At 43.1% G+C, this 498,177-nt stretch overlaps 5 protein-coding genes across 7 annotated transcripts; 2 read left to right on the plus strand and 3 right to left on the minus strand.

Moving 5' to 3' along the window:
- Positions 1-7,576: 7,576 nt before the first annotated feature.
- LOC132884587 (uncharacterized protein K02A2.6-like) lies at positions 7,577-25,834 on the plus strand. Its single transcript, XM_060918438.1, has 5 exons — positions 7,577-8,583; positions 8,718-8,917; positions 9,011-11,011; positions 15,504-15,676; positions 25,778-25,834. Exons 1-5 carry the CDS (start codon positions 7,577-7,579, stop codon positions 25,832-25,834), a joined length of 3,438 nt encoding a protein of 1,145 aa, XP_060774421.1.
- A 43,229-nt stretch (positions 25,835-69,063) lies between these two features.
- On the minus strand, positions 69,064-179,032 carry ilrun (inflammation and lipid regulator with UBA-like and NBR1-like domains). The gene is made up of 5 exons (XM_060918236.1): positions 178,767-179,032; positions 177,686-177,840; positions 132,097-132,294; positions 100,325-100,629; positions 69,064-71,186 (listed from the first exon to the last, which is right to left on the minus strand). The coding sequence occupies exons 1-5, from the start codon at positions 178,922-178,924 to the stop codon at positions 71,151-71,153; spliced, it is 852 nt and encodes a 283-aa protein (XP_060774219.1). The 5' UTR covers positions 178,925-179,032; the 3' UTR covers positions 69,064-71,150.
- A 17,191-nt stretch (positions 179,033-196,223) lies between these two features.
- On the plus strand, positions 196,224-315,270 carry anks1ab (ankyrin repeat and sterile alpha motif domain containing 1Ab). Of its 3 annotated transcripts, none has more exons than XM_060919322.1 (14): positions 196,224-196,687; positions 225,889-225,949; positions 244,687-244,805; positions 246,913-247,011; positions 247,090-247,236; positions 247,464-247,571; positions 254,597-254,767; positions 299,440-299,568; positions 301,859-301,930; positions 306,052-306,135; positions 306,300-306,437; positions 306,615-306,791; positions 309,009-309,107; positions 314,055-315,270. In XM_060919322.1, exons 1-14 carry the CDS (start codon positions 196,406-196,408, stop codon positions 314,169-314,171), a joined length of 1,803 nt encoding a protein of 600 aa, XP_060775305.1. In that variant the 5' UTR covers positions 196,224-196,405; the 3' UTR covers positions 314,172-315,270. The 3 variants fall into 3 exon arrangements, with proteins under 3 accessions (XP_060775305.1, XP_060775306.1, XP_060775307.1); XM_060919323.1 differs by having other exon boundaries at positions 244,690-244,805; XM_060919324.1 differs by lacking the exon at positions 309,009-309,107.
- An 860-nt stretch (positions 315,271-316,130) lies between these two features.
- Positions 316,131-344,470, minus strand: snrpc (small nuclear ribonucleoprotein polypeptide C). The gene is made up of 6 exons (XM_060919325.1): positions 344,389-344,470; positions 338,088-338,130; positions 337,572-337,680; positions 337,336-337,425; positions 318,100-318,204; positions 316,131-317,883 (listed from the first exon to the last, which is right to left on the minus strand). The coding sequence occupies exons 1-6, from the start codon at positions 344,394-344,396 to the stop codon at positions 317,759-317,761; spliced, it is 480 nt and encodes a 159-aa protein (XP_060775308.1). The 5' UTR covers positions 344,397-344,470; the 3' UTR covers positions 316,131-317,758.
- Positions 344,471-361,346: 16,876 nt separating this feature from the next.
- sys1 (SYS1 golgi trafficking protein) lies at positions 361,347-378,164 on the minus strand. Its single transcript, XM_060918237.1, has 4 exons — positions 378,032-378,164; positions 362,304-362,540; positions 362,020-362,087; positions 361,347-361,851 (listed from the first exon to the last, which is right to left on the minus strand). The coding sequence occupies exons 2-4, from the start codon at positions 362,463-362,465 to the stop codon at positions 361,611-361,613; spliced, it is 471 nt and encodes a 156-aa protein (XP_060774220.1). The 5' UTR covers positions 362,466-362,540; positions 378,032-378,164; the 3' UTR covers positions 361,347-361,610.
- Positions 378,165-498,177: the final 120,013 nt, after the last annotated feature.

The raw sequence follows: 498,177 nt of genomic DNA on the forward strand, positions 1-498,177 counted from the left end.
CTAAGCACACAAGTCGTTCTACCAAAGAATGCTTAAAGAAGAATAAAGTTAATGCTTTGGAATGGCCAAGTCAAAGTCCTGACCTTAATCCAATTGAAATGTTGTGCAAGGACCTGAAGCGAGCAGTTCATGTGAGGAAACCCACCAACATCCCAGAGTTGAAGCTGTTCTGTACAGAGAAATGGGCTAAAATTCCTCCAAACCAGTGTGCAGGACTGATCAACAGTTACTGGAAATGTTCAGTTGCAGTTATTGCTACACAAGGGGGTCACACCAGATACTAAAAGCAAAGGTTCACATACTTTTGCCACTCACAGATATGTAATATTGGATCATTTTTCTCAATTAATAAATGACCAATATAATATTTTTGTCTCATTTGTTTAACTGGGTTCTCTTTATCTACTTTTAGGACTCGTGTGAAAATCTGATGATGTTTTAGGTCATATTTATGCAGAAATATAGAAAATTCTAAAGGGTTCAGAAACTTTCAAGCACCACTATGTATTGTACATTTTTAGTTGATTGGAGTGTGTAGGAACTTGCAAGCTGTAATCCATGATTTCCTGATTAACTGGGGTACAAATATGACGTGACACAGAGGCCAACTCCCCTTAGTCATCCATCAATATGGGAAAGAAGAGAACACACAAACCAAATGAGGGAGAAGTGTGTTGACCTTCATAAGTCAGGGAATGGTTATAAGCAAATAGCTATTCACCTGAAATGTCCATTTCTACTGTTAGGACAACAACAACAACAACAACAATAATAATAATAATAATCTGGAACCATTACAAACATGCCTGGAAGAGCATGCTGAGCATTTTATGCTGATTACACTGTTATATACTGCTGTGTGGCAACTCTTGTACAGGCTACTGAATATTTGCAAAAAGCTTTTATTCTTATCCAAAATACCCTGCTTCAGCTGAAGCTGATTCTTAAAGTGCTGATTACACGTTTTTGACATCTTTGGCGATGTTTTATAACATAAAAAGTAATTCCAAATGATCCATATATTAATTCACGAAGGCGCCTATTTTACAAGTTATGATAAAAAACGCAGCTATTTGGGCAAATTTGACGGGGCTGCAGCACCCAGGAGACGAAAGAGGAGGAGGAGCTATATGACGTCAGCGAAAGAACCTTCCTCCTAACTTACCAGTTTGTTGTTGATGCGGCAGGTGTTCAGTTTATCATTATTAGTATTTTATTATACATTATTATACATTAATTTATATATATATATATATATATATATATATATATATATATATATATATATATATATAGTTATTACGCCTTTGCGTTGTGTTGCCGGCTTTTGCTCCAAAACCCACAAGGATGGGGTAAGTTTATTTAAGTTTCCCAGAAATCCCGAGGTGCATGCAAAGTGGGTGAGGCAAGTCAGGCGCACTCGTGACAAGTGGGAGCCCTCACCAACATCCGTCCTGTGCTCTGAACACTTCGATTTGGATTGTTTTGACACCCTTCCCAGCTTAAAAGAATCTCTTGGGTGTGCAGTTCAGCACAAACGTGTGTTACTACAATCAGCAGTGCCTACACAGTGTTGCCAGATTGGGAGGTTTCCCGCCCAGTTGGGCGGTTTCAAGTGCATTTTGGTGGGTTTTGAACATATTTTGGGCTGGAAAACATCAGCAGTATCTGTTGCCAGATACTGCTGAAGTTTTCCAGCCCAAAATATGTTCAAAACCCACCAAAATGCACTTGAAACCGCCCAACTGGGCGGGAAACCTCCCAACCTGGCAACACTGCCAGTATTCCGGAGGGGGTCTACTAGTAGCTATGCCGGATCCAAAGACAGTCCTCCTGTCAGAACATGTGTTGCGAAACGACATAAGATAAAGGTACGTAGAGCTATAGATTCTACATGATAATCATAAATGTAATCATAAAGTCGGTGTGATATCAGTCATGTATTTGCTTGTGAAAGCTTGCGGCTTTCATGTAACTGCTGCCTAGCAACGAGAGGCAAAGGGTAAAGAGGGTAGACTATCATAGATTCTATTCGGAAGAGATCAACACAATTCTAGACTCCCAGAAGAGGAAGAGCTAGCACTAGAGAGTTCACCGGCGTTTTCATGCACCATTTCCATTGAGTAGAACCAGAGTAGAACAGCCAGTGAACTGCAGCGTGTTCTTCCGCTGATGTCACAACATGGCCGCGAGCCACGGACCCAGTTTTCTTGCGCTGTGCAATTAAAAGTTGGATATTCGCGTAACAACAGCTTCTTTTCATGTAATTATAACAGAAATCTAACATGTTTGCCATGTTGTATAGTTTAGTTAAGAAATTGCATAGAGTCATGTTCGTGTCATCAGCCCTTTAATGCAAAAAAGACCAAACTAATGCTGTTCACTGGTTCAAGGAATAGACCACAAACTATCCCCTTGGTGGTCACCCTTGAGGGATGTAAAATAGAGGTGGTTAATTCTTATGAATATCTGGGTGTTTTGAATGATGACTCACTCATTTTTAAGCTATATGTGCAGCATCTGGTAAAAAGGCTGAAGCTAAAACTGGGGTTTTATTTCCAAAATAAATTGTGCTTTTCTTTTAATGTAAAAAAGTATCTTGTTGCTGCTACTCTTTTTTTTTAATCCATATTGGGCTATAGTGATGTTTTATATATGTAGTGTATTGGGGTTTGTGTTAGTGTATTTGGGTTTGTGTTACGGTGCATGCGCACCATCTAGGGCTGTTGCCATAGTTACGATTTGTATATTGCTCAGTTTCTTCTGAGTCGAACAGTCATGTGACACCATGTTGTTTAAGTCTCCAGTAAAGTTCATAAAAGCAATCTCTGTCTCTGTGTCGGATCTTACACTGGTGACGAAGCGGATTCGGACTAAACGAAGGTTTTTTCACATCACCTGGCTACGGACAGTTGGACACTTTCTTTCATTCAAGCCCAAGACGGTGTGTGAGTAGTGACTTCGATAAGTCTACAACATGACCATGCTAGGTCGGATAGAAGAGTTTAATGAAGGCTCTGGTCATTGTATTGATGAATACCTGGAGAGATTGGTGTAGCGGTTCTCGTATAACGGTGGAACACAGAAGACGGCAGGACAGAGTTCAGGTTGGTACAGCGTTTTATTGCTACACTTTTCAGTGAACACTTAGTTTGAATTCACAGACACACACACACACACACACACACACACACACACACACACACACACACACACACACACACACACAATCGGCGTCTGGTTCGGGGAAGAGCTCCCTCTGCTCTCGCTCTCCCTCCTTAAGTAGGGCGCGGTCACTGGGAAGACACACAAACACAGGTTAATTGCCCTCAGGTGTAGTGATTCTGCCACTTACCTTCCCTGACTCCACCCTCCAGTCACAGACCGGTGCTTGACCACGCCCCCGCTGCCACATACCCCCACCGCCCAACTCAAGCCGGGTGGCCGTCCGGCCTGCAGCTGACTCCCCCCCCCCCCCCCTTGGTGGGAGAGGAAGTCCACCACGACCATCAGCACCACCAGCCTGTGGACCACCTTGAAATTAAAGGGTTGGAGTGCCAGATACCAACAGGTGATCCGCGCGTTGGCATCCTTCATGCGGTGGAGCCACTGGAGGGGCGCGTGGTCCAAACAGAGGGTGAAAGGGCGTCCCAGCAGGTAGTAACGGAGGGCGAGGACCGCCCACTTGATCGCCAAGCACTCTTTTTCGATAGTGCTGTAGCGCCCCTCACGCACCTACAGCTTCCTGCTGATGTACAAGACTGGGCAGTCCTCCCCCTCCACCTCCTAGGACAAAACAGCCCCCAGCCCTCTGTCCGACACATCCGTCTGCAACATAAAGGGGAGAGAGAAGTCAGGGGAGTGTAAAAGTGGCCCCCCACACAGTGCAGCCTTTACCTCAGAGAAAGCCCGCTGGCATTGCTCCGTCCACTGGACCGGATTTGGTGCCCCTTTTTTAGTCAGATCAGTCAGCGGGCTGGTGACTTCCGAATAATTAGGTATAAACCTACAATAATAGCCAGCCAGCCCCAGGAACTGTCTCACCCTCTTTTTGGTCTTGGGCCTCGGGCAGGCTGCAATTGCTGCTGTCTTATTAATTTGGGGACGCGCCTGCCCGTTGCCTAAGTGGAAGCCCAGATACCGTACTTCCACCCGCCCAATCGCAATCTTCTTTGGGTTGGCTGTGAGACCCGCTCGCCTCAGCGACCTAAGGACGGCCCTCAGATGTTCGAGGTGCCTCGGCCAGTCATTACTATAGACGATAATGTCATCGAGGTAGGCGGCCGCATAAGTGATGTGGGGGTGGAGGACCCTGTCCATCAGCCGCTGAAACGTAGCGGGTGCCCCAAACAGCCCAAAAGGAAGTGTGACAAATTGGTGTAATCCTAATGGTGGGGAAAAGGCCGTTTTTTCTCGGGATAGTGGAGTCAAGGGGATCTGCCAGTAACCCTTTGTTAAATCCACTGTCGAATAAAAGCGAGCCGTGCCTAGTCGATCGAGCAAATCATCAATACGAGGCATTGGGTACGTGTCAAATTTAGACACCGCGTTGACTTTTCTATAGTCCGCACAGAACCGGACCGACCCGTCGGCCTTGGGTACCAAGACCACCAGGCTGCTCTAGTCACTGTGGGACTCTTATCCCAATTACGTGTGTCCTCACTTATGAATTTTTTAATTATATTCTTGAGGGTGCGATTGAACCGTTCAACTAAACCGTCCGTTTGTGGGTGATACACGCTGGTGCGGATCGGCTTAATCCCCAATAACCCATACAGTTCGCACAGTGTCCGTGACATAAACGTGGTGCCTTGATCAGTCAGAATCTCTTTTGGGATTCCAACTCGGGAGATGACGTGGAACAGCACCTCCGCAATACTGCGTGCTGAGATATTGCGCAGCGGCACTGCTTCCGGGTATCGCATTGCATAGTCCACCAGAACTAATATAAAGTGGTACCCTCATGCTGACCGATCTAATGGCCCGACGAGATCCATCTCAACTCTTTCGAACGGGGTCTCGAATAATGGTAGAGGGCGCAAAGGAGCTTTTGGAATGGCCGGTGGATTTACTATCTGGCATTCGCGGCACGCCATACACCACCTGCGAACATCTCCGCGAATCCCCGGCCAATAGAATTGGGCCATTATTTGGGCTAGTGTCTTATCCTGCCCTAAGTGTCCAGCCATGGGATTAAAGTGAGCCACCTGGAATACCAATTCCCGGCAGCTCTTTGGAATTAAAAGCTGTGTGATTTGCTCTTTCGTCTGAGTGTCCTGCGTCACTCGGTATAATCTATCCTTCATAATAGAAAAATAGGGGAAGGACGGGGTGGCGTTAGGCGGGAGCGTTTGACCATCGATTACTCTCACTTGGTCAAACGCATGCCGCAGAGTCTTGTCTCGCGACTGTTCTAACAGGAAATCCAAGAGGGATTCCCCGAGAGAGAGAGGAGGAGCATGTGGCTCCTCACTCTGACGCGGAGATGATGTAGACGGCTCTGTGACAGCTGCTCCCACCAAGGCGACACCGGGACCTCCCCCTGCGGAAGTATGGCAGGACCCACTCTTCAATAAACGGCTCATCAACTCCCCGAATCCTGGCCAATCAGTCCCCAAAATTATTGAGTGGGTGAGGCGAGGATTAACCGCCGCCTTTACTATAAATTTTTCCCCTTGGAAAAAAATGTGGACCGACACCAAAGGGTAGCTGTGAACATCCCCGTGCACACACAACACCTTCACCCCCTGTGCTCCCCCCAATGCCTCGTTTTGCACCAGGCTTTGGTGAATTGAGGTTTGATTACAACCGGAATCCACCAACGCCTGATATGTATCCCCTTGAATACTCACCGGTATGCGATACGCTCCGGCCCGATCGAGGGCAGCTCCTGGTGCGTCGGGGATCTGAACCACCGCGCCCACCTCCATTGCTGTGAACTGCTGTTGGAGGTGGCCCGGCTCCCCGCAGCGCCAGCAAACCGGCCCGGGCTTCCTCTCCGCACCGGTGTTCTGGGGCTCACTCACCTGAGGGGGGGGGGAGAGACAGACACAGAAGGGAGAAACGGGAGGGCACCGTGGGTGCGGCGGGCCGGCTGGGGTGGCGCCAGCCCCCGCCTCCGCGGTGGGGGAATGGGGCGAGTACGGGACACAGGAGGAGAGGGAGAGAGAGAGAGAAGAGAAGAGGCTGTCTGCTGTCCTGCCGCCGGGACAGCCGCCAAATGGTCCTCTGCCAGCTCAATGGCCTGATCCAGTGACGCCGGGCGATGGCACTGGACCCACTCCGCGGTTCCTGCTGGCAAGCGTGCGACAAACTGTTCCAGTACCACCTGGTCGACGATCCCCTCGGCGTTGCAGTTGTCGGCCCTCAACCACCACCAGCAGGCGTCCCGGAGTTGCTGGCCAAATGTGAACGGCCGGCCGACTTCCTCCAAGCACAAAGCGCGGAAGCGCTGGCGCTGCTGTTCGGGGGTGCGCCCCACACGCTGGAAGACGGCCCGGCGAAGGTCCGCGTAGGCCAGCCGGCGGTCGGCGGGGAGCTGTAGCGCAGCCAGCTGCGCCTCTCCCGTTAGCAGGGGGAGGAGGCACGCCGCGCGCTGATCCACCGGCCACCCCGAGGTCTCCGCGACTTGCTCAAAGAGCATGATGAACGCCTCGGGGTCATCCTGCGGGCCCATCTTTGTGAGGGTGAGGGGGGACGGGCCCATGGTGGGAGCGTTGGTTGCCCCCGCCGACGCGAGGAGGTGCCGGAACGCCTGTCGATCCTCTTGCTGGGCCAACACCAGGGCCTCAAATCGCTGTTCCTGCTCCTTATGGAGAGTGACTAGCGCCTAGTGCTGGCTTTGCTGGGCCGTGGTGAGGGCGTGGACCAGGTCGGCAAATGGGGAAGACTCCATGGGGCTGTTCAGCTTCTGCGCTCCAGATCCCGGGTTTCGGCACCACTGTAGCGGTTCTCGTATAACGGTGGAGCACAGAAAACGGCAGGACTGAGTTCAGGTTGGTACAGCGTTTTATTGCTACACTTTTCAGTGAATACTTATTTTGAATTCACAGACACACACACACACACACACACACACACAATCAGCGTCTGGTTCGGGGAAGAGCTCCCTCTGCTCTCGCTCTCCCTCCTTAAGTAGGGCGCGGTCACTGGGAAGACACACAAACACAGGTTAATTGCCCTCAGGTGTAGTGATTCTGCCACTTACCTTCCCTGACTCCGTCCTCCTGTCACAGACCGGCGCTTGACCACGCCCCCACTGCCGCAATTGGAATGTTTTTTTGTTGCTAATAAGATAGAGGGGGATGAAAAGAAACACACTGTCCTGCTTTGTGTGTGTGGTGCTGCAACTTATTCAATGTTGCGCTCCGTGCTGGCCCCCATCTGCCCCGCTGAAAGTGCCTACAAAGACATTAAGGAAGCCTTACAACGCCACTATGGCCCCGCACCCTCTGAAATAGTGCAGCATTTTCAGTTTCACAATTGCAAACAGAAGCCAGGCCAGAGCATTGCCAATTACATAGCTGAACTGTGAAAACTTTCAGTCCATTGTGCGTTTGGGACACAACTAGAAGCAATGCTGCGTGATAGGATTGTCTGTGGGGTGCTAGATGAAGCACTCCAGCGGCGTCTGCTGGCAGAACCAAAGCTCACTTTTAAAGATGCAGAGGAAAGAGCCCTCGCTGCCGAGACAGCCACTTCAAATGCTCGCATTCTTAATCCAGAACAGACTGACACTGCACAAACAGCTGATGTTCATCAGACCTCAACGAAGGGGAAACAAACAGAGACCCAAAATCATCCGTGTTTCCGTTGTGGGGGGGTGCATGACCCTCGTACCTGCAAATTCAACTCAGCTGTACGTCATTACTGTAAGAAGAGAGGGCATATTGCTCGTGTTTGCCTAAAGAAAGCCAAGGATGGCTCTGAATCTTTGGGGACGGGTGCCCAATCAACACAGCATGCACACATTGTCACACAAAGAGAGGAGCAGGAATACGAAATCTACACAATGGGCAGGCAGGTGATTGCAGCAAAGAGGCTACCATATCAGACCACTGTGATATTAAACAACAAAGCACATGTGATGGAAGTGGATTTTGGAGCGGCATGCTCTTTGATCAGTGAAAACACCTACAACACCCTGTGGTCGGACCAACCTCCTTTAATACATAAAGACAATAGTGTGCTTAAGCAGTGGTCACAGGCAGAGCTGCGGGTTAGGGGGAAGATTTTTGCAAAAGTGCAATACCAGGGCCATGAGGTCACATTGCCCCTGCTTATTGTGCAAGGACAGGGGACAAGTCTTTTGGGCCGCGACTGGTTTGATGCCTTAGGCATATCCATGATGGGCGTGCATCAAGTACACATACAATCCGTAGAGTCAATCCTGAATGAATATGCAGAAGTGTTTCAAGAGTTGGGGGCCACACACACACCTCCAATCTCCATTGACATTGATCCTACAGCTTCACCCAAGTTCTTCAAAGCCTGCCCTGTGCCATTTGCTCTTCGTCCCAAGTTAGATGAAGAACTTGATAAGCTAGTAGCTCAAGGCATTTTTGAGCCAGTACGTACCTCAAGGTGGGCCACGCCCATTGTGCCAGTAGCAAAAAAGATGGCAGCTTAAGGATTTGTGCCGACTACGGCTGCACAGTTAACACTGTCGTAAAGCCTGATGTGTACCCTATTCCTACTGTGGCAGAACTGTTCTCCAGACTAGCAGGTGGGGTGATTTTCAGTAAACTGGACCTCAAACAAGCTTACCAGCAGCTCGTGTTGGATGATGCCGCAGCAGAACTCCTTACCATTAACACACACTGTGGACTTTTCCAGGCCCGCCGTCTGCAGTTTGGGGTGTCAACGGCCGTGTCGATATTCCAGCGCTTCATGGACACCCTTCTTGCTGGCATTCCAGGTGTTTAACCATATTTGGATGACATCCTCATTGCAGGAAAAACAATAGATGAACACAATGTGCGGCTCTCCGCTGTCTTGCAGCGTTTTACAGAAGCAGGTCTGCGGCTGCAGAAAGAAAAGAGCATTTTTGCAGCAAGCCAGGTTGAGTTCCTGGGTTTTCGGGTGGATAAGGATGGTGTACGGCCAACTAGTGAAAAAGTGGAGGCAATCCAGAAGGTGCCATCACCCCAGAACAAAACACAGCTGCAATCCTTTCTTGGCCTCCTAAATTTTTACAGCTGTTTTCTGCCCAACAAAGCTACAGTGTTGGAAGCTCTGCATCGTCTGCTGGACCAGTCCTCCACGTGGCACTGGAATGATGAACATGAAAAGGCTTACACTGTTGCAAAGCAGCTACTACAAGCTGATGGTGTGCTGACCCACTATGATGAAAGCAAACCCCTTGCCATTGCATGTGATGCTTCACCCTATGGCTTGGGGGCGCTTCTCTTCCATATTGAGCCAGACGGACGGGAGGCCCCCATCTGTTTTGCATCCAGAACGCTGTCTTTGACGGAGAGGAATTATGCACAAATTGATAAAGAGGCGCTGGCTGTCATTTTTGCCATCAGGAAGTTTCACCAGTACCTCGCTGGTTGCCATTTTGTGTTTTTTACTGACCACAAGCCTCTCTTAGGCCTGCTGCAACACTCTAAGCCCATGCCCTCTGTACTGTCTCCTCGCATGCTGCGCTGGAGTGTGATTCTTGGAGCCTATGATTATGAGCTCTGCTACCGACCAGGTAAACAGCTAGCAAATGCTGATGCTTTGAGCTGTCTGCCCCTACCCTCTACAGTGGCAGTGACCCCACCACCCCTGGAGGTACTTTTATTGGAAATGGTACCGGATGCCCCATTATATGCAAGCAGAATTGCTGCCCTCACTCTGAAAGATCCAATTCTGTCTCACGTTTTACGCTGGGTCCTGCATGGCTGGCCAGCAAAGGTGCCTGATGCCCGTTTCAAGCCATTCCTCAACTGCCGTCATGAGCTGTCGGCACATAAGGACTGCCTCTTATGGGGAAGTCGGGTGGTTGTTCCCAATCTGGCAAGGGAGGGAGTATTAGCCATGCTACATGATGCACACCCAGGTATTGTGCGCATGAAAGGGCTGGGTAGGAGTTATGTATGGTGGCCAGGTATGGATGCCGCCATTGAGCAAACTGTGAAATCCTGTGACATCTGCCAAAGGTCCTGCCATGCTCCGCCCACTGCACAGCTGCATCCATGGGAGTGGACAACAAAGAAATGGTCTCGACTGCACATAGACTTTGCTGGTCCATTCCAAGGAAAGACTTTCCTCATCGTTGTGGACTCCCACTCCAAGTGGTTGGAGGTAGCCATGGTCAGTTCAATGTTATCCTCTGCTGTGATTAGCACACTGAGACTATTGTTTGCAACTCATGGTTTGCCAGACGTTATTGTCCCTGACAATGGGGCCTCCTTCACCTCTGAAGCATTCAAGGAGTTTGCCAGGCGCAATGGCATAAGGCATGTGACTACAGTGCCCTATCATCCCCGCTCCAATGGTCAAGCTGAACGCATGGTCCAGACAACCAAGGAGGCCTTGTCCAGAATCACCGCTGGGGACTGGCAGACATGTCTAGCTAGGTTCCTACTGTCACAACACACCACTCCTAATTGGTCAACTGGAAAAAGCCCTGCTGAGATGCTCATGAATAGGTGCCTTACCACGGCTCTCAATCGCCTTCATCCAGATTTTGAAAAGGACATGCATCACAAACAAGAGGTGGTTGCCGATAGGCAGAGAGGCAGTGCTAGGAGTTTTCAGCCTCAAGATAATGTGTACATGAGGAGCTACGTTGGAGCACATAAATGGGTCACGGGGGTCATCATGGATACCACAGGCCCTGTTTCATACAGAGTACAAACACCAGATGGGCAACTGCATCGGCGCCATGTGGATCAACTTCGTGGTCGAGTGCCGGCATGTGCTGACCCGGGTTCTGAAGAATCACCTGACCACAGTGCCCAGGAGCCTATTGAACCGACCCAACCTGTCTCTCCGCAACCACCAGACAGCGTGGAGCCAGGTGGTCCCTCTGTCCCTGTGGTGGTGCTTATGCCTACCACTCCCCAACTGTGCCCAGCAAGGGAGCGCAACCCACCACGGCGTTTTGAAGATTTTGTGGACTGGGGGAAAGGGGTGTAGTGTATTGGGGTTTGTGTTAGTGTATTTGGGTTTGTGTTACGGTGCATGCGCACCATCTAGGGCTGTTGCCATAGTTACGATTTGTATATTGCTCAGTTTCTTCTGAGTCGAACAGTCATGTAACGCCATGTTGTTTAAGTCTCCAGTAAAGTTCATAAAAGCAATCTCTGTCTCTGCGTCGGATCTTACAATATATACATACGTTTGCTTAGTATCTTTGAATGCTTGGCACAGCTTACCATGCTTCCTTGAGGTTTATTACAAATTGTAAAATTCTGACTCATCATTGTGACTTATATTCTCAGGTAGGATGGCCTGCTCTGGCCACCCGTAGACTCTATCACTGGTACCTTTTTATATATATATCAAGTGATTCTGGATCTGCTCCCTTCTTACTTATGTGGCTGCATTATGCAGAAAAGTAGCGGACAGTACTCTCTGCATTCTCAAAACTTCTTTATACTTTCTGTTCTAAATGCTCGCACAGAAATCGGAAAAAGGGCTTTTGCATATTCTGCACCTGCAGCATGGAATATACTGCAGAAGGACTTGAAGCTTAGTGACTTAATCTTACTAAATACTTTTATGAATGAAAGAGCTGGAGGCCAATTCATTAAGATGTCACTTTTTTTTTCAATCTCACCTGGTTATGAAGCCAAAATCTTAAAATATTGATTTTTAGTTCTTTTCATTTTGTTTTCTCTACTGTTTCAGTTTATAACTGTGTTTTATTTGTGCTGCTGCCTGTCTTGGCCAGGTCTCCCTTGAAAAAGAGATTCTTAACCTCAGTGAGACTTCCCTGGTTAAATAAAGGTTAAATAAAAAAAAAGAAGAAGAAGGCCTAAGTTTATTTTGCCCCCTTATACAGTGAGGAATATGGTAAGAGAGGAAAACAAAACAACAAAAAAAAAAACCAACCCCTAAGCTGTGGGTGGTAGAAATGGGCAACTGGACTTGCTTGAAAATTCTTGAAAACGTTTCACCTCTCGTCCAAAAGGCTTCCTCAGTTCTGTCTGACTAATAGGGAGTATCAGACAGAACTGAGGAAGCCTTTTGGATGAGAGGTGAAACGTTTTCAAGAATTTTCAAGCCAGTCCAGTTGCCCATTTCTACCACCCACAGTTTACTATGACCTGGATGATTGAGAATCTTCACAGACACCCAACCCCTAAGGATCACTGTTGGGGAATTACAAGAAATGTAAAACCTTGGGGTTTCTAAGTCTCCAAAACCACCATGAGATGCCACCTCTATGCCAACAAATTATTTGGAATGTATGCCAGAAAAAAAGCCGTTTCTGTCAGTTAACCACAAATGTAAGCACCTGGAGTTTGCCAGATTCTACTACAACTTTGACTGGAATCGTGTTCTATGGTCTGATGTAACAAAAGTGGAGCTTTTTGGTAATAAACATTCAAGTGTTTAAGCTTAGTATAAAAAGAAGGATGTAATAATGAAAAGAACTGTATCCCAACTGTAAAATATGGTGGAAGTTCTGTGATGTTTTGGAGCTGATTTTCCTCCAAAGACCCTGGAAACCTTGTGTGGCAGCAGGGGCACAGTTTGTGAAAAGAGAGCGAAGCCAGGGAAGGTGAATGGCAAAGTGGTCGCAACTGTGGGTAGTTAATGTGCTGTGTGTGTGTGCATGTGTGTGTGTTTCCAGTGACAGAGAGCAGATAAAAGGGTGGAGAGGAGAGAAGGAGAGAGCTTCCTTGTGTGCAGTGTTTGTGTGTGTGCGTATGTGTGTCAGACTGAGTCAGTGTTGCTCTTTGAGAGCTGAAAAGCTTAAAGGTGCCATAATACAACCCCGATTCCAAAAAAGTTGGGACAAAGTACAAATTGTAAATAAAAATGGAATGCAATAATTTACAAATCTCAAAAACTGATATTGTATTCACAATAGAACATAGACAACATATCAAATGTCGAAAGTGAGACATTTTGAAATTTCATGCCAAATATTGGCTCATTTGAAATTTCATGACAGCAACACATCTCAAAAAAGTTGGGACAGGGGCAATAAGAGGCTGGAAAAGTTAAAGGTACAAAAAAGGAACAGCTGGAGGACCAAATTGCAACTCATTAGGTCAATTGGCAATAGGTCATTAACATGACTGGGTATAAAAAGAGCATCTTGGAGTGGCAGCGGCTCTCAGAAGTAAAGATGGGAAGAGGATCACCAATCCCCCTAATTCTGCGCTGACAAATAGTGGAGCAATATCAGAAAGGAGTTCGACAGTGTAAAATTGCAAAGAGTTTGAACATATCATCATCTACAGTGCATAATATCATCAAAAGATTCAGAGAATCTGGAAGAATCTCTGTGCGTAAGGGTCAAGGCCGGAAAACCATACTGGGTGCCCGTGATCTTCGGGCCCTTAGACAGCACTACATCACATACAGGCATGCTTCTGTATTGGAAATCACAAAATGGGCTCAGGAATATTTCCAGAGAACATTATCTGTGAACACAATTCACTGTGCCATCCGCCGTTGCCAGCTAAAACTCTATAGTTTAAAGAAGAAGCCGTATCTAAACATGATCCAGAAGCGCAGACGTCTTCTCTGGGCCAAGGCTCATTTAAAATGGACTGTGGCAAAGTGGAAAACTGTTCTGTGGTCAGACGAATCAAAATTTGAAGTTCTTTATGGAAATCAGGGATGCCGTGTCATTTGGACTAAAGAGGAGAAGGACAACCCAAGTTGTTATCAGTGCTCAGTTCAGAAGCCTGCATCTCTGATGGTATGGGGTTGCATTAGTGCATGTGGCATGGGCAGCTTACACATCTGGAAAGACACCATCAATGCTGAAAGGTATATCCAGGTTCTAGAGCAACATATGCTCCCATCCAGACGACGTCTCTTTCAGGGAAGACCTTGCATTTTCCAACATGACAATGCCAAACCACATACTGCATCAATTACAGCATCATGGCTGCATAGAAGAAGGGTCCAGGTACTGAACTGGTCAGCCTGCAGTCCAGATCTTTCACCCATAGAAAACATTTGGGGCATCATAAAACGGAAGATACGACAAAAAAGACCTAAGACAGTTGAGCAAGTAGAATCCTACATTAGACAAGAATGGGTTAACATTCCTATCCCTACACTTGAGCAACTTGTCTCCTCAGTCCCCAGACGTTTACAGACTGTTGTAAAGAGAAAAGGGGATGTCTCACAGTGGTAAACATGGCCTTGTCCCAACTTTTTTGAGATGTGTTGTTGTCATGAAATTTAAAATCACCTAATTTTTCTCTTTAAATGATACATTTTCTCAGTTTAAACATTTGATGTCATCTATGTTCTATTCTGAATAAAATATGGAATTTTGAAACTTCCACATCATTGCATTCCATTTTTATTTACAATTTGTACTTTGTCCCAACTTTTTTGGAATCGGGGTTGTACCATACCCACCTATCCCAGTGCTTCAGTGTCGCACCACTCCCAACTAGACTACTACATTGGTGCCGAAACTTGGGATTCACTGAAGTGAACCACCATCATGGAGCCCATCCCATTCAAGGAGCTCGTCCATACCCTCGTCACCACCCAGCAGAATCAGCACCAGGCACTGGTCATGATGCACAACAAGCTGGAGCAGCACTTCGAGGCCCTGCTGTAGGCCCACCAGGAGGACCACTAGGCACTCCTGCATCTCATCATACCTGCAGGTGCACCAGCCACAGAGCCAACAGGCTTCCCTCACATCACCTTTACAAAAACGGGGCCCCATGAGAACCCCAAGGCCTTCATCACGCTCTTTGAGCGAGCCATGGAGGTGTCCGGATGAGCATCAAGTAGCTGGCCTACTGCTGCTCCTCACTGGCAAAGCACAGCTCACAACCCAGCAACTGCCTGCTGACAACAGGCTAGACTACACGGATTTGAAGTGCGTTATCCTGCAGTGAGTTGGCCACACCCCCAAGCAACACCGTCAGTGCTTCCACATGCTGACACTCGAGGAAGTCGGCTGGCCATTCACCTACAGTCCCCAGCTGCGGGATGCCTGACAGCGGTGGTTAGAGGCAGAAGACCCCGACGTCAAGAGGGATATCGATGTGATGGCACTGTAGCAGTTCATTGCTCGGCTGCCGAGGGGGACCGTGGGGTGGGTCCAGTACCACTGACTGGCATTGCTGGATCAAGCAATTGAGCTGACAGAGGGCCATCTAGTGGTGGTTCCAGTGGCAGGCAGATATCCTGTCTTTTTTTCCTCTCTCTCTTGTTCTGTCCCCTCCTCCCATTCCTTCCCTCCCTCCCATCCCCTCCCGGTGTCACAGAAGCAGTGGCCGATTCCACCAAAGCCAGCTTCCTGAGCCCATGGTTTCACTTCTCCCTCTTCCCCTTATGCTTCTGTGTCTCCCCCTCAGGTGAGCGATCCTCACCCCAGCAGTGCAGAGGTGAGGCCTTGGCCAGTGTGCTGGCATCGTGGGGAGCCTGGGCACTTCCAGGATCAGTGCCATGCAATGGAGGTGGGGGCAGGAGGCAGATCCCCTATGCACCAGAAACCATCCCCAATCAAGCTGGAACATACCGCATACTGGTGAGTATCCAAGGGGGTACACATCATGCTTTGGTGGATTCAGGCTGCAATCAAACTTTGATTCATCAAAGCTTGGTTCAAGGCAAGGCATTGGGTACAGTATGTCTGGTGAAGGTTTGGTGTGTGCACAGAGAAGTTCACGAATACCTGCAGGTACTGGGAAAAATACAATTTTAGGGAACAAATCATAGTATCGAGGAGGTGGTTTGCCCATGCCTCACCCACCCACTAATTCTGGGGACAGATTGGCCAGGGGTTTAAAAGCCTAAAAGAGTGAGTGGTAGTGGATGGGCCCTGCTCTAGACAAATTCCTCTGGCATGTGTTCGACCAAGTGAGAGTAGTTGATGGTCAGAACCTCCAGTTGAACGTTACCCTCTCCCATTTGTACTTTCTATAATTAAAGATAGGCTATACCAAGTGATGCAGGACACTCAACCAGAGTGCAAGTAACACAATTATTGATTCCCAAAAGCTGCAGGGAACTCCTTTTCTATGCAGCTCATTATAACCCAATGGGCGGTCACCTGGGGCAAGACAAAACACTAACCTGATTCATGGCCTGGTTCTACTGGCCAGGGATTCATGGGGATGTCCACAGGTAGTGTGTGGCATGCCACGAGTGCCAACTGGTAAATCCAACGGCAACTCCAAAAGCGCCATTCTGACCTCTTCCCCTAATTGAGACCCCCTTCAAAAGAATTGGGATGGATCTTTTTGGGCCATTAGATCGGAGTGCATGAGGGCATTGCTTTATTTTAGTCCTGGTGGACTATGCAATGCAATATCTGAAAGCAGTGTCACTGTGTAACATTTTCGCATGCAGCATTGCAGAGGCAGTGTTTAAAGTTATCTCCCGAGTCCAGATTCTGAAAGAAATCCTGAATGATCAGGGCAAAACATTTATGTCATGCACATTTTAGGAAGGGCGGCATGGTGGTGTAGTGGTTAGCGCTGTCGCCTCACAGCAAGAAGGTCCTGGGTTCGAGCCCCGGGGCTGGTGAGGGCCTTTCTGTGTGGAGTTTGCATGTTCTCCGTGTGGGTTTCCTCTGGGTGCTCTGGTTTCCCCCACAGTCCAAAGACATGCAGGTTAGGTTAACTGGTGACTCTAAATTGACTGTAGGTGTGAGTGTGAATGGTTGTCTGTGTCTATGTGTCAGCCCTGTGATGACCTGGCGACTTGTCCAGGGTGTACCCCGCCTTTCGCCCATAGTCAGCTGGGATAGGCTCCAGCTTGCCTGCGACCCTGTAGAAGGATAAAGCGGCTACAGATAATGAGATGAGATGAGACATTTTAGGAACTCTGAGTTGTTGGGGTTAAATCAATCTGCACAAGTGCTTATCATCCATAAACAGACAGCTTGGTTGAGTTGAGTTGATTTAACCAAATCCTCATGAACTTAATTTGTAAGCTTGTGCACGAAGACACTCGTAATTGGGATAAATGGCTTGAACCCCCATTGTTTGCAGCAAGAGAGATCCCACAAGCCTGCACAAGGTTTTCCCCATTCAAATTACTATATGGGCACAAGCCTTGAAGCATCCTAGATGTCATCTGGGAAAATTGGGAGGAAGGGCCTTCTGACAGTAAAAACGAAATTCAATGTGTTTTCGACCTGCATGCAAAACTCCACACACTCAGCCACCTAACCCAGGAGAATCTGCAGCAGGCACAAGAACATTAGTCCTGGCTGTACAATGGGGGGGGGGAGTTTAGAGAATTCGCACCAGGAGATAAGGTTCTCATATTATTGCCCATGTCGAGCTCTAAATTACTCGCCAAGTGGCAAAAGTCCTTTGAGGTCACACAGTGATGTTGACTATGAGGTGAAGTGGATAGATAGAGGTGGGGTGCAGCAAATATACCACCTCAATCTGCTCAAACTATGGAATGAGGGGGCCCCTGTGGCATTGGCAATGGTAGTTCTGGAGATGGAGGAACTGGGGTTGAAAGTAAAAACAAAATCCACCACATTTACATTACATTACATGGCATTTAGCAGACGCTCTTATCCAGAGTGACATACAATGAGTGCAAAAGTCAGGTACATGAAATGCTGAACTTCTAGACAAGAAAGTTCTACTGCCAACTGAACAAATGACAGCAATACCAAGTGTAATATGCTGTTGAAATACCAATACTCAAACAGACAAGGAAACAAACCAACCATATAAAATATAACTAAATAGAGAACTCAAAACAGCTAACCCCAGGCTAGACCATACACAGCCTGGGTTGGTCAAGACCAAACTGCAGTTACACAGTGGGCAGGGAAGAAGGGGAGAGGTGCAGTCTTCAGTCTATGCTTGAAGGTGGTCATGGAGTCGGTAGTTCTGACCTCAATGGGAAGGTCATTCCACCAACAGGGAACCAGGACAGATAGTAGTCTTGAACGGGCTAGGCAGGAGCGGAAAGGAGGAGGGGCCAGGCAACCAGTAGTAGTGAAGTGTAGGGATCTGGCTGGTGTGTAGGGGTGGATCAGACTCTGGAGATATGCTGGCCCTAACCTCTTGAGAGCCTGGTAAGCGAGCACCAATGTCTTAAATTTGATGCGAGCTGCGATAGGTAGCCAGTGCAGGTTGGCAAGCAGAGGGGTGACATGGGAAGAACAAGGGAAGATGTAGACCAGGCGAGCTGCAGTGTTCTAGATGAGCTGCAGGAGTCTGATGGCAGAAGCTGGAAAGCCAGCAAGGAGAGAGTTGCAATAGTCCAAGCGGGAGAGAATCAGTGCTTGGTCCAGGAGCTGAGTAGAGTACAACCCCGATTCCAAAAAAGTGGGACAAAGTACAAATTGTAAATAAAAACGGAATGCAATGATGTAGAAGTTTCAAAATTCCATATTTTATTCAGAATAGAACATAGATGACATATCAAAAGTTTAAACTGAGAAAATTTATGATTTAAAGAGAAAAATTAGGTGATTTTAAATTTCATGACAACAACACATCTCAAAAAAGTTGGGACAAGGCCATGTTTACCACTGTGAGACATCCCCTTTTCTCTTTACAACAGTCTGTAAATGTCTGGGGACTGAGGAGACAAGTTGCTCAAGTTTAGGGATAGGAATGTTAACCCATTCTTATCTAATGTAGGATTCTAGTTGCTCAACTGTCTTAGGTCTTTTTTGTCGTATCTTCCGTTTTATGATATGCCAAATGTTTTCTATGAGTGAAAGATCTGGACTGCAGGCTGGCCAGTTCAGTACCCGGACCCTTCTTCTATGCAGCCATGATGCTGTAATTGATACAGTATGTGGTTTGGCATTGTCATGTTGGAAAATGCAAGGTCTTCCCTGAAAGAGACGTCATCTGGATGGGAGCATATGTTGCTCTAGAACCTGGATATACTTTTCAGCATTGATAGTGTCTTTCCAGATGTGTAAGCTGCCCATGCCACATGCACTAATGCAACCCCATACCATCAAAGATGCAGGCTTCTGAACTGAGCGCTGATAACAACTTGGGTCATCCTTCTCCTCTTTAGTCCAAATGACACAGCGTCCCTGATTTCCATAAATAACTTCAAATTTTGATTCATCTGACCACAGAACAGTTTTCCACTTTGCCACAGTCCATTTTAAATGAGCCTTGGCCCAGAGAAGACGTCTGCGCTTCTGGATCATGTTTAGATACGGCTTCTTCTTTGAACTATAGAGTTTTAGCTGGCAACGGCGGATGGCACGGTGAATTGTGTTCACAGATAGTGTTCTCTGGAAATATTCCTGAGCCCATTTTGTGATTTCCAATACAGAAGCATGCCTGTATGTGATGCAGTGCTGTCTAAGAGCCCAAAGATCATGGGCACCCAGAATGGTTTTCCGGCCTTGACCCTTACGCACAGAGATTCTTCCAGATTCTCTGAATCTTTTGATGATATTATGTGCTGTAGATGATGATATGTTCAAACTCTTTGCAATTTTACACTGTCGAACTCCTTTCTGATATTGCTCCACTATTTGTCGGCACAGAATTAGGGGGATTGGTGATCCTCTTCCCATCTTTACTTCTGAGAGCTGCTGCCACTCCAAGATGCTCTTTTTATACCCAGTCATGTTAATGACCTATTGCCAATTGACCTAATGAGTTGCAATTTGGTCCTCCAGCTGTTCCTTTTTTGTACCTTTAACTTTTCCAGCCTCTTATTGCCCCTGTCCCAACTTTTTTGAGATGTGTTGCTGTCATGAAATTTCAAATGAGCCAATATTTGGCATGAAATTTTAAAATGTCTCACGTTCGACATTTGATATGTTGTTTATGTTCTATTGTGAATACAATATCAGTTTTTGAGATTTGTAAATTATTGCATTCCGTTTTTATTTACAATTTGTACTTTGTCCCAACTTTTTTGGAATCGGGGTTGTAGATGATAAGAAAAGGGCAGATCCTTTGGATGTTGTAGAGGAGTAATCTACACATCCAGGTCACTGCAGTGATGTTTGCTGAGGAGGAGAGTTTGTCATCGAACATGACCCCTAGGTTCTTTGCAGTGGGTGAAGGAGACCTAGAGATGTCCCCCATGGAGATGACAATGTCCAGGGGTGGAGAGGATGGAGCAGGAATGTAGATTACTTCTGTCTTGCCTGGGCTGAGCTTCAGGTGATGGTTGTCCATCTAGCTCTGGATGTCACACAGGCAAGCAGAGATGTGAGCAGAGATCTGTGTGTCAGAAGGAGGAAAAGAGAGAAACAGTTGGGTGTCATCAGCATAGCAGTGGTAAGATAGATCATGAGCAGAGATAATTGGGCCAAGAGATTGAGTGAAGAGGGAGAAGAGAAGCGGACCAAGGACTGTACCTTGAGGGACACCAGTGGTAAGTGGGCATGGTGCTGATACAGTACCAGACCAGGTAACCTGGAAGGAGTGACCAGAGAGGTAGGACTTGAACCAGTCTAGGGCTGTCACACAGATCCCTATAGCTGATAAGGATGACAGGAGAATGGAGTGATCAACAGTGTCAAATGCAGCAGAGAAATCAAGAAGGATCAGGACCGAGGAGAGGGAGGCAGCACATGCTGCATGAAGTGCCTCAGTGACTAAGAGAAGTGCAGTCTTGGTTGAGTGTCTGGCTTGGAAGCTGGACTGGTGAGGATCCAGGAGGTTGTTCTGTGGGAGAAAAGAGGAGAGTTGGTTAGCAACAGTACATTCAAGCATCTTTGATAGGAAGGGCAGAAGAGAAACGGGGCAGTAGTTCTGATGACAGAGGGGTCTAAGGTGTGTTTTTTCAGCAGAAGGGTGATGTGAGCCCGTTTGAAACTGGAGGGAAAGTATCTGGAGGACAAGGAGGAGCTGATGAGGGAGGTAATAAATGGGAGGATGTCAGGAGTGATGGTCTGGAGGAGAGATGAGGGTCAAGGGCACAGGTGGCCGGATGGTGAAAGACCAGGAGCTGGGAGACATCAGAAGTGGAAAGAGGGGGAAAAAGCAGAGATCAAAGGGGAAGAGACAGGCGAGGTGGGGAAGGGGTGGGAGGGTAAGGCAGGCCTGGTGAAGGAGCTGTGGATGGCCATGGTCTTCTCTTCAAAAAAGACTGCAAAGTCCTCTGCAGTGATGGGGACTGAGGTGCAGGTGGTGAAGAGTTGAAGAAAGAAGAGAAAACAGAAAACAGTTGATGAGGGTTGGATGATCTATCCTGGTTCCCTGTGGAGACCACCTCTTGCCAGTCCAAGTCGTGAAGGTTGCCAGATTGCAAATTGAGTTTTCCTATGTGTTCTTACCTCTCCTAGGTCACACTCACTTCATAAAATATCACATCGAGATGCCCCCAGGGGTGGTGGTGTGCAGCCGCCCCTACTGCTTACCTGAACACAAAAAAATATATAGTTTAGGATGAACTCAAGGCCATGTTGCTCAAGGGTTGTTGCTTTCTTTTGTATATATAGTTTATTATGGTGGAAAGTGACGTTTGATTAACAGTGGTATAGAGGGTTAGGATTTGATAAGTTATTTACTTCTTCCTAATCCTTTCCGAACAGTATTATGTTATTCCCTTGTGGCTACACTATTCTGTTTATGACGATGTTTTGATGATTGCATTTTTTTTTTTTATATCTTCTTTACTGTTCGGAATCAATCAATCAATCAATCAATCAATCAATCAATCAATGTTCAAGATGGGAATAATTGAGGAGTCGCACAGCAACTGGAGCAGCCCAGTAGTTCTGGTTCTCAAGGCAAGGCAAGGCCTTATATAGCACATTTCATACACAATGGCAGTTCAATGTGCTTTACAGAAGTAAAAACAAAAACAGTAAACAATAGAGAAATAAAATTACATAAAATAATTTTATTTTTATTCTAAAACAATTAATTAAAAGAATTAAAAGAAAATAATAAGAATTAAACAATAGTAGAAATAAAATAATAAAATGAAGTAGAAGTTCAAATAGGAGAAGAAAAAAAAGAAACCAGCAGAATAGAATAAAGAATAAAATAGAATAAAGTTAAAATTAAAGTAAATTTAAAACATGCAGAGAAAGTAAAGATTACAAAAAACGTAAAGACAACAATATTAATTATTTAACAGAAAGCATCTGAAAACAGCTTGGTCTTTAACCTAGATTTGAAACTGCCAACAGCAGGAGCATTTTTAATGTCCTCTGGCAGTTGGTTCCATAGCTGTACTGCATAGTAGCTAAAAGCTGCTTCACCATACTTTGTTTTAACAACTGGTTTTAATAGTAAATTTTTCTGTTGCGATCTGGTAGATCTGATTGGGTTAGGCCGCTGCAACATATCAGAGAGGTAATTGGGCCCTGTACCATTTAGAGATTTGTATACCAGCAGCAATACTTTAAAGTCAATTCTGTAGCTTACTGGAAGCCAGTGAAGGGACCTTAGAATTGGAGTAATGTGCTCTGTTCTTTTTGTTCGTGTGAGAACCCTAGCCGCTGCATTTTGAACCAGCTGAAGTCGTTTGATGGTCTTTTTTGGCAGGCCTGTGAAAAGGCCATTGCAGTAATCAACCCTACTAGAGATGAAGGCATGTATTAGTTTTTTCAGATCATTTTTTGACATAAGTCCTCTTAGTTTGGAAATGTTTTTTAGGTGATAAAATGCCGTTTTAGTGATTGCTTTCATGTGACTGTCAAAGTTTAGCTTGCTGTCAATGAAAACACCAAGATTTTTAACCATTTCTTTAGTTTTAATCCCTTTTGTGTCAAGAATAGTGGTAATCCTGAGTCTTTCATCTTTTTTTCCAAATAGAATTACTTCTGTTTTATCTGTGTTCAGCTGAAGAAAATTTTGTGACATCCAGCTATTGATTTGATCGATACACTGGTAGAGACATTCAAGGGGGGCATAATCATTAGGTGATAGAGCAAAATAAATGTGGGTGTCATCTGCATAGCAGTGCTACAAAATTGAATTTTTATTGATCATTTGCCCAAGTGGGAGCATATAAAGTTTGAAAAGTAATGGTCCAAGAATCGACCCCTGGGGGACACCACAGGTTAAGGACATTGACGTTGAGGAACAATTTCCCAGGGTAACAGAGAAGCTTCTAAGTATGAATTTAACCAATTGATAACTTTACCAGTCAATCCAACCCAGTGTTCAAGTCGATATAGCAGTATGTTGTGATCAACAGTATCAAAAGCTGCACTGAGGTCCAGTAATACCAGGACCGATGTTTTGCCTGCATCAGTATTAAGACGTATGTCATTTATAACTTTAATCAGCGCTGTTTCAGTGCTATGATTGGCACGAAATCCTGACTGAAAATTATCAAAACGGCTGTTTGCTATCAAGAAGGCAGTTAATTGATTGAAGACAATTTTTTCTCAAAACCGACAGGTCGGTCTGGTTCTGTGTGGACTATTGCAAGATCAATTCAGTGTCTAAATTAGATGCATATCCAATGCCTCGCATTGATGAATTGCTCAATTGGTTATGCGTGGCTAGTTTTTATTCAACACTGGATCTGACAAAGGGATATTAATAGACTCCAGTCTATTAAGTTAGACAAGCTCTCCTCCACCACTATGCCACAAGACTGCATGCTGAGCCCTCTTCTATTCTCTTTGTTCACCCACGACTGCATTCCTGTCCATGGCTACAACAGCATAATCAAGTTCACAGATGACACCATGGTGGTGGGTTGGATCAGAGGTGACAGTGAGTCAGCCTAGAGGGATGAGGTCCAGCATCTGGTCATGTGGTGTGACAATAACAACTTGGTGCTTAACACACAAAGACCAAAGAGATCATTGTGGACTTCAGGCAGATAAGGAGCCATGTACACACTCCCATCTTCATCAACAGAATTGTCATAGAGCATGTGTCAAGCTCCAAGCTCCTTGGTGTCCACATCTCCGATGATCTCGTCTAGTTCCTAAACACTTCTGGCTAAAAAAAAAAAAAAGGCACAACAGTGTCTTTACTTTTGACTGAACCTTAAGAAAGCTCACATCTGTCCCAGAATACTGGTGGACTTCTACCACTGTACCATTGAGAGCATACTCATGAACTGCATCCTAGTACGGTATACAGCTTCTTGCAAAATATTTATCCCCCTTTGTGCTTGTCCTGTTTTGTTGCATTACAAGCTGGAATTAAAATGGATCTTTGGGGGGTTAGCACCATTTGATTTACACAACATGCCTACCACTTTAAAGGTGAATTTTTTTTATCATGACACAAACAATAATTAAGATGAAAAAACAGAAATCTGGAGTGTGCATAGGTATTCCCCCCTCCCAAAATAAATAAATAAATAAATAAATAAATAAATAAATAAAAAGTCAATACTTTGTAGAGCCACCTTTTGCTGCAATTCCAGCTGCAAGTCTCTTGGAGTATGTCTCTATTAGCTTAGCGCATCTAGCCACTAGGATTTTTGCCCATTCCTCAAGGCAAAACTGCTCCAACTCTTTCAAGTTAGATGGGTTGTGTTGGTGTACAGCAACCTTCAAGTTATGCCACAGATTCTCAATTGGATTGAGGTCTGGGTTTTGATTAGGCCATTCCAAGACATTTAAATGTTTCCCTTTAAACCACTCCAGTGTAGCTTTAGCAGTACGGTTTGTGTCATTGTCCTGCTAGAACATGAACCTTCGTCCCAGTCTCAAACCTCTGGCTGACTCAAACAGATTTTCCTCCAGACTTTCCCTGTATTTAGTGCCATCCATCTTTCCTTCAGTCCTGACCAGCTTTCCTGTCCCTGCAGATGAAAAATATCCCCACAGCATGATGCTGCCACCATCATGCTACACTGTAGGAATGGTGTTCTCAGGGTGATGGGTTTGTGCCATACATGGCATTTCCCATGATGGTCAAAAAGATCAATTTTAGTCTCATTTGACCAGAGAATCTTCTTCCATGTGTTTGGGGAGTTTGCCACATGCTGTTGGGCAAACTCCAAACGTGTTTTCTTAAGCAATGACTTTTATCTGGCCACTCTTCCATAAAGCCCCATTCTGTGGAGTGTACGGCTTAAAGTGGTTCATTGGACAGATACTCCCATCTCGGCTGTGGATCTTTGCAGTTCCTTCAGTGTTATCTTTAGTGTCTTTGTTGCATCTCTGATTAATGCCCTCCTTGCTCGGTCTGTGAGTTTTGGTGGGCGGCCTTCTCGTCAGGTTTGTAGTGGTGACATATTCTTTCCATTTTGCTATAATTAATTTAATGGTGCTCCCTGGGATATTCAAAGTTTGGGCTATTTTTTATAACCCAACCCTGATCCATACTTCTTCACAACTTTGTCTCTGACATACTTGGAGTGCACACTCCAGATTTCTGTTTTTTCATCTTAATTATTGTTTGTGTCACAATAAAACAACAATTTGCACCTTTAAAGTTGTAGGCATGTTGTTAAATCAAATGGTGCTAACCCTCCAAAAATCCATTTTAATTCCATCTTGTAATGTAACAAAACAGGACAAACATAAAGGGGGATGAATACTTTTGCAAGACACTAGCAACTGCTTCATATCAGACTGTAAAACCCTCCAGCAAGTGGTGAAAACTGCCATCCTGTTTACTGGCACTCATTTACCTTCTATTGAGGGTATTTATCACAAGCGATGTTTGGGCGGGGCAAATAACATCATCAAGGATGCCACCCACCCTCACCATGCACTTTTCTCCCTCCTCTCATCTGGCAGATGTTACTGAAGCCACCGTTCCCACACCAGCAGGCTCAGGAGGAGCTTCTTTCCTGAGGCGGTAACCATGCTGAATTCTACACCACCACTCTGCTAACATCACTGCACTCATCCTGCACTATTCAGTACTTTAACATGCCATTTGCACTGTTAATCTCTTGTACAAAATGGACCACTTAAATTGTTGCACAAACAATGTCACTTATACAATATTACTGTATATGTAAACAACTGTACGTGTTCATACTGCTGCTGCACACACTGCCACTTTATTGTACATATAAACATCTGTACATATGGGTTAACTACTGCTAACTATACATACAACCTTACATTCTCTGTAATCCTGTCCACTTCCCCTTTGTAAAAATGCATTTAAATATTTACAAATATATCTGTATTCTCACTGCCCATCACTGTGTATACTGTAACATATAGTATCACTATGCTGCATTACTTACTTCTTGCACTTATCTGTAAATAATACTGTATTTTGCACTTCTGGTTAGATGCTAACTGCATTTCATTGGCTTTGTACCTGCACTATGCACAGTGACGATAAAGTTGAATCTAATCTAATCTAATCTAATCTAATCTAATCTAATCTAATCTAATCTAATCTAATCTAAGTAGTGGCACATACGTTTTTGTTGAAAATAATTATTTCTTGATGGATTAGTTTTTCTCTGAATAAATTTATTTCAATTGAAGGTTGGATATTTCTCAATTTTTCAGTGTGAGATGAAGCTACTTCACCAAAAGGTGGATTCTTTTCTAACCCTTTTTACTAATCTTTACAAGGGATGCCAATAATTGTGGAGGGCACTACATCTCATTTTAACCCAGTGTTGATTTTGAAAAAAAAAAAACTTGTGCACTGAATTCTTGAGGATTTTTTTTTCAATTAAAGATAAATGTCGTACAATCATTCTGCCACAGAAAAAGAACAGTTCACAGAAATCACTGAAAGCCCAATATTGCCATAACATTTATATGCATAATGAGTGTAATGAATGTAAATATCTGACCACAACTTTATTGGAAATGTGACTTACAATTTAGCAGCGATCTCTATTTACTGTCATTCATGGCAAAAAATTATATGAAGTGGGATTTTAATTATCTGGATAACTCTTTAACTGAAGTTTAAAAAAGGTTGCGATAAAAGAATATACTGGAAAGAATGGTATTTAACAGAATGCATGAAAATATAAAGATCAGCAATAAGATCTTATTCAGAATATATAAACTTATCAGGAAAATGGATGTTTGTTTTACTTCGGATATTAAAAATAAAGATGTCCAGACAAAGACATTGTTGGCAGTCAATTATGAGCTGTCTCAATATACATAGTCCTCAGAATGGTGCATCTTGACTTACACCATATTACACTGCTTTAAAACATGCCATTGTGGCCATGCTACACATACAAGCCAACATGAATATTGTTTTTTACTTGATTACAAAGTGAAATTATGATGGGGAGCTCTCAGTTTTTTTTTAATGTTACTCACTACTGGCAGAAAATTGCATGCAAAACCAGGAATGGTCTACAATGGAAGTTCCCTTTCCCCCCACTTTAGAATAAAGCAGCTTTTAGTCATCATGTAGCCTTTAGGTGAAATGACATTTAAATTTGAAAGCCTATCTTCCATCTTTAACACTTCACAGGTTTGTTCTTAAATGTGTTTCTATAAAACAGGCCAAAATTGGTTCTGAAATACATCCTGTTATTAAGCTCATGTAGGAATATTCATATTCAAAAATAAGTTTCAAAGACACAAGTGTCCTAAAGACACTGCATTAAAACATTAGGTATTTATGAAAAGTAAGGACTCTTAGAGGCCATGCATGGATATCTTGACAAATATTTGCCCATGTTTCTCTGTACATTGTGGAGCACACCTTGAATGGCACACCTTAAGCCACCAGTGACACGTCTTGTATCCAGTAAATTACATGTTGGTCATGTTTTTCTTGACACACAGAGTTCTGCTCCCTTGATGACGAACTGATAATAAAGTCATGGTTTGATGGCTTCTTGGAAAAATATTGCCATGTTCACACAAGGTGTTTTGGTAACTTCACTACCTTAGACTGATTTTTTAAAATCATGACTGTGATCTTTGTGTTACTATTATCCTTACTACTGAACTGAATTTGTTAATTTATTTGACCCTTTTTTCACTACAAGATCAAACAAGGCCAAAAAGCATGCCAGTTTCATTTAATAAACTCCTTAAATTATGGTCACAGCGAACATCTCTTTAATAAGGAGGTTTTACAAACACTGAGGTGTAACTGCCTCAGGCAATATCACAAGACTGTCAAAACACACCACCAGCTCTCATTATTTGATTTTCTTGTGCAGTGTGGTCAATTGATAACTATGTCAACTGTGGAGTGATAACCCACCATTGGTTTTGCAGATGTTCTTTTATTATTACAAGTAACAAAATGCTCAAGTAATATGTTAAGAAGATCTTCGACAGTCATATTAAATATTACAAATTAATTCAAACTGCTAATTGTGCATGTAAGCAGTGAACACGGAAGTTCTTTTGCAACTTATTAGTGCTAAATTTATGTTCATATTCCTGCCTTATAGAACAGGTGTTACCTGATTCACCTTATTAAATTCTGCTTTAAAATATTCAGTCTAAATAGTGACAAGTAAAATGATTGAAACACAAATTAGTCTACTGTCAATGCACTGTCTCAATGTAAGACAAAAATACACTTTATAAAAGACTTTATAAAATTATGTGTTTAGTACATTGTAGTATAATTCTAAAGTACTGGGTAGTTATGTATGGTACAGATAAAAAAGAAAAGTACAAGTAGGTAACAGGGAGAACATGACTACAATGGAGAAGCAATGTAGAAAATGCATGAATGAATAAAGATTTCTGTCATTGAATACAGTGCCTCCAGAAAGTATTCATCCCCCAGGTGATTGTTTCTCTATTTGCTACGTTGCAATACCAAACTTAAGTACTAACCCCATTTCCAGAAAAGTTGGGATATTTTCTAAAATGCAATAAAAACAAAATTCTCTGTGTGGCAGTGAGGATGTGGTTGAGCATCAGCTGTAAACAGCGAGGAGTCAGGTTGAACTAGCAGGTAACATGTGACGAGTTACACCTGCGGAGAGAGGAGGTTAGCGGCAGCACAGCACATGCTCGACCACACCCTCACTGCCACACTGTGATTTGCTAATTCAGCAACTTCGGGACCAAAAGGTTGCTGATTCAATTCCCTGGAGCAGCAGGAATGGCTGAAGTGCTCTTAAGCAAAGTACCTAACCCCCAACTGCTCCTCAGGCTGCTCTGGGTACATTGTACAGTGGTGCTTGAAAGTTTGTGAACCCTTTAGAATTTTCTGTATTTCTGCATAAATATGACCTAAAACATAATCAGATTTTCACACAAGTCCTAAAAGTAGATAAAGAGAACCCAGTTAAACAAATGAGACAACAATATTATACTTGGTCATTGATTTATTGAGGAAAATTATCCAATATTACATATCTGTGAGTGGCAAAAGTATGTGAACCTCTAGGATTAGCAGTTAGTTTGAAGGTGAAATTAGAGTCAGGTGTTTTCAATTAATGGGATGATGATCAGGTGTGAGTGGGCACCCTGTTTTATTTAAAGAACAGGGATCTATCGAAGTCTGATCTTCACAACACATGTTTGTGGAAGTGTATCATGGCATGAACAAAGGAGATTTCTGAGGACCTCAGAAAAAGCGTTGTTGATGCTCATCATGCTGGACAAGGTTACAAAACCATCTCTAAAGAGTTTGGACTCCACCAATCCACAGTCAGACAGATTGTGTACAAATGGAGGAAATTCAAGACCATTGTTACCGCAGCAATGACTGCAACTAAATATTTCCGGTAACTGTTGATCAGTCCTGCACACCGGCTTGGAGGAATTTTAGCCCATTCCTCTGTACAGAACAGCTTCAGCTCTGGGATATTGGTGCGTTTCCTCACATGAGCTGCTTGCTTCAGGTCCTTCCACAACATTTTGATTGGATTAAGGTCAGGACTTTAACTTGGCCATTCCAAAACATTAACTTTATTCTTCTTTAACCATTCTTTGGTAGAACAACTTGTGTGCTTAGGGCAAGGGGGTCACACCAGATACTGAAAGCAAAGGTTCACATACTTTTGCCACTCACAGATATGTAATATTGGATCATTTTCCTCAATAAATAAATGACCAAGTATAATATTTTTGTCTCATTTGTTTAACTGGGTTCTCTTTATCTACTTTTAGGACTTGTGTGAAAATCTGATGATGTTTTAGGTCATATTTATGCAGAAATATAGAAAATTCTGAAGGGTTCACAAACTTTCAAGCACCACTGTACATCACTCTGGATAAGAGTGTCTGCTAAATGCCTGGAATGTAATGTACTGTACTGACCAACTTAATTGTATTTTGTAAATATAAATGAAGTTAGAATTTGATGCCTGCAACACACACACACACAAAAAAAAAAAAAAAAGTTGGGACAGAGGCATTATTACCATTGTGTTACATCACCTTTCCATTAATAACACTTTTTAATTGTATGGGAACTGAGGATACTAATTGTTTCATCTTTGCAATTGGAATTTTTGTCCATTCTTGCTTGATACAAGACTTGAGCTCCTCAACAGACTGTAGTCTCTGTTGTCTGATTCTCCTCTTCATGATATGTCATTGTGACAGTTCGTATGGGTGGGTGGAGCACAGAAGGACGGCAGGCCAGAACTGAGTTCACAAAACTCATTTTATTGTCACACTTTTCAGCGTTATACCACTCTCCCAGACGCTCAGACACACACACGCACACACATCAGTCGTCTGGTTGGGGAGAGAGCTCCCTCTCCTCTCACTCTCTCTCCTTAAATAGGGCACAGTCACTGGGGAAGACACACAAACACATTAATTGACATCAGGTGTAGTGATTCTGCCACTTACCTTCCCTGACTCCACCCTCCAGTCACAGACCGATGCTTGACCACGCCCCCGCTGCCACATACCCCCACCGCCTGACTCGGGCCGGGCGGCTGTCCGGCCTGCAGCCGACTCCCTCCCCCCCTTGACGGGAGAGGAAGTCTGCCACGACCATCTGCGCCCCTGGCCTGTAGATCACCTTGAAGTTAAAGGGTTGGAGTGCCAGATACCAATGGGTGATCCGCGCGTTGGCATCCTTCATGCGGTGGAGCCACTGGAGGGACGCGTGGTCCAGACAGAGGGTGAAAGGGCGTCCCAGCAGGTAGTAACGGAGGGCGAGGACCACCCACTTGATTGCCAAGCACTCTTTTTCAATGGTGCTGTAGCGCCCCTCATGCACCGACAGCTTCCTACTGATGTATAAGACTGGGCGATCCTCCCCCTCCACCTCCTGGGACAAAACAGCCCCCAGCCCTCTGTCCGACACATCCGTCTGTAACATAAAGGGGAGAGAAAAGTCAGGGGAGTGTAAAAGTGGCCCCCCACACAGTGCAGCCTTTCCCTCAGAAAAAGCCCGCTGGCATTGCTCCGTCCACTGGACCGGATCTGGTGCCCCCTTTTTAGTGAGATCAGTCAGCGGGCTGGTGACGTCCAAATAATTAGGTATAAACCTACGATAATAGCCAGCCAGCCCCAGGAACTGTCTCACCCCCTTTTTGGTCTTGGGCCTCGGGAAGGCCGCAATTGCTGCTGTCTTATTAATTTGGGGACGCACCTGCCCATTGCCCAAGTGGAAGCCCAGATACCGTACTTCCACCCACCCAATCGCACACTTCTTCAGGTTGGCTGTGAGACCTGCTCGCCTCAGCGACCTAAGGAAGGCCCTCAGATGTTCGAGGTGCCTCGGCCAGTCATTACTATAGATAATAATGTCGTCGAGGTAGGCGGCCGCATAGGTGGCGTGGGGGCGGAGGATCCTATCCATCAGCCGCTGAAACGTAGCGGGCACCCCAAACAGCCCAAAAGGAAGTGTGACAAATTGGTGTAAGCCGAACGGTGTGGAAAAGGCCGCTTTTTCCCGGGATAATGGAGTCAAGGGGATCTGCCAATAACCCTTTGTTAAATCCAGTGTCAAGTAAAAGCAAGCCGTGCCTAGTCGATCAAGCAAATCATCAATACGAAGCATTGGGTACGCGTTGAATTTAGACACCGCGTTGACTTTTCTATAGTCCACACAGAACCGGACCGACCCGTCGGCCTTGGGTACCAAGACCACCGGGCTGCTCCAGTCACTGTGGGACTCCTCGACGATGCCCATTTCGAGCATGGCCTCGAGTTCTTCCCAAACCACTTTTTTCATGTGTTCGGGTAGCCTATAAGGGCGGCTACGCACTACCACCCCCAGGGGCATCTCAATGTGGTGCTCTATGAGGTTGGTGCGGCCGGGCAGGGGTGAGAACATGCCCAAAAACTCAGTCTGCAACTGGGCAACCTCTGCGAGTTGGGTCAGGGAGAGGTGGTCTCCACAGGGGACCGGAGAGGGACGTGATGCCAATATTCCCTTTTGAACCTCCGGCCCCAGCTTCTCCGGAACCACCGACACCAATGCCACGGGGACCTCCTCGTTCCAGAGTTTGAGCAGATTGAGGTGGTAAATCTGTAGTGCCCCACCCCTATCTGTTCGCCTCACCTCATAGTCAACGTCCCCGATTCGCTGTGTGACCTCAAAGGGTCCTTGCCACTTGGCGACTAATTTGGAGCTCGATGTGGGCAACAGTACGAGTACCTTATCTCCCGGTGCGAACTCCCTAAGGCGCGTACCCTTATTGTACAGGCGGGTTTGTCGTTCTTGGGCCTGCCGCAAATTCTCCTGAGTTAGGTGCGTGAGTGTGTGGAGTTTTGCGCGCAGGTCAATAACATATTGGATTTCATTTTTACTTGGTGACGGTCCCTCCTCCCAATTTTCCCACAGCACATCTAGAATGCCGCGCGGCTTACGCCTGTATAACAATTCAAACGGGGAGAACCCCATGGACGCTTGGGGGACCTCTCGCACTGCAAAAAGCAAGGGTTCGAGCCATTTGTCCCAATTACGTGCGTCCTCACTTACGAATTTTTTAATTATATTCTTGAGGGTGTGGTTGAACCGTTCAACTAAACCATCCGTTTGTGTGTGATAAACGCTGGTGCAGATTGGCTTAATACCCAACAACCCATACAGTTCATTCAGTGTACGTGACATAAACGAGGTGCCTTGGTCAGTCAGAATCTCTTTCGGGATTCCAACTCGGGAGATAACGCGGAAGAGTGCCTCCACAATATTGCGTGCTGAGATATTGCGAAGAGGCACTGCTTCCGGGTATCACGTTGCATAGTCCACCAGAACTAATATAAAGCGGTACCCTCGTGTTGACCGATCTAATGGCCCAATGAGATCCATCCCAATTCTTTCGAATGGGGTCTCGATTAATGGCAGAGGGCGTAAAGGCGCTTTTGGAATGGACGCTGGATTTACTAACTGGCATTCGCGGCACGCCGTACACCACCTACGGACATCGCCGCGAATCCCCGGCCAATAGAACCGGGCCATTATTCGGGCTAGTGTTTTATCCTGCCCTAAGTGTCCAGCCATGGGATTAAAGTGAGCCGCCTGGAATACCAATTCCTGGTGGCTCTTCGGAATCAAAAGCTGTGTGACTCGCTCTTTAGTTTGAGTGTCCTGCGTCACTCGGTATAATCTATCCTTCATAATCGCAAAGTAGGGGAAGGACGGGGTGGCGTTTGGCTGAAGTGTTTGACCATCGATTACTCTCACTTGGTCAAACGCATGCCGCAGAGTCTCGTCTCGCGACTGCTCTAACGGGAAATCCGCGAGGGATTCCCCAACAGACAGAGGAGGGGCCGGCAGCTCCTCACTCTGACGCGGTGATGACGTAGACGGCTCTGTGACAGCTGCTCCCACCAAAGCGACACCGGGACCTCCCCCTGTTAAACTATGGCAGGACCCACTCTTCACTAGATGACTCATTAACTCCCCAAATCCCGGCCAATCAGTCCCCAAAATTATTGGGTGGGTAAGGCGAGGATTAACCATCGTCTTCACTATAAATTTTTCCCCTTGAAAAAGAATGTGGACCAACACTAGAGGGTAGTTGTGAACATCCCCGTGCACACACAACACCACCAATTGTGCTCCCCCCAATGCCTCATCTTGCACCAGGCTTTGGTGGATTGAGGTCTGATTACAACCAGAATCCACCAACGCCTGATCTGTATCCCTTGGATACTCACCGGTATGCGATACGCTCCGGCCCGATCAAGGGCGGCTCTTGGCGCGTCGGGGATCCGAACCACCGCACCCACCTCCATCACTGAGCACTGCTGTTGGAGGTGGCCCGGCTCCCCGCAGCGCCAACAAACTGGGCTTCCTCTCTGCACTAGTGCTCTGAGGCTCACTCACCTGAGGGGGGGAGAGACCGACACAGAAGGGAGAAACGGGAGGGCACCACGGGTGCGGTGGGCCGGCTGAGGTGGCGCCGGCCCCTGCCTCCATGGTGGGGGAATGGGGAGAGGAGGAGACACAGGAGGAGGGGGAGAGAGAGAGAGAGAGGAGAGGAAAGAAGAGGTTGTCTGCTGTCCTGCCATCGGGACAGCCGCCAAATGGTCCTCCGCCAGCTCGATTGCCTGATCCAGTGACGCCGGGCGGTGGCACTGGACCCACTCTGCGGTTCCTGCTGGTAAGCGTGCGATGAACTGCTCCAGTACCACCTGGTCGATGAGTCCCTTGGCGTCGCGGTTGTCGGCCCTCAACCACTGCCAGCAGGCGTCCCGGAGTTGCTGGCCAAACGCGAACGGCCGGCCAACTTTCTCCAAGCGCAAAGCGTGGAAGCGCTGTCGTTGTTGCTCGGGGGTGCGCCCCACACGCTGGAGGATGGCCCGGCGAAGGTCCGCGTAGGCCAGCCGGCGGTTGGCGGGGAGCTGTAGTGCGGCCAGCTGCGCCTCTCCCGTTAGCAGGGGGAGGAGGCGCACCGTGCGCTGTTCCACCGGCCACCCTGAGGTCTCTGCTACCTGCTCAAAGAGCGTGAGGAAGGCCTCGGGGTCATCCTGCGGGCCCATCTTCGTGAGGGTGAGGGAGGAAGGGCCCGCGGCAGTGGAGTTGGTGGATCCCGCCGACGCGAGGAGGTGCCGGAACGCCCGACAATCTTCCTGTTGCGCCAGCACCAGGGCCTCGAATCGTTGTTCTTGCTCCTTTCGGAGGGCGAGCAGCACCTGGTGCTGGCTCTGTTGGGCCGTGGTGAGGGTGTGGATCAGGTCTGCAAAGGGGGAGGACTCCATGGGGCTGTTCTCTTCTGTGCTCATTCCCAGGTTTCAGCACCACTGTGACAGTTCGTATGGGTGGGTGGAGCACAGAAGGACGGCAGGCCAGAACTGAGTTCACAAAACTCTTTTTATTGTCACACTTTTCAGCATTATACCACTCTCCCAGATGCTCAGACACACACATGCACACACATCAGTCGTCTGGTTGGGGAGAGAGCTCCCTCTGCTCTCTCTCTCTCCTTAAATAGGGCGCGGTCACTGGGGAAGACACACAAACACATTAATTGACATCAGGTGTAGTGATTCTGCCACTTACCTTCCCTGACTCCACCCTCCGGTCACAGACTGATGCTTGACCACGCCCCCGCTGCCACAGTCATACATTCTCAATAGGAGACAGATCTGGACTGGAGCAGGCTAATCAAGCACATGCACTCTGTGTCTACAAAGCCACGCTGTTGTAGCCTGTGCAGAATCAGGCCTGGCATTGTCCTGCTCAAGCAAGCATGGATGTCCTGGGAAGAGATGCTGCCTTGATGAATATTTCTCTCTAAACTCCCAGTACATGCCCCAATATATCAGTGGAACCTTCACACACATGCAACTCATCCATGCTGTGGGCACTGATGCACCCCCATACTATAACAGATGCTGGCTTTTGCACTTTTCTTTGATAACAAAATGGATGGTCATGTTCAGCTTTGTCACTGAGAACTCGACGTCCAGTTTTCCTGAAAACAAGCTGAAATGTGGACTCATCAGACCACAGCACATGTTTCCGTTGTCTTTCGATTAATCTGAGTTCAGACCCAGAGAAATTAGCAGAGTTTCTGAATAGAATTGATGAATGGCTCCCTTTTTGAGTAATACAGTTTCAAATTGCATTTCTGGACTTTGTTAAGTGACAACAGTTTTCCGAAGTATTCTTGAGCCCATGTAGCTATATTTGTCACATTAGCATGATGGTTTCTCAGGTAGTGCCACCTGATGGCTCAAAGGTCACGCACATTCAACAGTGGTTTCTGACCTTGCTCTTTACGCAGTGAGATGTCTCTGAATTCCCTGAATCTTTTCACAATATTATGAACTGTAGATTTTGAAAGACCTAGAATCTCACATTGAGAAATGTTCTTTTTGAATTGACTAGCAATTCTCTCACAAATTTTGGCACAATAGAGTGATCCATGACCCATCCTTGCTGGCAAAAACTGAGCCACTGGCGCATGCTCCTCTTATACCCAATCATGATACCAATTACCCTACTTATTGTGGAACCTTCCAAAATGCTGTTCTATGAATATCCTATGAACTTTTCAGTCTTATTTTGCTTCTGTCCCAACTTTTTTTGAGTGTGTTGTAGGTATCGCATTCTAACTTCATTTATATTCATAAAATGCAATTAAGTTGGTCAGTAAAACTATTGAAAATATTTTCTTTGTACTTTTGGCAGTTAAATAAAGGTTCATGTGAATTAACAAATCACAGATTTTTGTTTTGATTGCATTGTTGAAAATATCCCAACTTTTCTGGAAATGGGCTTCGTATATTAGAATGGGATTTTATGCTCCTTTTGAAGTGACTCTATAGTCCATCCATTATCTGTAACCGCTTATCCTGTGCAGGGTCGCAGGCAAGCTGGAGCCTATCCCAGCCAGGGCTCTCAAGTTTTGAATGCAGGCAAGAGTGACATCCACCCCCCGTTGGGGGGGGGGGGGGGGGGGGGGGGGGTCACAGGAATGGGGTTTTTTCATTAATAATATTATTATTAGTGTTGTTGTTATTAATAACTGCTCAGACTTGCAGAAGAAAGGATAACACCCGGCACTGACAATTCAACCAAATACAAAGTCTTTATTCAATTTCCGTGTGTTGAATAAGTGTATGTGTGTGTGAGAGAGCAGAGAGAGAGATTATAACTAGTGTTGTTTATTGTAAGTGTTTGTTGCCTTTTTGGAGTCCTTCATCATTTGTGTTGTTGGCTCCCACTTAAAACAGTTCAGCTCAAGTCCAGCCATTTTCAGGGTCATGATAGAGGCCAATGTCCCGTCCAGAGACAAGCTGTTTCGGGTTGAGGTTTTGTTCAGACTGACCATTGAAAATACCCTCTCGGCATCAGCATTTGAATGAGGAAGCACCAAAACCAAGGTTATCTTTGATAACCTCCCAAATTGGTTCAAGCCAGTCACCTTTGAAAAAGGAACCAAGGGCCTCTATTACTTAAATGTTTTCCTTTTATCTTAATAATGAGCAAGTCATGTTGTGTGCAAAAAAATTCTTACTTTGTTCTTTTTTGAGGACATTCTTCCCCAAAACTCCTCAACGTCAAAGGATGTTGGGTCCTGTAATCTGTAATAGTTGGACTTTCCTCTTCCCTATATCTTCCCCTGGAGTCACGCAGTTTCTATATTATGAACAATAAAAACTTCATCTTTCACAAACGGGTCTTTCATAACTGCTGACAAATTAAAAAAAAATCTTCACTCTTGCTGGTATTCACATGCTGCTTTAAACACACGTTAGTGTCGCTGTTATTATTACTGACCAGCGTCTGTTATTGCCTGTGAACAAGTGGAGCTGCTCGCCAGGGGATCATTTAAACAGGTGCAATACAGCTCAGCTCCTGTAAAACTTTACCATGTCCATGCTAATTATCTGGGCAACATTCTCTCACAGCAGGCAAGTTGTCATTTCTTGTGTCAAACAAGTTGTGAATTTGTTCTAACATTAAAACAGGATATGCCTTCCTCTGGTCTCTGTGCTGCTCGGAGCTCATCCTCATGCTGTCCACTAGTGATGTGCGGATCGATACTGAAACATCGATACCTCCGATACCAGATCTTTATGCTCCAAAATCGATCCTCAAATCAAGATATCGATACTTTTGATACTTCAGTCATTTGAGGTAATGTATATCATTAACAGGAACACAGTGGAAAGTAACTAAACTATTGAGATCTTGTCTAAATGATACGCGGTTGGTGGTAGGAATTACTTTTTCTTCCGCCTGGGTAAGTGCTTAATGCGTAAGCGCTGCGACACGCTGCTCAGTCCGTCAGTCACTCAACACCCGGTCACACAGCACTCCGCGTCTATATCACGTACAAAAAGATACAAAAATCTGGTGGACGTGGCCGTAAGTGGTAATTTTTGGTCAATTTTGGCTTTGCCGTGCTTTGTACGGGGTATGGCCATCGGCGGCTGTTTCACTGCTGCAGCACTGCCTAAGCACAGCTAACCAAGTCCAGCCACGTGTAAGGCTAAAAATAGGTTCGCACGTGTTCGAACGCAGGGAAAAAAGCGACAAGTTACCACGGATAACCGCGGCCTCATCGCGTCTGTAGCACTGCCGATCACGTGTTGAGTGCGGACGTAAAACGGGCACTCCACTGCCATAGCACTGCCAAATCACGGGTAACCGCGGCTCAGCGTCGTTGGAAGAGCGGCTTGCTGCGCATATAAAATCGGTCGCACACGGCTGTGTGCAGGGCTGGTTTCAGTCTCTGCACAATTTCATCGTACATCGCAGGAGGCATCCTCATAAAGTTCTGAAAGGCTCTTGGATCTTCGTTACGCAGCTCGACCATGAGACGGTTGTAAAGCCCAAGCTGAGGTCTCCTCCTCCTCCTCCTTCTTCTTCTTCTCTCAGCAAGGATATGTTGAGCCTGTATCAGTTGGTTCTGTTGGTGCTGGAGCATTAAGATGAGGACATCACAGCGTTGAGGGTTCATGTTCACCCCTTGACATCTAGACTGCAAGTGTCGAGGTCTCAGAAAATTACGGTATTTATACATGCCGCAAATCAGAAGTGATGCAGAAGTGATTAGACAGTGATCAATTGAATTTAGAACTTGTTTGAGACGTCGTTTAACGGGCTTAGTGCCCTGTCACACTACGACGTTCTCACCAGCGTTCGAGTAACGTGTTGCGAAACGCAGAGGAACGTCGAGAACGTTAGAAAAAAGTTACAAGAAAGTTAGACGAGCGTCGGCAAACGTTGGGGAATGTCGAGGGACGTCGGCGAATGCTGAGGGTGAAAAATAGTTTTGGGTGTGCACAAAAATTCAGGACGTTCTATCAAAACGCTACTTACACGTTAGAGGAACGTTACACGAAAGTTTGCGGGCGTTACTCGAACGTTACTCGAAAGTCAGGACGTTCCCTGGACGCTAGGCGGACGCCGGCCCATCAGGGTCGAGTGTCCAGCGCGTGCCTAGCGCTTGGGTAACGCTTGCCTAACGCCTGTGTAACGTCCATCGAACGTCTGTCCAGCGTGTCGCCAATGTTTTTCAGCGTTCGTCAGCGTTCGCCGAGCGTTCTTAACGCTCATGTAACGCTCTTTCAACATCTTTCTAACGTCTGTCAGCGTTCTGAATTTTTCCAGCGTCTGTGTAACGTCCATGTAGCATCCTTGTAACGCGCCTGTAACCTACTGGTAGCGTTCAGGAGCATTTGGCAGGCACTTGCCAGAAATATATTTAAAAGGGGCTTGCAGAGGCCACCGACAGTCCTGTTGGAACTTTCACAGAGTGAAGACTTCAGAACAATGACAGACCAAGAGAAACACCAGTATGCTGTTGCTGCTCTCATGCATCACAACAACCTCCTGCAGTTGGCATTGCACCAGGTTAAGATGTCCAAGGCAGAGGCAAAGAAGAAAAGGAAGAGGAGAGGGAGAAAGAGCTGGGTGAGACCCTGGATAGGAAGGCGACCACAGTTTGGTGTTTATGACAAGCTGATGGCTGAACTCCGAGCTGAAGACCAAGCCTCCTTCCACAACTTCCTGCGCATGCCAGCAGTGATGTTTGATGAGCTGAGACAGAGAGTTGGTCCCAGAATCACCAAGAAGGACACTCGCTTTAGACCGGCCCTCGACCCTGGTATGAAGCTGGCCCTGACTTTGCAACACCTTGCCTCTGGTGACAGCTATGCTTCGCAGAAGTTTGCCTGGAGAGTACCTCACAACACACAGTCACTGGTGGTCAGAGAGGTTTGCCATGCCATACTGGACGAGTACCTGGATGAGATGCTGACCTGCCCCAGTACGCCAGAAGAGTGGAAGGAAGTTGCTGACAGATTCTATCAGAGGTGGAACTTCCCCCATGTCCTGGGAGCACTAGATGGCAAGCATGTGGCCATTAGGTGTCCTGCAGAGAGTGGCTCCTTGTATTACAACTACAAGGGGTTCTATTCCATCGTGTTGCTGGCCCTTGTGGATTCTGACTACAAGTTCCTGTGGGCAGATCTTGGAGGCCTGGGATCAGCATCCGATGCCCAGATCTACAACTCCAGTGAGCTGAAACATGGAGCTGAAGAAGACCTGCTTGGGTTTCCACAGCCTATACCTCTCCCACAAGACACTACAGATGTTCCATACTTCTTCATTGGAGATGACGCCTTTGCCCTGAGAGCCTACATGATGAAGCCCTACAGTCTCCGTGGTCTATCACAGGAGGAGCGCATTTTCAACTACAGACTGTCGAGAGCCAGGAGGGTCGTGGAGAACGCCTTTGGGATCCTTGCCAACAGGTTCCAGGTGATTCTTGGCACTATGCAGCACAAGCCAGAGACTGTGAAGCTGATAGTGAAGACCTGCTTGGTCCTTCACAACTTGATGAGGGTCAGATATCCAACACTGCAGAACCAACAGCTGGACCAGCCAGAAGGTCCAGAAGAAGACTTTGTGCCTGGTGCCTGGAGAGATGGCTTCAATATGGAAGACACACAGGTTGTTGCAGGCCCCAACACTGCGACCAAAGAAGCCAAGAAGCAGAGGAACCTCATCAAGCACTGGGTCAACTCCTCAGCTGGGGCACTGGACTGGCAGGACAGGATGGTGTAGACCTGGACCCTAGTGTTGCAATGCAGAATGGACTTAATATAGACTATACTTTTTGGTAGAAACTGAAATATTGTATGTGTAACTTAATTACAATGACTTATTTGTCGATAACAGTAATAATAAAAGTAATTGTGTGTGTCATTTCGAAGTAATTATTTTTACTGATCGCCCTACTTTTTTAGCCAATCTGTTCTAGGCATGATCTCTTTTTCAATTATTTATTTTACTGAGTTCCCGGTCGACCCCTTTTCACGTAACCAAACGTATAAAACAGTATTAATAAATGTCATAGTTTTATTTTGTATTGTTTTATTCTTTTTCATTTTTTTAACTTTATTTTTTTTTTTGGGATTTTGTATTTTTTTATTATATTTTTTATTTTATTTTAGATTTTACTTTTTTTTTATTTTAAAATAAAAAGTAAACTAAAAAATAAAATAAAAAATAACATAAAATAAAATAAAACAGATAAAATAAAAGAAAAATATAAAATAAAACATATACAATAAAAGAAAAATATAAAATAAAACAGATAAAATAAAAGAAAAATATAAAATAAAACAGATAAAATAAAAGAAAAATATAAAATAAAAAATATATTTTACTTTTTATTTTATTTTTTATTTTATCTTTTATTTTATATTTTATTGTATATTTTTTATTTTACCTTTTATTTTTTATTTTATCTTTTATTTTATTTTATAATTTTTTTTTACTTATTTTATTTTTTATTTTTTTTTCCATTATTTTTTTGGGGGGGAAAATATTAAAAACAAGAAATTGAAAGTTTCACGCAAGAACCAGGCAAAGTTCAAACTATGTACAACATTTATTTACAGATTCCTAAACAAAAAGTTCTACGAGTCAGTCTCTGGGTCCACTGGTGGCTGTGGAGTGTTGAGCGTGTCAGTCAGAGAGGTAGCCGTGGACGGGGTGGCAACTGGACCTGGACTGTCCAGGGTGCTGAATAAGTCGCTGACACTGGCTGCTGTAGACACTCCGGTGGGGAACACGGTAACGTCCGTGGCGGCACAAGTGACAACCAGGGCTGGAGAGCTGCTGCCTTGGTTGCTCTGGTCCATGGTGTGTCTGGCAGAGCTGATGGCCGTAGAGACGGAGGCATGGGTGGTGGCTGGTGCTGTCAGCGTGTGGAAGACGGGAGAGTTCCTACTCTGTTGCTGGAAGAACCTCTGTGGCTGGTAGTAGGAGTGAGGCTGCTGGAAGGACGAGTGAGGCTGCTGGAAGGACGAGTGAGGCTGCTGCTGGTGGTATCTGGCCATCCACTCCCTGGTCTGTGACTGCCAAGGAGTGCCAGTGGGCGGGTTGTCATGCCACTGGCTAGGGTCCGGCTGAAACATGTCGCTCTGGGCTTGCCTGGTGGTTGTGATGCCAGGAGGGGGGGCCGACCGACATGTAGCTGAGAAGGTAGGCAGGTCCTCCTCTTCCTCTTCACTGTCTTCATCCATCAGCCGCGTGAGGATCATGTTGATACTGGCCCTGGCCTTCTTGAACTTCCGGCTCGACATTGTGAGAAGGCTGTCCCTCACGTAGTTCGCAAAGGTTGACTCAGGGGTCACTGCTGGAGGCTGGAACAAACCCTTGAGTATAGCCTCTGACTCCTTGACCTTCTCCTGAAGGGTAGCCAACACGTCATCCTCAGTGGTGGTATCCTCATCCTGTCCAGATCGTCCGGGCCTCTTGGAACTGCTGCTGCTGGAGGCTGCTGTGGCAGGTGTGGAAGATCTGGAAGGTATGGCAGCACACTCCGTGATAGAAGGTCCAGATACCGGTAAATCCTCCTGGACAGTTGCTGCAGCTGAGGCTCTGCTGGGTAGGATGGGCTTGGCTGGCTCCGGTCTGTGTCGCACTACCTCCTGCAGGAACCTGAAGTTGTTGAGCACCCACTCGTCCCTCTCTGTTCTTCTTGGGGCACCGTCACCGCTCTTGTGTTTCAGGAGTCTGGTGTTCTTATCCCGCAGTGACCGGAACCAGCCCTTCAAGTGCTTCACCGTCTTCTGCATCTTCTCTGCCTGGGCCTCCCACAACTTCTCCTTGTTTGTGATCTTGTGGTAAGCCTGGAGCTTAGAGTCCCACAATGTCCGGTTCTCTTGTAACCACTCGACCATGATGGCCTCATCAGATTCAGAGAGGCTGTAATTTATCCTGTCACTCTTCTTCCTCTTGCCTCTGTCCTGTGAGGAGGCTGCTGACAAGCTTCTGGAGGAGGAGGAGGAGCAGCTAGACCCTGGAGACCCTGGAGAGGCTGGAGATGGCGACTGGGACCTGGAGGGGGTGACTGTTGCCCTCTTGTTCTTCGGCTGCTTCTGCTGCTGGCTGCCTGCTGGCTGGCTGTCAGCCTCGCTTTCAACAGGAGGGGGATGGACCTCTGCAGTGATGGAAACAACCTCCTGGCTGGGAGAGGATGCTGCTCGTTGGCCCCTGCTGCTGCCCCGACCTCTGCTGCTGGCCCTCTTGCTCTTGGGAGGCATACTTCTTTTCTTTCGTTCGTTCTTCGTTTTGCGATGTTGACTGCGCGGTGGTTGAAATGGAAGTGATGCACTCTGGCCAAAAGCCCCCCCTTTTATACTGCGCGTCCAGCCGCAGGTTGGCGAAACGTCACAGGAACGTCACACAAACGCTCCACGCGTTACTCGAACGCTACAGGAACGCTAGGCAGACGCTGTGGAAACGTCGAGAACGTCAGCTAGACGCTGGACAAACGTCGAGAACGTTACCTGGACGCAAGGCAGACGCTACCCAAACGCTATGATAACGCTATCAAAGCGCTGTGGACGCTATGAGAACGCTAGGTTTTGCTGCTATTTTGGACCACAAACGTCGCCTGACACTGAGGGAACGTTGGCTGAGCGTTACCCAAGCGTTACAAGAACGTTACAACATCGTTGACCTAGAAACTTAATTTGAAGAACGTCGACGTTCCCCGGCGTTTCGCAAATTTTTAAAAACGCAACCAAACGTCGAACAAAACGCTATAGTGTGACAGGGCCCTTAGACAGTGCTATGTACGCAGAAAAATCCATTTCTCAGTGATAAGCCGCTAAACACGCTATATCCCGTGATACCAACGCGTAACACCCGTCCGATGACCGTGCTCTGCCCGTGATAGACCGCCAAACTTTCGCGTCTTACCGCGTCTCCCCAAGTTTTAATAACGGCCGGGACACTGATTATCACGTGTTTTTCACGTGTGTTGCACATCTTTACCACGTGTGCCGGCCGTGGTTGTCCGCGGTCTAAAGTTTTGAGCAGTCCAAAACTTTTTGCCGCGTCCGACGCCGTTCCGATTTTCCCCTGCGTCCTGTCACGTCTGTATATCGACTGTAACACGTCTTAACTTCGACATCAACACGAACAACATCGTCTGCTTCACGGGAGAACACTTGTTGACGGGTTTTGGCCGTGATAAAACCGTAAAGCGCTGTGTGACCGGGCCTTCAGTCTGTAGACGCAATGGCAGAACGTAAACGAAGTCATGTGTGGAGCTATTTCAGCTCCACAAACAGCCAAGACGCGGTTTGTGATGTTTGTGGAAAAACAGTAAGGAGTTGTGGCAACACAACAAACCTGGTGAAACACCTCAGGTTAAACCACAAAACAGAATACGAGGCATTTACGATGAGGCGGACAGAAGAGGAGAGCACAGTGTCAGGTGCTGGTGCTAGGGCAAGACAGACGTCTCTATCAGAGTCCTTCGGTGCTGCAGGCAGGCAATATCCGGGTACAGAGGGAGAAAATGCGGAGCTTTGAGTGGCGCTAAGCACCGTTGCTGTTGGAGTTATTCAAATTAATAAATATGGTCATGAAATAAGTAACGAAATAAATACATGCTTCAACAAATAGCTGCATGAGTTCAGCTTGGAGTAATAATATGTGTATCACTGAGATAATCTCACATAGGCAAAAAAGCTTAGATTTATTCAGGTAAGGTTTCCTAAAGAATTGATCATTTAAAGTGTATTACATAGACTAGGTGCCATTAAATTATACAGAGCAATTGCAATAAAACAGCAATGGTGAACTTATATACTAGAAAAGATGGATAAAAATAACATTTTATCTCTAAAATATGTCTATTATTATTTACAATCAGTCTAATTTGCTTTAACTGTTAAATGAATATTTTAAAATCTAGGTATTGACAAACTTGTGCAATTACTGTGGCATTTATTTATTTAATTAAATATTTTACTGCCAATTTCAATTTGAGTCACCCAGTATTATAAAACAGTAAGTGTTTGTATCTCCTTACTGTGGGCTATTTGGAGAGACTACATGCATAGTTGAATCTAAATAAGATTAAGCATTCAGTGCAGAGTAGCCCCATCATTTGTTTTGCTCTGCGATTTTATGTCGTTTGAAGATGATTCCCCAAGAGCAGCAGCACTCACAAGATGCCTGGGAGAGATGATTGTGAAGGATCTCCAGCCTCTGTCCATAGTAGAAGACCAAGGTTTCCAAGGATTTGTGAGAGCTCTTGACCCAAAATATAAACTCCCAGGAAGAAAAAAACTGACAGAGACTCACCTTGTAAAGATGTTTGATGAATGCAAAGGCAAAGTAAGGGCATCTTTGCAAAATGCTTCCAGTGTTGTACTTACCACTGATATGTGGACTTCAGTGTCCACAGAGGCATATTTGACTGTAACATGTCATCTCATTGAAAACTGGCAAATGAGGGAATTTGTTTTGGAAACCCACACTTTCCATGGGCAGCATACAGCAGATAATATCAGTTTAGCGCTTAAACGCATCACAGAAGAATGGGGCATAACTGACAAGGTTGTTGCAGTTGTGACAGACAATGGTGCAAATATGGTTGCTGCAATGCACAAGGCTGGATGGAGGCATCATCCATGTTTTGCACATACACTGAATTTAATTGTAAAGGACAGTTTAAAAAGTGTCCCGGAAGTTGTGAAAGTGCTGGAGAAATGCAGTGCGATCGTGTCCTTTTTTCACCACAGCACACAGGCCACACAGAAGCTCAGGGGTATTCAGCAACAGTTGAAAGTGGCAGAGCACAAGCTAATCCAGTCAGTAGATACTCGCTGGAATTCAGTTTTTTACATGCTGGAGAGACTCTGTGAGCAAAATGAAGCTGTGACCACAGCCCTCTGCCTTTTGGGGAGGAATGCATTGTGCTTAAATGAGGGAGAATTATCCCTCATCAAGCAAACAGTTGATGCACTACGGCCATTTGAAGAAGTGACACAGGAAGTTTCAGCTGAAAAGTATGTTTCAGTCTCCAAAGTGATTCCGCTCGTGTCACTCATTCACAGGGCTGTAGCAGCCTGTGAACATCAAGGCAGCTCCCTTGCCACGCAACTGGCACAGCAATGTCAGCGCAGATTCAGGGGTATTGAGAGCATTCGCTGTCTAGCTGCCAGTACATTTCTGGATGTTAGGTTTAAACATTTTGGTTTTCGAGACAAAGACAATGTGGAAGTAATGAAAAAACGTCTCCTCTCTGAAATGCAGGAAGTCTATCAGACAGGAGAGGCAGCTCCCACTCTAGCCCCAAGCTCAACAGCTACTGTTAGTTCTACCTCATGGCCTTCTACTTCAGAGCCTTCTACCTTACGGCCTTCTGCCTCAGGGCCAAACCAGAGTCCTGCCCCCTCAGGTTCAGCTGTATCAAAAGGAGGGATATGGACTGATTTTGACATGCAGGTTTCGTCAGGACAACATCACCGGTCAGCTGCCAGTGATGTGCTCATTGAAGTACGTCGGTACTCGGAAGAAAAAGTGATTCCCCGAGATAGGGATGCACTGACTTGGTGGCAAGAACATGAACCAACCTTCCCAGCCCTGAGCAAACTAGGAGTGAGATACCTGGGAATTACTGCCACTTCTGTACCGGCAGAGAGAGTCTTTTCCAAGGCAGGAGAGGTTCTGAGCAAAAAACGTAACAGACTAAAGGGGAAGACGGTAAATAAGCTATTGTTCCTTAACAAAAACATTTGAATGAGGGAAAGTGAAGTGTTATTTACATCAGTTCAGTATGTTAACATGTTCATGTAACGTGAATTAAGCAAGTTTTTTTTTTTATAGTTCTTAATAATTAAACAATAATTTGTTTTAATGGTTTTATTATTTTACTTATTTTCTTTTTTTCGTGTTTGAAACACCATTTTCACATATTTTGTGTCCCCTGTTTGGTTTTTCTTTTATATTAGCTCGGCTATATTGTAAATGAGGCTGCTACCTCAATATACTTCTGAGTTTAAAATAAATAAATACATTACTCTGATGTCTTGTATTCTTTATGAAGCTATGATTTGAAATACACTACTTTTTTTAGATTTACCAGACATATTTGGTGTATTTGCAAAAAGTATCGGTATCGGATCGGTATCGCCGATACCAGCCTGAATTTTACTCAGTATCGGATCGGAAAGGAAATCGGTGGTATCGAACATGACTACTGTCCACTGAACAAAACTTTCAGAAGATGGTTGTAGCAGAATCACGTGAACAATTCCCGGGATAACAATGCTTTTTTCATTGGTTGTTGCATTATCGACCCAGATACAATAGTGCTTCTGATTGGCTATTGTGTATCCCCGCCCCCTTCCTTTTTTTGATTGGCTGGTAAGTGGCAGGCTCGACTCATGGGAAACATGCTTGTTTCCTGCCGTTTCCATAGCGATAGCAGCGCACCAGAGAAATTTGTGTTATAATTTTTTTCAGCGTGAGAAATACAATGTGTGGCGGGAGTGCGTGACAAAAGACCAAAAAGCGTGACTGTCACGCTCAATGCGTGAGACTTGAACCCTGTATAAAGAGTTAGAAAAAAAAATCCACCTTTTTATGAAGTAGCTTCATCTCACACTGAATAAATGAGAAAAATCCAACCTTTAATTGAAATAAATGTATTCAGAGAAAAACTAATCCCTCATCAAGAAATAAATATTTTAACAAAAACACATGTACCACAATTATTGGGACCCCTGCATTTTAACAACCTCCCGTTGGCAATAAAACAGCACTAAGTCTTCTATAACATTTGGAGGAAAAACAGCCCCACAATGTCACAAATCTTCCACCATATTTTACAGTTGGGATAGAGTTATTTTCATTATAGCCATCCTTCTTTTTATGCCAAACCTATCTTGAGTGTTCACTGCCAAAAAGCTCAATTTTTGTTACATCAGACCATAGAACATAGTTCCAGTCAAAGTTGTAGTAGCATTTCTTAACCCAAGGGCTCTTACGTTTGTGGTTAACTGACAGAAAAGTTTTTTCTGGCATACCTTCCAAATAATCTGTTGGCATGGAGGTAGCCAACATGGTGGGTTTGGAGACTCGGAAACCACAAGATTTTACTTTCTTGTAGTTCACCAACAGTGATCCTTGGGGAATTTTTGCCTCTCTTACCATCCTCCTCGGGGCGGCACGGTGGTGTAGTGGTTAGCGCTGTCACCTCACAGCAAGAAGGTCCGGGTTCGAGCCCCGTGGCCGGCGAGGGCCTTTCTGTGTGGAGTTTGCATGTTCTTCCCGTGTCCGCGTGGGTTTCCTCCGGGTGCTCCGGTTTCCCCCACAGTCCAAAGACATGCAGGTTAGGTTAACTGGTGGCTCTAAATTGACCGTAGGTGTGAATGTGAGTGTGAATGGTTGTCTGTGTCTATGTGTCAGCCCTGTGATGACCTGGCGACTTGTCCAGGGTGTACCCTGCCTTTCGCCCGTAGTCAGCTGGGATAGGCGCCAGCTTGCCTGCGACCCTGTCGAACAGGATAAAAGAGCTAGAGATAATGAGATGAGATGAGACCATCCTCCTCACTTTATGTGGAGCAAAATAAACTTGGGTCCTCTTCCAGGCAAATTTGTAACAGTTCCAGTTGGTGTCCACTTTTTCTTTCTTTTTTTTTTTAAATTATTGACCTAATGGTAGAAATGGGCATTTTCAGGCAAGTAGCTATTTTTACAATTAACAATTCCCTGACTGAAGGTCAACACACTTCTGTCAGTCCAGCGCGCTTTGGAGCGTGCACCTGAAGAACTCTCTGGCGCATCCCGGACTGCACAAGCATCGAGCGACCTCTCGCACATGCAGATGCGCAGCTTGTGAACAGGCAAGGCAGGCAACTGCTTGGGGCCCCCTGGACCAGGGGCCCCCCTAGAGTCAGGGCCCAAGGGCTAATTTATTTTGTTTTTTATTGTTTTTATTGTTCTTTACCATTGTATTTTCACATTTGGAATTTAAAAAACTTTGGTTTCATACATTTTTCGTTGGTGTCAGATTTTTTATAACATATTGGTGATGAACACTGGTCAGAAGGGCCCCCTGGAAATTTTTGCTTGGGGCCACAACAGACTCTAGAATCGCTTCTGCGCACATGCGCTGTTAACGACGCACACCTGCACATGATTGAGGAGCAATATGTGCACCTATATAAGGACTACTTAGACGCGTGCCTAGTGCAAAGTATTACACATCGTCAGTACATATTACCAAGCCTTAGATTACCTGTGTCTGATTTCCTGATCTCTGTACCTGTTCCTAGCTTACATTTTGCTCTTTGCTTGTGATATCCTGTTTGTGCCTCGCCTGACCGTTTGCATGTCTTAACATTTATGAGTTTGCCTGCCGATTTGGATGGTTTGCCTGTGTGTTTTCACTATAATAATAAATATACTTCTGCACTTACATCCACCTCCTACCTCACAACTTCTCCCTCATTTGGTTTGTGTGCTCTCTTATCTTTCCTATGCTGATGGATCACTAAGGGAATTTGTCCTCTGTGTTACTTAATATTTGTACCCCAGTTAATCAGGAAGTCATGGATTACAGCTTGAAAGTTCCTACACAGACCAATCAACTAAAAAATGCACAATTTAAATGGGAAACATGCTTCAGTTACATTGTTCACTGTAATTTCCAGAGGTGCCAATAAAAGTGGCACATGTGATTTTGTTGAAAATAATTATTTCTTGATGAGCGATTTGTTTTTCTCTGAATAAATTTTAATTAAAGGTTGGATTTTCCCATTTTTTTCCGTATGAAATGAAGCTACTTCATAAAAAGGTGGATTTTTTTTGGAAGACTTTTTACTCATTTTTATAAGGGGCTGCCAGTAATCATGGAAGACACTCTATACAGGGTCAAAAATATTCATACAGCACACCTAATATTTTGTTAAATGTCCCTGAGCAAGTTTCACCTTGAACAGACACTTCTGGTACCAATCAACAAGCTTTCGGTATCAGTTCGCAGTCACTTACAGATGCAATTGCAGGTGAGAGCAGGTGCAATGCAAACTGCAGACAAAGCCAAAACGTGAGTCAGAAATCATAGTTAGGAAAGAGGCATGGGTCGATTGATCAGCGAACAGCGCAGCGTAGGGCAGACAAGAAGACGAAGTTGCATGAGATCAGGAACAGAGGTCATTAACAGGAAGTCAGTAGATAAACAGAAGGCTTGGTAAGCTCAGGTACTGGACATAGTACGATACTTCGCAACTGGAGTGAGTGTTTGCTGACCTTATATAGGGTTGGTGATTGCAGGGTAATTGGCTGCAGGTGAAGAGATTAGAATTCCCGTGATGGGGGGGCACTGTGGCTCTTGGGAAGCGTGGTCCAGAGCAGCCATGTTTGGAGGCTGCTCCAAACTCAGGTTTTCAGCATAGTTACTGACAGAACCCCCCCCCCCCCCCCCCCCCGAGGAGTTCCCTCTGGGAGCAACCTCTTTCCTTGGGCGACCTCTCCTTCTTGGTATGGGCTTTTCAGGATGCTGGCTGTGGAATTCTTGAGTGAGGAGTGGGTTTAAGATGTCCTTGGAACTGACCAAACTGTGTTCTTCTGGGCCATAACCTTCCCAGTTGACCAAGTACTCGAGGTGCTCCTGTCTGTGGTGAAAGTTGAGGCCCTTGTTCACTTGGTAAATGGGTTTGCTTTCAATGTCTGGGGAGGGGCTTTCTTGGGTGGGTGTGTCTGAGGCTAAGGGCCCTTGGATAGCAGGTTTGAGGCATGATACGTGGAAGATAAGTGCCATTCTGCTGTGAGGAGAAAGCTAGAGTCTGTATGAGATCTCATTGATTCTGTGGAGTACCTTGAATGGGCCAATGAATCTGGCCTGCAACTTCTTGCAAGAGTTTGGGTGCGCTGAGATTCTTTGTGAACACCAATACGCGCACCTGGGGCATATTCTGGAGTGGCGCTTCTGTGCTTGTTGGCATAGTGTTTATACCTGATGTTCACCTCCTCCATCCTCTGATGTGCTTCCTTCCAGACTTCTTGAGTTTTCTGGAACCATGTGTCGAGGGCTGGGATCTGCGTGGGAGTGTTGTCCCAAGGGAAGAGTGGGGGTTGGTACCCAAGTATGCACTGAAACGAGGTTAACTGAGAGGTGGAATGTTTGAGAGAATTTTGTGCGTACTCGGCCCAAGGAAGGAAACGTGCCCACTTTTTTTGGGTTTCGCATGCAGTAGATGCAAAGAAAGCAGCTCACTTCTTGATTCACCTGCTCTGCCTGGCCATTGGACTGAGGATGATATCTGGAGGTGAGGCTAACAGATACTCCCAGCCTGTCCACGAACCTTGACCAGAATCGTGAAATGAACTGGGGACCCCGGTCACTGACGATGTCCTCTGGTATCCCATAATAATGGAAAATGTGGTTAAACAGTAGTTCGGCAGTTTCGAAAGCTGTAGGAAGACCTGATAGTGGGATGAGTCTGAGGGTTTTGGAAAACCTGTTAATTATAACCAAGATGGCTGTGTAACCTTGACAGTGTGGGAGGTCAGTGAGAAAGTCAAGAGCGATGTGTGACCAGGGTTGCTGGGGTACTGGGAGAGGACATAGTTTACCAGCTGGAGGAACTCTGGGGATCTTGGCTTGGGCACAGGCAGAGCAAGACGAGACGTAGTGGTTAATGTCATAACATGTTCTCCCACCAATACTTGTGTTGAAGGAACTGGTAGGTGCGTTGGCTGCTGGGATGTCTGGTGGCAGGAGAAGAGTGTGCCCAGGTGATCAGTTTGCCTCTAAGTCTAGGTAGGACATGCAAAAGACCTGGAGGGCAGTTTTCTGGTGGCTTTGTGGGTTGAGCTTGTCTGATTTCTTTGTCGACATCCCAGGTGACGGCTTGCAGAAAACATTCGGGTGGAAGGATTGTGGTAGGTTTTGACTGTTGAGGTGTGGAAGTGTGAATTCTGGAGAAATCATCTGTTTTGGTGTTTCTGGAACCTGGACGATAGGCAATGGTAAACTGGAATCTGGTGAAGAACAGGGCCCATCTGACCTGACACAGGTTTAATAATTTACAGTGCCTTGCAAAAGTATTCATACCCCTTGAACTTTTTCACATTTTTCCACCTTACAACCACGAACTTAAAAGTTTTTATTGAGATTTTATGTGATAGACCAACACAGAGTAGCACATAATTGTGAAGTGAAACGAAAATGATAAATGGTCTTCAAAATTTTAAACAAATAAAAATCTGAAAAATGTGGTATGCATTAGTATTCAGCTCCCTGTACTCTGATACCTCTAAATACAATCCAGTGCAATCAATCTACAGTCATTTAGAAATGGCTCCAAGAGAAATTCCTGAGTTGTGTAAATCGACGATCCTGTTTCTCAGATCTGCACTGAGGTCCTTGGACTTTCCCACTGTACTGAGTGTTGGTCAATCCATTGAGTGCTGTCAAACACAGCCTTTTATTGTTGGCACAAAGAAGCGACCAGCTGTAGTCGGTCTTGATCACTATCAGAAAATTAAGAGGCCTTGGCATATTAAAATTCACTTTGGAACTATCACCACCAATGAATAAATAATCTAAGTGGGCATACAGTCCCCTCCAAAAGTATTGGAACGGCAAGGTCAATTCCTTTTTTTTGTACACTGAAGACATTTTGGTTTCAGATCAAAAGATGAATATGAGACAAAAGTTCAGAATTCCAGCTTTTATTTCATGGTATTTACATCTAGATGTGTTAAACATCTCAGGACAGAGCACCTTTTCTTTGAACCCACCCACTTTTCAAGTGAGCAAAAGTATTGGAACATGTGACTGATGGGTGTTTCTAGTTGCTCAGGTGTTGCCTTTTAGATTGATTGCTGAAACTTTAAATAGTTCTTGTTTTTGGCTTTGGGTTTCACCTGTGAAAACTGTATTTGCTGCTAAGCAAACATGAAGACCAGAGAGCTGTCAATGGGAGAAAAGCAAACCATTTTGAAGCTGAGAGAAGAGGGAAAATTGATCAGAGCTATTGCACAAACATTGGGCATAGCTAGTACAACAATTTGGAATGTACTGAAAAAGAAAGAAACTACTTGTGTACTGAGCAACAAACATCGAAAAGGTCGGCCAAGGGTAACAACAGCAGTTGATGACAGAAACATTGTGAGAGCTGTGAAGAAACACCCAAAGACAACAGTCAGTGACATCACTGCCAAACTCCACAGGGCAGGGGTGAAGGTATCACAATCCACTGTCCAAAGAAGACTTCGAGAGAAGAAATATAGAGGCCATACCACAAGATGCAAACCACTCATCAGCAAAAAGAATCAGAAGGCTAGATTGGATTTTGCAAAGAAGTACAGAGATCAGCCACAAAAGTTTTGGGACAAAGTTTTATGGACTGATGAGACCAAGATTAACCTCTACCACAGTGATGGAAAGGCCAAAGTATGGAGAAAGAAAGGATCTGCTTATGATCCAAAACATACAAGCTCATCTGTGAAGCATGGTGGAGGTAATGTCATGGCTTGGGCTTGCATGGCTGCTTCTGGAACGGGCTCACTAGTCTTTATTGATGTAACTCATGATGGTAGCAGCCAGGGGCGTCGTAGTGGGGGGAAAAGGGGGACTGAGTTACCAGGGCCCCAAGTGGGGGGAGGGCCCTTGAGGAGTCTGTAATTTTATTTTTCTTTAAATATCAATAGCATTTAAAGATCACAATATGTTTCTAACTAATGTAAATGTAATGTTTTGGGTAAATAAATCATTTGATTAATGGATTGAATTGTGTGTCCTAGCCTACATATAGTGTCCGGGGACAGCCCCCTCCCCCTGCACGAAATGGTTTAGTCCGCTTTCACCGGGCTTTTTAACTCGGCGCATTTAACGTAGCGTTCATTCTGCTGAAGCAGCGCATGCGCATCGTAGGCTATCTGTGCTATGGAAGATGATGCACAAGAAAACAAAATCTGGTTTTCAGAAACAAAAAGAGAGGCAGGAAAGAGACAAGAAAAGAAATGAGGGAAAGCAACTGCTCACAAACTTCTTTCCCAAGAAAGGTGAAAGCAAATAGCCTACATTAAATAAACACCCGTGGTTATAAATGCTTCAATACCACCGCGATTGTCAGTGCTAAAAACTGCACAACACAAAATTAGAAATAACGTGATGCCTTTTTTGTTTACATTTCAATAGTATACTAATCGAAAATTAAATTAATATTTATTATTGGGCCATAACATAATTAGGCTAATAGCCTAATTTAGTCTCAATGTCATAGGTGTTTGGTGACCTTTGGTGGCATTTACTGTTACAACTTTTAATCATTCTGCAAATAAAACAAAGATTCAGTGAAGTATTGTGTGATTAGGGTTTTTTATTCATTTAAGAGTTGTTAGATTAATGTGTGGCTACATAACTGACTGGACTGGTAGTACGCCCTTGTTGTTAGATACTTTCAGCATTGTTAACTGCTGAGCTTTTTTGGGGGGGGCCCATGGCCACTGCTTGTGCATAGGGCCCAGAATTTGGTGCTACGCCCCTGGTAGCAGCAGAATGAATTCTGAAGTCTACAAAACCATTTTGTCTGGCAATTTACAGAAAAATGCATCCAAACTAACTGGGAGAAGCTTCATCATGCAACAAAACAATGACCCAAAACACACTGCCAACACAACAAAGGACTTCAGGGGGAAAAAGTGGAAGGTCTTGGACTGGCCAAGTCAATCACCAGACCTTTACCCAATAGAGCATGCATTTTACCTCCTGAAGAGGAGACTGAAGGGAGAAACCCCCAGAAACAAACAACAACTGAAAGTTGCAGTAAAGGCCTGGAACAGCCTGGTGAAGTCAATGGGTCGCAGGCTCAATGCAGTTATTGCAAGTAATGGTTATTCACTTTAAGTTAATTTAATAATGTCTGTTCCAATACTTTTGCTCACTTGAAAAGTGGGTGGGTTCAAAGAAAAGGTCCTGAGTTGTTTAACACATCTAGATGTAAATACCATGAAATAAAAGCTGGAATTCTGAACTTTTGTCTCATATTCATCTTTTGATCTGAAACCCAAATGTCTTCAGTGTACAAAAAAAAAAAAGCACAAAGGAATTGACCTTGCCGTTCCAATGCTTTTTGGAGGGGACTGTATGTATATTTTTGAACTTGTATTTTTTTATAAGACCCTGTGTTGATTTCAGAAAACAAAGTAAATTAAAACTTGTGTATGAATAGAATTTTATCTATTAAAGATAGATGTTGTACATACAACTTCAGGTAATGACATCAACCATCAGAATGGAGAAAAAAAATGTGATCTCTGTGATTTTGACCATGGCATGATTGCCAGACAGGCTGATTTGAGTATTTCTATAACTGTTGATCTCCTGAGATTTTCTCACACAACAGTCTCTAGAGTTTATTCAGAATGGTGCAATAAAGAAAACACATCCAGTGAGTGGCAGTTCTGCAGACAGAAGTGCCTTGTTGATGAGAGGTCAACAGAGAATGTCAAGCTGACAGAACGGCTAAAATAACTCCGATAACCACTCTGTACAATTGTGGTGACTAGAGGAACATCTCAGAATGCACAACATGTCCAACCTTGAGGTGGATGGGCTACAACAGCAAAACACCACATGGGGTTCCACTTCTGTCAGTCAAGAATTGAAAGCTGAGGCTTCAGTGGGCACAGGCTCATCAAAACTGGACAGCTGAAATAAGAACATAACATTGCCTTATCTGATGCATCTGTATTTCTATTGAGGCACACAGATGGCAGGGTCAGAATTTGGCTTCAAAACTATGAATCCATGGACCCAGCTTACCTTGTGTCAACAATCCAGGCTGGTGAAGATGGTGTAATAATGTGGGGAATGTTTTCTTGGCACACTCTGGGCACATTAATACCAATCATTGCTTGAATACCACAGCCTATTTGAATATTTTTGCTGACCATGTGCATCCCTCCATGGTCACTCACAATTTATCATCTTCTGCTGGCTAATTCCAGCATGATAATGCATCATATCACAAAAGTTGTCTCAAACTGGTTTTATGAACATGACAATGAGCTTTCCCCTACCCAGAATTAGTATAGTGTTCCTAATAAAGTGCTCTGAGTGTGCATTTATAAGTAGTAGTGTAATACACACAGACATGCTGAGTAAATCACAATTTGTTTCATAACTCTGATGTGTAAACATTTAGTCTTTTTCTGGTAAATGCTCAATTTACAACTTGGTATTCGTTCTTCTTATGTAATTTCTAACTCACATTTTAAGCATGCTACCAGGATCTGTAAGGGGAAAAATAATATAAGCCAATTAAATCTATATGAAAATGCAAAGTCGACACACAGCAATGACTGGTAGAGCCTTACAATGTAGCATCAGTATTCTTCTTCTGGATAGTGGTGACAGACTGAGTAAAAGGCCTGTATGATTTGTAAATAAATTTTATGGATTACCAGCAAATAAAAATTTCTAATAGTCACTTCCTTCCTGGGGGCGGCACGGTGGTGTAGTGGTTAGCGCCTCACAGCAAGATGGCCCAGGTTTGAGTCCCGTGGCCGGCGAGGGCCTTTCTGTGTGGAGTTTGCATGTTCTCCCCGTGTCCGCGTGGGTTTCCTCCGGGTGCTCCAGTTTCCCCCACAGTCCAAAAGACATGCAGGTTAGGTTAACTGGTGACTCTAAATTGACCGTAGGTGTGAATGGTTGTCTATGTGTCAGCCCTGTGATGACCTGGCGACTTGTCCAGGGTGTACTCCGCCTTTCGCCCGTAGTCAGCTGGGATAGGCTCCAGCTTGCCTGCGACCCTGTAGAAGGATAAAGCGGCTAGAGATAATGAGATGAGATGAGATGAGATGAGACTTCCTTCCTGGTGAAACTGAAATTGAATCAGTAAAAGCAGTTAAATAGTAGTTTAAAAATATAACTTTTTGGAAGTTGATTTAAGGAACAGATTCCTAATAAGGATCAGAAAATGGAAAAGGACAGTAATTACTGTAAATAGTGCTAGTGAAGTATCCAGCTGTGTTTCTGTGAACCCTGGACAACCATCAGGAGCAGAGAGTATGAATGACATTACTCTGTTTCCTGTCAATTAAAGCAATAATAGCTAGTTGTGGATATCTATGAGCTCATGTATGCAGAAGAGTATAGTTAGTGTTTTCCTCAGAGTGTGTTTACCTGTCCTGTAATGCACCATACCACCAATTTGGAAAATATGCAGTGGCTTTATGTGTTTCAGAGGAAAAATGTGTTACTCTTCACCCTCCCTAACAAGTAGCTGTCACAAAATAGGACAGAGTGGATGGGAATTGGTAAATAACCAAAAATGGGAAAAAAACTAAAAACACGGGGAAAAAAGTTGCTAGCTCTGACAGTAGTCACAAACTGCTATGTAGATAACTCTATAATGTACACATGTGGCATACTTAACTTTGTGATTGTATTGGAAGGTCTCTGCACATACACATTTGTGCACAAGCAGGTATCCAAGTGATTCTCCCCACAGTTTGGATGGCTGTGTTAGAACTACAACTATATGGCCAAAGCTTTTGTGGATACCTGGCCCTCACACATACACATGTCCTTTTTGAACATCTCATTCCAGATTTAGCCCCCCTTGTCACTATAATAATCTCCACTCTTCTGGGAAGGTTTTCTACTAGATTTTGGATGGTGGCTGTGGAGATTTGTGCTCATTCAGCCACAAGAACATTAGTAAGATGGGGCAGACAGGATTTTTGAACTGGGGGGACTGAGCTGTCAGCAAATGATTCCATTTTGTGTAAATGCATATATATATATATAAATAAATGTGTGTGTGTGTGTGTGCTGAAGCTTCAATATACATTCGAATTGTGAGTTTTCTAACTGAATGAACATTGGTAGACAAAGGCCTACCTGGTCAACATTGCTCGGTTTTTGAAAAAACACTGTAGCTAATTGTTTTTTGTTTTTTCATTGTTGACCCCACCAGGGATTGCCAGGAGGACAATGTTAACATCTTGAATCTCATAATTTCAGTTAACAGTTGCTGCTTACTAAAATAACATTATACATAAAAATAACAACATTAAAAGATATTCATCTACAGCCTAGAATGCTGTTATTTTACATTTAGCCTACTTCAGGTAAGTCCAAATTCCTTCTTATTATTATCAGACTAGCTACTCAACATTACAAAACAAGTATTTGTCACATCTGGGAAAGGCAACAGGCATAGGATATTTACATCTTTTGGTTCTTGAAACAAACGCTGTGATTTTTTCCCCCCTCTTCTCTGGCTTAATGTGGCAGAAAGATCACCAGCTCTGTCATTAGACAGTTGTTTATGATCACTATGGTTACCGCGACAGGCAAAGTCCCCAGCTCCCCTTAGGACCCCGGGGTCGAGATGGTGCGTTACATTTACATTGGAAGTCGGAACTTGGAGCTCCGAGCAACATAACCTCAGAACTGAGCGCTTCCCCGTTTAAAAACTGGGACATCATGGAACATGGAATTCGAAAAAAATGGCCAGTTAATGAAATGAAACGAAAACCCCAACGTTTATGCTGGGAGATGCTGGATTTCAATGCTTTTCCGACTTCAAACTTCCAACTTACGAGTACAACTGAACGCACCATTAGTCGCAGCAGAAACACCGCTGCTATCAAATGGATGAGCTGTGCAGTGTTATTAACCGAGAATTACGTGGAAAATGAACACCTTGCTTTCCCAACTCTGCAAGGATCTGCTCCAGCCTACACCGATTCAAGAAGGGGAAAATGTGGATTGGTCACTGACAAGGCTGCTGCTGCTGCCGTTTCAACTTTGTGCTGCAGTGTAAGTCAGTCTAACTAACGGAACATTAATCCTCACTTTTTCTACCTATGTGTGGCGCCTTACGTAGGGATGGTGGGTGGGGGGGACACTATAAATCTGGGGGGGACATGTCCCCCCCGTCCCCCGTGCTATCTGCGCCCTTGGTAAGATCAGGCACTGATGTCAGGCAATGAGAACAGTTCATCTCATAGGTGTTCAGTGTGCAGGTCACTCAAGATCTTCCACTCCAACCTTGGCAAATCATGTCTTCATTTTGTGGCCAGGGGTATTTTCATGCTGGAGCACGTTTGAGCCACTTACTTCCATCCATCCATTATCTGTAGCTGCTTATCCTGTATAGGGTCGCAGGCAAGCTCAAGCCTATCCCAGCTGACTATGGGTGAGAAGCAAGGTACACCCTGGACAAGTCGCCAGGTCATCGCAGGGCTAACACATACAGACAAACAACCATTCACACCTACGGTCAATTTAGAGCCACCAATTAGCCTAACCTGCATATCTTTGGACTGTGGGGGAAACCAGAGCACCCAGAGGAAACCCACACAGACATGAGGAGAACATGCAAACTCCATACAGAAAGGTCCTCGCCAGCTGCTGGGCTCAAACCCAGGACCTTCTTGCTGTGAGGCAAAAGTGTTAACCACTACACCACCGTGCTGCCCACTTACTTCCAGTGAAGGGAAATCTTAATGCTACGGCATACAATTGTATAGACATCCAAGTGTACTTCCAACTTTTTGGCAACAATTTGAGGAAGAACCACATATGGGTGTGATGGTCAGGTGTCCACAAACCTTTGGCTAAATAGTGTACTTTCTTTGTAACCTTCCTCCTCTGATTTCTCAAATGGAACTTCAAGTGCTCTGATTGTCCAGTGAAAAGAGAAACACCAACAGCTGTGACAGCTCTTATCTGCACCTAGTGATTATATTGCAACAGCCCCATTACTAAAACAGAATAGTTAAGGAGTACACCTGTTACAAAAGGTCTGATTCCCATAGCATTGAAAATTATATTGGTACTTGTAAAATGGCTGCCTCGTTTACTGTCCTCAAGTATACAAATTATGACTGTCAAATACATCTGCTGACCCTTGTTCCACTTTACATGGAGCTAATAGCTGACAGTACACAGGGGTGATAGAAAACATGACAGGGTTGTTGCAAAAATGTTTTATGATATAAAAAGTTAGGTATTCAATATGCCATACCATTTGGAATTTCAAATTTCATTAGTCCCAACAGCTAGCTGCTGTGTTCGGGGATCAGGTCATCGAGGCCCCTGCCTTCGACTGCCACCCAATCCACACTGCACCGGCCCCCTATGGCTACCTCTGTGGGTGGTGAACCCACAGGAGGTCAGGCCCACGTCACTACTTCGGGCTGAGCCTGGCCAGGCACCGTGAGCAAAGGCCCGGCCACCAGGCACTCGCATACGAGCCCCAACCCCGGGCCTGGCTCCAGGGTGGGGCCCTGGCTGCGTTATACCGGGCGACGTCACGGTCCTTGATTTTTTCATTTCCATAAGAGGGTTTGGTGAACTGCTCTTGGTCTGGCCTGTCACCTAGGACCTGTCTGCCTTGGGAAACCCTAACAGGGGCATAACGTCCCTGACAACATAGCTCCTAGGATCATTCAAGCACACAAACCCCTCCACCACAATAAGGTGGCAGTTCTAGGAGGGGACCTCTAGAGGTTGGTGGAGAAGTCCTGCCTTAAGTGGAGGAGTTTAAGTATCTCGGGATCTTGTTCACGAGTGAGGGAAGGATAGAGCAGGAGATCGACAGGCGGATCGGTGCAGCCTCCGCAGTGATGTGGTCGCTTTACCAGTCCATTGTGGTGAAGAAGGAGCTGAGCCAAAAGGCAAAGCTCTTGATTTACCGGTCGATCTACGTTCCGACTCTCACCTATGGTCATGAGCTTTGGGCAATGACCGAAAGAACAAGATCGCGGATACAAGTGGCTGAAATGAGTTTCCTTTGCAGGGTGGCTGGGCGCTCCCTTAGAGATAGGGTGAGAAGCACAGTCACTAGGGAGGAGCTCGGAGTAGAGCCGCTGCTCCTCCACATCGAGAGGAATCAGCTGAGGTGGCTCAGGCATCTCTTTCGGATGCCTCCTGGGGAGGTGTTTCAGGCATGTCCCCCCAGGAGGAGGCCCCAGGGAAGACCCAGGACACGCTGGAGGGACTGTCTCTCGGCTGGCCTGGGAATGCCTTGGTATTCTTCCCGAGGAGCTGGCTGAGGTGTCTGGGGAAAGGGAAGTTTGGGCTTCCATGCTCAGACTGCTGCCTCCGCGACCCAGCCCCGGATAAGCGGAAGAAAATGAAATGAGATGAGATGAGAATTTCATTAGTTTTGCCTGTTGTTCAGAAGTCAGTTGTTATGTTTGTAGATTTAACAGAAGTCAGTTACATTGTTGCTCGTAGTAAGCTAATATAATGTGACAACAGAGAATATACACTCACTGGCCACATTATTTGTTAATGTTCTCATCAAAACACCCAAATGGGGGAAATTGATCTCAGTGTCTGACTGAAAGTGATCAGACATTTTTAAGCTGACAGGAGGCTAGAGAAACTCAAATAACCACTAGTGACTAGCTGGTGAGCAGAAAAGCATCTCAGAATGAACATCAAACTATGTGGCAGACAGATAACAACAACAGCAGAAGACCACACTAGGTTCAACTCCTATCAGCCAATAATAGTTGTCTGAGACTACAGCAGGCAAAGGTTTACAGAAACTGGACAGCTGAAAAATGTTGCCTGGTCTGATGAATCTCAATTTCTACTCTGATATGCACACAGTAGGGTCCAAATTTCAACAGCATGAATCTATAGACCCAATCTGCTTGGTGTCAATAGTTCAGGTGGTGTAATGGTGTGGAAAAGACTTTCTTGTCAAACATTGAGCTCAATAACAACTGAGCAACTTTTGACTGTCACAGCCTATCTGAGTGTTGTTGCTGACCACATTCATAGTTTCATAGCCATGATATACTCATATTATAATGGATATTTCAAGCATGATAACGTGTCTTGTCACAGAGCACAAGTGGTCTAAACTAGTTCCATAAACATAAGAATGAGTTCAGCGTACTTCAATGCCATCCCCAGGTAGCAGATCTGAATCCAAAAGACCATCATTGGCAGAATGGGAGAATCACAGCATGAATGTCCAGCTAAAAAATCTGCAGTGATTATGAGAATTTAAAAGGAAACACATTATGGAGTCCATGCCATGAAGAAGAATTGAGGTTGTTCAGAAAGCAAAGGAGGGTCCTAGCTCGTTTTATTCAGGTCACTCTCTAATAAAACAGCTAAACCTTGTTTTTGTGTGTGCGTGCATGCATACACACACATGCCTCTACAATTATTGGTACCCCTTGAAAAGATTAGTGAAAATGTTTAGGGGAAAAAATCCACCTTTTGGGGAAGTAGCTTCATCTCACACTGGAAAAAAAGAGAAAAATCCAACCTTTAATTGAAAAACTTATTCAGAGAAAAATCGTTCATCAAGAAATAATTATTTTCAACAAAAAACACAGGTCCCACTATTATTGGCACCCCTGGAAATGATCATGAACACAATGTAAAGCATGTTTCCTATTTAAATTGTATATTTTTGAGTTGATCAGAGTTTGTAGGAACTTTCAAACTGTAATCCGTGACTTGCTGATTAACTAAGGTACAAATATGAGGTGACAGAGGGCAAATTCCCTTAGTCATCCATCAACATGGGAAAGATAAGACAAAACACAAACCAAATGAGGGAGAAGTGTGTTGACCTTCATAAGTCAGGGAATAGTTATAAAAAATTAGCTACTCACCTGAAAATACCTATTTCTACTGTTAGGGCAATAATAGAAAAGTAGACACCAACGGGAACATAAACTTGCCTGGAAGAGAAACCAAGTTTATTTTGTCCCCACATACAGTAAGGAGGATGGTAAGAAAGGGAAAAAAATCTCCAAAGATCACTTTTGGTGAATTACAAGAGAAAGTAAGATCGTGGGACTTCCGAGGCTCCAAAACCACCATCAGATGCCACCTCCATGCCAACAGATTATTTGGAAAGTCTCGTCTCGTCTTCTTCCGCTTATCCGGGGCCGGGTCGCGGAGGCAGCAGTCTGAGCAAGGAAGCCCAAATTTCCTTTTCCCCAGACACCTTGGCCAGCTCCACGGGAAGAACACCGAGGCATTCCCAGGCCAGCCGAGAGACAGAGCTGGGAGGATGCCCCAGGGAAGACCCAGGATTATTTGGAAAGTATGCTAGGAAAAAAAAGCCTTTTGTCTCTGTTAACCACAAACGTAAGCACCTGAAGTTTGTGAAACACTACTACAATGTTGACTGGAACCATGTTCTATGGTCTGATGTAACATTTTTTTTTTTTAGCAATAAACACTCAAGGTGGGTTTAGCGTAAAAAGGATGGCTATAATGAAAAGAACCCTATCCCAACAATGTAAAACATGGTGGAATTCCTGCAATGTTTTGGAGCTGTTTTTTTCGCCAAAGACCCTGAAAAACCTTGTTAGGGTACATAACATCATGGAGTCCATGAAATACCAAGACATTTTAAATCAAAAGCTGGCTGCCTCTGCCAAGAAACTAAAACATTGTCGTCATTGGATCTTCCAGCAGGATAATGATCCAAAGCATTTGTCCAAATCAACGCAAAAATGGTTAGCTGACCACAGAACCAAGCTTCTGCCATGGCCATCTCAGTCCCCTGACCTGAACCTCATTGAAAACCTTTGGGGTGAGTTGAAGAAGAGAGTGTATAAGAGAGGGCCTCAGACCCTGGATGATCTGGAGAGATTGTGTAAAGAGGAATGGTGTCAGATTCTCAGCTCTGTATCTCCAACTTTATAAAATGTTATAGAAAAGACTCAGTGATGTTTTACTGGCAAAGGGAGGTTATACAAAGTATTAAATGCAGGGGTGCCAATAATAGTGGCACGTGTTTTTATTGAAAATAATTATTTTTTGATGGATTTGTTTTTCTCTGAATAAATTTATTTAAATTATGGATTTTTCTCATTTTTTCAGTGCGAGATGAAGCTACTTCACTGAAAGGTAGACTTTTTTCTTAACCCTTTTTTTTGTTAATCTTTACAAAGGGTGGCAATAATTGTGGAGGGCACTCTAGATAGATGGATAGATTCTGGTCCCATGATTGACTTGTCCATCCAAAACATTCTTTGCCTTAAAAGTCATCGAGTTGCTTTCAAAGTATTTTTTGGGCAATTGTCCAAATGCGGTGTGAAGCACCGTCTGAAGGGTTTTGAATCATTTGGCTGAATTTGAGCAGATAATATAGCACAATATACTTCAGAATTAATCATGCTGCTTTTGTCAGCAATCAGATCAGTAAATACAAGGGAATTGGTTCCACTGACAGCCGTAAAATGAGATGGTACTCTTCAGAGCATGAGCAGTTCCTTCCCTTCTTCCTACTCCGCTCTTTCCATCATTCTGCTAAAAATACAGCTTCCTCTCATCTGTCCTTCAGACATTACTCCAGAACTGTTTTTGGCAAACTTTCATAATGAGCTTTCCTATTTTTGCTTCACAATGGTTTACATTTTGTGGTGAACCAGTCTGGTAAAATCCTCTCTTGGTTGTTAACTTTGACAAGATACACCTACCTCCCATAAGGTGTTCATCACTTCTCATTTTTGTGAAGATTTTTTTCTTCACCCAGGAAAAAATTCTCATGGGTTGGTTTTGATTTTTAAGCCTAATGGTGGCTTGCTTCACAGGTAGTGACTGCTCTTTGGATTTCACATTGAGCATTAACAGCAACAGTATGCAAATTCAAATGCCACCCTTGAAATCAACCCAAGACCTTTTATCTGTTTACTTGTAAGTTAAGCAAAGAGAGAGGGGGGGATAACACACATCTGCCATGGAACATCTTGCAAACCCCAAGAGCGTGTTTCCAAAACTTTATGGACATAACTTTCCCACACGTGGAAACAATACTCTGGACAATGTTTACACCATGCACAAAAGGCTCCTACAAAGCCCTCCCCCTCCCCCACCTTGGGGTCTCAGGCCCTGTCCACACGGCAACGGATTCAGGTGACTCCGATACAATTGCTTATCGTTTAGGCCTGGCATCCACACGGCACCGGCGTTTTGGGTGCCCAAAACGCAATCTTTTTGAGAACGGGTTCCAGAGTGGAAAGATCTGGCAACGTTGCCGTTGTGAAGTCGTCTGGATGAGTTGAACGGATTTGTTTACGATGACGCCACAACCACATGACTGTGAGTGCTTCACGCCGGGTAGAAGTGTAACGAACTCGATGCGAGTTGTCAACAAATCCTATAACTTGGTTCATGAAACGCGCTTACAAAATATTTTCACTGTGAATATTTATTGTGTAATGGTGCAAAGTGAGAGAGAGAGAGAGAGAGAGAGAGAGAGAGAGAGAGAGAGACTCTGCCCTTAGGGCAGAGTCAATCCCGCCAGCAAAAATAGGGAAAAAAAGGAGCGATCTCACCTCTTCAGATATTGGTTTAAGTCCTACAATACATTCCTCAAAAAGGGCGTAGAAGAGCAAATTAATCCATCAACGTGTAGCATTCAATTTATTCTGGACCATTAAAGACGCCGCCTTCCGCGTAGAATCATACGTCATCCTCGCCGCCATATTGGATAGGTCAAAGCGGAGAATAAAGATTCATGTGCTGCGTTTAACTGTACCAACAGGTTTACCGTCCAAACGAGATCACATGGGATTACCTTTCACAGGTGAGAAACAACAAATTAATCCATCAACGTGTAGCATTCAATTTATTCCGGACCATTAAAGACACCGCCTTCCGCGTAGAATCATACGTCATCCTCGCCGCCATATTGGATAGGTCAAAGCGGAGAATAAAGATTAGCTGCGTTTAACTGTACCAACAGGTTTGCCGTCCAAACGAGATCACATGGGATTACCTTTCACAGGTGAGACTGGAAAAATACTTTTCCTTGTATTTGGTCATTATAATGTAGTTTTACGAACAGATTTTCCTGACTTTGTGGCTAATATGAAGTCTCGCGCATAATAGTTTATGCGCATGCGTCCTTACTTCTATTGTTCTGGTGTCTCCGAAGGGACCGTCTTACAGTGCCCCTAGAGGTGTGGCATGTGTATTGCATCGTTTTCAGCAAGCGTTGCGTTGCCATATGGACCTGATATTTTACTGATCGTTGCCCATTTGGACGCGATATATTTTTAAATAACATCTCGTTGCTGTTGTCGTGTGGATGTAGCCTCAGATCACTCCACTGTTATGCTAATGCCAGCATACAGGCCACTGGTTAAAGTCACCAAACCAGCTACAAAGCAGGTACGTGTGTGGCCAGAGGGGTCCTCAGAGGCACTCCAGGACTGTTTTTCCACCACTGACTGGAGCATGTTCAGACAGGCGGCCACCTACAACACCACCACAGATCTCCAGGAGTACACGGAGACCGTCACTGCCTACATGAAGTGCATGGATGTTACAGTCACCAGAACCATCTCCATTCGGGCCAATCAGAAGCCATGGCTGACAGGGGAAGTTCACAGGCTCCTGAGGGCTCAGAATGCCGCCTTCAGAGCTGGGGACGAGGTGGGCCTGAGGACAGCTAGGGCCAACCTGTTACGAGGCATCAGGGTGGCCAAGAGAGAGTATTCCAGGAACATTGCTGTCTACTTCAAAGACAGCAGAGACACCAGGAACCTGTGGCGGGGGATTCAGACCATCACAGACTACAAGCCCTTGCTGCAGACCTGTGATAACTCCACCTCTCTGCTGAATCAGTTGAACGACTTCTTCGCTCGCTTTGAGGCGGACAACAGCACCACGGCACAGAAGACCCCACCACCTCCCGGCGACCAGGTGTTGATGCTGTCCCCAGACAGCGTGAGGAGAGCTCTCAGGATGACAAATGCATGGAAAGCCCCAGGTCCTGATAACATTCCTGGTCGTGTCCTGAGAGACTGTGCTGAGGAGCTCACAGATGTCTTTACAGACATCTTCAACATCTCGTTGAGCCAGGCTGTTGTCCCCACGTGCCTCAAAGCCACCACCATCATCCCGGTCCCGAAGAAGCCGTCTCCCTCCTGCTTCAATGACTACTGCCCGGTTGCACTCACTCCCATCCTCATGAAGTGCTTCGAGCGGCTAGTCATGCGGCATATCAAGTCTGCCCTCCCCCCTGCCCTGGACCCTTTCCAGTTCGCATATCAGTCCAACCATTCGACCGATGACACCATCTCCACTGCCCTCCACTCAGCCCTCACCCACCTGGAGACAAAAGACTTGTACGTCAGAATGCTGTTCATAGACTTTAGCTCAGCATTCAACACAATCATTCCTCAGCAGCTCATTCATAAACTGGACCAGCTGGGACTCAACACCTCACTGTGCAACTGGCTGCTGGACTTCCTGACGGGGAGACCACAGTCTGTACAGGTCGGCAGCAACTCCTCCAGCACCATCACATTGAACACGGGGGGCCCCCCAAGGATGTGTGCTGAGCCCCCTCCTCTTCACTCTGCTGACCCACGACTGCACACCAACATCCAGCTCCAACCTCTTCATTAAGTTTGCAGATGACACGACTGTGGTGGGTCTCATCAACAATGGTGATGAGACAATCTACAGGAGTGAGGTGAGCCGCTTGGCCATGTGGTGCAAGGACAACAATCTCCGCTTGAATGTGGAGAAGATGGAGATTGTTGTGGACTTCAGGAGAGAGCACACCCAGCATGCTCCACTAACTATCAACAGTGCTGCAGTGAAGAGGATGAGCAGCACCAAGTTTCTGGGTGTGCACATCTCTGAAGACCTGTCCTGGAGCAACAACACCGCATCACTGGCCAAAAAAGCCCAACAGCGTCTGTACTTCCTCCGCAAACTGAGGAGAGCAAGAGCCCTGGCCCCCATCATGCACACATTCTACAGAGGTACCATCGAGAACATTCTGACCAGCTGCATCACTGTGTGGTACGGCGCCTGCACCGTGTCCTGCTGCAAGACTCTGCAGCGCATCGTGAGAGCAGCTGAGAGGATCATTGGTGTCTCTCTCCCTTCTCTTATGGAAATCTATAACTCCCGCCTCACCCGCAAAGCCATCAGGATTGCAGGTGACCCCACCCATCCATCTCACAGCCTCTTCAGCCTGCTGCCATCAGGGAGGAGACTGCGGAGTCTCTAGGCTAAAACCAGCAGGCTCAAGGACAGTTTCTTTCACCAGGCGGTCAGGAGGCTCAACTCCCTCCCTGTTCTGCCCCTCCTCCCCCCTGCCACAGATTCTGTCCACACCCCCCCGCCCCCCCCTTCAGCATCTGACATCAGGTCACCCTCACAGTCCCCCCCCCCCCAACACACACACAACATTCATTCACACACTGAACTCAGGGACTGCACATTTCACTTTACCTCGCTCATTTGCACTATTCCACACTACCTCACCTTAACAGCTATTAGTTTATACTGGTTATTTCATGTTTACCTGCTATACCTCAATGTCCTTGACTGTTTATGTCCTTTTGCTCCTATGAGTGTTTAGTCTATGTCTATTTCTTATCTAGAGTGTTTATACTGTTTATATTGTTTATTTCAATTATTCTATTTTTTAATTTATTGCATTGCCTGTTTGCACCGTGGGTCAGAGAGGACTGAAATTTCATCTGTGCTGTATGTCGAACATATTTGACAAAGTTGACTTGACCGGCTGAACAACCAACTATCCAGTGACCTTTGGTTGTTGTTGTTGGGGGGGGGGGGGGGGGGGTCTGGACATAAAAAGTGCTGTAATGACTACACCATTCACCTCATTTGGATACAAATACCTCAAATTAAAGCTAATTAAAGTCTCCATCTTGAGCTCAAAATCATTATTTAAATTTCAACTGCTGCATACTCTGGTAGGCAGTTAAAATAAGAATAGCTCCGTCAATGTCCAAATATTTATCGACCTAACTGTAAATGTCATCAAAGAAAATGCAAGGTTTTTTTTTTCTTCTTCGAAACCTTTTTGGTTAAAATGCTGGTTAACATACAGAAGGGTAGATATTTTTCAATTCACCATTTTGATAAATTCCAAATAAGATTTTAAAAAGGGCCAACTAGATTGGCAATAAAACTGGCAATAAAGTGTTAATTCTTAAGTATTGATTTAATTATAGAAATGTTCATTTACACATACAGGAAAAAGGTTTCATTTCTGTATTTCCTCTTCTTGTTAAAATGTGCTACCATAGGTCTCTATCCAAACACTCTGCTTGTCCATTCACCATGCCATCGTGAAGAAAACTCAACAGCAAACAAAAAAAAAAATTAAAAAGAAAGCACAACAGAGCTACTTGTCACTCAAATATAGCCTCTTGCACACACTAAGCCAGACAGCAACAGTCAGTCAATGAGAAATAATTATATCTGTCCAGTTGGGATGAGGAGCTCACTTCAAGGAAAGAACAAAAACAACTCCAAGGAAGACTTGACTTATGAGACCATGACACAGCCCTTGAGCTGTGGGCAGTACACAACATTCGCAATCGAGAAAGCTGAAGGAATTTTCCCCGTCTAATCTCTATGGCAATCACACGCAAAACCAGCTGGCTTTATGGCATTGATGATTTAACAATGTGTTTACCTGGAGAAACAAAAAACACATAAACCCCTTTAAAACACTGCATAGATAATCAGTGACTTGAACTAAAACACATACAACATAGAAAACAAAGACAAAGCATGTGTATTATCCAGGACAATCCCTTCATCAGCCACCAGACACATAAAGAGAACTATTTTGCTAAAAATTTCTTTGTGTAGCTCATCATGAAATGAAATTCCAATTAGCTGTTTATCGCAACATGACCGTAACTGTGGACACAAAGCATCATCTGCAATGCATGTTATCTGATGGCTTGTTTTCCAAGGTGACTTAAACTGGGATACTGCACACTTATTTCAGCCAATTTCATTCCTGTACTGCATTAAAATTTAACAACCTAAAATATTTAGTGTTAATCATTCTTACAAAGTTTACATTTAATTTTAAATTATATAAAATAGTATGCAATACATACACTAATATATTGAATACATCATGTCCTTTCATAACGTTGATGTGTAAACAATGTAGGCCAAGCATTTTCCCTGTAATCATTCATTTGCATTTTATACATGGGGTTTAATAAGAAATGTCAAGGGGGAGGGGGGGAAAAAAGGAGGAGTACAGAGAGTTTGATAAATTTAATTTGTAAAAATCTTTGTGGACCTGGAAAAACCTAAATAATCAATAACAATGTGCTTCTGAAGACTCTTACATTAAAAACAGTTTTCATGAAATTAATGCTTGAGCTAAACATTTATGCCATAATCGTGAGCTGCTAGGATTTAAACCACCACACATACTCAAAAGCACTTGGCTTTCAAAAGAAAATGAACATAACACGAGTGACCACAATGAAAATACTATAGGGCCCATCAATATAATAATGATACAACTGGGAGATGTGAAACTCCTTGGTTGTGAAATTTGCTCAGGAAAATTAAGGGGCCTAGTAAGCTTTATAGTTTTACATAGGTGCGTATATGGGTATATGTTCAAAGGTTCAACAGTTCCATCTTCTGGTCTCTAACAAGCACTACTGTTGAGTTTGTGTAGTGATTCTGAAAGCTATTTTTTTTTTACTTTTAGAAGTACTCTTGAGATCATTATAATAACTTAGAACAAACAAGGACAAATGTTGAGCAGTCTAGAATGAATCAGTTAAAAAAAAAGTGATTTATCAGTAAAATCATATGGTTCACAAAGTAAATTATAAAAATTTCTTGACAAGCAAAAGTTATTTTTCAATGGCTTTTTTCATATCACTTTTGTGCATGGTCCACACACAAGCTTACAAGCACACATACACTACACCACTTTCTCTCTCACTCTCGCACGCGCGCACACAACTGCAGCAATGCGACAATAAAAACAAAACCTGTGTATTTGACTTTAAGGATTTCTAGCACTCATCTTAATTTAGCATTCACACATGCGTGTTGAAGATGGCTGAATGTTGATTCAGAGCCAAACAGCCTTGTCCATATTTTATGCTGTGTTGTAATGCAAAGGGAGAGTAGGGTTGTCAAGTCAATAAGAAATCTGTTGCTCCCCCACGTAACCCCACAGAAAATGGGGATTCCAGAGTGACGGCTCCACTGAGCTGCCTGGTGGTGATAATTCTTGTCTTTTAAGACTGGCCAAACGGGTAGGGCCCATGACAACCCTGTGTAGAGAGAGGTAGAGAGAGAGAGAGAGAGAAGAAAAAATATACATAGGTCAAAGTATGTACAAATATGCTGGGGGTTTGATAATTAATTATCATTTGGATCAATAAAGACATATCCCAACAATATTGTCACGACATAAAACATTGTGTTAAATTTTGATACATTAACACATTTTGTAAAGACAACAAATAAAAAAAATCACTGCAATATCAATCCAACAGGTGTACCAAACTCAAATTCTGCCTGAGATCCCAAAGGCATCTCAGATGCCCTGCTCTGTATTCTCAAACCTTAGAAAATGTTATAGAAGATTTGGTGCTGTTTTACTGGGAAAGGGAAGTTGCACGAAGTATTAAATGCAGGAGCGCCAATAATAGAGGGCACATGTTTTTTTGTTGAAAATAAAAATTTCTTGAGGGATCCGTTTTTCTTGGGGGCGGGACTTTTCACTGGATTTTTCTAATTTTTCCAGTGCGAGATGAAGGTACTACAAGGTGGATTTTTTTTCTTAACCCTTTCTAGCTGCTAATCTTTAGAAGGGGTGCCAATCATCAAGGGTAATGGACATATGTGCATGTGCGTGTGTGTATATGCATATATACGTGTTCACTCACACACACAGCAGCTGGATGGCATAGTGGTAGAGTCGCCACCTTTGGAACAAGCCTTCAGTAAGGGTTCCCCGGCTTAGATCCCCAATACTACACAAGCCTACCTCAGAACATGACCAAGAGAAATATAACTAAAAAAAGCCATACCGGCTCAGACGTCGCATGTAACGACAAGGTCTGCAGTCAAATGTTGGGGATCAGGACATGCTGATGACAAGTGGTGTTCTGGAACAAGACATAAACGAGCTGAGAATACAGAATTGATAACAGCAGGCCCAAGGAGAAGTGTTACATGCAACATATGTGGGAACTATGGATGAGCATAAGATCAACATCGACACTGACCAAGAAGCTCAGTGCTCCAACATCAACAGAAGGCTCCAGCAGAATGCGAACAAAACTGAGGAGCAGGGGGTGACCCCAATAGTAGACAAAAGCCACACTGAAGAGCTAGATGACACCACCAGTCATGACAACTGACCTGAGAGTGAAAATTGTGGCTAGACTGACAAAGTCCCATCGGAAGAGATGCTTGCAGATGTTAACAGCTCTGCTCACTACCACCATCATGAAAACAAATGAGCTCATATATGCCACACCAACAGTAACCCTGGAGATATTTGGGTATAAAGATCAAGAATACAATGTGCCCCTCATGGAGAAGGAGGTTGGAAACCAAGATCAATGAAGCCAAAAGTGGTGCAGAAGATGCAGGTGCCTCATGAGGGACAGATATTACATGGTAAAGAAATACAACAAGATGTTCATAATTGAAGTTCGAGAGTCTGCCAAACAAAGACTCACAGCTCTGGCTAGTAAGCTGAGAAGATACACCAGAGAAGCAGACAAATAAATGATGGCCTTTTCTCCAAAAGACCTAGCCAGGTTATGCTCCCAGCTGGAAAGAAAGAACAGCACAAGAACAGACCCGCTGAGACCGAGAAATACCGGAAGGCCATATAGGCATTACACAACACCAATGCCAAGTGGCTGATGGACCTAAGAGCAGACCACAACAACCTCCCAGAACAAAAACGAGCTACAATCACAATGGTCAACATTGAACATTGTCTCAGGCATGAAGATCTGGAGAGCACTAGGACCTGCCATGATCCAGACCTACTGGCTGAAGAAGCTAACAGCACTCCATAACAGCACAAATAAAATAGCTGCTAACAGGCACCCACCCCAACTGGTTAACACAGGGCAGGACAATGCTGGTCATGAAGGATCCCAATAAGGATACAAAACCTTCAAACTACTGGCCAATAACCTGCCTGCCCACAACATGGAAGCTATTCTCAGGCATCATAGCAGCCAAGTTGAGTGGGCACAGGTCAATACATGAGCAAAATTCAGAAGGGCATTGGAAACAGAGGGTCAAAGCACCAGCTACTGCTCGACAGCACAATCACCCAATACTCTAAGACTAGACAGAACAACCTGAGCACCACCTGGACTGACTACAAGAAAGCCTATGACTCAATACCCCACACATGGATACTGGAGTGCTTGGCACTATACAAGGCTAACAGTGCACTTATAACCAAGAACATGGGTGTGGAAAACACTGGATGCCAACTCTAAGGCCATCGCACAACTCAGTCAAGTGTGGCACATAGCAAGGTGATGCACTGTCCCTGCTGCTGTTCTACATAGGCTTGAACCCCCTCAGCCAGATCACCACAAAGAGTGGATATACATACAGATTCAGGAATGGAGTGACCATCAGCCACCTCCTATATAAATGGATGACATCAAGCTGTACGCCAGGAGCAAACAAGATGTTGACTCACTGATCCATTTTATCAGGATCTACAGTGAGGATCATCAGAATTTCATTCAAACTGGATAAATGTGGCTGCATAGTGGCAAGGACAGGGAAGGTGACCAGGACTGATGGGGTGGAGTTACCAGGAGGAAGGATAGCAGACACAGGACAGTGACAAGTACCTGGGTATCCCACAGGCTAATGGGTGCCATGATGAGACAAGGTGGTCAGCCATGACCAAATATCTCCAGAGGGCAAGACAGGTTCTGAGAAACTAGCTCACTGGTAGGAAAAGATGCAAGCCATCAACATGTACACCCAACCAGTCATCAAATACCCAGCTGGAATAGAAAGATGGCCACAAGCAGAGATGGATGCAGCTGATGTCAAGACACAAACACTCCCCACAATGCATGGAGGGTTCCACCCATAGTCAAACACCCTGAGACTATGAGCCATGGAAACAGGGAGGTCAAGGACTGGTGAGTGTCAGAGCCACAATACAAGATGAAACAAGGAACATCCATGAATACAGCTGAGAGATGCCTCTGGGCCAAACTAGTAAGAGAGTGCCTCAGGCTGCAGAACACAGATGGTGATTAGGATGAAGAAGTCATGGAAGACCAAGGGCCTCCATTGGATGCATCATTGGCAAATAGACAAAGTGGCGAACATCAAGAAGTCCTACCGGTGGCTAGAGAAGGCTGGATTGAAGGACAGCACAGAGGCTTTGATCAAGGCAGCACAAAAACAGGCCCGACGCACTAGGTCCTTAGAGGCAGGTGTCTACCACAATAGACAGGACCCAAGGTGCAGGCTGTGCAAGGATGCCCCTGAGGCAGTCCAGCACATAGTAGCAGGGTGTAAGACGCAAGGTGGTACAGCATACATGAAGAGCCATAAGCAAGTGGCTGGGACAGTGTACAGGAACATCTGTGCTGAGTGTGGATGAGAAGTCCCCAAGCCCGAATGGGACAAAATTAAAATGATTTACAGAAAAAAAAAAAGTAGTGATTTCTAAAATTACTTTGATATGTATTTCACTGCAGACAGTATGAACCCAGGTCATTTCATGTTTTGTTTGGTAAACTTCATTTCAGTTTTTAATATACATCAATTCCTGCATTTCACAGCTGCAACACATTCCAAAAAAAATATGTTGGGACTGGGGCAATTTAGGGCTACTAATGAGATGAAACAATTAAATAATGATGATTTGAAACACATCAACAGGTATTGTAATCATGATTTGGTACAAAATCAGTATTCAGGAAAGGCCTAGACTTTGAGGAGGAAAGATGGGCTGAGGATCTCCAGTTTGTCAACAAATGCATGAGAAAATTATTGAAATGTTTAAAAAGTGTTCCTCAAAGAAAGATAGGAAAGGATTTGGATATTTCACCCTCTACAGTGCATATAATCATTAAAGGATTCAAAGAATCTAGAGGAATTTTGCTGTAGCTGAACACCTGTGATTGCTGATCCCTCAGAGGGCACTGCATCAAGAACCCTCATTAACCTATAGCTGATGTAACCACATGGGCTCGGGATTACTTTGGCAAACCTTTGTCAAGCGCTACAATATGGAGTTACAACCACAAATGGCAGTTAAAATTTTACCACGCAAAACAGGACGTCTCATATTAACTGCATCCAGAAACTGTCAACTTCCCTGGGCTCAGAGGCATCTGGAATGGACCATCACACAGTGGAAACTCGTACTGTGATCAAATGAATCAGTATTCCAGGCCTCTTTTTTTTTTTAAAGAAATGAACACTCTGTTCAGGAACAAGGATGAAAAGGACCATCCAGACTATTACCAGTAAAAGTTCAAAATCCAGGGTCTGTCATGGTATGGGATTGCATTAGTGCCCTTGACAAAGGTAACTTATACTTGTGTCATTGCTGCTTAATGCAGAAAAGTATAGTGAGACTTTGGAACAACATATACTGCCTTCACAAGACAACATATTTTCCCGGGACGCCCATACATCTTTCAAAACCACCTTCTGTGCACATTACAAAGGAATGGTTGCAGAAGAAGTGGACAGCTGTCCCTTCTGACCCCAATAGAGAATGTTTGGTGAATTTTGAAATAAAAAAAAAATGTGACAATGACAACTCCATATTGTTACACGCCTTAATACCTGGTTGCAGGAAGAATGGGAGAAAATTATACCTAGAACACTTCATGTATTCATTCTCTAAACAAATTTGAAATCTTGTGAGAAGGAATGGCAATATTACAAAGCGGTAAATATTTTACCTTTCCAACCTTTTTAGAAATGCGCTTATTTTGGGGGGAAAAAAACCGAGGTAAAACCAAATAAATGTGATGTACTGTTGAATGCAATGCAGGTCAAAGATCATTCACAAATGACCACTTTTCAGTTTTAATTTCAACATATCGTTCCCTAAGCTTAGCTTTGCAAATCCTCTAGAGTTTAGCGAGAACCAATGGCCTGAAGCAATTTTTTCCTTCTGGGCAGTGAGTGCATTAAGTTCACTTCTGGGAGAGGAAAGACAACTTACCATAAGGCAGTAAAACTGTATGAAGAAATTAGCTTTGTGGGCTCACACATGCATAGTAGCACCTCAATATCTCCAAATGCTTGGCTGCTCACCATTTGAAAGATATACATTATATACAGTTGATTTCATGGGTATGTCATGCTTCCTTTCCTCCAAAGTGTCAAATGATTCTAAATATAGAGAACAACCACTTCTACCTGGACATGTATTTGTAGGGATGGACTGCCATGCCCGTAGCTATAGTAACCATTTATGAACCATCTTCTCCCTTTCACTGTACAGCATTGAACACACCAATCCCTGTACTTGACGCCATGTTCTATCTCCACCCATTCTACTGACTCCCTGTAATGGTATTGGATACAGAGATGATACCGGATACCAAATACAGTGACGTCACGACTGTGCTTAAAACCCAAGGCAAAATCGAAATTCTTTCTCTCTGGCGGTGGATTCCACGTGTGAAAGAGAAGCCGATGCATCAGTGCTACAGAAGGACAGAGAACAAAGAATGAGCTATTGATACCAGACCTTTAGCCAAAGTTCAATGTATTTGACCTGCGCATAGTTGTAATAATAACTGAACCGGTTAGTTACTGCAGCCCATGCAGTATTTCAAAGAGAAAAGGCGACCGGATCCCTTTTCCCTTTCTCAACGTCGATGAACTATAAACAAGATTCCTTCCAGATCATCGGACAACCGACGGAACACCAAAGATCTTCAGCTGACGAGCTGTAAAAGTGAAAGGAACAGAACTGTTTTCTCCCTGGACCTGTGCTCCGCGCTGTTTTTGGATAACAGAAGGCGCACTTTCAGCCGCCAACCAAGAGTGATCTCCAGTAAGGCGGGCACCTGGGCAATTGTTAGTCTTAGTTGTGACTAGTTAATGTGAAGAGTGTTGTTTATTTGAATTCATTTATGGTTTAAATGTACGCATTTTGATTCACATGAAAGTTAGTCTTAGACTGCATGTTGTTTGAGTTACTTTGTTTACTATCTGTATTTAGTTAGATCGTGCATGCGTGCGTTCTCTCTTTTTTTTAACTCCCTCCGTCATACTACACTTCTCAACATTGGGATTTCAGGAGTAGCTAAAGTAGAAGTTGGGTTTAAGGCCTAGCTGGACTAGTTTAAACTACAGATTCCTTTGTCTCTCTTTCGCGCGCTCTCCGTGTTGACCATCCCCCTCTGGGCGCGGCCTGGCACAAGGCTCGCGCATTCCATTCGCATTACACCCCCCCCACATGATTTCCCTATCACATTTTAACATCCATTCGCCCCTACACTAATACTGGCATATAGCTTATTACTTCTGCTCACCATTAGTGCCTTAATTATTATATACACTACTGATTCTTATTTGTATACATTGTATCACCATTTATATTGAAGTATTCCTTGGCTGCTATTGTTGCTATATCTGATCAGTATTAGTTTGCTAATTCATGTCAGCTATTTCAATAAATGGTATCTTTGGAATAAACTGTCCTGTTTATTGCTACAACATCCACTGAATGCCAACCTCTGCCAAACAAGTATTCTAACTGCCTTTACCCATTTGGTTGTTATATGAATGTTATAGACCTAGAGTAAACATATTACATTAGAGCTACAGTACTCAAACTATAGCAACATTATCACTAAGTTATTCCATTGATTTTAATAGCTTAGCTACAAATTCCATCCAAGATGGCGCCGCAGACAGCTGCCACGGGACTTTGCTCTCTCGTACTTTATGTTTTTGTGTAATTGTTGTGTTAATTCTTCTCCGTGCTTCACGGAATGCTGCGCTGAGTTTTTTTTTTAATGCCTACACATTCTGGTCCTGACAGGAGCGAAATGTGTGGGTGTTTTTTCCTCTCATCTCTCATTTCTCAGCCTCTCCCTTCCTGACAAGCCTCTCTCCTGCTTTGCTTCTGCGGACTCATCTTGTCTGAGAGACCCTTCCTGCACTGTTCTCAGAATCGAAATTATGGATTTGATCAACTGGTCACTTCACGCAATTAACACAATCTTCTCGACGAGAAGTCTGGTTCGGGGGAACCTGCCTGTCCTGCCGGAACGTTTGCAGCCGGATACACCATGGATGCCTGGGAGAAGTGGCATGTGGTGTGCTTGTAGGGATGTTAACTGATGACCATTTGACCGATGGTTGACCGAATCAACGTCAACCGGTTAATTTTTTTTTGGTTGTCGGTTAAAAAAAAAAAAAAAAAAAATTAATCGTTTTGAAGCTGCCGATTTTGGAGCGGAGAACCTGGAATTCTGTGTTGTAAACGCTTGGGGCATGCCATGCGGTGTAAGGACGACAGCTGACAAATCAGAAACACCCATTCAGTCATGCCCCGCCCTCCCGCCCCAGTTGAAGACAGCTGACAAATCAGAAACACCCATTCAGTCATGTCCCTCCCCAGTTGAAGACCGCTGCCACTCAGCGAAAGAAAAGTGTAGACACAGGCTTTTTAGCTTACAAATTACTATTCTGTTTTTTTTTTTTTAATTATTATTAGAAGGCACATAGAGTTTAGTCCTGCCTTGGCCAGTGCATTCTGAAAGTATGTTTCGGTCTGTAGCCAACAATGGATGTTATTGCAGATCATATCTCTTCACACAAACTAAAGGCGCAGATGCCGACTTTTTCACGGCTGAATCGTGCAGATCCGATTTTATTTTTTAGGGGGGGCATTGGAGTGTCTGAATAATTTCATCAGAGTAAATTCTGTATTAAAATTACTAAATAAGCAAATGCCGTTACAGTCCATGAAACATAGGAAGTATGAGAAGAAAACAGTAAATCAGAAAGCTGCGCACATTTGCGCAGCTTCCGCGAGAACGTGCGCAGCTTTCTGATTTACTGTTTTCTTCTCATACTTCCCATGTTTCATGGACTGTAACGGCATTTGCTTATTTAGTAATTTTAATACAGAATTTACTCTGATGAAATTATTCAGACACTCCAACGTCCCCCCGAAAAAAAAAAAAAACGGATCTGCACGATTCAGCCGTGAAAAAGGTGGCATCCACCAAAAGGCGCGCCGTTTGCATCCCTGTTTAAACTCATAGGTTAACCGACTTTAACCGGCTAATGAGGCTCGGTGGTCAGTCAAGATTTTTTTTAGTTTTCGCCATCCTTATGTGCTTGGTGATTCTTTCCGTGGAGGACATTGAGGATATTTACCTATTCGCAACCATGATCACAGGATTTTTCCTGATTGGACTTGGCATTGCCCTGGTGTATCGAGGAAATTAGTTAACAGTGGCAGCTGTTCAAAGCCCCACAAAGCTGCCCGACATGATTGAGGCAGTGGGCAGAGCTGTCGGCACTCGGACTGTGGCTATTCAGAACTTGAGTCGCAACATTGATAACATCACGGAGAAGTTGATGGCTTTGCAAAGAGAAATGGATCATTTTGGTGGCCAGAATGGACAAGCAGGTTAAGCGAAAAAGGACACGTCTACCCATCTCAAGTCTAAACAAATTCCAATCTTATCTTGGCTCTCCAGCCAGCACTGCCTTCAAGGCCGTCGCTGTAGAAACGCGATTCTCCCCCTGGAGTTCACTGCAGTGAGACTCTGTTTTTTTTTTTCCTCCTATACTTTCTTTCTGTCTGTACTATGAAAGCTAAGTCGAACCGGAGTCAAATTCCTCGTGTGTGTAACATACCTGGCAATAAAGTGCTTCTGATTCTGATAAACTATTAGACACTTGAATTAATGATTAATGAATTTATGAGACTGATCCCTTTTTACATGAGACTGATTTGATAAGCCTATTGCACCTACATATTTTGGTGCCTCGTGTGAGTATTGGTATTGTTGGCTTCAGTGATTTTTGTAGCAATAACTGATACATTTAGTGTTGAGCCATTCCAGGCCTCTACTCAGTAATAGGCTAGTCAAGTGGAATTGCCAAGGCTATACCAGAGTGCATTTTGGGCTAACTACAGTGTAGTGATAGTGTTGTTTAACTAACAGGCTTGTGTGTCAGTCATACGGTGAACACAGCTAGTAGGGAGTAAGTGACTGTACAACAAGTAGCCATTGGTAGAAACAAGTATGGTTGCCATAGTTAGTTGGCATACTTTGAGAGTGATCGTAAACAAGAGCCACAGGTTAGAAGCCTCACCTGTGCATTTTCTTATTTTCGCTGTTTGAGCACAGCCTGTCTGTCGTCGCCTCATAGCCACAACATTATCTTACATTAAAAGGGGTAGACAGAGAAATAGTGCCCACGTCACTAGCTTGTCAGGTGTAGGTCTGTGCCCGAACCAGGCAGTCAGGATAAGCCGCCGTAGTACCCCACATACATCAGGAGATGAGGAGGATAGCCTTCCTCCTCTGGAACCTATTCCCCCCTCTGACTTCATCTCTGATCTCCTCAAAATCTCTCCTAAGGAAAGGGAAGAACTTGGGCAATTAACCCAGGATGAGTGTCAGACAGAGATTGACAGCTTAATACAGCACGTGCAGAACCCCCAACGCGGTGTCATCACCATCCAAGAGGTGGTAGGCAAGTAATTTCTGCTCCATCACCAACGTACCCGTTTGGAGCTGGAAACACTCCGGGGGGAGAACAGGGAGCTGAGCGCTAGCCATGACCAGCTAGAGACAATGAATCAGACCCTGCACGATGAACTCAAGCTTACCAACAATTCACTAAAGGAGTGTGCCAATAGACTCCAGCTAGCTGAATGGTCTAGCAGGAAAGCTGCCAACGACCAGGCCCAGGAAGAAAGTCGCAAAACGCGCGCCAAGGCCCAAGCGGTACTTCACGCACCATCCATGGAGGCAAAGGCAGAAACAGAGCCAGGAGCTGGGAGAGGGGCCGAGTCTGAGACAGACTCCAAAGATTTCTTGGTCGGTCGCCAAACGCCCCCCCTTTCCAAACCAAAGCGCCAGGCTGCTGCCTCCTCTCGCAATCCTGGTGGAGCGGAATCACGCCCACCTGCACTCAAGGGGCCCCCAAAGCTCCCGACCATTAAAAGGGAGAAGAAGAATGAGAAGTCTTCGGCGGTAAACCCTACTTACAAACACTTGTTCTCTTCCTCCTCCTCTTCTGATGAGTACCATGTGAGGTATCCCCCTCCATCAAACTCATAATCGAGTAGCTCAGACAACAAACCTCCCCAAAGGTTCAGGAGGACACAAAGGAACCATTCCCCTGGCCTCTGTATGCGCCAGCTTGACTCCTTTGCAAAGGACATCGAGCAATTTGACTCAGACAGCCGCAACTCCAGCATTGAAGATTACCTCAGGGAAGTGGAACATTGCCTCTCTAACCTGCTCCAGGCCAAACCAAGGGAGAAACTGAAGTTTATCTAGAAGACAACCAGTAGAAACGTTCATTGAAACCCAGCCACCCTGTATCTGCGACAAGTACTCCAGACTCTGCAAGGTTCTGCGCGAAGAATACTCAACTTATACAGACGAGACGTCGGCGACCATCAGCACCATTCAAATTCGGCATAAACAAGCAGAACCCCCGCGAGAGTACTACAGGCAACTGAGGAACGCCTACTTCCAAGGCAGAAATGCACCAGGCCTGGAAGAAGACCCAAGTTTCAGATCCTTGTTTCTGCACAACCTTCACCCATGTGTGTGCACTCACGTTATGCTAACATGACGACAACATAAGAAAACAATGCAGGAAATCAGACAGATTGCCCAGATGACATGGGAGACAGTTGTGCACCCAACCGACAGACTGGATGAGGATGTAAGGGTGCTCAACGTACAATCTCAGGGTAGCACACTGTTGGAATTGGGGGGCTGCAAAGTATTGTCAGAAGGGTAAACCGGAAAACTAACCACCCAAAACCACCAACAGGGCGGGCGGAAGAGCCAGTGAGGCGAGCCCAGGAGTGCTGTTGGTTATGGTACCCAGGACCCGAGCAAGCCAGATGGCCGTCACCCACGAAGGGAACCGACCCACCAGGAGAAAGGTAATCAACAACAAGATTGTTATCCCAATGAGCCGCAGAAAAATCATTTTGATAGAAGACCAAATGATCAGTCCAGTTATGGCCCCCAGCGTGGGTTCAAAGGCAAAGAGACCGAACCCAAGGGTCAACCTGGGGCAGAAATAGAAACCTTGAAGGAGCTCGTGGCTGACGTCAAGAAGCAACTTGCTACATCATATAAAAGGCTCCCTCAAGGATCCAGAGGGTCACCCAGAGAAAGGTGATAAGGCTCCTCCTCCCACGTGACTAGGCCGGGATCCCTCCCCAGCTCCACCAAGGGTCTACTATGTGGGCTGCGAAGGAGACCCAAACAGTGCCAGAAACCGATCCAGAGGCTGGGCCTCCCCTGTTAGTCAGGTCTAGCACCCACAATGCACCTCTTTTGCAGTTCTTAGGTGATCTGGTCCAGAAAGGTAATGCTAAGCGCATCTACACGTCCATGCTAGCCGAAGGCATTATAGATGTCCAAGCCTTGTTTAGACACTAGGTCGGAGATTAGCCTCATGTGCGCAGATACCTTTGCTGAGGCTGCCCAAGCGAGGTCTTCCTGTGGTAAGCCAGTCCGCACAAAGACTTGTGACATCGACCTCATCAGCTACACCCAGAACAAAGCACCAATCACAAAACGTGCATAGTTGGAGCTCACTTTTCAGGGGATGACTCTGTCCCATCCAATTTACATCTGTTCCTTTGACACCAAGCAGTTATTCATTGGTCAGGATCTGCTGGACAGACTGGCCTCACTCACAGACTGCCGGCGTGGGCAGCTCTGGGCACAACTTGCCGCCCCGAGACCTGCCGGTCCAGCCGGACGTAAAAACACATTCTTTGTGACAGGATTGCCTCCCACCAGATGCAACAAAGCCCTCCTAGGGCCCAAGCTCCTGCCACACTTGATCTCCGGTATTCGGGTCTTGAGACACCGGGGAGATCGAGTCCTCTTCCCTGTAGGCAGCCTGCATCCCCGGGTGGCCAATGTTCTTTGGAGGACCATGAATATTTTCTTTGTTCCTTTGGGAACTCAGAGCTAACACCATACTGCCCACTCATAAGGGGTGATGTCAAGGTCAGTGGTGTAGCAATACAAGACGCTGCCTTAATGCTCTGGTCTGAGAAGTCTGTTATAAGTCAAACCTTGTATGACAGATTATGCCAATGCACCCCTGGCCCTTCCTTCATGCACAAGAGCCACCGCCTTCTTTCTGTGGGTCAACCACAGACCCCAATCAAAGCTATCGGTGTTTGTGCTTTATCCCTGCAGATTGGGGCAAAGGAATTCACACACTTCATGAATGTAGCCCCCCCCCAGCTACCTCATTCACTCTTTGTTGGGAAGGATAGCCTCGTCAGGTTGGGAACGCAGCTGGATATGGTGAACCATATACTGTTGACCCAAGCTAACATCGAGAGTTACCCCTTTACTGCGGATCCAGAACGCATGCGGTCTGGACAGACTATTCCCCAAGCATGCCAAGTAGCGAGTGAGTTCGATGTAGTGATCCCGGCCAGAACAGCGGGTTTCCCCCTTAGACTAGTGATTCTGAAAGGACAAGAGCTCCCTGGCTCACAGGCATTCTTTCAACCTTCACCATTCTTCCTTGAACTCAGTCTAACCATGTGTGGTACCCCCTTGCTTGAATTGCATAACTGCTCTGGTTATCTGCTGGTGAAAAACCTGACCAGCGCCTCACTCTCCGTGACTGCACGCCGACCCCTAGGATTATTGATTGCTAACTCCTTTCATGACTTCGAACTGACTATACCAGCGATCGGTGAACTGCTGCTTGCCTTGGTGGATGCCGGATGCCCTGGGCAGACATTTTCCACTTTTCTTAACAAGTTAATTACCATTGTCCCACATGAGTCGCTGCAAAATGAACGTTTGCAGTGCCAACCCAGACGCGGGAAGTGACATGGTTGTCTATGCACTCACTGCCCAGCCAGGTAGTACCGACTCATCACAAGAGGCCACCGTTCCTCCACCAGGAGAACCCTATCCTGGGTTTGAACTTTAAGTCCAATAACAGCTTGTTAAGGCTGATGCTTTAACACTGGATACTCAGACAGCAGCTCCACGAGCTCTTCTACGACTTTCAACATATCTGGTCATGAGATTCCAATGATTGTGGAGTCACAGATCTCCACAGCGCACGGATCCCAACGGACCCAGACGCGCCCCCAACATTTGTACGCCAGTACAGGATTTCCCTAGCAGCCTAAGATTCCATTCAGGGAACGTTAAATACCTTGTTGGAGAAGCAGATCATTCGGGAATGCAGCTCTACATATAATTCACCCTTGTGGCCAGTACTGAAACCAAACGGTAAATGGTGCCTGACTACTGACTACCGGCAGCTAAATAAACAAGTTCCCCTGTTTCACTGGCCGATAATGCATCTGGATCAGGAACTCTCAAAGGTGAGAGACACAAAATTTTTCTCTACCGCCGATGTGTGTAATGGGTTTTGGACCCTGAAGGTAGACCCCGCAGACCAGTATAAGCTGGCCTTCTCCTTTGGCAACTGACAGTTCACATGGAATCGGTGCCCATTCGGATATTCGAACTCCCCCTTGGAGTTCAACATATTCCTCCACAAAGCTATGAGTGACGCTGCCGCTCGCAGAAACTTGATCTATGTCGATGACCTTTTGATACGCTCACAAACATTCAAAGCCCATTTGATTGAGATCTGACATGTGCTTAACCAGCTTGCCAATGCTGGAGCGAAGCGGTCAATCACCAAGGGACAATAGTGCCGTACCAAGGTCGAATATGTTGGACTACTTGTTGGTGCGAATAGCATTGAACCCCAAACAGGGAGAGTTCAGGCCATTCAAGATATCAAGGCTCCGACCACCGTTTTGGAGCTCAGAAGCTTCTTAGGTGTCTGTAACTACTCTCGACAATTTATCGAGGACTATGCCGAGATTACTAGACCCCTTACTGAACTTCTCCGGAAGGATAGCGTGTTCCAATGGGAAAGCTCTCACAAACCAGCCTTCCAGGAGCTAAAACAGAAACTATGCTCTGCACCATGCTTCGCTTATCCTGACGAGGATAAGGAGTTTTATCTGGAGGCTAGCTTCTCGGCCCATAGTGCTGCCCTATCACAGAAATATGATCAAGATAGACGGGTCATTGCCTATGCTAGCCACCCCCTGAAGGACGTAGAACTGAAGTTCTCAGACTGTGCGAAAGCCCTGCTAACAGTTTGGGCCGTCAAGCATTTCCGCAGCTACACTGGTGGTCCGAAAGTTTTCATCAAAACTTGTCATCAGCCGGTCTCTTTCTTGAACAGCCAAAGGTTAAGGGAAGGGAGCGTGTCCAACAGCCGCATCACTGCATGGATGATGGTGCTACAAGGCTATGACATTGAGGTGAAGTACGCTCAGAACCACAAGATGGCCTTAACCCAGGGTCTGGCAGGATGCCACCACTGACTGCGAAGGAAAACCAGAGGACCAAACTCTACTCGCCACCGCTCCCTTCCAATCACCATTACTATGATGAGAATGCCGGTAAGGACCTCCCAAAGCTCTATGTAGATGGCTGTTCATTCCACCATGAGAGCAGAGTACAGGCAGGGGTGGGCATTGTTTGGTGGAATAGTACAGTTGATGCACCACGATAGTACCAACTCGGTGCAAAAACCAGCCAGTATGTGGAGATTGCAGCAGTGCTCATTGTGTTACAACAGGCCTGCAAGGCAGATATTATGCAGCTAGTTATGCGCTCTGACTCCAACTATACCCGTCCGTCATAGCTTCATTTCTCACTTTCCCATATGGAAGCAGAACGGTATAGAAAATGCCAGGGGCAAGGATGTGAAGCACTCTGAACTTTTCTTGGCCTGTGATAAGATTGTGACGGACCGTGGTATGACCGTGTACTGAAAGAAGGTAAAGGGACACTCTCAGATGCCTGTCCCTGACAAAACTGGTAATGATGAGGCCGATCACCTTGCAAAAGCAGGAGCTGTGGATGGTCCCCCTTGGGAGTTCCAAGAGGAATGGCTCCCCGATAAACAGAGTTACGCAGTAAATGCCATTACCCGCCAACAAGCCAGAGTGTGTCGCGAGAACTCTGACACCAAGTTGCAGACCATCTGTCTAGGTCGACAGCCCGGTGATGCGGACTTAGTTTCTATGCAGGAAATGGAGCCAGTGATCCAAAGAATCTGACAGTTTATCACAGACCCCCAGGAGTTTCCCCATCATGGCACCCATGCTGCAACAATCTCCAGATTTAAGGTCACTTTCAGAACTTACAGCACTGCCTGAAAACGGAGAAAGGGTTGTTAGTGTATCATCCCCCTGGCAAGGGACCACCCCGTTGGGTTGTTCCAACTGACCATAGGGGGGGTCATGATGTTGCATGCTCATGACACCCCATGCGGGGGCCATAGGAGCACCAGGGCCACGTATCAGACCCTCCAACAGGTAGTCTATTGGCCCTCCATGATCAAGGATACTACTATGTCAAAGGGTGTTTAGTCTGCTGCCAGTTCCGACCCTCTCGGCCATTAAATTGGGCCTCCTTACAGGTTAGAGGGACCACATTTCCTTGGTCCAATCTCCAAGTGGATTGGATAGGTCCCATACCCAAGTCTTCGTGGGGTAACAGATACCTTCTCACCGTCACTTCTGCCTTCACCAAGTGGGTTGAATGCCTTCCAGCACCCAACGACACTGCCGAAACCACAGCTCTCTTGCTGATGAACCACGTCTTCAGCCGGTGGGGTCTCACTCTCTCTGTTGATTCAGACAGAGGCACTCATTTCACAGCTGGGGTGATAAAGGTTCTGTGGAAAATGTTAGGTGTCAAGGCAAGGTTCCACATTGCCTACCATCCTCAGTCGTCAGGTCAGGTGGAACGTGCCAATCAAACAATCGTGAGCATACTCAGGAAGTATGTCAGCAGCCATGGTAAAGACTGGGATGTGAAACTTCCCTTGGTGCTGATGACCATTAAATCCACTCCACATTGCACCACAGGAGTCACACCTTTTGAAATGATGACAGGCCGGAAGAGGACTCTCCCGCTGCATCTTCTGTACAGGCCTGAGGATGTGAGCATGGCCACTGCACACACCACACACCAATATGTAGTAGACTTACGACACCATCTTCAGTCCACATTTGCCTGGGCCTAGAAAAACCTGGAAACAAATGTAAAGGGACAGAAAGCATACTATCACAAGAAAGCGTCTGATCGCGAATACCAGATAGGTGATAGTCTTGTATGTCAATTTCACCAAGCTGGTGGGAATCTTGAGAAAGTTCCTGCCAAACTGATCCGGCCCCTATGAGATCGTGGGCAAACTTTCGTCAGTTGCAGATCGTATCAGGATGTCAAAACCAAACCAGGCACCGGCTTATAAATGGGTCCATATAAATCAAATCAGACTCTTTAAACAGTCCCCAGTCTAAGGGGGGGGGGGGAATAACCCGTAGCGGCCACCTCTCTTTTTCTCTTGCATGCGTCACTAACCCCATAGGCATGCACCACCGTTTTCACCCAGTACCACTCAACTCAAGGTAACGAAACCTTTGTTCATTGCAGAATGAACCTCTCTTGGATCCTTGGCATCCTCCTTACCCTACGATCGGGCAAGTCCAGTGACGTGGTAGAACCCGGACCTCCCACCGGCATCACCCTCCAGGACAATTCCTCACCAACTGCCATATCTATACCCAGCAGATATACGTTTCTTTAGACCCCTGGGACGTGTATCACAAACATATCAAGGTGCCCCCAAAATTTGGCCAAAGGTAGGCCCGAGGGTCAAACCCAGGATACCATTGAACATGCCCGGCGGACCACCATTCACATGCTGGACCAGTTGCAGAAATTCTTAGTAACTGAGGAAGAACTGGGGGGCAACAAACACCAGAAAAGATTCCTCAGAGGACTGCTAACAGCAGCGTCTGCGATCGGGTCATTGTTCTCAGTCGGTCTCTCTGCAGCCAATTCAGTTAGCCTGAGAGCTATTAGGAGAGAAGTGGGCGTTCTTAGGGATGAGATGCCAGAAATCCAACAGAGGCTGCTTGTCCTTCAGGGCCTAGGCAGAACCCTGCAGGGAACCATTCTCATAGTCAACATGCACTCAGCATTAATAAATAACGCCCTGCAAGCTTTAAACATTGTCAGGAATTGTACGGTCAGATATAACCTATGTGCGTGTAGTTAGAGATCTGATACAGAACTTGAGAGAAGTTAGTAGCTCAGTTAACAACTTAAGTGGTGGAAAAATCCCTCCTTACCTAGTTCCTCTTAGCATGGCTGAGAACATACTGAAAGCTACTACCATCACTAATGTATACACCTCACAAGTACACCTGGCATATAGTCTTGGCAGTGCTATTCCCATATTTGTTAACCCGCAAGACCTGGAAATAGGATTCATACTTAATCTACCCATCATTGAGAGACAGAACATCTATAGGTTGAAATCTGTCCTAAATGTAGGCTTCTGGAAAGACAACGGCCACATAAATATCAAAACACCACCCATGTTAGCGTACCACGATGACAATCCATCTCTCTACCTCATCCCTAACTTGAACATGTGCACCTCCACCAAAGATGTACACTGGGTCTGCCCAAGCAACCCATTCATTAGGGACACGACTGAGCATTTGTGTGGACTGAGAACCGATGCCTCTGAACAAAAGTGTGTCGGTAGTATGTCCATCAAGGACGAAAGCGCTGAAACTAGGGTAGAAAGAGTAGGTAATCGATGGATAGTTAACACCCCAAACACTGAAATCCTGATGTCTTACGCCTGGCATGACACAGTCACTAAGATGAAAATTCCCAACCAGACGGTGTTCCTCAAATGTCCCACAGGGCGCTACCATTCATATAGATGACACTGCGTTACATCACCTCAAGCCTAATAGAGATCAGACCGAAATTAAAATGATAGATGCATTCCAAGGTCATGAGCATTGATGACACCCTTCAACAGCAGCTCCTGGATGAAGGGACTAAAATGGTAAAGTTCAATCTGGAACCAGCTGGACTAAAAACCATATTCTCAAACCAATTAGGCAGACAGTCATCTAATCTAAGACATGCTGTCAGTCTGGTTGTCCTGGGACTCTTCCTCAGTGGCTGGGTCATGACGACAGGAATTGCATACATGCTATACAAACACATACAAACACTACAAACCAAACTTAACTCCGTAGTTAACGTACCCGACAGCTGGAAGCACTGCAGTGTCCGGTACACCCTCTCATCGCAGGCTGCCAACCTTCCCAAAGAATAGGCTTGCTAACTCCTATAACTAACACCTCTTTGTTTCTCTTTCCAGGTATACTTGAAAATATACTTGAAGTGTGTTGAATGTATTTTGAAATGTAACCTTTTAAAAGTATAGACTACCTCATAGTTACTTAGTGTTGCTTAGTTACACCAATAGTAGACATATCTACCCAGATGCTCACAGCCTTATATGTGCCCAGATGCCAAAGCCGGTATAAACTGCTAATGTTTTCAGGACTGAAAGAGCGTGAGTGGACTACGGACATGGACTATACAGCCTTCTGTTGCTCTCAAGGACTATGGAAGAACCCCAGTCTTGAGACCAAAGGGGGGGGGGGGGGGGGATGTAGGGATGGATTGCCATGCCCGTAGCTATAGTAACCATTTATGAACCATCTTCTCCCCTTCACTGTACAGCATTGAGCACACCAATCCCTGTACTCAATGCCATGCTCCATCTCCACCCATTCTTCTGACTCCCTGTAATGGTTTTGGATACAGAGATGATACCGGATACCAAATACAGTGACGTCACAACTGTGCTTAAAACCCGCGGCGAAATCAAAATTCTCTCTCCCTGGCGGTGGATTCCACGCGTGAAAGAGAAGCCGATGCATCAGTGCTACAGAAGGACAGAGAACAAAAGAACGAGCTATTGATACCGGACCTTTAGCCAAAGTTCAATGTATTTGACCTGCGCATAGTTGTAATAACTGAACCGGTTAGTTACTGCAGCCCATGCAGTATTTCAAAGAGAAAAGGCGACCGGATCCCTTTTCCCTTTCTCAACGTCGATGAACTATAAACAAGATTCCTTCCAGATCATCAAACGACCGATGGAACACCGCAAATCTTCAGCTGATGAGCTGTAAAAGTGAAAGGAACAGAACTGTTTTCTCCCTGGACCTGTGCTCCACACTGTCTTCGGATAACAGAAGGCACACTTTCAGCCGCCAACCAAGAGCGATCTCAATTAAGGCTGGCATCTGGGTAATTGTTAATCTTAGTTGTGGCTAGTTAATGTGAAGTGTGTTTATTTGAATTCGTTCATGGTTTAAATGTACGTATTTTGATTCACATGAAAGTCAGTCTTAGACCGCGTGTTGTTTGATTTACTTTGTTTACTATCTGTATTTAGTTAGATTGTGCATGCGTTCTCTCTCTCTCTCTCTCTCTCTCTCTTTTTAACTCCCTCTGTCGTACTACACTTCTCAACATTGGGATTTCAGGAGTAGCTAAAGTAGAAGTTGGGTTTAAGGCCTAGCTGGACTAGTTTAAATTACAGATTCCTTTGTCACTCTTTCGCACGCTATCCGTGTTGACCATCCCCTTCTGGGTGCGGCCTGGCACAAGGCTCACGCATTCCATTTGCATTACACACACAATTTCCCTATCACATTTTAACATCCACCCACCCCTACACTAACACTGGCATACAGCTTATTACTTCTGATCACCATTAGTGCCTTAATTATTATATACACTACTGATTCTTATTTGTATACATTGTATCACCATTTATATTGAAGTATTCCTTGGCTGCTATTGTTGCTATATCTGATCAGTATCAGTTTGCTAATTCATGTCAGCTATTTCAATAAATGGTATCTTTGGAATAAACTGTGTCCTGTTTATTGTTACAACATCCACTGAATGCCAACCAAGTATTCTAATTGACTTCACCCATTTGGTTGTTATATGAATGTTATAGATCTAGAGTAAACATATTACATTAGAGCTACAATAATCAATAAACTATAGCAACATCACTAAGTTATTCCATTGATTTTAACAGCTTAGCTATAAACTATTAGACGCTTGAATTAATGATTGATCCCTTTTTACATGAGACTGATTTGATAAGCTTATTGCACCTACATATTCATACAGAATGACTACAAACTGCAGGGCCAGATAAAGGAACTTTAGTGCAACAAGACCATATATGGCCCTTTTCCACTACCCTTTTTCAGCTCACTTCAGCCCGACACGGCTCGCGTTTCGACTACCTCAGAGCAGCACGACTCGGCTCGCTTCAGCCCTACTCGGCACCCAAACTCACACGGTTTTGGAGTGGGGCTGAAGCGAGCCAAACCGAGCCGAGTGGGGCTAGGGGCGTGAGGAGACACTCCCCTGTGCACTGATTGGTGAGGAGGAGTGTCCTCACATGCCCACACACGCCCCGCGAGCATGCTGGGATATGTAAACACCGTAAACCCGGAAGGAGAAGAATTACGAATTACGAGAATTCCTGAAGCCTTATGCGCCTCGCCTCATCTATACGCTCTTGCCAGTATCTGTTGGCGCTGTCGGTGACAACAAGCCACAGCACCAAGACCTGCAACACTAACGACTCCATGTCCTCCATGTTTATTGTTTACTATCCGGGTCGTGAGACTACCGCTTAAAAGGTCACTGATGTCACTGTTTGCGCCGCCTAACATCACGTGACGTCCACCCACTTTCGCTAACTCCACCCAATGTGTCTACCCACTTCCAGCCAGCACGGTTCAGCGTGGTTGTAGTCGAAATGCAACTCCAACAGCCCCACTCAGCTCGACTCAGCCCAACTCAGCACGGCACGGCTCAGCCCAACTCAGCTGCATTGGTAGTGGAAAAGCGGCATATCTTAACACCACAGACACTTACTAACTGGTTTCATGTTAACCATTTTTCTGATTAGATATCCATGGCATTTTACTTCCTCTTTCACAACATGTGGCATAGATCAAAAACCACTAGATACAGCGTCATGGTAAGTAGAAGAAATACTATTCTAACTGTGCTAAACACGTCCGGTTTCATACTTTTTCATACCTGATCCAACTCTAAGGCATTTGTGATGAGAAATTACATTGTCTGTACTGTTTTAGCAGATAAGCATTGGGCTTTAATGTATAAAATGCATCAGTAATCTTAACTTCATAAGAGAAAACACCAACATCAATAGGTGCAACAAATTTAATGCATCCTTCACAGAAATAATACCAACAAAACACATCTTTAGAACTTATTTAGGAAAAAGCAACTTTAATTAAAATCACATGCTTGTCAGGTTAAACTGGCACTTCCTTTTACTTTAAACCACAAATCCGGGGGGCGACGAAGAGTTGGTTTTGCAGTTTATTAAGCAGAGAGTGTCATTAAATAACATGTTTGGAATGAGAATTATGACATGATGCAACAGATTTATTTCCACCTCATGAAGCACCGTCAGGATGACCGTGCAGAAAATGTTTAATCTCATGACCTGTTGTCCTCCACAACATAAAATGCTAAACATGGAAGCTTGTGATATTTTGATTACCACCATTCTTATACTCCAGCACGACAAAGCAACTCAAAAGTTGCATTAACTAGTTTGACAGATTTAGGTAGCTGAAACCTAAAAATATGAATAATCAAAATGTTCTTTTTTTGTATTTTTAAGGAATTGTGAAGTAGATTTTGCTACAGTAATTGTGATTAACTGCCATAAATTTGTATTAATTTTTAATACATATACACAGCCAGCATTAACTTTTGTTTTAAGCAATTCATTCTCCAGTACCCACTTCTGCGGGTTCAGACCAGACAGGCTGGCTTTCGCTCCCCACTCACATCAGTGAGCCTTGGATGCCCATAACCATGTCACCAGTTCACTGGGTGTCCTTCCTTGGACCACTTTTGGTAGGTACTAACCACTGCATACCAGGAACACCAGACAAGACCTGCCATTTTAGAGATGCTCTGACCAAGTCATCTAGCCATCACATTTTGGCTCTTGTTAAAGTCACTCAGACCCTTATGCTTGCCCATTTTCCCTGTTTCCAACACTTCAACTTCGAGAACTGACTGTTGACTTGGTGCCTAATACTGACTTTTACAGCATAATATTTATAATAATGAGATAATTTATGTAATTCACTTCACATGCCAGTGGTTTTAATGTTACAGCCGATCAGTGTATATTGGGGCACTGGACTTGATCAAATTTTCAGTGATCAAAAATATTTGACTGAAAATAGGAAAAACTAGTCTTGTCTATATTCAGGTTTATGAGAACTAATGGCAACAATTTTTTAAAATTAAATTTGCCACCTTGTTTTCAATATTGTGTTCTGGTTATTGATCTATTAAAAAAAACCAAACAAAACAAAACAAAAAAAAAACACCCCCACACAACAGCAGCAGTTTCCCCAGAACTGCCCACACAGAAAACAGAAGATTTCTCTGGCTGCATACTCACAGCATAATAATAAGCACCTTTGCATAAAATTCAAGTGGTATTTCTATTTGCTGCCATGCTATCAGTCATTATATGAGATCAGAGTGATGCTGTTAAAGTGAAAGTTACTGAACAGGTGAACTCATACTAGGCATGTAATGACTCACCCAATTCACAATATTGGGTTCACAATTCAATTTTCCCATATTTTTGAAAATTAAAAAATTTAATGAAAATTATCAAAAAAACTGCAACATTTTCCTATTTATCAACTTCAATCTTGTTTTAGCTTAAAAAAAAGCCCACCACCAAAAGCAAACGAAAAAAAACAACTTTTGATTTTTTTTAAAAAGCAATGATGAATAATTATGCACATTTGTAAACATTGGTGGACAATATTAATTAAAATATTTGGTTTGATTAAAAGTGAGAAAGTTAAAACAGATGGGCCTTTTCTTAATAAACTTTTATGAATATTTTTCTACGTACCATTTTTCTTCTCTTTTCTTTACTTAACAATCTGTAAAAAGATAGTTCCAATATCTTGTTAAATCTATTTGTACAGTCAATCACACAACAACTTTCCCATTTTAGACCCATTTTTTGTGCAAGGCCACAAAAACAGAGCTGTGTTACTTCTGCCTATTGTGAAGTCGTGCATTTCCACTATTTTACATTATTGCACCCTTTACTGTCTGAACAATTAAAAATAAAACTACGGAGTCTCTGCTACGGAGACTGTTACCTTGCCGAGGTGTAGCAGCTTGAGTGTCTATGACCCTAAGAGTGTATGCCGGTGGGGGCCTTCGGGTCCCCGGTAGTTTTAAACTTGCCGGACTCGGTCGAGGGTGTGAGACCAGACGAAGAACAGTCTAGGGTCCATGCCCCTGTCAGAACTGAGCCTCGAGCGCAACAGCCTGTCTCTGACAAAGCATGGAGGTACCACAGCACCTGAGCGGATGAGCTCCATTGGCACGCAACAAGTAACATCAACAGGAACCAAGGGTCAGCTATGGAGAGTGTGCTGAGCATACCACCTTTGAGGGCGCAATAGAGCTACATGCTAACTCTAGTTGGCCAGCATGCTTGGGTCAGTACCGCCAGGTGCCAGCCCGCTGACTCCTTCTTTGACCGCTTCATAAGTATATGTCACAATGATATGTGGCTCTCGTAGTTCCACTCTGCGACACCACTAGTGAAGGACGCAAGCACGGAAGTGGGCAGCCTGCTTGCTCGTGATCAAAGGCCAGCAACCTCGGCTCATGAAACCTGAAACCCGCTACAAACTCTACACAAAGACAATGACAACAACCTCCACTTTGCATGCTTGGGCAGCCATCTGGCATTTATGACGAGCCTCGGGCAAGTCCACCTGGAACCCCTGTCTCTGACACACCCAGATGTGCACGTAACATCATATCTCAGGTCAAACTTGCATCTTGGAATGTGTGCACACTATCAGACGCTTCTACATCATGCCGTCAGGCCCCAGAGCAAAGATCAGCTCTTGTTGCAACTGAGCTAGAGCGACTAAACATCGACATTGCCGGCTTGAGCAAGTGCCGCATCCCGGGAGAAGGAGAGTTTACCGATGGCAACTACTCATTTTACCACTCTGGTCGTAGTTGTGAACAGCCAAAAATGGAAGGAGTTGCTATTGTTATGAAGATAAAGTTGTGTCCCTCTATCATCAGCTGGTCTGGTGTCAACTCGAGGATGATGACCATGCGAGTTAAACTTGGAAGACACTGCAACGCCACCATTACAAGTGTCTATGCCCCCACCTTCAAGAGGCCCATGGAAAAGAAGATCCTCTTTTACAATCAACCGTCAACCCTGCTGTCAAAAGGCCCCAAAGGTGATAGATTATTTCTGCTGGGTGATTTCAATGCCAGAGTAGTATCTGACACAGCGACATGGCCAAACACCATCGGCCCGCAAGGTCTCGGAGATGCTAACTCACAGGGCCACATGCTTCTCGAGATGTGTACCAGGTTTGGACTTACCATCACTAACACCTTGTTTGCCCATCCCGACATCCACAAGGGCACCTGGAAGCACCCCTGATTCAACAGATGGCATATGATCAACTTCATCGTCAGCCACCATTTCAAGAGCGAGGTTATTGACACTCATGTGCGGTGCAGTGCTGATTGTTGGACGGACCACAGGTTGGTCTGTGCATGTCTCAAACTCAAATTCCACATCTCAAGACAAGCTAGAAGAAATGCAGGTCTGAAGAGACTGAACACCAATGCTCTAAAAGACCCGGACACCAGACGAAAGCTCCAAGAGAAGTTTGCCAATGATCTTACCAACATCGATCACTCAGACCTTGATGAGCACTGGGATATACTAAAGAACACCATTTACAACACATCCAAGGAAACTTTAGGCATCCAGAAAAGGAGGCATCACGACTGGTTCAATGAAAATGACCACACCACCAAGACACTACTTGAGGGAAAACACCAAGCTTTCAAAGCATACCTCAGTGAAAACAGCCCACAGTCTAAACACAGACACCAACTAGCTAGGAACAAGTGCCAGAAAGAACTGCGCAACATGAAAAACAAATGGTGGCTTGACCAAGCCAAAGATATTGAATCCTGTGCTGAGCGTCATGACTCCAAAGGGTTTTTCAAGGCAATCAAATTAGTCACGCAGAGAATAACATCTGGCCTCAGCCCCATCAATGACAACTTGGGCAACCGCCTCACAGAGAAGAGTGACATTCTCGGCCGATGGCAGGAGCACTTCAGCAATCTTCTGAACCAGCAAAGCACTGCTGACCCCACTGCGCTTGACAACATTCCACAAGAGGAAGTGATCACCAGTCCGGAAGAAGTCGTCCCCACAATAGAAGAACTCGTAAAGGCCCTCAAGCAGCTGGCCCAAGACAAAGCCCCAGGACCTGATTCCATCCCCAGTGATGTCCTCAAGGCTGGTGGAGAACCCCTACTCTGAGAGCTGCACTCACTCCTAACTACCATCTGGGAAGAGGAAAGGGTCCCTCAGGACTTTAAAGACAGAGACACTGTTACCCTCTACAAAAAGGAGTGTCACTTCACATGTAGTAACTATCGAGTTATCACCTTACTGGCTATGGTAGGCAAGCTTTATGCAAGGGTCATACTGAACAGAACCTGGTCCTTGGTCGAACGACATCTACCTGAAGCTCAGTTTAGCTTTAGAGGCGACAGATCCACGAATGACATATTTGCCTTACGCCAACTCATGGAGAAGAGCAGGGAACAACATGAGCTCCACATAATATTCATGGACCTGGTGAAAACCTTCGATACTGTCAACAGACCGCTCATGTGGAGCCTGCTGTTAAAAATTGGGATCCCAGCCAAGGTAGTTAACATCATCCGGAACTTCCATGATGGCATGAAAGCAAGAGTCTCAATAAATGGAGAATTCACAGACCCATTTGAAGTAACAGCCGGGCTCAGACGGATGCATTCTTGCACCAACCTTGTTTATCCTGTTCTTCACCTTTGTACTCAGGCATGCCTTCAAGGAGCTGCCAGGTTTTGGGGTGACCATCAAGCACAAGCAGGATGGCAAACTGATTAATACCAGACGCCTGAAGAACAAGTCGGTGCCCACCACCACCATGGGAGTATTTCTATATGCTGATGATGCAGCTGTTGCTACTGATAATGTTGAAGATCTCCAGACAGCCACCAACTCACTAAAGAGTGCATGCAATAGTTGGGGGCTAACAATCAGCAAGCCGAAGACAGAGGTATTACATCAAAACTGTGCAGACCCTCCTCCAGTCATGCTTGATGACCATCAGCTCAAGAGGGCCAACGAGTTCACCTACTTGGGTAGTGTAATGAGTGATGATGCATCACTAGATAATGAAATCAGCAGGAGAATATCAAGGGCTGCAGCTGCATACAAGTCCCTCAAATCCAGGTGCTGGGACAGATCAGGGCTATCTATTACAACAAAGCTCACAGTCTATCAAGCTGTCGTCCTCCCAACGCTCCTCTATGGTAGTGAATCATGGGCCACCCTTGCCAAGTACATCCACAGGCTTGAGGTATTCCATCAGCAGTCCCTCCAGCGCATTATGAATATCAGGTGGTGGCAGCATGTCACAAACCAGGAGGTCCTGTCCAGAGCAAAGACCACCACAGTAGAAACTATGCTAAGAGGCAACAGGCTGAGATGGTTGGGACGTGCGCAGGATGGAAGAACATCGCATCCCCAAACAACTTCTGTTCGGAGAACTCAAGAATGGCTCCTGAAACCACGGCAGACCCCTAAAAAGATGGAAAGACTGTGCCAAAGATGACGTCAAGTGTTATGGCATCAACCCCTCATCCTGGTTCCAGGAGACCGCAGACTGAGACAAGTGGCGTCACAACCTAAGACGGGGCAAGACCACCTCAGAGGCCCAACTGACAACCCGTGCCGCCCAGCGCCGTGACAGAGTTCCCTACTGTTGCCAGCGACAAGGATTGGAGTGAGTGGACTGTCTAAACAATTAAAAATAAAACCAATGGGGGCAGCCATGGTCTAAAGGTTAGAGAAGCAGCCTTGGGGCCCAAAGGGTCACTGGTTTGATTCCCTGGACCGGCAGTAAAAATCCATGGCTAAAGTGCCCTTGAGCAAGGCACCTAACCCCCAACTGCTCCCCAGGTGCCAAGTAGCGGTGTGTGTGCTTGTCGTACGTCGCTCTGGATAAGAGTGTCTGCAAAATGCCTGTAATGTAAAGTAATGTAATTACAGCTAGGAACAACTAAGATTATGCAGCCTGATAATCGTGATTCATTTTTTATTTCATCGATTCAAAATCATCATAAATTTGTCGCACCATATATTGTTACATGCCTAACTCGTACATTCAAAAAGAAAACTACAAATTTTAAACATTACTTTGTTACCAAGATCTAGGAAAAAGAAATCAAAATAAAACTGATGCGAGACATTTGATCAGGGTACAAAGACATAAAAACCTTAATTTTATCTGCCACGCCTTTGCTAACGCCTAGATAATTTTAGTAACCAGCCACTGAAATAAATAGCACAGATTTAGGTGGCATTTAAAAAGCAAATTACATTACTGCAGTGGTTAAATTCTGCTTTGAAATTGAATGGAAAGAAGCTCAATAACATATCAATTGTGAAACAAAATGCCTTGGTCAAATGGGGTCTTGCCACAAGTTTATATGGATCACCCAAACCATGCATGAACATGACACCCACCCAATTTGTTGATTGTGGAAAGACAAAAGAAGCTGCTATTATACTGACAGCTAGCTATTCTGGAGGCTTTCAAGAAAGTATGAAAAATCAATGTGATTGTACCAGTCGTTACGGACTGTGACGCATATGACAGCAAAAGAGATGCTGCTGTCTGGCATGGTGTGGCTGTTAAATAAGGCTTATATACTTGTGCTTTTATAAGATTTAGATAAGGTTAATTAAATGATCTGAAATGCCAACATTCAGTTAAAATTCTGTGGTTATGACAGGCCTGATAATGATCAGTTAAAAACAGTTTAGTGTTCCCCCTGAGTTTACTGGCTTGGGGTGCTGGATGAGAACTGTCACCTGCAAGACCCCTCCCCATGGATCCTATAACAGAGCATTTGGACCTTAACAGTTAAAAGGAGTCACATTTAAATCTTCACATTTATTTTTGAACAATTTTATAATATAGCTTTTTTTTTAAAATATCCTGTGGTGAGTCCTGTGCTGAGGGGATGCAGTTTCAGCAGGAGAGCTGATAGTGTTCTATTCAGGCAGAATTTTGATTTCAAAGGTGGTGGGGGACAAAGTACAGGCACAAATCCTCAAAAGGGCTTAAGTTTTTCAGATACCCCTACCTGAGGTCTATCTGCTGTACTCCGGTCTCTCTTGAAAAAGAACCCTTGATCTCAATTAAATTACCTGATTAAATAAAGGTTGTATATAAATGAGGAATAAATCTTGGAGGAAAGTTCATCCCTCTAATACAGTTCCACAGACTTATCAAGGAGCACTGAAGATATTCTGGAGACTCATTGTGGCCTCACTGCTAAGACACTTTATTTTGGTTTCAATTTGTCAGCCATCTGTTCCACAGCCTCTCATACCTTATTGCTTGAATTCTGTAATTTGCTCACCTCTCCGCTGCCTATCACGCCTTTGATTTATGTGTTGAGTGAAGTACAGTAGTCGACTGTGCTCGTTTGAAATAAGTCGTTTTCTATGGCTAGCTAACGATGTTTACAGTGATATATTCCAGCATGATCTCACTATGGATATTTGTAGTATAATGCCAGCTAACTTAATATAGTGTGTCTGAAGACATCACTCACACCCTTAAAAAAATAAAAAATATTTATATTAAAAAACAAAAACAAACACAAAAAAACCCCCCAAAACACCCTGCTTGGGGGTGGGGTGGGGGGTTGCTCTGACATTGCTAACTATTGCTTGAATCAAATCATTTTTGAGTACACAAGAGGAGAGCTGAGCTTAAGCAAGGAGCGTTTCTGCATGGTCCTAGTGCCTGGACTCCATTTTTGAGCAGGCGCACTTTCTGCGTAGTCCCAGTGCCTGCGCTACGGTTTTTTTGGCCCTTAAAATGTTTAAAACGTGTGCATGCGCGAGCGTGTCTCTCTGTGTGTGTGTGGGGGGGGGGGGGCTCCCCCAACATAATGGTAGGGGAAACATGGGCGATGCCCTTAAATATGTACACGAACAGAGAAATATATTTAAGATTCAATTAAGGCTTGATCGTGCGTGAAAGGAGGAAAAACCCCCATGTACTTACCTGGCTGTAAGTCACTACTGATAAGTTGTTTTGTAGACCATTTGGCGTAATATTTACAGAGTTGTGAGAGAGTCCATTTTGATCTTGCTGTATGGAGTCCAGAGGGGCCACCCAGGGGCCTCTGGTGTCTTTTAGGGTCTCTTCGTTGGCATCTTGCTTGTTCTTCTGCGGTGAGGCGAAGGGGTTGAAGTCTCCCTCAACGTTGCGGTGCGGCTGAGTGTTGAACTCCGTCTCGAAGGAGGATAGCTGCTGTGTGACCCCAAGCAGACCCCCAACCTCTACGCTCAGGATCACCCAGATCACATCTACACAATTCAGAATACACAAAAGATCATTTTTATTGGACAAAAATACACCGAATTGACAGTTTATTTGTAACATCTACATTGTAGTGTTTTGTTGTACAGAGCAGAAAATATTGTGCTACAGTTTCTACCAACTGGAAGGCTGCACAGTCTGAGATTTAAGAATTGCATACAACACTGAAGCAGTGAAAAGTTGCTTGTGCAGCCATTCCTAAAGATACATGGTACATTAACATGCAAGACATGTCCATTCAAAGTGCTGATAAACTATAGTCATAAAGGGACTAGATGAACAACAATGTTGAAATACATGGTGCTGTTCAGATGTTCTTCAATGGGTCACTGGCCTGTACTATTCACACTGGACAGGACGACACAGAGGACCTCCCATTGTTTGACCTAAATTTGCATCTGGCCATCAGCATGATACCAAATAAATCTGGGTTTAACTGAACAAGCAGCTCTTTCCAATCCTCAGTGGTCCTGAGCTCATGAATAAGAGCTAATCTTGTTCTTTGAACCAAGGCGGCACTCAACTATTATAGTCCATTCAATCCAAAGTTTAAAAGTGGGCTGTTCCAAACCAACATTCTACATAATCACTTGCATTTTGGATTGATTTATCTAGTCAAGCACCATCTGTTTGGTTGCTCATTTCAGAAAGCTCTCCTTGGACCCTTCCACTGCAAGCTGTTTTTGTCCACATAATCATTGAACTCTGACTCAGTTGAAAACAACTGATGCTAGAAATGCTAGCCTGCCAGGTTTTTACAATATACTGGAGTCATAGATAAGATAAATTTACGGTATTTTGATATACTGAAATTTGAAAAGCCTGGATTTTCCTTATCTACACCTGTTGGCATAACATTTTGAAAAAAAAAAAAAATCATAGTGACGCATTAGATACGACAAACGATTTCAACCATAACACTGTTTTCCTTCCCTATTCATTTAATGGTCAGAAAACACTGTGTGTGTGTGTGTGTGTGGGGGGGGGGGGGGTACAAATTGAAATACAAAAAACAAATTTTCAACAAGTGTGAAAACTCTGTCCACGGTCTTGGAAAAATGTTAAATAGCTACCATATAAAGTAATTACCAAACAAAGTCCTGTTTCTGCTATTTTAGCAACATTATTTCAATATGTGGTCCACACTAAGTTTTAAAAATATTTTAAAAAGAAAATGATCTCCATCCAGACGAGCATTTTATTGCTGTATCAGAAATAATCTCCAGCCACACTAACGCACATCATGTGATCATTCACATATAGTGGGCATGCGCATGCTGGTATAAAACAACTGATGCTGTTTGTTTTCTTCTTGTATTGAGGTATTTCACCTGACGTCACAGGGTCACGTGACGCCCCGGTGTCCGCCATTTTGGACGGCAAGCTAGCTAATGTCAACAACAGTAGCTGGTATGTTACTGTAGCAATGTTTACGTTCAGTCATTTGGATGACTGTTAAAACCTTTCAGTCTCAAGTTTTTCCTTTACTGGATTTACTAGTTTACTGAGCTAGCGCGCGCGCTAGCCAGGCGCCCGGCCGGCAAGCGCGCGCGCTAGCCAGGCGCCCGGCCGGCAAGCGCGCGCGCTAGCCAGGCGCCCGGCCGGCAAGCGCGCGCGCTAGCCAGGCGCCCGGCCGGCAAGCGCGCGCGCTAGCCAGGCGCCCGGCCGGCAAGCGCGCGCGCTAGCCAGGCGCCCGGCCGGCAAGCGCGCGCGCTAGCCAGGCGCCCGGCCGGCAAGCGCGCGCGCTAGCCAGGCTCCCAGCAGATAAAATAGTCCAAGTCCGGCCAGTTAAGGATAATATCTTGAGGTTGTTTAGAGAGTTCCAGCAGTGTTTCTCTGTCGTATGTAATCAGTGCAGATGAAATTTGCACATCTATACACTTAAACACAACTAGGAAAACAAACAAAAACGATTGCAGGAGGGGTACACAAAGACATCAGCCATGATGGGTGCCATCTTGAAGAGTTTAGCCAACCTAAAGTTACACAGGGCTAGCTGGCAGCCAGCTTCTATGATGGCCCTAAGGCTGTCGTTTATCATCTTATGCTATGTCTATATTGTTTGTTTTAAAATGCATCACTTTGCTATGTTTGCGCCAGGTGTCTACACTGCTCCGGAGTTTTTGAGCCCTTAAAACGGCGACTTTTGAAAATGGCCCCATTTTAGTTTGAAAACTCCAGGGTAACGTTTTAATGTCGATGGGCAAAAACGGAGATGTTTGGAAACGATTGTGCGAACACCCATGTTTGCTTCCTGATTGGGTCTTATCAGTCACGACGTATCCTTCCCTGATTCATCATGCTCCTATCACATGACCTTATTGAGGTATTTCACTCACGTGACCAAGTCATGTGATGCTGCCATTTTGGACGGCACGGCTCGAATCAGTTTGAATGCGAGGAAGGCGACAAACAAAAAACATAAAAGAAAAAGGAGCGAGATGCAGAAAACACCTTCACTATCCAGCGACGTAGGGCATTTACAGGGCGAGCAGAGGGAGAGGTATTTGCAAAAATTGAGGTTAGTAGGCTTAGAGAGCGACGTTTGCCTGCTTCCACCAGGATTGTTCACTGACGTACGGAAGTACACAAAGCCCTCGTCTTTACCTGACTTCGGCCCACATGATCTGTATACCTATATCGTTAAAAACCCATCTCCGTACACAGGTATTGATCTGAAAGCGTATAAGAGTTTGGATGCCTACTTGAAGCGCGCGCGCTAGCCAGGCTCCCGGCAGGTCGGCTATTGCGCGCTAGCTCCCGGCTTGCCCGAGCGCGCTAGCTCAGTAAACTAGTAAATCCAGTAAAGGAAAAACTTGAGACTGAAAGGTTTTAACAGTCATCCAAATGACTGAACGTAAACATTGCTACAGTAACATACCAGCTATGATGTTGTTGACATTAGCTACTGCTAACAGCTAGTTGCTAATACACTGCTACAACTACACCGATCCTAATAATACAGTTCTTGGTCATTGCCTGGTAACAGCAAACTTATAACGGGCCATGTCTCAACAGACTAAGAAGTTATTTCAATGACATTTAATAACATTTTGTTTATCCTGAGGATCGAAAGTAAATGAAAATGTGAACAAACCTTAGCTGTAATAAGATGGCGACCACCGGCTCCAGGGACGACCCACTGATGTAGGCATGTTACCCAGCCTGACACAAAATATTTGTAGGCATCCAAACTCTTATACGCTTTCAGATCAATACCTGTGTACGGAGATGGGTTTTTAACGATATAGGTATACAGATCATGTGGGCCGAAGTCAGGTAAAGACGAGGGCTTTGTGTACTTCCGTACGTCAGTGAACAATCCTGGTGGAAGCAGGCAAACGTCGCTCTCTAAGCCTACTAACCTCAATTTTTGCAAATACCTCTCCCTCTGCTCGCCCTGTAAATGCCCTACGTCGCTGGATAGTGAAGGTGTTTTCTGCATCTCGCTCCTTTTTCTTTTATGTTTTTTGTTTGTCGCCTTCCTCACATTCAAACTGATTCGAGCCGTGACGTCCAAAATGGCAGCATCACATGACTTGGTCACGTGAGTGAAATACCTCAATAAGGTCATGTGATAGGAGCATGATGAATCAGGGAAGGATACGTCGTGACTGATAAGACCCAATCAGGAAGCAAACATGGGTGTTCGCACAATCGTTTCCAAACATCTCCGTTTTTGCCCATCGACATTAAAACGTTACCCTGGAGTTTTCAAACTAAAATGGGGCCATTTTCAAAAGTCGCCGTTTTAAGGGCTCAAAAACTCCGGAGCAGTGTAGACACCTGGCGCAAACATAGCAAAGTGATGCATTTTAAAACAAACAATATAGACATAGCATAAGATGATAAACGACAGCCTTAGGGCCATCATAGAAGCTGGCTGCCAGCTAGCCCTGTGTAACTTTAGGTTGGCTAAACTCTTCAAGATGGCACCCATCATGGCTGATGTCTTTGTGTACCCCTCCTGCAATCGTTTTTGTTTGTTTTCCTAGTTGTGTTTAAGTGTATAGATGTGCAAATTTCATCTGCACTGATTACATACGACAGAGAAACACTGCTGGAACTCTCTAAACAACCTCAAGATATTATCCTTAACTGGCCGGACTTGGACTATTTTATCTGCCAGGACTCTTACAGGCTGGACCCGCTAGCAGCGGAGTTGAGTGAATGACGCAGCCAGAGGAAGGACCAACCCAAGCGGCGGCGAGGCAAGAGAGGTGGGCTACATGCTAGGCTAAAGACCACCTCTCCCCAGCCGTATGCTTGCTAACATCCATTCTCTCAAAAATAAGATGGCTGAACTCAGAGTCAGAATTATATCTCGGGGAGAAGCGAGAGACTGCTGTGCGCCGATTTTCACTGAGACCTGGCTATCGGACAATAACCCAGAATCAGCCGTCCAGCTACACACGCCATTCATTGTGGGAACTGCACAGTGGCATTGGTCAAACTCAAAGGTGGGGGAACGTGGATTTACATTAACAACCGATGGTGCTCAGATGTGCAGACTGTCAATAAACACTGTTCAAGTGATGTTGAGTACCTAATGCTGAAATGCAAACCCTTCTACTTACTGAGGGAGTTTACTACCGTGTTCATCCTGTCTGTTTACATTCCTCCACACGCAAACCCCACAGCAGCACTGGGGATATTGCATAAGGCTATAAACACACAAGAAATCAAATACCCCAAGGCAGTGTTTATAGTGGCTGGTGACATTAACCACTGTAACCTATGTACTGTGACGCCAACATAACGTCACTTTTCCTACACGGGGGAAAAACACACTAGATCATGTATACAGCAATGTGAGGGGGGCATACAAGGCTGTACCTCATCCTCACTTCTGACAGTCAGACCATATCTCTGTGTTCCTCTACCTGGCATACAGACAACTCCTGAAACAAGCACCCACTACAAGAAAAACTGAAAGTATGGAAAAAGAATCTGAACAGGAACTTCAGGACTGCTTTCAGTGCACTCAGTGGGGTGTTTTTAAGACTGCTGCAATGAATGAGGACGGCGCTGTCAACCTGGAGGAACACAGTTCAGTAGTCTCCAGTTACATAAGCACCTGCACTGACTTCACTGTGCTCCACAAACACATCTGGTCATATTCAAACATTAAACCTTGGATTAACTCAGAAGTTTGCTCTGCGCTTCATGCTCGCTCCAAGACATATGCTTCAGGCGATGTCAAAAAATCCAGATACAACCTACGAAGAGCCGTTACGGAAGCCAAGAACAAGTACAGACTGAAACTGGAGGGTCACTACACTACTGCTGATACCTAGCACATATGGCAGGGACTGGAAAACATCACAGACTACAAAGACAGAAGTAGAGCGATGTCCATTGACAGCCACTTCTCACCAGAGTTGTTCAATTAATTCTATGCCCCTCTTTGATGCCCACAACACCAAGCCAGTGGGCAGGGAGGGGTCTAGTGAGTGTTCATCACCACTATTCACTAGGGCTGGGTTCAAAAGATCGATCCACGATCCGATATCGATTCACGTTCAAAAAAATACGAGATCGATTCAAAAAAAAAAAAAGTGTGGATCGATCTCTTCCAGGTGGCTATAGGCACTATTTTCTCGACCGCGCAAGGACCGCTATAAAAAGCGGGTGCCGGCAAACAAAACCGAAACTTAAGAATGCGAGATGGCTGAAGCTGCACAGCTAAAATTACCGCCTGGCCTGAAAGCTGATGTATGGCATTACTTTGGATTCAAACGTTACGAGGACAGAGACGAACTCGACAGAACAAAAGCAGTGTGCAAACTGTGCCACATAGAGGTAAAATATAGTGGCAATACAACCAATCTCCGCAACCACTTATCCAGACACCACGCCGACACAGTTTCAGCTAAACCTGCGGCGAATCAAACTGCACTGGAGAAGGCATGTGATGTTAAATTTCCTTCAAATTCTCAGCGTGCCTTGAGCATAACCGAGGGTGTCGGAATATTTATTAGTAAAGACCTACGCCCCTACAGTGTCGTAGAAAATGCTGGATTCAAACTATTGGTGAAGAGACTGGAACCACGCTATGTCCTGCCCAGTCGCAAACATCTGAGCGAAACTGTTATCCCAAAAATGTATGCGAAAACAAAAGACACTCTTGCACATTCGCTGAAGTCTGCCGAGAGGGTGGCGTTGACCTGCGACTGCTGGACCTCAAGAAATACCTATCTGTGAAGAATCAGATATGACACGGTATCAAGAAATACCGTGTCATATCTGACTATTACATGTCATCACATTGACGAGGAATGGAGGCTAGTCTGAGCTACTGTTTTTTATTTTCTTTGTGGTCATTGTTGGTTAGTTCTGGCCATTGTTTTAATCCTGCCATGGGTATGTTAATCAACCAAAAGATGGCCACCAACTGTCATGGTTACACTCTGAGACTTATCAGTCAAGCATCATTTCTTACACAATTGCTGTGGTTGCTGAGGTGCTTTTTTTTCTTTGTGGTCAGAAACCCTGCCATGGGTATGTTATTCAACCAAAAGAGGGCCACCAAATGTCATGGTTTTGATTTAGAATTCAAATAAAACCTGGATTTTTTTCATTCCAAAATAAATCCTTTATTGACTCTTCTCTCTCTGTGTGTCCCTCTTACACATACACAGATACATGCACAAACACATATGGGGCTGTTCCTGTCAATAGTTTTTACTTTAAAGTGACAATCCAGCAATATCTAAGTAGATCGATATCGGATCGAATCGTGACCTTATGAATCGGAATCGAATCGATCCAGGAAATCTGGATCGATTCCCAGCCCTACTATTCACAATATCATCTGCTGATGTGGAAAAGTCTCCGAGGAGGATAAACCCCCGGAAGGCAGCCGGCCCAGATAACATCGTGGGACGTACACTCAAAATCTGCGCTCCAGAGCTTGCTGGTGCTCTGACTGACATATTAACCTATCCCTTTCATGAGCCACAATCCCCATCTGCTACAAAACAACCACCATCATTCCACTGCTGAAAAAAGGCAAAGCTTACTGCGTGAATGATTACCGGCCCATTGCACTGACTCTCATAGTGATGAAACGCTTCGAAAGAATAATCATGAGCCACATTCAGACATTCATACTTGACACAATAGACCCCCCCAACAGTTTGCATACAGACCAAACAGGTTGACCGAGGACAGTCAGCACAGCAATGCATACAGTTCTCACACACTTGGAGAACAAGGACTGCTACACCCGATTACTGTTCACTGACTATTGAGGTATTTCACCTGACGTCACAGGGTCACGTGACGCCCCGGTGGCCGCCATTTTGAACGTCAAGCTACATACTAACGCTGCAGACAGAGAGGGAGAACCGGCTTGAAAAAAAACGTGTTACAGACACCTAGAATAGATTAATTTGTCAGTAAGCACTCTATAAATAACCATGGTGTTTGCTTGTTGTGCTGTGGGCTGCCACAACAGACAGGGACAGCGTGCAGGACGCTCCTTTTACCGGTTTCTAGTGATGGGAATTTCGGCTCTTTTTCGGGAGCCGGCTCTTTTGGCTCTTCTTACTATAAGGAGCCGGCTCTTTCGGCTCCCAAGATTTTATTTTTGATTTAATTGCTGCAATTAACTAGTTAATTAATTACATTATTTATATTTTATCAATAGGATGTTTTCCATTTTATTTTTTAGTTTTTGTAGCCATTGTAAAGCTTTGTAAAGTATAGCAGTGTAACAATGTTCTAGCTATAGAAATAAAAACTTACCAATTAATAAATTATTTTCTCACAAACAATGCAAAACTGTGTTATATTACCAATATAAAATACACAGCTGATTTTCCCCTCCTCAGGTGCCTCACAGACTCCTCTCCCCTGCGCTCCACAGCTTTAAGCATTACACCAATTTTCATATTTTCACAGCTGTGAATGACATCAACCAAAAAAAGTAGGCGTACACCATGCTACTTTTTTTCCTTTGAATGGTAATAGACAACACAAAGACGCAATCAGACAACAACTTTTTTTGTGAAAGTCTCTCTCTCTCTCTGAGGCACCTAAGGACAAAAAAATAATTCGGCTCCCCAACTCGGCTCCCACCGAAGAGCCGGTTCCCGTCGTTCACTTCAAAGAGCCGGCTCTTTGAACCGGATCGTTCGCGACCGACACATCACTACCGGTTTCCTACTGACCCAGACAAGAGGGATTGCAGCTGTGAAGAGACAGGATTGGGAGCCAACAGAGTACTCCAGACTTTGCAGTGATCATTTCATTTCAGGTTAGTTTATCAGTTAACGCAATTTTGATAAAATATATAGCAAAAAGTAAATGGGTCAGTGTTTGTTAACCCATCTGAGCAGTGAAACAAGGCAGTGTTAATTTGTCTAGGGTTGCATGTAGCAGACATCAGACATAAAACGCAATAACAGAGGCTAGAAAGAAACGGGGGACAGAAATAAACAGGGAAATTAAGTAAAAAGATAAAAAAAAAAAAAAAAGAGCGCGGATCTCCAAACACATGAGAAGCCTCTCTTACGCACATTATCACGCGGACTCCACACACGCATCGCGTCTGAAGTCATAACTCATCAGGGGAAATCGTGTCCGCATTGGCATGTTCAAAAAACAACCTCGCGTCAACAATGATACCACACGCAAGAGAAAAAAAAAAAAAAACCCAGTCAGGCTACTCAACAACCAACCTGGCAGCAGCAGTCGTTGTCATGTAAACACAACACTGCGGATATGCAAATGCTTCCCGTTACACACGATTGCTATGTCAATAAACATCATTTTGCCAATATTTTAGAAACCCCCCAACATTTCCCAAATCATGTTTTCAAAGGATCTCATGTCTGTTTCAGGGGATCTCGGATCCCCCGAGTAACAAGACAGTGTTGTGAACATAGCCTACCTTGTACCGTTTCAAACTGCTGGGGTCATCCTTCATCAAACTTGACTTCTGTCGACAACCTTGGCTCCATACCAAGGCTGGGTACAGTGTTTGTGATAAAAGACAGATCCAATTTAACACGAATCACAGCTTACTTTCTTGTTAAAATGTGCAAAGGTCTCCACCATCTCATACCGCCTTGCACTGAAGGACTTAAGTGTGCCGTCCAAAATGGCTGCATCACGTGACTTGGTCACGTGGGTGAAATACCTCAATAGCTCGGCTTTCAACACTGTGATACCAGCTAGGCTCACCAACAAGCTCTGCACCCTAGGTGTGCCACCAATTCTCTGCAACTGGGTCCTGGACTTTTTAACAGGCAGACCCCAATCAGTCAGTCAGTCAGGCTAGGGAACATCATTTCCAAAATAATGACCATAAATACAGGAACCCCACAAGGCTGTGTTCCGAGTCCCATGCTGTACACACTCTTCACTCATGACTATGTCGTTACCCAGCTTAACACCAGCATTATTAAATTTGCAAACGACACCACAATCATTGGACTGATTTCTGGGGAAGACGAGTCAGAGTACAGGAGGGAGGTGGCAAGCCTTGTGAAGTGGTGCCAGAACAGTAATCTCTCTCAACATCAGCAAAACAAAGGAGATGATCATTGACACACGGAAAAAGAGAGTACAGCACCCACCACTGCATATTGGAGAGAGTGAGGTTGAGAGAGTTGCCACATTTAAATTCCTAGGCATTAACATCACTGAGGAGCTCACTTGGACCCACATCATCACAGACCTGGTGGGGAAAGCCCGACAGCGTCTGTACTTCCTGAGAGGCTGAGGAAGTTTGGCATGCCAAGCACTATTCTCAGCAACTTCTACAGATGTACAATTGAGAGCATCCTCACCCACTCCATCACAGTCTGGTATGGCAGCAGTACAGCACAGGACCGTAATGCTCTACAGTGGGTGGTAAAATCAGCAGAAAGCATCACTGGAACAGCACTCCCTGCACTGGTGGACAATTATAACACCAGAGTTCTTAGGAGGGCCCTGAACATTATCAAAGACACCACCCACCCACAACACAAACTGTTCATGCTGCTGCCATCAGGGAGACACTACAGGAGCATTGCAGCCAGAACAACTAGGTTGAAAGATAGTCCCCCCCCCATGCCATCAGGCCTGTTAACAAAACCCAGCCACTGCCTCTCCCCCCAGGTCCTGTAAAGTTTGCACTGCACTACCTAGTTATTTGCACCAACACTTTACTGCAATTTTTTAAAAATATTATTTTATGTCCTTGTTTTTAATTGCTTGATATATCTAATTTCTTTATTTTAATTACTTATTATTTAATTTTAAATTACTTTCTCTTGTTTTTAATGTCTTTACTCATGTTTAGGTTATGTTGCTGGAGGACTCTTAGGATAAGAATTTCATTGTACTGTGTGACACTGTCTCTAGTACATATGACAAAGCTGAACTGAATTCATGTTACAAGCAGGCTAGTCTGTTTGCTAGATTCAGGATGGGAAATCTTGTGAACAAGTTAACCATGAACAAAAGTACGGCACCCATCATGTAGACAATCTTTTTTCAATTTATTTTAGTGCTGTCAAGCGATTAAAATATTTAATCGCGATTAATGTCGCGACTGTCATAGTTAACTCGCGATTAATCGCAATTAAATCGCACATTTTTGTCACATGAAAAGCCATTGTAATTCTCTTAGCATAAAAAAGTGAATGGGCTTGCTTTGTACCAATGTTTTTTTTTTTTATTGCAGAGCATAACACGTCTTGTCACAGCCACTGCAAAGTCGGGCTGGAGCCGCCGATTGGAAAACGAAACCAAGCCGAGCACCGTGGCTCTTCGTTCCGAGGCGCGGGGCTAGCGCGCCCTGCCCGCGCTGGTTCTTTGGGGGGAAGGCAGAGGACTCTGGCTGTGCGGGGCGTGACATTACAGTCTAGCTGCTATCGTTTTTTGAAGCAAAGTCTCTGTTCCAAGTTCCTGGCAGTTTCAAAAGCTTATGAAAATCCTACATCGTGTCACAGAGCGTTAATCTCGCAATAAAAAAATTATCGCCGTTAAAACTGAGTCAAGTTAACGCGATAATAACGCAACATTTTTGACAGCACTAATTTATTTATGTGATCATGTGCACATTCCATTCCTGGAATTCTTTGTACAAACTGGGATGTACATGCATCAAACGTTTCATCAAGTTAGAGGCATTGCCTCCTCCCACTGCACATGACCTGAGGCACCATTTGCAGAAACATGTAGAAGGGGACTCCACCATCACTTGCCTTAAAAGCAAAATATGGCCATATCTCACTCAGAGAGCCTTGTTTCTCAACAATATTCAGCAATCTATTGTCACTAGTTTGCTGAGCAGTTGCCAAAATCTCTAGTGTCTTCCCAAACTTGGTGAGATAACTTGAAGCGGTGTTGCATGGTCACTGGTCAGAGGAAGAGCTCCGCCACTGTTAGCAGTAGACTCATGTCATGCCCATGAAAAGGGAGGGCAAAGGAACAAACTCTTAAAGGCGCATTTCAAAGCATAGTGAAAAAAGCGGCGAAATGCAGTAATGTTCTCATCTCATCTCATTATCTCTAGCCACTTTATCCTTCTACAGGGTCGCAGGCAAGCTGGAGCCTATCCCAGCTGACTACGGGTGAAAGGCGGGGTACACCCTGGACAAGTCGCCAGGTCATCACAGGGCTGACACATAGACACAGACAACCATTCACACTCACATTCACACCTACGCTCAATTTAGAGTCACCAGTTAACCTAACCTGCATGTCTTTGGACTGTGGGGGAAACCGGAGCACCCGGAGGAAACCCAAACGGACACGGGGAGAACATGCAAACTCCACACAGAAAGGCCCTCGCCGGCCCCGGGGCTCGAACCCAGGACCTTCTTGCTGTGAGGCGACAGTGCTAACCACTACACCACCGTGCCGCCCTGAAGTAATGTTAATTATCAAAATTTGTGAAATGATACCATACCATTTCAAATGTCAAATTTGCCTTTAAAAAAAAAAACCAGCCCCAGCTCAAGGGATGCAACACAAATGGAAAGGCAGCTGCCATTTAAGTGGAAAAAAACTTTTATTTAACACAAAAATATTTTACAAAACCACACAGGATAACCATGAGAACCAGTAAAGCCAGTAGTGTAATGCATGTGCATGCATGAAGATGAGAAATGTCATGGTGGGGTGGGGTGGGGCGGTGGGACAGAACAATTCTTTGTACAAACTGGGATGTACATGCATCAAATGTTTCATCAAGTTAGATGCATTGCCTCCGCCCCCCATGGAACCCTAATCCTTCCGCTTTGGAGGATGGTCTTGCTGTGCTGTCCTGTAGTGCAATAGCAAAAAATTAATAAACACAGCAAAGTAAGAAAAGACACCAGCATTATGCACTAAACAGAGCATGAGATAATGCATCTGCAACCATATTTTCAGATCTCCCAATATGTTTAATATCGAGGCATTATGACTGCAGAAATGACCATCCTGTCAAATGCTAATTCAGACACTGAAGAGTTAGTCAGTGGCTTATGATCCGTGTACACTACTAAGGGCAAACTAGAATTTACGTACCCTGTCAAGTGTTGTAAACCCCACACGAGCGAGAGCTTCTTTGTCTACAATGGAATAATTCTACTGATAAGCACTAAACTTCTTCGAGACGTTAACTGGGTGATCAACGCCATGTACATCAGATTGTACAAGAACAGCGCCAGCACCCACATTGCTAATTTAAAAGAACAGCCAAAGCACAGTGCAGTCAAAATAGGATTGGAACACGAGAGACTTAGGCCCTGTCCACACGGCAACGAATTCAGGTGAATCCGATAAAATTGTTTATCGTTTCGGCCTGGCGTCCACACGGCACTGGCGTTTTGGGTGCCCCAAAACGAAATTTTTTGAGAACGGGTTCCAGAGTGGAAAGATCTGGCAACGGCGCCATTGCGAAGTCGTCTGGATGAGTAGAACGGATTTGTTTACGATGACGTCACAACCACATGACTGAATGCTTCACGCCGGGTAGAAGTGTAACGAACTCGATGCGAGTTGTCAACAAATCCTATAACTTGGTTCATGAAACACGCTTACAAAATATTTTCACTGTGAATATTTATTGTGTAATGGTGCAAAGTGTGAGAGAGAGAGAGAGAGAGAGAGAGAGAAAATAGCCCTTAGGGCAGAGTCAATCCCGCCAGCAAAAATAGGGGAAAAAAAGGAGCGATCTCACCTCTTCAGATGTTGGTTTAAGTCCTACAATACATTCCTCAAAAAGGGCGTAGAAGAACAAATTAATCCATCAACGTGTAGCATTCAATTTATTCCGGACCATTAAAGACGCCGCCTTCCACGTAGAATCATGCGTCATCCTCGCCGCCATATTGGATGGGTCAAAGCGGAGAATAAAGATGCCTCATTCATGTGCTGCGTTTAACTGTACCAACAGGTTTGCCGTCCAAACGAGATCACATGGGATTACCTTTCACAGGTGAGACTGGAAAAATACTTTTCATTGTATTTGGTCATTATAATGTAATTTTACGAACAGATTTTTCTGACTTTGTGGCTAATATGAAGTCTCGCGCACAATAGTTTATGCGCATGCGTCCTTACTACTTCTATTGTTCTGGTGTCTCCGAAGGGACTGTCTTACAGCGCCCCTAGAGGTGTGGCATGTGTATTGCATCGTTTTCAGCAAGCGTTGCGTTGCCATATGTACCTGATATTTTACTGATCCGTTGCCCATGTGGACGCGATATTTTTTTTAATAACATCTCGTTGCCGTTGTCGTGTGGATGTAGCCTTAATATTTTTAAAGGCCAACTGACAGTTAGGGGTTCAAACAAATTTCACAGAATCCTTTAAATGGTGAGCGAATGCACATTTCACAAGGTTTACTGTCAGACAGGTGAGAGAAGACAGCCTTAATACGCTTAAGATGAGACTCCTGAGCATCAACATAAACAAGCTCTTCCAAATAAACTGCACAACCAACAACACCCAAAACTACGCAGTTCATAAGATGTTGGAATGTTGCTGGTGCATTCTGCAAACCAAAACTCTAAGAATACAGGCCTGAGGGAGTGATAAAGGACGAGATCTCCCATGCGCAGTGAACTGATGGCACGTGCCAGTAACCTTTCAATAAATCCAAGTTTGTTACAAATTTGGCCAACCCAATCTGATCAACACAATCTTTTACTCAGGGAAGTGGATAACAGTTTGGCGCCGGGGCAACAATTTTATTTAAAAAAAAAAAAAAAAAAGCCACCTTTAGGTGAAGTAGCTACATCTCACACAGAACGAGAAAACTCCAATCTTTAACTGAAAAATTTATTTCCAGAAAGACAAATCCCTCATTAAAAATAATTTGACAAAAACACATTTGCCACCACTCCTGGAAATTATAGTGGACACAATTAAACAAACGTTTCCCATTTAAATTGTATGTCTGAGTTAACTGGAGTGTGTAGGAACTTTCAAACTGTAATCCATGACTTCCTGATTAATTGGGGGACAAATATAAAATGGCACAGAAGCCAAAATCCCTTTGTCACCAACAAGTAGAGATGAAAGTGGAGCAAAGAAAAAAAAATCCTGAACTTTTGAAAGTCAAACTAAGGCCATGTACACACGTAGCCGGGTATTTTTAAAACTGAACATTCCCCCCCCTCCGTTTATAAAAATGTTTTATCCACATCACCTCGTCTTCGAAAAAAATCCCTTCCACACATAACTGAACATCTGCGTTTTCAATCACATTCATCAGCATTCCAAACCTGTAGATGGCATTATTTCCCCAAATCCTACCCCCTAATCACATCAGAATAGCCCTCTGTTGGCGTCACTTCCGCCTAAACATAAAACATGGCGCCAAGCTCGTTCGTCTGGACAGACTCTGAGACAGAATTGCTTCTAAACACAATTTTGGAGTATAAACTTCAAAAGACGCAAGAAAACGTTGATTGGGAATCTTGTCAGTAGTTGGGCTTCTAAAATTAAACATGTAAATAGCACCTGCACAATAATTAACGCTTTCAAGGCACTACTCCGATCCATTACTCTTTGTCCATGCTTAATCTGGCTTCTGCAGTAAACAAAGGTCGCACGTTTGACGTCAGGGCAGATTTGTTGTCATTTTTTTGGCGCAGATTGTGACGTTCTAAAACGCAAACCTCCGGTTATCTCTGTCTACAGGAAAAGGCATACACAGAGTTTTCAAAAATCTTCACTTTGCCCGGAGTTTTTTTAAATATTCGTTTTTGATGCGTTTTCATGTGGATGACAGGCCAAAACGTCTTCGATTTAGCAGATACCCGGCTACGTGTGGACGGGGTCTAAGATGGAGGGGAACATCCCCCCAAAAATTTTAACATAACACACAAAACCCTGCTTTCTAGTGCATTTTAGTACTTATTTCCACTAAAACAAGTTATAACTTTTAAGCCTTTTTCTTTCATGTACATTAATGATTAACATATCAAAAAATAACAAATTTAATTCCCCTAGTTAAGGAGTAATTTTCAGGAGTGCATTTAGAAAACGCGGTGATTTTCCTGCTACACAGTTCATTACTTTGAAAAAATCAGACAGTTGAAGGTAAACTCAGCAAAATCCCAAAACAGTCCTGTTAAAAAGTAAAGGTCTTTCTAAAAAGTAAAGGAGTTTCTAAAGCTTTCAGGTTTCAATGTTGGGGACACTGAGCCTCGTTTATCAATCTTTTAGTAGAGTTGTGCGTTTGCATAAGCTAAAGTGAACTAAAAATTTCCAATTCATATTTATGCGAGTTGAAGCCAATTGTTTACGTTAGTTCGTATTGTCTGTAAATTTAAACACACCAATTAATACCACGTATCAGGGGCGTAGCTAGGATTTTTTTTTTTTGGGGGGGGGGGGGGGGGGGGCGTCACACACTGACTGGCAACCTGAGTACATTATGTCACAAAAAATAATTACCATTGCTAGTTTTAGGTAGCTTAGAAACCGGCTCTTCCATTATTGCTGTTTCTTCCACGTTTTCTTGATGTTGTGTTCGAGAAACGGCACTAAAACTTCGCTTCGAAGCCACAAAATGCAACTTTGATGGAAAAAAAAAAAATACATAGTAAAATTGCTTACCTCTCTTCACGTCGAAAGGAGGAAAGTTTTGCTTGTTTTGACATGGCGAATTATTAACACAAGAAAATACTTGTAATTCGCAACTAAAAAGACTGCAGCTACACTGGCAGCTTGAACGTGCTTTCTAGTGCGATTGTGTTGCGCTTGCGCAGAACGGTGTCAGTCCTGCGTGCCTTAGCACGTGCACCTGAAGGCACGCCTAATGAGCCCTGGCACGCGCTCCGTTAACAAAGAACACCTGTCTAATCAGTGAACTATGTTTGGGCTATTTATGGACTGCGCCCATGCAAGGATGAAGCGAAGTATTACGCCACGTCTAGGAACGTGAAAAATCCAAAAAAATACATTTCTCCATTCGGAAAACCGGAGATTTTCAAGATTTTTGTCAAATATCCGGATTTCCGGGTAAATCCAGAAGACTTTCATCTATAAACGAGAACTGTTACAAACTTGCCTGGAAGAGGACCCAAATCCCCCCGGGGAAGAATTTGTTTTTCTCTGAATAAATTTACTTCAATTAAAGGATAGGGTTTTCTCATTTTTTTTGAGTGGGAGATGAAGGTACTACACCAAACCTGGGCATTTTATGGCCCGCGGGCCACATGGCCGCGTAAGGTTAATTAGAAATTACAAAAAACAAACGCATTTTCTAATTTTACCTCATGCATGGACTGAATGTGCATTGCTTTTATTTTGAAGTTGTGTTCAACAAAAACGCAATGTGCGCGACATGAACATGACATGAAATCCCACGAAACCTAATCCCATGATGATTACTTCCGTAATTTGTCCAGACCAACCACAAACTTGTACGTCATCCTTCAAACGGTCCAGCCAATCACATAGTGTGACGTCACCAGCAGGCGCCGGAGCCCGAGCCGATCTGTAGATTTCATACTGTACCTACACCGAATCGACACGGCATCGTTATTATAATATGATGTATGTTGCTTGATATGTGGAGTAGAAAGACAACATTGTGATGTCTTTATTGTGTTTTGGGGTGAATGTGACTGGAAAAAAAAAAAGGTACAAACGTTCACATTTTGTTAACCATTGTTTTGGGAAATTTGATTGAATAAATGACATTTTTTGTAAGGCAACCTCGTTTTTTCCCCCATACTCTTACCAGTCTTATAGGTTTGTAAAAACAAATGTTATTTACTGCTTTATATAAAGAAATACAATTAATATTATGCAGAATTTAGTTCAGCCTTTTGGTCCGGCCCTCCACAAAATTCTGTTTCTCATGTGGCCCCATGGAAAAAATAACTGCCCACCCCTGGACTACACCAAAAGATGGACTTTTTTCTAACCCTTTTTACTGATCTTTAAAGTGGGTGCCAATAAGGATGGGCACTGTATTACTGTGCAGTGTGGGAAATAAATTTTAAGCAGACTGTCACAGGACAGACAAGTCTGAAATGTTGTCTGTCCGTCCAAATTTAGGCCTTAGGGCCCAGAAGCTGAAGGGCTTTAGATCACATTTTTGTGATCTTCAAAGGTCAAATTACACTAGAGATTAGTTGCCAATTACACTACAAACTGAATATAATTTACAAGAAAATATCAAAAGATTCAAGAAAAACATGTTTAAAGTTATACCTAAGAAAACAGTAGCGCACACAGGTCAGTCCCATGTCTACAAAAAAGCATGGAGGGCAAGGATGTTCCAGTTGGTTATAACTTCTCATATACAGGTACTATACAGGTACTATTATAACACTCATGAAACATGAGGTCAACAATTAGTTTTTATACTATGTTTATAATAAGTCTATAAGAAATTTAGTAATTAACAATATAACTATTCTTAGATAGAGTTAAAATTTTGATTACGAGATTCCAAGTTACTTTAACAAAATGACTTAAAATGACTCAAAACTAGACATGGTCATATCATTTGGCATTCAGAATAAAAATCTGCTGGACTAGAACTTAGAAAATAGAAGAAAATAAAAACTATTAAAATATAAATCTATATTCTACAAAGCACGTTAAAATACGATGATAAAAAAAAAAATTGTCAGGGTCCAAAACCTGCAGTAGTCTTTTAACGTTAGTGGTATACCTACCCAGCTGATAACAGTGTTGTGTGTTGTCATGCTAGAATGCACTCCTACTCGCTGATGAGAGGCGACTTGTCATTCATCGAGAGTGTCTGTGATCGGCTAATCACAGGCTGTGTTACGACAACGTATTCGCCCAGTGTAACATTTGGAAGAAAACTGGAAGATCAGACCCATACCTTTACATTTTTTCATGGGCCATCCGGTTTGATGCTTTTGAAATACAGACGGACAAATATGAAAATACTGGTAAATGGTCGCCAGTCCGGCCTCATTTCCCACACTGCTATATATTATAGTATTTATGGATACCGTAAGCTTTTTCATATTATAGTTTTAAATGTATGGCTTTATAAATGCAGGGTTTTTTCTAGAAAAATTTAGTATGAGGGCGCTCACCATGGTGAGGGAGCGAAGCGGGGGGGATGGTGCCGGTTGTCCGTCCCCCTGCCGTGCAAAGCCTTTGAAAAATTGAGGCTACAATGGGACATTCTGAGGCTATCTGAGAGGGAAATTGTAGCAAATTGTCTGTCAACATTGAAAAAGAAAGAAGTAATCTTCTTCTGCCCCGGACAGTCTTTGGCTTTCTTCCGCTTCGTGCCATGGGATGACATCTTTAAATGCCCAAGTGTCAACAAAAACAACTCGCGAACTACTTCTGTCAAAAGCTCCCGCGCCGGTGGGTGAAAGGTCATTCAGTCTCGAGAAATCTCGCTCGACAAGTCAGCTGACCTTGTATGTAACCCATGTCAAATCTCGCGAGAGCAGCCGCGACAAGTAAACAACATGGCGCCTCAGTCTGGAAAACGCCAATTCGGATCGTTTTTGCACCGTCTGGCGGTGTATCTACTATGATTGGAATATTTTTGGAGTAATAATAACGTATTTGATGATCAGACACATTGTCACGTGGTGTTGCTGGGATGTTTTCATGGAGAAAAGATCGTTTTGAGAAAGACTGCATGTTGTGCAGTAGCATACAAGTGCATGGCCTAAGTGTGACTTGGGGTTCAATCGGCATTTCGGTAAGGGGGCGCACGCCGAGAGTAAGGGGGCGCAGTGCCCCTGTTCCCTGGTTTAGAACGAAAGCCTAAAATGTTTAGCTCTTTGTACTGTAAATACTAGTAAAATAATGTATATTATGCAGTTTTTTTTTAATATAATTTATATACAAAGTTTTTTTTTTTTAAATACTCAGTTAAACAATTTAAGCCTACATTACTTATCCAGAAAGGTTTTGGAGCAAAAGCACTAAACTTGTTTCTTTGTGCTATCAACACAAAATGTCAGTTATAGCTTGGATGTCTGGCAACAAAAACTTTTTTGCCAGGAAGATGATTGAGAGAGGAAAAAAAAAAAAAGTACAAAAAAGGCCAGGATTCTGGTTTTCTGTCATAAAAAAAAAATAATAATAATAAAAAAAAGTGGGTGGCATTCAACACAATGTCGGAATGAATTTCATTTTTAGGATCTAATTCAGACAGAAGTTGCTTAAAGGGGACACATTATGAAAAACTCAAATTTTCTGTGCTCGTGCACAAACATTTGGTGGTCTGGAGTGCCTAAAGGCCTCTGCATGCTCTTGCGACAAGGCTTTCGCAGATAGCTTTTCGCAGACAGTTGTAATTTATCGTTGAGTGGGGAGTAATAGGCGTGCGCGATGTTATTCACCGCCACAACGCAAGGGGGCGCGAAGTCGCGAAATCGCTAGGAGTAGTTGGTGGGTGTGGTTAGTGGAGTGTTTATCCTCTGGTTACTTATAATGACTAGAACTGGAGTCGTATAGATGTACGTACTTCCTCACTTCCTCGATCAACCGCTCTTCATATTGCTCCATCTTCGCTCGTGTTTTTAAAAACGCCGGTCGTGAAAACAAACCAAACCGGGAAAGTAGGGAAGCGGAAGTGCGTGTACAGCGGATGTAGAGTGGACCAATCAGAGCCCTCTTGTCTGCGACGCTGTCTGCGAGGCTTCTGCGGTGGTCACAATTTTTGGGAGGTGCGCGCAGAGCGTCTGCGAAGGTGGGGGGGCTACGCAGACACTGTCTGCGACGCCATCTGCGAGGACTGGGTTGTCAGCATAAATTGGCCTTAACAACTCACAAACTCTGTAATAAGACAACCTTGTCCGTTTCTTATGGGCTGCTTATTTCAGAAAACGTGCACCTCAACAAGTCGTTTCGATTTGGCTCCCCTTTCTGTGCCACTCATTAGAATTAGCTCATTAGAATCATGCTGCCCCCGATGTCAGTATCTCCACTCATGGCTTAGGAAGTACCTTTGCAAATGTATATTCATGAAGAAAGTGCTAGCTGACTGGTCAGTGGAAGAGGGGGCTGGTGCCATTTAAAGGAACAGGCTCTCAAATCAGCCGTTTTGCACATGACTGTTTAGAAAGTGTGAGAAAGGAGCTGCAGTGCTTCATCCTTGTGGTATTTTGACCAAAGCAAGTCACATACATTTCATTAAGACCTCAGGTAAGGCCCTAGTCATGCTACTGGTCCTAATTATGTTGCACAAGGGGTAAAATTGAAACATCCTTGTATATACCCAGTACTATACTTATTTCCTAATACCATAAAGTTAACAAAATCACAGGGAGTGGTAGCTTAGGTGGGGTTTACATTAGACCGTATCAGCGGATCATCAGATTAACGTTTTTAAAACGATTAGCGTGCACACAGCAACACCAATACATGATTCGCGTGCACACAGCAACGCCAATACACGGATACGCTCGGCTCCGCAGGCATCCTGCGCTCCAAATCACTCCGCCCTGAACAGCGAGTGCCCTCTGGAGGGTGCACACTCCGGCCCTGCGCAGCTCACAGAGCGCGCGAGTGAAGCGCACGAGCAGTGATTCGGGACTGAGACGCTGTGTGTGTGATCTCAGTGCATATCGGGCATGCGCGTCACTTACCACTTGTAAGTGGAAGGATGGCAAGCCTAAAGACAATCATAACTACACAATGGGCAGTATTTGCATCAGTATTTGCAGTATTTTCATACTTTTATACTCTTTAATGAAAGGTGATACAAGGCGGAAGTCCGCGCCGTTTTTCAGCAGTCGCGTCACATGACCAACGCCAGCGAATCAGGAAGGTGGATGTCACAGTGACGTTGTCCAATGACGACGCCAGCTAGAGCTCAGCACAGCATATCCGCGTATTCTCAATGTTTACACAGCACCGGACCAGACACGATCTGGATTGAATATGTGGACCCTGGCGGATTCCCGTTTCCCGGCGTTTCCAGGCGTTTTAATGTAAACGGACAGTGCATCCGTGAAGAAAACAAGACAGATACGGTCTAATGTAAACTTGGCCTTAATGGGGCCTAGTGCACATTATCCAGGCATCTGAATGAAGCAACAAGACAACTCTTCTGCTTCAAATAAGAAGGTGGTATAAACGCCATGTTTCTAAAATTCACTTCACCTCAGCTTGATGATCCAAACAAGGTAAACGCACTTTCTTTGTGGCAAAACTTGAAAATTTCAGCAGAATCGGAACACCGGTTATAGAGGCAATTGACATTCTGTATGCGACAAACATTTACGGAAAATACGTGGATGAACTTTGGCCAAATGGCACATCTTAAAATTCTCAGTGTTTCAGAAGTCTGCATATTACATCCATATATGTTAGACTCCACCTTCTCATAGAGCATTTTTAATAACTCCAGTTCTTACCTGCTGGGACACAGTAGCCTACTAAAAATAAAGTTGTTTACGGAAAACGTCACATACAGAGCCATGCAGGGTATCTGCACATTTTTCAAGTACAAATTTAAAGACTTTTAAGACCTTTTCAAGACCTCTAAATGGAAAAATTAAGACTGTACCATGGCAAAGAAAATGATAAATATGACAACTTAAAACTGTTTTCTGTAATAGTTTTTTTTTTACTAACTTTTTAAGAAGAATGCACACAATTGGTGAACAACAGGGTGCATCAATGGCAACTGTTAGACACGCAAACAGCTGAAGCAAAGTCGTGTGTTCTGGGCCTGCAGAACTACTGTAGCAGCAAGGAGAAGACTGGGGTTTACTGGAGAAAACACCATGAATCATTTCAAAAACAAAAACAGAACCAGCTGAACAACCTTAGCCGGCATTATTTCAATCCCCAAAGATTATCTTTGATGATGTGCGAGTTTGTGTCCGACAGCAAAAGCAGTCTGAGTGTGGTACAGTACACAGCTGGCTGAGGAAGTTCTCGAGTATCTTCTGCATTATAGCAGGTAACAGCATAAACCTGTTTATGCAGTCATACAATCATCAGAGCGTTACATTAAAACTAGGGGTGTGCAAAAATATCGATATGGCGATATATCGCGATACTTTGTCTTCTGATTCAATATCGATACTCAAAATTTGAATACCGATATTTTTTCAAAAAATAAATCATGTTTCAGACGGGTTGTAAATCCAGTACGACTTCCGCACCTCCGCTCCACGAGGTGTCGCTGTGCCGCTACCTCACTGCAAGGCACTCTTCGTCTTCTCTTTTTTTCCCCCGGCGGTTGCAGTGAGGAAAAAAAAACAAGCAAGCATGGCTGTTAACGTAAACCTAGAGACGCCGCCGAACTTCAAGGCAGATGTTTGGAGGCACTTTGGATTCCAAAGGAAAGGAGAAAAAAAAAAAAAAAAGTGAGCCGGTGTTCTGTAAAGTTATCCTACCTCTTGGATTTGTCCTACCAAGCCTACTGTGCATGCGCGAAATCCAGGAGGGTAGGAAAATTCAACAGTAGTTTTGTTCTACCGATCAGCTGGGCTGATAGAAAATCGGTGAGTATTTCACGCATTTGCCGATTTTTAGGTTTTGTGCGTATTGGTCGAGTCTTTGGCCGAGTCAAATAATTTGTAATGCCTTGTTTTGAATAATAAACCGGTCTGTATGAGAACTTGCTAATTCATGTGTTCTGCGCATGCGCAGTAGGCTTCGCGCATGCGCAGTAGACTAAAATGCACACTGCACTTTTCAATGCGTTTCAGACAGTGTGTTGTTCCTACAAAATAAGCACAAGTTAAATGTTCTCCGGTATATGTTCTCAAGTTTACAAAGAACAAATTGATATTAGTGTTAGCACTGAAATGTATGTGCAGTCTGCAGTGCAAGTTTTAAGTTTTCATAAAACAATTTGATTCTGCTTGTTAAGCAGCACTGATGTGTCCATGCTTACAGAAAAGTTGAGAATACTAGCACAGAAATGGGAATTTTCTGTATGTTGTAGTGAAGCAACTCTTGGTTTTGCCAGCAGTGGAATAGAGACAAATGTATGTCTGGCAAGAGTGTGTAGTTATGTATGTGAAATGTAATTTTACAGTGGTCAATAAATTCTGATTTTCTTCAGTGACACAGATATCGTGATGTGGTTGAAATTTCTTGCAATATATCGATTATCGCAGAATCGCTGTACCGTGATATTATCGTTATCGTGGGCAAAATATCGCCATAGTATCGTATCGTGAGGTATCTGGTGATACCCAGCCCTAATTAAAACACAGAAAAACAACTGTCACCTTTCATAACCATTATCAATATTAATCAATGTGTTGTAATAACTAATTATCATCAGTGCAATTGTTATATCAATATTCATTATTCAAAAATAATCATTAATAATCTATAATCCATGAATAATTGTTTGTATTACTACTACTACTACTACTACTACTACTACATTACTTTTTTAATAATAAATTAACTCAATTTAACATTTTAATAATCACTACTTATTAGCTATATTAATTAATAATTGAGTAGCAATTATTATAATTCAGTATTATTAATTACTACTTAATAAGCAGTGATTATCAAAATGTAATTTAATAATTAGTAATTATCAACTACTAAATTATACTAATAAATAATAAGTAGTGATTATTAAAATGCTATAAAATTGAGTTATAAGATCAGTTAAAATTATTATTAAAGTAGTAATTATTATTATTATTATTATTATTATTATTATTAGTAGTAGTAGTAGTAGTAGTCGTAGTGATACAATTATTCATGGATTATAGATAATTTTTTTAATAGTGAACATTGATATAACAATTGAACTGATAACATTAACAAGTATTACTAGTATTATTGTTTATTATTAGTAGTACAGCTATTTTATATCAATGCTCACTATTTTAAAAAAGTATCTATAATCCATGAGTATTTGTTTGTATTCTACCAATTACTACTTTTCAATAATTATTTGTAATAATTAATAACTTAATTTTATAACATTTAATAATCCCTAGTACTTATTAATCACTAATTCATAAGTAGTAGTGATTAATAATCAATAATAATTATTATTACTAATTATTAGTGGTTAATATTCTTATTATATTAAAAAACACTTGTAGATGATAAGTAATAAAACAAACTTTTTGTACAAATTATTTATATTGTACTATATTTAGAATTACTGTATTTTCTGGAGTTCTTTTTAATTGAGTTTTGAAATAAAGGTTTATATATTTATATTAAACTTAGTACAATAAACAATGTTAATTATGTAAAGAAAAAAAAAAAGATGCTAATCACTATTAGTAGTATTTCCTATAAGTCCCATTTTCCACCTGACTCTTGTGCGCATGCGCGAACCCCCCTGCGTTTCACTCCGGAGCGCTTGACCTCTAACACGCGCGCGTCTCGTGTCAGTGAAAAGCCAGTTTCCCAGTCCGCTGTGTATCCAGCACTGTGTTACCGTCTTTAAACACATTTGTGCAATCCAGCGCTTTTTATCGCAAACGATTCTTCTCCTTATTTTGGGGGTATTTGTCATCCCCCAACCACCTGTCGTTAAACAGACATCTTCCCATAATTATCAATGCTTTCTAGCGCCCGCGTAAGCTACCTGCGGATCTCTCACTCTTCACAACCACCGCACCACACCACACTTCCTCCAGTAGCCTCCTAACGTTAGCTCTTGATCTACGGAACACACAGAACCAATGCTGCCCCCAAAAGGTACGCTGGTCACTTTTAAAATTACGGTTAAAAAAATACCCAAACCGGATGGAGACATTTCACTCGTTCGGTCCAATATTACATTTAACACCTCCCTTTCGAAAATTCCAGTCATTCCAAACAATTTAAGACGTTTTTAGGCCTTGAAAACCGAAAGTTGTATTTAAGACTTTTTAAGGACCCGTGGGAACCCTGGCCATGGGTTTGCATTGCATCTGGTGAGACTGACATTCAACACGCAGCTTGAATCTTACTACACGTTTAAACTATCAACTGACAGTAGTCCAACCAACAAGACATTTAAACAGGCAAAAACTATGAACAGTTCTTATCTGGTCCTATATCTGCATGCAACACAATATATGGCCAAATGGTCAATACTGAGAGTAACCACAGGTGCCCCTAAAATCACTGAATCATTGAAATTGAAAAGGATCCCTCCACCCCTGCACAGACACTCTCAGATGATCATGTCAGGGCAAAATTGGTCTTTGGTTATTTACTCTTTACATTAATGTTATAGAAAACATCTCATCTCATTATCTCTAGCCGCTTTATCCTCCTACAGGGTCGCAGGCAAGCTGGAGCCTATCCCAGCTGACTACGGGCGAAAGGCGGGGTACACCCTGGACAAGTCGCCAGGTCATCACAGGGCTGACACATAGACACAGACAACCATTCACACTCACATTCACACCTACGGTCAATTTAGAGTCACCAGTTAACCTAACCTGCATGTCTTTGGACTGTGGGGGAAACCGGAGCACCCGGAGGAAACCCACGCGGACACGGGGAGAACATGCAAACTCCACACAGAAAGGCCCTCGCCGGCCATGGGGCTCGAACCCGGACCTTCTTGCTGTGAGGCGACAGCGCTAACCACTACACCACCATGCCGCCCTATAGAAAACATATTGCTCTCAATGGTGCATTTTGCCCATGTTCAGGGTGGAAAATAAAAAAAAAAAAGATTCGACTAAGACAAGCCAAATTGGTGTTTTGTTTTTTTTTTAAAAAAGGGGATCATGGAGAATAAAGAAAAAAATATTTTTAAAATCTGCGCACATTCCCACAAGGTGTTACGGTGCTCTGAAAATGACACCCAAAATGATTTGTCAGACTTATGAGGTCTTCTGTTCAAACACTGATAGAGTTTCCTTTCTGTTTATTGCTTTTTTTGAGAGGTGTTTCTACTTCTCAATAAGGGAAAAAAAAATCAAGAGCCTATGTTGGGTAAAAACATTAGAGATGCACCGATACCACATTTGTGAAAACCGATACGAGTATGAGTACTATCATTTCAGTACTTGCCGATACCGAGTACTACCGATACTGCTGATGTTATTAAAATATAATTTTTCAAAAATTGCAGCATTTGAATATTTAATAGGCCTACTTTATCTATTTCCCGTGAATGTTGTTTTCTAACTGGAGTGATCATGCACACGGGTTCACATTGACAATCTCCGCTGCTCTAGGTAGCGCTTATCTTTTGCAACATTGTTACAATAATGTTGCAAAACCTAAGCTGCTGCGCTAGGCCTACATAACAATGTTGCAAAAGAAGCGCTACCGTGAAATGAAGAGGCGCTGTCTGCTGGCAGTGTAACGTGGACTACAAGGCTATCTGCGCTTCCGTGTGCAACCTCTCTCGATTGTCGCGCAACATTCACTCCCAGAAAACTACACTCATTGCAAATAGCCTACACAAAGAATTAAATATTTAGCTGCTGCAATTTCTGAAAAAGGCTGCTATTTATTTGGATTAGATTACAATGTCCAACTTTCAAAGTCAAGAAAGACTTGCACTCTTGCAACATGTAAGACCGATTGTTGATGAAGGGAGGAGAGAGCAGTGAGTTACCACATGCAGCGTGATCATTTCACTCCGCTGGTCACTTACCCCCTCTATCATCGGCCTTCCGCAACATTGCGGTCTTGGTTGACTTAAGGGTTGTTCTGGTGGTGCGCTTAAACTACTCCAATTACATTTAGCAACAAGACAAGGGCGTGAAAGGGAGGAGCAGTGACCATCGCAACATCACAGAGAGCGCACAACATAACAGTGGCGGCCGGCGACGATGTATTATTTAATTTCCATCGCCAGTAATGCAGACTAAAATATGCCCCCCCCTCATGTGCGCACATCCTGCTGTGTGCTGCAGGAGAGTTGAATGCCTCGAGCACGCTCTTGTTCAGTCGCAGAACTTGTTAGGCAGACGCTGTTGCTGTCCATTCGCAACATCGCGTCCCGTGCTCGTGGAGCTCCATACCTGTAGATGGGACGTCAATTTCCTTGGTCTTAGCATTGCCCTCAACTGAAACAAGTTGGAAAACTCAAATCAGCCATTTCTTAAAGCTCTCTCTCTCACTCTTCACTCTTAAACTCTCCCGGTTGGACTCGTACTTAAAAACTCTGCCGGTTGGATTCACCTATACAAAAATCCGATTTTCATTTGTTTGTTAGTGAGTAGCCTGTCCTACAAAACCCTTACCTAGGCGAATAGCCAACATTAAAAAAAGGACAACGTTGGGGATCTTAGCGTACGCCTATCTGCGTATGGCAGCGAAAGGGAGTGGAGTGTGGAGAGATGTTTAAAATGACAGTGTTGGGGAAAGATGTTGTGACGGCACTGTAGGGCTGCTCAATATTGGAAAAAATCAATATCACGATTTTTTCAGTAAATATCGATATCGCGATTTTTAAAACGATATTTATACACCTTTTTTTTAAAGCCCTGATCATCAACACCTGAGGCACCGGGCCACATTTTTATAGTACAGGCCTCATAGGCTACCTGTCAACCCTTCCCGTTGTACCCTGAAACACCTTTTACTTAAACTATTTACTGTGCAAGCGCGTACTTTGCATAGGTCCTATCGCCTGCACAAGGCTCACGTTCTCCTCACTCAACATTTCCGATCACAGAGGATGGAGCCAGCGCTGGTATTACCAGTGATTACTGCGTAACGTCCACACTGGCTCGTAGCCAGCCAAGGATAAAATCTCTCTCTCACACACACACACACACACTACAACGTAAGCTTGTGTGTTGTTAAGACACCAACATTAAACACGCACAATATAGAGACAAGTCCTTAAGAATTAACATACATGAAAATAGGCTTCTCTTCCTTCATCTTCCAAATGTGGACTCCGCTATCTTTTTGGCATGTCAGCATTGAAATACCATTTGCAGAGATATTTCACTCGCCATTAGGAAAAGTAAAAGCAACACATGATTAGGGCTACATGATTAGCAGGGGGACACCGTTTTAAGCGCACGGAATTTTAATAACAATGTAATTACATCCGAGTCCGTCTACATCGCGCAATAAACCCGTCCTTAGCAGAACCTACTTCAAAGCATGATGCTAGCTGCAGATGCACAAGTCAAAATCAAATGAACCCAAGTAAACATGCCGCGGCGGGCAACATTAATAACCAAATTGTCTTACCTTAAAACGCTGCCTTGACCACAGGACGACTCGCAATTATTCCACTTAAATCCACACGGTTTAACACATCTAACACAGCTAGCAAGCTGGATATGTGCTAATATTGTTGTGCTTGTTTTCTTCTGTAGATGCCATTTTTACATTACCCAGTCCCACATCCAAAAATATGACGTAAATATATGTTAATTGGGGGCGGCACGGTGGTGTAGTGGTTAGCGCTGTCGCCTCACAGCAACAAGGTCCTGGGTTCGAGCCCCGGGGCCGGCGAGGGCCTTTCTGTGTGGAGTTTGCATGTTCTCCCCGTGTCCGCGTGGGTTTCCTCCGGGTGCTCCGGTTTCCCCCACAGTCCAAAGACATGCAGGTTAGGTTAACTGGTGACTCTAAATTGAGCGTAGGTGTGAATGTGAGTGTGAATGGTTGTCTGTGTCTATGTGTCAGCCCTGTGATGACCTGGCGACTTGTCCAGGGTGTACCCCGCCTTTCGCCCGTAGTCAGCTGGGATAGGCTCCAGCTTGCCTGCGACCCTGTAGAAGGATAAAGCGGCTAGAGATAATGAGATGAGATGAGATATATGTTAATTGTATTATTATAACTATTAGCAAGCAAATCAAACAACATATTAAGAAATCAATATATCAAATCACCCGACACGTATGAAAACAGAAGAACTGATTTTTTACTGTTGCGGAGATATCGCGGGAGTAGAATGGATGTATGCAAGGCTACGGTGTGCCTTAGGGGACAGAAGGGTTCGTTTTACCTTACTGTCACGTCAATGTTATTGTTGTTTTATTGCCATTGTAGAAATATTGTGCACGTCCCTTTCGACAAATGACAAAAAATCGTTTCATATCGATATTATGAATTTTGATATCGTTTGACACCAATATCGATATCGTGATAAAAATACGATATATTGCACAGCTCTACGGCACTGTTTCATGACTACACAAACACATCTTCGTCATGGAAAAATGGGTTGTTGTCGAACAATTTTTTTTGTCTTCTGACGAAATTAGCCTACGCTCAATGCTTGAGATTTACAATTTTTTTCCTGGGAGAGGCTTTTTTTCCTCGAACGGACGCTGGCAAAAGGCGCTTCACGGAACACTATCGGCGCATGGTATAGCCTATCATATTATGCTCAAGCCTGAGCTCAACAATGCTTCAGTTTTTTTTTTTTCTCTCGAATGGAACAAAAAGCGCTGCGGGGAACATTGGTATCGGCGCATGGGATCGGCACTGGTATCGGTTCATGGTATCGGCAACTGTTTGACAAGTACGAGTACATTAGTGGAGTATCGGGGCCGATGCCGATGCCAGTATCGGTATCGGTGCATGCTTAAAAAACATGTCTTCTGAAGGCCTAAACAGAGTGCAGCCAAAAACTCCAATAAAATTTTGATCATCTTTGAGGGAGTGCTATGACCATGCAGGATCATCCAGACCCAAAATGACAGTTTTGCTACATACTATTCCTATTTATGTACCAGCATGCAAAATTTAAGCCTCCTACATGGTTTAGTTCTTGAGCTATGGGCTTGTGAACTTTGACAACAACAACAAAAAAAAGTCTGAACAAAATTGACCCCCCCCTCCCCCAGTAAAACTGGCTGTAACATGGAAAGTATACATCTTACATTCAAATACATTTACAGTGTTTCTCCTAGGTAACATGGGTACATCTGGTGATTTTTTCCAGAATTTTTTGAGACCTAAGTGCGCGGGCTCAGATTGAATTGACGTCGAATTAGGGCTGGGCAATTCACCCCCCCAAAAAAAATCTTCGGTTTTTTCATAAAAAACTCGATTCACGATTCGATTTGTTTCGATGCGCCCCCCATTTTAAAATGAAATAACTATTCACTGTAAATTTATTTCCAAAATATAAATTTATTTTGAGAAAAATAAGTGCTTCAGTCTACAATCACAGTATTCAGCTGAAAAAAGTGCTTGTGCACTGTAGTTTCATAGACTTGTGCTCCAATTAACTACTAAATCGCATCCATGATTGCTTTCCACCTTGCTCCGCTCTTTTCATATGGTACACAGCTTGAAAAGCTTTGAGGGAGAGTAGTTTGCTTTACAGTGTTAGTATTAGAGCCAGTGTTAAAGTTTTCTTGTCGAAGAAGGCAGCATTTCTCCCACTCTGCCGGATGTTTTCGCTTCAAATACTGAAACAAACTGGTCGTGCTGCTACCACTCACGACAACCGCTTTCAGACACAATTTACAACGAGGTGTTGTTTGGCATTCATCAGATGCTGCAAAACCATACCAATTCCAAATTACCGACGTTGTGGGACATTTTTTGGGCAGGAGCCCCTCTTTCTCGCTGTTTGTTTCTGTCGCCATGTTTGTTTGTGCATGTGATGTTACTGGGGGACGAGAGAAACGCACTGCAGGAAGTGCATTACGGAAAGTCTCGAGGGGTCTTGGCGAATGTAAAAATGAGATGCGTGCGCTGTGCGCTTGGAAATATAAACTGTATGGGGACAGGGGATTTAAAAAAAAAAATCTTAAACTAGAGTTTCTTAAAAAAAAAAAAAAAATCAAATCGATTTGACGTGCCCACTCGATTTTTAAATCGTATCGATTTTTTGCCCAGCCCTACGTCGAATGACCCTATTAGGACATGTGCTTTTGGTGACAAATATCTAACATGATCTAATAGGAGCTTAGACATGACATTTTTTCTGGAGTGGGACTAATAGCATGAGCAGGGCCGTAACCATGTCAACCTGTGGAAAAGAGGTAGGTCACCTTTAAAAATACCTTGCCAAATACACGGACAGCCATGGCATATTTCATGTTTATTTCTTTTGCAAATGGCTTTAACAGAGGAAAAATGGCATTGTGTATAAGAACTGACTTAAGTATCTTCTGAGTGTGATGCCTCACCTCCATAGAAGAGTCCAGTGGCTGTACACATTCTCCACTGGCCCTGGTACATGCCTGGATTGGCCGGACTGTGCATCTGGACACTGACGTCTGAGATTTCCTGCGGCTCCAGAGACCTAACCATCACCATATTCACGTGACCAAACTGGTCTCCACCAATGTACTTCAGACAGACGCCTGGAGGCCACGACTCTGATCCTACACAATATAAAAGACAGCATGTAATATATTAATATGAATACTAAGGCAAAAGGGAATCATCCATTTCCTCTCTGTGATCAAACTGGCATTCTGATTTGAATAAACATTTTGCTGGAAGAGAACGCGGCTGCTGCAGTGCAAATATAAAAGGAACAAGAAGAAACCAAAACAGAAAGGTGCCGTTACTTCAGTAGACAAGACAAGAATGCTGAATGTACCTGTAATGGGGAAATACTAAGGCTGTATACCACTAAAAAGTCTAAGGCATTCCAGTGTTGGAAATTAGCACCAAATGTTGGCGATTTTGCATAGTGGTGGATGAATTTGCTAAAACTACCAGCCATGGTGGTGGGTAAACAAAAGTAGCACATACAGAAAATGCATTTGTAACAGAGCGATTTGTGACGGTCCACAACACAGACTGAATCCAGGGTATCTGCACATTTTTCAAGTACAAATTTAAAGACTTTTAAGACCTTTTCAAGACCTCTAAATGGAAAAATTAAGACTGTACCATGGCAAAGAAAATGATAAATATGACAACTTAAAACTGCTTTCTGTAATAGTTTTTTTTACTAACTTTTTAAGAAGAATGCACACAATTGGTGAACAACAGGGTGCATCAATGGCAACTGTTAGACACACAAACAGCTGAAGCAAAGTCGTGTGTTCTGGGCCTGCAGAACTACTGTAGCAGCAAGGAGAAGACTGGGGTTTACTGGAGAAAACACCATGAATCATTTCAAAAATGAAAACAATAAACGGCAAGTAGAACCAGGTGAACAACCTTAGCCGGCATTATTTCAATCCCCAAAGATTATCTTTGATGATGTGCGAGTTTGTGTCCGACAGCAAAAGCAGTCTGAGTGTGGTACAGTACACAGCTGGCTGAGGAAGTTCTCGAGTATCTTCTGCATTATAGCAGGTAACAGCATAAACCTGTTTATACAGTCATACAATCATCAGAGCGTTACATTAAACACAGAAAAACAACTGTCACCTTTCATAACCATTATCAATCAATGTGTTGTAATAACTGTAATTATCATCAGTGCAATTGTTATATCAATGTTCATTATTCAAAAATAATCATTAATTATCTATAATCCATGAATAATTGTTTGTATTACTACTAATAATAATAACTACTTTTTCAATAATAATTTTAAAAAATTAACTCAATTTTATAACATTTTAATAATCACTACTTATTAGCTATATTAGAGTAGCAATTATTATAATTCAGTATTATTAATTACTACTTAACTAATAAGCAGTGATTATCAAAATGTAATTTAATAATCAACTACTAAATTATACTAATAAACAATAAGTAGTGATTATTAAAATGCTATAAAATTGAGTTAAGATTAGTTAAAATTATTATTAAAAAAGTAGTAATTATTATTAGTAGTAGTGATACAAACAATTATTCATGGATTATAGATAATTTGTTTTTAATAGTGAACATTGATATAACAATTGAACTGATAATATTAATAATAACATTAACAACAAGTATTACTAGTAGTATTATTGTTTATTATTATTAATAGTAGCAGTATAGTGATTTTCAATGTTCACTATTTTAACAAATTATCTATAATCCATGAGTATGTGTTTGTATTCTACCAATTACGACGTTTTAATAATTATTTGTAATAATTTTAATAGCTTAATTTTATAACATTTAATAATCCCTAGTACTTATTAATCACTAATTCATAAGTAGTAATAATCAATAATAATTACTATTACTACTAATTATAATTAGTGGTTGTTAATATTATTCTTATTATTATATTAAAAACACTGTTGTAGACGATAAGTCACAGGGATCCCAGCATTAATTGAAAAAAATAGAGGAATGTAAGAAACTATCAGCAGGGGTCAAGGGGGCTGCCTGAAGCTGTTGAGATTTTAACATTTAAAGATGCTATAGAACACATTTTTTACATGGATTTAACATAGAAAAGCAACATAACTTAACAATAATGTGTATCTATTTGATGCCATATTTTGTAATCAATGACATAAGTGGCAAAAAAAAAAAATTATAAAAATTAGACGAAAATGTAGCTTTGAAGAATATACTTGCCTAAATATTCCACTGATTTTGTTATAATAACAATAGTATCCATAGTTCATCTCATTTGTTTATTTTTTTGTTTCAAGTTAAATGTCAAAACTAGTCTAATATAAGCCACATTCATTTTTCAAAAATCACGAATATGAGCAGAAATTAATGATTCAGTAATATTAGATATATACATATGTACAGCAAATACTGGAGATATTTGATTTAAACCTCCCTTTTTGAAAGGTTTCACTGCAAAGGAATTTAATGCTCTTTTCTGGGGTGCATTCTGTCTTTCCTCCAGTTTTCTCTGCTTTTGTTTCTCTGATCTTTCCTTCTGCTTTTCTGATGTTCCTGCAGTGCTCTGAATTAAGTTCAACGCATTAGAAACAAAAGCACAAACGGAGTTAAAACATGTTTTCTAGCAAATGGGCGCAGCCATATTGTTTTCTCGTTCTATCCCGTACAGCCTCGCGGTATTTACATCAATTTAACTTCCGAGTGTTCCCGAATGTCAACGAGAACAAATGAAGCCGACGAAAACATCACTAAACAAGCAAACCAAATCAGAACGTATTCTGCTGGTCATTTTACTTAAACATATTTTTAATGGATATACAAGAGATTTAAAAAAAACCCACTTTCGCTAGAAAATAGCGGAATTCCGCTAAATAGCGGACGTCTGGGATCCCTGAAGTCAGTGGTCACCAACCTTTTTATGCCCGAGATCCCTGACCTCTGCCTAGATGGCAAGCAAGATCTACCCCTTGAAGCGTTGACAGAAAAAGAAATCCAGACTAGACTGTTTCAAGTTGAGGCTTTTTATTTAGCCTAATTTTAACTGAATAAGATTTAAGACCCCGGTCCAACTTTTTAATTTCTTGTGAGAGCTGACTAAATGACTTACAACCCCGATTCCAAAAAAGTTGGGACAAAGTACAAATTGTAAATAAAAACGGAATGCAATGATGTGGAAGTTTCAAAATTCCATATTTTATTCAGAATAGAACACAGATGACATATCAAATGTCTAAACTGAGAAAATGTATCATTTAAAGAGAAAAATTAGGTGATTTTAAATTTCATGACAACAACACATCTCAAAAAAGTTGGGACAAGGCCATGTTTACCACTGTGAGACATCCCCTTTTCTCTTTACAACAGTCTGTAAACGTCTGGGGACTGAGGAGACAAGTTGCTCAAGTTTAGGGATAGGAATGTTAACCCATTCTCGTCTAATGTAGGATTCTACTTGCTCAACTGTCTTAGGTCTTTTTTGTCGTATCTTCCGTTTTATGATGCGCCAAATGTTTTCTATGGGTGAAAGATCTGGACTGCAGGCTGGCCAGTTCAGTACCCGGACCCTTCTTCTACGCAGCCATGATGCTGTAATTGATGCAGTATGTGGTTTGGCCTTGTCATGTTGGAAAATGCAAGGTCTTCCCTGAAAGAGACGTCGTCTGGATGGGAGCATATGTTGCTCTAGAACCTGGATATACCTTTCAGCATTGATGGTGTCTTTCCAGATGTGTAAGCTCCCCATGCCACACGCACTAATGCAACCCCATACCATCAGAGATGCAGGCTTCTGAACTGAGCGCTGATAACAACTTGGGTCGTCCTTCTCCTCTTTAGTCCGAATGACACGGCATCCCTGATTTCCATAAAGAACTTCAAATTTTGATTCGTCTGACCACAGAACAGTTTTCCACTTTGCCACAGTCCATTTTAAATGAGCCTTGGCCCAGAGAAGACGTCTGCGCTTCTGGATCATGTTTAGATACGGCTTCTTCTTTGAACTATAGAGTTTTAGCTGGCAACGGTGGATGGCACGGTGAATTGTGTTCACAGATAATATTCTCTGGAAATATTCCTGAGCCCATTTTGTGATTTCCAATACAGAAGCATGCCTGTATGTGATGCAGTGCCGTCTAAGGGCCCGAAGATCACGGGCACCCAGTATGGTTTTCCGGCCTTGACCCTTACGCACAGAGATTCTTCCAGATTCTCTGAATCTTTTGATGATATTATGCACTGTAGATGATATGTTCAAACTCTTTGCAATTATACACTGTCGAACTCCTTTCTGATATTGCTCCACTATTTGTCGGCGCAGAATTAGGGGGATTGGTGATCCTCTTCCCATCTTTACTTCTGAGAGCCGCTGCCACTCCAAGATGCTCTTTTTATACCCAGTCACATTAATGACCTATTGCCAATTGACCTAAGGGTTGTTTTACAATCAGGGTACAAAGTCTGTGTCACAGGGGTCCAAAATTCAAATTGATTCAAACTGGTTCTTGTGCCAGTTTTTAAGTGAAGGACAAGTTAAAGAACAGATTTCAGGTAATTTTTGACGTGTATGGTAGTTTTGTGTAATCTGCTGTAAGATAAAGAAGATTAAGTGTAGCTGTAAGCAGGGCTGGGAGAAACAAATGAAGTGATTCTCGGAAAGGACTTTTTTTTTGACAATTCAGAATCCACTGCTTCCATAGTGCTTTTAAATATAAGGCTATAAGCTTTGTGTTAGTTGTCTCTAATATTTATGTCCCAATATCTTGACCACATTTTAGGATGAAAATAATCATTTTAGATATGTTCTTTTATTGAAAATTAGCTGTCTCGGAGAGGACATTTTTTTGACACAATTACATACTAATTTGATCAAAATAGTCTGAAAACTTACTGGCATTCAACATTAAAACTTAACTATGTTTCCAATGATATGGAACCAAATATTTGTTTTATGGTATAAAGAATGATTTAAGTGCATCCCTTTTGGAGCTACCTGTGGTCAAAAAAGCACTTTTTCTCAATGACACGAGTAATTTTGCTAAATATATTACCATACATTCAGGGCTCTACAATAGCTTTTTTTTTTCAGGAGCACACGTGCTCCTAAGTTAAAAATTTTAGGAGCACAGGGAAAAAAAATGGGGGCACAAGCAGGTTTTCATTTTAAAAGGTTTATTGCAGCGCAAACCTTAGACACACCAACACATAAAATGCAAAATTCAATTGAGAATGAATGAATGAACGAACGAACGAACAAACAAATGAATAACGAACAACTGAATGAATGAACAAACAGTAGCTAAACAGAGAGCAGAGCTCAGCAGAGCTAACAACATCATCAAGGACAGCTCCCACCCTGGCTCTGAGTTCTTTGACTTGCTGCCCTCAGGCAGGCGTTACAGGTGCATCAAAGCAAGGACCAACAGACTCAAACAGTTTTTCCCCACAGGCCATAACCACCTTGAACAATTAGCCTTTTTCACATTACGTCACTTGCAGGGGAACTCGTATCCGTTTTCAGCCTTTTGAATGGAAGAAGTATATGGCGGCAACACATGTTAACAAAACTGTCATTCACAGATAAGATTGATAATATTGTGCATTGTTGTTTATCATTACGTATTGTTAGCGACCATTCCAGTCACCTATCTGCCTTGTTTTGGAAAGGAAGTTTACTGACTTTCTATGGTTGCTACTTGTTAGCCAGCAGATTAGCATGCCGCCTCTTCTTCCATTCAAAAGGCTGAAAATGGATGCGAGGTTCTTCTGCAAGTGACGTAATGTGAAAAAGACTAATTACATGCACTGACTGATGCCACTTCTGGCAGGTGCAACAATGCGTCAACAAGGACCTAAAAGGACAATATTCTCACACTTACCTGATACAGTGCAATACTTATTACAGTGCAACCTCACAGAGCAACTTTTTAGTTTTTATAGCTTTTGTATATTTTATTTCTCTACACTTTTACATCCATACCCAATACAATACCAAATACAGTGCAATATCCTGAGTTTTGTAGCTGAACTGAGTTTCTATAACTAATGTGCAATTAACATCTGCAACTCAACACGCCCAGTTGTATATATATTCTTTGTTTTTCTGCTGTGTTGTGACATGCACCATTTGTCTATACTGTATATTATTTGTTTTCTGCTGTGTTGCATGTTCCCATCTAAATGTTTGCACTGGGGTGTGTGCTTTCCATCTCATTATATAATTTTCCCGCACCTTCTCCCGTCGTTCTAGCTTTCTTCACTACACTTTCTTCCTCGTCCGTTCTTTTATTCTTGTTTCCACCATAATTGCTTTTAAAAAACGCCGTTATTCTCTGCATAGCGAATATATTTCTCAGCTCGGTCCGAACCAGCTCTCAGTTATCTCCCAGTTGAATGATTTGATGAATCCCTAAAAAAGCACTTTTCCCACCTAATGCCACACCCACAACATACAACCGTGGGAAAGAGGGGCAATCACAGAAAGATGTGGCAGAACGGCAAAAAAAATTTAACTTTTTCCCTCCCCCCGGCTGCCATGGGAACCACCGCAGGTGCAAGACAGGGGCAATGCACGCAACTACAGACAGGGAGCAAGGCACAGGCAGAACACACACACGCAATTGAGGTATTTCACCTGATGTCACAGGGTCACGTGACGCCCCGGTGTCCGCCATTTTGAAGGTCAAGCTAGCTAATGTCAACAACATAGTAGCTGGTATGTTACTGTAGCAATGTTTACGTTCAGTCATTTGGATGACTGTTAAAACCTTTCAGTTTCAAGTTTTTCCTTTACTGTATTTACTAGTTTACTGTAATTATGATCCGGCAGCTATTTACACCGGATCCAGTCTAAATAGCTGCTGGAGCGCGCTCCAGCTTGCTCCCCCTCAAATTAAGCAGCACGCTCCGGCTTGCTCCCGGAGTGCTCCAGCCGAGGTTCCGGAGCGCGCTCCGGCAGCTATTTACACTGGATCCGGTGTAAATAGCTGCCGGATCATAATTACAGTAAACTAGTAAATCCAGTAAAGGAAAAACTTGAGACTGAAAGGTTTTAACAGTCATCCAAATGACTGAACATAAACATTGCTACAGTAACGTACTAGCTACTATGTTGTTGACATTAGCTAGTGCTAACAGCTAGCTGCTAGTACACTGCTACAACACAGACACCGACCCTAATAATACAGTTCCTTGGTCATTGCCTGGTAACAGCAAATTTATAACGGGCCATGTCTCAACAGACTAAGAAGTTATTTCAATGACATTTAATAACATTTTGTTTATCCTGAGGACCGAAAGTAAATGAAAATGTGAACAAACCTTAGCTGTAATAAGATGGCGACCACCGGCTCCAGGGACGACCCGCTGATGTAGGCATGTTACCCAGCCTGACACAAAATATTTGTAGGCATCCAAACTCTTATACGCTTTCAGATCAATACCTGTGTACGGAGATGGGTTTTTAACGACATAGGTATACAGATCATGTGGGCCGAAGTCAGGTAAAGACGAGGGCTTCGTGTACTTCCGTACGTCAGTGAACAATCCTGGTGGAAGCAGGTAAACGTCGTTCTCTAAGCCAGCTAACCTCAATTTTTGCAAATATCTCTCCCTCTGCTCGCCCTGTAAATGCCCTACGTCGCTGGATAGTGAAGGTGTTTTCTGCATCTTGCTTCTTTTTCTTTTATGTTTTTCGTTTGTCGCCTTCCTCGCATTCAAACTGATTCGAGCCGTGACGTCCAAAATGGCAGCCTAACGATGCATCACATGACTTGGTCACGTGGGTGAAAAACCTCAATACAACAATACTCGTTACACTATATTAGGTAGGCTATCCAGCGCTGGATTTACATACTTTGCAGTTTAACGTTTGATACATTTTAGAATGTTAAACTCGTCGCGTCTGTGCTCAGTGCTTTCCTAAATTGTCGGCCGCAAGAAGCCCTCGCACGAATGCGTGTTTTTTTTCGTCATTCAATTCGCATGCTGAAAAATTCGCTTGCAAATGCGAGTGAAATGTGCGCACTGTAGAGCCCTGCATACATTCACCAAAAATAATGTAATCAAATTTTTTTTTATTGCATGGTAAATAGAGCCATCACAGGGCTACAATAAACAACCAAGTTTATTTAGTCAAGCCTTTTGATATTGAAGATAAGTGTTAAATGTGATTTTTAGCTTGCGTACACTGATTGTAAAACAACCCCTAATGAGTTGCAATTTGGTCCTCCAGCTGTTCCTTTTTTGTACCTTTAACTTTTCCAGCCTCTTATTGCCCCTGTCCCAACTTTTTTAAGATGTGTTGCTGTCATGAAATTTCAAATGAGCCAATATTTGGCATGAAATTTCAAAATGTCTCACTTTCGACATTTGATATGTTGTCTATGTTCTATTGTGAATACAATATCAGTTTCTGAGATTTGTAAATTATTGCATTCCATTTTTATTTACAATTTGTACTTTGTCCCAACTTTTTTGGAATCGGGGTTGTAAACGACGTAGTCATTTACACAAATACGTTGATGAGGTTTGTGCATGTTGATGTGTCCTGTTAATCCAAACTTTGAAGAGGGCAAGATGGCATCACAGATCCCCTGTTTAATTGCCCTTTTCCACGCAGACGGTGCTTGTGCCCAATCTGGACCGGATACCACACGTTTTGACAGAAAAAGGACTGGCATTGGTGCCAAAAAGTTGGCACCAGAATGACACCACAGAATTTCTTGTCCCAAAGTTGGAACCACTTATGTCAGTAGCTACGTGAGGAGCTACTGCAAGAAATTCAACAGCAATTTGATAAAACACTAGGCTTCTCAAAGGAATGGACAAGTTGAGCCAACAGTGGTCTATAGAAGAGACGCCATCACGATCTTTTTGCTCCCCCAGAAACCGCTGTGTGCCTCTGCATGTGTGTATTTTTTTTGCCTCTCTCAGTCATGGAACAGTTTCAGCTCAATGTCATGGACAGCATCTTTTGCTCAAAGTTGTGCAAATTTTTTTGGCTGTAAAGCAGTGGCTTTTACTGGTGGACAAAGGACAGTGGGAAGCTGCATGCACGACTCACTTGCACTTTGCCACAATCAGAAATCCAAAAGCCAGCAATCAAGCAGCAGCCTTTATTCCCCCTCCCTTTCCTGACTCTTATTTATTTATTTTTCACTCATACACAGGTCCTGGATGCTGCAATCACAGGTAAGCAGACACTGACAGGCTACCATACCATACAGGCATGAGATTTTTTTCCGCTGCAAAATGTCACCCCAGTAAAATTTTCAACCAAAATAACCCCAACTTCCGCTGCGTCATGCTCGGTTCTCAAACTTATTGAAATGCGAGCTGGTTCTCAAACGGCACCAAGGCAGAAATGACTCTGCATTGGCACTTTCCTGGTGGAAGAGAGCTACAAGAGGCCACGGACATCAAATGTCTGCGAACATATGAAGAAAATTTTTCTTCAATTGTAAAAAACACTGTGCTGTATACACTTTGCAAATGTGAAAGAGTAGAACAGCTTTGCAGGAGCATCTGGAGCATTCCAGGGTCCCCTCCACTGCAAATTCTAATTTCTTGATCTGTGGTTGGTAGAAGAGAGCAACTGGACTTGCTTGAAGATTCTTGAAAACGTTTCGCCTCTCACCCGAAAGGCTTCCTCAGTTCTGTCTTGATACTCCCTATTATGGCCCTTTTCCACTACCCTTTTTCAGCTCACTTCAGCCCAACACGGCTCGCGTTTCGACTACCTCAGAGCAGCACGACTCAGCTCACTTCAGCCCTGCTTAGCACCCAAAACTCGCACGGTTTTGGAGTGGGGCTGAAGCGAGCCAAGTGGGGCTGGGGGCGTGAGCAGATGCTCCCCTGTGCACTGATTGGTGAGGAGGAGTGTCCTCACATGCCCACACACGCCCCGCGAGCACGCTGGGATCTGTAAACACCGTAAACCCGGAAGAAGAATAATTACGAATTACGAGAATTTCTGCAGCCTTATGCGTCTCGCCTCATCTATACGCTCTTGCCAGTATCTGTTGGCGTTGTTGGTGACAACAAGCCACAGCACCAAGACCAGCAACACTAACGACACCATGTCCTCCATGTTTATTGTTTACTATCCGGGTCATGAGACTACCGCTTAAAAGCTCACTGATGTCACTGTTTGCGCCGCCTAACGACATCACGTGACGTCCACCCACTTTCGCTAACTCCACCCAATGTGTTCACCCACTTCCAGCCAGCACGGTTCAGCGCGGTTGTAGTCGAAATGCAACTCCAACAGCCCCGCTCAGCTCGACTCAGCCCAACTCAGCACGGCACGGCTCAGCCCGACTCAGCCGCGTTGGTAGTAGAAAAGCTGCAATAGTCAGACAGAACTGAGGAAGCCTTTTGGATGAGAGGCAAAACATTTTCAAGAGTCTTCAAGCAAGTCCAGTTGCTCCCTTCTACCAAATCACAGATTACTATGTACCTGGATGACTGAGAATCTTCACAGACATGTTTCTACGCACTTTGGGATGAGATCCCTTCGACTGGTGCGGGAGTATGAGAGGACTTCAGAAAACTGGCAGACATCTTAGTCAGAAAGGATCGTTCATTATTGTCAACCTGGAACGACCATCACTGAACAGAGGTGGGTGTCGATGACATCTTTTATCAGCCACCTACAATGCAGCCATCAGCATTCTGATTCGGATTCTATGATGATCCATGAGAGGATAAATACTGGATACTCCCTATTAGTCAGATAGAACTGAGGAAGCCTTTCAGATGAGAGGCGAAACGTTTTCAAGAGTCTTCAAGCAAGTCTAGTTGCTCTCTTCTACCAACCACAGATTACTATGTACCTGGATGGCTGAGATTCTTCACAGATGTGTTTCTAATTTCTTTTGTCTAATGTTAAGTATGTTCCTTGCATGGTGCTCTGTGATGCACAGTGCTGTTTGGAGAACCGCTACATTCTACAGTCACTTATTTTCCTGACTAGTATTGCATCACCACCTACCACAGTCTGCATGCCTATCCCAGAAGCAAGTACACACTACCTTTAAAGCTAGACGGCCTTTTGATTTCATAAAATCGGTGAAATTTAGTTCCCTCTGAAACTTGGCCATTGTGATATCTTTATTTCTGTAATAATCCCCCCCAAAAACAAACAAACAAACAAACAAACAAACAAACAAACAAACAAACAAACAAACAAACAAAAATAAATTTAAAAATAAAATAAAAACAAACACCACCCAGGGCATTCTGTGGCTGGGAAGTTATTTAATTTGAGGGGATTCCCTAGCAAATAATGTGCATGAAAATCGCTCCCTTTTTTGCAGTCAAGCAGACAGAGGAAGTCCGCGTGCACATGCACAGGTTTCCCTCCTTCTTCTTCTGGGTTTTACGGCAGCTGGCATCCACAGTGTTGCATTACTGCCAACTACAGGTTTACTTTTGACCATGCACTAACAGTTACATCATTCTGTCGCTAAATGAACAGCTGATCACACCAAGCTGCTCGCTGACAACCGATATTTATTAGTTTCGTTCTGCATTTCCTTTCCTTCGCAACATAACGTCTTTTCTTCTCACTTTCCGTTACTATAGTCGGTCTTTCACATTTCATTTGCACAGTCACATCCTCCATTTTTCTCTCCTGTTTCATATTTGTATCCTACAATGTCTTGCGCAAATAGGGAAAGCCCACCACATAATGCATAATGTAGTGTTTTGAATTGGGTCATGGTGAAGCGGGGGGTAAACTTAGGGCCACATGGCCCTAAAATTCATTAATTGTTCCCTTTAAAAAAATAAATAAATAAATAAAAAATAAAATTGGAAGTCTGTGATTCGAATTCAGTGGCTTTTGGTCCACTAAACAAAAATAATTGGGTGTCAGGGAAAATTCTTTTTATGACCTACACTTGAAAAATCTGAAAAGGCAGTCTAGCTTTAACATAACAGACAGTGAAGCGGAAACAATACATTGTGCGCGCGTGCATTTTTTTCCCCCAGAAAATTCTAGTTAAAAACAAGTAACATTTACTATATGTCTCAGCAATGCAAACAGTCAATATTAAAATGAAAACTTGAGCATTTCTCTTGGTGAAAACTTGACAGTGCGTTTACATGCACATAGAGAGAATCGAATTTCTGCCGTTGCTCGACTGAAATCGAAGTTCAAAATGCCATGTATACACCTTAATTCGGCTGAAATTGAACCAAACTTGATTTCTCGGAATCGAGCTACACGACCTAGATTATGCGATTTCTGCCGAGCTACTTAGTGCATGTATACCCTATCGAGCTACGTATTCGAGCTACTTACTTCAGCACTGCCCCTTCCGGAAGTGACGAGACCACAAGCGGGAAACAAAACAGCCTCGGTCGGCATGACAACGGCATGAATCTTTTCTTTTTGTGGCATTGTTTGCACTGTTAAAATTTAGCTCACTTACTGTATCACCAAATACATCTGTTGCATAGCTGTGAATTGTGTACATAAACAAGTCACTGTATTTGTGTGTGTGTGTGTGTGTGTGTGTGTGTGTGTGTGTGAGATATATATATATACAGGGTTCTCGCCAGCGCTTTATATGGTTGCGGCCCGCTACGCTAAAATTTCAGACCGCAACGGTAATTTCCCCCCGCTACGCTAAATTTTTAATATAGCGTAACGGTTGTTTTCAGTTGTTCATCACCATCGCCAAAAGTTTTTTTTTTCCTGCGCACTTGAGCAGTTTTCAAGGTGTCAAAATCAGCCTACGTTTGTTAGGAAACCCATGCCTGGAAATCAGTTCCGAGAGAGAGAGAGAGAGAGAGAGAGAGATCCTGGCGATAACTTTCTCTTGAGCTGGACTTCGGTGAATGACAATGGATGACGGACCCCCTCGCAAAAAAAGAGACATTCGCTCTTTCTTCACAGTTAGAAATGTAAGTGCACCACTTCTACAGGTTTTCCATCACGCTTGAAAACTTAACCCAAAGCCCTTTGATGAATGAAAACGTCTACTTTGTAAGCAGGTTTAGCAATATGACAGGGCGCACGTATCGGATGATTAGCGCTAATTTACTGGATCCCACTGTGGCTAACATTAACACACTGGTAATCTGCCTGCATGCCATCCATCGTTATATTTCTATAAGGAGACAGGCACAAGAGAGGTTGGAGGAGATGAAGGAAAGGACATAGGAGGCAGAGGAAAGGAGGTAGCAGATAAACGGGCAGAGGATGGAGGTAGGCCTAGTGGGGGAGAGCCCGCTGTTGGAGATAGAGGAGGAGATGGAGGAAGACGAGCAGAGGCTGGAAATTCACAGGTGAGAATGAGGTTAATGATATGATTTTAGTCATGGGATTCAGCTCCAATGTGCCAAACGTGATCGCCCTTGTGGCTTTAAATCAGAGAATTAACAGTGGTTACAATCAAAGTTACTCCCGTGGTGTTAACAGAAGACGGCGAACCAAAACAGGAGAAAATCGGGCATCGACCCGTTGTGGAAACAAGAATTTAAATATGAATTTAAATACAAGAATTTTATATACAACATAAAAAATGCAATTTATCCCCTCCAGGAACGTCAAATATGGCCAATTTTGGGCATGATTTTTCAAAATCTCCGCACCATCCCCCCGCTCGGTCGCTACGCTCCCTCGCCATAACCCATTACGCTAAAAAAAAATCCTGGTGAGAACCCTGATATATATATATATATATATATATATATATATATATATATATATATATGAGAGAGAGTGATTCCACGCTTATGGGTACATGAACTTATTTTTAAAAATTCACCTAAAACCATTTGTTTTTTTACCATCAGGTCACAAAACATGTAATCTTTAATGAATGATATGTTAAAAGATAACTTTAATTTTCTGAGATGTAATAAAAACATTTATATGCCAAAGTCAGAACGTAACAGAAGTGTTGTGGACATATAGATTCTCAATTTTAACAATGTAGAATTACTTTTTGAAACATAGGAAGGTGATGTTTTAGCAAATATAATTAATAAACATGTGTAGTAGAATAAACATACACATTCTTTCAGTAAGATTAACATGGTATATAGCTAGATTGTAATTAATTTGTAACAGACGCGAGATGGACAATCATAACAGAAGTAATGTAACAGACATCATTTTGGAACTCATAGGCTTGACTTTGGCATATAAATGTTTTTATTACATCTCAGAAAATTAAAGTTATCTTTTAACACATCATTCATTAAAGATTACATGTTTTGTGACCTGATGGTAAAAAAAGAAATGGTTTTAGTTGAATAAGTTCATGTCCCCATTTCAGTACCCATAAGCGTGGAATCACTCATTCATATATTCATATATATATATATATATATATATATATATATATATATATATATATATATATATATATCCATCCAACATCTGAAGAATGTCAATAAAAACAAAACAATTAAACTTTGTGTGTTTATTAAGACATAAAAGTTAAATTGTAAGCAAAAAATGGACTTTAGAAAAATATACAACTGTGCAAAATAAGTTGTCTTACAAAACAGTGGTCTGCGCAGGACAGTTTGTAGCCATGCAGTCTGTTAGAGCAAGCCTAACAGCTTGAGCACGGAACTTGTGAACACTGAACTGCCAGGGTTGCCAGATCGGGCGGTTTTAAGTGCATTTTGGCGGATTTGAACATGTTTTGGGCTGGAAAACGTCAGCAGTATCTGGCAACACTGCTGATAACTTTGTTTATACTCTTGAATAGCTCTTCTTCATGACGACAACCGGAAGTGTACCAACACGATGGGGCGTGTAGCGCCACCTGTGGCTCGGGTGCACAATGTACCTCACACAATAGCTCGATTAACTTGTGTGCATGTAGGATTGGATTTCTCTGGCACCCCTGCTGGGACCCTTAGCTCGATTACCGACAGTAGCTCGATTTGGATGTGCATGTAAACGCACTGACTGGTTTAGTAAAAGCAAGCAGGGTTTGTGTTCTCTTGGGCGACATCACCGATTACTGCTTTCATATCCAGTTGAAGCTGCCCAAGTTTTTATCTCCAGTGTTGCTGCAAACTGCACTAGTTTATTTTTGTTAAATAGGACTACTTTTGCTATCAGCCCTTTATTCCTGAAGTGGAATTGATTATTTTAATTTTTTTGGAAAGATTTTTAGCTTTAACTTGTTGCACTTTATTAGACAAAAAACTGACATCATAAAAGTGTTGTGTTTACTTTTCAGTATTTGTTAGAGCTCAATTTTTTTTACGAGCTTATTAGCTAAACAAATTAGTTGTTAGATTACGTGAATTAATCAGAAGAAAAAAAACATTAACTGACAACAATAATCATTCGGTGCAGTCCTAGTGCATACAGTTTATAGAAAAACAGAAGAGTTTATATTTCTTAACTGACACAAACGGCAGTGTTTTACCATTGTGAGCTATGGTATGAGCAAGTATCACACTGGGCTGCAACCATGCTGGGAAAATACCACCAGAACCATGGCAGTATTTAGCTTAATGGAATAGCAATGACCTGTGATTGAATCCAGGTTAAAGGAATGATTGTGGGGGTAAATGCACATCTAACATCTACCTTGGTGTAGCACCTTCTCATGTGAAGAAACAGAAGAGTTAGAAAGTGCAGCACTTGGTGCGATGATAAATAGGCTGGAAGTATTCCAAATACCACAGAGGGAATCACCTTTAAGGAAGCCTCAGCTAGTACAGAACGCAGTGATACAGATCCTTACCAGTAAGACAGTCAGAGCACACTGCCCTGGTCTGATCCCAATACTGTTAATTTCCACATTAACTATAAATGTGACTTTCTACTAACTTCCATATTGACTACAAAATCCTACTTATGATGCTTAAAAGCTCTGAATGCTTTATCTCTGGTGCATCTTGCTGATCTCTTAAAGCAGTGTAGCTCATGCCAAAGCCCTTTGAAATTTGTTACCTCAAAGCTGGTGTGTGTGTGTGTGTGTGTGTGTGTAAACTAAACACACACGATTTTATATTTATATATCTCAAACACACGTGCTTGAAAGTTTGTGAACCCTTTAGAATTTTCTATATTTCTGCATAAATATGACCTAAAACAATCAGATTTTCACACAAGTCCTAAAAGTAGATAAAGAGAAGCCAGGTCAACAAATGAGACAAAAATATTATACTTGGTCATTTATTTATTGAAGAAAATGATCCAATATTACATATCCACGAGTGGCAAAAGTATGTGAACCTTTGCTTTCAGTATCTGGTGTGACCCGCTTGTGCAGCAATAACTGCAACTAAACGTTTGCGGTAACTGTTGATCAGTCCTGCACACCGGCTTGGAGGAATTTTAGCCCATTCCTCCATACAGAACAGCTTCAACTCTGGGATGTTGGTGGGTTTCCTCACATGAACTGCTCGCTTCAGGTCCTTCCACAACATTTCGATTGGATCAAGGTCAGGACTTTGACTTGGCCATTCCAAAACATTAACTTCATTCTTCTTTAACCATTCTTTGGTAGAACAACTTGTGTGCTTAAGGTTGTCTTGCTGCATGACCCACCTTCTCTTGAGATTCAGTTCATGGACAGATGTCCTGACATTTTCCTTTAGAATTCGCTGGTATAATTCAGAATTCATTGTTCCATCAAAGATGGCAAGCCATCCTGGCCCAGACGCAGCAACACAGGCCCAAACCATGATACTACCACCACCATGTTTCACAGATGGGATAAGGTTCTTATGCTGGAATGCAGCGTTTTCCTTTCTCCAAACATGACACTTCTCGTTTAAACCAAAAAGTTCTATTTTGGTCTCATCTGTCCAAAAAAACAAACAAACAAAAACCCCACATTTTCCCAATAGCCTTCTAGCTTGTCCACGTGATCAATGTCATCCCATTGATTGAACACACCTCGTCAGCAAACAAGCAGCAATGTTCTTTCTGGAGAGCAGTGGCTTTCTCCTTGCAACCCTGCCATGCACACCATTGTTGTTCAGTGTTCTCCTGATGGTGGACTCATGAACATTAGCCAATGTGAGAGAGGCCTTCAGTTGCTTAGAAGTTACCCTGGGGTCCTTTGTGACCTCGTCGACTATTAGACACCTTGCTGTTGGAGTGATCTTTGTTGGTCGACTACTCCTAGGGAGGGTAACAATGGTCTTGAATTGCCTCCATTTACACACAATCTGTCTGACTGTGGATTGGTGGAGTCCAAACTCTTTACAGATGGTTTTGTAACCTTTTCCAGCCTGATGAGCATCAACAACACTTTTTCTGAGGTCCTCAGAAATCTCCTTTGTTCGTGCCATGATACACTTCCACAAACGTGTTGTGAAGATCAGACTGTGATAGATCCCTGTTCTTTAAATAAAACAGGGTGCCCACTCTCACCTGACTGTCATCCCATTGATTGAAAACGCCTGACTAATTTCACCTTCAAATTAACTGCTAATCCTAGAGGTTCACATACTTTTGCCACTCACAGATATGTAATATTGGATCATTTTCCTCAATAAATAAATGGCCAAGTATCATATTTTTATCTCATTTGTTTAACTGGGTTCTCTTTATCTACTTTTTGGACTTGTGTGAAAATCTGATTGTTTTAGGTCATATTTATGTAGAAATATAGAAAGTTCTAAAGGGTTCACAAACTTTCAAGCACCACTGTGTGTATGTTTTTATATACACACACACCCACACACCCACCTTGACCTGTTGCATCCATCTCCCAGTTGCTCATTGCCCCAGCATACGAGCTGTTACAGTTCGATACTAGTGTTCCATTAATTTTACTTGCCAAAGAAGTTTGTCATCCCGGACTGCTTTAAATTTTAGGCATATTCTCCCTCATCACGAATTTCTCCTTCCAAGTCACGATCGCAGTTCATGGAGTTAAAGGATCACAAACGGAGGAGATGATTTCTTCATCTGTTATGCAAATGATGGAGATTACCGGTATATCGTTGTCAATATCCACCCACTCAGTGCGTTTACATGCACATAGAGAAAATCGAATTTCTGCCGTAGCTCGACTGAAATCGAAGTTCTAAATGCCATGGAAACACCTTAGCTCGGCTGAAATCGAACCGAACTGGATTTCTCGTAATCGAGCTACGCGACCTAGATTATGCGATTGTAGCCGAGCTACTTAGTGCATGTAAACCCTATCGAGCTACATAGTCGAGCTACTTACTTCAGCACTGCCCCTTCCGGAAGTGACGAGTGACGAGACCACAAGTGGGAAACACAACAGCCTCAGTCGGCATGACAACAGTAATAGTAGCAGCAAGCAGCAGAAGAGGTCAGGAGGAACAACATCTCTCGATGTTGCTGTCCTCGTCGTCATTCTTCTTGTGAACACGGAACTGATAACTTTGTTTATGCTCTTGAATAGCTCTTCATGACGACAACCGGAAGTGTACCAACACGATGGGGCGTGTAGCGCCACCTGTGGCTCGGGTGCACAATGTACCTCACACAATAGCTCGATTTCCTTGCGTGCATGTAGGATTGGATTTCTCTGGCACCCCTGCTGGGACCCTTAGCTCGATTACCGACAGTAGCTCGATTTGGATGTGCGTGTAAATGCTAGGGCTGGGTATCACCAGATACCTCACGATACGATACTATGGAGATATTTTGCCCACGATAACGATATCACGGTACAGCGATTCTGCGATAATCGATATATTGCGAGAAATTTCAACCACATCACGATATCTGTGTCACTGAAGAAAATCAGAATTTACTGACCACTGTAAAATTACATTTCACATACATAACTACACACTCTTGCCAGACATATATTTGTCTCTATTCCACTGCTGGCAAAACCAAGAGTTGCTTCACTACAACATACAGAAAATTCCCATTTCTGTGCTCGTATTATCAACTTTTCTGTAAGCATGGACACATCAGTGCTGCTTAACAAGCAGAATCAAATTGTTTTATGAAAACTTAAAACTTGCACTGCAGACTGCACATACATTTCAGTGCTAACACTAATATCAATTTGTTCTTTGTAAACTTGAGAACATATACCTGAGAACATTTAACTTGTGCTTATTTTGCAGGAACAACACACTGTCTGAAACACATTGAAAAGTGCAGTGTGCAGCATACGCTACGTTCACACTCCAAGGCTTAATGCTCAATTCCGATTTTTTTGTGAAATCTGATTTTTTTGTGAGGTCGTTCACATTAACAAATATATGCGACTTGTATGTGATCCTCAGTATTAACGAAAAGCGACCTAAAAGTGTTCCGCATGCGCATTGCAGGATACGATGACGTCACACGCAGTGAGCATGGCCAGTGTTTACGGAAGTAAAACCGCCCGGTTGCGGTATGACTCATCCAATCTAGCTTGAATAGCTGCATCCCACCAAATGGAAATCAGCTCCCTAACCTCTGCGTCCTTCCATTGAGAAGATTCAGAACCTTCACAGCCCGAAGCGTCCCTCGCATTGATGTCATGCGCAGGGGCGCAGATACGTTTTTTGAACTGGGAGGGACAAAAAACTGGGGGGGGACAAAGCTGCCAGCAAACCAACCCCAAACCCCGATATGCCTGTCAAACTTGTTGTTTGTAACCATAGCAACCAAGCTCGAGCTCGCAACCTGTGCAGTCTGCGCAGCTCAACCAACCGAATATCGGTCTTTGTTTTGTTTTATGCGAGTTGTTGCAACTATGTATACACTGCTGTGCACCTCAATAAACCGAATGGTAATTAGTCTTTTGATTTTTCCGTGAGGTTTGCCTTATGCAAAGAAAGACAGCATAGACGTTTTTTCCTCCCTATAAGTGGGGGGGACCGAACGAGGTGAATTTAAATCTGGGTGGGACGAGTCCCACCCTCTATCTGCGCCCGTGATTATGCGCCATGTTGTTGTAACTTTTTTGAGAGACCCGCCGCCTACTTCAGCGCAGAATAGTGACGTTTGTGGCTTGTTGATGACGTGTAAGTCGGATGAATGCGACCTGGCGGTTCAGACTGAAGTCGCATATGAAAAGAGCGGATAGGGATTGGAATTAGGACCACATATCCAAACGGCCTGGGTCGGATTTGAAAAAAATCGGATCTGTGTCGTTCATATTGTCAATAAAAGATCGGATACAGGTCACATATGGGCGAAAAGATCGGATTTGAGTCACTTCAGCCTGCAGTGTGAACGTAGCCTTAGTCTCCTACTGCGCATGCGCGAAGCCTACTGCGCATGCGCAGAACACATGAATTAGCAAGTTCTCATACAGACCGGTTTATTATTCAAAACAAGGCATTACAAATTATTTGACTCGGCCAAAGACTCGACCAATACGCACAAAACATAAAAATCGGCAAATGCGTGAAATACTCACCGATTTTCTATCAGCCCAGCTGATCGGTAGGACAAAACTACTGTTGAATTTTCCTACCCTCCTGGATTTTGTGCATGCGCAGTAGGCTTGGTAGGACAAATCCAAGAGGTAGGATAACTTTAGGCTGCTGGGCCATAGAAGATTCACGCTGCACGCTGCATGCTGCACGCTACACGCTACACGTTCACGTGAAGAACCGGACCCTGGGCCATTAAACTTCATGCTTGGATGTTCACGTGTTGCGTCTGTTCTACTTTGACCGAGTAATACAACAATAACCAACAATATGGACTCTTCGGATGACGACGATTGCCTCATTCTGCTTTTACTGAGACAGAGGAAGAGAAAAAGGAACAGAATTTGGAGCCGAGAACACTTCCTTCTGAGAGAAACCCGTGGTGAATTTCACCGAACATTCTATAATCTGCTTGACAATCCCGATGAAGAACTATTTTTCAATTATACCATTCAATTATATTTTTTCTGAAGTTTTCCCCTGAAAGCATAGAGTTATCTCCCTAGACCCGTTCTGATTGGCTGGCGCGGCGGTGACTGCATGCATTGACTGGAATTTCCATCTTCACGCCTAGAAAAAAGTGTGCATGTTCATTTCATGCTTCACGCGTGAAGTGTGCAGCGTGCAACGTGAACGCCGTTCTATGGCCCAGAGCAAGTCATGCTACGTTTGTCCACTTTTCTTTACACGCGTGTAGCGTGTAGTGTGCAGCATGCAGCGTGCAGCGTGAACCTTCTATGGCCCAGCAGCCTTACAGAACACCGGCTCACTGTTTTTTTCTCCTTTCCTTTGGAATCCAAAGTGCCTCCAAACATCTGCCTTAAAGTTCGGCGGCGTCTCTAGGTTTACGTTAACAGCCATGCTTGTTTGTTTTTTTTCCCCTCACTGCAACCGCCGGGGGAAAAAAAGAGAAGATGAAGAGTGCCTTGCAGTGAGGGAGCGGCACAGCGACACCTCGCGGAGCGGAGGTGCAGAAGTCGTACTGGATTTACAACCCGTCTGAAACATGATTTATTATTTGAAAAAATATCGATATTCGAATTTTGAGTATCGATATTGAATCAGAAGACAAAGTATCGCGATATCGCCGTATCGATATTTTTGCACACCCCTAGTAAACGCACTGACTGACTCGCTCTGTTTTCTAAATCTTCACCATTCAGTTCATTCACGTGTTGCAACTCACCGATGGTGTCAGTCAGTCCATCCTTTTATTAAGCCTTTGATCACCGTTCTCGATAATTGTTAGTGATCGACAACTACGCAAAGCCAGTTAAAAGCTTTTGTTTTACTGCATTATGTATTGTTAAGTTGACTGTGGACTTGATTACTTATTGCTAGTCTCTAGTGGGAAGAGGAGCGCATGGCTCAGTGATATTTTTTTAAAGACAGGTCACTAAAGGTGGGGGATACAAACTTAGTTTGTTATTTGTTTGTAAGAAAAGAGTTTGTTATAGTGCGGTAGCAACATATTACAATATGCTGTAGTCAAATAATCACCATTAAATTAAAAAAAAAAAAAAAAATTCTCTCTCTTAACATAAATTAAAAATTGACCAATCACAGCAGGTCCTAACCTGTGATTACCATAAATGAATTAAAAAAAAAAAAAAAGCTGAAAGTTATTCATGCTAAACAGAAATGAAAATGATTGGTTTCTCCTAAAGCAGCTTTGGTCTTTGCTTACGGAGTAAAGCGATATTTTCAGATAAATGGGGTGTAACTGCCAGTTAATTTCTCATCTCATTATCTGTAGGCGCTTTATCCTTCTACAGGGTCGCAGGCAAGCTGGAGCCTATCCCAGCTGACTACGGGCGAAAGGTGGGGTACACCCTGGACAAGTCGCCAGGTCATCACAGGGCCGACACAGACACAGACAACCATTCACACTCTCATTCACACCTACGCTCAATTTAGAGTCACCAGTTAACCTAACCTGCATGTCTTTGGACTGTGGGGGAAACCGGAGCACCCGGAGGAAACCCACACGGACACGGGGAGAACATGCAAACTCCGCACAGAAAGGCCCTCGCCGGCCACGGGGCTCGAACCCAGACCTTCTTGCTGTGAAGCGACAGCGCTAACCACTACACCACCATGCCGCCCCGCCGCCAGTTAATTTGTTAAGTTTTCTGATGAACATAATCTAAATTCTACAGAAGCAGACTTTTTTTAATCAAAATCAAAGATTCTTTATTGTCAATTCACTATATATCCAGGACATACAGGAGAATCAAAATGCCGTTTCTCTCTCACCTTACTTGTAAAAAAACAGATAAAAAGATTACACACAAAAAAAAGAAAAAAAAGTATATAGATTAAAAAAAAAACTAGATAGATATAGATAAAAAATACACTAAAATCAAACAATGTCCAAAATAGCAGTTGTGCAATAACGGAGAAGGTGCTCGAAGAGCAGCTTATGCTGTTTCCTTGTGATAAATTTGTTAAATTTATTGCATCGTCTCAAGATAAAGCTTGTTTTCTTAAGTTTATTTTTCTCATGATTTCAAAATAAAAGCTCATTTTATTGTGATGAGTTATTTATTATTAAATTATGAATAAATATTCAGGGTTCCCCCTGGGTTCTGAAAAATATTCTGCACTTTTTTTCTTGATAAATAAAGTTCAATAAGTATTCTTCACTTTTTCTTAGTCTGTATTTTTTCTTAGTTAACGACTTATCAAACTGGACTTAATACAGGTTTATACCAACCAAACTGGCACAATTCAAATATTTGCACAGATACAGCTAGGTCTCTAATGCCGCTTTTCCACTACAAACGCGGCTGAGCCGTGCCGTGCTGAGTCGAGCTGAGCGGGGCTGTTGGAGTTGCATTTCGACTACAACCGCGCTGAACCGTGCTGGCTGGAAGTGGGTGGACACATTGGGTGGAGTTAGCGAAAGTGGGTGGACGTCCCGTGATGTCATTAAGCAGCGCAAACAGTGACATCAGTGAGCTTTTAAGCGGTAGTCTCACGACCCGGATAGTAAACAATAAACATGGAGGACATGGAGTCGTTAGTGTTGCTGGTCTTGGTGCTGTGGCTTGTTGTCACCGACAACGCGGACAGATACTGGCAAGAGCGTATAGATGAGGCGAGGCGCATAAGGCTTCAGAAATTCTCGTAATTCGTAATTCTTCTTCTTCCGGGTTTGCGGTGTTTACAGATCCCAGTGCGCTCGCGGGGCGTGTGTGGGCATGTGAGGACACTCCTCCTCACCAATCAGTGCACAGGGGAGTGTCTGCTCACGCCCCCAGCCTCACTCAGCACGGTTTGGCTCGCTTCAGCCCCACTCCAAAACGGTGCGAGTTTTAGGGGCTAAGCAGGGCTGAAGCGAGCCGAGTCATGCTGGTTTTTGGTAGTCGAAACGCGAGCCGTGTCGGGCTGAAGTGAGCTGAAGCGAGCTGAAGTGAGCTGAAAAAGGGTAGTGGAAAAGGGCCATTTGTTGCAAATAAAATTTAGGCTCCACTCCAGCCTCTAAAAAGAAAGACTTGGTTTGCGGGTGTGCACCATCAAACTAAAATAAACCTCTTTAGTTTGAGCTTATTTAAAGTTATTTTAGCATGGAATTATTCAAAAGAAGTATTAGAATTCCCTTTAGTCTTTACTTCAAACAGAAAACTTGATTTACAACTGAAGAAAGTCGAGAAGAATCTTGGAACAAATAACACTGAAAGAATCAGATTTTCCCGTTGATTTAGAAGCTGAACACAGAACGACACAGCGTTTTACATCATACCGTTAGTTAGACCAGAGCCTTTTTTTTTTAAACAGAGATTGGCATTGATAGGTTGGGGACGTGAAATCTAACTTTATAAGATAATATTCTCACCCACACACACATTCAAAGGTTATGATAGCTTTATGACTGATTTTTGCACTGCTTCTTTTTAAATTTATGTAGCTAGTTCACTTCAGTTTCTGTTTCCTTATCATCACCACCACTGCTCCCCCCCCATAATGTCTCAGGAAACTGAGGCATGTGTCAATTGACTTAATATCACCAGTAAAATTTATCATCAATTTAATTAAAAAAAAATTATATAAAACATTTTCTCACTGACATATCTCGCCTTTAGGACCACAAAGACTAATTCTAAGCTACATTATTACAGTCGTGGCCAAAAGTTTTGAGACTGACAAATTTTGGTTTTCACAAAGTTTGCTGCTTCAGTGCTTTTAGATCTTTTTGTCAAATGTTTCTATGGTATACTGAAGCACAATTATAAGCATTTAAGTTTCAAAGGCTTTTATTAACAAATACATCCAGTTTATGCAAAAGAGTCAACAGTTACAGTGTTGACCCTTCTTTTCCAAGACTCCTGCAATTGGCCGTGGCATGCTGGAGATCAGCTTCTGGGCCAAATCCTGACTGATGGCAACCCATTGTTGCATAATCAGTGCTTGGAGTTTATCACAATTTTGGGGTTTTTGTTTGTCCACCTGCTTTTTGAGGATTGACCACAGGTTCTCAAAGGGATTAAGATCTGGGGAGTTTCCTGGCCATAGACCCACAATTTCAATGTTTTGTTCCCCGAGCCACTTAGTTATCACTTTTGCCTTGTGACATGGTGCGCCATCATGCTGGAAAAAGCATTGTTCATCACCAAATTGCTCCTGGATTGTTGAAATAAGTTGCTCTTGGAGGATGTTTTGATACCATCCATCCATTGTATGTAGCCGCTTATCCTGTTCTACAGGGTCACAGGCAAGCTGGAGCCTATCCCAGCTGACTATAGGCGAAAGGTGGGGTACACCCTGGACAAGTCACCAAGTTATCGCAGGGCATTCTTTATTTATGGCAGTGCTCTTATGGCCCTTTTCCACTACCCTTTTTCAGCTCACTTCAGCTCGCTTCAGCCCGACACGGCTCGCGTTTCGACTACCAAAAACCGGCACGACTCAGCTCGCTTCAGCCCTGCTTAGCCCCTAAAACTCGCACGGTTTTGGAGTGGGGCTGAAGCGAGCCAAGCCGTGCCGAGTGGGGCTGGGGGCGTGAGCAGACACTCCCCTGTGCACTGATTGGTGAGGAGGAGTGTCCTCACATGCCCACACACGCCCCGCAAGCGCGCTGGGATCTGTAAACACCGCAAACCCGGAAGAATAATAATTACGAATTACGAGAATTTCTGAAGCCCTATGCGCCTCGCCTCATCTATACGCTCTTGCCAGTATCTGTTGGCGTTGTCGGTGACAACAAGCCACAGCACCAAGACCAGCAACACTAACGACTCCATGTCCTCCATGTTTATTGTTTACTATCCGGGTCGTGAGACTACCGCTTAAAAGATCACTGAATCAGTGACATACAGAGCATCGTGGACGAGTTCGCGGAGCGCAAGGCTCGTCGTATGCCCTTCAAATAATGCGTGCAGTAGGCTATTGATGTTTTATTATGAGCCATGTACAGTATGTCACCTAATGTTTTTTTGTTTCTGAGTTACATGTTCGTTTGAAGGACTTAATGTACAAAATAACATAGTTGCACCCCGTAGTGTTGAAATTGGTAAACACAGTGCATTCAGTGAGGTTTGCACCGCCCTCCTTTTATTTCTGACTCTTCCTGTCACCGTTGCAACCTCTGAGCGCTCATTCGTATGCCCTTCAAATAATGTGCGCAGTATAGGCTATTGATGTTTTATTATGAGCCATGTACAGTATCCTAATGTTTTTTGTTTCTGAGTTACATGTTCGTTTGAAGGATTTGATGTACTAAATAACATAGTTGCACCCGGTAGTGTTGAAATTGGTAAACACCGCAGTTGCGGACATTTTGTAGCCTAAAATGATGTTATGATAAGCTTTAATAAAGGGCCCGGTCATTTGCCCCGCCCCCGGCCCGGCTCTGACTTGTTCCGCCACTGTCACTGATGTCACTGTTTGCGCTGCTTAACGACATCACGGGACGTCCACCCACTTTCGCTAACTCCACCCAATGTGTCCACCCACTTCCAGCCAGCACGGTTCAGCGCGGTTGTAGTCGAAATGCAACTCCAACAGCCCCGCTCAGCTCGACTCAGCTCGACTCAGCACGGCACGGCTCAGCCGCGTTTGTAGTGGAAAAGCGGCATTAGTCTGTCCTTGATGTTTTTCTTGGAGACAAGTGGCTTCTTTGCTGCCCTTCTTGACACCAGGCCATCCTCCAAAAGTCTTCACCTCACTGTGCGTGCAGATGCACTCACACCTGCCTGCTGCCATTCCTGAGCAAGCTCTGCACTGGTGGTGACCCGATCCCAAAGCTGAATCCTCTTTAGGAGACAGTCCTGGCACTTGCTGGACTTTCTTGGGTGCCCTGAAGCCTTCTTCACAGCAATTGAACCTCTCTCCTTGAAGTTCTTGATGATCCGATAAATGGTCAATTTAGGTGCAATCTTACCAGCAGCAATATCCTTGCCTGTGAAGCCCTTCTGATGCAAAGCAATGCTTGCACGTTTCCCTAGAGGTAACCATGGTTAACAGATGAAGACAATGATTTCAAGCACTGCCACCCTTTTAAAGCAACCAGTCTGCTCTTCGAACTCAATCTGCATGACAGTGATATCGGCTGCCTTGTCCCCCTTAACACTTTCGCCTGAGCTAACGAGAAGATCACTGAAATGATGTTAGCAGGTCATTTTGTAACAAGGCTAAAATGCAGTGGAAATGGGATTTTTGTGATCAAATTAATTTTCATGGCAAGGAAGGACTTTGCAATTAATTGCAATTTATCTAATCACTCTTCATAACAATCTAGAGTCAATACAAATTGCCACCATAAAAACTGAAGCAGCAAACTTTGTGAAAACCAAAACGTGTGTCAGTCTCAAAAGTTTTGGCCACGACTGTATATTACAACATTCAAAATCCCAATTGATATCCAAGTCAGCTGCTTTCTATTAATCTCTTTTGTGAGGGTGAAAATACCCCAGGGGCAAAAGCCCTGCGTGATGGGGCCCAACGATGCCACTGCATTATCCACAGGAACTCAAGACGCCACCCCAAACGTAGCTTATTTCGGTCGCTCGCCAGCTGACAGCACTTTCTTTTTGGCAATTTTTTTAATAAACCGACCCCTGTATTAATGACACTAATGTATTCAGGGATGGCCGGGGCTCTGAGTGCGTCTCCCCGTGTCTGTTTCAGCCCTTAAATCATCTTCAGTGCTTGAAGAAGCCTGCCCAAAAAACTTCGTCAGCTTAGACTGCGCCACTGTTTGATTCACGCAGAGATAATTACATCACCACACAGGGGCGATTTCTCAGAGTCAACAAGGGAAGCCGAGCTTCCCCTAAAATTCTCTCCCCAAACTGCGGCGTCTACGATGTTGAATTCTCATTAAAACAATAACTTGCATAACATAATATATGCCCAAGATTGTATTTATGTTCATAACTATCCTGTAACTTATTTGAGTGATGTCTGACGAACTTGCAGTTCGCTACGAGAATCACCTTTGCTGCCAGGCTGTAACCTCTCTTATTTCAATGGGCTCTATGGACTGGCAGCAGTGTTGCCAGATTGGGCGGTTTTAAGTGCATTTTGGCAGGTTTTGAACATATTTTGGGATGGAAAACGTCAGCAGTATCTGGCAACACTGACTGACAGTCTACGAGACGGCTCTGAACAGCCAATTTCGGCTAGTTGTTATTGGTTAAAATCAACAAAATCGTCACTTCCAGGGAAGCCGGGCTTCTCTGGGACTAAATGAGACAGTGGGAGGGACAAGAAGCCGGGCTGATAAAGGATTATTGGAGGTAGTGTTTGAAAGACATGGAGGGCGGTACTTCGGCGAGGAACACAGAAGTATGATCAGTCAGTCCCTAGCGGATGTCGAGAAAGTGCAGTCGTGTGCCAAAGTGCTGTCCGAATTTCTTTTCATATAAACGGTTCTTCTCATCGATGTCTCTGTACATTACTCTGTAAATAAATGTAAATATTACTCGTTGTGCTCCGTTAACTTTCATCCATTCTATCAGTTTGATTATTCGTGAATTCACTCGTTTATTTCATTTGTAGTTCAATCTGGTTGTAGGCTAGCTTGAGCCTTATTGGGATCTGCAGTGCTAGCTGCTAACAGAAATTGGTAAAGTCTCTGGAAAGCACAACCAGCTGGTATAACAGGGTCACAGACCATTTTCTGGAAAAGGAGCGGAGAGCAGAATTTGTGTATAAATAGTGTTCATGTTCATGAATCTGAAGTGTGTGTATTGTTCAGTAATGTTAAGAGAATGGTGGGCTCTGTGTTATAGGTTATACCTGGGTAGAATATTCAAGGTTCTGTGTGTTGCATAGCCTACCTGGTTATGAATTTCCAGACTGTGTTGCAGAAGATGTTCAAGGATGTGTTGCACAGCTGGGTGTTGTGTTAAAGACTCTGTGTTGCATATCAGGGTATGATGTTCAAGGCTCTTCGTTGAATAGCCAGTGATTTTTGGATGTTTGATATTTTTGATTAAGGATATGAGGCACTAGCCTAGCAAGCCAGACTATAACATGAAATGTACAAGCAAAAATACTTTCTGCCACTAGGTAGGGTTGTCTAGTTCACTATGCTAATGGGGCACACCTTTCTATGCTTTGATATCCGGCCTACAGGTTTTACGATGAATGCGTAAAATGGGCTTCCCCCGTTTTAAAAACCAGCAGCCGCCACTGTCACCACACCAGGCTGATTAAAACACACTGTGATTGGTCAAAAGTTTGGCGTTCATCTGGTCATTCTGTGTAGTCGATTTTTATTGGTCACAAGCATGTGCTCATTGTTTACACTCTGGCTTCCCGCCCTCTCTTTACTGTGGTTGGATTTTAGCAAACGGAGGGATTTGTGAAGGGATTTCTAGAAAAGATTACTTATGATAACGATGACAAATACATTCGTCAGTGTGACGACTGCTAGTAATTTTCTCATCACTGACGGATTATGTTCATCAATGACAAGCGCCAGCAGGAACCCTGAATATTACAAAAAGAAAACTATATAAAATAAATTTATTTATTCTTTTGTTCCCCCCATTCACTCACTCATTGACCAACTAAATGAACGTTATGCGGCATGGTGGTGTAGTGGTGAGCACTGTCGCCTCCCAGCAAAGTGGTTCTGCGTTCAAACCCAGTGGCCGACAGGGGCCTTTCTGTGTGGAGTTTGCATGTTCTCCCTGTGTCTACATGGGTTTCCCCCACAGTCCAAAGACATGCAGGTTAGGCTAACTGGTGACTCTGAATTGACTGTAGGTGTGTGTGTGTGTGTGAATGCTTGGTTGTCTCGATGTGTCAGCCCTGCGATAATTTGGTGACTTGTCCAGGGTGTACCCCGCCTCTTGCCCATAGTCAGCTGGGACAGGTTCCAGCTTGCCCATGACCCTACACAGGACAAGCGGTTACAGATAATGGATGAATGAATGTTAAATCACGTGTGATGCCCTTAAATGTCTGGGACTGCACATGCGCCAAATGGTCGCCACAATCAATGTGTGCCTACCTTAAATTGAGAGGCACTGGTAATCCACTGGATTGAAATTATTCCCCATGAAAAGAGGAATTCTCAGTAAGTGCAGGTCATAAGCTCATGTTGATTCAGTCCCTGCCCTCATACACTGCCCATCACTACTGCCAATCATGAATAAGAATCTAATAAATAAAAATACATAAATAACTAGTGCCGCTTTTCCACTACCAACGCGGTTGAGTTGGGCTGAGCTGTGCCGTGCTGAGTTGGGCTGTTGGAGTTGCATTTCGACTACAACCGCGCTGAACCGTGCTGGCTAGAAGTGGGTGGACACATTGGGTGGAGTTAGTGAAAGTGGGTGGACGTCACGTGATGTCGTTAAGCAGCGCAAACAGTCACATCAGTGAGCTTTTAAGCGGTAGTCTCATGACCCGAATAGTAAACAATAAACATGGAGGACATGGAGTCGTTAGTGTTGCTGGTCTTGGTGCTGTGGCTTGTTGTCACCGACAACGCCAACAGATACTGGCAAGAGCGTATAGATGAGGCGAGGCGCATAAGGCTTCAGAAATTCTCGTAATTCGTAATTCTTCTTCTTCCGGGTTTACGGTGTTTACAGATCCCAGCGTGCTCGCGGGGCGTGTGTGGGCATGTGAGGACACTCCTCCTCACCAATCAGTGCACAGGGGAGTGTCTCCTCACGCCCCTAGCCCCACTCGGCTTGGTTTGGCTCGCTTCAGCCCCACTCCAAAACCGTGCGAGTTTTGGGTGCTGAGCAGGGCTGAAGCGAGCCGAGTCGTGCTGCTCTGAGGTAGTCGAAACGCGAACCGTGTCGGGCTGAAGCGAGCTGAAAAAGGGTAGTGGAAAAGGGCCATAGGCTACTAGTTAAGAAAACTAAAAATGTCTTATTTAATTTGACAAAAGGAATATTTAAGTTGAGAAAGAATAAGTAGGTAATAAAATTTTTCCATTCATTTTCCCCCAAAATTACCATGGAAAACTTGAATCATAAAATTCATGAATCAAATCATGAATTTGGTGAATCGTGCCTACTACTTCGCTATAGGGGCTTTTCACTGATGCCACAGATTTTTGTTCATCATGCAGTGTCCATCATATTGCTAGGCAAACAAAGAAATATGGTTGCGACAATTAAGAATGAAAATCGAGATGACTGCAGTCAGTACCATCTCTCTGAAACAGGGCTCGACATTAAGGACTGCCTGATTGCCTGGGGAAAGTGAAACATGCATTCGGGCAAGTGGGATATTTCCCTGACATACCCGACTGGGCAAGTTGGAATAAGCGTATATTACGAACTAGCACCACAAAAATGAGACTTTTTGATATTTTATTTCAGTTCCTAAAAGCATCCCTCACTACATATCCGCCATTATGCCTTGGCTGTTTTTTTAGTCTTGGTCTCATTTACTGCTTTGCAAGTTCTTTTATATACCCCTGCTGTTGTAGTACGGTACGCGTACTGTTTATAGACCCCTTGTGCATGACGTCACACATCACGTGATAATTACAGCTGGGGTCAGACAGACACCATTTTTCATGCAAGCAAGGCTTAAACTGTCTTCAATATGGTTAATTTTTGCGCCGTTTTTACTTGTTCAAACAGAGAAATACCGTATTTTCCGGACTATACGTCGCTCCGGAGTTTAAGTCGCATCAGCCAAAAAATGCATTATGAAGACGAAAAAAACATATATACGTCGCACCGGACTATAAGTCGCACTTTTTTGAAGGGTTATTCTATCCATAGAATCTGTGATTGTATCTGATAAGCGGCGCGTGGTTACTGCGCGACTGCATTGTTTATTTAATAAACGAACAGCTGAGCAGTGATAACGCGCCCTTTGCCCTGTAAGTAGCCTAGTCTGATTATTTTAAATATCTACTACTATCTTTAATACTATCACTATCGTTATTACTAATAGCCTATATTATTATTATAACTAATATTAGTAGCCTATTACTGATGCATTAATCAGTTTGCTTTTAGAATATTTTTACCGGTAGGGCTTATTATCGCCCCATGGCTCTTTCATCTGTGTTATTAAAGCTGTAGTCATCATCGAGGAGTGTCATTCTTCATTTTTGTCAAATTTTATTTCAGCAAATCAGAGGTCAAGTAGGCTATAGGTATATCATCTCCAAAGACAGGTACGGTAGTAAAAACAACCGTCTAGTGAAAAAAACAACAACAACCGCTTTTAAATCCCCTACTTAAATCCTTAAAATGAGTCATTTAACTCATGTCTTGTGTGATCTGATCTCCAATGGTGAAATAAACCGGTTGTGATGAGTACAGTCTGTTATTTTAGAAGATAAATGTAATATATAATTTAATATATAGACTAATAAAAATTAATATTTTATAATATAATATCACGACATATTACTGTCTGTAACTGTTTGTCACTAAAGCGTTTTCTAAGATCATAATGTCTGATATTATTATTATTTTACACACACAATAAGCGCATGTGCTTTAAGTTATAGTAAACCATCCCCCGCCTTTTTTTTTTGGAGTCGCCGGACCCACCCACCTCCTGCGTTCTGGGACCTCCCACTTCACAAATTAAGCACTGCCTAAAATCACTACATAACTTATTTAAATAACTATAGGCCTATCATTAATAATAAAACACAGGTCAATCAAGTTTATCAAGCTGATGATTTCACTCCAAATCAGCAAATCCATTGAATTCCTCATCCTCGGTGTCGCTTCTGAACAACTCTGCCTCCAGCGGCAGATGAAGCACCGTTTCCTCTTCTTCTGCGTGGCTGTCGTCAGACTCAGCATCAGCTCCAGTTATTCCGCGGTGAAAAAAAAAAAAAAAAAAAACATATATACGTCGCACCGGAGTATAAGTCGCATTGCCAGCCGAACCATGAAAAAAAGTGCGACTTATAGTCCGAAAAATACGGTAGATAAAAGGCATTACCGTCTCCCCGCTATCAAGAAAAATGTTAACAAATAGAAGAAAATGCTTCAAGAACAACGAGGAAATGAGTGGTTAAAGAATATGAGGACAGGAGCTCAGTCTGGAAACTCCAGAGAAATTCACGATTGTATTTAAAATGTATTTTACAAAAACAAAGTCGGAAGTGACGATGGAAGAGTTTGCTTAAGAAACTCGCTTTATTTTTTTCTGCTCACATTCGAGTTAGTTCCTTCATGAAAAAGTGTTTGATTTTCTTACAGGTGAAGCCGCTTCCTTATTCGATACAGAAAACCCAGATTGGTTTCAAACAACTCTGGCATAAAAAAAAAAAATCAAAAAGGAGCGACATGCGCGATAATCTGCTTTGTTCTTTCAGGATTTAACAACAGAGAGAGATGGAGCTTTGTTTCTGTTATCAGAGGAACACAGTCCTGTGCAAAATATTTATACATCTGTTTATCATCCACCAAAAAAAACCTCACACTGCGTCATGACAGAGCGGCTGCACTGATTCAGTTACAGGTTGCCAGGTCTGTATAAAACACCCACAACCTATACATTAAATAATTTTAAACTTAAAACATTATCGTGTCTGTCATGATGCAGCACGAGGTTTTTTTTGTTGTTGTTTTTTTTAACCCAGAGGTGGATGATAACCCCCCCCCCCCCCCAAAAAAAAAAACATATATAAATATTCTCAAACACGGTACTGTTCAAAAGTCTTGGCACCCTATTATTTTCTTCATACAAACTGTTATAGATTTCTATTTTATGATTTCTACATTATCGAGTAATGAACCTACAGTCAGAGAGTTCTACACAAACACACAACTTTACAATAGCTGCATGCATATGAAATGGAAATAAATCGACTAAGGCTATTTTGGATAAAATTGTTATTGTCCGTTACAAGTAAAAAGTAACCAATAACCAAACTTCAACTCAATGACTACGTTTACATGCACATCCAAATCGAGCTGCTGTTGGTAATCGAGCTGAAGGTCCCAGCAGGGTGCCAGAGAAATCCAATCCTACATGCACAGTGTTTAAATCGAGCTATTGTTATGAGGTGCATTGTGCACCCGAGCCACAGGTGGCGCTACACGCCCCATCGTGTTGGTACACTTCCGGTTATCGTCATGAAGAGCTATTCAAGAGTATAAACAAAGTGACTACAGGCGGAAATTAGCATGCACTGCTATAACCTGGTACAGACATCTGTCCTTACCACAAGGATAATGTTTAATTTGTACACTGTCCCTTTTAAAAATAAAATAAACTCTAAGAAGAGTGTTTGTAGTTTGTATGTACGAACAGAAGTGTTCCTAATGAAGTGGGCGGCTAAGGTGAAGTGTCATGCCGACCGAGGCTGTTTTTTCGACACAATTCACAGCTATGCAACAGCTGTACAGATGTATTTGGTGATACAGTAAGTGAGCTAAATTTTAACAGTGCAAACAATGCCACAAAAAGAAAAGATTCATGCCATTGTCATGATTCGTTGTCATGCTGACCGAGGCTGTTGTGTTTCCCTTGTGGTCTTGTCACTTCCGGAAGGGGCAGTGCTGAAGTAAGTAGCTCGAATACGTAGCTCAATAGGGTTTACATGCACTAAGTAGCTCGGCAGAAATCGCATAATCTAGGTCGTGTAGCTCGATTCCAAGAAATCAAGTTCGGTTCAATTTCAGCCGAATTAAGGTGTATGCATGGCATTTTGAACTTCGATTTCAGTCGAGCAACGGCAGAAATTCGATTCTCTCTATGTGCATGTAAACGTAGTGACTGTGTGATCATTTTAAGCTGCAATTCACAACTATTCAATGGGTTTCCTAAAAATAAATAAATAAAAGTTGTGCCCCCCAGGGCAAGTGGGTTTAAAAGTTAATGTCGCGCCCTATGAAACGATAAAAAGTTTAGATAATACCAGCAGATTATGTTGTATCAAAAAGCTGAAACATGCAGGCATCACAGAGCCATATCATTCACCCACAAATGTTTTTATTCCACTTGAAGTCTTCAGCAAACCAGCTACTGGATTTGGGACATTACAGCATCCTGAACTATTTAGTATTTCTGAATACACCAGAGATGCTAAAGGCATATGAAAGTACAGATGCCTACCAATATTTCGAGGCAGGTTCTGTACATGCTGGAATGTCACTGGAAATTCCTGATAAAGAAAAATACATTATGATAAAGATAAGCTCAAATGTGGACTTCGAATGGGGGGGAACCCCTCCAAGCCAGGGCCTAGATCTAGCATATTTTATAGCGTTTAGCCTCATCTGCATTATCAGTACATAAACATGCTGTTAGTCTCACCAAGCATTAGGACTAATATAAAATATCACGTTCAAAGCCCACATCCAGATATATATTTTAAAGATCATAGGCAACAGTTTTAATTTTATGCACATTTGAAACTTTATATGTTAAAAAAACCCTCTGTAATTTTCTTCTGGTCCCAAGAAGTATAAGTAATAATTAAAATAAGTTAGCGCGGATCGTGGCAAATTTCTGTTCGGCTATTTTCGTGACCACTCGGCGCGTTACGTCATTTAAAACAAACCACTTGAGTTGAGTCCAATTCCGTTTATTTACATTAAAGTTCAGCTTGAGTGCAGACGTGCGTTCAGGAATTTCCAAAGAAAAACCATGCCTTATTGCTGTGCAGTGAACTGGAACAACGGGACCGGTTCAGGAAGTTTTTACCTTTTACCGAGACAGGAGAAGAGGCAGAGAGAGCGGGTTGGCTTTTTCCGAAAAAAGAGACGAGGCGGAGCGAGCGGGTTGGCTTTTTCTGGAAGAGGAGACGAGGCGGAGCGAGTGGATTGTGTGCGTGAAACAAAATCAAGCAGTCAAAGAAGAAACGGACCAGCAACGCTCAAGCAAAAAGGAGAAGATCGGAGGGAAACATTTTTTACTTTTGCTTGCAACTGACAAGTCAAGAATTCTGAGGGATCCTGTACAATCATTGTGGAAATGAGACAAAGGGATATTTCCTCACTTAGAGTCAACTATAAATAGTATAATGCCGCAGATGGCAGGCTAATGTGGCCTACCGGCGCACTGCCAAGTAATCGTTACCTATATCCACTAGGGAGAGTGGTTTAATTATTCTTCAAAAGGGCTCTTATTTAGCATTACGACAAAAGTAGGAATTTATCATAACTACCAGGATAAATCGTTTGGGTGCGAGTCTTGTTGAGGTCCGGGGTCACCGCGATCAGAGTCAGCAGAGTCGCTGTCCGATTCCGAGGCTGCACGGTCAAATCAGGGAGCCACATTCACCGATTGCTTTGCAACGGCCATAGGTTCATACATATATGGCTTCACCTCTCGATATTCAATTTGGAGAGTTCCTACTTCAAAATCGTTATCGCTTTCAGACATTTTACACAACCTCTCACGACCAAAGTCTGTGCACATGTGCTCAGTTCGCAAGTAAACACAGAACTGCTTCCAGTCTGTTTGGCTTAAATGACGGCACGATGACTGCCCTCTGGAGGTGAAAGTGCGCATAAGTGAGATGTAAACAAACCTTCGGAAATTGGGCAAAACAGTAAATTTTAACTGTTTATTCAATTTTAGGGTGCAAATTAGACACTAGGAAGATTGAATTCACTTTTTGGGTTGTTCTGCTAGACAAAGTTGATATTCTACGTTTCATCTCCGACCATTAACGTTCAGACACTTGCCATTTGGCATGTTTTTTATAGTGTAGTAGAGCTACTATGTATGACACGCTTGTGTATGAACCAGTAGACTGTACTGTATAGTGCCAGACCATACAACCTGTTAAAAACTTTACTATCAAGACCAAAATTCTGTCTGTGTGACGTCAACTTATGGACTTGTTGAATGTTAAGTTGAGTATGCTGAGGCTAGATCTAGATCTATGGGATTTTTATAACCGAATGGCCTTGAGCTAGAAAAAGTGTTGGTAGAAAACATTCCCCCACACACAGGAATGCCCTGTTGGCATCCAGTCTTCCTGTTTAACTGCAGCTCGCCATCTTTCTCATCTTTCTAGGTTTGCTGGGAAGTGGTGAAAAGTTAAACTAGGCTCATCTGCATGTCTGTTATTACATCCAAAAGCACTACAGGTCTCTGGCATTGTTCTTTTCAATGTAACTTCTACAAGTTTATCTGTAGATGTTTACAGAATTGGGATTACAATTACTCACATACACTTGTGCCAGTCGCTGTCAAACACAAAGCTCGCCTGGCAACATGGCCGCATAAACAAGTTCACAGTTATGTCGTCATGTGCTCTGACTTTATAGTCCATTTATTTTACTATTTTACAATGTGCAGTACTTTATAAGATGACTCTCCATGCAATACTTTTATAATGCGCAATTGAGGTTTTTCACCCACGTGACCAAGTCATGTGATGCATCGTTAGGCTGCCATTTTGGACGTCGTGGCTCAAATCAGTTTGAATGCGAGGAAGGCGACAAACGAAAAACAAAAGAAAAAGGAGCGAGATGCAGAAAACACCTTCACTATCCAGCGACGTAGGGGATTTACAGGGCGAGCAGAGGGAGAGGTATTTGCAAAAATTGAGGTTAGCAGGCTTAGAGAACGACGTTTACCTGCTTCCACCAGGATTGCTCACTGACGTACGGAAGTACACGAAGCCCTCGTCTTTACCTGACTTCGGCCCACATGATCTGTATACCTGTGTCGTTAAAAACCCATCGCCATACACAGGTATTGATCTGAAAGCGTATGAGAGTTTGGATGCCTACAAATATTTTGTGTCAGGCTGGGTAACATGCCTACATCAGTGGGTCGTCCCTGGAGCCGGTGGTCGCCATCTTATTACAGCTAAGGTTTGTTCACATTTTAATTTACTTTCGGTCCTCACGATAAACAAAATGTTATTAAATGTCATTGAAATAACTTCTTAGTCTGTTGAGACATGGCCCGTTATAAATTTGCTGTTACCAGGCAATGACCAAGAACTGTATTATTAGGGTCGGTGTCTGTGTTGTAGCAGTGTACTAGCAGCTAGCTGTTAGCACTAGCTAATGTCAACAACATCATAGCTGGTATGTTACTGTAGCAATGTTTACGTTCAGTCATTTGGATGACTTAAAACCTTTCAGTCTCAAGTTTTTCCTTTACTGGATTTACTAGTTTACTGTAATTATGATCCGGCAGCTATTTACACCGGATCCAGTATAAATAGCTGCCGAAGCATGCTGCTTAATTTGAGGGGGAGCAAGCCGGAGCGCGCTGCTTAATTTGAGGGGGAGCAAGCCGGAGCGCGCTCCGGCAGCTATTTACACTGGATCCGGTGTCTGTAACACGTTTTTTTTTTTCAAGCTGGTTCTCCCTCTCTGTCTGCAGCGTTAGTATGTAGCTTGACCTTCAAAATGGCGGCCACCGGGGCGTCACGTGACCCTTTGACGTCAGGTGAAAAACCTCAATACCACACTCCATAACGTGAAACACAATATATTCACCTCAGGACTGTGCACCTTACACACAACACATACACCAAGTCTGTGCACCTTACCTTACCTTGCAATACTTCATAATGTGTAATATATAATATCATAATCTTATAATGTGACTCTCTCGTGCAATAATTTATAATGTGACTGTCTCTGTGCAATACGTTATATGTGCAATACCTCACTCCATAATGTGTAACACAACACATACACCTCAGACTGTGCACCTTACCCCCCCTTACACCCCCCTTTTCTCTCTCTCTCTCCACACTGTTTGCACCGTTATTGAAGATGCTTTAATCTCATTGTACATGTGTATAGTGACAATAAAGGCATTCTATATTCTATTCTATGTGAAATGCCTATAGTGGATTATAGAAAGTTGAGTGCCTTGAGGAAAATTGGAACCACCCTGCATCAAGGAGGCACAACACACCATCAATGAAGTAGTCTATTAGTCTATGGAAGTTATAGGTTTAATAACTGTCAATTTATCATTCTAAAGTTAAATTATCACATTTACTGAATATTTATTGCAGCTCAAATCAGACAACAATTTTAGTCACAACTATTCCAGGTAACAGGTCAAACTTTTACAAAGTTAAGAATTAAAAATGACAGTCAAGACTAAATATATTCTATGTGGCGTTTTCATTATGGGACAAGATTGTAAAAACTGCAGAAGACCTTATGTTTTGCTATATTTACAATCAAAAACTATTAGTACACTATAGACAACAGGCTGCAAAAAACAGACACAAAGAGGGGGAAAAAAACCCACCACTTCACACACATTATTCCAGGTGTAAAGGTCAAATTGATTCAGGCATTCTGGTGCCCCCCCCCAAAAAAAAAAAAAACACTTCCCACTCTATGGTAGGCTGGCCTGTACGCTTTCAGTTGAGGGGTAAACTAACAAATCAAAATATCTGGTATGGTCCTCTAATCATGACTAGTGGATGGTCACAAAAACATTTATTAAAAAAAAAAAAAAGATCCATAAAGGTGATCTTCAAATTACAAATCACTTTGAATGTGTTTTCAAGAGACTCTGAAATATGAAGAGAATATGATAAGCACTTTAACGGTTCTGAATTGACCCAGCTGCAAAAAGAGAACCGTGTATGCAGTTTATTTTGGACTGTATGTTTTTGTCTGTAAATGTGAGCTGCAAGGTATAAACTGGGTGAAGCACAGAGCTGCATAAACGTGATTCGTTTTGAATATTTGGACTAATAAGCAAAACTAAATTAGCTAATTATATAAATAATTTGTTTAACAATTTATTGAGTGACTGCTCTGTGTTCTCTGTGCTCAGGTGACTTTTTTAAACTTAATTTTTTATTTAGTTTTGTATCAATAATGGTATACACATTTTCATACAACTTTTTCCTTTTACAACTGTCGATAGGCTTTATACATATGTAAGTATTAAGCAAGAAAACACAAGGATGGATGAATGAATGAATAAATAAATAAGAGGGGAAAGGCACAAGTGTCCACTCAGATATATCATGTGTACACACACATTTATTCTATCCACTTTTACTGGATATGAGCAATCACACACACTGTCTACTCTACTACTAGGCTATCAGCTCATACTTTGAGAAGAAAAACAAAATGGCAGAGCATGTTGCTGAAGCAACCGAGGACAAAATAAAAACTCTACTTGAAAACAACCCCCCCGCCACCAAAAATAAATAAATATAAAAATAAAACCCGCAATAAAATATGGATAAAAAGTATTTGATGGTAAAAACATTTTTCCCCCCCAAGAATTATTACAGCATTTTTCACAAATTGCTACCGTCATTTTGCCGGGTTGTTTACATTCTAAGCGGAAATGATTGTCTTTGTTTTGTGTAAAGTTTTTATTCATCGAATTTGCAAAAAATAAAAAGCATACATAACCAACTTTTTCCTCGCCTCATCAGGCCATCCTTAAAAAAAAAAAATCCGTTTCCTGTCCACCGGGTGAGCAAAAAAATTTTCAGTTGGGAGGGAGGTTTTTTTTTTTTTTAATATATGGATGGATAAGAAATCGCAATGCTGTGTTTTGCTTTTTCTTTCAGTACTTTTTTATTACAAAAGCAGACACATTTAATAAAATATGACGGTTTAATCAACTGAAACTTGTACAAAAACTAAGTTAGCATTTTAAATGCTGACTGCAACATTTGCAAAACTTTTACAAAGGTACTTAAAATGTCCGACACACGGACTTTTTGTAGTTCTAAATCGACCGTTAGGCCGAGTTCGGATGAAATTACACTATTAAAATGGTCACTGAATGATTTGTTTTTCTGAATCTTTACTATTTTGTTGTTCGCTAGAATACCATTTTGCGATTTCACACTTAAGCAAATGTTTGAAAACTCCGGATCTCCTTCCTTCATGGTGGCTGCCATTTTTTTGTGCCGCACAGCGCATGCGCAGAGCTGATTCAATTCTATATTCTGCGCGGAATGCAGGGTTTTCCACAAGCGCCGGCTGCCGGCCATACAGCCGACTACACAATTAAGTCCAGCTGGCTATTTTAATGACTTATTTTTGTAGCCCACAGGCTCTAAATATTAATTTTCGATTTTAATAAAATTAAATGTTTATCTAACGGACTGACAATAATGTCAAACTGAACCGCACTCATTTAAGTTGTGATTCGCGCTGTTTGTACCGATAATAACCACAAATTCCCCGCCGACTTCGTTGATCAAGGGAGAGTAACTCATCCGCGGCCTCGACATGCAGTGTGCGCGTGCGCACTCGGCGGAGGCAGTAGTGTGTCGGAGGGAACAGAAGCAGAGATGATGCTTATTTTATCTCCGGTAAACCAGTCTTCTCTCGTTCAATTACGTGCTGGCATCAAAAGACACCGTTGGTTGTAAATGAAACCAAACTGAGTGGTTGGAGTGTATTTTCATACACAAATGGAGAAATGCTCGCTGAGTGTTTAATTGTGTAGCCCCACTGCAGACCGTTGTCGTTGTTAATTTATAGCATGCTCAGTTGCGTGAATGTGTCATGCACCGAAAATAAGAGATTTACAAGCCAGGAACGCCTCATGATGCAATACGCAAGAAAAGAAAGATGATTTACTGCCATTTTACTTAGTATTTGAGTAAAGTGAATAAATAAATGGTCTGTGGAAAATACATTTAATCCTGGGAACTGCGTGCACAGGAGTTTATTTTGTGTTTACTCCCCCCGGCTGGCTACTTATTTGTCATGGCTGGCTAGTATGAGCCTAAGGCTACGTTTACATTAGGCCGTATCTGTCTCGTTTTCTTCGCGGATGCACTGTCCGTTTACATTAAACCACCTGGAAACGGGAATCCGCCAGAGGTGAGAGGTGAAACGTCTTCAAGAATTTCAAGCAAGTCCAGTTGCCTTCTTTAGCAACCACGGTTTACTATGACCTGGATGACTGAGGCTACGTTTACATTAGACCGTATCTGTCTCGTTTTCTTCGCGGATGCACTGTCCGTTTACATTAAACCACCTGGAAACGCCGGGAAACAGGAATCCGCCAGCGTCCACGTATTCAATCCAGATCGTGTCAGCTCCGGTGCTGTGTAAACATTGAGAGTACGCGGATACGCTGTGCTGAGCTCTAGCTGGCGTCTCATTGGACAACGTCACTGTGACATCCACCTTCCTGATTCGCTGGCGTTGGTCATGTGACGCGACTGCTGAAAAACGGCGCGGACTTCCGCCTTGTATCACCTTTCATTAAAGAGTATAAAAGTATGAAAATACTGCAAATACTGATGCAAATACTGCCCATTGTGTAGTTATGATTGTCTTTAGGCTTGCCATCCTTCCACTTGCAAGTGGTAAGTGATATGCGCTGGGATCACACACACAGCAGCTCAGTCCCGAATCACTGCTTGTGCACTTCACTCGCGCGCTGTGTGAGCTGCGCAGGGCCGGAGTGCGCACCCTCCAGAGGGCACTCGCTGTTCAGGGCGGAGTGATTTGGAGCGCAGGATGCCTGCGGAGCCGAGCGTATCCGTGTACTGGCGTTGCTGTGTGCACGCGAATCGTGTATTGGTGTTGCTGTGTGCACGCGAATCGTGTATTGGTGTTGCTGTGTGCACACTAATCGTTTTAAAAACGTTAATCTGATGATCCGCTGATACGGTCTAATGTAAACATGGGCTTAGTGGAAAGCCCCGGGAATGCGTAAATGTCAAGTTTGATTTTAGATTTATGAACCCGGAAAAAAAAAAAAGTGTCAAAAAACCCGGGGGCGTTGTGGCTCAGGTGGATAAGGCGCCACACCATAAATCCGGGGACCCGGGTTCGATTCCGACCCGAGGTCATTTCCCGATCCCTCCCTGTCTCTCTCCTGTTCATTTCCTGTCTCTACACTGGCCTATCCAATAAAAGGTGAAAAAAGCCCAAAAAATCTTTAAAAAAATGTCGAAAAACCGGCGTTAAAAAAAAAAATTTCAACTGCACCAACGGCACTCACCCGGCCGGTGGACCGGAAACAGAACATTTTTTAATAATGGCCCCAGCCATCAGCTTATGTACGACTTGATTTCGTGGAATAACTGTGAAAGTGACACAGGTCGATGTGCTGGTTCAGGAATCCCTTAATCCACTCCCCTTTCTGAATTGTTTGAGCTGACACCCATCCCCAGAGATGGTATACATCATCTTTGTTTCAATACATTTTATTTCCTAACGCGGGCCGTCCTAACCACGTGTTAGTCTGTTTCCAAACCACTTGGCAGCCAGTTTGGAAGTCACTTAAGGTCAAGTCAGAGGTTGCGACCACGGAGGCACAGCAAACACGGCGGATCACCCAGATCGAACGAAGACTCCTAAATCGAGACCCAAAAAAAAGAGGATTTCAAGGAAGTACCAGACACTGTCAGAGGCAAAACACGCCAGAAAAGAGAGGGAAAATAAATATTCAAAATCTAAACACACCTGTGAGCTTGAAGGCTCTCGAGCACTCGCTTCTGTGTCGGAGGCTGCCAGGTTTGTTGTGACCTCGCTCATTATAATATTATAATGAGGATAAACTTCGGCTGTTTCCATACCCAAGTATAAACATTAGCGTGCTGTATTTTTCCAACTCATTCTCCTTCACAGGCATGAGGCAGCAGGCAATACAGCGCGTGATTCAAGTACTTAGGGGTTATTCTAGCTCCACAGGGTACTATTCATCTTTTCAATACATCGACCTGTGTCACTTTAAAATGTATGTTAAAAAAAAGGTAATAAACAAAAAGTTTTTGCATATGTACGTAAAAAATAAAGTTTGTGTGTGTAATGAGTCTGTGAGATTTTTTTTTTAAACAAGTTCTTTACTTCATGCACTTGATCAAGGTTTACCTTTTTCAATCACCATGTTTGTGAACAGTTAATCAAAGGTTTATGAGTGTGACCTTTTGGTTTGTTTAATTCTGTGGAGCAGTGTGAAAGTAAATCAAACCAAATGCATGTTTCATTCTGATTCGGACATGGCAAAAGGACTCAAGTAAGTTTGAAAGGGCCCTTACAGTACCAGTACCTCAGATCATGTGACTAGAGATGAAAGTGGAGCAAAGAAAAAAAATCCTGAACTTTTGAAAGTCAAACTGGGGGGGGGGCAACGTCCCCCGAAAAATTTTAATAACTTAACACGCAAAACCCTGCATTCTAGTGCATTTTAGTACTTATTTTCACTAAAACAAATAACTTATAAGCCTTTTTCTTTCATGTACATTAATGATTAACATGTCAAAAATATCAAATTTAATTCCCCTAGTTAAGGAGTAATTTTCAGGAGTGCATTTAGAAAACGCGGTGATTTTCCTGCCTACACAGTTCATTACTTTGAAAATAATCAGACAATTGAAGGTAAACTCCGCAAAATCCCAAAACAGTCCTGTTAAAAAGTAAAAGGTCTGTTAGAGTTTCTAAAGCTTTCAGGTTTCAATGTTGGGGACACTGAGCCTCGTTTATCAATCTTTTAGTAGAGTTGTGCGTTTGCATAAGCTAAAGTGAACTAAACATTTCCAATTCATATTTATGCAAGTTGAAGACAATTGTTTACATTACTTCGCATTTAAACATACCAATGAATACCAAATTTCTCATGTAAATCAGGGGCATAGCTAGGATTTTTAAGGGGTGTGTGTTACACACTGACTGGCAGCCTGAGTACATTACGTAACAAAAAATAAAATTGCCATTGCCAGTTTTAGGTAGCTTAGAAACCGGCTCTTCCATTATTGCTGTTTCTTCCATGTTTTCTTGATGCGTTCTAGAAACGGCACTAAAACTTGGCTTCGAAACCACAAAATGCAACTTTGATGGAAAAAAAAATATATATAGTAAAATTGCTTACCTCTCTTCACGTCGAAAGAAGGAGAAAAGTTTTGCTTGTTTTGACATGGCGAATTATTAACACAAGGAAATACTTGTAATTTGCAACTAAAAAGACTGCAGCTACACTGGCAGCTTGAACGTGCTTTCTAGCGCGATTGTGTTGCGCTTGCGCAGAACGGTGTCAGTCCTGTGCGCCTTGGGCGCGCACGCCTAACGAGCTCCGGCACACGCACCGTTAACAAAGAACACCTGTCTTTAATCAATGAACTATGTTTGGGCTATTCAAGGACTGCGTCCATGCAAGGACGACGCGAAGTATTATGCCGCATCTAGGAACGCGAAAAATCCGAAAAATACATTTCTCCATTCGGAAAACCAGAGATTTTCAAGAGTTGTGTCAAATATCCGGATTTCCAGGTAAATCCGGAAGACTTTCATCTATATTACCCCTTTTCCACCAAATCAGTTCCAGTGCTGGTGCTGGTTCACAACTCGTTCAACTTGCGAGCCAGCTGAGAACCAGTTTGCTTTTCCATAGCTCGCGGTGCTAAGGGAAGCCACGTCATTACGTCGTTGTATACGTCAGTTACGTCGCTATGTTTGCATAAACCTTGGCGCGAATATCGAAGCAAAAACAACACGGAAGAAGCAGCAGCAACAACAATAATAATGGATGACTTCGCGTTTGTACAGCTGCTGCTTCTCGTCGCTTAAAAATGGCGACCTTTCGCGGTCTTGTTATTGGTCTTAACAACTCCGCCCCCCACTGACGTAAGCGGTTCTTTCCTCTGGCCCAGCAGAGAGTTGGTGCTAGCCTGGAACCGGTTTTTCTGGCCCCAGAGCCAGTTCTTTGTCAGTGGAAACAGAAAACCCGGTTCCAAACTAAGCACTGGCCCCGAACCAGCCCTGGAACTGCTTTGGTGGAAAAGGGGCATATGTGGCCCTGTCTTTTCCAGCAGTATTTACAATGAAAGTGAGCACAAACCTGTATTCTGTATCCGCCACGTCTTTGTGAACTGTGTGTCAGGGGGCACAGACTCGCCCTCGCCAATGGTCACATCTTCTACAAAAGACATGGATGGCGTGTTGATGTTTGGACTCTCAAAGTCATAATACGCTCCGATGGCTGCTTGGAGATTCCTGTTAAGAAAGTGAAAATATGCTATTAAGAGAGGAGTTCAGGGAACTCAAAATCCACATAAAATCTAGTCTTAAAAAGTAAAATAAAATGTGGCCTTGTACAATACAAAAAGTGTTATTACAATGTATTACAGCCAGTACATAAAACCTTCCTTACTAGAGTAGCAAATTATTGTAAAACTGGAAAATAAAAAGTCAACTGGGATATTAGGAGTAGGAACACGGTGCGCTATGTAACTGTGACCCACAACAGGAGTTATCAAACTTAACTACAGTCAGCAAGCAAGCCAGTTATCAGTGAGCGCCAAGATGCAAAAAAGAATGCATTATTTTCTTGCGCTCAGAAACATAAAAACTTTAACCCTGTGAGTTTTACATCAGTTACACTTCATCTGACAAACTCCAATTCATATCAGACAGCAAAATACTGACTGAAATCACTGTGATTATGCCAGCTAGCCGTCATGCTAACGAGCAAGCTAAGCCATGTTGACAAGCAAAGGGAAGCTAATGTTAGCCGAGTTAGCAAACATGAGGCACCTGGCTAATGTTTTGCTCGCTTAGTAAGAATAACAGACGAGGCTTTAATGTTGTGTCAGCGTACTCACCGCCTATTCACGCCAAATTTGTTTCCATTTTGCATTCGTTACATTTCACGTGTATTTACCTCTACCTCTTGCTTTTCGAGATAACTTAGCTACACCGATACTCGCTAGTTTAGTAATGGTACTTTTGAAGTAAAGTTAGCTTAGCCACATTTGATGGCAAAAACAAAAACAACTTCTACCGTTTAGACACACGACTTGATCTAGTTTTATTTTATAAGCAACAATGCAAATTCTCTACGGGTTCAAAACTAATATCACAAATCAGTGCTGTGAAAATAGACATGAGTAAGTTAGGCCCGTCTGCCTCCTCGGACTCACCAGTTGGTCATGTCCAGGAAGAAGGCGCAGCCGGCCGGGTTCAGCTGGAAACCCAGAAGCCTCTGGAACTCAGAGATGAGCACATCTTTATCCGTGGTGCCCATGCAACTAAACTTTTGCATGAGCTCCTGGTCCAGATCGACGTCCATGCCCTCCATGAGCAGGTTTCCCGGGGCAGCGGCGGGATAACTTGTTAATTTAGTCCGAGGCCTACTTCACTCATAACAACAACCTCAGAGACTCGACAGCGAGCCCACAGTACGCATGGCTCAGGAGGAGGAGTGACGTCATCACGCACAACGTCAGCTGTTGCTATTCGAGCGCATGTTTCTGAGTGGGCGCGCACACACACACACACACACTCCTCATTCCTCTCCATGATGGCTCATACCTGAATTCACGCTTCATCTCTGAATTAGTCAAGTCAACTTTATTGTCAAATATGCTATAGACCCCTTCGCATGTTTGTAAACAAACCGACCGTTGCCAGGATGCGCGCGCAGCCTGGACTCAGAAACAATGGCGCTGCCCATAGACCGGCATTATGAGCTGTCAGATTAGGCCAAACAATTGTCGTTACAAGATCGAGAATGCTACATTCGATATGCCTGCCGCAGTCAAGTGCAAACTTCTGCATTACGCAGATGACTCTGCACTTCTCGTATCGGGAAAAGTTGTATCGGGAATAGGAACGATCCTCAGTACCGAGCTTGCATCACTGCAAGAGTGGTTAATTGATAAACTCTCGCTACACCTGGGCAAAACTGAATCAATTCTGTTTGCATCTAAGCGTAGGTTAAATGTGCATGACTTAGTACAGGTCAGGTGTGGTGGAAATGAAATTGAATCAAAGCGTAGTGTAACATATTTAGGCATAACTTTAGACCAATCTACGGAAGCGTATTAGGGCCACTTGGAGAAAATATTTTTTTCTAAATTCCGAGATTAAAAGTCGGAAATTTCAAGAAAAAACTCGAAATTCCGAGATTAAAAGTCGAAATTTTCGAGAAAAAAAGTCGAAATTTTCGAGAAAAAAAGTCGAAATTTTCGAGATTAAAAGTCGAAATCTTCGAGAATTTCGACTTGGCCAGGCCGGTTGGCAGCCACTTTCCACGACTTCCCTTTCCGGTGGCCATTCGTTGCCATGGCAGCAGTTAGAGCATGCGTTCTTTGTATGTCATAATTTCGACTTTTAATCTCGAAAATTTCGACTTTTAATCTCGAAGATTTCGACTTTTAATCTCGAAGATTTCGACTTTTTTTCTCGAAGATTTCGACTTTTAATCTCGGAATTTAGAAAAAAATATTTTCTCCAAGTGGCCCTAATACGCTTCCGTACCAATCTCTTTCTGGCGATAGTATTGCAGATAAAATTGTTTCTAAATGCGATAGTATAGAGGGCTCCGAGATGATGCTAAAAATAGTAACACTGCGCGTGCACGGCCATCTTGGAAGTCACTCGCTCCAGAGCGCTCATACGCTGCGTTCACACTGCAAGGCTTAATGCTCAATTCCGATTTTTTTGTGAAATCCGTTTTTTTTTTTTTTGTGAGGTCATTCACATAACAAATATATGCGACTTGTATGTGATCCTCAGTATGAACGAAAAGTGACCTAAAAGTGTTCCGCATGCGCATTGCAGGATACGAGATGACGTCACACGCAGTGAGCATGGCCAGTGTTTACGGAAGTAAAACTGCCCGGTTGCGGTATGACCCATCCAATCTAGCTTGAATAGCTGCATCCCCCCAAATGGAAATCAGCTCCCTAACCTCTGCGTCCTTCCATTGAGAAGATTCAGAACCTTCACAGCCCGAAGCGTCCCTCGCATTGATGTCATATGTGCCATGTTGTTGTAACTTTTTTTTCTGAGAGACCCGCCGCCTACTTCAGTGCAGAATAGTGACGTTTGTGGCTTGTTGATGACGTGTAAGTCGGATGAATGCGACCTGGCGGTTCAGACTGAAGTCGCATATGAAAAGAGCGGATAGGAATCGGAATTAGGACCACATATCCAAACGGCCTGGGTCGGATTTGAAAAAATCGGATCTGTGTCGTTCATATTGTCAATAAAAGATCGGATACAGGTCACATATGGGCGAAAAGATCGGATTTGAGTCACTTCAGCCTGCAGTGTGAACGTAGCCATAGAGTACACATCTTTGGCTACGTTCAGACTGCACCCTGAAACGACCCATATCCGATTTTTTTTGCCCATATGCGACCTGTATCCGATCTTTTATTGACAATCTGAACGACACAGATCCGATTTTTTCACATGCGACCCAGGCCGCTTGGATATGTGGTCCTAAATCCGATGCATATCCGATATTTTCACATGCGACTGCAGTCTGACCGGACAGGTCGCATTCATGCGACCTACACGTCATCAACAAGAGACAAACGTCACTATTCTGCGTTGGCTAATCCCGCCTCTTTGGTGGAAAACAACAACATTTGTACAGTTTTCAGAATTTAAATAGACTTTCATAGAATTGATCAAGCTAATGGTGGATTTGGTAGGGACCTGGATGTTGATCTGTTAGCCTGATTAAATAAAACAGTTTCTATAACTGATTTATAACTTAAACCATCCTGTACCACATCGCCAGGTCTCGCCTCATCTCCATAGCAAACTGCACTGGTGTTTATGCACCTTGAGCCAGCGCTGAAAGAAGTTGCAGAGTACACATTTAGCGATTCGTTTCCGCGTTAGAGGGCTTAAAAGCTTGGATTTTTTAAGAATTTAGACATCTGAAGTGATGGAGCACTACTGTGAAAGTTTGGATAAGCAGGCACGGGAGCGTTATGCTGAGAAGGTACGTTTCATTGGGAATCTAGATCCATACACTGTTAGTGAGAAGGAATGGAAAGCTGACCCCAGCTTGTTGCCACATGTGACAAATGCCGCTTTTCCACTACAAACGTGGCTGAGTCGGGCTGAGCCGTGCCATGCTGAGTCGAGCTGAGTGGGGCTGTTGGAGTTGCATTTCGACTACAACCGCGCTGAACCGTGCTGGCTGGAAGTGGGTGGACACTTTGGGTGGAGTTAGCGAAAGTGGGTGGACGTCACGTGATGTCGTTAAGCAGCGCAAACAGTGACATCAGTGAGCTTTTAAGCAGTAGTCTCACGACCCGGATAGTAAACAATAAACATGGACCTGGAGTCGTTAGTGTTGCTGGTCTTGGTGCTGTGGCTTGTTGTCACCGACAACGCCAACAGATACTGGCAAGAGCGTATAGATGAGGCGAGGCGCATAAGGCTTCAGAAATTCTCGTAATTCTTCTTCTTCCGGGTTTATGGTGTTTACAGATCCCAGCGTGCTCGCGGGGCATGTGTGGGCATGTGAGGACACTCCTCCTCACCAATCAGTGCACAGGGGAGTGTCTGCTCACGCCCCCAGCCTCACTCGGCTCGCTTCAGCCCCACTCCAAAACCGTGCGAGTTTTAGGGGCTAAGCAGGGCTGAAGCGAGCTGAGTCGTGCTGTTTTTTGGTAGTCGAAACACGAGCCGTGTCGGGCTGAAGTGAGCTGAAAAAGGGTAGTGGAAAAGGGCCAATACATCGATCTTGTGAACTATCTAGTGTTTCACCCAAGTCCATTTTGTGAACTAAAGGATTTCCAGAACTACAAGAGTATGGAAGCATACGATAGATTTGTGTCCGGTTGGGTCCGCGATGTGTCGGTGTTTACTGCTGAAGACGGAGAGAAAAGTGATCAGAGGGAAAGTGTTACACTCGCAGAGTCTATCCCAGCCTAGTCTACACCCCTGGATAATATTTGACAAGAGACATGCTATTTTGTGTGCACATTGCAACTGCATTGCTGGACTTGGGGAATGTTGCTCCCATGTTGCTTGTTGTTTTATGTTGAAGCGGCCACGTGAAAGTACATAGAAAAGATATTTTATTTTAGTAACTATGAAATTCAAGACAATTTAACCTACCTGTCACAAAGTGATCAGAACAAATCCGGATACAGTCCAGTTTTCCTAAATTTGATCGGCTAATGGCAGCCAGCCACTGTCGTCTCCTCCGCTCGCTTTTCTCCTGTGCTGCAATTCCCTGGTTAGTCACGACTTTGGGGAGTCTGTGGAAGCTTTTGCCACCCTTTTCCCCTCGGTTACTACAGCCAACAATGACACACGTATTTGGCATTATCACCCCTTTTTGCTTTGCTGGACAACAACAATGCACTGACACAGCGAGCTTTGACTTCCAATATGGCCGCCGCCGGGTGCCGAGCTTGCATCACTGCAAGAGTGGTTAATTGATAAACTCTCGCTACACCTGGGCAAAACTGAATCAATTCTGTTTGCATCTAAGCGTCGGTTAAGTGTGCATGACTTAAGGGCCCCATACACGTTCAAAAAAGTCGTCAAAATTTTGTATCAAAATTTTGATGCAAAATGTCCACACACGATTCAATGTTTTTTCTATCAAAAATTCAGTATTGTCAAAAACTTTGACATGGACGCAGCAGTGGCCGTAGCACTTGTGTTCGCTTTGGACAATGAACCGCCTCGGCATCGACGAAAATGGTCGAAAGACTGGTTTTTGAAACGGCGAACGTACGGTCACGTCAACCTCCTCAGAGAACTTCATCTCAAAGAACCAGAGGACTTCCATAATTTCCTTAGGATGGATGCCCCATCCTTCGATGAATTATTGGACCTTGTCAAGCCATTGATATTGAAAGAAGACACTGTGATGCGTTCATCTATACCACCAAGTGAACGCTTGTCCATCACATTGAGGTACCTGGCATCTGGAAATTCTTTTGAAGACTTGAAATTCCTGACTGCAACGTCTCCGCAAGCAATTGGAAAGATAGTTATTGAAACTTGCGAGGCCATCATCTTTTGTCTGAAGCGTCAACAAACAATAAAGGTTAGTAAACTTTTATTCAAGAAACATTCATATTATGTTTCAAATTTATGAACATAAAAATAAACTGAACATATTTATAGTATTTTAAGTATAAAAATAAATTGAAAATACGCACTGTCTGTGGCAATCGGAGTTCGATATTACAGGATCACGAAATCATGTGCATACTGTACATGAACAATCTTGACATTATATCAATATTGACACACCTCATCTTGGTATAGCCCCCCACACACGCATCAATAATTTGACGACTCTTCAAAAAATATCAAAGTGATTTGATATGTCAAAATTTGGGTTCAAAATTTTGACATCAAATTTTTGACATCAAAACACCCTACACACGATCAAACTTTGCATCAAAATTTTGATACAAAATTTTGACGACTTTTTTGAACATGTATGGGGCCCTTTAGTACAGGTCAGGTGTGGTGGAAATGAAATTGAATCAAAGCGTAGTGTAACATATTTAGGCATAACTTTAGACCAATCTCTTTCTGGCGATAGTATTGCAGATAAAATTGTTTCTAAATGTTCCAATAAAGTAAAGTTTCTGTATAGAAATGCCCGAAATTTTAACAAAGACACCAAAAAACTTTTAGTATCAGCTTCGATTCAGTGTCATTTCGACTACGCCTGTACCTCTTGGTACAGTGGACTGACAAAGAAATCCAAGTCCAGATTACAAGTGGCTCAAAATAAGGTCATCAGGTTCATGTTGAATCTCCCCCCTAGGTCTCATATTGGGGTGGAAGAGTTTAGAAATGTAGGATTGTTACCGGTGGATATGCGTGTAAATCAGTTAAAGTTAGGACATGTGTACAATATTTTTCATAATGCTCCTGTGTATCTGAAAGAAAATTTCCAACATAGTACAAATTCACGCACCAGAAATAGTATTCATACTTTTAATATTACCCATGTTGGGCCTTTTAGTAAAAATAGTTTTTATTTCACTGGTGCTTCATTGTGGAATGATCTACCTCTGTCTGCCCGATCTGCTCAAAATAAATGTATTTTTAAGAAAATGGTTAAAGATAATTTTATGTCACAACTTCTAGTCAACAGTCAGTCTGCTTTTATATATTACTGATGTTAAAATTGTATAATATATTAATTTTATTATTATTTTTCTCTTTTTGGATACATTATTCTTACTTTACTTATTAGCTTATTGTGATTTATTATTATTATTATTATTATTATTATTGTATTTTATTGGTGCTATTTTGTTTACCTATTCGAGGACCACAATGGAAATAAGTATTTTTACTTTTTGTGTTATCCTCCGCAATATTTATATGTTCACATATTATGTATATGTTTTTATTGCGAAATAAATCAATACAAAAAAAATGCTACATAAATAAGTTAACTCTAACAAGTGGACATCGCCTACCGGATCCGTATTTAATTAAAGAGTGGACGGACGATGTTAGTAAGTTCCCTGGTATACAATGGCCAGATATATACTCGTACCTTATTGACAAGACTTCAGTGCACACCCACGAAAAACTTCGTGCCTACAAGTCTTTAGACGCATATGATTATGTTATGTGCGGGCATGTACAACTTGATTAACAATGGGACATTCATATTCATTTTGTTTCAATCAAATTATGCCAGTGATGTGATGGCAGTGTGGCTTTAGCTACAACAGCAAATACCAACACTAAACAGCAATTTGCAGGAGGTAATGGCATGAAAGGAATGATAGTGTAAAGAGTGCAGCTAAGAGAAATCAGAGCTGCGTAAAAAGCGAGAGGCAGAGAGCAGAAATGAAACTGAATGGGGCGGGAGCTAGGTTAGAGCAGTCAACGCAAGTTGGCATTTAGAGCACGGGCGCAGATAGAGGGGGGGACGGGGGGGATTCGTCCACCCAGATTTAAATTCACCTCGTTCGGTCCCCCCCACTTATAGGGAGGAAAAAACGTCTATGCTGTCTTTCTTTGCATAAGGCAAACCTCACGGAAAAATCAAAAGACTAATTACCATTCGGTTTATTGAGGTGCACAGCAGTACATACATAGTTGCAACTGCGCAGACTGCACGGGTTGCGAGCTCGAGCTTGGTTGCTATGGTTACCCACAAGTTTGACAGGCATATCGGGGACAGCTCCTCCTAGTTCAGGACCCCAACACGGCATGATGAAGGGTGCCAAAAGGCAGAAAACGATTGCATCGTTTTAAAAAAAAAAACGACTGTAAGTAAACTGTGCCTTACTTTATATCACCTTGCAATTTTTTGATAGTCTGTTCAAAGTAATGTTGTAGTGAAAGTAAAATCATACGGAGTAGAGAAGCCTTTCTGGTAGCCTCCTTCTTTCGGTGGCAGCCTGTAGATACAGTGCTCAGAAGGCAGTTTTAATGTTTAATCTGGCGTTCCCTGCCATAATTTCAGCGAGCATATTGTTTCATAAGGAAACTTTGCGAAGAGTTGTTGACTGACTGCCGCTCACGCAACACACAGACATAGTTAGAAAGTCAGGATGCACTGGATTACACTTTATACACACACACACACACACACACACACACGTAGCCCAGCCTCTCGCTATGTTTAACAGTTGGAACTTAGCGGTTTTAAAACTAGTTTTGCAGTTTTGCAATTTCTGTGCGTGATGATAATGTGTAAACTTTGGATTTCCATAGGCTATGTTAAAATGTTATCATTGTCCTGGCCTGCAGGTAGTTCCTGGTGATGGCAGTGAGGGAGGTGAAATAACATGTATACACACTACCGTTCAAAAGTTTGGAGTCACCCAGACAATTTTGTGTTTTCCATGAAAAGTCACACTTTTATTTCCCACCATAAGTTGTAAAATGAATAGAAAATATAGTCGAGACATTTTTCTGGCCATTTTGAGCATTTAATCGACCCCACAAATGTGATGCTCCAGAAACTCAATCTGCTCAAAGGAAGGTCAGTTTTATAGCTTCTCTAAAGAGCTAAACTGTTTTCAGCGGTGCTAACATGATTGTACAAGGGTTTTCTAATCATCCATTAGCCTTCTGAGGCAATGAGCAAACACATTGTACCATTAGAACACTGGAGTGAGAGTTGCTGGAAATGGGCCTCTATACACCTATGGAGATATTGCACCAAAAACCAGACATTTAGTAGAATTTAGCTAGAATAGTCATTTACCACATTAGCAATGTATAGAGTGTATTTCTGATTAGTTTAAAGTCATCTTCATTGAAAAGAACAGTGCTTTTCTTTCAAAAATAAGGAAATTTCAAAGTGACCCCAAACTTTTGAACGGTAGTGTGTGTATTATATATATACTGTATATATATATATATATATATATAAAATGGAATCATTTGCTGACAGCTCAGTCCCCCCCAGTTCAAAAATCCTATCTGCGCCCCTGATTTAGAGTGAGGGCACACAATTTTACCTTTCCATCCTTGCTTTAAAATTGTGACTTTCGGCATACACAAATAATGATGGCACAAAATCTGGACTGCTTGAGTCAAGCGAGACCTCTCCTACAAACAAAATTGCATGCAAAGCTAAGTTAACATGCTAACAATATTCATTACATTGTAACTATGACCCAGCTAATCAGACAAACTTTACCAAAGTATTTTGCTACATCAATAAACAAAGACTAGAAAGAATAAAAAAGAAAGATTTAATAAATAGCCTGATCTTACCTGTGATGAAGTGGGCGCTGCAAACCCGCGCATAGTGCTTTCATCCCAGTCTACACGTTTGATGGCTTGTAGTCATAGACGTCGGCGATTTTTTTTGGAATGGATGAGATCCTGCTGGAATTCTGTACATTTTAACCCCATCACTGCTACGATTCTGACACCCAACAACACAACAACTACGCATCGCTGAGTCTTTTCTGAGTCCAGGCTGCGCGCGCAATTTCCTCTTACGTATGAATGCTCGACATACAGCACAGATGAAATATCAGTCCTCTCTGACCCACGGTGCAAACAGGCAGTGCAGTAAATAAAAACAGAATAACTGAAAAAAACAAACAATATAAACAGTATAAACACTCTAGATAGGAACTAGACATAGACTAAACACTCAAACAATATAAACTGTAAACACCAAGTGTCTCACTGTTTAAGGTTACTGTGAACAAATAATGACAAAAGTTGTACATATAAGAACATGGGCAGCACATATTTCCTGATTTTCCACAATGATATTTTGTGAGGGGTGGCACGGTGTAGTGGTTAGCACTGTCGCCTCACAGCAAGAAGGTCCTGGGTTCAAGCCCAGCGGCCAACGAGGGCCTTTCTGTGTGGAGTTTGCATGTTCTCCTTGCGTCTGCGTGGGTTTCCTCCGGGTGCTCTGGTTTCCCCCACAGTCCAAAGACATGCAGGTTAGGTTAATTGGTGGCACTAAATTGACCGTAGGTGTGAATGTGAGTGTGAATGGTTGTTTGTCTCCGTGTCAGCCCTGCGATAACCTGGTGATTTGTCCAGGGTGTACCCCGCCTCTCGCCCGGGGCGTGAATAGGCAGTGAGTACGCTGACACAACATTAAAGCCTCCTCTGTTATTCTTACTAAGCGAGCAAAACATTAGCCCCACTTTTCCACTACCAATGCGGCTGAGTTGGGCTGAGCCGTGCAGTGCCGAGTTGGGCTGAGTCGAGCTGAGCGGGGCTGTTGGGGTTGCATTTCGACTACAACCGCGCTGAACCGTGCTGGCTGGAAGTGGGTGGACACATTGGGTGGAGTTAGCGAAAGTGGGTGGACGTCACGTGATGTCGTTAGACGGCGCAAACAGTGACATCAGTGACCTTTTAAGCGGTAGTCTCACGACCCGGATAGTAAACAATAAACATGGAGGACATGGAGTCGTTAGTGTTGCTGATCTTGGTGCTGTGGCTTGTCACTGACAACGCCAACAGATACTGGCAAGAGCGTATAGATGAGGCGAGACGCATAAGGCTTCAGAAAGAGAATTCTTCTTCCGGGTTTACGGTGTTTACAGATCCCAGCGTGCTCGCGGGGCGTGTGTGGGCATGTGAGGACACTCCTCCTCACCAATCAGTGCACAGGGGAGTGTCTCCTCATGCCCCTAGCCCCACTCGGCTCGGTTGGGCTCACTTCAGCCCCACTTCAAAACCATGCGAGTTTTGGGTGCTGAGTAAGGCTGAAGTGAGCTCAGTCGTGCTGCTCTGAGGTAGTCGAAACGCGAGCCGTGTTGGGCTGAAGTGAGCTGAAAAAGGGTAGTGGAAAAGGCCCAATAGTCAGCTGGGATAGGCTCCAGCTTGCCTGCGACCCTGTAGAACAGGATAAGCGGCTACAGATAACGGATGGATATTTTGTGAATCCATTGTTATGCCACTGTGGGACTTCTTATGTTATATAGTTGTGGCAGCAGCAGAAACCTCTTCCATAGAAAAGTGCCAAGAATTTGAACCACTGTGAAGGTATTGGACACAAACTGTGCAGGTGTTGCAAAATCCATAGACAATGACAGCTTACTTGGCCAGTCAATAGGGGTATAAAAAATACACACAGAATTCTAATTAAATTTGAAACTATATACTGGTTTCTCAATATGACACATGGTCAATTTAGCAATAATAAGCATTAACTGAATATGAGGCTTAGGTTTCCATCCATCCTTCTTCTTCTTCTGGCTGCTCCCGATTGGGGTCGCCACAGCGGATCTTTCATCTCCATTGCTCCCTGTCTTCCACATTTATGTTTCCATCCATCATCTGTAGCTGCTTATCCTGTTCTACAGGGTCACAGGCAAGCTGGAGCCTATCCCAGCTGACTATGGGCGAGAGGCAGGGTACACCCTGGACAAGTCGCCAGGTTATCGCAGGGCTGACACAAAGACAACCATTCACACTCACAGTCAATTTAGAGCCACCAATTAACCTAACCTGCATGTCTTTGGACTGTGGGGGAAACCGGAGCACCCAGAGGAAACCCATGCAGACACGGGGAGAACATGCAAACTCCACACAGAAAGGCCCTTGCCGGCCACTGGGCTTGAACAGTGCCACTATACCACCATGCCGCCCGGCTTAGGTTTCCATTTTCAATTAATTAGCTCGCTCAACTTTAGATTGTCAGGAGCCAAGGGAGCAAAATTAGCTCTGCTGTCTGAGTGGGAGGGATGGCATTACTCTCTCCCTTGTCAATCACAGTACCATTAGCCATTAGATAGCGTGCGTTCCTCAAAGTGTGTTACACTGCCCTTTGATACTACATGAGCAACAGTTCAAAAAACACTAGGCTTTTTATTTTGCATTCTGCTGTTAGTTGGGCTGCAGTGTCACACAGCTGGGGCCTCTCTGGGGTCTTAGATATGTTTTAGAATTCCATGTTACACAGTAATGGTGTGTGCGTGTGCGCACGCGTGTTGCTTCATGGTTTCATCTAGTTTTAGAGACCGAAACAGAAGGGTCATCAGACATGATTGTGGTGCAAGTGCTGGTGTACTGTACTCATATTTGCCACTCTGTAATGTTTTTGTCCACCACTCAATGACTATCAGAATCAGAACATTACAGGAAGCCAAAGTGCTCCTATATTCCAGACTTTAAAAGTTTTGGGGGGATTTGCCAGTTCCTGTTTGCTGCTGACCATAGCCTTTGCAGTTTTCATGAGTTAATATGTGCTAAGTGCTAAGAATACGTGTAATATAACTAGTATTTTATGATGAATAGCCTACTTTATTATTAGGGAATCTGTTCACGGTATTGTTCGATTCAATTTTATTTACATACAGTAGCCCTTTGATAGACATGTCAAAGTCATAAAGCAGCTTTAAAGAAATATTGATGTAGATTTAGATCCTTACTAAGGAAAAATTTCCTGAGAGTACATGAGGAAGAAACCTCAAGAGGACCTGGAATCAAAATCTTTCATGTGACAATGAATAATGAGATTATAAGTCCTCAAGAGGACTTATGAGGTCCTCATTAAGTCAAATAGTACTTATAGGATCTTGACAGGATATTTAGTAGGAGCATCTGATGCATTTTATGAGCATTTTATGATTACAGAAAGTTTTTAGCTTCATATAGCCAGTGTCCAAGATATCCACTGTTTTAGGTAAGTGCAATCTTCAGGGTATCAAAGTGGGAGCATCCACAACAGCCTTGGGGCTATCCACATGAGCCATCCTCATTAAAAGCAAGAGACTCTTATTGAAGCTTGCATTATTAGTATACTCCCTCTCTGCACTGTAAAATGAATGATTGTTACTGTAAGTAACTTAAAGATAATGCTGAAATCCTAGTCTAATTAAATGTTATGGCAAGACATTGATACTGACATCACATGTAGAAGTTTTATTTCACGGTTTTAAAAGCTGTAAGAAGAACACAAGGAAGTATATTCAGTAGCCTGCCCTCTGTTGGTGATCTAGAGCTCTAAATCTAGGGCCATACCTCCATAAACATTTTCAAATTAAACCAAACAAGCAAACTGTAATGTTGTAACAAATCATTCAGTGTTAAAAAAAAAAAGAAAATCAAAATATACTGTGCTGTATACTTATTTTGTATGAGGAGGTAAACTGTTTCAACAAATTTTGGAGGATATTTTTCTTTTAAACAAAATGCTTGTGTCAGTCATTTTGTAGTTTATGCATTGATATTTAGTTTATTGTTTACATTGTAGTTTGTGTGATCATGTATTAACCCCATTTCCAGAAAAGTTGGGATATTTTCCAAAATGCATTAAAAACAAAAATCTGTGATTTGTTAATTCACATGAACCTTTTTTTAACTGACAAACGTACAAAGAAAAGATTTTCAATAGTTTTACTGACCAACTTAATTGTATTTTGTAAATATAAATGAAGTTAGAATTTGATCTCTGCAACACATTCAAAAAAAAATTTGGGACAGAGGCATTACCATTGTGTTACATCACCTTTCCTTTTAAAAACACTTTTTAATTGTATGGGATCTGATGATACTAATTGTTGCAGTTTTGCAATTGGAATTTTTGTCCATTCTTGCTTGATACAAGACTTCAGGTGCTCAACAGTCTGTGGTCGCCGTTGTCTGATTCTCTTTTTCATGATGCACCATACATTCTCAATAGGAGACAGATCTGGACTGGAGCAGGCCAGTCAAGCACATGCCCTCTGTGTCTGTGAAGCCATGCTGTTGTAGCCTGTGCAGAACGAGGCCTGGCATTGTCCTGCTGAAATAAGCATGGACGTTCTGGGAAGAGATGTTGCCTTGAATGTGTCTCTAAAATCCCAATATATACCCCCAATATATCAATGGTACCGTCCTAATATGAAAACTGTCCTACCAATATGACCTAAAACATCATCAGATTTTCACACAAGTCCTAAAAGTAGATAAAGAGAACCCAGTTCAACAAATGAGAACAATATTATACTTGGTCATTTATTTATTGAGGAAAATTATCCAATATTACACATCTGTGAGTGGCAAAAGTATGTGAACCTTTGCTTTCAGTGTCTGGTGTGACCCCCTTGTGCAGCAATAACTGCAACTAAACGTTTCTGGTAACTGTTGATTAGTCCTGCACACTGGCTTGGAGGAATTTTAGCCCATTCCTCCATACAGAACAGCTTCAACTCTGGGATGTTGGTGTGTTTCCTCACATGAACTGCGCGCTTCAGGTCCTTCCACAACATTTCGATTGGATTAAGGTCAGGACTTTGACTTGGCCATTCCAAAACATTAACTTTATTCTTCTTTAACCATTCTTTGGTAGAACAACGTGTGTGCTTAAGGTCGTTGTCTTGCTGCATGACCCACCTTCTCTCGAAATTCAGTTCATGGACAGATGTCCTGACATTTTCCTTTAGAATTTGCTGGTATAATTCAGAATTCATTGTTCCATCAGTGATGGCAAGCCGTCCTGGTCCAGATGCAGCAAAACAGGCCCAAACCACAATACTACCACCACCATGTTTCACAGATGGGATAAGGTTCTTATGCTGGAATGTAGTGTTTTCCTTTCTCCAAACATAATGCTTCTCATTTAAACCAAAAAGTTCTATTTTGGTCTCATCCGTCCACAAAACATTTTTCCAATAGCCTTCTGGCTTGTCCACGTGATCTTTAGCAAACTGCAGACAAGCAGCAATATTCTTTTTGGAGAGCAGTGGCTTTCTCCTTGCAACCCTGCCATGCACACTATTGTTGTTCAGTGTTCTCCTGATGGTGGACTCATGAACATTAGCCAATGTGAGAGAGGCCTTCAGTTGCTTAGAAGTTACCCTGGGGTCCTTTGTGACCTCGCCGACTATTACATGCCTTGCTCTTGGAGTGATTTGTTGGTCGACCACTCCTGGGGAGGGCAACAATGGTCTTGAATTTCCTCTATTTGTACACAATCTGTCTGACTGTGGATTGGTGGAGTCCAAACTCTTTACAGATGATTTTGTAACCTTTTCCAGCCTGATGAGCATCAACAATGCTTTTTCTGAGGTCCTCAGAAATCTCCTTTGTTCATGCCATGATACACTTCCACAAACATGTGTTGTGAAGATCAGACTTTGATAGATCCCTGTTCTTTAAATAAAACAGGGTGCCCACTCACACCTGATTGTCATCCCATTGATTGAAAACACCTGACTCTAATTTCACCTTTAAATTAACTAGAGGTTCACATACCTTTGCCACTCACATATGTAATATTGGATCATTTTCCTCAATAAATAAATGACCAAGTATAATATTTTTGTCTCCTTTGTTTAACTGGGTTCTCTTTATCTACTTTTAGGACTTGCGTGAAAATCTGATGGTGTTTCAGGTCATATTTATGCAGAAATATAGAAAATTCTAAAGGGTTCACAAACTTTCAAGCACCACTGTACGAGATATAGAAATGGTACAGAAATGACTGCGAATAGAAATTTGTCAGGTCTTTCTTTAGCATTGTTGGCTGTATCTATTGCATTGTAATCCAGTTTCCATTCTACAAAAGCAAAAAAAAAAAAAATTAAGCAGGTTATTGAGGCACTCATGACAAGTTAAAATCATGGAACTTTTAGCTCACTAATAATAAAATTATGATCCTCAATAATCACAAATTAATTTTTTTTTTACCTCTGCGACTTCATTGTTCACCCATTTACCAGAAGCAAAAGAAATGCTGTTTGATTTAATTATCATTTGTATTTTGCAACATTTTTTAAAGATTGTTATAACCTATTTAGCTTGCATATTTTATAATTGTCAAATATATTTGGCACAGAATTAATATTCACTACATGAAATTACAATGTTCATTTTTAGAAAAGTTGCAAATCTCTTGCACTTACACATTCAATGTAGATTCACAGACTCATAGTGCCTGGTTTTCCAGACTGTCAGTAACAATAAAACCAGGATTTATGATCCCTGGAAACATAGTAAGTCTACTCTCAGTTAAAGGAGACAAGGCAATCTCATCACAGCATCACCTACCAAGAACACCACAAGTGTGTACCAAGGTAGGGCAAACAACATTTTATTTTTGTGTTTATTTCTGTTTGCTTTCTTATTTCTTTGAGCACCAACCTGTGGATTTTTTTCATAGGATATACTAGTGCATCTCAAAAAATTAGAATATCATGAAAAAGTTAATTTTTTTGTAATTTAATTCAAAAAAGTAATCTTTCATATATATTTTTATTCATTACATGTCAAGTTAAATATTTCAAGCCTGTTTTTGTTTTAATTTTGATGATTATGGCTTATAGCTCATGAAAATCAGAAATCCAGCATCTCAAAATATTAGAATATTTGATTTTGATGTAAATTACTATTCAAACAGTATAAATACTGTGTATGTCTCGGTCTAATTCAGTACATGCAACCACAATCATGGGGAAGACTACTGACTTGACAGTTGTCCAGAAGACAATCACTGACACCTTCCACAAGGAGGGTAAGCCACAGGTCATTGCTGAAAAGGCTGGCTGGAAAAGGTGTACAAGCAACAGGGATGACCACAGCCTTGAGAGGATTATCAAGAAAAGTCGCTTCAGGAACTTGGGAGAGCTTTACAAGGAGTGGACTGAGGCTGGTTGTCAGTGCATTTTAGTGCCACCACACACAGATGTCTTCAGGAAAGGGACTACAACTATCGCATTCCAAGTATCAAGCCACTCCTGAACCAGAGACAACATAAGAAGCATCTTACCTGGGCTAAGGAGAGAAAGAACTGGAATGTTGCTCAGTGGTCCAAAGTCTTCTTTTCAGATGAAAGTAAATTTTGCAGTTAATTTGGAAATCAAGGTCCTAGAGTCTGGAGGAAGAGTGGAGAGGCACAGAATCCAAGGTATTTGAAGTCCAGTGTGAAGTTTCCACAGTCTGTGATGATTTGGGGTTCCATGTCATCTACTGGCGTTGGGCCACTGTGTTTTATCAAGTCCAAATTCAATGCAGCCGTCTACTAGGAGATTTTAGAGCATGTCATGCTTCCATCTGTTGTCATGCTTTATGGAGATGCTGATTTCTTTTTCATGCAGGACTTAGCACCTGCCAACAGTGCCAAAACTACTACCAAATGGTTTGTAGATCATGATAATACTGTGTTTGATTGGCCAGCCAACTCGCCTGACCTAAAGCCCACAGAGAATCTATGGGGTATTGTCAAGAGGAAGATGAGAAACAGCTGACCCAAAAATACAGATGAGCTGAAGGCCACTATCAAACAGCCTGGGCTTCAATACCACCTCAGCAGTGCCACAGGCTGATCACCTCCACACCACGCTGCATTGACGCAGTAATTCATGGTAAAGGAGCCCCAACCAAGTACTGAGTGTATAAATGAACATGTTTTTCAGAATTTGGACGTTTCTGTATTGTAAATCCTTTTTTGATTGATCTTAGGAAATATTCTAATAATTTGAGATGCTGGATTTCTGATTTTCATGAGCTATAAGCTATAATCATCAAAATTCAAACAAAAAGGATTGAAATATTTCACTCTGTGTAATGAATACAGAATATATGAAAATGAACCTTTTTTTGAATTAAATTATGAAAAACAACTTTCACAATTCTATTTTTTGAGATCCACTAGTATTCATTCATTCATTCATTCATTCATTCATTCATCTTCAACAACCTCTTTATCCTGTTTTGGGTTGCAGTAGATCTGGAAATACTGGAGGCAATGCAAGAATAGAAACAAGATGTTTTAGTGCAGGGTAATTTTAAGGAACTGATCCACCCACAGGTTTTTGGGAGGAAATCAGATTGCCTGAACCAAAACGGGAGAACATGTGAAGCATGTAACAAATGCAGGTTGTATTATAATTTTAAACTATAATTTGAGCACACATGCCACTAACTATCTGTTTTATCTTTTACAGGCTTTCTTAAAAATCACATGTCAAATACTGCATTTTTTGCTGAATGGTTAAATACGAAGTTGAATTTGTGGTGTTTTATGAGACCATACTTTTTGGTTAAAACAAAAGGGGAGGGGGAATAGAAACTGGCAAAAGACAAACGAGAGAGAGAAAGGAAGGAAGGAAATGGCTGTTTAAAAACTTTTTGGAGCTTCTCACTGTGGGGAGGGCAAGAACACAGAAACTGTGGGTGGGCCCTGAGAACAGAGGCAGACAAGGCAACCTCATGCTCCCCATTTCAAATTCATAACAACAATGCAAAGACAACATGCAAGAACACAGCAAGGGGGAAGCAAGGTTTCATGGTGTCTCTGATGTCAGATAATACTGGTCTATCTGTCTAGTTATCCCTACAGCAGGGGTCTCTGAGTAAACTCCTCTATTGCTGTTCCAGAGACATACCAGGACTCTTTCCAGGGATGTCCTCTTTACGTTTGGACACAGATTTCAATGTTACATTCACTGCGCTGGACCAAGATGAAGTTGAATCCAGTCACTCACCTGAACCTTCAACCCAGGCCAGGAGGCAGTCATGTGGGCATATGAAGCTTTCTCACAGCCTGTCCAAGTCAGACTCTCCAAGTCAGATAGCCTGTGAAGAGGATGTAGCTCTGGCTGAAAGGACCAAATCACTGGCCAAGTGCAGGATGAAGAGGACAGAATTGGATCAGCTGTCCTCACTCATCACTGATTGGGAAGAGGTAAGCCCATTGCGGTGGAGGGGTAATAAAACAAAGAGTTAACATGAGAGAGTGAGAGAAGTAGGTGTGAAAAGAGCTTGACACAGAAGAATGGAGGTCAGGGGGGTGGAAAGCAAAGCAGTGCAAGTGCCAGGCAGAGTCCATTGTTCCTTCATGATCCTCCACACAGACTGTGGTGCACCAGGCTAATTGGGTCTAAACTGTCATTCCACATTTTCTCAGGTATCTTCCAAAGGGTCAACCCACGCTCAGCACATTCTCTTTACCTTCCCTCTTCATTTTCCTTGCTTCCTGGATGGGTTTGAGTCATGAACAGAGCCAATGCTACAATATGTTTTATCAACAATTCCCCATCACTGTGAATGATAATGAAATGTGGACCTGTAGATAGATAGATAGATAGATAGATAGATAAGAAAGAGAATATTATACAGTTGATGTAATACTTACACAATATTGTTTATGTAAATGAACATAAATATTCTAATGCCATGCCTTCAGGCACTACTACCAATCAAATGATCTGCATGCATAAGAAAAGTATCATATGAAGGTGATACTCAGAGTTAGCAAATCAAAAGGGGCTCTCAGGTCACCTCTTAAATAAATAATTGAAACTGAGTTACTATGTCATTATGACCAGAATGACAAAACAATGCTCAGTGAAAGCTTCATGTTTTGTCCAGGGGTGGAGTGTCCGGTTCTCAAGGACATCCTGTTTGCATTAGACCTCTAGGGCAGTTTCCCCTATAGGTTTAAATAAATATGTGCCTGGGAGGGTGCTGGAAAGAAATGGATTTGCTTTTTAATGTACAATACTAAAAGTTTGGACACACCTACTCATTCATAAGTTTTACTGTATCTTGACTATTTTCTACATTGTAGAACAATACTGAAGAAAGCAAAACCATGAAATAACATGGAACACATATGGAATTATGTGGTAAACAAAAAAGTGCTAAAAACAAAATGTTTCACATTTTACATTCTTCAAAGTAGCCAGCATTTACCATGATGATGCTTTGTACACTATTGGCATTATTTTAACCAGCTTCATGAGGTAGTCACCTGGAATGCTTTTCAATTAACAGGTGTGCTTCGTCAAAAGTTATTTAGTGCAAATTATTGCCTCCTTAATGTGTTTGAGATCAAACAGTAAATAGTAAATACTTGTAATAAAAATACAGTAAATAGCCCTTTTCCACAACTGCAGTAATCTATATTATTATCATCAAAAACCACTCAACTAAGTAACGAGAAACAACATCCATCATTACTTGAAGACATGAAGCGTCTTTTAATTAATAAAAATCAAGAAAGCACATTGAATTAGAAGCTGTGTCCATCCTTTTGACTGGTACTGTAAATGTAAAAGTTGGGCCATAAGTGGTTTGTATATTATGATGCTACAAACTGCTAGGATCCCAACATATTTAACTTGCAACTCCAGCAGAAATTTTAGCTTCATCTTTGCAGTATCTGCACAAGTTTGAGTAGATACTACTGAGTAAGTGATGTGTGAATTTTCTGTGGAGAGATATTTTTAAAAATGTATTTCTTGTGTGAGTAAGCAGTCTAACATGCCTAGCACATATGACAATATGACTGCATTTTTAATTTATGCATCGAATGGATCAGAAGAGTGCATCTTTATTAAGCAAGTGAGGGTTACAAGAAGGAAAATACAGAGCAGAAAAAATGGATGAGAAATAATTACGGTTTTCTACATGCGTTGACTCATATAAATGAGAGGTCATATGAAATGTCATCTGTTCCATATGTATATTGTTGTAATGAGTAAAACATGAAATGCTGTCATGGGTCACTTTATTATCCCATCAAGAATACAACATAGTGTTCACTTAGGCTCTAAATACATTTAGCTTTGACAGTACTTCAGTAAAAAGATTCCAAGATTCTTTGCCATCAATTCATTACTTGAAATTGCGGTTAGTCTTCAGAACCCATAATCTTGTTACATCTCTGGCACATAGGCCAGCCCAACATTAAATCTTTATTACCCCTCCTCTTTACATTTACTTAAAACTGCTGTCTCTCACATCTTCACTTTACTGTGCACCTTGTGTGATGCTCCTTATTGCTGCCTCTGCAGAAATCATTTCAGTTTTTCAAAAGCCTTGGAACTTTGACGCTTAGAGCTATGACTTCAGTAAGTGATTTTTCATTGTATCTCCTTTAAACACATTCTTTGTCACCATCCTTTTTTCTCTCAAATTTATGTGATTCAGCATAACAATCATTAAAAAAATTCTGTATTTATAAATCATCTAACTCTAAAATGCTTGCTGTAAATGAGCAATGTTTTAATAGTGGTATTATTTATACATATATAGTAAATAACAGGTTTTCATAATGTCTGTGCATGCATATGTATGTTTTTATACAGTGTAAAAAGATACAAAGGACCCATTTTCATCAACCCTGTTACCTTTATGGTATCTGCTATTCAATCTTAATTTGATGATAATACTATGGAATTAGTAAAATCAATGAAAATGTTAGGTTATGTATGCCATTAGGGTAATGGGCAACAAATTATATCTTCCAGTATTTAATTGAAGTACAGTTTTATTATTTGCTACTTATTCTTGATACATGCATGCAGTAAATAAAGGTTGTACATGTATAATGTTTTATAAAGTATTTCAAAGTTTATTTTAAGTTTTATTTATTTAAATGCATGTAAAGCTTCACAACACCTATGTAACATGCTCCTGTGTTCTTGATCACAGGAGAACAAAGACCAGAAATAATCAACTCCGTAACCGTCAACCCTGTAATTTAATACAAAGTAACTGAGTTGATCGTTTTCCATAGACTTTAAAATTATAGTTATTCATATATTTAAAATACTTATTTGAATCACTATTTTTAATATATGAGACACACACAGTATACATGTACAGTACCTGTCAAAAGTTTGAACACCTACTCATTCATAGGTTTTTCCGTATTTTGACTATTTGTTTTTACATTGTACAACAATACTGAAGACATAAAAACTATGAAATAACATATGGAGCAAAGATGGAATTATGTGGTAAACAAACAAACAAAGTGTTAAAAATACTATGTTTCATATTTTAGATTCTTCAAAGTAGCTGTTTACCTTGATGATGCTTTGCACATTATTGGCATTATCTTAACCAGCGGGCAGCACGGTGGTGTAGTGGTTAGCGCTGTCGCCTCACAGCAAGAAGGTCTGGGTTCGAGCCCCGTGGCCGGCGAGGGCCTTTCTGTGCGGAGTTTGCATGTTCTCCCCGTGTCCGCGTGGGTTCTCTCCGGGTGCTCCGGTTTCCCCCACAGTCCAAAGACATGCAGGTTAGGTTAACTGGTGACTCTAAATTGACCGTAGGTGTGAATGTGAATGGTTGTCTGTGTCTATGTGTCAGACCTGTGATGACCTGGCGACTTGTCCAGGGTGTACCCCGCCTTTTGCCCATAGTCAGCTGGGATAGGCTCCAGCTTGCCTGCGACCCTGTAGAACAGGATAAAGCAGCTACAGATAATGAGATGAGATCTTAACTAGCTTCATGAAGTAGTCACCTGGAATGTGTTAAGGGTGGCGAGATGTGGTGAGTTAGGATCCAATAGCAGAACACAAACCAGAAAATCCAATGAATAAAAATGATTTAATTAAAGTCAAACAAAAATAGCAAAAATAATCCAGACAACAAGGTTGAAAAATAGTTCAGACAACAACCATAGTGCAAAAAACAAGAAAAAAAAACGTGAATACAAAAAACTGTGGCTAAGACTAGGCAAACAGAGAGCAAAAATCAGGAAGCAAAAAATGGCACAGAGACAACATGAGAAACAGACAAGACGTTCTGGCAAAGTCCCCTTCTGAGAATGGCCCATTTATACACAGCAGAGCAGACCAGGAAGTGAATGCCAGCAAGATGGAAGTCCCGTCCCGGATCCGGATTACGCTGAACTGGGAGGCAGCAAGTCTCTGGAGTGGAAGTCTGGGGCGGATCATGACAGTAACCCCCCCACCCCCCAATGAGTGCCTTCAGGTGCTTTAGGGAGAGTGTCAGGGTGTTGCCGGTGGAACTCCGTGATAAGTGTTGGATCCAGTATGAACCTGGCAGGGACCAAACTTCTCTCCTTGGGACCGTAACCCTCCCAGTCCACCAGGTACTGGAGTCCTCTGCCTCGCCACCACACCTTCAGCAGTTTCTTGACTGTGTAGGCCTTGCCGCCATTGATGAGCCTGGGAGGAAGAGGGGGTTTGGAGGGTGGGAGCAAAGAACTAAAGACCAGAGGTTTAAGCTGTGATACATGAAAGGTGGGGTGAACATGACGCATGGTGAGTGGTAATGCCAGTCTAATGGAACAAGGATTGATTACCTTCTTGATGAGGAAGGGTCCAAAGAACCTGGGTGCCAGCTTGTGAGAGACGTCCTTAAGTGGCAGGTGGCGTGTGGAGAGCATAACTTGTTGACCCACTCAGTAGGTGGGTGCCTTGGAGCAACGCTTGTTGGCCTGCTTCTTGGATGCAAGTGCGGAGCAAATTAGTCTTCTCTGGGCCAATGCCCACGTTCTCCTGCAGTGGTGTATAAAGGCCTGGGCTGATGGTATGGCGACCTCCTCCTCCTGGCTGGGGAACAGTGGTGGTTAGTACCCTAGTGAGCACTGGAATGGAGAGATACCTGTGGCAGAGGAAAGGAATGTTGTGCATATTCGATCCAAGGTAGGTACTTGCTCTAAGAACTGGCATCCCTGGATGCCATGCCCCTGAGTGCAACCTCCAAAGCCTGGTTAGCCCATTCTGCCTGGTCGTTGGTCTGTGGGTGGAAGCCTGAGGAGACTACAGGTAGCCCTGATGAGTTTGCAGAAGGCTCTCCAGAACTGTGCAGTGAACTGAGGACCCCGGTCAGAAACTATGTTGGTAGGCAGACCATGTAGGCGGAAAATGTGGTGGATGAGTAGTTCTGCGGTCTCTTTGGCTGAGGGGAGCTTGGGCAGAGGAATGAAATGGACGGTCTTAGAAAAATGGTCAATGACAGTGAGGATGCATGTATTGCCACCTGAGTTGGGGAGTCCGGTGATGAAGTCCAGGGCGATGCGAGACTAAGGGCGATGTGGAGTAGGAAGGTGTCTTAGTAAGCCAGCAGAGGGTTGATTGGCTGTCTTGTTCTGGGAGCATGTGTCGCAGGCTGCCACGAACTCCTGGATGTCCTCCTTGATGGATGGCCACCAAAAGCGCTGCTGGATGAGAACCAGGGTTCGGGCGGCTCCCGGATGACAGGCCAACTTGGAACCATGACCCCACTGCAGCACCTGAGTTTGCACATGACCGGGAACAAACAGATGGTTATAAGGAATATTCTTGGAATTACCTTCACCGGGGTCCTGCTCCAGGGCCTTCTGCAAGAGCGTCTCAACTTCTAGAATAGTGGCTCCCACCAGGCAGCGTGGAGGAAGGATAGTCTCAGGTGGCTTGGACTCCTCTTGGTGGGAAGAGGACATCCTGGACAAGGCATCGGGTTTGCCGTTCTTGGAGCCTGGGCGGTAGGAGAGCGTGAAGTTGAATCGGGAAAAGAAGAGACACCAACAGGCTTGACGGGAGTTGAGACATTTGGCAGACTTGAGGTATTCCAGGTTTTTATGGTCGGTCCAGACTAGAAATGGGAAGTCAGACCCCTCGAGCCAGTGCCTCCGCTCCTCCAAGGCTAGTTTCATGGCCAGTAGTTAACTTTACAGTAAACCTGTGCTCGAGACTGGAAAAGGCTTTCTCTGCTTCCTCCCCCCACTTGAACTTGGTCTTGGTCGAGGTCAGGGCTGAGAGAGGTCCAGCCACCATGCTGAAGTTGTGGATGAAATGCCTGTAAAAGTTGGTGAACCCCAGGAAGCGCTGGAGCTCTCGTCTCAAAGATGGGGTGGGCCAGTCAGCGACTGCCTCCAGCTTGAGGGGTCCATCTGGATCTTGGCTGGTGAAATGATGAACCCCAGGAACGAGACAGCCTTAACAAACAGCTTATTCTCTAGCAGGCATTGAAGAACCTGTTGGACGTGACCCCGATGTTCCTCCAGGGAACGAGAGAAAGTCAAGATATCGTCCAGGTAAAGAAAGACAAAAGGTGTTAAGAAAGTCCCTCAGAACATCATTAACCAGCGCCTGGAATACTGCAGGCGCGTTAGTCAGGCTGAAAGGGACTACAAGGTACTCATAGTGGGTTGGGGCATCGTGGGTCAGGTGGATAAGGCGCCATACCATAAATCTGGGGACCTGGGTTCGATTCCAACCCGAGGTCATTTCCCGATCCCTCCCCGTCTCTCTCTCCCGCTCATTTCCTGTCTCTACACTGTCCTATCCAATAAAGGTGAAAAAAGGCCAAAAAAATCTTTTTTTTTTTTAAAAAGGGTACTCATAGTGGCCTGTGGTGTTGAAGGCCATCTTCCACTCGTCCCCTTCCCTGATCCTGACTAGGTGATAGGCGTTACGCAAGTCCAATTTAGTGAACACCTCAGCTCCCTGGAGTAGTACAAAGGCTGTAGTCATGAGCGGTAGTGGGTAGCAGTTCTTGACTGTGATGACATTGAGACCTTGATAGTCAATGCAGGGGCGGAGTGACTTGTCTTTCTTCTCCACAAAGAAGAATCCCACCCCTGCTGGGGAGGAGGAAGGGCAGATGATCCCAGCTGCCAGAGACTCAGTGATGTATTTCTTCATGGCTTGTCTCTCGGCAGGGGAAAGAGAGTAGAGATGTCCTTTGGGTGACGCTGTCCCTGGCAGGAGGTCGATACCACAGTCATAGGGCCTATGAGGGGGAAGGGACACTGCTTGGGTCTTACTGAAGACAGGCTTGAGATCCAGATATTCCAGAGGCACATGAGAAAGGTCGGGAAACTCACTAGCTGAGGTGGTTTGGCAGGAGGCAGAGCGGAGTTCAGGCAGGAGGCCAGGCAGGAAGGACTCCAGCCTAAAATGGTGTGGTCAATCCAGTTTAAGTGGGGGTTGTGCTGCATCAACCAGGGTAATCCAAGAATAATGGGAACGTGAGGGTTGTTCATGATGTGAAGTTGTATAGTTTCAGAGTGATTGCCTGAAATCCTTAGGGTGAGCAGAGTGGTGGGGTGAGTGATGGTGGCCAAGCCAGTGCCATTGAGTGTCAGGACGGTGAGAGGGACCTCGAGGGCAAGTAACGGGATTCTGAGATCCTTGGCGGTGGCAAAGCAGATCAGGTTCCTGTCCGCCCCCGAGTTGACGAGTGCCTGAAGATGGTGATGCCGGTTGTTGAGAATGATGATAATAGGGAGCAACAGTTGGTCGGCAGGGGACTGGTTCCAAGCATTGCCCACCAGGGCCCTTTGATTCACTGGTGGGCTCGTCCTAATTAGCATACAAACAAAACTAAATTCGTTTGATAAAGCCAGGGTCAAAAAAGGTTTCTAAGGGTAAATATGTGTACTTGGGGGGTCTGAGTTGGTGAAAACCTTTTGAGGAATCTAGTAGACAGTAGTAGTAGTAGTAGTAGTAGTAGTAGACAGCCATAAAGGCTAAGTCAGACCAAGAGAACTGCCGAAAGTCGCCAGAAAAAGGATTCTGACAATTCAGCTCCACTTTCCCAGACATCTATGAAGAACACAGTTCACCAACTACACTTTTTACCACAGCCTACATTCTGTGCTTGTGTCAGTCATCATAAGCATCCATACACATGCATCCACCTAGATCTTGCTAGTGGAAAATAAAGCTCTGACTTGTCAAATTCAGGACATTAATTAAATGTTAAAAACCGAGACTGGGCTGAGAAAGAGAATAAAAGTCTCATTTCACTGACCTCTCCAGACTCTCAATCCTGATTTTCTGCTATGGTATTACACATTTAGCTTTTACTTAGTTATTGTTCTATGGTATTACATAATTAGCTTTTACTTGACAGTAAAATATTTAGTCCAGACACTGACACATTCACTTGCTACTTGACTCTCTACTTGATCACTTTTCTCTCCCATGGTGAATGACTATACCCCTAACATCGACAATTCCATCTGGACTGGATAAAGTAATCTAAGTGTAAAGAATCTACAGTATGTTGGAAAATCGAAATTAATGCCTTACCAGATATACTGTAGTGGATACTGTAAGTGTTTCATTAAAGTGCAAGCAATTGTTTATCATTTGCTTGTATGGATAATATGAATGTCATTCATGCAGTATCTTTAACTTCCCTGATGCAAGGTCATATTTTGTTGGTATAACACCTATCACGCCTTCTGTGCACTTTTGACCTCACCACTAATAACATCTTGTTTGTGAACGACACAGACTGCATTGTGAAGCATGAAGAGGCTGACATCACCCTAGTTAGCTACATGCTCCATGCAGCTGAAGCAGGGGCTCCAATAATACGTATCCTGAGTGATGACACTGATGTATTTGTTCTGTTGGTGTACTGGGCTTGGAAGGCCAATGTCAAATCAACAGTGCAGATGGAGAATTGGAATGGCACCATCCTGGATATAAATGCCACTGTCAGAGAATTGGGTGACAGGTGTCAAGGTCTCCTGGGGATGCATGCACTATCGGGATGCGACACTGCTTCCTATCCCTGTGGAAAGGGCAAGACATCTGCCCTGAAAGTACTCCTAGGGAATTCTATCCCTGGTCTCAATACAGTGCTTGGTGAACCTGATGCTACTCACAGTGCCCTAAAAGATGTTGGGACTGAGTTCTTTGTCGCACTGTATGGGCAGAAGAAGGCCAAGTCGATGAATAGCACTCGTTACCAGATTTACAGTCGCAGCAAAAAGCCTCCTAAACTTAAAAAGCTTCCTCCTACTGATGCCAACCTGATGCTACACATACTGCGTGCTCATCTTCAGGTCATGTTGTGGAAGGCTGCAGGTCAGAGAGAGCCACCTGTAGAAGCAAGAGACATCACTAAGTTTGGATGGGAGGTTGGTGGAAGGGTTATCATGCCTGCTCTTGCCATCCAGGCAGTGGCTCCAGTACAGCTGCTTGATGTCACCAGCTGTAGCTGCAGCACATTGAAGGCCTGTAGTAAAGGAAACTGTAGCTGCCATGCTGCAAGTATCAGTTGCACTGACTACTGCAAGTGTGAAGGGGATGAGGTCGGCTGCTGCAACCCATTCACAGTTCATACAGATGAAGATGAGACTGAAGGGAATGAAGAAACAAATTATGAAGATGGTGAAGGCTATTAAGTGGGATGGTGTGGTTGTTCATGCATACTATATATAGTTATTTTACAGTTTGTTTGCACATTTGCAGTTCATGTACATAGTTATTGTGTTATTGTTCTTTTGGGTTAGTTTGGGTGTGTTTGTGCATGCTGGATACTTGTTCTGCATGGAACACTCCTTAATTTGTCCATACAGTAGTCCAAACACTGCCACCTGATCAGATTCCTTAAACGTTTTTCACCAAATCATACCCCCAAGTATACATTTTTACCCTAAGTAAAATTATTTTGACTCGGGCTTCATCAATGAATATGATTTTGTGTGTATGCAAATGAGCGCATATTTGATGGTTTATGGCCTCATTTGCATATTTAAACATTAAATTACAAAAACATGCAATACATTTTTTTCTCATGTTAGCATAAGTAATCAACTGAGAAAGTTTGATGGTGATATCTGTTTTTTTTTTTTTAGCCTATTCACCTGTAATAATCTCAGTTTAATCGCCTATTTATGCAAATTATGCAAATTGCTCAAAGTGCAACTTTGGGCAACCAAGCTAAATTCTATCCATTAGGCCTATAGATGATATTTCTGCAATAAAACTTTAGGGTACTCAACATTTCCGGGTTCATGAAATCACGACTAGACTATGATGCCCATTTGAGGCCATGTACACATGTAGCCGGGTATTTTTAAAACCGAACATTTTCCCCCCCTCCGTTTATAAAAATGTTTTATCCACACCACCTCGTCTTCGAAAAAAATCCCTTCCACACATAACCGAACATCTGCGTTTTCAATCACATTCATAAGCATTCCAAACCTGTAGATGGCATTATTTCCCCAAATCCTACCCCCTAATCACATCAGAATAGCCCTCTGTTGGCGTCACTTCCGCCTAAACATAAAACATGGCGCCAAGCTCGTTCGTCTGGACAGACTCGGAGACAGAATTGCTTCTAAACACAATTTTGGAGTATAAACTTCAAAAGACGCAAGAAAACGTTGATTGGGAATCTTGTCAGTAGTTGGGCTTCTAAAATTAAACATGTAAATAGCACCTGCACAATAATTAACGCTTTCAAGGCACTACTCCGATCCATTACTCTTTGTCCATGCTTAATCTGGCTTCTGCAGTAAACAAAGGTTGTACGTTTGACATAAGGGCAGATTTGTTGTCATTTTTTTGGCGCAGATTGTGGCGTTCTAAAACGCAAAACTCCGGTTATCTCTGTCTACACGAAAAGGCATACACGGAGTTTTCAAAAATCTTCAGTTTGCCCGGAGTTTTTTTAAATATTCGTTTTTGATGTGTTTTCATGTGGATGACAGGCCAAAACGTAGAAAAATATCTTCGATTTAGCAGATACCTGGCTACGTGTGGACGGGGTCTGAGGGTGGCACAGTTGAGCAGTAGTTAGCACCATCACCTCACAGCAAGAAGGTTCTGGGTAGAGCCCTGCACTCCCGCGGGAGTCCCGCGGGACTCGCCGCAAAGCAGTGCGGCGCGGGACAAATTTTGAAAGCTCATTGCAGGTGCGGGCGGGACCGGAAGCGCACATATGCGCGTACGGGCGGGAGCGGGAGTGCACATATGTGGCGCGGGCGGGAGTGGTGATAGGCTGCAGTCCCGCTAACTAAAAACGTGTTTGAAATAAAATTTATAAATTATTAATTTATGTCTATCATATATAATTTGTGCTGGATATTTTATTTGGCATTAATAAAAACATTTTAAGATGCCTAAGTTTGCAGAGAGAGTCAGATTGCCAGATTGAGTGAGGAATGGCATCTTAAATTTGCCATTGATCACCCTAACGGGAAATCCTTTGATCACTCTAATGACTCGCCGTTCACAGCCAGCCTCCAGTGACCCACACTAACATGATGCCTCAATGACACCTTAGATGAGCTGGTCATCAGAATTCTGATTCTGATCCAGGAGAGGATAAATATCTCTCATTCGTTTCTCGATTCTTTTCCTCTTCCATGTTTGAGATCTCTGATCATGGCAGAAGAGCAGAGCTCCTTTACTAAATCTCACAGTGCTTCAAAAGTAAGTGCTGGTTTAAAAAGAGGTACATTTACCGTTAAAAAGTCAAGAGTCCTGAAATCGGACATTTGGAAGTCGTTCTCACTCGTGTACGACGCGGATGGAAATCAGCTGCCCTTTGCTTGCTGTGATAAGTGCCAAAAGGTTCTGATATACAACGGCCATAAATCAGGTACATCAGACCTGTCATCGCATCTGCGTGTGCGCAACGCCTAGACACACTGCTGTCACCAAGTCACCTTGTCCCAAATGGAATTGACATGCTGTATAAAGTAGCAACTTTCCTTACTCTAAAGCTGCGTCATCTTAGGATGATCAGTGCGAATGAAAGACAATACGTGATGGAAGCTGTGAAAGAGATGACCGAGGAGTTGGGGTTTGATGTCCAAACTGATGAAAGCGCGGAGCCACCTCCACCTAAAAAGGTCACTTTTCGTGAGTTTGAGGAATGGGAGGATGTCGGTGCTACGGGTGCTGAATCGAAGTCTGCAAACTCCGAGATTGATGATTATCTGAAAGTGAAACTCATTGGATCCGAATCACACCAATCTAAAGATATCCTGCTGTGGTGGAAAAATCACTGCTATGACTTTCCCACACTTGCCAAACTGGCACGGCATGTACTGGCCATTCCAGGTTCCAGTGCACCATCCGAGCGCGCGTTCAGCATATGTGGTCGCATACTGGAGGAAAGGCGCAGTATGTTGAAGCCCTCAACAGTGAACAATTTGCTGTTTCTCCATAGCTGTTCAAAGAACCCGATATCCTAAGCAATAGGCTTAGTTGTTTCGTTTACCTGCGTTTGATTTTCTCGTTTTTCTTATTCATATTCAAACAAGGTCAGCTATGTTATATTGAGTTTAACACTTGCACGGAGGCTCAAGCCCAAATAGTTTTAGAAATGTGCAACCATAGCCCTATAATGGCTACAGTAGCCTATACTGTCGATTTTTTGTTGTTGTAGGCTAGGACTGTGTTTTGTTATAACATTTATATATGCTATGCTTATAGGGTATTCTATAGGATATTCTAGTTAGAAATGCTTAACAAATGTAAACTGGGTTAGCCTAATGTTTTGTATGGCTGAACAATAAATATACCAAATTTCCACTTGGAATTACGTGCTCGCCTGTCTTTTATTATTATTATTATTATTATTATTATTATTATTATTATTATTAGTGCTGTAAAAATGTCGCGTTATTATCGCGTTAACTTGACTCAATTTTAACGGCGATAATTTTTTTATCGCGAGATTAACGCTCTGTGACATGATGTAGGTTTTTCATAAGCTTTTGAAACTAGTAGAGATGGGATTTATGGCTCTTTGATGGGATCCGCATCTTTGTGATCCGTTCTTTGAAAAGAGCCGTTCAAAAGACTGGCTCATTTGGCTCTTTTTAAATATTTATTCAGTTTTAAGAAGACAGCGTCTGTAAACTCAATGCTATCCCAGAAATCCTTCCTGTAATATGCAAATTTGGCCGCCTCTGATTGGACAGTGCGACGCATCAACAGGCAGAAAAAGTGTAAAAGTATGAAATGTGTTAAGTGAGAAGAAACAGTAAAGATCAGATTCAATGCAATATTTATCAACGAACAACTTAAAGTTAATATAATAGTGTACTTTATATTATAATCAAGCATGTCAAGCCTACTGTCACTGTGTAACCTACAGTATCTCTCTGATTAAAGTTGTAGACTAACTCAAGCAGTAAATCACTTCACTGAGTGAAGTGGAAGAAGAGTGAAGTTCACTTCTCTTGCTAGCTCTGCTTTGCAATAAAAAAAAAAACACCATTGGTACAAAGCAAGCCCATTCACTTTTTTATGCTGATCAGAGAATTACAATGGTTTCTCATGTGATAAAAATGTGCGATTCGCGATTAAATATTTTAATCACTTGACAGCACTAATTATTATTATTAGAGACACTACATGCTGAATTCAGAAACAAGGTAAATAATAACAAACGTGAACGTGAGCTGTAGATATTTATGCTCAAATTCACTCAAAGTAGGGGGCGGGGCACCATCACGCTGTGTCAAGACAAGAACTTTCCTGAGAAATAACGCGAACGTCTGCATCATGCGGGATTTGCGGGCGGGAGCGGGACAAAATATGGCAGGCACGGGCGGGAGCGGGACTGAAAATCATAATTCTTTGCGGGCCCGGGCGGGAGCGTGACTGCACAATGCGGGCGCGGGCGGGAGCGGGACCGAAAAATCTGACCCGCGCAGACCTCTAGTTCTGGGTTTGAATTTACTGGCTGACTGGGGGTCTTTCTGTGTGGAGTTTGCATGTTCTCATACCTGTGTGGGTTTCCTCTGAGTGCTCCAGTTTCTTCCCACAATCCAAAGACATGCAGGTTAGGTCAACTGGATACTCTAAATTGCCCATATGTGGCCAAAGAAGAAAGGTCTTGGCTCTAAAGTGCTCAACTATGCCACCTGGGGCTTTTCACCTCAATATATACTGTGTGTTCAGCTAACCTCCAACACCTTACTTAAGACAAGAGGGCTCTCACATACTGATAAGTTAGTAATGACAGAGACATGGTATTTCAATACAAAAATAAACTGTATTTTTAAATAATTCAGTTAAAATGCAATCTGCATTGTATTAGTTTCACAGTAAAATAAAAAACACATCAGACCACAATTTAAGGAACCATACGGTGAGAGGGAGAGGTAATGGCTGCACCCAGGAATACCAATCTTCAATCAATAACAAGGGGTTAAATAGATCGGCTATTGGGGAGAGGTTACCTGTTTTGGAAAAGAAGGGAGAATGACACCACCCGTGCTGTTGATTCTGGTACTTATATACACACTCATACACAGATACTGCCAAAAGTGATCACAGCAAACAGTAAGGTGCATGTTACCACTACAAATACTGTGTGCGGTGCGCAAAGAAGAGAGCTCGGGTCTGGCAGCCTGCCCCATAGAACAGCTCTGTATTTCACAATAGGGGCCGAATACTGGGGCAGCCAATATCACACCTGTTGCCTTAACACCACAGCAAGGAAGGAACAAACCAATGAAACAAATTAAAAGGCACACTAGATTCAGGCCAAGCGTATGCTTAGGCTATGTCAAAAATAAATAAATAAAGATAAATAAATAAAAACAAAAATGCACAAGGCAAAAGCTAAAATTATACTAAATTTACAGGCAGCAAAGCAGCAGTGGCAAATCTTTCTCTAGGTATCTCAGAGTCAACAAGAATGGGAAAGGGCTCCCTGGCATCTCCCAATCACCCTGTTACCAATGGCAGTGGGTGCTCACGCAGCATCTTCCAACCAAGACCTTCGGTAGTCAACCATCTTACTACCCGGAAGCATTTGATAAATGATAGCACACCTTCACAGTGGATAGTACCAAAAATATCAGGAGTTTGGAGAGAACACGGAAACCCAGGGCTCTCCTTAGCCTACCTGATCAGACTATTTCATAGGAAGCAGCACTACAGCTAATGAAAGCGTAGCCACTAGGGAACTACTTGGGGATGTGGCAAAGCAGGAATCGAGCTATGGCAGCTGTAGAGGAACAAATTTGCAAGCAAAAAGGCAGTAACTCTGCTGGTTACGTTATAACGCCCCCCCCCCCCCCCCCCCCCAATTTGTTATCGGTGTACTGCAGATTTAAAATACAAAAAAACCACACAAAAACAAAACAAAAAAAAATTAACACCAGGACAATGAGAGATGCATAAGAACTACTACGTTCCTGAAAAATCTGATTATCTAGTAGTTGCCATAGGTGGGCCTTCACAGCATCATAGTCAGGGGGAGGATAAAAACGCCTATACCCCTGTCTAACAGGCTTATTACCTAGCAATTAAATGTTATAAGACAGAAGATTGGTACAACCAAGGTCACCCTCAAAAGCAGAAAACACAGGCTCATATTTTAGCAGCAGTGACCCCCTGTTCTTGTTCAGCCCCTGTGAGCACAGAGACAAAGCTGAAGGTTGTCATGAAAATGCTGCAAAAAGAAATGTTCCACCATAATTGACATCATGGACCCTGTATCTGACAAACAATTAACAGCTACATCCCCTATTCTAACAGCCACCTTAGGGCACTGTCCTACCAGGGATACTACAACATGGCTTGCTGGGTTCTGGTCCTAGGAGCCAATGATACCCCTTCCCAACATGTGGCTCTGCACATTAGAGTGAGTTAGTTTCCTGTCATCTGAGAAACAGAGATGGAGTTAGCCTGGCCTTGGGTTTGGGGAGCCGGGTTTGGCACAGAGACAACTTGCTCATTGTCACACTCTCTAGCATAGTGACCGGGTTCCTGACATCACCTACAAATAACAGAGGAAGGATGGCTGGGCCTTTCATGGCATGCTAGCCCCTGTAGAGCGGTCAAACTAATAGTTAGCGGGTTAATCTGTTCCTGCTGCTTCAGCAGCATCACTCTCAGTTCTGCCATTTCTGAACTAGCAGGGTTGACGGGGGCGGGGGAAGGTTCTGCTGAACCCTAGAACACTGCATAATGCAGAGAGAAGGAACTGAATAACTTTTACCTTGGGTAAAGTCATTGGGCCTACCTTCATGTTCCCATCAGTTGGCTGTAGCCCACACCTCCAACATAGACAGCCCTGGAGTCTGGCAAACCAGCCACTTTAATTCTCTGCAGAGATCAGAATCAATTACATGTTCTACAAAAGGATCAGATTGAGCTCAAATAGCAGATAGCATGTCAGATTAAGGCACTGAATCAGGAGAACACTATAATTTTATCAATCAGAGAGAAAATAGTATGGGAATATTGCAAGGATTCTCCATCTAGTCATTTTCTAGAGAAAGTGCTCTCTTGTAGGGCAACATAAGATTTTGAACAACCATAGAACTTCTTGAGAATAGATAAGCTTCTTGAGAATAGATAAGAATGGATAAGCAATATGGATAATGAATGAATAAATGTCCATTTGAATATGATCCACCAATACAATCTCCACTGAGAGTATTAGAACAGCAAGGTCAATTATTATGTTTTTGCTATACACTGAGCACATTTGGATTTGAGGTCAAAAGATGAATATGAGATGATGGATCAACTTTTCCAGAATTTTTTTCAGCTTTTTAGGATTTCCTGATATTTACATCTAGATGTCTTACACAACTTAGGATATAGTACCTTCTGTTTGAACCTAAGTTTTGCCTGTGTAGATTTCATTATTGCTAACACAGATAAACTAACATGAAGACCAGAGAGCTGTCTATGGGAGAAAAGCAAGCCATTGTGAAGCTGAGAAAAAAAATGAAAATAATCAGAGGCATTGCATAAGCATGGGATATAGCCAAGACAACAATTTGGAATGTCAATTTGGAAAACAACAGCAATTGATGACAGAAACCTTGTGAGAGCTGTGAAGAAAAATCTGAATACAACAGTCAGTGATATCACTAACAACCTCCACAGGGCAGGGGTGAAGGTATCACCTACCATTTGAAGATGCAAACCACTTCTCAGCAGTAAGGATCAGATTGCATCCAGTCTATTTGGGAGGACCTTAATCTTGTAGCAAGACAATGAGCCAAAACACAAGGTCAACACAACAATGGACTTCATTAGGGGAAAAAAGTTGAAGATTTTTCACTGGCCAATTCAATCACCAGACTTAAACCCAACTGAGCATGCATTTCACCTCCTGAAGAGGAGACTGAAAGGTGAAACCCCCCTGAAACAAACAAACAAATTGAAAGAAGCTGCAGTACCAGCATGGAAAAGCAACACAGCAGGTGAATGCAACAGTTTGATGATGTCAGTGGGGCCCCATCTTGATACAGTTGCTGCAAACAAGTGATATGCAATCAAATATTTAAATAATATTGGCTGGCATTGAGTGGTATAAGAGAGATATTCCATTCAGCTAGTATAATATTGAACAAGTCGAAGACGAGTTCAGTATCATGCTAGCTGAATGGAATATATCTGATATACCATGAAAAAAAAGCCAGCCAATATTATTATTATTATTATTATTATTATTATTATTATACATACACATTCAATGGAACAATTATAGATTTTACAAAAAGTTAAGAACAGAGGGGTAACTTACCAATATTGAATGCTGATTCTGATAGAATGTAATTCAATGTTCTGTCAACCCAATGCACATGTACAAAGTCAAAGTTCTAACAATAAAAATGGTACAAGTCCAAAAAGCCTGAACAACAACCCAACTTATATACAAGCTATAAACAGATTGACAGTTCAAGTTCATTGTTACTTTTGCTAGTAGTTAATTGTTACCTTGCAGTTGTTCAAAACAAAAGGGCTTTGCTGCACTGCAAAAAATGATATCTTAGCAAGTGAAAATATCTTGAAAATAGTTGAAACTACCGAACATTTCCTATTAGAAGAATACAAGACACCAATTCTGAGATTATTAAACTTAGTTCTAGATTGCAACCAACTTATTCTAATATGTCTTATCAATTAAAAATATGTCAGTGCAGCAAGATAATTTCACTAGTATTAAAGTAATTTTCTCCTCAAATTCAGTTTTCAAATTTTTGCAGTGTAAGTGAAGTCCACGAGTGAAGTCCTCTTGTAAAAGTCTCTGTCAATTTACCTCAATTCCAAGTAGAACTTTGACAATATTTTTGCTATTGCTCTCTTTTTCCAGTTTTTTGATGTCCATTGGTATGCTTTTCTCTTGTAAATATGCATGAAGACTATCCAGTGAAGTTTTGGTAGCCTTTCGGGAGTTCAGCGCGTCTTTTTCTTTCAAAATATATCTTCTGCTTTAAATCTTCTGCTTCTAATGAAACAAACCTCATGGCCATGTTTGTGTACAAACTGTCATAGTCACTCGCTAGTGTGGAAGGTTTACGTCTCTGACGTGTCTCTTTTCCAGCTTTTCCATATGTTTAATGCGGAAGATTAAGTGCATGAAGAATATCCAGTGAGGTTTTAGTAGCCTTTGGGGTGTTCAGCACGTCTTTCTCTTTCAAAATTCTCTCTAAATCTTCCACTTTTAATGAAGCAAACCTTGCGGCCATGTTTATGTACAAACTGTCACAGTCACTCGCTAGCATGGAAGTTTACCATCTCCGACATGTCTCTTTTCCAGTTTTTCAATGTCTGTTCGTATGTTTTTCTCTTGTAAATATGCATGAAGAATCTCTAATCAAGTTTTGGTAGCTTTTCGGGTGTTCAGTGCATCTTTAGTTTCAGTTTTCAGTTTATTTATTTAGTGCTTAAACCTAGCACTGGATCTTTGCTCTTTCCCGGTTGACAAAGAAATGACTGTGCGCATGCGCAGCAGAAAAGTTGTGTCATTGGATCTTCACATCAGCTCTGATGTGTGATGTCGAGTTGTGTTGACAACGTGCAGTATTATAACAATATTGCACGCTCATTCTCCATTGGGGAGAGTGGTGTAATACATGGAGGATAAGCGATATGATAATATTGCATGCCATCAATAAACCCGCTAGAAGGGAATAGAGTACATGTTTTTATCCCATGGAAAAAGTGGCCCGTATGTCTCATCTCATCTCATCTCATCTCATCTCATCTCATCTCATCATCTCTAGCCGCTTTATCCTGTTCTACAGGGTCGCAGGCAAGCTGGAGCCTATCCCAGCTGACTACGGGTGAAAGGCGGGGTACACCCTGGACAAGTCGCCAGGTCATCACAGGGCTGACACATAGACACAGACAACCATTCACACTCACACCTACGGTCAATTTAGAGTCACCAGTTAACCTAACCTGCGTGTCTTTGGACTGTGGGAGAAACCGGAGCACCTGGAGGAAACCCACGCAGACACGGGGAGAACATGCAAACTCTGCACAGAAAGGCCCTCGCCGGCTATGGGGCTAGAACCCGGACCTTCTTGCTGTGAGGTGACAGCGCTAACCACTACACCACCATGCCACCTGGCCCATATGTATAATAATTAAATATATTTAATATATTGGCTGCCTTTGAGTGGTCTATCAGAAATATTTCATTCAGCTAGCATGATACTGAATGAGTCAAAGACGAGTTCAATATCATGCTAGCTGAATGGAATATATCTGATTGTCCATGAAAAGAAGCCAGCCAGTATTATTATTATGATACATACACACTTTCTTCATATCAACATTCTCAAAGGCCAATGCTAGCTTACCCGCGACTCGGTACTGTTAGCGCGGTAGCCCAGTTACCTTTCACCTGGTGTAGCAGTAGTGTTAGCGAAGGCCAACACTAGCTTACCTGCAACTCGGTGCTGTTAGAGTGGCAGTCCAGTTACCTTCCAGCTGGCGGAGCAGTAGCATTAGTGAAGGCTAACGCTAGCTTACCCACGACTTGGTGCTGTTAATGCGGCAGTCCGGTTTCCTTCCAGCCGGTGTAATGTTAGTGAAGGCCACTGCTAGTGCAGTCAAACCGAATATTATTATTTTCCCTGTGTAATTTACAACCCCGATTCCAAAAAAGTTGGGACAAAGTACAAATTGTAAATAAAAACGGAATGCAATGATGTGGAAGTTTCAAAACTCCATATTTTATTCAGAATAGAGCATAGATGACATATCAAATGTTTAAACTGAGAAAATGTATCATTTAAAGAGAAAAGTTAGGTGATTTTAAATTTCATGACAAAAACACATCTCAAAAAAGTTGGGACAAGGCCATGTTTACCACTGTGAGACATCCCCTTTTCTCTTTACAACAGTCTGTAAATGTCTGGGGACTGAGGAGACAAGTTGCTCAAGTTTAGGGATAGGAATGTTAACCCATTCTTGTCTAATGTAGGATTCTAGTTGCTCAACTGTCTTAGGTCTTTTTTGTCGTATCTTCCGTTTTATGATGCGCCAAATGTTTTCTATGGGTGAAAGATCTGGACTGCAGGCTGGCCAGTTCAGTACTCGGACCCTTCTTCTACGCAGCCATGATGCTGTAATTGATGCAATATGTGGTTTGGCATTGTCATGTTGGAAAATGCAAGGTCTTCCCTGAAAGAGACATCGTCTGGATGAGATGTTGCTCTAGAACCTGGATATACCCTTCAGCATTGATGGTGTCTTTCCAGATGTGTAAGCTGCCCATGCACTAATGCACTAATGCAACCCCATACCACCAGAGATGCAGGCTTCTGAACTGAGTGCTGATAACAACTTGGGTCATCCTTCTCCTCTTTAGTCCGAATGACACGGCGTCCCTGATTTCCATAAAGAACTTCAAATTTTGATTCGTCTGACCACAGAACAGTTTTCCACTTTGCCACAGTCCATTTTAAATGAGCCTTGACCCAGAGAGGACGTCTGCACTTCTGGATCATGTTTAGATACGGCTTCTTCTTTGAACTATAGAGTTTTAGCTGGCAACGGCGGATGGCATGGTGAATTGTGTTCACAGATAATGTTCTCTGGAAATATTCCTGAGCCCATTTTGTGATTTCCAATACAGAAGCATGCCTGTACATGTATGTGATGCAGTGCCATCTAAGAGCCCAAAGATCACGGGCACCCAGTATGGTTTTCCGGCCTTGACCATTATGCACAGAGATTCTTCCAGATTCTCTGAATATTTTGATGATATTATGCACTGTAGATGATATGTTCAAACTCTTTGCAATTTTACACTGTTCAACTCCTTTCTGATATTGCTCCACTATTTGTCGGCGCAGAATTAGGGGGATTGGTGATCCTCTTCCCATCTTTACTTCTGAGAGCTGCTGCCACTCCAAGATGCTCTTTTTATACCCAGTCATGTTAATGACCTATTGCCAATTGACCTAATGAGTTGCAATTTGGTCTTCCAGCTGTTCCTTTTTTGTACCTTTAACTTTTCCAGCCTCTTATTGCCCCGTCCCAACTTTTTTGAGATGTGTTGCTGTCATGAAATTTCAAATGAGCCAATATTTGGCATGAAATTTCAAAATGTCTCACTTTTTCGACATTTGATATGTTGTCTATGTTCTATTGTGAATACAATATCAGTTTTTGAGATTTGTAAATTATTGCATTCCATTTTTATTTACAATTTGTACTTTGTCCCAACTTTTTTGGAATTGGGGCTGTTCTTCGTTACTTTTAAAATCAACAGACAGCTACACACAACGGCGCTACCTGGGAGCCAAAATTCTCTCAAAATCTTCCGTTTGTAATGAAGCAAACCTAGCAGCCATGCTTGTTTACATATTGTCACTGTCACTTGCTAAACGCTGAAGTTTTATGTCTCCAACGTGTGATTTCATGTTGTCTTGACAACGTGCAATATTGTAACAATATTGCATGCTCATTCTCCATTGGGTAGAGTGGCATAATACAACCCCGATTCCAAAAAAGTTGGGACAAAGTACAAATTGTAAATAAAAACGGAATGCAATGATGTGGAAGTTTCAAAATTCCATATTTTATTCAGAATAGAACATAGATGACATATCAAATGTTTAAACTGAGAAAATGTATCATTTAAAGAGAAAAATAAGGTGATTTTAAATTTCATGACAACAACACATCTCAAAAAAGTTAGGACAAGGCCATGTTTACCACTGTGAGACATCCCCTTTTCTCTTTACAACAGTCTGTAAACGTCTGGGGACTGAGGAGACAAGTTGCTCAAGTTTAGGGATAGGAATGTTAACCCATTCTTGTCTAATGTAGGATTCTAGTTGCTCAACTGTCTTAGGTCTTTTTTGTCGTATCTTCCGTTTTATGATGCACCAAATGTTTTCTATGGGTGAAAGATCTGGACTGCAGGCTGGCCAGTTCAGTACCCGGACCCTTCTTCTACGCAGCCATGATGCTGTAATTGATGCAGTATGTGATTTGGCATTGTCATGTTGGAAAATGCAAGGTCTTCCCTGAAAGAGACGTCGCCTGGATGGGAGCATATGTTGCTCTAGAACCTGGATATACCTTTCAGCATTGATGATGTCTTTCCAGATGTGTAAGCTGCCCATGCCACACGCACTAATGCAACCCCATACCATCAGAGATGCAGGCTTCTGAACTGAGCGCTGATAACAACTTGGGTCGTCCTTCTCCTCTTTAGTCCGAATGACACGGCATCCCTGATTTCCATAAAGAACTTCAAATTTTGATTTGTCTGACCACAGAACAGTTTTCCACTTTGCCACAGTCCATTTGAAATGAGCCTTGGCCCAGAGAAGACGTCTGCGCTTCTGGATCATGTTTAGATACGGCTTCTTCTTTGAACTATAGAGTTTTAGCTGGCAACGGTGGATGGCACGGTGAATTGTGTTCACAGATAATGTTCTCTGGAAATATTCCTGAGCCCATTTTGTGATTTCCAATACAGAAGCATGCCTGTATGTGATGCAGTGCCGTCTAAGGGCCCGAAGATCACGGGCACCCAGTATGGTTTTCCGGCCTTGACCCTTACACACAGAGATTCTTCCAGATTCTCTGAATCTTTTGATGATATTATGCACTGTAGATGATGATATGTTCAAACTCTTTGCAATTTTACACTGTCGAACTCCTTTCTGATATTGCTCCACTATTTGTCGGCGCAGAATTAGGGGAATTGGTGATCCTCTTCCCATCTTTACTTCTGAGAGCCGCTGCCACTCCAAGATGCTCTTTTTATACCCAGTCATGTTAATGACCTATTGCCAATTGACCTAATGAGTTGCAATTTGGTCCTCCAGCTGTTCCTTTTTTGTACCTTTAACTTTTCCAGCCTCTTATTGCCCCTGTCCCAACTTTTTTGAGATGTGTTGCTGTCATGAAATTTCAAATGAGCCAATATTTGGCATGAAATTTCAAAATGTCTCACTTTCGACATTTGATATGTTGTCTATGTTCTATTGTGAATACAATATCAGTTTTTGAGATTTGTAAATTATTGCATTCCGTTTTTATTTACAATTTGTACTTTGTCCCAACTTTTTTGGAATCGGGGTTGTACATGGAGGATAAGCAATGTGATAACAATATTGCATACTATCAATAAGCCCACTAGAAGGGAATAGAATACATGTTTTTATTCCATGGAAAAAGTGGCCTGTATGTATAATAATAAATGTTATTTATTTTAATACATCCATTTTCTTCAGTTTATCCGAAGTCGGGTCGCAGTGGCAGCAGGCTAAGCAGGGTATTCCAGGCATCCCTCTCCCCAGCAATGCTTTCCAGTTCCTTCTGGGGCACTCCAAGGCCAGATAAGATATATAATCTCTCCAGCGTGTTCTGGATCTGCCCCGAGGTCTCCTCCCAGTTGGACATGCCTGGAAAACCTCCAAAGGAAGGTGCCCAGGAGGCATCCTAATCAGATGTCTGAACCACCTCAGCTGACTCCTTTCAAAATGAAGGAGCAGTGGCTCTATTCCGAGATCCCTCTGGATGTCTGCACTCCTCACTCTAAGGGTGAGCCCCCCATGGAGAAAGCTCATTTCAGCCACTTGTATCTGCGATCTTATCCTTTCGGTCACTACCCAAAGCTCATGAGCATAGGTGAGGGTTGGAGCATAGATTGACTGGTAAATTAAAAGCTTTGCCTTCCGGCTCAGCTCCCTCTTCACCACAACAGACTGGTACAATGCCCACATTACTGCTGACACTGCCCCAGTCCGCCTGTCCATCTCATGCTCCATTTTACCATCACTCATGAACAAGACCCAGAGATACTTGAACTCCTTCACTTGGGGCAGCAACTCACTCCCAACCTAGAGGGAACATTCCACCATTTTCCAGCAGAGAACCATGGCATCAGACTTGGAGGTGCTGACTCTCATCCCAGCTGCTTCACTCTCGGCTGCAAATCATCCCATTGCTTGCTGAAGGTCATGCTCTGAAGAAGCCAACAGAACCACATCATCTGCAAAGAGGAGAGATGCAATTTTGAGGTTCCCAAACCAGACACCCTCCTTAACCAGGCTGCACCTTGAGATCCCATCTATGAATATCACAAACAGGATTGGCAACAAAGGGTAGACTTGGCGGAGTCCAACACCCACCAGTAACATGTTGGATTTTATGCTGAGAATTCAGACACAGCTGACACTTTGGTTGTACAAGGACCAGATGGCTCATAGCAACAGCCCCAATACCCCATACTCCTGCAGTGCCCCCCACAAGAGCCCCCGAAGGACAGGGTTGTAAGCCTTTTCCAAATCTATGAAAACACATGTAGACTGGCTGGTCATACTCCCATGAACTCCCCAAAAACCCTGCCAGGGTAAAGATCTGGTCCACTGTTCCATGGCCAGGACAGAATCCATATTGCTCCACCTGAATCTGAGGTTCGACAATCGGTTGGAGCCTCCTTTCCAGCACCCTGGAATAAACTTTCCCAGGGAGTCTGAGCAGTGTGATAACCCCATAATTGGAGCACACTCTCTGGTCCCCCTTTTGTGAAAAGAAGAACCACTACCCCAGTCTGCCACTCCACAGGCACTGTATTTGACCTCCACATGACACTGAAGAGGCCTGTCAGCCACGACAGTCCAACAATGTCCAGAGCCTTCAGCATCTCAGGGCGAATCTCATCCACCCCTGGTGCCTTGCCACTGAGGAGCTTCTTGACTGCCTCAGTGATCTCTGCCAGAGATACGGGTGAAGCTTCCCCTGAGTCCTCAGACTCCACCTCCTCCATGGAGGAAGTGTAGGACAGGTTCAGGAGTTCCTCAAAGTGCTCCTTCCACCGCCCAACAATATCCCCAGTTTGGGTCATCAGTTCTCCTCCCCAGTAGCACACAGTCTGAGGCAAGCCCTGCTTCCCTTTCTTGAGTCACCAAACAGTTTGCCAGAACTTCCTTGAGGCCAACTGAAAGTCCTTCTCCATGGCCTCCCTGATCTCCTCCCACACCCGTGATTTTGCTTCAGCAAATGCCAAAGCTGTAGCCCTTCTGGCCTCCCAGTACCTGCCTGCTGCTTCAAGGGACCCCTGGGCCAACCAAGTCCAAAAGGCCTCTTTCTTCAGCTTGACGGCTTCCTTCACCACCGCTGTCCACCAGCAGGTTCTTAGGTTACCGCCACGACAGGCACTGTCAAGTTATCTTAGGTTTTACTCAGTTCTTGCCCAAACTTGAAAAGAGCCTGGTCTGAAGGACACAAAGGAACAACTCAAATCTTCCTTTACTTGTAGTTTATTGAGGTTTTCAGTTTTGCTTTCCAGGTAGATTTAGCAGATGATCAGTAGATAGTTGATAGATAGTGGATTTAGATAGGTAGTAGTTAGCTTAGGTTGAATTTAGGTTGATAACCTTTAAAGTAAACAAAAGAATACATTGCATTACTTTAAACTTGAACTAAACACATCATAGCTATTACTGTAAGCACAGTAGTTCAATAAGCAAACAAAGCAACTAAGTTTAAGAAGACAACTTCTTCCATGCAAAATTAGAATATCACATATTCAGTTTACATATATGCAGCATACACAATACTATTTCATTTAAACATAAGCATCAGGCGATTCCCTACAAACATAAACCATGTCTTTCACCATTTCATACAATATAAATTGAGCCACTACTTGATGTAATGTTACATTCAGACAATTCAAATTGCATCAACATCAAACTAAACATTTTAGTCCCATAAATAGGCAAGCAACTGAATCTTATTAGACAGGCTGCAAGTCTGAATTAACATGATTAAATACTGAAACAATCACAATTTTTACATTTCAAACTTAATTTTAACATTTAAATTAATATTACAAATGTCCATTTCCCTACCAGTTGCGTCTTGACCGTGAGCTAAGTAATCTTCTGTGTTTTCGCTGTTTGCTTCTGTGTATTCCTTTGTTCACAAACTTTTCTCCCGTGCAGGTGTAGGCTGCTACAGGAAGTTCAAGGTGATCTCTGGCTACTAACGCACACTGATTCTCTCTCTGCCCCCTGCAGGTTTGGAGCTGAGATGCAAGTGAATGTTTTTGATTGATTCCATGAATTGAAGTTTAATTGAATGAGTTTTCAGTTTGTTTTCAATGTGCTTTGAGTTGACGCGACAGGCACTGACGGCCTTTTGGCCACAGCTCCTACCAGCCACCTCTGTAATGGAGGCTTTGAACATGGTCCATTCAGATTCCATGTCCCAAGACCTCACGAACAGGGGACTCTGCCAGATGTTCCCAGTTCACCCTCACTACACATTTGGGTTTGCCAGGTCTGTCTGGCAGCCTCCCCCACCATCTGATCCAACTCACTACCAGGTAGTGATCAGTTCACAGCTCTCCTCCTCTCTTCACCCAAGTGTCCAAGACATATGGTCGCAGATCTGATGATACGATCACAAAGTCAATCATCAACCTTTGGCCTAAAGTGTTCTGGTATCAGGTACACTTATTGACCACCTTATGCTCGAGCATGGTGTTTGTTATGGCCAATCCATGACAAGCACAGAAGTCCAACAACAAAACACTACTTGGGTGTAGATCAGGCAGGCCGTTCCTCCCAATCACCCCCCTCCAGGTTTCTCCATCATTGCCCACGTGAGCATTGAAGTCCCCCAGGAGAACTATGGTGTCCCCAGTCGGCACCCCTTCCAGGACACCACCCAATGACTCCAAGAAGGCTGAATACTCTGTACTGCTGTTTGGTGCATAAGCACAAACAACAGAAATAGGTTTCCTCTCAGCAACTTGCAGTCACATAGAGGTGACCCTCTCATTCTTCAGGGAGAACTCCAACACAGCGGTGCTCAGCCGGGGGTTCATGAGTATCCCCACACCTGCCCGGCACCTCTCACCCTGGGCAATTCCAGAAAAGGAGAGAGAGTCCACCCCCTTTTCAGGAGTTTGGTTCCCGAACCGGTGCTATGCATGGAGGCAAGCTCAACTATATCTAGCTGGTACCACTCCGCCTCTCGCACCAGCTCCGGTTCCTTCCCGCCAGAGAGGTGATGTTCCACATCTCAATCACTAGTCTGTGCTGCTGAGGGTCAGCATGCCCAGGCTCCCGCCTTTGCCTGCCACCCGGCTCACAATGCACCTGACCCCGGTGCCTGTCCTTGCGGGTGGTGAGCTCACATGGCAGCAGCTCCATGTAATTTCTTCGGGCTGTGCCCAGCCGGGCCCCATGGGTCAAGGCCCGGCCACCAGATGCTCACTGGTGAGCTCCCCTCCTAGGTCTGGCTCCAGGAGGAGGCTCCGGTTTCCCACTCCCGTGCGAGGTGCTGCAGCTCTTTCTTTGCCGTTTCATTGGGATCTTGAATCACTTTTAGTCTGGCCCCTCTTCTGTAACCAATTTGCCTTGGGAGACCCTACCAGGGGCTAATGCCCCCAACAACACAGCTCCCAGGATCACTGGGACACCCAAGCCCTTCACCATGTTAAGGTGGTGATTCTTCAGAGGGGTATTTACAAAATAAATAGTTAATGTTGCGAGTATTTACTTTAAGACTATGTGTTCCAAATACTTTTGCTAACCAAAAAATTGGGTGGGCTGCTAAAGTACACTAAAGATACCATGTTCTAAGTTGTTTAACACATCTAGATGTAAAAATCAGGAAATGAAAGTTGAAATTTTGAACCATCTTCTCATATTCATCTTTTAATTGCGAACCCAATGTCTTCAGAGTATAGCAAAAATAATACTTGCTGTTCAAATATTTTCAGAGAGTATGTGATAACCACCTATAATGTAAGTTTCCCTGAGGTCATGGATATGTGCAGCTTTAAAAAATATATTTTTTTAAATGATTTTTTTCAACTATTAACCAAAATGGAGGTTCTAATGTTATGGTAATGGTTGAAAACAAACCTAGACAATTTAAAGCAGGGATCATTATGCTGTGTTAGCTGATTATAAAGCCAGGGCTATTGCCAGCCTGGTGGCATTTCATTTGTGTTTTACAATAGAAAGTGCTGAACTACACAGGAATTTCAGCTTTGATTTTACTTAATTTATATTCAACTTTAGAATGTCTCTCTTTATCACCAGAAATTTAGGAAGTGAACATGCACCTTATCACTTATTTAAAAGTAGATAAGGGCCTGTCACTTTAATTTATGCTTTGTGAATTACCTAATTACCTGTGTTTGATTCAAATGTCCCAAAGTCTTGTCTCAGACCATATGTCCATTTAATATAATAATTTCTGAAATTATTAATATAATAATTTCTGGTTTTGGTACAAAACACGAATCTTATAAATTTTAAAAATGATTCTGCTATAAAATAGATTTATCTAAATTTTGCATATGCAGCAGGAGCTGCCCTGAGATCACCAATGTATATCTATAGAAACTGTGATGACAGATGGCCATGGGGTGGGCGAGCCAATATAGAATGCAAGTAGGTTAATTTGGAATGGAAAATGTGAAGGGCTGTGTAGCTTCAGGGTATCTTTCATTTTGGCCTTGGTGTCTGAATGCTAAATTAATCCAGGACTTTTTTGATGAAACTAGCACAGAACAGAATTTTGGGACTTATAATACTACTTTTGAAACACGTATATTTTATTTTTCTAATCAGATGTCTACCCAATGAAAATAAGTAGTCTTCAATCCACATGAGGAAAAAATCCATTAACTACAGACTCCTGGCGCTGGTAAACATTTCCTATGTTTTCTAATCTGATATTTAGGTCATTCATTCATTCATTCATTCATTCATTCATTCATTCAATAACCACATTATCCTGGTCAGGGTTGTAGTGGGTGATGAATCTATCCCATGTAAGCACACATTTACATTCACACAACCATTAACAACAATACTGCAAACTGAATGAAAAGTAATAACATGTACCAACCTGCATTTTGGAAATTATATGCTACCTGGTCTTTCTCTGTGAGCGCAAGTGAAATGACATTTTTAGTTGTTCATAAGTTGTTTGCTGTTCGTAACTAAGGCTATTTACATTTTATTGATCCCAGTGGTTGGTTAAGATGATCAGAGTCCAAATCCATCACTTGTAATGAGTCTGAATGGGGAAAAAAGCTGTAATACCACTATGTTGATATGTTTTGCTATCTGTGAAAAGCTAAATCTTTAAAAATATCAATGACTATGTCCCTGTCATTTTCCTCCACCAGACTGAGATCATGACATTAACTGACAACGGCATTGACCTCTCCAAGAAACACCAACTAGCAGGTAAAACTACACCACAAAGAGACACGGGCAGTGCCTCTGTCTCCTCCTCAGATCTCCTCTCAGTTATAAGAGCAGGACAAAAATCAAATACACTGGAGTAGTTGAATTGTAGTATGTTGCATATCATTGCATTTGTTGAGATGATTCGAAAATACAGAAAAGTATTTAGAACAATAATAACATTACAGTAATAACTTTACAATTGAACAACTATTTTTTGTACATGATGTTCAATTATTTACAAATTCAACCAACATATCTCTGTGGAAATTATACATCTTTTTCATAGTTTCCACATATCCATTCTGTCCAGCTCAGTTTGTGTATGTCACTTTTGCATTTATATATCTGATAGTTGGTTAAGAAATGGGTGGCTCAGCCTGATTTAATATGGAGTGGCCTAATTCCACAGCAGTGCTCATTATGCCTGTGACCCTTGTTAATTAGGCCTTAAGCTTCATTTTCCTCACTCTGCCTGTCCCAAAGCGATACCTATAAATGGGGAAAATTGTATATTTTTGACATTCTTTTTTCTGGAGTGATGCTGTTAGAGTTGTACGGTCCTGGCCAGGAGAATGAAGGAGTATGAAGTAAGAGTAATTATTATTTGTAAGTTATTATTTGTATTTCATATTTTGGCCTTATAAGATGTTTTTGTGCTATTAAAGGAATTTATAGCATGTGGAACAGGTATTAGATGGTGCACCTCTTTTAGAATTTTGAACTAATTTTTGGTATTCACAAAAGGTGTGCTCTACTGATACTATTTTGGGGAGATATTCATGTTTACAAGGTTGTGAGAACTGTTCAGGCAGACTGAAAGCACATGTGTTTACCCTCCTCCTGCCTGATCTGTTTCCAAAATGCTCTGCGTGCATGCATATTGGTGTGTAATACAGGAATTAGTATATTTCACCATGTCTTTCATGTTGTCTACAGAATACTGCAAACATACCGTAAGCACTACATAAGAAATTTACACTGCCTGGCCAAAATAAAGTTGCCATTTGGATTTAAATAAGCAAATACTTAAGAGCCTTTGATTGGATAATTACTACAGTGATTAATATGTTTCAGCTGACAACAATTCTTTTAACCCTAACTGATGCAATGAGTAGCTTCTCATTTCTTAAACAACCATGTCAGAACATGTATCCCTTGGTCATGGAAAAGATGTTACTGTGTTTCACAAGGGTAAAATTATCAGCCTGCATCAAGCAAAGGACACATCTAAGGAGATTGCTGAAATTACTGAAATTGGGTTAACTGTCCAATGCATTGTTAAAACCTATAAGGATAGTGATGAACCATCTACTTTGTGCAAGAAATGTGGTCAGAAAAATGTCTTGATTGTAATCTGAGATCACTTAAAAACTGTACAACTCATGACTATGTTTAAATAGTGAAAGTAAGAGCATTTCAACATGGACAGTGCAAAGAGAACTAACAAAATTGAGACTAAACAGCTGTGTGACTGTAAGAAAAGCACTTGTTAGTGAAATATTTCATGAAATATGAGGATGTGTGGTTTTTTTTTTTTTTTTTTTTTTGGCCAGGCAGTGTATTAACTTTGATGTTAATATTTTTTGGGAAGAATTATGGTAGCACAGCTGTGTATGTGAATGTGCAAGAATGGAAACTCAGATGAAGAATGAGGCATAAGGAACCATGTGCAGAAATTTTAATATCCATAAAACAAACAAGTCCAATATCCACAATCCAATAAACACTGTCATTAAACATGCAATGTTGTGAGTCATTCTCGTGTGTTGCCCACACCCCCTCCTTGACAGGCTGCTCCTGAAGCCAAGATGTCCCTTTGCCAGAGTCTGCCACTAGATGGGGCAGGCTAGTCCAGGTATTCATTATGAAAGTCTTTAATTAACGAGGAACCCAGAATGTCTTCTGCTGGGACCCATGACCATTCATCTGGACTATACCCATGTCAGTCCATGACATACCATAGGCATTGACCCTGGTGCTTGAAATTGAGCAGACTCCAGGTGTCTGCCTCTCCCATGAGGAGATAGGAGGATTCAACAGGGAAATATGGAATGTGGGAGCAATTCTATATGATATAGGTGGTTCTAATTGGGATGACACTTGTCTTGTCTTAAGACATTAAAAGGCCCAATAAATTTTGGACCTAGCTTTTTCAGTGGAAATCTCAACTTGAGATCCCTGGTTGGGATTCAGACTATCTGCCCAGGTCAAAGCTGTGGGTGCAATCTATGTTGCTCATCAGTATACTCTTCTAATAGTCCCTTAAAGACAGATAAAGATCATCTCACAGGTCTGTTCACATCTTATCCACTCATCAACTGTGAGGATGTCTGAAGCTTTGCCAGACCACACTAATGGCCCTTTTCCACTACCCTTTTTCAGCTCACTTCAGCTCGCTTCAGCTCACTTCAGCCCGACACGGCTCGCGTTTCGACTACCAAAAACCAGCACGACTCAGCTCGCTTCAGCCCTGCTTAGCCCCTAAAACTCGCACCGTTTTGGAGTGGGGCTGAAGCGAGCCAAAGTGAGCCGAGTGAGGCTGGGGGCGTGAGCAGACACTCCCCTGTGCACTGATTGGTGAGGAGGAGTGTCCTCACATGCCCACACACGCCCCCGCGAGCGCGCTGGGATCTGTAAACACCGCAAACCCGGAAGGAGAAGAATTACGAATTACGAGAATTTCTGAAGCCTTATGCGCCTCGCCTCATCTATACGCTCTTGCCAGTATCTGTCCGCGTTGTCGGTGACAACAAGCCACAGCACCAAGACCAGCAACACTAACGACTCCATGTCCTCCATGTTTATTGTTTACTATTCGGGTTGTGAGACTACCGCTTAAAAGATCACTGATGTCACTGTTTGCGCTGCTTAACGACATCACCTGACGTCCACCCACTTTCGCTAACTCCACCCAATGTGTCCACCCACTTCCAGCCAGCACGGTTCAGTGCGGTTCTAGTCGAAATGCAACTCCAACAGCCCCGCTCAGCCCGACTCAGCACGGCAAGGCTCAGCCCGACTCAGCCGCGTTTGTAGTGGAAATGCGGCATAAGAGAGGTGGTTCATACATTAACATGCTGAGTTGGTGTAAGTCCTGTGGAAGAGTGGGTTAGTGAATTCTGGGCATACTCAACCAATGGAAGGTATTCATTCCAGATGTTCAGGTTCTGGGAGCAATAGGAACCCTTCTGGTTGAGTGTCTCCACTTGGTCATTAGATTGTGGATGGTAACCTTATGAAAGACTGATGCTAATATTAAGTTGTTTAGAGACTGTTCTTTAGAACTGAGAAGTGAGCTGAACCCTCTGTTAGACACAATATTTTATATATTATAGGAGTGGAACACTTTCTTAATATGGTCTCTGCAGTTTCCATTGCAGTGTGAAGTTTGGTACCAGGCAACAGGCCCTAAGAAATCTGTCAGTGACTACTATAACCATGGTATTACCTTACGATTCAGATAAATCTCTGATGAATTTGATGGCTATTTGTGTCCCAGAATTTTATAGCACTGGCAATGGTTCCAGGACTCCACTAGGTAGGTGTAGAGGGGTCCTAGATTGGGAACAGGCTTGATCGGCTTGGACAAAATGGGTTATATCACTATTCACTCTTCAGGGCCAACAGAATTTAATCTTGACTAGGAGAATGTAGAACACTGACCTATGTTATTGCTATTGGCAGTTGATGTATAATGTTATTCAATAATATGAACAAGTAATGTGTTTTTGAGCATATGTGTAATTTAGTGAAGGAGACATTTCCCTCATGTTTGCCTGTTCTTCTAAAACAAAGTTTGCCAGTAAAATCTGGTTCTAATCTTCTCTAAAGTCTACCTCTCAACTTTCAACATGGTGTCTGAAGTTTTAGGTTTAGTCATAAAAAAAGACTTACCACAAGAAAGTGAGGTAAGGTGAAGTTTGCTTAGAGGTTTGAAGACATAGCCAGCAGCTAACTAATACTGTGTATCTAGCTATCTTAGGACAAGGCTAAGTATACTTATCAACAAGCATTCCAGACGGATTCTGCAGACCAGAATGATTGATGCTTGATGGAAATGTCATGGAAAACTGGCGAATAGTCAAACAAGAATGCATCTCTGATGCCCACTTATTTATCATTATTTATTTATTTTTTCCCTGTTACTCAACTGTGCCACTCCATACAATTATGTTCTGGCCTGCTGTTTCTGACATATTGTATTCCTGTCTGCTGTCTCCTGCTTGTTGTCATGGTTGTTGCTGTTGGTGTTTTTTACATTCAGGAACTGCTTGAACTGAATTGCCCCCTTGGGGACTAATAAAGTTGTCTGAATCTGAATCTGAAGAGTACCATATTTCCATCGCAGCTGCACATTCTGAGAAAGATGCTCACACTCAATTGTTCATTCTCCTGAACTTAGCCGGCTCAGAAACCATAGAGATAGAGTGTACTTTTGGATATGTGCCTGCTGTTTATGTGGGAGAGGGAGAAAATAGATGCTTAGTTATCCGAGCTGAATCAAAAGAAGATCCATAATGTATTAAACGAAAATTCTGTGAGCTGTGCAGTCCACAAACAAACACAGCGATGGAAAGATACAAATTTAACACAAGAGACCAAAGGCCTGATGAAACGATTGAAGCTTACATGAGTACGTTGAAAAACAAAGCAAAGATCTGCAGATTTGGTGAACTAATGCAGCATAATTGACAACAGCATTGAAATATGTCAAATATACAAACTTACTGAGCAGCATACCCAAGTCCTAGGAAGTCCAAAGCAGACTCTTTCAAAAGTAGATAGTTTGCATCAGAAAGCAAAGAAAAGACAGCCACACACACCAAAGCAAAAGCCATGTCCAGATCAGCAAACAATACATTCAATAACCAACTACAATAAATATAGAGGCAATCATGAAGACCAAAGAAAAAAATGTCTAGCTTATGGTCAGCAGTATCACAAATGCAACACATGGAATAATTTTCAGAAATGCTGCAAACCATCAGAAATGCATCGTCCTAAAAAAAGATCTGTCAATCAAACCAGAACTGTATAAGCCTCTAGCTTGTATGGCTCCCTGGGCGACACTCCCCCCCCCCCCCCCCCCCCCCCCCCCAGGACCTGCCCCCATTCTGCACTAACTGTAATTTTATTCAGACATTTGGAACAACACAAATAAACATTTTTTTAAAAAAACTACATGAATATTAAAAATATATAAAAAAATAAGACAAATAAGTATCAAAAAGTAGTAACAAAGATAAACAGAAACAAATTGTAGTATATAAATACAAATGAAAAATAATCAAATTATTAGAATACATATGTTAGTTAAGTTACGGGCTCCACACATTACCATGATGAAACTGTGTGAAATTATATCCAGTGTTATGTAAGCTAGTTTGACAGCAAACAGAATATTGTCATAGCATAGCAAGCAAGATAGCAACATAGGCTAACAAACGATACACAACACTCAAGAACAAATTTTGAGTATTATGAATGAATTATGGTTTATTTGGTAGCATTTTGTACTGTGACTGATTTTACTCTGCATTAATACTATGTGTACTATTTAATACATTCTTCTATTCCCCCTACCTTGGCTTCCAGTGGGGAAACCTAAGATCATAGGTCAACTTACCCTATCCCCCTCCCTCCCTATCGCATACTTCTGAGTGGGAGACCAGGAAGTAACCTGGCTGCCTGACCACAAACTAGAATCAGGGTTCCACTCTGACAGGTTAATTGACCCACATGGTGACATGATATCATTCACATGATGTGGAAATGAGTGATAGAAATCCGATCATGCAAATCTCAAAATTCAGATTTTTTTTTTGTGCTGGCACCTCATACTGCTCCTGGGAAGATGCCACCCTGGGCAGCTGCCCATGTCGCCCATGCCTAAATCCACCACTGTGTCAGGTAAACAGGCGACAGATGGATGTAAAAGCAGAACAGAGTGTTTATTCAGAGCATACTGGTAAACAGATTCAAATCATAAAGCAAAAGGCAAAGTCTAAAAACAGGCTGTGGTCAGGCGAGGCACAATCAGAATGTCAGAGGCAAGATCAAAGACAAAGTCCAAAACACAAACCAAGTCAAACCATATATCACTAGAAAAACTGTGAATGCTTGGTAAATTCACGTGCAACAACACTGAGTGTTACTTCGCTATGATAGTGTGTACTGTGAGTCCTTTTGTGTTGTGAGCTATGACTGTGAATGTGATTGTGCCCCCGACCCTCCACCCCCACAGAGGAGCTCACTGTGGGAGTGAAAATCTTCTTTGGTTGCCCCAGCACTGATCCTCATGGCCATAACCCTCCCACTCCATGAGTTACTCTAGCCTGCCATCTCTCCTGTGGGAATCCAGGAGGTTCCTGATGATGTAAGGCCATAGATGTTGATGGGATGAGAGGTGTTGTGGAGGGGACTTTGGTGGCTAGTGGACCTAGGATGGCGGGCTTGAGGCAAAAGATGTGAAACGTGCATGCTGAAACGTGCATACATACTGTCACAGAGGGTATCCCCTCTGTGACAGTCCAGTGTAGTACTTGTACTTCTGTGCAACTAGCTCCAAACACTGGTGAACACTCTGGTGAATGCTCACTGCACTGGTGAAATGTTGGTGAAATGCTGGTGAATGCTCACTGCATTTGAATCAGTTGTCCACAGCAGGTACGTTGATGGGAGAATTGTCCCATGGGAAAAGGAGAGGGTGGTAGCCAAGTACACACTGGAAGGGTGTAAGGGGAGTGGCAGAGTGACACAAAGAGGTCTGGATGTATTTGGCCCATGGTAAGAACTGTACCCAGTCCACCTGATTTCCGGTGCAAAACACTCTGGGGAAACATCCAATCTCTTGGTTGGCCCTTTCCAACTGACCATTTGACTGTGGGTGGTATCCAGATGTTAGGCTCACTGAAACTCCCAGCTTGTCCATGAACTTAGACCAAAGTCCAGTTGTGAACTGTGCACCCCAATCACTGACTATATCTTCAGGGATACCAAAATAATGAAACATATGGGAAAAGATTAGCTCTGCTGTTTCAAATGCTGTGTGGAAGCCGGGTAGAGGGATAAGCCTCAAAGACTTGGAGAAATTGTCAATGATTACCATGATTACTGTATTGCCTTGGGAATGGGAAGATCTGTAATGAAGTCTATAGCTAAGTGGGACCATGGGCGCTGAGGCATGGGAAGTGGCAAGAGTTTGCCTACTGGAAATTGTCTGGGGTACTTCAGTCTATGCACATGCTGAACTTGAGGAGATGAAATTATTTATCTTCTTTACATGGTTCACTTAACTTTCTTGGGTAGAAGAATAAATCAAAATGTCTTCTATGTAAACAATGATGAATTTTCCAAGCATGTCCCTCAATACATTGTTAATTAGGCACTGGAAGACACTTGGCACACAGGATAGCCTGTATGACATTACGCAGTACTCATAGTGACCCGAAGTGGTGCTTGAAGCTGTCTTCCACTCACCACCCTTATGGATACACACCAGATTATAAGCACTGCATAGGTTGAGCTATGTAAATAATTTAGGTGATCTGTGTTGTTTCATAACTGAGGGAGATAAAGGCAAGGGATAGGGATATTTTACTGTGATTTGGTGGAGTCCTCTATAATCAGTGCATGGCCTAAGGCTCCCTCCTCTCTTCTCCATGAAATAGAAATCAGCAGAATCAGGTGACATGGAGGGATGGATGTACCCTTGCTGCAAAGCCTCCTGCACATAATCCTCCATAGCTATCTGCTCAGAAATAGAAAGTGGGTAGATGCAGCAGTGAGGAGGCATGGTGCCAGGAAAGAGCTCAATGGCACAGTCATAAGGTTGGTGAGGGGAGCCCACTGGCTTTACCCTTACTGAACACTTCTATGAATTACCAGTACCACTCTGGAAGGTTGGTAGTGGTGATGACTTCAGGGTTTCCACTGAGATAGAATCAACTGTGAGTTCGGAAACACAGAGACAATGTTGGATGCAAGACATGGACCACGGTAATATTTGTTTGTCCACCCATAAAGTCTATAGGTTATGTTGTTGCAGCCATGGAAGTCCCAAAATGATGGGCTTTCAGTTGGTTCTGTTTGAGAACCAACTGAACACTTCTATGAATTCCCAATAACACTCCAGAATGTTGATAGTGGTGGTGACTTCAGGGTTTCCATTGAGGTAGAAGCAACTGTGAATTTGGGAGCACAGAGACAATGTTGGATGCAAGACATGGACCACTGTGGTATTTTTCTTTCCACCCATGAAATCTATAGGTTATGTTGTTGCAGCCATGGAAACCCCAAAATGATGGGTTGGTTCTTGGTTACTGTGACTAGGAAGGAGATGGTTTCATAGTGCAACACACTGACTTGGAGCATAAAAGGCTTGGTGCTTGACATGATTATGCCACTCCCAATTAGTCCACCATTGATAGTTCTGATCTTTAGGGGCTATTGGAGTGATTGGGTGGGGATTTGCAGTGACATAGTGTCAATGTGAGTAAAATTTCCTGCAGCTCTGGAATCCATCGGGGTGAGAGAACATAAACAGATTATGAGAGCCTTATCTTCATGTCAAGCATGAAAGATTGGTGAGAGAGAAACTTAAACTGACTAACCTCCCTAAGTTTAAGTTAACTGACTTAAGTTAAACTGGGGAAGCCATAGGACTCTTTCATTGCCTAATGGTTAGAGAAGCAGCTTTGGGACCAAAAGGTCACTGGTTCGATTCCCTGGACCAGCAGTTAGGGCTGAATTGCCCTTGAGCAAGGCACCTAACCTCCAACTGCTCCCCAGGCTGCTCTGAGATAAGATCGTCTGCTAAATGCCATTAATGTAATGTAATGACTCATGGGGAGAGGGCTTGAGGTGGTTGAGGCTCTCTGAACCATCACTGACTGAACCTCCCTAATGAGAAGGACAACTTGACATGTGGTGTCCCCACAAGAGAAATATAGGCTCTTTGCACCAGTGATCACATTCAGAGAGACTTAACTTGGTATGCGAAATCTGCATGGACTCTGGGTTCTCTGACACTTGGGGAGTGTGCAGTGACAGTTGACTCCTGAGCAAAATGTTGAGTTGAATGGACACATTGATGAGAGATTCGAGAGTTGCTTGCTCATCCCAACATGCTATTTCAGTGAGAATTTCGGGATTTAGACCTTGGTGAAACACAGCTTTTAAAGCAAGGCAAGGCAAGTTTATTTATATAGCACATTTCATACACAGTGGCAGTTCAATGTGCTTTACAGAAGTAAAAGCAAAACAGTAAACAATAGAGAATAAAATTACATAAAATAAATGGGAAAAATATAATAAGAATTAAACAATAGTAGAAATAAAATAATAAAATGAAGTAGAAGTTCAAATGGGGGAGAAAAAAAAACAGCAGAATAAAATAGAATAAAAGTTAAGTAAAATTTGAAACATGCAGAAACTGTAAAAGTACAGATTATAAAACATGTAAAGAAGACAATATTAATTATTTAACAGAAAGCATCTGAAAACAGCTTGGTCTTTAACCTAGATTTGAAGCTGCCAACAGCAGGAGCATTTTTAATGTCCTCTGGCAGTTGGTTCCATAGCTGCACTGCATAGTAGCTAAAAGCTGCTTCACCATACTTTGTTTTAACAACAGGTTTTAATAGTAAATTTTTCTGTTGCGATCTGGTAGATCTGATTGGGTTAGGCTGCTGCAACATATCAGAGAGGTAATTGGGCCCTGTACCATTTAGAGATTTGTACACCAGCAGCAATGCTTTAAAGTCAATTCTGTAGCTTACTGGAAGCCAGTGAAGGGACCTTAGAATTGGAGTAATGTGCTCTGTTCTTTTTGTTCGTGTGAGAACCCTAGCCGCTGCATTTTGCACCAGCTGAAGTCGTTTGATGGTCTTTTTTGGCAGGCCTGTGAAAAGGCCATTGCAGTAATCTACTAGAGATGAAGGCATGTATCAGTTTTTCCAGATCATTTTTTGACATAAGTCCTCTTAGTTTGGAAATGTTTTTTAGGTGATAGAATGCCGTTTTAGTGATTGCTTTCATGTGACTGTCAAGGTTTAGCTCGCTGTCAATGAAAACACCAAGATTTTTAACCATTTCTTTAGTTTTAATCCCTTTTGTGTCAAGAATACTGGTAATCCTGAGTCTTTCATCTTTTTTCCAAATAGAATTACTTCTGTTTTATCTGAGTTCAGCTGAAGAAAATTTTGTGACATCCAGTTGTTGATTTGATCGATACACTGGTAGAGACATTCAAGGGGGGCATAATCATTAGGTGATAAAGCAAAATAAATTTGGGTGTCATTTGCATAGCAGTGATACAAAATTGAATTGTTATTGATAATTTGCCCAAGTGGGAGCATATAAAGGTTGAAAAGTAATGGTCCAAGAATCGACCCCTGGGGGACACCACAGGTCAAGGACATTGACGTTGAGGAACAATTTCCCATGGTAACAAAGAAGCTTCTATCTTTTAAGTATGAATTTAACCAATTGATAACTTTACCATTCAATCCAACCCAGTGTTCAAGTCGATATAGCAGTATGTTGTGATCAACAGTATCAAAAGCTGCACTGAGGTCCAGTAATACCAGGACCGATGTTTTGCCTGGATCAGTATTAAGACGTATGTCATTTATAACTTTAATCAGCGCTGTTTCAGTGCTATGATTGGCACAAAAACCTGACTGAAAATTATCAAAACGGCTGTTTGATATCAAGAAGGCAGTTAATTGATTGAAGACAATTTTTTCAAGGATTTTCCCGATGAATGGTAAATTTGATATTGGCCTGTAGTTATTTAATACTGAAGGATCCAGATTATTTTTTTTAAGTAGGGGCTTTACAACAACTTTTTTCAGGGACACAGGAACAACGCCAGTCTCTAGGGATGTATTTATAATTTGAAGCACATCTGTAATTATAAGATGAAGAACAGACTTAAAAAAGTTGGTGGGCAGAATGTCCAATTCAGATGTTGAGGAACTGAGATTTTGTACAGTTTTTTCAAAAGTCTCATAATCAATTAAACAAAATTCTGACATTGTGTTGAAGTTATCTATTTGTGTCATTGGTGATTGCAGTTTTTCAATTTTTTGCAGCTGAGATATTATGAGCAATATTCTGCCGTATTTTATCAATTTTACCTTTGAAGAAGGATGCAAACTCATTGCATTTATTAACTGAGAGAAGTTCAGGTGCTAATTGTGGTGGGGGATTAGTTAGCTTCTCTACTGTTGAAAATAGCACACGGGCATTGTTCATATTCCTGTTTATGATATTGGAGAAGAAAGACTGTCTTGCTTTACAAATTTCATAATTATAATTACAAAGCATCTCTTTATGGATTTGATAATGGATGTGAAGTTTAGATTTGCGCCATTTTCTTTCAGTCTTTCTACATTCTCTCTTTAGCAGTTTAACAGCCGGGTACTGCTTCCATGGTGCTTTCTGCTTATCATTGACTCTTTTGATTTTGAATAGAGCAATATCATCCATAATTTGGGTCATATTTAAATTAAAAATTTCCAGTAAATCATCTACAGAGTCTGACATTTTGGTTGAGTTCTGAGAGAGAGCTTGCTCAAAGAGAGCACATGTGTTGTCTTTTATGACTCTCCTACCCATAGTCGTTGAGCTGTTCTGAATGTGAGGAGACATAGAAACATCAGAGCAAACACAAAAATGATCAGATAAGGCCAGGTCAACAACAGTAGTAGAAACAGTAAGACCCTTTGTGATGACGAGGTCAAGGGTATGACCACGAGAGTGGGTCGGCCCCTGTACATGTTGTACTAGGTTGAAGTTGTCAATAAGTGCAAGTAGTTCTTTGGCATAAGTGTTTTCAGTATTATCTACATGCAAGTTAAAATCCCCAGATATAATAAGACAATCAAACTCTAAGCAAATGACTGACAACAGTTCACCAAACTCTTCAAGAAAGACTTTGGCTGAATGTCTCGGAGGCCTATAAATAGTTAATAATAATATGTTAGGAGAGCATGTAACAAGTGCACATAAGTGTTCAAAGGATGTAAAATCATCAAGTGAGGATTGTTTACATTGAAAACAGCCTCAATCCAGCTTCTTCCAGCTGTGAGCATGTGAAATTCGAGAGCATATCTAGCAACTCGTCTTGTTTAATAGTAAGTACAAGGAGACAGCTCTGTGCAGACAAGGCAGTGTGTCTGCTCTCTTCTGCTAGATCCATGAAGATGGTGAAGTAATCTGTCAGGTAAGCAGGTGACAGACGGCTGTAAAAGCATAAGATTGTTTATTCAAAGCACACTGGTAAACAGAATCAAACCATGAAGCAAAAAGCAAAGTCTAAAATCAGGCTGTGGTCAGGTGAGGCACAATCAGAATGTCAGAGGCAAGATCAAAGGCAAAGTCCAAAACACAAAGTCAAACCAGATAGCACTAGGAAAGCTGTAAAGGCTTGGTAAAGTCAGGTACAACAAAGCTGAGTGTTACTTTGCTATGATGGTGTGAACTGTGAGTCCTTTTTGCTGTGAGCTGTGATTGTGAACAGGTGTGTTTAATCAGACTTTGGGAGACTGAATGGTGAGGTATGTGCTGGGTGCTGTAGTCCGTGGTTGCCATGTGTGTAGGCCGCTGTGCACTGTGGGAAATGGAGTCTTGTGTTTACAAGTGTAGGTGTGACACACTGCTCTAGCAGCAGTGATGATTTGGTTTATGTGGATGCTGTTAATTCCCAACTCTAGCAGAAAAGAGCCATATTCTACACTGTACACATTAATGGGAAACCACTGGAACTCAAAGTAGACACAGGGTCCAAGTGTAATGTCATGTTAGCTGACCTATTTGCATAAGTAAGAAAACAAGAAAAACTCCAATCGTCACAGGACACTAAACTCATAGCTTATGAAGATGAGGAAATCCACACTGCTGGTTCAGCCATACTTTCATGCCACTCAGCAGGTCAGGTGCACACATTGCAATTCTACATGGTTGAACAAAGTGTACAACTCTTGCTTAGCTGTCTTCACATGGGGATAATTGCCCTGAACAAAGAAGTTCATCACATAACTGTAAACAAGGAAGAAAATTTCTCCCACCAGATCTTCACATAATATGCTGATACCTGTTTAGCCTATGTTAGGGATATATGATACATAGTCAATGTAAGACCCCGTCCACACGTAGCCGGGTATCTGCTAAATCGAAGATATTTTTCTACGTTTTGGCCTGTCATCCACATGAAAACACATCAAAAATGAATATTTAAAAAAACTCCGGGCAAAGTGAAGATTTTTGAAAACTCCGTGTATGCCTTTTCGTGTAGACAGAGATAACCGGAGTTTTGCGTTTTAGAACGTCACAATCTGCGCCAAAAAAATGACAACAAATCTGCCCTGACGTCAAACGTGCGACCTTTGTTTACTGCAGAAGCCAGATTAAGCATGGACAAAGAGTAATGGATCGGAGTAGTGCCTTGAAAGCGTTAATTATTGTGCAGGTGCTATTTACATGTTTAATTTTAGAAGCCCAACTACTGACAAGATTCCCAATCAACGTTTTCTTGCGTCTTTTGAAGTTTATACTCCAAAATTGTGTTTAGAAGCAATTCTGTCTCCGAGTCTGTCCAGACGAACGAGCTTGGCACCATGTTTTATGTTTAGGCGGAAGTGACGCCAACAGAGGGCTATTCTGATGTGATTAGGGGGTAGGATTTGGGGAAATAATGCCATCTACAGGTTTGGAATGCTTATGAATGTGATTGAAAACGCAGATGTTCGGTTATGTGTGGAAGGGATTTTTTTCGAAGACGAGGTGGTGTGGATAAAACATTTTTATAAACGGGGGGGAATGTTCGGTTTTAAAAATACCCGGCTACGTGTGTACATGGCCTAAGTCTTTACAAAATATAATATTTTTTCCATATGCTACATATTTTTAAGTGATGAATATGTGGCTGCAAATACTTAGATGCCAGTCAGAATATATGGTCTAATAACAATTTTCCACTCAGTCAGATATACTGTGCTGCACTACACATCTGCACTGACTTAAAACTTGCGTACAAGAGGTGAGACTTGATGTGAGTAAAGATTCAAATCATGAAGCAAAAGGCAAAGTCTAAAAACAGGCTGTAGTCAGGTGAGGTACAATAAGAATGTCAGAGGCAAGATCAAAGGGAAAGTCTAAAACACAAAGTCAGTTAAGGACTCTTTCAAGACTTCACAAACGGTTTTCCATGTGTAGTGTTTTCCAGCTCATTTGAAATTACTTAATCTCACTTTGTGTTTTTTGTCTGACTAAACATAATTCTGTAAATTATTTTGCAGGTGTAGTCAGAGAAAAAAAAAGCACTTTATCTAGCTTTGTTAACAGTCTTCTGCCACTTAAAGGAGAAATTGCTTGGGCCACAGAAGCCACAGGCCACATTTGGTCTTGGTGCCAGGCTCTGAACACCCCTGGGTTATGGGAGCTTCTTTCTTTATTTCGGGGCTCTCAATTTGAGTAGTATGGCATGGAGATAAAATAAAAGATGCTGTACATTGGGGACTTTATTAGAAGATATTAATTCACCATGAATCCAAGAAATTGTGGGGTTATGGGTGGCTAGTTAGAGATAACCAAGAATTATGGGATTATGAGATTTTGTTATCATAAACATAAGCATGGTGTGGATCCTTTCACTACCTAATGTGTCTCCGTCTAAGGCATGTATGCTAACAGAACACTATAATGAGATGAGAGAAAGTCATAGAAAAGTAACTACATCATTGTCAAGAAAATTTCTGGCTGTGACTGAATTGAAAAGGGCTGCAAAATATTGCAGTTTTGAGCACTATTCAAGATATACAGGCAGCAAGAATTTGCTTGTTTTAGGTAATGGCATGACTGTGGTGCTCACCTGTACTGATGTGGTAGAGGTGGGAGGTCTCTGTTTACAGTCTGTTCTAAACTGCCCCTTTCCTCCACAGTAGTGGCCTTACTTTCTCCTTTGACACAATTTCTACTCTTATGATAGCTTTGTGTGTCCCACTTTCCTTGCTTTCCACTTCATCTTTCTCATTTGATGGTGAAACAGAGGAGTGTGGATTGTACAGATTGCTAGTTGAATAAATTGGTTGAGTGAGAGCTGATGAACTCTGTAGTGTTTCTGTGAGTCCATGCCAGAAAATGGTTTTCTGTGCACTCTCATTCCATCCACTTCTTGCAGCTAGTTCAATGTTTAAAGCTCAATGAATGCTTTGCGGTAGATTATTTTCCTTGTTGAAGTCTAATTAATTGCTCTCCTGCATCCTTCCCAGATACTTGATGATCTGACAACTCTTTTAATATTGGCTCAAATTGAGGATATGGAAGTTGGAACACAGTGTGTATTTTACAGGTCTGTGGCCCAATCCCTTACCTTTCCAATGAGCAGAGAAAGAATTAGCATGATATTAGCTATATATAGCATAAAGAGAGGAAGAACCTGAAAATGTTGCATAAAAATTCTTTGCATTCACCTGGGGAATCATTGTATTTTTCTGGGCTTCTGGAAAAGAAGTGTTGAAACTGTTTGGTATGAGTTCCCAGTACCTCTCCCTGAGAAACAATTGTGTTCCACAGCTCCCAAACCTCCACTAGGCCCATGGGTAGAGGCATTCTGTAACAATGGAGACTCAAAGGATGAGTATCAATGTACAGAAGTTTTAGTATCCAATTACTATCCAATAAACAGTGTCATTAAATAGACAATGATCAAAATATCAGTCAAGGATGAAAGGCAAATCCAAATAAGCAAGGATGAAAGATTAAAGCAAGGGTCATACATAATACAGCATAGTGGTGTAGTGAACACTGTCGCCTCACAGAAAAAGGTTCTGGGTTTGAGCTCAGCCGCGAATGGGGGCCTTTCTGTGTGGAGTTTGCATGTTCTCCCTGTGTCTGTGTGGGTTTCCTCTGGGTGCTCCGGTTACCCCCCACAGTCCAAAGACATGCAGTTAGGTTAACATGGGGGCAGCCTTGGGCTGAGGTGCTCTTGAGCAAGGCATTTAACCCCCAACTGCTCCCCGAGCGCTGTAGAATGGCTGCCCACTGCTCTGGGTATGTGCGTGTGCTCATTGTTCACGTGTGTGTACATGTGCCTGTGTTCACTGCTTCAGATGGTTTAAATGCAGAGAGGAATTTCACTGTGCTTAAGTGTACGTGTGATAAATGAAGATCTTCTTCTTCTTAATACAGGCAACACAATGTAAATCATTTACAACTTACAATTTAAATTGTGTTGCCTGTATTAAGAAAAAGAAAGCGTCCACTTCCTGTTTATTTCCAGCTTACGAACAGGAAGTGACCTGAAAATAAGCATGGTCAGTAGAGGTCACTGTAGAACTCAGCTCAGGAGAGTGCAACCTAACCTCCCTTACAGGACTTTACCTCAATGGTATTGTTAGTCCCTGACCTAGTGAACTAATATGAGAATGTTTTTGATAGAAACTCCATTGCACTTCTATATGTCACTCTCTATAAGGGTGTCTGCTAATTGCTGTAAATGTACATGACCTCTGCTGGCATGATGGGGGAATTGTCATGAGTCCTTTTCAAAAATTTCAGTGTGTGTGTGTGTGTGTGTGTGTGTGTGTGGGTGGGTGGGTGGGGTGGGGGGTGTTAAGGTTAGGGAAAGGTGTGGGCATAGCATTTATTAATTGCATTAATAGTTATGTCAAAGGAAGGTCCTCACATAGATAATAAGACAAAAGTGTGTGTGTGTGTGAGTGAGAGAGAGAGAGAGAGAGAGAGAGAGAGAGAGATCTGGATGTAGTCTATTTAACTGACATAACATTTAGCATACAACCCCATATTCAGAGGTACAGTGTAATATTCATAGATGTAATTCCCCTTAGTAATGTACCATAGTGTATGGCTTGGTGGCGGTTTAATTTTTCATAGGGACAGTGTACCAACCCTGGAAGCACTTCAGTGTGCACTAGGGCAGAAAAAAAGAACCTCAACATTACTCCTCTTGTTTTTTCTTCATTCTCCAGCTGATCCTGGAATACTGGTTTGTGATTTGTGTTTGTCTATCTCCTGCTCCTGCCTCTGATGATGTCCTTTCTGCACCAGCAAGATCAGAATGCCTGTGTGCAATTTTAATCAGCATGGTGAGTGGAGAGGAGAGAGAGGGGGGCACTGAGAGAGAGAGAGCGAGAGAAGGAGAGAGAGGGGTTGGGAATTGATTGTAGAGAAGGGAGAAATAGTGAGAGAGGGGTGAGCGTGTGAGAAACAGAGAAACAGTAAAGGAAAGGGAGGGGGACAGAACGTGTATATGCTGTGCAGCAGCACACAGCATCAGCCAGCATATGGCAGCCCTGCAGTGCTTGTAGGCAAGACAGTGTCAATGAGAGAGAGAGCCAGGAAGAGAGAAGACAGGGAACAATCACAAAAGAAAGAAAAGAAGAAATAAGGGAGGCACAACTGCAAGAACAGGATTAGGATGAGGGCGCTTCCACAGCAAGGGATTGTTTACTGCAGCCGAGGAAGGACAGAGCTGCCGGTGGGTTTCGGGAGGAGGAGTGTATCATCTGGATGTTTGGCTTTGTGAGAGGTGATTGCAGCTGCCATTGGGACTGTGCGCCACCTGAATTGGGGATGCAGCAAAGCCTGGTCCCAGGAGCAGCACCTTTAGGAACGACAAGCAAGGACAGAGCTCAGGGGAAGAGAAGGAGCCACCTGCAAGGTTTTCTAATGGGGCTATCTGTCTATCATTCAAGCTCACCTGCGTTCTGCTGGATCATGGTTTGCCTCTGCCTGCTTTGATGATGTGCTCTGCTCTGGCATGCTAGACCACCGGTGTGCATGTAAGCCAAAAAGGACCAGTAGCATTTGGATTGCAGTGAAGAGAAAGCAGTCGTCATCAGGAGCTGGCTAATTTGGCAATGCCTGTATATGCAACTCTGAAAGGTTTCTAATCGATTGAGGAATTCTGAATTGAAGGGAAATGTGACATGAATCTCATCTTCAAGATTAGCAGACATGATGCAAATAGTATCCTGTTTCTAGGCAGTTGCCATTGTAGTTCAATTGCAACATTATCTAGTGATTTTTAGAGCACTCAGTGTGATAGATATATAATAGACCTAAAATAGTATATAAGAAAATAATGAATAATGTTTTGGAAAATCAAAAAGTCCTCAGTCACAGAAAGAGGTTTTTTGTTTTACAGACCACCAAATAGGTTTGGTTGAGACTTGCAAACTAAAGGGTTGTGTGATTCTAAGAAAAGAACATATGCATATCAGGGAGTTTGCTGCCTCTTTGTAGCTCACTGTGGGTGTGATGATCTTGCTGCAGCGCAAGGTTCCCTGAGCACATTCTGATCTTCCATTCACAACACTAACCCTCTCCCCTTTAAGGCCAAATAGTTTGAATTGAATAAAAGGGAATGAACTATGTATGCATTGCCCCTCTACATTTCTTCGCTTTAGGATAATGCCAAATTATCTTTCCAAACCAGACTTGCTTCCTTGAAGCCGCTCTTCAAAAAGGACTACCTACAGATCTCTACCTCCTCTGCCCTCCATCCAACAAGGGCTCATTTTCATCTCTGTGTTTTGCGGGCCCCTGTTGTTGGTGGCCCCTTAACCAAGCCTGGATCGTGCCGTGCTGCTGCTGTTGTCCGTGGCTCTTCTGGCCGAAGATGATGTGGCAGTGCCATGTCTCGGCCTCTGAGTGCCGCTGCTACAGGCTGAATGGCTTCTCACTGCTCAAACGCCTCCCTCTTTCAGCAGATGCTGCAGGAAGCCGGGTGCTAGAGCAGTCGGTGGGGGAGTGGCTGGAACACGTGGGCTTTCCTCAGTATGAGAGTAAGCTGCTACTAAATGGATTTGATGACCTGCGCTTCATGGTGAGTCCCTCATGACCATTCCACCAGTTGAATAAATTAATTGAAAAGTCAGTTATGTTAATCTTGGTGAATGTTAGGCGGACTGTAATTCACTGTGCTTCTGAATTTTTCCACAGAATGCAAGAGGTAAATGCCTGTGAAATAGTTCAACAGTTAGACTAAATAAATTAACTAATAATTAAATATTTTAATAGAGGAAGTCAGATAATTATAATGAAAATAATAGGATAATTTGTATACAGTTGTGATCAGAAGTTCACATACAGTGACATGAATGTCATCTTGGATATGAATGTCATGGCAATATTTGGACTTTCAGTAATTTCTTTGAACTATTCTTTTTCTGTGGCAGAATGATTGTACAGCATGCATCTTTCATGAAAAAAAAAACCCACTAGAATTTGGTGCACAAGTTTTAATTTTCTTTGGGTTTTCTGAAATCAACACAGGGTCAAAATTATACATACAGGTCAAAATTTATATACACTCACTTAGATTATTAATTCAGAGGTGCTGAAACTTCCAAAATGTCTCTTATCTTGCCAAGGCTGAGGCCTCTTAACTTCCTGTTAGTGATTATGATTGACTACAGCTGGTAGCTTCTCTGTGCCTTCATAAAAAGGGTTTGTTTACAGCACTCATTGGATTGACCAACACACAGTAAAATGGGAAAGTCCAAGGAGCTCAGTGCAGATCTGAGAAAGAGGATCACAGATGTACACAACTCAGGAATGTCTCTTAGAGCCATTTCTACACAACTGCAAATTCCAAGATCAATTCAAACAATTGTATGCAAGTTATTGTGAGGTGTAGTCACTTTGCCAAGCCACTTTGCTTCAAGAAAACCCAAACTGTCACCCTCAGATGAAAGGAAATTGGTTTGGATGGTCAGGAACAACCTGGGAACCACCATAGCACAGCCCTGCCATGAACTGAAAGCTGATGGATCACTGTCTACAGTTCAGATCACCATGGACTAAGAGGCTGCTATCCAAGAAATAACCCCTTGCTCCAAAATTGACACCTTCAAGCTTAACTAAAGTTTGAAGCTGACCACACGGACAAAGAAAAAGCCTTCTGGAGGATAGCTGTATGGTCAGATGAGACAAAGATTGAATTGTTTGGCCACAATGACCACCATGTACAGAGGGACATTGTACCAGCTGGTGGTGGTGGTAGGATCATCATGCTCTGGGGCTGTTTTGCTGTCAATGGAACTGGTTCATTGCACAAAGTGGATGGAATAATGAAGAAGGAGTACTACCTCAGAATTCTTCAGCATAAACTATCAGAAACTTGAACACGACTTGGGACTTGGGAGTTACAACAGGACAATGAATCCAAACATGCATCAGAGCTGGTTGTGGAGGGTAAAGCAGACTAACATTAAGTTTAAAACAAGTCTTGACTTCAACCCTATTGAAAATATATGTACCGTGCTTATAAGTCGAGTCCATGCCAAGAAAAACAATTTTCATTTAACTCTACCAATTCTACCATGAAGAGTCATGAAATATCTAACCAGAATTCTGCCAGAAGCTTGTTCATTGTAAACAACAAATGTTTGGTCAAGGTGAATCTTGCAAAGAGACATTCTACCCAAACATTAGGTGTGCTGTATGTATATTTTTGACCCTGTATGTATAATTTTGACCCTGTGTTGATTTCAGAAAACCCAAAGAAAATTAAAACTTGTGCACCAAATTCTAGTGGTTTTTTTTGTATTGAAGATGTATGCTGTGCAGTCATTCTGCCACAGTAAAAGATCATTTCAAAGAAATTACTGAAAGCCCAAATGTTGCCATGACATTCATATCCAAGATGGCATTCATGTCACTGTATGTAAACTTCTGACCACAACTGTAAATCTCTGCATGTTGTGTATATACTGTATCTCTTTGGAAAGTACTTACATGAGAATTCCACTTCAGTGAATTGCAGCTTTTATATTCACAAATAGATCAATGTCTACATAAGTTTGAACACACACACACACACACACACACACACACACACACACACTTGCATCTCTTCAAGGCCACTTCAGTGTACGTATTGATTAAATTAATTGAGCTTAACAAATTGATTTTGATTAAAAAATGTGCAGGGCAGTAATGTAATGGAAGATGAAGACCTTAGAGAAATTGGCATCACAGACCCAGGTCATAGGAAGAAAATTCTTCATGCAGCAAAGGGTCTACCAAAGGTACAATTGATAATATTACCTAATGTAATATTTGCTAAATATTTAATGTCATCTTTAAGCTTGTGTTTGTATCACTAGGTGAAAGCTCTGGGTTGTGATGGAAGTACCTCACTGGCCTCTTGGCTGGACAATCTAGGTCTTGGAGAGTATCTCCACAACTTTCTATCCAGTGGCTATCGTACTCTTGAGTGTGTGAAGAATCTGTGGGAGCTGGAGATTGTTAATGTAATAGTACTTCACATTTCCCTCTAACTCAGTTGTACCTTGCATATTATTTTTACTATATACAAAATCATGTGCTTGATGCATTTTCCACTGATATTTGGCCGTCTAGCATGAGTTTTATGAGTACAGATTTGTGAGCTTATGTGATATTTTGTGCATTTGTCTGAATTCGTCTGAATAATACTGTTCATCCAGACCTGTTGCAGTATGTGTCCTGTGTTTTGTAGGTGTTAAAAATTGGCCTGCTTGGCCACAGAAAAAGAATAATCGCTTCCATTGTAGAGCGGCCCTATGAGGAAGCACCTTCAAAGTCCAACCACTTCTCCCAGTTTAAGGTGACTGACATGCTGTATGTTGTGCTTTACATTTTGGACAATGCAAAAAACCTTCCACACTTAGAATGTTCTTTCAACTTCGTGACACAACAAAATACTCTCAGTATTAAGTCCTGAGAAATCCATATGTAATTGTTACCATTCCACTTTTGCTACATATGCTCAGTTAATACCAAAAAATACCTGCACACTTCAGCCAAAATGTCAGGTACAGCTGATACAGTGTCTTGCAAAAGTATTCATCCCCCTTGGTGTTTGTCCTGTTTTGTCGCATTACAAGCTGGAATTAAAATGGATTTTTGGAGGCTAAGCACCATTTGATTTACACAACATGTCTACCACTTTAAAGGTGCAAATTGTTGTTTTATTGTGACACAAACAATAATTAAGATGAAAAAACAGAAATCTGGAGTGTGCATATGCATTCACCCCCCAAAGTCAATACTTTGTAGAGTCACCTTTTGCTGCAGTTACAGCTGCAAGTCTCTTGGGGTATGTCTCTATGAGCTTAACACATCTAGCCACTGGGATTTTTGCCTATTCCTCAAGGCAAAACTGCTCCAACTCCTTCAAGTTAGATGGGTTGTGTTGGTGTACAGCAATCTTCAAGTTATGCCACATATTCTCAACTGGATTGAAGTCTGGGCTTTGATTAGGCCATTACAAGACATTTAAATGTTTCCCTTTAAACCACTCCAGTGTAGCTTTGGCAGTATGGTTTGTGTCATTGTCCTGCTAGAACATGAACCTTCATCCCAGTCTCAAACCTCTGGCTGACTCAAACAGGTTTTCCTCCAAATTTTCCCTGTATTTAGTGCCATCCATCTTTCCTTCAGTCCTGACCAGCTTTCCTGTCCCTGCAGATGAAAAATATCCCACAGCATGATGCTGCCACCACCATGCTTCACTGCAGGAATGGTGTTCTCAGGGTGATGGGTTTGTGCCACACATGGCATTTCCTATGATGGTCAGAAAGATCAATTTTAGTCTCATTTGACCAGAGAATCTTCTTCCATGTGTTTTGGGAGTCTGCCACATGCTGCTGGGCAAACTCCAAATGTGTTTTCTTAAGCAATGACTTTTATCTGGCCACTCTTCCATAAAGCCCCGCTCTGTGGAATGTACAGCTTAAAGTGGCCTATGGACAGATACTCCCAACTCCACTGTGGATCTTTGCAGCTCCTTCAGTGTTATCTTTGGTGTCTTTGTTGCATCTCTGATTAATGCCCTCCTTGCCCAGTCTGTGAGTTTTGGTGGGCAGCCTTCTCTTGTCAGGTTTGTAGTGGTGCCATATTCTTTCCATTTTGCTATAATGGATTTAATGGTGCTCCGTGGGATTTTCAAAGTTTGGAATATTTTTTATAACCCAACCCTGATCCATACTTCTCCATAGCTTTGTCTCCGACCTGTTTGGAGTGCTCCTTGGTTCTCATGTTGCTTGTTTAGTAGTGTTGCAGAGTCAGACCCTATGTCCAAAATTGCTCCCTACTCACTATATAGTGGGGACGCTATTTTGTAGTGCTGTCCAAAACCTTAATGCGGATTATTTACAGCCTATATAGTGCACTCAAAGTATCCCACAATGCATCATGAAAAGTAGTGTACAACCAATGGTCACTAATCAAAGCAATATATCTCATCATGCATTGCGGTCACTCTGAAAGAAATCAAATTAAAAGTCTAAAATTTGATTTAATAAAAGGCAGCGGCAAAGAAGAATGTATTCAGCCTTGATTAAAAAAAATGAAAGATGCAAGTACTTTGTATTGATTAATGTGGGAAATATGCTCCGTATAATACAGTTGTGGTCAGAAGTTTACATACAGTGACATGAATGTCATCTTGGATATGAATGTCATGGCAATATTTGGGCTTTCAGTAATTTCTTTGAACTGTTCGTTTTATGTGGCAGAATGTAGAGCATACATCTTTAATTTAAAAAAAACACTAGAATTTGATGCACAAGTTTTAATTTTCTTGGGGTTTTCTGAAATCAACACAGGGTCAAAATTATACATACAGGGTCAAAAATATACATACAGCACACCTGATATTTGGGTAAAATGTCTCTTCGCAAGATTCACCTTGACCAAACATTTTTGTTTACCATGAACAAGCTTCTGGCAGAATTCTGGTTGGATATTTCATGACTTTTCATGGTAGAATTGGTAAAGTTCAATTAAATTTGTTTTTTTTTCTTGGCATGGACTCGACTTATAAGCATGGTCCATATATTTTCAATAAGGTTGAAGTCAGGACTTGTTTTAAGCTTAATGTTAGTCTGCTTTATCCTCCACAACCAGCTCTGATGCGTGTTTGGGTTCATTGTCCTGTTGTAACTCCCAAGTCCCAAGTTGTGTTCAAGTTACTGATGGTTTATGCTGAAGAATTCTGAGGTAGTACTCCTTCTTCATTATTCCGTCCACTTTGTGCAATGAACCAGTTCCACTGGCAGCAAAACAGCCCCAGAACATGATGATCCTACCACCACCACCAGCTGGTACAATGTCCCTCTGTACATGGTGGTCATTGTGGCCAAACAACTCAATCTTTGTCTCATCTGACCATACAGCTATCCTCCAGAAGGCTTTTTCTTTGTCCGTGTGGTCAGCTTCAAACTTTAGTTAAGCTTGAAGGTGTCAATTTTGGAGCAGGGGGTTATTTCTTGGATAGCAGCCTCTTAGTCCATGGTGATCTGAACTGTAGACAGTGATCAATCAGCTTCCAATTCATGATAGGGCTGTGCCATGGTGGTTCCCAGGTTGTTCCTGACCATCCAAACCAATTTCCTTTCATCTGAGGGCGACAGTTTGGGTTTTCTTGAAGCAAAGTGGCTCGGCAAAGTGACTACACCTCACAATAACTTGCATAGAATTGTTTGAATTGACCTTGGAATTTGCAGTTGTTTATAAATGGCTCTAAGAGACATTCCTGAGTTGTATATATCTGTGATCCTCTTTCTCAGATCTGCACTGAGCTCCTTGGACTTTCCCATTTTACTGTGTTGGTCAATCCAATGAGTGCTGTAAACAAACCCTTTTTTATGAAGGCACAGAGAAACTACAAGCTGTAGTCAATCATAATCATAAACAGGAAGTTAAGAGGCCTCGGTCTTGGCAAGATAAGAGACATTTTGGAAGTTTCAGCACCTCTGAATTAATAATCTAAGTGAGTGTATGTAAATTTTGACCTGTATGTATAATTTTGACCCTGTGCTGATTTCAGAAAACCCAAAGAAAATTAAAACTTGTGCACCAAATTCTAGTGTTTTTTTTCCATGAAAGATGTATGCTGTACAATAATTCTGCCACAGAAAAAGAATAGTTCAAAGAAATTACTGAAAGCCCAAATATTGCCATGACATTCATATCCAAGATGACATTCATGTCACTGTATGTAAACTTCTGACCACAACTGTATGTATTTACCACAAAGATACATGCATGTATTTATTATTTTGAAAACCCACCAGCCAACTGATCTGGCATGTTTTAATTGTGCAACAGGAATGATGTAAATACCAGCGTGATGGACTAATGTCCAAAAGCATTTTTTCATTTTACCAATGAGCTTACTATATAGTCCTCTGTATCATAATTCCCTATATAGGGATTAGGGAGTAGTGAACGAGTGAGCGATTTTGGACACAGAGAGAGTCCTTCCAGAACAGGTTGATTTATACAGACATCATGTGACAGATCATGCAACACTTTGATTGCACACAGGTGGATCTTAATCAACTAATTATATGACTTGTGAAGAGAGTTGGTTGGACCAGCTCTTATTTATGGTTTTCATATGAAAGGGGGTGAATACCTATGCACACTCCAGATTTCTGTTTTTTCATCTTAATTATTTTTTTTGTGTCACAATAAAACAACAATTTGCACCTTTAAAGTTGTAGGCATGCTTTGTAAATCAAATGGTGCTAACCCTCCAAAATTCCATTTTAATTCCAGCTTGTAACTCGACAAAATAGGACAAACACCAAGGGGGATGAATACTTTTGCAAGACACTGTATATACAATGGACATAAGTCTACACACCCCTGTTAAAATATCAGGTTTTTGTATTATAAACCAAGATAAATCATGTCAGCTCTTTTCCCACCTTTAATGTGATATAGCAACAACAACAAAAATCATAATAATGAGCCAAAGCACAATTCCAAATCAGTAAAGGAATGTCTTCAAATGATGATCAATGTTTTGGCCCAGTCAGAGCCCAGATCTAAATCCCATCAGAAACCTGTGGAATCAGTTGAAGAGGGCTGTCCACAGGAGATCCCCTTGCAATTTGATAGCTCTAGAACATTTTTGCAGGGAAGAATAGAATAGAATAAAATGGCCAAATGACAATATGCTATGTTGGTCGACTCTTTGCCAGAAAGACTAGGTGCTGTATTACAATCATACGGTGCTTTTACAAAGTATTTGTTATGGGGACTGCACATTTATCCAATTAGGTTATTGTAATTCTTTTTCTTTTTCCCCTCTGAAGCATTTCTTGTTGTGAAAATATACAGTACCAGTCAAAAGTTTGCACACATCATGTAATTCAATGTTTTGTTTTGTTTTTAAATGAATTAATTAAAAGACACTTAATGTCTTAAAGTAATGATGGATGTCATTTCTCTTTACTAAGTTGAGCGGTTCTTGACATAATATGGATTACTACAGTTGTGGAATAGGGCTATTTACGGTATTTTTATTATTTACTATTTACTGTTTGATCTCAAACGCCTTAAGGAAAGAAATTGCACTAATTAACTTTTGACGAGACACACCTGTTAATTGAAAAGCATTCCAGGTGACAACTCATGAAGCTAGTTAAGATAATGCCAATAGTGTGCAAAGCGTCAACAAGGTAAACGGTGGCTACTTTGAAGAATCTATAATATGGATCATATTTTGTTTTTGTTTTTTTTTAACACTTTTTTGTTTACCACATAATTACAAAGATGTTCCATACCAAAGTTTTGATGTCTTCAGTATTGTTTTACAATGTAGAAAATAGTCACAATAACCTATGAAAACGTAATATAGATATTTAGGCACTGCCTAAAAGTGGAGTTCCTGATAAGTGTATGAGCAAAAATTTTGCAAGTGTATAAAATCAACCTGAATAGAATAATAATATTATAGCATATGAACCATCAAATTGTGTAGTGTCATGTATTTCACATCAATAAATTGCAGCATTGTCTTGTGACAGTGAGACCAGTAATGAGATACACATTGCAATTACGAATACATATTTATTCCTTTCTTTGGCACTGCATGCCATGCACCAGAAATAATACCATGACATTTATTATGGGGTGACTGCTGGGTGCCTGGTGGATAGCAGTGAACTAGTGCTTTCACTTTACATAATTACTATATAGTTATGTTTGAATATCAAACAGTTGTCTGGTTGCATCCTTCACATCCACATGCATTGGAGCTCAGAGCGTGCAGCCACAGACTGCAATTATGCCATTAGGACTAATTAGCATGCACCTTTTCCTGATTACAACTCAGTCACATAAGGACTCAGTAACAGAAAGACCAAGCAAAAGCCTTGTGTTTTGAATTGCTTTTCTAGTTTTGACTCTGTTTGTGTTTTTGGACTTTGAGTATTATATTATCTCTGAGATCCTGTCTGTGCCTTGTTTGACCACTGCCTGTTTTTCGACTCTGCCTATGTCTGTGTTTTGGATCTGTTTGCTAGCGTGCTTTCAATAAAACTCTTCTTGCACTTACATCCGTCTATCGCCCTTACGTGACAGAAACTGTCAATTGTCCAACGTGTTAGTGGACTATTAAAACTGCTTTAACTAGTTTTATATGAAACTGTTGTGAATATTTTCCATAAAATGTGTTCATAAATAATCCCAATTTATTTTTGTAAAAGCAAATAAAAAATAACTGCTGGATAGAAACCCATCTATCTTATATAAATAAAGATACAAATTTTGTTGTCCGGTAGTCAAGTGTTTATAAGGCACGTTGCCTTGCACTTACCATCAGGTTCCCTGTGGTGGTACACATACGTCATACGTACGGATGTTGTTCATTCAGATGTCGTATGGTCAAGCCATCAAAAATCAGGTCGATACACTTCTATTAAGTATGGGGCTCTGTTCCGTACGCGAGGAGCTCCACTATGAATGAGTTAGTGTGTTCAAACCTTTGACTGGTACTGTGTCTACAACATGAAAGGTGAAAAAAATCTAAAATGATTTATCTTGGTTTAATATTTTATATAACAAAAACTGGGCGGTGTAGTGGTTAGCGCTGTCGCCTCACAGCAAGAAGGTCCGGGTTCAAGCCCCGTGGCTGGCGAGGGCTTTTCTGTGCAGAGTTTGCATGTTCTCCCCATGTCTGCGTGGGTTTCCTCCGGGTGCTCCGGTTTCCCCCAAAGACATGCAGGTTAGGTTAACTGGTGACTCTAAATTGACCGTAGGTGTGAGTGTGAGTGTGAATGGTTGTCTGTGTCTATGTGTCAGCCCTGTGATGACCTGGCGACTTGTCCAGGGTGTACCCCGCCTTTCGCCCGTAGTCAGCTGGGATAGGCTCCAGCTTGCCTGCGACCCTGTAGAACAGAATAAAGCGGCTAGAGATGATGAGATATAACAAAAACCTGCAATTTTAAAATAATTGTAAAAGAGATGAATCGACTTTTATATCCACTACAGGTGCATCTTACTGTTATACAATTATGGAACATAGAGCATCATCTATTTCTACACACAATTTTCTAGCCCTCTTTGAGCTCATTCATTAACAGCTTCAGCACCATAATGATACTAACATGTCAGGTGGAGCTGTGTTGTATAGGGGCTCATCAATGATAGTTCTGAACTGGGAATTGTTTACCCAGAATGTCCAGCTGGTATTGTGTAGTGGTCAGAAAGTGACACTGATGAAATCTATAAATGTACATCTACAAACTTCCACAATAAGTTTGGTGTACTTAATAAAGTGCTGTGCCTAATATTTGGTGTGTGTGTGTGTGTGTGTGTGTGTGTGTGTGTGTGTAGATTCAAGACCTTTTATCTCAGAACCCAGCGCCTCTTGGCTACATGGACCCTTATACAAGTCGCTCCATGGACACGCTACTGCCACTGGGGGATTATGGAAGGAGAAGCAGAGGGCTGGATCAAGAGTGCAGTGTCTCACTCCGCTCCTACAGTGAGAGGCCACGCTCACATGTGAGTGTTCTTAATGGTTTTACGAGGTTGCATAAAAAAAGCTTGACTTTTTTTCCCAGTGGAAATGTGCTCTACTTAGTGAGGTAAAAATTTGCCTCGTAATAGTGACATTTTGTCCTGAATTCTTCTCTTTTGATGAATGTTCTTATTTGCAAGGGCACAAAATGTACCTAATAATAATAATAATAATAATAATAATAATAATAATATGAACCATCAAATTGTGTAGTGTAGTACATTTTTTGTCAATAAATTGCTGCATTGTCTTGTGACAGTGATCCCAATAATGAGATACACATCAAAGTTACAATACATATTTATTCCTTTCTTTGACACTGCATGCCATGCACCACAAACAACAACATGACATTTATTATGGTGTGACTCTGCTGGGTGTCTGATGGACAGCAGTGAACCAGCACTTTCACTTTACATCAGTACAATATAGTTATGATCGAATATCAAACTTGATATGTCAAGCAGTTGTCTGGTTACATCTGTCACGTCCATGCACGTTGGAGCTCGGAGAGTACAGCCGCAGATTGTAAAGCATGTGCACACCATTAGGACTAATTAGCATACACCTGTTCCTGATTAGGGCTCACACCAAATACATATAAGAACTCTCAGTAACACACAGACTTTGTGAAAGCCTTGTATTTTGTATCCCATTTCTGGATTTGACCCTGTTTATGTTTTTGGACTATAAGTATTGTATTACATCTGATATCCTGTCTGTGCCTCACTCGATCACTGCCTGTTTTTCGACTCTACCTTTGTCTACGTTTTGGATTTGTTTGCTAGTGTGTTTTTAATAAAACTCTTCTTGCACGTACATCCGTTTATCGCCCTTACATAACAGAAATGGTCAACTGTCCAACAAGTTAGTAGACTAATAAAGCTGTTTTAACTAGTTTTATATGAAATTGTCAGTGGCACGGTGGTGTAGTGGTTAGCACTGTCACCTCACAGCAAGAAGGTTCTGGGTTCAAGCCCAGTGACCAATGGGGGCCTTTCTGTGTAGAGTTTGCATGTTCTCCCTGTGTCTGCGTGGGTTTCCTCCAGGTGCTCTGGTTTTCCCCACAGTCCAAAGGCATGCAGGTTAGGTTAATCGGTGCCTCTAAATTGACCGTAGATATGAGTGTGAATGGTTGTTTGTCTCTATGTGTCAGCCCTGCAATGACCTGGTGACTTGTCCAGGGTGTACCCTGCCTCTCGCCCATAGTCAGCTGGGATAGGCTCCAGCTTGCCCATGACCCTGCACAGGATAAGCAGTTATGGATAATGGAATAGATATGAAACTGTCAGAATATTTTCCATAAAATGTGTTAGCAAATAATCCCATTTTATTTTTTAAAAAGCAAATTAAAAATAAGCACTGGATAAAAACCAATCTATCTTATGTAAATAAAAATACAAATTTTGTTGTCTGGTGGTCAAGTGTTTATGGATACATTGCCTTGCATTTAAAGTTGGGTTCCTGTGGTGGTACACATTTGTCATTCATATGTATGTCATACGGTTAAAAGCCATCAAAAATCAGGTTGATGCATTACCATATTCTCTTAAGGATGGGGCTCTGCAAAGCGCACATGAGGAGCTCTGCTATAAACATATAAATATAAAGTAGTGGCCTAATTTAAATTACCACAACCCTGACCAGGCAATTAACAAGGAGCAGGACATGGTCACATTAATGAACATGATATTTGTTTGCCCCACAAACTTGAGTCTTTATCACATAAAAGTAAAAACCTCCCACTCCTCTCATGCAACCTTTTTGTTGCTTCCCGCAGGATCTTGTCTCGTCTAGTCATGCCCTTTCTGGCAAGTTTCCTTAAAAAAGAGAAAAGAGTAGTTTGTGTTATGTTTGTATTTCTTCAATCCCAATAATGTATTCATACTTGGTTACATCCCTAGTGTGGTGTTTTGCATGTCCTCCCATGTCTGCATGGGTTCCACCGAGTTCTCCAATTTCTTCCCACTTACAAAAAGCATGCCAGTAGGTAGGCTGGCTTCCCTAAATTGCCCCAGGAGTCAGTAAATGTATGTGAATGCATATGTGCATGGTGCTTTATAATGGATGGGAGACCTGTCCTGGGTCTATTCATGCTTTATGCTCAGTGTTCCCAGGATAGGTTCCAGATCCACAGTGACCCTGACCAGAATAAAGTGGATAGTGAAGATAAATTTCTCTGAGTCTTATCATGCTATTAGGCCTTTCAACTGAGATGCCTTCAGGTGTAATAATTACGTTCTTAAACTTTTTTTTTTTTGCAAACCCCATTAGGTTAGAAATGGGCTAAGGAATAGCTTAAAAATAATTGGATGGAGTCTGATAAGTCAATTAATGATAAGTCATTGAAAGAATTATTTAAAGTCATTGTTTAGACACACACAAATTTGTGTCGGCTCAAGGGTGTTGAATTTAATTCAAGTGTCTTATGACTAGTGAGGATGACTGGTTCTAATTTACACACTGAAGGGCAAAAGTTTTTGACTAGAGATAGCAGAATAAGAAAAAGGATTAGCCTCGTAGAGAATGATCAAATTTTATGTTTTTTTGCATTTTATTTGACCTTTGTCTTGAACAACAGACAGGAAGATGCAAGTGCAGGACTGTCATAGCACAAGTCATAAACAAACCAGGAAGATCAGGCAACACTGAAAAAATAAACATGAAGGTGCAGTAGATCACATGACCAGCAAACAGCCATAGGCAGGGCAAAACTAAATGGGTAAAATACTAGACAAAGCAAAATCAAACCAGACACTTGGAGAGATAAATATAATGGCACAGTATCCTCACAGACTCAATATTACAGGGGCGATACTTCACACTGACTGTTTGAAAGTCTGGTATATTTAAATAGTTTGCATATTATAAATGTAAAAACACGTGAATAATCAGAAGTGAGCCAGGACAGGTTGTTTTTAGGTCCTGTGCCTGTCAGCTGACATGAAGGTGGACTGAACATTATGGGTAGTGTAATTTACCCATTTGATTGCTTGTTGTTCCAAGAGCAGACAAAAGCTGGCAGTGTGCGTTTAAACTAAAGACATTTTGACAAATATGGGTGACCAGATCTGCCAAAATGCAAAATACATAAAGGAATTAAATACAGTAATTAAATGTATAAACAAATAAATTAATGAATAAAAACCCCACATAATTATGTATATATTCTTTATTTTGGGCGGCACGGTGGTGTAGTGGTTAGCGCTGTCGCCTCACAGCAAGAAGGTCCGGGTTTGAGCCCCGTGGCCGGCGAGGGCCTTTCTGTGTGGAGTTTGCATGTTCTCCCCGTGTCCGCGTGGGTTTCCTCCGGGTGCTCCGGTTTCCCCCACAGTCCAAAGACATGCAGGTTAGGTTAAATGGTGACTCTAAATTGACCGTAGGTGTGAATGTGAGTGTGAATGGTTGTCTGTGTCTATGTGTCAGCCCTGTGATGACCTGGCGACTTGTCCAGGGTGTACCCCGCCTTTCGCCCGTAGTCAGCTGGGATAGGCTCCAGCTTGCCTGCGACCCTGTAGAACAGGATAAAGCGGCTACAGATAATGAGATGAGATTCTTTATTTTAGCTTTATTTGTTTATTTATGAATTTAAATATTCATAAATAAAGGAAGTGCTTAAATAGTCATTTATTCTCTTTTTTATTGTATTTATATGTAACTTTAAAATTTATTTAATTAGATTTTTTTCCATGATTATTAATTTTTGCATTTTTCATTCATCTTGAGTAACAGCTGTAACCTGGTCAGGATCATGGTGGATCCAGAAGCTGTCCCAGACAGTGGGTGAAGCAACTACACCACTGCCCTTTTTGTATTTATTTAATTATTAATTTATTTATATAAAATGAATTCGGACAGGTTTGAATTTCTACTTGTCTAAGCCTTTTTGTCATGAATAAAAGAAATCTTCCAACACATGATATATTTCTTATACCCTCGAGCTGTTGACTATCATATTGTTTCAATCATATTCCAAAGAAGCATGGTTTACCCTTTTGTCAGGATGTAATTAAAAACCAGGTTTTGTTATTTTTGTTATTATAAGTTGGGACACATATTTTCATTGGTTTATGCCTTCAATTTTATTCTCAATTAAAAGTTTGAAAATGCAATTTATTTGCACTATACTTATTCATGGAATCAATACATAAAATTTCAATAAGAGGATCTGAAAAAATCTCTTCCAAATTCATCATAAAAATATTCAAAAAATTGCATGATGACAGTAGATAAGTAAAATTAACTACATATTATTACTTTGGCCTAAATAAGATTGTATAATTCATGCAAAAAACAACAATAGCAGGGTTAAGAAAATTTTCAGGATTTTCATATCCAGTCTTTTCCATATTTCCATAAAAGTAAAATCATATGGTACCAGTCTAAAGGTTGGACACACCTTCTAATTCCATATTTTTTCCTGATTTGTATTAATTAAAAGACACTTCATGTCTTAAAGTAATGATGGATGTCGTTTCTCTTTACTTAGTTGAGCGGTTCTTGACATAATATGGATTACTACAGTTGTGGAATAGGGCTATTTACGGTATTTTTATTATTTACTATTAACTGTTTGATCTTAAACACATTAAAAAGACAAGAAGTTGCACTAATTAACTTTTGACGAGGCACACCTGTTAACTGAAAAGCATTCCAGGTGACTACCTCACGAAGCTGGTTAAGTATGCAAAGCATCATCAAGGTAAACAGTGGCTACTTTGAAGAATCTAAAATATGAAACATATTTTGTTTTTTAACACTTTTTTTTGTTTACCACATAATTCTATATATGCTCCATATGTTATTTCATGAGGGCGGCACGGTGGTGTAGTGGTTAGCGCTGTCACCTCACAGCAAGAAGGTCCGGGTTCAAGCCCCGTGGCCAGTGAGGGCCTTTCTGTGCGGAGTTTGCATGTTCTCCCCGTGTCCGCATGGGTTTCCTCCGGGTGCTCCGGTTTCCCCCACAGTCCAAAGACATGCAGGTTAGGCTAATTGGTGGCTCTAAATTGACCATAGGTGTGAATGGTTGTCTGTGTCTATGTGTCAGCCCTGTGATGACCTGGTGACTTGTCCAGGGTGTACCCTGCCTCTCGCCCGTAGTCAGCTGGGATAGGCTCCAGCTTGCCTGCGACCCTGTAGAACAGGATAAAGTGGCTACAGATAATGAGATGAGATGTTATTTCATAGTTTTGATGTCTTTAGTATTGTTCTACAAAATGCAGAAAAATCTATGAATAAATAGGTGTGTCCCAAACTTTGGACTGGTACTGTATAGCATTTTATAATTTCATTTTGTGCTGTAGCAGCAATAACTTCTTATTATTTTGGCTGCTCCTGTTAGAGGCCACCATAGTGGATCATCCTTCCAAATTTATGATCCACATATTTGATTTGGCATAGGTTTTTACACTGGATGTCCTTCCAGACGCAACCCTCCCCAGTCTATCCAGGCTTGGGACAAGCACTAAGTATGCACTGGCTTCTGCAACCCTAGTGACTGGGTATTTTTACCTAATCTGCATGTCTTTGAACTGTGGGAGGAAACTGGAACACCGAGAGGAAACAGTGCTAACCACCGCACAACTGTGCTGTCATGGCAGCAATAACACAGGATTAAAAAAAACCAAAACACTGACATCAATCTAAAAAAAGTGTAAACAGTGCACTAAGTAAAAATATCTGTATAATCAGAAGTAGGACTAATGTTCCTTTTTACCAGTCTTATTCCCCTGCTTCGTCATAGTAAACCATAGGTGCTAATGAAGGCAACTGGACTTGCTTGAAATTCTTGAAGATGCTTCACTTCTCATCCGAAAGGCTTCTTCAGTTCTGTCTGACGTGTGAGAAGTTCCAGGTATTTATCCTCTAGTGCAGGGGTGTCAAACATACGGCCCGCGGGCCGGATCCGGCCCGCTAGATGGTTTAATCCGGCCCCAGACTTGTAGAGAAAAAAATTTCTAAGGATGTCAAAAAAAAAAGTAAATCTCTAGCCCATTTCTGTGACGACTTGTGAATTTTTAAAGAAATAACCGAAATGCTCAATTCAGCTGCTAGGGGCAGCCAAAAAAAGCAGCACTGACATAACAAGAGATCAGGAAATGAACAGCACATTTTAGCAACGTGCCCAGATATGCTGTCTGATTCCATGAATGGCAGTCTTGCCTCACCACTATTAAGTTGCTATCAAAATTATCAAGAGTGATACCCCCATTACCAAAATGTCTTTGTCAAAAAGAAGAAAAGTTGACGTAGAGTGCAGAGTTTTCCAGGAAAAATGGACTGAGTATTATTTATTCACAGAGGTGAATACAAAACCAGTGTGCTTGGTATGTAATCAACAGGTTGCAGGGCTCAAAGAATATAATATTCGGCGCCACTATGAGACTCATCATAAGGAAAAATTTCACAATTTGTATGGACAATTAAGAAAAGAGAAGATAAACAAATTGTTCGCTGGTCTGAAGAAACAGCAGTCTGCATTTACTCGCAGCCGTGAGGTCAGTGATGGAGCAGTGAAAGCTAGCTACCTTATTGCAAACGAGTTGGTGCAAGCATCCAAGCCATTTTCTGATGGTGAACTCGTGAAAAAAATGCATGCTGAAGGCTGCAGAAGTCGTGTGCCCTGAAAAGCAATCTGCCTTTGCCAACATTAGTCTATCGAGGAACACTATTGCAGATAGGGTTGAAGGTCTCTCACGAGACTTGGGCAGCCAAATGAATGACAAAATCAAGTAATTTATTGCATTTTTGGTTGCAATTGATGAGAGCACTGATGTCACAGATGTTGCACAACTGTGCATATTTATTCATGGTGTTGAGACTTTGACCGTCACTGAGGAGTTCCTTGAGTTGGTGCCTATGAAGGACACTACAACAGCGAATGACATATTCAGCTCTCTCGTTAGAGCGCTGGACAAGGTTGGAGTGAACTGGTCCCGTGCTGTCAGTTTGGCTACAGATGGCGCCCCATCAATGATCGGGAGAAAGGCAGGCGCTGCGACAAAATTCAGAGAGAAAGTGCAGGCCGCAAACGGAGGACAAGATGTTTGGGCATTTCATTGTATTTTGCACCAGGAGGCATTGTGTTGTAAAACACTAAAAATGGATCATGTTATGAGTGTGGTTGTGCAAACTGTAAATTTCATCAGAGCGCGAGGTCTGAATCACCATCAGTTTGACTGTTTTCTCAGTGATAATTACATTCCAGCTGGCTTACCATACCACACTGAAGTACGGTGGTTAAGCCGAGGTGTCGTACTCAAGTGTTTCTTTGAACTGCGAGAGGAAATTGGACAGTTCATGGAGAAAAAGGGCAGACCAGTAGAGGAATTTAAATGCCTGGAATGGGTGCGAGATCTGGCCTTTATGGTGGATATTACACAGCACCTGAATAATCTTAACAAAATGTTCCAAGGCCGCAGAAAAGTTGTCACTCAGTTTTACGATAGCGTGCGCACATTCAAGTTGAAACTGTCACTCTGGGAGACAGCTATCTAATGGTGACACCTCTCATTTCCCATTGCTCACAGCTATGCGTGCGACCGAACATAATGCTGATTTGGATCAATACAAAGACAAGATAACAGAATTGCTGCAGGAGTTCGAACGAAGATTTCAGATTTTCGGTGAACTTGAGGACGAATTTGCCTTTTTTCGCTCGCCATTTACAGTCAATGCTTCTGATATGCCCGCTGACATGCAACTCGAGATAATTGACTTGCAATGTGATTCCGATATGAAGGAGAAATTTGCATTGGGGGGCTTAGACACGTTTTATCAATATCTCTTGCCAGGGTACCCCAAATTAACATCCCTGGCTGCAAAGGTTTTATCCATGTTTGGGACTACCTATCTTTGTGAACAGGCGTTCTCTGTTATGAACCTCAACAAAACAAAGCACCGCTCAAGGTTATCAAACACACACTTGAATGACATTTGTGAAATGTGCTGCTACTCAGGATTTGAAACCTGATATTGATGCCCTCGTGAAGGCTAAAAGATGCCAAGTGTCAGGAGCCAGCAGCAGCCGATAGACTTGGTGAGAGAAAGCAGGGAGGGAGGTTAATCAGCATTAAGGCCTGGGCCTAATTCTTGTAATGTTCACAAATGTTTGCAGTCTGGAGAATGCAGTTCTTTGAAAATAAGATTACTCTGGTTTCACTTTAAAAGACAATGAATATTGTGCAGTATATCATTCTCAGCTTCAGTAGGCCTAGCCTACAAAATACTTTGATCTGATGTAGCCTAATCGTATTGCTCATGCACTGCTAGAACTTTTATGTTTGTTAATTTAATTTTATTTTCATAAATTTGCACATTTGCATTTTTAGGCAGGATGTTTAGGCTACTTTCTTCATAGCTCCCACTTGAGTTTAGTGTGGGGAGTTGGTTCAGGTTGCCAGATGTAAAAATGTATTCACTCAACTGTATAAAAATAAACCAGTTGTTTGAGAGTGAAATTCATTTTATTTCAAATCCATTGGCCTCTCTGAGAATACATGTGTAATAATCTAGAGCCCTTGTAATCAGTGATTATGTAGGCTACAAATGTAGGCTGAAGCATAAAGCATAGCCGACTGAAAAAACAATGCTAAAGATTTGGAATTGACAAAGGTTATTTTGCAATTATTTTACTGGTCCGGCCCACTTGAGATCAGATGGGCTGTATGTGGCCCTTGAACCAAAATGAGTTTGACACCCCTGCTCTAGTGGGTCAAAAGTAACCCTAAGGAGAGTCGTTGAGGTCACATGGGTCGTTGACCCTCTTAGGCTACATCCACACGACAACGGCAATGAGATGTTATTTAAAAATATATCGCGTCCAAATGGGCAACGATCAGTAAAATATCAGGTCCATATGGCAACGCAACGCTTGCTGAAAACGATGCAATACACATGCCACACCTCTAGGGGCGCTGTAAGACAGTCCCTTCCGAGACACCAGAACAATAGAAGTAGTAAGGACGCATGCGCATAAACTATTATGCGCGAGACTTCATATTAGCCACAAAGTCAGAAAAATCTGTTCGTAAAATTACATTATAATGACCAAATACAATGAAAAGTATTTTTCCAGTCTCACCTGTGAAAGGTAATCCTATGTGATCTCGTTTGGATGGTAAACCTGTTAGTACAGTTAAACGCAGCACATGAATGAGGCATCTTTATTCTCCGCTTTGACCTATCCAATATGGCGGCGAGGATGACGTATGATTCTACGCGGAAGGCGGCGTCTTTAATGGTCCGGAATAAATTGAATGCTACACGTTGATGGATTAATTTGTTCTTCTACACCCTTTTTGAGGAATGTATTGTAGCACTTAAACCAACATCTGAAGAGGTGAGATCGCTCCTTTTTTTCCCTATTTTTGCTGGCGGGATTGACTCTGCCCTAGGGGCTATTTTCTCTCTCTCTCTCTCTCTCTCTCTCACTTTGCACCATTACACAATAAATATTCACAGTGAAAATATTTTGTAAGCGTGTTTCATGAACCAAGTTATAGGATTTGTTGACAACTCGCATCGAGTTCGTTACACTTCTACCCGGCGTGAAGCACTCACAGTCATGTGGTTGTGACATCATCGTAAACAAATCCGTTCTACTCATCCAGACGACTTCGCAACGGCAACGTTGCCAGATCTTTCCACTCTGGAACCCGTTCTCAAAAAGATTGTGTTTTGGGCACCCAAAACGCCGGTGCCGTGTGGACGCCAGGCCTAAACGATAAGCAATTGTATCGGAGTCACCTGAATCCGTTGCCGTGTGGACAGGGCCTTAGGCTACATCCACACGACAACGGCAACGAGATGTTATTTAAAAAAATATCGCGTCCAAATGGGCAACGATCCGTAAAATATCCGGTCCATATGGCAACGCAACGCTTGCTGAAAACGATGCAATACACATGCCACACCTCTAGGGGCGCTGTAAGACGGTCCCTTCGGAGACACCAGAACAATAGAAGAAGTAAGGACGCATGCGCATAAACTATTATGCGCGAGACTTCATATTAGCCACAAAGTCAGAAAAATCTGTTCGTAAAATTACATTATAATGACCAAATACAATGAAAAGTATTTTTCCAGTCTCACCTGTGAAAGGTAATCCCATGTGATCTCGTTTGGATGGTAAACCTGTTGGTACAGTTAAATGCAGCACATGAATGAGGCATCTTTATTCTCCGCTTTGACCTATCCAATATGGCGGCGAGGATGACGTATGATTCTACGCGGAAGGCGGCGTCTTTAATGGTCCGGAATAAATTGAATGCTACACGTTGATGGATTAATTTGTTCTTCTACGCCCTTTTTGAGGAATGTATTGTAGGACTTAAACCAACATCTGAAGAGGTGAGATCGCTCCTTTTTTTCCCTATTTTTGCTGGCGGGATTGACTCTGCCCTAAGGGCTATTTTCTCTCTCTCTCTCTCTCTCTCTCTCTCTCACTTTGCACCATTACACAATAAATATTCACAGTGAAAATATTTTGTAAGCGTGTTTCATGAACCAAGTTATAGGATTTGTTGACAACTCGCATCGAGTTCGTTACACTTCTACCCGGCGTGAAGCACTGACAGTCATGTGGTTGTGACGTCATCGTAAACAAATCCATTCTACTCATCCAGACGACTTCGCAACGGCAACGTTGCCAGATCTTTCCAGTCTGGAACCCGTTATCAAAAGATTGCGTTTTGGGGCACCCAAAACGCTGGTGCCGTGTGGACACCAGGCCTAAACGATAAACAATTGCATTGGATTCACCTGAATCCATTGCCGTGTGGACAGGGCCTTAGTCATCCTGTAGGTGTTAGGGTCACTGGAGGCCAGGTGTGACCCTAACACCTACAGGATGACTGAGAGGGTCAACGACCCATGTGACCTCAACGACTCTCCTTAGGGTTGCTTTTGGTCCACTATGCCGCTTTTCCACTACCAACGCGGCTGCGTTGGGCTGAGCCGTGCCGTGCTGAGTTGGGCTGAGTCGAGCTGCGTGGGGCTGTTGGAGTTGCATTTCGACTACAACCGCGCTGAACCATGCTGGCTGGAAGTGGGTGGACACATTGGGTGGAGTTAGCGAAAGTGGGTAGATCTCACGTGATGTCGTTAGGCGGCGCAAACAGTGACATCAGTGACCTTTTAAGCGGTAGTCTCACGACCCGGATAGTAAACAACAAACATGGAGGACATGGAGTCGTTAGTGTTGCTGGTCTTGGTGCTGTGGCTTGTTGTCACCGACAACGCCAACAGATACTGGCAAGAGCGTATAGATGAGGCGAGGCGCATAAGGCTCCAGAAATTCTCGTAATTCTTCTTTCTTCCAGGTTTACGGTGTTTACAGATCCCAGCGTGCTCGCAGGGCGTGTGTGGGTATGTGAGGACACTCCTCCTCACCAATCAGTGCACAGGGGAGTGTCTCCTCACGCCCCTAGCCCCACTCGGCTCGGTTTGGCTCGCTTCAGCCCCACTCCAAAACCGTGCGAGTTTTAGGTGCTGAGTAGGGCTGAAGCGAGCTGAGTCGTGCTGCTCTGAGGTAGTCGAAACGCAAGCCGTGTCGGGCTGAAGTGAGATGAAGTGAGCTGAAAAAGGGTAGTGGAAAAGGGCCGATAAATACCTGGAACTCCTCACTAGTTAGGCAGAACTGAAGAAGCCTTTCGGATGAGGGGTGAAATGTCTTCAAGAATTTCAAGCAAGTCCAGTTGCCTTCTTTAGCACCTACGGCTTCATTAAAACACCATTTAATTCACAGGAAACCCACCAATCTATCATTTAACTTGAGTTGTGAGGTATGTGATGCATTCATTCAAATTTCCATTATATCCCTTCCCTTTTCCTCTTTCCACTTATTATATTTTAAGTACAGTGGTGCTTGAAAATTTGTGAACCCTTTAGAATTTTCTATATTTCTGCATAAATATGACCTAAAACATCATCAGATTTTCACACAAGTCCTAAAAGTAGATAAAGAGAACCCAGTTCAACAAATGAGACAAAAATATTATACTTGGTCATTTATTTATTGAGGAAAATGAGCCAATATTACATATCTGTGAGTGGCAAAAGTATATGAACCTTTGCTTTCAGTATCTGGTGTGGCCCCCTTGTGCAGCAATAACTGCAATTAAATGTTTCCGGTAACTGTTGATCAGTCCTGCACACCGGCTTGGAGGAATTTTAGCCCATTCCTCCATACAGTACAGCTTCAACTCTGGGATGTTGGTGGGTTTCCTCACATGAACTGCTCGCTTCAGGTCCTTCCACAACATTTCGATTGGATTAAGGTCAGGACTTTGACTTGGCCATTCCAAAACATTAACTTTATTCTTTTTTAACCATTCTTTGGTAGAATGACTTGTGTGCTTAGGGTCATTGTCTTGCTGCATGACCCACCTTCTCTTGAGATTCAGTTCATGGACAGATGTCCTGACATTTTCCTTTAGAATTCGCTGGTATAATTCAGAATTCATTGTTTCATCAATGATGGCAAGCCATCCCGGCCAAGATGCAGTAAAACAGGCCCAAACCACGATACTACCACCACCATGTTTCACAGATGGGATAAGGTTCTTATGCTGGAATGCAGTGTTTTCCTTTCTCCAAACATAACACTTCTCATTTAAACCAAAAAGTTCTATTTTGGTCTGATCCGTCCACAAAACATTTTCCCAATAGCCTTCTGGCTTGTCTACGTGATCTTTAGCAAACTGCAGAAGAGCAGCAATGTTCTTTTTGGTGAGCAGTGGCTTTCTCCTTGCAACCCTGCCATGCACACCATTATTGTTCAGTGTTCTCCTGATGGTGGACTCATGAACATTTAAAATTAGCCAATGTGAGAGAGGCCTTCAGTTGCTTAGAAGTTACCCTGGGGTCCTTTGTGACCTTGCTGACTATTACATGCCTTGCTCTTGGAGTGATCTTTGTTGGTCGACCACTCCTGGGGAGGGTAACAATGGTCTTGAATTTCCTCCATTTGTACACAATCTGTCTGCCTGTGGATTGGTGGAGTCCAAACTCTTTAGGGATGGTTTTGTAACCTTTTCCAGCCTGATGAGCATCAACAACGCTTTTTCTGAGGTCCTCAGAAATCTCCTTTGTTCGTGCCATAATACACTTCCACAAACATGTGTTGTGAAGATCAGACTTTGATAGATCCTTGTTCTTTAAATAAAACAGGGTGCCCACTCACACCTGATTGTCATCCCATTGATTGAAAACACCTGACTTTAATTTCACCTTCAAATTAACTGCTAATCTTAGAGGTTCACATACTTTTGCCTAATATAACTGCTACTAACCGCTAATCCTAGAGGTTCACATACTTCCGGTTCTCTTTATCTACTTTTAGGACTTGTGTGAAAATCTGAAGATGTTTCCGGTCATATTTATGCAGAAATATAGAAAATTCTAAAGGGTTCACAAACTTTCAAGCACCACTGTATGTGTAGCCATCTTATGGACTTACCAGTTGCAAGATGAAAGCTGGGCTATGGACTGTCTTGGCTGGACAGGCATGTAATGGACAGTCTTAGCTGGATAAACCCTGGCAATGGAAAAACAGACTCTGTGCTGTAGGGCAAAAAGTCTGAGTATGAGATTAAATATAGGATATAGATTAGCTATAATCAACTTTACGTCCACATACAGTAAGGGGTTCAGTACCAAACTTCTTCAGCAGCAGTGGGCTTTCTCCTACTCCAGTTTTCCCCACAGTAGATAGGCTTCAGGCACGTGTGGGGTGACACCATTCCTATGCTGAGGGCTTTGCAGTTTTTCTGTACAGACATGAGGTTAGCCTTTTTGAGAGTTCAAATCTCAGGAAGTAAAACTCTGAATGTTGTCTGTATGTACCGGTATGTATCAAATATCAGTGGAGTAGGTGCTTGAAAGGGCACTTACTATAAGATACCACAGTAATACTGGGGTAGCTACTCAGCAAAATGATGGAGTGGTGTGACTGGAAAGTTAATGATAACATAGCAACAGAAGTGTCATAGTTTTATACCAGTCTATGGTGGAGATGAAGCTCAGTTTTGTTTACTGGTCATTCTACATTCCTATTATCATCTGTGTTCACAGCATGTGGTAGTGACCAAAAGAATAAGGTCAGTGGTAGTGGTCTTCCGATTAATCAGCCCAGCCAATTAATTAAGCTGATATCATGCATTTTAAGGTAATCAGCATTGGTTGATCAGCCTGCAAGCATGGTGAGTTAATAAAAGTGCTTGAGCTTCCCAATTTATTTACTTCTTCTATTGCATACTGCCTTCAGGTGCAAGGAAATGCCTCACAGGAAGCACAGACACTGGAGTTCCCAGAGCATAAACCTGCATTCTTAGCTCTCAAAGAGTTCAATAATTTTACATAATTTACTTAATCAACTTAATTTAGTTAATTATAATGTATTAACCACATTTTATAAAAGAAGCAGTGTTTAATCTAGCCTTCATACATGTTGTTTCATTTCTATTGTTGAGTGAGAAAACATAATTCTGACCTAATATAGTTAACAACATTAAGTGACAAAAGCTTTGCAGACTGCATACCAAATACTGTACGAGGGTTTGCATAGAGGTGAAAAAAAGTGAAGCAGATAGTAAAGAAAGCAACTAAATATAAATTGAGTCTGAAAATATTTCTATATTCAATTCTATAGTCAACTGCACAAGACTATGCTGGGAAAAGTCTTTTTTAACCTTTTACACTTTGCATGAAATGGAGAAATCTCAGGATACAGTGAAAGCTCTCATTCAGCTAGATTTGTTCGATCAGAGGTTTGAGTGCTCATTTTTAGGTGCTACTGAGAATATAGATGAACCTGGCATTAAACATACAAGGCATTCATGTAGACACTGCATCCTCCATTCATCATTAAGCTAGGATTTTATCATCATTATGCTATAAGGAGCCTTCAGCTACTCCATAAGATTGCATTTTAAATTACTACATATTTGAATTACTGGTCAACTAGAAAAAAAATTGCAGGCATGCAACCCCTATCACATACTTGCATGCCACATATTGCAGATCAGCTTATTGGCTGAATAATATACACTCACTGGCCATTTTATTAAGAACACCCATACACCTGCTGTTTTATGCAGTTATCTAATCAGCCAATCCCTTGACAGCAGCACAATGCATAAAATCATGCAGATACAAATCAAGAGCTTTAGTTAATGTTCACTTCAAACATGAGAATGGGAAAAAATTGTGATCTCTGTGACTTTCACTGTGGCATGGGTGCTCGTGCTGTCAGTAAAACCATTGAGAACGACAACAATAGCCAAACTACAAACATGGACACTTTGAACTACAACTGCCAAAAAGCACACCACCCCCTGTCACCGGCTTATTGATGTCAGCTGTCACTCATTCACAAACTCATCAGCCACGCTACTTAAGCCTCTCACACACCCACCTTCAGTACGAAGTATCGTTCTGTGTTTCTCCAGTTTATACCAAGCCTTTCATTCTCTGTCTGCCTCTCATTTTTCATACCCTCGCATTATCTCTTTAAGTTACTTTTATTGCTCCGTTTGCTGATTGACAGACCCTTGCCTGCTTTCTGACTATGCTTCCTGTCTCACGATTTGGCTTTGTCTACAGTTTGTGTCCCACTCTCCCCTGCACATACATCCATAAGTGCCTGCACTCTGACAGGATATTTTGCCTATTATGGATGTAGCAGAAGAGGCGAAGCAAACTGCTTTGTATGCTCAAGGACGTCTACTAGGACAACATCAACAGATGCTTGCTGACCTCAACACCCTAATGGCGCAACTTGCAACTGTGATGTTGCAGGCACTCCTAACGCATCCTGAGTCTTCTCTCAGTCCAGCGCTGCAACTCCCCATTCCGGAAAAATATGCCGGAAATGCTCTCGCCTGTAAGGGATTCTTACTTCAGTGCTGCATGTACTTCTCCACTATGCCTAATCTCTCCAATGAACACAAGATCGCTAAGTTTCTGTCATTTCTCATTGGCAAGGCATTACAATGGGCAAGCGCCATTTGGAAAAATGGCAATGAGCATACGACTTCGTATGAACGATTCCTCACATTGTTCAAGAGATTGTTTGACCACGAACCCAAGGGAATCGAAGTCGGTGAAAGTTTGCTCACCATATCACAAGGTTCCAGAGGAGTCACTGAATATGCCCTGGATTTCAGAATGCTAGCAGCAGCCAGTGGATGAAATGATACAGCGTTGAAAGCCGTCTTTCGCCAAGGGCTTCATCCTGAAAGCCTCAGTGAACTGGCATGTAGGGATGAGCAACTAACACTGGACTCCCTCATTGACCTAGCTATCTGTTTAGATCATTTATTGACACACCGACCCTCGATACAGGAAAGTCTTAAACTGGTTCAACCTTCTGAGGATAACACACCTATGGAGGTATCCCACACCTATGGAGGTATCCCACACCTGTTTGGCACGTGCTGACCATGAAAGACAGAGGAGGGAGGGTCTGTGTTTCTACTGTGGAAGTTCTGAGCATCAGATTAGCCACTGTCCTGTCTGTCCGTTCCGCACCATTCCAGCTGAAAGCCCAACTCGCGCAGTAAGTCCGGTGAAAAAATTCAATTCGAAATCCTTTAAAGTTCCAGTGCTATTAAAATTGCCATCCTCCACACATGTTCTATCTGCTTTTGTCGACTCGGGGGCAGAGGGGAACTTCATCAGCAGCACGATCATCCAGAAGTTCGACCTGCCTACAACCCCTCTGCAAAGTGCACTCAGCATCAGAACTATTGATGGAGGACCCATAGATGATGGTCTCGTCACCATTCACACTGCTCCCATTCAGATACAGATGGGCACACTACACTTGGAACTCATCTCCCTCTATGTGATCACTACCGTTAACCACGACATCATTCTTGGTTACTCCTGGCTACAGCTCCACAATCCACTCATCTCTTGTCAGTATAAAGAAATTCTCCAGTGGTCATCCATCTGCTTTCAGAATTGTCTCTCTCATCCCCAAATCAATCTTTTTTCCACCTCAGTAGAGAGTCCACAGCTGGACTCCATGGAGAGTGTTCCTGAGTGCTGTATGGACCTGAAGGAGGTTTTTAGTAAGGGGAAGGCCTGCAGGCTACCTTTACACTGACCTTATGACTGCGCTATCAATCTACTACCAGGCATGTCACTGCAGCGTGGTTGCATCTATCCCCTATCCCAAAAGGAACACTCTGCCATGGAGGAGTATATCCAAGAGGCCCTCAAACAAGGGTACATCTGTCTTTCCAAGTCTTCTGTGTCAGCTGGCTTCTTCTTTGTGGAGAAATGAGGCAGTGGACTCTGGCCATATATTGACTGTAGAGGATTGAACCAAGTCACAGTCAAGTATCCCTATTCTCTTCCCCTTGTTCCTGCAGCTCTAGAACAGCTCTGATCTGCCAAGATATTTTCTAAGCTCGACCTATGTAGTGCCTACAACCTCATCTGAATAAGGAAAGGTAACAAATGGAAAACCACCTTCAGCACAACTGCTGGCCATTTTGAGTACCAGGTAATGCCTTATGGCCTTTCTTTGGCACCTAGCATGTTCCAGTGTCTTATCAATGATGTGCAAAGGGATATGCTAGGTAAGTTCACCATCACCTGTATAGACTCTCCTGACGAAAGAAGCCACCAGGATCATGTCAGAGCAGTTCTCCAGCACCCGCTGGCCAATCATCTCTATGTGAAGGCAGAAAAGTGTGAATTCCATCAGAACTGAATCTCCTTCCTGGGCTATATCATCAGCGCAGAAGGAGTCAGCATGGATTCTGCCAAAATATCTGCCGTCATGTCCTGGCCAATGCCCATGTCTGTGAAGGACCTTCAGTGTTTCTTAGGCTTTGCCAACTTTTATTACCATTTCATTAGGGGCTTCAGCACAATTGCTGCTCCCCTAATGGCCCTACTCAAGAAGGGACCAAAGCATCTCCAATGGAACCCTTTGGCAGAAGAAGCATTTAACCGACTCAAGCACGCCTTTACCTCTGCCCCAGTTCTACAGCATCCTGACCCAACCAAGCCATTCATCGTTGAGGTAGATGCATCTGACACAGGGGTAGGAGGAATTTTATCTCAGCATTTCAGTGAGAAACACAAGCTTCATCCAGTAGCCTTCTTCTCAAGGAAACTCACCTCTGCTGAGAGGAATTATGACGTTGGGAACAGAGAACTGCTCACCATCAAACTAGCCCTCGAGGAGTGGAGACACTGGCTGGAGGGAGCTACACACCCCTTCGTGATTCTAATCGATCACAAGAACCTAGAATATCTCAAGAAGGCTAAGAGGTTAAACCCACGTCAAGCCAGATGGGCACTTTTCTTCACTCATTTCAATTTTATAATCTCATTCCACCCTGGTTCAAAGAACAACAAGGCAGATGCCCTATCCCAAACCTTTGACCCGTCACGTCAAGATTCAGTCACTCACCCCATTCTCCCATCCCATTGCTTCATACAATCCATTACTTGGGACTTGGACCAAAAAATAAGAAACTCTGCAACTCAACTAACACCATTCCAGTGAATACTCGGCTACCAGCCACCCCTGTTCCCCTGGGACGACTCACCAATGCAAGTACAAGCAGTGGAAGACTGATTGTCTCACAGCCAAGCAATCTGGGAGGAGGTACACCAACATTTAGAGACTGTCAACGCTAAGTATAAGGAGTATGCAGACAAACACAGAGGTAACAATCCAGACTTCTCCCCCAGCAACAGAGTATGGGTAGCCACTAAGAACTTTAGAGAACCCAATACCTGTCGGAAGCTTCAGCTACGTTACATTGGACCATTCAAGGTACTTTGATGCATCAATGAGGTCTCGTACAGATTAGAACTTCCCCCTCACAGCAGAATATCTCTGTAAACCTTTGAGCGGGTGGATGGAGCACAGAAGTATGGCAGGACAGAACTGAATTGCAAAAACTCTTTATTGTGACACTTTTCAGCCACCACAATCTCCCAGCCACACAGACACGCACACACATATCACTCGTCTGGTTGGGGAGAGAGCTCTCTTCCTCTGCTCTCTCTCTACTTTTATCGGGCGTGGTCACTGGGGAAGACACACAAACACAGGTTAATTGACATCAGGTGCAGTGATTCTGCCACTTACCTTCCCTGACTCCAACCTCCGGTCACAGACCGATGCTTGACCACGGCCCCGCTGCCACATACCCCCACCGCCCGACTCGGGCTGGGCAGCCGTCTGGCCTGCAGCCGACTCCCCCCCTCCCCTTGACGGGAGAGGAAGTCCACCATGACCATCTGTGCCCCCGGCCTGTGGATCACCTTGAAGTTAAAGGGCTGGAGTGCCAGATACCAATGGGTGATCTGCGCGTTGGCATCCTTCATGCGTTGGAGCCACTGGAGGGGCGCGTGGTCCGAACAGAGGGTGAAAGGGTGTCCCAGCAGGTAGTAGCGGAGGGCGAGGACTGCCCACTTGATGGCTAGGCACTCCTTCTCTATTGTGCTGTAGCGCCCCTCATGCACTGACAGCTTCCTGCTGATATACAGCATGGGGCAATCCTCCCCCTCCACCTCCTGGGACAAAACAGCCCCCAGCCCTCTGTCCGACGCATCCGTCTGCAACATAAAGGGGAGAGAAAAGTCAGGGGAGTGTAACAGTGGCCCCCTACACAGTGCAGCCTTCACCTCAGAGAAAGCCCGCTGGCATTGCTCCGTCCACTGGACCGGATCTGGTGCCCCCTTTTTAGTGAGATCAGTCAGTGGGCTGGTGACGTCCGAATAATTAGGTATAAACCTACGATAATAGCCAGCCAGCCCCAGGAACTGTCTCACCCCCTTTTTGGTCTTGGGCCTCGGGCAGGCCGCAATCGCTGCGGTCTTATTAATTTGGGGACGCACCTGCCCATTGCCCAAGTGGAAGCCCAGATACCATACTTTCACCCACCCAATTGCATACTACTTCGGGTTGGCCGTGAGACCCGCTCACCTCAGCGACCCAAGGACGGCCCTCAGGTGTTGCAGATGCCGCGGCCAGTCATTACTATAGATTATTATGTCGTCTAAGTATACGGCCACGTAGGTGGCGTGGGGGCGGAGGACCCTGTCCATAAGCTTCTGGAACGTAGCGGGCACCCCAAACAGCCCAAAAGGAAGTGTGACAAATTGGTGTAAGCCAAACGGTGTGGAAAAGACCATTTTTTTTCTCGGGATAGTGGAGTTTATTTATTTATTTATTTATAAGCTTCGCCACAAAGGCAGGGCAACCCCACAGAGCATAGCTCCACTACATGGACCCAATCTAAAAAAAAAATGATAATAGTAATTGACAATCATGATGATAATAATAATAGAAAATTTACAACAAAAGTAAAAAAAAAATTACAACAAAGCAATAGTAATACTAATAATTAACAACAAAAACGATAGTAAAAATAATAATTAACAAAGACGATTATAATTGTAGTAATTAACAACAAAAACGATAATAATATTAATTAGCAACAAAGACAATAGTAATAATTAACAACAAAGGCGATCACTAATTTGACGACACGTGTGACACTTAATGAATATAGATTTAAAGGACTGAGGGACATTTACATTATATAATTGTTCAGTAATATTCATATACTGTAGTACTCGTATACAACCCCAATTCCAAAAAAGTTGGGACAAAGTACAAATTGTAAATAAAAACAGAATGCAATAATTTACAAATCTCAAAAACTGATATTGTATTCACAATAGAACATAGACAACATATCAAATGTCGAAAGTGAGACATTTTGAAATTTCATGCCAAATATCAGCTCATTTGAAATTTCATGACAGCAACACATCTCAAAAAAGTTGGGACAGGGGCAATAAGAGGCTGGAAAAGTTAAAGGTACAAAAAAGGAACATCTGGAAGACCAAATTGCAACTCATTAGGTCAACTGGCAATGCAGTAGGTCATTAACATGACTGGGTATAAAAAGAGCATCTTGGAGTGGCAGCGGCTCTCAGAAGTAAAGATGGGAAGAGGATCACCAATCCCCCTAATTCTGCGCCGACAAATAGTGGAGCAATATCAGAAAGGAGTTCGACAGTGTAAAATTGCAAAGAGTTTGAACATATCATCATCTACAGTGCATAATATCATCAAAAGATTCAGAGAATCTGGAAGAATCTCTGCGCGTAAGGCTGGAAAACCATACTGGGTGCCCGTAATCTTCGGGCCCTTAGACGGCACTGCATCACATACAGGCATGCTTCTGTATTGGAAATCACAAAATAGGCTCAAGAATATTTCCAGAGAACATTATCTGTGAACACAATTCACCGTGCCATCCGCCGTTGCCAGCTAAAACTCTATAATTCAAAGAAGAAGCCGTATCTAAACATGATCCAGAAGTGCAGATGTCTTCTCTGGGCCAAGGCTCATTTAAAATGGACTGTGGCAAAGTGGAAAACTGTTCTGTGGTCAGACGAATCAAAATTTGAAGTTCTTTATGGAAATCAGGGACGCCGTGTCATTCGGACTAAAGAGGAGAAGGACGACCCAAGTTGTTATGAGCGCTCAGTTCAGAAGCCTGCATCTGTTGCATTTGTGCATGTGGCATGGGCAGCTTACACATCTGGAAAGACACCATCAATGCTAAAAGGTATATCCAGGTTCTAGAGCAACATATGCTCCCATCCAGACGACGTCTCTTTCAGGGAAGACCTTGCATTTTCCAACATGACAATGCCAAACCACATACTGCATCAATTACAGCATCATGGCTGCGTAGAAGAAGGGTCCGGGTACTGAACTGGCCAGCCTGCAGTCCAGATCTTTCACCCATAGAAAACATTTGGCGCATCATAAAATGGAAGATACGACAAAAAAGACCTAAGACAGTTGAGCTACTAGAATCCTACATTAGACAAGAATGGGTTAACATTCCTATCCCTAAACTTGAGCAACTTGTCTCTTCAGTCCCCCGACGTTTACAGACTGTTGTAAAGAGAAAAGGGGATGTCTCACAGAGGTAAACATGGCCTTGTCCCAACTTTTTTGAGATGTGTTGCTGTCATGAAATTTAAAATCACCTAATTTTTCTCTTTAAATGATACATTTTCTCAGTTTAAACATTTGATATGTCATCTATGTTCTATTCTGAATAAAATATGGAATTTTGAAACTTCCACATCATTGCATTCCATTTTTATTTACAATTTGTACTTTGTCCCAACTTTTTTGGAATCGGGGTTGTAGTTCCTTCTTGAACTGGCTTAATTTGGTTATAGTTCTGATATGTGCATGTAAGATGTTCCATACTCTTGCAACTCTGATGTAGTAACTGTTGTGAAACGTTACAGTTCGTGATGTAGGAACCTTTAACAAAGGACCTTTGGCAGTATTCCTTGTTGTCCTTCTAGAGATGTTAATGGAGATGTTAGGGTCGCTATCAACTGCTAGACATTTGAAAAGATGAACTAAATCCAAGTACTCAAGCCAATAAGTTATTGGAAGTAGTCCAAGCTTAAGGAGTCGATCTTTATAGCTGACCTCCATTCTGAAAGGCAGGGACAGGATGTATTTGGTTGCCCATCGTTGAACTCTTTCCATGGTGGTGATGAGCGAGACAGTTTGAGGGGCCCAGACTTGAGAACAATAAGCAAATATGCTCCGGATCAGAGTGGTGTACAGAATAAGACGAACAAAAGAGTTGTGGATACCAATTGATGATCTTACAAACCCGAGCATTTTATTTGCTTTGGCCGTTACTGTGCATACATGGGTTGTCCACTTGAGGTCAGATGACACAAGGATCCCAAGGTCCTTATGAGCATTTGTAGATTTTACCTGATCATCATTTAGATGATAAGATGAATTGACAGACTCAGTGTTCCTTGTAATGAAAATAAGGCAACACTTAGAGATATTTAAATCCATACACCACTGTTTGCACCACTCACATATACAATCGAGGTCCCACTGAAGAATCACTTCATGTTCTAAGGTCTTAATGGCCTGATAGCACTTGGTGTCGTCGGCAAACAATGCAACAGATGTTGAGGAGACAACCTGAGGAAGGTCATTTACATAAACGAGGAAGAGAAGAGGCCCAAGTATTGAGCCCTGAGGAACTCCAGATACAACTTTAAGTGGTAGAGATGTAACACCAAGAACTGTACCCCTTTGGTAACGATCTGAGAGATAGTTCTCAAACCATTTCAGAAGATTACCACGGATCCCAAAACGTTGGAGTTTCCAAAGAAGTATATGGTGGTCTACCCTGTCAAAGGCCTTGAAAAAGTCGAGATAGATGGCATCAGTCTGCACTCTTTTGTCAAGCAATTTGCCAATTTCATGCAGAACCGAAAGAAGCTGACTTGTCGTGGATTTCCCCTTTAAGAATCCATGTTGGAGTTGATGTAGCTTAAAAGAGATATGGTCAATGATTTTATTGTAAACACAGCGTTCCATTACCTTTGAGATAAGCGGTAGTAAGGAAATTGGCCTGTAGTTAGAGACTTCATTAGCTGGGCCATTCTTTAATATCAGGACGATGTTTGAAAGTTTCCATTCAGCTGGTACCTTGCCTAATGTTAGACATTTATTGAAGAGGGAACATAGTGATGTACATATGTATAGTGCACAGCTCCTCAACAATCGAGCTGGTAGCTTGTCAGGACCAGTAGCTTTTGTTACGTTTAGTGATAGTAGGACGTCTTTTACATCATCTGAAGAAAGTTGTAGATCATCTATGGTGTCAACCAAAGGAGTTTTTACAGCTTCAGATGGTATATGGCTTTGATAATCTTCAGGATTCAGCGGAGACTTGAGTGTAGAATAGAAGTAGTTGTTTAACAAATTTGCCACTTCAATAGGATTATTAGCAGCTTCTTTGATTGTTCCATCGTTGCTTTTCAAGACCATTTTGCAAGGTACACTTGACTGTTTAGATGTTGATTTAAAGATAGGCCAAAACTTCTTAGTGCTTAATTTTAACAGAGTTGGTAGAGTTTCAAAGAATTCCTTACGCTTAAGGGTGATAAGTACCTTAGATTGTCGGCGTAGTGTGCAAAATCTTTCACGTAGATTAATTGAAGTAGTTTTAGCTTTGGCTTTTCTCCTAGCAGTCTCTTTCTTTTTTAATAGATGCTTAACTTCACTGTTGATCCACGGGGGAGAGCAGCACCTTTTGATCGTCTTCGATGGAATGTATTCTGAAGCAGCAGCTAAAAAAATATTACTCCAGCATTGCCAATCTGAGTTGATGTTGATATTAGATGTCGATGATAGTGAAAGATCAGTGAATGTTAAAGAAGCAAAGAGACTGTCCCAGTCGGCGTTTTTATAGTCAAAAATAGTTTTTGAATCGTGTGAAGAAATCGTCACGTGTGTTGTGAGGTCGAAGAACAATAGGGAATGATCAGTGAAGATACCCATTGTTCCAGGTTCAATGCATGTTATATTTGAAACCATTTCTGGGGAGTTGACAAAAATGAGATCTAAAATGTTATCTTGTCTTGTTGGATGCATATTTAATTGCTGTAAAAAAAAAAAGTCAAAAGTCAGTTCATGAAAATCCAAAGAACCAGAAGAGACATTCCTTACAATAGATGTTGAAGTAAAATCAGAGTTCCAAGTTAAATCAGGAAAATTAAAGTCACCAGTAATCAGTATTTTATCGTACTTTGAAGTGAGTTTGAGTAGCGAACAGTGACAGCCATTCATTAAGATCACAATTCGGAGGCCAGTAGCAAATGCAGAGAAGACAGTTTTTAGATTTAAAACATTCAAGTTCAATAGCAATGATCTCCAAGTGGTTAGACCAGTCCCCTAAAATGATTCTATTGAAAGTTAAGGTATCCTTTAGGGCAGGGGTCTCAAACCTGATCCATAAAGGGTCGTGTGGCTGCAGGTTTTCATTCCAGCCATGCAGCAGCACCCTGATTTGGCTTATTCAATCAACTGACACACCCACCCTTTAATCAAGGGTGGGTGTGGCTGCAAGTATTTGACTGTGTGAAGACAGTTCAGTTGATTGAATGAGCTAAGTCAGGTGTGCTGCTGCATGGCTGGAATGAAAACCTGCAGCCACACGGCCCTTTATGGATCAGGTTTGAGACCCCTGCTTTAGGGCTAAAAGTACACCTCCTCCTCGCTTATCAGCTGAGTGATCTTTTCGAATTATGTTATATCCAATTGGAATGATTTCAATGTCAGAGATACTGTCGTTAAGCCATGATTCAGTGATGGCAATGATGTCCAGCTCTTCTGCATAAACCAGGTCATGAAAGGCTTTCAGATTGCTGATTTGAGTCCCATCAGATGACTTATTTAGGCTGCGAAGACTCTGAGCATTAAATGACCATCAGCGAAAATTTGATGCGACGATAACATTCCTGGGTGTTGTATCTGAAGTTTGTCTTGGACATGAAACAGATTTGCTAGCCATAAGTAGGAAAATTATGTTAAAAACCATAAAAATATTAGAAACACAAAAGCACACAAACACATCCGGAGCATGAACGTGCGCGTAACCCGGCCAACGTGCGCGTGCAAGTCAAGGGGATCTGCCAATAACCCTTTGTCAAATCCAGTGTTGAATAAAAGCGATCCCTGCCTAGTCGATCCAGCAACTCGTCAATACGAGGCATTGGGTACGCATCGAATTTAGACACCACGTTGACTTTTCTATAGTCCACACAGAACCGGACCGACCCGTCGGCCTTGGGAACCAAGACCACCGGGCTGCTCCAGTCACTGTGGGACTCCTCGACGATGCCCATTTCGAGCATGGCCTCGAGTTCTTCCCAAACCACCTTTTTTTTTGTGTTCGGGTAGCCTGTAAGGGCGGCTGCGCACTACCACCCCTGGGGGCGTCTCAATGTGGTGTTCTATGAAGCGGGTGCGGTCGGGCAGGGGCGAGAACATGTCCAAAAATTTGGTCTGCAACTGGGCAACCTCCGTGAGTTGGGTCGGGGAGAGGTGGTCTCCACAGGGGACTGGAGAGGTATGCGATGTCAATGTTCCCTTTTGAACCTCTGGCCCCAGCTCCACCTTCTCCGGAACCAACGACACCAACGCCACGGGGACCTCCTCATTCCAGAGTTTGAGTAGATTAAGATGGTAAATCTGTAGCGCCCCACCCCTGTCTGTTCGCCTCACCTCATAGTCAACGTCCCCGACTCGCTGTGTGACCTCAAAGGATCCTTGCCACTTGGCGATCAATTTGGAGCTCAACGTGGGCAACAGTACGAGTACTTTATCTCCCGGTGCGAACTCCCTAAGGCGCGTACCACTGTCGTACAGGCGGATTTGCCGTTCTTGGGCCTGCCGCAAATTCTCCTGGGTTAGGTGTGTGAGTGTGTGGAGTTTTGCGCGCAGGTCAATAACGTATTGGATTTCATTTTTGCTTGGTGAAGGTCCCTCCTCCCAATTTTCCCGCAGTACATCTAGGATGCCGCGTGGCTTATGCCCATATAATAATTCGAACGGGGAGAACCCCGTGGGGGCTTGTGGGACTTCTCACACTGCGAATAACAGGGGTTCGAGCCATTTATCCCAATTGTGTGCATCCTCGCATACAAACTTTTTAATTATATTCTTAAGGGTGTGATTGAACCGTTCGACTAAACCGTCCGTTTGTGGGTGATAAACACTGGTGCGGATCGGCTTAATTCCCAGTAACCCATACAGTTCGCGCAGTGTGCGTGACATAAACGAAGTTCCTTGATCAGTCAGAATCTCTTTGGGGATTCCGACTCGGGAGATGACGTGGAAGAGTGCTTCTGTAATACTGCATGCTGAGATATTGTGAAGAGGCACTGCTTCCAGGTATTGCGTTGCATAGTCCACCAGAACTAAAATAAAACAATACCCTCGTGTTGACCGATCTAATGGCCCGACGAGATCCATCTCAACTCTTTCGAACGGGGTCTCAATTAATGGTAGAGGGCGCAAAGGCACTTTTGGAATGGCCACTGGATTTATTAATTGGCATTCGCGGCATGCCGTACACCACCTACGGACGTCGCCGCGAATCCCTGGCCAATAGAACCAGGCCATTATTCAGGCTAGTGTCTTATCCTGCCCCAAGTGTCCAGCCATAGGATTAAAGTGAGCCACCTGGAATACCAATTCCTGGCAGCTCTTTGGGATCAAAAGTTGTGAGACAGTCTCCTTAGTCTGAGTGTCCTGCGTCACTCGGTATAATCTATCCTTCATGATGGAGAAATAGGGGAAGGACGGGGTGGCATTTGGCTGGAGCGTTTGACCATCGATTACTCTCACTTGGTCAAACGCATGCCGCAGAGTCTCGTCTCGCGATTGCTCTAACGGGAAATCCGCAAGGGATTCCCCAAGAGAGGGAGGAGGAGCCTGCTGCTCCTCACTCTGATGCGGTGATGACGTAGATGGCTCTGTGACAGCTGCTCCCGCCAATGCTACACCGGGACCTCCCCCTGCTGAACTACAGCAGGACCCACTTTTCACTAAATGAGTCATTAACTCCCGAAATCCCGGCCAATCAGTCCCCAAAATTATCGAGTGGGTAAGGCGAGGATTAACCGCTGCCTTTACACTAAATTTTCCCCTCGAAATAGAATGTGGACCAACACTAAAGGGTAGTTGTGAACATCCCCGTGCACACACAACACCTTCACCACTTGTGCTCCCCCCAATGCTTCGTCTTGCACCAGGCTTTGGTGGATTGAGGTCTGATTACAGCCGGAGTCCACCAAAGCCTGATACATATCCCCTTGGACACTCACCGGTATGGGATACGCTCCGGCCTGATCGAGGGCGGTTCCTGGCGCGTCGGGGATCTGGACCACCGCGCCCACCTCCATTACCGAGCACTGATGCTGGAGGTGCCCCGGCTCCCTGCAGCGCCAGCAAACTGGCCCGGGCTCTCTTTCTGCACTGGCGCTCTGGGGCTCACTCACCTGAGGGGGGGAGAGACAGACACGGAAGCGGGAAATGGGAGGGCACCGCGGGTGTGGCGGGCCGGCTGTGGGGGAGCCGGCCCCCGCCTCCGCGGTGGGGGAACGGGGTGAGGACAAGACACAGAAGGGGAGGGGGGAGAGAGAGAGAGGAGAAGAGGAGATCTGCGATCTTGCCGTGGGAACAGCCGCCAAATGATCCTCCGCCAACTCGATGGCCTGATCCAGCAACGCCGGGTGATGGCACTGGACCCACTCCGCGGTCCCTTTGGGAAGTCGTGCTATGAACTGCTCCAGTGCCACCAGATCGATGATTGCCTCGGTGTTGCAGTTGTCAGCCCTCAGCCACCGCTGGCAGGCGTCCCAGAGTTGCTGGCCAAACGCAAATGGGCGGCCGACCTCCTCTAGGCGTAGAGCACGGAAGCGCTGGCGTTGTTGTTTGGGAGTGCACCCCACATGCTGGAGGACGGCCCGGCACAGGTCCGCGTAGACCAGCCAGCTGTCGGCGGGGAGCTGTAGCGCGGCCAGCTGCACCTCGCCCGTTAGCAGGGGAAGGAGGCGTGCCGCGCGCTGTTCCACCGGCCAGCCCCAGGCCTCTGCTGCTTGCTCGAAGAGCGTGAGGAAGGCCTCGGGGTCATCATGTGGGCCCATCTTCATTAGGGTGAGGTTGGGAGGGCCCGCGGTGGTGGAGGTGGTGGACCCTGCCGACGCGAGGAGGTGCTGGAACACCTGAAGATCTTCCTGTTGCGCCAGCACCAGGGCCTCAAACCTTTGCGCTTGTTCCTTTCGGAGGGCGACCAGCGCCTGGTGCTGGCTCTGTTGGGCCGTGGCGAGGGCTTGGATCAGGTTCGTGAAGGGGGAGGACTCCATGGGGCTGTTCTCTTCTGTGCTCCGTCCTGGGTTTCGGCACCACTGTAAACCTTTGAGCGGGTGGGTGGAGCACAGAAGTATGGCAGGACAGAACTGAATTGCAAAAACTCTTTATTGTGACACTTTTCAGCCACCACAATCTCCCAGCCACACAGACACGCACACACATATCACTCGTCTGGTTGGGGAGAGAGCTCTCTTCCTCTGCTCTCTCTCTACTTTTATCAGGCGTGGTCACTGGGGAAGACACACAAACACAGGTTAATTGACATCAGGTGCAGTGATTCTGCCACTTACCTTCCCTGACTCCGCCCTCCGGTCACAGACCGATGCTTGACCACGGCCCCGCTGCCACAATCTCCCACATTCCATGTCTCTTGTTTGAAACCTGCCACGCCGGGCCCTCTTGCTGAGAACACCCCAGTCCAAGAACACCCAGCACTCAACCTAGAAGGTGAACCCATCTACCAGGTAAACAGAATACTTGATTCCAGATGTAGAAGAGGTCAAATTGAATACCTGGTAGACTGGGAAGGTTATGGACCTGAGGAACAAAGCTAGGTAGCTTCTAAAGACATTCTAGACCCTCTGCTCAAACAAGAATTTCATGGTCAACATCCTGACAAACCTGCACCAAGACGAAGAGGCCGCCCCAGAAAGAATTTAGCTCCCAGAGGGAGCTCCTCGGGGGGGTGTTCTGTCAATAAAACCATTGAGAACGACAGCAATAGCCAAACTACAGACATGGACACTTTGAACTACAACTCCCAAAAAGCACAGCGCCCCCTGTCACCGGCTTATTGATGTCAGCTGTCTCTTGTTTCCAAACTCATCAGCCATGCTACTTAAGCCTCTCACACACCCACCTTCAGTGTGAAGTATCATTCTGTGTTTCTCCAGTTCATACCAATCCTTTCATTCTCTGTCTGCCTCTCGGTTTTCATACCCTTGCTTTATCTCTTCATTTACGTTACCTGTCTTACCTTTATTGGTCTGTTTGCTGATTGACTGACCCTTTCCTGCTTTCTGACTATGCTTCCTGTGTCATGATTTGGCTTTGTCTACAGTTTGCACCCCGCTCTCCCCTGCACATACATCCATAAGTGCCTGCACTCTGACAGATGCCAGATGAACTGGTTTGAGTATTTCAGAAACTGCTGATCTCCTGGTGTTTTCACACACAACAGTCTCTAGAGCTTACACAGAATGGTGCAAAAAAACATTGAGTGAGCAACAGTCCTGTGAGTGGAAATGCCTTGTTGATGAGAGAGGTCAGAGGAAAATGGCAGATTGGTTTGAGCTGGCAGGAAGGATATAGTAACTTATATAATCACTCTTTACAACCATGGTGAGCAGAAAAGCATTGTGTGCAACAGCAGAAGACCACACTGGGTTCCACTCCTGCCAGCCAAGAACAGAAATCTTAGAATCAAGAATAAGTTCCTATTAAAGTGGCTGATGAGTGTAAGCTGCCATATCAACAATGATGATGCTTTTTCTGCATGTGCAATAATCACTAAAGCTTCTAAAATGAAGTTGGACAGTAGCAGTATGGTTATGGTTTCCAATGTTGATAACTAATCTCAAAGAGAAAATATTAAACCCAGGTCAAAACTAAATTTACCTGAAATTAAACTGTATGTAATCTAATTTAATGCGTTTATCCTTACTGGTTTTTTAATGAACTGTGCATGCATGAAATAAATGTTCAAAGGTAAAGCAAATACATTGTATTTTCACTTGCTATTATATTGGCCTATGGTACACTATATGGCCAAATATTTTGGGCACCTGACAATTATACTCGTGTGTGCTTTTTAAACATTTAGTTCCAGATCATTCAGCTACAAAAGCATTAGTAAGGTCAGGCACTGATGTTGGGTGAGGAGGTCTTGCACACAGTCAGCATTCTAGTTAAGCTCAAAGGTGTTCAGTGTGGTTGAGGGCAGGGCTCCCTGCAGGACACTTGACTTCTTTTCCTCCAACCTTGGCAAACCATGTCTTCCTGCACAGGGGCATTGTCATGCTGGAACATGTTTGGACCCCTTAATTCCAGTGAGCAGAAATTGTTGTACTTCCATCAACATTGGCATTGGCCACTGAAAAACCCATACTAGTCGGCCACTTGTCATAAGTACGTCTCCAGAGTGGCACATTAGAAAGGTGTAAATTTCAAAGATGGTACAGCCAACCTGGAAGCCAAGGGAGCAAATTGGCTGTGATCTCTGGGTGGGAGTGATAGAATACTCTTTCTCCTCTTTCAGTGACAGCAATGATCAAAATTGATTCCTTCTGGAAATCGAGTCACCCTTGTGTATTCCACTGCTGAATATGGCACAGCTGTCTGGTCCCACAGCATCCACACCAAGGCTGCCAATGTGGTTCCCAGTGAAGCAATGCACCTTATCTCTGGGACCTTGAAACCTACACTGACTGAGATGCTCCCCATAGTCTCAGGAATTCCTCCTGCAAGCATCTGGCGAGACTATCAAGTCCTCAAGCTAGCAGAGAAGGCACTTGAGGAGAATAGCCTCATTCCACCAACTCAGGATGACAACACCCCCCAATGGCTATCAAGGCAGCACTTCGCCATCAAAGCTGCAGCGCTCATGAGAGCTGGACCTGCCTCCGACTCCTGGGTGGAGCAGAGATGGTGGGAGGAGTGGAGCCACTCACACACTACCTTGCACTCTTTCATTGGTTTCCCTTCTGCAAAGCCCTGTGGTTACCGTCTCACTTGCAAGGCATGGGCCTGCCTCAACCGCCTCTGCACTGGATGGGGCAGGACCCAGTCCTTCCTCAAGACGATTGGAGCTAGTGAGGACGACGCCTGCCAGTGCGGTCGCACGCAGACAATCCCCCATATCCTTCAGGAGTGCCCAGTCTTCAGGCCACCCCATGGGCCTGACGGTCTCATCAAACTGGACATGAACACAGTCAGCTGGCTGGAGAATGCTGACATCTCAGTGTAATTCCCGAGGAAATTACATGAACGAATGAGTCACAGCAACAATTGCCAATTGTGGCCACCTATGAGGCTATCATGTATGTGAAAGAGGACAGATAGCCAGCAGCTTATGCAGCCCTGTGACACAGCATGAGCAGCAGTTAAAAAGATGTGGTTTGCTGGCTTTATGTGTTAGCATGTGTTAGCACCTTTACTGTCCCCAGTTGGAGCCCAGCAGTCTGGGATAGCCTCAGTTTAGAGCCTTCCTTCAAACTGAGAGGAAACAGTTGAGATGGTTCAGACATGAATGAGGATGCCCCCTGGGGTATAATATGCAGCATATATCACATAGTTGGCTTGGAAATCCAGGGAATCCCCCAGGAAGAGCTGCAATCTGTGTCCATGGATAGATGAGACGGTGCTGGACCTTCTGCGCTTGTTGCCACAGTGAGGCCCAGTAGGACAAGCTGAAGGAAAATAAATTAACTGGTTCAAGCCCAGACCTTCTTAAACTGTGGACTGTTTGTTACTGAGCCTAAACAATGAAGCAGTGAAAGTGCTACAGCACAAGCATTTTAATGTATGATTATAATGTATTATATATAAAAGTTCATTATTCCAATGAGGGTGGCATGGTGGTGTAGTGGTTAGCACTGTCACCTCACAGCAGGAAGATCTTGGATTCAAGCGCAGCAGCCAATGAGGGCCTTTCTGTGTGAAGTTTACATGTTCTCCCCATGTCTGCGTAGGTTTCCTCCCGGTGCTCCGGTTTCCCCCACAGTCCAAAGACATGCAGGTTAGGCTATTGGTGGCTCTAAATTGACCGTAGGTGTGAGTGTGAATGGTTGTTTGTCTCTATGTGTTAGCCCTGCGATGACCTGGCGACTTGCCCATAGTCAGCTGGGATAGGCTCCAGCTTGCCTGCGACCCTGTACAGGATAAGCGGCTACAGATAATGGATGGATAATCCAATGAGAAGGTCACTCCTGTGCTGGCTGGCAATTTTGTTCATGAAGTTTGAATTGTAACTGATGTGAGGGCTCAGGCACTGCAACAGGTTGAAATAGCCTACATGGGCCTTTTTATGGCATGACACTTAAACATTTAATTCACAATTACCAAAACCTAGTGATAAATATTGTTTCCTGATTTCACAGCAGTATTTTTATAATTGTAGTAGGTTCAAAATAGTGTGTATTGGTAAGCTAGCTGCATCAAGTTGAACAAACTGGTTAACCAACACATGCTAGTTCATCTCAAACAATTAGAATATTGTGAAAAAGTTATTGTTTTTTGTAATTTAATTCAAAAAGGTAAACTTTCATATATTCTACATTCATTACGCTTAAAGTGAAATATTTCAAGCCTTTTTTTGTTTTAATTTTGATGATTATGGCTTATAGCTCTTGAAAATCAGAAATCCAGTTTCTCAAACTATGAGAATATTTCCTAAGATCAATCCAAAAAGGATTTACAGTACAGAAATGTCCAACTTCTGAAAAGTATGTTCATTTCTACACTCAACATTTGGTTGGGGCTCCTTTACCATGAATTACTGCATCAGTACAGTGTGGTATAGAGGCGATCAACCTGTGGCACTGCTGAGGTGATATTGAAGTCCAGGTTGCTTTGATAGCAGCCTTCAGCTCATCTGTATTTTTGAGTCAGGTGTTTCTCATCTTCCTCTTGATAATACCCCATAGATCAGTGGTCACCAACCTTTTTATGCCCGAGATCCCTAACCTCTGCCTAGATGGCAAGCAAGATCTACCCCTTGAAGCGTTGACAGAAAAAGAAATCCAGACTAGACTGTTTCAAGTTGAGGCTTTTTATTTAGCCTAATTTTAACTGAATAAGATTTAAGACCCTGGTCCAACTTTTTAATTTCTTGTGAGAGCTGACTAAATGACTTAATTTCAGTACAACATACAATGGAAATTAACTATACACAAAAAATATATAGGCCTATACTGTATCTGTAGTGAGCAGAATGAATGAACCACCAATGACTCAGATTATTAATATCAACTAATAATATTGTAATGAGAAAGCTGAACTGTTAACATCAGTTGCACTGTCTTGTTTGTATTGTAACACTAAATTAATTAATTTCGCAGCAACATAAAATGGAAATTGTCAACTGAAATTACAACACACCAGTGATGATATATCACAAATTGTAACTTAAGTGACAAAATGACAACTTCAATTCAACATGAACTGATTTTCTTTAACCATACATACACAATAAAGACAAATATGAACTTGCAGTGATGCTACTACCAATGACTGCTGTCATGCTACAGAGGTTACAGTTCATCACGCAACTCAAGTCAATGTGATGGCTGTGACTGAACACGGTCAGTGAGTGCCTTATAGTTAGGTTCATATCACGTATCATATTACAGCAGGAACAAGCAGTAGTAACATCCATGACCTTATGCTTAAAGCTCGACAAAGGAAAAACTTGACAGCAAGCTAATTAGCATTTGTTAGCGGCTATAGTCGGTACTCGGCACGTTAAAAGTGGGTCAGCGTTGTAACAACATAACGTTACTGTACAAGCAATGCTTATTTAACGTTAACAAACTTGAGCCCTATATGTTGAAATTCCTCTCTTATTCATTCGTTAATTTATCACACAGTCTTGCCTCAGTCAACTTCTTCCCTCCTTCTGTGGAAATTCAATGTCTCAGACGCGGACACGAGTGGGCGGGGGATGCGTTTGATTAAGTCTCCTGATTGGCTGGTGATAGATTGGTGGGCGGGGGATGTGTTTGATTAAGTCTCCTGATTGGCTGGTGATAGATTGGTGGGCGGGGGATGCGTTTGATTAAGTCTCCTGATTGGCTGGTGATAGATTGGTGTCATTATAGCGCATCGGAGCGGTTCATGCCAGGCTCGAGTCCAATCCACCACTCCGCGGAAACACTTCAAGAGCTACAGTAACACTGACAGCCAGGTTATATCCTCACGGTTTTATAGGCAATATCATGCTTCCTTTTGTAAAGGGGCGGCAGAAATTAAACGGGGGCGGGAATCACAGAAAGGGGGGTGGCCCACACCTCTAAAACCCCTCGTGGAGAACCCTGAACTGTATTGCGAGGCTATCACCATGGTGACGACGCTCAGAGACGTAAGACGTAAGCAGCAGGAGTTAAAAAAAAGAACCCTGCGACACAGAGGGGGAAAGCTGTAGTGGGCCTATCGGAAGACATGTAATATGAACACCAATCAGATATACTGCAGTGTATTTCTGTATAATCTTCCAATTTCTTTCCTCATCCCCCAAGATCGACTGGGAAAGCCTCCGAGATCGACCAGTCAATTCCGATCGACAGGTTGGTGACCTCTGCCATAGATTCTCCATGGGGTTCAGGTCAGGCGAGTTGGCTGGCAAATCAAGCACAGTAATATCATGGTCAGCAAATCATTTGGTAGTAGTTTTGACACTGTGGTCAGGTGCTAAGTTCTGCTGGAAAAGGAAATTGGCATCTCCAAAAAGCTTGTCAGCAGATGGAAGCAAGAAGTGCTCTAAACTCTCCTGGTAGACAGCTGTGTTGACTCTGGACTTGATAAAACACAGTAGACCAACACGAGCAGATGACATGGCACCCCAAATCATCACATTTCTGTGCTTCTCCACTCTTCCTCCAGACTCTAGGACCTTGATTTCCAAATGAAATGCAAAATTTACTTTCATCTGAAAAGAAGACTTGGGACTTCCTAGACTTTGGGGTGTAGGGGGCTCTGGGTAGGGGTTTGTACCTTGGGTTTGTACACCGTACCATGGTTCACACCATGGGCTTGCACATCGTACCTTGGTCTGCACCTTTGGCTGCCTGTCTGCTGCACCCGACCAACCAACAGTAGGGTGGACAGGCACCACTGGACCTCACTCATCCCCTAAACTCTCACGTGTTGGCTCCAAGCGCCACACCCCGGTACACCACTTCAGCAGGCGGGCTAAAGCACGTGAGGGGGGTGATACCATTACATGGTGTCACAGCCAGAAGAGGATTGGGAACCCACTGGTGTAACTTTCCCATGAGTACTATGGAAGCACAACAGTATCAGCAGAGAGTGATGGACGGGAGTCTTGGTCCCTCCAGGGGATTGTATTCTGCCTGAATGGCTACTGGAGAAGAGGGGGGTGCTGTTGGTATCCACCCGAGGACAGAGGATGATGTGGTGGACTCAAACCCAGATGGTAACACTGACGGGAGGCCCACTACAGACGGAAGGGAGAATTCCGGCAGAATCAACCTACGATCAACCATAAGAATTGCAACATGGAATGTGCATACACTGTACAAAGCAGGGATACTAGACAACGTTACCAGGGAAATGGAAAGGTGTAACATCAGTGTCCTAGGTGTTGCCGAAACCCATTGGACTGGTACAGGTTACTTCACCACAACAGGAGGGGAACTAGTTGTCTATTCAGGAGGGGATATCCACAGGAGGGGAGTGGCGGTTTTGATGTCTAAAGCAGCTGCTAGGAGCATGTTGGCCTACAAAGCAGTAGGCGACAGACTCCTCTACATGCGCATCATGGCCTCACCCTTCAACTTATCTTTCGTACAGGTGTATGCTCCAACTGCAGACGCCCTGGATGAAGAAGTGGAAGCTTTCTATGACCAGTTGCAGCAGATACTGCAAGACTGCCCAAGCCAGGACATGGTGATGGTAGCAGGGGACTTTAATGCCAAAGTAGGAGCTGACAGAGATGAGAAAGAGGTGTGTGGTCCTTTTGGTCTAGGAACAGCCAATGAACATGGAAAGCGCCTAGTGGAATTCTGCCAGGATAATGGTTTGTTCATCACAAACACTGGCTTCAAGCGCCATGTAAGAAGACGCTACACTTGGCAGGCACCCGGGGGAAGGTACAAGAATCAAATAGACTACATTCTCATCAATAGAAGATGGAGAAATTGTGTCACCAACAGCCGATCCTACCCTGGACCGGACTGCGGATCTGACCACAATGCTGTAATTGCAACCCTAAGGCTCCAGATCAAACGGAATGCCCAGAGGAACAAGAGGAACCAACTGAATCTGGCAGCACTAGAGATACCTGCAGTGTGGGAAAAGTACAACATTGAAGTCAACAACAGGTTTGAAGCACTGAACCTGCTGGAAGAAGAAAGCACACCGGACAACTTCTGTATGGCATTTAATGAAGTAATAAAATCCACAGTAAGAGGAAAAAGAGACGACCAAGACGTCCACCAAAGTTGGACACTTCAATGAATGCTGAGAAGTTAGACTCACTTCAGCGCTTTCTTGGTGACCGTTTAGTTGGATCAGTTGTGAATTGGGATGACCTGAAAAATGTGTTACACGAAGCTACCACTCACACCTTTGGAAAACTAAAGACAAGATGTCAGGACTGGTCTGAAGATCATCACGAAGAAATAGTAACTCTTCTTAAAACCAAAGACCTCAGAAAAGACAGGAATGCTCTCAGAGCAACGATAAGGAACCTGAAGAACACCTGGTATCAACAGAAAGCATGTGAAGCAGAACAATATGCTAGAGAGAACAACCTCAGAGAATTTTACAAAACAATCAATGCTGTCTACGGCCCAAGATCTAAAAGTATCCATCCTGTAAAATCAAAGGGTGGCGCCATTCTCTCTTCTTCTGACAATATCAAAGACAGATGGGTTGAGCACTTTGAAGAACTTCTGAATCAACCTTCTAATATTGATTGGTCTATAATAGAAGAGTTTGAGCAGCGACCCATCGTTGAAGATCTTGACAACAACATCTCACTTGAAGAGATAAATGTAGCTATAAAGAACACCAAACTTAAGAAGAGCTCAGGTCCAGACGGAATCATACCTGAGGTGCTTGTCTATGGAGGCAATGCTTTAGCAACCACTCTTTTAACTCTTGTCAATGACTTCTGGAGAAAAGAATATCTACCAGCTGATCTTGTTGATTCTACGATCTGCATACTGTTCAAAAAAGGCAACCGTAATGATTGCTCTAACTACCGAGGTATATCTCTCCTAAGTGTTGTAGGCAAGCTATTTGCTGATGTTCTTCTGCAATGTCTTCGATACCTAGCCGAACAGATCTACCCGGAATCACAGTCTGGATACAGAGCTAGCAGAAGCACTGTTGATGGGATTTTTGTTCTGAGACAAGTTAAGGAAAAGTCTCGAGAACAGCGTCAGAATCTGCATATTATCTTCATTGACTTTACCAAAGCTTTTGATTGCATAAATTGCGATCTCCTCTTTAAAATCTTACAGAAACTCGGATGTCCCGCAAAGTTTGTTCACATAGTCAGCATGCTCTATTCATCAGTACACGCCAGATTATTGATTGATGGAGATCTATCCAGACCCATTGATTATAAAAATGGTGTGAAGCAGGGATGCAAGCTTGCACCCACCTTGTTTGGAATCTATGCAGCAGTTATGCTTCACCTTGCATTTAAAGACCTTCCAGCACACTACAGTATTAAAGTTCGTTTTCGTTACGATGGTAACCTCTTTGACCTGAGACGCCTGAAATCTAAGACTAAGATACTTACCGAGTTTATAAGGGAGGCCCAATACGCAGATGACATTGCCATATTTGCCAACAACAGCACATACCTACAGTCACTGCTAACAGCTTATCATCAACTCTCAAAGAGGATGGGCCTTTCAATTAACACCGATAAGACTGAATCTATGAGTATTGGTGACCAGTGTGACTTCTTCATTGATGGTTGCAAGATCAAGAGGGTACACCGTTTTAAATACCTTGGAAGCTACTTAACAAGTGACTGTAGATTAGATGAGGAACTTGCTGCTAGAATTCAAGCAGCCTCGTGTGCCATGGGAAGACTAAGAGATAGGGTATTCGACTGCAGAGACCTCACTGTTGAAACTAAACTCAATGTATACAACCAGTGCATTATGCCACTACTTTTCTATGCTAGTGAAATGTGGACCTTATATTATCATCAAATCAAGCTTCTCAGAACGGTCCAACAAAGACACCTTAGATCAGGGGTGTCAAACCTGATCCATAAAGGGCCTTGTGGCTGCAGGTTTTCATTCCAGCCATGCAGCAGCACACCTGACTTGGCTCATTCAATCAACTGAACTGTCTTCACACAGTCAAATACTTGCAGCCACACCCACCCTTGATTAAAGGGTGGGTGTGTCAGTTGATTGAATAAGCCAAATCAGGGTGCTGCTGCATGGCTGGAATGATAACCTGCAGCCACACGGCCCTTTATGGATCAGGTTTGACACCCCTGCCTTAGATCCATCCTAGGTATAAAATGGAGCGACTACATTACTAATGATGAGGTACTGGCACATGCCAAAACTGCTGACATAGAAACTACATTAGTTAAAAACAGACTTCGATGGTTAGGTCATGTAATATGCCTCCCAGATGAAAGACCTGTAAAAATTCTTCTTTTTGGAGAACTTGCCGAGGGAACAAGGAAAGTTGGTCATCCTTTTCTCAGATATAAAGACACATTAAAGTCAATACTCAAGCGTGTTGGAGTCCTGGACTCATGGTATAACAAGACGAATGATAGATTAGAGTGGCGCAAGCTTATAGAAGAAATCAGTTTATTTCTGGATCATGATCGTAAAGAAGCTAACATTCAGAAGAGACAAAAATGAAAAACAAGGACTGTTAAATGTACATGAAATATCTTTGTGACGTTATCTTTACCAACTATCGAATTCATATACGTAATTAAAATCCACAGCAGCAAAGACCCTTGGTAAAGCACCAAGAAGACCGAACCACCCATGGATTAAACAAAGTACACTGGACCTTATGGACAGAAGGCAGGACTTGAAAACCCAGCGCAGCACCACGGTAAACGGTGACCTACACTACAGGGAGCTGGACCGACAAATCCAGAGAGAAGCAAGGAACGACAAGGCAAAGTGGCTAGAAGAACGGTGTGCCGATATAGAACAGGGACTGCAACGCAACAGCACCTTAAGGAAATCTTACTCCACTATCAAGAAGCTGCGGCGAGGTTTTCAACCTAGACAAAGGAACATTAAAGCAGCTGATAACTGCATACTGACCAACCTACAAAGCATTCTTCAAAGATGGAAGGAGTATTGCAAGAAGTTGTACAGTGGCAATGCAGATGATGGAGACAACCACAGCACACCAGAGGAAGATGGGAGTGACAACTTCCCGGAAATCCTGGAGGCAGAGGTGGAAGAAGCAATCCAACGTCTACCAAAGAACAAGGCAACAGGTGTAGATGATGTTCCTGCAGAGCTACTGAAGACTGGTAACCCAACAATACCTAAGCTACTGTGTAAACTCTGCAACAAGATAATCAGCACTGGACAGTGGCCATCTGACTGGGTGAAGTCTGTCTTCATCACTATCCCCAAGGTACCTGGCACCATTGACTGTTCTGAACACCGCACTATAGCTCTAATATCCCATGTTAGTAAGGTCCTCCTCTGAATCCTCCTTCGGCGTATGGAGAGAGTGGCAGAGCAGGAGTTTGCTGGGGAACAGATGGGTTTTAGGAAGAGAGTGGGTACAAGGGACCAGATCTTTAACCTAAGGATACTGATGGAAAAGGCAAGGGAAAGCAACATGCAGCTCTTTATGGTCTTCATCGACTGCAAGAAAGCCTTTGACTCAGTTAAACATCAAACCTTGTGGAAGGTGATGGAAACTATGGGAGTCTCAGGGCACTTGGTAAAGCTGCTACGTAATCTATATAGGGATCAGCAAGCTGCAGTGAGAGTAGAAGATGACCTAACAGAGTGGTTTGAAGTCAGGAAGGGGGTTAGGCAAGGCTGCTTCTTGTCGCCAATGTGTTTCAACTTCTACTCAGAGGCTGTAATGAGGGAATCTGTGGAGGAACAGCCCATGATTGGTGTCAATGTAAGTGGCAGGATCATCAACAACCTCCGCTTTGCTGATGACATAGCACTGATAGCTACTTCACCGGAAGGATTCCAGGAGCTGCTGGACTCCACAGACAGCACCTCTAGTGAGTACCAATTGGAAATCAGCACCAAAAAGACCAAAGTGATGGCCATAACCAAGGAACCTATCCAAGTAACAGCCACCTGCAGAGGAGAACAATTACAACCGGTCTCTAGTTTTAAGTACCTGGGGTCCACAATGGAACAAACAGCCAGCTGTAGCCACGAGATCAGTATATGTCTAGGAACAGCTTGAGCAGCCCTCCAAGTCTAGACATAATCTGGAAGGACAGATCCCTCAAGACAGCCACTAAACTGAAAGTGCTGAGGACTCTTGTCTGGCCTGTGGTAACCTACGGCTGTGAGGCATGGACTCTACACGCCAGTGACATCCGCAGGATCCAGGCCCTGGAGATGAAATGCTACAGGAAGATACTGCGTATCAGCTGTACTGACTATCGCACAAATGACTCTGTGTTAGAAGAGCTGGGAGTGGGAAGAACACTACTTAACATCATAAAAAGGCGGAAACTCCAATACTTTGGTCATGTCACAAGAGCGGGTAACATCACCACTCACATATTACAAGGGACCATCAACGGTAAGAGGAGCCGTGGGAGACCACGATGGAGGTGGGGTGATGACATCTGAGACTGGATGGGCACATCACTGGCAGAGTGTTCTCACAGAGCCAGAGACAGGAGGGAGTGGAAGAGGCTGATACTGGATGCCACCATAGTCCCCGACCCTCAGGCATGAGGATGGGACTAGGTAAAGGAAAAGAAGACTTTGGACCACTGAGCAACAGTCCAGTTCTTTCTCTCCTTAGCCCAGGTAAGACCCTTCTGACATTGTCTCCGGTTCAGGAGTGGCTTGATATGAGGAATGCGACAGTTGTAGTCCCTTTCCTGAAGATGTCTGTGTGTGGTGGCTCTTGATGCACTGGCACCAGCCTCAGTCCACTCCTTGTGAAGCTCTCTCAAGTTTATGAATCAACTTTTCTTGACGATCCTCTCAAGGCTGCGGTCATCCCTGTTGCTTTTGCACCTTTTCTATCCAGCCTTTTCAGCAATGACCTTTTGTGGTTTACCCTCCTTGTGGAGGGTGTGGGTGATCGTCTTCTGGACAACTGTCAAGTCAGCAGCCTTCCCCATGATTGTGGTTGCATGTACTGAACTAGACCCAGAGATACACGGTATTTATACTGTTTTACCCAAACTTGAAATGAAATACTTGTATTTTGAGATGGGCTTTTTTTTTGCACTGTAGGTCATAATTATCTCATCTCATTATCTCTAGCCACTTTATCTTGTTCTACAGGGTCGCAGGCAAGCTGGAGCCTATCCCAGCTGACTACGGGCGAAAGGCGGGGTACACCCTGGACAAGTCGCCAGGTCATCACAGGGCCTATTAAATGTTCACTTTCTTAAAAAATGATGGAAAATATTGAACTTTTTCATGATATTCTAATTGTTTGAGATGCACTAGTAAGTGTCAGGAATGCAGGCGACAGACAGGTATAAAAGCAATAGAGAGCTTATTATGGCAAGGCTGGGAGACAAATCCAAATCGGTGATCAAAGGCAGAGTCAACAAGTAGGCAATAGTCAGGTGAGGCACAAACAGAATATCAAAGGCAGAGACTATGAGCAATAACCAAAGTTCAAACTGGATCAATAACCAAATAATTAGCACTGCTAATCAAGGCTTGGTAAAGTCAGGCATGGGAACACTGCACATTTACTTTGCAGTGGTTATGTGCACAGATAGTCCTTATATAAACAGTGGTGATAAGGCTGTGATTTGGAACAGATGTTTGTGATAATCAGTACTGGTGAGGTCCAGGTAGGTTGTTGTAGTTTGCACCAGCTATATTTGGAGGCCTTGAGTATGAGCAGGTGTAAATGTGACAATAGGTGTACACATCTTATAACTTACGCACATAAACCCTCTCCTACTATAGACTTTGGGCTTCATTGCTGTACCTTAATATGGAAAATGTGCCCCTTCATTACCATTGATAAAAAATACATCAATAAATAATTACAGAAATAAAAATTAAAGAAATGAAGAAGTATTGGAATAAAAACAGAAAATTAACACATGAAGGAATACCGTTAGGTCCATATATATATTTGGACACTGACACAAATTTTCTTTTTTTTACCTTTTTACTGAAACATATTCAAGTTATAGTTATATAATGGACATGGGCATAAAGTCCAGACTTTCAGCTTTCATCTGAGGGTATCCACATTAAAACTGGATGAAGGGTTTAGGAGTTTCAGCTCCTTAACCTGTGCCACCCCGTTTTTAAAGGGACCAAAAGTAATTGGACAATTGACTCAAAGGCTATTTAATGGACAGGTGTGGGCAATTCCTTCGTTATGTCATTCTCAATTAAGCAGATAAAAGACCTGGAGTTGATTTGAGGTGTGGTGCTTGCATTTGGAAGATTTTGCTGTGAAGAAAACATGCGGTCAAAGGAGCTCTCCATGCAGGTGAAATAAGCCATCCTTAAGCTGCGAAAACAGAAAAAAACATCTGAGAAAATTGCTACAATTTTAGGAGTGGCAAAATCTACAGTTTGGTACATCCTGAGAAAGAAAGAAAGCACTCGTGAACTCATCAATGCAAAAAGACCTGGACGCCCACAGAAGACAACAGTGGTGGATGATCGCAGAATAATTTCCATGGTGAAGAGAAACCCCTTCACAACAGCCAACCAAGTGAACAACACTCTCCAGGAAATAGGCGTATCAATATCCAAATCTACCATAAAGAGAAGACTGCATGAAAGTAAATACAGAGGGTTCACTGCACGGTGCAAGCCACTCATAAGCCTCAAGAATAAAAAGGCTAGATTGGACTTTGCTAAAAAACATCTAAACAAGCCAGCACAGTTCTGGAAGAACATTCTTTGGACAGATGAAACCAAGATCAACCTCTACCAGAATGATGGAAAGAAAAAAGTATGGCGAAGGCGTGGTACAGCTCATGATCCAAAGCATACCACATCATCTATAAAACACGATGGAGGCAGTGTGATGGCTTGGGCATGCATGGCTGCCAGTGGCACTGGGTCACTAGTGTTTATTGATGATGTGACACAGGACAGAAGCAGCCGGATGAATTCTGAGGTATTCAGAGACATACTGTGTGCTCAAATCCAGCCAAACTGATTGGTCGGCGTTTCATAATACAGATGGACAATGACCCAAAACATAAAGCCAAAGCAACCCAGGAGTTTATTAAAGCAAAGAAGTGGAATATTCTTGAATGGCCAAGTCAGTCGCCTGATCTCAACCCAATTGAGCATGCATTTGACTTGTTAAAGACTAAACTTCAGACAGAAAGGCCCACAAACAAACAGCAACTGAAAACCGCTGCAGTAAAGGCCTGGCAGAGCATTAAAAAGGAGGAAACACAGCGTCTGGTGATGTCCATGAGTTCAAGACTTCAGGCAGTCATTACCAACAAAGGGTTTTCAACCAAGTATTAGAAATGAACATTTTATTTCCAATTATTTAATTTGTCCAATTACTTTTGAGCCCCTGAAATGAAGGGATTGTGTTTTAAAAAATGCTTTAGTTCCTCACATTTTTATGCAATCATTTTGTTCAACCCACTGAATTAAAGCTGAAAGTCTGAACTTCAACTGCATCTGAATTGTTTTGTTCAAAATTCATTGTGGTAATGTACAGAACCAAAATTAGAAAAATGTTGTCTCTGTCCAAATATTTATGGACCTAACTGTATATCCAGAAACACATAAATACAAAAATGAATGAATGAATGAATGAATGAATGAATCCAGAAAGAAATACAGAAAGAGAGAAATAAATGAACTAAGGAATGCAAAAAGGGAAAGAAAATACTAATGCATAAGTGAGTGATATTTACATAATTTAGTGCTTTTTAAAACAATTTTATTTGAATCTTTGATGTATTATTTCCTGATTTATCCTTTTATTTATTTTGCATTGTCTTCACCATACATTGGCATGTTTATGAAGGACCGGAATACAGATCGACACAAGGAATCCCGGCGGACCCCAAGCCAGTCTGCTACGTACACCACTGTCTCCACATGGCACCACCATCCTGAGAAGCTCATCACAGAGGCTTGTTGCTATGAAGCTAGTGTAAGTCATTTGTGTAGCTTTAGACATTTTCACATACAGTATATGCATATCAACATATGCAAAAAAAAGAACAAAACATGCAGTATGCAAAACAAGATGTTTTGCAAGATACAATAGTTCAACCAAAGTCCACACAAAGCTCCATAGTTACTTTTACTGTGCATTCTAAGCTTAATCTCAAAATCTCATGTGCACTGATAAAAATATCCTCCTCAATTTAGGTAACCAGTTTATGTATAATGAAATGCCTGCATGTACGAGTATACTGTTTTTTGTGAATTGGATTTAAAAATCAGTTTAATTTTAAATAATTTAAAACTATTTAAAGTGTTTTGAAACCAAAATGACATCACACTGCTCAATATACCCCAGATTCTGGAGTTGGTTTTGCCCAGATATTTTAAACTATGACCTATACAGTTAGGTCCATATATATTTGGACACTGACACAAATTTATTTTTTTTTTTTACCTGTTTACTGAAACATATTCAAGTTATAGTTATATAGTGGACATGGACATAAAGTCCAGACTTTCAGCTTTCATTTGAGGGTATCCACATTAAAATTGGATGAGGGGTTTAGGAGTTTCAGCTCCTTAACATGTGCCACCCTATTTTTAAAGGGACCAAAAGTAATTGGACAATTGACTCAAAGGCTATTTCATGGGCAGGTGTGGGCAATTCCTTCGTTATGTCATTCTCAATTAAGCAGATAAAAGACCCGGAGTTGATTTGAGGTGTGGTGCTTGCATTTGGAAGATTTTGCTGTGAAGAAAACATGCGGTCAAAGGAGCTCTCCATGCAGGTGAAACAAGCCATCCTTAAGCTGCGAAAACAGAAAAAAAACATCCGAGAAATTGCTACAATATTAGGAGTGGCAAAATCTACAGTTTGGTACATCCTGAGAAAGAAAGAAAGCACTCGTGAACTCATCAATGCAAAAAGACCTGGACACCAACAGAAGTCAACAATGATCGCAGAATAATTTCCATGGTGAAGAGAAACCCCTTCACAACAGCCAACCAAGTGAACAACACTCTCCAGGAGGTAGGCGTATCAATATCCAAATCTACCATAAAGAGAAGACTGCATGAAAGTAAATACAGAGGGTTCACTGCATGGTGCAAGCCACTCATAAGCCTCAAGAATAAAAAGGCCAGATTGGACTTTGCTAAAAAACCATCTAAACAAGCCACCACAGTTCTGGAAGAACATTCTTTGGACAGATGAAACCAAGATCAACCTCTACCAGAATGATGGAAAGAAAAAAGTATGGCGAAGGCATGGTACAGCTCATGATCCAAAGCATACCACATCATCTGTAAAACATGGCAGAGGCAGTGTGATGGCTTGGGCATGCATGGCTGCCAGTGGCACTGGGTCACTAGTGTTTATTGATGATGTGACACAGGACAGAAGCAGCCGGATGAATTCTGAGGTATTCAGAGACATACTGTGTGCTCAAATCCAGCCAAATGCAGCCAAACTGATTGGTCGGCATTTCATAATACAGATGAACAATGACCCAGAACATAAAGCCAAAGCAACCCAGGAGTTTATTAAAGCAAAGAAGTGGAATATTCTTGAATGGCCAAGTCAGTCACCTGATCTCAACCCAATTGAGCATGCATTTGACTTGTTAAAGACTAAACTTCAGACAGAAAGGCCCACAAACAAACAGCAACTGAAAAACGCTGCAGTAAAGGCCTGGCAGAGCATTAAAAAGGAGGAAACACAGGGTCTGGTGATGTCCATGAGTTCAAGACTTCAGGCAGTCATTGCCAACAAAGGGTTTTCAACCAAGTATTAGAAATGAACATTTTATTTCCAATTATTTAATTTGTCCAATTACTTTTGAGCCCCTGAAATGAAGGGATTGTGTTTTAAAAAATGCTTTAGTTCCTCACATTTTTATGCAATCATTTTGTTCAACCCACTGAATTAAAGCTGAAAGTCTGAACTTCAACTGCATCTGAATTGTTTTGTTCAAAATTCATTGTGGTAATGTACAGAACCAAAATTAGATAAATGTTGTCTCTGTCCAAATATTTATGGACCTAACTGTATATGGTGAAATCCATGTTGGGTACTCTGATCATGGCACTGTCAAAAAAAAAAATTGCCAGATATGATCCAGATACTTTCAAGAATTTAAAAAGACATTTCCGGATTCTTTGGATTTTGGTGCAATGTCAAGTCAAGAGAAATGTGGAATCACTTTATTCTTAAATGACACTGAAAATTTTAACTGTGACAGATCAGATGTAATACAGAATTTCTGTCTTTATAGTATCTTGGATCTGTGATAATCAGAGACCTCCGAGGTATTGAATCTACACAGGAAGCCTGTGCAAGAATAAGGGTAAACACAATCTTTTATATAAATTTAGTATAAATACACAGGTGATTATAGAAAATCACACTCACTCATTGGTTGAGAAATTCAGACTATTTCTCGATAATCGCCTCGAGCGACTCGGCAAAATGACTGCCAATCGCTTTATCACTGTAAGTGAGGAAGAACTGTAAAATATGAAAGAAAATGCTGTTCCTAAAAACACTAAAGATGCTACAAAGTTTGGTCTAAAACTATACAAAGGTAGGGTGGAATTGTGATTTATTTTATTGATTTCAAAACAAAGTATTTTATGTGACTCAGCATAGATAAGTGACACAAGTCTACGTGCACCTTTATTACATGTGCATGCTGCTTTTGAAATTTGAAATAAATGATTTTTTAATATCTCATCTCTATCTCTAGCCGCTTTATCCTGTCCTACAGGGTCGCAGGCAAGCTGGAGCCTATCCCAGCTGACTACGGGCGAAAGGCGGGGTACACCCTGGACAAGTCGCCAGGTCATCACAGGGCTGACACATAGACACAGACAACCATTCACACTCACATTCACACCTACGGTCAATTTAGAGTCACCAGTTAACCTAACCTGCATGTCTTTGGACTGTGAGGGAAACCGGAGCACCTGGAGGAAACCCACACGGACACGGGGAGAACATGCAAACTCCACACAGAAAGGCCCTTGCCGGCCACGGGGCTCGAACCCGAACCTTCTTGCTGTGAGGCAACAGCGCTAACCACTACACCACCGTGCCGCCCCTGATTTTTTAAAATTATTTTTAAAAAATGATTACCTGTGTATTTATACTAAAACAATTATCCACCTCATGCTCGTCTCGTAATTATTCACCGATATTCACTTCACCTTTGATGAATAATTGTTAAATATATAGGTCCGTCTCAGAAACTGGTCTCTCATTTGGGACATTATGGTCAAAAAATAAATTAATTTTACTTTTTTTTTTTTTGCATTTACCTAACACTCAATGTTTCTTTTGTCACGTTTAAGAAGAATAAAGATAGTATCTTGCTTTATCTGGCCTCCACTGTGGAAATTTTTTTTGATTACAATTCAAATGTTTTTGTAAAATTGATTTTCATATAAAATAACTATATCATGAAGAATTAAAGCCCCTCCTTCATAGAGGAGTGAAAATATTGAATAAATTTCCTCTTTTTGATTGCTTGGGTTAAAAATGCCAAGTTATGATGACTGAATTGATTATTCACTTAAATATGAATAATATGATAAATTTTGGGTATTTGATATGGCGAAATAGGACGCAATGGAAAAATCAAGAACACACCGGAAAGATGAGAATAACGGCGGTGGTAAAAGAACAGCGACTATACCGGCTGAAGGTCGCGCGGGTCTTTGCTGCAGCGCGCGAGCAATGGGACATCACTACTGCACCAGACGGAGCGCGAGGTGGGGGTGGGGCAAAATGACTGGCCGTAGATTCTATCAAAAGTTCAATCTAAATTGACCATGGTTGCAAAATATTGGCCAAAAATACGCAAACACTACAAAATATGAAAGTAAGATGAAAAAGAAACATTCTATTGCCTTATACTGCAAGACTAAAACAAAACTGTCAAAACTCACCTTTTCAGTGATAACGTCCCAACAGATCACTCGCGTAACAGAAAGACCACAAATGGAAGCACGATCAACTTCTAACTGTTGGAGTGGAAAATTCCATTCTACACATGCAAATTATTAATGTGTGTCCTTTCCTGCACACAAATAACACGCTACGGTAAAAAATAGACCACAACTCATTTTATAGCTCAGAAATTCATACAAGACCAGCTACCATCGTAACATATTCTGTAAGAAACATATTCTATACCTAACTTTCAGCTTTCATTTTAAAAAACAAAATCACAGATTTATAACTAAATTTTTATATGGCGTAGTGATTTTAAGTTACTACTTTTGGTGAGGTAGTGACCTTGACCTCGAGGCTTTCCATTTAGATCAAAACACACGATCGTATTGGTTTTGGGTCTGCGGAAAATGGAGTTACAACGGTGATCAAATATTTTATTACGGTTATGATTATTCTGTGAGCGCACCAATCCTTAGGTGTATAAAGTTACAACTTAAAATACAATTAGTGATAACTGTAGACTTTTCAGTGGATTACAACCTTTTTACGGGAATGCGATGTAGTTAACATTTATCATGTCCCAGATCAAGCTGCCATTTTTCCACAAATTTGCAGAATTTTTGCCAAATTCTGAATATTCACATCAAAGATTTTGTTTTATCTGTATTATTTCTTTCATCATTTTATTTCAAATTAAGACCAACATCACCATTCAAAACCATGTAGTTTATTGACTGTGAGTATATTTAGTGGGGTACCCCCACAGTACCCAGTTTCTGAGACAGACCCATATATACAGCTCTGGAAAAAAGAGACCACTTCAATTTTTTTTCTTAAATCAGCATCTCTATGTATAGTAGCCATTTCCTTCCAGTGTCTGTGCTGGAATTCCAACACAAGCACACCTCATTTTACTTAATGAGGTGCCGATTAGGTAATCACTTGAACCAAATCTTATTTAACGAGGAAAAGTATAAAAACCACTGCTGTGGTTATCACTATCCTCCTGTAATAGGACCAGTTTGGATGGCAAAACAGTGCTCGTAGTACCTTAAATGGAACTGAAATACAAAAATAACTATTCATCATACCAAAAGAGTTAAAAAGAACAGTTTTGAGTGAGGAAAAAAAAGGTTCAATTCTGGCTTTACTGGCAAAGGGATACAGTGAGCATCAGGTTGCTTTCATCCTCAAAATTTCAAAGATGACAGTTTATAAGAACAACACCAAGCAGCAAACACTGGGGAAAACAAAGATACAGAGTGGCACAGGATGAAAACAACCCTCCACTGACCGGGATGATTGTCAACTCCTTCGAATGTCACTCAAAAACCATCAGATGACATCAAGTGACCTACAAAAAGAATGGCAAATGGCAGCTGGGGTTAAGTGCATGGTAAGGAGGGTTCGAAATAGGCTCCTCCGGGCAGGATTGAAGTCATGCAAAGCTAGAAAAAAAGCACTTCATCAATGAGAAGCAAAGAAGAACCAGGCTGAGGTTTGCTAAAGACCATAAGGATTGGACCGTAGAAGACTGGAGTAAGGTCATCTTCTCTGATGAGTCCAATTTTCAGCTTTTCCCATCACCTGATCGTCTACTGGTTAGACGGAGACCTGGAGAAGCGTAGAAGCCACAGTGTTTCGCATCCACTGTGAAATTTGGTACAGGCTTGGTGATGATCTGGTGGTGCTTCAGCAAGGCTGGAATTGGGCAGATTTTTGTTTGTGAAGTACACATGAATCGAGTTATGGACAAGGTTATCCTGGAACCTTGTCATTGCCAGCCCAATCTCCAGACCTGAACCCCATTGAAAACCTCTGGAATGTAATCAAGAGGAAGATGGATGGTTACAAGCCATCAAACAAAGCTGAGTTGATTGAATTTTTGCACCAGGAGTGGCATAAAGTCACCCAAGAGCAACGTGAAAGACTGGTGGAGAGCATGCCAGGACACATGAAAGCTGTAATTAAATGTCAGGGTTATTCCACCAAATATTGATTTCTGAACTCATCCAACATTAGTTCAAACATTAGTATTGTGTTGTTTAAAATTGAATATGTTCTTGATTTCTATGCATTATTCAAGGTCTGAAAACACATCATCTTTTTTGTTATTTTAACTAGTTGTGATTTTCTGCAATTAAGTACTCCAAGTGACCATATTTTTATGTGGAATTTGGGGAAGATGTTTTCAGTAGTTTATGGAACAAAACAAAGATTTTCACATTGCTCAAATACATACCTATAAATAGTAAAACCAGAGAAATTGGTAATTTTGCAGTGGTCTCTTAATTTTTTCCAGACCTGTATATATATAAAACATCATAGTTAATTGAATTGGTGTTCTGGCTGCTTTTGTACTGCCCTCATCTCTTCTGATTTTCTGTCTACGTTTAATCAATGTTTTACATCAGTACTCAATTAACTAGTCCAGAATAGCATCATGAATAGCTCAAACTAATCAGCTCATCACACTTAGAAACCCACCCTGCCTCTTTGTGTCTCATTTATCAGAAATCGAAGGACCACCGGAAAGGCCCTGTCATAATTCTCTCTATAACCTATAGAGGAGTCAAGTTCATTGATGCAGCATCTAAGGTATGATGAAGTTAATCACTCCAAATTTATGTAAAACAAGAAGTCACCAGCAAAAAGCACAGAACTAAAAGAAAACCAATATCACTGAGTGTTATCTCTTTGGAATGAAAATGTTTTAGTATGTGGAAAAATGCCCTCATGCTAGAATATTGTGGCCCCTGTAGGCTATTGTGGCAGAGCATGAGATCCAGAACATCTCCTGTGCGGCTCAGGATCCTGATGAACTTCGTACTTTTGCATACATTACAAAAGACCTAAAGTCGGGGCACCACTTCTGCCATGTTTTCACTACAGTTGAAGTGGTGAGACCCACACTTCATTCTCCAAATATCTTTAATTAATACTGAAATAGTAAAGGTCCTCCTGAACAACTGTTTTTAAATTATTTTCAACAAGACTTTCCCCATGCCAGTTTTGTTGTGAGCATAACTTGCATATCCCCGATAAATTCCACTCATCAGTGTTGTTTCCCAATATAGACACAAACCTATGAGATCATCTTGACTCTGGGACAGGCATTTGAAGTAGCCTATCAGGTGGCTCTTCAGGCACAGAAGGCCAGACGTCACAGTTCCTACAGTGGGGCGAACTTGGAGATCATTGAAACCAAGAGCAGCAGGCCAGTCTCGTCTCGCAACAGCATGCGCCGTTCAATGGTAAGTAATTAGATATACATTTCGGAACAAAAAAGCTGATAACACTTGCACTCCCCATAAGTTAAAGTCCTTCCCACGCCATGTGGCGCATCGGGCGGCGCCGATCTCCGTTTCCACAGCCCTCGGCCTCTCGCCTATTAGATGTGTATTAATTGTCACCAATAGAAAACTCAAAACACACAAGGGGGTCAAAGGAATTTTTGTCTTGATGGTTTCAGAGATCAGCCATCCTTTTTTTGATAAAAAAAAACATATGTTGGGGTCAGTGAATTTCAAGTCAGAAAACTTGTTGAAAAACCTGGTGAAGTTTTCCTCATATTATGGCAGCTGTCAGTTAAAAAATACAAAACAAAAACAAAAAAACCCTCTTCAGAAACAAATTATTTGCTCCAGAAATAATACAAATACCATGGACTGGCAACATTCAAACATTCAAGACATAGTGCCATCCCTAAAAGAGCATGGCTCTGGATGCAAGCCAACTAAACTATGATCCTTCAAGTAATGCTAGACAGTTTGTGCACAATAAACTATCAGATACTCTCATAGCATTTAAGACTTTCATATATAGACACATGAAATGTCTTGCAACAGCACATTATTTAGGTATTGTTGCAGTGATATGTGGCACAACTTGAAATGGCATCACATAAAGAAACGCATCAACTATATAGTATCTGTCTCTAATATGCAACAACACCAATATGTAGTATTATTTGAATGTACTGTATGCGATATGTTCCTATGTGATATAACATGATCCTGCTTTAAAGATTTTGACTTGTTTAATGCTCTGCGCTCAGCTGAATGTTGTGGGCAGTGATGTGTTTCTGTCATCTCCTTCCAGTGTTGCATTTGAAAGTGTCTACACTAGAGCAGGACCCCCATTGTTCCACAACCCCAAAACAGATTTCTTAATTTCCCAAAATGGATACAACTTTGTTTCCTCACTGGACCTTGTTGCTCAGCGTGTGTTGTCATGCAAACTGCGCGAAACCCAGGGATTGGGTTCAAAAGGTTACATAGCAAGTCAAGGCAAGATTCTCTAAATTTATAAAAATCTAAACAAAAGTTTGCTGTTTTGACACACAGCCATAAAGCCACTGGGATTTGTTAAAGTGCTGCTGCTTACAATTATCAGCCATACCATTTAAAAACACTGAGAGGTGAAGTGAATCATATTGATTATCATGTGACAATGGCACCTGTCAAGGGGTGGGATATATTAGGCAGCAAGTGAACAGTTAATTCTCAAAGTTGATGTGTTGGAAGCTTGCTGAACCATTGAGCAATGAAAGAAGGTGGCCTGGTCTGATGAATCTTTTTTTTTTTTTAATTTACGTCATGTGGATGGCCGGGCGCGTGTGTTACTTACCTGGGGAAGAGATGGCACCACAGGATTCACTGTGGAAAGAAGACCAGCCGTTGGACGGAGTGTGATGCTCTGGGCAATTTTCTGATGGGAAACCTTGGGTTCAGGCATTCATGTGGATGTACCTTTGTCATGTACCACTTACCTAAACAATGCTGTAGACCAAGTATACCCCTTTATGGCAATGGCATTCCCTAATTCCCTCTTCCAGCAGGATAATGCACCCTGCCACACTGCAAAAATTATTCAGGAATGGTTTGATGAACATGACAGAGTTCAAGGTGTTGACTTGGCCTCCAAATTCCCCAGATCTCAATCCAATCCAGCATCTATGGGATGTGCTGGACAAACACGTCCGATCCATGGAGGCCTCACCTTGCAGTTTACAGGATTTAAATGATCTGCTGTTAACATCCTGGTGCCAGATTGCACAGCACATCTTCAGAGGTCTTGGTGGAGTCCATGTCTCCATGTTTACAAAACATTCAAGATCCAATTTGTAAAAAATATATTTCTGCATTGTTTTGATATACTATTGAAGGCAGTTTCCAGAATAGATGCAGTGATACTGTGTTTGAATTAAATTATGCACATAATTTTACATTTTTGTTGTAGGCGCATACTATAACATAATTTACTGGCACATGTGACATTGTGTAGTATGGTTATTACTGTATACCCCAAAATATATTATATTTTACCCTTAGTGCTGCTACATTATGCATTCTTCTTGTTCCCAGAGAACAACAGATTTTTTTTAATCTTGTTTCTTGTCTTGCCTTGCTGTATTGGATCTTTAATGTGTGTACTTCTATCTGTCTGCTCTCAATTCCCGTCCGTCACAGGGTGCCCCTGTGCCTGAATGCCGCTGCTGCTATTGTCACACCTGTTCTGCCTACCGCCCCTCCTACCTCCCGCTGCCCTGTGTCAGCCCTGGAGTTCAGGTTCTACTGTCTTTTTTTATTCTTTCTTTCCTTCCATCTCCCTCTTCTTTCTGACCTAACCTCACACCTTCCCATCCCCTCTTCTGACCATTTCCAGCTTTAACTAATTTTCTTTCACTTTTCATTATTTAACTGTTCTATATTTTTCTTCCTACAGTTTTTGGTTTTTTAAGCCATTCACGTTAAAATCAAAACATAGGTCAGTTACTTCTACAGGGATGCTGCATATTAGCAGGACTGTGGCAATTTTTCCATGTCCGTTAGCTTGAGCCCTGATTAACATTTTATTTTTCTAATTGTAATACCACTATAATTGTAATATCACTGTAAGGGAAGTCGTTCTTCAGAATGTGGTTTATAACCTTGACAGGTTCCAATGGGTCCATATGCAAAAATTAAGAGTGGCCTCTTTGGTCCACGAAAATGAATTCTGATGCAGTGACACTTTAAAGATTCAAAGACAGTAGTTCAGTAGTGTATTGCTGAACATTCAAAAAAAGGTACTTATTAGTAAGACTAGTGCCTCTTGCTTTTGAAAAACGCTTTTACACATTTGCTCAGAGCGACTATTATGCAGGTTGAAAACTAAGTAGGCCTGCTTTAAATTTGCATCACCTAGCTTTAAATTAAATCTTATTCCACAGCACTGTTGAGTTCTTGAATATCAGAAGGTGTTGAATGATTTCTCCACCACAAGAGTCTTCAGGACAGAAGTTTGAGCTTTCAGGTTTCTCTGTAACAAGACAAGCAATGTTTTTGTCTGATTAACCTCAAGAGATAGATTTAAAAAAAAAAAAGACGCTGATGAGGGAGCAACTATAGTTGTAGTTGCCACAATGTAAGTCAGCTAATTTGTCTTGTGGATATTCCACAATATTAAATGTAACTGGAAATGTTTTTTTTTAAAGCATAATGTGTCATTCATTAATAAATTAAAAACTATAATTGTTGGCAAATTGCTGTGGTATAATTAGATTAAAACACTTGGTGCTGTTATTGGAAAATAATAAACTTCAGGGTGATAATGACCCTTTAGTCAGGCTGCATCTCTCCACAGTGTTGATTTTCTGATTTCATTGCTAATGTCAGTTTAAACTATCATCAATTCCAGCAGCTAATATAATTAGCCAGGCAGCAAGTCAAATTGTAACTAATGGTAAATATTGGTTATTTAAAAGTATTTTACTTCTGATTAATTCATTAGCAAAGCTGCACAGCAGTTTGTGTTTTCTGACAAAATGGCATACAAACATTTCCAGAAAAGTTGGGACATTTTCCAAAATCAAGTCAAGTCAACTTTATTGTCAAATGTGCTATACATGCTCGACATACAGCACATATTAAATATCAGTCCTCTCTGACCCACGGTGCAAACAGGCAATGCAATAAATAAAAATAGAATAGAATAATTGAAAAAAACAAACAAACAAACAATATAAACAGTATAAACACTCTAGATAGGAACTAGACAGACTAAACACTCAAACAATATAAACAGAATAAATAAACAGTATAAACACTAGATAAGAACAAGACAGACTAAACACTCAGACAGACAGTATAAACAGTATAAACACTCTATATATTAACTAGACTAAACACTCATATATATATATATATATATATATATATATATATATATATATATATATATATATATATATATACACACACACACACACACACACACACACACACAAATTGGTACAAATAACCAAACAGTCAAGGGCACTTGAGGTATAGCAGGTAAACATGAAACATGAAATAAGCAGAATAAACAAACTAGCAGCTGTTAAGGTGAGGTAGTGCGGAATAGTGCAAACGGGCGAGGTAAAGTGAGATGTGCGGTCCCTGAGTTCAGTGTGTTAATGAACGATGAGATGTATGTATATGTGTGTGTGTGTGTGTGTGTGTGTGTGTGTGTGTGTGTTGGGGGGGGGGAACTGCGAGGATGACATGTCAGATGCTGAAGGGGGGGCAGGGGGGTGTGCGAGCAGAATCTGTGGCAGAAGGGGGAGGAGGGGCAGAACAGGGAGGGAGTTGAGCCTCCTGACCGCCTGGTGAAAGAAACTGTTCTTGAGCCTGCTGGTTTTGGCCCGGAGACTCCGCAGTCTCCTCCCCGACGGCAGCAGGCTGAAGAGGCTGTGAGATGGGTGGGTGGGGTCACCTGCAATCCTGATGGCTTTGCGGGTGAGGCGGGAGTTATAAATATCCATTAGAGAAGGGAGAGAGACACCAATGATCTTCTCAGCTGCTCTCACGATGCGCTGCAGAGTCTTACAATAAAAACAAAAATCTGTGATTTGTTAATTCATGTGAACCTTTACTTAACTGGAAAAAAGTACAAAGAAAAGATTTTCAATAGTTTTACTGACCAACTTAATTGTATTTTGTAAATAGGAACGAAGCTTGAATTTGATGCCGGCAGCACTTAAAAAAAAATTGGGATAGAGGCAAAATAAGACTGAAAACTTTATATTCAATTAACACCATTTTGGAAGATTCCACAAAAAGCAGGTTAATTGGTAACAGGTGAGGGTATCATGATTGGCCATAAAAGGAGCATATATCAAATGCTCGGCCTTTGCAAGCAAGGATGGGTCGTGGCTCACTCCTTTGTGTTGAAATTCACGAGAGAATTGTTAGTTAATTCAAAAAGAACATTTCTCAGTGTATGATTGCAGAGAATTTAGGTCTTTCAATATCTACAGTACATAATATTGTGAAAAGATTCAGGGAATTCAGAGACATCTCAGTGTGTAAAGGGCAAAGTCAGAAACCACTGCCGAATGTGCGTGACCTTTCTGCCCTCAGGTGGCACTGCTTGAGAAACTGTTATGCTAATGTGACAAATAAAGCCATTTGGGCTCAAGAGTACTTTGGAAAACCTTTGTCTCTTAACAAAGTCCACTGCTGCATCCAGAAATGCAACCTGAAACTGTATTACGCAAGGAGGAAGCCATTCTTCAATTCTATGCAGAAACAACAGCAATTTCTCTGGGCCAGAACTCATCCCAGATGGACCGAAAGACAGTGGAAATGTGTGCTGTGGTCAGATGAGTCCACATTTCAGCTTGTTTTAGGGAAAACTGGACGTCAAGTTCTTAGTGCCAAAGGTGAATACGGCCATCCAGTTTGTTATCAGAGAAAGGTCCAAAAGTCAGCATCTGTGATGGTATGGGGGGGCATCAGTGCACATAGCATGGGTGAGTTGCATTTGTGTGAAGGTACCATTGATGCAGAGGCATATATTAGGATTTTAGAGAGACATACTGTATGTTGCCATCAAGGCGACATCTCTTCCCAGGAAGTCCATGCTTATTTCAGCAGGGCAATGCCAGGCCTCATTCTGCACAGGCTACAACAGTGTGGCTTCATAGACATAGAGTATGTGTGCTTGACTGACCCGTTGCCAGTCCAGATCTGTCTCCTATTGAGAATGTATGGCGCATCATGAAAAGGAGGATCAGACAACAGCGACCATGTACTGTTGAGCAGCTGAAGTCTTTTATCAAGCAAGAATGGACAAAAATTCCAGTTGCAAAACTCCAATAATTAGTACCCTCAGATCTTCTCATCTCATCTCATTATCTGTAGCCATTTTATCCTGTTCTACAGGGTCGCAGGCAAGCTGGAGCCTATCCCAGCTGACTACGGGCGAAAGGCGGGGTACACCCTGGACAAGTCGCCAGGTCATCACAGGGCTGACACATAGACACAAGCAACCATTCACAGTCACACCTATGGTCAATTTAGAGTCACCAGTTAACCTAACCTGCATGTCTTTGGACTGTGGGGGAAACCGGAGCACCCGGAGGAAACCCACGCGGACACAGGGAGAACATGCAAACTCCACACAGAAAGGCCCTCGCCGGCCACGGGGCTCGAACCCGGACCTTCTTGCTGTGAGGCGACAGCGCTAACCACTACACCACCGTGCCGCCCCCCTCAGATCTTACATGATTAAAATTTGTTATTAAAAGGAAAGGTGATGCAATATATTGGTAATAATGCCTCTGTCCCCAAGTTTTTCTTGAGTGTGTTGCAGGCATCAAATTCTAACTTCATTAATATTTACAAAATACAATTAAGTTGGTCAGTAAAACTATTGAAAATGTTTTTGTACTTTTGTCAGTTAAATAAAAAGTCACGCAAATTAAATCACAGATTTTTGTTTTTATTGCATTTTGGAAAATATCCCAACTTTTCTGGAAATGGGGTTTGTAGTTGCTTATATATTTAAATAAAAAAGAGATAGATAGATAGATAGATAGATAGATAGACACAATAAAAATACATTTAGATAAACATACATTAAATATACATTTAGAATAATAATGTAAAAGTTAATTTTCACATGAAAACATGACATTACTTGATTTCATCAGTTAAAAAAAAAACCTTTTACCTTTTATTTTCACTTTACATTTTTGGCAGGATACTTCTACTTTTAACTGAGGAAGATTTTGAAATGTTATCTTATACTTGTACACAATTTCTCAGTACTTTTTCCAACACTGTCCCATGGCATCAACAACAGCATAGTTGTAACTAGAAGCAGGACAAATTATCTTTCTTACTTATAAAACCTTGAATTTCATTATCTTATTCAGAGCTCAATTTTTTCTGTAATATAAATCTTAGTTTTTAAATTGATATAACAGGGTAGTTCAGGAAATTGTGAAAAGCACATAAACTTTCAGAAAATTTAAAGTTTGTGGAAATTATAGGACAAAAACATTCTCTGAGCCAATCAATCTGTAAGACAAGGTATTGGAATGAATGAAGTGCTCACTATCTCAGTTCACAATGCGCTGCATCCAGACACCACATCCAGGTTGCAATTGTAAATGTTCACTGTGATTTCTCCTGCGTCGTGCCCATTCTATGGCATGTGTGGTGGGTGAGCATTTGCAGTCTCATCCCTCCCTCCCTCCTCCCTGGCAGATGGAGCCTATCGAGCAGGTGACAGATGTGCAGTCCTTGGGCAGCAGCTGGCACTTTGACCCTCGTGACCCCTCCAGGCCGGCCTGCAGTGCCAAGTATGAGACCACCATATTCTGAAGTGGGGACAACAGTCCTAGCCAGCTGCCCGGTTAAGCCACTTGCCCCCTGAGAGAACTGTAGTGCCCTGTGCCTTCTCACTGTGAATTGTAGCCTCCCTCAGGGCAAGATCTGCTCCCTGCTCTCTTTCTCTCTCGCTACCTTCGTCCCTCCCTACAACTCACCTGTGTAGTCTTCTTGGAGAGCCTTCTGCCATCTTCTCCATTTTGACTTTCTGTCTAGATTTCCTGGACACTACCCTCCTTCAAAATTCCTGTCTCAATCTGATAGTCTGTGCAGTCCTGACTTTTCAAACACTTTTTTTTGTATCACAATGCTGAATGTTCGTAGTCCTGTCATATGAAAGGATTTTGCCTCTGTGATGCCTCTGAGCACAAGCTGAAGTGTAGCTGTTTAACAAGACTTATCATTTAATTGAGAAAGCTGTACCATTGAGATATTTCTGCTTTTTGACAGACATGAACCAAGCAAAGTTAGTAACACAAAATTTCTGTTTGGAACAGCAATACTGTGAGTGCCAATGTCAAACATAATTTCAAATATACAGTTCATCACCACTGTAGATGCAAATGTGTAACAAATTCCTCATATTCTGCACCCAAGCACTATATCTGGTCCCGCCTCCACTGCTGATTATTTCTAGCTTGCCCCATATTTCTGTTGCACTTATTTCTACACAAGTGCACAGTTCACTGTTCACACCCAGTGCTTCCTCTCATCTACCTTCCTTTGTCCTGCTGGAAAACATGCCAACACACGTTCAGTACTGGTTTTGCATAAAACACAGCTTGGGATTTGCAATAATAAAGATGGAAACAGGTCAGAGGCCTGATAAAGTTCAAATGCACAACACAAATATGAGGCCCAATTCCCCAGTTATGTTTCTTTCTTTCTTTTTTTTAATATATATGTAAATCATGATGATGATGTTGGTTGCATTAATAATCATTGTTCTTCCTCCTTCCTTTTAGCATATATGTGGCACTACCAGGGCTATGACTAAGTGTGATAAATTGCAGCATGAATCTGAATGACTTACGGTTTGAATCCCTAAGCAGTTTTGTATTTGTATTCGTACACTGTAACATCACTTAGTAAATACAGCATTTGTGCATATGTGTTCATGCTTTTTTTAATTGTTGCTTGTTTTGTCAATATGACCCGCTTAGCTTAATCATGGTGGAAAACGATGAAATATTTCAGAATTCAGTGCTTACATGTCAATTCAGCTTAATCATGAATTAAATTATTTACCACACAAAGATAAAGAACTGGAGCAGTAGAGGGAAGGGATCCAGAGAATAATGTTCTGTACAATTTAGTTCAGATGGAACCTGGATAACCTCTATAAGATGTGAAGGATTGTTCTTCCCCTTCCTCTTCAGTATGTAGTAGTTGCGAGTCTAAAGAAGCGAACCTGTATTATCTTTACTTTTTGTGACTGATTTCAGTGGCCTCATCAGGTCAGAACTTGAAAATGAATGAAGCCCCTTAGCATGGAGAATGTTATAATACAAGTCTGGTCACCTTGATTCATTCCTACTAGACAATTCCAATTGATATGGATAGCAGAAAACCTTTACATTTTTATGCGCCTTTTTATGAAAAGAAACATCCCCATGGGACGTTTCATTCAACAACAAAAAATATATTTTTACAAGTAGCATTTTATTACACTGCAAGTTACTCATCGTAATTCAGTTTATTTCCTGTTGCGAATGCTGTGTGTGTTGGGCTGTTATTCCTGCTAAGCTTGTCTCTGCTTGTTCCTGAGATAGACTGTTAAAACTGTTTCTTCATGAACATGTTACATATCCTCAACTCCATCATCATTACATTCACATGGTACCAGTTACCCACAATCAGCCCCTCATTTGTTTGTCACAACTGAATTGATTTCATTTCCTAATATGTCTGACAGTGCAGTCCATCACATTGCATTCTGTCTAGTCACTGTGCTCATGTGAATATTTTTAATGTATCAGAATTGTACTGTTAAATACATGCCCATAATGCTATACACTTAGAAAACATTCATTTAGATTCTAAAGGATAAATTCATATTTCTTAAATCATATATATATTTCTTCCTGTGTAGCTGACTCCACCTTTCAAGTTTCCGGACACCAAGGTGTGAATAGAAGTGGAAATCAGGTGAATCATAACGTGTGAGTGAATGAGAGACCCAGAGGTGTCAATCATTCAGTGGCAGAGAACTGCAGCATGAGGAGATTGATCCAGTACTGTGAGATTACTCCTATAAGGAGTTTAGACAAATTCACATTTAAGCATTTGCTTGTGAGGTGGGTCTGTACATACAACAGCCACAGCATGCTAGGATTTTATATATGTTTGAATAAACAAACAGTTTACTTGATTATCAGGAATATAGGAAATTTGAAGAAACTGGAATAGGATCTTAGTATTAAGCTCTGTGAGATCAATGATGTTATATTCCTTAACATGGGCTTTTAGACATTGGGATCTTCCAGACGTAAAATGAAGACTGAGAACACAGCAAAGTAATGTTCCTTTAGGCTTTATACCCAGGACCCACTCAACAGTTTAAAAAAAAAAAAAAAAGAGTAAGGATTTTGCTCACAAAATGGTTGCTTTAAAAAATTGCTTGGATGGATTTTTTTTTTTAAATGCGAGCCAAAAATATTGAAAAATGTTAAAAGTAGGGCTGTAAATGTACACCTGAAATCAGAACTGACTAGCAAACATAATTCCGTCATGCAATTCAGAATGAACACTGTGCAACCACATCTAGAAAATGGCTTTAGCTGGAGGTACTCAACTTTAATCACACTGTGAAATGACAGAAAAATAGGCATTTACCTTAGCATTGTTATTCATGATACGATGGGACATTTACCTAAAAAAAAAAAAAAAGTCCCTCTTCATAATTCACTCACATTTTCTGTATAATCGCTTGCACTTTATTTTGTTTGCACTGAATATTTGGATATGATGTCAAGATAGAGACTTGCCAATTGCTGTAGCATTTGTACCTTGAATTAAACATCCAAGTCTATTTTGGGGACTAATCTAAAATGTTATATTAAAATGTTCATAATTCTTTCATTTAGTTGTCACATCAATATAAATGACCTAATAAAATGTAATGACTTTTTGTGTCACCTATTAAGCCGAATAATCATATTTTCCATACTTTAGTCTGGAACCTCCTAATACATTGGGGTATGTGTTTGGGAATCCCAACTTTAGTGGCTGAGGGCTGCTATTTTTTCTTTTGAATTAGCAGAGGCATGTAGGAGTTTTTTTTTTTTTTTATTTTATTATTTTATGAAAAAAAAAAAAGTGTCCTTTTAAAAATCAAACAAAACAAAAACCCATGTTCCAACACTAAAACTTCTCTCCAAGCTGGATTTGTTCATCACATATACTGTATCTTGATTAACAAATAAGTGGCCAGGAGGGAAAAATATGGACATCCAAGTTAAAAAGAGAGAATAAATGAAAAGCAAATTGTCATCTGTTGCCAAAACCAATGGGAAAAACAATGTTTACAGTTGGTGGGAGTCTTTGTTTAGAAGAGGAGGGTAATCATGGAACAGTTCTTTCTATCGATCCGGCCGTGCCATACCAGGTCTAACAGGCAGCATCATTGGCCGAGCAGGTGGTCGCATCATGTGGGGGCCTGGCATCATCTGCATATGCCCACCCATAGGAGGCCGCATACCCGGGCCTGCAGTAAGCAAAAGGATATATTATTGCAAACCTAGTCACTAGCCATAACTTACACAAAACATTAACTGATACTTTTAATAGACAATCTATAAAACACAAATAAGACTACCATGTATTAAGTGCAATTTGTTTTTAGGGAGTAGGGTAGCCAAAAAAAAAAACCAAACAAACCCCTCAATATACACTTGTTAACATTACAGAACAGTCCTCCTACCTGGACCACCAGGCATCATGCCGTGTGGAGGAGGACCCATCATGGGCATCATTGGAGGACCACCCATTGGAGGAGCTGGTAACATGCCTGGTCTAGGCGGTCCACCTATAATCCAAACATGCAGTGTCAGCAGATGAACAGTAACACTTTAAAAAAAAAAAAAAAACCCACAACACACACACGCCCCTCTTCATAATTCACTCATTTTCTGTATATTGCCTGCACTGAATATTTGGATATGATGCCCAGAAAGAGACCTTCATAAATACAGAAGATGAAAGCTGTGTTCTACGTATTTAGGAGCAAGATGGTATGTAGGGTTTTCTTTGGTTTTACAATCCATCTCTGATGCTCTCAACACAGACCTGTCAACTTTCCATTATTACAGCAAAAACTTTCAGGAAATCACTATTTTTAAGGCTGTTTTATTTGTGCTGCAAAGAACATGGAAAACTACACTTCATTTACAGTTGTGCACAGGGAAACTGCAAAATTTCTAGCTTCAATCCTTTTTGGGCTACACTGATTGCACATGGTTCTTGTAAATGAAGCCATCTAGCTTGTCAGTGATGGGGTTCTGTCACATGATGAGTAATGCATGTATGAAAGAAGGAAGGTGCAGTTCTTTGGAGCAGGGTCATTTTGATTCACTAGTCAACTGTAGCTGGTTAAGACCGTGCCAAATGTGTCCTGAACTTGCCACCTACTGCACTCTACTGACCCGATTCCTTTATGTCAAGTGTCAGAGGTAATTGGACAAAAAGGTTTAGCAAACAATTTCTATAAACTTACATTCGGCAACTACACACAGAATTTGAGATCTTAAAAATATTCTAATGTCTATTTCTGACTAACGCACGCATTCAACAATAAGATGTAGTCTTAGGCCGAATCCCATTTCACCCCTTGGACCAACCCCTTAGCCCTTCCCCTCCATTTTGCGCGTTCACGTGAAGGGGTAGGGGTATCCCAATCCCAGTTAACGCGGAGGGCTTCTGTACCCCTCCAAACGGAGATTTTCCTGGAGCAGACTCCGAACGAAGGGGTTTGAGTGATTTCCCACAATGCCATGCGGATTTCAGCGAGATTTCATGCGGATTTCAGAAAGATGGCGGTTCCCGCGGCGAAAGATTGTCATAAATGTATTTTCTCCATTATTTACGTGTTTTAAGTTGTTATCCAGAGGAAACACGCCGCTTGATTCGCTTTCGAGCTGAGAATGAGCAGCAATTTCTGAAATCCAAGCTGCTGCTAAAAAGCTTTGGGAGTGAGTATTGTTTTCGGTTGCTTTACTGCGTACGTTTTGTTCTGTTATTCTCGCTTTTATTGTTTACATGAGTGTTCTGACACCTCATTCTGTCGGATGTGGTGCACGAAGCGCCAAAGATATCCCATTCAGTGGTGTTAGTTAACAAATCACACCCTGCCAGCAGAGATTTCTGGCTCTGACTGTAGCGGCTGGTCGCAGCCAATGACGCATTTGGTCGCGTTTTGCTAACGTAAACGCTGACGGAGGTACGCGATGACGTATGCGATCGTTGAAGGGCTATCCCAATACGTAAGGGTTGAATTTCAAGCCCTATCCCTTGTAGCTCAGTTTCAAGGGGAAGGGCCAAGGGGAAGGCGGAGGGGAAGGCGGAGGGGTAGGGGTAGAAATTAGAATTGGGATTGGGCCTTAGTGTCTATAGACAAGTGCCATTACTACCACATTCGACCTAATTAGCACACTTGACCCTATAAGCGTACCCCCACTTTTCTGACGGCACGAACTGAGTCAAGTCGCTGAACGCGCGCGAGGACACACTTAATTGAAAAAAAATGACATAGCCCCTCATCTTCTCACATGGAATAACCCAATCAAACGGATTCTGCATCTCTTAGAGTCCCCATTTAGTGCACCCCTGAATGGCCATATGATGTTCTCAGTGCCCTGTGTGCCAATTAGGTCAAATAAAGATTGATGGGTGCAAGCTTTAAATACATGGATGCAAACTCCTCCCCCGTAGTCTTATTTGCATTTCATATACATTTGACACCCCAGTTAAGCTTGTTATACAGTGGGGCAAAAAAGTATTTAGTCAGTCACCAATTGTGCAAGTTCTCCCACTTAAAAAGATGAGAGAGGCCTGTAATTTTCATCATAGGTACACTTCAACTAAGAGACAAAATGAGAAGAAAAAAAAAAAAAAATCCAGAAAATCACATTGTCTGATTTTTAAAGAATTTATTTGCAAATTATGGTGGAAAATAAGTATTTGGTCAATAACAAAAGTTCATCTCAATACTTTGTTATATACCCTTTGTTGGCAATGACAGAGGTCAAACGTTTTCTGTAAGTCTTCACAAGGTTTTCACACACTGTTGCTGGTATTTTGGCCCATTCCTCCATGCAGATCTCCTCTAGAGCAGTGATGTTTTGGGGCTGTTGCTGGGCAACACGGACTTTCAACTCCCTCCAAAGATTTTCTATGGGGTTGAGATCTGGAGACTGGCTAGGCCACTCCAGGACCTTGAAATGCTTCTTACAAAGCCACTCCTTCGTTGCCCGGGCGGTGTGTTTGGGATCATTGTCATGCTGAAAGACCCAGCCACATTTCATCTTCAACGCACTTGCTGATGGAAGGAGGCTTTCACTCAAAATCTCACGATACATGGCCCCATTCATTCTTTCCTTTACACGGATCAGTCGTCCTGGTCCCTTTACAGAAAAACAGCCCCAAAGCATAATGTTTCCACCCCCATGCTTCACAGTAGGTATGGTGTTCTTTGGATGCAACTCAGCATTCTTTCTCCTCCAAACACGACAAGTTGAGTTTTTACCAAAAAGTTCTATTTTGGTTTCATCTGACCATATGACATTCTCCCAATCCTCTTCTGGATCATCCAAACGCTCTCTAGCAAACTTCAGACGGGCCTGGACATGCACTGGCTTAAGCAGGGGGACACGTCTGGCACTGCAGGATTTGAGTCCCTAACGGCGTAGTGTGTTACTGATGGTAGCCTTTGTTACTTTGGTCCCAGCTCTCTGCAGGTCATTCACTAGGTCCCCCCGTGTGGTTCTGGGATTTTTGCTCACCGTTCTTGTGATCATTTTGACCCCACGGGGTGAGATCTTGCGTGGAGCCCCAGATCGAGGGAGATTATCAGTGGTCTTGTATGTCTTCCATTTTCTAATAATTGCTCCCACAGTTGATTTCTTCACACCAAGCTGCTTACCTATTGCAGATTCAGTCTTCCCAGCCTGGTGCAGGTCTACAATTTTGTTTCTGGTGTCCTTTGACAGCTCTTTGGTCTTGGCCATAGTGGAGTTTGGAGTGTGACTGTTTGAGGTTGTGGACAGGTGTCTTTTATACTAATAACGAGTTCAAACAGGTGCCATTAATACAGGTAACGAGTGGAGGACAGAGGAGCCTCTTAAAGAAGTTGTTACAGGTCTGTGAGAGCCAGAAATCTTGCTTGTTTGTAGGTGACCAAATACTTATTTTACCGAGGAATTTACCAATTAATTCATTAAAAATCCTACAACGTGATTTCCTGGATTCTTTACCCCCATTCTGTCTCTCATAGTTGAAGTGTACCTATAATGAAAATTACAGGCCTCTCATCTTTTTAAATGGGAGACCTTGCACAATTGGTGGCTGACTAAATACTTTTTTGCCCCACTGTACATCCAATTTATGTGCATCATGCCCTAATTTATGCAGGCATGGCAAGAGTAAACCAACACATGGAAAGCATTCAGCCAGCGATCACAATCTGAAAAAGTTCCATGAAAAGAAGTAAAATAAATTCCACTGAAATGGTGATGCTTTTGTCCAAAGCTGCAGTAAATTTAGACTGTTAAGTGTGCTACTTTGATAGAAAGCCGGTTTCCCAACCACAGTTGCACAGTGGTTGCACTGTACTTAAAAAAAACACCCTCCTATGTGTCAGCACAGATGTAGAATTGGGAATGATTAGCTCAAGCTGAACGCAAACATACTTGTGGAGACTTGGAAAGAAATCATACACTTCAGCCTATAGATACAGCAGCTCATACCCTCCCCCTCCAACCAAATGTTTTAATGGATATACAGTGTTCATGTGGGTCATACGAGTGCATGTCAAACAATTAGAATATCGTGAAAGTTCAATATTTTCCATCGTTATTCAAGAAAGTGAAAATGTTATATACAGTGCCTTACAAAAGCATTCATCCCCCTTGGTGTTTGTCCTGTTTTGTTGCATTACAAGCAGGAATTAAATGGATTTTTTTTTTGGGGGGGGGACCATTTGATCTACATACTTGCCGACCACTTTAAAAGGTGCACTTTTTTTTTATTTTATTGGTGACAAACAATAAGGGGGGGCAGAAATCTGGAGTATGCATAAGTATTCACCCCCTTTCATATGAAACCCCTAAATAAGAGCTGGTCCAACCAATTTCACTTAACAGGTCACAATTAGTTGATTAAGAGCCACCTGTGCGCAATCAGTGTCACACGATGTGTACAAAAATCAACCTGTTCTGGAAGGACCCTGACTCTGCAACACTTAAGCAAGCAACATGAAAACCAAGGAGCACTCCAAACAGGTCAGAGACAAAAGTTGTGGAGAAGCGTAGATCAGAGTTGGGTCATTTAAAAAAAACCCCCAAAAACAAACCAAAAAAAAAAAAAAAAAACCTTTGAATAATCCCAGGGAGCACCATTAAATCCATTATAGCACAATGGAAAGAATATGGCACCACTACAAACCTGACGAGAAGGCCGTCCACCAAAACTCACACCGGACAAGGAAGGCATTAATCAGAGATGCAAAGAGATACAACGATAACGCCAAAGGAGCTGCAAAGATCCACAGTGGAGATGGGAGTATCTAGAGTGGGGCTTTATGGAAGAGTGCCCCCCCCCAAAAAAAAAAAAAACCAAACAAACCGCGCCCACGTTTGGAGTTTGCCCAACAGCATGTGGCAGACTCCTCAAACACATGAAAGTCTCATCTCTGGTCAAATGAGACAAAATTGAACTTTTTGGCCATCATGGGAAATGCCATGTGTGAAACAAACCCAACACCCTGAGAACACGATCCCTACAATGAAGCATGGTGGTGGCAGCATCATGCTGTGGGGATGTTTTTCATCTGCAGGGACAGGAAAGCTGGTCAGGACTGAAGGAAAAGATGGATAGCACTAAATACAGGGAAAGTCTGGAGGAAAACCTGTTTGAGTCAGCCAGAGGTTTGAGACTGGGACGAAGGTTCACAGTCTAGCAGGACAATAATCCTAAACATACTGCTAAAGCGACACTGGAATGGTTTAAAGGGAAACATTTAAATGTCTTGGAATGGCCTAACCAAAGCCCAGACCTCAATCCAACTGAGACTCTGTGGCATAACTTGATTGCTGTACACCAACACAACCCATCTAACTTGAAGGAGTTGGAGCAGTTTTGCCTTGAGGAATGGACAAAAATCCCAGTGGCTAGATGTGCCAAGTTAATAGAGACATACAGTGGTGCTTGAAAGTTTGTGAACCCTTTAGAATTTTCTATATTTCTGCATAAATATGACCTAAAACATCATCAGATTCTCACACAAGTCCTAAAAGTAGATAAAGAGAACCCAGTTAAATAAATGAGACAAAAATATTAGACTTGGTCATTTATTTACTGAGGAAAATTATCCAATATTACATATCTGTGAGTGGCAAAAGTATGTGAACCTCTAGGATTAGCAGTTAATTTGAAGGTGAAATTAGAGTCAGGTGTTTTCAATCAATGGGATGACAATCAGGTGTGAGTGGGCACCCTGTTTTATTTAAAGAACAGGGATCTATCAAAGTCTGATCTTCACAACACATGTTTGTGGAAGTGTATCATTGCACGAACAAAGGAGATTTCTGAGGACCTCAGAAAAAGCGTTGTTGATGCTCATCAGGCTGGAAAAGGTTACAAAACCATCTCTAAAGAGTTTGGACTCCACCAATCCACAGTCAGACAGATTGTGTACAAATGGAGGAAATTCAAGACCATCGTTACCCTCCCCAGGAGTGGTCGACCAACAAAGATCACTCCAAGAGCAAGGCGTGTAATAGTTGGCGAGGTCACAAAGGACCCCAGGGTAACTTCTAAGCAACTGAAGGCCTCTCTCACACTGGCTAATGTTCATGAGTCCACCATCAGAACACTGAACAACAAATGGTGTGCATGGCAGGGTTGCAAGGAGAAAGCCACTGCTCTCCAAAAAGAACATTGCTGCTCATCTGCAGTTTGCTAAAGATCATGTGGACAAGCCAGAAGGCTATTGGAAAAAATGTTTTGTGGACAGATGAGACCAAAATAGAACTTTTTGGTTTAAATGAGAAGTGTTACGTTTGGAGAAAGGAAAACACTGCATTCCAGCATAAGAAACTTATCCTATCTGTGAAACATGGTGGTGGTAGTATCATGGTTTGGGCCTGTTTTGCTGCATCTGGGCCAGGACGGCTTGCCATCATCGATGGAACAATGAATTCTGAATTATACCAGCAAATTCGAAAGGAAAAACGTCAGGACATCTGTCCATGAACTGAATCTCAAGAGAAGGTGGGTCATGCAGCAAGACAACGACCCTAAGCACACAAGTCATTCTACCAAAGAATGGTTAAAGAAGAATAAAAGTTAATGTTTTGGAATGGCCAAGTCAAAGTCCTAACCTTAATGCAATGGAAATGTTGTGGAAGGACCTGAAGCGAGCAGTTCATGTGAGGAAACCCACCAACATCCCAGAGTTGAAGCTGTTCTGTATGGAGGAATGGGCTAAAATTCCTCCAAGCCGGTGTGCAGGACTGATCAACAGTTACTGCAAACGTTTAGTTGCAGTTATTGCTGCACAAGGGGGTCACACCAGATACTGAATGCAAAGGTTCACATAGTTTTGCCACTCACAATTATGTAATATTGGATCGTTTTCCTCAATAAATAAATGACCAAGTATAATATTTTTGTCTCATTATTTTAACTGGATTCTCTTTATCTACTTTTAGGACTTGTGTGAAATCTGATGTTTTAGGTCATATTTATGCAGAAATATGGAAAATTCTAAAGGGTTCACAAACTTTCAAGCACCACTGTACCCCAAGAGACTTGCAGCTGTAATTGTAGCAAAAGGTGGCGCTATAAAAAAGTACTGACTTTTTTTTCTGGGGAGGGAGGGAGAATACTTATGCACACTCCAGATTTCTGTTTTTCATCTTATTGTTTGCATCACAATTAAAAAAAAAAAATACCACCCCTATTTGCACCTTTAAAGTGGTAGGTATGTGTAAATCAAATGGCACTAGCCCCCCAAAAATCCATTTTAATTCCAGCTTGCAATGCAACAAAACAGGACAAACACCAAGGAGGATGAACACTTTTGCAAGGCACTGTATTCTAGACTCATTACATGTAAACTAAAATGTTTCAAGCATTTTTCTATTTTGATTTTATGGCCTACAATACATTAAAAAAAAAAAAACACACCTCAAAATAGTGTTTGAGAGTTTCAGTCTGCTGAATCAAAAGTTGTCCCAAAAAAAAAAAAAAGGATCATTGACACCCTTCACAAGGAGGGTAAGCCACAGGTGGTCATTGCTGAAAGGTGCACAAGCAACAGGCATGACCGCAGCCTTGAGAGGATTGTCAAGAAAAGTAAATTTAAGAACTTTGGAGAGCTTCACAAGGAGTGGACTGAGGCTGGTGTCAGCACATCAACAGCCACCACACACATTTTCAGGAAAGGGACTACAACTGTCGCATTCCTAATATCAAGCTACTCCTGTCTCTGGTTCAATATCAGAAGGGTCTTACCTGGGCTAAGGAGAGAAAGAACTGGACTGTTGCTCAGTGGTCCAAAGTCCTCTTTTCAGAAGAAAGTAAATTTTACATTTCATTTGGAAATCAAGGTCCTTGAGTCTAGAGGAAGAGTGGAGAGGCACAGAATCCAAGGTGTTTGAAGTCCAGTGTGAAGTTTCCACAGTCTGCGATGATTTGGGGCACCACGTGATCTGCTGGTGTTGGTCCACTGTGTTTTATCAAGTCCAAAGTCAACACAGCCATCTACCAGGAGATTTTAGAGCACTTCATGATTCCATCTGCCAACATGCTTTATGGAGATGCTGATTTCCTTTTCCAGCAGGACTTGGCACCTGACCACAGTGCCAGAAGGTTTGCTGACCATGATATTACTGTGCTCGACTGGCTAGCCAACTCAACTGACCTGAAGCCCATAGAGACTTTATTGGGTATTGTCAACAGAAAGAGGAAAAGCACCAGACTCAAATACAGGTAAGCTGAAAGCTGCCATCAAAGCAACCTGGGCTTCAATAACACCTCAGCAGTGCCACAGGCTGATCACCTCCATGCCACGCCGCATTGATACAGTAATTCATGGTCAAGGAGCCCCAACCAAGCATTGAGTGTATAAATGAACATTTCAGAAGTTGGACATTTCTGTCTTGGAAATAATTTTTGATTGATCTTAGGAAATATTCCAATAATTTGAAATACTGGATGTCTGATTTTCATGAGCTATAAAGCCATAATTATCAAAATTAAAAGAAAAAGGCTTGAAATATTTCACTGGTAATGAATATGGAATATATGAAAGCTTACCTTTGTGAAATAAATTATGAAAAAAATGTAAACTTTCACAATATTCTAATTGAGATTTCAGAAGTATTGTCAGGTGGGAAAATCTGGAATTCCACATTCATCCAGAAGAATCACATCCCTGACTGATGGAATAAGCAAACCATCAATGGAATTTTCATATGCTTGTTTAGGCTCAGATCTGACCATCCATAAGCTACAACTCCAAATCAGGAAAAGTTGGGACGGTATGTTGAAATTAAAACTGGAAACAATGACTTTTTTTTTTTTTTAAACAAAAAGTCTGACATGTATCGCATTCAAAGCAATACAACAGCACATTTGATGTGTTACCGCATGAATCCCCCCCCCAAAAAAAAATAAACACCATCAAACTTGATTCTTACACGTTTCAAAAAAAGTTGGGATGGTAAAGCATTTCCCACATTGTAATGTTGCCATTCCTTCTCAACACTTAGATGTTTAGGGACTGAAGACACCAAGTGATGAACTGTTTCAGGTGTTACTTTGTCCCATTCTTCCTGCACACATTAAGACCTGTTTGCAACAGTACAACGTTATTATACATATTCTGCGTTTCAAATTTTGCCACACATTCTCTAGTGGGGACAGAGAGGACAGGCAGCCTCTACAAAGGCATGGCTGAAGAAGAAATGTGTGCAGTGGTTTTGCATAGTGAAACATCCCTGGGGGGTGGGGGGTGTTGTCTTGAAGGCAGCACATGTTGCTCCAAAATCTCAATGTACTTTTCTGCATTAATGCTGCCATTACAGACGTGCAAGTTACATTTTCCAAGGGCACGGACACAATCCCATACCATGATAGACCCTGGCTTTTGGATGTGTTACTGGTAACAGTCAGGATGGTACTTTCTGTCTTTGGTCCAGAGCACATAGTATCCATTTCTTCCAAAAAAAGACCTGGAATACTGACTTGTCTGACCATAATATGTTTCTACTGCGTGATGGTCCATCCCAGATGCCACCAAGCCCAGAGAAGTTAACTCTTTGGGGTCGAGAGCTTCGCTGGCGAAGCTTGACAGGTTTAAAATGAGTAGATCATGTATTTAGATAAATATCTTCGAGTTTTTCATCATACAAGCATGATAAACATATTGACGAACTTTGTGTGTCCACTGCCAAATATAGTTTTTAAAATGATCTAAATTAGATGAAACATAAAACTTGTCACTTTACTCAGTCACACCGGAGTCTGAGCACTGAGTGCGCACTTAGGCATTCATAAAAAGACTATCATGCTGTTACCACGTGAATAATCACTTTCACGCTTGGTTTCGATTGGTTTCTCTTTTGCGGTGGGAGCACCCACCGTAAACAGGATAAAATCTGTCAAACATAGTTCAGGTTATTTGAAGGCAAAACTTGTTGCGAGATGGCATGTGGTTTTTATACGCTTCGGATGATTCAGGACAGCGATTCAGTTCAATCTTGAGAACTGCGACACTATCAGCGCTGTCTTAAAAATAAATAAATAAATGTCGACTCAATCCAGCCAAAGATCAGCTCGAGTAAGTGTAAATATTTCTTCTATTTATTATAAGCAGATTGGTTGATATACATGTGCTGTAGTGCACACACAGGAAAAATGACTGAGCAATTTTTCCAGAGTTAAAAGTATTTTCCTCAAAAATAGTTAATTTTGCTCGATTTTGAGTTGAGAGAGTAAAATTTGGAGTTGGAGCAAAATTAGAGTAATTGCGTAACAGAGTTAAGTTGTGGCTCTGAACTGAGTAAAATAGTACAGGAGTTAATTTCAAGACACACTGAATAGAGTCAAATACCAGATAAATGAGGATGTTGTAAAAAACAGTTTTAGAACTGTGTTGGAACGTGTGGGGGGGAAAAAAAAACAAAAAAAAACACCACCTTACCAATTGTGACTTGACCTGATGGGATTAAGAGTTGGCAGTGCAGGGCTTGAAATTCATGGTGGTCCGGTCACCCAAGGCAACTTAATTTTTCATCTGGCGGGTAATTCCTGTCACTAGCCAGCCCGGCTGGCTAGTTGAAAATAAAAAAAATATATATATATGAAGCGCAGATTCAGACACACCATCAACTAAAGCCGCCACGCATTAAGCGTGTGCTGTGTCTGTGTTAATCGATATGTTTATCGGCAGGACGGAAAATACCGAAGAATTCCGAATCATATCGTGTACGAGTCAGGCTGTCAGTTTTTTCACTACTGCGCATGCATATAACGCATCTCGTTGAACATCGCGGTAATCACATGTAGTATCGGACCAGGTGGGTGGAGCACAGAAGCACGGCAGGCCAGAACTGAGTTCTCAATTAACTATTTATTGCTAGCTTTTCAGCCTTTTGTCACTTCCCAGCCCCCCGCACGCACGCACGCACATGTTCTGGTTGGGGAGAGAGAGAGCTCCCTTTCTCCGCTCTCCTCTCCTTTTAAAGGGCGCGGTCACTGGGGAAGACACACAAACACAGGTTAATCCCCATCAGGTGCAATGATTCCACCACTTATCTTCCCTGACTCCGCCCTCCATTCACAGACCAACGCTTGGCCACACCCCTGCTGCCACATCACGTTATCAAATTCAATAGATGTGGCCACATTATCGCCCATTTAAACACGTGTTTGTGTTGTTTATATCTACATCTGCCAAAGCTACATTGCGACGTGGAATTTTCTGAAAGGTGTACAGAAACCGCCAGAGACCGGGACAAAGCGACCTCGGTCTGAAGAGGAGAAACGACAAAGGACTTATAAGCAAACGTGGGAGCAGGGTAGGCCTTGGCTGCGATACGATTTTTATGGAATAATTAATTTTTTTCAAGTTGATTCCTAGTCAATATGAAGCTCCTAATGCCTTCTCGCTCCTAAATGGTTAAATACAGAAAGCATGTTGGACATATTTTGGATGCTATAGTCATGATGGTAAGTGTATTTGCTTTCAATACTCATACACCAAGTTGCCAAGTTTTCCAATATATTATTATTTGTTGATATTATATTATGGTGCTCTGTGTTGTCCTCATTTATGTATTTAACAACAGTATCAAAATACTCGGGTCTTGAAATAAATGCACATTAGTCATGAACAGTGGTAAATACTCTCTTTTGCGTTATTTTTGACAGAAGTAAAATCCATACATGAACAAATTTTGGCTAGTTACTTTGGAAGGTAACTAGTCCGGCTGGCTGGTGAAAAAAAAAAAATAAAATAAATAAATATAATAATAATAATAATAATAATAATTCGAGCCCTGCAGTGGGAGAGGTTTTTCACTCCTCATTGGAATGGAAATTTTTTTAAACTTCAGTGAATACCCCTCCCACTACCAACCCTTTATCCCCAAAACAAGATGACAATTTTTTTTTTGATGGCCAGTTAATTGTCCAAATCAATGGAGCAGATTTAAGTTTTTGTGCTTGATACATTCCAAAGACTGAATAGAAATCACCTCAAGTGACCAAAACGGTTCGACACAATGGGTAAGGTCATGTTTTTTCACACATTCCAACAAAAGTTCTAAAACCGCTTTTTATAATCTTAAATGTTACTTAAAAAAAAAAAAAAAAAAAAAAAAAGTACAAACATACATACTACATAGATATCATTGTAGCTGAACTTGTGCCGAATACACACACAAAAAGTCATATGACTTTGAAAACACTGCTTAGATTTGTTGAAATTGACTAAATCAGAGCACGCAAAAATTATTAGAGTGCCAGAAAATAACCTCAGACCCCAGGGGGTTAATGGCGCTTTTGGACACAGTTAACATAAGGTTTCCTTTTTGCACAGTGAAGTTGCGGATGTAACTCTGTATTGTAGTGCTTGACAAAAGGTTTGCCAAAGTAATCCCAAGTCCATGTGGTTATATCAGCTATGGATGAAGGACGGTTCTTGATGCCGTGTGAGGGACTGGAGATCAAAAGGTGTTCAGCTTAGGCCCCCCGTCACACTTATTCAGAATTAGCAGGAATCAAGCAGAACCAGCCGGGATGAAAAATTTTTCAAAATTCGTGCCACATTCGGGTGGGAATTTCAAACTGACCAACATTCTTACAGCTTTTTAAGAATGCCGTTCGAATACCTGGAATGCGCTTCAAACCCGCCTTGAATGATTCTTGCATATTCCGGGTGTGTTAGCTTTCGAATGCAGTTCAAATGTAGTTGGAACTAGGGATGTTAACTGAATCAACGTCAACTGGTTAATTTTTTTTTTGGCTGTCGGTAAAAAAAAAAAAATAGTTTTGAAGCTGCTGATTTTGGAGCAGAGAACCTGGAATTCTGTGTTGCAAACGCTTGGGGCATGCCATACGGTGTAAGGACGACAGCTGACAAATCAGAAACACCCATTCAGTCATGTCCCGCCCTCCCGCCCCAGTTGAAACATAGGAAGTATGAGAAGAAAACAGTAAATCAGAAAGCTGCGCACGTTTGTGCAGCTTCCGCGCAAACGTGCGCAGCTTTCTGATTTACTGTTTTCTTCTCGTACTTCCTATGTTTCATGGACTGTAATGGCATTTGCTTATTTAGTAGTTTTAATACAGAATTTACTCTGATGAAATTATTCAGACACTCCAACACCCCCCCTAAAAAAAAAAAAAACGGATCTACACGATTCAGCCGTGAAAAAGGCGGCATCTGCCAAAAGGCATGCCGTTTGCATCCCTGATTTAAACTCATAGGTTAACCAACTTTAACCGGCTAATGAGGCTTGGTGGTCGGTCAAGATTTTTTTTTTTTATAGTTTTTGCCATCCCTAGTTGGAACACAGCAGGAATACCTAGAACGTAGTTAGAATGCAGTAAGAATATTAAAAATGCACTTCAAATGCCATACGAGTGCAGTTCGATTGCTGCCCGAATACCACCCAAAGTCTGGTGGGAAGGTGCCTTGAATGCTGTACGAATTCACCCCAAATGCAGTCAGAACACTCCTGGAATAGCTGCCAAATATATGTTTCGAATGTCTAAGAATTCAACGAGAATGCAGCTCGAATACTTAGAATATCCTGGAATATACGAAGAATTTTTCATTCCATTTGAAGTGGCTTGCCATTTCAATTTTTCCCTCGAACGTGATCAGAATGTTTCGAATGCTGTTGGAATGCCGTAAGAATATTTAGAATGCAGTCAGAATTAGGGTTGGGCGGTATCCAAATTTTGATACCTTTAAACGGTCTCTGTGTTTTCCTGAGGTATACGGTATTACCGAGAAAAAAATAATATTTTGTTTCGGCCTACTGTGTAACGTGCGCCTATACCGGCGGACCTTGTCCTGACCTGCGCCTATGCCTCAAATGTACTATTTAAAAGCAGCATAGCGAATTGTGTGCATTGTGGTATGGATTAAGCAGCAAAGCGAATTTTGTGCATTGATGAATGGATTAAGAGATATTTCAAAGCATCACGCAACTCTTCCTTCATCTTGAAAATAGCATTCAACTGTCGTTTACACATGTCTGCGTTGAAATGCCATTTGCAGCACTATTTCACCTACTCCATCAAAAAAAGTACACGATGAGCAGGATCATACCCTTTCAAGCATGGGAAATAAAAAAAAGAAAAGAAAAAGAATCAACCAACACCCAAGTCCGTTTAGACTGCGCGATAAACCATATTCTTCAGCGCAAATGAGGCGAACCTAATTCAAATGCGTGATAGCTGCACAAGGCAAAATCATATGGGCCCACGTCATGCCATGGCAGGGAAATTAATCATCAAATGGCCTTACCTTGCTTAAAACGTTGTCTTGATCACATAACTCCTTACAATTATTCCACTTAAATCCATACGGTTTAACACACCCAACAAAGATAGCAAGCGCATTGCTAATTCCCACCAGAAACCTAACAGTTTACGCTACGATGTTTTCTTCCGTTTCTTCAGTAGATGACATTTCAAACGTTTATTACCCACATCCCAAATGTCATACGTTATATTATTTTACCTTGTTGTTACTCATGTAACCTACTCAAAACACAACTCATTGGAGAGATCTCATGGAAGTGGAGTACCCCAGGCTATGGTGTGCCTTAGGGGACATATTAGACTTTTTTCGATTTTGCGCGGTCATTTACATTATTGCTGGCTCTTCCTTTTCGTTTGAAACCAAAATACTGCCACACTGCCGATGTTGTATTTTTTTTTTTTTTGCCACTAACTTATCTTGACTTGTCATCTTTCAACCGCGGTCTCAGTCTCTTGCGAAGCTTTCTGTCAGACTCCAAATGTCACGCAGGGTTGCCATGGTAACGACATAAACAACCCTGCACGCGATGAGAACTTCTTTAGGAAATTGATAGAATTAGTGAAAATACGATCACACAGTTATTCGGGATGATCTTCAATTTATTATTTTATATTATGACCTCATGTACTCCATATTTATTTAGATATTATATATTTTTTTAAAATGACGGTAATGAGACCGATACCGTTGGTACTTTTGGATACCTCGGGATACCTGCTTACCGTAATACCGCCCAACCCTAGTCAGAATGCCGTTCGATATTTCTCCTCTTTGAATGCACCTCGAACGTTTAGAGCATGAGCAAAACATTCGGGCCGGCCACAAGAATGTTTGGAATGCACTCAATTTTTAGAATGCACTTCGAATATCCCGGAATATACCATATGAAGAATTTTCATTCCAACGGCATTCCAGCTCATTCCACCTCTAGTGTGACTACCCTGTTAGGCTTGCACCCTTTCCCTTTACACATCAAAATTCCTCTAGATTCCTTGAATCATGTAATGACACTATGCACCATAGAGGATGAAATACACAAATTCCTTTGTATCTTTCTTTGAGAAACGGTTTTTAAACACTTCAATAATTTTCTCATACATTTGCTGCAAAACTGAAGATCCTTAGCTCAAAACTGGAGATCCTTAAAGACTAGGCGTTTCCTGGATACTTTATACCAAATTATGATTACAACCACCTGTTGGCATCGCCCGTTTCAAATCACATCATGACTTAATTGTTTTTCCTTCATGACTAGCCCTAAAATGCCCCGTCCCAACTTTTTTTGGAACGTGTTGCAGGTCTGAAACACAGGAAGGGATGTATATTAACAAATGAAATATCTTGGGTTCATACTGCCTGCAATGTCAAAATACAAGCAGCCAAAATAAATTTAGAAAAATCACTGCATTTACGTGGATTTTTTTTTTTTGCATTTTCCATACCATTCCAACTTATTCTGAATTGGGGTTGTAGATATATGAGCCATTCCCTTTATATAATTTTTACAGGCAGTTCCCTACTGCTTGCGTTATAATGGGGTCATGTGGGAATGAGAGTGAAATGGTAAAAGTCGAAATGTTAATCTATCCCCGGCGACTTCGTAACATTAACGATAATCTTTTGCCATGGCTCCAGTGGGAATTGGAACCACTGGATTAAAATGTTGTGTGACCAGCTGCGACATTGCTTGCGATGACAAAATGATGTAGTGATACTGTGACGGAACTACAGACACCTACGTAATCCAAATATTCATGCTGCCTCACCATAAAGCACCTGGCAGCAAAATGAAAACAAAGAAAGAAAACACCGGTACAAATAGCTGGAAATCTGAATGAATTGTTATATCTGGTCTCAAGTGTTTTACACATCTCGTGGAGAGTCTCGCTCTGCTGCATCCCATTAAACAGTCAGGTAGGAATACACCACACCCACTACTTTACCATTATGGAAGACTGAGTGGGAATGAAAATTTGTTACCTATTCCATGCTGTTTTAGCTTAATACATTAATGGGCTTGTGAAAGAGGTTGATTATATAGGAGGAAATGGCCATGGTGTTTTCATACTTGAGTCCACAATCTTGTATGGAGAAGGGGTGCATGCACAATTCCATGTGTCCCTTCTGTGCATGCAAGCTTGCAAAAAACCTAGGCACTAAATTCATCTGTTCATTACTTTTCAATAATTATCTTTATAGCCAAAAAATAAATAAATAAATCCACTCAAGATTTTTAGCCATGAAGTATAGCACAAGACACACAGTTGTGATCAGAAGAAGTTGTTTACATACAGTGACATTAATTATCTTGGATATGAATGTCATAGCAATATTTGAGCTTTCAGTAATTTCTTTGAACTGTTTGTGGCAGAAATGTACAGCATACATCTTTATTTAAAAATAAAACAAAACACCAGAATTTCGTGCACAAGGCGTAATTTTCTTTGGGTTTCCTGAAATCAGAGTCAAAATTATACATACAGCACACCTAATATTTGGGTAGAATGTCTTTTCGCAAGATTTCACCTTGATTTTTGTTTACCATGAACAAGCTTCTGGTGGAATTCTGGTTGGATATTTCACGAATCTTCATGGTAGAATTGGTAGAGTTCAATTAAGGTTTTTTTTTTTTTTTTTTGGGGTGGGGGGGGGGGTGTGGTGGGGGGGGGGGGGGTGTGTGTGTGGGGGGGGGTGTTTGACTACTTGTACAACCCCGATTCCAAAAAAGTTGGGACAAAGTACAAATTGTAAATAACTGAATGCAATAATTTATAAATCTCAAAAACTGATATTGTATTCACAATAGAACACAGACAACATATCAAATGTCGAAAGTGAGACATTTTGAAATTTCATGCCAGCAACACATCTCAAAAAAGTTGGGACAGGGGCAATAAGAGGCTGGAAAAGTTAAAGGTACAAAAAAGGAACAGCTGGAGGACCAAATTGCAACTCATTAGGACAATTGGCAATAGGTCATTAACATGACTGGGTATAAAAAGAGCATCTTGGAGTGGCAGCGGCTCTCAGAAGTAAAGATGGGAAGAGGATCACCAATCCCCCTAATTCTGCGCCAACAAATAGTGGAGCAATATCAGAAAGGAGTTCGACAGTGTATAATTGCAAAGAGTTTGAACATATCATCATCATCTACAGTGCATAATATCATCAAAAGATTCAGAGAATCTGGAAGAATCTCTGTGCGTAAGGGTCAAGGCCGGAAAACCATACTGGGTGCCCGTGATCTTCGGGCTCTTAGACGGCACTGCATCACATACAGGCATGCTTCTGTATTGGAAATCACAAAATGGGCTCAGGAATATTTCCAGAGAACATTATCTGTGAACACAATTCACCGTGCCATCCGCCGTTGCCAGCTAAAACTCTATAGTTCAAAGAAGAAGCCGTATCTAAACATGATCCAGAAGCGCAGATGTCTTCTCTGGGCCAAGGCTCATTTAAAATGGACTGTGGCAAAGTGGAAAACTGTTCTGTGGTCAGACGAATCAAAATGTGAAGTTCTTTATGGAAATCAGGGACGCCGTGTCATTTGGACTAAAGAGGAGAAGGACGACCCAAGTTGTTATCAGCGCTCAGTTCAGAAGCCTGCATCTCTGATGGTATGGGGTTGCATTAGTGCGTGTGGCATGGGCAGCTTACACATCTGGAAAGACACCATCAATGCTGAAAGGTATATCCAGGTTCTAGAGCAACATATGCTCCCATCCAGACAACGTCTCTTTCAGGGAAGACCTTGCATTTTCCAACATGACAATGCCAAACCACATACTGCATCAATTACAGCATCATGGCTGCGTAGAAGAAGGGTCCGGGTACTGAACTGGCCAGCCTGCAGTCCAGATCTTTCACCCATAGAAAACATTTGGCGCATCATAAAACGGAAGATACGACAAAAAAGACCTAAGACAGTTGAGCAACTAGAATCCTACATTAGACAAGAATGGGTTAACATTCCTATCCCTAAACTTGAGCAACTTGTCTCCTCAGTCCCCAGATGTTTACAGACTGTTGTAAAGAGAAAAGGGGATGTCTCACAGTGGTAAACATGGCCTTGTCCCAACTTTTTTGAGATGTGTTGTTGTCATGAAATTTAAAATCACCTAATTTTTCTCTTTAAATGATACATTTTCTCAGTTTAAACATTTGATATGTCATTTATGTTCTATTCTGAATAAAATATGGAATTTTGAAACTTCCACATCATTGCATTCCGTTTTTATTTACAATTTGTACTTTGTCCCAACTTTTTTGGAATCGGGGTTGTAAGCACGGCCCATATATTTTCAGTAGGGTTGAAGTCAGGACTTGTTTTAAGCTTAACGTTAGCCTGCTTTATCCTCCACAACCAGCTCTGGCGCGTGCTTGGATTCAGTGTCCTGTTGTAACTCCCAGGGATCGAAATGGGAATTTGGGAGCACTGAAAGGCCAAATATTGCCATAACAGTCATATCCAAGATGACATTCATGTCACTGCATGTAAACTTCTGACCACAACTGTGTTTCATGATGCGCTCTGTGCAAGCACTTCTAGTACAATGATGACCTAAAATATGAAAAACATGCCAGGTATTTGTAGCCATGTGTTTAAATGCATTCTTGCTTCCATATATCAATGGCAACCTTTCTGCCATGGACCATAACTCCTTCCCTGCCATTTCACTGAAGCAAGCCCCAGAACAGAGTTTTCAAGATGATCATTCCTGTGCTCAAAAACGGCTTTCATACTTCATTAAATACTGAGCTCATGGGATCCTGGGTCCAGAAAATAAATCATATCTTTTGAGGAACTAGTGGAAAAGCATCATGGGTACTGCCACAATGCTATTATTAATCAGGCTTTCCTAAAGCAATAGGACTTACTGATATTGGGATGAGGGAGCAGGGATCCACCTGGAGGGCCAGCACCCGGGAATGGTGTGGGTGGAATCTTCCCCTGCTGGAAAGCAGCAGCTGCAATACACACAAAACATTTATAAATCCACACAGACAGAATTTTTTTTTTTTAATTCAGATTGTGTGCACTAACTGACCAAGTGGAGAAGACTGTAATATGACTAAACTTGACAAACAGCTCCAAACACTTAAAACGTACTTACTCGTTTTGTCTATCAGGCTCTGCGCCTGCTCCTCCATCCATTTCTGATAATAGTCTTTTACATTTTCTTTGTGCTTACGTCCACTACAGTGAGTTTTCCTTACCGATGGCTGAGAAAACACAAGAGAGTCAACATATGGGTTCTTGAAATATACCACATACAGTACTGTGCAAACATCTTATACAGCCTGTTTTTTAGAACAATTTTTGATACAGATTTTTATGACTTCATTATCAAGTCAGTACAAAGGCATTCTAGATTCCCAAACAGTTTTCCAGCACAAAATTACAGAAAAAATTTTTGCAAGTCAGTAACATATTACAAGAGAACTTTTCAGACAAAAAGCATCAGGAAGGCTGCTGGGTTTTTGATGCAAAAATAAGAAGCAAGTGTGACTGTCTCCAGAAGAACTGTAGCTGGTTCAGTTCACTGATCATTTTGCAGAAATAGCCACATTATATGCACATTCCTCTAGTAAATTTTAAATGAATTACAATAAATATGCAAAAAACATACCGAGTCGTGCGTCAAGTATGTGTCACAGTAATCACAGTAAAACCTGAAAAAAGAAAAAAAAAAAAAAAAAGTGTTAGTGGTGTAACGGAGAATCTGATGCCCCAGAGTTTGCTTGAATGACTGCTTCGCAGTTTTCAAAAGTGTGATGTGCCAGTCATGTGATCAAGTAATAAAACAAAGCTTTGTTTATACACACCCATGTGAATGTGGCATCCATGGTTCAGAAGCAGTTAAAACTATTTCAAACCAGTCGCATTTCCGTGTGTATAGTATTGAGCACTTTAGTTTTATGAAAGTTTTCCCGTTGAGGTTCAGCGCTACCTCAGTGGCCCAATTATCCCAGATTTGAGGATCCACAGCAGAACTGGGCATCACAAAAAACTAAAGACCTGTGGAGGTCTGTGCTCGGCCTTTTACGTCAATGCCAGGATTCGAGCTGACGTTAAAAAGTCTGTTCCTTTCCTGAACAGTGCTCTAGACTGCTCGGCCATGGAGAATTACATTGTGAACTGGGGTTATGCAACATGACACATATGGCCCTTTTCCACTACCCTTTTTCAGCTCGCTTCAGCCCGACACGGCTTGCGTTTCGACTATCTAAAAACAGCACGACTCAGCTCGCTTCAGCCCTGCTTAGCCCCCAAAACTCGCACCGTTCTGGAGTGGGGCTGAAGCGAGCCAAACCGAGCTGAGTGAGGCTGGGGGCGTGAGGAGACACTCCCCTGTGCACTGATTGGTGAGGAGGAGTGTCCTCACATGCCCACACACGCCCCGCAAGCACGCTGGGATCTGTAAACACCGTAAACCCAGAAGAAGGAGAATTACGAATTCTGAAGCCTTATGCGCCTCGCCTCATCTATACGCTCTTGCCAGTATCTGTCCGCGTTGTCGGTGACAACAAGCCACAGCACCAAGACCAGCAACACTAACGACTCCATGTCCTCCATGTTTATTGTTTACTCTCCGGGTCGTGAGACTACCGCTTAAAAGATCACTGATGTCACTGTTTGCGCCGCCTAACGACATCACCTGACGTCCACCCACTTTCGCTAACTCCACCCACTTCCAGCCAGCACGGTTCAGCGCGGTTGTAGTCGAAATGCAACTCCAACAGCCCCACTCAGCCCGACACGGCTCAGCCGCGTTGGTAGTGGAAAAGCGGCATTACAGTCAGTATGCAATGGCACCACACTGCGACTATGGAATCGCTACCTGAGGCTGGCACGCCAATGACCATCTTACATTCTTAAAAGACACTCAAACTCAGTTAAACATACACATACAGACAGGTGCCTCTATAGGTTTTAGCTAAAGGCTGAGCCAAAAATGTTTATCCCAGTCTTTACCAATTACTGCACTGCAGTTTTGATGCATTCCAGCCTCCTCTGTTCAATGTGAACATTTTTTTTTCCAAAAAGTAGGGGATTGTTAATAAGAAAAGGAACAGACTGAGCTCCAAGACTATTAAAAAAAAAAATACTTTTCTGAAATAATCTTTAAAGCATATACGCAGAGCCATGGCCTCACTTTCATTTATAAATGCCTTGAGACCTCAAGAATGGGACAGGAATAGTTTTAAGCGTTAACAATAAATCTAATATAGCAATTTTTACAATTAAAGCAATTTATATTGGGTAGCGGTCTGAGTGAATGACCTTGACATCTGTGACGTCACAATAGGAAGTCTCTCTGTTTCATTGCCATTTCTGCTATACTAAAACTCCAATCCTCCATTTTGAGCTAATTTATCACCATGCCACGTAGGTGCATTTTTGGCCGGTATAGCAACACAACAGAAGGTGGATTTATGTTGCATTCATGGCCCAAGATTGTTCAAACTGCAAAGATTTGGACGCGTTTTGCGAGAAGTTCACGGGCACATTGGGTGCCTATGAAGTGGTCTCTCCTCTGCTCGTTTTACTGAAGACCCATATGAGAGCTCTGATCTGTTGAGGAGCATTGGCTATAAGCCCGTATTGAAAGAGGGTGCAGTCTCAAATAAAACGACAATTTATTTTTTAAAGGAAAGTGAGTTTAGTTGCACCAGTTTTCCCGGAGTGAGCCGAGGGTTGTTGGTAAAACGGAACAGGACCTGGCATATCGCTCGGGCAGTGACCTCCCGTGGTTGTTGCTAAAACCGGTAACATCCCCTTCCGTCCCGGGTTTTAGTAATTGCCTGAGCCGAGCAGTAATGGCAGAGTACTCAGTAATGGAGAGAATTGAGAAAGAGTAGAGCAGCTGTCTTATTTCTAAACTGGATATTGCTGCCATCTCGCCCTTATGTGGAAGAAGTGAATGAACGGAGAACTGAATGAACAACTGAAAGTCAGATTGTTTCAAAACAAATCAGCCACAAGACCGGCCTTCAAGAAGCGAGAATGCAGACAGGTAAGCTCCGACTCTCATGGATATAAAACATGTTTACCTGCATTTAGATTAATACATGTAACTTTAATACAATACAAGTTACCAGTATAAGATTATTTAATTTGCTTCAGAATGTGATTCTCAGTTCATCTGATTATTTAATGAGCCTTTTACGTTTTATCAGTCAGTGCGTTTACATGCACATAGAGAAAATCGAATTTCTGCCATAGCTCGACTGAAATCGAAGTTCTAAATGCCATGGAAACACCTTAGGCTGATTTCGGCTGAAATCGAACCGAACTGGATTTCTCGTAATCGAGCTATGCGACCAAGATTATGCGATTGTAGCCGAGCTACTTAGTGCATGTAAACCCTATAGAGCTACTTACTTCAGCACTGCCCCTTCCGGAAGTGACGAGTGACGAGACCACAAGCGGGAAACACAACAGCCTCAGTCGGCATGACAACAGTAGTAGTAGCGAGCAGCAGAAGAGGTCAGGAGGAACAAGGAGAACGAACGAACACGGAACTGATAACTTTGTTTATACTCTTGAATAGCTCTTCTTCATGACGACAACCGGAAGTGTACCAACACAATGGGGCGTGTAGCGCCACCTGCGGCTCGGGTGCACAATGTGCCTCACACAATAGCTCGATTTCCTTGTGTGCATGTAGGATTGGATTTCTCTGGCACCCCTGCTGGGACCCTTAGCTCGATTACCGACAGTAGCTCGATTTGGATGTGCATGTAAACGCACTGAGTGAAAATGCATGCATGTACATGTATGTTGCAGAACACCTATCCTGTTTTAATGAGAGTCAACCCACAATCAATGAAGTCAAATCAGTCTTAGTTGAGCAAGTTGGTAACGGTATTTCTTACTTTCACCATAAATTTTTATTTATATGACTTTGGTCTATAGATAGTTTTCACATGACGTCACAGAGTCGGGGATTCCCTGGTGGCGGCCATCTTGGAGGGCTAGCTTACCGTACGGGTCACTGAGCACACATTGTAGCACGCGAGTTACATTCATTTATATATTATTTACATTTATAGGTCACATTACTACTATTTAAAGCTAGCAATGGTGCACACCTGTTGTATTCACAGCTGTCGTAATAGGTCAAATGATGAAATCAAGCGGAGCTTTTATGTAACTCCCACTGTATGGGAGCACGAAGGCGAGCAAACAAAGAAACTCAGCATACAAAGGAGGAATCAATGGCTTGCAAGAATCAACCGCAAGGATTATCAGCCTTCCAAACACAGCAAAGTCTGCTTCGATCATTTTATAAGTGGTAAGTTGTTTAAATAAACAATCAATTGTAACAAGCCTACATACCAGTTAATTGTATTACAAAGTTTATACTGACATGGTACTGTAATACCACTAATGGATGTAAAATTTGTCTTAAATCAACTCGATATTATACACACACATTTATATGCAGTGTTGAGAGCTCTAAAATTCCAATGTTTACATACCTTGGCTGTAATTAGGACACGGCTCTCACTTGTTTTTATATGGCGGACTTCGCGGACCCAGCCACAGAAAATAATTGTATGACTCCAGCGACTTGTATGCTTTGAGGTCGTCAAATGTGTAGGCGCTTTTAGTATTTACGAAATAGTTCACAATATCAGGGTACGATATGGATGGCAGCCCTGCATAGTCACTGGAAAATGCTTCTTTGTCCACTTCGTAGGGGTCAATTCCCCCAATCAAGGACAGTTTGGCTGCATACCGTTGTCGTGAGATGTTGTCCAATGCATCCATATACTTCCGTTTGCTTGATTTTGCCGACATTGTTCTTTATTTTAGAAAACTGACTATATAACTTAATAAATTCGTCCGAGACAACGTGGCCGGTAGTGGCGATGGTCCGTTTTGTTTGCCCACCAAGATGGCGGCTGGGGGGGCGTTCCCCGGGATGCCGTGACGTCAGTGAAAACTATCTATAGCTGTCAAAGGCCTCAGCCTTAAAACCGGTTACCGCTGTGACGTCACACACTCAGGGCTGGCTGGCTCAGCAGGGCAGCTCGAATGCCAACTTTGTGGTCGATTTTAACTCTCAAATACATATACACTTTTTATTCCCATTTATGCAGCATACAAGAGTCAAGGATGGAGATACTATCCACTCAGAAATTAATTTTAAAACAAAGGCTCTGCATATATCCTTTAAACGCCCCATGTCCTGTCACACAAGCATGTTTATTCGTCAGTCACATCAGAAAAATACACTTTTTTTTACATTTATTAAAATTCAGTTAATTATTAACATTACACACTTTCTACAGAAATCAGTCGTATACATACCTGTCAACCCTCCCGTTTTTCCCGGGAAATCCCTCATTTTGACTTATTTCCCGCTGTCTTCCCGTTTTTTTATTTTCCCGAAAATATCCCATATTTTCACAATATAAAAAAGTCAGTAGGTCCAGAATTCATGACGCGCCTCTGACAGGAGTTTACAGCAGGAAGTCGGGCCATGAATTCACGTCCCCGCCCTCTCAGGCATCAGTAATTACAGAACTCTGTCCGGAGGCGAGGCTCAACAAGTGATTAGGCCCAGTGTTGCCAGATTGGGAGGTTTCCCACCCAAGTTGGGCGGTTTAGTGCATTTTGGCAGGTTTTGAACATATTTTGGGCTGGAAACTGTCAGCAGTATCTGGCAACACTGATTAGGTCTGAGGTGAAGATGGCGATGCTAATAGCTAAGAAAAACATTAGCCTCTCTTTCTTTGATGATTTCAACAAGTGCGTGGCTGGAATGTTCCCAGACTCTTCCATCGCAAAGAAATTTTCCATGGGGAAAACGAAAGCCTCCCAAATAATCAAAGGTAAGCTACACATGTTTACATTAAGTATGTCCTGGCTAAGACCTCATAAATAGCCTAGTGTAAACTAATTGGTGTATTAACTGTTTTATCCACTCATTGTCTATTTTATTTTCTATCTGAAACTTACCCATTTTAAATCACTCTTGGTTTAATATCTTATATTACTCTCTCTTTATTACTCTATCTATCTATCTATCTATCTATCTATCTATCTATCGTTCCGAGGCCATGACTATGGTAAAACCATAAATTGCAATGGAATTGAATTTATTGACTGGTTATATAATGACCTTTCTTATTTTAACATAAGATACGTATTTTAGCCCTTAATTTGGGAAATAACTGGTACCACTGAAAGCAAATAAAAATAAATTTATAGTTTATTCACAAATGCACTCTATAAACCATAAGCATATTGAGTTTGGGTCTTGGCTATCACCAACATGCACCAGAGTACAGGAAATCACAAATACTAGATAGAAAATTGCCCCCCATTCAACTACACACCCACTTTTGGTGAAGGGTATGACTTTCCGAAATTTTCCCTTATTTTGAGTTAAAAATCTGGGAAATATCCCTTTTTTTCAAACCTCAAAGTTGACAGGTATGGTCGTATATGTTAAACATATACATTTGCCTCTGCTGTTCATTGTTTTACCATTAGGGGCCGCTAGCGTGCATCGTGTTAAACAAAGCTTCAAAAAACGAACCTTTTTCCGACTCGTTGCCCGCATTACCACAGACTGGGTCAGTTAGCCAGCTTTTGAATTGCTAGCTAAGCTAAACTGTCAGTAGTTAGAGAGATAACGCTAACTCAGGTTAATCTACAAAAAAAAAATAATTCATATTCACACGGTTTTAAAACAAAATACACAAGCTAATACAGTTTTGCGTGTTCAGTACTAAACACGTTTAGCTAACCCAACAACAGATGCAGCTACCGAGGACTAACTGAGAGCTGGTTCTTCACTCGTTATTCAGAGATCGTTTTCAACACTTGGCTCACCGGGAAACATAACGGGATTATTTACAAACATGCATTTCAATTAACTGTATACAACAAGAAACACTATTAATCAAACTTACTTCGGCATCTTCACGGACAAATGAACTGCAGAACCCTGACCGGATGTTCAAGGAGCCGCTCTCATCCCGACAAAGAGAGCGTCAGCGCCACCAATCGGACAGGAGGAACAACTACAAATGCACTCTTCTTTTTTTAAGGTTTTTATGGCGGTTGGCAAACCAACTTAGAGGTGCACTACCGCCACTGACTGGGCTGGAGTGTAGAACAGGCGATATAAAGGAGGAAAAAATATAATAATAATGAGTGGCATAGTAGTGTAGTAGTGGTTAGCGCTGTCGCCTCACAGGTCCGGGTTCGAGCCCCGTGGCCAGGGAGGGCCTTTCTGTGTGGAGTTTGCATGTTCTCCCCGTGTCCGCGTGGGTTTCCTCCGGGTGCTCCGGTTTCCCCCACAGTCCAAAGACATGCAGGTTAGGTTAACTGGTGGCTCTAAATTGACCGTAGGTGTGAATGTGAGTGTGAATGGTTGTCTGTGTCTATGTGTCAGCCCTGTGATGACCTGGCGACTTGTCCAGGGTGTACCCCGCCTTTCACCCGTAGTCAGCTGGGATAGGCTCCAGCTTGCCTGCGACCCTGTAGAACAGGATAAAGCGGCTACAGATAATGAATGAATGAATGAATGAACGTAGAGGCCAATGATACAACATTCAGACTAAAAAATATTTTACAAAGAAGTAATGGGAAGAGGGGCGGCACGGTGGTGTAGTGGTTAGTGCTGTCGCCTCACAGCAAGAAGGTCCTGGGTTCGAGCCCCGGGGCCGGCGAGGGCCTTTCTGTGCGGAGTTTGCATGTTCTCCCCGTGTCCGCGTGGGTTTCCTCCGGGTGCTCCGGTTTCCCCCACAGTCCAAAGACATGCAGGTTAGGTTAACTGGTGACTCTAAATTGACCGTAGGTGTGAATGGTTGTCTGTGTCTATGTGTCAGCCCTGTGATGACCTGGCGACTTGTCCAGGGTGTACCCCGCCTTTCGCCCATAGTCAGCTGGGATAGGCTCCAGCTTGCCTGCGACCCTGTAGAAGGATAAAGCGGCTAGAGATAATGAGATGAGAAGTAATGGGAAGATTTTTTTTGTTTACTTTTTTTTGAAAGAGACAGGTCTAATAAGACGCATTTAATTTTTTAGAAGAGGCAACTACTGTTCGACACTCCAGTCCAGCGGTGGCGGTAATACACCGAAGTCGTTGTCAACCGCCATTCAAAAAGAAGAAGAAGAAGAAGCTTTGCATTACAGCCGTGAATGAGGATTCAAAATGGCGGCTCGGCTCGGTTTTCCCTTTCGGGCGCTCTCGTTTTCTGTTAGAATTTGGTAAAGAAAAAAATTAATATATAATTTACCAGCTTAAGGTCGGTCCGTATGGTGAAATACAGTGACCTCGGCCTTGAATACTGACCTCGGCCCAGAGGGCCTCGCTCAGTACTTTCAAGACCTCGGTCACGGTATTTCACCATACGGACCGACCTTAAGCTGGTAAATTTTATATTCTAGCCAATTCTGAATCTTTCAGAAATTTGATAACATAATACATCTGACTTGATGCTCTCCCTAATAAACCAGGAGGTAAAGTGAAATTGTGATGATGAACCCTTCTGAGAGATCTATAAAGCTCATTTCTTTCGCGTTCATATTTCTTACAGTGAAGCATTACATGCTCTACTGATTCCGGATGGCTACAGTATTCACAATTTCCGGTTGGGTGTTTACCTGTTTTGTTAAGAGAATAGTTAAGTCCTGTATGTCCAATTTTTAATCGGGTGATCATGATATCTTCTCTCCGACTCCTGCCTGCTATCCTTCCAGTATTCACCTGTTTTTCAGTGTAATATAGATGTCTTCCTGTTTCACTGCCATCCCAATACTCCTGCCAGACTGACTTTGTGTAGGACTTGATGTAAATCTTAGCCTCTGCCTCACTGATTGGGATTTGCAATTCTATATCTATATTATTTAGTGATTGCTTAGCCAGCTTGTCCAGGGACTCCCCAAAGTGAATGACGCATGAAATGGAATGACGAATGACAGCTAGTGATTTGAACAATAAATGGTCCCTTGTCATTCAGATTCTTATAAATGGAATAACGATTGAAATGTAGGTGGAATGACATGCTTTCAGCTCATGAAATGGAATGACATTGTTTCTAAGTGGAATGACATACTTTTAGGTTATGCTATCAGTGGTATCACCTTTTGCAAATGGAATGACAGCGTTTCCAGGTGGAATGACATACTTTAAGCTAATGTTATCAGTGATATCCCCTTTTACAAATGGAATGACAGTGTTTTTAGGTGGAATGACATACTTTGAGGCAATGTTATCAGTGATATCACCTATAACCTAACCCTAGAAACAATGTCATTCCATTTGTTAATTTGATATCACTGATAACATTGCCTCAAAGTATGTCATTCCACCTAAAAACACTGTCATTCCATTTGTAAAAGGTGATATCACTGACAACATTAGCTCAAAGTAAGTCAATACATATAGAAACCCTGTCATTCCATTTGTAAAAGCTGATATCCCACCAAGCACCCACTTATCTTATCCTAGGGAGGTCTAAAACTAAAGATTTCAATCGTTATTCCATTTGTAAGAATCTGAATGACAAGGGACCATTTATTGTTCAAATTTACTACCTGTCATTCGTCATTCCATTTCATGCGTCATTCACTTTAGGGAGTCCACTTGTCCACCTGTTCATTTCCCTCCACGCCAACATGCCCAGGTACCCAAAGAAAACTAGTTGAAATGCCCTTTGAATCTATTTTACGCAAAGTTATAGAAATGCACCCTTGATACTGAAGCGTTAAAAAAATAATGTTGTTGTACCGGTGCTTGATTGGTCCAGCTAGAAACACGTGATCACGGCGGTACATGACCACGTGACTGCTTCTGGACATGAATTCAAAAGAAGCCAGTGAACAAAGAGGGATGTTTGGTACGAAGCAATACAAAGAATCATACCGAAAAAGTCTTCTTGTGTGTACACAAAAACAGTAAATCTTTGTGATTTCTATGTTGGTAGCTGCAGACATCAAAAGTTGTACTTGAAAGCTTTAACACTAGTATGAAAAACTATAAAAGACCAGACCTCTGTCTTGTTTTATTTTTTCATCTCATCTCATTATCTCTAGCTGCTTTATCCTGTTCTACAGGGTCGCAGGCAAGCTGGAGCCTATCCCAGCTGACTACGGGTGAAAGGCGGGGTACACCCTGGACAAGTCGCCAGGTCATCACAGGGCTGACACATAGACACAGACAACCATTCACACTCACATTCACACCTACGGTCAATTTAGAGTCACCAGTTAACCTAACCTGCATGTCTTTGGACTGTGGGGGAAACCGGAGCACCTGGAGGAAACCCACGCAGACACGGGGAGAACATGCAAACTCCGCACAGAAAGGCCCTCGCCGGGCACGGGGCTCGAACCCGGACCTTCTTGCTGTGAGGCGACAGCGCTAACCACTACACCACCGTGCCGCCCTTGTTTTATTTTTTTAATAACAGCAATTATAAAACAGATTCAGTCAGATTCAAGAATGTCCAAGAAAAGTTTATTTACATTAGTATCCTTTTGAATTATCTTTCAGAAAGTATGGGGGCTGCCATGGCCTGAAGGGTTGCTGGTTTGTTTCCTGGAACCGGCAGAAAAAAATGTGAGGGGAGTTGAGTGGACAAACAGCACTTTCCCCTCCCTCTGTATCATGGCTGAAGTACCCCTGAGCAAGGCACATAATCCCCAATTGCTCCCTGGGTGCTGTAGCATACCGTAGCTGCCCACTGCTCTGGCAGGGCTCGAAATTCATATATTTTTTTCACCAGCCAGCCGGACTAGTTACCTTCCAAAGTAACAAGCCAAACAGAAAATCAACTCGCCAAAATTTGTTCATGTATTAATTTTACTTCTGCCAAAAATAACATAGAGAGTAGTTACCATTGTTCATGACTAATGTGCATTTATTTCAAGACCCAAGTATTTTGATACTGTTGTTAAATACATAAATGAGAACAACACAGAGCACCATAATATATCAACAAATAATAATATATTGGAAAACTTGGCAACTTGGTGTACGAGTATTGAAAGCAAATATACTTACCATCATGACTATAGCACCCAAAATATGTCCAACATGCTTTCTGTATTTAACCATTTATGAGAGAGAAAGCATTAGGAGCTTCATATTGACTAGGAATCAACTTGAAAAATTTAAAACATAATTTTCCTCTTTGCACACTTTTGAACTGAATGTTTTCTGGCTCTGCCTCTCAGATGTGTATAATTCCGGTATTGCCTTCTCTGTAAAATGTCTGCGACCAGGCAACTCATGTTTGGGATCGAGTGTGTTTAGTAATTTTTGGAAGCCTGGTTTTTCCACTATACTAATCAGGATCATGTCTTTGGCAATGATGTTAGTGATTGCATCCGTTATAGCTCTCCATCTCTGACTCGTTTTCTCATATGGGGTGGCTTTGGAGAACGAGGCCGCTATGGTCATTTGTTTAGCTTGGGGGCGGGTTAGCTCGTGGGCAAGTAGTTCGGCGTTTAAGAGACTCTTCATACTGTACCGGGTGAGTTTTCAGGTGATGGAACATATTTGTAGTGCTGCTGCCTTTCGTGATGACAGGTTTTTTTTTTTTGCACACTTTACAAATTGGCATTTGCTGTTCCACGTCCTCCTCGCGATATCCAAAAAAATGCCAGATGACTGACCCCTTACTCGTTCTTTTAGGAACCAATTCGTCCACTTCCATTTTTAATTTATCGCTGAAATTGACAGAGCTTACACGGTAGCCTATGCAACACCAGCGATTGCACGAACTGAGTCAGCGCTGTAAACCGAAACTAGAAAATCTTCCCGCAAGTTCCTTTCAGCACCAAGATGCCGCCCGGGATTGGTTGGCGAGTGTGTGACGTTATTGTTTTTTTTTACCCTTAGGCAGCCTCTCACGTTACTGCCTGAGGGACAGGGAGAAAACCACCGGAAAAGGTTTTAAACAAACGCAACAAACACGAAACAAACAAGTCGGCAGATGACCATAAAATACTCGATAGTTACGATATAATAATTTTGTGTCTCACACAGAATTTTCAGAGCTATATCAAGTATATTCGATATATCGCACAGCCCTAGTCTGAATCTTCGCTTCATATATATTTTTTATTTTCAACTAGCCAGCCGGGCTGGCTAGTGACAGGAATTACCTGTCAAGTGACAAATTAAGTCGCCTTGGGCGACCGGACTACCGCAAATTTCGAGCCCTGTCTGGGCATGTGTGTGTGCTCACTGCTCACTTGTGTGTGATTGTGTGTGTTCACTGCTTCAGATGGGTTACAACCCCAATTCCAAAAAAGTTGGGGCACTGTGTAAAACATGAATAAAAACTGAATGTGAAGATTTGCAAATCATGGAAACCCTATATTTCATTGAAAATAGTACAAAGACAACATATCAAATGTTGAAACTGAGACACGTTATTGTTTTTTTGAAAAATATATACTCATTTTGAATTTGATATCAGCGACACGTTTAAAAAATGTTGGGACGGGGCGTGTTTACCAGTGTATTGATTCACCTCTACTTTTATCAACACTCTGTAAACGTTTGGGAACTGAGGAGACCTGTTGCTGTAGTTTTGAAAGAGAAATGTCATCCCATTCTTGCCTGATATACAATTTCAGTTGCTCAACCGTTCGGGGTCTCCTTTGTCATATTTTCCACTTCATAATGCACCAAATGTTTTAAATAGGAGACAGGTCTGGATTGCAGACAGGCCAGTTTAGCACCTGGACTCTTTTACTATGGAGCCATGCAGTTTTAATATGTGCAGAAAGCGGTTTGGCATTGTCTTGCTGAAAGAAAGAAGGCCTTCCCTGAAAAAGATTTTGTCTGGATGGCAGCATATTGCTCTGAAATGTGTAGATATCATTCAGCATTAATGATGCCTTCCCAGATGCACAAGCTACCTATATCATGTGCACTAATGCACCCTCATACCATCACACATGCTGGCTTTTGAACTGTGCAGTGATAACAAGCCGGATGGTCCTTCTCCTATTTAGCCTGGAGGATGTGGTGTCCATGATTTCTAAATAGAATTTCTACTTTTGATTCATCAGACCTCGGGACAATTTTCCACTTCGCCTCAGTCCATCGTAAAAGAGCTCGGGCCCAGAGAAGGTGGCGGTGTTTCTGGATATTGTTTATATCTGGTTTTAACTTGCATTTGTGGATGCAGTAATGAACTGTTTTCACAGATGATGTTTTTCTGAAGTGTTCCTGAGCCCATACAGTGATTTCCACTACAGACACGTGTCTGCTTTTAATGCAGTATCTCCTGAGGGCCTGAAGATCACAGGCATCCAATGTCAGTTTTCAGCCTTGTCTCTTGCATACAGAGATTTCTCCAGATTCTCTGAATCGTTTATGGACCATAGATGATGTGATCCCCAAATTCTTTGCAATTTTACATTGAGGAACATTATTCTTAAATTGTTGCACTGTTTACCCTCGCAGTCTTTCATAAAGCGCTGAACCCATCCCCATCTTTACTTCTGAGAGACTCCACCTCTCTGGGATGCTTTTTTTTTTTTATATCCAGTCATGTCACTGACCTGTTGCCAATTAACCAAATTAGGTTTTTTTAGCACTCATCTCATTATCTCTAGCCACTTTATCCTGTTCTACAGGGTCGCAGGCAAGCTGGAGCCTATCCCAGCTGACTACGGGCAAAAGGCGGGGTACACCCTGGACAAGTCGCCAGGTCATCACAGGGCTGACACACAGACACAGACAACCATTCACACTCACATTCACACCTACGGTCAATTTAGAGTCACCAGTTAACCTAACCTGCATGTCTTTGGACTGTGGGGGAAACCGGAGCACCCGGAGGAAACCCACGCGGACACAGGGAGAACATGCAAACTCCGCACAGAAAGGCCCTCGCCAGCCACGGGGCTCGAACCCGGACCTTCTTGCTGTGAGGTGACAGCGCTAACCACTACACCACTGTATCAAATTCAAAATGAGCATATATTTTTCAAAAAAACAATAACATTTCTTAGTTTCAACATTTGATATCTTGTCTTTGTACTATTTTCAATTAAATGTAGGGCTTCCATGATTTGCAAATCTTTGCATTCTGTTTATGTTTTACACAATGTCCCAACCTTTTTGAAATTGGGGTTGTAAATGCAGAGGAGGAATTTCGCTGTACTTGAGTCTGTGCTTGAGTGAATGAGTGATAAATAAAGGCATCTTCTTTTCCAAACAATCCTTCATTTCCTTTCTGCCATTGTGCAACTGATTAACTGGCAGAATCTGTTTTCTCTTTTTGCCTTACTACTGCCTTTCTATAAGCTATGGGGAGCAAAGGGAAGGAAATGTAGTTCCTACCCTAAACATCTATCTATCTATCTATCTATCTATCTATCGTGGTGATTTTATATCCTTAATGCAACCACACACACATGTAACCATGCACACATGCCTTGATGTAATCATCCAAGCAATAATTTGGTTTATGATGATTGTATTTTGATTCAAAGCCAGTCATGTTCATTTTCAGTGAAGAGTTAATGAAGTCGATATTACAAATAGATTGGTCAAAGCTTTATACTGTTAATGGAACCCTGAAGCATCTGTTGAACTAGAAATAGCCTTAAACCAGAGCCAAGCCTTATATGGATGTATATTATTGGAATGACCTTAAAAGCCTTGTTTGGATACATATTTGTCACTAAGCACAGGTGGTTTGCTTTAATATTAAGAATAATCAGAGACGTCTGTCCTCAAACTAAGAACAGTGTACCGTAGTTCACTTTGGGGATATTGGAAGAGAGAGGCAGAAATGCATCCTTATATATGGTGTAAGTCTGGCATTGGTGGAATACTATAAAAATGGATGAGATTTGGAACCAGTTCACTGCAGACCGAACTTGGCCTTTGTTAACTGATTTAATAAAGGTCTAAACTTTTTTTGCAACCCCTTTGACTTTGAATAATTTTTGCTTGAGAGAGTTTCCATGATTCTATCTATCTATCTATCTATCTATCTATCTATCTATCTATCTATCTATCTACAGTTGTCGTCAGAAGTTTACATACAGTGGCATGAATGTCATCTTGGATATGAATATCATGGCAATATTTGGGCTTTCAGTAATTTCTTTGAGCTGTTCTTTTTATGTGGCAGAATGATTGTACAGCATACATCTTTAATTAAAAAAAAAAACACTAGAATTTGGTCCACAAGTTTTAATTTTCTTTGGGTTTTCTGAAATCAACACAGGGTCAAAATTATACATACAGGGTCAAAAATTTAGGCCAAGGCTGAGGCCTCTTAACTTCCTGTTAGTGATTATGATTGACTACAGCTGGTAGCTTCTCTGTGCCTTCATAAAAATGGTTTATTTACAGCACTCATTGGATTGACCAACACAGTAAAATGGGAAAGTCCAATGAGCTCAGTGCAGATCTGAGAAAGAGGATCACAGATGTACACAACTCAGGAATGTCTATAAACTTTGTCATGTAGTGTATGTTCTGTTGTACTCTTAACCACCAGGGGGCACTGAGAATCAACTACACCAGGGGTTCTCAACCTTTTCTGCTTTGAGGCCCCCCATTCATACTTGTAATGAGTCGGGGTCCATTAAAAAGATCAATTAATTTGGGTCATCTATTCTATTAGAATCTAATAATCTATTGTAAAGTGTATTAATGGAATGCATTGTCACTCCCTGTTATGCCTCGGTCACAACCGGCTGTACGTGCTCCTACAGCCGGTCTACGTGCAAAAAACGCAAGAAACGCACGGAGGGCGCGCGTGTGACGTGCTGATTTTCGAGCCGCAAACTGGCCGCAGAGGTTCTTTGTCATGTTAAACAAACTCTACAGGCGCTTACGTTTTTTTCAGGTTGCAAGACAAACTTACAGCCAACGTGCGTCTTTCTCCACGAACAAAAAAAACGCAGCGATTTGGGAAACGCCAAAAATCGCACGGCCAAAAAATCGTACGTCCGGTTGTGACCTAGGCTTTACAGATGGGAGCCCAGGAATTAAATAAATGATGTAAAAATGAACTGTTTTTAATTGTAGGTATTGTATTTAAAACTGTATGGATGTGCCAGAAGCCAACATAAAACCATGCATGCAGGGCATTCTCAGTCAAAAGGGATTAATGATCCAAAAGTGGAGTCTGGTTGATTAACACAAGAACTTATTGTCATGTTTGTGTACAGAAACTAAGCAAACTTATGAAAACCAAGAAGTACACTCAAAAGAAGTGGATATAGAAATCACTCAATGGGATAGGTCATTACACGCTAACAAAGAAGGATTTTTCCTAGGAGTTGGAAAATTATCCATCCGTTGAGTTCCCCTACACCTCAAATTACCTGGTGCTGCAGACATCATTCTACACGGACAAACAGATGAAAACCTGGAACAGCGTGAAGGCGCACAACTTTTTATATGTAGCTAGGTTAAAGATCCGGGGATCAAGACACTATAAGATAGATGGTGGTAGATGGCTCTAAGCGCAGGAAGAGTGTTTATTAGCAGGCATGATATTTACAAAAGCAAAACAGAAAGCGGAATCATAAAGCAGAATATTTAAACAGTCATAAACATGGTTGGAAACAAACATGACACTGATAATACTTCGCAAAGTCTCTGTAAAAACAGCTTCCATATCTGCATGTGCGCTCAAATCAGTATCAGGTGTTTCCTATAACGACTGGGTCCCAAGCGCACGCACAATGCGCTCCATGGGGGAGCGCGGACACTTGAGTTGCGGCAGACTCAAGAGCACAAAGGCATGACAGTTAAGTGTTCACCTGCTGTGTGACCACAACTTTTAGCTCACGTTTATATCGGCATGCATCACCACCAAAATGCCTCATTTTCATCGATAACCCATCGCAAACTATCGCGAGCTGTAGTGTGACCTCACCTTAATGAGGCAGATGTGACATCAGATGCAACCCAGCAACTGTACCCTCCTATGAGTAAAAATTAGCCTCAACTTGAAAAAAAAAAAATTGTGGCTATTACAGGCCCTGTATTTGTGGCCGGTGTCTTTCTCGCTCTTGCAGGTAGGCATATAATCTGTGGTTACCTGCAGGTGTGAGCTGCCCTTAAAATCCAGATACACCCTCCCCTTCTGTTTCTCTCTCACACATGCTTCTGCTGCTGGCTCCCTATTTATCTTTTCCCTTTTTTGTGTCTAATAAACACACATTAACAAACTTGTGTTCTCTTGTGTTGCTTCCCTTTGAGCCTGGGTTGTAATGGGGGCTCGTCTGTTTCTTGCTTTTTTTTCTGGTTTTCCCCTATATTTTTTGTTGTTTCATGAGTGATATTTCTTTGTTAGGTGGTAGTGTTGCAGCTTTCTGGTTCCCTCCTTTCTGGTTTAACTTCAGTTCGGGGAGTATGGGTGTTTGAGGTGCGTTGACAGTGTTTGAAAACTGAAGTAAAGAAAACTCAGTGTATGAGCTCCCTGGTTAGGTAGGGTGAGTGTTCCAGCTGGATGTTAGTCCTTCCAACAGTTCACTCTTTTGTTTTTACTTTTGGGGCTATCCTGGGTGGGGGCACGCTTTGGGTTACTGCAGTAAGCTGTGTTTTTGGTTTACTGTGGGACTGCTGCCTTCAGCCTGGTAAACCTCAGAAGATAGGTAGGTTAGTTTAGTTTGTTAGGTAGGCATCTGGGGAATGCTCTGCTATCTGAGTTTGCACCTGGCAAACATACTCACCATATATATATATATGGTTTATATATATATATATATATATATATATATATATATATATATATATATATATATACATAAAAAAATAATGTATGTGTGTGTGTATGTATATATCTCCTCTCATTATCTCTAGCCGCTTTATCCTTCTACAGGGTCGCAGGCAAGCTGGAGCCTATCCCAGCTGACTATGGGCAAGAGGTGGGGTACACCCTGGACAAGTCGCCAGGTCATCGCAGGGCTGACACAGAGACAAACAACCATTCACACCTACGGTCAATTTAGAGTCACCAATTAGCCTAACCTGCATGTCTTTGGACTGTGGGGACCGGAACACCTGGAGGAAACCCACGCAGACACGGGGAGAACATGCAAACTCCACACAGAAAGTCTGCCACTGGGCTTGAACCATATATATATATATATATATATATATATATATATATATATATATATATAGGGGGGGAGTGAGCATTTGTATAGGGTTAGGGAAGTTGTACTTTTTATTAGGCAGTGTGTTGGGTCTGTGATCCTAACCTTAGTGTGTTTAGCGGCTATTGTGTCTTAAGTTCTAGTGTGAACTTGTGTAGGTTAGTATTACCCTGAGGTTTTTAATGTCTTTGGCATAATTATGATTACCAGTAGGTTCCATTGTGTTTTTGCATGGGGCAAGGTAATCTTGTGTGCTACTTTGGTAGCTTGATGGGTAGTCTTTTTGCCTACTTTAGTGTAAGGTGTTGTGACCATTTTGCATTGTTTTGCCACTTTGCGTTAGCTGTGTGCTGTATTGGACCCGTTTCACTCCCATTTCATACAGAGCGATAGGTCTAATGAGACAGTCATGACAAAATTTTGGTGGATTTTTTTTAGTGAGAGTGATCGCATAAAAGCTCTTCTTGCTTTTTCTCTTCATGCATTCACTGCCTGATCCAACACTTCCTGAGGCACTGATTCTCAGTCCTAGGTAATCAGGGTGTAAGTAACCTGGTTTGGAAAAACCTAGTAAGTCACATTTTGGTCAAAATTGAGTTAAATTTACTTTGGGACTTAGGTTTTGCCCCATTCATTAGCTGCACTAACATTGGAAGAATTCATACAACATTCCAAGATATGGATCTGGAAGTACCTAATGCATTACATAGTTCAATACTTCTCATCAGAAACAAAACAAGTAACTCTTATAAGCTAATCAGGTTCAGCTATTTTGATCATGTAACTTGCATACAATATACAAAGGATATTTTTGAAGTTACAGTTGTGGTCAGAATGTTATATACAGACATGAATGTCATGGCAATTTTGGGTTTTCAATTATTTCAGTGATAACAAAAAAAATTAGTACACAAGTTTTACTTCATTTTGGGTTTTCTGAAATCAACACGGGGTCAAAGTTATACATACATGGTCAAATATTTACATACACCCACTTAGATTATTAATTCAGTGGTGCTGAAAGTTCTAAAATGCCTTTTAACTCGCCAAGGCCCTGACCTCTTATCTTCCTGTTCATTATCATGATTGACTAGAACTGGTAGCTTCTCTGTGCTAACATAAAGGTTTGTTTGACAGCAATCAATGGATTGACCAACACATAATACAAATGGGAAAGTCCAAGGAGCTCAGTGCAGATCTAAGAGGATCATAGATTTACACAACTCAGAAATGCCTCTTCATTCCATAAGCCATTTCTAAACAACTGCAGATTTCAAGATCAGTTCAAAGAATTGTATGCAAGTACAAATTATTGGGAGGTGCAGCCACTCTGTCAAGCCACTTTGCTAGAAGTAGTCCCAAACTGGTCACCCTCACCTGAGAGGAAAGTGATTCAGATGGTCAGGAACAATGCAAGAAGCACGAAGGCATAGGCCTGCCATGAACTGTAAGCTGCTGGAACACTGTCTACAGTCAAGAGAGATTTACATCACCATGGACTGAGAGGCTGCCATCCAAGAAAAAAGCCCCTGCTCCAAAAGTGACATCTTTACACTCATCTAAACTTTGCTACATGGACAAAGAAAATGCCTTCTAGAGGAATGTTTTATGGTCAGATGAGACAATTGAGTTGTTTGGCTACAATGTCCAGCGGTACAGAGGAACACTGTGCCAACTTTTAAGCTTGGTGGTGGTAGCATCATGCTCTGGGGCTGTTTTGCTGCCAGTGAAACTGATGCATTGCGCAAATTGAATGGAATAATGAAGGAGGACTACCTCAGAATTATTTAGCATAACCTCAAACCATCAGAAACTTGAGCATAATTGGGTGTTTCAACATGACCCCAAATACATATCAGATTTGATTTTGGAATGGATAAGGCAGACTAACATCAGGCTTTCGTCTAAACCGGGGAACAGGGGCGCTGCGCCCCCTTACCGAAATGCCAATTGAACCCCAAGTCACACGTAGGCCATGCACTTATATGCTACTGCACAACATGCAGTCTTTCTCAAAACGATCTTTTCTCCATGAAAACATCCCAGCAACACCACGTGACAATGTGTCTGATCATCAAATATGTTATAATTACTCCAAAAATATTCCAATCATAGTAGATACACTGCCAGACAGTGCAAAAACAATCCAAATTGGCGTTTTCCAGACTGAGGCGCCATGTTGTTTAGTTGTTTACTTGTTGCGGCTGCTCTCGCGAGATTTGACATGGGTTACATACAAGGTCAGCTGACTTGTAGAGCGAGATTTCTCGAGACTGAATGACCTTTCACCCACCGGCGCGGGAGCTTTTGACAGAAGTAGTTTGCAAGTTGTTTTTGTTGACGCTTGGGCATTTAAAGATGTCATCCCATGGCACGAAACGGAAGAAAGCCAAAGACTGTCCGGGGCAGAAGAAGATTACTTCTTTCTTTTTCAATGTTGACAAACAATTAGTTACAATTTCCCTCTCAGCCTCAGAATGTCCCATTGTAGCCTCAGTTTTTCAAAGGCTTTGCACGGCAGAGGGGGGGGGACAGACACCCCCCCCCCCGGTTGCTTCGCTCCCTCGCCATGGTGAGCACCCTCATACTAAATTTTTCTAGAAAAACCCCTGAACATAACCAAGTCTTGACCTCAACCCTAGTGAAAATATGTGGACTGTGCTTAAAAGCCAAGTTTATGACAGGAAACGCACAAATGTAATAGAACTCTATCAATTCTGCCAAAAAGAGTGATGAAATATTTAGCCAGAATTCTGCCAGAAGCTTGTTGATGGCTACCAAAAGTGTCTGATCAAGGTGAAGCTTGCTAAGGGACATTTAACCAAATTTTCAGTGTGCACTCCGTATAATTTTGACCCCGTGTTCATTTCAGAAAACCCAAAATAAATGAAAACTTGTGTACCAAATTCTTTTTTTTCTATTAAAAAGGTCTGTTGTACAATCATCATCATTAAAAGCCCAATATTGCCCTGACATTCATGTCCGTGTTTGTAAACTTCTGACTGCAACTGTAGTAGAGAATCCTCTCCAGAGGTAGGCCTATTCATGGCTGTCATTCTACAGCCATAAGTTCCCTACTTCTTAAAAGTATGAATTATTTCTTAAAAACTTGCTCTATGAATGGAATATTAGCATAAGAACACTAATTTTGTTTCATTTTCCATTATACATGTGATTGAACAAACTTGCCAGATTTTGGTCAGGTAAAACCTAGTTAAGTCCCACTGTAAACAAATGAACAATGAAAATCATATATTTTTACATGTGCCTGATAAAGTATCTCCCATACAGTAGATAATCATGCTGTAATATCAATAATTCAATATAAATGTAACTTTATGCCAGGGTTGTTACATTACACTACAGGCATTTAGCAGACGCTCTTATCCAGAGTGATGTACAACAAGTGCAAAAGTCAGGTACATGAAGTGCTGAACTCCAGGACAAGAAAGTTCTAGTGTCAACTGAACAAGTGACAGAATAGCACCTCATTGAAGTAACAAAAACAGCCAAATCATACAAACGAGCTGGCAAAGTACAACTAAATAGAGAAAAATAAAACCTCAATGGCTAACACTAAGTCATCATGACCAGGCTAGACAGTGCACAAGCCTGGGTTGGTCAAAAGCAGTACACTTGTTGATGATGATTATTTGTGTTTTTTCTGAAAATGACTAAAATGTGACTTACTAGGTTTTTCCAGACCAGGGTAGAGGTGCTCTAGGGTGGTGTATTTTTAGAGGGGATGTGTGCCTGTTTTCCTGAGACCTGGACATAATTTGGAAGATTACAGTTTTGGTTTTGATCAGGTTGAGTGTCAAGGCCCAGTTCTGACAGCATTTCTCTAACAGGTCTAACTGTTGCTGTAATCCGTCCTTGGTGGGGATAGTAGCACAGCATGATGCTTGTACCAACTCCATGCTTTACTTTGGGGTGATGAGTATTGGGTTTTTACTAAAAATAGTGTTTTGTGCCAAGACAAAAACATTCCATTTTGATCTCATTATATGAGAGAATATTTTCCAAGGTGGGTGCTCCGGTTTCCCCCACAGTCCAAAGACATGCAGGTTAGGTTAACTGGTGACTCTAAATTGACTGTAGGTGTGAATGTGAGTGTGAATGGTTGTCTGTGTCTATGTGTCAGCCCTGTGATGACCTGGCGACTTGTCCAGGGTGTACCCCGCCTTTCACCCGTAGTCAGCTGGGATAGGCTCCAGCTTGCCTGCGACCCTGTAGAACAGGATAAAGCGGCTAGAGATAATGAGATGAGATTTTCCAAGGTTCCTAAGACTCCAAACTAGATTTCATGGGTTTTTTTAATAATGGATTTCTTCATACCACTCTTTCATAAAGCCCAGTCAATCATTGACTTTTGGTGGCTTCCTCTCGGCAGAATCTTGGTTGTACCATATTTGTTACATTTTAATAATGGATTTAATTATGCTCCACGGAATATTTAAAAGTTTGGGATTTTTCACATAGCCAAACCCTGATAGATACTTTTCCTAAACTTTGTCCTGGACCTTTTTTGATAGTTCATGATGCTTTTAATTTTTAAAGATATGTTCTCTAACAAACTCTAGGCCTTTCTAGGAACAGGTGGGTTTATAAAGAGATGTGATACTTTACTTGCACATAGGTAGGCTCCATTCACATAATTGTGTGGTTCCTGTCCATTTCAGATCCAGACTGCAATACTAAAAAAAAAAATGCATGATGAATCACATGGATGAACAGAAAAATATTTCCATATAAGTGGTTATTGGGACATGTTACAATAAATGTTTCAACCTTCCTCCTAAATTATAAGTGAAAAGGTTAACATGTAGGATTAAATTAAATTCATCTCATTATTTTATCTCTAGCCGCTTTATCCTGTTCTACAGGGTCGCAGGCAAGCTGGAGCCTATCCCAGCTGACTACAGGCGAAAGGCGGGGTACACCCTGGACAAGTCGCCAGGTCATCACAGGGCTGACACATAGACACAGACAACCATTCACACTCACATTCACACCTACGCTCAATTTAGAGCCACCAGTTAACCTAACCTGCATGTCTTTGGACTGTGGGGGAAACCGGAGCACCCGGAGGAAACCCACGCGGAGAACATGCAAACTCCGCACAGAAAAGCCCTCGCCGGCCACGGGGCTCGAACCCGGACCTTCTTGCTGTGAGGCAACAGCGCTAACCACTACACCACCGTGCCGCCCATACATTAAATTATGCTTCAAATAATTGTTTTCAAGATTTAAGCAATGTGAAAGTTTCTATAAGTCTTCAAGGAGATGTGGTAAAAAAAAAAAATTATGTTGCAATAACAACAAAATTTATTTGCACTCATATACAGGACACTCACATAAATGTACCTCAAAATATTCCAAAATTCTGGGATTTCAAACCTCCATTTCAGAAGCATGACAAGCACCCACTTAGCTAAAATTAATTTTTATATGATTATGAGAGGGCGGCACGGTGGTGTAGTGGTTAGTGCCGTCACCTCACAAGGGTCCGGGTTCGAGCCCCATGGCCGGCGAGGGCCTTTCTGTGTGGAGTTTGCATGTTCTCCCCGTGTCCGCGTGGGTTTCCTCCGGGTGCTCCGGTTTCCCCCACAGTCCAAAGACATGCAGGTTAGGTTAACTGGTGGCTCTAAATTGACCGTAGGTGTGAATGTGAGTGTGAATGGTTGTCTGTGTCTATGTGTCAGCCCTGTGATGACCTGGCGACTTGTCCAGGGTGTACCCCGCCTTTCGCCCATAGTCAGCTGAGATAGGCTCCAGCTTGCCTGTGACCCTGTAGAACAGGATAAAGCGGCTAGAGATAATGAGATGAGATTGAGAGAACAACAGACAAATTTACAATATCTCAATGGAAGTGTCCATTTTCAATACTTTGATCCTATTTACATCGACCTTTGCCAGTGATAGCAAAAGTTAACACTGCAACACAGCTCAACATGCCAAGTGATTAAATCATGTCTACCAGCTTATTCACAGCCCAAGACTGCTCTAAATGCACCGTCTGTCCATTAGAGAGATCTCACAGGTTGGATTTGGGACCACTATTCACTGGAATGGCCCTTAGCTCTGTCCGCATGCACAAGTACTCGCCAATGACTGCCATTAAGGCAATGCAGGCCACATTAACCAGCCACCATGACAGAGCAGCCGGCAGGTGGGCGTTATAGATCCAGCAGCTGATCATGTGGAAGAAATGCACTGTGACCGTGAAGTCCAAACACTGCTTCCCTCGTCGGATGAATAACCACAAGCCCAGAGCACTGACAAGAGACCCAAATACATATACATTCAGTTCAGTACACAGAGACTGTGCTATTAGATCAAGCTGCATTTGGGGTTAGAATGCATAAGGGTACTGTGAATTAATTTCATAGTTCTGTTGGATAAAGTATAATATAAATTAGACATTTCAAATAAAGGACACTTACCATGTGAGAGAGTTCAGAATGAATGCCATCATTGAGAGCCGGCCATGTGTCGTTGAAAATCCAAGGACCTTTAAAAATGGTTTGGGGAAAAAATGCCATCACAAGAATTTCAAAAGTGAAAGCAAATCTGCTTAAAACTGTTTAATGACTCTTAATATTTTCATTTCTAAGTATTACATGTCTCAGTATCATGCTTCAAAATACTCAGTATTGTTTGGTGATTAAACAAATGTGGCTTTGAGAACACACAGCAAAACTCTCTTCTCTGGGCTTAATAAACTTACTTCATAACTGAATATCTGATCAAGAGATCTGTTGGTGTGCACAAGACCATCCACACCGGCTAACCACAGGCCTAGGAAGCTGTAGTAGATGCACTGCATCAGGATGATCTGGGAGATGATGAGCACTGGATCCCAAATATAGCTACGGAACTGACTGGCCATTGTCAAGCCAGGGCCTCAAATCAGCTCAAGAATAAAAGATGATGATCTTCACTCTGTCTCCCCAACCAGGCTCTCCTGCAGATCAGAAAAAAAGGCTTCAGTTAAGACTTTAAATGTATATATGTAATTACAGAATAAAAGACAATGAACTGTATATAAAGCATAGCCAGGTGGTCCATTTGTATGTTGTGGCAATAAGATTTCCCCTCACTGGAACTTATGCCCCTTTTCCACCAAAGCAGTTCCAGGGCTGGTTCGGGGCCAGTGCTTAGTTTGGAACTGGGTTTTCTGTTTCCACTGACAAAGAACTGGCTCTGGGGCCAGAAAAACCGGTTCCAGGCTAGCACCAGCTCTCTGCTGGGCCAGAGGAAAGAACCGCTTACGTCAGCGGGGGGGGCGGAGTTGTTAAGACCAACAACAATAACAAGACCGCGAAAGATCGCCATTTTTAAGCGACGAGAAGCAGCAGCTGTACAAACGCGAAGTCATCCCATCTCATCTCATCTCATCTCATTATCTCTAGCCGCTTTATCCTGTCCTACAGGGTCGCAGGCAAGCTGGAGCCTATCCCAGCTGACTACGGGCGAAAGGCGGGGTACACCCTGGACAAGTCGCCAGGTCATCACAGGGCTGACACAGAGACACAGACAACCATTCACACTCACATTCACACCTACGGTCAATTTAGAGTCACCAGTTAACCTAACCTGCATGTCTTTGGACTGTGGGGGAAACCAGAGCACCCGGAGGAAACCCACGCGGACACGGGGAGAACATGCAAACTCCACACAGAAAGGCCCTCGCCGGCCCCGGGGCTCGAACCCAGGACCTTCTTGCTGTGAGGTGACAGCGCTAACCACTACACCACCGTGCCGCCGCGAAGTCATCCATTATTATTATTATTGTTGTTGTTGCTGCTTCTTCCGTGTTGTTTTTGCTTCAATATTTGCGCCAAGGTTTATGCAAACGTAGCGACGTAACTGACGTATACAGCGACGTAACTGACGTAGCTTCCCTTAGCACCGCGAGCTATGGAAAAGCAAACTGGTTCTCAGCTGACTCGCAAGTTGAACGAGTTATGAACCAGCACTAGCACTGGCCCCGAACCAGCCCTGGAACTGATTTGGTGGAAAAGGGGTATTAGAGACCCAAACAAGTTCCAGCATGACAGCACCCCTTTGCACAAAGTGAGGTCCACGGCAGCACGATTTGCCAAGGTCTGAGTGGAAGAAATCGAGTGTCCTGCATGGAGCCGTGACCTCAGCCCCACAGCACACTTTTGGGATGAGCTGGAACAACAACTGCACCCCAGATCTCACCCAATATATCAGTCCCTGACCTCACTAATGCGCTTGTGGTTGAACAACTAGGATCGAGAATATAGTGGAAAACCTTCCCTGAAGAGTGGAGGTTATTTTAACAGCAGAGGAAGATGAAACTTGAACATTTGGTTCGTTTGACTGGACAATTGAATTTAATTGGTTTAATGTAAATTTCAATAATCAAGTATGTAGAGCTATAAATAAACAGTTGGACCTAATATTTTCTGTCTGTAAAATATCAGAAATGAAGCAAGATTAAAAACAACAACATTTGAACAGTTAACTTGTTGTTCATATTATGTTTACAAATAAAATCTGTGTGAAGGGGTACAGTGCAATTTATTTAAAGTTAAAGGCCTCCCTGGTTGCAAAAAGTTTGAGAACTTCTGGTGGATACTGACCACCGTAAAATATACATAAACAAGACTATTGTAAGTGTTGATTGGGGTTTCCACTGAAACAGAATCAAATCCTCTAAGAACATTTGCTAAAGTAAAATTTATTAGTCTTTATTCTGAAATAGAATATATAAAAAAAAATGGCTATAGTAGGAGCCTTTGGGTATCCATTGGTTTAGCCCCAGTGTTAAAAGCCCCATCTTCAAGTAATTTAGCATTATGTTTTAATGTGAATAAAGTTGATCAAATGTGTCTCTGATCAGGGCCGCGTTAACCCTTGCCGAGGCCCTGGGCAGACACACCCCCGAGGCCCTGGGCAGACACACCCCTGAGGCCCTGGGCAGACACCCCCCCGAGGCCCCACCCCCGCCTGTTGTCAACTGCGCTCAGCAAATTCACCCCCTCAGACGTGCCTGTCTAACTAGACACAGAAACTTAAATAATGACAGTGGCACAATTAGAAATACTATTGAACGATAAAACTTTATATCCATCAACACCTATTTAATCGAGAAAAAGCAATGGTGAAACAGGCAATTGCATGGTGAAAAAAATCCATCAGACATCACGGTTAACAAGTCTGGTTAACTAAAGTTTAGCTTCAAGAAGCCTTTGAATGAGAGAGTCAATGAACAACATGTCAAGAACATAACCCAGGCCTACAACAGTTTCTTTAGTATTCAGAACAAGAACATTCATTTGGTATACAACCATTCGTTTTCATTTTGGAATCCAGGCGACTTTTAACTTGTGGGCAATTCCATGTAAATGTCAACCTCACCATGCAAAAATAAAGCAACATGTAATACATCAAAACCACTCCCAGAGATATCACCTAGGCCTGTATTTTACAGGTGTGAATAAGTTGAACCAATTTGTCACAAGAATTGTTCCCTTTGCCTTAATATGTCAGTCTTTCTTTCTTATAATGTAAAACCCAAGCTAAAATCAACTTTGATCATGTACAATTCTATATTATTTCCACAAGCCACAGAAATGTATGCTAAAATCCACAAAACAATAGCCATCCTAAATATTATTTAAGAACTTTGATAGTTTTAGCTGATATTTAGAGAGTTTTTCAAAGGGTTATGGTGGTTAAATTGCTGATTTTCTAAACATATGCCATGTCCATTTCAGACCGCGTCACATCCATAACGGAATTTCGTCACATCCATAACGCTGACTTTTCCTTCCGAAACTCTGCATGAAATAAAATATTTTAAACAAAGATTTTTTTTAATATTCACCTTGGACCCCTCTATCAAATGGATATCTCCATTTCGACATTAGGTTTACAATTTCAGAGTTTGATAAAAATGTACAGTCACCCAAGAAAAGTGATACTTTTTCTGTCACATCCATAACGCATCTTTTATTGGCATTTTCTGGCATGCCCTAGATGTACTATGGGAATTGTTCTTGTTCTATCACTTCTCCAGTATGGTAACAGCCTTAAAATATGCAACACCTGTTTAAATCCTGGGAGACAATAAAACATGCACTGGGTCATTTGTTGCCATTTTGAGTTCAAGTGTCACGTCCATAACGCTGGAATTGCTCTTTACACAATCTCTCCACATCATCCAGGGAGACACGGGGAGAACATGCAAACTCTGCACAGAAAGGCCCTCGCCGGCCACGGGGCTCGAACCCGGACCTTCTTGCTGTGAGGCGACAGCACTAACCACTACACTACCGTGCCGCCCGCTACCAAAAGTGTAAAAAAAAAAAAAGTTGATTAAATAAACTTGGCTGCATAAAACCCAACGTCTTGACTTTCTTCTTGAAAAATACAGAAATTAGTCAGAATTAGCATATATTTCTTGTAATTGACACGAAATCCACACCATTCCCATGTTGTTCCAGGTTCGTCAAACTAACCGTAAGCCTCACGCAGAGCGCGAATTCTCCATCAACGGCGATCGGCACACCATGATTTCATGGAGGAGCAAGACTCGCATACCAATGACCAGAGCGGGATTTCCACTAGGGATGCAACAATACTCGGTTTAAAACCGAACCGTACGGTACGCCCTACACGGTTCAATATGCCTTTAAACCACGTTTTTTTTTAATTACTATTCTTATTAATATTTTTGCGTTAGAATATGTCTCACTCCGTGTGCCTGCTTCAGCATAACAAGCTACTCACAGCAGAGAACCCCTCCCCGCTACAATTAATAGCCAATCATTAGGGCTGTAACGATACACCCAACTCACGATTCGATTTGTATCGCGATTTTTGACCCACGATTCGATACACCCACGATTTTTTTAAATGTTTTTTTTAAAGTAGTAAATTTGACTTATTAACATTTACTTACTTACATTAACTATTTAATAACAAATAATTCAGACTACTGCAGAGAATGAGTAATATGTATGCAAAAATGAACAAATGTATATCCAAAGATTGTTTTATTTCTCAAAATAATACTGTTGAGCTGGAAGCTCTGTTTTTTCGGTTCTGAAAAAGTCATTTTTCCAAATCGTGTAAATCCGTTAAGATTTTTTTTGGGGGGGCTGGCTCTCTCACTGTCTCACTCTCATAGGGCCAATGATTTTCTGTGATCGCGGAAAACAGATGGAAATTACGGAATTTTTATGGTGAAACATTGCTCGTGTGTCAAAATGTAACTGCCGCAGAAGGCTTCCGCCCAAGCAGACATGCCTTCAGTGTTGCCAGATATTGCTAACGTTTTCCACCCCAAAATATGTTCAAAACCAGCCAAAAAGCACCTAAACCTGCCCAATCTGGCAACACTGCATGCCTTTCCGGTCAAGTGATTGTGATTGGCTTGTGGCACACCTAGCCAGCCAATGAGCTGCTTGTTTACAGATTCGCTCCCCGCGTCGCAACCAGAATGGCGACCGCTTAAAAGAAATGAATGCTCTGCCAGTGGCGAGTGTGGACGTTGCGTGACTCGCAGAAGATTGTCGCAGGTCGGCGAATAAACGACTTACTAATAGATATAAAAAATAAAAGTAATTTAAGTAAGTTTAAAATGTAATTTAAATAAAAAGTAAAGTATTCATAAATTGAAGTTTGGAAGCGCCTCTGTTTTTGGGCTGAGGAGAAGTTTGAAAGGGTGTACCGCGATTCTGCCTTCTTGTATCGCGATACGGATCGTGGCTCTGCGTATCGTGATTTCGATTTCGATACGCATATCGTTACAGCCCTACCAATCATAGGCTTGTCCCGCCCCCTCCACTGTGATACTGAGCTAAGCCAAAAGTTTGCTACAGCGAGAAACTCAGTCATGGCGACCGCTGACGAGAGGAAGAGTTATGAAGATGCTCCGGCTTCACACAAATCTGCGGTGTGGCAATATTTCGGATTTGAGGCTGACTATAATGAGGACGGAGTGAAAACGGTAAACAGAAGTAAGACTGTCTGCAAGCATTGTTTGATCCACCTCCCATACTCTGCGGGAAACACGTCTAACATGGCTAGTCACCTCAGACGCCACCACTCCAATATATCGCTTTCTGGAATCAGAGCATTCGAGCAGGTAACCCCAATAAAAAAAAAAATCAGTCTCTCTCAAATGCCTTTCAACAAAAGTATAGCAGCAGCTCAGAAAAACACAAACACATAAGCCACGCGGTTGGCGTATATATATCTGCAAAGATCTGCAGCCGTTTTCTACTGTTGGAGGTGTGGGATTTTGGTGAAAACTGTTGATTCACGTTACACGCTGCCCTCCTGCACGCATTTCACCAACACTAGAATGCCTGGCCTTTATGAAACAGCGCGCAAATGTATTGAGCAAGACTTGGCTAATACACAAAGCCTCGCACTGACCACTGATAGCTGGACATCCCAGGCAACAGAGAGTATTACATCTTGGACTGGGAACTGAAGAGCGTTGTACTGCAAACTTGTCCTCTTTATGAAAGCCATACTAGTGCGCACTTGGCAGATGAACGAAAAAATACCGTGACTGAGTGGAAGTTAGAAAGGCTTAATATGACCATTCCAGTGACCACAGATAACGCAACCAATATTGTAAATGCTGTTTGTGAGACGGCTGGACTGGGACCACAAATTGGCTGCTTTGCTCATGTTGTAAACCTCGCAGCTAAGAAGGCAGTGTCAATCAACAGTGTGTCCCGCCTCATCGGGAAGATAAGAAAAAGTTGAGTTTTTTTTCACAAAAGCACCACAGCCCACCCTGTACTGACTGTAAAACAAGAGATGTTAAATCTGCCAAACCACAAATTAATCCAAGATGTCACAACTAGATGGAATACAACACATGATATGTTGGAAAGATATGTTGAACAGCAGCCTGCCATCTTCTCTGCTTTGTTGGACAAAGATCTGAAGTCCATCAACAAGAACATGGCACTGTTGAGTGATGAGGAACAAGGACTGGCAGAACAACTCATTAAACTCCTGAAACCACTGAAAACAGTGACAACACTTACGAGCAGTGAAACCACCCCCACCTCATCAATGATTCTCTCTCTGAAGGAACTAATTCTCAAAGCTATGGTACAGGAAGAAGAAGATGGTCCAACAATCAAAGAGGCCAAAGCAGCAATACATAGTTTTCACTGACGTCACGGCATTCCGGGGAACGCCCTCCAGCCGCCATCTTGTGGGGCAAACAAAACGGACCATCGCTATTACCGGCTACGTTATCTTGGATGAATTTATGAAGTTATATAGTCAGTTTTCTAAAACAAAGATCAATGTCGGCAAAATCAAGCAAACGGAAGTATATAGATACATTGGACGACATCTCACGACAACGGCATGCAGCCAAACTGGTCTTGATTGGGGGAATTGACCTCTACGAAGTGAACAAAGATGCATTTTCAAGTGACTATGCAGGGCTGCCATCCATATCGTACCCCGATATTGTGAACTATTTTGTGAATAGTAAAAGTGCCTACACACTTGACGACCTCAAAGCATACAAGTCGCTGGAGTCATACAATTATTTTGTCTGTGGCTGGGTCCGTGAAGTCCACCATATAAAAACAAGTGACAGTCGTGTCCTAATTACAGCCAAGGTATGTAAACATTGGAATTTTAGAGCTCTCAACACTGCATATAAATGTGTGTGTGTGTGTGTGTGTGTGTGTGTGTATATAATATCGAGTTGATTTAAATCGGAATTGATTTAAATCGGAAAGCTGCGCACATGTGCGCAGCTTTCCGATTCACTGTTTTTTTCTCATCCTTATACTTCCTATGTTTCATGGACTGTAACGGATTTGCAATTGATTGTTTATTTAAACAACTTACCACTTATAAAATGATCGGAGCAGACTTTGCTGTGTTTGGAAGGCTGATAATCCTTGCGGTTGATTCTCGCAAGCCATAGATTTCTCCTTTGTATGCTGAGTTTCTTTGTTTGCTCGCCTTCGTGCTCCCGTACAGTGGGAATTCCATAAAAGCTCCGCTTGACGTCATCATCTGACCTATTACGACAGCCGTGAATACAACAGGTGTGCACCATTGCTAGCTTTAAATAGCCTGCTTGGGTTCTTTTGAAGACTTTGTACTCGCGCATTACAATGTGTGCTCAGTGACTCGTACGGTAAGCTTGACCCGCAAGATGGCCGCCACTAGGGAATCCCCGACTCTGTGACGTCATGTGAAAACTATCCATAGCACAGGGAAGAGATACACAGACCCCGACCTTCAAAAATACCTGCAAATAGCAACAACCTTAGATCCCAGGTTCAAATCCCTGCTCTCTCTGGATGAAGCATCCCAGGTCAGAATCTTCAAGGATCTCACCACATTAATCCTGGAGCAGGAACCACAGGTATACTGTTGTTTATTTTATTAGGATGTTATGTATGATTTTATTGCATCTTTCTTATTTGTATTATTGAAAATTATTCTGTAATGAAATAAAAAAAAAACAAAATACAATTAAACTGCTATCATCTTAAACAATTATTATTATTCTTACAGTCAAGATGAGGCTACACCATCTGAAGAGAAAGATACATCATCTCCCCCTCCCCAGAAGAAGACAGCTATAGCAGAGCTTTTTGAAGGTTTTTTTTTAGAACCCAAGAGGGGCAACCAAAGACCTCTCTGAATGCTGAGGAGGAGGTCAGGTCATATAGGTTTGAAAGTGGGATCTGTGTGGATGGGGACCCATTTGATTGGTGGAAGGTCAATGAAAGTAAGTTTCCCAGTGTTGCAAAACTTGCACAGCGCTACCTGTGTGTCCCTGGGACATCTGTTGCAAGCAAGAGAATTTTCTCCATTGCAGGGGACATTGTTAAAAACCGCTCCCGCCTAGCTCTCGAGAATGTAGATAAACTGATCTTTCTTCAAAAAAATCTTAACATAGAGGAACAAATAGAGGAGAAGTAGTGGTTCTCTGACACTGCACTTAACTCTCAGAATGAGTTTCTGTTGTTATATCTAAAAAGACAATGTTTCTTGTTTAAAAAAAATCCTGGCTGATGATGTTGATACCAGTGCACTTTTGACAGTCTTTAGTTTAACTTTGTTTTTTTTATGGACTGTTTCAGTATTGAAGACTAAGTTCCATATTATTTATTGTAATGCACTAGATGAATATCATGCAGTTTCTTTTACAGCTGAAAATATTTTATTTTTACACTACACAAAGTATACCTGGCTTACTTGAATAAGTTTGAATTCTTTGTTTAAATAAAATAAAAATTGTGGAATTTTCAGGTTTTCTTGCTTTTATAATATTCAAAGTGTATCGAAACCGAACCGAAACCCAAAAACCGAGGTATGAACCGAACCGTGGGCATAGTGAACCGTTGCATCCCTAATTTCCACATTAGGTAAATCGTCTTTCTTCTTCTTTTATATTGTTTTATGGCGCTTGGCAAACAGCTTTTAGGTGCATTACTGCCACCTTCTGGACTGGAGTGTGAACCAAAATGTTTACTACCCTATTGTGCTAAATTCTCCTAATAATTCTTGTATAATTTAAAAACCTAAAAATAACCCTATATCCCACATTATCTGACCTCAACTGCAATATCTCTCTGATACCTAGTGTCATATGATTTAAATCAGGTAAAAGACTGAATAAAAGAGCTATTCAGGACACAACTGTGTGTATTTAAGATACAGCTTGCATCTTAAATACACACAGTTGTGTAGGTGTGGGTGGAATCAGTGACTTGGAGCTTGGTCCTCTTGTTGTTGATGGTCTTAGACACTGGCCTTTCATTTAGAACTAAGACCTTTTACCTGACTACATACTGTGAATTGCACTGCCATTTCTTGTGATGTGACTGAAAAAACTTGTGTGTCACATGTCTGCTACAGGTTTGCCTCTTTGATGGCAACAGTGCATAACTTGCTTTTTCATTCACAAGCTCCTTTCCTCCAGGCTCTCCTCAGGCCCCAAAACATCTTTTAAATACTAACTATCCATCCATCCATCCATTATCTGTAGCCACTTATCCTGTCCAACAGGGTCATAGGCAAGCTGGAGCCTATCCCAGCTGATGATGGGCGAGAGGCGGGGTACACCCTGGACAAGTCGCCAGGTCATCACAGGGCTGATACATAGACACAGACAACCATTCACACTCACACCTACGGTCAATTTAGGCCAAGTTTACATTAGACCGTATCAGCGGATCATCAGATTAACATTTTTAAAACGAATAGTGTGCACACAGCAACACCAATACATGATTCGCGTGCACACAGCAACACCAATACACGGATACGCTCGGCTCCGCAGGCATCCTGCGCTCCAAATCACTCCGCCCTGAACAGCGAGTGCCCTCTGGAGGGTGCGCACTCCGGCCCTGCGCAGCTCACAGAGCGCGCGGGTGAACTGCACGAGCCACGATTCGGGACTGAGCCGCTGTGTGTGTGATCCCAGTGCATATCACTTACCACTTGCAAGTGGAAGGATGGCAAGCCTAAAGACAATCATAACTACACAATGGGCAGTATTTGCATCAGTATTTGCAGTATTTTCATACTTTTATACTCTTTAATGAAAGGTGATACAAGGCGGAAGTCCAGGCCGTTTTTCAGCAGTCGCGTCACATGACCAACGCCAGCGAATCAGGAAGGTGGATGTCACAGTGACGTTGTCCAATGACGACGCCAGCTAGAGCTCAGCACAAGCGTATCCGCATATTCTCAATGTTTACACATCACCGGACCAGACACAATCTAGATTGAATACGTGGACCCTGGCGGATTCCCGTTTCCCGGCGTTTCCAGGCGGTTTAATGTAAACGGACAGTGCATCCGCGAAGAAAACGAGACAGATACGGTCTAATGTAAACTTGGCCTTAGAGCCACCAGTTAACCTAACCTGCATGTCTTTGGACTGTGGGGGAAACCGGAGCACCCAGAGGAAACCCACGTGGACACGGGGAGAACATGCAAACTCCACACAGAAAGGCTCAAACCCAGGACCTTCTTGCTGTGAGGCGGCAGCGCTAACCACTACACCACTGTGCCGCCCTAAATACTAACTAACTGTATTCTAATTATTTTGTCATGTCCATCAAGAGGGATTAATGCTGTAGACATTTTGCAATAAAGGTAAAAATAACATTTATATATTTCTTTATTCATAACTTTGTATCTATAAAAGCAGCAGCAGGTTTAAACACACAGCACTGGGAAAACAGCACTTTGTGCATGCAGAAAAGCCCAAATACAGGGTGTAGCCCAAATTATGGAATTGAAAGGCCTGATTTTATATCTGACTTGTGTAAACTAACAAAGTAGCTGAAGAAACTGAGTAGCTCACTGAAACAAATCAAGGGTTTGTATGTTTATATGTAGCTCGGCAGTACAGTAGTGTAAGTGGTTAGCACTGTCACCTCACAGCAAGAAGGTTCTGGGTTCGAGCCCAGCGGCCGGCAAGGGCTTTTCTGTGTGGAGTTTGCATGTTCTCCCCGTGTCTGATGTGGGTTTGCTCCAGTTTCCCCCACAGTCCAAAGACATGGGGTTAGGTTAAAGTGCGTATCACGGGTAAATTCAGGAGCAAGATCAATGTAATTCTCCTATTTTATATTAAACTTTGGTCAAATACCTGTCACATTTGTCGCAATTTTTTTACCTTGCGCAAAACCAGAAAAATTCAGTTGAAATCAAGCCATTTGAGGCGAATTGGTCCGCCTCTGAAAAAACTTGGCATTTGGATTTCCCGGGAAACATTGATTTTCATGACGTCGCATGTGGGACACCTTCTTCTGAATCCTACATCAGCGCTGGTTTGTTTATGAGAAAACGACCTGGTGGTTTTCTGCAAATTTCTTCAACGTTATCGCGTAATTATTAAAATGGTTAACAGATGTATCGTAGGAGGGTGTAGCAACACCAATCTTGATGGGATTAGTACTCATTGTTTTCCAAAAGACCGGACAATGAGAGAGAAATGGGAGCGCTTGGTCTACACAGGCTGTGCACTGAAACCATGCAAAGCTCTCGCAGCCTGCTGGCGCTTCCGCAGGTAACGTCACGAATCTGCCTCCAGACTCCCTTGGGATTTTTCCAGACATGTTTTATTTTATTTTTTTCTGCTGTAGACAGACGGCCTTGTGCAAAATTACCCTTCTGGATGAGTGTGTAAAGGGACATACTTTCATATAACCCCCCCCCCGAAATTGGTCCAGAGCATGCACTTTAACATGGGACGGCCTTGGGCTGAGGTGCCCTTGAGCGAGGCACCTACAGTTAGGTCCATATATATTTGGACACGGACACAAATTTTGTTTTTTTTTTACCTGTTTACTGAAACATATTCAAGTTATAATATATAATGAACATGGACATAAAGTCCAGACTTTCAGCTTTCATTTGAGGGTATCCGCATTAAAACTGGATGAAGGGTTTAGGAGTTTCAGCTCCTTAACATGTGCCACCCTGTTTTTAAAGGGACCAAAAGTAATTGGACAATTGAGTCAAAGGCTAGCTATTTCATGGGCAGGTGTGGGCAATTCCTTCGTTATGTCATTCTCAATTAAGCAAATAAAAGGCCTGGAGTTGATTTGAGGTGTGGTGCTTGCATTTGGAAGATTTTGCTGTGAAGAAAACATGCAGTCAAAGGAGCTCTCCATGCAGATGAAACAAGCCATCCTTAAGCTGCGAAAACAGAAAAAACCCAACCGAGAAATTGCTACAATATTAGGAGTGGCAAAATCTACAGTTTGGTACATCCTGAGAAAGAAAGAAAGCACTGGTGAACTCATCAATGCAAAAAGACCTGGACGCCCACAGAAGACAACAGGGGTGGATGATCGCAGAATGAAGAGAAACCCCTTCACAACAACCAACCAAGTGAACAACACTCTCCAGGAGGTAGGCGTATCAATATCCAAATCTACCATAAAGAGAAGGCTGCATGAAAGTAAATACAGAGGGTTCACTGCACGGTGCAAGCCACTCATAAGCCTCAAGAATAAAAAGGCTAGATTGGACTTTGCTAAAAAACATCTAAACAAGCCAGCACAGTTCTGGAAGAACATTCTTTGGACAGATGAAACCAAGATCAAACTCTACCAGAATGATGGAAAGAAAAAAGTATGGCAAAGGCGTGGTACAGCTCATGATCCAAAGCATACCACATCTGTAAAACACGGAGGAGGCAGTGTGATGGCTTGGGCATGCATGGCTGCCAGTGGCACTGGGTCACTAGTGTTTATTGATGATGTGACACAGGACAGAAGCAGCCGGATGAATTCTGAGGTATTCAGAGACATACTGTGTGCTCAAATGCAGCCAAACTGATTGGTCGGCGTTTCATAATACAGATGAACAATGACCCAAAACGTAAAGCCAAAGCAACCCAGGAGTTTATTAAAGCAAAGAAGTGGATATTCTTGAATGGCCAAGTCAGTCACCTGATCTCAACCCAATTGAGCATGCATTTCACTTGTTAAAGACTAAACTTCAGACAGAAAGGCCCACAAACAAACAGCAACTGAAAACCGCTGCAGTAAAGGCCTGGCAGAGCATTAAAAAGGAGGAAACACAGCGTCTGGTGATGTCCATGAGTTCAAGACTTCATGCAGTCATTGCCAACAAAGGGTTTTCAACCAAGTATTAGGAATTAACATTTTATTTCCAATTATTTAATTTGTCCAATTACTTTTGAGCCCCTGAAATGAAGGGATTGTGTTTAAAAAAATGCTTTAGTTCCTCACATTTTTATGCAATCATTTTGTTCAACCCACTGAATTAAAGCTGAAAGTCTGAACTTCAACTGCATCTGAATTGTTTTGTTCAAAATTCATTGTGGTAATGTACAGAACCAAAATTAGAAAAATGTTGTCTCTGTCCAAATATTTATAGACCTAAATGTAACTGCCAGCTGCTCCCTGGGTGCTGTTGGCATGGCTGTCCACTGCTCTGTGTGTGCTCATTGCTCACATGTGTGTTCACTGCTTCAGATGGGTTAAATGCAGAGAGGAATTTCACAAGTGTGTGATGAATAAAGTTGTGCTTTCTTTCTCAACAGAGCAGTTTCAGAGGACATTCTAAAAACCCTATAAAGTTCTAAACGATATTCCGGTTTGCCGATAATATTTCGGCGCGATATCGAATTCTCATCTTGAGTGCAGACTGACATGAATAAATCACCGGTAATAATTTGGAGCGAATTTGAAGTCCTTTTGCCTTATGTTCAATCGTGTCACATATCAGAAACGTAATCAATAATCCTTCCTCCAAAAGTGTGATTAAACGCCGAACTGAAGCGTTTCACGTCGATATTTTGTTGCGGACGGTATTACAACCCCGATTCCAAAAAAGTTGGGACAAAGTACAAATTGTAAATAAAAACGGAATGCAATGATGTGGAAGTTTCAAAATTCCAGATTTTTTTCAGAATAGAACATAGATGACATATCAAATGTTTAAACTGAGAAAATGTATCATTTAAAGAGAAAATTTAGGTGATTTTAAATTTCATGACAACACATTTCAAAAAAGTTGGGACAAGGCCATGTTTACCACTGTGAGACATCTCCTTTTCTCTTTACAACAGTCTGTAAACGTCTGGGGACTGAGGAGACAAGTTGCTCAAGTTTAGGGATAGGAATGTTAACCTATTCTTGTCTAATGTAGGATTCTAGTTGCTCAACTGTCTTGGGTCTTTTTTGTCGTATTTTCCGTTTTATGATGCGCCAAATGTTTTCTATGGGTGAAAGATCTGGACTGCAGGCTGGCCAGTTCAGTACCCGGACCCTTCTTCTACGCAGCCATGATGCTGTAATTGATGCAGTATGTGGTTTGGCATTGTCATGTTGGAAAATGCAAGGTCTTCCCTGAAAGAGATGTCGTCTGGATGGGAGCATATGTTGCTCTAGAACCTGGATATACCTTTCAGCATTGATGGTGTCTTTCCAGATGTGTAACCTGCCCATGCCACATGCACTAATGCAACCCTATACCATCAGAGATGCAGGCTTCTGAACTGAGTGCTGATAACAACTTGGGTCGGCCTTCTCCTCTTTAGTCCGAATGACACGGCGTCCCTGATTTCCATTAAGAATTTCAAATTTTGATTCGTCAGACCACAGAACAGTTTTCCACTTTGCCACAGTCCATTTTAAATGAGCCTTGGCCCAGAGAAGACGTCTGTGCTTCTGAATCATGTTTAGATACGGCTTCTTCTTTGAACTATAGAGTTTTAGCTGGCAACGGCGGATGGCTCGGTGAATTGTGTTCACAGATAATGTTCTCTGGAAATATTCCTGAGCCCATTTTGTGATTTCCAATACAGAAGCACGCCTGTATGTGATGCAGTGCCGTCTAAGGGCCCGAAGATCACGGGCACCCAGTATGGTTTTCCGGCCTTGACCCTTACGCACAGAGATTCTTCCAGATTCTCTGAATCTTTTGATGATATTATGCACTGTAGATGATGATATGTTCAAACTCTTTGCAATTTTACACTGTCGAACTCCTTTCTGATATTGCTCCACTATTTGTCAGCGCAGAATTAGGGGGATTGGTGATCCTCTTCCCATCTTTACTTCTGAGAGCCGCTGCCACTCCAAGATGCTCTTTTTATACCCAGTCATGTTAATGACCTAATGCCAATTGACCTAATGAGTTGCAGTTTGGTCCTCCAGCTGTTCCTTTTTTGTACCTTTAACTTTTCCAGCCTCTTATTGCCCCTGTCCCAACTTTTTTGAGATGTGTTGCTGTCATGAAATTTCAAATGAGCCAATATTTGTCATGAAATTTCAAAATGTCTCACTTTCGACATTTGATATGTTGTCTATGTTCTGTTGTGAATACAATATCAGTTTTTGAGATTTGTAAATTATTGCATTCCGTTTTTATTTACAATTTGTACTTTGTCCCAACTTTTTTGGAATCGGGGTTGTAATTAACTTCGACATGCATGTAATTGTAAACAACAGAATCGAAACCACTCGCATTTCGGAGCAAATCACAAAGTTTCACTTCTCCGACTTGTTATATTTTGACTTTTGCTGATCTTAGAAGGCAAAGTTATGCTCAAACTTAGTTAAATACAATGTTGGTGCTAAAACACCTGAAGATGGGGCGAATACACTGCGGCTGAACCACCAGAAACCAGCCTTTATCATTCCTTCTTTCAATAAATGACTCAAATGATTGTTTGGGTTTTTTTCTGATGCGGATCTGAGTGTCAGTTTCAGGAGCCGTCATGTTTTCTGCTAACGTTAGTTGTACTTATTTTGCCACTCTTACAAGAGAAGGTGGGATGAATAACACGAGCTTATCTGTGCTACAGCGTGTTTTCTATCATGATTTTAAGAACAACAGAGTGATGTAATTCGACAGAAACAAGTGTCAGCTTTCCAAACTAACATTAACTCACATCTCACTACTGTTCATAAAGACAGCTTTTCTTACCTGCTCGCATCTGATTCTGAATATCACACAACCCAAACTCCCCTAAATCCTAATAACATCACACAACCACACTTTCTCCTCAACTGATGACGAAGGAAGATGAAGAACTGGCTCTGACAACAAAGTAATGTGAAATTAGAACTAGCAATAGATCCGAGAAACAAAATATTCAAAATAAAAGTCCTAACAACGGAAGCCGAGAGCGGCCGCGTTTGCTATAATAATCTTGTGATAATCAGAAAACTATTTCGTTATCTTGGAATAACAAAGCTCGTTTTCTCTTGATAACGAGTTATCAACTGATGATTATTATTTATTTATTAATAATTTTCTTTTTTTTAACAGCTATTCATTCTGTTTTATGAATAATATTTATTCATTTTGGCAGCGGGCGGCACGGTGGTGTAGTGGTTAGCGTTGTCACCTCACAGCAAGAAGGTCCTGGGTTCGAGCCCCGGGGCCGGCGAGGGCCTTTCTGTGTGGAGTTTGCATGTTCTCCCCGTGTCCGCGTGGGTTTCCTCTGGGTGCTCCGGTTTCCCCCACAGTCCAAAGACATGCAGGTTAGGTTAACTGGTGACTCTAAATTGACCGTAGGTGTGAATGTGAGTGTGAATGGTTGTCTGTGTCTATGTGTCAGCCCTGTGATGACCTGGCGACTTGTCCAGGGTGTACCCCGCCTTTCGCCCGTAGTAAGCTGGGATAGGCTCCAGCTTGCCTGCAACCCTGTAGAAGGATAAAGCGGCTAGAGATAATGAGATGAGATGAGATTTTGGCAGCACTTGTAGTGGTTAGCGCTGTCGCCTCACAGCAAGAAGGTCCGGGTTCGAGCCCCGTGGCCGGCGAGGGCCTTTCTGTGCGGAGTTTGCATGTTCTCCCCGTGTCCGCGTGGGTTTCCTCCGGGTGCTCCGGTTTCCCCCACAGTCCAAAGACATGCAGGTTAGGTTAACTGGTGACTCTAAATTGACCATAGGTGTGAATGTGTCTATGTGTCAGCCCTGTGATGACCTGGCGACTTGTCCAGGGTGTACCCCACTAGCCTGGGCCCGCCCATCCTAAGCATGACGTAACACGAGGGCCTGTTGCGAGCTTAGTCTGGCCAGGCAAGCTATCTCCAGCTCTTCCAAGCTCCGGAAAAATCGGGAGCCAATCAACTTTGAGCATCTCCAACGGCCCTGGGTAGAGGCATGTTCAAGGCAGTGACGTAGTAGAACTGCGACCGGAAGCCATAGATTGTTTACAGAATCATGCTGTATTGAAAGCATTCAACGGGAAGTTCTCATTGAAAATGGAGCAAAGAGCAGCCCTGGAGGTATTTATTGAAAGGAAGGAGTTTTTGCCTTGCTCCCGACCGGCTTCGGTAAGAGTTTAATCTACCAGTTAACCCCGCTAGTAGCCAAATCAATGGGGCTCAGCGAGAATCCTATCGTCGCATCACATACGTCAGAGGAAAGAGTGATGTAATTGCTTTAAGCTTCGTCACAGCCTTTTCTGGCTTCGACCAGTAGCAAACTGAGGCATTTCAGGGAGGCGGGTCAACCACGGGCTCTGGGAAACGGTTGGGCTGAATATCTTGGCCAGACCAATAGCTCGTAGAGCTTTGAAGTCACGTTAGCCAGACTAGGTGTACCCTGCCTTTTGCCCATAGTCAGCTGGGATAGGCTCCAGCTTGCCTGCAACCCTGTAGAACAGGATAAAGAGGCTAGAGATAATGAGATGAGATGAGACTCTTGTGAACATATTCTGTGCGAAAATGTCAAAAGAAAATCCATTTGCACTGGCAAACCCTTCCATGGTACAGTGGTGTAGTGGTTAGTGATGTTGCCTGACGGCAAGAAGGTCCTGGGTTCGAGCCCAGTGGCCAGTGAGGGCCTTTCTGTGTTGTCAGCATGGGTTTCCTCTGGGTGCTCTGGTTTCCCCCACAGTTCAAAGACACATAGATTAGGTTAATTGATGGCTCTAAAGTGAGTGTGAATGGTTGTTTGTCTCTGTGATAACCTGGCAACTTGTCTAGGGTGTATCCTGCCTCTCACCCATAGTCAGTTGGGATAGGCTGCAGCTTGCCTACGACCCTGTAGAACTGGATAAGCGGCTACAGACAATGGATGGATTTATTCATTTTGTTAAGAACTGAGGGTGGCACGGTGGTATAGTGGTTCATACTGTCACCTCACAGCAAGAAGGTCCTGGGTTCGAGCCCAGTGGCCGGTGAGGGCCTTTCTGTGTGGAGTTTGCATGTTCTCCCCATGTCTGTGTGCTCCGGTTTCCCCCACAGTCCAAAGACATGCAGGTTAGGCTAATTGGTGGCTCTAAATTGACCGTAGGTGTGAGTGTGAATGGTTGTTTGTGTCTATGTGAGCCATTCCACCGAATCGGTGCCATTTCCGTCCCTAGAAAATTATATGTATAAATGCACATAAAAATGTACTTTAAAATACATTTCCTTATTACACAGAATGTCCTGCACATTGATCTGATTTCAAATTTAAGATATATAATTGTAAGGATTAATAAAAACTACCTAAAACACTGAAAAATAGCATGTGTTACCTGTCCCCGCACTCTAACTTTATACTTAACTATCAAATATTATGATTAAAATCCTTCAGAAACAGTATTTCTTTTGCACTGTTGTGTGACTCCATATCCTATCCATGGTTTAAATATATTTTTTCAGAAGAAATCCACAATATCTTAGTTAAAATACAACCCTGATTCCAAAAAAGTTGGGACAAAGTACAAATTGTAAATAAAAACGGAATGCAATAATTTACAAATCTCAGAAACTGATATTGTATTCACAATAGAACATATACAACATATCAAAGGTCGAAAGTGAGACATTTTGAAATTTCATGCCAAATATTGGCTCATTTGAAATTTCATGTCAGCAACACATCTCAAAAAAGTTGGGACAGGGGCAATAAGAGGCTGGAAAAGTTAAAGGTACAAAAAAGGAACAGCTGGAGGACCAAATTGCAACTCATTAGGTCAGGGGTTCTCAACCTTTTGCAACCTGGGCCCCACCAAAGCTGGTTCATTGCAGTTGGGGGCCCCTCTTCTCGCCCCGCCCCCCGCAACACACTCACCCGCAGTGACGCCACCCGACCTACAACACCTTATATTGATAGATAGATAGATAGATAGATAGATAGATAGATAGATAGATAGATAGATAGATAGCTAGCCCTGGGCTAGATTATTATTATTATTATTATTATTATCATTATTTTTATTATTATTATTATTAGTAGTAGTAGTAGCAGTAGCAGCAGTAGTAGCATTATCCATTCCATAGAAATACATAGGCCTATTATCATTATTAGGCTATTGTTATAATTGGCAGTAGCACCACATTTCTAATCTGCTTTCGGGCATTATTATTATTATTATTATTATTATTATTATTATTATTATTGCCTATTATCATTACTAAGCTGTTGGCAGTAGTACAAGACTTATGTTCTTTCAGGCATTATTATTATTATTAGGCCTATTATTATTATTATTATTATTATTATTATTATTATTATTATTATTGCTGTTGTTGGTTGTTGATATTATTATTATTATTATTATTATTATTATTATTATGCTATTATTATTATTATTATTATTATTATTATTATTATTATTAGTGTTTTTATTAGGTATTTTATTAGGCTTATCATTAGCTGGCTATTGATATCATTGGGAATTGGGACCAGGCGTGAATTTAGGTTTTACTTTTTACTGTGGCTTTGTGATCTGCATTTGCGTTAATGCGAGACCTGAGCCTGCTTTGCCTTACAAAGATCCTCGATTCTTGGCGAAATGTTTGACAAGCACAGTCTCAAGTCATCCTCAATTTGCGCACGATTGCGATATTTCGTTTTGAGCGCAGTCATTTTTGAAAATCCTGCCTCACACAAGTAGGTCGATGCGAATGGGATGAGCAGTTTCAAGGCTACGTCACACAGTTGCGGGTACTCCTGCATCAATGCTGCCCAGAATGTCGAAAGAGGGCATGAGGTGAAGACTGCCTTAAGTCTACTGTCACTCTTCAGCTCAATAAGCTGTTCCTGCATGTCAACTGGAAGTTCGTCAGCAGTACACACAAATGGATCTCGAACCCACGCAAAAGAGCGATAATCCTCTGTGAAGTATGCCGCAAACCGTTTTCTCATTACCAACAGGTGCTCTGACGCTGCTTGAAAGACAGATGAGAAATCGTGGGAAGTGCCTGCATTACTGATAAAGTCTGCAAGGCTTGGGAACATATCACAGTTCCCCCGACTGATGCGGCCACACACACAAGATTTTATGATAGATTGTTGATAGATTTTATAATAGTATTGATTTGTATGTAATGGTCCAATGTCCTGCATTTTGACATGGGTAAATGTGTTGCATCTGCTTAGCTACTATAGCCTGTTAGCCCCAGATTTTTTTTTTCCTCCATACATGAAGCCTACTCGCGACCCCCCTGGAGTACCTCCGCACCCCACCAGGGGGGCGCGCCCCCCCGGTTGAGAACCACTGCTTAGGTCAATTGGCAATAGGTTATTAACATGACTGGGTATAAAAAGAGCATCTTGGAGTGGCAGCGGCTCTCAGAAGTAAAGATGGGAAGAGGATCACCAATCCCCCTAATTCTGCGCTGACAAATAGTGGAGCAATATCAGAAAGGAGTTCGACAGTGTAAAATTGCAAAGAGTTTGAACATATCATCACCTACAGTGCATAATATCATCAAAAGATTCAGAGAATCTGGAAGAATCTCTGTGCGTAAGGGTCAAGGCCGGAAAACCATACTGGGTGCCCGTGATCTTCGGGCCCTTAGACGGCACTGCATCACATATAGGCATGCTTCTGTATTGGAAATCACAAAATGGGCTCAGGAATATTTCCAGAGAACATTATCTGTGAACACAATTCACCGTGCCATCCGCCGTTGCCAGCTAAAACTCTATAGTTCAAAGAAGAAGCCCTATTTAAACATGATCCAGAAGCGCAGACGTCTTCTCTGGGCCAAGACCCATTTAAAATGGACTGTGGCAAAGTGGAAAACTGTTCTGTGGTCAGACGAATCAAAATTTGAAGTTCTTTATGGAAATCAGGGACGCCGTGTCATTCGGACTAAAGAGGAGAAGGACGACCCAAGTTGTTATCAGCGCTCAGTTCAGAAGCCTGCATCTCTGATGGTATGGGGTTGCATTAGTGCGTGTGGCACGGGCAGCTTACACATCTGGAAAGACACCATCAATGCTGAAAGGTATATCCAGGTTCTAGAGCAACATATGCTCCCATCCAGACGACGTCTCTTTCAGGGAAGACCTTGCATTTTCCAACATGACAATGCCAAACCACATACTGCATCAATTACAGCATCATGGCTGCGTAGAAGAAGGGTCCGGGTACTGAACTGGCCAGCCTGCAGTCCAGATCTTTCACCCATAGAAAACATTTGGCGCATCATAAAATGGAAGATACGACAAAAAAGACCTAAGACAGTTGAGCAACTAGAATCCTACATTAGACAAGAATGGGTTAACATTCCTATCCCTAAACTTGAGCAACTTGTCTCCTCAGTCCCCAGACGTTTACAGACTGTTGTAAAGAGAAAAGGGGATGTCTCACAGTGGTAAACATGGCCTTGTCCCAACTTTTTTGAGATGTGTTGTTGTCATGAAATTTAAAATCACCTAATTTTTCTCTTTAAATGATACATTTTCTCAGTTTAAACATTTGATATGTCATCTATGTTCTCTTCTGAATAAAATATGGAATTTTGAAACTTCCACATCATTGCATTCCATTTTTATTTACAATTTGTACTTTGTCCCAACTTTTTTGGAATCGGGGCTGTACACATTTTAGTCATGTCCCTGGGTTTTCACTCAGTCCTGTTACCCAAACATATTATCCCATCTGACAAATTTGGAACATTCCATAAATCACATTGTGGCAGTGGGGGCATGGTCAAGCATCGTTCTGTGACCGGAGGGCAGAGTCAGGTAAGGTAAGTGGCAGAATCACTACACCTGATGTGAATTAACCTGTGTTTGTGTGTCTTCCCCAGTGACCACGCCCTATTTAAGGAGGAGAGCGAGAGCAGAGCGGGCTCTCCCGACCAGAACACGTGTGTGTGGCGTGTTTGTATATGCATATAAGTAAGCGTATAGAAGCTGAAAAGCTGACAATAAAAGAGTTATTGAGAACTCAGTACTGGCCTGCCATGCTTTTGTTCTCCACCCACCTAGAACACTTGCTACAGTGGTGCTGAAACCTGGGATGAGCGCAGTAGAGAACAGCCCCATGGAGTCCTCCCCCTTCAAGTCCCTGGTCCATGCCCTCGCCATGGCCCAACAGAGCCAGCACCAGGTACTGGTCGCCCTCCGGGAAGAACAGGAGTGAAGGTTCGAGGCCCTGGTGCTGGCGCAGCAGGAAGATCGCCAGGCGTTCCGGCACCTACTCGCGTCGGCGGGGTCCACCACCTCCACCGCTGTGGGCCCTTCCCACCTCACCCTGACGAAGATGGGCCTGCACGACGACCCCGAGGCCTTCCTCATTCTCTTTGAGCTGGCAGTAGAGGCGTGGGGTTGGCCGGTGGAACAGCGCGCGGCGCGCCTCCTCCCCCTCTTCACGGGCGAGGCGCAGCTGGCTGCGCTACAGCTCCCCGCCGACAGCCGGCTGGTCTACGCGGACCTCCGCAGGGCCATCCTCCAGCGCGTGGGCTGCACTCCGGAGCAGCAGCGGCAGCGCTTCAGCGCACTGCGCCTGGAGGAGGTCGGCCAGCCGATCGTTTTTGGCCAGCAACTCCGGGACGCCTGCCACCGGTGGCTGAGGGCAGACAACCGCGACGCTGAGGAGATCATTGATCTGGTGGCGCTGGAGCAGTTCGTCGCTCGACTTCCAGAGGGAACTGCGGAGTGGGTCCAGTGCCATCGCCCGGCGTCGCTGGATCAGGCCATTGAGCTGGCGGAGGACCATATGGCAGCCGTTCCAACGGCAGGACAGCGTGTCTCCCCTTCTCCCCTCCCCTCTCTCTCTCTCTCTCTCTCTCTCTCTCTCTCCCCCCTTCTGTTCCTCTCCCTCGCCCCATTCCCCCACCGCGGAGGCGGGGGCCGGCTCCACCCCAGCCGGCTCCCCGCACCCACGGTGTCCTATCTTCTCCTACTTCCGTGTCTGTGTCTTCCCCCCCTCAGGTGAGTGATATCCGGAACACCAGTGCAGAGAGGGAGCTCGGGCCGGTGTCCTGGCACTGCGGGGAGCTGGGGCACCTCCAGCATCAGTGCTCGGCGATGGAGGTGGGCGCGGTGGTCCGGATCCCCGATGCACCAGGGGCCGCCCTCGATCGGGCCGGAGTGTATCGCATACCGGTGAGTATCCAAGGGGATACGTATCAGGCTTTGGTGGATTCCGGCTGTAATCAGACCTTAATCCAGGACTTTCAGCTGGCTACCAATCTTTTTCACCATCTAAAAAATACATGACATCTCCAATCCTTCCCCATGGAATCCAATCCAACCTCATGGAACATACAGAGAGTCTTGTATGATGTGCTGTGGGTCCCTGCATTGGGTGTAGTTTTGAAAACAAGCTGGGACCCAGTATGCCTATGCCATTCTCTATTCCTGTGTTGATAAGAAATAGAAAACATAGAGCATATTTAACCCAGGGGATAAACCAGTCTAGTCTCCTTCCTGTTTCAAAACAACATCAGAGTGCCCAAGTGGATATTACTTCTAGACTTTCTGTAAAGCTAGCTCTTCTGAACGTTAGATCACTTTCAAACAAGTCATTTTTAATTAATGATCTTATCTGCAAACACAATCTTGATTTTTTGCTTCTAACTGAAACTTGACTGGATCAAGCAAATAGTGCTACCACCCTTATTGAAGCAGCTCCCCCAAATTTTAATTTCATGAGTGCTACCCGACAGGGGAAATGTGGAGGGATCGCAAATATATTCAAAGCCTCTTTTCAATGTAAACAATCCTCACTTGGTGATTTTACATCCTTTGAACACTTATGTATGCTCTCCTAACATATTGTTATTAACTATTTACAGGTCTCCGAGACATTCAGCCAAAGTTTTTCTGGAAGAGTTTGGTGAACTGTTGTCAGTCATTTGCTTAGAGTTTGACTGTCTTATTATATCTGGGGATTTTAACTTGCATGTAGATAATCCTGAAAACACTTATGCCAGAGAACTACTTGCACTTATTGACAACTTCAACCTAGTACAACATGTACAGGGGCCGACCCACTCTCGTGGTCATACCCTTGACCTCGTCATCACAAAGGGTCTTACTGTTTCTACTACTGTTGTTGACCTGGCCTTATCTGATCATTTCTGTGTTTTCTCTGATGTTTCTATGTCTCCTCACATTCAGAACAGCTCAACGACTATGGGTAGGAGAGTCATAAACGACAACACGTGTTCTCTTTGAGCAAGCTCTCTCTCGGATCTCAACCAAAATGTCAGACTCTGTAGATGATTTACTGGAAATTTTTAATTTAAATATGACCCAAATTATGGATGATATTGCTCCATTCAAAATCAAAAGAGTCAATGACAAGCAGAAAGCACCATGAAAGCAATAACCAGCTGTTAAATTGCTAAAGAGAGAATGTAGAAAGACTGAAAGAAAATGGCGCAAATCTAAACTTCACATCCATTATCAAATCCATAAAGAGATGCTTTGTAAATATAATTATGAAATTCGTAAAGCAAGACAGTCTTTCTTCTCCAACATTATCAACAGGAATATGAACAATGCCCATGTGCTATTTTCAACAGTAGAGAAGCTAACTAATCCCCCACCACAATTAGCACCTGAACTTCTCTCAGTTAATAAATGCAATGAGTTTGCATCCTTCTTCAAAGGTAAAATTGATAAAATACGGCAGAATATTGCTCATAATATATCTCAGCTGCAAATAATTGAAAAGCTGCAATCACCAGTGACACAGACAGATAACTTCAACACAATGTCAGAATTTTGTTGAAAAACTGTACAAAATCTCAGTTCCTCAACATCTGAATTGGACATTCTGCCCACCAACTGTTTTAAGTCTGTTTTTCACCTTATAATTACAGATGTGCTTCAGATCATAAATACATTCCTAGAGACTGGCATTGTTCCTGTGTCCCTGAAAAAAGCCGTTGTAAAGCCCCTACTTAAAAAGAATAATCTGGATGCTTCAGTATTAAACAACTACAGGCCAATATCAAATCTACCATTCATCGGGAAAATCCTTGAAAAAATTGTCTTCAATCAATTAACTGCCTTCTTGATATCAAACAGCTGTTTTGATAACTTTCAGTCAGGATTTCATGCCAATCATAGCACTGAAACAGCGCTGATTAAAGTTATAAATGACATACATCTTAATACTGATGCAGGCAAAACATCGGTCCTGGTGTTACTGGACCTCAGTGCAGCTTTTGATACTGTTGATCACAACATACTGCTATATCGACTTGAACACTGGGTTGGGTTGACTGGTAAAGTTATCAATTGGTTAAAATCATACTTAAAAGATAGAAGCTTCTTTGTTACCATGGGAAATTGTACCTCAACATCAATGTCCTTGACCTGTGGTGTCCCTCAGGGGTCAATTCTTGGACCATTACTATTCAACCTTTATATGCTCCCACTTGGACAAATTATCAAGAACAACTCAATTTTGTATCACTGCTATGCAGATGACACCCAAATTTATTTTGCTCTATCACCTAATGATTATGCCCCCCTTGAATGTCTCTACCAGTGTATCGACCAAATCAACAACTGGATGTCACAAAATTTTCTTCAGCTGAACACAGATAAAACAGAAGTAATTCTATTTGGGAAAAAAGATGAAAGACTCAGGATTACCACTATTCTTGACACAAAGGGGATTAAAACAAAAGATATGGTTAAAAATCTTGGTGTTTTCATTGACAGCGAGCTAAACTTTGACAGTCACATGAACGCAATCACTAAAACGGCATTTTATCACCTAAAAAACATTTCCAAACTAAGAGGACTTATGTCAAAAAATGATCTGGAAAAACTTATACATGCCTTCATCTCTAGTAGGGTTGATTACTACAATGGCCTTTTCACAGGCCTGCCAAAAAAGACCATCAAACGACTTCAGCTGGTTCAAAATGCAGCGGCTCGGGTTCTCACACAAACAAAAAGAACAGAGCTGTTAGGACTGGGACTGTTTTGGCCTCTAGAGGCCGCTGTTATTTCCTTTTCTTGTCATGTTTGTTTTGGCCTCTAGAGGCCGCCACTGTTCCTGTGTTTTGTGTTTGTGTTGATTGCCTGTTTGTCTTCATTATCGTCACCTGTGTTCAATTTATTTTGTGTATAAATACTCCTCTGTTTGTTCCCTAGTCATGGAGTCTTTATGCTATGCTGTTAGTGCTAGTTCCCTCTGTCCCATGTACCTTGCCTGTGCTCTTGAGTTTTTTGGTATTTTGTTTTCTTTGGATTTGTTCTACCCTTTTGAATCTTCTGAGCATTTTGCATTTTGCCTCTTCTTTTTTCATTTTTGGATTATACTTTTTGTTTTTTGCCCCTGAACCTTTGGATTATACTTTTTGCCCTGAATTGTATATAGTGTATATATTGTAAATAAACTGTTTTTTGCTACTTTCTACTTTTGCCTCATGCCTCTGCACTTGAGTCATTCCCCTGGTGGCCTAGTGGGGGTTTGCTGGATCATTACACCAGCGACCCGGGTTCAATTCCTAGCAAAACCCTAACAGAAAGACTCCGTCATGACCGACTCAGCAGAGGCATCTTCAACGGTCTACCCAGCCAACCTTCAGGGAATTATGGCAGCTTTGACACGTTACGGAGCTACCATGGACACTCAAGCCAACTTGCAAGCCAACGTGAGGCCCTTGCTCGCCACGAGGTACTGCTTCAGCAAATTGGGAAAACCCTGGCACAGCTGACTCCTCTGCCCGCATCTCCTCATCCTGAGTCTGCTCCTGCTCCAGTGCCTCCCGCCATGCTGCCTCCTTCATCTCGCGAACCCAGCCTTCCTGCACCACAGAGGTATGACGGCAAGCACGGTGAGTGCCGGGAGTTCCTTACCCAGTGCCAACTCACCTTTGAGCTCCAGCCTACCACCTACACTACGGATCGCCGCAAGACTGCCTTCGTGATAAACTTGTTAGCTAGTAAGGTACGAGCTTGGGCAACAGCTATCTGGCAGAGACAGGGACCCGAGTGCTCTGATTTCGAACTGTTTACAGAAGAGATGCTTTGGGTCTTCGATCAGGCGGACGTCAGTACAGACGCAGCCAGAAAGCTCATGTCCATCTGGCAAGGAGGAAGCGTCGCAGATTACGCCATATCGTTCCGGACGCTCGCAGCAGTCAGCTAGTTCTGTGTCCATGTCTGAATTAGAGAAAGAAATTAAGGATCTTGAAAAAATATACATATCCCAGCTAGAGCCTGTAGTTTTTTCACAGTTGAACAAACTGAAATTTGAATTGAATTACATTATACAGAAAAAGGCAGAATTTGCATTATTTCAGTGTAGACAGAGGTATTATGAGCAAGGAGAAGTGGCAGGGAGATTTCTGGCCCAGAAAGTAAAGCACCGGCACAATCTTACCTTAATAGCCTCTGTGGAGAATGAAAAAGGGTCCTTAGTGACAGATGGGGGGAGATTAATGAAGCAGTTAGAATATTTTACCAAAAATTGTATACATCACAAGGTATGACAGATCAGGAGGACATAGATAAGTTCTTGGCCCAGCTGTACCTGCCGACCCTGTCTGAGGAAAAACAAAAGGAAATTGGGGAAGATATTACATTAGGGGCGGCACGGTGGTGTAGTGGTTAGCACTGTCGCCTCACAGCAAGAAGGTCCGGGTTCGAGCCCTGTGGCCGAGGGTGGAATTCCATTTAAGAACCTGATGTCATTTGCAAGGGAAACCTGGCAAGTATCACATTGTCTCACTAGGCTTAACCCATATTTTACTAAGAAATCATCTCTCTGGCATAACAAACTATTGAAAGTGGGCAAAAAGACTCTTTACTGGAAATCATGGGTTGAGGCAGGGATTACCTTCATTGGAGATGTTTTTGAGAATGATAATTTTATGTCTTTTGAACAATTGGCAACTAAATACAGAGCCCCTAAATAAGACATTTGGAAATATCTGCAATTAAGAAGCTGTATAATGTCAGCACAACAAAAACTCCCCCAATACCTCAAACAGAGTTGCAAAAACTAGTGCAGAACAACCAGTTGGCTAAGGGCGGGGCATCCAAGTGTTATAGTCCTATGAGGCAATCTAACCCACCAAAACTCGAGGGTCTTAAGAGGACATGGGAGGGGGATTTACAGGGCAGGATAACTATGGTGACATGGGAGGAAATTCGGGTCCTGGTGTAAGATATCAAGAGAAACACAGACTTACTTAATTACATATAAAATCATACACAGGACTTATTGGACCCCTTGTAAGATGGCAAGACTAAAGCTATGTGAGGCAGGTGTATGCTGGAGATGTGAGAAGACTAGGGGAACACTTACACATTCTTTATGAGTGTGAAATGACAAGGAACCTCATCTCATCTCATTATCTCTAGCCGCTTTATCCTTCTACAGGGTCGCAGGCAAGCTGGAGCCTATCCCAGCTGACTACGGGCGAAAGGCGGGGTACACCCTGGACAAGTCGCCAGGTCATCACAGGGCTGACACATAGACACAGACAACCATTCACACTCACATTCACACCTACGGTCAATTTAGAGTCACCAGTTAACCTAACCTGCATGTCTTTGGACTGTGGGGGAAACCGGAGCACCTGGAGGAAACCCACGCGGACACGGGGAGAGCATGCAAACTCCGCACAGAAAGGCCCTTGCCGGCCCCAGGGCTCGAACCCAGGACCTTCTTGCTGTGAGGCGACAGCGCTAACCACTTCACCACCGTGCCGCCTGACAAGGAACCTATGGGAATATATAATATTACTCCTCAACAAAGTACTCAAAACAGAATTATCTCTGAGCCCTGCTCTCAGTATTTTGGGTGTAATAACAGAGGGGGTAAAGTTATCATCTCAGCCAACTCTATGGTGTAAGATGGCCCTTACGACTGATTGTAGGGTTGTTCTTAGACACTGGAAATCAAAAAGTATAATCGCATTTAATGAATGACTGGGGGAAATGACCAAAATAGCCAACTATGAGCAGCTGATTATTAGGCTGAACAACATAGAGGAGGTATTTATGAAAATATGGGGTCCCTACATGAATATGACACTGAATGGTTGATTGGAGAAATGCTGTCAATGGATTTCCTGTGAATGATAGGTCATGTATTGATTGTAAAAATTGTCTAGTACAATAGGAAGTGGTGTGGTGACTGTGAGAGTAAAGGAGATGAGAGAGATTCTGAAAATACATGCCCTGTGTACGCAGATTTATATATGTAGGTGTAATAAGTCCCTGATGTAGGTGGAGCATAGAAGCACGGTAGGCAAGAGATGACATTCACACACACTTATTTTTCTTTCACTTTTCAGCTTTAACATCTGTTTAGACACACACACACACACACACACACACACACACACACACACAGAGCTATGTTCTAGTCTGGAGAGATCCCTTCTCTCTGCTCCCTCCCTCCTTTTCTATCCTCCTCTGTCACTGCAACAAACACACACACACAAAACATTAATTGACAACAGGTGCATTGACTTTGCCACTCACTTTCCCTGGTCCCGCCCTCCATTCACAAACTGACGCCCCTGCTGCCACATACCCCCACTGTCCGACCTGCAGCAGACTCCCCACCACCATCTGCACCCCCAGCCTGTGAACCACCTCAAATTTAAACGGCTGGAGGGCAAGATACCAACGGGTAATCCATGCATTGGCATCTTTCATGCGGTGGAGCCACTGGAGAGGCGCATGGTCCAAACAGAGGGTGAAAGGGTGCGCTAGCAGGTAGTATCAGAGGGTGAGGACCACCCACTTGATGGCCAGACACTCCTTTCCTTTGGTACTGTACTTACTTTCATGCATTGAGAGCTTGCGGCTGATGTACAGCACAGGATGTTCCTCGCCCTCCACCTTCTGGGACAAAATGACCCCCAGCCCTCTGTCTGATGTGTCTGTCTGCAAAATAAAAGGGAGAGAGAAGTCAGGGGAGTGTAAAAGTGGCCCCCCACACAGTGTAGCTTTTATCTTGGTGAAAGCCTGTTGGCACTACTCCGTCCACTGGACCGGATCTGGTGCTCCCTTTTTAGTGAGATCAGTCAGCGGGCTGGTGATGTCCGAATAATTAGGTATGAACCTATGATAGTAGCCAGCCAACCCCAGGAACTGTCTCACCCCCTTTTTGGTCTTGGGCCTCAGGCAGGCCGCAATCACTGCAGTCTTGTCAATTTGGGGATGCACCTGCCCATGACCCAAGTAGAAACCCAGATACTGTACTTCCACCTGCCCAATTGCACACTTTTTCAGGTTAGCTGTGAGACCCGCATGCCTCAGCGACTCTAGGACACCCCTAAGGTGTTCAAGGTTGTGCAGCCAATCATTGCTGTACACAATGATGTCATTGAGGTATGCTGCTGCATAGGCAGTGTGGGGAAGGAGGATCTTGTCCATGAGCTGCTGGAATGTAGTGGGAGCCCCAAATAACCCAAAGGAAGCATGACCAACTGGTGTAATCCAAACGGTGTGGAAAAGGCCGTTTTCTCTCAGGATAGCAGCGTCAAGGGGATCTGCCAATATCCCTTAGTTCAGGGGTTCTCAACCTTTTGCAACCTGGGCCCCACCAAAGCTGGTTCATTGCAGTTGGGGGCCCCTCTTCTCGCCCCGCCCCCCGCAACACACTCACCCGCAGTGACGCCACCCGACCTACAACACCTTATATTGATAGATAGATAGATAGATAGATAGATAGATAGATAGATAGATAGATAGATAGCCCTGGGCTAGATTATTATTATTATTATTATTATTATTATTATTATTATCATTATTTTTATTATTATTATTATTAGTAGTAGCAGTAGCAGCAGTAGTAGCATTATCCATTCCATAGAAATACATAGGCCTATTATCATTATTAGGCTATTGTTATAATTGGCAGTAGCACCACATTTCTAATCTGCTTTCGGGCATTATTATTATTATTATTATTATTATTATTATTATTATTATTGCCTATTATCATTACTAAGCTGTTGGCAGTAGTACAAGACTTATGTTCTTTCAGGCATTATTATTATTATTAGGCCTATTATTATAATTATTATTATTATTATTATTATTGCTGTTGTTGGTTGTTGATATTATTATTATTATTATTATTATTATTATTATTATTATTATTATGCTATTATTATTATTATTATTATTATTATTATTATTATTATTAGTGTTTTTATTAGGTATTTTATTAGGCTTATCATTAGCTGGCTATTGATATCATTGGGAATTGGGACCAGGCGTGAATTTAGGTTTTACTTTTTACTGTGGCTTTGTGATCTGCATTTGCGTTAATGCGAGACCTGAGCCTGCTTTGCCTTACAAAGATCCTCGATTCTTGGCGAAATGTTTGACAAGCACAGTCTCAAGTCATCCTCAATTTGCGCACGATTGCGATATTTCGTTTTGAGCGCAGTCATTTTTGAAAATCCTGCCTCACACAAGTAGGTCGATGTGAATGGGATGAGCAGTTTCAAGGCTACGTCACACAGTTGCGGGTACTACTGCATCAATGCTGCCCAGAATGTCGAAAGAGGGCATGAGGTGAAGACTGCCTTAAGTCTACTGTCACTCTTCAGCTCAATAAGCTGTTCCTGCATGTCAACTGGAAGTTCGTCAGCAGTACACACAAATGGATCTCGAACCCACGCAAAAGAGCGATAATCCTCTGTGAAGTATGCCGCAAACTGTTTTCTCATTACCGACAGGTGCTCTGACGCTGCTTGAAAGACAGATGAGAAATCGTGGGAAGTGCCTGCATTACTGATAAAGTCTGCAAGGCTTGGGAACATATCACAGTTCCCCCGACTGATGCGGCCACACACACAAGATTTTATGATAGATTGTTGATAGATTTTATAATAGTATTGATTTGTATGTAATGGTCCAATGTCCTGCATTTTGACATGGGTAAATGTGTTGCATCTGCTTAGCTACTATAGCCTGTTAGCCCCAGATTTTTTTTTTCCTCCATACATGAAGCCTACTCGCGACCCCCCTGGAGTACCTCCGCGCCCCACCAGGGGGGCGCGCCCCCCCGGTTGAGAACCACTGCCTTAGTTAAATCCAGTGTTGAATAAAAGTGAGCAGCACCTAACTGATTGAGCAACTCATCAATGCGAGGCATTGGGTATGCATCAAATTTAGACACCGCATTGACTTTTCTATAATCTACACAGAACTGGACCGACCTGTCGGTCTTGGGTACCAGGACCACCAGGCTGCTCCAGGCACTGTGTGATTCCTTGATTATGCCCATGTTGAGTATGGCCTTAAGTTCATCCCGAAGCACCTTTTTTAGTGTGTGTGTTCGGGTAAGTGGTAAGGGCGGCTATGCCCCACCACCCCTGGGGACGTTTCAATGTGGTGTTCTATGAGGTGGGTGCAGCCAGGAAGGGGTGAGAACATGTTGGAAAATTCCTCTTGCAACTTGGCAGCCTCTGTGAGTTGGGCCAGTGAGACGTGGTCTCCACAAGGGACCGGAGCGGTTTGGGTTGTTGTTTTGGTTATTTTAACCTCCGGCCCCAGCACCGCCTTCTCCAGAACTACCAATGCCAATGCCACAGGGACCCCCTCATTCCAACATTTTCATAGGTTGAGGTGGTATATTGGCAGGGCCCCACCCCATCCATTCGCTTCACCTTATAGTCGACATACCCGATTCGCCATGTGACCTCGAAGGGCCCTTGCCACTTGGAGACTAATTTGGAGCTTGACGTGGGCAATAACACAAGTACTTTGTCTCATGGAGTGAACCCTCTAAGGCGCACGCCCCTGTTGTACAGATGGGTTTGACATTCTTCTGCCTGCCGCAAATTCTCCTGGGTTAAGTGAGTGAGGGTGTGGAGCTTTGCGCACAGGTCGAGAACATATTGAATTTTGTTCTTACTAGGTGAAGGTCCCTCCTCCCAATTTTCCTGTAGCGCGTCCAAAATGCCGCATGGCTTTTGCCCATATAATAATTCAAATGGTGAAAATCCCATGGAGGCTTGCGGGACCTCTCGTATTGTGAATAACAGGGGCTCAAGCTATTTATTCCAATTACATTTCTTCTCTTACAAATTTCTGAATTAAATTTTTAAGTGTTTGATTAAACCTCCACCAAACCATCCGTTTGGGGGTGATAGACACTGGTGCGGATAGATTTAATTCTCAATCACTCATACAGTTCATGCAGTGTGTGTGACATAAAAGTAGTGCCTTGGTTCTTCAGGATTTCTTTCGGAATCCCAACCCAGGAGATAACACGGAAGAGTGCTTCCACAATACTGTGTGCAGAGATATTGCAGAATGGCACTGCTTCTGGATATCGCATTGCATATTCCACCAGAACTAAAATAAAGCAATATCCTCGTGCTGACCAATCTAATGGCCTGACAAGATCCATACCAATTCTCTCGAAGAGGGTCTTGATTAGAGGGAGCGGGTGCAAAGGTGCTTTTGGAGTGGCCGTGGGACTTACTAATTGGCATTCACAGCATGCCGCACACCACCGACGAACGTCCCCGCAAATCCCTGGCCAATAGAGCCAGGCCATTATTCAGGCTAGTGTTTTATCCTGTCCTAAGTGTCCGTCCATGGGATTAAAGTGAGCTGTATGGAACACGAGTTCCCTACAGCTCTTAGAGATTAACAACTGGGTTATCTGTTCACCGGTTTGAGTGTCCTGCATCACTCGATACAGCCTATCTTTAATAATAGCAAAATACAGGAAGGTGGGTGCTGCATTTGGCTGGAGAGTTTGACCATCAATTACTCTCACTTGGTCAAACGCATGATGCAGAGTCTTGTTTCATGACTGCTCTAATGGGAAATCCTCAAGGGAATCCCTGAGAGAGGGAGGAGGGGTGAGCTGCTCCTCACTCCTTGCATCGCCCTGATGTGGTGCTGACGTAGATGGCTCTGTGACAGCTTCCCCAGTCAATGCCACACTGGGATCCCCCCGCAGGACCCACCCCCTACTATGTGTTCCATTAAGTTTCTAAACCCCGGCCAATCAGTCCCCAAAATCAGTGGGTGGGTGAGATGAAGATTAACCGCCACCTTTATTCTATGCTTTTGTCCCCAAAATAGAATATGGACAGACACTAGAGAATAATTGTGAACATCCCCATGCACCCACAAAACCTTCACTGTTTGTGCTCTCCCCAATGCCTCACCTTGCACCAAGCTTTGGTGGATTGAGGTCTGATTACAACCGGAATCCACTGACATGTGATACGTATCCCCTTGCACACTTACTGGTATACGATATGCTCCAGCCCAATCAGGGGCAGTCTCTAGCATGTCAGGGATCTGGAATACAGCTCCCACCTACATCGTGGAGCACTGACTCTGGAGATGCCCCGGCTCCCCACAGCACCAGCACACTGGCCCAGGCTTTCCCTCTGCACCAGTGTTATGGGCGTCACTCACCTGAGGGGGAGAAGACATAGACATTGACGAGGGAGATGGGAGGACACCATGGGCAAGGCAAGGCAAGTTTATTTATATAGCACATTTCATACACAGTGGCAGTTCAATGTGCTTTACAGAAGTAAAAGCAAAACAGTAAGCAATAGAAAATAAAATTACATAAAATAAATGGGGAAGAAAAATAATAAGAATTAAACAATAGTAGAAATAAAATAATAAAATGAAGTAAAAGTTCAATTAAAAAAAACAAAAAAAAACAGCAGAATAAAATAGAATAAAAGTTAAGTAAAATTTAAAACATGCAGAGACTGTAAAAGTAAAGAGTTTAAAACATGTAGAGATGACAATATTAATAATTTAGCAGAAAGCATCTGAAAACAGCTTGGTCTTTAACCTAGATTTGAAGCTGCCAACAGCAGGAGCATTTTTGATGTCCTCTGGTAGTTGGTTCCATAGCTGTACTGCATAGTAGCTAAAAGCTGCTTCACCACACTTTGTTTTAACAACAGGTTTTACCAGTAAATTTTTCTGCTGCGATCTGGTAGATCTGATTGAGTTAGGCCGCTGCAACATATCAGAGAGGTAATTGGGCCCTGTACCATTTAGAGATTTACAGATTTAGAGATGGGTACGACGGGCTGGATGGGGAGGAGCCGGCCCCCACCTTCGTAGTGGGGGAATGGGGCGGGGAAGGGGGGAAGAGAGAAGAAACGAGAAGAGGCAACCTGTCCACTTGCCATTGGAAGCGCCGCCAGATGGTCCTCTGCCAACTTGATGGCTTGCTCCAGCGACGCCGGGAGATAACACTGGACCCAGTCCGCTATTCCTTCCAGAAGTCGAGCGATAAACCGTTCCAGTGTTACCAAATCGATGATCCCATCGGCATCGCAGTCGTCTGCCCTCACCCACCATCAGCAGGCATCCCGGAGCTGTTGGCTGAATGCAAATGGCAGACCTCCTCCAATGTCAGCGTCCAGAAGTGTTGGAGATGTTGTTCCAGGGAGCAGCTGACACACCGCAGGATGGCTTTCTTCAGGTTGGCGTATACAAGCTGGCTGTCAGCGGGGAGCTGCTGCACGGCACGCTGTGCCTTGCCAGTCAGGAGTGGGAGTAGGTGCACCGTGTGCTGCTTGAGTGGCCACCCCCACGCTTCAGCTGCTTGCTCGAAGAGAGCAATAAAGGCTTCTGGATTGTCATGCGGGCCCATCTTCATAAGGGTGATGTGGGGAGGGTCTGCTGTGGTGGTGGTTGAGGCCCCCGCCAACGAGAGCAGATGCCGGAATGCCTGGCGATCTTCCTGCTGGACCAGCATCAAGGCTTCAAAGTGTTGTTCTTGCTCCTTCTGGAGGGTGATCAGCGCTTGATGCTGGTTCTGCTGGGCAGTAGCGAGGGCATGGATGAAATCCTTAAATGGGGAGGACTCCATGTGATGGTTCCCTTCAGTAATCCCAGCTTTTGGCATCACTGTAATAAGTCCCTGATGTGGGTGGAGTACAGAAGCACGGCAGGCGAGAGATGACATTCACATACACTTTCATTTTTCTTTTGCTTTAACATCTCTTTAGCCACACACACATCACTTCTCTCTGCTCTCTCCCTCCTTTTCTATCTTCCTCTGTCACTGCAACAAACACACACACACACACACACACACACACACACACACACACAATGGAACAGCTTTCCAAGTAGTGTTCGGGACTCAGACATAGTCTCAGTATTTAAGTCTAGGCTGAAAACATATCTGTTTAGTCAAGCCTTTTGTTCATAGTTTTTATTAGGTAAAGGAGTTGATCTGGAGGGTCCTCAAGCATAGTGTTTTGGTAAACTGGGATGTATGGATGCTGTCAGCCCCCCACTCACTCGGGTTTGTTGATGGTGTAGTGGTTGGATGCTTTGTTCCAGGGTGCCCTCATGTCTGTGTTACCTTCTGGCTCTCCCTTTTTAGTTATGCTGTCATAGTTAGTTTTGCTGGAGTCCCTGTTTGCACTCAGTGCAAAATGTATCCTGTTCTTACTCATTACATGATATTCGGCATACCTAACAATCCTGTGTTTTCTCTCTTTCTCCCCCCTTCCCTCTGTCTGTCCCTCTGAGTTACATGTTGATCCTGAGATGCCAATAAGATGCTGACCTCTTCTGCTCCTTGGACCTGCCTGATCCATCCTGATGCCCTATGTCTGGCTGGAGTCTTATCACATTGCTCCTGTGGAGGATGGCCCTATATGGACAGTTGAAAGTTGCACTTGGAAGATGGCTCTGGAACTTCCAGTAATACATTTGTCTGAGGACTACAGTTGACTTGCTAACTTTAGGACTGCAGCTGTCATGAACAATTTTGCACTGAAGTTTCCATCAATAAACAGTTTATAACGTCAAGGAAACAGACTTCATGTTAAAACTATAATGATTTTCCTGTTTGCACAATTATACTTTGTGATTCTATAGGACACAGTTATAGAAGCGAGATATTTATAATCATGCTATCTGTTATCACCCAAATGAGGATGGGTTCCTTTTTGTCTGGTTCCTCTTGAGGTTCCTTCCTCATGTCGTCTGAGGGAGTTTTTCCTTGCCACCATTGCCACAGGCTTGCTCACTGGGGATAAATTAGGGATAAAATTAGCTCATGTTTAAAGCCTTTAATTTTCTGTAAAGCTGCTTTGCAACAATGTCTATTGTTAAAAGTGCTATACAAATAAACTTAACTTGACTTGACTTTACTCGTGGGAGCTGTAGACATTCGTGGAAACTTATGGGAGGCCATTGGAGAATTTCACAATGCTGCCAGGAGATAACCGGGTCATGTTGTTGCAGCCAAGGGAAACCTAGCACTATGGCCTGGCAAGCAGTATTTGTGACAAATAGAGAGATGCGTTCTGTGTGTAGGACTCCCACCTGAATAATAACTGGGTTAGTGTATTTGGTGATGAGCCCCTTGCTGATGGGTCCACCATCAATGGCTTTTAGACTTACTGGGTGAGGAATTTTATGATGCTGCCAGGAGATAACCGGGTCATATTGTTGCAGCCAAGGAACCTAGCATTACGGCTTGGCGAGCAGTATTTATGACAAATAGAGAGATGTGTTCTGTGTTTAGGGTTCCCACCTGAATAATAACTGGGGTAGTGCATTCGGTGATGAGCCCCTTGCCGATGGATCCACCATCAATGGCTTTTAGACTTACTGGGTGAGGAAATCTTTCAGTGGGCAGGCTGAGGTTCTGGATGACTTCATGACTGATGAAGTTGCCCTCAGCTCCAAAGTCCATGAGGGCAGAAAGAATATGGGTCAAGTCTGGAAGTTTCAGTAAAATCTGAATTTTTAGGGTAGGGTGCACAGAACACATTTCGGGACTCACCAGGCTGATGAAACTGGCTGCTTGCTGGAGATGACCTGCTCTCCTAGCTGGAAAAACTGTACATTGTGCTATGAGATGACCATGTTCACCACAATAGAAACAGAGCCCCTCTGTAACACTTCCCTGATGTGGGTGGAGTACAGAAGCATGGCAGGTGGAAGATGATATTCACACACATGTTTATTGAGGCTTTTGTTTCACTTGTTCACTCTAGGACACACACACACAGAATTGTGTTCTGGTCTGGGGAGATCCCTTCTCTCTGCTCTCTCCCTCCTTTTCTATGTTCTACCATCACTGCAACAAACACACCTACACACACATTAATTGACAACAGGTGTAATGACTTGGCCATGCCTCCGCTGCCACACCCTCTTTCTGTCTTCTTTCTCTCGACGATTAAGGCATTCGGGTATTGGATATTTCCACTGGAGTAAGATCTTGTGAAACTGGTGGAGAGACTGGTGTGTATTTTAAGGAGGGTCGGTTGCGGAGCAAAGGATCAAGCTTGATAGCCAGGTCAACCAGGGAGTTCAATGACAATTGTTCGTCACGACATGCAAGCTCAGTGAGAACATTGGGTTTCAAACCCTGACGAAATGTGGCCTTGCGTGCCAGCTCATTCCATCCACTCCCTGCCGCTAGAGTATGGAATTCCAGGGCAAATTCTGCCACTCTTCTCTTTCCTTGCCAGATTGTGAGTAATAGCTCACCCACTTCCACTCCCTCAGGTTGGTGATCAAACACTCTCTTGAATAGTTCAACAAAATGATCATAGGATATCGTGTGCTTGTTGCCGTCCTCCCATATGGCACTAGCCCACTTAATGGCATTACCCGTGAGGTTGATAAACTGGGCAATCTTCTGTTCCTTGGTGGTGCCTGTGAGTGTTGAGAAGTACAAGGAACATTGAAGGAGAAAACCCTTGCACTCTGATACCTCTCCTGAGAATTTTTCTGGCTGAGGAACCATTGAAGTAGTACTGGTTGACAACATGAAACATGTCAGGAGGGCCTGCGAAACAACAGTCATTAATTGTGACATGCAAGTGTTAAGTTCACTTAACATTTGATGGTGTTCTCCCAACAGGCATCCCTGCATGTTTATAGCAGTTTGCTTCACCTCCTCTGCTGCATCCATATTGGCGAAGTATCCTGTCAGGCACTTACTGGATGCAGATGCAGGGGAGAACGGGTGCGTCGCAAACTGGTAAGCGAATCCAAGTCGTAATCCAGGAAGTGTAGTCAGGGTCAGGCTAAGGTCGGTCGACGTGCGAACAGTATGTCAGAGACTAAACTAAATTAAGGTCGGAACAAGATGGAAAGAAGGTCAGAGTCATGGGAATGCAGAAACAGGAAATCAAGGCTTGATAAAGTCAGGTTGAAACACTGAGCAATACTTTGCACCGTCCATTTGTTTATCTGAGTCTTATATAGGTGAGTGGGTGATTAAAAAACAGAAAATAGGTGTGTCTAGTATTCTGGGGAAGAGGGGCGCTGTGACACTTGGGTGTTGTAGTCCATTGCAGCCATGTTTGAAGGCTGCTCTGAAACTGCACTTTTGGCGCTATTACTGACACAATGCATCATTCAGATTGGGTTTAGCATAAACATCTTGTGCTTTTCAGCATCTTCCCAGGGTTTAAATTGCCTTGGTAGAGATAACGAGACAGCAGAAATCTGTGTGGTATTTGAAACAAAGGAGTTCTTAGTTCTTTGAGTCACCAATTTGCTGTATCTGAATATGTCTTGAAATAAAAAAGAATCTGTCAGTTTGAGAGTGGTCATTGATAAAATAAACATTTCTAATGATCATTTCACTATGACTGGGTTTTGATCCTACAACAGTATTTGGACAAACTAAGCACGATAAACAACAACCAAAGACTCTGATGCACTAGTTTCACTCATATACCTGGATATTGTAAACTATCTTGTTTCAGGACTGAGTGCATACATTTCTGGAACTTTAAGAGATAAAAATCCCTAGAAGCCCTTGAACAGTTTTTAGTGGCTGGAAGCAAGATCTGCTAATACTAATTCACAAGCTAGCAAACTGCGAGAACGCAGTGTGGCATACTCATGAAGGTAAGGTGGCACTCGCCTTACCTGAACCAAACAAAATACAGAACTTTCAAAAACATTCAGCTTTATGATCATTTTATTGTGTCATAAGCAGTGGGTTTGATCAGTCACATTATTAATAAAAAAGGTTACATCTCTGCCATGTCGTGAGCAATAACGGTCTCCTGAACAACTGATGCGTGAGTTGCTGAGGCTGTTTTCTTAATAAAAACTGAGTTAAGCAAGCTATAACATAAACTATAGGTTGATGCCAGACATGAAGATTATAAAATAGTAGTGCTATCCAGTGTTTGGTTGAATTTTGCATATTCTTGCCCTGGTATTAGTAGGTTTTTTTTTGTTTTTTTTTTGTTTGTTTGTTTGTTTTCTTAATAGCTGATAACTGGAGTTAGATTGTCTGAACCCAGGTAGTGGATCAGAAAAAGAAATAAAAGAAATAGCTTTATGCTATATTCAGTGAGTGATAATTCTATGAGAATAGAATTTGGGGAGAAGGAGGAAGGACTGTGCATTTCCTTGTTTCTTATGAAAGGTAAGAGAGTCCGGCTGCAGGCTGCTGCACACTGTAGCTCTAGTCTAGACAGGAAAGCTCTGATCTCCACAAGAAACGTGACCTTTGCTTGGCTGCAGACTGAAGCTCCACTCTAGACAAGAAACATCTGACTCACACTCAGAATAATCAAGAAGTAGTTGGTCAAAGGTTTTGTCCTTATTTAACGGTTTAAGTTTGATAAACAAGATTTTGCAGCATACATGAATAAAAGTTAATTTAATTTACAACGTATAAGGTTAAATAAACATTTTAGAAATAAATATTTTATTTATGAGTGCATAGTGCCTGATTCATGAGAGTAACGTATGCTCTTTAGCTATAGTGATGATTTTATAGGCAGATATAAATACATAATCTCAGAAAATCACAGGATGAAATTCACCATCATCATGAAGAAGATGATGAAGAAGAAGCCTTTATTTGTCACATACTCACTCAAGCACACAGTGAAATTCGTTCTCTGCCTTTAGCAGTGAACACACATGCACACACACAAGTGAGCAATGAGCACACACACATACCCAGAGCAGTGGGCAGCTATGTTACAGCGCCTGGGGAGCAGTTTGGGGTTAGGTGCCTTGCTCAAGGGCACTTCAGCCCAAGGCCACCCCATGTTAACCTAACTACATCTTTGGACTGTAGGGGAAACCAGAGCATCCAGAGGAAACCCACACAAACACAGGAAGAACATGCAAATTCCACACAAAAAGGCCCCTGTCGGCCACTGGGCTTGAACCCAGAACCTTCTTGCTATGAGGTGAGAGTGCTAACCACTACACCACTGTGGCATCCTTTTAAAAAAAAAAAAAAAAAAATATATATATATATATATATATAAAAACAAACTGGGCGGCACGGTGGTGTAGTGGTTAGTGCTGTCGCCTCACAGCAAGAAGGTCCTGGGTTCGAGCCCCGGGGCCGGGGAGGGCCCTTCTGTGTGGAGTTTGCATGTTCTCCCCGTGTCCACGTGGGTTTCCTCCGGGTGCTCCGGTTTCCCCCACAGTCCAAAGACATGCAGGTTAGGTTAACTGGTGACTCTAAATTGACCGTAGGTGTGAATGGTTGTCTGTGTCTATGTGTCAGCCCTGTGATGACCTGGCGACTTGTCCAGGGTGTCCAGGGTCTACCTTTCGCCCGTAGTCAGCTGGGATAGGCTCCAGCTTGCCTGCGACCCTGTAGAAGGATAAAGCGGCTAGAGATAATGAGATGATATATATATAAACTTTTATTAATTCTATTAATTCATTTGATTTAAAATTTTAAAATTAATTTTATTTTTTAATGTGTTTTTGCGTATTAGGTACTATTTTACACTCACAATATTAAAACACCACAGCCAAAAAGCCATTAAAACTTACAGTGCCCTCCATGATTATTGGCATCCCTTGTAAAGATGAGTTTAAAAAAAAACTTAAAAAATATCCACCTTTTGGTGAAGTAGCTTCATCTCACACTGATAAAATGAGAATAACCCAACCTTTAAACAAATTTATTCAGAGAAAAACAAGTCCATCATCAGGAAAAAATACTTTCAACAAAAACACACGTACCACTATTATTGGCACCCCTTCATTGAATACTTTGTACAACCTCCCTTTGAAGTAAAACAGCACCTCGTCTCTCCTATAGGGTTGGAGATACAGAGCAGGGAATCTGAGCCCATTCCTCCTTAAACAATCTTTTGTGCACTCTCCTCTTCAGCTCACCCCACAGGTTTTCAATGGGGTTCAGGTCAGGGGACTGAGGTGGCCATGGTAGAAGCTTGATTCTGTGGTCAGCTAAATATTTTTGTCATGATTTGGACAAATTGACATGGCAGACACTAGTTACACTACTGATTTTGTCGACCTGATTTGGGGAAAGTGTTTTGCTGTTCTTACTGATTTACTAATGAGGAAAGAATGAATAAAGTTCTGATTTCGTGAGATTTTTTTGTAAGCAGGGAAGGCTCTACTGTGACGTCATCAAATTTGCAATGCAGCTGTTTACGACGCAGCTGTTCACGTCACTGTTCCCGAATCAGAACTCTCACTGTATAGAAACAGATAGCGCTCAGTCGGTGTGTGTGTCAGTTATCGAGCTGCGAGCAAGCGGTTTTCAGCGAGACTCTCGTAACCATATTCTATGTGAAAATGTCGCAAGAAAATTCACTTGAACCGAAGAAAGTTTTGGTCGACTGTCCTGAAGTGGAGCTTGAAACATCTAAAGACATTTGTATTAAGCTGCTCTGTAAACTCAAGGCCGAAGGCAGTGAGGAACTTTCGTCCCTGGTATTACTAGCTACTGTTATTTACTGTGATGTTGCTGTAATGTTTAATGGTTTGCCAGAGAAAGTTTCTTAGTGTAGAGACTTAAATGAAATCACATTAAGTATCTGAAGGCCTGTATGTTCTGTTCTCAGTCACGTTTCATGCAAGACTTGTTAAAAGAGAACCTGGAGCACAAGGAGGAGATACAGAACCTGAAGAAAGAAGTGGAGACACTTCAAAATCAGGTGACCACACACACACACAGTGCAACCCTGCTATAACAAACTCCTTGGGGGACGTCTGAATAGTTCGTAATACCGAAATGGATCCATTTGTCACGCCAAACACTCACTCTTATGTAAAATAACACTAACTGTATCTAATTTATATTTACACTGAATTCACTTATATATTTATGAAGGAAATGCATCACTCTTTTCTATGGGTCATGTAAAGGAGGCGGATGGACGGATGTAATTGCAGAAAGAGTATTTACAAACAGGCAGGAAAACAAATATAAAATGTAACACGAAAGCCATGTCAGGAAACAGGCAAGGGTCAGGCGAGGCACAAACAGAATAGCTGAGGCAAGAATGAAAGACAGAGTCCAAATATACAAAAGTAAAAACCAGAAGGGCAATACAGAGACACAAGGTACAGCATGTACACTTTGCAATGTCTGTGTGTTTTCAAAGTCCTGATAAGCGTGTGCTGTGATTGTGCTCTGTTCAGCAACGAGTGCACGACAGTTAGCCCTCATGAGCTTGAGCACAGCATGCATATGAGTAGTAGTTTGAGGCAAGCTGCTGCATGCACATGTGACACAGTGATATTAAAAATAATGTGACTATTATAAACTTTCAGTTAGTAAAAGTATGATACTAGTGTCCCATCAGTTTTACTTGCCAAAGAAACTTGTAATCCTGGACAGCTTTAATTTTAAGCATATTCTCCTTATCATGAATTTCTCCTTTTGAGTCACAATCGCAGTTCAGTGACGGAATTAAAAGCTCACAAATGGAAGCGATGATTTCTTCGTCTGTTATGGAAATGATGGAGGTTACCAGTGTATCGTTGTCAATATCCACCCATTGACACGCTCTGTTTTCTCAGTTTTCACCATTTGGTTCATTCATGTTTTGCAAATCACTGATGGTGTCAGCAGTTATTTCATCCTTTTATCGATCATCCTTTGATCACCGTTCTCAATAATTGTTAGTGATCGACAACTAAGCAAGGCCAGTTAAGCCTTTTTTTATGGCTTTAACATGTGTTGTTAACTTGGCTGCGGACTTGATTACTTATTATTTGTCTCTGGTGGGAAGAGGAGTGCATGGCTCAGTGATGTTATTCTTGCAGACTTCGACTCTCATATATGGATGTATCTGAAGGCCTGTATGTTCTATTCTCAGTTATGTTCCATGCAAGACTTGTCAAAAGAGAATTTGGAGCTCAAGGAGGACATACAGAACCTGAAAAAAGAAATGGAGACACATCAAAATCAGGTGACCACATACATATACTTCAGTTATGTACAGAATATAACAGGCCATCACATAACAGTAGAATATTTAAAAAAAAATTCTGTTCATAATTTTGTTATCCAGGTTGTGACTCTTGAAGGCTTGGAGGCTGTTCTCAAGGACAGGCTTCAAAATCAGGTGACACCCCCCCCCATATATATATATATATATATATATATATATATATATATATATATATATGAATGAATGAATGAATGAACCCTTTATTGTCACTAGTCACAAGTACCAGCGAAATTGGCCGTCAACCCGTCCGTACATATACACATACATACAGTTGACAGAGGGGGAGTAGACAGGACAGGAAGACAGGGATGAAAAGAATATGTGTGTGTGTGTGTGTGTGTGTGTGTGTGTGTGTGTGTGTGTGTGTATTTCACGACTTATCAATTACACCCAACATGGTGAAAATTAGAATATCATTTCATAGTTAGGTCAATTAATTTACATAGAATGTAAATACAGAATTTCACAGGTCAAGCACGTAATAGTAGAACATGAAAATCTGTGTGCGTAAAAATCTGTGTTCAGACACTGGAAACTCTGACGATCACTGGTCCACTACAAGAGAAGCACGAGCGCCTGGAGGATCGTGTGAATCGCCTAGAAGGTGACATGAGTTTGCAATTACTGAGACAATAGCAAACAGCATAGAGAATTTCCTAATATTGGCAGAATATATAATTATATATTATCAGTTTATATTAATTTGTCGTCTTATGGTAATGTTGGAACATGAATTTGTTCATGATTAGAGTTTGACAACTACTTTTAAAATACTAGTTACTGAGAGTCCCAGACTTAAGTGTGTAAGCAATTAAGATACTGTGATTTGTCCTAGTGCCACTTTTCATGCTGTGCATGTTTTGCTGGATAACCTGTCTAAATCTGTGCATGGAAAAGTATGTATAATTTTTTTTAAATTCTTATTTTATTATTATTATTATTATTACTATTTTTTTTTTTACATTTTTGCTTAGGAGAGCAAGAAAATATACTGGATCAAGTAAATAAACTGAAACATCATTTGGTGGCCAATAGAAAGAAGGTAATCAAAGGACACTTACTGTACTGTCCTACACACACACACACACACACACACACCTAATAGTGTTGATTATGATGGCAGGGATATGAGTCAGGGCTAGTTAAAAGAAAAGAAAACCCATTTTTAAAATACAGTTATGAAGATAGATTATGACATAAACTAACGATTCATGTGAATAATTGAAAATAAGGAGCACACACAACTAAGATATCATCTCCGAAAGTCAGTTTCTATGCAGAATGGACAGATTTCATGGATGCCGCCATTGAAACTATTTTAGCCAATCAGAAAAATCCCCCCGAACGTTTCCGGCAATGCTGTGACGTCATTTGGGCGCAAGACACAGAAGCTCCATATAGCGAGTAAGACTTGAAGCTGCCCCTGGGCAAGACACGGAAGCTTCGTATAGCGAGTAAGACTTGAAGCTGCCCCTGGTTGGAGATTATTTCATTAAAAGTTTATATGAAAAAAATTTGAAATTCCATTTTTCTAACAAAAAAGTAGAGGGGGAAAGATAATACTGATGTTGCTGATAAACAGCGAGGGAAGAGTGAACAGCTGATGTACTCTTATGTGACTGTTAGGACTTGGGACTATCTTGGCCTCTAGAGGCCGCTATTATTTCTTTGTCTGGTTATGTTTGTTTTTGGCAGCTAGAAGCCGCTATTGTTTCTGTGTTTTGTGTTTGTTTTGACAGCCTTGTTTTCATGTGCCTTTTGCCCCACCTGTTCTTTATTTTCTGCCCCGCCTAGTTTCTTAATTACCCTGCAGTGTTTCCCACAGACCAGGTAGCAATTTGTGGTGCTCCACTGTGCCGATGAGGGAATCGTGCGTAGTGGTGTCGTGGCGGTCGGTGGAGTCAGTCATTGGGGTGTATGCAAAGTGTTTACAGCGGGCGGTGTTCAAACACACAGTATTTTTCTTCAGAGTCACCTGCTGGGACTATTTTAAAGCTACAAGAAGCATTTGAGATTATTCAGTTCAATCTAAATTCTTTTAAGTTCTTTAAGAGAAGACAGCTAAAACAATTTTTACCAGAACCCTGCCTGGTTTCATTCCTCGACCCAACTTTACATTACACGGCAGGCCATTAGTTTGCTGGGCTTGATGTTGGTGGGAAACCTGTCTTTTAAATTTATGAAAATTACTCACCAACATTGAAGTTAAAGTTTAGTTTTTACTAGAGATGCACCAATTGCAATTTTTTGGGCCGTTTCTGATTTTCCATGGAGTGTGACCTGCCGATACTGATTTTGGCCGATTCCGATTTCATTTTTTCAAACCACTTCACAGCACACACAAAGACTATTGTCTTTTTATCTTTAATAGAACATTCTGCCAGATTTTCAGTAATAAATTCAGTATATAATTCAGTAATAAAAACACCTCAAAGGTTGAAAACAAACAAAAAGAAATTGTTCTTTGTAAAATCTTTCTTCATATTTGGTATTAACATATTAATTCCTGAAATAGGAAATTCACACAAACATTTTTTCTTTTCCCATCCAATATCTGGCACAAAAACAACTTCCCCCTCATATATTATTTGCCAACTGCTATGGAACACACTTTCATAAGCCTATTTAGATCTGAAAACTTATGCCTTATAGAACAACCCATCTCTTCATTCAGTATCAAAATACAAAAATAATTTCCAGTCATACTTATACCATAGCCATTCTATCATCTTTGTCAAATGTGTATTTGTAGAGTAATTTCCAATGGAATCAAGTGCAACCAAGGTTGTAAAACAAACAAAAAGACATTTTTTTCTTTCTCTCTTTGTACAAATCTAACTAGATGTTTGGTAATAGGCTAACGTATTAATTCCTGTAATGGGAAATTTACACAACCACAAACATTTTCTTCTTTTCACATCCAATATCTGGCACAAAAAAAAAATCACTATATTTGGATATCCAAATATAGTGATTTTTTTGTTGTTGTTAACGGCGCGCGTGCCGGAGCTCGTTAGGCGCACAAGACTGACACTGTTCTGCGCAAGCGCAACACAATCGCACTAGAAAGCATGTTCAAGCTGCCAGTGTAGCTGCAGTGTTTTTAGTTGCGAATTACGAGTATTTCCGGCGGCACGGTGGTGTAGTGGTTAGCGCTGTCGCCTCACAGCAAGAAGGTCCTGGGTTCGAGCCCCGGGGCTGGCGAGGGCCTTTCTGTGCGGAGTTTGCATGTTCTCCCCGTGTCCGCGTGGGTTTCCTCCGGGTGCTCCGGTTTCCCCCACAGTCCAAAGACATGCAGGTTAGGTTAACTGGTGACTCTAAATTGACCGTAGGTGTGAATGTGAGTGTGAATGGTTGTCTGTGTCTATGTGTCGGCCCTGTGATGACCTGGCGACTTGTCCAGGGTGTACCCCGCCTTTCGCCCGTAGTCAGCTGGGATAGGCTCCAGCTTGCCTGCGACCCTGTAGAAGGATAAAGCGGCTAGAGATAATGAGATGAGATGAGTATTTCCACTTTCATCTCTGTGATACACAAGTTTTGATCGGCAGAAAATCGGCATATTTTAATTTTGCCCGACCGGTCATGGCCGATCACGTGAAAATCGGCCGATTCCGATTGGCAGCCGGTCAATCGGTGCATCTCTGGTTTTTACCTTAGTTTTTTGCCTTTTTGGTGGCAATCTTTCAATCATTCTTTCGTTGACATTCAAGGAATAAATTGCAAAAAACAAGCTGGAGGTTTTTATTTTAAATATTGAACTCAACACTTACCTCAATCAATACTAAAATTAAATAAATAGTATAATGTAACAAAATAATAATAAAATATCATAATTAGATGTAAGAAACCACTTAAGGTAACACCAAGGCAACTAACAATGAAAAAGCATTACCCTAATTACTCAAAGCCTGCATGCCCTATCAGAACATTTAATTCTGCGTGGCTTCCTGAAAAAAAACTCCAGTGCCCTATCGTAAGGGAAGTGATTGCTGAAGCGGGATAAACAGGATAATGCAATAAGGCCGGTTCCTCGCGTCAAGCTGCTACTGTCTGCATCAAAATTGGTTTATAGCCTGACTCAGGGATGTCCGTTTCCTGTAAGCCAAGAAGGCTATGATAAAGCTCATCACGAGCACGACGTAGGCTACCTTTTAAAATAAGGGGTCGGAAGGCGAATCGGGAAGGCTGCGTTATTTTTAATTAGCACAACGGATTTTTTTTCCCAAAATTGCGAGTCTGATTGTGTGGCGCTAGGAATCCATTGTGTGGCACTGCACCACACAATGGTCTATGTATGGGAAACCCTGCCCTGTGTATTTATACTTCCTCAGTTTGGCCCCTAGTCACGGAGTCTTTGTGCTGTTCATGGCTAGTAACCTCTATTCTGTGTACCTTGCCTATGTCCTTGTGTTTTTTGACATTTTTGCCTTCTTGTGAACTTTTGGACTTTTTACTTTGTCATTTTTTGGATCTTCTGAGCGTTTGGATTTTTGCCTTTTCTTTTCTGATTTTGGACTTTGGACTTTGAACTTTTGGATGTTTTATTTTTCCCATATATCTTCTGAGCGTTCGGATTTTACTTTTGTTACTTTTTTGCTTTGGAATTTTCTGAACTTCTGGGTGTTGTCAATAAACTGTTTTTTACTCTACTTTCGTCTCACTCCTCTACATTTGAGTCATTCCCCTGGTGGCCTAGTGGGGGTTTGCTGGACTACCACACCAGCGACCCTGGTTCGATTCCCAGCAAAACCCTAACAGAAAGACTCCATCATGACCGACTCAGCAGAGGCTTCGTCAACCGTCTACCCAGCCAACCTTCAGGGAATTACAGCTGCTTTAATGCGCTTCGGAGCTCTCATGGACGAGCACTTGCAAGCCAACGTGAGGCCCTTGCTCGTCACGAGGTACTGCTTCAGCAAATTGGGAAAGCCCTGGCACAGCTGACTCCTCTGCCCCCATCTTCTGATCCTGTTCCTGCTCCACCATCAGCTCCAGTGCCTCCTGCCATGCTGCCTCCTTCACCTCGTGAACCCTGCCTTCCTGCACCACAGAGGTATGACGGCAAGCACGGTGAGTGCTGGGAGTTCCTTACCCAGTGCCAACTCACCTTTGAGCTCCAGCCTACCACCTACACTACAGATTGCCGCAAGATTGCATTTGTGATAACTTTGTTAGCTGATAAGGCACGAGCTTGGGCAACAGCCATCTGGCAGAGACAGGGACCCGAGTGTTCTGATTTCAAGCTGTTTACGGAGGAGATGCTTCGTGTTTTCGATCAGGCGGACATCAGTAAAGATGCAGCCAGGAAGCTCATGTCCATCCGGCAGGGAGGAAGCGTTGCAGACTATGCCATCTCATTCCGGATGCTTGCAGCAGTCAGTAGATGGAATGAGACTGCCCTGGTTTCAGCCTTCCACCATGGTCTGTCTGACCCCATCAAGGACGGTCTGGCCTCTATCGGATGCCCAAGTGACCTCGAAACACTGACCTCACATGCCATTCATCTTGACAACAGGATTAGAGAGCGCCGCCAAGTCCTGAGCTTCCCCTGCCTCACTGCCTCAACCTGGAGTCCGTCTACCTCCTCCAGTGACTGTCCGGAGCCCATGCAAGTGGGCCATACTCGTCTCTCCGCATCTGAGAGGGAGCGCAGAAGGAGGGACAAGTGCTGCATCTACTGTGGCAAGCCTGGCCATTTCCGAGCATCATGTCCCGAGCTCTCGGGAAAAGGACTGCCCCGTCCAGCCGAGGGAGGGTTGTGACGGGGCCTACCCTCTCTCCCGAACTTCCTGGCCAAGGAGTCTACATCCCTGTCTCCATCTCCTGGGGTGAGTCCGTCCACTCTTGCCAGGCCTTGTTAGACTCCGGGGCGGCTGGAAACTTTATGGATGTCCACTTTGCCCGAAGAATCAATGTCCCTACGGCACCTCTTGAAGTCCCGCTGTCTGTGTCTGCCCTGGATGGCCAAGCTTTAGGTGACGGAAGAGTCACCCAAGTTACTTCTCCAGTCTTTCTCCAGTCTCAAGGTCACAAAGAAGAAATATCCCTGCACCTGATTCATTCCCCAGAGTTCCCAGTGGCCTTCCTTGGCTTACCCACCACAACCCTCGCATAGACTGGGTAACAAGCCAGGTTGTGGAATGGGGCCCTGCATGCCATGCCTCTTGTCTGCTCTCTAGCTCTCCTGTGTCTCCTGCCGAGCCTCCTGATCTCACCGAGTTATCTCAAGTTCCCACAGAGTACTGGGATCTGAAAGAAGTTTTCAGCAAGAGTAGAGCCGCCGTTCTTCCTCCGCACCGTGCCTACGACTGTGCCATCGACTTGCTCCCTGGGACTACCCCTCCTCGGGGCAGACTGTTTTCCCTCTCTCAGCCAGAATGCAAGGCCATGGAGGAATACATCAAGGACGTCCTGGTCTCTGGGTTCATTCGACCCTCCACCTCACCTGCTGGTGCCGGCTTCTTCTTTGTCGGCAAGAAGGATGGGGGGCTCTGACCGTGTATTGACTACAGGGGCCTGAACAAGATCACTGTGCGCAACTGCTACCCCCTTCCACTGATGTCCACAGCGTTCGACCTACTCCAAGGCGCCACTGTCTTCACCAAGTTGGACTTACGGAACGCATACCACCTCATCCGTATCTGACAGGGAGACGAGTGGAAGACTGCCTTTAACACCCCGTCAGGGCACTGTGAGTACCAAGTGATGCCCTTCGGACTCACCAATGCACCAGCAGTTTTTCAGGCCCTTATCAACAACGTCTTGAGGGATATGATCAACCAGTACGTTTTCATCTACCTCGACGACATTCTGATATTTTCCAAGACCTTGCAGGAGCACCGCCACCATGTCCGCCAGGTTCTCCAGAGGCTGCTACAGAACAATCTGTTTGCTAAGGCCCAGAAATGCGAGTTTCATGTTCCCGAGGTCTCCTTTCTGGGTTTTATTGTACGGACGGGACAACTCCAGATGGATCCAGCCAAGACCCTGGCCGTCCGGGACTGGCCCACTCCCAAGTCCGTTAAAGAGGTTCAGTGGTTCTTAGGATTTGCTAACTTCTACCGCAAGTTTGTCGGGAACTTCAGTTCTGTAGCAGCGCCCATATCGGACCTCACCAAAAAGACAGGTGGATCTTATGTCTGGTCTCCTCAGGTGGAAAAGGCGTTCAAAGACCTCAAGCACCGCTTCTGCATGGCACCCATTCTGGTCCTCCCGGACACTTCGCAACCCTTCATCGTCGAGGTGGACGCCTCGGACAGCGGCATCGGCGCGGTCCTATCTCAACGCTCGGATGGAAGGTTGCACCCTTGCACATACTTCTCCCACCGCCTGAGTCCTGCGGAGTCCTGGTATGATGTGGGGGATCGAGAACTGCTAGCAGTTAAACTGGCCCTTGAGGAGTGGAGGCACTGGCTGGAGGGAGCGCAACATCCATTTCTGGTTTGGACGGACCACAAGAACGTGGAGTAACTCCCGCAAGCCAAGAGACTTAATCCACGACAGGCTAGGTGGGTCTCTTGTTTTTCAGTCGGTTCAACTTCGTACCACCCCGGCTCTAAGAACACTAAACCTGACGCTCTTTCCAGGCTGTTCTCTCCCACCAACAGGGAGAGTGAAGTTGGGCCTATTATCCCTGTGTCCCGGATTGTGGCCCCTGTCCGCTGGGTTGTTGAGGAGGCCGTCCGACAAGCTCAATGCCAGGACCCCGGTCCTGGGACGGGGCCACCGGGCCTCTTGTACGTCCCACATCAAGCCCGGGCCAAGGTTCTCCAGTGGGATCACTCGTCCCCTCTCACCGCCCATCCGGGAGCTCGAAGGACCCTGGACTTCTTGAAAAGACGCTTCTGGTGGCCGAGCATGGAGAAGGAAGTGAGGTCATTCGTCCTGTCCTGTGATGTGTGCACCAGAACCAAGAACCCACGACAGCATCCCCAGGGCCTCCTGCATCCTCTGCCTATTCCCCGGTGTCCCTGGTCCCATGTGGCAGTCGACTTCATCACGGGCCTTCCAGACTCTCAAGGTAACACTGTCATTTTGGTCATAGTCGACAGATTCTCTAAGGCCTGCCGCTTTGTACCGCTGTGCAAGCTCCCTTCTGCCCTTGAAACAGCCAAACTAATATTTACTCATGTCTTCCGAGTCTTTGGGCTCCCACAGGACATCGTCTCAGACCGGGGGCCCCAGTTCTCCTCCCGAGTGTGGCGGGGGTTCTGCAAGCTCATCGGGGCCACTGCCAGCCTCTCCTCTGGGTTCCACCCCCAGTCCAATGGCCAGACTGAGAGGCTCAACCAGGACCTAGAAACCACCCTGCGAGGTCTGGTGATGGATAACCCAACATCATGGAGCACCTGGCTGCCATGGGCGGAGTACGCCCACAACACCCTGCAGTCATCGGCCACCAGGTTGTCGCCATTCCAGTGCCAATTCGGGTTCCAGCTACCTCTGTTTCCGGAGCAGGAGGAGGACGCTGGGGTGCCCTCAGTCAACCAGTACATGAGACGGTGTTGCAAGACCTGGAACAAGGTTAGGAGGACCCTCATCCAGACTTCAAGGGCCAACCAGACTCAGGCCAACCGCCATAGAAGGCCTGCCCACATTTTCTGCCCTGGGCAGCGGGTTTGGCTGTCCGCCAAGGACCTTCCCCTGCGGGTGGAGAACCGCAAGCTTGCCCCTCGCTATGTTGGTCCCTTCAAGGTTGTGCGCAGGGTGAACCCTGTCGCCTACCGGCTCCAGTTGCCCCGGACTCTAAGGATCAACCCTACATTCCATGTATCCCTGTTGCGGCCCGTACTGTCGTCCTCTCATGCCCCTGCCCCTAGGAATTCCCCACCTCCCCGCATCCTCCAGGGTCAGACCGTGTTCACTGTGCGCCGCCTGCTGGACTCCCGCCGGGTCCGTGGCGGGCTTCAATACCTAGTGGACTGGGAGGGCTATGGCCCTGAGGAGCGCTGTTGGGTCCCCGCTCGGGACGTGTTAGATAAAAGACTTTGTAGGGAATTCCATTTGGCCCATCCTGATCGCCCTGGGAACGTCAGGAGACGCTCCTGGGGGGGGGGTCCTGTTAGGTCTTGGGACTATCTTGGTCTCTAGAGGCCGCTATTATTTCTTTGTCTGGTTATGTTTGTTTTTGACAGCTAGAGGCCGCTATTGTTTCTGTGTTTTGTGTTTGTTTTGACAGCCTTGTTTTCATGTGCCTTTTGCCCCACCTGTTCTTTATTTTCTGCCCCGCCTAGTTTCTTAATTACCCTGCGTATTTATACTTCCTCAGTTTGGTCTCTAGTCACGGAGTCTTTGTGCTGTTCATGGCTAGTAACCTCTGTTCCGTGTACCTTGCCTATATCCTTGTGTTTTTTGACATTTTTGCCTTCTTGTGAACTTTTGGACTTTTTACTTTGTCATTTTTTGGATCTTCGGAGTGTTTGGATTTTTGCCTTTTCTTTTCTGATTTTGGACTTTGAACTTTTGGATGTTTTATTTTTCCCGTATATCTTCTGAGCGTTCGGATTTTACTTTTGTTACTTTTTTGCTTTGGAATTTTCTGAACTTCTGGGCGTTGTCAATAAACTGTTTTTTACTCTACTTTTGTCTCACTCCTCTGCACTTGAGTCATTCCCCTGGTGGCCTAGTGGGGTTTTGCTGGACTACCACACCAGCGACCCTGGTTCGATTCCCAGCAAAACCCTAACAGTGACTGAATGGGGGGAGGCAACTTTTCATATTTATATCCCCAGTACAAGTAGTGCTGCTGTGAAAGCCTCATTCTGTATACCGTAACCTTTGTAGACTACCTACAAACAGGTCTGCAGACAATCTGACTTACCTAAATCTGTCAAAGAGGCAAGTGCGCAAGTTTTTCCACGTTCCTGGCAGCATAAGGACTCGTTAGCATGCTTAGCATGCTCTCGACTCATTCATGAAAAACTTCCTCATCAAGATGTCACTAGGCTAGCCTCCCATAATTACCGTGGTAGACAGTCCAACCCCCGCAGCAATGCAGAAAGAGGGTAAATAAACACTGCTTTACTATACAGGATTCATGTGAACATTACCTGAGGATGCAACAATGGCAGAAGTGAAAAAACTATCTTGCATCAATTCCCTAAGTACAAAAAGTTAAGAAGGTAATGGATAAATGCCATTTGGCGCACAGGGACAGACCTCTTGCGGGCTGACTGGAATGGTCCTTCGGGTGCAAAAACAGCACATTCGCAGCTTGTGTGCTCGGAACATTTTGAAGAAAATTGTTTCACTCAAATAACTTGGATGCACCGGGCATTAGGAATACCATACAAGCCAGCACTGAATCCAGATGCGGTTCCCACAATTTTCAGCCAAAAAGCGGACAAGACAAACAAGACAACACAATTGGTAGTCCATAAAAGAGAAATTCAAAGGGTAAGAAAACTATAAATATTGTTCACTTGTCTATGTGTCAGCCCTGTGATGACCTGGCGACTTGTCCAGGGTGTACCCCGCCTTTCGCCCGTAGTCAGCTGGGATAGGCTCCAGCTTGCCTGCGACCCTGTAGAACAGGATAAAGTGGCTAGAGATAATGAGATGAGATGAGATTGTTCACTTGTGTGTAACTAATTGACATGGTAATGCTCGTTTATCATGATCATCATCATTATTCATGTCATTGTCCGAAATACTCGAGGAAATCACTGAAGAAATGTTGCTGGCACTATGGTCCATTTTGTCGAATATGGCCGTGTATTGTCGGTGAGGTCACACTTTACGGAAACCATTTGGAGTTCTTTTAGGTATACAGGAATTTGTTTGTGGAATAGCCAGCCTTGATCAGTGCAATCCAGTCAAACACGTGATAATTTTAAGAAACAGGTGAAACAGTTTTTATGGAGTAAATTCCAAACCCAGTTTTATGATGTGTATATATAACTAATTTTTAATCATTTTGGTGCTATTTCTGTAATCTAGTTCTGTACTCTGTGATAATTACAATTAGCATATATTTTTTGTTTATGACTTTTTCATCATTGTTTATACAATTTTGTCAATTTATTATTGTCTCTTATTTCCTGCTGTCATCAAGAGGACCACATTGGAAATAAGTGTATTTTATACTTTGTGTTGTCCTCTGTGGTTGGACTGTCTACCACGGTAATTACGGTAGGCTAGCCTAGTGACGTCTTGATGAGGAAGTTTTTCATGAATGAGCCGAGAGCATGCTAAGCATGCTAATGAGTCGTATAACACATAGTTTCAGCCTCATTCTACAGGTAAAGAGTTCGGGTTTGTCCATAATTCAGGGTTGCAGCTCATTAATACACTATTTCAGATGTGTAGTGAAAAAATCAACATTGTCACCTTAGTAGACCTTTCAATTTGCCCCTTCAGTACTGAAGAGCTACACTTAGCCTTGCACCCAAATGACGTCACACATCGCCCTTCCAACAGGCAACATGGCAGCCTACTGGTGGCATTAGAGTAGTGATACAAAAATGCTCACAACTTTCTCATAAATGGTCAAACATGCCTAAAACTTTTCTAACAGGCTCTCAGTATTACAAGCTACCAACCTATGTATGTATTTACTTTACATTTTCTATTCCTTTAAGAAGGCTGCCAAGTCTGAGGTGACAGACAGCCAGAGCAGAAAGTGTATTGGTGGACCAAAGCTTCAAGCTTCATCTGCTGACCTCAGGTAAATTCTAAGGCAGTATTTTTATATATTAAAATTATAAATGTTGTTAGCTAGGGGTACTTGGCTGTGCAAATACCAGTCCTGTCAATAACTGCCGGAAACTGGCAATTTTGCCACCTATAAACACTCCATCACCGGCTAGTCACAGTGTTTTTTTTTCAAAGATTTAAAATTTTCCTTGTGTTTTTATGTGACATTTGCATGGATTAAAGTTTTCCGTCGCTACGACGGATTTCCGTCAACTAGGAGCGCTAAAGGTCAGTAATGAGATTGATGCAGATCCGAGGAAGAAAAAAAAAAGGGGGGCCCCTAGGTCTGACACCGATGTGATTTAGAACTTCACCAAGCTGCTCTGATTGCCTGTTGTTGAACCCTTTCTTGTGCTATGTTTGAGTATATGTAAAGGAATAAGTTGTTGCGCTAGATAGGCATAAATAAATAAATAAATACAGCCTCCGCTACTGTCTAGTCCCGGGGAGGCTCGGCGTAGGCAGCGAGCCGCGGTGCTCGGCTTGAGTTTCGTTTCTATTGGCGGCTCCAGCCTGACTTTGCACGTTCGTAACTCGGCCAGGGGAGGTCCCAGCCTCTCCAAACTTGGCAGCCAGCGACCTCTGCCCTCTCCCCAATGAACCAGCGCTGTGCGCCTCGGGACGCGATTCACCCCAAGGCGAGCCGCAGCGCTCCGCATCAGTTTCCTTTTAACGGCGGCTCCACTGATGAAACAATCTGGCTGTCCTACTACTAGGCAACTACTTGCCTCCTACTAATACTAGGCCTATTGTAGTAGTAGTAATAATAATAATAATAATAATAATAATAATAATAATAATATTTGCCTATTGAAAGGTGATCAGGTAAAAAATCTAAACAGCCCTGTTGAAGCCGCAGCAAGATCTATGCTATTAAGCCTTTTGTAGGTTAAACAGGCTTCGGCAGACAGCGTTCTGGAAAGACTGTGTTTTTCTTTGGTTTGATTAGCCTACGATTTAATCTTTAAACATTATGGTTTCAGCAGTTTGCTTAAACATTGGAGGCTGCAGAGTCAGGCTGCAAGATTTCCCGACACTTGTTTAAGATGCCAAACTTCATAGTAAGGAGAAAATAATTCCACAGTATTTAGTGCCTCATCAGTCTCAAAAATTAATAGTGAAGGACCAACGCGAATTAAGTCCCCAAAAAACATCTTGTAGGCCTATATTTTACATTTTCAAAAAAGTCCGGAATTGGAAGTCAGTCAGTGGAGTGTAATGAAGTGTCTTATTCACTAAGCACAAAAGGTCAGAAAACAGTGGAAGCCAATACTCCAAAGCTCAAAATTAAGGAAAGTGGCTCCGGTGTCGCAAGTGCACAAGAACAGTTATTTGAAAGTTAACCTAATGAATTTGTGCGTGCACGTGCGATTTCATATAGAACCGGGACAATTGGCATTTGGTGAAAGATTCACACCTGTGACTCATTATATTCACGCGCGCCCTCTCGCCCACTGTTGCTTCGTTTTCCCGATTTACACGCGTGTCTGAAGATGGAGTTTTCAGAAATCTCCACTCTGCCCAGAGTTTGCGAAAGTAGCTGTTTTCAGTGACTGAAACCTCCGTATACAGTACCAGTCAAAAGTTTGGAAACACCTTCAAATTCGATGTTTTTATTATTTTTTTTCCTACATTGTAAATGAATACTGAAGTCATCCAGACTATGCAGCAACACGTAAGGAATCATTTAGTAAACTTTAAAATGTTAATCAAACCAAAATATATTTTAAATTTTAGATTCTTAAAGTAGGCACCTTTTGCTTTGATTACAGCTTTGCACACTCTTGACATTCTCTCAATCAGCTTCATGAGGTAATCACTCGAAATGGTTTTCCAACAGTCTTGAAGGAGTTCCCAGAGGTGCTGAGCACTCGTTGGCTGCTTTGCCTTCACTCTGCAGTCCAACTCATCCCAAACTTTTTCGGACTGACTGACCTTCATTTCTTAAATTAATGATGGACTGTCATTTTTCTTTACTTAGTTGAGTAGTTCTTGGCATAATATGGATTAGAACAGTACTCAAATAGGGCTATTCACTGTATACCAACTCTACCTCTTCACAACACAACTGATGGTCTCAAACACATTAAAAGGTCAAGAAATTAACTCTTGACAAGGCACAGCTGTAAACTGAAAGCCATTCCAGGTGACTACCTCGTAAAGCTGACTGAGAAAATGCCAAGATGTGCAAAGCTGTCATCTAAGCAAAAGGTGCCTACTTTGAAGAATCTAAAATATAAAACATATTCTGGTTTGATTAACACTTTTTTTGTTTACCAAATAATTCCATATATATTTCTTCATAATGTCGATGACTGACTTTAGTATTAATCTACAATTCAGAAAATTTTAATATAATGAAAAACCACTGAATTAGAGGTGTTTCCAAACTTTTGACTGGTACTGTAGGTGTGAATGAGAGGTGCAACCGAATAAATAAATATGCGTCTTTTTTATCTGGCTACATGTAGGCTATCACTGCGCAAAGCCTCTAATGTTGAAATGGTAGTAATATTTGTTAAAATAATAGTAGGCTAATTTCCACATTAATTGGTAAAATGGCACAAGGGATGTGATGGGGGGATGGCTGTTTTATAAGGGGGATGATTTGAGATTTTTATTTCAGAAGGGGCATGCCTCCCCCCACATCCCCCCTCAACTCGAGTACTGCGTATAAGGCCATATTTCACCGGACATAGGCCCTTCGATTTCCATCACTAGAGCGCGTCAAATTACTTTCGGTTTTGCCAGCATGGACGCGCTTCTTTTAAATGAAGGCACAGATGTGTCAGACATTGACAAAACAGTAAAGAATAAGTGGAGATGGGCTTGGCGAAATGAAATGGGCGATAATGGCAAGCTCCTGCTGCTGTGCCAAGGAAAAAGAAACAAAAACAGGCATCAGGTGTTGCCAAACTAGATGCCTTTGGCTTCACTGCGAAGAAGCAGAAAAAGTGAACTTTCACTTTACTTTTCTTGTTTCCTGGCTTTATTTCAACAGATTTTCTTATTTTTCTTTCTGTTCCACTCTTTTGAAAGCATGGTTCAAGTTGGACTGCACTTGCACTTTTCTCTTAACCACTGTTGTGCATTACTAAAGTATTGTTGAAATAAATTTGCACTTTGCGCTGAAAACTTGATGTTTCATCATTTATAGCCAGTAATGACAATGGTAAAGTCTTGGCTTAGCTTTAGTCATTGTTAAAATTATGTAAATGTACTATAAGTAGGGGCCGAGGGGATAATGGACAACATGACGTTTAAAATTTGACGCATCGCTGACGTGGTAGGGGCCAACAACATGGAGCTTTTTTTTCAGTCAGATGATTTTTTTTTGCTTTAATCCATGCGTTTGTTTTTGTTTTGTTTTTTTAATTCACTGAGAAAAGCGATCTTCTTAGACCGCAATAATTGCATTTCTGCTATGACAGCGGGCATTGTTTATAAGTATCTGTGTCAGTACTGTGCATGCATTGTCTAGCGGAGTTAGATTTACACTTCATAAAAGTGAAGTCTGTTGCGTATTTTGTTGCCAGTAAAAATCACATGGTTTGATTGAGATCGTTATTGTTATTAATGAAATGCAAAGTATAGACAAAGTAATAGACAAGTCAAAAGTGACAAAAGCACCAAAAAGCTATAAACTTATTCCGTGGTGGTCCCATAACTGAGGTATTGAGGTGTTGTTATGTGGGTAAAATTCTATAGAAAACGAAAGCAACCACACACATTTGGCTCATGACAGCCAGTATGTTGACGCGGCAAGTGAACATGACTGACTTCTTTAACAAACCTAACGTTGCAAAAAGATCTAAAATGCAAGGTAATTAACACTGGACAAGTCTTAGCAAATAGCAAATTACGCACGAAAAATGGACCATGTTTTTCCGATTTTCTCCAGATCCAGGATTAATTTTAGTGTGATAATAGGCAAACAAACAATGTTTTGTTATATAATACTGTATATGGGCCCACAAGTATAATATTGGATATTGTATCGGCCTTTCTATGTGCGTGTTAGGGTCATACCAAGGCATGGGCAAGTAATGCCCCCACCCAGGTGGCAATTATGGAGGTGCCAAAACAAGCTAATTTGTGGTTGTCATTCTAATAGCTTGTGTGTGTGTGTGTGTGTGTGTGTGTGTGTGTGTGTGTGTGTGTGTGAGAGAGAGAGAGAGAGAGAGAGAGAGAGACTAGATTAGAGATGTACTGGATGCAGATGATAATTACCTCTATACCCAGATTATTAATTAGCTATTTGGCTCAAAGTGGATCACATATATATATATATATATATATATATATATATATATATATATATATATATATATATATATATATATATTACAATTTTAGGTCAATTTTATAATTTTAATCAGAAATTTACAGTCTTAAATCAATAGACCACTGTTTTATTTGTTAATTATGTTTGTGTGGCGAAGTTTGTGTGAGTAAACTATATTATACAGTATAAATAGTTACATTGTAATAATACACATAACTATGTACATTTGACTGTATGCACAAGTATTTACACTGTATGATAAATAATAATAATTGGGTTTGTTTTTATTTTTCTAAATCATAGTAAGAAAAATTTACATCGACTGAAGTTTTAACTCAAGTTTTTCACTTGAAATATTTTGTCTCTATATTCTGATAGTTAAAGGTGACTAAAAATACAGTTTCACAAGATCACTTTATTTTCTTTGTTCTCATCTTGAAGCAGCTCTTCTTACAGTTGCCATTTTCCTATTTAATGTTTGGCCCCTGCAGAATTTTGAAGATTATCTTGATCTTCAAAATAATAATTGAATATTCAAGAATTTTAGGTTCCAAAGGTTGTCTTAGCTGGGAGGTGGTAGTGGGGACAAGCTCCCGCTATCTATAAAGTGCTCCCACATGGTGTATGTCTCAAATAATCTCTGATGATCAAGTCCAATTCCTGGCCTGCCCATGTGGCTTAGCTTCTAAGCCTGGTGGAACTGCTTCTACTGACAGGAGAAGGGGCGAAGGCAGATCTTTGGCACCTTAAAACCAGTTGCTTCAGGTCAATGAGGCCTGTAAGCCTGGGAAGGCAGTTCATCTAGGGGAAGTCAAACCCTGATTTCAAACCTCCGCAGCCTTGAGGTGATATCCAGTCATGGATAAGGCTTCAGGAGAAACCGTGAGGAAAAATCCAGAGTGGGGCCCCAAGGTGGTTGGATCATTGATGCCGACTTTCTTCTGGCAGCTCCTGTGGCCAACCTGGTGCCAAATGTATTGCCCTGCATTCCTTTGGATGACATCGGCAAGGTGGAGAAGGGGATTCAGGAGTCTGGGCAACCCTAAATCTCCATACGTCTTGCCCAGTTTTCTGCACCCCGGAGAGGTCACTTTGGTGCTGCTGCAAAGCAGCAAAAACAACACAGGAGGTGGCAGTTAAGGGTTATGAGTCCAACCTGATTGGCATAAGGTAGGGTGCTATGGGTTGCCTCCATTGGTGGGAGGGATCATTGTGTCCCACTGGTCAGCTACCGCCCACCTCAATCTGGGCAGCCCCTGGTCAGTAAGGTGCTGATCCACCACAGTCTGCCTGCTTCAGTGGGTACCTGAAGCTTAGAGTCATCACTTAACAAGCAGACTACAACATCGCACCAAGCCAAACAACAAGGAAGAAGAAATTACCTGCTATGTGACTTGCAAGCTGGAATGTCAGGACCATGTGTCCTGGCTTATTTGATGACTTGTGCCAGATTGACGACTCAAGAAAAACAGCTGTAATCGATGCTGAACTGTCCAGACTGAATGTGGACATAGCTGCTCTTCAAGAGACCAGGCTTGTGGAAAGCGGCACACTACACGAGAAGGACTATACATTCTTCTGGCAGGGTAGAACTGAAGGGAAAGTATGACTGAATTTGTTGGATTTGCTGTGAAGAACAGCTTGCTGTCCACAATAGAACCACCATCTAATGGCACAGAACACATCCTTGCCTTGTGACTTTCTACTTCCACAGGCTTTGTGAACATACTGAGCATCTACACCCCAACTCTCTGCTCTGTCCTGGAGGTCAAAGATCAGTTTTATGAAGACCTTGGTACTGCTTTTGGCAAGGTACTAGACTCAGAGCACTTGTTTCTGCTTGGAGATTTCAACACTAGAGTGGGCAGAGAGCACAACTCCTGGCCTGACTGCCAGGCATGGACAGAGACTTCTGGAACTTTGTATCTATTGCAAGCTCTGCATCTGCAACATGTTCTTCAACACAAAACCAGACCACAGAGTATCTTGGATCCTGGATGGACCCAAGATCCCATCACTGACACCAGCTGGATTTAACCATCACCAGAAGTGCCCAGCTAAAGAATGTACTCACCACATGCAGCTACCACAGCACGGATTGTGATACGGATCACACTCTGGTGCGCAGCAAGGTTCGCCTCCTGCAGAAGAATTTCCACCACTCCAAGCATCCTGCACTGCAAAAAACTGAAAACTGAATTTGAACTTGTATTCTTCTACACTGCAAAAATGATATCTTAGCAAGTTAGAATATCTTGAATATAGTTGGAACAATCTAGCATTTCCTATTAGAAAAATACAAGACACCAACTCTGAAATTATTAAAACTAGTTCTAGATTGTAACCAACTTATTCCAAGATGTCTTGTCAAGTAAAATTATCTGTCCATGCAGCAAGATAACTTCACTAGTATTAAGGAATTTTTCTCCTCAAATTCAGTTTTCAGTTTTTTGCAGTGTGGTCCCCTACACATCAACACTGCATTGATTTCTGATCCCAAACTCTGCATTCAGTTTGCTGACTCTGTTATGAAGATCCTTGAGGGCCAACAAGCAACTGAGATGGCCAAAATGAACTGAAACTTGCTGTGGGACACCATCCACAGCACAGCCTTGTCTACATTTGGCAAAAAAGAATGATAGAATCCAGACTGGTTTGATGAGAGCTGAAACTCATAAGAGATGAAACCTGTCATTGGCACCAAACGCAAAGCCTTGGTGAAATACAAGAGGAAGCCATCAGCCAAGAACCTCTCTGCTCTGATAACAGAAAGAAACAATGCTCAAAGAACTGCAAGACGCTGCACCTACCTGTATTGGCAGAACTTATGTCACAGCATCCAAGAGGCTGCTGACAGTGGGAACACAGATGGGGTCTATGAAGGCATGAAGAAAGCCCTCAGACCAAATACAAGGCAAATAGCTCCCCTGAAGTCATCCACAGGTAACATTATCACAAACCGAAATGAACAGATGGAATGATAGGCAGAGTACTATCAAGACCACAGAGTCACAGAGGTGGCCATCAACCGTTTCCCCAGCCTACCAGTCCTGAAGGAGCTTTACATGACACCAACAAAGACAAAGAGATGAGCACAGCTATCGACTCCCTCACACACGGCAAGGCACCAGGAAGCGATGGCCTTCCAACAGAAATACTACAGTGTGCTAAGTCCACCCTCCTGTACCAGCTCCATGAACTCTTGTGTCAGCACTGGGAGGAAGGTTCAGTACCCCATGATTTACGTGATACAAACATCGTCACTTTATACAAGAACAAGAGGGATTGCAGCAATTGCATTAACTTCCAAGGGATTTTGCTGCTGAGTATTGTAGGGAAGGAGTTCACCCGGGTTGCTCTGAAGAGACTGCAACAACTCGCTGAACGAGTTTACCCTGAGTTCCAGAGTGGTTTCAGAGTACAGAGATCTACCACTGACATGATATTCACACTGAGATAACTGCAGGAGAAGCGCTGGGAACAGAAGCAGCCCTTGTATATTGCTTTTATAGATTTGACTAAAGTGTATGATCTTGTGAGCAGAAATGGCCTCTTCAAGATCCTTGAGAAAATAAGATGCCCACAGAAGTTGCAGAAAGTGATCTCATCATTCCATGAGGATATAAAGGGCACGGTGCTGTTCGAAGGTTTCTCTTCCACCCCATCCCTGTCAACAGTGGAGTGAAGCAAGGCTGTGTGTTCATGCCCGCCCTGTTCGGGATCTTCTCCCTGCTGTTGTTGTACGCCTTCAGTGCATCAGAAAATGGAGCGTTTCACCACATGCATTTAGACGGCAAGCTGTTCAATTTCTCCTGCCTCCCAGCCAAGACCAAAGTCTGCCAGATCATGCTCTGAGAAATGTGCTTTGCTGACAATGTTGCCCTGGCCTTCCACACAGAGGAAAGACTTCAGAGGCTGATCAACTGCCTGGCTCATGCCTGTAAAGGATTTGGTCTTAAAATCAGCCTGAGGAAAACTAATGTGATGGGTCAGGATATTAGTGATGTGCCCAGCATCTCCATAGGGGACTTCACCTTGGCAGTAGTCAAGAACTTCACTTACCATGGTTCTACAGTCTTCAATGACCTGTCCCTTGAGGCCAAGATCAGCAAGCATATCTGCAAAGCAGCATCTGCCATGGCAAGATTGCCCAAAAGAGTGTGGGAAAACATGCTCACCACAAACACCAAGATCTTGGTGTACAGCGCCTGTGTGTTGCGCACCCTACTCTATGGCAGCTAAACTTAAGGCCCGGTCACACAGCGCTTTACGGCTTTATCACGGCCAAAACCCGTCAAAAAGTGCTCTCCCGTGAAGCAGACGATATTGTTCGTGTTGATGTCGAAGTTAAGACGTGTTACAGTCGATATACAGACGTGACAGGACGCAGGGGAAAATCGGAACGGCGTCGGACGCGGCAAAAAGTTTTGGACTGCTCAAAACTTTAGACCGCGGACAACCACGGCCGGCACACGTGGTAAAGACGTGCAACACAGGTGAAAAACACGTGATAATCAGTGTCCCGGCCGTTATTAAAACTTGGGGAGACGTGGTAAGACGCGAAAGTTTGGCGGTCTATCACGGGCAGAGCACGGTCATCGGACGGGTGTTACGCGTTGGTATCACGGGATATAGCATGTGTTTAGCGGCTTATCACTGAGAAATGGATTTTTCCGCGTACATAGCACTGTCTAAGCCCGTTAAACGACGTCTCAAACAAGTTCTAAATTCGATTGATCACTGTCTAATCACTTCTGCATCACTTCTGATTTGCGGCATGTAAATACCGTAATTTTCTGAGACCTCGGCACTTGCAGTCTAGATGTCAAGGGGTGAACATGAACCCTCAACGCTGTGATCTCCTCATCTTAATGCTCCAGCACCAACAGAACCAACTGATACAGGCTCAACATATCCTACCGCTTTTATACGCAGCAAGCCGCTCTTCCAACGACGCTGAGCCGCGGTTACCCGTGATTTGGCAGTGCTATGGCAGTGAAACAGCCGCCGACGGCCATACCCCGTACAAAGCACGGCAAAGCCAAAATTGACCAAAAATTACCACTTACGACCACGTCCACCTGATTTTTGTATCTTTTTGTACGTGATATAGACGCGGAGTGCTGTGTGACCGGGCCTTAAGACAGTGTATGCCTGACAGGAACGTCAACTCAATGGCTTCCATCTGCGTTGCCTGTGATGCACCCTGGGTATATCCTGGCAGGACAGAGTACTTATCAAGGATGTCCTTAAGCAGGTGAACACTTCAAGTGGGTTTTTGTTGCTGTTCTAGAGACACCTCCGATGGCTCGGTTGTGTCCATCACATGGAGGAAGGACGTGTGCTAAAAGAGGTCCTCTAAAGCTAACTTGTGTCAGGTTCAAGACCAGTTGGCTGTCCAATCTTGTGTTATAAGGACGTGTGCAAGGGGGACATGAAATCCGCCAAAATCATCTTCCACACCCTTGCTACCAACAGCACACATATGCAGCAACTGTGGCAAAGATTGCAACTCAAGAATTGGGCTTTACAGTCACATTAGATGCTACCCCAATGCAGCAGTCTGACGTCTCTGGTGCAATCCATTGTCTTTCAAGACAGAAGTAGACGGCAATGATTCAAGAATTTACTACATACGAGTTGACCCATGATTTGACCTATAAAACTTGAAAATATGTCAAATTGGCATGAAATCATCAGAGAGGCTTTACTTTCATTTTCGTTTTTCATTAAATTTATATTTTTTCACATATTACCCACCTAAATCATGAGTTCAAGAAGAACATGTTGCTGACTTTTTGAGATGCAAAATGTTGCATTTTGTATCACTCAGAATGCACTATTTTACATGTGTATTTTAAAAATGTTAAAATATTTTAAAAGGCAGAACACTAAAGAAGAAAATATTTTAAAAATAAAGGTAATAGGGTCTGTCTACTACTCTTTTCCAAATTCCCCCTACTCCAAAAGTTATTGACAGGGCTGAAATACGCCTGTACTTTTTAAGTTTTAACTCTGTGTATTCTGTGTAATGATGCCACAGCTATCTGTAGCTGATAGCAAAGGGATCATTTTTGGCCATGCTCCCTGGGTATGACGCACTCTCTCGTCTCTGAATCACAACGACACTAGTCTGTTGTAGGTGTCTATGAGCTCATGTATCCAGAAGACAGTAGATAGGCTTTTAATTATAGTTAAACTTTAACTAAAAATTTATTGACCTATGCCTTCATGTTCTTCTGTCCCAATTATCTGGTGCTCTCGTTAACTCCTAGTAAGTTAGCTTGCATTTGTCACATGAGAATTTCATTGTCTTGAGACTTGATTTGTATTTTCACACAATTTTGTTAACAATACTCATACTTGTGAAGTATGTTTCACAAAAAGAGTTCATAGATGTATATATTCATTCATTCATTATCTCTAGCCGCTTTATCCTTCTACAGGGTCGCAGGCAAGCTGGAGCCTATCCCAGCTGACTACGGGCGAAAGGCGGGGTACACCCTGGACAAGTCGCCAGGTCATCACAGGGCTGACACATAGACACAGACAACCATTCACACTCACATTCACACCTACGGTCAATTTAGAGTCACCAGTTAACCTAACCTGCATGTCTTTGGACTGTGGGGGAAACCGGAGCACCCGGAGGAAACCCATGCGGACACGGGGAGAACATGCAAACTCCGCACAGAAAGGCCCTCGCCGGCCCCGGGGCTCGAACCCAGGACCTTCTTGCTGTGAGGCGACAGCGCTAACCACTACACCACCGTGCCGCCCCATAGATGTATATAGAAATTGAAAAATGTGCAGAGAGTCCACAAATTTGACCTAAACACCAGTCTGTAGAACCAGAGTCAGCCATCTAAGAGAAGTATTTAAAAATCATGGGTTGGAGATCGGGGTTGCTTTAATGTCAAGAGAAATAATTGTGTATGTGAAAACCTGAAAACATAGTAAATAAAAAACAGTTGTTGAGAATGGTTCAGTCCTCATTGGCACAGTTGTCTATTAAATACATCCTCACAATCTTTCTTACGTTGTCACACACACTTTGACAGGAATGCAGTCCAGACACTGGAAGAAGAGATGCAAAATGTGAGGCAAGAACTGCTGGCCCTCGGAGTGGACCAGAATAGAAGCCAGGATAAGGTCAGAAAGAGAAGAGAAAGATTAATTAACTGATTACAGTGTAGTTTTCTCACTTTTTGATATACTGATGCCACTTTTCTTGCTGTCTGTCTGTAGCAGAATTGGGGCATGAATGTGCGTGAGCTGTTTGAGCGCTTTGAGAATCTGGAGAGCCTTGTTACTGATCTTATGAAGCAGGATACGACATTCCAAACCACTGACCTAGTGAGTTCAAACACACATTTGTACCATTTCTACATTTGCACAATCATAATCAAATTGTGTGTGTATATATATATATATATATATATATATATATATATATATATATATATATACAGTGGTGCTTGAAAGTTTGTGAACCCTTTAGAATTTTCTATATTTCTTCATTAATATGACTTAAAACATCATCAGATTTTCACACAAGTCCTAAAAGTAGATAAAGAGAACCCAGTTAAACAAATGAGACAAAAATATTATACTTGGTCATTTATTTGTTGAGGAAAATGACCCAATATTACATATCTGTGAGTGGCAAAAGTATGTGAACCTCTAGGATTAGCAGTTAATTTGAAGGTGAAATTAGAGTCAGGTGTTTTCAATCAATGGGACGACAATCAGGTGTGAGTGGGCACCCTGTTTTATTTAAAGAACAGGGATCTATCAAAGTCTGATTTTCACAACACATGTTTGTGGAAATCTATCATGGCACGAACAAAGGAGATTTCTGAGGATCTCAGAAAAAGCATTGTTGATACTCATCATGCTGGAAAAGGTTACAAAACCATCTCTAAAGAGTTTGGACTCCACCAATCCACAGTCAGACAGATTGTGTACAAATGGAGGAAATTTAAGACCATTGTTACCCTCCCCAGGAGTGGTCGACCAACAAAGATCACTCCAAGAGCAAGGTGTGTAATATTTGGCGAGGTCACAAAAGACTCCAGGGTAACTTCTAAGCAACTGAAGGCCTCTCTCACATTGGCTAATGTTCATGAGTCCACCATCAGAACACTGAACAACAATGGTGTGCATGGCAGGGTTGCAAGGAGAAAGCCACTGCTCTCCAAAAAGAACATTGCTGCTCTTTCAACATCATCCACCCTCACCCAGGTGACCCAACCAGGGGTGCTCAGCCCCCAGCTTGTGTCTAGGTAGCTTTTGTGGTCCATGGATCACCCCTTTTGATCCACAGTCATCATGATGCCTTCTACGCAGCATCAGTGATGTTTCTGATGGCTCTCTTGCTGTGCAGTCCCCTAATCCCCAACAACTTGAGGGCCCTGCAGAGCGACTGGCCGGTAAATCCTCAGCAGCCAACCTTGATGGGGTAGCAACGGGTCTTTCATCCCCTGCTTCGGCATCTGCTTGTGAGCTCCTCATACTTTGACCTCTTCTTCTCAAACGCCTCTCCCATTCAAGCTTTCCAGGGCACAGTCAGTTCCAGCAGGACCACCTGCCTTGATGATTCTGACACAAGAACCATGTCAGGCCTAAGTATGGTCACAGCTATGGTTTCTGGGAATTTGAGCTGTCTCCCCAGGTTGACCTACAGCTGCCAGTCCCAGGCTGCTGCCAGAAGCCCCCTTATTGAGCTCATACATTGTTGCAGCTTCTATCCAGCCTTGACAAAAACAATGGACTGTTTTGCTGGGTGTTTCTGCCAATTGAGAAAAATCCCTGCACTGATGGCCTCTGTGGTAACTCTCAGCACCTGGTTGTGGTGCCACTAATAATGCCCCTCTCCCAGGGCTTTTGGGCAACAGCTGAAGATGTATTCCAGGGATCCTCTTTCCTGGCACAGGCAGCATGCGGGGGTTTCTGCCAGACCCCAGGAGAATAGGTTGGTTGGGATGAAAAGGACATCGTAGACTGACTGGACAAAGAGTTTGAGCCGGTGTGGTTCAGCTTTCCACAACCCTGACCACGAAATCTTTTGGTCCATTATCTGCTCCCATCGAGTCCACACCCCTTGTTGCCGCATCCCAACTATCCTGCTGGTGCAGGTTTCCTCCACCCCTGCTTGGATTTCATCCTGGATTAGCCAGCATCTTTCCTTTCCCTGGGCCTTGTTGTACTGGGGTCTTGGGATGCTGCCAAGTCTTGCCCATCCTGATGCAACTGCCCCCACCCACACACTGTGCCATAGCCACACTTCAGCCTGATCAACTGCTTCCTCAGCCCTCCACTTCCTACCCATCCTCACCTCAATACCGGCCGAGGAGACTCTGGTATCACTGGAGGCTCTGTACAACAGCATCTCCCTTGCCCAGGAAACTACAAATTCTTCTGACAGGCTGCTAAAGGGGAGACATAGCTTGTTCTTACTCCCGTATAAGGTGAGGCTACGGGGAAGACCCAGTCATCTGTGCAAAAAGCAGCTAATCTTCTTGAAGCCCTCAACATTGGTCAGTGGGACGTCGTACACCAGCAGTGGCCATAGGAATTGTGGCATGATCCCATGCTGGTAAGTCCCGGCTTTGAACTTTTCTGGTAGCCCTGACTTGTCTACTGTGATAAACCAGGTTCCAACTCCCTGCCAACTTCTTGGAGTGTGGCCATGTCCCTCAAAGTGCTGTTGAAGACCTTTCCCAGGTTCTTAACTGGCTTCTTGGTAATTGGTGGGATCTGAACTCTTCCCAGGGAAAACAGAACTTGTCCATTACCTTCCCCTTCCTCACGACTAGGAATTGGGACTTGGATGGTTTAAAGTCCATCCGGGTCCAGTAGATGAGGCATTCGAGACCTTGGAGGATCCATCTGCAGCCCAGTACCAATGTTGTGGTCACTGTCAGATCATCCATGAACGCTCTGATGGGGGGCTGCCGCATGCCTGACCTGGTGATTGGTCCCCTGCACTCCACCTCTGCTGACAACGAGCATGTTCATGGCCAAGACAAACAAGATCATTGAGATGGTACACCCAATGATAATGCCCTTCTCTAGCTAATGAAATGCAGATGTTATTGTTCCAGAGATGACTCTCAAGCTGAAGCAGCTGTAATAGTACAGAAGTCCCTGATCTTGTCTGGAACGTAATGTTGGATAAGTGAAGTTTCCACCAGCTTGTGTGGGATTGACCCATATGCATTGGTAAGGTCGAGCCACAGAACTGTCAGGTCACCGTTGCCTTCTCTAGCCTCCCTGATCAGCTGAGTGACAATCCCTATGTGCAGTAGTATACTATAATAAACTCTTGGGCCCCATCAGTAGTGTTTCCCCTCCTCATGCATAGTATTCCTGGGATAGGCCTCAGAATCTTAATCAAGATGGTGGCATGGTGGTGTAGTGGTTAGCACTGTTGCCTCCGAGACAGGGGTTCAAGCCCAGTGGCTGACGGGGGCCTTTCTGTGTGGAGTTTGCATGTTCTGCCCGTGTCTGTGTGGGTTTCCTCTGGGTGCTCTGGTTTCCCCCACAGTCCAAAGACATGCAGGTTGAGCTAATTGGTGGCTCTAAATTGACCATAGGTGTGAATGGTTGTTTGTCTCTGTGTCAGCCCTGCAATGATCTGGTGACTTGTCCAGGGTGTACCCCGCCTCTCGCCCATTGTCAGCTGGGATAGGCTCCAGCTTGCCCGCGACCCTGCACAGGATAAGCGGTTAGGGATAATGGATGGATGGATGGATCTTAGGCAAGATACAAGTTACTGAGATTGAGTGAGTGAGAGTGTGTTTTTGTGTATTTCTTTACGTGCACAGGCTGAGTATGAGACACTCCATAGTAAAACCACAGAGCTGATGAAGGAACGTGAGCAGGAACAAAGTCATATTGCGGTAAGGAATACCGAGTTTGATTTAAAGCATGGAAAATACAGTACAAGACTGACATTGGAGTACCACTATTATACACATGTACTAATATGCTTATCTCTCAGCACCTGTACAAGGCTGTGAAGGAGTTGGGTGAAAAGAAGGCAGACAAGCAGGCAATGAAAAGTGGAGATAAAGGCATTGTGAGTGTCTTAAATTATAACACATTATCAAATATAAAGTCCATTCAATGTCACTTTCAGTGGTTGAAACTTTTCTCCCATGTTCAGGCAGCAGATGTGCAGGCACTGGAGACGAGGGTCCTGGTGTGTGAAACAACAACAGAGCGGCTGAACAGGATGTTGCAGGATCTACCCAACATCACAGAGCATGAGGAGAATCGTAATAAGGTTATTGAGAAAATCTCTGTGGAGCTGGAGTGCAAGGTAAACAGAACAAACCTGTGACTTAACATAAAAAGTATTTTTTGGTGCTATTAGTAATGTAACACCAAAATATCACTGTATAGGTTTCCCATTCCTGTCAAAATTGTTCAGTGATTGCTTAGTCTAGCACATTTGACTTTACTCAACAAGCCATTTGTGAGGTAAATCATATTCTAGAGCAAAAAGAAGACATTAAATGTGGACTGCTGTAGTGTGTCTTAAATAAGGAATGACACAATTTCATAGTATGTAAAATCAGGATGTCTTAAGTTGTAGGTAAAAACAAGGCTCTGAGAATCTCTGAATATACGTCAGATTGTAATCTTCTTCTTCTTCTTCTCCTCCTCCTTCTTCTTTCAGCTGTTCCCGTTATCCACTGCCACAGTGTATAATGTCCTTCCATCTCCTGTTGTCCTCTGTATCTTTTTCTGTCACACCAACCATCCTCATGTCCTCCTTCACATCCATAAATCTAATCTTTGGGCTTCCTCTTTTCCGTCTACCTGGCAACTCCATCTCCATCATTCTTTTCCTAATATACCCTGGATCTCTCCTCTGTACGTGTCCAAACCATCCCAATCTCGCCTCTCTCACTTTATCTTCAAGCTGTCCTACATGTGCTGTCCCTCTAATATACTCATTTCTCATCTGGTCCAACTTTGTCACTCCCAATGAAAATCTGAACGTCATCAACTCTGCTACCTCCAGTTCAACCTCCTGTCTTTTTTTCAGTGCCACTGTCTTAATAATAATAATAATAATAATAATAATAATAATAATAATAAATTACATTTATATAGCGCCTTTCTCAGTATCCAAGGTCAATTTACAATTATCAGGAAAGGGAGGGGGGGAAAGGAAAAAAAAAGTCCACCAAATAAAGGTCAGGATGTCATTCCAATGGTGTAGCAGCCACAGTTCCACCAAAAGGCAAATGAAAACAAGTCCCTTCAAACCATACAACATAGCTGGTCTTACTACTGTCTTGTACACTTTCCCTTTCACTCTTGTTGGTACCCTTCTGTCACAAATCACTCCTGACATTCTCCTCCATTCATTCCAACCTGCTTGCACTCTCTTCACTTCTCTTCCACACTCACCATTACTTTGACCCCAGATATTTGAACTCAGCTGCTTTGATCACCCCTGTTCCTGGTAGCTGTGCCATTCCACTGTGCTCACCCTCATTCATGCACATGTACTCTGTCTTGCTCCTAGTGACTTTCATTCCCCTTCTCTCTAGTACATACCTCCATGTCTCTAAGTTTTCTTCCACTTGCTCTCTGGTCTCACTACAGATCACAGTATCATCTTCAAACATCATTGTCCATGGGGCCTCTTGCCTGGTGTTGTCTGTCAACCTGTCCATTACCATTGCAAACAGGAAAGGGCTTAGGGCCAAGCCCTGGTACAATCCAACATCCACCTTAAATGCCTCCATCATTCCCACTGCACATCTCACTGCTGTCACACTGTCCTCATACATATCTTGCACCAATCTCACATACTACTTTGCCACTCCTGATTTCCTCATGCAGTACCATAACTCGTCTATTGGTACCCTGTCATATGTGTTCTCTAAATTCAGCAACACACAATACAGTTCCTTCTGGACTTCTCTATACTTTTCCATCAACATTCTCAAAGCAAGTATTGTATCTGTAGTACTCTTTCCTGGCATGAAACCATATTGCTGCTCACATATCTCCATCTCTTCTCTTAACCTAGCTTTCACTACTTTTTCCCATAACTTTATGCTGTGGCTGGTCAACTTTATGCCTCTATAGTTACTGCAACACTGGACATCACCCTTGTTCTTGAATATTGGTACCAGTATACTACTTCTCCACTCCTCAGGCATCTTCTTACTTTCCAAGATCTTGTTAAACAATCTAGTCAAAAAGTCAATTGCCATCTCTCCTAAGCATCTTCATGGAATATCATCTGGGCCAACTGCCTTACCACTTTTCATTCATAGCTCTCCTTCCTCTTTGCTAATCTGCTGTACTTCCTGATTCACTAGCTCCACCTCGGCCAAGCTTCTAGCTCTTTCATTTTCTTCATTCATGAGCTTCTCAAAGTACTCCATCCACCTTCTCAACACACACTCTTCACTTGTCAGCACATTTCCATCTGTATTCTTTGTCAACCTAACCTACTGCACATTAGGGTTATGACTGTGAAAGTGTTTTCAAAATTTCTACTTTCCTGATGTTGCATTTGGTGAACTTTTACTCATATATTACTTTTTTGAAGTTATTTTTATTGGGTCATACAAAAACCTCCCGCACCCAACATTGCTTAACAATTGTTGTAATAATAATTATAACAATTGTTAAGCAATTTATTGTTATATAAAAGTACTTTACACATCTTTCAATGAATTTATTTTATAATCATGATTTATTTATTTATTTAATATACATGTATTTATCAAAAGTGAGGTGATGTTGGGTGCGGGAGGTTTTTGCATGACCCAAAAAAATAACTTCAAAAAAGTAATATATGAGTAAAAGTTCACCAAATGCAACATGAGGAAAGTAGAAATTTTGAAAACACTTTCACAGTCATAACCCTACTGCACATCCTTCCCAGCTTGATCTAGTTGTCTTGCTAACCAGTACAGGTCCTTTTCTCCATCCTTAGTGTTTAACCTTTCATATAGTTCATCATACATCCTTTCCTTCACCTTTGCCACTGCCCTCTTTGCTTTCCCTTGCATCTCCATGTATTCTTGTCTGCTCTCTTGATCTCTTTTATCCCAGTTTTGCTTTGTCAACTTCTTCCTCAGGTGGCACGGTGGTGTAGTGGTTACCGCTGTCGCCTCACAGCAAGAAGGTCCAGGTTCGAGCCCCGTGGCCGGCGAGGGCCTTTCTGTGTGGAGTTTGCATGTTCTCCCCGTGTCCGCGTGGGTTTCCTCCGGGTGCTCCGGTTTCCCCCACAGTCCAAAGACATGCAGGTTAGGTTAACTGGTGACTCTAAATTGACCGTAGGTGTGAATGTGAGTGTGAATGGTTGTCTGTGTCTATGTGTCAGCCCTGTGATGACCTGGCGACTTGTCCAGGGTGTACCCCGCCTTTCGCCCGTAGTCAGCTGGGATGGGCTCCAGCTTGCCTGCGACCCTGTAGAAGGATAAAGCGGCTAGAGATAATGAGATGAGATGAGAACTTCTTCCTCCTTATACTCTCCTGGACTTCCTCATTCCACCACCAAGTCTCCTTGTCTTCCTTTCTTTGTCCTGATGGCACTCCCAGCACCTTCCTAACTGTCTCCCTCACCACTTGTGCCATAGTTGTCCAATCATCTAATACCTCTTCACCCAGTGTCTGTCTCACCACATCCCTAAATTCTGACTTAAAATCTTCTTCCTTCAACTTCCACAATCTGATTTTAGGTTTAGCTTTCTTTCTTTCTTTCTTTCTTTCTTTCTTTCTTTCTTTCTTTCTTTCTTTCTTTTTACCTCTAATGGCCCTTTTCCACTACCCTTTTTCAGCTCACTTCAGCTCGCTTCAGCTCACTTCAGCCCGACACGGCTCGCGTTTCGACTACCAAAAAACAGCACGACTCAGCTCACTTCAGCCCTGCTTAGCCCCTAAAACTCGCACGGTTTTGGAGTGGGGCTGAAGCGAGCCAAAGCGAGCCGAGTGAGGCTGGGGGCGTGAGCAGACACTCCCCTGTGCACTGATTGGTGAGGAGGAGTGTCCTCACATGCCCACACACGCCCCGCGAGCACGCTGGGATCTGTAAACACCGCAAACCCGGAAGGAGAAGAATTACGAATTACGAGAATTTCTGAAGCCTTATGCGCCTCGCCACATCTATACGCTCTTGCCAGTATCTGTTCGCATTGTCGGTGACAACAAGCCACAGAACCAAGACCAGCAACACTAACGACTCCATGTCCTCCATGTTTATTGTTTACTATCCGGGTTGTGAGACTACCGCTTAAAAGCTCACTGATGTCACTGTTTGCACTGCTTAACGACATCACGTGACGTCCACTCACTTTCGCTAACTCCACCCAATGTGTCCACCCACTTCCAGCCAGCACGGTTCAGCGCGGTTGTAGTCGAAATGCAACTCCAACAGCCCCGCTCAGCCCAACTCAGCACGGCACGGCTCAGCCCGACTCAGCCGCGTTTGTAGTGGAAAAGCGGCATATGGTTATCCTTCCAACTACTATCCGATGCTGCTTAGCTACACTCTCCCCTGTGATCACTTTGCAGCCTCCAATCTCCTTCAGATTGCATCTCCGACATAAAATATAGTCCACCTGAAAACACCTTCCTCCATTCTTATGTTGTTCTATGCTCTTCTTTCTTCTTAAAGTATGTATTTGCCACAGCCATTTCCATCCTCTTTGCAAAATCCACTACCATCTTCCCTTCCATATGTCTCTGCTTCACTCCATACCTACCTATCCTCATCACCCCTGTTCCCTTCTCCAACATGCCTGTTTAGGTCTACTTTAATCATCACTCTTTCCTTTTTTGGTATACTTTCAACCACTTCATCCAACTCAGTGCAGAATTATTTTTTTCTCCTCCGTCTGACACCCCACTTGAAGGGCATATGCGTTGACAGTGTTCATCACCCCTTCAATTTCCAGCTTCACACTCATCACTTGGTCACTTATTCACTTTACCTCCAGCACACTCTTAACATACTCTTCATTCAGGATTACTCCTACACAATTTCTCCTCCCATCCACACCCTGATAAAGCTTGAAACCACCTCCAATGTTCCTGGCCTTACTTCCCTTCCACTTTGTTTCTTGTACACACAGGATGTTGGTCTTTCTCATCTCCATCATATCAGCCAGTTTTCTTCCTTTACCAGTCCTAATGTCAACATTTAAAGTTTCAACTTCCACTGTCCTGCTTTTTCTACTCTCACGTTTTTTCTGAATTCGCCTTCCACCTCTCTTTCTCCTCCTTTTCCCACCAGTAGTATAGTTTCCACTGGTAACCTGCTGGGAAACAGTTCTACTGGTGGTCGTTGTTAACCCAGACCTCGACTGATCTGGTATGAAAATCCTCTTCTTCATCATCCGCATAGTTGATTCGGCATGAGTTTTACATCAGATGCCCTTCCTGATGCAACCCTCTCCATTTATCTGGGCTTGGAACCAGCACTAAGAATGCACTGGGCTTGTGCACCTCAGTGGTTGGATTATAAAGTGGTGCTTGAAAGTTTGTGAACCCTTTAGAATTTTCTAGATTTCTGCATAAATATGACCTAAAGTATCGTCAGATTTTCACACAAGTCCTAAAAGTAGATAAAGAGAACCCAGTTAAACAAACGAGACAAAATATTATACTTGCTTATTTATTTATTGAGGAAAATGATCCAATATTACATATCTGTGAGTGGCAAAAGTATGTGAACCTCGAGGATTAGCAGTTAATTTGAAGGTGAAATTAGAGTCAGGTGTTTTCAATCAATGGGATGACAATCAGGTGTGAGTGGGCACCCTGTTTTATTTAAAGAACAGGGATCTATCAAAGTCTGATCTTCACAACACATGTTTGTGGAAGTGGATCATGGCACGAACAAAGAAGATTTCTGAGGACCTCAGAAAAAGTGTTGTTGATGCTCATCAGGCTGGAAAAGGTTACAAAACCATCTCTAAAGAGTTTGGAATCCACCAATCCACAGTCAGACAGATTGTGTACAAATGGAGGAAATTCAAGACCATTGTTACCCTCCCCAGGATTGGTCGACCAACAAAGATCACTCCAAGAGAAGGTGTGTAATAGTCGGTGAGGTCACAAAGGACCCCAGGGTAACTTCTAAGCAACTGAAGGCCTCTCTCACATTGGCTAATGTTAATGTTCATGAATCCACCATCAGGAGAACACTGAACAACAATGGTGTGCATGGCAGGGTTGCAAAGAGAAAGCCACTGCTCTCCAAAAAGAACATTGCTGCTCGTCTGCAGTTTGCTAAAGATCACGTGGACAAATCAGAAGGCTATTGGAAAAATGTTTTGTGGATGGATGAGACCAAAATAGAACTTTTTGGTTTAAATGAGAAGCGTTATGTTTGGAAAAAGGAAAACACTGCATTCCAGCATAAGAACCTTATCCCATCTGTGAAACATGGTGGTGGTAGTATGATGCTTTGGGCCTGTTTTGCTGCATCTGGGCCAGGACGGCTTGCCATCATTGATGGAACAATGAATTCTGAATTATACCAGCGAATTCTAAAGGAAAATGTCAGGACATCTGTCCATGAACTGAATCTCAAGAGAAGGCGGGTCATGCAGCAAGACAATGACCCTAAGCACACAAGTCGTTCTACCAAAGAATGGTTAAAGAAGAATAAAGTTAATGTTTTGGAATGGCCAAGTCAAAGTCCTGACCTTAATCCAATCAAAATGTTCTGGAAGGACCTGAAGCAAGCGGTTCATGTGAGGAAACCCACCAACATCCCAGAGTTGAAGCTGTTCTGTACGGAGGAATGGGCTAAAATTCCTCCAAGCCGGTGTGCAGGACTGATCAACAGTTAGCGGAAATATTTAGTTGCAGTTATTGCTGCACAAGGGGGTCACACCAGATACTGAAAGCAAAGGTTCACATACTTTTGCCACTCACAGATATGTAATATTGGATCATTTTCCTCAATAAATAAATGACCAAGTATAATATTTTTGTCTCATTTGTTTAACTGGGTTCTCTTTATCTCCTTTTAGGACTTGTGTGAAAATCTGATGTTGTTTTAGGTCATATTTATGCAGAAATATAGAAAATTCTAAAGGGTTCACAAACTTTCAAGCACCACTGTACATCGGATCGTAATGTGTATTTTTCATTTCAGTTGAACCGCACTGAGCTGGAACCTCTGAAGAAGCAGCTAAAGAATTGCCAGATGAAAATTCATAAGCACCTAGAGGCCCGACTTGTCCCAACCTCTGATGATGATGCTGTTGTCAAGAAGTGAGTAATGCAAACCGTGTCAGTCCAAATCCTTCTCCCTCTATTGCCAGACTCTCAAAGATATTGCTATATTATAATGTGGATTTGTTTTTAATTATATCTCTATGCTTCCTGCTCACTTGCATAGTATGTGTTTTCCTCATTTAAAGCCAAGGTAGTTTCTGCTGTGCCATTGCATTTACAACCCCGATTCCAAAAAAGTTGGGACAAAGTACAAATTGTAAATAAAAACGGAATGCAATAATTTACAAATCTCAAAAACTGATATTGTATTCATAATAGAACATAGACAACATATCAAATGTCGAAAGTGAGACATTTTGAAATTTCATGCCAAATATTGGCTCATTTGAAATTTCATGACAGCAACACATCTCAAAAAAATTGGGACAGGGGCAATAAGAGGCTGGAAAAGTCAAAGGTACAAAAAAAAAAACAGCTGGAGGACCAAATTGCAACTCATTAGCTTAATTGGCATTAGGTCATTAACATGACTGGGTATAAAAAGAGCATCTTGGAGTGGCAGCGGCTCTCAGAAGTAAAGATGGGAAGAGGATCACCAATCCCCCTAATTCTGCACCGACAAATAGTGGAGCAATATCAGAAAGGAGTTCGACAGTGTAAAATTGCAAAGAGTTTGAATATATCATCATCTACAATGCATAATATCATCAAAAGATTCAGAGAATCTGGAAGAATCTCTGTGCGTAAGGGTCAAGGCCGGAAAACCATACTGGGTACCCGTGATCTTCGGGCCCTTAGATGGCACTGCATCACATACAGGCGTGCTTCTGTATTGGAAATCACAAAATGGGCTCAGGAATATTTCCAGAGAACATTATCTGTGAACACAATTCACCATGCCATCCGCTGTTGCCAGCTAAAACTCTATAGTTCAAAGAAGAAGCCATATCTAAACATGATCCAGAAGCGCAGACGTCTTCTCTGGGCCAAGGCTCATTTAAAATGGACTGTGGCAAAGTGAAAAACTGTTCTGTGGTCAGACGAATCAAAATTTGAAGTTCTTTATGGAAATCAGGGACGCCGTGTCATTCGGACTAAAGAGGAGAAGGATGACCCAAGTTGTTATCAGCACTCAGTTCAGAAGCCTGCATCTCTGATGGTATGGGGTTACATTAGTGTGTGTGGCATGGGCAGCTTACACATCTGGAAAGACACCATCAATGCTGAAAGGTATATCCAGGTTCTAGAGCAACATATGCTCCCATCCAGACGACGTCTCTTTCAGGGAAGACCTTGCATTTTCCAACATGACAATGCCAAACCACATACTGCATCAATTACAGCATCATGGCTGCGTAGAAGAAGGGTCCGGGTACTGAACTGGCCAGCCTGCAGTCCAGATCTTTCACCCATAGAAAACATTTGGCAGATCATAAAACGGAAGATATGACAAAAAAGACCTAAGACAGTTGAGCAACTAGAATCCTACATTAGACAAGAATGGGTTAACATTCCTATCCCTAAACTTGAGCAACTTGTCTCCTCAGTCCCCAGACGTTTACAGACTGTTGTAAAGAGAAAAGGGGATGTCTCACAGTGGTAAACATGGCCTTGTCCCAACTTTTTTGAGATGTGTTGTTGTCATGAAATTTAAAATCACCTAATTTTTCTCTTTAAATGATACATTTTCTCAGTTTAAACATTTGATATGTCATCTATGTTCTATTCTGAATAAAATATGGAATTTTGAAACTTCCACATCATTGCATTCCGTTTTTATTTACAATTTGTACTTTGTCCCAACTTTTTTGGAATAGGGGTTGTACTAGTTTTGGCTAAAGTATCAGCACAAGTGGTTGCAGACCAAATTAGTACCTCATAACGATCAATAAACCGTACAACCCTTTTCCACAGGACTTTTGAGCCCCACACATCACAGAAAGTTTTATTTATGTAAGGCATTTTATGTTGTATGCCATTATAATAATACAAAAAGTCTACAGTAGGTTTTGAGTTACTGGAACAGCCCTGTTGCTTTCACTCTTAACCCTGTAATAGGCAACATTTTGCAACTATATCTGCCATTTTTCAGTAAATATCACCAATATATTCAACAAATAATTTGTTTACTCCAGAACAGATAACTGAAATGCTCTTTTGTTTTGCTGTTTAGACAAAAATATATCTGCAGGATACAGTACATAAAAAATATAGCAGCCAGTGTTCTGACTTGTCAAACCCTGGAATCATATTATTTCCCTTATCCCCTTCTTTTTCTTCTTCTTCTTATTATTATTAACAGACGGTTCACAAGGTTCAGCTGCCTGTCCTGTGATCGCCCTGTCAACATGAAACCTGGACTGTACGTTTGCTTTTTGAGCTTTAAATCCATTCGAATGCATTCCACATATACTATATGTTTACTACATACATATACGCTACATATTTACTCTGTCCTGTCCTTTGCTTCTTCCTCTTTTTTGCTGTCTTTTTCAGACCCCTGCGGGTATTGCTCAGACCTCCAACTTTTCCCCTTCCAAAGCACTGCGGTAGGTAAAGAATTTTTTTACTTATTTATATCCTAATTAAAATAATGTATATGTTGAAAGAAATGCAACAACAGCAACAAACAACTGACAAACAAGGAACTTAAAACATGTATTTTATTCTACCCTTACACACTTGAGTTTAGTTCTATTTATTCGAAGGAAATCCTTAAATCCTACTTTCTAAGCCCATAATTAACCTTCCTACAATTTATGCTTCAGTAATTAATCTTTGGCTTTTTTACATTCCCAGGCTGAGGCCATGCACTAAAGTTGGTCAGAGAGAGACTGACAGCTGCAGTTTCGATGGGCACGTCTACAAGGAATGTCCAGACACTAGTTATGTGAATGCTATGGAAGTGAGACCGCCCACCTTCTCTTCCAAAGCAGGCAAGGCCCCCTTATTCCCTGACCTAATTCTGAGTACTACACACTCTGCTCATAATATGATAATGAGCGTGATAATAAGAGTGATAAAAAAGACAGTCAGCAGAAGCAGGTGAAAATTTTCAACCAGGCCCTTGAATTTTGCAATCACATATTAGTAAATTTAGTATTGGAGGTTAAAAGATTTATAATTGGTGTGCACATATTTTTGTTTTCTTGCTCTTTGTGTTTTTGAGCGACAAATCCCCCCCCCCCCCCCCGCCCCCATAGTTCGCAAACACCAACAAACACATTAAAAGGACAATCTTGTAAAAAAAAAAAAAAAAAAACCTGTTATGATGAAATAGTCCAAGATAACAATATGAAAAGATTATTATTATTATTATTTTTAAACTGAAATAATATTTTTACTTGTTAACATCTGTAAATAAATATGGATGTTGATCAAGGACAGAGGCTGTGATATCCAAAGCCTTTGTTATTGTTAGAGAACAACAGCAACTAATGCTACAAATTATGAGCCCATTCACGGACCCTGTGTTATCATTACTGAGAGGTATCAGACATTTGACCGTTAATCTTTAAAAAACACTGACATGGTCAACCACAGTAAACTGCTGACATCTGGGGTAGAAAACCTGTACGGCTGTTGCCATTATGACCACAGGATTCCAAGCCAGAGTTCATTTGCTTGGGTATGTCACAGCTATGGTTTTCTGAGGACTCCATACCATAGACCTGACTGTCCTGACAGCAAGCTTCTTCCGTGCTGTTAGTCAAGAAAACCTGATGGCCTTGCTCCTCCAATAATGACTTAACACACATGGTAACACTTTACAGCCAGTTTCAGTGAATATAAAAAGTCTACATATCTCTATTAAAATATCAGAAATATCCGGTTTTTCCATAGATCTTTTTCCACCTTTTAATGTGAAATTGCAAAATATACAAATAAAATGAAAACCAAGCAGAAACTTTTTTTTGGGGGGGACAACAAAACTTAACTGTAAAGTGTGCACACCCGTAAACTAATACTTTATTGAAGCACCTTTTGATTTTATTGCACCACTCAGTCTTTTTGTGTAGGCATATCAGATGAGAATTCTAATTAAACCCAAATTACTTGAAACTGCTCTCACTGAATCCAGAATTGAATGCAAAACAACATATTTTTTACAGAATTAAAATTTGTTTATCCATTCTTGAAGTATTACAAATCAGAGATTGAAAAAAAATGGCTTAATTTTTAGAAAACTTATGTAATATTATGTATTAGGATAACATGGTCCAAAATGGGCCTAATTAATGAATGGGATCAAATGTTTTTTCTTAATAACTTTTTTTATTTTTCAAGATATTTACATGGAAATTGGCAGGCATGTAGATGTTGTATACTGAATACAAAGCTTGAAAAATGAGTAAAAGCAAAATTAGTATTTAATTAGTATTAATTATGCTAATGAGGTAAAACAGTTAAATCGGTACACTCAATAAAAAAGTAATAAAGGATTATTTCAAATACCCTCTTTGTGTTCTGTAGGCCTTTGTATTTCTCAAAAGTAAGGTCTACTAGTGTTTATATTAAAGAATATAAATGATAATATTCACAGCTTTCAAGGCTAACCTTGAAAAAACTGTGTGAATCACATTCAATGAACAATTCCATCCATCCATCCATCCATCCATCCATCCATTATCCATTATCCGTAACCACTTATCTTGTGCAGGGTCGCGGGCAATCTGGAGCCTAACAATTCCAGTTAATTGAATTGAAATTGACACGCATTTCTGACTTCCCGTTTTTAAAAATATCATTCCGACCACTAAGATTTCAATATTTTTCATCAAAACAACTATAGTTATATTCTAAAATAGTTATTTATTTACATGAATAAGTTTGATTTGAAAAAAATAAGTAGGCAAAGCTATGAAAACTCACTTCAAGTCTCCCATGAATCATATCAAAACTACCTGATGGAAAATTTTGCTGAATACTTCATCAGAAACTGAGAGCTAGAGAACATCCCTATAAAAGTTATCGGATTGATATTCACGAGTAGTCCAGTTGGAAAGTGATGAGAAGAGAGCCTGACCGTCTTCCCATAACTCAAAAAGCACCAGCAGTTTCCCGACGTCATCCGAGCAGTGTACACTGTTGTACCAACTTCAACCTGCTGTTACTCCCAAAGTACTGAACAGACCTTAACGAGATACATTTCTTTGGAAAGCAGAAATTAAAATCGTTCCAGTTCCCAAAAAGAATCGGCCCAGTGAGCTGAACGACTTCCGACTGGTGGCACTCACTTCACATCTGATGAAGATGTTGGAGCGGCTCTTCCTCAGCTTCCTCAGACCCCAGGTACAACATGCCCAGGACTGTCTGCAGTTTGTGTACCGGGCAGGTGTTGGTGTGGAAGACGGCATCCTCTACCTGCTACACCGAGCCCACTCGCATCTGGATAAGGGAAATGGCACAGTGAGGATTCTCTTCTTGGACTTCTCGAGTGCCTTCACACCATCCAGCCCCTTTTGCTTCTGGACAAACTGAACAGGATGCGAGTGGATCCCTGCCTGGTCATCTGGATCTCCAGCTACCTCACTGACAGGCCGCAGCACATCAGGCTGAAGGACATCACATCTGACACTGTGATTAGCAGCACCTCAGGGCACGGTGCTGGCCCCTCTTCTCTTCACCCTGTACACCGCGGACTTCTGCTACAACTCAGAGCTGTGTCACATTCAGAAGTTTGCCGATGACACAGCCATCATTGGGTGTATCAGTAACAACAGAGAAGAGGAGTATTGGAGCCTGGTGAGGGACTTTGCTGTGTGGTGCAACAGGAACCATCTGCAGCTCAACACCTCGAAGACCAAGGAGCTGGTCATTAACTTTGGGAGGTCCAGACCAAGGTCACGACCAGTTCTGGTCGAGGTGGAGGCTGTGGATTCCTACAAGTACCTTGCGCTGTGGCTGGACAGCAAGCTGGACTGGACTTGCGACACCAATCACTTATACAGGAAGGGACAGAGCAGGCTATACTTCCTTAGGAGGCTGCGGTCCTTTAACATCTGCAGGAAACTCCTGTGGATGTTCTATCAGTCTGTGGTTGCCAGTGTCCTGTTTTACACCGTGGTGTGTTGGGGGGGCAGCACATCCAAGAAGGACACATCCAGGCTGGACAAACTGATCAGGCGGGCCGGCTCTGTGGTCGGCATGAAGCTGGACTCTCTGGTGACGGTGGCAGAGAAGAGATCTATGGACAAACTATTGAACATCATGGACGATGCCAGTCACCCTCTGTACACCGTCATCAGCAACCAGAGGAGCCTGTTCAGTGACAGAATGCTCCTTCCCAAGTGCAGGACGAACAGACTCAAAAACTCCTTTGTCTCTCACGCCATCAGACTGTACAACTCCTCTCTGGGGGAGGGGTAACAGGAGGACAGAGGACAAGAAGGAGCAGTAGCCTAGCCTAACAATAAGCAATACCGGACAATGTGCAATATAAAGTGCAATATCTCTCCTGCTGCCTCCCCTTTCCCTTTTTTCCCCTCCTCTCTCTCCCCCCTTCCTCTCTTCCCCATATCTTATTCTTTTTATATTTGTATATGTAAATACTTAATTTATTTTAATTTATCTAGAAGTTTTTCTCTATTTCTTTTTTCTGTTTATCTGTAATGCTGCTGCTGGAATCTTAATTTCCCTGAGGGAACCCTCCCAAAGGGATCAATAAAGTTTTATCTAATCTAATCTAATCTAATCTAATCTAATCTAATCTAATCTAATCTAATCTAATCTAATCTAAAAAGCAGCAAAAAGCTCAGAAAGCACCAGCAGTTTCCCGATGTCATACGAGCAGAGAGTGTACGCTGTTGTACCAACTTCAACCTGCCGTTACTCCCAAAGTACTGAACAGATCTTAACAAGATAAATTTCTTTGGAAAGCAGAAATTAAAAGCCTTTTAATGATACTATTCACAATAGAAAATATTCAAGAGCTAAGCAATGACAGATCTGGAAACTTAGATGAGCGTCTGCATGCACAATTTTCACAGCATGAGTCTATTGGCATGGAACATCTGGACTTGGCAATATTTTCCCACTCTTCCTTGCAAAAACATCATAGATCTGTTGGATTGTGAGGGCATCTACTGTGCACAACCTACCTCAGGTCATCCCTCACAAAGGCACCACAAAGGCAAACATTCGCAAACATTTTGAAACCAATTTTTAAACAGCAAACTTGATTGTGCAAATGGGAAAGATTTTATTCGTTTTCCTTTCGCTTTTCCTGTTGGGGGGGGAAAGATCAGTCCAGAACTGCCCAAACCACCTCAAGTGGCCCTCCTCAATTTAATAGTACAGTGGTGCTTGAAAGTTTGTGAACCCTTTAGAATTTTCTATATTTCTGCATAAATATGACCTAAAACCTCATCAGATTTTCACACAAGTCCTAAAAGTAGATAAAGAGAACCCAGTTAAACAAATGAGACAAAAATATTATATTTGGTTATTTATTTATTGAGGAAAAAGAGCCAATATTACATATCTGTGAGTGGCAAAAGTATGTGAACCTCTAGGATTAGCAGTTAGTTTGAAGGTGAAATTACAGTCAGGTGTTTTCAATCAATGGGATGACAATCAGATGTGAGTGGGCACCCTGTTTTATTTAAAGAACAGGGATCTATCAAAGTCTGATCTTCACAACACATGTTTGTAGAAGTGTATCATGGCACGAACAAAGGAGATTTTTGAAGACCTCAGAAAAATTGTTGTTGATACTCATCAGGCTGGAAAAGGTTACAAAACCAATCTCTAAAGAGTTTGAACTCCACCAATCCACAGTCAGACAGATTGTGTACAAATGGAGGAAATTCAAGACCATTGTTACCCTCCCCAGGAGTGGTCGACCAACAAAGATCACTCCAAGAGCAAGGCGTGTAATAGTCGGCAGGTCACAAAGGACCCCAGGGTAACTTCTTAGCAACTGAAGGCCTCTCTCACACTGGCTAATGTTCATGAGTCCACCATCAGAACACTGAGCAACAATGGTGTGCATGGCAGGGTTGCAAGGAGAAAGCCACTGCTCTCCAAAAAGAACATTGCTGCTTGTTTGCAGTTTGCTAAAGATCACGTGGACAAGCCAGAAGGCTATTGGAAAAATGTTTTGTGGATGGATGAGACCAAAATAGAACTTTTTGGTTTAAATGAGAAGCATTATGTTTGGAGAAAAGGAAATACTGCATTCCAGCATAAGAACCTTATCCCATCTGTGAAACACAGTGGTGGTAGTATCATGGTTTGGGCCTGTTTTGCTGCATCTGGGCCAGGACAGCTTGCCATCATTGATGGAACAATGAATTCTGAATTATAGCAGGGAATTCTAAAGGAAAATGTCAGGACATCTGTCCATGAACTGAATCTCAAGAGAAGGTGGGTCATGCAGCAAGACAATGACCCTAAACACACAAGTCGTTCTACCAAAGAATGGTTAAAGAAGAATAAAGTTAATGTTTTGGAATGGCCAAGTCAAAGTGATGACCTTAATCTAATCGAAACGTTGTGGAAGGACCTGAAGTGAGCAGTTCATGTGAGGAAACCCACCAACATCCCAGAGTTGAAGCTGTTCTGTACAGAGGAATGGGCTAAAATTCCTCCAAGTCGGTGTGCAGGACTGATCAACAGTTACCGGAAATGTTTAGTTGCAGTTATTGCTGCACAAGGGGGTCACACCAGATACTGACAGCAAAGGTTCACATACTTTTGCCACTCACCGATATGTAATATTGGATCTCATCTCATCTCATTATCTCTAGCCGCTTTATCCTGTTCTACAGGGTCGCAGGCAAGCTGGAGCCTATCCCAGCTGACTAGGGGCGAGAGGCGGGGTACACCCTGGACAAGTCGCCAGGTCATCACAGGGCTGACACATAGACACAGACAACCATTCACACTCACATTCACACCTACGGTCAACTTAGAGTCACCAGTTAACCTAACCTGCATGTCTTTGGACTATGGGTGAAACCGGAGCACCCGGAGGAAACCCCATGCAGACATGGGGAGAACATGCACACTCCGCACAGAAGGGCCCTCGCCGGCCATGGGGCTCGAACCTGGACCTTCTTGCTGTGAGGTGACAGCGCTAACCACTACACCACCGTGCCGCCCCTAATATTGGATCATTTTCCTCAATAAATAAATGACCAAGTATAATATTTTTGTCTCATTTGTTTAACTAGGTTCTCTTTATCTACTTTCAGGACTTGTATGAAAATCTGATGTTTTAGGTCATATTTATGCAGAAGTATAGAAAATTCTCAAGGGTTCACAAACTTTTAAGCAGCACTGTATTAGCAGCTCTACTCTGAGGTTCTTTGGATTTCTCTCCTTACCCCAGCATGGAGAATAAGCCCAGCAACCCTGCTGAGGAACCTTATATCCACTTCCTGTATTCATGGCCTTCTTCTTTTGGTCACTATCTATAGTATGGTGACCATAGGTGAAGACCACGGGCGATTGCTCTAAGACAACGAGGGAGGCTCAGCCTCCTCTAAAAATGACGAACATCGTGTAGGATGAATTGTGCTAGGCTTATGTTATAGCCGACCTTATAACATTGCTATTTCAGATCCAGAATCATAGAAATATATGTGCTCAACCCAACTACAGTGCGAAATCATTCCCTTATAACTTTCCCCAGTTCGCCTAACGTGTGCGTGAGTTTTTCCCCCTCGTGACAGCGCGATGCAGCCCAGCCTCAGTGGATTGGGAGCTATGTGCTTGTCAATCTCAAAATGCAAGACGATTATTGGACAAATACTGCGAAAACGCCCGCCCACGGAGTCTCACGGACTCCCAGCCTCAATGGACTTCAACGGCATTTGGGAGCTATGCGCTTTACAATCTCAAAATGCAAGACGGTTATTGGATAAATACTGCGAAAACGCCCGCTCACGGACTCCGAGCCTCACATGGGAGGGACATGGCAGTTTCCGCGAGGAGACTGCTGATTGGTGAAAGCGGCCGGATATTTTCTTTGATTGACAGCTCGTTTCAACTATAGACAGGCAGCGGTACGGTGTTGCCAGATTGGGGGGTTTCCCGCCCAATTGGGCGGTTTTAAGTGCATTTTGGCGGGTTTTGAACATATTTTGGGCTGGATAACATCAGCAGTATCTGGCAACATCAGTTCAGTCCCATGCGGATTCGCAAGTGCTGTGGTGTATTGTAAGAGATCAGCTTACATTTCGATTTCATTCATTACATACGGTTTCTACCAGCTTTTTTAGTTTGTATATATTTTCATTGTAAATAAAGCGTAAATATAGTGTTGTCAAGTTTGCTATCTTAGTTCCAGAAATTTCGTTTATTTGAGTGACTGAACTTGAACTTGAGGGGGCTAGTCAGCTAGCAAGAAAGCTGCGCACGGATGCCAAGCATTGCTGATTTAATTTTGGCGAAGCCATTTGCCAGTCTTCCTTTCGAGGAAAAAATTAAAATTAAAGAGCAGGGTAGACCAACGCCTCAAACTGACTTGGTGAAAAAGGTAGGGAATAATACTCGTTCCTTTCAGCTCTCCTGGTACGAGAAAGTGAATTGGCTAACAGCAAGTGACCCACATCAACAACAGTAAATAGGCTACTTAATAATATGTCATGGATGGACCAAAAATATAGAATCTATTTAAAATGTTTATGCTGAGTATATTATATTGGAATATATATTTTTCTGGATATGAATTAAACACAGCTACAATTTGGAAAACATTTTTAAACAAAAACACAGCCGAGGTCAATTTTTAAACAACATGCCACAATTTTAAAATATAAAATGTTAAAATATACCCCCCCCCAACACCACCATCATGTATATTGGACAGTAGGCTAATGGGGCAAAAGAACCTGTTATTTCACAGTTTGTGACACTGCCAACAATCAGCCAGATCAGAGGGAAGAGTATGGGCAAAATTTATGTGTTTTTTCTTTTAAAATCTGGAAATATCGTAACCGACCAGCCTCCCCTGTTTGAAAGACTACCAGCCGCCACTGGTGAAGACAGAGATGTAGCCTGACCAGTAAACAGAGGGTTTTTTTATAACACTGTCGAAACGTTGTTTTAAGTGTGTACTGTACTAACTGTATATGGTTGAAATGACAATTAAAAAAGCCTTGACCTTGAGAAAGTTTAAGGGAGGTGAATACTAGTGCAAAACATTGTGGCTCATTCAATTTCTTACAAAATTTAAAATGAAGAATTGAAACAATGCAGTTTTAAATTATTTCAGAAAATAAATTGTTTTCTAGTTCTCTCCTAGCTATGAATATAATGACTAAAAAAGGTTCTTGGATTGTAGTGGGTCTGTGCTGGTTTACTCACATTCACTTTATTTATTTTTATTTTTTTTAATGGTATTTGCAGCGAAAAATAAGCAGGCTAGAAATATTACACATTTTGCACAAATGCATTTTGATTTACCTGTATTGTCACACTGTGTTGCATAAACTCGTGCTTTAAAATTCTTTTGTATTCCCACCCACTGAAGGGCGCAGCCATGTTATTATTTTGTGGGCAGTGTCTGATGAAGTATCATTGTATCTTGATTGGCTCATTGCTCCTGACACTGCGATGTAGCTGGATATACAAAACATTGTTGAAAAATAGCAGAGTGCAAAGCCTATGGTTGCAAAAATAATAAATGTGATAATAAGGGAAAGCATTTTTTCTCTGTTCCATTGCCAACAATAGAGCAATGTAAACAACTTGCTAAACAGTGGTTACATGACTTGGGAACTGCTCACACTTTGGAAACACTCTCCTTGGGTAGAAATTCTGTTGTTTACAAGGACCAATTTTAGCCCGAATGTTTTGAAAGGAATCTCCAGGCTCTTAGACTACACGGGTCGCGTTAGACTCAAACCTGATGCTGTGCCAACAATATTCTAACACCATCCACAGAAAAGAGATTCAGGTCATGCAAACCAATTATATATAAAATTTTGCCACTGCGGAGCTCCCTCCTGATGAGTATAAAATGTGCTCGTAAATAATCCCACATTATTTTTAAAAATAACAAATTAAACATAAGCGCTGGATAAAAACCCATCTATCTTATGTAAATCTTATCTCATCTCATCATCTCTAGCCGCTTTATCCTTCTACAGGGTCGCAGGCAAGCTGGAGCCTATCCCAGCTGACTACAGGCGAAAGGCAGGGTACACCCTGGACAAGTCGCCAGGTCATCACAGGGCTGACACATAGACACAGACAACAATTCACACTCACATTCACACCTACGGTCAATTTAGAGTCACCAGTTAACCTAACCTGCATGTCTTTGGACTGTGGGGGAAACCGGAGCACCCGGAGTAAACCCACGCAGACACGGGGAGAACATGCAAACTCCACACAGAAAGGCCCTCGCCGGCCCCGGGGCTCGAACCCAGGACCTTCTTGCTGTGAGGCGACAGCACTAACCACTACACCACCGTGCCGCCTCTTATGTAAATTAAGATACAAATTTCATTCTCCGGTGCTCCACGCTTCACTCTGCTATAAATTCACACTCGGCTTCGAGCTTTTACTCACCTATATACAGACCTGTATTCACACGTGCAATAAATAAATAGGCTTTATAGCTAGTATGGACACACACGTACATAAACACGTGCACACATTGAGCTTCTATATATAAAATAAGCTGCTTACCGATTTGCAAGTCCTCCATCTGGTGCTTATCTCTGGCATTAGGCTACCATGATATTATGGTACATGCTACACACAGGCTATCATGCTCTGTATATAGTCCATTTCCGATGCAGGCTTGTGTGCGACATACAACCCCAATTCCAAAAAAGTTGGGACAAAATACAAATTGTAAATAAAAACAGAATGCAATAATTTACAAATCTCAAAAACTGATATTGTATTCACAATAGAACATAGACAACATATCAAGGGGCGGCACGGTGGTGTAGTGGTTAGCTCTGTCGCCTCACAGCAAGAAGGTCCGGGTTCGAGCCCCATGGCCGGCGAGGGCCTTTCTGTGTGGAGTTTGCATGTTCTCCCCGTGTCCGCGTGGGTTTCCTCCGGGTGCTCCGGTTTCCCCCACAGTCCAAAGACATGCAGGTTAGGTTAACTGGTGACTCTAAATTGACCGTAGGTGTGAATGTGAGTGTGAATGGTTGTCTGTGTCTATGTGTCAGCCCTGTGATGACCTGGCGACTTGTCCAGGGTGTACCCCGCCTTTCGCCCATAGTCAGCTGGGATAGGCTCCAGCTTGCCTGCGTCCCTGTAGCAGGATAAAGCGGCTAGAGATAATGAGATGAGATGAGATGAGATGAGATGAGACAACATATCAAATGTCGAAAGTGAGACATTTTGAAATTTCATGACAGCAACACATTTCAAAAAAGTTGGGACAGGGGCAATAAGAGGCTGGAAAAGTTAAAGGTACAAAAAAGGAACAGCTGGAGGACCAAATTGCAACTCATTAGGTCAATTGGCAATAGGTCATTAACATGACTGGGTATAAAAAGAGCATCTTGGAGTGGCAGCGGCTCTCAGAAGTAAAGATGGGAAGAGGATCACCAGTCCCCCTAATTCTGTGCCGACAAATAGTGGAAAAGTATCAGAAAGGAGTTTGACAGTGTAAAATTGCAAAGAGTTTGAACATATCATCATCTACAGTGCATAATGTCATCAAAAGATTCAGAGAATCTGGAAGAATCTCTGTGCATAAGGGTCAAGGCCGGAAAACTATACTGGGTGCCCGTGATCTTCGGGCCCTTAGACGGCACTGCATCACATACAGGCATGCTTCTGTACTGGAAATCACAAAATGGGCTCAGAAATATTTCCAGAGAACATTATCTGTGAACACAATTCACCGTGCCATCCGCCGTTGCCAGCTAAAACTCTATAGTTCAAAGAAGAAGCCGTATCTAAACATCCAGAAGTGCAGACGTCTTCTCTGGGCCAAGACCCATTTAAAATGGACTGTGGCAAAGTGGAAAATTGTTCTGTGGTCAGATGAATCAAAATTTGAAGTTCTTTATGGAAATCAGGGACACCGTGTCATTCGGACTAAAGAGGAGAAGGACGACCCAAGTTGTTATCAGTGCTCAGTTCAGAAGCCTGCATCTCTGATGGTATGGGGTTGCATTAGTGCGTGTGGCATGGGCAGCTTACACATCTGGAAAGACACCATCAATGCTGAAAGGTATATCCAGGTTCTAGAGCAACATATGCTCCCATCCAGACGACGTCTCTTTCAGGGAAGACCTTGCATTTTCCAACATGACAATGCCAAACCACATACTGCATCAATTACAGCATCATGGCTGCGTAGAAGAAGGGTCCGGGTACTGAACTGGCCAGCCTGCAGTCCAGATCTTTCACCCATAGAAAACATTTGGCGCATCATAAAACGGAAGATACGACAAAAAAGACCTAAGACAGTTGAGCAACTAGAATCCTACATTAGACAAGAATGGGTTAACATTCCTATCCCTAAACTTGAGCAACTTGTCTCCTCAGTCCCCAGACGTTTACAGACTGTTGTAAAGAGAAAAGGGGATGTCTCACAGTGGTAAACATGGCCTTGTCCCAACTTTTTTGAGATGTGTTGTTGTCATGAAATTTAAAATCACCTAATTTTTCTCTTTAAATGATACATTTTCTCAGTTTAAACATTTGATATGTCATCTATGTTCTATTCTGAATAAAATATGGAATTTTGAAACTTCCACATCATTGCATTCCGTTTTTATTTACAATTTGTACTTTGTCCCAACTTTTTTGGAATCGGGGTTGTACATTTCCAAACGGTTTTGGCAGCAGGCGCATGGTCAGGCGTTGGTTTGTGAATGGAGGGCGGGACTACGGAAAGTGAGTGGCAAAGTGATCTCACCTGTTGTTAACTGGCGTGTGTGTGTGTGTCTGTTTCAGTGATGGCCGAGCGTTGATGAGGAGAGGGAGAGCGGAGAGGCAGCCGTCTCCCAACCAGAGTGTGCGCATGCATGCATGAGTGCACACGCGTGTGTGTGCGCGTATGTGTGCGTGTGTGTGTGAGCGCACATGCGTGTGTGTGTGTGTGTGTGTGTGTGTGTGTGTGTGTGTGTGTGTGTATGTGCGCGCGTGTGTGTATGTGCAATTTAATGTAAAGCTGAAAAGCAAGTGATAAAAATAAAAGACTGTTTCACATTATTTTCCCGCCTGTCTGCGCTTCAGTGTTCCACCCACCCTCGGGACATACTACACGCATTTATTCATGAAACAATTCAATGACTATGCCTGTATTATATCACATAAAATCTTTGTGCTCTTTACAACAAACACAGTCAATGCCAATTTTCTGCTTGGCACACTTTCCACATCAGCACCAGACAGCTGCCAAACCTTTTGACCTGCTTTGCAGACTTTGCAGTTGAAAAGCACCACCGAATTAATCATTAGAATCTCATCTCATCTCATTATCTCTAGCCGCTTTATCCTTCTACAGGGTCGCAGGCAAGCTGGAGCCTATCCCAGCTGACTACGGGCGAAAGGCGGGGTACACCCTGGACAAGTCGCCAGGTCATCACAGGGCTGACACATAGACACAGACAACCATTCACACTCACATTCACACCTACGGTCAATTTAGAGTCACCAGTTAACCTAACCTGCATGTCTTTGGACTGTGGGGGAAACCGGAGCACCCGGAGGAAACCCACGCGGACACGGGGAGAACATGCAAACTCCACACAGAAAGGCCCTCACCGGCCCCGGGGCTCGAACCCAGGACCTTCTTGCTGTGAGGCGACAGCGCTAACCACTACACCACCGTGCCGCCATCATTAGAATCATCTGATGAAATCATTTCCTTATGTCAGATAGTCCTTTTTCTGAGGTTCATACGGATATCCAGTTTCTCCGCTATCCATACTGACTTGAATATAACTCTTTCATCTGACGAAATCCAGGCTAACAAATATGTTTACATTGGCTACACTTCTAGTACCTGGCTATCAACAAATTTACGTCACATCCTGGACACCATATTGGTTACCCGTGTGCAGTAAAACTTGACATGCTTTTGGACTTTTAAGCTTATGGTACAGTAGCTAATCTGGTGGTTGCACTAGTGTGCATTATTATAATTAGGGTTTGTACTATCAATATTGATCATGTTTAAATGCTGTACAGGTACCATTTAACTTCCTCAGTTGGTGACATGACTGCACTGTACTGGTACTTCTTAACCACTAGAAGGAACTTACAATGAAATGTGCCTTAGGTCTTATTACTAAAGAGCACAGGCTGGTTCAACGTTTCTGGTTTTGGGTCTCTGCGCTCTCAGTTGGCGTCCTCTGTAACCTCATGCACACTGTCAATTTTTATCATCAAACTGTTAATAGTGAATGCAGCTGAGATCACTGGTGCCTCATTATCCTCCTTCCTGGATATCTGCAACACCCGCCTAGCCTGCAAAGCCATCAGCATTGTGAGCGACCCCACCCACCCTTCACACACCTTCTTCAGTCCCCTGCCATCCGAGCTAGCGCCACCAGACTGGCATAACAGCTTCATACACCAGGCTGTCAGGATGCTGAACTCTGTCTCTCACCCCTCAACTGCCAAATAATTTGGACTGTTACAATTCATCCATAATCTGTAGTCTTGTGTGGCAGCAGGGGAGTGGTCAAGCGTCGGCTGTGAACAGCGAGGAGGCAGGTTGAACCAGCGGGTAACATGATGAGGTGCACCTGTGTCAAATTACTGGCTGTCTATTAACCTGTGTCTCTGTGTGCCTTTCAGACAGTCAGGAACGAGAGAGAGAGAGCTGTGACACCCCATCACGAGTGTGTCTTGTGAATGATCACTGAAGTGTGCTAAAATAAAAGAACTCACCTGTTCCAAAGCCTGCTTCCCATTCCTCTGTTTCCCAGAGTCCAAGAACTAATACACTGGTGCCAAAACCCTGGACTGAGGAGTGAACGCTGTAATGACAGGTGATAGCCTGGGAATGTCACTATATGTTTCACCCATAGGGGGTACTGCTTTAAGGCTAGACCTGGGGCACACGAAGAAGCTTGGTAGAGTGAGATACTGGATGTTGTTGATAGTTAATAAAGCCAAACACAGAGAACTCACGTTAGTTGTGTCAATATTTTATGTCTGTAAGAGACAGTCGCGGACATTACATGGTGTCAGAAGAGCCTGTGTCGGTGAGGCAAAGGAGTCATGTCAAAGTTCAACCCGCCGAGCGAATTCAAGTTCGAGAGCCCAGCTGAATGGCCGGAGTGGAAACAACAGTTTTGCCGCTACCGACTGGTCATGAAGCTAAGCACGTAAGATGGCAAGATTCAAGTAAGTTTGCTGATCTATGCAGTGGGCACTGAGGCGGAGAAGATATTCAGTTCGTTTGAGTTCACGGAGGTAGCTCATATGACGAACTTTGACGTTGTCATGAAAAAGTTTGACGAATACTTTATTCCACGATGTAACATCATACATGAGCGGGCATGTTTCTACCAGCGTTGCCAGCAGGCAGGAGAAAGGGCGGAGATGTATATCAGGACATTATACGAGTTGGCTGCAAGTTTGGGGACAAAAGGGATGAACATATAAGAGACCGCCTTGTGGTAGGCATTGCCGATAAAGAGCTTTTCCGCCAGCTCCAGCTCAAAGCAGACCTGACACTGGTGCACGTGATCAAACATGTGTGCCAAGCAAAGGAGGTAATGCATCACATAAATCTTCAATCCAACCGACCTGATGCCCAGCTGGCCGATGTTCAGGCTGTCAGAAGGAAGGGAGGACAGTATAAGAAAAAGGCAAAGTGACAGGAATACAGTGGCCAGGGAGCCCAACCAAAGGAGGAGTGTGGTAGGTGTGGAAAGCCACAACACTCTGATGAAAGACAGTGCCCTGCATTAAAAAGTAAGTGCAATAAATGCCAAAAGAAAGGACATTGGGGACGTAAATGTCGTACTAAAACAGTGAGAGAGGTCACAAGCAAGCCGCCTGAACAATTATACTTTTTGGGTGCAGTCAACAGGCAGAATAATGAGGATACATGGACTGTAGGTTTGCCTATAAACAATGTGACTGTAACCTTTAAGATCGACACGGGAGCCGATGCCACCGTGATTGATCAGGGGACATTTGAAAAGATGCGTCCTAAAGTAACATTAGGGTCTCCAGTCACGTTTCGTAAGCCCAGGGCGTGATCTCAGATGCCTAGGCATGTTGTCTTGTACCACCAGCTATAAAAGGGAAAAGTATTCCTTTAAGGTGTATGTGATAGAGGGGACAAGCTGCTTATTAGGCCGCAAGGAAGCAGTGAAAATGGGCCTCGTGAAGAGGATGGATGAGGTCAGTGGCGTGTTTGGATCTAGTGGCCTACTGAAAACAGATCCTATCAAAATAGCACTACGCAAGGATGCCCAGCCGTATGCAGTACACACCGCCAGGCAGATACCCCTGCCACTAGTACCACTGGTAAAAAAGGAACTGCAGTGCATGGAGAACGAGGGCATAATTGAAAAGGTAATGCAACAGACGGAATGGTACGCCGTGATGGTGCCGGTGCTGAAACCTAACAAGAGAGAGGTCCACATCTGCGCAGACCTCAGGAAACTGAATAAAGCTGTGAGATGGGAAAAGTACGTCATGCCCACGGTGGAGGAGATTCTACAAGGCTCAATGGATCAAAAGTGTTCACATCACTGGATGCAGCCAGTGGATTCTATCAGATTCCCCTACACGAGGAGAGCAGGATGCTCACTACTTTTATCACCCCATTTGGGAGGTATGCCTTCCACCGCCTCCCATTCGGAATTACAAGCGCGCCTGAAATTTTCCAGAGGAAAATGGCAGAGGCTCTAGCAGGCTTGGATGGAGTAGAGATTTTCATGGACGATGTTCTGATTCATGGCGAGACAGAGGAGCTACATGATCAACGCCTTGCAGAGGTACTCAAGGTCATCGAGGCAGCAGGACTCAAGCTGAATAGGGCAAAGTGCAAGTTTAAGCAAAGACAGGTCCGTTTCCTGGGTCACATTATAGATGAGGCAGGCATTAGGGCTGACCCGGCCAAAGTGACCGGGATAGAGAATTTTCCACAACCACAAAACGTGACTGAACTCAAAAGGTTCTTAGGAATGGTTAACTATTTTGCCAAGTTTGTTCCAGAGCTGTCAACAGTGGCACACCCGCTGTATGAGCTGCTGAAAGGAAACACAGAGTGGACATGAGGACCTGCCTAGTGTGATGGGTTCAGGAAAGTAAAGACTGCACTAGCCACAGCTCCTGTACTCACCTTCTATGACGCCAGCAAGCCGACGATGGTGTCAGCCGATGCCAGCAGCTATGGGTTGGGTGGCGTGCTGTTGCAGCAGCACCAGGACCACTGGAAGCCCATGGCTTACTGTTCTAGATGACTGAGCGACGCGGAGAAAAGGTACGCACAAACTGAGAAGGAATGTCTGGCTAGTGTGTGGGCCTGTGAACATTTCGACAAATATCTGTATGGACTTGATAGCTTTAGGCTAGTTACTGATCATAAACCCCTGGTGCCTCTCATGAACAACAAAGACTTGGACTGTGTACCAATTAGGTGCCAGAGGTTACTGATGAGGTTCATGAGTTTCAGTGCCATAGCAGAGCATGCACCTGGTGAGACATTAGCAGTAGCTGATGCACTCTCTAGAAGCTCAGAGCAGTGTTATGGGGATGGGGTCTGTCATAAGGAGGTGGCAGCACACATTGATCCTGTCATGAGCCAGGTCCCAGCCACACCACACAGAATGACTGAGCTAAAACAGCACACAGACAATGACAGGCAGCTCCAGATAGTCATAGGTTTCATCAGGAAGGGGTGGCCTAAGTACTTGGAGAAAGTACCAGAGGTAGTCAGGGACTTTTACCAGGTGAGAGGGGAACTATCTGAGATAGATGGGTTAGTTATTAGGGGCAGCCACATTGTAATTCCCACAGGAATGAGGAAGGTCATTTTAGAGAGAATCCATGATGGGCATCAGGGCCTAGCTAAGTGTAGAGAAAGAGCAAACCAGTCTGTATGGTGGCCCAGAATGTCAGACAAAATTGGGACAATAGTACAGCAGTGTACATTCTGTAGGGAACACAAAAACACACAGAGAAAGGAGCCATGAATGCCCAGTGAGCTCCCCTCCAGACCATGACAGAAAGTTGCTATAGACCTATGTGAGTTTAAGAAGCAGAACTACTTAGTGGTGTCTGACTATTACTCTAGATATCTTGAGATTTTGAATCTACCTACAACTACCAGTAGCCAGGTTGTAGCTAAGCTGAAAGCCACATTTGCACGTTATGGCATTCCAGAGGTGCGAGTGAGTGATAACGGGCCCCAGCTAGCTTCAGCAGAGATGAGGGACTTTAGTGGGGCATATGACTTTATTCATGTCACATCTAGCCCACATTACCCTCAGAGTAATGGACAGGCAGAAAGGGCAGTCCAGATAGCAAAATCTATACTGAGACAGGATGACCCACTTCTTGCACTGATGGCGTACAGAGCCACACCCACCTCCTGCATGGGAGTTAGTCCAGCAGAATTGTTGAGGGGCAGGAAAATCAGAACCATCTTGCCCACCCTGCAGGACAATCTGAAACCAAACTGGCCTGACAAGGATGAAATCAGGCAGGCTGATGCTGCAGCCAAACAGAAACAAGCCTACTACTATAACCGCAGGAATGGAGTAAGGATGCCACCACCACTGAGCCTGGGGGACACTGTGCTCACAAAGTTGGATGGACAGAAACAGTGGACAATGCCAGCTGTCGTTCAGAGCTCTAGCTCTACTCCAAGGTCCTATATTGTGGAGACAGCACAAGGTGAGTGCTATAGGAGAAATAGGCACCATCTGCAATTCACACTTGAGCTGCTCACACTGGTTGGTGAAAGCCCTGACCAGGTCACTCCTGAGGTCAGGAACACTGAGAGCGCACAAGGGACAGAGAGACAAGACACTCTTGCACACACACCAGGGACGGTGACTGTCACTCGTTCTGGCAGAGTGAGCAAAGCCCCAGACAAACTGGACTGGTAACATGGGGTTACTCGGGGTAGTTATTAAAAAAAAAGAGAGGGGATGAGTGATGGAAACAGCAAGGAAATGTAAAAAGAAAAAGCTGATGTCAATGTTGAGACATGTTGATTTATTGCTGAATTTTGTTTCAAGAAGTACACAGGGTATTGAAAAGTAAAGAGAAGGAATGTTTAAGTTTTGTTAATGAAGGAACAGAAAATGTCTATTTTAGTTTGACAACTTTGAGGTCTGAAGATTAGAACATAGTTTTGTTACAATAGGAAATGTTGTTCACATAAAGAAGTTGTGTGTATGGGTTACACTAAAAGTCTAGGATAACAGAGGAGTGCAACATCTTTGTGGGGGAGATGTAATGACAGGTGATAGGCTGGGAATGTCACTATATGTTTCACCCATAGGGGGTACTGCTTTAAGGCTAGACCTGGGGCACACAAAGAAGCTTGGTAGAGTGAGATACTGGATGTTATGTTGTTGACAGTTAATAAAGCTGAACACAGAGAACTCACGTTAGTTGTGTCAATACTTTATGTCTGTAAGAGACAGTCGCGGACATTACAAACACTGCCATAGGATCCGAACCAGTCCAAGAACTCCTCCAAATGCTCGCCAATGACCTCCAGTGCCAGCAGCATGCCCTCATCGCGCTGTCTGTCAACCTGGGCCAGCGCTTCCAGATTCTGCTTAAAGCCCAGGCAGAGGATCGGCAGGTGATACAGAGCTGGGTCCAGTCTGCGGGTGCTCCAGCTGTTGTTCCTGTGGCCAGTGTGCCCGTCCAGTTGGTGAAGATGGGGCCGCAGAATGACCCCGATGCCTTCATCGAGCTGTTCGAGTGTGTCGCAGAGGCGAGCTAATGGTCACAGTGGGTGGCGTGCCTACTGCTGCTCCTGTCGGGGGAAGCCCAGTTCACAGCTCAACAGCTCATGGCCACCAATATGCTGGAGTACCCCCACCTGAAGCGAGCCATCTTACAGCGGGTCGGATATGGCCCAGAAGAGCAGCACCAGTGCTTCTGCTCTCTGGCTTACAAGACAAGAAGGCTTTATTTGTCACATGTACACTCAAGCACAGACTTAAACACAGTGAAATTCCTCCTAGGGTTAGGGTGAAGCAGTGTACACATACATGCACACTCAAGTGAGCAATGAGCACACACACACAGCAGTGGGTAGCTATGCTACAGTGCCCAGGCAGCAGTTGGGGTTTAGGTGCCTTGCTCAAGGGCACTTCAGCCCGACCTTCAGGCCATCCTTTCCCATGTTAACTCATGTCTATGAACTGTGGGGGCAACCAGAGCACCTGGAGGAACCCCACACAAGCATGAGGAGAACATGCAAACTCCACACAGAAAGGCCCCTGTTGAACCCAGAACCTTCTTACTGTGAGGTGACAGTGCTATCCACTACACCACCATGTCGTCCCAGAATTAACCCCAACACCACATGGAGAGAAATAGAGCTGGAAATGTACCATTGCTCACAGTGTGGAAAAACCTTTAGGGGTAAAAGAACTCTTAAAAAAACACCAGCACAGTCAGGAGAAAAGCCATATCACTGCTCAGAATGTGGAAAAAACTTTAGCGATAAAGGAAAATTTAAAACACACTTGCACATCCATCCAGGAGAGGAGCCTTATTACTGCACAGTGTGTGGAATGATTTTTATGCAAGAGGATAATCTCAAAAGACATCAGTGCATTCACACAAGAGAGAAGCTGAATCACTGTTTGCAGCGTAGGAAGACTTTTAGACAACAGACTCATTTTCAATAACACCAGCGCATTCACACAGGAGAGAAGCCGTATCACTGCTCACACTGTGGACTGAGCTTCACTTATTCACTGCATTTAAGAAACACAAATGCATTACAGTGGAGCGGTTAGTATGTAACACATTAATTTGTCAAGTCAAGAAATATAAGGCCTAGCAAAAAAAAGTTTACTGTCAAGACCTATAAAAAAAAATTCAGGGTTGGACGGTCAGAATTTTTAAAAATTTTATTTTCCTTCTTTGGTTTCTTTTTCAGAACCATAATAAAATGGTAGGTACAAACAATGTTTGTTACTAAATATTAAATTGATTTATGATGCATGAAAATGTCTTATTCATGATTGCAGGATTTGAGGAAAATAAAATGGATATTAATAATTTTTGATGTGTTATTCTTTGTTCATACACCACTATAATATTAAACCCTAGGTTTAATATTAATTGTATAGTATTAACAATAGGCGGCACGGTGGTGTAGTGGTTAGCGCTGTCGCCTCACAGCAAGAAGGTCCGGGTTCGAGCCCCGGGGCTGGCGAGGGCCTTTCTGTGCGGAGTTCGCATGTTCTCCCTGTGTCCGCGTGGGTTTCCTCCAGGTGCTCCGGTTTCCCCCACAGTCCAAAGACATGCAGGTTAGGTTAACTGGTGACTCTAAATTGACCGTAGGTGTGAATGTGAGTGTGAATGGTTGTCTGTGTCTATGTGTCAGCCCTGTGATGACCTGGCGACTTGTCCAGGGTGTACCTCGCCTTTCGCCCGTAGTCAGCTGGGATAGGCTTCAGCTTGCCTGCGACCCTGTAGAACAGGATAAAGCGGCTAGAGATAATGAGATGAGATATTAATAATAAACAAGGGTTATAATAACAAATAATAATTTAATATTAATTGTTTAGTATTAATTATGTTGTAATATTAAACCCTAGGTTTAATATTACAAATACAACATCAAAACTTCATGCTGGTCTGCTATTTTGCAGAGGTGGACAGTAAGGAAGTACATTTACTTGAGTACTGTACTTAAGTACACGTTTTGAGTATCTGTACTTTACTTGAGGTTTTTTTTTTGGAAACTTATGACTTTAACTTCACTACATTTGAAAGACAAATATCATACTTTTCACTCCACTACATTTCTATGAAAGTCTTCGTTACTATGAAGCAGCTTTGAAAGTGGATGTTTTTTTCTTTTCTCAAATATGATTGTTTTTTCGCAGGTGACACTGAGACAGCCTATCAGTAATCACTAGGGTCACGTCAATAGACTGTATAAAACCAAGTTCAATGATTTCTCAGCAGCATTATTTGAACATGATCAGCTGATAGCAGAATGGAAGGAGGCGGTTCTTCTGCGGAATGCATGTACCCATGGCCATAGCTAGAACCCATATTTCAGTTTTCTCTATGGATTAAAGGTTTGTTTCGTTTTTACTGTTTGCTTTGTTTGCCTAAAATGAACCACATCATGGCCTACAAAAACTTGCTGTCCAACCTGCGGAAGCATATTGAGGTATGTAAATGTTTTATTCCAAGAGAAAGCTTGCAATGAAATTGGCTGTGCTTTTAGCACAATAGCTATGCAGTCTGGTTAGTCAAATTTGCCTGTCAAGTTACTATAGCCTTGTCCACAACTAACGTTAACGCATAGCTAGCTAACTTGGACACCGTTAGTTAGCATGTAAAAACAGAGTTACGCTAACATGAATAATGTAAAGGTCAAGTTCTTTTTATATGTCATTTCAACCAACCAGGACTACAAATATCCATATAACAACATAAAGTGCAAGAGTGCAATGAGTGCATCACTGCAAACAATCAATGACACAATAGATAGGCAATAAACGACACAAACATAAAGTGCAGACACACTCAACATAAGGTGCAGAGTTGAGTGTGCATATTGTTAACTTATCTGAAGTCCTTTCAGAAATATATTTTAGCATAATCTTGCCAAATAAACAGAGTGTAGAAATCTGTGTTGAAAGGCGTTTATTTTACAGGTTCTACAAGCTAGTCAGTAAATCCAGTAAGTTGCTTCAGAGGCATTAGGTTTTGTAAGCATTGTGGCAATAATGCAAGTGTGTTGACAGAAAATGTACTTTTAATACTTAAGTATTTTTAAAAGCAAGTACTTCAGTACTTTATCTTCAGTAAAAATTTGATTGTACAACTTTGACTTGTATCGGAGTAACATTTGACCAGCGGGATCTGTACTTTGACTTAAGTAATGAAGTTGGGTACTTTGTCCACCTCTGCTTTTTTGTCAGTTCCACAACATGTGCATAAAGTGAGAGAATATTTCAAGTCAGTTACCCAGTGAATAATAACACCTAACATTAAAATGTAAAACACATTTTAATGTCAGATGAATAACTTTTTAATGGAGAAATAATTGAACAATTTCTACAGGGAAATGACCACAAACACAGTATTATTAAAGTTAAAATTTTCATACAGTCCGCAAGCAGTGATGTCTATATATCTGTCACCCTTGTGCGCCATGGCGCGTGCATCAGTCAGACTCTTGGGCGCAATCTAGACAGCACGCACGTCAAACGGACTCTCATGCGTGCCATTAACAATGCACACCTGCACAGGATTAAGGCACAATCAGCATGCCTATATAAAGACTATGAAAACAACACTCACATTGTGAAGTATTGTGTTATGTGTGGACACATTACCAAGCCTTAGTTCCTTGATTGTTTTCCCGGTTTCCTGATCTCTGATTTCCTGTTTCCACCTTTCTTGATTCTGCCAGTTCCTATGATTTTCTGTTTGCGCCTCGCTTGACCTTTTGCATGTTTCCTCGTTTCCGATTTTGCCTGCCAATTTGGATTGTTTGCCTGTTGCCCATTTTAATAAATAAGCACTTCTGCACTTACATCCATCTTCAAACCCATCCCTGACAGAATACTTTGCCAAATTATGGATGTAGCAGAAGTTTACCACCATGCCCTTCCATGCCACTTCCAGATTTCTGTACCTCAACCCCTAGCCTTGTTTTTCCAGCAGCATGTTGGATTTCCCACCCCGGTACCCTATGATGGAGTATATCACCCTAGGGGATTCAGCCTGCAGTGTGCCTTTTTTATGTGGACCTTGAAGAGCCCAAGCCTCCAGAACATGTCCTTGGTAAGCTGCATGATCTCTTGGCTCATGGGACGAGCACACTGATGGGCCGAGTACCTCATGAGATTAGAGCACCCATGCCTTTGGAGCTTGCAGGCTTTTCATGTCATGCTCTGGTACATTTATGAGGCATTAGAGAAGGCAAACCCCCATGAAATGTTTTGGTAGGGGGCTATCATATTTGAGGCCAATGGAGCGGCAGCAGAGGAGGCCGTTGCTCCAGAGCTCCTCCCAGTGGCAGCAGAGGAGGTCGTAGCTCCAGAGCCAGTCCCACAGCCTGTTCCACAGTCAATCCCTGAGCCAGCACCTGAACCAGTCCCAGAGCCAGCGCCTGAACTAGAGCCAGTGCAAGAGCCAGAGCCCGTGTCAGAGCCAGCACCAGCACCAGAACCAGAACTAGAGCCAGTGCAAGAGCCAGAGCCTGCATCAGCCAGTGCCAGAGCCAGTGCAAGAGCCAGAGCCTGCATCAGAGCTAGAGCTAGAGCTAGAGCCAATGCCTAAACCAGAGCTAGAGTCAGTGCAAGAGCCCAAGCCTGCATCAGAGTCAGAGCCAATGCTTGAACCAGAGCTAGAGTCAGTGCAAGAGCCAGAGCCAGCATCAGAGCCAGAGCCAGTGCCAGCACTAATGCCAGAGCTGGAGCCAGTGCCAGTGCCAATGCCAGAGTCAGAGCCAGAGCCAGTGCCAGCTCTAGTGCAAGAATCAGTGCCAAAGTCGGTGCCAGAGAACAACGAGGCGGCCTCTACCTCAGCTGGCTATAAAGATGTCATTGCCCCACCATCACCTGGCTATGAAGATGTCATCACCACACCACCGCCCAGCTATGAAGATGTCATCTCACCGCTGGGTCCTGACTAGGACCAGAATGATGTGCAGACAGAGCTCAAGCCCATGCCTGAGTCCAGCCTAGAGTCCAAGTCATGCCTAAAGCTCGAGCCCAAGTCCAGTCCAGAATTTGAGCCCATGTCCAATCAGGAGTCCACGATCAGTCCAAGGCAGGAGCCTATGTTCAGTCTGAAGCCCGAGTCCTGTCCAGAATTCAAATCCATGCCTGTGTCTAGTCTGAAGCCCAAGTCCTGTCCAGAGCTCAAACCTATGCCTATATCCAGTCCAGAGTCCAAGTCATGTTCAGAGTTCGAGCCCACTTCCAGTCCAGAGTCCAAGTCCTGTCCTGAGCCTTAGCCCACTTCCAGTCCAGAGACCAAGTCCTGTCCTGAGCCTGAGCCCACTTCCATTCCAGGGTCCAAGTCTTGTCCTGAGCCTGAGCCCAAGCCCCCACCCGAGCCAAGAATCTGGTGCTGTGTTGGCTCAGAGTGACGCGCCAATGGCATGGCATCCAGCATCAGACCCTCATCCCCGGGGCCAGGAAAGATGGATTTACACTCCTGGAGGGAGCTCTTTGGGGGGAGGTTCTGTCACACCGGCACACCGTGGTGTGTGCATCAGTTGGACTCTCGGGTGTGCTCCAGACATTATGTGCACTGTTAATGATGCACACCTCCATAGGATTAAGGTGCAATCAGCATGCCTATATAAAGACTGTGAAAACAACACATTGCAAAGTATTGCGTTACATGTGGACACATTACCGAGCCTTAGTTCCTTGATTGTTTTCCCAATTTCCTGATCTCTGATTTCCTGTTTCCTCGTCTCTTGATTCTGCCTGTTCCTGCGATTATCTATTTGTGCCTCATTTAACCTTTTGCATGTTTTCTTGTTTCCAATTTTGCTTGCCGATTTGGATCATTTGCCTGTTGTCTCTTTTAATAAATAAATGCTTCCACACTTACATCAGTCTTCAAACCCATCCCTGACAATATCCCTGTAAACATAGCCAGACCTTTTAAAAAAGTTATTTAATTGGGGAGTAGACAAAGATTAAACATACATAATTTATGTAAATTAATTTGTATGAAAAGTTTTTTTCCCCACTCATTAGAATCATGTTGAACTCCCATACATTATTGCTGTTGTCAGTAACAGTGCCAAAAATCTGAGTTTGGAGCGGCATCCAAACATGGCTACTCCAGACTACATAAGCACCACAGCATCCCTCCCCTCCAGAATATTAGGCGTGCACCTGTTTCCCATCTTCCCAGTAATCACCCCTCTATATAAGCTCAGCAAACACTCAAGTTGCGAAGTATTGTTCTGTGTCCTCGTGCCTGATCATACCAAGTCATTGATTATAGTTACCGACTTCCTGTAACTTTGACCTTATGCTCTGTTGATTTTCTGACTTTGAACTCTCGCCTGACCTCTGATATTCTGTTTGTACATCTGCCGACCCTTGCTTGACCCTGACTATGTCTTTTGGCTATAGATTTGGATTTGGCTTCCAGTTTGCAACACACCCACTCTCCCCTGTGCCTGTGTCCATAAGTGCATGCACCCTGACAGAATACTTCAGCAGAGGAGGCAAAGCAAACTGTTCTCAATGCTCAGGGACGATTGTTGGGAGAACACCAACAGATGTTAAGTGAGTTAAACACCAAAATGTCACAACTAACAGCTGTTGTCTTGCAGGCCCTCCTGACACACACCGCATCCTCCACAAGTGCAGCCACGATGGTACCCCGACTAGAGAAATACTCCAAGTAGGTTTCCGAGTGCAAGGGTTTTCTTCTCCAGTGTTTGCTACTTCACAACCCTCATGGGTGCTACAGAGGAGCAGAACAGTGCAATTCATCAATATCCTCACTGGCAAGGCTATGAAGTGGGCTAGCGCCGTTTGGGAGCGTGGTGGTGAGCACACCTCTTCCTATGATTGTTTTATTGAATTGTTCAAACAAGTATTTGACCATCAGCCTGAGGGTGTTGAAGGAGGGGAGAGACTACTCACGATCTGGCAGGGAGATAGGAGAGTAGCCAGGTATGCCGTGGAACTCCGTACGCTAAGCAGCTGGAAGCGGATGGAACGAGCCAGCATTGAAGGCAACTTTCAGAGAGGGACTATGCCCAGACATTCTCACAGAGCTGGCATGTTGCAACGAATAACTCACTCTTGACTCTCTCATTGACTTAGGTATCTGACTGGATCATCTGCTCCATAACACACTCTTTTTACAGCACTCTCCAGCCCTTCCACAACCTCTACAGTCCCCAATGCTGATGGAGATCTCCCATACTCACATGCCATGTTCTGAGAGGGAGAGGAGGCGTCATGAGGGGCTGTGCTTTTACTGTTTACTGAAATGCTTCTAAGTGCTCTTGGGTGAGAGTGCTCCTAAGTCTATTCTTAATAAATTTCAATGTGGAGAAGCTCCTCTCACCAGCCATTTGGGTGACTGATAAGGTTAGGAGAAACTTATGGGCAAGTTTAATGACATGATATGCATCAGTCAAAGATTATATCATGACTGGATGAGATGCACACAAATGGCACAGTTTTTGCATAAAGAACAATTGCTGTTCATCAGCTCCAGCTCTTCCCCATTTACTCCATATTCAGGATCCTCTCTGTGTTCAGGTGCATCATCAGTTGATGGTCGTATCCTGTATTCTTGCAGTGGGACTGAAGAGAAGATAGTTTTTGGTTGGATAATCACCAGACATTCAACCACGATCCAGTGGCGTCTTTCTCCTCAGTTTCACCAATTGCTGGCACTGAGAAGATGTATAGACCACCTCTGAGCCCTCGCTCAAGAATAAACCTGTTTCACCATCAATAAATTACTGTATCAGTGACAAATAAAACAAAAGCTTCCAGGTCATGTGACACAGCAACTCCAAACTAATGTAGAAATGTAGAACTGATTTCACAGAATGAGACACTTCATGTTTTTGTATTTTAGTGCACTTTCTATTTTATATTTTTTAATTAAAATTCTGCATTTACCTTGTATTTTTTTTAAATAGCTTCCAAGTTATGTGACCCACTAACTCCAAACTAATGCTGAAATGTAGAACTGATGTCACAAAATGAGACTGTAGCGCGTATCGAGTGTGGGTGGAGCACAGAGGACGGCAGGACAGCGTTTGGAGGCAGACAGGCGATTTATTTTTACAACTTTTCAGTCTAATCGCTTTCATTCATTCACACGCACACACTTGTCTGGTCCCGGGTTGCGCTCCCTCTCCTCTCTCTCTGCCTCCTTAAATAGGGAGCGGTTACTAGGAAAACACACACACAAACACAGGTTAATTATCCTCAGGTGTCGCGATTCTGCCACTCACCTTCCCCGGCTCCACCCTCCTGTCACAGACCGGCGCTTGACCACGCCCCCGCTGCCACATACCCCCACCGCCCGACTCAGGCCGGGCGCTCGTCCGGCCCGCAGCCGACTCCCCCCCCCCTTGACGGGAGAGGAAGTCCGCCACGACCATCTGCGCCCCCAGCCTGTGGACCACCTTGAAGTTGAAGGGTTGGAGTGCCGGATACCAATGGGTGATCCGCGCGTTGGCATCCTTCATGCGGTGGAGCCACTGGAGGGGCGCGTGGTCCGAACAGAGAGTGAAAGAGCGCCCCAGCAGGTAGTAACGGAGGGCGAGGACTGCCCACTTAATCGCCAGGCACTCTTTTTCAATGGTGCTGTAGCGCCCCTTATGCACCGACAGCTTCCGGCTGATATACAGGACCGGGCGGTCCTCCCCCTCCACCTGCTGGGACAAAACGGCCCCCAGCCCTCTGTCCGACGCATCGGTCTGCAACACAAAAGGGAGAGAGAAGTCAGGGGAGTGTAAGAGTGGCCCCCCACACAGTGCAGCCTTTACCTCAGAGAAAGCCCGCTGGCACTGCTCCGTCCACTGGACCGGATCTGGCGCCCCCTTTTTAGTGAGGTCAGTCAGCGGGCTGGTGACGTCCGAATAATTAGGTATAAACCTACGATAGTAGCCAGCCAGCCCCAGGAACTGCCTCACCCCCTTTTTGGTCTTGGGCCTCGGGCAGGCCGCAATCGCTGCCGTCTTATTAATTTGGGGACGCACCTGCCCGTTGCCCAAGTGGAAGCCCAGATACCGTACTTCCACCCGCCCAATCGCACACTTCTTCGGGTTGGCAGTGAGTCCCGCCCGCCTCAGCGACCTAAGGACGGCCCTCAGGTGTTGTAGGTGCCGCTGCCAATCATTACTATAAATGATGATATCATCTAGGTAAGCGGCGGCATAGGTGGCGTGGGGCCGGAGGACCCTGTCCATCAGCCGCTGAAACGTAGCGGGCACCCCAAACAGCCCAAAAGGAAGTGTGACGAACTGGTGTAAGCCGAACGGTGTGGAAAAGGCCGTTTTTTCCCGGGATAATGGAGTCAAGGGGATCTGCCAATATCCCTTCGTCAAATCCAGTGTCGAGTAAAAGCGAGCCGTGCCTAGTCGATCGAGCAGCTCATCAATACGAGGCATTGGGTACGCATCAAATTTAGACACCGCGTTGACTTTTCTATAGTCCACACAGAACCGGACCGAGCCGTCGGCCTTGGGAACCAGGACCACCGGGCTGCTCCAGTCACTGTGGGACTCCTCGACGATGCCCATTTCGAGCATGGCCTGAAGTTCTTCCCGAACCACCTTTTTTTTGTGTTCAGGTAGCCTGTAAGGGCGGCTACGCACTACCACCCCCGGGGGTGTCTCTTTGTGGTGCTCTATGAGGTTAGTGCGACCGGGCAGGGGCGAGAACACATCCGAAAACTCGGTCTGCAACTGGGCGACCTACGTGAGTTGGGTCGGGGAGAGGTGGTCTCCACAGGGGACCGGAGAGGTACGTGATGCCAATGTTCCTTTTTGAACCTCCGGCCCCAGCTCCGCCTTCTCCGGAACTACCGACACCAACGCCACGGGGACCTCCTCGTTCCAGAGTTTAAGCAGATTGAGGTGGTAAATCTGTAGCGCCCCACCCCTGTCCGTTCGCCTCACCTCATAGTCGACATCCCCGACTCGCCGTGTGACCTCAAAGGGTCCTTGCCACTTGGCGATCAATTTGGAGCTCGACGTGGGCAACAGTACGAGTACCTTATCTCCTGGAGTGAACTCTCTAAGGCGCGTACCCTTGTTGTACAGGCGGGCTTGCCGTTCCTGGGCCTGCCGCAAATTCTCCTGAGTTAGGTGGGTGAGCGTGTGGAGTTTTGCGCGCAGGTCCATAACGTACTGAATTTCATTCTTACTTTGTGAAGGTCCCTCCTCCCAATTTTCCCGCAGCACGTCCAGGATGCCGCGCGGCTTACGCCCATATAATAATTCGAACGGGGAGAACCCCGTGGAGGCTTGGGGGACCTCTCGCACTGAGAACAGCAAGGGTTCGAGCCACTTATCCCAATTACGTGCGTCCTCACTTATGAATTTTTTAATAATATTTTTGAGGGTGCGGTTGAATCGTTCTACCAAACCGTCCGTTTGTGGGTGATACACGCTGGTGCGGATCGGCTTAATCCCCAATAACCCATACAGTTCGCGCAGTGTTCGTGACATAAACGTAGTGCCTTGATCAGTCAGAATCTCTTTCGGGATTCCAACTCGGGAGATGACGCGGAAGAGTGCCTCTGCAATACTGCGTGCTGAGATATTGCGCAGAGGCACGGCTTCCGGGTATCGCGTTGCATAGTCCACCAGAACTAATATAAAGCGGTACCCTCGTGCTGACCGATCTAATGGCCCGACGAGATCCATCCCAATTCTCTCAAACGGGGTCTCGATTAACGGTAGAGGGTGCAAAGGCGCTTTCGGAATGGCCGCTGGATTTACTAACTGGCATTCGCGGCATGCCGTACACCACCTACGGACATCGCCGCGAATCCCCGGCCAATAGAATCGGGCCATTATTCGGGCTAGTGTCTTATCCTGCCCCAAGTGTCCAGCCATGGGATTAAAGTGAGCCGCCTGGAATACCAATTCCCGGCGGCTTTTTGGAATTAAAAGCTGTGTGACTCGCTCTTTAGTTTGAGTGTCCTGCGTCACTCGGTATAATCTATCCTTCATAATTGCGAAGTAGGGGAAGGACGGGGGTGGCGTTCGGCGGGAGCGTTTGACCATCGATTACTCTCACTTGGTCAAACGCATGCCGCAGAGTCTCGTCTCGCGACTGCTCTAATGGGAAATCCGCGAGGGATTCCCCAATAGAGAGAGGAGGAGCCGGCGGCTCCTCACTCTGATGCGGAGATGACGTAGATGGCTCTGTGACAGCTGCTCCCGCCAAAGCGACACCGGGACCTCCCCCTGTCAAATGGCAGGACCCACTCTCTACTAGGCGTGTCATTAAACCCCGAAATCCCGGCCAATCAGTCCCCAAAATTAACGAGTGGGTAAGGCGAGGATTAACCGCCGCCTTCACTATAAATTTTTCCCCTCTGAAAATAATGTGGACCGACACCAAAGGGTAGCTGTGAACATCCCCGTGCACACATAACACCTTCACCCCTTGTGCTCCCCCCAATGCCTCGTTTTGAACCAGGCTTTGGCGAATTGAGGTCTGATTACAACCAGAATCCACCAACGCCTGATATGTAGCCCCTTGGATACTCACCGGTATGCGATACGCTCCGGCCCGATCGAGGGCAGCCTCTGGCGCGTCGGGGATCCGCACCACCGCCCCCACTTCCATCGCTACACACTGTTTCTGCAGGTGGCCCGGTTCCCCGCAGCGCCAGCAAACCGGCCCGGGCTTTCCCTCTGCAGCTGTGTTCTGGGGCTCACTCACCTGAGGGGGGGGAGAGACAGACACAGAAGGGAGAAACGGGAGGGCACCACGGGTGCGGTGGGCCGGCTGGGGTGGAGCCGGCCCCCGCCTCCGCGGTGGGGGAATGGGGCGAGGACGGGACACGGGAGGAGGGGGGGAGAAAGAGAGAGAGGAGAGGAGAAAGAAGATGCTGCCGTCCGCTGTCCTGCTGCCGGAACAGCCGCCAGATGATCCTCCGCCAGTCCCACGGCCTGATCCAGCGACGCCGGGCGGTGGCACTGGACCCACTCCGCGGTTCCAGCTGGTAAGCGGGCGATGAACTGTTCCAGCGCCACCTGGTCGATGATTCCCTCGGCGTCGCGATCTTCGGCCCTCAGCCACCGCCAGCAGGCGTCCCGGAGCTGCTGGCCGAACGCGAACGGGCTGCCGACTTCCTCCCTCCGCAGCGCGCGGAAGCGCTGGCGCTGCTGCTCCGGCGTGCGCCCCACGCGCTGGAGGACAGCCCGGCGAAGGTCGGCGTAGGCCAGCCTGCGGTCGGCGGGGAGCTGTAGTGCGGCCAGCTGTGCCTCTCCCGTCAGGAGGGGGAGGAGGCGCGCCGCGCGCTGCTCCATCGGCCACCCCGAGGCTTCGGCGACCTGGTCGAACAATGTGATGAAAGCCTCGGGGTCGTCCTGCGGGCCCATCTTGGTCATGGTGAGGGGAGACGGGCCCGCGGCCGGGGCGCTGGTGGACCCCGCCGACGCGAGGAGACGCCGGAACGCCTCTCGATCTTCCTGCTGGGCCAGCACCAGGGCTTCAAAGCGGCGCTCCTGCTCCTTTCGGAGCGTGACGAGTGCCTGGTGCTGGCTCTGCTGAGCCGTGGCGAGGGCGTGGACCAAGTCCGCGAACGGGGAGGATTCCATGGGGCTGCTGGGTTGGTGCTCCACCTCAGTCCCGGGTTTCGGCACCACTGTAGCGCGTATCGAGTGTGGGTGGAGCACAGAGGACGGCAGGACAGCGTTTGGAGGCAGACAGGCGATTTATTTTTACAACTTTTCAGTCTAATCGCTTTCATTCATTCACACGCACACACTTGTCTGGTCCCGGGTTGCGCTCCCTCTCCTCTTTCTCTGCCTCCTTAAATAGGGAGCGGTTACTAGGAAAACACACACACAAACACAGGTTAATTATCCTCAGGTGTCGCGATTCTGCCACTCACCTTCCCCGGCTCCACCCTCCTGTCACAGACCGGCGCTTGACCACGCCCCCGCTGCCACAGAGACATCACCTCATGTTCTTGGATTTTAATGCGTGTTCTATTTTATATTAATATTTTCATGAAAATTCAAACAAATAATATATTCTCCTGTTATTGGGCTACTTCAAAGGTACAATTCAAAGTAATGAAACTTTTCCACAACATTGAGCATATAACAACAAATGTTTACTCACACAAAATACATAGCCATTTTCTTTTTTTTTTTTTAGCCTTTTAGAATTGTTTGGTGTCCATGTGCACACACTGAGTACCACCTGTTACACTCATACTTGGATCTGTTTAAGTTAAAAACCAAGTATGGATTTGTTTATATATTTTTATTATTCAGCTATTATATACCAAGGTGTATAATAGTAGATGCTTTGTTGGAAGCTGTACAGAAGTGCAGTTGTTACCGCCACAAAAGTGGTTATGTTTTCGGGGCAGTCTGTCTGTCTGTCTGTCTGTCAGCTGGGTTATGCAGAAACAGCTCAACAGATTTAGACAAACTATAAGATCCAGGATTTTTTTTTTGATCCCGTTAACAGCTTGCAAGGTAGCAACAGTAGCTCTGGCATCAAATTTTATTTGCTCAGCTCTTGCAGTGGTGATGCAGGTAGACCCTTTTCCCTTACTCCAGTGAAGTTTCTTGAAGATTTCCACTGGAAGCAAACCACTGGTGAATACTATCTATAACAGTGTCCATTATTATATTGCGCACTTTAACCTCAAAGGAGGTTAGGACCTTTGTACAAATAAACTTTTTATTTGAATCATTTACATTAGCTAACTATTAATAACACAAATCAAAATACAACCCCAATTCCAAAAAAGTTGGGACAAAGTACAAATTGTAAATAAAAATGGAATGCAATGATGTGGAAGTTTCAAAATTCCATATTTTATTCAGAATAGAATATAGATGACATATCAAATGTTTAAACTGGGAAAATGTATCATTTAAAGAGAAAAATTAGGTGATTTTAAGTTTCATGACAACAACACATCTCAAAAAAGTTGGGACAAGGCCATGTTTACCACTGTGAGACATCCCCTTTTCTCTTTACAACAGTCTGTAAACATCTGGGGACGGAGGAGACAAGTTGCTCAAGTTTAGGGATAGGAATGTTAACCCATTCTTGTCTAATGTAGGTGTGGCAGCGGGGGCGTGGTCAAGCGCCGGTCTGTGACAGGAGGGTGGAGCCGGGGAAGGTGAGTGGCAGAATCGCGACACCTGAGGATAATTAACCTGTGTTTGTGTGTGTGTTTTCCTGGTAACCGCTCCCTATTTAAGGAGGCAGAGAGAGAGGAGAAGGAGCGCAACCCGGGACCAGACAAGTGTGTGCGTGTGAATGAATGAAAGCGACTAGACTGAAAAGTTGTAAAAATAAATCGCCTGTCTGCCTCCAAACGCTGTCCTGCCATCCTCTGTGCTCCACCCACACTCGATACTCGCTACAGTAGGATTCTAGTTGCTCAACTGTCTTAGGTCTTTTTTGTCGTATCTTCCGTTTTATGATGCGCCAAATGTTTTCTATGGGTGAAAGATCTGGACTGCAGGCTGGCCAGTTCAGTACCCGGACCCTTCTTCTACGCAGCCATGATGCTGTAATTGATGCAGTATGTGGTTTGGCATTGTCATGTTGGAAAATGCAAGGTCTTCCCTGAAAGAGACGTCGTCTGGATGGGAGCATATGTTGCTCTAGAGCCTGGATATACCTTTCAGCATTGATGGTGTCTTTCCAGATGTGTAAGCTGCCCATGCCACACGCACTAATGCAACCCCATACCATCAGAGATGCAGGCTTCTGAACTGAGCGCTGATAACAACTTGGGTCGTCCTTCTCCTCTTTAGTCCGAATGACATGGCGTCCCTGATTTCCATAAAGAACTTCAAATTTTGATTCGTCTGACCACAGAACAGTTTTCCACTTTGCCACAGTCCATTTTAAATGAGCCTTGGCCCAGAGAAGATGTCTGCGCTTCTGGATCATGTTTAGATACGGCTTCTTCTTTGAACTATAGAGTTTTAGCTGGCAACGGCAGATGGCACGGTGAATTGTGTTCACAGATAATGTTCTCTGGAAATATTCCTGAGCCCATTTTGTGATTTCCAATACAGAAGCATGCCTGTATGTGATGCAGTGCCATCTAAGGGCCCGAAGATCACGGGCACCCAGTATGGTTTTCCGGCCTTGACCCTTACGCACAGAGATTCTTCCAGATTCTCTGAATCTTTTGATGATATTATGCACTGTAGATGATGATATGTTCAAACTCTTTGCAATTTTACACTGTCGAACTCCTTTCTGATACTTTTCCACTATTTGTTGGCGCAGAATTAGGGGGATTGGTGATCCTCTTCCCATCTTTACTTCTGAGAGCTGCTGCCACTCCAAGATGCTCTTTTTATACCCAGTCATGTTAATGACCTATTGCCAACTGACCTAATGAGTTGCAATTTGGTCCTCCAGCTGTTCCTTTTTTGTACCTTTAACTTTTCCAGCCTCTTATTGCCCCTGTCCCAACTTTTTTGAGATGTGTTGCTGTTGTGAAATTTCAAATGAGCCAATATTTGGCATGAAATTTCAAAATGTCTCACTTTCGACATTTGATATATTGTCTATATTCTATTGTGAATACAATATCAGTTTTTGAGATTTGTAAATTATTGCATTCCATTTTTATTTACAATTTATACTTTGTCCCAACTTTTTTGGAATCGGGGTTGTAGCCAGCCAATACAAACACAGGGCTGCCCTAAAACTAGTAGCTAGCCAGATTTAATATCACCTGAGCTACCACCTAGCTATAATGCTCCTGCTTAGCATTTCACCTGCCGAGTCTTTACTGGATGCTCCTCGGAATATATCTATTATTTTGATACATTTCACTGCATCCTCCTCCAGTGGTGTGGGTTTTGTTTTTTTTGTAATCATATCTTTCTCTGCACCGCCCTTCTCTTTTTGCTACTGTCCTTACTTTTTTTTTTTAAATCAATGTAAACAGTTAACATGCTCCCTGGATAGTACCAGCACATCTCTGAGAACTTTGTATGAGCCCAAAGGAGAGTTCACAACTGTAACTGGGGCTTTTCACTGATGTCACAGATTTTTGTTTCTCACACAGCATCCACCATATTGCCAGGCAAACAAAGAAACATGGTCGCAACAGTTAATAATAAAAATCAACATGACTGTAGTCAGTACAATCTCTCTGAAATGATTAAAAATTTAGATTATACCAGCAAATCACATTACATTGAAAAAGCTTCACAGATCCATATCATTTACCCACAAATGTTTTTATTTCACTTGAAAAGTGCACGGCAAACCAGCTACTGGATTTGGGACACTACAACATCCTGAACTATTTAGTATTTGGTACTTCTAAATACACTGGAGAGATGCTAAAGGCATTTGAAAGTACAGATGCCGACCAATATTTTAAGGCAGGTTTCATACGTGCTGGAATGTTAAGGGAAATTCCTGATAAAGAATGCCTTATTATGACAAAGATAAGCTCAAATGTGGACTTCTAACAGTAATAAACAAGCCAGGGCCTAGCTCTAGCATATTTTATGGTGTTTGGCCTAGTCTGCATTTTCAGTACATAAAACATGCTGCTAGTCTAGCCAAGCTTTAGGTCTAATAAAATGTATTGTGTCCAATACCCACATCCAGATATACATTTTAACGTTCATACATTTGCCATTTGGCATGTTTTTGTGTAGTGCAGTAGAGCTGCTAAATATGACGCGCTTGTGTATGTACTGGTAGACTGTATTGAGTGCCAGACCATGCAACCTGTTAAAAGCTTTATTATTGAGACCAAAGTTCTGTTCATGATACACCAACTTATGGACTTGTTGAATGTTAACTTAAGTACAACTAGTCTAGATCTAGATCTATAGGATTTTTATAACCAAGTGGCCTTGAGCTAGAAAAAGTGTTAGGAGAAAAAACAGGTACACAGAACTTTAATACTAACCTGATCTAATATGTTCTCCACACATGGGAATGCTTTGTTGGCATCCAATCTTCCCATTTAACTGCAGTCCACCATTTTTCTCATCTTTCTGGGTTCACCGAGAAGCAGTGAAAAGTTAAACCAAGCTCATCTGCACATCTGTTATTACATCCAAAAGCACTTCAGGTCTCTGGCATTGTTCTTTTTGATATAACTTCTACAAGTTTATCTGTAGATGTTTACTGAATTGGGCTTACAATCACTTGTGTACACTTGTGCCAGTCATTGTCAAACACAAAGCTTGCCAGGCAATATGGCCACATAAAGAAATCCGCAGTTATGATGATGTCATGTGAAATGCCTCTGTAGCTGAACAATTACAATTCAAGTCTCAACAGGGTTGTGCCACTTCAGGAGGGGCTGCTCATTTACCCCCTTAAACTACTGCAAATAGAGACTCAGCTGCAGTTTGCTTGCTGGGAGAGACAATGGGATGCAAGGGTACAGTTTAGGGCTGGCCAGATGGTGCAGTAAGATGGGATACTTTTATGTAACAAAATATTGTTAGCTTACACAATAATCAGCCCAGCCCGACCCCAAAAAGCTAACAGCCCACTGGGAATTCTCCTGACCCTGCCAATTACCAATCCGCCACTGTATAAAGACAATATAGCACTTGCAATCATGCAGTACTGAATATCAGCACTGGCATGGAGCCCCAAAGAGCCAGGCAACCACAAGCTGAGAGAGAGAGTGAAAGACTGAGAAATTCTCTGCCCTCCCCCATCCTCTGTGTTGCCACATCACTACCCTGGATGCAATGGGAGATGAAAGCAACTTAATAATCACCCAGCACTCACCTGTGCTCCCGAAAAACTCTCTTGCATCTTATGGATGTGTAGAGGACATCTAACAGAGACAGAAATGCCATTGCCGAGATTTGATGACTGGCAAAGTTCTTGTTTAACTAGATGACTGAATAAGCATCTAACTTATCATTTCAAATCGGTTAGCCTACTCATTGATTTTAATTGCTTAACTTTATTTGTAATTTTGTCACCTGTAGCCTAGCCTAACAAATAAATTATCTCAAAATGAGAGGAGAAATTAATCTTATGCCAAAAAAAAATGTTAACCCCATTAATTACAAACAACTTGAAAATACTTATATAGCCTATGTTAGGGACACACAGTCAATGTACATTACATGTCCATTACAAAATATAATATTTTGCCATACACTATATATTTTTAATTGAATATGTGGCTGCATATGCTTTGGCATTAGTTAGAATATATGGTCTAATAACAATTCTCCACTCAGCCAGATTTAATGTCTTGTGCTGCACCACACATCCATTGCTAACTCAAAACTTGCATACACAAGGTAAGACTTGAAGTGAGATTTGATTGTAGCCTCTGCTCATGTCCACATTGTATGGAAATGACCATATGCCCAGGTTTCTGTTGCACATTCATGACGAAAATAAGGGCCAATGAAACCACAGCAGAAAATAAGACTTTCATTCAGTTATTTGACTCATGAGTTGTAGTACCATTTCAGTAGCATGATGTGTGGCAGTGTGGGTGTGGTTGAGCGTCAGCTGTGAATGGCAAGGAGTCAGGTTGAACCAGCAGGTACAGTAACATGTTACAAGTTACACCTGTGTGTAATTACTGGCTGTCTATTAACGTGTGTCTATGTGTGTCTTTCAGATAGCCAGTAATGAGAGAAAGAGAGAGAAAGCTGTGTTCCCCCAACATGTGTGATATCTGTGTGTGTGTGTAGTATTCACTGAAAAGTGCAGAAATAAAGTGCACCTTGAGCTGTCACGCCCGTCTCCGTGTTCCTCCTTGCCCCATTTAAAGAGAACCTTTACAAGGTGTTTTCAGGAAAAAACAGTTTTAAATAAGTTACTTTTCACATGACAACATGACTTAATTTCATCAGTTCACACCCCCCACCCCCAAGGAGGCTGTATCTCCTTGATAGGCCATTGGCATTCCTGTGCTGGGTCCCGGATCTGTGCTGGACCTGGAAAGAGAAGTCCTGCAGAGACAAGAATCAGCAAGTAACTCGAGCATTGGTATCTTTGGTGGCCACCATCCACTGACATGGGGCATGGTCGGTGACGAATGTGAAATAATGAACAGACAGATAATATCTCACTGCCCACTTGATGACCAGGGTTTCATTCTCTACAGCCATGTAATTCTTCTCAGCTAGGAATAGCTTGCAGCTGATGTACATCACAGAATGCTCTTAACCCTCTATGACCTGTGAGAGCACAACACCCAGGCCCATCAAACAGTGCCCATCATCCAAACAGTGCCTGTTTGGATGATGAATGGGAAGTCAAAGTCTGGATTTTGGAGGATGGGGTCAGTGGCGAGGGCCTTCTTCAGGGCCTGGAATGCATGCTCTGCTTGGTTGGTCCATTTCACCTTTTCTGGTTTGCCCTTTTTGGTGAGGTCTGAGAGAGGAGAGGCTAAAGAGTAGAAGTTAGGCACAAATCTTCAATCATACCCTACCAGCCCCAAGAATGCATGTACCTGACACTTGCTTGTTGGCTGGGGGTACTTCTGTCTGGCCTCCACTTTCTTCTCTTGTGGCATCAGCAGCCCCAGCCCTGCAAGCCCAGCCTTCCTCAGCTCCTCCAGGATGGGTTTTAGGTGGTGCAGGTGATTCGCTCAGGTGGAGGAGTGGATGATGACGACATCATCCAGCTAGGCAGTGAACTCACACTGGAGGCACAGCACAATATCCATGAGTCACTGGAAGGTCACTGGCACCCAGTTGAGGCCAAAGGGGAGGATCTGGTACTGCAAGTGGCCTGAAACTGTAGTAAAGGTGATTTTGAAGTGGGCCCAGGATGTCAGGGCCACTTGCCAGTATTCGTTAGTAAGCTCCAGGATGGAAATAAAGTGGGCTGTTCTGAGCCTGTCAATCAGATCATCCATTCTGGGCAGGGCGTAGCTGTCGAAGTCTGAAATGGCATTGAGTTTCCTGAAGTCATTTCATCATCTCTGACTTTTGTCCAGTTTGGGCACCACCATGATGGGGCTTGACCAAGGGCTGGTGGATTCCTTGATGGTCCCCATCTGCAGCATTTTTGCCACTTTCTCCTCGATTGCACAACAGCGGGCCTCTGGGATGCAATAGGGGCATTAGTGAATTACATCCTCGGGGGCATCCAGATGTCATGCTGGATCAGGTGGGTCCAGCCTGGTTCTGCTGTGAACACATCTGTGTACTGGTCCAGCAGCTCCCCCAATTCTTGGTGTTGTTGTACAGAGAACTCTTCTCCCAGCTGGACCAGTACATGCCCTGGAGGACCTGGGGACACAAGAGCATGGACTGAGAGCAGAAACAGGGGCTTGACCCAGTGTTTCAGCAGATTAAAATGGTATATTTGGGTTTCCTTGTGCTTACCCAACTGCTGCAGGTGATAGCTCACTGGCCCAACACGCTCAGCCACCATGAAGGGACCCTGCCACCAGGCGAGGAACTTGCAGTTGGTGGTGGGGACGAGTAGCAGTACGTGATCCCTAGGCTGGAACTCCCAGGGCTGGGCAGAGCAATTGTAATTGTGGCTCTGCTCGGCCTATGCTGCAAGCATGTGTTCGCGCACAATGGGGACCACATTGTCAATGCGCTCTTGCATTTCCCTCATATAATCAACTGTTGTCCTGAATAGTGATCGCTGTTTCTCCCAGGCCTCCTTGACCATGTCCAACAAATCCCAGGGCCTTCTCCCAAGCAGCAGTTTGAAAGGTGGAGGCTTGGGACATCCTAGTTCTGGCTGTCTTCATCTGCTACTCATTGGAGCATCTGCTTCAGGGTCCAGTTGAACCTCTCAACCAGCCCATCAATTTGGGGGTGGTACACCAACATGTGAATCTACCTGACCTGCAACAGCTGACACACATCTGCCATTAGTTTTGACACAAAGGGCGTACCTTGGTCAGTGAGTATATCCTTGGGGAGCCCCACCTGAGAGAACAGCAGAACCAGTTCCCAGGTGATGTTCTTTGAGGTGGCTTTCCACAGAGGAGCTGCCCAGGAACACCAGGTGGTGTCGTCCACAATGACTAGGATGTATTGGTGGCCCCGGGCAGACTTGGGAAGTGGACCCACCAGACCCATACCCACTCTCTCAAAGGAAACATTGATGATTGGGAACAGCAGAAGTGGGGCAGGAGCTTGGGGTCAGTGTGCTAGCAGTGGGAGCACCGCTGGCATAAGTTTTTCACCTCCATGTTCATCCCTGGCCACACAAAGCGGTCCATGATCTTCTCCAGGGTGCTCTGGCTGGCCAGGTGGCCACCCAAGGGATGGGAGTAGGCCAGGTGCATCACCACATCAGCCTTTAAGTGGGGCACCACCAGTAGGTCAATGTCTTGGCCCCACTGTTCCATGAAGTGATAAAGTAGGCCCTGGCACACCAGGAAGTAGGAGCTGGGGACCAGCTCCCCCAGCTGCTGGTCTTTGCCCTAAATGAAGTGCACCTGCCGCCAGCAGTTTTTCAGTCATTCATCCCTTTGCTGCTCCTGCCCAAAGTTCCCTTCATGTGCCACATACTTAAACACACACGAGAGTGGGTTAGAGGTGGTGTGCGACTCGCCATCAGCAGCACAGTCCATGGCTTCCCCATGTCCCCTGACCAGGCACACATCTTGGGGTGAAGATGTGTGGTCCCATGGTCTCCATGGGGCCTGATGTCTTCTCATCCTCCTGGCAGCAAGTAGTTCTTTTGGGAGTCTGGGCCAGTCCTGACTTAGGTGGAAAGGGACAGGGAGGTCAGGTACCACACCTACAGAGACTTTCCACTCACCTGACTCATCTCCAATCTTGACTTGGGTGATGACCACCTCTCGTGCATCCCCATACATGCAGGTGACCTTGATGGTACCACTGCACTCCACAGCCACAGGCAGGATCGAAGGCTGGGCCAGCATGATGGTGCTGCCCAAGTCCAGGAGGGTTTTCACTGGCCAGCCCTCTACCCACACAGGGGTGCTTGGTAGATGAGGGCTGGTGGGTGAGTGGACAACACAGCTAGCAAGCCATGGTTTCTGGGCTGGGGCGGAGGGAGGTTGCTCAGTCACGGTGGGCATGGGTGAGGGTGGTCCTTGGGTAAGGGTGAGTGTAGAGGGTGAGGGTGCTTTTGAGCCCCGGAGTTGGTGCAGGGAGTGGTGGGGGAAGAGTCGATGGTTTCCTTCCTTGGCCTTGTAGTGCCTTGTATTTTTATGTCCAGGGTTGCCAGGTGACCCACTGGCATGGGTGACCATAGGGTGACCAGGGTTGCCATGGGTGACCATGAGTTGCCATGGTGACCCACTCTGTGACCTGCATTGCCAAATGCTGCTCAGGCTATAGCCAGTGTTTGGTGGTTCTTAGCAGTGAGTTCATCTGGCTATTTGGGTTGACATCAGTTCGATACACCCAAGAGTGGAGCTCTGTTATGGGCTGGCTGACAGAGAACCAGCAGCGCCCCAGGATCTGCTCTTTCAGGAATTAGTAATCATCTGCGACAGCTAGCGGGAGGTTGAAGTAGGCCTGTTGGGCCTCCCTGGTGAGGAGAGGAACCAGAGCCTGGGCCCATTTGGCTGGCCTACTCCACGTACTGTCTGTTTGAACATGTAGAGGGACGCCTCCACATTGTCAGAAGGGGTAAGCTGATGTAGCAGATGCAGAGCCTCTTGGCAGGAATCTGGGAGGCAGCCAGGGAGAGGTGAGGCTCTGACTTGCTGCTGCAGCAGCTCCTGAGTGGTGACTTGTAGGTCTTTTGTGAGCTCCTGTGTAATTTGTTGCTACTGGAGGTTTGTTTCCAGGAGATGCAGAAGGGAATCCATGGGGGAGGGTGGTGGGAGTGTCATGCTCAAGTACATATTCTCCACCAGTGTAGGACTTGTGCTGCAAGAGTGAGAGAGCACAGACCCACAATCCAGATTTTTAGTGCAAAATGTGCAGGAATTTTAAGGAAAAATAAGGAATGGGGAAGTGCTGGAGAAGTGAGAGGTGAGTTTAGTGCAGTCAGTGCAGGTGGCAGGGAGTCCAACTGGCCTAGGCTGAGGTTGCAGGTGGGGGCTGGCTGTGCCATTTGCAGGAAGTGCTCCATTGCTGGGACCATCCACTCTATGGAGAGTCCCTTACCTGGGGGCATTGAACGTGTTCCAGCCTGCTATCACAAACTCAAGGAGGTATCTTTCCATCCAAGATGGCGCCGCATACAGCTGCCACGGGACTTTGCTCTCTCATACTTTCTGTTTTTGTGTAATTGTTGTGTTAATTCTTCTCCGTGCTTCACGGAGTGCTGCGCTGAGGGTTTTTTTAATACCTACACCTTCCGGTCCTGATAGGAGCGAAATGTGTGGGTGTTTTTTCCTCTCATCTCTCATTTCTCAGCCTCTCCCTTCCTGACAAGCCTCTCTCCTGCTTTGCTTCTGCGGACTCGTCTTGTCTGAGAGACCCTTCCTGCACTGTTCTCCGAATTGAAATTATGGATCTGATCAACTGGTCACTTCACGCAATTGACACAATCTTCTCGACTAGAAGTCTGGGTTCGGGGGAACCTGTCTGTCCTGCCAGAACGTTTGCAGCCAGATACACCATGGATGCCTGGGAGAAGTGGCGTGTGGTGTGCTTGGCAATTCTTTCCATGGAGGACATTGAGGATATTTACCTATTCGGAACCATGATCACAGGATTTTTGCTGATTGGACTTGGCATTGCCCTGGTGTATCGAGGAAATCAGTTAATGGTGGCAGCTGTTCAAAGCCCCACAAAGCTGCCCGACATGATTGAAGCGGTGGGCAGAGCTGTTAGCACTCAGACTGTAGCTATTCAGAACTTGAGTCACAACATTGATAACATCATAGAGAAGTTGATGGCTTTGCAAAGAGAAATGGATCATTTTGGTGGCCAGAATGGACAAGCGGGTTAAGCGAAAAAGGACACGTCTACCCATCTTAAGTCTAAACAAATTCCAATCTTATCTTGGCTCTCTTAGCCAGCACTGCCTTCAAGGCTGTTGCTGTAGAAACATGATTCTCCCCCTGGAGTTCACTGCAGTGAGACTCTGTGTGTGTGTGGGTTTTTTTTCCTATACTTTTTTCTGTCTGTACTATGAAAACTAAGTTGAACCGGAGTCAAATTCCTCGTGTGTGTAACATACCTGGCAATAAAGTGCTTCTGATTCTGATTCTGATTCTGATTGGGTAAAGGAAAAAACAGTGGACTACCTCCTCACAGACAGTATGACTATGCCATCAACCTCCTTCTGGGCACTACCCCTCCACACTGTTGCATCTACCCACTCTTGATCACTGAGCAATCTGCTATGAAGGAGTATGTCTAAGAAGTACTACAAAAAGGCTATAATCCCTCCTTCCATATCACCAGCATCCACAGGCTTCTTTTTCACAGAAAAGAAAGGGGGAGGCCTCAGACCTTGTATAGATTATCAAGGACTGAACCAGAGCACCGTGAAGTACCCTTATCCACTATCACTAGTATCCTCTGCCTTGGAACAACTACAATCTGCTTGTATATTCAGCAAGCTAGACTTCAGGAGTGTCCACAACCTGGTGCACATTCAAGAGGGGGACAAGTGGAAGACGGTGTTCAGTATCGCTTCTGGATATTTGAATACCTTGTCATGCCATATGGGCTCTCTTACACACGCAGTGTGTTCCAATGCCTCATTAATGACATGCTCCAGGACATGCTGGACACTACATCATCACTTATATCAATGACATTCTTATCTACTCCCCAGACAAAGCTAGTCACCAAGACCACATCAAGTCAGTATATACGAAAGCTGAAAGCTATATGTTCAAGCTGAAAAGTGTGGATTTCATGACAAGGTTACCGCAGTCACCACCTGGCCAAACCCCATTTCCATCAAGGAACTCCAACATTTCCTAGGGTTTGCCAACTTTTACCAATGATTCATTGGAGGATTCAGCACTATTGCAGTTCCTCTCACCGTTCTACTCAAAAAGGGGCCCAAGCATCTGCAATGGAACCAAGGGGCAGAGAATGCATTTCTTCAGCTCAAGTCTGCCTTCACCACAGCACCCATCCTGAAACACCCAGATTTCCCTAAGCCCTTCACCATCGAAGTAGATGCAGCTGAGACCAGAGTTGGAGGTGTCCTGTCCCAGCACTTTGGGAAGGAGCCTAAACAGCACCCCATAGCATTCTTCTTGAATAAACTCACACCAGCTGAGCAAAACTATGACATAGAGAACAGATAACTTCTAGCAATTAAACTGGCCCTGGTGGAGTGGAGGCACTGGCTCGAGGGTGCCGCGCACCCATTTGTCATTCTCATGGACCATCAGAATCTTGAAAACTTCAAGACAGTTAAGCAGTTGGATCCACATCGGGCATGTTGGGCTCTCTTCTTAACATGGTTTCAATTCACCATCTCATTATGTCCTGGTTCCAGAAATACAAAAGCTGACACACTGACCAGAATTTATCCCTCCACTACCTTAAACCAAAAGTCCACACCTATGCTGCCACCCAAGTGCTTTGTGAATGCTCTCTCCTGGGATATTGACAAGGAACTGGCACAAGTCCAACTTCACAACCCCCCTGAAGCTTGTCCACCTGGTCTAATGCTCGTTCCACCACAATACCCAAGGTTGCCTCATCAATTGGGTGCACTTGTCTCCTGCCACTGGACACCCTAATAATCAATGCACGTACCAACTCATCAGGACAAAGTATTGGTGGGAGAACATGATGGCAGACATCAACCAGTTTGTCTCTTCCTGTTCTGCCTATACTCAAGCCAAGGTGCCCTGGGCTCCACCCACAGGTAAGTTTATCCCACTGCCCACATCCCAGAGACCATGGTCCCATCTGGCAATTGACTTCATCACTGATCTACCCAAATCACAGGACAATATGGTAATCATGGTAGTCATTGATCAGTTTTCCAAAGCTCTGAAACTCATTCCCTTGCCTGGCCTACCCACAGCCTTGGAAACTGCTGAATTTATCTTTAACCATGTCTTCAGGTATTACAGGATCCCTGAAGACATAGTGAGTGATCAGGGACTCCAATTCTCATCCAGAGTATGGGCTAAGTTCATGGACAAACTAGGAGTAATGGTGAGTCTAACTTCTTGGCATCATCCACAGTCCAATGGCCAAGTAGAGCATGCTAACCAGGAGATTGGGTGCTTCCTGAGAGTGTTCTGGGAATATGCATGGAACTCACTTAAGCACTCTGCCATGCAACTCACCCCATTCCTGGGATACCAACCCCTATTGTTCCCATGGGACAACTTACCCACACACATCTTGGCAGTGGACTCATGGTTTTGGAGAAGTGAGCAGGTATGGGAGAGCGTTCACCAATGACTTGAGCAAGTGTCCAGTAGATACAAGTTCTATGCCAACAAGCACAGAGGGGAAACACCCATGTATGCACCCGGAGACAGAGTCTTGGTGTCCACTAAGGATTTACGGGATGCCAGTGTATGTAAAAATCTTAGTGCCAGGTTCATCGGCCCCTTCAGAGTCCTACACCAGATCAATGAGGTCTCATACAGACTGGAACTCCCACAACACTGCCGCCTATCACCCACATTCCATGTATCATGTCTTAAGCCTGTTATTCCTGGACTTCTTGCCACAAATACACCATCCACAGAACACTCATTACCTCTTGAAGTGGAAGGACAGCTGATGTACCAGGTGCACAAAATCCTCAATTCCCATCGCAGGCAGGGCAATCTAGAACATCTGATGGACTGGGAGGGGTACGGTCCAGAGGAGCACACTTGGGTACCTGCCAAAGACATTTTAGACCCACTCCTGACTCAAGAATTCCATGGCCAACATCATGAAAAGCCAGCACTCAGAAAACGTGGACATTCCAGAAAGGAAAGCACTCCCAGAGTGAGCGCCTGGGGGGGTGTACCACTGCACCTACTCCACATCACAATCAATCAGTGCACACTACTTAAGGACCACAACCACAAACCCTCATGCAAAGTATCGTTCTGTGTCCCTGAACCTGATCATATCAAGCCTACTCGTGCTGACTTTAGTTACATTGACCCTGGTTTTGTTTACATTTGGACTCTAAGCTAGTTATATTCCTCTGAAACTATGTTCAGGAATCGACTGACCCTTTGCCCAAACTTGACTGTGCTTCTCGTCTCGCGATTGGGATTGGGGTGCTAGTTTGTGATGCACCTGCTCTCCCCTGCACCTGCTTCTGCAAGAGCCTGCACCTGCTGACATGTATGACATTACCTTTCTTTTAATAACACTTTTTAATCATATGGGGACTGAGGATACTAATTGTTGCAGTTTTGCAATTGGAATTTTTGTGCATTCTTGTTCGATACAAGACTTTATTTGCTCAACAGTCCGTGGTCACCGTTGTCTGACTCTCCTCTTCATTATGTGCCATACATTCTCAATAGGAGACAGATCTGGACTGGCAGCAGGCCAGTCAAGCACACTCACTCTCTGTCTACGAAGTCACGCTGTTGTAGCCCGTGTAGAATGAGGTCTTGGATTGTCCTGCTGAAATAAGCATGAACTTCCCAGCAAAAGATGTTGCCTTGATGAATATTTCTCTCTAAAATCCCAATATATACTCCAGTGATTTATATCCCAATATATACAACCCCAATTCCATAAATTTGGGACACTGTGTAAAACATAAATAAAAAACAGAATATGATGATTTGCAAATCTTGGAAACCCTATATTTCATTGAAAATAGTACAAAGACAATATATCAAATGTTGAAACTGAGAAATTGTATTGTGTTTTGAAAAATATATGTTAATTTTGAATTTGATGTCGGCAACACATTTTAAAAACTTGGGATGGGGCATGTTTACCACTGTGTTGTGTCACCTCTACTTTTAACAACACTGTAAACATTTGGGAACTGAGGAGACCAATTGCTGAAGTTTTGAAAGAGAAATGCTGTTCCATTCTTGCCTGATATACAATTTCAGTTGCTCAACATTTCAGGGTCACTCTCAGACCCAGAGAAGGTGGTGGTGTTTCTGGATATTTTTATATATGGTTTTAACTTGCACTTGTGGATGCAGTAATGAACCGTTTTCACAGATGATGGTTTTCTGAAGTGTTCCTGAGCCAATACAATGATTTCCACTACAGACATGTGTCTGCTTTTAATGCAGTGTCACCTGAGGGCCTGAAGATCACAGGCATCCAATGTCAGTTTTCAGCCTTGTCTCTTGCATACAGTGATTTCTCCAGATTCTCTGAATCTTTTAATGATATTATGTACCATAGATGATGTGATCCCCAAATTCTTTGCAATTTTACACTGAGGAATGTTATTCTTACATTGTTGCACTGTTTGCCCACACAATCTTTCACAGAGCAGTGAACCCCTCCCCATCTTTACTTCTGAGAGACTCTCTGGGATGCTCTTTTTATGCCCAATCATTTTACTGACCTATTGCAAATTAACCAAATTAGTTTTTTTTAGCATTACACAACTTTTTCAGTCTTTTGTTGCCCCGTCCCAACTTTTTTGAAATGTATTGCTGACATCAAATTCAAAATGCGCACATATTTTTCAAAAAACAATACAATTTCTCAGTTTCAACATTTGAGATGTTGCCTTTGTACTATTTTCAATGAATTACAGGGTTTCCAAGATTTGCAAATCATCGTCTCGTCTCGTCTCGTCTACTTCCGCTTTATCCGGGACCGGGTCGCGGAGGCAGCAGTCTAAGCATGGAAGCCCAAACTTCTCTTTCCCCAGACACCTCGGCCAGCTCCTCGGGAAGAATACTGAGGAGTTCCCAGGCCAGCCGAGAGACATAGTCCCTCCAGCGTGTCCTGGGTCTTCCCTGGGGCCTCCTCCCAGGGGAACATGCCTGGAACACCTCCCCAGGGAGGCGTCCAGGAGGCATCCGAAAAAGATGCCCGAGCCACCTCAGCTGATTCCTCTTGATGTGGAGGAGCAGCAGCTCTACTCCAAGCTCCTCCCGAGTGACTGTGCTTCTCACCCTATCTCTAAGGGAGCGCCCAGCCACCCTGTGAAGGAAACTCATTTCTGCTACTTGTATCCGCGATCTTGTTCTTTCAGTCATTACCCAAAGCTCATGACCATAGGTGAGAGTTGGAACGTAGATTGACCAGTAAATTGAGAGCTTCACCTTTTGGCTCAGCTCCTTCTTCACCATGACGGACCGGTAAAGCGACCGCATCACTGCGGAGGCTGCACCGATCCGCCTGTCGATCTCATGCTCCATCCTTCCCTCACTCGTGAACAAGATCCCGAGATACTGAAACTCCTCCACTTGAGGCAGGACTTCTCCACCAACCTGGAGAGGGCAAGCCACCCTTTTCTGGTCGAGAACCATGGCCTCGGACTTGGAGGTGCTGATTCTCATCCCAGCCACTTCACACTCGACTGCAAACCACCCCAGTGCATGCTGAAGGTCCTGGTTTGAAGAAGCCAACAGGACAACATCATCCGCAAAAAGCAGAGATGAAATCCTGTGGTTCCCAAACAGGATTCCTTCCGGCCCCTGGCTGCACCTAGAAATTCTGTCCATAAAAATTATGAACAGAACCGGTGACAAAGGGCAGCCCTGCCAGAGTCCAACATGCACTGGGAACAGGTCTGACTTACTGCCGGCAATGCGAACCAGACTCCTGCTCCGTTCGTACAGGGACCGGACAGCCCTTAGCAAAGAGCCCCGAACCCCATACTCCCGAAGCACCTTCCACAGAATACCATGGGGGACACAGTCGAATGCCTTCTCCAGATCCACAAAGCACATGTGGACTGGTTGGGCAAACTCCCATGAACCCTCGAGCACCCTATGAAGGGTATAGAGCTGGTCCAGTGTTCTGCGACCAGGACAAAAGCCGCATTGTTCCTCCTGGATCCGAGGTTCGACTATTGGTCGAATTCTCCTCTCCAGTACCCTGGAGTAAACCTTCCCCAGGAGGCTGAGAAGTGTGATTCCCCTGTAATTGGAGCACACTCTCCGGTCCCCTTTCTTAAAAAGAGGGACCACCACCCCAGTCTGCCACTCCAGAGGCGTGCCAACCAAGACAGCCCCACAACATCCAGAGACTTGAGATACTCAGGGCGGATCTCATCCACCCCCGGTGCCTTGCCACCGAGGAGCTTGCAAACCACCTCAGTGACTTCAGCTTGGGTAATGGACGAGTCCACCTCTGAGTCATCAGCCTCAGTCTCCTCAATGGAAGACATGACGGTAGGATTGACAAGATCCTCAAAGTATTCCTTCCACCGCCCGACAATGTCCCCAGTCAAGGTCAACAGCTCCCCACCCGCACTGTAAACAGTGTTGGCAGAGTACTGCTTCCCCCTCCTGAGGTGCCGGACGGTTTGCCAGAATTTCTTCAAGGCCGACCGATAGTCCTTCTCCATGGCCTCCCCGAACTCCTCCCAGTTCTGAGTTTTTGCCTCTGCAACTGCCTGAGCTGCAGCACGCTTGGCCTGCCGATACCCGTCAGCTGCCTCAGGAGTCCCGGAGGTCAACATGGCCCAATAGGACTCCTTCTTCAGCTTGACGGCATCCTTTACTTCTGGTGTCCACCACCGGGTTCAGGGATTGCCGCCACGACAGGCACCGGAGACCTTGTGGCCACAGCTCCAAACAGCTGCATCCACAATGGAGGTAGAGAACATGGTCCACTCAGACTCAATGTCCCCCGCCTCCCTCATAAGCTGGGAAAAGCTCTCCCGGAGGTGGGAGTTAAAGACCTCCCCAACAGAGTGCTCGGCCAGACGTTCCCAGCAGACCCTCACCATACGTTTGGGCCTGCCAGGTCTGTCCAGCTTCCTCCTCTGCCAGCGGATCCAACTCACCACCAGGTGGTGATCAGTTGACAGCTCAGCCCCTCTCTTCACCCGAGTGTCCAAGACATAAGGCCGGAGATCAAATGAAATGACAACAAAGTCTATCATCGACCTCCGACCTAAGGTGTCCTGGTGCCACGTGCACTTATGGACACCCCTATGCTCGAACATGGTGTTTGTTATGGACAAACCGTGACTAGCACAGAAGTCCAATAATAAAACACCACTCGGGTTCAGATCGGGGAGGCCGTTCCTCCCAACCACGCCCCTCCAGGTGTCACTGTCATCGCCCATGTGAGCATTGAAGTCCCCCAGTAGCACAATGGAGTCCCCAGTCTGAGCACCCCTCAGTACCTCTCCCAGGGACTCCAAGAAGGCCGGATACTCTATACTGCTATTCGGCCCATAGGCACAAACAACAGCAAGAGCCCTCTCCCCAATCCAAAGGCACAGAGAGGCGACCCTCTCGTTCACTGGGGTAAACTCCAACACATGGCGGCTGAGCTGGGGAGCTATAAGCAAGCCCACACCAGCCCGCCGCCGCTCACCATGGGTGACTCCAGAGAAGTGGAGAGTCCAGCCCCTCTCAAGGAGCTGGGTTCCAGAGCCCAAGCTGTGCGTGGAGGTGAGCCTGACTATCTCTAGCCGGTACCTCTCAACCTCCCGCAGAAGCTCAGGCTCTTTCCCCCCCAGCGAAGTGACATTCCATGTCCCAACAGCTAGCCGCTGTGTCCGGGGATCAGGTCGTCGAGGCCCCTGCCTTTGACTGCCACCCAATCCACATTGCACCAGTCCCCTACTGCTACCTCTGTGGGTGGTGAACCCACAGGAGGTCGGGCCCACGTCACCTCTTCGGGCTAAGCCTGGCCGGGCCCCATGGGCAAAGGCCCAGCCACCAAGTGCTCGCATACGAGCCCCAACCCCAGGCCTGGCTCCAGGGTGGGGCCCTGGCTGCGCCATACCGGGCGACGTCACGGTCCTCGATGGTTTCTGCATAAGGGTTTTGGTGAACTGCTCTTGGTCTGGCCTGTCACCTAGGACCTGTCTGCCTTGGGAAACCCTGACAGGGGCATAATGCCCCCGACAACATAGCTCCTAGGATCATTCAAGCACACAAACCCCTCCACCACAATAAGGTGGCAGTTCTAGGAGGGGGCAAATCATCATATTCTGTTTTTTATTTATGTTTTACACAGTGTCCCAAATTTATGGAATTGAGGTTGTATATTAATGGTACCTTCACACACATGCAACTCACCCATGTCATGGGCACTGATGCACCCCATACCATCACAGATGCTGGCACCTTTCTCTGATAACAAACTGGATGGCCATGTTCACCTTTGGCACTGAGAACTCGATGTCTGGTTTTCCTAAAAACAAGCTGAAATGTGGACTCATCTAACCACAGCACACATTTCCAATGTCTTTTGGTCCATTTGAGATGAGTTTGGGCCCAGAGAAATTCACAGCGTTTCTGCATAAAATTGATGAATGGCTTCCTCCTTGCGTAATACAGTTTCAGGTTGCATTTCTGGATGCAGCGTGGACTGTGTTAAGTGACAATGGTTTTCTGAAGTATTCCTGAGTCCATGTGGATATATTTGTCACACTAGCATTATGGCTACTCAGGCAGTGCCTCCTGAGGGCTCGAAGGTCATGCACATTCAACAGTAATTTCCAACCTTACCCTTCATGCACTGAGATGTCTCTGAATTCCCTTAATCTTTTCACAATATTTTGTACTGTAGATTTTGAAATACCTAAAATCTTGCATTAAGAAACGTTCTTTTTGAATTGACTAACAATTCTCTCACGAATTTTGGCACAAAGGAATGAGCCACCACCCATCCTTGCTTGCAAAGACTGAGCCTTTGGTGCATGCTCCTTTTATACACAATCATGATACCAGTTAACCTGCTTATTGTGGAATCTTCCAAAATGGTGTTACTTGAATATCCTATCAAGTTTATGGAAAATAAGGTATATAAAAACATAGATAGTAAATAGTATATATATTTATTTATATAACTTATTTTGTAAGCTATTTTCTCTATAAATGCAAAATAGGGAGCCTGAGGGAAATGGCATTTCAATGCACTGTGTACTTATACAGTTGTGTTCAAATAAATAGCAATGCGTTAAAAAGTGAATAAAGTGAAATATTTTAAATAGCTTTTATTTCCATATTTCAAATGTACACAGTAAATTCCAAATCAAAGCATTAGCAAATTTTAACAAGTCTGCCTTATTCATTTCCAGGAAGTAAAGAAAAGGAATATTAATCTGTTAAAAAAAGATAGCAGTGTCGACATTTTTCTCTTCAAACTCAAACTGAACTAATATATAATTACATAACCATTGTTTTTTTATAAGTGCTGCACATCTGTGTTGCATCAAGTCAACCAACTTCTGGTATTTCAGCCCAGGATGAATGAACTACATTCCACAGTTCCTGTGAATTGTTGAGTTTTGCTTCAGAAACTGCATTTTTAACGTCACCCGACAAGTTTTCAGTGGGGTTGAGGTCAGGGGATTGAGCTGGCTACTCCATTACCTCAATCCTTTTTGTTTGGAACCAAGATGTTGCTTGTTTGCTTGTGTATTTGGGGTCATTGTCTTGTTGAAACACTTATTTCAGGGGCATTTCCTCTTTGGCATATGGCAACATAATCTCTTCAAATATTTTGATGTATTCAAACTGATCCATGATCCCTGGTATATGATAACTAGACTCAACACTGTAGGATGAAAAGCATCCCCATACCATGATTTTTGTGCCGCCATGCTTTACTGTCTTCACAGAGTACTGTGGCTTGAATTCAGAACCCATGGGTCATCTGACATACTGGTGATGACCACGAGACCTGAAAAGAACAATGTTACACTCATCAGTCCACAGAATGTTATACCTTTGCTCTTTGGGCCAATTGATGTGTTCCTTGGCAAATTTTAACCGACTCTGCACATGCTGTTTTTTCAACAATGGTGCTTTATGGGGGTTTCTTGCTGATAGCTTCAGTCAAACATATTCTGACTGTAACAGAACTTACAGGTAATTTTAGTCATGTTTGTTCTTTCTGGAGGTGATGATCGGCTGAATCTTTGCCATTCTGACTATTATTCGATCCATTTTAACAGTAGTTGCTCATTTTCTTCCACATGTCCAGGTTTTTGTTACCATTTTAAAGCATGTGAGATCATTTTAGCTAAGCATCCTATAATTTGCTGCACTTCTTTATATGGTTTCTCCTCTCCAATCAGCTTTTTAATCAAATTGCGTTGTTCCTCTGAACAATGTTTGGAATGGCCCATTTTACTTAGCAATTCAGAAGGAAATATATTTTACAACAAATGTGTGAAACATTTGCTTCCCTTCTTTCTTATTAATAAAGGACAATTAATGATACCCGTTTTTCACAGAATGAATGAATTCTCTCATTAAACTCCACACTGCTATTACAACCCCGATTCCAAAAAAGTTGGGACAAAGTACAAATTGTAAATAGAAATGGAATGCAATAATTTACAAATCTCAAAAACTGATATTGTATTCACAATAGAACATAGACAACATATCAAATGTCGAAAGTGAGACATTTTGAAATTTCATGCCAAATATTGGCTCATTTGAAATTTCATAACAGCAACACATCTCAAAAAAGTTGGGACAGGGGCAATAAGAGGCTGGAAAAGTTAAAGGTACAAAAAAGGAAGAGCTGGAGGACCAAATTGCAACTCATTAGGTCAATTGGCAATAGGTCATTAACATGACTGGGTATAAAAAGAGCACCTTGGAGTGGCAGCGGCTCTCAGAAGTAAAGATGGGAAGAGGATCACCAGTCCCCCTAATTCTGCACCGACAAATAGTGGAAAAGTATCAGAAAGGAGTTCGACAGTGTAAAATTGCAAAGAGTTTGAACATATCATCATCTACAGTGCATAATGTCATCAAAAGATTCAGAGAATCTAGAAGAATCTCTGTGCGTAAGGGTCAAGGCTGGAAAACTTTACTGGGTGCCCGTGATCTTCGGGCCCTTAGACGGCACTGCATCACATACAGGCATGTTTCTGTATTGGAACTCACAAAATGGGCTCAGGAATATTTCCAGAGAACATTATCTGTGAACACAATTCACTGTGCCATCCGCCGTTGCCAGCTAAAACTCTATAGTTCAAAGAAGAAGCCATATCTAAACATGATCCAGAAGCGCAGATGTCTTCTCTGGGCCAAGGCTCAATTAAAATGGACTGTGGCAAAGTGGAAAACTGTTCTGTGGTCAGATGAATCACAATTTGAAGTTCTTTATGGAAATCAGGGACGCTGTGTCATTCGGACTAAAGAGGAGAAGGATGACCCAAGTTGTTATCAGCACTCAGTTCAGAAGCCTGCATCTCTGATGTTATGGGGTTGCATTAGTGCGTGTGGCATGGGCAGCTTACACATCTGGAAAGACACCATCAATGCTGAAAGGTATATCCAGGTTCTAGAGCAACATATGCTTCCATCCAGATGATGTCTCTTTCAGGGAAGACCTTGCATTTTCCAGCATGACAATGCCAAACCACATACTGCATCAATTACAGCATCATGGCTGCGTAGAAGAAGGGTCCGGGTACTGAACTGGCCAGCCTGCAGTCCAGATCTTTCACCCATAGAAAACATTTGGCGCCTCATAAAATGGAAGATACAACAAAAAAGACCTAAGACAGTTGAGCAAGTACAATCCTACATTAGACAAGAATGGGTTAACATTCCTATCCCTAAACTTGAGCAACTTGTCTCCTCAGTCCCCATACGTTTACAGACTGTTGTAAAGAGAAAAGGGGATGTCTCACAGTGGTAAACATGGCCTTGTCCCAACATTTTTGAGATGTGTTGTTGTCATGAAATTTAAAATCACCTAATTTTTCTCTTTAAATGATACATTTTCTCAGT

Source organism: Neoarius graeffei, chromosome 4 (genome assembly GCF_027579695.1).
Source record: "Neoarius graeffei isolate fNeoGra1 chromosome 4, fNeoGra1.pri, whole genome shotgun sequence".
Taxonomy (NCBI): domain Eukaryota; kingdom Metazoa; phylum Chordata; class Actinopteri; order Siluriformes; family Ariidae; genus Neoarius; species Neoarius graeffei.

Coding starts and splice junctions, on each gene's coding strand:
- LOC132884587 (XM_060918438.1), top strand. CDS start 7,577: ATGCTGCGTGATAGGATTGTCTGTGGGGTGCTAGATGAAGCACTCCAG. Junction 8,918..9,010: donor CCTTCTTGCTGGCATTCCAG/GTGTTTAACCAT, acceptor AGCGTTTTACAG/AAGCAGGTCTGCGGCTGCAG. Junction 11,012..15,503: donor ACCAGACAGCGTGGAGCCAG/GTGGTCCCTCTG, acceptor TCTCCCCCTCAG/GTGAGCGATCCTCACCCCAG.
- ilrun (XM_060918236.1), bottom strand. CDS start 178,924: ATGGAGGGCATGGACGTCGATCTGGACCAGGAGCTCATGCAAAAGTTT. Junction 177,841..178,766: donor TTCCTGGACATGACCAACTG/GTGAGTCCGAGG, acceptor CTTTCTTAACAG/GAATCTCCAAGCAGCCATCG. Junction 71,187..100,324: donor CAGTAGTGACTTACAGCCAG/GTAAGTACATGG, acceptor CTCTCTACACAG/GGTTGTCATGGGCCCTACCC.
- anks1ab (XM_060919322.1), top strand. CDS start 196,406: ATGTCCTCTTTACGTTTGGACACAGATTTCAATGTTACATTCACTGCG. Junction 247,012..247,089: donor CAGCAAAGGGTCTACCAAAG/GTACAATTGATA, acceptor TTGTATCACTAG/GTGAAAGCTCTGGGTTGTGA. Junction 309,108..314,054: donor GTGTCAGCCCTGGAGTTCAG/GTTCTACTGTCT, acceptor CCTCCCTGGCAG/ATGGAGCCTATCGAGCAGGT.
- snrpc (XM_060919325.1), bottom strand. Junction 337,681..338,087: donor CATACTTGACGCACGACTCG/GTATGTTTTTTG, acceptor GTGTTTTCTCAG/CCATCGGTAAGGAAAACTCA. Junction 317,884..318,099: donor CATGATGCCTGGTGGTCCAG/GTAGGAGGACTG, acceptor TGCTTACTGCAG/GCCCGGGTATGCGGCCTCCT.
- sys1 (XM_060918237.1), bottom strand. CDS start 362,465: ATGGCCAGTCAGTTCCGTAGCTATATTTGGGATCCAGTGCTCATCATC. Junction 362,088..362,303: donor ATCAGATATTCAGTTATGAA/GTAAGTTTATTA, acceptor CCATTTTTAAAG/GTCCTTGGATTTTCAACGAC. Junction 361,852..362,019: donor ATTCTGAACTCTCTCACATG/GTAAGTGTCCTT, acceptor GTCTCTTGTCAG/TGCTCTGGGCTTGTGGTTAT.